The following is a 429,313-nucleotide window of genomic DNA, read 5'->3' as shown; positions in this document are numbered from 1 at the left end:
TGAAAACCCGATTGGCCTGGTGGTCCTCCAGGACAGGGTTGGGAACCACTGCTCTATGGCATGAAAAGCCTGCAACCAGAACTTTAAGGGAGGCCACCGCTAAACTCTTCTCTAGGCCCGCCTGAAGAAAAGCTAGGACCACCAAAATGGGAGCCCTCTCAGGCTCCACCTGGTCTTTAGCACACCACTGCTGGAAAGCATTCCAGGCTTTGGCATAAAAAGCCATAGAAGAGTGTTTCTTTGAGTGCAAAAGAGTCAAAATAACTACATCTGAGTAACCATGCTGCATCAAGGCTGAGTGCTCAAGAGCCATGCCATAAGACCAAAGTGCTATGGATTCCCCACAGGCATCAGCCCCGACTGAGAAGGTAGCGATGAAGAGGGAGCTGAAGTGTCTCACCCCGCTGAAGACGGATGAGATTCGCCTACAGTGGGTGACGAGGCCAATCCAGAGGCACTAGAACATAAGAATAGCCTTACTGAGTCAGACCAATGGTCCATCAAGCCCAGTAGCCCAGTCTAGCGGTGGCCAATCCAGGTGGCCAAAACCCAAGGAGTAGCAATATTCCATGCTACTGGATCCAGGGCAAGCAGTGAATTCCATGTCTCTCTCAATAACAGACTACAGACTTTTCCTCAAATGAGATCATAAAGGGTGTCCACCACATAATCTACACCATCCATCACCAGTGGAGGACGGGCATGCACCACCACAGAGGATGCACTGCACAGACCAATATGACAGGCTTGTGCCGGAAAGGAAGTAGTCACTGCTGCTTTGATACCTAAAGGCTACACTACAAAAGGCTTTTTCAACATAGTATCTACCCTGTGATCCTTCAAGTCCTTAAGAATCACTCCCCCTCACTAGGGAGGGCTGTGCACTAGATAACTTGTGCCATGGCGGAATCTACTTTAAGCTGTTCACAATCCTGCTGAAAATCAGGAGCCAGGGGATAAAGTTTAGACATAGCATTAGAAGGTTGGAAAGAGCTTTCTGGGGTATCACATTGTTCTGAAACCAGACTAAGGAGCTGTGGATGGGATAGATAAAGGCACATGAGAATAATCCATGACTGAAGCCTGAGAAGTGGAAGGTAGAGAATTCAATTTGAGCTCTTTCAGAACATCAGCAATAAAAAGTCTGTGGATAGAAGGATCAGCATCTAAATCCAGACTCTCAGGGCAGCCAACTAGTCCCGGCAAGGGTTTAAGCCCTATCCAATATAGAAGCTGTGTTAGAAGACAGAAGAGGCATAAAATCTGAATGGCAACTACTGCAATCGAGGTCTGCCACAGTCGAATGAATAGCAAGCTCCGCTACCAGCATAACAGGCTGAGAAAGACTTGATGCACCAGCGGGGTCTGAAGAATATGTTGTCCAGAAATGCCTAATAAAATCTGGCGAAAAGCCACACCCTGCAACCATGGTAGGGCTCTGTGAGGCACATGCACTGCACCGAAAAAGTCCCCAGACTTGGAATGCAGGCCTTTGGGTGAGAACTTTTTACGAAGTCACGGACCTAGGCCAGCTCCCCAGTCCTAGAGTACCCAGAGGCGAAGTGCGAAGCTCCCGCCCCCTCTCCCAGCATGCTACAGCACACAGTACAGTCACTGATCCAATACCAATCTGGTGCAATCAATACACACATTCAATAGATTAAAGGCTGGGAAGGCCATCCCAAATGATTTCTAAGCAAATCGAAGGGTATTGAGGCAGAAATAAAACTTTGGAAAAAAAGATTGTTGAAAAACAAAGATGATCAACACCGGCAAATTCATAACAAAAAACGGCAAAAATAAACAAAACCCAACAATACAAAATAGCGGATTTGGGGTCTGGGGAGGTGGGGGACTTCAGAAACTGTGAAAAATAATTTTTAAATAGTTTTACATGCCACCCCCAAAGGAAATAATGGTTTACTTGCAGTTATGCAGTGCCAGACTGTCAGCAGTTTGAGAGATCCTATGTGCCTATTCCATGCTTTTCTTGAATTTAAAGTGTTTGTCTCCACCACCTTAATTGGGAAGCTATTCATGCATCCTTTCTATGAAAAAGTATCCTTAGATCATGCCTGAACCTATAACCTCCTAACTCCATCCTTTGTCCTCTCATTCTAGAGTTTTCCTTAATTTGAAAAAGGCTCTCTTCTTGTACATTAATGCATGGAGATATTTAAACTTATATGTATATTTTATAACTCCACCCCTATTACACCAAAACTCCTCTGCTGAATGTGCATACCCCTCAGGTCATGAAAAAATATGCACCTTGTTGGCACATACATTTTTATATAGAGTAATTTTGTAAGAGGCATTTTAAGCACATAAAACACCTACTCCTGGGCTTAAGAATAAGCCCCTGTGTGGCTCCAAATCACCTTTGGTTACTCTGCCTCTCCCCAACTCCATTTCTTCACATCCATCCAGTACTCAAGCACATTATCTATATGGCATACACACCCAAGCCCCTCCTAAAGCTAGAAAACAGTATTTTGGCAACCAAGTTACAGGAGAATTGGAACCAAACATGTCATATTAAATATGCAGTGTATTTGGAGACAGCTGATATCCAACGTTTAGTGCAAGGGAAAGATTTCTTGTCTCCTTATTCACTATGCTCGTCAAGCATTGCTTCATTCCTCTATAATCACAGCGTTGGAATGCATCACATGGAAACCAAAGCATGCTGAACTTCTGCCAACAGTCAAATGTGAGAGCAGATACTGGACACACAAAAATTGTACTAACTCAACTCCTTGTCATGTACACCCAGATTAACTACAGCAATTCTTGAAATGACAGGTTCTTTTGTAGCAGGGATTAATTATATCCAGAGACTGTTGGAAGAGTAAATAAATCTTTACATCAACGTGTAAGAAGCAGGTATCAAGTACAAGCTCCTAGAAGGGCAGTAACAGAAGGAGAAGAGGTGTCCCAAAGGTTATAATCCTAACTAGTGATCTATAATTTAGTATGGGTTTTGTTATTGCACCTGCAAAGGTACTGTGTTAGTTTCAGTGGACATATCCAATTAGTGAACTGAGATTTTCTGTTCCGGTCAAAGATAACTAGGAAAGAGATCAATCTTCTCCAGTTCAAGTCATATGTAGTCACCTGTGGCAAAGCCACAAGGGAGGGCCTCAGGCCCCCTTTGCTTTTATGGTTGGTTGGGATTTTCTCTGAGGTGCCTCTTTACCATCTGGTTGCAGGAAAGCAAAGTCTCCTGGTGTGGTGCCATGTTCTAGCTTAGCTATGTGGAGCTGTTTCCCTTGTCTTTTTGCAACAGGTTTGTTGCTTGCTCTTCATTATGGTTGAATGTGAGTTAATGATGAACTCCTAGGTTGACTGCTGGTCTGTACCACCCAATGAGTGCATATGTCAGCGCAGAGCTAGTGACTGTGAATAGTATACGTATGTAATTGAGAGGTAGTTCGGACACAATTGCATTTTAGAATGCAGATCTATGGAATTCCATCCTCTTGTAAGAAAAGGAATATGTCTGACTTTTATAGTTGTACTGCCTTTGCGATAGAGGAGATGATGTGTAGCAATGTGGTAATAGACAGGAGCAGTAGGTGCCTCACATACTGGGGTTATGAAATGTACTATATAGAACCCTCCAACTAACCTGTTTATGTGTAACACTAGTTATCTGCATGCACATTTCTAGGAACTGCTTTATCGCTGTGACTTGTGTTATGAGTTAAAACCAACTGTCAACTGCAAACTTTAGCTGTTAGAATACCTTTATAAATAAAGTATAGTATATAGCATATGAAGGCAGGATCCATCCCTTCTGCCCAGGAGAGAAACTCATAAGGTATGAGGTGATAGAACATATTCATGTGGGAACTCTTCTCAGGACTGGGGTTTCTGGCTAGATTTAGGCAAGATACAAAGCGTAGAAGACTGATTAGTTTATCTTTGCTTCTGCCTTTTGTTATCAGGTAAACATCATGAAAGTGGATTGGATAATTTGGTTCTGTACAGGATTCCTGAGGCTGCTGAAATTATGCCATGTACACAGCTCTTATTAGACTGTGTCTGCAAGAACTGGTGCATGTCATCTGAATGGGGTTATTTTTTTTTTTTGGGGGGGAAGGGGGTTAGCTGAATTTTGAGGAATGGTTCTGGTCAGAGGAAACAAAAATCATGGGCACTTTGCATGGTCTTATGAGGCAGAGAAGGGCTATGACTGGAGTTCCTATCATTGTAATAGACTTTGGTGAAGCACATTCATTGTCTAGGGACCATTTATTGAGTAAATCTGGTAATGTATTTGCTTGTACTAGAATGGAAATTGGCAGGAGGTTCATGTGAAAAGGCAGAGCAAAAAAGTCAGAAGAATTATATCCCTCTGTAGAGAAGTAGGGATCTGTAGCTTCTGTTTGATGACACAGAACATTGCTACTTGGTTCTCGGGCTATATGAGTACCGGGCCATGTTGCAGCCCTGGATGGAAGGCTTGCAGGGCATAGAAAAATTGCCCATAATCTTTGGTGATTGAAGAGGCCTAGCCCAGCTGGGTTCTAATGACAGTGGGTTAATGGGAACCTAAATGTGCTCCCCAGGCTGTGTTGCATGCATCCGCTGTGAGTTGAGGAGGTTGAAAAGGGCAATCCTCCTTCCAAGGAGGAGAGTGGATATAGTATTGAAGAGACTGCTTGAGTTTGGTAGTTGAATCTGGATTTCAGTGCAGGCTGAGGCACCATTGTGAAGGTCGTATGTGGAAACTTGCATGCAAAATAAGAGATAAAAACGCTGTCATGTGTCCCTTTAGGTACAAGATCTGGCGTGCAGAAAAATGTTTGTTCTTATAAATATGAATAGTGAGCATAAATATAAATATTGAGCAATAAATATAAATAGTGAGCAATATCTTGCATGAACAATCAGGAGTGGCTGAGTCAAAACTCTGATCGTAATCCCACTGAGATGCTGTGGGGTGATTTGAAACGGGCTGTACATGCAAGAAACCCTTCAAACATCTCACACCTGAAAGAATTCTGCATTGAGGAGAGGACCATACTTTCCTCAGACCGATGTCAGAGACTGGTAGATGGCTACAAGCGTCTCACTGCAGTTATTTCAGTCAAATGGTGTAACACTAGCTATTAGGGTGTAGCATGTCCTAATTTATACCTGTTAGAAAACACATTTTTGTGGCTATCTTTTGTTTCATGAGTAAATCGAGGAAAAATTTTGTTGTTTACCGCAATTACATCATTTTCTTTTCCAGAGATAAATAAAAAAAGATTTGACATCAATATATAACCATTTCTTAAGAAAGAACTGAATATTTCATGGGGTGTCCTAATTTTTCACATGACTGTATGTTGTTTTTATATTATGTACATTTATCACAAACTACAAAAAGGTTTTGTCTGGGTGAGTGGAGTTATTGCATTCTTCTTAAATCACACATCCAATATTTTAGAACTCCTCCCCACACACTGCAACAGCTGCTACCCAAAGCCCACTTGATGTTGCTTGGAGAAAGGTTACTTTATTGGTACTTCTTAAAATAATTTTCAAAACTTACCCAACAGCAGTGTGCACATTAGCACTTCTAACCACCACAAAAAAGGAGCTAGTCTCATGTTTCAGGGCCAGCCCTATTAATTTACACAGTTGGTAGTTCCTAGGTATCTCTGAATAAAAGCCCATGGTACAGTACACCAAGGAAAAGTTGGTTTTGATCAGAAAGAAACCCAAAAATGCAGAAGCAGCTGCTAGGCTAAAATACAAGAGGCAGATCAGACAAGGCCCAAAAATTCAGACCACTACCATCATCTTTGACATCTGCTCTCCAGAAACAAGCTCCGATTCTGTTTTTATGAACCAAAGAGTCTCTTGTAGAACAAGTATCAGGTTGAGTTATGCAAAACCATTTAGCTGAATGAATTGTCTAAAATCAACTTACTTCTGACCACAGGAGCGCCATGCTGCTGGTGGATTCTGTCCTGGCACTACTGGGTTTAATACTTTCAGATTTTTTTGTTGATCTCTATTGCCTGTAGCAACAGTTCCCATGGCTATAAATCATTTCTCATTGACCCCCCCCCCTCTTGTCACCAGCTGAATATAAAGGATGGGATTTTTCTCTTAGCTCCTTCTCTCAAAATCGTATGCAGGCTGCATTCACTCAGTAACTTAACTAGGCTGGCAACTGCTCCCCATTTGATGCCAGTACATGCTGATCCTAGAATTGCATTGGTAAAAAAAAGATTTTTATTCAGGTTAAGTGGTCCTTACATCTACATTAAAGGAGATGCAGTTTATGAACAAAGCTCAGTTGGACAATATCATCACCTCATTCAACATGCTGGTGTTCCCCTCTCAAAAACAATACCTGCTATTTGTGTCTTCTAGACCCTCTAGGTTTTCTGAAGTTACTTTTCATCCAAGAATTACTAAAACAGGACATAAGACACAAATAAGTTAAAGATCAGAGGATGATTTTTGAGCATGGACTTTCTGCTCATAGACATCACTACTGCAGTGATGCTATAGGTCTGCAGTTATCTTAACACCGATGTGCCTGAAATGCTAAATTACTGATGAGCAGCACTCATCTGGCCTAGTAATAGCCTATTCAGGTGCTGTCAAAGCATTCACAAAGGACCTTTAATGTGCAACACTCAAAGCTGAAGCAGTAAAATACATAACTTATTTTGTTGCAATTCTGATTAGAGACTAAAATGAAATAGAATTCAGGTGTTGAGGTCATCGGTGAGCTCAGCCTCAGGAAGCAACAGCTAGAAGCAGCACATAGTTCTTTCTGCACTAAGCTGAACACCTCTTTCTCAAAAATACATTGTAAGATATTGGAAAAATTGTACACTTTCAGCAGACTGCAAAGATAGGAATGCTCCACAGACTTCTTGCGTTTCAGTTTGATTGATACTTCAAGAAAGCTCAAACAATACATTATTTGGTAGGTGTGGAAATAGAGCGGCTCCAACACATTTTGTGACACCTGAAGAAATCACTCTCATACACTACAGTATATGGATGTGGGGAAGGGTCCAGACTAAGTGAAAGGGACTAGCATAGTGACATTTTCTCTAATCTTTATTTAAGGTCCTCTCTGTAACAGTCCCTTAACAGGATGCATCAGCTAACATCCATCAGATTAAAGTCTCCGACTGTTACCAGCTCACCCTTTTCCCCACCTTTTGGATGTCTTCAGCTAGATCTGTCCAATTCGTCTACCTAAGTTGGAAGTTTGATGACCACCCACTGGTGTAGATGAAGTGTCATCACTCCTTTCCAATACTACACAGTACCTGGTCCTTTCCCTGAGCTTCCTGTCTTTGTTTTGTTTGTTGACAAAGAGCTTTCCTTTTCTCCTATTGCTAACTTCCAAAACAGATTAGAGCTCAATACAACCCTCTTTCATTCAGAAGACTCATTGACCCACATTTCTATGATAAAACAATGTTCAGGCCTTCCCCACCATTAATGTAATGTAATGTAATTTATTTCTTATATACCGCTACATCCGTTAGGTTCTAAGCGGTTTACAGAAAATATACATTAAGATTAGAAATAAGATTAATAAAATTAATAAAATTAAGGCTTGCACACCTGGAACATTATTGCCCAGACTATAGACATTTGAGAAATACCTGAGGAATAACTAGCATGAATGACATTGCCTTGGATGCTGCTTTAACCAACCTATAGGAGACCACTCAGGCACTCACATCTGATGAGGAAGATGACGACATGGAAAGCAGGTGAACAATTACCAGAATTCCATTAAACAAAAATAGTTTTGCACATCAGTGATGGTCCATGGACTAGCAATTGAGGCAAAAGGTCTAAATTCCTATCAACATACACCATTTCATTCTTACACATATTGACCACCACAGGACAATCAGGAATTTAAAGGAGAATTATATTTATTCAATTTACAAAGGTGGTGGTATTTGGTTGTCAGAAGTAATTCCATTTATAGACAAATGAACTGTACACTAACGGTAGCTGCAGGGCTCTGCTGCAGCTTTCCCTTTGTTTATACACATCTGTTGCTCTTCCTACCTGAACAAGCAGTAATTCTAATTCTGCTGCCAACAGACTTTAAAAAATGAAATATATATGTAAGCCCAAACTATTGTGACGTTTTAATTATTCACAAATATAAACACCTTCCCTCCCTCCCCCCTTATCTTATGGTCAAATTAGGTGTTCTATCGCTTGGCCCTATCATATGTACAGGCTCAGTTTACTTTTAAAAAGTTATTTTTCTTTAATGATCTACTGATCATTCAGGTAGCATGTTAAAGCATAGGAAAGCAAAATATCACAATTTACTGTATACACTGATATATATATATACATACATATAAAAAATTTTGAGTCCGAATAAAATTAACATTTCCATCGCGCAAAGGATTTAGACAAACTGAGTAAACAAGAGAAAATACACAGAAAAGGATCTTTTTGTGATTTTTTTTTTTTTTTTTTTTTTAAATATTGCAAAAATGTATGTAGTTCTGTTGTTGTCCAACAGAAGTATGGAGAACTTGCTACCTCCACCTTGAAACTAAATAGGAAAATAATCTGATTTAGAACACCAATTTTTCTTTCCATTTCTCAGCTTTCCTTAACCCAACCAAGTCTGACCCATGGTGTATCAATGAACAGTAGGAGTTAATTTATACTTTAAACACATGTCTCCTCCTATCAGGTGAGATGTAACTTTATGCTGAAAAAATATTTTTGTTTCTTCCCTCATTTTGACATAAGTGAGGAAAAGAAAGCAGTACAGAGGGGTGAAAAAACAGTAGGGAACACTTATGGTGAGAGAGAGAATAAGGGAAGGAATGAAATTAAAGGCCAGTGTGGTTAATGTTTTGGATTCTGAAATGCGCAGACTTGCTCCTGGGTGCTCTTGAGGGCTGGAACAGTTCAGGCCTACTCTTTCCTGGGGATAAACAAGTCAATAAGTTCCTTGCCAGGTAGCCTGAAGGCTCATTTCTGGTGGCCCACTTTCTAAAAGGGCATATAGAAAAAGGACAAAAGGACACACTCCAATGCCTGCTATTCCTCCTCCTCACTCTCATCACTTGGGTCTGGATCAGAGTCACCATTAATTTCTTTGCCAGCACTCATTTCCTGTTCTTCTTTATCCTCCTCTTCTTCCCAGTTGTCCTGCAAAAAGAGATCTGAATTATCATCAATTTTAATCATATATACTGCAATATAGTATAAACCAAGATTCTTTAGTAACTCTCCAGACCAGCATAGGTTAATCTTACAAGTGGGTTATATCTCATCATGATCAGCAGGTATAGACAAACAAAACTCTGGAATAGTACATAATAGGTGCCTTTCCCTATTCCTATCAGTCTTCTTTCAGTCTCCAGCAGGTGTGAGTGAGCTGTATCTATCTACCTTGGTAGGGCTGTTGGAATTTATTTAGGGATCCTGGTTCCCGTTTTTGTGCCAGATTGAGCTTGGGTGGGCCCTGTTTTGGGGTCAGTCCGACCTCAGGGGTGTCATACTCAGCAGGTCTCGTGCTGGGTCCCTCCCCCCTTTTTCTCCACCTCTCCAACATTTTTGTAGAGGTGCCTCAACAGTAAGCCTTGTCCCTAGTTCAGGCAAGGCATACTGCTTTAAGAGCCAGTAGAGTCTGTTCTGTAAAAAAAAAAAAAAAAATCCTGAGTAGTGCCGGTCTGAAGGGTTGATTTCCCTTTAAATTTGCTGTATTTCACTGTATTTTTCAACTAACCGGCACTTGTTTCTTAGCTAGATCACGTATGGAGCAATGAGAACTTTACAAGGGAAAAGTGCTCCAGATGCAAGGCACTCAGGGCCGGCCTGTGCAAGTGGTGTACAAGCCGGTGCAGTGAAGGAGCCTTGTCGGCAGCAGGTGCCGGAATATAGGGCTCCCCACCGCTAGTACCTTGAGAGTAGGCAGGGAGCAGTGGGGAAGCCCGGTCTTCCGCCACCGCCCACGGAGGGATTTCCTCAGTCGCTTATGGTAAGTATAAAAAGGATTCCCTTACCGCCGGTTTGGCTGGGGATTCCCTCACAACTGTTTCTTTAACAGCTGATGCCAGCTTGTCTGCTTTAGCGGCTGGAATAGTTCAGGCTTCCCAGCCACTACAGGCCCTGGAGGGGTTATTTTTGGCAGGAACTTCACCATTTTTAATGGTAGGCCCCTATATTTTGTCAGTAACCTCAGGTGACCTTCCCTCTGTGTATAGGAAAACAGGGGCAGGTTTCTGCTGGGTCCCCTGCTGTGGCATGAAGTCCCATGGGACCATCGGGGGTTTTACCCCGATTTAATTTTTGCTTTGTGCAGAGCCTATTTTCAGGCGATTGGGAGTCCCCTCTTCCTCCTCCCTTGTCCAAGTGCCCGAGGGTGGCTTGGGATGAGGATTTGTGGTTGGAGCGTGTCTGCCTAGACGAGGACCTGGACCCTTTTAAGGAATTCCAGGATCTTCTCGAGGGGATGGCCGCTGGTGGCAGGGCGTCTGGTTTCCTACTTTCCAGCAAGGAGGCATCCGTGGTGCGCCTTTTTCAGAGGGATGAGCTGCCAGACCTGATTCAGCAGGTCTCCTCAGTGCTGCATTTCGAAGAAGCGCCACTGGAGGCCCCGTGTGTTGGTGACCCTCTTCTTAGGAGGATCCGCGCTGCTTTCCGCTCTTTTCATATGCATCAGGATATTTGGGATCTCGTCCTGGCATAGTGGATGCCGAAGGCACCATTTTGGTTTGCGCGCTCCATGGCTTGTTTGTATCCCATCCCAGAGGGGGATAGGGCTACCTTGAAGTCGCCAGTGGTGGACGCGGTGGTCTCAGCGATTGCTAAACAGCATACTGTGCATGTAGAGGGCAGTTTTGCCTTACGGGATTCTGAGGAGCATAAGTTGGAGACCATTCTTAAACAGAATTTTGATGTTGCAACCTTGGGGGTCCAGGCAGCTATTTGGGTGGGGGGGAGGGGGGCTGGTGGCTTGGGCCGAGTGTGTCCTGGATCATGAGTCTGATGACTGGTCCTTGATGGATCAGGAGGTGGCAAAGACTTAGATGGCTGCCTCGTTCCTCTTGGATGCCCTTTATGACTTGGTGCAGATGTCTGCCAAGTCTATGGCTTTTGGAATGGCCGCACGTCGTACCTTGTGTCTTCGCACTTGGTTGGCGGATGCAGCGTCCAAAACTAAACTCACTAAATTTCCATTTTGGGGGTCTTTTTTATTTGGAGAGGATTTGGATAAGTTAGTTCAGACTCTGATGAACTCTAAAGTGCCCCGCCTACCTGAGGACTGTGCCCGCCTGGTGATTTGGGGTGGCACTGCCTGGGGGTATCTGCGGGAGTTCAGTAGATACTGCCCTAGGTGTGGGGCTGCTCCCTTCCTGGCTTTGGGGTTTTCCCGGGGTCATTTTTATCAGCACATACAGTCCTTTCAGGGGGCCCGTTGGGGGGCTGGGAATCCCTCCACCAGTTCTACCGCTGACCGTCCTTCCCAATGACTCCTGCCAGCGCCCTCTCTGGTGCAGGTGGGTGCCTGATTGCGCGAGTTTTTTTAAAAAAATGGGCCAAGATCACGTCTGATCAGTGGGTCCTGGAGGTGGTGCGGGACGGATATGCTCTGGAGTTTGTCCGCTCCATGCCAGATCATTTTCTAGCTTCTCCGTGTCAGGCGGCATGGAAGATGCAGGCCTTCACCAGACCCTTCAACACTTGCTAGATTTCAAAGCGGTTGTTCCAGAACCCCCTCAGGAGTTTGGCACCAGCAGATACTCAATTTACCTTGTGGTGCCCAAGAAGGAGGAGACCTTTTGGCCCATCTCAAAATTACCTCTTTTCACATGGAGACACTGCGGTCTGTTATTCTGGTGGTTCAGCCGGGGGAGTATCTGACTTCTCTTGATCTGACGGAGGCCTACTTGCAGGTTTCCATTCGGGCCTCCCATCAGCGCTTCCTTTGCTTTGCGATCCTGGGTTAGCACTATCAGTTCTGTGCGCTTCCTTTTGATCTGGCCATGGCTCCATGGACGTTCACCAAGGTTATCGTGGTCGTTGCGTCGGCCTTGGGAACAGAGGGCATTCTGGTGCATCCCTACCTGGACGACTGGTTGATTTGGGCAAAGTCATCTCGGGTCACGGCTCGGGTGGTGGAGTTTCTGCCATCACTGGGATGGGTGGTCAACCTCTCCAAGAGTCGGTTGGCCCCATCTCAGCACCTAGAGTACCTTGGGGTTCTGTGCAACACCTCCTTGGGGAAGGCCTTTCTCCCAGAGGTCCGGGTAAACAATTTGCAATCTCAGATTCGCCTGCTTATGGCGTCCCGGTGTCCTCGGGCGCAGGATTTCCTCCAAATCTTGGGGTCGATGGCGGCTTCCCTCGATATAGTGAAGTGGGCTTGGGCCCACATGCGTCCTCTACAGTATGCTCTGCTTCAGAGGTGGTCGCCTCAGAGGCAGTCTGGATCTTCCTGTTCCTCTGAGGGACTTGGCTCCAGACCTCCCATCTTCTTCAAGGGACGAGTCTGGATCAGCTACAGTGGACGGTGCTTCACATGGATGCCAGTCTTCTCAGTTAGAGAGCTCAGTGTCTAGGTCAATCTGCTCAGGGCACCTGGTCCACGGAGGAGGCATCCTGGTCGATCAATGTTCTGGAGACCAGAGCTATCCTTCTGGCACTGTTAGCCTTCCGCTCCTTCTTGACGGGCAAGTCAGTCTGGGTTCAGTCGGACAATGCCATGGTGGTGGCCTATGTCAATCATTAGGGGGGCACCACAAGCACTCAGGTGGCGCAAGTGGTGGTTCTGCTCATGGTCTGGGCAGAGTCTCATCTTCAAGATATCTCAGCCTCCCACATAGCCAGAGTGGAGAATGTTCAAGCGGACTTCCTCAGTCATCATGTGCTAGATCCCGGAGAGTGGTGTCTAAGCCACGTGGCCTTTCAGTTGATAGTGAGGGTCAGCCCCCTCATGGACCTGATGCCACGAGTTTCAATGCCATATACAGTACATATTTACATATTAGGGCAGCACATTTAACACCTTAAAATTTTAACTCACATTAATTTTTTTAACAAATTAATCACATCAAGCTCCCTACATGTATCTCACCATTTCCTCCTTCCAGTATGTCTCTCCTTCCTCCACCCTCCCTTGCTAGCCCTCCCAGCTTGCTTTTACTGTCTACAGTGCTCAACACACAATTTCTCTAAAGCTGTGAGCTCTCCCTCTGTAGAGTCCTGCCTGCAGGAAACAGGAAGTTCTGTTCAGAGGCAGGGGATTTACAAAGGGAGCACTCGTGGCTAAAGAGAAGCAGTATGTATTCAGCACTGAAGACTGTAAAATCAAGCTGGGAAGGCCGACAAAGGGAGATGGAAATCCCATGCATACACACACATGTGGTAAGGAGTTGCAATGGTGGCAGCAGGAGACTACAATGGCAAGTAGGGAAGGTTGGAGAGGGCAGACAAAGATCCAGAACTTGCAGGAGATCCAGGCTATTGGGGTGGGGACTAGAGTGAGATATGCCAGAGTGCAGGCAAAGGGAAGGGAGGACATGATGTCCATGCAGGGGAGGGGATATCTATAGGAAGGAAGAGGAGAGAAGGGAAGGCCCATGAAGGGGAGAAAGGAGATGTGTCCTTCAAGGGAGAAAGAAGAGATGAAATTGTGCCTATAGAGGGGAAACGAAGAAAAGAGATGGCACCCATAGAGTAAAGAGGAGATGAGATGGTGCCCATGAAGGGAAGGGGGAAGAAAAGAGATGAGATGGAAAAGGATGAAATGTGCCCATGGAGGAAAAGGAAGAGGAGATGAAATTGTACCCATGGAGAAGGAAAGGAGATTGTGCTTATGGAAATGAAAGGGTGCCCATAGAGTAAAAAAGTGATGCAATAATGCCTATGGAGGGGAAGCAAAGAGAACATAAAGCACAGTTACTTACCGTAACAGGTGTTATCCAGGGACAGCAGGCATATATTCTCACATGTGGGGTGACGTCATCTACGGAGCCCCGATGCGGAAGCATTTTCAAGCAAACTTGATTGAAGATTTAAGTTTGCTCTGCTGCTCCACGCATGCGTGCCTTCCTGCTCCACTAGGGGGTGCATCCCCTCGTGGTCTCCAGTTCACTTAACTAGCCAAGAAGCCAACCTCGGGGAGGTGGGCGGGTTGTGAGAATATATGCCTGCTGTCCCTGGATAACACCTGTTACGGTAAGTAACTGTGCTTTATCCCAGGACAAGCAGGCATGATATTCTCACATGTGGGTGACCTCCAAGCTTACTGAAGAGGGATGGAGGGAAGTTGGCAATTTAAGCAAATAGATTTCGCAATACCGATTGGCCGAACCGGCTATCGCTTCTGGACAGGGAGTCCAGACAGTAGTGGGAGGTGAAGGTGTGAACCGAAGACCATGTGGCAGCCTTGCAGATTTCCTCAATAGGTGTGGACCTGAGGAACGCTACGGAGGCTGCCATCGCTCGGACTTTGTGTCCCGTTACTCGACCGTGTAGTGCGAGACCAGTCTGAGCGTAGCAAAAGGAGATGCAATCGGCCAACCAGTTGGACAAGGTGCGTTTGGAAACTGGGTGGCCTAACCGGTTTGGGTCGAAGGACAGAAACAGTTGTGGGACTTTCCGGTGTGGCTGAGTGCGTTGGAGGTAAAAGGCCAACGCTCTTTTGCAGTCAAGAGTGTGGAGCGCCACTTCTCCGGGGTGAGAGTGGGGCTTGGGGAAAAACACAGGTAAGACAATTGACTGATTGAGATGGAAATCAGACACTACTTTAGGTAGGAACTTTGGATGGGTGCGGAGTACCACCTTGTCGTGATGGAATACCGTGAAGGGCGGGTCCGCTACCAGCGCTTGCAGCTCACTAACCTGCCGTGCGGACGTGAGCGCGAGTAAGAAGATTACCTTCCAAGTGAGGAATTTTGGATGGCATTTGTCTAGTGGCTCAAATGGAGGTTTCATTAATTGGGCCAGAACCACGTTAAGGTCCCAAACCACCGGGGGAGGTTTGAGAGGGGGGTGGACGTTCAGCAGACCCTTCATGAAGCGAGTGACTAAGGGATGGAGCGAGAGGGCTTTCCCTTCCAGGGGCTGATGAAAGGCCGCAATCGCACTGAGGTGTACTCGAATGGAGTTGGTCTTTAGGCCGGAATGAGATAGTTGAAGTAGATAGTCAAGGACCAGGGGGACGGGGACCGACACCGGGTCCTGGCTGTGGGAGGAGCACCAGGTTGAGAATCTGGTCCACTTTTGGGAGTAGCAGGTTCTCGTTGAGGTTTTTCTGGAGGCCTCCAGTATCTCCTTGACTGATTGAGACATGGGGAGAGCAGTCAGGGGGAGAGAAACCAAGCATTCAGATGAAGAGACTGAAGATTGGGATGTAACAGTGAACCCTGACCCTGTGACAGTAGAGAGGGAAACAGAGGCAGAGGCAGTGGATCTCTGACACTGAGTTGAAGTAGCAGGGAAAACCACGGCTGGCGTGGCCAGCGAGGGGCAATCAGGATTAGGGTGGCATGTACTGTTTTCAGGTGGACAAGTGTCCGCAGTATCAGAGGAAACGGCGGGAACGCGTATAGGAACCTTCCCTCCCAGTCGAGGAGGAAGGCGTCGGCCTCGAGTCGGTCCGGGGAGTATATCCGGGAGCAGAAGAGAGGCAGCTTGTGATTGTGAGGGGACGCGAACAGGTCTATTTGAGGTGTCCCCCACCGTTCGAACACTCCTCGCAGGGTCTGAGAGTGTAGTGACCACTCGTGTGGCTGGAGGAGACGGCTGAGTCTGTCCGCCAGGCAGTTTTGTTCTCCTTGTATGTACACCGCTCGAAGGAAGGTGTTGTTGGAGATTGCCCATTTCCAGAGGCGCAGGGCTTCCCGACAAAGGGGCCAAGACCCTGTCCCCCCCTGTTTGTTTACGTAGTACATCGCTACCTGGTTGTCGGTTCGGATGAGAACCACTCGGTCGTGGAGCAGATGTTGGAAGGCTACAGCTGCGAGATAGATGGCCCGAAGTTCTAGCACGTTGATGTGGCAGCGACGGTCTTGTGCTGACCACATTCCTTGGGTGCGTAGGCCGTCCAGATGGGCTCCCCAAGCGTACTCCGACGAGTCCGTGGTGAGTACCTTGCTGTGGGGTGGGGTGAGGAAGAGCAAACCTTTGGAAAGATTTGAAGAGTCGGCCCACCAGCGGAGCGATCGTTGCAATGAAGGAGTCACTGTCACTGAGTGGTCGATCGGGTCCCGGTCTTGACGCCATTGAGACGCCAGGGTCCATTGAGGGATTCTCAGATGGAGGCGGGCGAAGGGTGTGACATGGACGGTGGAGGCCATGTGGCCCAGAAGAGTCATTATCTGTCGAGCTGATACTGAGGTCAGCAGGGAGATCCTTCGGCTCAGACTTACTAACGCCTCCAGGCGCGGAGGGGGGAGGAAGGAACGGCGGCGAACCGTGTCCAGCGTGGCCCCGATGAACTGTAGGGTCTGCGAGGGGCGTAGTTGAGATTTTGGGAAGTTTATTTCGAACCCCAGACTTTGTAGGTAGGTAATAGTCTGTTGGGTCGCTGAGATAACCCCTTCCTTGGACGGGGCTTTGATTAGCCAGTCGTCCAGGTAGGGGAATACCTGGAGGCCCTGGGAACGTAAGGTTGCTGCTACCACCACGAGGCACTTGGTGAAGACCCGAGGTGATGATGCTAGTCCGAAGGGGAGGACTCGGTATTGTAGGTGCCAGTCCCCTACTTGGAAGCGCAAGAACTTGCGGTGAGCGGGGTGCACTGGGACATGTGTGTACGCCTCCTTGAGATCGAGGGAGCAGAGCCAGTCGCCCTCGTCGATCAGGGGGTAAAGTGTTGGTAGTGAGAGCATCCGAAACTTTTCCCGTACCAGGAAATTGTTGAGGCGTCTCAAGTCTAGTATTGGGCGTAGGTCTCCCGTTTTTTTCGGTACCAGGAAGTAGCGGGAGTAGAAGTCCTTCCCCCGTTGGTCGGGGGGAACCTTTTCCACTGCTCTCAGGCGAAGCAGGTCTCGAGCTTCGGAGAGGAGTAGGGGTAGCTGAGTCCGGTTGGGGGGGCAATTCCTTGGGGGGTTGTCCGGAGGAATGGCCCGAAAGTTGAGAGAGTACCCTGATGAGATCACGCCAAGGACCCATGCGTCCGACGTGATTTGTTCCCAGTGAGGGTAAAAAGCTTTTAGTCGACCCCCGATGGGAAGGTGGCCTGGGACTATGGCAGAGGGGGCCCGCCCCCTTCCGCGTGTCCCGTCAAAAGGACGGGGATGGTTTGGTAGTCGCGGGCGGTTGGGACTTGGGCATGGCCCTGTGGTGGGCTTGCGGACGTCTGGGTGGGGGCCGCGAGAAAGCAGGGGTGGATTTTTGTGGGTAGCGGCGCGGAGGGGCCCTGTATGGCCTGGACGCTGGCGGTTTGGGCTTTTGCCGGACAAGGGAGGCAAACGAGCGTTCATGTTCGGAGAGGCGTTTTGTCGCCGCCTCGATAGTGTCATCGAACAATTCCTTTCCCACGCAGGGGAGGTTAGCCAACCGGTCCTGTAAGTTGGGGTCCATGTCGACCAGGCGCAGCCAGGCTAGTCGGCGCATGGCGATAGCGAAGGCTGCTTCTCTTGAGGAGAGTTCGAAGCCATCGTAGGCCGCGTGGAATAGATGAAGGCGCAGGTTGGAGAGGGACTCTAAAAGCAGGCCGAACGTTCCTTGCCGGGAGGCCGGTAGGTCAGTCTCAAAGGCTCTCAATAGTCCAATGAGGTGTTTGAGGTATGATGTGAAGGTGAAAGTGTAGCTTTGCACCCTAGAGGCCATCATTGCGTTTTGGTATAGTCTCCTGCCGAACTTATCCAGGGTTCGGCCTTCTCGGCCTGGGGGGACCGCTGCTGAGACCCGGGACGGGTGAGCCTTTTTCAAGGAGGATTCTACTAGCAGCGATTGGTGGGAGAGCTGTGGTTGCTCGAATCCCGGGTAAGGTACTGTGCGGTACTTGGCCTCCATTTTGGAGGGTACGGCCGTGACCATGTAGGGGGTCTCCAGGTTCCTGAAGAAGGCCTGTTGGAGTACCGGGTTGGGTGGTAAGCGAAGGGACTCTCTGGGCAGTGATGGCATATCCAGCTCCGCCAGGTACTCCTTAGAGTATCTGGAGTCGGACTGGAGGTCTAAGTCCAATGCGTGGCCCATGTCTTGGACAAAGCGAGTGAAGGAAGGGCGAGATGTTCCCGGGGCCCCGTGCGGGGTCGGGGAACGAGACCTTCGTCGGGTGGAGAAGGATAGGGAGGCTTCCCTCGAGTATCGAGGTTCATGCTCTGATCCATGCTCCGAGACTGGGGAAGCACTGTGAGAGTGTTCCGGGGTTGTCGATCTTCGGCGTCTCGAGGAGCCCCTCGGAGACGATGCCGGGGTTAGGGGTACCGATCGATGTCGGATCGGTGACCTCGAACCGGACTCCCTCGGGGAATACGTCCGAGGGGGAGTTCGGAGGATGCGCGGGTTGGAGAGTGATAACTCCGCCACCCTGAGCGGTCCCGTACGAGGTGTGGGGGAACGGCCTCGCAGAGTTGGTGAACCTCGGGCCTTCTTGGAGGTACGGCGATTCGAGGTTTCTGTCGTTCTAGCCCGACGTTTTGCCCCTCGGCGGTCTGCGGAGGGGGAACGTCTCGGGTGCCTCGGCGAGGAGTCCGAGGAGGATGGGATGCGGCGAGGATTGCGCACCTTTCCTCGAGGTTGTTCGGTGCGAGGCTCAGGCTGGTCTGGCACATTCGAGGTCGAGGCCGGTTGAAACTGGGCCATTGCAGCGGACAGCTCCGACGTGATCATCGCTCGGAGTAGGTCCTGGAAGACGGGCACGGACAGCATCGATGGCATGTCCACTGCCTCGGTGCGCTCCACCGGGGGCGACCTCGTATCAGAGTATTCCCGTGTGGTGGAGGCACGGCCCGAAGGCTTGGAGGGCTTAGACGGGGCTGTAAGCATGGGGCTTCCGCCATGCGTCGCCATTGTCCCCGAGGCTGGCTTCTTCGCTGTTACAGAACCTGAAGAGGGGACTTACCCGGAGCCGAGACTTTCTGTTGTCCCGAGGACTTCGGGGTCGAGTCTCGAGGCGATGCCGAGGTATCCGGGGCCGAGGTCAAGGCCGGGGCCGACCTCGAGGCCGAGGTGGAGGGTTGGTCCGGGGTGAAGAGGTCCGCCATGCGGGCTTTTCTTCGGCGGAGGGCCCTGTTTTGGAAAGTAGCGCACTGGGGGCAGGAGTCGGTTGGATGAGCCGCCCCCAGACAGAGGATGCACCGGCGATGCGGATCTGTGAGAGAAAGAAGCCGCTCGCACCGGGTGCACTTTTTAAAGCTGGTCAAAGGCCGGGACATTAAATCGAAAGTAGCCGCGGCTCGATTAGCCACGCGGCCACGGGGACCCGGAAGCCTCCGGGTCGTCGAAAACGAAGCAGGAATCAAATAAAAAAGGTAAGAATTCGCGCACAGCGACTTAATCGTGAAAAAACAAGAAAAAATCGCGGTGCTAGAAGGCAGTTGGGGCAGAGCCTGAAAAACACGGCTTCTAGGCTCGCGGAAAATTTTGAACTGGAGACCACGAGGGGATGCACCCCCTAGTGGAGCAGGAAGGCACGCATGCGTGGAGCAGCAGAGCAAACTTAAATCTTCAATCAAGTTTGCTTGAAAATGCTTCCGCATCGGGGCTCCGTAGATGACGTCACCCCACATGTGAGAATATCATGCCTGCTTGTCCTGGGATAACAACATTGTGCTTATTGACCATGTAACCAGAAGTTCAACGCAGTTTACAAAAAGTTATAAAAGTAAACATGTTATATGAAATAAGATGATTCGTTTAAACAGTCAAATATTTAGAAAAAAGATAGGTCTTCAATTGTTTTCTAAAATGGCCATAGGAATGGGTAGTAAGCAACAATATTTGGAATTTGTTGTCATGAAGAGCTGCCTGAGATGCCAAAGTATGATTCAGAAATTTCTTACTCCTGCAACCCTGGACAGATGGAAAATTAAACAAAGGATGAGTTCTTCTACTATGTCTGTATGATGCTAAAGAAAATCTATTGACTAAGTAAGAAGGAGCTGTACCATAAACAGCCTTGTAACAGAAACAGCCTAGTTTAAACAATACCCGGGCTTCCATTGGCAGCCAATGCAATTCGCGATAAAAGGGTGTAACATGATCAAATTTCTTCAGGCCATAAATCATTCTGACCGCTGTATTCTGTATTATTGTAAGTCTTGATAATTCTTTCTTGGTGACTGTCAGATAGATAATATTACAATAATCGAGAAGACTCAGTAGTAACGATTGAACCAATAATCTAAAAGCAGTAAATTCAAAATAAGATCTAATTGTTTGCAATTTCCATAATGTGAAGTGGCATTTATGCACTACAGCATCTATCTGAGCATGCATTGTAAGATTCTGGTCTAAAATAACTCTCAAAATTTTAATCATTGGATGAATTATATAATGAGTTGAATTTATACTAATAGAAGGTTCAGAAGAAATATTACTAGCAGTCGCCACGAAAAACTTTGTTTTGCCAGAGTTTAGTTCGAGTTTAAATTTTTGCATCTGTTTTATTACAATTTCAACTTTAGTGGTAATCTGGGCTGAAGTAAAAGGTATGACAATAGTAATATCGTCAGCGTAACTAAACAGTTCTACATCCAGGTTGCTCAAACATGAGCCCAATGATGAAAGATAAATATTGAATAATGTAGATGAAAGTGGAGAACCTTCTGGAACACCACATGGGTTATTCCAGATTGAAGAGAGGTGGGTCCAAAACCTAACTTGGTACAATCTGGACTCCAGAAAACCTTTGAACCAGGAGTAAACATTTCCTTGAAGGCCCAGAGTAAATTATTTCCTATATGTTTTTTATATGGGATTTTCATTATTATTACACTTCAAAAGGAAGTAAAAAACCAACCCCAAAATATAAACAAATTAAAAAACTCATATACTCCTTAATGTATTTGGTTAAAATTTATTGTACACATATTTTAATTCTAGAATACTGTCTCCTTAGCAGCCACAGCCAGCTCACGGAACAGACTTGGAAATCAATCCAAGCAAACAGCACTGCTAGTGAACCAGTCTTTCTCTGGATCTTCTGCCACCCTACAACAGGGAGAATAGCACCTTTGCTGTCAGTATATTAATACAGCATGGCTCTACTAATGGTATTAATAGTTCTCCATATATTGTCATGGAGTGGCAGCAGATGGGAAGATGGAATAGCAAAATACTGAGAAAGCTAAGACTACCAAAAAGACACAGAGTTTGGCTTACATCTGAATCTCTCTCTATCATCTCATCTTCAGACTCTTCATCAGACGATTCTGTAAAGAAAGGAACAGTAGTTAAGAACTTTGACTCCAGAGGAAAGATTTGTCATTTCTTGATACTGGCACATAATTATCAGTTAAGTGAGAGGTTGTGTGCCTTATACAGTTGATTTTGTTGTAGTGTTACACTGTACATTCCTGTGTTCCTGAATAAAAATGTCTTAAGCTTAACACAAGCACAGCTTAAGTTCAAAAGAGCACTGCTGATGTGCTGGGAGGATAAAGGACATGTTATATCATTGCTGATATCAGCTCTTGTTCCTAGCCTGTAATATCTGGGGGTATAAATCTCAGAGTTATGAAAACACTTGAAACAGGAAGTAAAACAAAAACTAACCCCAAAATATAAAATAAAAACAAATTTAAAAAAAAGTCTTGGCAGCCAAATATCACTGCTGCACTACTGAACAAAAAACAACCCACAAAACACTATATAATGTACAATGTCACATAGGTTATCTTAAAATTTTGAATCTGAAGCTTTGTGTTGAAGTTTCTAACACATGAAAATATTTATGCCTTATGCAAACCAATCATATGCAAATCCGTCTGAAATAAAATGTATGCAGTGTATGACTATTGCTATACAAATGGACAGATTCTGCTAACATGCCTAATGATTTTTGCACACAGACTGTACCAGAATGTCAACTCTCCTCAGACAACAAGTCCTCGTCAGAGGCCATATGCGGATGCCTGGACAAGGGAGGAGGTGGGGGGACGTGAAAAGAATTAAGGGGTCCAAACAGCTAGGGGCACGGAAGGAACAACCCCATCCCAAGACACAAACAGGACCCCTGGCAGGCAGAAAATATGCTTTACTCAAAGCAAAAAGAAAATGAGGGGAAACCCCACCTCCCCGGGCGGCACTATGAGACTCCCTGCCCCAGCAGGGTATCCAGCTGAAACTTGTCCCTGTTATGCCAAAACAGGGAGAAGGCACCTGAGGCTACATACAAGATGGAGGGGTTATCTAAAGAAAAACAGTGTAAAATGCGTCAAAAATAACCCTTGAACTGTTCCAGCCAAAAATAACCCCTGAACTGTTTCAGCCTGAACTGTTCCCAGCCACTAAAGCAGGCAAAAGTCGGCATCAGCTGTGAAAGAAAACAGCTGACAGGAAATCCCCAGCCACTTCGGCGGTAAGGGAATCCTTTATACCCTTACTGTCGGCGGCTGAGGAAATCCCTCCATGGGCGGCAGGGGAAGACCGGGGTTCCCTGAAATCGCTACCAGTTTGCGAGGCACTAGCAGCGGGGAGTCCTGAATGCCAGCACCCACTGCCGATGAGGCTCCTTCACTACACTGGCCTGAACAGCTGTTTTCAGGCCGGCCACAAGGGCCTCGCATCTGGACCAAATTGAGCACCTCTTCCCCTGAGAAGTGCTGAATTGCTCCATATGCGACCTAGCTAAAAGAAAAGTGCCAGTTAGTTGAAAAATATAGTAATTTACAGCATATTTAAAGGGAAAGCCACCCTTCAAACTGGCATTACCTCAGGATTTTTTTCACAGAACAGACTCCAATAAGTATACCTTACCAACCAGGGGGGTAAGGCTTACCATTGAGGAATCTCTAAAAAAAATGTTGAGGAGGTGGAGGAATGGGGGGAGGAATGGGGGGGGGAGTGACCCAGCATGCGACCTGCCGGTTTTGACACCCCTGAGGTCAGACGGACCCCTAAACACTGAAGCTTAATCCGGCACCAAAAAGGGGACAAACTGACCTAAACAAATTCCAACAGCCCTACCAAGGGAGATGGGTACAGTTCACCAACACCTGCTGGAGCCTGAGAGAAGACTGAGGTAATTAGGGAGATGTCACATGATATGTACTATTGCAAAGTTTTGTCTCAGTCTCCACCTGCTGGTCATGATGAGATATAACCAGCTTGTAAGATTCCTATGCCAGTCTAGAGAGTTGCTAAAGAACATCTATTTAACCTTTCAGGAAGAACTAGGAATAGTTTCCAAAATCATTGAAACAACCAGTATTGGATTCTAATTACGTACTGAATGAAAAATACTCTCTCCACTTGTTCTAAACTGTGGAATCTGTTGTTGGAGGATGTGGTCTAAGCAAACTGTATAGCTGAGTTGTTTGTTTGTTTGTTTTTTTTTTTGGGGGGTTGGGGGGCAAGAGGGAAATTTCTGGAACAGATGTACATTAATAACTATTAGTTAGGATGACATGGGAATCACTACCTCTTAATGGCCAGCAGCTTGGATGATCAACCAGAACAGATATCTCTACTAGGCTCCACTGAGAATTTCTTCCAAGTAATCCGTTTTAGCCATTGTCAGACAAGATGCTAGCTTTAATGATCCACTTGGCTGACCTAGCATAGGATTTTGCTCTCAGGTTATCAGAGCACACCCCCATCCTTTCACAAGCCTCTCCAATAATTAAGAGGGACAGTACCAAATTAGGTCAGATTCAGCTCCTACTTAACTGCTCCCATCCTAATTCGGTGTCAGACTGAAAACCAGCATCACTGCATTAATAGATAATGATAGTGATGGTGGAGTGGAGGAACTAAAGATCAGGGGTTACCTGCTAATCTTGGCTATTTAAAACAGTAAAGAAGAATTCTGGACAACAAAAGTTAACACGTACCTTCTTCATATACAAGCTTTGCTGTTTGGTTTATATCTGTTACATCTTGAACTGCTTCAGATGCTGAAATCTGCAAAGAAACAGGTGCTGAAGTTATACTCATGTGGACATATGCAAAAGTCTTGGTGTGAAAGGCTGCAAATGTGGAATAGTGAAATGCAGAGACTATAGATTGAATTCTCTCTTTATAACATGTGTGTAAGATTTTGTTCATACTTAAGTCATACAAAAGCCTTACCAGTCCTTGTCTTTGCTATCCGAATACAGAATTTGATATTCGCAACAAAATAGATCACATTTTAGAATATCATTAAAAGACAACATTACTGAAAAATTTTGGAATGATTCTGTTGTACAATAATCAGCAAGTCTGGCTGATGCTCCTCCCCCAGCTGTTGCAGCACATATTATTTACCTTCATTTATCTGCAAAACAGGCAGTCATTCATAGTGGTAAAACAAGCTTCTTCCCCCTGCCCTGGCCGACCCAATTCAGAGTATGAGGATGGTTTGAAAAGATTGGTAAAAAAGTAAGTTAAACAACTTAGTCTCCCATTGAGGGCTATACACTTAGTCCAGCGAGATTTCCAGTTTTTTCATAAGCTACTTTTCCTATGACACAAAAAATTGGAAAACTTGTTGAACTAAGTTATAGCCCTCGATGGAGGCTAGGTTGTTTGTTTTACCAAACTTTACAAACAACCCTCATATTTCAATTTTCAAGCCTTTGCAATCTTTGGCCTTTGCCAATTGTCTCAGTCTGTGGAGGTGACTTGATGTCAATATCTAAACACTAAGAAATAGACAGAGACCACCGATTTCATACACCAAATGGTAAGTTCTGTTATTTACTACCAACCTAAGCCAATCTGAATGGTACAAGGTTACGGAGGAGAGAACTGTTATAAAAATCTAGCTGTACAAAGCAGTTCAGAATCTTACTATTAAGAGTTTGAAAGATGAAGCACCAATCCCTGTCCTATCCTCACCTGTGTGATCAGCAGGTAGAGTTTCCCATGCAAGCGGGAGAGTTTCTGCAAAGACTTCACACGACTTTCCATTAACTGGTATAAAGTCCCAAGTTGTGGCACCAAGTCTGGTAGCTGCAAACGACAAAAACACATGAGAACTTAACTGGGAATTGTGCAGCCCTCTCAATTTCTATTTTGTTTTCCCATCAGTCTTAACTTCTGAACAGTTCAATATGGATTTCAGAAAATTCAGTCTGGAAACATTGTTAGTGTCAACCATAGATTAAATTAGGTGGTGAATGGATGGAGTATTGCATTCAATTCAATTCTGGTCTCCTTATCTCAAGAAAGATATAGCGGTACTAGAAAAGGTTCAAAGAAGAGTGACCAAGATAAAGGGGATGGAACTCCACTTGTATGAGGAAAGACTAAAAAGGTTAGGGCTCTTCAGCTTGGAAAAGGCTGCAGCAGGAACTCATGGCAGTCATTTCTGATAGTGGCTCTGCATGAGGTAGGAGTGTAGTGTAGGAAGATTGCTCCTGCCCTGCTTCACCGTTAGACCACCAAGCTTTAAAAGTAAGGTATAGAGGTTCTGGAACTTGGCCTTTGAGGGAAACACGAATCAGTGCCACCAAGATCATAATAATATAGCTAGGATCTCTGCTGAGCTGGAGGAGGCTCAAAATAGAAGAAGATGAAATAATATATGCTTAATGGGGCACCCGGATGGGGTGGAAGGTACAAATCCATTAGCATTTCTTACTACTTTCATCCCCAAAGTCCTGTCTCTCAAATTTGTGCAGCCATTTGAAATTGAAAGAGCATACAGGGTGCCTGCTCATATTACAAACAAGCAAATTGGACCAAGACCTATAATAATTAAGGTCTTGCGATTTCAGCAAGTTATGGAGATCTTTGAAGCTGCTAAACAGGCAAGAGTGGTGAAGTGGCAGGAAGGAAAACTTCTGTTTTTACCGGACCTTTGCTAAACAGACTGCTTCTATAAGAAAGCACTTTTTGGCTTTCAGGCCATAGTTCAGAGATATAGGGGCAAAATATGGCTTGTTATACCTTGCAACTATGAGGGTTACACTTAACAACAGTACAACTCACTACAGAGACCCTAAAAAACTGGAATAATTTATACTTCAACAGCAACATCAGATGGATTCATAGATGGGTAAGAACTGAAAGTTAAGAGTGACTGTTGCACAGGTGTTCTAATTTGAAACATTGCTTGATTATTAAAGTAACTTTGGAGTGATAAAAGATCCCTTTATTGGGATATAGAAATGGTAGAGATATCAGCCCCACCAGACTTCAAAAAGGAACTATTCACACTTGGCTAACAACTGCCCTTACAAACGGAACATTAAACAAGTGGGACACATACTGATTATACCTATCCCCAAAGATCAGAAAAACTCAACAGCACTGACATCCAATTACAGACCCATAGCAAGCATCCCCCTTTTCACAAAGTTACAGGAAGGATTGGTCAACCTACAACTAGTAAATTACCTAGACAAATCTAACATACTCAGTGAACACCAATCAGGTTTCAGGAAAGGATACAGCACAGAAACTGTCATAGCTTCCATACTAAACCACCTCTATGATCTTTTCAGCAAAGGCAAAAGCGCTCTGATCTTGCAATTAGACCTCAGCAGTGCGTTCGACCTAGTAGACCACGAAATCATGCTACTGTGCTTTGATGCAATGGGAATCTCGGGAAAGGTAAAGAAATGGTTCCAAGAATTCCTAACGAACAGATCCTACCGAGTAACCAGCAATGGAAATTACTCCAACTAGTGGAAAAACCCATCGGGGGTCCCCCAAGGCTCCCCACTATCACCCACAATGTTCAACATCTATATCGCATCCTTAGGTCACCTACTACAAAAATTAAACTTAAAGCACTGACGATATATCCATCCTAATCCCCTTAAATGACATCACAAATGAAATTATAGATAACCTCTCACACACAATGACAGAAATTGAAAAATGGACCACCAACTTCAAACTAAAACTAAACACAGAAAAAACAAAGTCTTTTTGGCAAGCCCCAATGACAAAATAACGAGAACATCATTCAAAATAAACGACTACGAATATCCAATATCCAAAACTATAAAAATACTGAGTATCACACTAGATACACACCTAACCATGACTGACCACACAAATTTACTGGTGAAGAAATGCTTTTACATGCTGTGGAAACTAAGGACTATCAAAAAATACTTTGACACAACATTCTTTAGATTACTGGTGCAGTCGCTGATCCTATCTATCCTGGACTACAGCAACATCATCTACCTGGGTATCCCACAAAAAACAGTAAAAAAAACTGAGATTAGTACAGAACACTACGGTCCGCTTAATCTTCGGACTTAGAAAAAAAGACCACATTAGCCCCTATTACAAAAAACTACATTGGCTACCAATGGAAGCGCGAACACTATTCAAATTTGCATGTATCTGTTCAAACAAGTCTGGGGCCTAGCACCCTCCTACCTGCAAATACACTTCATTCTACACAACCCCACACGAACCACCAGAAACAAAAACATCTTTTCATACCCAAAGATCACAGGCTGCAAATACAAATTCTTCTTGGACAGAACCTTCATGTACCAAGCAAACAGACAGCAATCCTGGCTGGGAAATTGCATAAATGAAGCCAAACAGCACTACAACTCATTTTGAAAATCAATTAAAACCACTCTATTCGACAAATTTATTACCTAAACAGATGACCTTCTCTCACTATATTATTTCCCCGCTGCAATTTCTGATGAAATCTCTCAGGTATCTCCAATTTCTCATATTTTCCTTCCCCATATAACCTCATTCTCTTATATAACTTTTCTCTTCATGCATCTGTAATTCTGTAACTCCAATCTCTTATGTAACATTTCCTCTTAATGCATTCTGTAATTTGCTGATTGTCCAGCCTTCTTTCAATGTGAACCACCTAGAAGTCGTTTGATTATGGCGGTATAGAAAAATAAAGTTATTATTATTATTATCAGCTGATCTGAATGTTATTTTTGTGTAGTTTTTGAATGAAAATGTGTTTTATTATGCAGTTAATGAATACAGAAATGGGTAGTCAGTTATAGAACTCTGAGGAATCTGATTTTTTTTTTTAACTGCCTTCATTCCACTGTGTGTGATCCTCAGTTGAAGAGGAGTGATGTCAGTCTTAAACGATCTCCAGCTGACCTGATTGGTAAAGCAGGCAATTACAATAGACTGCAGAGTTGTGGATTCTTACTGCAAGTCCAGGAGGAGGAATGTAGAGAGTGGGAGGCAGCTTGGTGGAGTGGTTAAACTTTTGGATCACTTTGACTCATTTGCGGATGATGTGTCTGCCCACTTTTTTAATTGCTGAATTGGGACAGTGAGTTTTCTCTTTAGCCCCCCACCCCCCGGAACAAACTGTGCCCAATCCGGAGTCTCATGAGCGTTCCTTTTGGCATGGTTGCCTAGCAACTGGGGCATTCTCATGACAGGGAGTTTCCTGGCCTCTGTTTTCTTCACAGTAACTTGAACTGACTCCCCAGAGACATTTGTTACAGCGCAGCCCTTCCTTATTCTTAATGGTCAACTGTAGCTGAAGCACGTAGTGGTTTGCAGTTTGCCACAGATGACATGATCATGGCTACAGTGAGTGGGGAAAGGGGGTTGCATTGGGGTGGAAAGTGACCAAAGTGACAGAAGGAACTGACTTCGGGGAAAGGAAGAGCAATGGATTATATGCTGACAGCAAGAAGCGGGAACTGGGCTAATTGATTTTCTGAGATTTCTAAGATCTTGGTCCTGAGAACAAATGGATAAGCGAATGCGAAGACAAGACATAAGTTAAAAGAGTATTAAAATGGACAGTATTATATGATAAACAGATCTTAATGAGTTTTTATTCCTTAAGTTAAATGTTTTAACATAATGAGAAGTATTACCGGTATATGGCTTTTAATATCTGTCTAGTGATATACAGGACAGATTCATTCTGTTTTCAGCTTTCATGATTAATAAATAGTCTAGCATTAATATACTTAGGAAGTATCCATGTGCATTTATGTTGTTTTATGAATTTCTTAGTTGAAAATTTCTGCTTTCATTTAATTTTAAATATTGTTTCATGGTTTTTTTTCTCAGTAAGTTAATTCTGAGGTATGCTGAGGAATTTATAGAGGGTAAGATTCAGTGTGCTTGCAGGATTAAAATTATACTCATAATGTAGAATTTAGTACAATTAAGAAAGTTAATATATATTTTTCTTTCTTGAGGAATTAATATAAACATATTCTGAATTTTATTAAAATACAACTTTTAAATTTTTCAGGCTTATTAATACTACATAGGGTAATAGGGGATTCTTTGAGTACAGTCAAATTAATTTATGGTTTTTATTAGTTATTTTATTAAAATATTTTTAAATGGGAGATATGAGGTGAGAACGGGCACTAGATTTCAATTTTATATATGGGATGGGATGATTAATATAAGATATTTTGTTGCCTTATTTTCTCAATAGAAATAATTAAGGGGTGTAATTGTTCTATTTCTTATAATTCAGAATGTATTTAATTCATGTACCTATGAGAGTATATTATGCATTTATATATATTGTCAGTGATTACAGGTAATAATGGGTAAATAATATTTTGAATGAACTCTGAAATATGGGAAGGATGATATACTATAAGTTGTGGGGTGGGGGGAGGTGGGTCCATATCCCAGTTCACATGAGTTATTTCATGGGGTGGGTAAGGGAGGGGTATGGGTTTCATGAGGTCCTGGATGTGTATAGGGGATTCCTTAATAAAGTTTTTTATAAATGGAAGGGTGATAATTTGAAATTTATGGTAAATCAATTAAGATGCCTTTAAAAAATTATTTTCCGAACGTTAATGGACTAAACCATCCCATCAAGAGGAAAAAAGTACTCGATTTTTTGAAGCAGCAACAGGCCAATGTTTATTTTATACAGGAAACACATTTGTCATCAAGTGAATCAGTCAAATTGGAAGGGGGGTGAGTCAAGCACTGTTTTTTTTTGCACCTGCAGTGGGGAAGAAGGCTGGTGGGGCTAACCTTGTTAATAGGAAGTGTTCTGCTGTATTTGGTAATTCTCGAGCTGACTCTATGGGTAGATGGCTTCATGTTGATATGAATTCAGGAAACGATGCCCTGAAGTTTTTTTGTCGAAAATACAAATGTTCTTCACCCTAATCAAACCGGTTCCCGTCACTGTCACTCTACTGAACTTTCTTTACTCGGACTTACAACCAAAATACTATATCACCTTGAGCACCATCAATCTGTATTGCTTATTTCCTTAGATCTTTCTTCTGCTTTCGACACTATAGATCATAGCCTGCTTCTAACGTGGCTCCATGAAATTGGCTTATCTGACCAGGTAATGAACTGGCTCGTCTCCTATTTTACAGATAGAACATCAAGGTCATCTTCAATGGCACATCATCAGAATCTTTTTCCACTAAACATGGAATACCGCAGGGATCCATACCATCACCATTGCTCTTCAATATATTCTTATCGCCCCTTTTGACAGTCGGCCAATCCATAGGCTTTACCACGTTTGCTTATGCAGACGATGTACAATTAATTCACTCCATTGATCTCAACAACATGGAAAAAATAGCCAACATCAATCACAAATTAGGTAAAATCAAAACATGGTTAGACTCAAACTGTCTCTTAATATCAATAAATCAAAACTCATGATCTTTCCCTTTAAAGATGGTGTAACACTTCAGGCTCCCTTGAAGCTTGAATCACTCTTCATTAAAGTAGTGCCCACTTTAAAACTGTTAGGCATTACCTTTGATAGTAAATTTTCCTACCATTCTCACATAAGTACAGTTGTTCAAAAATGTTTCTATCGACTCAGAATGATACGCTCTCTAGCTAGGTTGCTTGAACCAGCCTCATTGAAAACTCTGATTCACTCTTTAGTAATCTCTTGTATAGATTACTGCAATGCCCTGTTTAAGGGCATCACAAAAAAAGAAATTAGACGGCTTAAAATCGTTCAAAATACAGCTATCAAGATCATCTGTGGCGCGAAAAAATATGATCACGTCTCACCCCTTTTGTCTAAAGCACATTGGCTTCCAGTCGAACATCGAATTAGTTATAAAATTATACTTTTAACATTCAAAAACAAAATTAAATAATCAACCTGACTATATCAATAGACTTAATTCCTTACAACTCAATAAAATCTCTCCGGTCCATATCGCAGAACCTTCTTATTATACCCTCTTTGAAATCAATAAATACATTGTGTTCCAATAACTTTGCTGTTACTGACCCTACTCTATGGAATTCACTACCTAATTATCTGCGCAGCGAGCCCGATCAAAAATAATTTAAAGTTCAGTTAAAGACATTCTTGTTTAAAGATGCCTTCGAATAACAACTGTCCTTTAAGGACAAAGCCAAGCTAAACTAAAGCAATTTGTTACCTTCCCCCCCTGTGGTTTTCCCTTTAATGTAATATCTTTCCTTTAACAAATGTAGTTCTTTCCCCACTACTCTATTGTATGAAGTAAGTCCGTACTTTTTATCAGTGATTTTAAGTAGACTTTGTTGATATTCAGTATCCCTTGTTTTTATGTGTTTTATGTAATTTTATATTGTAAACTGCTTAGAAATTTGAATAAGCGGTTGAAAAAATATTTTAATAAACTTGAAACTTCTTAATATTTATGCTAATTCCAGGCCAAGTTCTTTAAAAAAATCTCCAACAAATAATTCTATGCTCGTGAATTTTCTTTTTGCTCTCATGTTCATAAATCATTTTCAAGAATTGATTACATTTTTGTTTCAGGTAATTTAACTCAACAGGTTACAAAGGTTAGCATAGACCCGATCCTTTTGACGGATCATGCTGGCATTTGGATTGAATATCAGTTTAATGAAGAAGATTCTACTAGACCTATTTGGAAATTTAATAATACATTGCTTGCTGATTCATACTTTCAATTCAACACCTCAGAGGAAATCTCTTTGGAAACCATTTGGGATGCTTTCAAATCTACAATGAAGGCAAATAATTTCGTCTTCAGTGCATATTAGGAAATTGTTAAAACCAGAATTTTCAAATTTGGAACAAAATATTTTGACTTTAGAGTCACAATTGGCCTCAAAATGGGATCAGGAAACTTTAAATGCCCTGTTAAAAGCTAAATATAATGAGATTTCCTCACAATTGGATAGGAAAGATTTGTTTTCCATATTATGGAAACTCGAATAAAGCGGGAAGATTATTGGCTAATTACCTTAAAGCAAAAAAGAGAAAAGTTTAAATTGTGGCTATTATTGATAAGGGTAAAATTCATACCCAAATTGGTAACATTTTAAAACAATTTTGGATTATTACAAAGCTTTATATTCTTCTGAGCTTTATTCAAATAAAGAAATTGAGGGTTTAGAATTTAGAAAATTAATTCAAGGGCCAAAAATTCCCGAGCATATAAAAGGAAATCTTGAAGTGCCTATATCACTTAAGGAACTACAGGCAGCGTTGCAGTCCCTCAGAGTTGGATCTGCTCTGGGTAGTGATGGATTCACGGTGGAGTTCTTCAAATCATTTCAAATTATACTTTTACCTCATTTTCTACATTTATATCAATCACAACTAACTAAAGGTTGTATTTCAGGTACTATGGCGGAATCTTTAACCATTGTTTTGCTGAAGCCATGTTGGTTTCAAACTACAGGCCTATTTCTTTAATTAATGTGGATGGAAAACTTTTGGCTAAGCTATTGGCTCTAAGATTAGCCAAGGCTCTCCCTTTTATGATTGGTATGTACCAGACGTGTTTCGTTGCTCAAAGACAATCCTCAAATAACATTAGATTGGCATTTCATATGCTAAATTTAGCAAAAACAATGGATGATGTAGCCTTCTCTGTCTCTTTGGATGCAGAGAAGGCCTTTGATCGTGTAGAATGGACTTCCATGTATCAAGCGATGGATTGGTTTGGTATAGGATCTGGATTTATACAAATGATTCAAACCTTGTATAATTCCCCTTCTGCCAGATTATATATTAACTAGTGTTTTAGCCCGTTACATTAACGGGTGCTAGAGTAGATGTCTGTCTGTCTGTTTTGGTTTTTTTTAATTTGTCTCTCTCTCCTTGGACGCTGTCATTCTTTCTGTCTGTGTCTTTCCCTGGCCCCCTGTCTGTCTATCTTTATTTCTAACTCTATCCTCTTCCCTCAATCCTGCATGTGGCCTTTTTTCTTTCTCCTCCCCACTTCCTTCCAACGTCTGCTCCCCCTGTCCTCCATACTTCCATTCGGTGTGTCTCCCTCTCTCTACCCCTTCCATCTACTGTTCACCCTCTGTCTTGCCCCTCTCTTCTCTTTCCATGCAGTGTCCGCCCTCTCTCTCTCTCTCTGTTCAATATGGCCTCTCTCCATCTCCTCCTTCCTTTTCCCTTGGTCTGGCATACCTTCCTCCTTCCCTCCAAGCCATTCTCTACCCCTCTGCTCCCTTTCCTCATTTAACTACTTCATTGGTCAGCAGCAGCATTCACAATTCATTGCTGTTGCTGGCTTCAGGTCTTTCTCTCTGGCCGGTCCTGTCTTCATGAAAACAGGAAGTAGGCAGGACCGGCCAGAGAGGAAGGGCTGAAGCTAGCAACAGCAGCGAATTGTAAACGCTGCTGTTGCCTGAAGCACCCGAGGCAGACGCTTCTCTCCCAGCGAGATTACTTTAATATCAAACCTCCCTCCAGCATTGGCAGCCGCAGCACGCTAAACAGGCTGCTTCGCGGCTTTCTTCTGCCGTTGAGTCCCTCTGTCGCGTCATTGATGATGTCATCAGTGACGTGGCAGAGGGACTCAACTGCAGGAGAAAGCCCGAAGCAGCCTGTTTAGCGTGCTGCGGCTGCCAACGCTGGAGGGAGGTTTGATATTAAAGTCATCTCGCTGGGAGAGAAGCGTCTGCCTCGGGTGCTTCAAGCAACAGCAGCGTTTACAATTCGCTGCTGTTGCTGGCTTCAGCCCTTCCTCTCTGGCGGGAGGTTTGTGCCGGTATGTCCCTCCCCCTCCAGTAGTGTGCAGCACTTTGCACGGCGCATCCTCTCACGATCCTGGGTCGGCCACATGCTTGTGCTGGGGACTCGAACAGTCCAGTCCTTCCGGCGAGTGTAGGGAAGTGGTGGGGATTCGCGCATGCGCACTCATGTGGCCACGGAACTACTGATCATGGAAGCACACAAATAGGAGTGCGCATGCGCGAGTTAGCCTTTTATTATGTAGGATAATACTTTCTCAAAGAGTTTCCATCTGGCGAGAGGAGTTAGACAAGGATGTCCCTTATCTCATTTGCTTTTTGATGGTTTGTCTTAAACAATCTGCGCATGAAAGGATCATTCACAAGATCATGGGACCAACCCGTCTCTTGATCACAGAAGATACACTAGGTTAGCAACATCAGCAGATGCTGCCGAAGAACCCTGCAGCAGCAGCGAGATGGAAAGAGAAGCAGAAGCTATGGCAGGAATTGCCTGTCTGCACTTCGGGGTCCTAGAAAGAGAACACAGAGACATGCTAGAATCCAGTGGCTGAGAAGAGTCCATCTGTTGAGCTGGATTCTGGGTTGAAGTCACAGGCATGAACTTTTTAACCAAGTATGCCTGATACATCACATTCACAAATTCCGGGGGAAAGAAATCCCCAGCGGCGAGAGCAGCTCTATGCACATCTGATCTAGAGTGCTTGGAAGATTTATGGAACCTATCCCCTGAGCTGCGCTTGCGCTTTGCCGAAGTGTCTTCCTTACCCTTTTTAGGGTCACCGGACGCGCCTTTCACATCACCGGGAGAATTGGAGGCAAGGGGAGCCGCTCCAGAAGAGGGAAGCGCGGAATCTGCACAGGCCGCAGCGCATGTGATACACGGCTGCGAATCTGCAGCAAACAAGGCATGAATCCATGCCATCACGTTCTGAGGAGACCATCAATTAAGTTTGGAGCGAAAACGAAGCTCCTAAATACAAAAAATATGCTATGGGAATAAAGGCAGGCAAACTCAAACACAGTATGCAAGGAGATCAGTACCTCAGGAAGCTGAGAAAACTGGATTTCAAGTCTGACTGCCTCACCTGCCTGGTCACCCTCATCAGTGACTACCAGGACCTCCAGATCAATCAGGGAAGGTAAGCAGTCCAGTCCCGATCCTGGGCATGTCTCTACGGAACTGTGCAGCCTGCGCTCTACCCCTTAGCAGATGAACCCAGGGGAGAGTCAGCTCCCGATCTCAGAGCCCCAATCTGACGTGCAGGCTGTCTGGGAGGTTTACTGCAGCAGCAGGGAACCCCCCCAGATACAGACTTTTTCATAAAAGTCTGCGATCTCTCGCCGAAAGGATGTCCCCACAGGGTGAATCCGCAGCACCAGGACAAGACCTGTGCCAAAATGAAGTTAATACACTAGAATTTAGTAAATTAAAACACGAGCAGAAGAGATGAGCTCCTACAGTTTGGCTGTAGGAAACAAAACTGACCTTCAAGGGGCTTGTCACAGGAGATGACCACAGGAGGAGGGGTTAGAGATTAATTTGAAAATCCTACAGAATTTGGCTTCATAAGATGCACAACACTACTGTTCAGACTACAGAGGGATTGTACAAGAACTAGAATTTGGCTGCTGTTCAGTGGTGAACATTTATCTATGAAATCCAGAAATAGTGACACTCAAAATAGGTACTCACAGTGGAAAGGTAGGATGCATGCAGGATGAAAACTGCTTTTAACCACCGGACCATTAACAAAGCACTAGGAAAAAAAATAGAAATTGATGAGAAGATTAGTACTGTATAGTCAAAGCTGCCCAAAAACTTCCCAAGCAATAGACAACAGTTTTTAAAGATCATTGGAAACTGATTTTTTCATATTTTATTTCCTCTCTTTTGCACTAGTTTTAATACAGGAGCACTATGCACACAGTTCAGCCAGCAGTGAAGACAGAACCAATGTTCTTCCGTCTGTTTTCCAATTTTACTGTAGTTTAAAGTTTTTCAAAATCCCTGCTTGGTCAGTCCCTTCAAGAATGCAACCAGAACCCTATATAGGCATCACACTTAGCAGTACAGTAGAGATTTATTTAAAATTTTTATAGCCCATGCTAATTTACAGTTCTAAGTGGGTTACAAAAATAAACACACGATGAAATACACAATAAAATACAAGACACAAAACCAGAACATTAAACATTTCATAAACTCTAAAGAACTACCATTGAGCTAATGCCTACTCAAAAGCACAATTAAACAAATATTTCAAAATTGATGTCATTTCTTGCAAATCTAAAGGCAAAATAAAACTAAAAGTGTCCAATTTTATCTGTCTAAATAATGGCAAATTCAAAACCAGCTTCACTGCAGAACATAAATTGCAGGAGGGTTGACAAATTCTTAATGACACAGCCAATGCAAGGGGTGCTAAATATTCAATGCTTTAAAGATCAAAGTTAAAACCTTGACCCTGATTCTCCAATAGATTGGTAACCAGGGAAGCTCTTAAATCTGGAGTTACATGATCATATTTAGACAGTCCTTTTAAAAGTCTTGCAGCGTCATTTTGAATTAACTGCAAAGAATGAATTAAGATTGTGCTAAACAAGTAAAACAAATTGCAATAATTTACAGTTGATAAAACCAACACTTATAATACTGTTGAAAGTTATAGCCTTGGATAATGCACACCTGAAATTTGCTAACTGGTCTGGTTTTAAGGATATTCACTCAATTTGTATTTATTTGTCTAAGAGTCTTGTTAACTTTTAAGTCTTAGTTATGCTGAAAATGAGATGTCTGAAGTAGTGCTCTAGTCAAACTGTTTTAAAAAGGAAGTCATGCAGAATTCTTTTCAACTCCCCCCACTCCCCCGCATGTAAATGCATGTGTTTGGAGTGGTGGTGATAGTAATGTGTAAATATTCGTATCTGTACATATGTGCTGCTGTTTACACATATGTTTTGAATGTGTGTGTACATGTTTGCATGTCTGATCACGAAATGAGATGACAGGGGAAGTGCAATTTTCTAACCATTAAATTGAATCAGTGTATGAATATTGTAGCTGTTGGAACTGCTTCTTCTCATAGAAATTTTTTCTTTTTTTAAGAGAATATTCATTAAGAGTACCTGTCCTGGGGAGCAAAAGGAGTTTCTTGTTTAGAACATATTTTGGGGGATGATGGGGAGTTGTTGACCCATGCAGATTTGCTAGCTAAGGTGGGGGAGACCTGGGGGCGAACAGTTTGCGTGTCATCAAGTGGAGCACTATGTGGGATCCCTCAACAGAGCACAATTGCGCTTGCATTTGGGGCCAGGCTGCGGGAGCTGTTTACTCGGGAGGGGGGGTATCCCTCTCGGTGTCTAGCATTCATGCTAGTTTGCAAGAGTTACAACCAGCCAAGGATTACCAGAGCATCCGGGGTAAATGGGAGGGGGAATTGTAGATTAATTTGGGTCATTGGGATGTAGCCCGTACCTTGAGGGCAACGCCTGGAGTGACCCCATGTGCTTGGTTGAGGGAAACGCATTATAGGATGACGTCACGCGCCTATTACACTCGTACACAGTTGTATTACAGTGTGTCATAAATGTGCGACGGGGGGGACACACTTTGGGTCATGCCTTCTGGACCTGCCCCATTATCCAGCGCTTCTGGAGGCATATAATTTCTTACATGTCCGGGTTAATTGGGAGAACCCTGCGCAGTACCCCGGCCCACTTTGTCTTGGATTTGCCAGAGGCTTTTGCCAACTGCCTAGGGGGCAGTGGGCCCTGTGCAGGAAGATGAGTTTACTGGCCAGGAAATGTATTCTTCAGTGCTGGACGGTCCCTGACCCTCCAGCATTTTGGCATTGGTGGAACCAGTTGCAACAGTTGGCCATCTGGGAGGTGCGAGATGCAGGAGGGACTAGGAAGCGAAAGATGTTGTTCTTGTATATCTGGGAGCCATATCTGCTAGCCTTGCATCCAAAGGGCCGCAGTGCGGTTTTAAGATGGGTGTCCTAATTTGGGCTCTCAGATGGTCGGGCTGGGAGAGTACTGACGAGTACTGGTGGGGCAGGGTGAAGAGTACCATTGGGGGGAGGGGGGATTGGGGTGGGGGGTGAGGTGAGGTGAGGGGTATTGAAAGGTTCTGGCACTTAGTCACGGACAGGATGAGAGAGTTTCAGTAGGGAGAGGGGGTGGTGCAGCATCTTCGGGGCTCATAAGAGTCCAGAGCCTCGGAGTGCCTTTCCGCTCTCCTTGATCTCACTCGCCCTGAGTGGAATGGGCTGGGGGAGGGGGGGAGGAGTTTGGTTGATGTTGTTCTTCTTTTGTCCATGCTTGTTATAATATTATATGTGATGCCTCTTTGTTGTACTGAGCACCTTTGGGGTGCCTTGGTATTGTATTTGTTGTTGTGTGCATCAATAAAAATTGTTTGAACCTAAATACCTATGTGATGTAAATGCGCATGAGCTGAGTCTCTTTCATTTGAAAGGAAGCTCTGGAATGAGAAGGCATAGGATGAAGTTAAGAGGTGATAGGCTCAGGAGTAACCTAAGGAAATACTTTTTTTTACAGAAAGGGTGGTAGATGCGTGGAACAGTCTCCCGGTAGAGGTGGTGGAGACAGAGACTTGTCTAATTTCAAGAAAGCCTGAAATAGGCACATGGGATCTCTTAAAGAGAGGAAGAGATAATGGTTACTGTGGGTGGGCAAACTGGATAGGTCATTTGGCCTTTATCTGCCATCATGTTTCTATGGTTCTCAAGCAGGCAGAGCTTCAAATTTGCTCCAAGCACTAAATTAACTGAAAAGAGGACAAAATTACATCAAATTAAAATAATAAAATGGGGAGAACACGATACTCCTGAAGAAGGAAACAACTGAAGGTGGAACTAGAGAGCAAAGTGAAGTATAACAGAGGCAGAGTGAAAAATCCAGAGTGGATTCCTTCTGCTTCAGCATGCGGCTATAGGAAAATAACCCGGCTGTCTAGAATGTCTCACTTATTGGACTGGAAATGGTTTTATACATACCATAAGATTATGATTCCTGAAGCAGGGATGTGAATGCTTCATCTCTGAAACCTTCTTGCCCTAGATTGGTAGCATGGAATATTGCTACTCCTTGGGTTTTGACCAGGTACTAGTGACCTGGAATGGCCACCGTAAAATGATGGACCATTGGTCAGACCCAGTAAGACCATTCTCATGTTCTTATACTATACAATAAAAGTGGTGGTTGAACAACTTCTGGCCTCCTTTTTTGGAAAACCATTTCTTCACCCCTACTTTATTCTGACTATACTATAAATCTTTTCTGTCATTTTACAGGGGGGAATTTCAGAAGTCAGAGTAGAAATTTTCAAAGGACACAAGAGAACTAAACTCAAAACTGCATATCCTTAAGCAACACTACTTAAAAGTATTTCTTTTCAGGTATCAAAGCTGGAACTGCCTACCCTCTGGGGAAGGAGAGATTAAGGGAGAGAAGGTGCACTGTCCAGTAAAGGTCTATAAAGGCCTCAAATGCCACCTGCCCTGAAACACAGGTCTTTTAGAAAATTGTGAAGACCTGGTTACTGCACAATAGCTTAATGGGTACTCTTAGGATGTATAGCATCATTCAGCGCTCAAACAAGGAACATTTTCCTTTTGCAGAACATAAGTATAAACATTAGCATAACAGATTTCCATGCAATATGGTACAGTTAACAACCTACTTGAACAGATCAATATCAGGCAGTATACATACAACACCTACAGTTTTTCCCTGAAAATACGACCTAGTGCTTTGTTTGGGCCCAAAATTAATATAAGACAGTGTCTTATTTTCGGGGATGTCTTATTTTTTTCATGTACAATGATCATCTCTCCCTTCCTCTCCTCCACCCCAATTCTTCCTATCTTCTTTCTCCCCACACATGTGCATCTTTCCTCCACTTTCACCCAACCCCTTGTGCAGTATCTTTCTATCCCTCCCTCCCATGTGCAGCAGAACCCTTGCAGCTTCTATCCCTCCCTACCCCCCATGTAGCAGGTTTCTATCCCCCCTGCTGCGCGCACCCCTCCCGCCGACCCATCTCTCCCTCCCATCCAAAATGCGAGACCAAAATAAATACCTTATAACAAATCAGTAGTGTCAACAACAATCCAACAGGCTGCTTTGCGGCCTTCTATCTTCTGGGTGTTACTCTGCTGATCAGCAATGCGGCAGAGGAACGCCCGACCGATAGAAGGCTGCGAAGCAGCCTGTCTAGATTGCTGCCGATGCTGCCTGTTTGTTATAAGGTATTTATTTCGGCCTCACAGTTCGGATGGGAGGGAGAGATGGGGAGGGGCGCTGCTGCTGGCGACTAAAGCTTATTTTAGGCTTATATTAATATCTACCCCGAAAATCATGCTAAAGCTTTTTTTCAGGGAAACCTGGTATTAACACATTGGCAAGTACCTGAAGGGAGTACTACTCTTACCTGAATGGGTGTCCCTGCAACCTCACAGTAAGCTGCAAATAAAAGCATAGCTTTAAAACAAAGAAGACACAACATAGTTTCAAGTTTAATAGTTTTTTTGATTAATCGCTTAATCATACTTCTAAGCGATGAGTAGTTAAACAGGAAAACCTAACCCCCTATTACTTGTCATATTTTCATTGTTCATGCATTAATCCTCCCACCTATAAAACTTGAGAATTAATATGTAGACTTGCTTATTCCTAGTGCAAAGGTTTACACTATATGAATCTTAAACATAAAACAAACTACACACCAAAAACATCAAACTTAATATAGTCTCTTCCTTTTGGTTTCTTTGCTGGTACTCTAGCAGGGAAGCCTAATGAGAATCAAGGATAACAAAAACTCACAGAAAGCAATAATTCTGTATAGTGAAGCAGATGTGTGCCAAGGACAGCAGGATATGTTCACATTTATGGGTGATGTCATCTAACGAAGCCCAGCAAGGGAACGTATGCAGTTTTTTTTTCCAGAAACTTTTGGGAGTTCTACCACACATGCCAAACCACCCACCATGACCTCAGAGGACCAGTCTATTAGAAAGCTTACAAAATACAACTCCTAAGAAAGAAGAACAGGACATGTAAATGTGTCCTGCTATCCTTGGAAAACACTTGCTATAGGTGAGTAACTTTTTGCTTCCTCTGAAAACAAACAGGACAGCATATTAACATATATGGGAATCCTTATCTACCAGGTTGTTTGAAAATAAAATGGGAAAACCGTGAATAAAGCTTTTTGAAATATGCTTGGAGCAACTGCTCTGTTCAAACTCTTTTGGTCTCTCGAAAAGGAATCAGAGACCCCATACTTTCTCCTTGGTATATACTAGGGGGACTTGAAAGGAAGATACTGTAGTGAAAAATCTGTAGAGTATCCAATATCGCTCTGAATTCCAAGGGGTGCAAGTGGCACTTCTGCTCCTGAGTAGAGCCTTGATCTTGTGTGTGAAGACTGGTCAGGTAAGCATCACAAATATAATTGGTGAGTTCAGTGTGAGAACGTTTAGATATGAAGGCATTTGCAACATGGAAAAGTATGAAGCGTATAGCTTTCAGTTAAAAACTGACAAGCTGGAAACTAAAGAGATGGCAGGAATCACTGAGATGTTCTACAAGAAAGATGAAGAAAAAACATGGATTGCAAATTGCATGTTCAAAGTGGAACTTGCCTTGATTCAATGTCCACTGCATTAACTGCTAAGCCACTCTTGATTGAGGTAATAGTAACATCCTTCTACTGGCTTAAATGGATGGGAAGGTAATAGACTTGACTGCAAAATAGAAGTAAATGAAATTGTTGTTGTTGAGTTAGGATCGCCCTGAGGTGAATCATGTCAAGCAGGACCCCTATGAAGTTTAAAGCTAGAGAGGATTTAAGTTAGGATTTTGGAAAAACAGACTTTGAACTCTCAGTACTGAATAAAATAGCATTGGACTGTGGAACCCTTGGATTCATAAAGTTGGTGTCAAAAATATCAGGTACTTGGTGAACAGTGTAAGAGAAAATGCCAGGCCAAAAGACAGAATTTTGTGGTAAAAATGTTGAACTATAAGGAACCATAGAACCAGTCCAAGTGCAGACTAAAGGGTATAACCCTTTGTGATATCCAGAGAGCATAGCTAATCATTTTGATCTAAGAATAGCTGCAAGATCCCAGAGATAAAAGTTGAACGTTTCTTGAACTAGAAATGTTGCGTAGATTCCGTCATCTTTGGAAGGAGAAATACCTGAAGTAGAATCTCTAATTTTTCTAAAAAGGGGGGTAGAACCTTCTGGACATATAACTGAAGCAGTGTCTCTATGTCCCAAAGAAGGGACGTCCTGAGAGCGGACTCCCCTGGATAGTTTGGAGGTATGACGACAACATGAAAAAAACAGTAACCATCCTTTATGACCGAGAGAACTCACAGGTTGGGTCTTATCAAGTCCAATGCCGTTGGTAAAAATGGTGACTTCCGATTGGTAAGGAAATGGCTAAGAAGAAGAAAACAGCAGCTATGCTTAACCTAATACACAGAAGAATTGAGGCCTGAGCTTTTTGAGTGTTATTTTTGCTTCTTGTGTGGTAGCAGTACAGAAGTAGAAGAATACAGAAGCATATTGCCGCCGATATGAATAAGAATACTTAGCAGAATGCTTCAAAGTATGAAGTGTAGACCCTAGCCTGTTCAAAGGTCATTGTCCATCTTTGTGGGGCCCTCTCAATAGAATCGCCAACTCTTCCCTTAAACATGGGAAGTTTGCTAATTAATTTTGGAGACTGATGTCTATATCAGAGACTCTTTCTCATAGCTCCTGACATAGGAGATGCTTTAGGTGACAACTCAAGAGCACCCTAGTCTGCCCTTGCTACATACTCTCTGGTCTGTACAAGAGAGCTTGAATTGTTTGCTGATATTCTGCAAGATGCTCAGACAGTATATATTGCTCAAGACAGGCAAATTGGCCACTAATTGTTTGAAATACAAAGACATGTAAAAACTATAAGTAAGGATCCTGCTCGTCAGCATACAGACCAAAATGATCCGTAGTACAGCCCTCACATCCTGTAAGCAGTGAGGCAGATTTCACATAGCAATAGTAGAGCTATAATCTATGAAATCCTAGAGAACAGATTCTGTAAATGGAATCCAGTTGTCCTGGAGCCACCATGATAAAGGCCTTTTGAAAGAAGTGTCTCTTTAAAATTGCCATGCAAGGGTAACTTGAGGTGTTTGGGAGGCTCAGTATAGTCCAAAGCGTCTAAGTATTGAACACTGGGACCAGTGTTAGCTTCCAACGAGATATGTTACACAGTTCAGCAAAGCCCTACCTATCTGGGATATACAGGTCCGTCTGGAGAAGATCTTCTTCTGGAAGGCTGAAGGTAAGCCAGAAGACTCAGCCAGATAAAGTCTGTGCCGTAGATTGTCTAGGATAACAAGAGACTTTGGGACATTTACAACGTCTCCCTTAGCGAACCAATGATGAGGATCGATGAGTATCCCTTATTACATTACAGATTTCTATTCCGCCATTATCTTGTGGTTCAAGGCAGATTACAAAAGAATTTAAGGTTGGTCTGTTACAAGAAGAGATCAGTGGTCATGACAAGTGAAGGTAGAGAAAAGGACAGGTATTTTCAGAGTGAGGAAGACGATAAGTGGAAGGAAATATTCGAGATGTTAAGATTTAATCAGGGATTTCTTGAAGAGTATGGTCTTTATTTCCCGTCTGAATAACTTGTAGTCTGTGGTTGTTATCAGTAGATTGGAGATTTGGTTATCTAATTTCGCTGCCTGAGTGGCTAGGAGGCCGTCATAAAGTTTTTTCCGTTTAACTTCTTTGATTGGAGAGTGTGAATGGGGTGTGAGTTTTTCTATGTCTGGTTGAGGTATTATGGATGAGTCAGTTGTTCAGATAGGAAGGATTGTCTCTGCTTTTGGTTTTAAATAGTGTGCAGTAAAATTTGAATAGTATTCTTTCCTGGATTGGCAGCCAGTGTGAGTTCATGAATGTTTCAGTAATGTGGTTGTGTTTCCTTAAGGAGCAGACGAGTCTTAGTGCTGTATTTTGAGAACTGTTTGCAATTGTTTGATCATTGTTGCAGGGCAGGGGAGGTAGAGGATGTTGCAATAATCCAATATACCCAGGATAAGGGATTGTACTATGAGCTGGGATTGTGCTCTTTCAAAGAATTTACGTACTTGTCATAGGTTTCTCATAACAGTGAAAGATTTCTGTATTGTTTTGTTTATTTGCGGTTGCATGGTGCAGCATCTATTGTCATGCCTAATAGTTTTAGGGTGGTTTGAATTGGGTAATTGATCGAGTTGATTTCTATGTTGGTAATAGTTGGGGCTTTGTTATTTTCGAGGAGGATGAATTTTGTTTTGTCTGGGTTGAGTTTCAGTTTGTGGTTTTCCATCCAGTTCGCTATTGTTTCCAGAGTTCGGTGTAGAGTGTCTGTTATGGTGATCTTTGGCTGATCCAGAGGTATGAGGATGGTGATGTCGTCTGCATAACTGTATAACTGGTGACTGCATAACTGTATAACTGCATAACTGGTGATGTCGTCTGCATATGCTTAGTTTTTCCATGTATGTTCTGAGGGAGGCAGTCTATAGGTTGAATAGAGTAGGAGATGGAGGGGAACCTTGTGGTACTCCACAGGGGTTGGACCAAGGTTTGGATTTTTCTTTGTCCGATTTTACTCTGTATGTTCTGGATTTTAGGAAACCCTCAAACTATGAGAGAACTTTGTTTGAGATACCTATTGTGTCCAAAATTTGTAGTAGTATGTTATGGTCTACCAGATCGAATGCTGCGGTCAGGTCTAGTTGTATGAGAAGCATTTTTTTTCCTGTGCTGAGGTGTTAGGTCTAACTGCGTCGACAAGGGAACTAGTAATGTGTCTGTGCTGAAGTTGGTTCTAAAGCCAGATTGCATGGGGTAGAGTATGTTATGGTTTTCTAGGTAGGAGGTGAAAAGTTTAGCTACTAGTCCTTCTGTTAGTTTGACATATAGAGGGATTGAGGCGATGGGTCTGTAGTTGGAAGGATGGTCAGTTGGACCTTTAGGGTCCTTTTGGATCGGGGTGATGATGATTTCGCTGAGGTTAGTAGAGAAAAGGTCATCTGTGAGTAAGTTTTGTATCCACTGAAGGAGCAGAGTACGGAATTTTGTACTGGATGTTGTTAGAAGATATGGTGGGCAGTGGTTGAGGTCACAGGATGCTTGGCTATACTTTTTGTAGAGTTTGTTGAATTCGGGCCATTGTATATCGGGGAATTGGGACCAGGTTCTGTCTGCGGCTGTTGAGTCTTTTTCTGTGGAGTGTATTGTGGTGCAGTTGAGGGTAGCTCTGGTATTAGTGATTTTATTCTTAAAGTATTCTGCTAAGAGGGTGGCTGAGGGGGGGGGGGAGTAATGTTAGTGGTTGTGAGGGGTTTGGTGTCTGTTAGTTGTTTTAATATTTGGAATAGTTTTTTGGTGTCTTGGGTTTCTGTCCCAATTAGGTTGGTGTAGTATGTTTTTCTCTTATCCTTTAGTTGTATTTTGTATTGTTTGTTGATTTTTTCCAGGTGGTTTTCGTTTGTTCTAGGTTATTTTTCCTCCATTTTCTTTCTAGTCTTCTGCATTGTCTTTTGAGTAGGAGTAGATCATTGTCAAACCATTGGTCAGATCGTCTGCTGGTTCTAGTTTTGGTTTGTAATGGGGCTAGCTCATCAAGGGTGTCAGCGCTCAGATTGCTCCAATGTGAAATGAAGTCCTTGGGGTTGCATTCCAGGATTGATTCATCTATTTTTGACCCGAATTTGGTGGGTTCGATGTGCTTGCGTGAGGTGTAGGTTACTTTTTTGGTTTTTGGTGTGGTTTTGTTTCTTGTCCAGTTGATGTTGAAGGTGTATGAGTAGTGGTCTGACCAAAGGGAAGGGGACCAGGTTCCATTAGATGTTTGAATTTCTGAAGAGGAAGGTTGATGGGTCATGAAGGCTGTGATATCAAGTTGGTGTCCTTTCTCATGAGTAGTTTGTGGATTTAAGATGCAGAAGGATAAGGCGTCAAGGAATGATAGAAGGTTATCGGCTGGTTTGGATGTTTGGTCTTCAAGATGTAGGTTTATATCTCCTAGGATAAGGTTGTGTGCTGCTGTAAGTGAGTTTTGATATATGAAGTTTTCAAATTCAGGTCTTACTGTGGTCTAGTTTCCCGGCGTTATATAGCAAAGCATGCAATTTAGGGTGTTTTTTAGTGTGGTGTTTGAGAGTTGACATGCTTGAACAGGGGTAGGGAACTCTGGTCCTCGAGAGCTGTATTCCAGTCATGTTTTCCCCAATGAATATGCATTGAAAGCAGTGCATGTAAATAGATCTCATGCATATTCATTGGGGAAATCCTGAAAATCCGACTGGAATACGGCTCTCGAGGAACGGAGTTCCCTACCCCTGTGCTAGAAGATCCATGTGTGGGGTGGATGTTTTTTCGAGAATGTGTAGGGTTAGGGAGTCTTTGTATAGAATGTGTAGGGTTAGGGAGTCGATCTCATGCTTGGAAGCATGACTCAATGAGGTTGTGGCAAAAGAGAGCATCAATGCTTCAAGGTAGTGGATTGATGATTGTATGAAATACTCGATGGGATTGACGATGCCTCTCAGAAGATCCATGAGAAATAGTCCAATGCTTCGATGGAGAGCTGACATCGGAACCTTGAGGCCTCATGCTGCTATGCTTAGGTTGGGCCGGTACCGAGGGAGAGCACCAGTATGCTGTGCAATTTTAACATTGTACTGATCTCCCTCCTGAAATTATGCACTGGAACCGATGGTTCAATATCTAGTACCCACGGTGCAGAAGGTTTTCCCGAATCGGATGACCTCGATGAAGATGTATGTCAAAGTGCATCAGTACTGATGGCTCAACTGCTGATACCACCGGTGTGTCTCAAAATGGGTGACCTTTGATAAGGATGCACACAGTGAAATAAGAGTCAACCTGTGAAGCTAGAGAACGGTGGCATCAGTATTTGGTCTGCAGCAAGAGACTTGATGCTGTAGAGACCTGCAATGCTTGCTGAGAAGGCACCAGTACCGATAGCTCAACAGCTAGTACCCTTGGTGCAGCAGGATGCCTCAAAACGGGCAACCTTGAGGATGCACACCAAGAAGAAGAGACAACCTGTGAAGCTAGAGAACATTGGCGTCGATGTTTGGTCTGCATCAAGAGACTCAATACTGTTGAGACCTTTGACGTTTGCTGGGAAGGTCTGAGCTGGCTTCCTCAATGTAATTCGTTCTTCTGATGTCGAAGCAATTCAATGTCGACAGCTTCAAAGATTTGTTGATCCATGCCGAGTCCAAGAGCTCGTCCTATTGAATACGATGGGCCATGAGGGAGCACTGTTGTAAGGTGGAACATCGAGCTGAAGACTCAGCTCAGTGTTCAGGACCTAAACACAGAAGACACCAACTACAAGAGTGGGTGAGAGAAAAAGGCTGCTGCACCATGTTGCAAAGATCTTCACATCTAAAAGTTCTCACCCTGAACGCACTTCTCAAAAGGGAAAAAAAATTTGTCAGCGAGAGAGAACCGCTGAGGAAAAAATCCTAGGTTGAAGTCCGAATGAAGAAAAAGAAGGGAAAATATATTTTCAAAATTAATTTCCCATTTCTTTTTTTTTTTTTTAAGAATAGAAAAAATATAGAAAAAAGACACGACAGCAGAAAGGCAACGCAGACTGAACAGAGTTCAGTCAAAAAAGTACTTCTTCACTCTGTGGAAACGAAGAACTGAGGTACCGCAAATCTATGTCGGGTGGGAAGGCACTCGCGCATGCGTGGTGCTGGCAGTTGCAAAGTTTTTAAAAACTTGACAATACACTTTTAATACTGTCTGTACTGGGGCTCTGTGGATGACATCACCCAAATGTAAGAATATGCTGCCTCCTTTCCTGGGATAAAACACATTCCGCTTTCCTTTGGCATGCAGCTTCAGTTTCCCTAAGATTGAGGGAATTTTTGGTGCCACTTTTAAAATAAGTGTGTTGAGGTGAGGTGTTGGATAAGGGAGACTAAAAGCAGGCAGCATCTTGAACATATATAACAAAACTTACAATATGTTTTTAACAAGAATTTCAAAATGCAAAGCAACTTATTTTTTTTATTGTGAAATGAGGTTTTAGCACCAAATTACCCAAATCCTCCTTAGGAAGTTTAATTCAAATGAAAATCAATTAAAATGCATGCGTTATAAAAGAAAACTTTAATGATAAACACCCCTTTAAACATCCAAATTCAAGAGGACGTAAGAAAAATCCTCTAGAAAGAAATGAACAGGTAAGCCAATCATAAGAATGGTGAACAGTTTTTAATGTATTGCCGAGATGCTTCATACCTCAAGCAGCAGGGGGATGACTGAGTATACAGGCAGACAGGCAACTGTGTTCTTTATTAGTTTCTCCTTTCTGGTGTTCAACACTTTCTGTAACGAGAAAGATAGAGAGACCTGGATCAGCTGTGACACGTTCTCCACTTTTAACTGTCTCCCAGAAGACAACTACTGGATCATTTGGGGTGGGGGAAGGGGGGGGTGCTTCAGTTTGTTAACAGAAACTGACTTTTAAGCCAGTGAAGTGTGCAGTGTGATAGGAGCCAAACTTTTCAAAGGATTATATATATGGGGCATTACTAATTGGGTTAGCCAAGCATCATAAGTAAGGCAGCTTCCCTGCACAAAATGTATCATACATTAAGCACAGTTACTTACTGTAACAGGTGTTATCCAGGGACAGCAGGCAGATATTCTCTACATGTGGGTTACGTCACCGATGGAGCCCCCTAGCAGATGTTTTCGTAAGCAGACTTCCTTGAAGACCTTCAAGCTTGCGATTGGCCCGCGCATGCCCCTCCTGCCCGGTCTAGGACATGCGTCTCCACAACATGACCTCAGTTCAGATAGCAAGCAAAGAAGCCAACCACGGGGAGGTGGGTGGGTTGCGAGAATATCTGCCTGCTGTCCCTGGATAACACTTGTTACAGTAAGTAACTATCCCAGGACAAGCAGGCAGCATATTCTCTACATGTGAGAGACCTCCAAGCTAACCAGAATAGGATGGGGGGAGAGTTGGCAAATTAGGAGAACAGATTTTGCAAAACTGACTGGCCAAAATGGCCATCACGCCTGGAAAAAGCATCCAGACAGTAGTGCGAGGTAAACGTATGAACCGAGGACCAAGTAGCAGCCTTACAGATTTCCTCAATCGGAGTCGAGCGCAGGAAAGCAACAGACGCCGCCATCACTCTGACCTTGTGGCCCATGACTCGACCCGGCAGGGAGAGACCAGCCTGACCGTAACAGAAAGAGATACAAGCGGCCAACCAGTTAGAAATGGTACGCTTAGAAACAGAGCGACCCAAGAGATTAGGATCAAAAGAGAGGAACAGCTGGGGAGCAGAACGATGAGGAGCAGTGCGCTTCAAGTAGAAGGCCAGAGGGAATGGAGGGAACGCATACAGAAACAGGTTCGTCCAATCCAACAGAAAAGCATCCGCCTCGAGTCTGAGAGGGATGTAAACCCTGGAGCAGAAGCGGACAACTTGTGATTGAGGGGGGACGCAAACAGATTGACGTCCGGAGTCCCCCAATGAGCAAACACCTGACGCAGGGTCAAGGAATGGATGGACCACTCGTGAGGCTGCAGAAGACGACTCAACTTGTTCACCAGACAATTGTGCTGGACCTGAATGTAGACCGCTCGAAGAAATATGTTGCAGCTGATGGCCCAATCCCAGAGCAGCATTGCCTCCTGGCACAGGGACTGGGACCCCGTTCCCCCCTGTTTGTTGATATAATACATGGCGACCTGGTTGTCTGTGTGGACCAGCACCACTCGGTCACGAAGCAGGTGACAAAAAGCTTTCAGGGTGAGGAAAATCGCTCGAAGCTCCAGTAGATTGATGTGACAAAGGCGGTCGGCACTGGACCAAAGACCCTGAGTGCGAAGACCGTCCAGATGAGCCCCCCAAGCATAGATCGACGAATCCGTCGTGAGGACCTTCAGCGGAGGGGCATGAAACAGAAAACCTCTGGAAAGATTGGAAGAGAGCATCCACCAACGGAGAGACTGCTTCAACAAAGGAGTCACGACAATGAGTTGAGAGACAGGATCCCGTCCTGGTTCCACTGGGACGCTAGTCCATTGAGGAATACGGAGGTGAAGTCTGGCAAAAGGAGTCACATGAACCGTGGAGGCCATGTGACCTAGGAGGACCATCATGAGCCGAGCCGGGGCAGAGGACAGATGAACAACCCTCTGGAATAAATGAACAAGGGCCTCCTGCCGAGGCAAGAAGGAGCGGAGACGAGCCGTGTCCAGGACCTCGCCGATAAATTCCAGAGACTGGGACGGGCAGAGCTGAGACTTGGGAAAGTTCACCTCGAAGCCGAGGCTCTGAAGGAGCAAGATAGTTTGATTTGTTGCTCGCAGCACTTCGTGGCAAGAGGACGCCTTGATCAACCAGTCGTCGAGGTAGGGAAACACCTGCAGGCCGCGGAAACGCAGGGCCGCAGCAACCATAACTAGACATTTTGTGAAGACCCTTGGCGAGGCCGCCAGGCCATAGAGAAGAACACGATATTGGAGATGGAGATCCCCCACCCAGAATCTCAGATACCAGCGAGAGGCCAGGTGTATCGGAATGTGCGTGTATGCCTCTTTGAGGTCCAGCGAGCACAGCCAGTCCCCCTTGTCCAAGAGGGGGTACAACATAAGAAGGGTGAGCATTCTGAACCATTCCCTGACCAGAAACTTGTCCAGAGCACAGAGGTCCAGGATCGGACGCAGATCCCCCGTGGTCTTGGGTACCAGAAAGTACCGGAAATAAAATCCGGTGTTCCACTGGTCCGGGGGAACCTCCTCGACCGCCCGAAGGCGAAGAAGGGCCTGAGCTTCCTGCAGAAGAAGAGGCAGCTGAAGCCGAGCAGAAGGAAACACTCTTGGAGGCAGATCCGGGGGTACGTGACTGAAGTGAAGGGAGTACCCTTCCCGGATGGTAGAAAGCACCCAACCGTCGGTGGTAAGACTTTCCCACTGGGCATAGAAATGATGGAGATGACCCCCGATGGGAAGGGGGGAAGGCTCCAGGAGGAAGGGAGCCTGAAGGCTCGGACCGGAATTGTCAAAAAAATGGCCCAGTGTTCGCCGGAGCCGGCGACTGGGCCTTAGTTTGACGCTGCTGCTGTTGCTGCGGTCGCTTTGAAGGAGGCTGAGAGAAGGCAGGAGTACCTCCGGAGAGGAATTTTGTATTGCCGAGCCAGAGGGGCCTTCGGTTTAAGTTTTACCAGGGAGGCGAAGGACCGTTCATGGTCCAAGAGGCACTTGGTGGCTGCTTCGATGGAATCATCGAAGAGCTCATGACCCACACACAGGAGATTGGCAAGACGATCCTGTAGATTCAGATCATATCCACAATCTGGAGCCAAGCGAGGCGACGCTTGGTGATCGCAAAGGCCGTGACCCTCAATGACAACTCGAAGGCGTCGTAGGTCGCCTGAAACATATAAAGGCGGACCTGGGAGAGGGTCTCCTCGAAAAGACTAAACTCTTGACGCCGATAATCCAGCACAGCTTCCCGGAACAAGCGGAGGGCATCCACACAGAATCGGAAGTAGGACGTGAAGATAAAATTATAGTTGAGGACATGATTCGCCATCATTGAGTTTTGATAAAGACGGCGACCAAATTTGTCCATTGTACGGCCCTCCCTGCCCGGAGGGACGACAGTGTAAACCTTCGAAGGGTTAGACTTCTTCAAGGAATACTCAACCATCAAGGATTGGTGAGAAAGCTGAGAACTTTCAAACCCCTTAACCGGGATCGTCCGGTAACGGGACTCCAACTTGGAGGGAATGGCTGTGACCGCATATGGGGTCTCCAGGTTCCGGAGAAAAGTATGCAGGAGAACCTGGTGCAATGGTAATCGTAGCGCCTCATGGGGCAGATGATCAACACCCATTTCCGCCAGGTATTCCTGGGTATAACGGGACTCAGACTGGGGGTCCATGTTCAAGGCCCTACCCATTTCAGAGATGAAACGAGTAAAGGAGGAGTTTCGAGAAGAAGACACATCCTCCTGAGGAGACCCCGAGCGAGATCTGGGGGCAGCCGAGAAAGAGGGAGAAATTTCCCTCGAATAGTAAGCTGATGCCTCGGAGTCCCGCGAATGGGAGACCGAAGAGGCTCGACTAAAGTGTTTGGGGAGCGTCAAGGAACGACCCCATGCAAGATGGACCGGGGAAGACCCTGGAGTCCGAGAAAACAGCTGGCGAAGCCTTGGAGAAGACGGGGCAAATGAAAATTCCTCCACCGGTTTCAGAGAAGACCCCTTAGAGGCTGGCAGCCGCCTCGATGGGGGAACACACACTAGAGTCCAACTCGAGGACAAGCGTGTGCCTGGAAGGTTTTGCGGTCGGAGACCTGCCCTGAAGGGGCGGAGAAGACCGGGGATTTTTAGGAGGGGCAAGCCGTGACATAGTAGTGGGGGAAAACAGGCCCTTGGCCTGGACCCCCGAAAAGTCACAAGTGACTCGGGGGATGAAGAATCACTCGAGGGAACCTGATGAGTCTTGCGGGCATGGCCTCGAGATACGAGGGGGACGCTCAGGCTTGTCAGACCGAGATTGGGTCGAGACCGAGGTCAGAGGCGTTGAAGTCGTGATCAGTTGGCTCACTACCGAGGAAAGCTGCGTGGTAAGTATAGCCTTAAGCATGTCCTAAAACATAGTCACCGAGACCAAAGGTGGTTGGGTCTTAGGTGCAGCAGTGCGCTCCTTTGGGGGCGACCTCGAGGAAGAGTATTCCCTATGTGAGGAGGCACGCTTAGAGTGATGTCTCGAAGACGCCAATGAGGCGGCACTGATATGAGACTCCGAGGTAGGCTTCTTTGCCGGCACACCTGAGGAGGAAAGAGGAGACTTACCCGAGGTCAGAGCCTTCGAGGCCGACGGGGTCTTCGAGGCCGAGGCACCCAATGAGGGCGCCGAGGCCGAGCTCGAGGCCTGTCCTGCAGGATCCATGGGCCCAAAGAGTTGGAGAATCTTGGCCACCTTCCTACAAAGAGCCCGCGGTTGCAAAGTTGCACAACGGGGACACGACTCAGCGCAGTGCTCTGCACCCAGGCACTCCACACACCAACAATGAGGGTTGGTGATGGAGATAACCCTGTTGCACTTAGTACAGTGTTTAAACCCGGAACGAGGCCGGGACATAAGAAGAAAATACGGCCGCGGCCCTGTGAGGCCAGGCGGCCAGAGTAAGACCGGGAACCCGGTCAAAAACATATGAACTGAAAAAACGAAAAGAAAGGAAAACAAAGATGCATGTACAGCAACTCAACTGAAACTAATCAAACAAGCCGCGGTGCAAGAGGGACAACAATATCGTGCGAAGCAAGGGAGCAGTGCTTCTGGCTCCACGGAAAACAGAGAACTGAGGCCACGCTGTGGAGACACATGCCCTAGACCGGGCCGGAAGGGCACGCACGCATGCGCAGGCCAATCGCAAGCTTGAAGGTCTTCAAGCAAGTCTGCTTGCGAAAATGTCCGCTAGGGGGCTCCGTCGGTGACGTCACCCACATGTAGAGAATATGCTGCCTGTTTGTCCTGGGATAATAGCAGTTTGAGGAGGGATGAGTTGTGAACGGAGTAATGGGGAGAGAGAATAGGGGTCCTATGACTGCTATTACTAATTCCTCTGCTGACTGATAGATAGCCCCAGTACATTTCATGTACATGCAGTGCTAGAACATTTGGGCTGAAGAAGCTTGATCACGTGACATCTTACTACCGACAGCTGCACTGGTTACCGATGAAGGCACGCGTAAAGTTTAAGTTTGCCTGCCTCTGCTTTAAAATACTAAACAGACTAGCACCTAAATACATAACTGACCTTTTCTCCTTCTCAGTCAACAGGCATAAGAGAAGCTCACATTCAAATTTCGTTTCCCCCATCCAGTTAGAGGATGTAAACTCAAAAAACACTATCAGCACCTTCTCTCACTTCAGGCAGCATTATGGGGTAAAGATCTAGAACAATTGCTTTCGCCCACTATTTATGAGGAATTCAGGAAATGCCTAAAAACATATCTGTTCCTGAAGTATCTAGACAGCTGAACCGTACAACTCTTTCTCTTTAATAATGGTTCTCTTGACCTATTAACCACTTTCTTTCACCTCTGTTAAGTTCAATCAATTTGTACCATCTTTTAATCTTTGTAAACCGCATAGAACTTCACGGTCCTGCGGTATATAAACTGTTATTATTATTCAGAAGAGCTTGCATTAACTTGTGGAAACTCACATTCAAGATGTCCTTATCATTGCTCTCCAGCCCCTGCACCAAAAGCATGGCAAAGCTGTCAGTCTGGGGTAGGCCACCTTTCCTCACTTCTTTCAGGGAGTCAATATCCATTGCCCCCAATCGCTCCTCGATGCTGATCTGCAGGAAACTTGCAGTATTAGTGCATTTTTACAAAAACCAGACTATCACAAAACAGTGATACACTAAATAGAGTCTTAAGAGAAATCGTGAACAATACTAAGTAGAAAACTGAGAAAACTAAAAAGGTAAGAGAGAATTACACACATGGAAAACACAGCATTGGTTGATGCACTATCTGTTCAATAGATCTTACAAAGGAAGCATATTCCTCTTAAGGAGGTTTATCACCCTTGGATTCCACTAACATATTCACTGAAATTTGACAAGCAGATGAATGATGTGGTAGACTCTTGTTGTTTCCAGCTAAGATTGATTCAGTTGAAGCCTTTTTTGACCAAAGAAAATTTGATTGAATTGGCCCAAGCTTTTGCTACTAATAAGCTGAACAATATTAACTTCATATTCTGATCTTTCTAAGACTAGTCTAAAGAGACTTCAACTAGTCCAAAATACCACAGCTCATTTAATAACAAACAGTAATCTCTGTTAGGTTAAGGATCAAGCTATTATGTGTTTTCTGTGTTCTACACAACATTTTTTTATTCGAACTCCCACCTGTTCAGGTTGTAAAATTAATCTCTACACATAAGACGGTGTGGTTATGATTCAAGGGTTGGGTTGTTTGTTTTTTTTGTCAGATTCAGATTCTGTTCCCAAGACTTCTGAGCCACATTGATTACTGAGTGTGGGGTTAACATCCTTTTAATGCCTTCCTTCCCATAGCCATAACACGAAGACAACCACCTGGCTTGATCCCCTGCTCTGCAAGAAGGCCAAAGCCCCCGAAGACTGCGATGATGGAGGTGAGAACTGCTGTAAGATCCAGCCTTGATTTCTTGATTCCAAATTTTTGCTTTTCTCGATGTGGAAAAAAATTGCTCTCATTTATTCAGGGCAATCTTTATGTCTCTTAGTTATTTTGACTTCTGTAAGGTTTTAAAAATGGATATTTTTAGCAAGCTTTTGAATGATTCTAAGTTTTTGTAAGGATTTTGTAAAAATTTAAATTGTTATGCTATATTTGTTTTAGTCAGTTGTTATAATTTATGCTGAATTTTGTAAACCTCTTTAACAATTTATTAAGCAGTATATTAATTAAATCAATTTTGTTCTTACTTGTTCTTTTCCTTGAGGTTTGCTAGACAAAAGTCAGCATCTGTGAGGACTCTCCTTACTCGCTAACCATTCTAGCCATCTCTCTCTGCCTGGACTCCCAAGGCCTGCTTCCTGTCCTAAAAGTCTATTCAACACACTAGTGACCAGCGAAAGGACTCCTCCTCTCAAAAATCCTGATTCTAGCACCTTTTTAAAGAGTCAGATTGTGTTTCTTGCATCTGTGAGGACTCTCTTCTTGCTATCTAGTCTTCTCTCTCTGCCTAGTAAATATGTTTCTGCTTGCTTCTGGGGACATTATTAGAGACCGATTCTGTAGCTACACTGTGTACACATCTCTGGTGCTTAGGCCCTCCCACTCTTCCCCTAATCCCACCCACTCCTAGGTTTGCATTACATACAGTATATACTCCTATTAATCAATCTCAACAATCCTTCAGCTGTTCCTGGAAAGTAAAAATCGCCACTAATTTAGATCCTACTTTCAAACCTTTATCAGACGACCTTCCTGCAACAAATTCACCTCTTTCCTTATACTTAGAAATTAACTGGTCTAGTGGTACAACCACTGTCTCTGCACCCAGAGATTGAGATCAAATCCCAGCACTTCTCCTTGTGACCCTCAACAAATCTCTTAATCCTCTACTGCCCTCCATCTTGAATACGTATGACAACAATGCAATACACAACTCCCATTCCCTCCCTCATTCATTTATAACTGCTACTTCAAAGTAACTTTTATACCACATCCACCCTCCTCACAAAGCACACCTAACAATTCACCAGCAGACTCCTCCCCTGGGATAACCCCTGACCCATTTAAAATTTACTTCACCCCTGATATCATCTCCCTTTCCTAGTCTATGGCTCCATTACACCTTCTCTTGTTACTGACCTTACTCAATGTCGCCCTCCACCCCAATCAATGTATTTCTCAAATCCTAATGGACCACTTTCTGAATTCACCACCTCCCTATCCCTTCTATCACCCACCTTCTTCACAGCTCTAAGGCTTCAACAGTTTCTCCCCCTAATTCAACCCTCCATATCCTATCTTATCGCATCTCACCAGCATCACCATCACTGCACCTCTCCTATTCTGCTCCAGTCTCATTCACCTAATTTTGCTCACTGCAGGGGACATCAACCGCAATTCTCACCCTACTCGTGCAGGCCTCACCGCAACATCTCCAACCTTATTTCTGTTCCTCTCTCTCTCTCATGTGCCCTGTGGAATGCCTGCTCCATTTCCACAAGCTCGCTTATCTTCATGACCTCTATCTCTTATTCTTTCCACCTACCTGACCTGAAACCTAGCTCTGCCCAGAAGACTCTGTCTCAGTCACTGCTCTGTGCCACAGAGGTTATTTCTTCCCTACACCTCGCCTGGTAGATCATGGAGGAAGGGTTGGGTTACAACTCACCCTCCTGTAGATTTCAACCTCTTCTCCTACCTCAGTCTCACTGCTTCTCCTCCTTTGAAGTCCACTCTGCTCGTCTATTTGATCCCCTCCCTCTTTGAATAGTGGTTATTTATCCTCCTCCTCCTCACAAATCCCTATCTTCCTTTCTCACTGACCTTGACTTCTGGCTCTCTGTCATTCTTAAACAGTTGTCTCTTTCCCTTATCCTGCAGAAGACATCTCCGACTCCTACACCTCAAAGTTTCTTGCTCTAATATCCTCATTCAGTCTTCAGCTGTGTTCCGCTACCCCTACTTACCAGAATGGCTGCTGCTTTGACCTTGTCCTTTTCTCTAACTTCTCAGCTGCCAATTTCTTCATCTCAGTTCTCCTGCTGACCATCATCTGACAATCTTCATGACTCAGCACCCTCCCCCCCCAAAGACATGACTGATTCTCAAAAATACATTCAGGAATCTTCAGGCTATAGACCCATGCACTCTCTCTGCCATTATCGCCCCCATCCTCTCAAACACTATGCTATGAAAATCTGTCAATGAAGCAGTCTCTGCTTTTTGTAAACCGCCTCGATCCACTTCTTATTGTAAACCCACCCCTACAATGTAACCTTACTCTGTACAAATATTCATGTACTCAAAGACTTCATTGTTTTTTTTCGCTGAATGTCCAGCTCTTCTTTATTGTAAACCGCCTCGAACTACTTTGGCTTTGGCGGTATATAAACAATAAATTATTATTATAATGCTATTTTCTCCTCTCCCCTTGATCTTCCCATTTTACATCCTGTAAGATGTGCCAAACCTCAGTTCTAGCTGACCTCTAAGATCCGCTACTTATGTTCCTGCGTCAGATCTGCAGAATGTTACTGGCTAAAATTTAACACTCTCACTGACTTCGTTCACTTCAAATTCCTGCTGACTTCCTTCCAATCCACCCTTTCACTTGTAAAACAAGTCATGCTTAACTCTCACCTTCAACTCCTCCTTCACTTTCTCCTCAGCTCCATACAGAAGTCTCCATATGTAAGTGGGGAACCTGCAAGGAGGCACTGACCCTGTTGAGATCTAGAATGAGCTAGAAGCAACCCAAGAATGATCACAAAATAGATGAAACAGGGTCCTAGAACAGCTCCTTGAGAGGCATGAGTTGCACTGTTCCCAGAGACACCATAAAGATATATATATGAGAAAGAGAAAGAGAGAGAAAGAAAAAGAGGAAGAGAAAGAAAGATGGCCAAAGAGGGACCCATCATACCTCATTTGGGGTTGGAAGAGCAGCCAGAAAACTCTCCTCCTCTTTCCAAGATCCACTGTGTCCTTGAAGGGAATGACACTTCTGGTTGCTGGGAGGGGCCTTAGGCACCTAGGCAATCAGTCTTAGGCCCCTCCCAGTGTATCCCAGGATGCACCAGGAAGGGGAAGGCCTGCCATTTTGAAGAGGTGGGTCTGCCAACAGGAGGACGTGAGCATCCCTCCTTCCAATCTTTAAATTTAGATGTACACCGGGAAGGGGGGGGGGGGCCTTGCGGCAGGTTAGAAATCAGAGGGTAGGGTTAAATGGTCATTTTTTCTCAATGGAGGAGAGTAAACAGTAGAGTGTTACAGGGGTCTGTACTGGGACTGGTGCTATTTAACTTATTTATAAATGATCTGGAAATTGGAATAACAAGTGAGGTGATTAAATTTGTAGATGACACAAAACTATTCAAAGTTGTTAAAATGCATGCGGATTGTGAAAAATTGCAGGCGGACCTTAGGAAATTGAAAAACTGGGCATCCAAATGGCAGATGATATTTAATGTAGACAAATGCAAAGTGATGCACATTGGGAAGAATAACCTAAATCACAGTTACCAGATGCTAGGGTCCACCTTGGGGATTAGCGCCCAAGAAAAGGATTTGGATATCACTGTAGAAAATACGATTAAACCTTCCGCCCAATGTGTGGCGGCGGTCAAAAAAGTAAACAGGATGCTAGGAATTATTAAAAAAAGGGATGGTTAACAAGACTAAGAATGTTAGAATGCCCTGGTATCACTCCATGTTGTGACTTCATTTGAAGTATTGCATTCAATTCTGGTCTCTTTATCTCAAGAAAGATATAGTGGCGCTAGAAAAGATTCAAAGAAGAGCGACCAAGATGGTAAAGGGTATGGAACTCCTCTCATATGAGGAAAGACTAAAACGGTTAGGGCCCTTCAGCTTGGGAAATGAGACGGCTGAGGGGAGTCTACAAAATCCTGAGTGGAGTAGAATGGGTACAAATGGATCGATTTTTCACTATGTCAAATATTACAAAGACTATGGAACACTCGAAGATATAGGGAAATAATTTTAAAACCAATAAGAGGAAATTTTTTTCACTCGAAGAATAGTTAAGCTCTGGAACGCGTTGCCAGAATATGTGGTAAGAGCGGATAGCATAGCTGGTTTTAAGAAAGGTTTGGAGAAGTTCCTGGAGGAAAAGTCCATAGTCTGTTATTGAGAAAGACATGGGAAAAGCCACTGCTTGCCCTGTATTGGTAGCATGGAATATTGCTACTCCTTGGGTTTTGGCCAGGTACTAGGGACCTGGATTGGCCACCGTGAGAATGGGCTACTGGACTTGATGGACCATTGGGTCTGACCCAGTAAGGCTATTCTTATGTTCTTAATAATAAAATGACCAGACAACAAAAAGTAGAAAAATAATTTTATTTTCTGTTTTGTGATTACATTATGTCAGATTTGAAATGTGTATCCTGCCAGAGCTGATGTTGGACAGTGAGCATGAGATAGGACATAACAGAGAGAGGAAAAGTTTTTTTTGTTTACACCACAGAGCCAGCTTGGGATTGGAGAGAGCAAAGGGGATGGATGTTACAAAATAAACCTGGCCAGGATGTTTGAAAAAAAAAAAATAAAAATAAATAAATAAATAAATAATTTTTTTTTTTAAATCACCCAGTTGGGCAGGAAAAGCGAATTGAATAGAAAAATTGATTCAATAGCTCGAACGAATCAAAAAATTTTTCCTGAACCGGGCAGCACTACTTTACACTAGAAATGGCCACTTTGAAGCCAGAAGTAATCCAACAGACAAAACTCGTTCATCATTTTCAGATAAAGCAAGACTCTGTGAACATCCAACAATTTCAGAGCCTTGTCACTATTCTTGGACCCTGAGGGTGTGAAGGCCAGCAACCGTACTTCCTGGTTAACGTGGAAACTGGAGACTATTTTTGGAAAGAATGAGGAGACTATCCTCAGCAAAATCCCAGACTCTGAAACCCTGAGGAAAAGTTCTCTGCAGGATAAAGCCTGTAGTTCAGACCAGAGGTAAGAGTGGACAGGGTAGCTGATTATAAAACAAACAAACATGATAGCAGATAAAGGCCAAATGGCCCATTTCCTGGAGGAAAAGTCCATAGTCTGTTATTGAGAAAGACATGGGGGAAACATAGAAATAGACGGCAGATAAGGGCCACGGCCCATCTAGTCTGCCCACCCTAATGTCCCTCCCCTACCTTTGCCCTGTGAATAGATCCCATGTGCCGATCCCATTTGGCCTTAAAATCAGGCACGCTTCTGGCCTCAATCACCTGTAGTGGAAGACTATTCCAGCGATCAACCACTCTTTCAGTGAAAAAGAATTTCCTGGTGTCACCTCGTAGTTTCCCGCCCCTGATTTTCCACGGATGCCCTCTTGTTGTCGTGGGACCCTTGAAAAAGAAGATATCTTCCTCCGCCTTGATGCAGCCCGTAAGATACTTGAACGTCTCGATCATGTCTCCCCTCTCTCTGCGCTCCTCAAGCGAGTATAGCTGTAATTTGTCAAGCCGTTCTTCGTATGGAAGATCCTTGAGTCCTGAGACCATCCGGGTGGCCATTCTCTGCACAGACTCCAGGTCCCGCGATGACTGCTTCTGCTCCGGATAGAAGAGGCAAGTGACATCGGAGGGGCTGGGCCGGCAGACGCAGTTAATTGCAGCAAGATCCCGCAATGACTGCGGCTGCCGATCTACCCCCCCCCCCCCCCCCGACGTCACTTACCTCTTCCGGAACAGAGGCAGTAGATGGCGCAGTCACCGCAGGACCTTCGTTCACTTCTGCTTGGCTGCCAACTCTGCTCTAAGTACGGCAGCTGCGCTGAGGTGCCATTTGCAGCAGCGCGGGAGGTTCCAGATCCAGCCGGCTGTGCACCCCCTTGGAGTGTGCACCTGTTTGCCCTGGATTGGTAACATGGAATGTTGCTACTCCTTGGGTTTTGGCCAGGTACTAGGGACCTGGATTGGCCACGGTGAGAACAGACTACTGGGCTTGATGGACCTTTGGTCTGACCCAGTAAGGCTATTTTTATGTTCTTAGCACCCCCAAATTGCTGTCTCAAGCCTTGAAAAGATCTCTGGACTGAAGGTCCACCCAAGTACTGGTGAAAGTGCTGAGAGCCACTAAAATTAGCCCTACTTGACCCCCTAGGGGCCATTGGTCTGCTGTGTGGTAAGGACTTTGGTTTACAATCTTGCATACTGGCCATGAGATCGCCCAACCTTTTACCAAAGAGCAACTGTCTCTTAAACAGCAATTTGCTCAGCATAGCTTTAGAAGATGAGTCTCATGCCCACGGTCTGATCCAAAGCATTCCTTGGGCAGATAAAGCATATGCAGAAACCTTGCTCAGCACCCTGAATAGATCATACAGAGCATCTTCCACATAAACCATTCCCAACATAAACTGAGAATCTGCGCTGGTGCACGACATAACCATGAATGGCAAGCTTGTGCAACATACAGTGCCGCTGCTGCCATCTTCAACCCCAACGCTATGGCCTCAAATTGCCTCTTAAGGACAAAATCCAACCTGCATTCATGTGTATCTTTCCACAACACTTCCCCTTCACTGGGGAATGGGGTCATTTGCGCCACCAGGGAATCCATATTTGGTGGACTAAACAACTGATAAAACTCAGCATCCACTGGGTAAAGTTTTGTCATGGTCCTTAGCCACTCCAAGGGACCCTTCTGGCACCTCCTAATGGTCTGTGAGCATCTTAGTAATGTCCAGATAGAAGAGAAAGCATGTGGTCTGAGCCTTGGTGCTGCTCATAAGTGAGCATTGAGCAGTAGAGAGAGTAATTACCTCCAGAAGCACCGATGGCTTGAACAACCAGCACAGTCGGGCACTCTCCAAGATCTAGAGCTGCTCCTTTGTTGGAACCTGACTCTCCCAGGTGCAAAGCTAAGTCTCCCAATAATGAGGGCATATACTGGGATAGTAAAGGCATAGATACCAAATTCACTTCATCCCAGTCCTCTTCTGATTGCATCCCCGGCTTCTTGCGCATGGCTCTGCTGTGGGGAAAAAGCACCCTTAGGAGGAATTAACCCCTGGTGGTACCACAGTCGCGACTCCTGATGAGTCACTGTGACTACTGTAGCTTAAGTATGCTTCGTACATCATACTTATAAATACTGGAGCAAAGATCAGACCAGGTTGCCCAGAGGGCTCTGGTAGGTGCTCCTGTGGACCACTCTGGAGTTTCATGGCCAGTTTGCAACTGTGCTTCACTGGGATGCCCTTTTGCCAATTCCCAGCTCTAGCTGGGATTTCTGACTTGAGCCTCGATCCAACAGGGACCCCATATCTCCAGAGGGACTAGAAGAGACTAAGTCAGTGGCTCTGTCTCCACCCCCTCCCCCTTCACACGCCACATGCAAATCTGATGTGAATTCTTAGTATCTGGCCTGAGAAGTCCATCTAGACCAATTTTGAGCCAAAGCAAGGTATTTTTTGGAAAGGTTACAAAAACAGACTCGATGTGCCAAGTGGATTGAACATAGGGGTGAATATATGGAATAATTTCAAAGTTTAATGGCTCTATATCATTCCCTTCTTGGTTGGGGTGAGAACCTTTCAGCATCCTCTCATATTTGAAAATTGGGAAATCCAAGATGGCTGCCACAGCAGCAATTTTAGTGCCAAAAATGGCCCATGGAAGCTAAATAAGGGGTCAAAAATTTGGGGAATAGGAATTTAGAGGTGGGAGACCCTATCCTTAGCTCTATAAACCTTTAAAATTCACTTTTAAAGACACCCCCCTCCAGCCTTACTCACTGTGCCATGCCGGTGCTGGGAGATGCAAACGGATTGAAATTGCAGCCAGAACTTCTGCCTCAGACAATACAGGACACCCAGATAGCTTGCTTCTTCGCACTGCCTTTAGTCCAACCAGCTGGACTGCAACATCAACCCCCAATGGAACTCGCATGCGATGTTGAGGGGAGGAACCACAGTTGGCAACCGATTCTGATGAAAAACTGCCATGTTGCCACACAGCCTGCGCTCAAGCTCTCTGCGGACAAAACCTAGAGTGAGCCTTGCTCCCAAGGGAATGGTCCCTGAGCTCCTAGACTGTTAATGCAGGCTGCCTCCTGGCTACAGACTAAAGGCTCACGACCAGATAAAACCTCCCCAAATTAAAGCAAAATAATCATGAGCAGAAGAGACAGGCTCTTACCATCTCATATGTAGAGAGTTTAGAGGACAGCCCAGAGTGATGGGAGGGTGATTGGAAAAATCTAAGTGAGGCTCTGTACACAGGATCTCATGATCAGAGGTTCACAACTCACCTGTTCCAGAATGATGCATCTAAGAAAAGCCTTACTGGGTCAGACCAATCGTCCATCTACTACACTAGAAACACACATAATACTCATTTCTAATTGCTCAAATAACAATACTTAATTGCACAAATTGTAATACCCTAAATTTTTCATTGATAATTACCTCTTTGTCTCCAGGCTTCCTCTTGCCTTCAGATGATGGCATTCCAGATGAACCAGATTGCATGGCTGCACTGTGCCCAGGAATTCCAGGTATTAACACTTTGACTTTTGAATTTACCACTGGTGTTTTAACCTAGCATTAAAAAAATGGATGTATATAAAGCATTAGGTTTCCCTTCATAGATTACTGCCTTTAACAAGCTCTTTAAAGCAGCAAAGGTACCAAAACACTTGGACTTCAGTCTGGTTCCATAACCTCCTAGACACAATGGATTTAGATTTTTTTTAGATCTGAACTTGAGGTCAGACATGAGGGGAAAAAACAAGCAAGTCATTCAAGTTGTGCACATGCTAGCATATCTTATTTCTCTATACTCTCTGTACAAAATGACATAAACTAAAGTTGTATCTAAGGCAATGGAGAATCAAGTAACTTGCTCAAGGTCACAGTGTAAGAAGCTGGATTTGAACTCTAGATTTCCTCGTTCTTAGCCTACTGTTGTCAACAACCACACTACTCTATTGCACTGCTTTGTGATGCTATTCAAGAAACAAAGACCCTAGAATTGGTCTTAAATTCCTGTGCACCTTGGGCCAGGGAAGCATTACATAGGACAGTGATCTCAAACATCTGGGAAGAGTCTCCAAGCCAAACAGTCAGACTTTGTGGGGGAAGGGGGTTCTGTGGGGGAAGGATGTGTGTATGTATATGGAGGGGGGGGGTGGCATGCATACCTTTCATCACTGGTGATGCTGTATGCCCTTGGAAGACCCCTTAGATCAGGGATACCCAAATAGTTGATCGCGATCAACCAGTAGATCGCAAAGGCAACGCGAGTTGATTGTGTTGCCTTTGCGATCTTCACTTCCTTCCTCCCCGAGCCAGGCCAGGCACGTACAAGCGCTGGACCCACAAGACTTCACCTCTGACATCAATTCTGACATCGGAAAGGGAGTTCTAGGCCAGCTGCCTGGCTGGCCTGGAACTTCCTCTCCGACTTCTGAATTGACGTTGGAGGTGAAGGCTTGTGGGCCAGGCGCTTGTATGCGCCAGGCCTGGCTTGGGGAAGCAGGGAGAAAATCTGTGTGGTGGCTTAGGGGGAGGGGCGGCAAGGAGAGACAAAAAGAATCGGGGAAGTGGAGAGAGCAGCACAATGACTTGGGGGGGCAGGGGGAGAGAGAAAGAAAGACAGACAGGCAGCGGAAGAGAGAAAGTCAGAAATAAAGAGGGGGACAGGGGGAGACAGAAAGAAAAGGGGAGGAGGCAGAAAGAAAGAAAGACAGAAATAAATAAATATTGGATTTACAGAAGAAGGAAATGTAACTAGAGTCTCATGAAATGACCAGACAAAAAGGTAGGAAAAATGATTTTAGTGATCAAAGTGTGTTCATTTTGAGAATTTATATCTGCTGTCTATATTTTGCACTATGGCTTCCTTTTACTAAACCGCAATAATGCTTTTTAGCGTCAGGAGCTGCGAGGGGTATTCAGCGCAGCTCCCTGCGCTAAAAACCGCTATCACGGTTTAGTAAAAGGAGAGGGGGTATATTTGTCTATTTTTGTATAGTTGTTACTGAGGTGACATTGCATATTTTAAAGTCATCAGCCTTGACCTCTGAAAAACAAACCCCGAATATAAACGATAATTAACATTTTCTCTGCGTATAGTGTGCTTTGTGTTTTTTTACATTTTATTGTTGGTAGATCATTTTGACTTGGTCATTTTAAAAGTAGCTTGCAAGCCAAAAAAGTGTGGGCACCTTTGCCTTAGATCATTGAATGACAAGAGAATGATCATGCCTCATATTTTTAGAGTTGTTAAATGGTTTTCCGGATAATAAGGTATCTCTAATAAATGTTCCTGGTGCGTATTCACCACAGGATAGATGACGGCTCAACCGTTAAACAACTGAGGAGCCCCCGAGATAAGTACTTTGAAATCGCTAGTTTGAGCACTTTTCTTGAAATGATGGTTCCGAGGCCTATAGCTTTGACTATTGCACTGAGGTTATATAAAAAATTATTAAATTAAACGAGCCTTTTGCTCATTCTTGCAACCCAACATTTCTAGAAAAGGAAAAGAGGGATATTTATCATTGGTATTATTCATTAACCCTCTGGGACATTTGTTATTTGTGTGAAAGATGATGTATGGCAGAAAGTGAAGGAGAGAAATACAGCAAATTGATAAGGTGGCCCTGAATGCATAGTTAAGAGCACAGACAGAAGAAAGTGCAGCCAGAGACTGGGAAAAGATGGTTTGAAAAACAAAATCATCAGACAACAAAGGTAGGGGAAATGATTGTATTTTGAATTTAGTGATTGAATTGTGTCAATTTTGAGAATTTACATCTGCTGTCTATATTTTGCACTGCTCAGGAAGAAATGCATTTGTTTCTATTTCTCTGGGGTTGTACTGCATGCAGAGGCTTGAATCTTAGGGTTTTGTTTGTATATATTAGTACTTTTAGTTTGTGGTCCCATATTTGCATAGGGGTTGTCTGTGTTCTGGCAGGAATGAATGTTAAGAAGCATAGTGTACTTTGTGTAGTTTAACTTATAGTTAACCATTATGTGTTGCTAATAAGATTATATTGTGTGTATATGAAAAATGAATGGGAAAAATGGTATTACAATTAGTACTATTATGGGGGCGGGGTCTGGCCTGTGACTTAGCCTGTGTTTTAGATTTCGGCCCCTTAATGTGATTGAGTTTGACACCCCTGATCTAGGCCATGAGAAAGGAAGGGTTTGATTCCTAGAACAGGGGTTCTTCCAGTCCTCCCCAGTTCCACCTCTCCTTGAAGGGCAGGCAGAAAGAAGAGCATGTAGTAACTCTGCAACAGTGACCCTATGCCCAAATATAACGTCCATGACTGCAGGTTTCTAGAAGGAGCACTGGGGGTGTATGTCTCTCAGCTGAGGTCTATCACCACAATGACCAAACTTATGTTGGGAGGTTACAAATAAAAGCTTCAGGTGATAAGATTCCAACCCTCATTTCAAATGAGCTGACTGCTGAACAAGAGAAAACTAGTCATGCCCATCACTATCTACAGAAAAGAAAAAGCAGGGTGCTGCCATATCCTTACAAACATGAGTCAGATGCACATAAGGCTGAAAACAACACAGAGCTCAGGAAATGGCCATCAAACAAGAGGTGTGGCCATAAGCCAAATTATAAAATCTAATATTTACAAAAAAAGGTGTCAGAATGAAGCCAGAGGTCAACAAGCAAGCAAAGTAACCGAGGTCTTTCAACTTACTTTTAATACTGGTGTTTGCAGTTTCAAGCTCAAATTGTTCTGAATGTCCCTTATTAAACATACATGGGGCTCAGTAGTCTTCAATGACTAAGGGAATAAAAGGATAAGAGAAATAACTATTTGCAAATAAGTCTTTAGCTAATGATATACATTTTAAACCCTTCAGTTCTGGCTTCTATATGGGATATTATTCTTTTACTGTTCTGAAGTTTGTTTTAAGATTTGACTTAACTCAATAGAAATTCCACAATTTGCTTTGGGATTTTTACAAGCAAGACACATCCTAAGTATTGCCATGCAAGCTTCATTCACCACTGGGCATGCTCAGACCTGGCCAAGAAAAACAAATGACTTCATCAGCTTTAGTAATGGAAACCATGTTGTACCATCATCACAATTTCCTGTATCACTGCAAAATGCATATCCTGCTCCCCTTAACACTTGTTTAACGAGGTGAAAGTCTGGATGCAAAGCCATTGTGATTATCCATGTCACTAGGCTTCCATATATATAGTCAGAAGCAGTAGCAGCAGACAGCACAGTTACTTACCGTAACAGGTGTTATCCAGGGACAGCAGGCAGATATTCTTAACACATGGGTGACGTCACCGACGGAGCCCTCGGTACGGACCTTTTAACTAGAAGTTTCTAGTTGGCCGCACCGCGCGTGCGCGAGTGCCTTCCCGCCCGACGAAGGAGTGCGTGGTCCCCAGTTAGGATAAGCCAGCTAAGAAGCCAACCCGGGGAGGTGGGTGGGACTTAAGAATATCTGCCTGCTGTCCCTGGATAACACCTGTTACGGTAAGTAACTGTGCTTTATCCCAGGACAAGCAGGCAGCATATTCTTAACACATGGGTGACCTCCAAGCTAACAAAGAGGGAGGAGGGATGGTTGGCCATTAGGAAAATAAATTTTGTAACACAGATTGGCCGAAGTGTCCATCCCGTCTGGAGAACGCATCCAGACAGTAGTGAGTAGTGAACGTGTGAACTGAGGACCAAGTGGCCGCCTTGCAGATTTCCTCGATGGGCGTGGAACGGAGGAAAGCCACAGAAGCAGCCATAGCTCGGACTCTGTGGGCCGTGACAGATCCTTCCAGTGAGAGACCGGCCCGAGCATAACAGAAGGCAATACAGGCAGCAAGCCAATTTGAAAGTGTCCGTTTGGAGACAGGACGGCCCAAACGGTTGGGATCGAAAGACAAAAAGAGCTGAGGGGATGTTCGGTGAGCTCTGGTACGATCAAGGTAGTAAGCAAGGGCACGCTTACAATCCAGCGTGTGCAACGCCTGTTCTCCAGGATGCGAGTGAGGCTTAGGGAAGAAGACGGGAAGCACAATGGACTGGTTGAGGTGAAAAGCCGAGACCACCTTGGGAAGGAATTTAGGGTGGGTACGCAGAACAACCTTGTCATGGTGAAAAACAGTGAACGGTGGGTCGGCAACCAGTGCATGCAGTTCGCTAACCCTCCTGGCAGAGGTGATGGCAATTAGGAAAAGCACCTTCCATGTAAGAAGCCTGAATGAAGCTGTGGCAAGAGGCTCAAACGGAGGTTTCATGAGAGCAGAGAGAACCACATTCAGGTCCCAGATGACGGGAGGAGGCTTGAGAGGCGGTTTGATGTTGAAGAGCCCTCTCATAAATCTTGAAACCAGAGGATGAGCCGTGAGGGGTTTTCCGAGAATAGGCTCGTGAAACGCAGTGATGGCACTGAGGTGGACTCTGATGGAGGTGGTTTTGAGGCCAGCGTTGGACAGCGAGAGCAAATATTCCAAGACAGTTTCCACCGCCAAAGAGGTGGGTTCTTGATGATGCCGGAGACACCACGAGGAGAATCTGGTCCACTTCTGATGGTAACATTGGAGAGTGGCCGGTTTCCTGGAGGCGTCCAAAATGAGGCGGACCGGTTGAGATAGATTCTCAGGAGAGGTCAGCCCGAGAGAAACCAAGCTGTCAGGTGGAGGGAAGACAGGTTGGGATGTAGTAGAGACTGATTCTGCTGTGTAAGTAGAGTAGGAAACACAGGAAGAGGAATGGGCTCCCTGGAGCTGAGTTGAAGCAGAAGGGAGAACCAGTGTTGACGAGGCCACCGAGGGGCGATGAGGATCATGGTGGCATTGTCCTTGCGGAGTTTGGACAAGGTCCGCAACATCAAAGGAAGTGGAGGGAAGGCATAGAGGAACCGATCCCTCCAGTCGAGCAGGAATGCATCCGGGGTCAGACGGTGAGGAGAGAAGAGTCTGGAACAGAATTGGGGCAGCTGATGGTTGTGAGGTGCTGCAAAGAGGTCCACCTGCGGAGTGCCCCATCGAGCAAAGATGGAGAGTAGAGTCGGAGGGTCCAACGTCCACTCGTGAGGTTGAAGGATGCGGCTGAGATTGTCGGCCAGAGAGTTCTGTTCGCCCTGGATATAGACCGCCCTGAGAAAGAGATTGCGGTCCGTGGCCCAGGTCCAGATGCGCAGAGCCTCCAGACAAAGGGGGCGAGATCCGGTGCCGCCTTGCTTGTTTATGTAGTACATGGCGACTTGATTGTCTGTGCATAGGAGGAGGACTTGAGGACAGAGAAGATGTTGGAAAGCCTTGAGGGCGTAGAACATGGCTCTGAGTTCCAGGAAATTGATGTGATGACGACGCTCCTGTGGGGTCCAAAGTCCCTGGGTGCGTAGATCTCCCAGGTGAGCTCCCCACGCGTAGGGGGACGCATCTGTGGTGATGATCATAGAGTGGGGGGGCAGATGGAAAAGTAGACCCCTGGAAAGATTTGAGGAGTTCAACCACCATTGGAGAGATTGCTGAAGAGATGATGTCACAGAGATGGGATGAGAAAGAAGATCCGTAGTCTGTGACCACTGGTTGGCGAGCGTCCACTGAGGTGTACGAAGGTGGAGACGAGCCAGAGGAAGGACATGCACTGTCGAGGCCATGTGACCCAGGAGGACCATCATCTGTCGAGCAGGAATGGAGGGATGCATGAGTACCTGACGGCAGAGATGGAGCAGGGTCTGCTTGCGATCGGAGGGGAGAAAAGCCCTCATTAGCGTGGTGTCCAGAACTGCTCCAATGAATTGAAGTCGCTGGGTGGGAAGCAGATGCGACTTGGGGTAGTTGATCTCGAACCCCAGGAGGTGGAGGAGAGAGATGGTGTGATGAGTAGCCTGTAGCACAAGTGGAGACGTAGGTGCTTTCACCAACCAATCGTCCAAATAGGGGAACACCTGGAGGTTGTGAGACCTGAGGAAGGCCGCTACCACTATAAGGCACTTGGTGAAGACCCTGGGTGAGGAGGCGAGGCCGAACGGTAGCACCTTGTACTGATAGTGGTGGTGCAGTACCTGGAACCGCAGGTAGCGGCGAGAATGTTGATTGATGGAGATGTGAGTGTAGGCCTCTTTGAGGTCCAGGGAACATAGCCAGTCGTGTTGAGAAAGAAGAGGGTAGAGCGTGGCAAGGGAGAGCATTCTGAACTTCTCCTTGACCAGACACTTGTTGAGGTCCCTGAGATCGAGAATGGGACGGAGGTCTCCCGTCTTTTTGGGTACCAGGAAGTAGCGGGAGTAGAATCCCTGCCCCCTTTGATCTGGAGGTACTTCTTCGATGGCATTGAGAAGGAGGAGGGATTGAACCTCCCTCAGGAGGAGGGGGGTTTGAGATGAGTTTGAAGCAGACTCTACGGGAAGGTTGTCCGGAGGCAGAGTCTGGAAGTTGAGAGAGTAGCCGTGGCGGATGATGTTGAGGACCCACTGGTCCGACGTGATGACTTCCCAACGGCTTGAGAAAATGGTGAGACGACCCCCGATAGGCTGTGGAAGAGGCAGCGAGGGTGGATGACTGGCTATGCCCTGGAGAGAAGAGTCAAAAGGGCTGAGATTGTTTAGCAGGCTGAGGAGGCTTGGAGGGTTGAGTGGCCTGAGACCGAGCCTGGGCATGGTGCTGCTGTTGACGGGGTCGCCGAGATTGTTGGGGAGGTGGATTGAGTGGCCTGGCTGAGAACCTCCGCTGGTAAGATGATTGAGGCCGATAGGGTCGAGCAGGCGGAGCCTTCTTTTTCGGCTTGATCAGGGTGTCCCACCTGGTCTCATGGGCGGAGAGTTTCTGGGTGGTGGAATCCAGTGACTCTCCAAAAAGCTCATCCCCGAGACAGGGGGCGTTGGCCAGGCGGTCCTGGTGGTTGATGTCCAGGTCGGAGACTCTGAGCCAGGCCAAGCGACGCATGGCTACAGCCATGGCAGAGGCCCAAGAGGTGAGCTCGAAGGAGTCGTATATCGAGCGGACCATATACTTGCGCATTTGGAGAAGGCCAGATATGTGCTGCTGGAATAGCGGGACCTTGCGCTCAGGTAGGTACTTCTGGAGGGCAGACAGCTGTTGGACCAAGTGTTTGAGATAAAAGGAAAAATGGAAGGAATAGTTGTTTGCCCTGTTGGCAAGCATGGCATTTTGGTAAAGCCTCTTGCCAAACTTGTCCATGGTCTTACCTTCTCTGCCAGGAGGGGTAGAGGCATAGACACTGGAGCCCTGAGTCTTTTTTAAGGTGGATTCCACCAGAAGGGACTCATGGGGCAATTGAGATTTGTCGAATCCTGGAATAGGGATGACACGGTAAAGGTTGTCCAGTTTACGGGGAGCTCCCGGTACCGTGAGGGGATTTTCCAAGTTTTTGTAGAATGTCTCCCGTAAGATGTCATGTACGGGAAGTTTGAGGAACTCTTTAGGAGGTTGCTCAAAGTCTAAGGCTTCTAAAAAGGCTTGGGACTTTTTGGAGTCAGATTCAAGGGGAAGTGACAGAGCAGCAGACATTTCCCTCAGAAATTTAGAAAAAGAGGACTGCTCAGGTTTAGAGGTGGCATCAGGTGCCGATGGTTCCTCATCAGATGAGGAGGGATCCTCCTCGGTACCGAGAGGAGTCTCCTCCCATAAATCAGGATCCCTGACCTCTGGTGCGTGTCGGGACACCGGGGTGGAGGGTGCGGTGTGGCGAGTCTTGGACAAAGATTTACCAGAGCGCACCGAAACGGCACCAGGGGAGGACGATCGGCGTCGTTCTCGGTCCCGAGAAGAGTGCCGTACCGCCTGGTGCCGAGCAGGATCCACTGTGGGTTGAGAATGAACCACAGGATCATCAGGAAGTTGTTGGGCCGAAAGGATCGGCATCGAGGTGTTTACCGGTACCGAAGGAGTGGACACCGGGGGCTCGGTGCGGGGCTCGGGCCGGTCTGGTACCGGAAGGAGCGGTGCCAGGATAGAGGGTAGCAGTTGTTCAAGCTGTTTCTTCAACTGCTCCTGAAGCTGAGTTTGCAGAATGGCCGAGATACGGTCATCCAGGGGTGGCATCGGAACCGCTTTCTTTTTCTTCGGTTCCTTGGATGCCGCTCCACGCCCCGGCGATGAGGAGGCCGATGACGAGGCACTCACCGTTATCGGGGCGGAGCGTTTACGGGACCGGTGCGATGCCGGTATGGACGGTGTCGTCACCGTAGCTGGAGGGCGCTCGAGGGAAGAGGAAGGCTTCTTAGCCGGCTTACCTGGCGCCAGTGGCGCCGATGCGGGATCGGTCGGTGTCGAGCTGGACGGTGCCGATTTCTGCGGTACCGCCGTTGAGGGTGATGAATCCATCGCCGACTCGGAGCCGAAGAGCAGGGTTTGCTGGATTCTTCGGTTTTTAAGTGTACGTTTTTGTAAAGTGGCACAGCGGGTGCAGGAATCTGCCCGATGCTCCGGACCCAGGCACTGCAAACACCAATTGTGTGGGTCAGAAACGGAGATCGGGCGTGCACACCGCTGGCACTTCTTAAAACCGACCTGCGGGGGCATGAAGGGGAAGATAGCCTCCGCAAAATCGAAGTCCGAGGCCTGTATAATGGCAACAGGCCCCGCCGGGGCAAAAACGAAAGAAACAATAAAAATCAAAGTTTTTTTTTTTTTTTTTTTTTTTGCAATTGAAAGAAAAAGGAAACCCGAAGGTAGAGGAAGAAAAATATATAACAAAAGCGCGAGCGGGAAGGCAAAAAGTGATTTCAACGGCCGTTGAAAAAATACACGCGTCTTCTTCGCTCCGCGGAAACGAAGAAACTGGGGACCACGCACTCCTTCGTCGGGCGGGAAGGCACTCGCGCACGCGCGGTGCGGCCAACTAGAAACTTCTAGTTAAAAGGTCCGTACCGAGGGCTCCGTCGGTGACGTCACCCATGTGTTAAGAATATGCTGCCTGCTTGTCCTGGGATAATACATAACTCCTGGACAACTTTGTTCTAGCATTCTAGAACAAATCAGTCACTAATCAGATTCTACCTGGGAAGATAAAGACTGAAAAAGAATAGCTTCCTGAACATTGTCACGATAACTTATTTATATTTACAATGTGTTCCATGCCTCACCTTTTTGGGGATGAGGAAAGATATAAAGTAGAAGGGATTACATTTTAAATTACCTTACAAAAGTACAGCAGCAGATCAGAACTGCATTGCATGCAAGTTAACCCTGAAGGTTAATCTTCCTCATTCTGGACAGCTTTTTACATTAACATGTTGATGTTACAGGTCAGTAAAAATGTGCTGTAAGTCCAACCAGACCTTAAACTCATGATATCATCAAACATCCATTTCCAAGGCAATATTTATTTATTCATTCATTCAATTTTCTATTCCATTCTCCGAAGGGAGCTCAGAACGGTTTACGTTAATTTATTCAGGTATTCAAGCATTGTTCCCTGTCTGCCCTGGTGGGCTCACAATTTATCTAAAGTACCTGGGGCAATGGGGGATTAAGTGACTTGCCAAGGTTAACAAAGAGTAGCGTGGGTTTGAACCCACAACCTCAGGGTGCTGAAGCAGTAGCTTTAACCACTGCGCCACACTCTCCCCATAGTACAGGAGAAGTAATCCTTTAATGTCATTAATTCAAAGTCATTACACACAGAGATCAATGCCACTTACCACTCGCTCAATGACTGGTTGCAGTGTGCTTCCATACACAAGCAGCAGAGACTGCTTGTCCGAGCAAAAAGCAGCTGCCAGAATAGGGACAGGTGTAGGTACTGAGCTGTCATCTTTTCCAGATGTTGCAATTTGGACAATACTTGTTGAAGTGATGGGTTTTTTACAATGCCTGCAAGAGAAGGGACAATACTAGAACACAAAGGGGGAATTTCAGAGGGTATAACACCATGGTATGGCTCAGTAACCATTAAATAGAATATCACAAACTTTGTAAAAGCAGAGTGAAGGCAGCTCAAATTTCATTCATTTAGGAAACATCCAACTCCTGTTTTTCCATAATATACAAGGATTCCCTTTTCTTCTGAGTAAGAGCTCCTCTGCTGTTACACCAACAAGGATGCTCAAACCACATAAGCCTAGAAACATTCCAATTCTTCATCTCCAGCATTAATCTATCCTTTGTGCAACTTCACCAACATATTTACTGATGTATTTCACCAATGCAAAATTATATGAGCCACCACTGTGAAAATACTGTAAAAGTATATAAAGTAGGTGGCAAGCAAAGATGAAGTCTTCCAGCTGGGCATAATGCATTATGTAATAGCATTATTGCCTCTTGTTCAATCGGGATGCTGCCACCTCAACACATAATTTATCTGATGGGTGTATATACTATCCTATAAAAAGAGCAATAATTATATGTTTGCTGCTGACTTGGACGAAGAAAACAGACATAAGGATTTTGATGAAATGGGTTGAATTAAGGTTTTCAGGTGTGGGGAAACTAACTTACCTAGGTCTAGAATTTGGCAAAACTCATTTTGGGGATGAACTGGAGGATTTTCCCAAAAGGCAGTGTCTATGTAGCTACTGCTGCCATCTCTCCCTGAAGCCCATTGGTCAAACATTCATAAGGAAGCTTAGCCAGCCAACAGGGAAAAGAAAAACTGAAGGTTGCTAAGGTGTCTCAAAATCTACTGCCACGATTCCTACTGAAGCCCATTGGTCAAACATTCCTAAGGAAGGTTCGTTGTTAAGGCACAGAATCTGTAAGCTGCATTGCTAAGGCACAGAGTCCGTAGCTAATGGTCCCACCTCCCCCTGCACCGCATTGGTCAGACATTCGTAAGGAAGCTTAGCCAGGTGTGAGAAATGAAAATACTAATATATTTTCTAATGTAAAATAATGCAAAGGTGTGAACATATAAGACATAATATATCTTACCAGGTGTGGTAAAATAAAAGCAGAGAAACTGCAAACAAGAGACATTGATAAAAGGTTATAACACAAATTCCAGCAGAAGGAACTTGTCAAACGCTGTGTGCGTATAGAAGTAAAACATTTGCTGAATCAGAAAACAGGAGGGATGAGCATTCCTAGGACAAAATATTGTTACTACATACAATGCCTGCAGTCAAGTTAACATTGAATTAGAGGAGTCAGCATAACTAACCATAAAGGCTATTGTTTGAAGAGCTGATCTAATCATATCACATCAGGGGTGAGAATAAGAGAAGGGAAACAGAGTCCAAATATAGGCAACTGTAAATATGTTTGGAGGTCCGGGGAATAATGGTAATGGGAGAAGTAATTAGTGGTGGAGAGACAGGAAGTAGGTGTGAAAGAATCTGATAGGTTGTGAACTGTCCTTGCGAAAAGTCAGCATTAAGGATCACCCCAAAGCTGCATACTTTGTCTTTGGCCATCAGGATGGACGATTCCCAAGAGTTCAACAGGCGGGTGAGTTCGCCTCTCCAAATCCAGAGGAGCTCCGTTTCGTTGTGTTTACTTGCAGCTTGTTTTGGTGCATCCAGCTTTTTATTTCCGAGAGGCAGTCATGTAATTTTGTGATTTGGGCATCTCGGTTCAAGCCTAGCAGTAGGTACAGTTGTATGTCGTCTGCAATGAATGGATATTTATGTGGCGTTTTAAGGAGATGTAGTTGTTGAAAACAGAGGGGACAGGAGAGCACCCTGAGGTACTCATTTTATCGGTTTAGGACATGATAGAGTAGACCTTAGTAGCATGCTTTGGGTCCTATGGCTCAGGAGTGATGAGAACCACTGGAGTGCTTGTGTAGATTCCAATATTTGCGAGTGTGGCAAGGAGGCAGGGGTGATCAATGGTATCTAAGGTTGCATTGAGGTCTAGAAGGATCAGTAGCTCATCATTCTCTTTCCCTAGTATGTCCCAGCAGTCATCGATAATGTCCCCCAGGACAGTTTCCGTGCAATGGAATTTCCTGAAGCCAGATTGGTAAGATCATCACGAAGTTTAAAATTATACAAGCTTTGAAAAGGACTTTTACCGCATTTATGATTGGGTCTCCTGAAGAAGAAATCGAACGGGGCCACGTAGAGACCCCTAACCCTTCATAAAGCTAAGTCTCTATATTACAACTGATTCATTCCAGAGTGATGTTTGTTTGACAAAACATAAGAAAGAAAGAAAGAACTTCCATACAAGTACAGTGGTACCTTGGATTACGAGCATAATCCGTTCCAGGAGCATGCTCGTAATCCAAAATGCTCGTTTATCAAAGCGAGTTTCCCCATAGGAAATAATGGAAACTCGCTTTGATACGTTCCCCCCCCCCACCCCCGAGGCCAGGGCGCTGCCCCCCCCCCACGTGATCCGGCACCCCCCGCCCGACCAACTTTAACTCACCCCCCTTTGACACCAGGCACGCAGCCCACAAGTGCCGGTGCCGCTTGTAGATCTTCTTCCCAGTCTCTGCTGGCTTTGAGCATGCATCTGCGCATGCTCAAGCCCTTCTAATTCTCCCTCTCGCCGAGATTCTCGTCGAGAGGGAGAATTAGAAGGGCTTGAGCATGCGCAGATGCATGCTCAAAGCCGGCAGACTGGGAAGAAGATCTACAAGCGGCACCGGCACTTGTGGGCTGCGTGCCGGTGTCAAAGGGGGGGGGGGGTGAGTTAAGTTGGTCGGGCGGGGGGGGGGGTGCCGATTCGAGCGGGAGGGGGCCCTTTGCGAGCAGGGGGGAGCGATGCCGGTTATCGGGGGGTGCTCGCAAATCGAGTCAACATTCGGTTTGCGAGACACGTTTTGCGAGAATGTTTTGCTCGTTTTGCAAAACACTCGCAAACCGGGTTACTCGCAAACCGCGGTTTGACTGTATTTGAAAAACTGTAACAATCTTTATTTATTTAATTTTGTAAACAACCATGGAGCGTGACCAGCACTGAAACAGTTGCAATGACTGGAAGGCAAACTCTGGTTCATCTCTAGGGAGGTGCGATCCTTCCTTGAAGACTTTCACGTTTCTGAGTGACTTATAAATTGTTGGTCATGGTCCATAGTTAGGCTACTATTTTGAATGTGAGGTCAGTTCATATTTTTGGATTTGGTTTTTGGATGCCACTAAAAACTGCAGAAAATCAACACTACAAGCATTTTCAATATCTGTGGGTTGGCTGTGCTGATCCCATACACTGTGGGATTAGCACATCTGGCTAGTTAATTTTGACAGTTCTTGTAGGACTGGAATTCTACAATTAGAAAGAGAAAGATGTCTGTGTACCACATTGTGGTACACATTTCAGTGGCCAAATCCTCCACTAGTCTATCCTCTTATAGCATTTCCATTACTTAAATTATGCCCTTCAAACAAGCATATAGTTCCATATTATAAGTTTGTTCCTAACCTTGGAGAAATGCTCCTTTATCTGCTCTGAAACCACTAAACCCGGCACAGTGATGCTCAAATGATGTTATCCTGTGGCTTTCAAGTATAAACTACACATTTGTTTTTAACTTCCAACTTACCCATTCAGAATGGATTCAAATATATGCAGTTGTCCATCTCTGCTCACTACGGCTAGCTTCACAGGCTATGAGAAGATATATAAAACATGGTCACTCTGAGCCCATAGCAAACCAATCCTCAGATTAAAAAAAGAAAACAATGCTTCAGCCTGTGCCACCTTGCACATATCTTCTGAAGCTGAAGCAGCCCAAAGTACCATACACTGGTTCAGAACATACTCTCTGCTCCCTGAGCACCTCAACTACCTATCAGTCACCGGCAACCTCTCGTCTTCTGCTGAATGAATTAAACACACAATGCTATTACTTGTAACCAGAATAGCGATCTTGCCCCTGTCTCCCTCCCCAATAGTAGGGGAGAAGGACAACAGTACTCTAGGCAAAAGCTGCCAGCAAGGAAGGCAGGAGGGAGGAACCCAGCCTTATCAAGCTGGTAACTTCACGCTCTGAACCAGCTCATCTTAATTCCCCAACCCCCAATTTAAAAATAAATTTTTTTTTTAATTAAGCCAAAGCAAAAGTAGGTATCAACATCCCAAGGGAGGAGACCTTAGCCCAGAATCTGAACCAAGTAATTTAAGCTAAATAGATTGCACAAGTCTAAACTCATCTATCAGCTGGTGACAAATACTGGGTGGCTGTGGGCTTTACAGGTACTGTACTTCAGTAGGAATAATGCACTCGAGCTAGCATTTCTATCTGCTGGTAAGAAAAAGTAAACTTGTGGAAAGGAAGTTAGCAGGTAAGATTTACTTTCTCCTTTGATCAGCTTTGAAGGAAGTTATTGTTTAAATACATACGTACGTATATGCTTTCTAGTTTTTATTTATGTTCTTCCTGGTAATTATAATCTTATTTATGTTCACTCTTACATACAGGCATTATTGTCCCTTTAATGCTATGTCACGTTCAAATAATATTTGTTTTCTGTTTAGTTATATACTGTAACTGCATTATGTTTCTTTTACTATATACAAGAACATTTGATTAAATGCATTTTTTCTTAATGGCTACAATATTTAAATGATGAATGATACACCCTTTCCTTCCTTTTTTAATGCATTCAACAGCTAATGTAGCACTTCATAATATAATCCTCAGCAGCTCTGTGATGGTAAAGATTTGTCAAAGCAAAACACAAGAAAGAGCCTTTAAAATTGTCCTTGTAATAATAATAATTTTATTTTTGTATACCGCCATACCCAGGGAGTTCTAGGCGGTTCACAACAGTTAAATGCAGTACAAACAGTGTAGTTGGAATTGAAGAACATAACAAAGCAATCATAGAGTCAAACAAGTTATACGTCTACAATTTAAATGAAGGGAAAAAAAGGTACATACACGCCAATAAGAGGGAGCAACAATCTTAAAAGAATGGGGAGGGATAGTGATGGAGAGTGTTAAGGATTTGGTCTGTTGAAAAGTTGAGTTTTAATCTGTTTTCTAAAGTTGAGATAAGAAGAGGCATCAAGCACAATTTGGGCGAGCCATGAGTTTAGTTTGGCCTCTTGAAAAGAGAAGGTTCTTTCGAAGAATCTTTTAAGATGACACGATTTCAGTGAGGGAAAAGCGAACAGATTTATTCTGCGGGAGCTCTTATTGTTGTAATTCAGGTTGAAGTGTGGGTAAAGATAATCCGGTGACAGACCAAATATTGTTTTGTAGCAGAAGCATGAGAACTTAAAAAGGACTCTGGATTCGAACGGCAGCCAGTGCAGCTTGTGGTAGAAAGGGGTTATGTGTTCCCATTTCTTCAGGCCAAAGATGAGACGGACGGCAGTGTTTTGGACCAACCTCAACTTCCTGGTGATTTTCTTGAATGCGCCTAAGTATATGATGTTGCAGTAGTCCAGAACACTCAGAATAGCAGATTGTACCAACAGGCGAAAGGAGGCGTCATCAAAGTATTTTTTAATGGTGCAGAGTTTCCAAAGCATCGAGATACACTTCTTAAATACTAGGTCAGAGTGTTTCTCCAGAGTGAGATGCTTGTCTAAGGTGACTCCTAGTGTTTTTAAGGATTGTTCAATACAGTAATCCAGCCCATTTACATGTAGCGTAGTTCCCTTGATTTTGTCATTTGGGGCTGCCAAGAAAAATTTAGTTTTTTCTGAATTTAGCTTTAATCTAAACGCTGACATCCAAAGTTCAACCTGATTTAGAGTGAATGAGAGGGAATTTAGCAGCTCAGATGTAAAGCAGGATAGCGGGATGACTATGGTGATGTCGTCTACATAGATGAAGAATTTGAGCTTTAGATTCTGCAAGAGGTTTCCTAGGGAGGCAAGGTTAGATGTTTTGAAGCTTAGGTTAATTCTAATCTGTACAGCACATTGTTCTTATTTGAGGTTAAGCAATATAGCAAGTATAGAAATATATTTATAATGCAAGGCAGCATAAAGGAATACACTACTGAAAGGGAATTTATTTCTGAGACCAAATTAATAGAACATCTCAAAATACAACAACATGGCAGCCATTCAGATAGCGGCTCTGCATAGGGCAGGAGAGTAAGAAAATCACTTCTGCACCACTGAATCACCAGGGATTTTAAAAGGTGCCATTTTTTTCAATTGGGAAAGTGGGAGGGATATGAGAATTATTAGTTGACTTCCCCCATGTCTCTCTCAAAAGACTATGGACTTTTCCTCCAGGAAATTGTCCAAACCCTTCTTAAAACCAGCTACGCTATCTGCTCTTACCACAAACTCTGGCAGTGCGTTCTAGAGTTTAATTATTCTCTGAATGAAATTTTTTTTCCTCCTATTGGTTTTAAAAATATTTCCCTGTAACTTCATCAAGTGTCCCCTTTTTTTAAATTTTTTGATGGAGTGAAAACTCGATCCACTTGTACCCTTCTACTCCACTCAGGATTTTGTAGACTTCAATCATATTTCCCCTCAGCCATCTTTTTTCCAAGCTGAAGAGCCCTAAAAATGTGAGGAGTTCCATCCCTTTTATCATCTTGGTCGCTCTTCTTTGAACCTTTTCTGGTGCCGCTATATCTTTGAGATAAGGAGTCCAGAATTGAATGCAATACACCAGGTGAGGTCGCACCATAGAGCAATACAGAGGCATTATAACATTCTTAGTCTTGTTAACCATTCCTTTTTTTTTTTTTTTTTTAATAATTCCTAGCATCTTGTTTGCTTTTTTGGCTGCCACCGCACATTAGGCAGGTGGTTTCATTGTATTGTCTATAATGACACCCAGATCCTTTTCTTGGGCGCTACCCCAAGGTGGACCCTAGCATCCGGTAACTGTGATTAGGTTATTCTTCCCAATGTGCATCACTTTGCATTTGTCCACATTAAATTTCATCTGCCACTCAGACCCCCAGTCTTTCAAATTTCCTAAGATCTGCCTGCAGTTTTTCACAATACACAGGCGTTTTAACAACTTTGAATAGTTTAGCATCATCTGCAAATCTAATCACCCACTTGTTGTTCCAATTTACCAGATCATTTATAAATAAGTTAAATAGTACTGGTCCCAGTACAGATCCCTGCAGCACTCCACTGTTTACTCTCCTCCATTGAAAAAAAAAATGACCATTTAACTCTATCCCCTGTTTTCTATCTGACAACCAATTCCTAAGCCACAACTGAACCTTGCTAGCTATCCAATGACTCTAATTTTCTCAGGAGTCTGTCATGAGGAACTTTATCAAAGCTTTCAGAAAATCGAGATACACTACATTAACCATCTCACCGCCTCATTAAATCATGTTTGTCTACGTGTTCTACAATTTTATTTTTTATAAATGTTTCCACCATTTTGCCCAGCACTGAAGTCAGGCTTACTGGTCAATAATTTCCCGGATCTCCCCTGGAACCCTTTTAAAAAAAATCGGCGTTAACATTGGCTACCCTCCAATCTTCAGGTACTACAAACGATTTTAGTAATATTACTAACAGCTGAAATTTCATGTTTGACGTTTTTTAGTACACTGGGATTTAGATCATCCAGTCCAGGTGATTATCACTTTTTAACTTCTTGATCTGGCTTAGTACATCTTCCAGATTCACCAAGATTTCTTTCTATTTCTCTGCATCACCCTTGAAAACCATTTCCGGTTCAGGTAGATTTCTTACATCTTCTTCTGTAAAGACCAAAGCAAAGAATTCATTCAGTCTCTCCGTTATGGCCTTATCCTCCCTGAGTACCCCTTTTGTTCCTTGATCATCCAACAGTCCCATGGCTTCCCTCACAGATTTTCTGCTTCTGATATACCTAAAATAATTGTTGAGTTTTTGCCTCTTTTGCAAGTCTCTCTTCATATTCTCTTAGATTTATTTATCAATGGAAGGCTTCATCCTACGGGACTCCGTTTCGGGGGTGCACACCCCCTTCTTCAGGAACTCGACTGCGCTGGGTCTCTCAGTTTCTCAGACACAGCTTGGAGTTCCTGAAGAAGGGGGTGTGCACCCCCGAAACAGAGTCCCGTAGGACGATGCCATCCTTGCTGACTGCCTTCACACGGAGAAGCTAAGTTCTTCTAGTTTGTGTTCAGCTTGGTTAGATTTGGACACTCATTTCCTTTTTGGCCCCATGATTGGGGGACAGAGACAAATTTCAACTTAACTTAACGGTGTGTTTTTTATTCAATTACTTTTTCACACTTATAGCACTTTATTGTTGCACTTTATTTATTCACTTATTATGCGGAGAGAGCCCGGGGATGTTTCGCAGTTAACACTCTTCTGGGTGTAATTCGCGTCAGCTTTTCCCTGGGTTTTCCCAGTGGCGGCTGTGTGACTGAGGGCTCTCCCGCTTAAGCAGTTATTAATTTTTAACATCAGTTGATTGAGCGTTCAGTTGGTCTTTGTCTCTTTCCCCTAGTCATTTTCCTTTCTTGGGGTTTGGGAGTTTTTTTCTAGTTTTTTGTATCCTAATCAAACAGGTTTCCGTAAAAACCATTCCACAGAACATTCTTTACTTGGTCTCACCACAACCATTCATTACTATCTTGACCAACATAAGTCAGTTTTATTAATCTCCTTAGATCTCGCAGCTGCGTTTGATACAATAGATCACCATCTCTTACTTCAATGTCTTTCTTCCATTGGTATAACTGACCAGGTCCTTGAATGGTTTAGTTCTTATTTCTCAGACAGATCTTCTACAGTACATTTTAATAATTCAATTTCGGAATCCTATCATTCTAACTTTGGTATTCCACAAGGGTCCATTTTATAACCTTTATTGTTCAATATTTATCTGGCTCCCCTTTTAACCCTTGGTCAATCAATCGGGTTTACCACCTACGCCTACGCTGATGATCTTCAACTCTTGCATCCTATCGATCCTACAACTCCAAACGACATTTTCTCCATCAATCAAAAATTGGCTAAAGTTCATGACTGGCTAAATATCAATATGCTTTCTTTTAAGTATTTAAAAAACTAGCACTCTCCTTTTCTCCGGAAAAGAGGGGGTACAACTAATTGCCCCAGTCACCATCGATAATACCCCACTCTTACCAATCACAACCACTAAAATTTTAGGTGTTCTTATAGATAACAAATTAACATTTCACCCACAAATTAGTGCATTGGTTAAAAATTGTTTTTATAAAGTAAGGATGATTAGATCACTGGTTCCTCTCCTTGATACTAACTCCCTGAATGTGCTAATCCATGCACTTGTAATATCTAAAATGGACTACTGTAACTCTTTATTAAAAGGGATATGTCAAAAGGATATAAAGCGTCTACAATTAATCCAAAATACAGCCATTAAGATAATTTTGGGCGCAAGGAAATTTGACCACGTTACCCCACTGCTACAAAAAGCCCACTGGTTGCCTGTTATACATAGGATAACTTATAAAATTGCTCTCCTGACTTTTAAAACATTACAGACCAACACCCCAGCATTTATAGACAGACTCTTGATCCCATACAACCCCCCCAGAGCTTTAAGATCTATTTCACAGTTTACTCTTAATGTTCCATCTTTAAAAACAATTGGTACACATCGTACCTTAATCTTTTCTGTGACCGCTCCTATGACTTGGAATTCTCTTCCTTTATACTTAAGAATTGAAAAAAAACTTACAAAAATTTAAAAGCAGCCTAAAGTGCTTTCTTTTTAAAGATGTCTTCAGCTGACCACATGATTCTTAATAATGTTGAATGGTTACATACACCTCTGGGGAAAGTGTCCACAATTTGTTTTTTTTTTGCCTCTTATTCCTATCTTTCCAACTCCCTTTTGTATTTACCTTAATTGTATTTCTCCTCCCCTTCCTATTTGTTCCTAGGGGCTCTACAGTTCCACCTACCCAGTATGTACTTGCTATTGGTCATGTACGTCTTATTTGTCTGATCTCTAGTAGATTTGTTATCTTGGCCAAGTATGTTCAGTTTGTCAAAATATTTATTTGTCTATATGTTATTTTTTAATATTTTGTAAATCGCTTAATCAAAAACCTGATTGTACTTGCTATTGGTCATGTACGTCTTATTTGTCTGATCTCTAGTAGATTTGTTATCTTGGCCAAGTATGTTCAGTTTGTCAAAATATTTATTTGTCTATATGTTATTTTTTAATATTTTGTAAATCGCTTAATCAAAAACCTGAATAAACTTGAAAACTTCTATGGCTCGAGTGGCTAGTTGCCTGTCCACTGTTGCTGGACTGACCACTTTTTCTGGTCGTCCAGTCAATGATTCTACGAAACGATCCACTAAGAGGTAGCTGAATTTGAGTTGGTATCCATCTCGGATTATATTTAGCATCCAAGCAGTCTGAGCTGATATGCACCCATGCCTCCCTCCTATCTGTGGGAGTTCCACTACATTCCTGATGTCATTGAAACTTCTTGGAGGCTGTGGCGGAGCGTGGTTCAGAGGACTGGGTACATCTACAGTTATTGTATCTTTGGAACCCTGCACCACTCTCTGGGCAGAGAATCCTACTGATGAAAGCACCTGGAGCCACGAAAATTATTCCAAGTAGTTCCGAGGTGTAGAGTCCAGAAGTGTCTTAGAACAATTATTAGCCACACTGGCCATAACATCATCCAACACATTTCCAAAAAGCATCTTCCCCTTAAAGGGGAGTCTACGTAAGATGGCTTTAGAGATCAAATCGCCCGCCCATTGTCTGATCCAAAGCATCCTGTGGGCAGAGATGGAATAAGCTAAGACTCTGCTCAGGATACTAATAACGTCATACAGAGCATCTGCCACATAGTTAATTCCTTCCATAACTAGTTGTGGGCACACTTTGTCGCCCGTGCCTGCGGTACGAAGGACTCTGGTGTGACAGGCACATACCACAAGAGAGGCTGCTGAGGCCGCCTTAAACACCAAGACTATGGCATTAAACTGTCATTTGAGGTCTACACCCATTCTGCAGTCCTGTGCATCCTTCAAGACTACACCCCCTTCACTAGGGAGGGAAGTATGCTTGGTAACCTGAGTTACCAGTGAGTCCACCATAGGCTAGACAAATAACTTCTGAAATTCAGGAGCTATGGGATACAGCCTTGCCATTATTATAGCTCCCCTTAGAGAGCCCTCTGGGACCTCCCAATGGTTTGTAATTAGGGAAGATCCGAACAAGATGGAAAAAATGAAATCTGTGCTTGGGAAGCACTCATAATCAAGTACTGTGCTGCCTCAGTCTGTGAAGCCTCCAAATTTAGCTCCAGGAATGCAGTCACTTTAAAAAGGTGGTGTAGTCAAGCCTTCCCTTTGCACAAAGGAGATTGGTGTCTCTTGGCCTCCAGTCTGTTTGTGACTCAGAATCCTCCCAGAAGAGAGGATTCACTCTAGAGGCATAGAATCCAACTTCTTAGACTGTTTCTCTGGCTCCTGCTCACGAATTTCTGCTGAAGCACATGCTCTTGGAAAGGACATGTCCCCTTGCACAGACAGCATTGTCCCCTTGACTGCTGTGGAAGACTCCTGAAAGTTTAAGTAAACTTTCCATAATAAACACACAAAATCCAGGCTAAATCCCTGACTAGGGACCCCCGGAGTACCCTTCTGGGCTTCATTTTGCCATTTCCAGGGCTCTGCAGTATCCATGCACCTGCGCTTCACCCCAAGGCTCTGAAGAGGTTCCCTTCACTGGACAAGGGGTCCTGTGTGATTCCCCAGCCTTATGGGTGCCAGATGGAGCTAAACTCGAGGCTCCCGCCCCTCCCTCACGTGCCCCAAGGCAAAGGGCTGCTGTTCAGTCAGCCATCCATTGCAAATCTGACATGATATATCTCCACTGAAGGAGTCCATCCCAAGTGTTTTTAATTTAAATCGAAGGCTTTTTGAGGCAGCTAGAAGCTTTTATTCAAAATCGGGACAATCCAAGATGGCTGTGTGGCAATGTAGTCGTCCTACAACCAGCCTAGGGAACCCCCCTAAAGGGTCAAAAAATTTTGGGAAGGGATTTTTGGGAGGTGGGAGACCCTAGTTACAGTCCCAGAAACCCTTAAAATAATAAAATCAGATCCTCTCTCCAATTTTCCCATAGACTAGCAATAGGCAGTACTTACTGTCTGCTAGGTTATGCCTGCAGAAACTATCATAGAAGCTGGAAATGGACAAGACATTGCCTCTTGCTCAGCAAACCAGATTACATGCTGGGATCTTCAGGCTGCCAGTCAGACCAAAGCCCAATCAAGACCTCAACCCTCATGGATCCACATGCGAGCAGGGGAAAATATATATGTAGTCGGTACCCACTAAACTCTGCTGGAATGAAACTGGGGTCAGCCAGCCTGCACCCAAGAACCTAATAAATCAGGCTGCGAGCTAACTTCAAGGAAAATGGACCAAGTTCTACAAGATCCTATGCAGGCCAGCCGGACAAGAACCCCAAGGGTTACTTTGCCAGCTGTAGACATCTGACCCAGATTCTGCATCCTCTCCTAGGCAGAGCTGCCCCAAGGTCACCGGAGACCTCTCCAGCACTGAAAAACCTCGAACTAGGATAAAACCCACCAGAGCAGAGCAGAATCACACCTTCTCAACTCAGTCACAGAAGGAAAAAACTGAAGGGGGCTTTGGAGAAAATGTGGAGCTGAACAATGTAAATTTCATCATTCTGCAATCAACACTTAAATAAGGGAATTATCACCGATTGTCAGGACTCATATGTCCTTTGCACAAGAAGCAAGAGTTAACTTGCTTTATTTTAATAGTAATTTTCTAGGCAGTCATATTTAGTTGGTTGTTTTGGGGGGGGGGGTGTTTGTTTTTTTAATGTGAGGAATATAGTCTGTATAATTATCTACAAACATCTGCTACACTGGAGTTCTCTGTGCCTTGCCCAAGATATTACTAATTGTAAAGCCAACAATAAATGTAATTTTTCATTTATAATGAAAAGTATATGTATACCAGAGAATGAACTGGGTAGACTGTGAGAGTTATATAAACTACATTAGATTGCTACATTTTCCTCCTAATGGCTTTTATAGTGCTTTCTGATGGTTCTGCAGCTTAACTTACAATTGGTGGGAAATGAGGTAGTTTTAAAGAACCTCACCGTCTGCCCTCTACAAGCACTCTTGCTTATTGACAGATTATGATTGCTGGATTACTACAGAATGTTGTATGCAATTCTGTAACAAATAAGATAAAATTAATATGACTATATGTTTTAATAAATAAGATATAATGCTGTGGACTACTGATTAGAGAATGACACGGGGAAAAAAATCTGTCCCCGTCACTGCCTCGTCCCCGGCCCACCATCCTCTGCACCGCCCCGTCACCGCCACTGCCATCCCATTCACCGCCCCGTCACCGTCCCCGCTGCATCCATATAAGCCCTTAGTACTGTAATATTTAGCTTATTCCTTTCTTATAAATCAAAGTTCCTGCTGCTGAACTGGAGAAAGAGATGTTCAGCTGGCAGGGCTTTGTTTATAAATTTTTATCAACACAACTAATATACTACTTTATCCTAAAGCAAAAAATAAATAAATAAATATAATTTTTTTTTCTACCTTTGTTGTCTGGTTTCTGTTTTCCACATCTTCTCATTCAATTCCTTCCATCCACTGTGTGTCTTCTCTCTGCGTCTTCCATTTGCTGTTACTGTGCCTCTCCTTCACCCCCCCCCCCAATTGTTCTAGCACCCATCTTCTTCCCTCTGCTCCCCCATAGTCTGGCATCTGTCTTCTTCCCACTCTGTCTTTCACATTTCCCTTCGGGGTCTGTTCCTCTCCACCCTCCTTCAATGTCTGTCCTATTCCTTTCCACCACCATCCTTCCCTCCCTCCTTTACCATCTGTTCCTTTCTACCACACTTCAGCTCCTCTCGCGTGGCCTATCTATCTACCTTCCTCCCTCTTATTTTCATGGCACGTTACAATGTAATTTGTGCAAGCCACTGGAGCCTGCGAGCTCGGTCCCTGTCCCATCCCCACAAACCATCTCGCTTCTGTGCTCCTATTTTCCCCATTTCTAATATCTCCCCTATGTATCTGCCATTGCCCCCCCCCCCTGTGTCCATATACCATCCCCATGGCATGTCCCCTTTATGTCTCTGTCCCTATGCCCCATGAACATAATTTCCCTTCTTTCTGTTACCTTCCTGTGTCCAGATTTCCCCTAGCTTCCTCTTCCATACCAGTGTGTCTCTTCTTTTCAACCCCATCTAGCTTTTTTCCCTCTTTCTTTCCCCCCCCTCCCCTGCTTCTAGCATCTGGCTCACCTGCCTGTCCTTCCCTTTCTTTCCTGTTGTGGGTTTTTCTTTCCATCTTCATCCCCTTCGCCCAGAATCCTTTTCTCTTTCACTCCCTCCTTCCAGTTTGAGACGGGAACACGGGCTATCGCACGGTACCCGCAGCCCCCACCCGCCTGCCCAATCGATCCTAGTGTTTAGCCAGCTCTCTCCCTTCTCCTCACCTTAGTTTGCAGGCTTTCTTTTTCGGCGACCTGCACGCTTTCCCAAAGAACCGGGCTGCTCAGTGTTCAATCTTCTGCTCTGCTGCAACTTCCTGTTTCCAGTTGCGTCAGAGCAGAAGATCGAAACTGAACAGCAGCGGGTGCGCAGCTCTTTGATAGCGTGCGGGTCGCCGAAAAAGAAAACCTACAAACTAAGGTGAGGAGAAGGGAGAGAGCTGGCTAATCACTAGGATCGATTGGACAGGTGGGTGTAGGCTGTGGGGACCGCGCGATCCTTCATGCCTCACTGCGGCGACAAGACCATTCACCGCTCCACGGGGCGGTGAATGGCCTTGTCCCCGTCGCCGCAGCGACTGCTAGTTTTCGCTCCCCGTTTCGGCGGGTTACCCAGTCCTGTTGAGTAAGTCTTACTCCCACTTAAGTATAAAAGTACACTTTGGGGGGGGGGGGGACTTGACCCCAAATATACTGGTATAACACAGAGAGAGGTCTAGGAAGTTTGTCCAAAGTTAGCCATATATTTTCCCAATGTTTTGAACTCACTGGTTCATTTTTTAACCATCTCCAACTAGAAATAAAATGTTGTAAAGAAGTAACTCTCTCAAAGACTGAAAAACAATCATATCCCTCATTCCAAAAAATGTCTAAATCGATGTAAACGTTGGGTTGCCCAGTGTCGAAAGTCTAGCTGCCTACTGCCAATTTCAAATTAGGGTTTGCTAAAAAAATACAAGACAGCATGGACACCCTATTGCTATATTTCCATCTAAACGAACATTTGGTCTATCAACACCATATGTGTTTTTCCCTAAATGTTTCTTCTCTTTCTTTATAGATTGCAGTTCATCCCCTCACCTTTTGTACCAGTTATTTATTAGTACGTATATATTTTGTTTTTAATTGTATAAAACTGTTCTGTTTTGTCCCCTATTTTAAAATGTTCTACGAAATGAAGTATTAAACATTGCGTGTACAACAAACTTTAATAAAACTTGAAACTCCCAGTCCATTAAAAATCATAACTATGCTGCCCAGTAGTACCATTGAACGTTAAACACTGCTTTGCCTCCTTGATCTTGGGTACTCTGGAATACTGATGAGGAAAGTTTAGCAGGTGCATGTGTCAGGAACTCTGAATAACCAAACAGATTTCTTCAGCAGGAGCACCTTAGATCCTGGGGGATGGGAACCCTGGAGGAAGTTTTAATGGTGGGGACTTCCAGTACTATACCCGATAGCCCCAAGGTGCAGTGCCAGAGGGGCTTCTTTTCCAAGGTCCAGCTCAAATTGAAGATCTATCTCTCTTTGGTCTTATGACTTGAAAGGTCCAAGTTAATGAAAAAGGAATATGCTGCTGCTGACACCACCCTGCTACAGACTAGGAAAGGATCTATTTCAGTGGCTTATTGAGTTTGAAGAATCTTTGAGGCATGGTGTTCTAAGAGGACCATTCTTCCATTTCAGTCTTCCTTGGTCCATATCCTAGCATTCTTGCAGGAGAGATTTAACAAAGATTTAGTGTTAAACTCTTTTAAAAAGGTACAAGTGGCAGTAATTGCATGTTTCAGAGGCCATCTTCAGAGCTTTTCTTTGCAACATATCCAGGTTTGTCCAGTATCTTAACCTGGTGTTTAAAGCTCTCCAGATATATCTGATATTCAAGCCCTTTCTTTAGAGTCTCCTTTCTACGTTTCTCAGAGGCTGTAGTTACCACTGGAACAGTACTTCCTTTCTCCTGATAGTAGTCATCTCTTCCATTTGGATTAGCCTGTGTTTCTTCCTTTCTTTTATTGAGAAGACGAGGAATTATGATCCTTGACATTACTGGATGTGCATAGGTGCCTTCTGAATTATCTGGAAGTTGCAATGAATTTGGATGCTTTTTTTTTCTTGTCTCAAAAAGGGAATGCCAGCATACAAACCCAATATTGATAGTTGGTTGAAAGATTTGGTTTCTTAAACTTGTAGTTCCTTCCTATTTCTCCTACTGTAAACCGCGTCGAGCTCTACGAACATGGAGATGATGCGGTATACAAACCTAAGGATTAGATTAGATTAGATTCCAACAAGCAAACAGCCACCCTTGGACATCAAGGCTCATTCTACCAGAGGAATTACTACCTCCTGGATTGTGATTGGTTAGCATAGAATAAATTTGTATATAGGCAACTTGGTCCTCATGTCATACTTTATCTAAACTACCAATCAGATGTCTCTGCCCTGAGTGAAGCACCTTTTGAGACTTCAGTTCTTTCAGCAGACATTATCTCCCTCCCGACTTGCGAGATGTAGAACCGGACAGATCTGTTGGTGATGCTAACTGCTAAGGAAGAAAAATTAGATCTTACCTGCTAATGTTTTCCTTTAGTCTCAACAGATCTATCCAGAAACGCATTCCTCTGTTTATTCGATGTATATACAGTACATATTTCCATGATTTTGTTCTTAAGACTTCTCTGTTTAGAGGTGCAACCTTGATAATGATGATAAAAATATACATTTGTTTCATAAAAGAGGCACATAGTGCCCTTTATGGCAGAACTGTTTGTATGCTCTCCACTTGTTAGTAGAACCTGCAAGTCTGGACTGATGCCTTGGGGCCAAAGGAAATAAATTTATAAGGTAATATCTAATTTTTCCTTTGCATATTTTAACACTCCAAGTACTCTAATAGGCAAGAAGATTAGCTACTCCCATATACTATTATATCACTACATTAATTTAAGATTAAATGGTGCTTGATATACAAATATTTACATTTACATAGGTGAGTCTTCAGCAGAGGCTGCTAGAAGCCAAGTTCTGGCAACCTTTTTGGTGCATGCTACTGATCAAGAAAGCATGCAACTTCTCGGGAAAGTGTGCCAACAGGGAAAATCTGCTATTTTGGAAATAGTAGCTCCTCTCCTTAGGAGTCAGGATTTCTTAATTTCCCTTTTGCAATGTTGGGACCACCAATTTTGCTTGAGCAAATTGTTCCGAGACCTTCCTCAGTATTCCCTATGAATGAACACCTTCTGTTATCAGTTTTCCCTGGAGTGTCATCCTGATTGTGTGCATCAGGCTTTTAGAGATTTGCAGCACCATGGAGGGAAGAGTTCTACTGAGGGTCCTGAACTTGGGAGGAGGGGCTCACTTCCCAGAAGCAGATTAGATTGGTCAGGACAGACAGTTGATTAGAGGACCCTGGCTCCTGGCTTTCTGCTTTCAGGAGGCAGAGGAGGAGCTAGGCAATTCCAGTACTATGGAGGAGATGTTATCCTCCATAGAGAGAGGAGTATTCACCAGTTTAATATTAGCGTTCTCAAACATGAAAAGCTGAGTTCTCTCATTGCTCAGGCTACTTTCTTCTTTTAATATCATAGGAGGTAGCTGCAGAGGGAAAGTCCAATGGGGTTCCCACATCAACATAAGAGTTGGTATTAGAAAAATCTGTTTATACTTTATTAAGCATTATCTGAATACCCCTTTAATGCTATGTCTCATATATACAAGAGGTGCTTGGGGAATCAAAGTATGGCTTTTTAGTTCAAATTAATAGTAACAGATTAATTAATTTTAATTACGGTCAGATTAAACAAATATGTAGAAACTTAAAATCTTGGTCTCAGTGAGATGTTATGTTAGTTTCTACCCTGATTAGCGAATGGACTTAAACTTTGTTAGCTGCTTTCAGGCCAGTACTACTCTAAAATGAGAGTCTGACTGATTTAAAACAGAATTTCCCTGTAGCAGTTCATTTTGAATAGAAATTTCTTGCCTCTGCCTAGGTAGATTCTCCCCCTCCCCCAATTTGGTGAGACATCTTTTTTTCCTTGGCACACCTTTCTATTCCCTCTGCCAGGCTGGAGGCCTCCTTCTTTTCACATACTCCAACTCACTCTCACCTCTCATTCTGACTCTTGCTTACTCACTCTCCCACTCATATAAAATCTCACACTCTCTCACTCACACACTGGCTAATGTCCAGGAAATCCCATGTTATATAGGATTTGTCTCCATAGCCATTACAGGCTAACATTGAAGTAATGGAGCATGACATTTTATGATTGGTCTGGCTTAATGAGAATCGTAATGGGAACTGGTCCTATGATGCAAATGCCTAGTCAGCTTAAGCATACACAACCCATTCTCTGATAAGTCCATCAAAGAGTCTCCATAGACTTGCCCTCTAACTACTTTCATGGGCAGGCATAATTGTTCAAGATCATCATGACCTAAATGACTTTGCACCATAGTTCTGTCTCATGATGCCACCTAAAATAAACAGTTCAGCTCCACGTAGCAATGTTTTTTGGTACACCAGCTTGGATCAATAATGCTGACAGCTTAATTATCTTAAATATACAGCTCAGGCCTGGTCTGAACAGCCAAGAAGCTAAGCCTAAATTCCCTATAGCCTGGAGGCCCAAAATCACCCCAAATCTAGCCATAACATTGGAACAGTAGGTCAGACTAGGGGTCTGTTTGATGCAGTCTCTTAATTACAACAGTGGCCAGTCCAGATCAGAAGTACATGGCAGAGTGCTAGAAAGTAGAAAGATTCCATGCTACTTAACCCAAGGGATAAGAGTGGGTTTCCTCAGGTCTAACTTAAGTTTGTGCAAACCTTTTTTTCCCCCCAAAATTGCTACATAATTGTTTTTCCAATGTAATAGGTGTGCCATTCTAGACAAGCGGGCTATCTCCCCATGGCTGCGAGCCACATGCAGAAGGAAACCACTCCAAATTTTTTCTGTGCACCTCCTACTTCACTGGGAGCTCTATCACCACCTATAGGTTTTTGTCCCTTCTGCATGCGAGCCAGATGGAGTGTCTTCTGCTCTCTTTTTTTTTTTTTAAATTTAGTGTTTTCAACCTTTATTCGGTGTTTTCAGTGCTCAGAGCTTTCACCTTGGTTTCAGCTCTGCCTGCATAGAGAACAAGCAGACTGTGGTCTGCAGCTGACAGGCTGATCCCTTGTAGTACCTGTTAGCCAGCCTGTACAAGTATTTTTGGATCTTGGGGTCGTCCCCGCTTTTCATCTTCACCTACAGCTTAGCAGGGGTTTGAGAGCAGGATGTTAGGCATTTTTAGGGGGCTCAGCAGTGTCTCACAGTGTGCCAGCTGCATTTTTTTGCCTCCTCCCATTCTTGTGGGGTGGAGGTACGGTCAGATACCGCAGCCTGAAGATCAGAAATGAAGAGTCATTTCCAGTTGAGTGAGTCTTCTCATTACCGGCTACTATAAGAGAGCTGAGGCAGGCTGTAGCACTTTTCCAGCACAAGTCACACTGAGTAAAGCTGTTACAGCCAATGAGGTGAATTTTTTTTTTTTTGGGGGGGGGGGCACGCGGTGGCATTGAAAAATAGGATTTTAAAGGTTGCTGGGTGTTTCTCTGTGTTCCCCTACTTTAAAAATCCTAAAATTGCTGTTTTTGAAGTTTGAGAAGTTCTTTTTTCAGCAATTTTAGGTGCAAAAATCTTGATGTGGCCATCTTGGATTTTTAACAATCTTTTTTCCAAAATATCTCTGTACTTCCAAAGCTTCAATTTTGGTCTCAAACTGGTTGGAATGAAGTCCTTGGGCCCTTTTACCCCAAATCTATGCTAGGATTGCACAAAATTTGTGAATTACCAAAAGAGCAATTTGATGCCAACTCAATCCCTGGAGCATCTGGGAGTCATGTTTGACTCAGCTGTCGGCCGCTTCTTTCTATCAGAAGCGCAAACACAGAAGCTGTGCTTCCAAATTTCTTGTCTCTTGGCCAAGCCTGCTCCTGTGGGGTGGGACTACCTTCAAGTCCTGCAGTCTTTGGCGGCTACAATAGATGTGGTACTTTGGGCGAGAGCCCACATGTGTCCTCTTCAAACGGTGGTGTTTTCCTGCTGGTCTCCACACATGGATGCCCTACAGACACCTTTGCCTTGGACATTGGAGGCCCAGGCTAGCACGGATTGGTGGCTCCGACCTTAGTTTCTTTCCAAGGGCATCCCTCTGCGGATTGCTTCCTGGGTAGTTGTAACGACAGATGCCAGACTCCTGGACTGGGCGGGGGGGGGGGGGAGGGGGACATTGGAACAGTCGACTGAATCAGGGGCGGAAACCCTCTCAGAGGAAGTAGTCGATCAACAGGTTAGAACATCGTGCCATCTGATTAGCTCTGATGAAATTGCAGGGCACTCGTGAGGGTAAAGTGATCAGAGTCTTCTCAGACAATACAACAGTGGTTGCCTAAGTCAATCAATAGGGAGACACCAAGAGTGCATCTGCCTGGAAACCCGCATGCTTTTTCATTGGGCAGAGCATCATCTTCAGGAGCTGTCGGCAGCATCAGTCGTGGACATGGACAGTTTGAAGCCAATTTCCTCAGCAGACAGACCTTGGATCCAGGAGAGTGGATGCTGTCACCAGCAGAGTTTCAGGCCATTGTTCAGTGCTTGGGTCGTCCACCCTTCCGACCTCATGGCGATGGCGAAAAACAAGAAGGCGGATAGGTTTTTCAGTTGAAGATTCAAGCCCAGAAGCAAGGGTCTAGACCAGTGTATCGCAAACTTTTTAATTTGTAGTACACTATCTCGGAGCTGTAGCTGGAGGGCACCCGGAAATGCACAGACATTGATGCAATGTCCTCTAGCCACGGCCCCGAGCCTCCTATTACTGCTGGTGGAGAGAGGGGGGGGTGCTGCAGAAGGAGAGGTGAGGCACCAGCAAGGAGGAGAGGTGCAGGTGCCGGCTGACTGATTACAGATCATGCCTCTTGCTGCAATTGCAATTCATCAGGAAAGATCATTCTAGTGGCTCCATATTGGCCTCGCAGAGCTGATGTGTCTTCGAATAGGCCATGGCCTCCAGTTGCAAGCGCAGCCAAAACTCTTTTCATAGGGTACAGTATGCATAGAGGATCCAGAGCACTTTGCTCTTATGGCATGGCTATTGGGAACGTGAAATGTTAGAGTGCAAAGGCTATTCTGAAGTGGTCACTGCCACGCTTCTCAAGTCTAAGAAATCGATCACAATTTCTGCCCACGCAAAAGTGTGGAAGACTTTCCAGCATTGGTGTATACAAGAAAATTTGGAGCGGTTTTCAGCTCAAGTTTCGGCAGTGTTAGCTTTTCTGCAAGCTGGTCTTGACAAGGGCATCACTGTGGCTTCTCTTCAGGTCCAAGTAGCAGGGCTGTCTAATTTCAGGGCTCAGGACTGCAAACCTTCACTGGTGTCTCATCTAGATATTGCCAGATTTATGAAGGGGGCTCTCCGCTTCAAACCACCGATTAAGCCAACATTTCCTTTGTGGGACCTTAATGTGGTTCTGTGAAGTATCACCAAAGCTCTGTTCAAGCCGCTGAAAGACGTGCTCCTTTTGGACTTGACACTGAAGGCAGTTTTTCTGGTGGTGGTAACCTCAGTGAGGCAAGTCTTGGTGTTCCAGGGTCTTTCTTGAAGAGAGCCTTTCCTTAAAATCTCAGAAACTGGAGAGTCTCTCTGCACTGTTCCTTCTTTTCTGCCAAAGGATGACCTCCCTTCCCTCCTAGACCCCAGGAGACCAAACAACCTGGAAGGGTAGTGTCTTGTGTCAAGTTTGTTCATGGATCAGTTGTACTGGCTCCTCTAGGTGATCTTTCCTTTATGAATTGCAATCCGTTGAAGGATGCAGACTATCATGGGCCTGAGGCCACAGCTGGACCAGAGCGTCTAGATCAGTGCATCACAAACTGGGTGCCGTGGAAGATTCCAGGTGGTTTCTCCTATAGAACATCAAGCAGCCACATCCAATATTCTAGAGACTAACAGATGACTCATAAGATGAGCATGACAGCTGTTTCTCAACAGGAATAACAGCTATACCTACCATGAATTTAATCAGCAGGTAACCCCTGCGTTCTAATTTTTCAATTAGAAATTTTGAATGTTTGTTGTAACTTTTATTATTGGTACAGTTCCTTTTCAGTCTTAAAAGCTGAAATTTCTAATTGAAAAATTAGAACGCAGGGGTTACCCAAGAAACCTTTTAAAAAAGGCATATAAAAGGGCAAAGTATTATCATCGGGAATGGCTGTTAGAAAAACGTATCAAAGGTATAGATGATAAAGATCGAATGACATGTGTATTGAAGTATTCTACTGCAGGAAAAGAGATTGCTGACATCATGAAGGATAACTGGAAGATCATGAAAACTAGTCCTTTGTTTCAAAATACGGACCTGCAAATTGCATTTTCCAGAGATAGAAATTTAAAGGAGATATTATCTCCTGCAGTACACTTACATGAGATCATACAGAGTCCACTTCCTAATGGATTCTATAAATGCGGCAAATGTACTATCTGCCTTTGAAAGAATTTATCAGCCCAAAGGATGGAAAGATCTATAAAATTCAACATTTCCTAACTTGCTCTTCTGACCATATTGTTTATGCCATTATTTGCCCCTGCGAGAAGTGGTACGTGGGCATGTTCACTAGACCTTTTAAAATCAGGATCAGGATCAGGATCAGTGATCAGTGAACATAAGTCTAATCTGAAGTGCGGGAGACTAACAGCCCCCTTGGTTGAACACTGCATTATAATGAAACATAATTTTCAAGATCTAAAATGTTTTTGCTTTGACAAAATCGTATTAGATAGAAGAGGGGGAGATCGAAAAAGACTTTTAATGCAGAAAGAATCCCGCTGGATTTTTAAATTAGGTTCTTTAAAACCAGCAGGTTTGAACACTACAGTGGAATGGAGCTCGTTCTTTTAAATTGAATTTAGGTCTAAATTCAAATTTAATTGATGGTAAAATGTATAATCATATTTGGCTTCTGTAAATTTATTTCCAATAGGCTCTAATTTATGGGCTTTAACGCAATATAGCAAAGTTTTAATTTAGATAACATCAGCGCGAGTACGTCATTAATTTTTAATGAGCCTACTGTTATAGCGCATGCGTGGTGTACAGACAGTGCTAGCGCCATTTTCTGCTATACAAATCAAAGGCAGAGCAGCCCAGTAGTACCGCATTTGAAAAGTTTTAAGATAATTTATAGTATTATAGAGTTTTAAATCTTACGTTTGTTTATGTCATTTTATTCTAGTTATTAAGTGTCACGAGCCCTGAAGAAGCCGAAGAATTGGCGAAACGGGTCCCGTTGGGCTAGGACAGCTCTAAGATAAGTGCTGTCTTAAAGTTTATATCTTTGCACAAATCACTTTATATTTATATTTTATTACAAGTATGTGCACTGAGCATTGGCACTAAAAAAACAAACAAAAAATAAACAAAAAAGCAGTACTCAATGAATGATATCCATAACCTGTTGAAGCTGTTTAAAAAAACATTCGTGATAACAGCACAGGTATCTGAGAGTACTGCTTAGGAAGAGAATTACTATATACATCTTACCCACAAGTCGTACTGTTGTTGATCCTATATAATATGAAACACAAAGGGCTGCTTCTTCTTTTGCTTTTGTCTTTTTTTGTTTTAATTATAAATCTCTCATGAAGAGTATGCTAGTTATCTTCAGATAGCCATCTCTATGATTTCTGGGGAAGCAAAAAGACTTGCAGACGGAACCCAGATTTACACATGTACAGTGGTGCCTCACACAACGAACTTAATTGGTTCCAGGAGCAAGTTTGTTATGCGAAAAGTTCGTTATGTGAAACGCGTTTTCCCATAACAATACATGTTAAAAAAAATAATTCGTTCTGTAGCATAAAATATGCTAAGATGACATAAAAAAAGATAAATTTTTTGTTATTATTTTTATTTAGATACATCTAAAACATACCGTATTTGCCGGCGTATAAGACGACTTTTTCAGTACCTTAAAATCCTCCCCAAAGTCGGGGGTCGTCTTATACGCCGGGTACTGTTTACATGCCCTTACTTTACATGCCCTAACATCTCCTTCTTTACCTCCTTACGGTGCTTACGGTAAGTCCTCCTGGCCCTGGCGACCCGCTCCCCCTAGTTGTTCGGGCCAGGAGGGAGCCTAAATCCTCCTGGCCACGGCGACCCCCTAACCCCACCCCGCACTACATTACGGGCAGGAGGGATCCCAGGCCCTCCTGCCCTCGACACAAACCCCCCTCCCCCCAACGACCGCCCCCCCAAGAACCTCCGACCGCCCCCCCCAGCCGACCCGCGCCCCCCCTGGCCGACCCCCACGACACCCCCACCCCCCTTCCCCGTACCTTTCTGTAGTTGGCCGGACAGACGGGAGCCAACCCCGCCTGTCCGGCAGGCAGCCAACGACGGAATGAGGCCGGATTGGCCCATCCGTCCCAAAGCTCCGCCTACTGGTGGGGCCTAAGGCGCCTGGGCCAATCAGAATAGGCCCGGGAGCCTTAGGTCCCTCCTGGGGGCAGGGCCTGAGGCACATGGTCGGGTTGGGCCCATGTGCCTCAGGCCCCGTTCGTTATAGAGGCTGCCCAAGCTCCCCATATTAAAACAAAATGCCACACCACATTACATGCTAGTTAATATTGCCCAAAGGAATGAAAGCAGCATATAACCCATTAAAAATATGCCCAATATACTATTATATGAATTTCACTGTTGGCTTCCTCAGGGATCTAACTTAGAACTTATGTTTAAATATATTTATTGATTTTCAAATCATATAATCAAGAATACCTTGTACAGAAAGCAAATTAGCAATTCTACATAAAGCAAGAAACATTCCAATAACATTAAATCATGTATTAACTAAAATGCTCAAGTCCTCAAATTTAGATCCAAGATTTCTTATAAATAAAACAAAGATAGAAGAATTGAACTTAATGTACACTCTTTCATAAAGTTAGCTGGAAGGCTGATTGCTGGGATTAACCAATAGTCATAGAGCTTATGATTTTTCTACCTCCAATCGGGGAGAGCGCTAAAAAGAAGTCAACTGATTAGGCTCAAAGAAAAATATTTAACTGATCGGTGATGCACTATACATTTACAAGGGTGTCGCAAATAAAAAGTAGCACCCAAAGATATAACACCTGGCTTCAACAAAAGAAATTCACGACGACGCTTTTGCGTCTCTCGTGATAAATCAGGAAATACCTGCACTTTACAACCCATAAATTCTTTCTGTCTATTTTTAAAGAACAGTTTTAACAACCATACTTTATCAATAGAGAGAGCTACTGTTATAATCAAAGTGCTCGATTCTACAACCTTTTATCTGATTTTTCCAATAACTCTGATACATCCAATAGTCTTGATCGACGGCTTTTTTGGTAATTTAATCTTATTAGGTAAATAATAGACTCGTGATAAAGGAGGTAATGAATCTTCTGAGGCCCCCAAAACTTCAAGAAAATATCTTTTAAACATTTCTCTAGGAGGTGTCATTGGAAGCCTAGGAAAATTAATGATTCTTAAGTTATTGTATCTGGAGTTATTTTCTAAGTTCTCCATCTTTCTTCTAAGATTGATATTGTCTTTCATTAAAGTTTCCTGTAATTGTTTGGATGATTTAATGTCCTGTTCAAGCTTTTGAACAGAGGAATTAGAGGCAGTCATATCATTTTTCAGTTCTTTAAGTTCAGTAGAATGTTGAGATAATTTCCCCTCAATTAACTGAAGTTTGGGACTTATGGTCTTCACTAGTCTGGCCATAAGATCCCATAGTGAGTCCAGAGTTACTTCTGAGGGTTTTTCCAGAGAAATTATAGGTAAAGAAATGTCATAGTGCTCACCGTCCAGTTGAATAACTTGTCGCTGTCCTGAAGGTTAACTCGCCTCTCAGATGATTCCCCTCAGCTTCTTCAAAGGAGCTCATATCCATAGGAGCTCCTGTCAGCAGGCTCTGTGATGGACTACTTGCCTCAGGGGAAGACAAGACCCCGACCTCCGGGGTTACCTTACCCTTGGAGAGCTGCTTAGCTGAGGTTGCAGGGGCGGCGCCCTAACGTCGGGGCTCAAAGATGTCTCCAATCCGGAGGAATCTCCACGGCTCACTGACGCCGCTACTCCTCTGCGGGCCTCCTCCGACGCCGAAAAAATGCCCTGCATCCGTCTGATGAGTTCCCCGATGTCACCAGCGCGGGGGTGGCCGTGGGCCGCGAGGCACCAGCGGCACTACGGTCCCTCCGTTTAGGCATCGGGTAAGTAATTAGCCGCTTGAAAATTATTAGAAGAAAAATCCTCAGAGCGGCATCTCAGCGCGTCCTGCCTGACGCCATCTTGGATCTATGTCTAATGACCTAACTTAGAACTTAAATCTCATGCACAAAGCATATACCGTTTATAGTTTACTGTACCAAGCTGAAATCCAGCATTTGTCTGTTTCAATCAAGTCTATGTTGAAAGAACTAAGTTGGTTTGCACAAAGCTGGAATGGGTGCTAAACTTTTATGTGATGGGCCTTTTGATATGAGAGTACCATAATGAGGTATTCCAATTCAGTACAGACCACATTAATCTAGCTATCCAGAGAACAGACAGAAACTGCATGGACAAGCAGCACTGAGAAGGCAGATAGCAAGCTTAGAGATCTAATCATCAAATTCCAGTTGCATGTGTTTACAGTGATAGGGCCTATTAACTAGTAACACATTAATGTGTATAGAACCTATAGATTGAAGAAAAAAAAAAAAAGTGGTTTTAAAGCAAAGGTGGGTGCTGCGTAGTACATAATGAGGGTGATTTTGTGTCCCAAGGAACCCATTATGCCCACCATCACAAGTGTTTCTCATCAGGTAAATTCATGAACAGTTTACATCTTACCTCTTCCTTGTTTTCGTTCACTGCAAGGTCAACATGAACTGGTGCCTCTGTGAGCGTGAAGGTGATCACCGCACTCTTCTCTTTCCTTTCTGATCTCACCTGCCTGCAGAAATGATTGCATAACATGATGTAGTAAGATAACCACCATCTCCCTCTCACAAGCAGTGACTAACACAAAGCCAGCCTTTACTGCAAAATTACTATTTACAGACTGCAAAACTTATGCATGGAGAAATTAGATCTTACTTGCTAATTTTCTTTCCTTGAGCCCCAACAGATCAAACAAACAAAAATTGACCCTGGATACTCCACAGAACCGAAAAGCAAACAAAAGCAAAAAACACTGTGGAGAAGATATTCAAGATGTAGCCTTTATTGAAGATATACCGTATTTTCACACATATAACATGCACTTCTCTGACATCAGAGAAGGGGCGGGACCGCGGCAGAGGAAGCAGCGCAGAGAAGGGGCGGGACCGCAGCAGAGGAACCAGCAATGTAAAAAACAAATTGTAAAACACGCTCACGCATATAACGCACATGGTTATGCTCGGTTTGTAAAATCGTGTATAGCGCACGCATTATATGCGTGAAAATACGGTAATCATAAAATCCACATGATAAAATGTCTAGGACCCAAATGATGGGAACAAAGGACCCAACATGGTCCGTGTTTCGACTACCCTGTCTTCCTCAGGGGTCCGATCCTGCTCGAGAACTCTGAGCGGTAGGTTATGCTGGCCAACCAGTAGACACTATTTAACACATAAAGTGGGAGGTCTCAAAATGTTTTCAAAATGAGTAGTATCTTATTTTCTCACGGACCTCAGTGGTGCCGTCTGCATGCCACTAAACTTTTAGAACATGCAGAGCAAGTGGCACCCCTAATCGTCATTGGTCCCTTATACTTTTTATCATTTTTCATAAATAGTTTATTATAATTTATATTTTAAATATATTGTAAATATATCGGTACTTATCTTTAGCTACGCGGGTGGGGGTAAGCACTCCGACGTAGACTACGTTTCGCCCCGCAGGGCTGTATCAAGGAAATCCCCTCAAATAGACCAGCTCATGCTCCCGCGTTAAAGTTTAAAGACAGGCAACTTTGCGACTGACCACACTATGCATGCGTGAGTGCCTTCCCACCCGACGTAGGCATGCGGCTTCTCAATTCAGTAAGCCAGCTAAGAAGTCAACCATGGGAGGTGGGTGGGTTTTGAGAATATCTGCCAGCTTTCACTGGATAATACCTGTTATGATGGTAAGTAACTTTGCTTTATCCCAGGACAAGCAGGCAGCATATTCTCACATGTGGGTGACCTCCAAGCTAATCAGAATGGGATGGTGGGAGAGTTGGCCTTCAAGGAAAATAAATTTTGTAATACTGTTTGGCCGAAGTTCCCATCCTATCTACTATAATAAAACGATAAGTGCGCATGTGCACTCCTACCTGTGTGTTCCGTGATCCGTATGTCCATGGCAGGCAGGAATGCGCATGCGCGCATAAAACGGTCCCTGCGGTCTTGCCGGCTCCCCCTCACTCACAGTAGGTAATTTCTTCATCGGCAACCCCCCCTCGCACCCCTCTCGAAGCACCCGAACCCCCGTTGACCCTCCCATCGCGGTCTGACCCTCCCATCCCTTCCTGCCATCTGACCGGCTCACTTAGTCCCTTGCCGCCCCCCTTCCCTTCCCGCGGTCCCGACAAACCTGCCAACTCCAGCAGCATCCACAGCACTCTACACACGCTGCTTCGTGGCCTTCTATTGCCCTGATTTGCTCTGCTGCGTCTCTGATGATGTCATCAGGGACGTGTCAGAGTAAATCAGGGCAGTAGAAGGCCCCGAAGCAGTGTTTGTTGAGTGCTGCTGGAGTCGGCAGATTTGTTGGGAACGAGGGAAGGGAAGTGGGGGGGAGGGCGGCAAGGGACTAAGGGAGCCGGCCAGACCGCGGGAAGGGAAAGGGGGGTAGGGGAAAACGCTGCTGCTGCACAGGGAAGTGGTGTGGGAGGATGGAAATGGAGGGGGAGGGAATGCTGCTGCACAGAAAAATGGAGGGGGAGGGATAAAAGGAAAAACAGACAGTGGGAGGGAGGGAGATAGAAAGAAAAGAAGAAAGACACAAGGGCAGGAAGAGACACAGAAAGACAGACAAAGGAGTCATGGAGAGAGACAGACAGACAGAAAGAAAGACAGTGAGAGGGAGAGAGACAGAAAGAAAGACAGACAGACATATATTCTAGCACCCGTTAATGTAACGGGCTTAAATACTAGTCTGGAATAAGATTCCAGGCAGTAATGAGAGGTGAAAGAATGAACATAACATAAGAATAGCCTTACTGGATCAGATCAATGGTTCATCAAGCCCTATAGCCCATTCTCATGGTGGCCAATACAGGTCACTAGTATCTGGCCAAATTCCATGCTACCAATACAGGGAAAGCAGTGGCTTCCCTCATGTCTCTAAATAACAGACTAAACTAACCTAAACTAAACCTTAGGTTTGTATACCGCACCATCTCCGCAAGCGCAGAGCTCGGCACAGTTTACAGAGGTTGAGAGGAAAGGAACTACAAAGATGGATATAGGAGAGGGACTGAGAAGATAGAGAGGGACAGGGTACTAGAGAACGGGGGGTGATTAGATTTTTGAAAAGAGCCGAGTTTTCAAGTGTTTACGGAAGGATTGGAAGGAGCTAGAATTTCTGAGCAGGGATGAGAGGTTGTTCCAGAGTTCTGTGGTTCTAAAGGGGAGGGATGTTCCAAGTTTTCCTGCGCAGGATATACCTTTTGTAGATGGGAAAGATAGTTTCAGTTTTTGGGAGGATCTAGAGGAGAGTGGGTTAGAGGAATTCCAAAGGAGTGGGATAACGGGGGGAAGGATGCAATGTAGAATCTTGAAGGCTAAGCAGGCACATTTATAGAGGACTCTGGAGTATACTGGGAGCCAGTGAAGCTTGGAGAGGAGTGGGGAGACGTGATCGAACTTGCCTTTTGCGAAAATAAGCTTGGCCGCGGCGTTCTGACTATGGACTTTTCCTCGAGGAACTTGACCAAACCTTTCTTAAAATCAACTATGATATTCACTCTTACCACATCCTCTGGCAACACGTTCCAGAGCTTAACAATTCTCCGAGTGAAAAAAAATTTCCTCCTATTGGTTTTAAAGTATTTCCCTGTAACTTCATCGAGTGTCCCCCCTAGTCCTTGTAATTTTTGACAGTGAAAAATTGATCCACTTGTACCCGAGGACCAAGTAGCAGCTTTGCATATTTCATCAATAGGAGTAGAGCAGAAAAAAGCTCCCGAGAACCAAAAGGAATCCTCACCTCGCAAGCGGAAGACCAAAATTAGGCAGGTCATTAAGGTACTGGCTCCAGAACAGAGGTGGATTTCAGCAAGCTATCCCACAGGGCCACGTAGTATTTCCTATCAAAGCTAGCTAAGAAGTCAACCATGGGAGGTGGGTGGTTCGTTCAAAAGTGGCCAATTCCCGCAATTTAGCTTGCCACAGCGCAGTAGGAGGAGAGTCCTCTGAAATCCAGCTAGATAAAATAGTTTTCTTGACTACAAGTAAGACATAGTAAAGGAAACGCCTTTGGGGGACAGACAAACCTTAGTCCCACTCCACAGACCGCTTAAGGATGGCTGTATGAATGCTACTGATGCAGAGTGCTCTGGATTTCCAGTGACAGCCACTACCACACAGAATGAAGAGCGAGCCCTGGAACTGATTAGCGAAAACAGATGACAGAAAAGCTGAATGTCAGTGTTGGATCTGTGTATTCCCTGATTCATGACAGCCTTAACTTTCATAAAGTGTGTGCCATGTAGGTGCTTAAGGAATCTCCCAGTGGTCACACTATTGGAGAGAATACCACACCTCTCCCTAAAGTGGAAGCTGAGTTTTTGTAGTTCTGAAAACTAAGAACACCTGGGAAGGAGAATTCGCTCTAAGAGACATGTGGACACTTGCTTGCAGATCTAGCTTCATCACTGCTGCCATGGAGCCCAGCACCTAAAGGTGATCCCAGACTTTAGGGGCCTTATGCACTAAGGTGGTTTGCCAAGTCGTCTTCCAGCCTGCAAACTTCTCCTTGATTAGACACTTCTCTCTTTTGTCTTACAGATGTTGTCCAGGTACTTAAGGGACTGTGATGGCATATTTGACAACCCAAACAACAATTCTGGGTCCTAGATCACCTGATCTGTGGCCTGCAAGACCCCTTTATCCGAGTCTGCTCAAATCAGCCAATCATTCAGGTAGGGGGACATCACCATGACCTTAGAGGTGGTCCTGAGGACTGTTGCTAGCCCAAGGGGCAACAGCATACAAAACTGCTAAAACCTTTTATGCTCTAGGCACAATGGAATATGTAAGCAAGCCTCTGTCAAACCCAGCTAATTAAGAAACTCACCCTGACAGACAGCGGTTCTCAATTTCAGGATTCAAAAGTGCTGCATTAAAGTCCACAATGGGCAAAAAGTAGCTATAGCCTGCCTCTTAACCAGAGAATCACAAATTCCAGAATGCAGCCACACTACCACCTCCAGAACCTAAACAACTTAATGTAATGCAGGCCCCACTCCAAGCCAAAACTGCTAAGCCAGCCACTATTCATGGCCATTTAGAATGAGCCTGCTGCCTCTCATGGGACTTTTGGGTGCCACAAGAAGGATAGAGCCTTCCTGAACCAGCCAGAAGACAACCTAGAGAAGTAAGAGCCCCTCTCCTTGGGCGGGTATAATTCCAATCCTTAGAGCATAACCTGGGCCCTGTCAACCTCCAAAGCATCCTGAAACAATCGTCAAGTAACCTGAAATTTGTCTCACCCATATTTTTTTACCAACTTTTCCAGATTCTCTTTGAAGAGAAGACAACCTCTACAGGGAAGCCTGTTAAGCCTTAACTTGGAGATCAAGTCCAAGAAACAATTCCAGAGTCAGTGTGCTCATCACATCATCACTGCAGAGGCAGCCAACCCGTCCCAAATCATAAAGGGCAACATCTAGTAAGGTCACCTCAGATTCTAATCTTGCTGACTGAGTATTGGACATTGCTGGATTCAGCAAAAGAGAGCCCTAGCTGCATAGCCCCACAAATAGCAACCTGCATCCCTAGGACTGCATCAGTGAAAATCTCTTAAGGATCTCCCATATGAAGAACATCTGCGCAGACTACGCCTGTATTCTCTCGAAGAGTGTAGAGAAAGAGGGGACATGACAGAAACATTCAAAATACATCACAGGCCGCATTGAGGTGGAGGAAGAAATCTTTTTTCTTACCGGTCCCAAGGTGACAAGAGGGCATCCGCTAAAGCTCAGAGGGGGAAGATTTCATGGGGACACCAGGACATACTTCTTCACCGAAAGGGTAATTGATTGATGGAATGGTCTTCCACGTCAGGTAGTTGAGGCCAGTAACACACTTGACTTCAAGGGACGATGGGACAGACAGGTGGGGTCGCTCAAGAGGAATGCTTAATAGACGGATTCTTGTGGGAGGGAGGGAGGGTTCTTGAGTGGGCGGACTTGTTGGGCCGTCAGCCCTTTTCTGCCATCATACTCTATATTTCTCTATGTCAATCTCCTTAAAGTAATCCTCCAAGCGCCTGGCTTGGACATTCTTGAGGGCCATTCCCCTTTCCACCAAGATGATGGCACTTGGAGGCGAGGCTTAGCTAGTGGTAGCACCCTGAGGTTGTGGGATCGAATACCAGTGCTGTTCTTTGTGACCCTGGGCAAGTCACTTAATCTTCCATTGCCCCAAATACCTGTAAATACGTAAACTGCTTTGAATGTGTAGCCACAAAAAGGTGGGATACAAGTCCCATTCCCTTACAACTGCTGCCACCAGCATATCCACCCCAGAGAGAAAGAACAGCTGGTCCAAGTCCTCCTTTGGCAGAGGGTAAAACCTACCCCAAATCTTGGAGCCTCTCAAGATCACCTCCAGGAACCCCCATTCCTCTAACACTATCTATCATAGGGCCTTGTGGAGCACAAAGGACCTATTCAGCCTCTTATGACTCCAGAATGAGGTCACCCTCCAACATGCCCTCAACAAAAGTCTTTGCTATCCTCAAGGAGAATATGACCTAGAAAATGAGAAGACCCTCCAGCATGCGACTCATCCCCCTCATATAGGAATGCCTCCCTTTCCTCTGAGGAGTTCTCTGCTACAGGCTCAAGGTCCTCCTTGTTGACCTCAAGTGCCCACCAAGCCTTTTGTAGACTGATGCCATGGCACAGCCCTCCAGCCAGTCCAAGAGGCCCTCCCATTCATTTGGTGCATTTTTGCTTTGCTGGAGCCTGGCCTCTGAACCTGGAGGCAGCAATGACATTGTACAAGCAGTTTACTAGCTCCTTGACCAGTTGCTGCTGTCAGAAATTGCTACAGGACCTTGCCACCTGCAGGTCCCCAGAGCTCAGAGGGGCAGGCCTCTCCCATTTCTGGGATACCTTTCAACCATTTGGAGCATGCTTATGACCTCCTTGTACTGCGTAAATATGCAGCTAAAATGCCCACCATTTCTGCTGGAACCTATCAGGCTGTGGGAGCAGGGGCTTCAGTGCTGGAGAGCTCTTCAACCTGCCTTACTGAATTGTTGTTAAGAGGCAAAGCAGGAGGAGCCCACTGATGATCTTCTATTCACCGGATGCAATCAGCTATGTTCCAGCCTGCCTCAGGTGGCATGGGCTTCCCTGTACCAGCTGCTATCAGCTTCCTGCCTTTTCTTTCTGCAAAATGAATTCAAGGACCAGTGACTTAATTGCTATCAATTGGGAAGACAATTGGGCACTCCCAACCCCAAACTGGATCTTATCGGCTCTATGTAGATCCTGTCCCCAGCAGTTGCTGGAGGTCCACAGACCCAGGATCACCCTGGCATTTCATAACTTCCCCACAATCACTACCAGGAGCTCAACTAGGTGGTGGTCTGCAGACTGAGCCAGGAGCAGGACCTTCTCAATTCCTCAGCCCAAGGTCAGAACTGTAGCTCAGGCCTGATGGGAGCCTTCTTAAACATTCTGCTGCTGCACCAATTCAGACCTAAACCATTTACTAAGGTAGATAAAAACCTGGACCTTTCAAGTTTGCCCGAACCCTTATTGGTTGGCTGTAACTTTACTGAAAGCACAAGATGCTTACAAGAGGCTAAGATAACTCAGCTTTGGGCAGGTAGCTGTCAGATGTAGGGGTACATGCACAGGAGCTGGAAGGGTCTGAGCAATGCACAGCAGAACCCCTCAAAATATGTATGGGGTTAATATCGAGTAGACTTAGTAGTAGCACTAATGCATTACACAATCATAAGAACATAAGAATTGCTGCTGCTGGGTCAGACCAGTGGTCCATCGTGCCCAGCAGTCCGCTCACGCGGCGACTCTTAGGTCAAAGACCAGTGCCCTGAGATTAGCCTTACCTGCATACATTCTGGTTCAGCAGGAACTTGTCTAACTATTTCTTAAATCCCTGGAGGGTGTTTTCCCCTATATAACAGCCTCCGGAAGAGCATTCCAGTTTTCTACTACTCTGGGTGAAGAAAAACTTCCTTAGTGTGTACGGAATCTATCCCCTTTTAACTTTAGAGAGTGCCCTCTCGTTCTCTCTTCCTTGGAGAGGGTGAACAACCTGTCTTTATCTACTAAGTCTATTCCCTTCATTATCTTGAATGTTTCGATCATGTCCCCTCTCAGTCTCCTCTTTTCAAGGGAGAAGAGGCCCAGTTTCTCTAATCTCTCACTGTATGTCAACTCCTCCAGCCCCTTAACCATTTTAATCGATCTTCTCTGGACTCTTTCGTGTAGTACTGTGTCCTTCTTCATGTACGACGACCAGTGCTGGATGCAGTATTCCAGGTGAGGGCATACCATGGCCCGGTACAGCGGCATGATAACCTTCTCCATTCTGTTTGTGATCCCCTTCTTAATCATTCCTAGCATTCTGTTTGTCCTTTTCGCCATCACCATGCATTGCGCGGATGGCTTCATTGACTTGTCGCCCAGTACACCCAAGTCTCTTTCCTGGGGGGTCTCTCCAAGTACTGTACCGGACATCCTGTATTCGTGTATAAGATTTTTGTTACCAACATACATCACCTTACACTTATCCACGCTAAACCTCATTTGCCATGTCACAGCCCATTTTTCGAGCATGTTTATGTCACATTGCAGGTCTTCGCTTCCTCCTGCGTCTTCACTACTGTGAATAACTTCGTATCGTCTGCAAATTTTTAACCTCACTCGTCGTACCAATTTCCAGGTCGTTTAAAAATATGTTGAGGAGCACGGGTCCAAGCACCAAACCTTGCGGCACTCCACTCATTTGGTGAAACTCTCCACAAACTATTAAACCTACTAATTAAAAGTTTAATTTAGTACTTTACATCACTATTCCAGGACAAAATTTTACTTATGCCCTCACCTTAAGTATTAACATACCCAATAATTCTGCCATGCGGGCATACCTGAGCCCAGTTTTTTTTTCTTTTAAAAAGGTACAAGACAGGGGTAGAGGAAACAATTTTCAGGATCAAAACATAAAACAGCAGTACAAGCAAGAACTCTGAATTTAAGCAAGCTTGGTACAAGTGCATAGGATCGCTAAGGAAGAGGAAGGAATAGTAGATGCTATGGATAAGCCATATGATAAGTAACAGCCTTCATCTCTTTCTGTTCCTCTGATTCTTCCTTACAGATTAACTGCCAATCAGAAGAGAATCAAGTACAGTTGACGCCGCTTAAGTGCAAGGCCTCCGGACCAGATCGCCACATGCACTTAAGCTGAGCGTGAGCTTAATAGGAGTATCACTTTTTAGTCAGGCGGTCGTTTAGCCAGTATCGGCAACTACCTGAGATGATGGCGGCAACAGAAAGAAGTGCTGAGAGGAAGGTGCTGGTGAGTGCTTGTCGCGCTGCCGTAGGTCTCCCATCTACTCGCAGCCTTGGATGGCTCGCGATGCAGTGACGTTCCGGGGAGGGGGGATAGTAAATGTGGTGCAATAAATACAGAAGACCCGTGATTGCAATTAACCAGAGCAAATGTAACGTGAAAGAACAGAAGTGGGACCTATGACATCGGTGCGATAAGCGGATTGTGTGCTTATCAGAAGTACAAATATCCGGCGTTTACATCCATTGACTTTAATGGGAAAAAAATCGGGACCGCGGTAGTAGGGTGCGGATAACTGGAGTGTGTGCTTATCCGACGTGCACTTAGGTGGAATCGACTGTATATGCATAAGGTAGAGGGGGCAAGGAAAAGGGACTTGTATACCACCTTTTTGTGATTACACATTCAAAGTGGTTTATTTTGTACCCGGGGCAATGGAAGATTAAGTGATTTGCCCAGGGTCACAAGAAGTAGTGTGTGGCACAGTGGTTAAAGGTACAGCCTCGGCACCCTGAGGTTGTGGGTTCAAATCCATGCTGCTCCTTGTGACCCTGGGCAAGTCACTTAATCCTCCCATTGCCCCAAGTACATTAGATAGATTGTGAGCCCCCCGGGACAGACAAAGAAAAATGCTTGAGTACCTGACTAAATTCATGTAAACCTTTCTGAGCTCCCCTGGGAGAACAGTATAGAAAATTGAATAAATAAATAAATTTGATCCCATAACCTCAGGGTGCTGAGGCAACAGCTCTAACACTAGGCCACTCCTCACAGTCAAGCATATTTATAAAAGCAAGAATTCAAATTTTCTGCTCTTCCATTTTCATGGCATATTTGGTTTCATGCAAGAATCCCATAACATAGGTTATGCAAGTATGTATAGTAAAACTCATATTTTGGTACAGGATTCACTTCTGTTTCATATTTCATGTAAAATGAGGATGAAGTGAGAAAGTCAACATACCATACGCTGAGTAATCGGTCATGCACAGCTCCAGACAGGAAGTAGAGGCCTGTGATGCCATCAAAGGGTTGGCTATCGCTGGCAGGTCTCTCTGTGATGAACATAAGTGATGATACTGCTGTTGAATGACCTGTGAATTGCTGTAGAAAGAGACAGGCAAGTCAGACATCTACGATTAAATCCCATTTCGAAGCACAGAGAGAAACCTCAGCAGGGACCAGAAGAAGCAATTAAACCTAATATAAAAATTAGAGCAGTGAAGGGAAGAAAAAAAGAAAAAGAAAAAGGAAAATAGCCACACCCAGGGCCAAATCTACTACATCTTATCAAAATAGGATACTAGTACTAAACTAAGCATAGATACTCCTTGGCACCCTTAAAATTGGAACCTGTATGACAGCAAATGAAATAAGAGACATATTATGCCAAAATATTTGACTATCAAATTTTATGTCAGAAATAAACATGCCAAACATGTGCAATTAACAAGCCACAATTTTGGTGATCATAGGTCTTTACAGCGCGCTTGAGCAAGGCTAGAACAATGAATTGGGATTAAGATACAGATGGTGAAATGTAGTCATTACTTATTTTATAGTAACATAGTAAATGACAGCAGATAAAGACCCAAGTGGTCCAACCAGTCTGCCCAACCATACAAGCTCCATAAATTAATTTAGTTTGAATGGTCCTATTTCTTAGATATTACTGGGCCAGAAACCCAGAGCCCTGCCCAGTAGTGTGCTTAGGTTCCATCTACTGGAGTCTCCATCAAAGCTCATTCCAGCCCATCTTAACCATCCTAGCCATCAAAACCCTCCCCAGCCCGTCCTTAACTGAAATGTCCATATACGGACACAGTATTTGGACATTTCCTTTCTTTGAGTCCTTCTAAACCAGTCCAGATAAGTGTGTTCAGTCTACCCTACCAGAAAATCAAAGTAGAGATCCTGAACTATTCCAGTAAAAGGAAGGTGCAGCAAGGAATTCTCACCTGTAACTGCAGAAAGCAGGAGGTGGTCCATCTTGCCACACCACACAGGAAGCAGACAAAGCCAAAAAGGAATTTCTTTTCCTGGGTAGTCCAAAACCCCTGAGTTTGGAACTCGTTCAAGTGAGCTCCCCATGCATAGGGGGAGGAATCCGTGGTGATGACCAGTTGATGAGGAGGTAGATGGAATAGCAGACCTCTGGATAGATTTGAAGATGTCAACCACCAAAGAAGCGACTGCCGAAGAGACGAGGTCACAGATATGAGTTGTGAACAAGGATCCGTCGCTTGGGACCACTGGTTCGCTAAGGTCCATTGAGGAGTACGTAGGTGGAGACGTGCGAAGGGGGTGACATGCACTGTGGAGGCCATGTGCCCCAAGAGCACCATCATGTGATTTGCAGAGATGGACGTTTGCTGCAACACCCGTTGACAGAGATGAAGAATGTTGTGAAGGTGATTTGTTGGAAGAAATGCCCTCATCTGAAGTGTGTCCAGAATGGCCCCAATGAATTGAAGTCGCTGAGTTGGAATTAGATGCGACTTGGGTAGATTGATTTCGAACCCTAACAGTTGAAGGAAGAGAATGGTCTGATTGGTGGCAAGTTGAACGGCCTGAGGAGAATAAGCCTTGATCAGCCAGTCGTCCAGATAAGGGAAGACTTGAAAATTGTGAGAGCGGAGATAAGCCGCGACCACAATCAGACATTTGGTGAATACCCTGGGAGAGGAGGCTAGACCGAAGGGTAACACCTTGTACTGGTAATGATGCTGGTTGACGAGGAAGCGTAGATATTGCCTGGACGTTAGATAGGAATGTGAGTGTACGCCTCCTTGAGATCGAGAGAGCATAGCCAGTCGCCCTGAGAGAGAAGAGGATATAGGGTTGCAAGAGATAACATTTTGAACTTCTCCTTGACCAGACACTTGTTGAGATCTCTGAGATCTAATATTGGTCTGAGGTCTCCGGTCTTTTTGGGTACTAGAAAGTACCGGGAGTAAAATCCCAGGCCTTGTTGGTCTTGAGGAACTGGTTCGATGGCATTGAGAAGAAGGAGGGACTGAGAGTGGTTGGAAGCAGACTCTTTTGGCAGGCCTAATGGTGGAGGAGTCTGGAAGTTTAGGGAGTAGCCGTGGGCTATGATTGAAAGAACCCACTGGTCGGAGGTGATTACTTCCCAGCGAGAGAGAAAAATTCGAAGTCGACCTCCTATGGGCTGAGGAAGAGAACAGGAGGGAGACTGGCAATGCCCTGGAGAAGGGAGTCAAAAGGGCTGTGTCGGCTTAGGTTGAGGAGCAGGTTTAACGTTAGGCTGTTGCTGCTGACGAGCCTGTTGGTGCTGTTGGCGTTGCCTCTGAGGTTGGGGAGGATGAGGCTGAGCCGGCCGAGCCGAAAATCTCCTCTGATACGTAGATTGTTGTCTAAATGGACGAGGAGGAGGAGGTTTCTTCTTGTTTTTTAACAAGGTGTCCCACCTAGTTTCATGGGCAGATAACTTTTGGGTGGTGGTATCCATGGACTCCCCAAACAGCTCATCCCCTAGGCAGGGCGCATTGGCAAGTCGGTCCTGGTGGTTCACATCCAGGTCTGATACTCGAAGCCATGCCAACCTTCTCATTGCCACAGACATAGCAGTGGCCCGTGATGTCAGTTCAAAAGTATCATAAATTGAACGGACCATAAACTTTCTGAGTTGCAAAAGGCTAGAGGTGCATTGCTGAAAAGCAGGAAGTTTACGGTCCGGAATATACTTTTGAAAAGAGGTCACCTGTTGGATGAGATGTTTGAGGTAAAAAGAGAAGTGAAACGCGTAGTTACCTGAACGGTTGGCCAACATCGCATTTTGGTAAAGGCGTTTCCCAAATTTATCCATGGCCTTGCCCTCTCTGCCAGGAGGGACAGATGCGTAAACACTAGCTCCCGTAGATTTCTTCAGGGTCGACTCCACCAGCAGAGACTCATGGGGAAGTTGGTGTTTGTCAAACCCTGGGATAGGAATCACTTTATAAAGAGATTCTAGTTTTCTCGGGGCTCCTGGTATTGTCAAAGGAGTTTCCAAATTTTTATAGAAAGTTTCCCTCAAGATGTCATGGAGGGGCAACTTTAAAAACTCTTTGGGAGGTTGGTCAAAATCCAAAGCATCGAGAAACGCTTTGGATTTTTTAGAGTCAGACTCTAGAGGAATAGAAAGAGTGTCTGACATCTCCCTTAAGAATTTGGTGAAGGAGGAGTGCTCTGGTTACCGATGGATCATCCTCATCAGACGAATAATCTTCCTCGGTACCGAGGGGATCATCAGAGTCGTCCCACAAGTCAGGGTCCCGTATCGATTGAAGATGGCCCTGAGAGAGTGGAGTGGATGTCTCGGTATGTTTGGTCTTGCGTACCGATTTCCCCGAACGGGTCGATACGGTACCTGGTGACTGCACAGCGGTACGGGTTTCAGAGACCGGTACCGGATCAGAAGCTGAAGGAACAGTTCGTCGATGAGACTTTGGTTCTGCTGATAGAATAGGCATGGATAAAGATTTCTGCGGTGCCGATAATGTCGATGCCGATAATAGAGGCTGATCGACAATCGGCATCGAAGGCTCAGTAGGTACCGACACTGGAAGGCTCGGAGTCAATAGAGCCGGGAGCAATTGTTGCAATTGCTCCTTAAGTTGGGCCTGAAGGATAGAGGCAATACGCTCATCCAACGTTGGTCCCGATGGCACCGGTACCGCTTTTTTCTTGCTCGCTACCTGCGGTGCAGCTCGACACTCGGGTGAAGTCGATGCCGATGATGGGAGCGGAGCGCTTACGGGGCCGGCGCGCAGTCTGCAGGACTTGGCTCACTGCTTGCTCGACTGGCGGCCCGAGGACAGTAGGGGAAGGCTTCTTAGTCGGCTTACTTACTGGTTGCGACCGGGGATGTAGCTTGCGGTGCCGAAACTGTCGGTGTCGGGGTTTGGAGGAAGTTGCGATGTCGATACCGGAGGAATTTCCATAGCGGTACCGAACAGGATCTGCTGTTGTATTTGCCGGTTTTTCAAAGTTCTCTTTTGAAGAGAACTACAGCGGGTGCAGGTTTCAGCCCTGTGGTCCGGACCCAGACACTGTAGGCACCACTTGTGCGGGTCGGAAAGAGATATAGGGCGCGCACACCGCTGGCACTTTTTAAAACCCGGTGACGGGGGCATGAATGGAAAAACGGCTGTAGCAAAATCGAAGCTCGAGGCTTCGATGGTGCCAACAGGCCCTGCCGGGGCTGACCGAAAAAAATCGAAAAAAAGTTAAATTTTTTTTTTTTTTTTTTTAACACAAACGAATAAAATAAGAAAGAGAATAATTCTCGAAGAAAAACAACGCGCGAGCGGGAAGGCGAGTATCAATGAAAAAAATTTTCCAACAGCCGTTGGAAACACGCGTCTTCTTAGCTCCGCGGAAACTAAAGAAACTGGGGACCGCACGCCTCCGTCGGGCGGGAAGGCACTCGCGCACTCGCGGTGCGGCCTAGCTAGAACTTTCTAAAGTTCTTAGAGTGCAATCACTCTAAAATTGTCCGTACCGGGGCTCCGTAGGTGCCGTCACCCATCAGTCAAGAATATGCTGCCTGCTTGTCCTGGGATAAAAGGTGGATCTGTGGATGGAGATGAAAAAAAGTAAAGATGCTAGACCTCTAGGGGAGGGAAGGAAAATGGAAGGGGAGGACAGAGATGGATGGCTAGCACGAAGAAAGAAGACCCTGGCAAACAAGTTATCAGAAGACAACTAGAGCCTGGGACCAACAAGATTTGAATAATGGCCAGACAACAAAAGGTAGAAAAAAAATTTATCTTCTGTTTTGTGATTACAATATGTCAGATTTGGAAATGTGTATCCTGCCAGAGTTGGTTTTAGACCGCAAACGTGAGCTAGGACTTAGAGCAAGGAAAAGTCTTTTTTATTTGTTTATATTGTTTACACCACAGCACCAATGTGAGTAAGAGAGAGCAAAGGGGGTGAAAAAGCTATAAAATAAACCCACCAGAATGTTTTGAAGAAAAAAAATATAAAAAATCCACTTGGGCAGGAAAATCGAATCGAAAAATCAATTCAATAGGCTGAATCGAATCAAAATTTTTTGGGGTCTTCTCTCTCCTAAGTTATGGTCTAAGGAGGAGTAAATTGATTTCTTAATGATATATTTCCAGTTCCTTAATTCTGGGTTTCTATCGACAAGAGTATTTACTTGTTATATTTGTTTTGAATATATAAATAAAAGTCTAACCCCCTTTTTCACAAAGCTTTGTGGTAGGTAATCCCCCCTCCTCCATAACATCCCCCTCCCTGCATACTCCACCATATAACCAACCCTAATCTTCTCCTCCTACAAGTTTCCTCAAATGTCCCCCCTTCCTTAAATTTACCCTCTTAGCCTCCACTTCCTTAATTCACCCTCTTAGCCTCCACTCTTGTATCTAACCCTATCTCTTATTCCAGCATCTCTATGTATCCTTCCTTAAAATTTGTAACTTCCTGGAAATGTCCAGCCATCTTCAATTGTAATCCGCTTAGAACTGCAAGGTACAGGCAGAATAGAAGTCTCTAATGTAATGTAATGTAATGGCCCAGAAGCCCATAGAGATTTAAAGGGCTTCAGGGCTGTTGCCGTGCGGCTTTGTAAAAGAGGGGGTAAAAATATGGTAATGGAGAGTAGACTGAAGATGGAAGGAACAGAAGAGTTGGTGAGAGAAGAAGATAAAAATTTGATAGGTAGCTGGAAAGCAAAGAGAAAGGAGAAAGAAAAGAAAAAAAAAGGGAAGAGCGAGCTGAATGGAAAGGTTAATTTGTCAGAGGCAACAGAACAAAAGACCGATATACAGCAACCACTTAAAGAATTTGCAGAAGACAGGAAAACAGAAAAAAAAAGAGAAACTCGAACCAACTTGATGGTATACATCATATTGACTGAAATAAATTAGCTTTGGGAAATGTATATAGCAATGTCTTTGTATTATGTTCAATAGATAAGGAAATACATTTGTTTTTACTTCTCCAGTGTTGAAGTACTTGCTGATCCTTGCTGGTAGAGATCCTCAAGCACTGCCAGCTGAGGACCTCCTCCAAAAGGTGGCTGGAACTCCCTTCTACCAAGTATAGCAGTCGCTGGCAGCATCCTTGAGTCACTGAGGAACCAGCATCTATGGCTTAGGGACATCGCTGCTGTCTTCCAAGCTTGGTAAGAGAGTTTTGGCCAGAGAAGTATTTAGCTGATATAGGGCCCCCCCCAGCTGGTCAGGTTTTCAAGATATCCCTAATGAATATGCATGAGAGATTTGCATATAATGGAAGTGACAGGTATGCAAATCTCTCTCATGTATATTCATTAGGAATATCTTGAAAACCCGACTGGCTGGGGGGGTCGCCAGGAAAGGGTTGAGAACCACTGCAGTCTAGAACCTATTAGTCAGAGGTGATGTGAGCCCACTCCTGACAGAACAAGTAGAGGCTGCTCCCTACTTACTGAACTTCCTGTGACCCCTTTAAAAGGGCTAGAGGCAGGCCCTTAGTCCTGTTGTCTCTGTATACCCCAAAGGAACCCTGGCTCACTGAGGGGAACCCCCCCAACCGAACATCTACCTAAGCTGCCTAGCATGATAAACTTCTAGTAGACATTATGGCTTGGCCTCTCCCAGGTGCTTCACTAGCTTCGCTTCTCCAGACCCTCCCCAAACATCTCCTAAATTGGAGCTTACCGAGAAGCAATTTGGAGGCTGCATCAGCAGCTCAATGGTGTAGCCACAAGCACTTATGAACTGCTATCTTTTGAGCATGAGAAGACTGACTGGTTGTAAGAATATATGCAAGAAAGGCCACCACCATGGACGAGTCTGGGAGCTCTTGCAACCAGTGCAGCTGGACACAGGCTATATATCCCCCACAGACCGCTGACTAGATTCAAAGGCATAGAGATAAAGGCCTACTTTAGCAGTTACACCACCTTCCTATTTTTAAATGCTGTGCCTCCTTCTACTGGGATTGTCGTTTTCTTGTTCACCATTGTGACCAAGGCATCCACTATCAGTTGTCAGAACCTTTCCAGCTTCCCCTCAGACAGCTTGTACAGCCTTCAAAAGAAGTCCGATTCATGAAGGTAATCTTCCACTTGGACACCACCATCTGAGTGGTAAAGAGAAAAACTTAAGAGGCCTACAGAGCCATTCTAGGATGTGGTCCTCATCCATCAATTTCCCCAAGAGGCTCAGTCACTGAATTAATCAGCTCAGCTGAGCAAACTCTTCCCAATAATAAAAGGAAATTTAAAAAAATAGCCATTCACCTCCAAGGACTCCTCAATCAATGTGGGATAAGGAGAAGTCAGGATGGCTATGATAGTTGCTGCTGAGCTTACTCACTGATTTTCACAATGGTGAAGAAAGGCAAGTTGAGGGTATATTCTTTAGAGCTCCAGCATCCTTGTCTTCCAGGAGTCTGCAACTGTTTCAATACTGTTACAGTGGCACAGTTAAGACCTCAGCTCAGATCTGATCCCCAGACTTCGTATTCCCTCAGAAGTGGACAGCTCTCAGCATAAAAGAAGAAATGGTGTTTTCCTCTCTAGGTCAACAGAGCCTTGCAGCAAATGGACACAGCATTACATTGGGTTTACAAGCTGAGGAATAATTTACTGGGCCTAAAAGTATGACCTATTCAGAGCACCAAGTTCCTCTTAAGCTTACATTACAGAAACCTATACTTTCTTGTTAGAGACTGTTTGGATAGCAGTGACTAAATTAGGAAAAGTTTTATCAGTGTAACTCGCTTTTATCTGGGTGGGAAGGAGGGAGGGAGACGATGACTGAACTTATTTCATGACAAGCGGGGAAATAAGACCAGAATTTAACTGCTGCAGAGGAGCTAAGAAGGGGAAAGGGTGAAGTGGGGACCAGCACACCCCTCAATGGCAGGGAGACCACTACCAGAGCTGTAACCAAGCTAAAACTCATGGGGCAGTAGAGGGATAACCAGCTCGTCTGACTGGAGATAAGGACTATGATCCAACACCAAGAGCTACCAGCCCATGCATTCAACTTCAGAGGCATAAGTCCCAAGAAAGGACCTGCTGCACCAGACCAGACCTATAACACCTGCTAGAGAGAAATACCGTATTTTCACGCATATAACGCGCGCGTTATACACGATTTTACAAACCGTGCATAACCTTGCGCGTTTTACAACTTTTTTTTTTACATAGTTCACCCCCCGCAGGACCGCTCGCACCCCCATCCCGAAGGACCGCTCACATGGCACCCGCACCCCCACCCCGAAGGACCGCTCGCACGGCACCCCGCACCCCCGAACGACCACTCGCACGCACTCCCACCCGCACCCCCACCCATGAAGGACCGCTCGCACCCCACAGCCTCCCGACCCGCCCCCATCATGTAGAAGCTCCTACCGGTGTCCTGCTGCTTCCTCTTGGCGGTCCCGGCCCTTCTGTGAGCCCTGCGCCTGCTTCCTCTTCCGGCGGTCCCGCCCTTTCTCTGACGTCAGAGAAAGGGCGGAACCGTCGGAAGAGGAAGCAGCACAGGCGCAGGGCTCACAGAAGGGCCGGGACCGCCAAGAGGAAGCAGCAGGACACCGGTAGGAGCTTCTACATGATTGGGGGGGGGTCGGGAGGCTGTGGGGGTGTGAGCGGTCCTTCGGGGTGGGGGTGCGAGCGGTCCTGCTTGGGGGGGGGGGTGAATCGGACATCGGGGGGGGGCATCAGGCTTTCAGGGTGGGGACAGGACTTCAAGGGGGAGAGGCGAGTCGGGCGGCGACGGGAGAGTCAGGGCAGCATGCGCGGTATACGGGTGTTCGCGGTATAAAAATTTTTTTTAACATATATTTCGGTTTTCCCGCGCGCTATACCCGTGTGCGCGTTTTACACGGGTGCGCGTTATCTACGTGAAAATACGGTACTGAAGAATTCTAAGCTGCACCATTCCTTATACTGGTGATGTCACTGGAATAGATCAGTATCTCTACTTTGCTGATAGAACTCACCCCACTTGCCTGGAGTGGTCTAGTAGAGAGGAAAAAAGACTAAACCACAATCTTTTGTCACGTTCAGCTTTGATTACGCAAGGCAGAAGTGGAGGCAGCAAATATTCTTAACAGGTTCTGAGTATGCCCAGGTAATATACATAATGATAGGAAAAGAATTGAGAAGTCAAGTAAAAAAATAAAAAAAAACATGAATGGTGAGGAAAAGTTGCTGTTTGTAATGGAAATTTATGCGCATCCATTCAAAATGGAAGAAAAATGAGCAAGCTGAATAGGCCAATTTGGCCTTTATCTACCATCATTTACAATATTAGCAGTAAAGGCCTTGCAGACTTGTGAGCTCCATGAGCTGCTAAATCAGGAAGAAGCAGAGACTGAATATCCCAAATGTCACTAAGAAATCAACTGGAGTGGAAAATAGAGCAACTTCAAAGTTCCACAAAAAGGAACAAGAAAAGTCAGGGGTAGAAGTAATAAGGAATCATGACTTATGTTGTACATACGGTATTATAACCTACCATTTTTTTCTGCTGCACAACTTGGGAAAATCCACAGCTTATTTCTAGGACAAGGAGCATAAAATCTATTTTACTCTTTTGGGATCCTGCCAAGTACTTGTGACCTGGATTGGTCACTGCTGGAAACAAGATACTAAGTCCCAGTTTGGCTGTGAACTGGATACTCCAGACTACAGAAAATACATTCACTCACAAGATTATCAGAATACTGTATTTCTTCCTAGAACCAATGATGCTGTGATAGCAGAATGCATTGGGCTAAGGAAAATATGTCATTTCATATAATCCAATCACCATCTGCTCTGATTACATTCCTAAAGCCCAATGTATAATGGCAGCAGAAAATGCTATTATAGGCAATGAATGATTCAGTATCTAGCCAAATCTTTTTTTTTTTTTGTCAAAAAAAGGATACTGTCCATGCCAGTAAAAGACACTATTCACTGTTGCATAACTATATTGAACTGTTTGCTGCTATGCATCAAAAGCAATATAGATGTTGTTCTTGTACAATTCAACAAAATTAGAGGGTCTAATGGGCAAGCTCAGACACAGCCAAGGAAATGTATGTCTTCACTGAATATCAGTGAATCGAAACCACAGTAAACGGCATCATCACAGCATTAGCCCACATTAATCCATTGACATCTAAATTCCAGCATTATTTCTTACGGCTCATAATATATGATTTGAAATCTGCTATGACGGTTCTGCGGCTGTATATGCTAAGTATCCGGGCAAGAGACTTACTCTGTAGACTTCTTTTGTCTCCAGGTCCCACAGTTTGATAGTCTGACCAGCAGAGAGCAGCATCCTTCCATCAGGGCTGATACACAGACAACTAACAGCACCATTATCACCTTTCCATTTACTAAGTGGAGAGAAAAACAAAGTTCCAAAAAGTGATGACTATACACTCAAAATTGCTGCTTTACTATTGTAGAATAGAGAAAGGATGCAAATAGAGAATTAATCAATAATGCTGACATCAGATTCCAACACTGAAACACTGCTCAAGTACTTGGTTAGAAACCTGAGGGACACAGGACTACTTGCTTAAGTAAGAACAAGTGGGACCCTACAGTAAGTCTAAAGGTACCAGGCCAAATACACACCATGCTTATTTTCACCATTTATTAGACACAAGAAAATCAATCAGCACCCGTCATGACACACACACAAGAGGCAATAAAATATCATCTTAAGCTGAACAGCAACAAAGGCCTGGATGCACTAAAGATAGTTAGTAATATTGACTGGATCGCTGTTGGCCGATTCTCTGGCTAATTCTGAACTAGTGATCAATGAAAATGATTTGAATGGGGCATGCAAACCCGACAGATCAATCGCTTAGTGAGCGATTGATACATGCGCAGAGTCCTAACAGCAGTGACAGGGGAAGCAGCCTCCTGTCACTGCTGTAAGGACACCGTGGACCCCCCACATGGTAGCAAAAATGGCAGGAGGGATGTCTATTCACGCCTGACAATGCGACCCCTCCCCCAAGCAATGCGGCAGGAAGAATGCCCACTCCCTCCTGACAATTTGACTCCTTCCCCCACAACAGTGATACAGCAGGAGGGATGCCCACTCCCTCCTGCCAATGCAACCCCCCCTCCATGGCAGTGATATGGCAGGAGGAATGTCTACTCCCTCCTGCCAAGTGACCATCCGCCCCACCACACTAGCTATATGACAGGAGGGATGCCCAATAACCTACTGCCACCGAAGGCCAAGTGCCCTCCCAATTAGGGCCTTAGGCTCTTCCCTGTGCATTACATGGTGCACCAGAGAGGGGAAGGCCCATCATTTTCCACGTGCAAGCCCTCAGAGCTGGCGGGACCGTACTTCCCTCCAGCTCCCAACGTTTACCAAGGTATGGAGAGTGGGGTTCAAGGGGGCATCCCTCCTGCCTTTTTTTCAGTAGGATGGGGGAAGGGATAGTTCGGGTGGGGGGGCCTCCATTGGCAAGAGTGAGTAGGTATCCCTCCTGCCTTTTGGGGGCCTCTGTTGGCAGGAGTGAGTGGGCATCCCTCCTGCCTTTTGGGGGCCTCCGTTGGCAGGAGCGAGTGGGCATTCCTCCTGCCTTTTTTTTTTCAGGAGGGAGTGGGCATTCCTTCTGCCAATTTTCTCTCGTGCCACATTTGACAGGTGTCATCAGCAAAGGCCATATTCGGCGGTGGAAGACTTTTTTTCATTTTTTATGGGACAGATATTTTGCATGTGTAACAAGTAAAATATCTATGCCACTGAAAAAAAATGAAATAAAAAAAACAGGCAGGCCTGTCAATAACAGTTACCGTTAGGTCTAACCTGTCGTTTTTTCCCGACAGCCAAAACCCCTGTTTTATTTTTTTTTGCATAGCCAAGTGATGTTAGTGCATCAATCTCTTGGTTACTTTGCTTGGGTTTTAGCTAATTTGCAAGGCTGGATTGGGAAATGGTCAATCGAGGGGAAAAAAGTGCAGTGAGCCATTTTGTGAAATCGGGTCAGCAATAGAGATCGTTGCTAAAGCTCTGAAAACAGGTTTAGCGACGATCGTCGACTTTAGTGCATCTAGCCCAAAGTGCCTTACAATAGAATTTGTCTTATCACTGCTTCTCATATAATGCTCTTGCACTGAACAATGTTTCTTTTCCAAATGAAATAGTGCTGAAGGTATAAGAGATTTTAATAGACTGGAAATTAAAACTCCTCTGTAGGTACTGTAGTTTAGCTGTTCATACCCTTATAAATAGTCAAATAGATTACAGTTATCTTCTTTTTATGGGCTACTCTGGCAAGGTAACTGCAGACATTGCAAAACACTTTGGTAGACTAAAATAAGTAGATGGGATAGAGCATCTTCCTTATCAAGGCGATTGCATTGGTTGGTAATTGAGGCTCAAACACTGTTTAAATATGTATGGTAATATTCAAAATTCATAGTTTGGCCCCTTTGTCCTTAATGTCAGTTCTGTCTTTTCTTTTGTCTGCTGGACACCTTCATTCAAACCATCAGTTGAACCTCTGCTTCCCTTCAGCTGTTCATAATAAGAAATCAGGAGAGAATGAATGCATTTATCAATTGGCAAAGATCTGGAACTCACTGCCAAATGCCATTAAATTAGAAACGAATTATGTGAGTTAAGAAGAAACTGAAAACTTTAGTCAGTCACTTTTTAAGAGATTAAATCTTTAAACGAAATTTTATAAATTCCCATATTTTCTCTAGTTACTTCTTATTGTAATCTGCACTGAATCTCTAAAAGGTATATGCAAAACATAAGTGTAGTACTATATCATGAAATGATCTTCTGGGTGCTCTGGATATGGCCAACACCATTCATTTTCCCCTTCAATAAACAAGGACTTAAAAACAAATCTGCATGGAGCTGACCTCTTGTATGAGCATAGCAGGGTGGAATGGATTTAAACCTAGATTTACCATAAAGTGTACATTATACCATATTATTCATAGCTAAGATAGCTGTATACCCTATGGTTATAAAATCTTACTACTTTAGCATATGTACAATATATATTTTTACAACCCCAAAAAGATTAGGTTCTTACCTTGCTAATATCTTTTCTAGTAGATAGGTGTCATTCTGGATGGACTGGTATTTCCATGCTTGCGAGTTGTGCAGAAGGAATCCATTCCAGCGTTTCAACACCTCCTCCTTCAACACAAGGCTCTGCTGCCCCCTTCAGTTTGTACCAAAGCAGGCGATAGCCCTGAAACACATGTGAAACAGGGGTACAGTGAAACTCCCTGAACTACAACTCTGTTCTGCTCTGAAAATATAACAAACGTCAAGCACTGCAATTGAACAATCAAAACATCCAATGAATTGGAAACATTTATGGAGCTCAAACATTCCCCCAATGTATTATAGCAATAGATTAACCTTCATAGCCTTCAGGTCTATCTGACATCTAAAATTTCAGTTTGGACTCAAACTTTCTGATTGAAACAGTAGGCAGGTGAAGGAGATAACCGACAGGGCAGGGCTCCAGGATGACACCTATCTACTAGAAAAGATATTAGCAATGTAAGAACCTAATCTCTTTTTTCTAGTGCAATAATTCTGGATGGACACGATGTATAAAAGCAGTCCCAGAAATCTAGGGCGGAACCTCTGCACCAGCTAGTAACACTGAGGACCCAAAAGAGGAATCCTCCCCTGCTGCCACAACCACTCTGTAAAACTTGGAAAATATGTAGGGCAGACCAGGGAAACCACTCGAGCTTCCATCCATGAAGAAGCCATGCTCCTAGTCGAATGCGCCTTCACGGAGACTGATGACTGTTTTCCACAGGCAATATATGCTGATGAACTGGCTGTGGATCCATTTGGAAATCATGACTTTGGATGTCAGCATGCCGCATCAAGTGACTGGTAAGAACAAAAGATAGACAGCCGGAACTCATTGATAACCTCAAGATATCGTAAAAGGACTTTCCTCACATCCAAATTTTTCAGAATCTGGTTCTTCTTTGATCCTATTGACCAGGGGTCCCCAACCCCTGGTCCACCGACCTCCGTTCTGAAAAGCAGCAGCGGTGGCAGCACTGAATAGGCTGCTTTGCTGCCTTCCCCGGGGCCTTCCCTCTGCTTCCGCAGCGGCAGAGGGAAGGCCTTGGCGGGGAAGGCAGCGAAGCAGCCTGTTCAGTGCTGCTGCTGCCACCACCGCTGCTTTTCAGGATGGATGTCGGGGCCTCATGGTCATCGGGGTTCTGCTGCACATGGGGTATGGGAGGGAGAGATGGAAAGGTGCGCAGGGGGATGGGCTTGCAGGGTCCTGCTGCACTTGGTGGATGGGAGAGATGGAAAGATGCACAAGGGGGTTTGTCAGGGTCGTCGGGGTTCTGCTGCACATGGGGGATAGGAGGGAGAGATGGAAAGGTGCGCAGGGGGGATGGGTTGGGGTCCTGCTGCATGTGGGGGATGGAAGGGAGAGATGGAAAGGTACGCAGGGGGATGGGTTGGCGGGGTCGTCGTGGTTCTTCTGCATGCGTGTCACTGTCTTCTATTATCTCCAGATAGGATCGTTTGGTTGCAGAAAAACAAGCTCAGGGCTCCCACTGATTCTGCATTATGGTAAGTTGAATAATTTCCATTTTGATATTATAACTCAATAATAATAGAAAAGTAATGTACATTGTGTATAAAACTGCCCTACGAACCCACCCTGAATCCTCCCTCCCCTGGTCCCTGGAAAAATTTGCTTCTATAAAAGCGCACTTTGGCGTCAAAAAGGTTGGGAACCACTGCTATAGACTACAACCTTGGTAATCTTACCTCTTGATTGACATGGAAACCCGAAACAACTTTTGTCAAAACAAGGATAGAATGGTGCGCATAGAAACCCCAGCCTCCATGATCTTGAGAAAGGGATCTTTGCACGAAAGTGCCAGTAGCTCCGATTTTTCAGAAGTTACATCGGAAGGAGAGACTTGGTAGGAAGAAAGTCCCGGAGCAGCCCTGTATGCTTTGTTTCCTCTACGTCCACAAAACTTCTAAGAGGCTGGTAGGCCCAACCCGGGAGGCGCAAAGGGACCAACCCAGGGGAATCGCAGTTTTCTGCTGGTTTTGACCCATGATCTGGAGTGAGGATGTTGACCCGCAATAGGGAGGGAGGAAACTTGGTTTGCCGGACTTCATGTCTTCCCTGACAATCACTCCCAAGTCTCTTTCTGCTACAGTTCTTGTCAGGATCTCGCCATTTAGGGTGTAGATCTTGCATGATTCTGGCTTCCCAGGTGCATGACTTTGCATTTTTTTTGGCATTGAAACTGAGTTGCCAGGACCTAGACCAGTGCTCCAGCAGAAGTAAGTCATGCACCATATCGTCTGTCATTGCTTTTTTGTCTGTTGTGCTTTTGCTCACTACATTGCACAGTTTGGCATCATCGGCAAACATGTTATTTTGCCTCGAAGCCCTTCTGTCAGGTCTCTCTATATAGATGTTGAACAAGATCGGGCCCAGGACGGAGCCCTGTGGCACTCCACTTATCACCTCCGACATCTCGGAGGGAGTGCCATTCACCATCACCCTCTGAAGCCTACCTCCAAGCCAGTTCCCAACCCATTTGGTTAAAGTGTCGCCCAAACCTAAAGAACTCATCTTGTTCAGCAACCTGGCTGCTGGACTCGCGAAAGGGGGTTGCTTGGGCTACTGGAACTGAAGGGAAATAGTTGCTGGATCTGATCTGGGAATTGGAGAGAGGGGAAAGAGGTGCTGGGCTCATGCGGTGGATGGAGTGGAGCTGGAGGGAAGGGGAGAGGTGCCAGACCCATACCTGGGCGCTGAAGGGAGGGGATAGAGGTGTTGAATCCATTGGAAGGATCACATTCACCTTACTGTCCCTGTGCATCCTTCAGCATCACTACACCCTAACTAGGAAGGGAGGTGTGCTTGGTTACTTGTGCCACTGCGGAGTCCACCTTCAGCTTCAAACAGCTACAAACAGCTGCTGGAAATCTGGTGCCATAGGATAGAGCCTAGACATAAATGGTCACCTTAAGGGAGCCCTCAGGCACCTCCCATTGGTCAGTGACTATGACGGTAAGACCTGAATGAGCAAGAAAACAGTTTGTCTGTGCATTAGTGCCACACATGACTGAGTACTACGAGGTGGATGGCTGCTGGGCACTGAGCCTCAATAGAGTGTTAGAAAGGACATGGGAAATTGAAGTCTACTTGAAAAGGCGATACACAGGGATCATCATTGTGATCTGTCTCCGCTTCTGCCCCCTGGCTACTGGACCCCGAAAGGGATCCCACATCATCCACAGTCACAAAAGAGTCCTCCGATAATAAAGGCATTGAAAGGGAATTCCAATCAACCAAGTCCTGCTCTGAAGGAGGGGACGCATGCTTGAGAGAAGGAATCCCCTTAGGTGGAGCAGCCACACTTGAAGGCAGTGCAGCGCTGCGCTTTCCGATCCAGTTAAATAGGCTTTCCATAAAAGGCTGACAAAATTGGAGAAGCCTTGCATTAGTGGACCTGAGACTTTCACAACTAGAAGAGGAGATGTGTCCATCACCATATGCTTGCATTTCACTCGGATTGCTGCTCGGATCATCCGAGCAGAATCGCTTCACTTTAGACCAGCTTTTCGGGAGTTCCAAGGTCTTGGAGGACTGACTGGAGGTTGAGCCCAAAGCTCCCACCCTGTCCTACTGTGTCCTGTAGCACATGGAACACAGCCGCTCCTCAGTTGGCAACTATGCAGAAGAAATGCAAGATCCAAGGCTAGAAAGGCCTGGAGCATCCATTAGAGAGGCTCCAGTAAAGACGAGTGATTATAAGGCAGATAAAATAAAGTTAAAAATAGATTGTTAAAAATCCAAGATGGTTACTGTCAAGAAAATTAAGCCAAAAACAGGGCCATTGGAACCAGAACAAAAAATTTAAAAAACACAGCGATTTGGGGGTTTGTAGGGGAAACCTAATCCTAGCCTCAGAAACCCTAGGAAAACCCTAAGAAAAAATAATTTACAGACACTCTCCCCAAACACACGAAGGTCCTCATAGGGAATAATGGGATACTCACTGTGACTTCTGGTAACTGCTTTCCTGAAACAGCCTGTCTGCAGGGAAAGGATTTCTGCCTCACAAATTGTCAAACTTTATTGAAGGAATTCTTCTGGCTGCATGTTGGACTGACTCCAACCACGGACTCCCACCCCCGAGATTCCTCACGTAGCAATGGCAGAAGAAACTATGCAGCCAGCTCCCAAATACCCAGGGGGTTCTTACTCAGGGCGCACACAGACTGTGCTCAAGTACCTGATAAAAATCAGCAGGCGAGCCACTCCTAGAGGGATGAACTTTGAGCTCCTGATGGGACACAAAGCAGGCTGGTTTCACAGGTACTCAAAGATATTGGTCTGTGAGCAGCACTGAAGTCATGAAGAAATCAAAAAATCTGATGGAAAAACACCCCAAAAGAACAAAAAGCAACAGAGGATGGAGCCGTTCTCCACTGCAGAAGGGGAGGAGCTCAAGTTCATAAAAATGATACCCTGCTGCAGTTTCGTGGGAATCAACAGCTAAACTAAGGACCCCTTTCCAGACCTTACTAGAAATTCAGATTTAATGAAACAGCTTTCTTCAGCAAAATACATCTTAACATATTCAAATATATTTACATTAAAAGTTATTGATGTAAACAAAGTTTGATCCAATAAAAATTGGATCCAAATATTATTTCAACCTAGGGTAGCTCAGTAGTACAACCACATTTGAATCGAGGGTTGCCACATCTGTCCTTGTGACACCACTGTCTTGATTGAAAAATTTGCATCTCCCATATACACCAGTGAATCGCAAACTGTACTGCGACAAGAGATTGCAGGTATGCCACGAGTTGCTGGCTGGCTGCCAACAGTACGTGCTTCTCGCAGAGCACTACCCCCCCCACCTCCCCCCCCACACACAGACATTGGCATGATGACATCACACATGTGCAATGTCATTGCATCGACGTCTGTGTACTTCTGGGTGCCCCGCGGCTCTGGATGTGTGCAAGACACTGATATACACAATTTATCTGACATGCACAAAATATTTTATAAACTGCTGATGTCTAGTGTAGGGGCTATCCTAACCCACTAAGTTGTCTCAGCACTCTCCAAAACTAATGCTTTTAGTCAGAGGTGGCCTGCTCAGACAGCCAAGAGAAAGGCATCTTCATTACTTTTCAGAAGTAAGCGAAACCTATATGGTAATCATCATAGCAAGCCACCTATAGTCAAACAATCCTGGGCCTAAGATACATAGGACTACACACCAAATGCTGCTAAATGTCTCCCCAGCTCTGATGTCGGCCCACTGATTACCCATAACCAAATGCTGCATTTTCAAGGGCTTAGTGCTAGCATATAAATCTTTCCACAACATGGTGTCCAACTACTTCTCACACAAACTTCCATCCTACACCCCCAAGATGAAATATGACTAGAAATACCACCAGGCCATGTTCTCCAGCTCCAAACTGCCCCCCCCCCCCCCAAAGTTCTTACTCTAATTTCCTACCAAACCTTTGGAATAATCTACCTCCTCACAGATCCCTTCAGGGCCTTCTAAACTTTAGGAAAGCTGTAAAAACCTACTTCTTTGCCCAACATATCTGTTAGATCAGGGGTGCCCACACTTTATGGGCTTGCGAGCTACTTTTATAATGACTAAGTCAAAATGATCTACAAACAATAAAATAAAAAAAAAACACAAAGCACACTGAAAGGCAGAGAAAATGTTAATTATTCATATTCCGGGTTTTTTCAAAGAGGTCACGGCAGATGACTCTATGCAATGTCACCTCAGTAACAAAATACAAAAATAGACAAATATACCCCCTCCCTTTTTACTAAACCACAATAGTAGGTTTTAGCACAGGGAGTTACGCTGAATGCCTCGTGCTGCTCTCAATGCTCATAGGCTCCCTGCACTAAAAAATGCTATTGCGGTTTAGTAAAAGGGAGCCATAGTGCAAAATATAGACAGCAGATATAAATTCTCAAAACCGACACATTTTGATCACTAAATTGAAAATAAAATCATTTTTCCTACCTTAGCTGTTTGGTGATTTCATGAGTCTCTGGTTGCACTTTCTTCTTCTGACTATGCATCCAATCTTTCTTCCTTTCTTTCAGCCTCCTGTATGTTTCCTCTCCTCCAGACCTCATTCTCTCCCCCAACTTTTTCTTTCTGTCTCCCTGTTCCCCTTTCTTTCTGTCTCCCTGTCTGCCCCCTTTCTTTCTTTCTCCGTGCCCTCCCCCAAGCCACTCGGTTTGCTGCCACCGCCATCGGGGAACAGCCCCCAAGCCACCGCCGTCCCAAGCTTTCCCTGCAGAAGCGTCGCGCTGACCAGCATTCCGCTCCCTGACGTCAATTCTGACGTAGGAGAGGAAGTTCTGGGCCAACAAGGCATTTCTCCTCATTCCATCCAGTCTGAGCCCCATCTCTCCTTGATCCAGCATTTCCCTTCTGTGTCTGTCAGAATTACCATTCCACCTATTTTCCACATCACCCTTCTTTGTGTCCATCTCATCTATATCCCTATCTCACCACTTTTTCAGAATCTTCATTTGTCTCTGTCCTTGTCTTTACCCCATGTTCACCATTTACCCTTTCAATGTCTTTTTCTTCCCCCCCCCCACTTTTTCAGCATTACTTCTATGTCTCTATTTCACCTCCTCTTCATGTCCACTCTGTATCTCTATCCTTATTCAGTAGGTCCTGCTTACTCTTTCTCTTCTTTGTGTCACTATCTCCATTTTCAGCTTTCCCCCCTTTTCCTTTGTTAATGCACCCTGTAGCCAGAATCTTTCCACCCTCCCTCCACTCCGGCCCAGCCCAGTATGAAATATTTCCTTTTGTTTCCCTCCCCTCTCTCTTTCTCTCTCTCTTCTGCTCCCTCACCCACAAGTCCTGCATCTGGCCCTCTCCCTTCTACCTGCACCTGGCAAAACCCCCCTGCTCCGCGGCTCTCTTAAGCAACTCGTCAGCAGCAGTGATCAAGACAAGCTGCCGACATCGAGGCCTTCCCTCTATGAGTCCCGCCTTTGTGGAAAAAGGAAGTTGAAACAAGCGGGACTCGCAGAGGGTAGGCCCCGACGTCAGAAGCTTGTGTCGATCGCTGCTGCTGAGTTGCCGAAGAGAGCCGCGGAGCAGGGGGTGTGGCTGGAAGCAGGTAGAAGGGAGAGGGCTGCTGGAAGAGGTAGAAGTTCCGGAGTATGACACCGACCCGGGCCAGGATGATTTCTTTTTCAGGCTGTGGCAGCTGCCGCCGCCACACCCCCACGCCCCCCCCCCTCCTGAAATGACAAAAAAACAGCCTAATGCCCGGCGTCGGCGTCTTTGACTTCAGGGAGAGGAAGGCTGATAGGCCCGGTAGATCGGGACGGCAACACGAGTCTATCACAGAGCCCGGGATGGGCTCTGCGATCGACTCATGTTGCCTTCCTGAGCTACCGGTCGATCGTGATCGACGCGTTGGGCACCCCTGTGTTAGATTGTCACAGCAGCTAATTGTATCAGTCATGTTTCCTAAACATAGTTCAACTCCTATGGAATATTTGTGTTAGATTGTACTATCAGATTCTACATACTGCGCATCCTGATTGAAAAGCCATGACACTATGGCTAAATGGTAATCCTATGTACTATTAATGTAACCCTGTGAGTGTAAACCGTAACCCTATGTAAGGTAATACTGTATCACTATGAATGTCAACATGTAATCCAGTGGTCTCAAACTCAAACCCTTTGCAGGGCCACATTTTGGATTTGCAGGTACTTGGAGGGCCTCAGAGAAAATAGTTAATGTCTTTTTAAAGAAATGACAATTTTGCTTGAGGTAAAACTTTTTATAGTTTATAAATCTTTCCTTTTAGCTAAGTCTTAATAATAATATTGTAATTTATAGCTAAAGAGACATATGATCAAGAAACTGTTTTATTTTACTTTTGTGATTATGATAAACATACCGAGGGCCTCACAATAGTGCCTGGTGGGCTGCGAGTTTGAGACCACTGATGTAACCTGTTCTGAGCTCTATGGGGAGGACATGAAGTAAATAAATAAAAGACTGCAGAGGACAGGGACAAATCATCTAGTGCAGCAACAGCATAAGAAATTCTATAAATTATGATTTTAACTTTTTTGGGGGGGCTTTTGACCCAAAAACAGCTTAGATTTAATCTGTGTAAAGAAGAGCTCAGATTTGAATCCTCACTGTAAGGATTTCCTTGTTTATTGACCCCATTTCTTATTACAGAGGAACATATGGTTATATGAAATATCCCAAATTATGTTTTGTTCTTAGCATTTATTTTCCTTAAATTGCTTATGTTGCAGTAAGTTCTGTGATTATTTGAAAAATTCCTTCTAGTTTAGTTAAGCAGTTTAGAAATAATTTTTTTTAAAAAAGGTTAAAAAAAATTCATTTAAATAAAAACATGAAAAAAAAATAATAGCAAGTACTATAATAACTATCATAAAAGCATTTGATTAAAAAAGTAGGATCTCTGTCTAAAACTGAGATCACTACCCACTCACTACTCAGCTCAGACAAATCCAAGAACAATAATGCTACTTATTTTAACCCAAAAAGCAGAGTTACTTACCATAACAGGTGTTATCCGGAGACAGCAGGCAGATATTTTCACATATGGGTGATGTCATCCACAGAGCCCGGTACAGACAGTATGAAAAGTGAAGTGTCACGTTAAGTTTTAAGAAACTTTGCGACTGCCTTCCCACCCGCTGAAGCAAGCGGCATCTCAGTTCCATAAGCAAACTAAGAAGCTAACCAGGGGAGGTGGGAGGGATGTGAGAATATCTGTCTGTTGTCTCTGGATAACACCTGTTAAAATAAGTAAGTAACTTTGCTTTATGCTAGGACAGTGGTCAGCAAACTGCGACTTGCGAGCTGCATGCGGCTTTTTAGCCACTTGAGTGCGGCTCTGCCAGTAGCCAAAATTTTCCTTTACAAAAGGGCCCCGACACAGCAGCTGTTCTCTGGAATAAGCACAAACATCAATGCAGGTGTCATAAAGCGGTAAAAGGGGCCAAAAGAGACTATGAGGAAAAAATAGCCAAGGAGGCAAAAAACTTCAAGCCGTTCTTTCGATATATCAAGGGGAAATGACCCGTGAAGGAAGGGACCATTGGATGACCATGGAATAAAGGGAGTGCTAAAGGAGGACAAAGCCATTGCCAACAAACTGAACACATTTTTTGCGTCTGTATTTACCAAAGAAGATATACACAACATACCGGAACCCATCAGGCTATATGCTAGAAGTAAAACGGGAAACTGACAGGGTTAATGGTCAGTCTAGAAGAGGTATGCAGGCAGACTGATAGGCTTAAGAGCGATAAATCCCTGGGACCGGATGGCATCCATACGAGGGTCATCAAGGAACTGAAAGGGACTATAGCTGAACTGCTTCAACTAATAGCCAATCTGTCGATCAAATCGGGAAAGATTTCGGAAGACTGGAAGGTAGCAAATGTTATGCCGATCTTCAAAAAAGGTTCGAGGGGAGATCCTGGAAACTACAGACTGGTGAGTTTGACCTCGGTACCGGGAAAGATGGTAGAGGCACTGATAAAGGACCGCATCATTGATCACCTTGACGGACACGATCTGATGAGGACCAGCCAGCACGGCTTCAGCAAAAGAAGATCCTGTTTGACAAACTTGCTGCACTTCTTCGAGGGAGTACTCATGCAGATAGACAAGGGTGACCTGGTCGACACTGTATATCTGGATTTTCAGAAGGCGTTCGACAAGGTTCCACATGAACGACTACTTCGGAAAATTGTGAGACATGGAATCGAGGGTGAAATACGTGGATTAAAAACTGGCTGAAGGATAGGAAACAGAGAGTGTGGGGTAAATGGACAATACTCGGATTGGAAGAGCATCACCAGTGGGGTGCCGCAGGGCTCGGTGCTTGGACCCGTGTTCTTCAACATCTTTATAAACAATCTGGACATTGATATGACGAGCGAGGTGATTAAATTTGCAGACGATATGAAGTTATTCAGAGTAGTGAAGATACAGGGGGATTGCGAAGATTTGCAACGTGACATAATCAAGCTCGAGAAATGGGCAGCAACATGGCAAATGAGGTTCAACCTGGATAAGTGTAAAGTGATGCACATCGGTAAAAAAAATCTCATGCACGAATACAGGATGTCCGGGGGCAGTACTTGGAGAGACCTCCCGGGAAAGACTTGGGAGTTCCGATCGACAAGTCGATGAAGCCGTCCTCGCAATGCACAGCAAAAAGGGCGAACAGAATGCTAGGAATGATTAAGAAGGGGATCACGAACAGATCGGCGAAGGTTATTATGCCGCTGTACAGGGCCATGGTGCGCCCTTACCTGGAGTACTGAATCCAGCACTGGTTGCCGTACGTGAAGAAGGACACAGTACTACTCAAAAGGGTGCAGAGGAGAGCGACTAAAATGATTAAGGGGCTGGAGGAGTTGCCGTACAGTGAGAGATTGGAGAAACTGGGCCTCTATTCCCTAGAAAAGAGGAGACAGAGGGGACATGATCGAAATATTCAAAATACTGAAGGGAATAGACTTAGATAAAGACAGGTTGTTCACCCTCTCCAAGGTAGGGAGAACGAGAGGTCACTCTCTAAAGTTAAAAGGGGATAGATTCAAGACAAAGTTGGACAAGTTCCTGCTAAACCGGAACGTACGCAGGTGACGCTGGACTCATTAGAGCACTGGTCTTTGACCAAAGGGCCGCAGTGTGAGCGGACTGCTGGGCACGATGGACCACTGTGGCAATTCTTATGTTCTGAATGAGTGTATCCTGTGTTGGTTGAGCACTCAAGCATTATTACAGGAAAGATTATCAGTTGTGCTCCAAGATTTATTAAGAAGTACTTAGATTTTAGCAAAGCCTTTGACAGTGTTCGACACAGGCATCTAATAAATAAACTGAGGGCTCTCAGTATGGACCCCAATGTGACGGACAGAGTCAGGAACTGGTTGAGTGGAAGGTGACAAAAGGGTAACAATAAAATTGGAGATCACTCCAAGTATGTTTTAATGAACAGCGCTACAGAAATGTGACGTCTAAGTAAAGGGACGTTACCAGTTGCATGCCCAGAGGTTCAGTTCTTGGGCCTATTCTTTTTAACATTTTTTGTAAGCTATATTGCAGAAGGGCTGGCTAGTAAAATTTGCCTCTTTGTGGATGATACCAAAATCTGCAATAGGGTAGACACCCCTGATGAAGTGAAAAACATGAGGAAGGATCTAGTGAAGCTTGAAGGATAGCCTAGAATTTAGCAGCTAAGATTTAATGCTAAAAAATGCAAGGTTCATGTATTTATGCTGCAAAAACCCAAGGGAATGGTACAGTTTAGGAGGTGAAGAACTTTTGTGCATGAAAGAGCAGGAGTTGGGTGTGATAGTATGTGATGAACTTAAGTTAGCCAAACAGATTGAAAAGGTTATGGCACAAGCTAAAAGGATGCTTGGGTGCACTGAAAGAGGAATGGCCTGTAGGAAAAAGGAGGTATTGATGCCCCTGTATATAAGACTGACAAGATCTCATTTAGAATATTGTGTACAATTCTAGAGACTGCACCTTCAAAAAAATATATATAGGATGGAGTTGGTCCAGAGGACGGCTACTAAAATGGTTGATGATCTTCATCAAAGCATATGGGAACAGACAATCTCAATATACTTTAGAGGAAAGGCGGAAGAGGCGAGATATGATAGAGATGTTTAAATACCTATGTGGCATTAATGCACATGAAGCAAGTCTCTTTCAACTGAAAGGAAACTCTGAAATGAGAGGGTTAGGATGAAAGTGAAAGGGGACAGACTCAGAAGTAACCTCAGAAAGCACTTTTTCACAGAAAAGGCGGTGAATACTTGAAACAGCTTTCCAGTGGAAGAAAAGAAGACTTATCTGAATTCAAGAAAGGTTGGAACAAGTAAGTTGGACCTCTAAGGGAGAGGAGGAAATAGTGGATGGCATGATTAGGCAGACTAGATATGCAATATGATCTTATATCTGCCTTCATTTTTCAATGATTCTATGTAAATTGGTGCAAAAAAAATGCAACAAAAGCAATGTTACTTACCGTAACAGTTGTTATCCAGGGACAGCAGGCTGCTATTCTCACTAGTGGGTGATGTCATCCGACAGAGCCCCGATACGGACGTCTCACAAGCATACTTGCTTGAAGAAACTTCAGAAGTTTCGAGATGCCCGCACCGCGCATGCGCGAGTGCCTTCCCGCCCGATGCTCCGGGCGTGTCTCCTCAGTTCAGGTAGCTAGCAGAGAAGCCAACCCAGGGGAGGTGGATGGGACGTGAGAATAGCTGCCTGCTGTCCCTGGATAACAACTGTTACGGTAAGTAACATTGCTTTATCCCAGGACAAGCAGGCAGGTTATCTTACTAGTGGGTGACCTCCAAGCTAACCTCAATGGGATGGTGGGAGAGTTGGCAACTTAGGAGAATAAATTTTGTAATACTGTTTGGCCAAAGTGTCCAGACAATAATGAGGGGTGAATGTATGAACCAAGGACCAAGTGGCAGCCTTACAAATCTCCTCAATCGGTGTCGATCTGAGGAAGGCTACAGAGGCCGCCATTGCCCTGACCTTATGGGCTGTGACTTTACAGGGGAGGGGTAATCCCGCCTGGGCATAGCAGAAAGAGATGCAAGCCGCCATCCAGTTGGAGATGGTACGCTTCGAGACAGGGCGTCCCAACTTGTTCGGATCAAAGGAAACGAAAAGTTGAGGAACAGTTCTGTGTGGTATGGTGCGATCCAGGTAGAAAGCCAAAGCACGTTTACAGTCCAGAGTGTGAAGAGCTGATTCTCCAGGATGAGAATGAGGCTTTGGAAAAAACACAGGAAGAATTATGGATTGGTTGAGATGAAATTCAGAGACCACTTTAGGCAGGAATTTCGGATGAGTGCGAAAGACCACCTTGTCATGATGGAATACTGTGAAAGGCGGATCCCCCACTAAGGTCTGAAGCTCACTGACCCTGCGAGCAGAAGTGAGAGCAACCAGAAAAACCACTTTCCAAGTGAGAAACTTCAGCGGAGCCTTGTTGAGAGGCTCAAAAGGAGGTTTCATAAGTCGGGAAAGGACGACGTTGAGATCCCAAACCACTGGAGGAGGTTTGAGAGGAGGATTGACATGGAAAAGTCCTTTCATAAATCTGGAAACCACAGGATGAGCAGAGAGAGGTTTCCCTTGCAGAGGCTGATGGAAAGCTGTAATTGCACTCAGATGGACTCGTATCGATGTAGACTTGAGGCCAGAATGAGAGAGGTGTAAAAGATAGTCTAAAACAGAAGACATGGAGGCTCGCTGAGGCTCCTTACGATGAGAAACACACCAGGTAGAAAATCTAGTCCATTTTTGGGAGTAGCATTGTCTAGTAGCAGGCTTCCGGGAAGCCTCCAACACATCCCTCACCGCCTTGGAAAACTGACGGGGAGTCACGTTGAGAGGAACCAAGCTGTCAGGTGGAGAGACTGCAGGTTGGGATGGAGTAGAGATCCTTGTTGCTGAGTAAGCAGTGAAGGAAACACTGGAAGAAGGAACGGCTCCCTGCTGCTGAGTTGAAGTAGAAGGGAGTACCAAGGCTGTCTGGGCCACCGAGGAGCTATCAGAATCATGGTGGCATGGTCGGATTTCAATTTGACCAGAGTCTTTTGAATGAGAAGAAATGGAGGAAACGCATACAGAAAGCGATTCCCCCAATCCAGCAGAAAGGCATCTGCCTCGAGGCAATGAGGAGTGTAGATCCTGGAGCAGAATTGAGGTAGTTTGAAGTTGTGGGGGGCAGCAAAGAGGTCTATCTGAGGCGTCCCCCACTGAGAGAAGATCTGATGAAGGGGCCTGGAATGGAGGGTCCATTCGTGAGGCTGGAGGAGACGACTTAAGTTGTCCGCCAAGGCATTGTCCTTCCCCTGAATGTAGACAGCTTTGAGGAAGGTGTTGTGGCGGATCACCCAATCCCAGACTCTGAGAGCTTCCTGGCAGAGGGAGGCCGAGCCCGTGCCCCCCTGCTTGTTGACATAATACATGGCGACCTGATTGTCCGTGCGAATGAGGACCACCATGTCGTGAAGCAGATGTTGAAACGCTTGAAGAGCATTGAAGATCGCCCTGAGTTCCAGAAGTTTGATATGGCACAGCCGGTCCGCACTGGTCCAGAAGCCCTGAGTGCGAAGACCGTCCCGATGAGCTCCCCATGCATAGGTCGAGGAATTGGTCGTGAGAACCTTTTGGTGGGGAGGAGTGTGAAACAGCAAACCTCTGGATAGATTTGAAGAGATCATCCACCAATGTAGAGACTGCTGAAGAGCAGGAGTGACTAAGATGTGACGAGTCAAAGGATCTGACACCTGTGTCCATTGAGAAGCCAGGGTCCACTGAGAAATCCTGAGGTGAAGTCTGGCAAAAGGAGTCACATGAACTTTAGAGGCCATGTGGCCCAGGAGAACCATCATGTGTCTCGCTGAAATGGACGGGCGAGAAGACACTGACTGGCAGAGATGAAGAAGAGCATCCAGGCGCTGTGGAGGAAGGAATGCTCTGAGTTGAATAGTATCCAGAACCGCCCCGATGAAGGAAAGAGACTGGGTAGGCTGCAGATGAGATTTGGGGAAGTTGATCTCGAAGCCCAAACTCTGCAGGAACCAAATCGTTGTTAGGGTCACCGAGATGACCCCAGGAGCCGAGGTAGCCTTGATGAGCCAGTCGTCGAGGTAGGGAAATACCTGAAGACCCTGGTTCCAGAGTGCAGCGGCCACTACCACCAGACACTTCGTGAAGACTCTGGGAGACGAGGACAGGCCGAATGGAAGCACTCGATACTGTAGATGTAGATGTCCCACCCGAAATCTGAGGAACTTGCGAGAGGCCGGATGAATGGGAATGTGAGTGTAGGCCTCCTTGAGATCCAGAGAGCATAACCAGTCGTTCTGCTTGAGGAGGGGGTAGAGAGAAGCAAGGGTCAGCATGCGAAATCTCTCCTTGACCAGGAACTTGTTGAGGACCCTGAGGTCCAGAATTGGACGCAGGTCGCCCGTCTTCTTCGGAACAAGGAAGTACCGGGAGTAAAACCCGCGGTTGTGTTGGTCCACAGGGACTGGCTCGACGGCCCGAAGCCGGAGCAAAGCCTGAGCTTCCTGAAGAAGAAGGGTGGTCTGGGTCAAGTTGGAAGGATACTCTCTTGGAGGGTGGTCCGGGGGGACCCGATGGAACTGAAGAGAATATCCTTCCCTGATGATGGTAAGGACCCAAAGGTCGGTGGTAATAGCCATCCATCGATGATAAAAATGATGGAGGCGACCCCCAATTGGAAAGACAGGGGATAGCAGAACGGTGTTGGTTATGCTCCCTACCAGAGAGTCAAAAAGGCTGAGGAGCCTTAGGGACAGCAGAAGGCTGAGGTTTTTGCTGAGCCTTTTGTGGAGGCTGTCTCTTCGCTGGTTGTCTCGCAGCAGGAGCCTGCCTGGGAGTATAACGCCGCTGGTAGATCAAGGGCGGTCGAGAAGGTTGAGACTGAGCAGGCTTAGGCTTGGGACGAAGGATGGACTGGAAAGATTTTTCATGATCCGACAGCTTCTTCGTCACGGTCTCAATAGATTCATCAAACAAATCAGCACCCGCACAGGGAACGTTGGCAAGCCTGTCCTGGAGGTTCGGGTCCATGTCAATGGTTCGAAGCCAGGCTAAACGACGCATGGCCACGGAGCAGGCAGTAGCTCGTGCCGAGAGTTCGAAGGCATCATAGGAGGATTGCTATCAGTTGAAGGCGCAGCTGGGACAGCGAGGCGACCACCTCCTCAAATTCAAAACGAGCCTGAGACTCAATGTAAGGTGTAAACTTCCGAAGCACAGGCAGGAAGAACTCCAAATAAGTTGCAAAATGGAAAGTGTAATTGAGAACTCTGGATGCCATCATCGAGTTCTGGTAGATGCGCCTCCCGAATTTATCCATGGTCCGGCCCTCTCTGCCCGGTGGCACCGAGGCATACACCTGGGACGGATGAGATCTTTTGAGGGAGGACTCGACCAACAGGGACTGATGAGAGAGCTGAGAGCCCTCAAACCCCTTGTGATGCACCGTGCGGTACCTGGCATCCAGTTTGCCAGGAACGGCGGGAATAAAGTACGGTGTTTCAAAACATCGCATGAAGGTCTGGTCGAGGAGCTTGTGCAGAGGGAGACGAAGAGACTGGGAAGGAGGATGAGGCAGATGCATGGTATCTAGCAGAGAATTGAAGCAAAACTTCTCAGCTCCGCGGAAAGAAAAGAACTGAGGAGACACGCCCGGAGAATCGGGCGGGAAGGCACTCGCGCATGCGCGATGCGGGCATCTCGAAACTTCTGAAGTTTCTTCAAGCAAGTATGCTTGTGAGACATCTGCATCGGGGCTCTGTCGGATGACAACACCCACTAGTGAGAATACCTGTCTGCTTGTCCTGGGATAAAAAAGAAATCCACAAAATAAAAATGCATCAACGCAAAAAGTTTAAGATGCCCCTGGAAACAAGGCATTGTCAAGCCCTGTGTTATGCAATGAAAGACAAAAATGGAGAGAAACCCAAGGCCAGGAAATGCTCAGCACAGACCTTAAAAGGATGTACGCTAGCAACTTAGTAGTGATGGAGGGGCTATACAAATGGTTATGTAGTAGTAATGGAAGGGTGCCAAAAAACCTTACTTCAGGACCACACACTTTTTGACAAACTGTCTCACAGAGTTTTAGAATATCACATGGTTCTTTTCCATTGAGACTGTCTACATGTTTCTTGCTCACTCACCACTTGACTTTGCATGTCTGTGAGCTCCATTCTACAATGTGTTTGTCTTCTGAACAGCTATATAAGCAGCTGTTGACTCTCTGCCACCTTATACAGTTCACCTTACTGTTATGGCCACCAGTCTGCAAGAAAAAGATGACAAAACTGGTTAGATTACAAGAGAGCCACCATCCAAACGCTATCACATGGCTTATGGGTACTACAGAATATAAGACACCATAAAAAACTGACCTTTATCTTTGTCAAGCTAAAAAGCTCCATTAGACAGCATAATTAGAAAACACTGTTAATATTGGTTTATATCCAAACTTCTACCTAATAAAAGGCTTCACTGCATAAAGTGAACTTAAAAAAAAACCAACAACCCCACACAACTTACCTGTTAATACCCTTTCCTCATCTTCCTGCCAGACCAGTCCAAACAACTGAAGAAAGTTCCCCTGCCAGCAGATGAAGATAGAGAAAACTCAGAGCTGACTTCACTCTCCTTACAGGACGTTGGTATTACCTTCTGCATATCAGCAAGGCTAAGAACCCCATTGTCAAGACTAAGAACCCCATTTTTAAAAAAAGCCCACATACAACAAAAAAATGTTTTGCTTGAGCTTCTGAAAGACCATCAAAACCAAACCTGTTAAAGGCAAAAAACCTCTCCTTGATCAGTAAACCAGGCAAGAAATTTTACCAGAATCAAGGGACTATTAGCTATGAACAAGCACAAACTCAGTTTGTTTTCTGATCTTGTTAGTCTAAATACTAATGGCAGCTTACTGGTTGCTAGACTGGTCTGGCAACACTATGAAAGGAAATTTAAAAAGTACATTTAAGGTTTTCAACTTCCCTATCGTCCATGACAGACTAGTCCAAACTAGTGGGACATACCTCAGCTCTACCTAGACCAGGTAAGAGGAAGCCACGAAAGCTCCCAGCATTGTTGCTCTAAGTACTTGGGTATAAGGCCTCTGCCCGCAATTATCTTCTGAAAAGAGATCGACTCTGCCCACAAGAACCCCTGCATCTTCATCAACTTCTAATGCCAGTTAACTCGTGATTACATAGGCTGAAGCAAATCAGATGAAGGGAAGGACAACCTGGAGACCATTGTCCTGGTTTTTAGGAATCCTGTTGTACCAATCCACATATCTTCCCATCTACTGGATACAAAGGCAGCACCAGCCATTATAAGGAGAAAAGTCAACAATGAGCCCTTTTTTTACTCCATCTCTATGTGCTGGCAGAGAAAAATAACCCACTCGTCTGACATAGACAATAAGGAAACTATTTACAAAATTGCTGTAAAGCACAGTTACTTACAGTAACAGGTGTTATCCAGGGACAGCAGGCATATATTCTCACATGTGGGTGACGTCATCTACGGAGCCCCGATGCGGAAGCATTTTCAAGCAAACTTGATTGAAGATTTAAAGTTTGCTCTGCTGCTCCACGCATGCGTGCCTTCCTGCTCCACTAGGGGGTGCATCCCCTCGTGGTCTCCAGTTCACTTAACTAGCCAAGAAGCCAACTTTGGGGAGGTGGGCGGGTTGTGAGAATATATGCCTGCTGTCCCTGGATAACACCTGTTACGGTAAGTAACTGTGCTTTATCCCAGGACAAGCAGGCATGATATTCTCACATGTGGGTGACCTCCAAGCTTATTGAAGAGGGATGGAGGGAAGTTGGCAATTTAAGCAAATAGATTTCGCAATACCGATTGGCCGAACCGGCCATCGCTTCTGGACAGGGAGTCCAGACAGTAGTGGGAGGTGAAGGTATGAACCGAAGACCACGTGGCAGCCTTGCAGATTTCCTCGATAGGTGTGGACCTGAGGAACGCTACGGAAGCTGCCATCGCTCGGACTTTGTGTCCCGTAACTCGACCATGCAGCGCGAGACCAGCCTGAGCGTAGCAGAAGGAGATGCAATCGGCCAACCAGTTGGACAAGGTGCGTTTGGAAACTGGGTGGCCTAACCGGTTTGGGTCGAAGGACAGAAACAGTTGTGGGACTTTCCGGTGTGGCTGAGTGCGTTGGAGGTAAAAGGCCAACGCTCTTTTGCAGTCAAGAGTGTGGAGCGCCACTTCTCTGGGGTGAGAGTGGGGCTTGGGAAAAAACACGGGTAGGACGATGGACTGATTGAGATGGAAATCAGACACTACTTTAGGTAGGAACTTTGGATGGGTGCGGAGTACCACCTTGTCGTGATGGAATACCGTGAAGGGTGGGTCCGCTACCAGAGCTTGTAGCTTACTAACCCGCCGTGCGGACGTGAGCGCGAGTAGGAAAATTACCTTCCAAGTGAGGAATTTTGGATGGCATTTGTCTAGTGGCTCAAATGGGGGTTTCATCAGTTGAGCCAGAACCACGTTGAGGTCCCAAACCACCGGGGGAGGTTTGAGAGGGGGGTGGACGTTCAGCAGACCCTTCATGAAGCGAGTGACTAAGGGATGGAGCGAGAGGGCTTTCCCTTCCAGGGGCTGATGAAAGGCCGCAATCGCACTGAGGTGTACTCGAATGGAGTTGGTCTTTAGGCCGGAATGAGATAGTTGGAGTAGATAGTCAAGGACCAGGGGGACGGGGACCGACACCGGGTCCTGGCTGTGGGAGGAGCACCAGGTTGAGAATCTGGTCCACTTTTGGGAGTAGCAGGTTCTCGTCGAGGTTTTTCTAGAGGCCTCTAATATCTCCTTGACTGATTGAGACACGGGGAGAGCAGTCAGGGGGAGAGAAACCAAGCATTCAGATGAAGAGATTGAAGATTGGGATGTAACAGTGAACCCTGACCCTGTGACAGTAGAGAGGGAAACATAGGCAGAGGCAGTGGATCTCTGACACTGAGTTGAAGTAGAAGGGAAAACCACGGCTGGCGTGGCCAGCGAGGGGCAATCAGGATCAGGGTGGCTTGTACTGTTTTCAGATGGACAAGCGTCCGCAGTATCAGGGGAAACGGCGGGAACGCGTACAGGAACCTTCCTTCCCAGTCGAGGAGGAAGGCGTCGGCCTCGAGCCTGTCCGGGGAGTATATCCGGGAGCAGAAGAGAGGCAGCTTGTGGTTGTGAGGGGACGCGAACAGGTCTATTTGAGGTGTCCCCCACTGTTCGAACACCCCTCGTAGGGTCTGAGAGTGTAGTGACCACTCGTGTGGCTGGAGGAGGCGGCTGAGTCTGTCCGCCAGGCAGTTTTGTTCTCCTTGTATGTACACCGCTCGAAGGAAGGTGTTGTTGGAGATTGCCCATTTCCAGAGGCGCAGGGCTTCCCGGCAAAGGGACCAAGACCCTGTCCCTCCTTGTTTGTTTACGTAGTACATCGCTACCTGGTTGTCGGTTCGGATGAGAACCACTCGGTCGTGGAGCAGATGTTGGAAGGCTACAGCTGCGAGGTAGATGGCCCGAAGTTCTAGCACGTTGATGTGGCAGCGACGGTCTTGTGCTGACCACATTCCTTGGATGCGTAGGCCGTCCAGATGGGCTCCCCAAGCGTACTCCGACGAGTCCGTGGTGAGTACCTTGCTGTGGGGTGGGGTGAGGAAGAGCAAACCTTTGGAAAGATTTGAAGAGTCGCCCCACCAGCGGAGCGATCGTTGCAATGAAGGAGTCACTGTCACGGAGCGGTCGATCGGGTCCCGGTCTTGACGCCATTGAGACGCCAGGGTCCATTGAGGGATTCTCAGATGGAGGCGAGCGAAGGGTGTGACATGGACGGTGGAGGCCATGTGGCCCAGGAGGGTCATCATCTGTCGAGCTGATACTGAGGTCAGCAGGGAGATCCTTCGGCTCAGACTTACTAACGCCTCCCGGCGCGGAGGGGGGAGGAAGGAACGGAGGCGAACCGTGTCCAGCGTGGCCCCGATGAACTGTAGGGACTGCGAGGGGCGTAGTTGAGATTTTGGGAAGTTTATTTCGAACCCCAGACTTTGTAGGTAGGTAATAGTCTGTTGGGTCGCTGAGATAACCCCTTCCCTGGACGGGGCTTTGATTAGCCAGTCGTCCAGGTAGGGGAATACCTGGAGGCCCTGGGAACGTAAGGTTGCCGCTACCACCACGAGGCACTTGGTGAAGACCCGAGGTGATGATGCTAGTCCGAAGGGGAGGACTCGGTATTGTAGGTGCCAGTCCCCTACTTGGAAACGCAAGAACTTGCGGTGAGCGGGGTGCACTGGGACATGTGTGTACGCCTCCTTGAGATCGAGGGAGCAGAGCCAGTCGCCCTCGTCGATCAGGGGGTAAAGTGTCGGTAGTGAGAGCATCCGAAACTTTTCCGTACTAGGAATTTGTTGAGGCGTCTCAAGTCTAGTATTGGGCGTAGGTCTCCCGTTTTTTTCGGTACCAGGAAGTAACGGGAGTAGAAGCCCTTCCCCCGTTGGTCGGGGGGAACCTTCTCCACTGCTCTCAGGCGAAGCAGGTCTCGAGCTTCGGAGAGGAGTAGGGATAGCTGAGTCCGGTTGGGAGGGCAATTCCTTGGGGGGTTGTCCGGGGGAATGGCCCGAAAGTTGAGAGAGTACCCTGATGAGATCACGCCAAGGACCCATGCGTCCGACGTGACTTGTTCCCAGCGAGGGTAAAAGGCTTTGAGTCGACCCCCGATGGGAAGGAGGCCTGGGACTATGGCGGAGAGGGCCCGCCCCCTTCCGCATGCCCCGTCAAAAGGACGGGGATGGTTTAGTGGTCGCAGGCGGTTGGGATTTGGGCATGGCCCTGTGGTGGGCTTGCGGACGCCTGGGTGGGGGCCGCGAGAAAGCAGGGGTGGACTTTTGTGGGTAGCGGCGCGGAGGGGCCCTATACGGCCTGGCCGCTGGCGGTTTGGGCTTTTGCCGGACAAGGGAGGCAAACGAGCGTTCATGTTCGGAGAGGCGTTTTGTAGCTGCCTCGATAGTGTCATCGAACAATTCCTTTCCCACACAGGGGAGGTTAGCCAACCGGTCCTGTAAGTTGGGGTCCATGTCGACCAGGCGCAGCCAAGCTAGTCGGCGCATGGCGATAGCGAAGGCTGCTTCTCTGGAGGAGAGTTCGAAGCCATCGTAGGCCACGTGGAATAGATGAAGACGCAGGTTGGAGAGGGACTCTAAAAGCAGGCCGAACGTCCCTTGCCGGGAGGTCGGTAGTTCAGTCTCAAAGGCTCTCAATAGTCCAATGAGGTGTTTGAGGTAGGATGTGAAGGTGAAAGTGTAGCTTTGCACCCTAGAGGCCATCATTGCGTTTTGGTATAGTCTCCTGCCGAACTTGTCCAGGGTTCGGCCTTCTCGGCCTGGGGGGACTGCTGCTGAGACCCGGGACGGGTGAGCCTTTTTCAAGGAGGATTCTACTAGCAGCGATTGGTGGGAGAGCTGTGGTTGCTCGAATACCGGGTAAGGTACTGTGCGGTACTTGGCCTCCATTTTGGAGGGTACGGCCGTGACCATGTAGGGGGTCTCCAGGTTCCTGAAGAAGGCCTGTTGGAGTACCGGGTTAGGTGGTAAGCGAAGGGACTCTCTGGCAGTGATGGCATATCCAGCTCCGCCAGGTACTCCTTAGAGTATCTGGAGTCGGACTGGAGGTCTAAGTCCAATGCGTGGCCCATGTCTTGGACAAAGCGAGTGAAGGATGGACGGGATGTCCCCGGGGCCCCGTGCGGGGTCGGGGAACGAGACCTTCGTCGGGTGGAGAAGGATAGGGAGGCTTCCCTCGAATATCGAGGTTCGTGTTCCGATCCATGCTCCGAGACTGGGGAAGCACTGTGAGAGTGTTCCGGGGTTGTCGATCTTCGGCGTCTCGAGGGGCCCCTCGGAGACGATGCCGGGGTTAGGGGTACCGATCGATATCGGATCGGTGACCTCGATCCGGACTCCCTCGGAGAATACGTCCGAGGGGGAGTTCGGAGGATGCGCGGGTTGGAGAGTGATAACTCAGCCACCCTTAGTGGTCCCGTACGAGGTGTGGGAGAACGGCCTCGTAGAGTTGGTGAACCTCGGGCCTTCTTGGAGGTACGGCGGTTCGAGGTTTCTGTCGTTTTAGCCCGACGTTTTGCCCCTCGGCGGTCTGCGGAGGGGGAACGTCTCGGGCGCCTCGGCGAGGAGTCTGAGGAGGATGGGATGTGGCGAGGATTGCGCACCTTTCCTCGAGGTTGATCGGTGCGAGGCTCAGGCTGGTCTGGCACGTTCGAGGTCGAGGCCGATTGAAACTGGGCCATTGCAGTGGACAGCTCCGACGTGATCATCGCTCGGAGTAGGTCCTGGAAGACGGGCACGGACAGCATCGAAGGCATGTCCACTGCCTCGGTGCACTCCACCTGGGGCGACCTCGTATCAGAGTATTCCCGTGTGGTGGAGGCACGGCCCGAAGGCTTGGAGGGCTTAGTCGCTGTAAGCATGGGGCTTCCGCCATGCGTCGACGTTGTCCCCGAGGTTGGCTTCTTCGCCGTTACAGAACCTGAAGAGGGAAGAGGGGACTTACCCGGGGCCGAGGCTTTCTGTTGTCCCGAGGACTTCGGGGTCGAGTCTCAAGGTGATGCCGAGGTATCAGGGGCCGAGATCAAGGCCGGGGCCGACCTCGAGGCCGAGGTGGAGGGTTGGTCCGGAGTGAAGAGGTCCGCCATGCGGGCTTTTCTTCGGCGGAGGGCCCTGTTTTGGAAAATAGCGCACTGGGGGCAGGAGTCGGTTGGATGAGCTGCCCCCAGACAGAGGATGCACCGGCGATGCGGATCTGTGAGAGAAAGAAGCCGCTCGCACCGGGTGCACTTTTTAAAGCCGGTCAAAGGCCGGGACATTAAATCGAAAGTGGCCGCGGCTCGATTAGCCACGCGGCCACGGGGACCCGGAAGCCTCCGGGTCGTCGAAAACGAAGCAGGAATCAAGTAAAGTTGTAAAGAATTCGCGCACAGCGACTTAATCGAGAAAAAACAAGAAAAAAATCGCGGTGCTAGAAGGCAGTTGGGGCAGAGCCTGAGAAACACGGCTTCTAGGCTCGCGGAAAATTTTGAACTGGAGACCACGAGGGGATGCACCCCCTAGTGGAGCAGGAAGGCACGCATGCGTGGAGCAGCAGAGCAAACTTTAAATCTTCAATCAAGTTTGCTTGAAAATGCTTCCGCATCGGGGCTCCGTAGATGACGTCACCCACATGTGAGAATATCATGCCTGCTTGTCCTGGGATAAACAACTCTCCAACTTGTAAAGTTCCCTACTCTTAGTTATATGCAGTGTTATGGATAAATGTCTTATTACTTTTAAATATGCTTTTATATTATTTACCACAGTCATTGTATGTTGACAAAAGAAAAAGCCTAATTGACAGAGTCTGTCAATGCTGCTACGAATACATATTAGTGCAAAAAGAAAGCAATGATTGACTGACATCCTGATAATCAGGTATGGAAATACATTTAGAAAAATCTGCATTCTACCCCAATGTTTTTTGTTGTGATTTTGCTTATTTTGGTGCTACTTTTCTATCACTTTTTTTATGCTACCATTCAGCATTTTCAGTTGGCATTACTTATGTCAGCGAAGGCCTATGGGAAATTATATCAATCTGACTCTGGCATGGGAATGCAGATAGACCTTGAGGGCAGGAAGACGGTTTTAAGTAGCCCTGATAGAATCATGACTAGCTAAAAGGTGTTAATGTCTGATTAAGAGGGTGCTTAGGACAATGGGTCCAGATGAACAGATCAAGCAGATAGCCTGCTTGAATGCAACAAAGAAGCCAGAGGCTAATCCCATCACCATGCTTGCAAGTATCACACCCTCCTTTATCCATTAAATTAACCATTGTTTCAAACAGTTTACAAATTCTAAACATAAAGATACTGGGACATACAATATTTTCTCTATTCAGAATAAGATTCCAAGGTATAAAAGCCTGCTCTCTGCTCTATCAAGGGAGCTATCAATCTATCTATCTATCTATCTCTGGAGGAGAGGGGTCTTGGCCCTCTCTCTCTCTTTCTTTCTTTCTCTGGCTCTCCCTAGATCTGCAAGCTTCTATGTCTCTCTTTTCCTCTGAACTCTGTAAGGCAGGGAAACTGCTATGCTCTCTATTTAATTGTAATGCTTAATTGTAATGATTATAAATATTGCTTTTCTGTAAGCCTATTTCTATAATATATTCTTTATATAATCACCTCTGGCTGTGCTCGTTTATTCTACTTCCTGGTGAGTCATCTGTGAGGGAACTGAACCTGGGACCTGGCGTTGGTCAGTGCGCATTTCACTTAACCCCTACCACCATACATTGGGGGGGGGGGGCCACTAACTGAAACTGACAGCTCTCAGGACAACTTACTCAGGCCCAAAGATGACCATCAGTATTGTTTTTGAGTAAACAGAAGCCAGAGCATGTGTAGGATACTGTTCTTTATCAAGTCAGTTTTTGTTTTTTTCCTCTTTGGCTCTTTATCATTCCAAGTAGGTGAACATACAGCTTCCCATAGCCTACTCTAGCCCCTACACATCCTACCCTATGTGTAATCATTTATAACCACCAAAATAATGAAGCAGTAATCCATTCTCCTAAGTCTGTGGTCTTGGAAGACAACATATAGCTAAAAACCAACTGTGACTCTAGACCAGTGTCTTGTAAACTATTTTCAGCCCCCAGCACACTAAACTCGGGCCCGCGTCTGGAGGGCCTCTGCACATGTGGACATTGAAGTGATGACATCATGTCTGCGCAAGCTTGGAGGCCCTCCAAATGCGAGCTCCGAGCTTAGGGACTTCCAAAACCTGGACAAACTGCCGGGTTTTAGAAATCCATCATAGTAACATAGTACACTGCTCCCTCTGAATCCGCGGATTTAGTACCCGCGAATTCAGTTATTTGTGATTTTTTGCCTCCGATCTCCCCCTAGTTTTTAAAGGCTGAATCACTGCATCCCGGACCTCCCCAGACCTTACCTGGTGGTCTAGCAGTGACGCGGGGTAGGAGTGATCTACCTACGCTCCTGCCCAGTGCAGAGCCGTCATCAAAAATCTACCTACGCTCCTGCCTCGCATCACTGCTAGACCACCAGGTAAAATCTGGAGAGGTCCGGGACGCAGGAGGGAGGTGGGGGTAGGTCAGAGTCGGCCCTAAAAATTATCCGAGATTTTTCATATTTGCAGGCTGGTTCTGCCCCTAACCCTCGCGGATCCGAATATGTTCAGACCCCCATTTTCTCCCCAAAAAGGAGGATAAATGGTTTATTCGAATATAAGTCAGGCAGCTCTGCAACCAGCCCCCTTCCTTCCTTCCCTCCCTCCCCTGTCGAGCTCTGCACCCAGTCCCTCCTCTCTCCCAGGCACTGCACCATCCCCCCTCCCTGCCGATCCCTGGTGGTCCAGAGCGCAGAAGCGAGCTTTCTGAACTCCTGCACCAATGCTAGCCCAGTCAGTGATGGCTGTCGCGAGATTGGATTTCTTCAGCTGCTGAGCAGCCCTGAGCAGGAGCTCACTTTGGCACTGCTGCTCGGCGCTGAACAGCTTTTTGATTGGCTCTCACCCCCCATTTCAGTTTGAAGGTGCTCTCTCCTTTTTAAACATTAGTACCACCAGCCTGGTTCCATCCCGGTTAAGGTGGAATCCTTCTGGAACAAGCTCCCCCTTACCCAGAAGGTTGCCCAATTCCTAACAAATCTAAATCCTTCATCCCTGCACCATTGTCTAAACCACAATGGTGGCTCAGTCTTCCTCTACTAATGGAAGGGCACCCTCAAGATCCTCCAGGAGCACTGCTAACTGATGAAAGCTTTTAAATTAGATTCCTAGAACCAAAGGTTTTTGTGCATTTCTTCTTCACTTTAGATACTTTCTGCAATAGTAGGGTTGTAAGGTGCAAATTTTTACTTCAGGGCTTTAGAGGGTAGGGGCCCTTCCTGTTAGCTAGGAGTCAGCAGAACGGTTCATACAATATGCAGTGAAAGCACACTTCTTTGATTCTTGTGGCAATTGTTGCTCCAGAGCTGCAAGCAGTAAGTTCCAAGTATGCCTCATTTAGAGTGCTGGTGTAATTCCCAGATAATTGAGACTAAGGAGCTCTGCCTGCGTCTTGGGTTCTAAAAATGCTACCCTGGAGGATCTGGATTTCAGCTTTCTACCTAAGAGTCTAAATTTGGTTTCCAGAACCTTCCTCCCACTTTTCCTATGTCATTGGTACCTACATGTACCAAGACAGATGGCTCCTCCCCAGCACAATCTAAAATCCTGTCTAAGTGATGCATAAGATCCGCCACCTTCACAACAGGCAGGCAAGTGACCAAGCGATCCTCACATCCAGCAGCCATCTCAGAGACAAAGTTGTGACGTCACTGAGGTGTGTGTTGGATAAAGATTGGATAAGTGAGATTATACTGAATGAACAGCTGTTAAAGAACACAGTACTTACCAGTTTGCTCTGTAATTCCCCTTTTACTATACTGTATAATAAAATACTGCCAACTGTCGTACCAATAGCCAACAGATCATACTGGTCAATTGATTCCACAGCCTCCGATTTCCTCCTCTTTCTCTGGGGACCCTCCTAAGAGAGAACACAAATATCTGGTAAATACATAAAATCACTAAGCAAGGCATAGTAAGATGCTTATGTCTATTGTACTTATTAAATAGGCCAAGATGTATGGTGGGCAAAAGCTGTCAAGTCTCCTGAGGGGATGGCAGCAGAAAGACAGGTTGACAGGATAAGTGCTCTTTGATTTTATTATTAAACTATCTGGTTATAGGGTTTGCTGCCCGATACATATTCTCTAAAAACTTTAATTACTTAAACTGTGCTGATTCTATATCTGCACTGTAGTGTACTGCTCTGGTTTCAAACCTAGACCTCTCCCTCCTTAGAAAACAATAATAAAAAAGAAGCCCCCCTGCCCTCCTTTCTGGCTAACTAATACTGACTCTTTCATGTTGCTGATTTTCTAGACTTTACTACGGTAACTTGGTTTCTTGAACTGTAGATTAGATCTATAAAGTTTATTTTCTACTGCCAGAGCTGGATAGGTAGCAGATTTAGTCTTCTAGCTGGTTTATTGTGCAGAAACTTGCTATATAGCACAGTTACTTACCGTAACAGGTGTTATCCAGGGACAGCAGGCATATATTCTCACATGTGGGTGACGTCATCTACGAAGCCCCGATGCGGACAGCATTTCAAGCAAACTTGATTGAAGATTCAAGCTTGCTGTGCTGCACCACGCATGTGTGCCTCCTGCTCCACTAGAGGGCGCATCCCTTCCTCGTGGTCTCCAGTTCACATATCCAGCAAAGAAGCCAACCCCGGGGAGGTGGGCGGGTTGTGAGAATATATGCCTGCTGTCCCTGGATAACACCTGTTACGGTAAGTAACTGTGCTTTATCCCAGGACAAGCAGGCATGATATTCTCACATGTGGGTGACCTCCAAGCTAATAATGAAGGGGTGGAGGGAAGTTGTCAATTTAAGAAAACAGATTACGTAATACCGATTGGCCGAACCGGCCATCGCTTCTGGACAGTGTATCCAGGCAGTAGTGAGAGGTGAAGGTATGAACCGAAGACCACGTGGCAGCCTTGCAGATATCCTCAATAGGCGTGGACCTGAGGAAAGCTACCGAAGCTGCCATCGCTCGGACTTTATGTCCCGTAACTCAACCATGCAGCGCGAGACCAGCCTGAGCGTAGCAGAAAGAAATGCAAGCAGCCAACCAGTTGGACAAGGTGCGCTTGGAAACTGGGCGTCCCAACCTATTAGGGTCAAAGGTCAAAAACAATTGTGGAACTGTCCGATGAGACTGAGTGCGTTGAAGGTAAAAAGCCAACGCCCTCTTGCAGTCAAGAGTGTGGAGCGCCACCTCTCCAGGGTGAGAGTGGGGCTTGGGAAAGAACACAGGCAGAACAATGGACTGGTTGAGATGAAAATCAGATATCACCTTAGGCAAAAACGTAGGGTGAGTGCGGAGGACCACCTTGTCGTGGTGGAATACCGTGAAAGGTGGGTCCGCCACCAAGGCCTGCAGCTCGCTAACCCTCCGAGCAGAAGTGAGAGCGAGTAGGAATATCACTTTCCAAGTGAGGAACTTAAGATGACACTTATCCATAGGCTCAAATGGAGGTTTCATCAGTTGAGCTGGGACCACATTAAGATCCCAAACCACCGGAGGTGGTTTGAGGGGAGGATGAACATTCAAAAGCCCCTTCATGAAACGGGAAACCAAGGGATGGAGTGAAAGAGCCTTCCCTTCCAGGGGCTGATGAAAGGCAGCAATGGCGCTAAGATGGACTCGAATGGAATTGGTCTTCAGGCCAGAGTGAGATAAATGGAGCAAATACTCCAGAACCAAGGACACAGGGACCGACACCGGGTCCTGGCGGTGAGAGGAGCACCAGGACGAGAATCTAGTCCACTTCTGAGAATAGCAGAGTCTAATCGAGACTTTCCGAGAAGCCTCCAACACAGTCCCTGACCGACTGAGATACAGGGAAGGAAGTCAAGGGGAAAGAAACCAAGCAGTCAGATGAAGAGAATGAAGATTGGGATGTAACAGTGAACCCTGACTCTGAGATAGCAGAGAGGGAAAGACAGGCAGAAGCAGAGGTTCCCTGACACTGAGTTGAAGTAGTAGGGAAAACCAAGGCTGGCGGGGCCATCGAGGAGCGATCAAGATCAGAGTGGCCCTCAGAGATTTTAGATGGACCAGCGTCCTCAGAATCAGAGGAAACGGCGGGAACGCATAGAGGAACTTTCCCTCCCAATCTAGGAGGAAGGCATCGGCCTCGAGACGGTCCGGGGAGTATATCCTTGAACAGAAGAGAGGCAGTTTTTGATTGTCGGGAGAGGCGAACAGATCTATCTGGGGAGTCCCCCACGTGTCGAACACCTGTCGCAGCACCTGAGAATGCAGGGACCACTCGTGTGGCTGGAGGAGGCGGCTGAGCCTGTCCGCCAGGCAGTTTTGTTCCCCTTGGATGTAAACCGCTCGAAGGGAGATGTTTTGGGAGACCGCCCACTCCCAGAGCCGTAAGGCCTCCTGGCAGAGGGGCCAAGACCCCGTCCCTCCTTGCTTGTTTACGTAGTACATCGCCACCTGGTTGTCTGTGCGGACGAGAACCACCCGGTCGTGAAGCAGATGCTGAAAGGCCACCGCGGCGAGGTAAATGGCCCGAAGGTCCAGCATGTTGATGTGGCAGCGACGGTCCTCTGTGGTCCACAGACCTTGAGTGTGTAGACCGTCTACATGAGCCCCCCCAGGCGTACTCCGACGAGTCCATGGTTAGGACCTTGTGGTGTGGAGGGGCGAGAAAGAGCAAAACCTTGGAAAGATTCGAAGAGTCGGTCCACCAACGGAGCGATCTTTGCAAGGAAGGAGTCACTGTCACATGGCGGTTGATCGGGTCCCGATCCTGACGCCATTGTGATGCCAAAGTCCACTGTGGTAACCGCAGGTGAAGGCGAGCAAGCGGGATAACGTGGACTGTGGAGGCCATATGGCCGATCTTGATACTTGTCGGCTCAGATTTAACAACGCCTCCCGCCGCTGAGGGGGGAGGAAGGAACGAAGACGGACCATGTCCAGCACGGCCCCGATGAATTGTAAGGACTGAGAGGGGCGCAGCTGGGATTTTGGAAAGTTTATCTCGAACCCCAGACACTGAAGCGAAGTAATAGTCTATCGGGTCGCTGAGATAACCCCCTCCCTGGTCGGGGCTTTGATCAGCCAATCGTCCAGGTATGGGAATACTTGCAGACCCTGGGAGCGCAAGGCAGCCGCGACCACTACGAGGCACTTCATGAAGACTCAGGGGGACGAGGACAGGCCGAAGGGGAGGACCCGGTATTGTAGGTGGAGGTCCCCCACCTGAAAGCGGAGGAATCTGCGACAAGCAGGGTGCACCGGAACATGGGTGTAGGCCTCCTTCAGATCGAGGGAGCAGAGCCAATCGCCCTCGTCTATCAGGGGTTAAAGAATCGGAAGGGAAAGCATCTGAAACTTTTCCCTCGTCAGAAATTTGTTCAGGCGCCTCAAGTCCAGGATTGGGCGCAGGTCTCCCGTCTTCTTCGGTACCAGGAAGTATCAGGAGTAAAACCCTTGGCCCCTTTGATTTTGGGGAACCGGTTCCACCGCCCGCAGGCGAAGGAGGTCCTGTGCCTCGGAAAGGAGGAGGGACAGCTGCGCTCGATTGGGAGGACATGCACTTGGTGGGTTGTCGGGAGGAGCCTCCCGAAAGTTGAGCGAGTACCCTGATGAGATCACGCCAAGGACCCATGAGTCCGACATTATGGCTTCCCAGTGAGGGTAGTAGGCTTGTAGGCGGCCCCCGATGGGAAGGAGACCAGGTGGAGGTGCGGAGGGGGCCCGCCCCGTCCGCTCATCCCGTCAAAAGGACGGAGACGGCTTCGCAGGCGCAGTGGGCTGTGATTTTGGTGGAGCCCTAGAGTGAGTCTGGGGGGCGTCGCGGCGGCGGTCTGGAAAAGGCCGGAGTAGACTTCTGGGGGTAGCGGCGAGGTAATCCCCGGAAGGGGCGAGAGGCTTGCGGTCTAGGTTTTTGCCGGACAAGGGATGCGAAGGAACGTTCGTGTTCCGACAACCGTTTCGTAGCTGCCTCGATGGTGTCGTCAAACAGTTCCTTCCTGACGCAAGGGAGGTTAGCTAACCGATCTTGCAGCTTAGGGTCCATATCGACGAGCCCTAGCCACGCCAGTCAGCGCATGGCCACCGCGAAGGCTGCGACCCTGGAAGACAGTTCAAAGCCATCGTAAGCGGCATGGAACAAGTGCAGTCGGAGGTTGGAAAGATCCTCGAGGAGGAGGCCAAACGCTGCCTGACGAGGGGCAGGTAGGTCCCCCGAGAAGGAAGCCAGCAGCCCAATGAGGTGTTTCAGGTAGGAGGAAAAGGTGAAAGTGTAGTTCAGGACCCTAGAGGCCATCATAGAGTTCTGATACAAACGGCGTCCGAATTTGTCTAGTGTCCGGCCTTCGGGTCCAGGAGGAACCGCCGCAGAAACTCTAGAGGGGTGAGCTTTCTTCAGAGAAGACTCCACCAGTAAGGATTGGTGGGACAACTGTGGTTGCTCAAATCCCGGGCAAGGCACCGTTCGGTACTTAGACTCCATTTTAGATGGGACCGCCGTCACCATGTAGGGAGTCTCGAGGTTCCTTATGAGGGTCTGCCGGAGTACCGGGTTCAGCGGTAGCCGGAGGGACTCTCGGGGCGGGGAAGGCATATCCAGCTCCGCCAGGTACTCCTTGGAGTACCTCGACTCGGATTGTAAGTCCAAGTCAAGGGCACGTCCCATGTCCTGGACGAACCTCGTGAAGGAAGGTCGGTGGGATCCCGTGGCCCCTTGCGGGGACGGTGGCCGAGACCTCCGTTTCGCCGAGAAGGAAGGGGAAGCCTCCCTCGAATAGCGAGGTTCTCACTCGGACCCTCGATCCGACGCCGGGGACACGCTATGGAAACGCTCCCAGGTCGAGGACCTGCGTCGCCTTGAGGAGCCCCTCGGGGACGCCGCCGGGGTACGTGGTACCGACCAATGTCGGGTCGGGGACCCCTCCCCGGACTCCCTCGGCGAAAGCCTGGAGCCTCGGACCGGAGCCCCGGTCCGAGGGGGAGTCAGTAGGAGCTGTGGGTTAGTGAGAGACAGCTCGGTAACCCGTAGCAGTCCCCCCGATTGGGTCGAGGGGGAGCGGCCTCGAACTGGAGGCGAACTCCAGGCCTTTTTAGAGAGGGGCTTCGATTTTCGTTTCGCCCCGCGGTGCTCCGCCGGGGACGCGCGCCTCGAGTGCCTCGGAGAGGAATCCGAGGAAGAAGAGAGGCGGCGAAAACGGCGTGCTTTTCCTAGAGGGGTCTCGACGCGTTGCTCAGGCTGGTCCGGCGCACGCGAGGTCGAGTTCGAGGCCGGTTGAAGGTGAGCCATGGCAGCGGAGAGCTCCGTTGTGATCATTGCTCGGAGCAGCTCCTGGAATATCGACACGGACAGCATCGATGGCATGTCCGAGTCCGCGGTGCACTCCACCGGGGGCGATCTCGATTCAGAGCATTCCCGAGTGGTGGAGGCACGTCCCGAGGTCTTCGGGGATTTCGCTGGGGCCGTGGGCAAGGAACTCCCCCCTTGTCCGGCCATTGTCCCCGAGGTTGGCTTCTTTGGAGGTATGGAACCTGAGGAAGGAAGAGGGGACTTACCCGGAGCCGAAGACTTCTGAGAGCTCGGGGTCTTCGAGGTCGAGTCCTGAGGCGGGGCCGAGGTACCCGAGGCCGAGATCGAGGCCGAGGTCAATCTCGAGGTCGAGGGTTGATCGGCAGCAAATAGGTCTGTCATGCGGGCCCGTCGGCGGCGGAGCGCCCGGTGTTGGAAGGTTGCGCACCGGGGGCAAGTTTCTGTTGGATGATCGGCCCCCAGGCAGAGGATGCACCAGCGATGCGGGTCTGTGAGTGATAGAAGACGCTCGCACCCGGTGCACTTTTTAAAGCCCGAAACGGGCCGGGACATAGGAAGTCCAGGCGACTGCGGCCAATCAGGCCACGTGGCCGCGACGACCCGGGAGCCCCCGGATCGCGAGAAAAAAGCGCGAAGAGCAGGAAGAAGAAAAAAAATTTTATACGCACAGCGACTTTTAACGAAGAAAAAACAACAAATCGCGGTGCAAAGAAGGCACTGGGGCAGAGCTAAGAAAAAAACGTGTCTTAGCACAGCGGAAAAAAACGAACTGGAGACCTCGAGGAGGGGATGCGCCCTCTAGTGGAGCAGGAGGCACACATGCGTGGTGCAGCACAGCAAGCTTGAATCTTCAATCAAGTTTGCTTGAAATGCTGTCCGCATCGGGGCTCCGTAGATGACGTCACCCACATGTGAGAATATCATGCCTGCTTGTCCTGGGATAAATACACATTTATTAGGGATTTTTTATATTAAAGGGGAAAAAATAGATTCCAAAAAATGTGATTGTGTTGTAAGGGCTTGCCCCTCCTCCAGTGCTGTTTGCTGGGGAACTTAGCTGACTTATTATAACTTATAATCCTTCCCACCCACCCCAGGATTGCTACACAAACAGAGAAACCAATAATCAGGAAAACTCCACAGGCAATACTCATTCCAACCAATCAGGATGAATTTATTCAGTGCAATCATTATGGTTCCTTTATTCTAAGGCACACCATCTGGAGGTTTAGGGCTTGCCCCATTTGTCTTCACCTTTCTAGAATTAAGGAAGAGCTCTATAAATTGAAACAGGAATTGGATGCAATCAAAGCAGCTTCTATCACTCCACAGAATCGTATCAATTTACCATCATTGCCTCAAAGAATAAAGCAATCCAGGAATAAATGGATCACATTAGGGTCAGGTAGACTGTGACATGTGACACAGAAACACCCACCCTCACAATTGCATCTAAAGAATACTTTTGCTCCATTAAAGCATTATAGTAGTCAAGAAAGAATTGAGATGGAACCAGTACAAGGTAACTCATGAAGAAAAGCATCCCCAAAGGAAAAATATGAAAGCTCAAACCAGAAAATTGTTGCCATTAGGGGATTCTATCATCAGAGGCATTAGCCTTAGAACACAAATCAAGGAGACTAAAATAGTGAAGCATCTCCCAGGATCCTTGACTACCAGGAATGCGAAACAAACACTGTCCATAATTAGGGAAGAAACTAAGAATTCTAAAGCTGCTGACATTATCCACTTGGGAACAAATGACCTAGTCAGCAGTACCCCACTTGCTGCGCAAAAAGCTTTTTGGGAGCTGTGGGAGGGATTAAAACCTTTTGTAAAGAGTGCAGCTTTCTCTGAAGTACTGCCTACATATGGAAAAGGAGAGGAGAGTACTAAATAAATAAATCTTCAAAAGGTGGCTCAGAGCCTAGTGTTATCAAGAAGGCTTTACGTATATAGGAAGATGGGGAAATACATGGAAAAACAAGAGACAATATTGTAATGATGGGCTGTATCTTACTGTGGCAGGATAAAGAATTCTTGCTAAGAAATTCAGGCAATATATGTTTCTAGGCATTTAAACTAGAAGGTGGGGGGTAGTATACAGATGCAGATAATTTCTGATGGCCACCCCCAGCAAAAGACAGGATGCCACAGTAGTAAAAAAAAAAAAAAAAAGTGCAAGCATTGTTTGTTTTATTTTATTTATAACCCACCTTTCCCAAGGCGGCTCACAATTTAAAAATACACAATAAAAAAAATACATATAAAACACAAATAAGCGACCAGCGCTTAACACAATTGTAAATGCCTTAATGCCCATATTTCATGTCACAGAATAGATGTCTCTTCAATAACTTCTTAAAAGCATCAAAATTACATTGCTTTCTTCTAATGTACAAAAGTAGCCGATCCATTCCTGGGGGCCCCTGCAATAAAACATGCTTACATGTGAGGTATTCCGTCTCAATTCCCTTACGAGTGGCACAAACAAATCACCATGATGGACAGAACGTAACTTGGATAATAGGACATAAGCCTGAAACCCACTAACCTTGCAGGAGCCAGACAATGCATACACAAATAAACCATCACAAGAAGTCGTATATAAAGTCCCTAGTACCTGGTCACAACCCAAGGATAGCAACATTCCATGCTAATGTTCCAGGGCAAGCAGTGATTTACCTACCCCATGTCTTTCAAAATAACAGACTATGGACTTTTCCTCCAGGAAGTTGTCCAAGCCTTTCTTAAAACCAGCTATGCTATCTGCTCTTACCATAACTCTGACAATGCATTCCAGAGCTTAACTATTCTCAGAGTGAAAAAAAGAAATGTTCTCCTATTGGTTTTAAAAGTATTTCCCTGTAACTTCATTGAGTGTCCCCTATTCTTTGTAATTTTTGACAGACTGAAAAATCGATCCACTTGTACCCGTTCTACTTCACTCAGGATTTTGTAGACTTCAATCATATTTCCCCTGAGCCGTCTCTTTTCCAAGCTGGAAAACCCTAATCTTTTTAGTCTTTCCTCATACGAGAGGAGTTCCATCCCCTTTATCATCTTGGTCGCTCTGCTTTGAACCTTTTCTAATGCCGCTATATCTCAAGAAAATAAATGGGGTTGGCAGACCGAGTTCTGGCCCGTAGGCTGGACAAGCCTTATGTAGACAAATACTCTCAGTGGTGCAAACTGTTTTTTTGCATACTAAAAGTGTCAGGATTGAACACCAACAAATTTTACCACCAAAACAGTCACTATGCAAAGCATATCTTAACAATCTAGTTTTCTTATTTTATGGGTTTTATGTTCATAGGTCCATGTTGTAACTAGCAGTATGCCATCAAAAGGACTGGAATAAAGGGGGAAGGTGGGAGAGAATTAAGACTTGTATACTGCCTTTTAGTAGTTTTACAAACACACTCAAAGCTGTTTGAATTAGTGCTGCCCAATTCACTTCCATGAATTGATCTGAATCGATTCGTTGTCCTAGAAAATTGGACTCACTGATTCAGCAACCAACCCAACACCCAACCTCCTCCATTGAGACGCAACATAACTCCGAGACCTCCTAAAGCAGCCACGACATCGTTCTGAATGGGCTGCTCGATGCCTGCCCCGCCAGAACCTTGATGACATAGCAGAGGAAAGCCCTAGAAGGGCAGGCCGTGATTAGCCCATTCAGAGTAATGCCACTGCTGACCGTCCACCGCTGCTTTAGGAGGCCTCAGAGGTATGTCATGTGGGGTACTCCTGCACAGGGGGATGGGAGAGAAAATTACTATACAAGGGAATGGATACGAGGGAGGGAAAGAGAGAGAAATAAATTTTATTTTCTATTTTGTGATTACAATATGTGAGATTTGAAATGTGTATTCTGCCAGAGCTGGTGTTAGACAGAGAGCATGAGCTAGGACAAAACAGAGTGAGGAAAAGTATTTTATTTTATTTACACCGCGGCGTTGGTGTGGGGCTTAAGAGGGAAAGGTGGGGGTGGAGTGGGTGGAAAGGCTACAAAATATACCCATCAGGACATTTTTTTTTTTAGGGGGAGGAGAAAAAAAGTCATAGACTGGGCAGGAAAACCAAATCAAAAAATTTTTCCCTGAATTGGGCAGCATTAGCTTGCATACAGGTACTTCAAGCATTTTCCCTAAGAATGTGAACATTGAACACACACATTCTGGGGTAAGGCAGAAGACTAACACAAGCAGAAGGGAAAATTATGTCTTGCATGATAATTTTCTTTCCTTTAGTCACAGCAGATGAATCCAGAGACTAGTGGGATTACATCCATCAACCAGCAGGTAGAGATAGAGAGCACTTGATTTATCCACGAATATATCTTGGATGCACAGCCCCCTGGCCAACCAATATAGGTCTTCTCAAAGCAGTCGAATTAAAACACAAAGTAAAGCAGGCTGGGAAAGGAGTGAGATGGGAAATGGGAGAGCTAGGGACTGAGAGAAGATGGAGAATTGAGAGGTAGCTGAACATTTAAAAAGAAGAAGGGTGAGAAAGAAGGCAAGATTTGAGGCAAAAAAAGAAAATAAAAAGTTAAGAAAGCTGAAAGGGAAAAATCAATACGTTGGAGACAAGCATAAGGAGAAAATGGAACAAGAGAGGAGAAATAAATGAACAGCAGACACTGGAAAGAGAATTAGTTGAAGAGACAAAAAGCAGGAAGAGAAACTGGGACCAAGATGATGGAAAAACAAAATATCCAGACAAGAAGTTAGAAAAAATTTTTTATTCTGAATTTATTAACTGGAATATGTTAGCTTTGGGATATGTGCATCACAATTATTTTTGTATTCAGTGGCGTAGTTATATACAGCTGATTTAGGGGAGGGACTGGAGCCCAAAATTAGTGGATGGCACCAAAGTTTATTCCTGCCTGAGTGCAATTTACAAATACTAGAGCTGTTGAGGAATCCCCAAGCCCTGCCACTTGAAGACATCTTTCTCCAGTCCGACAAAGCTTTGCAGCCAATGGCAATATCATCAAGCTGCCATTGCTTTACTCAGTCACGGTAAGCATTACTACTTTTTCCATTCCTCTCCACAGTGTCCTTTTAATGAAGGTTTATTATTAGATTAGTCTTTAAACCCGTTACATTAACGGGTGCTAGAATAGATGTATGTGTCTGTCTTTCTTTCTCTCTCTCTCCTTGGCCACTTTCTCTCTGTTTTTCTTTCTTTCTCTCTCCTTGGCCATTTTCTGTCTTTCTTTCTGTCTCTCTCTTTCCTCGGCTGTCAACTACCACCCCTTCCCTGCTCCCCTATCCAGCAGTAGCCCTTCTGCTTTTCTTTTACCTCCCCCCTGTCCAGCACCACCTCTTCCCTTCTCCCCCTGTCCAACATCAGCCCTTCTCCCTTCCTTTTACCTCCCCCCATCCGGTAGCATCTCTTCCCTGCTTCCCCTGTCCATCAGCACCCCTTCCCTGCTCCCCCTGTCCAGCAGTAGCCGTTCTCACTTCCTTTTACATCCCCACTGTCCAGCAGCACCCCTTCCCTGCTCCCCCTGTCCAGCAGCAGCAGCCCTTCTCCCTTCATTTTATCTCCCCCCTGTCCAACAGCACCTCTTTCCTGCTCCCAAACCGCCATTCCTACCCTCTATCCATTCCGGCTTCCTGGTCTCTTCTGGCCCACCGGCACGGATCGCCAGCTGGCTGTAGCGAACCTCGCAGGCTGCTCTCCACCTCGGTAGCATGTTCCATCTGACGCGATCCCTTACGTCAGAGGATGGGCGGGATCGTGTCAGAGAAAATGTGCTACCGAGGTGGAGAGCAGCTTGCGAGGCACACTACAGCCGGCCGGCAATCCTCAGCAGGCTGCTTTGAAGAAGAGGGCAGACGCAAATGAATAGATTTACTACTGTCTTACAGTGAGTGAGGGCGGGAGTCGCAATCATGTTCTCCGCTTCCTTGCGTCCATGGTCACAAACTGCCGCCACAGGCTCGTTCTACTGGCACGGATCTACAGAATACGGACGCGGGGATCACAAAGTTTGTAGTAGATACATACATCTTCTATATTAGAGATTGCTCAGCCTTTTTTTTTTTTTGCTCATCAGCTAGTGTTAGTGTGGCCCCAGAAATTTTTTTTTGTCCAATGCGGCCCAGGGAAGCCAAAAGGTTGGACAACCCTGCCCTACTCCTTCACCGTGAGCAGGGAGGGGTAATTTGCACCACCAAATTTCTCCGACCCGACTACTTTTTTGTGCCATCCGGCTGGAAAAAATTTCTGGGGAGAACACTGGAGACCCATTTACAAATAAGCAAAGACACTTTATTAATTTGGAAATATTAATTGGGAAGAATACATACTTTGTAAATGGGTTTTTACCAGAGCCTCTAATGTAAATATAAAATAGAAATACTCAGCTGATGAGAGGACCCCCAAGCTTTCAGCTGAGGACTTCCTCTGCAGTTGGCCGAAGGTCCCTTTTGCCAAGCTTGGCAGGCAGGAGTAGCGTCCCTGAGTCACAGATGCTGGCATCTCAGTGGCTCATGGATGCTGCCAGCGACTGCTGTGCTTGGTGGAGGGGAGTTCTGGCCGTCTCTAGAGGAGGTCCTCTGCTGGCGGTGCTTGGGGATCCCCACCAGTCACAGCAAGGGTCAGCAAGTACTTCAACACTGTAGAAATAAAACCAGAAATGCATTTCCTTTTCTTTTGAACACAATACAAAGACATCTGCTATATACATTTCCCAAAGCTAACATATTTTAGTCAATAAATTCAATTTAAGGTAAGTGGACTTAAAATGTTTTTGCACAAATGAATTAAGTACTACTTTTGAGATGTCCTGGCTTGTATTTATTGCACATCTATGACAGAGGTGCCTTTGCCATTATTTCATGTTTTGAAGAAAGGAAAATAGCCATCAAACTCAACCCTTCCATCTTGCAATGTATTAAAGTCTGGTCTAGCTTAGATACCCTGGACTACTTACTCCTTGTGACCCCAGGCACATCACTTAGAGATAGATTCACTAAGGACACCGATCGTGTCCTGACCACTTTGCGACCCCATTTACTAACCTCATGGCTGATCTTTCTCCGATCCACGCACGCAAAGTAGGAAGGACGCAATTCACTAAAGAAAGCACACCGACTGGGCTGGCCGATCCAAAAACAAGCGACTAGTGAGGACCAGTCGCTTGAGCAAAAACCCTGCTCTCTGCCACGATTCTCCTGCTAAAGCCTTAACCCCGCCGGTGAACTTTAGGTAACCAGCTGCGGCTTTGACATACGGGCCCCCGAGACTGCCCTTGATCGATCCAGCGCCGTGACTCTCCTGCCCTTCCCCGTAGTGCAAGCCCATGGTTTTAACCCATGGGTTTAAAGCAGGTTAAAATCACGGGCTCATGAAGTAAAAAAGTAGTAAAGTAAAAATGTAATAAGTTTCCAGCTCTGCCAGGCACGGAGGGCCAGCGCATGCACAGACCATCTACAGGCTCCCTGTGAAACGCTGGGAGCCGGTCCACAGTTACGGACAAGAGACAACCAGAATGACCCGTTTCAAGATTTCGAGTTTACGCTCAGCAGCATATACAGCGAACTTTCAAGACTCCAAGTAAACAAAGCCATGGGACCAGATAACCTACACCCCAGGGTGCTCAGAGAGTTGAGCGAAGTCTTGGCGGAACCTTTAGCCGTACTCTTCAATCTTTCCCTAAGCACCGGAAGAGTCCCCTTGGACTGGAAAACAACTAACGTTATTCCACTTCACAAAAAAGGACAGAGACGGCAAATTACAGACCAGTGAGTCTCACATCCATAATGAGCAAGTTCATGGAAACACTGATCAAACAGAAACTTGACACATTCCTGGACGAAGAAAACCTACGTGATCCCCACCAATACGGATTTACCAAGGGCAGGTCCTGCCAATCTAATCTGATTGGCTTCTTTGACTGGGTAACTAGACAACTGGATGCCGGGGAGTCTCTGGACGTAATATATTTGGACTTCAGCAAAGCTTTTGATAGCATCCCACACCGCATGTTATTGAACAAGCTGAAATCGCTGGGATTAGGGGACACACTAACTGCATGGGTTAGGGATTGGCTAAGCAGTAGACTTCAAAAGGTAGTGGTAAACGGTACCCCCTCCAAAACGTCAGATGTGACCAGTGGAGTGCCACAGGGCTCGGTCTTGGGCCCGATTCTATTTAACTTATTCATAGGAGATATGACCCAAGGGCTTAGAGGAAAAGTATCTTTGTTTGCCGATGATGCCAAACTATGCAACATAGCAGGCAAAAATATTTTGCCTGATAGTATGACGCAGGACCTACTACTACTGGAACAGTAGTCATCGACTTGGCAGCTCAGCTTCAATGCTAAAAAGTGTAAAGTAATGCACCTGGGTAAGAGAAATCCATGCAGAACTTACACACTAAATGGTGAGACCTTGGCTAGGACCATGGCGGAACGTGATTTAGGGGTGATCATTAGCGATGACATGAAGGCTGCCAATTAAGTGGAGAAGGCTTCCTCCAAGGTAAGGCAAATGATGGGTTGTATCCGCAGGGGTTTTGTCAGCAGGAGACCTGAAGTGCTAATGCCGCTGTACAGATCCATGGTGAGACCTCATTTGGAGTATTCTGTTCAATTCTGGAGACCACACTACCGGAAAGATGTACTGCGAAATGAGTCATTTCAGCGAATGGCCACCAAGATGGTCTCGGGGCTCAGGGGGGAGACATGATTGAGACGTTTAAGTATGTTACGGGCCGTATCGAGGTGGAAGATGATATCTTATGTCCTATAGGACCCTCGACCACCAGAGGGCATCCGCTGAAAATCAGGGGAGGGAAGTTTCATGGTGATTCCAGGAAATACTTCTTCACAGAAAGTGAGCAGTCTACCTCTGCAGGTGATTGAAGCCAATAGCGTGTCAGATTTTAAGAGAAAATGGGATATTCACGTGCAGTATTCCCTCTAAGCGGGCGGGTGTTGTGAGCAAACTTTTTTCACTGTGAGCTAAAAATATCGGGCGCCAGCAAGTTATGAGCCAAATAAATATGTTGTCAAAGTTGCTGATACATGAGGACGAGGTATTCAAAGGAATTTTAGGCCTACACGCTAAATTAAATAACGTTAAATAATATTTTTAAGAACACAAAACAACGCATTAATTCTTAAAAGTACAAAATTCTTAATTTATTTTTTTTTTTTTACCAGAAAAACTCAAATTTATTTTAAAACAGTCTACAGAAATTGTAGGGATGAAATGATATCTTAATAAATGTTTTACAACAAATGTAGTTATGTCTGTTACATCCATATGTGTAAACTGTAAATTAAAAACAGTCCAGAAGACAATACGTTTGATGCTTTCAATTTCTAGACAATCTATCAATTCCAGCTTCTACACAAAAGTATAAATACATTAAAACACCCCCACCCCGACGTCCGATTCCTCCCCCAGCCTCCCCTTACCTTTGCGACGCGTTACATGGACTGCCAGCTCGCCTGCCTGCAAGCACGTGTGTGCGCTGTGACGAGAAACTTGTGCGCTGCGAGGTAATATTTTGTGCGCCAGCGCACGCCAGCGCAGCTTAGCGGGAACACTGTTCACGTGGGATCTCTAGGGGAGTAAAGTCAGGGGTGTGTGTCATTGGAGTGGGCAGACTTGATGGGCTATGGCCCTTTTCTGCCGTCATATTTTATGTTTCTATGCGTCAGGATCGCTGGTGAGCGATCCGTGCAGTCGGTTGGGGGCGCGATTCCGATTGCCCTCATTTGCATGAGGGCGTTTCATGAATCAGTTCCCCGGCCATTGATCGGATTCAATCCATGGCCTTAGTGAATCTAGCCCTATGGCCCCAATTCACTAAAGTCAGGTTTAGAGACGATCGCTGCTAACCAACCCGATTCACAAACGACCCACCATGTGTTTTTCCCATTGATTGCCCATTTTCCAATCCAGCCATGCAAATTTGTAAAACCCCATGCAAAATAGCCAAGTGATTGATTCACTAACATTTGCTTGACTATTTTGCATCAGGTTTTACGATCCTAAAACCCAACTGTTGTAGACCTGTCGGTAACTGTTACCTTTTATTTTCATTTTTTTTTCCATGGCACAGATATTTTTCATGTATTACACACGCAAAATATCTGCCCCATTAAAAAAAAACACCCCACCGCTCGAACAGGCCCTCCCACAATGACCCCTGACAATCGTGCGCCTCCTTGGCATGTGTCAACCCACAAATGGCAGGAGGAATACTCACTCCCTCCTATCACGACTCCCCGAAAGTACCAGCAGGAGAGATGCCCACTCCCTCCTGCCATCGGTATCCCCCTGAACACCCCCCCACCGAAATGGCAGGATGGATGCCCATTCCCACTTGCCACCACAATGCCCCTCCCCTGTATCCATACCTTTGGCGTTGGGAGCAGGAGGAACTGCAAACACCTCCTGCTCCGTCACTGGGCCTTAAGCACCCTCCCTGATAGGCTCAGATGCCTCAGGCCACTCCCAAGGAAGGCGCCTAAGGAAGTCCCTGATGGGCCAAAATGGCCATATTTAAGTTTGGGGGGGCAGTGGGCATCCCTCCTGCTATTTTTTTCAGGGGGGGGCAGGGAAATAGTTGCTCGGGAGGGGGTCATTTTCGGCTTTTTTAATGCGACAGATGGGTGCGCGTTTTAAGACATGCAGAACACTTGTCCCATTAAAAAAAGCAGCAACAGGGGGCTGCTTCTCCTGTCAGGGCTTTGCGCATGTCTCAATTGCTCACTGAGCGATTGAGTCAGTGGGTTTGCCTGCAAATCATTTGCATGCAAACTTGATAGTGAATCAATTGCTGTTTGAAAATCAGCCAGAGAATCGACCAACAGCGATTGAGTTGCTATCTTTAGTGAATCTGGGCCTTAATTCTTTACTGTCCCAGGTATATTAGATAATGAGCCTGCTAGAACAGATATGGAAAAATTATTCAAGTACCTGAATCTAAACCATTTAGGCTACAGGTGGCATATAAATACTAAAAATAAATAAATATGTAAAATAAATGGTCATTAGTGCAATAGCGGCTTTGTTGCATATGATTTTTATTTATCCGATTGCATTTTCATGCCTTTGTGTATATAAAAGGACCGTAAGATAAGCAACTTATCTTGAAAAACATCAGAACCTGCTCTGAAGTTACAGAGATGCACACTGTCAACATGAGAAACGTTCGTCCTAGAGCCTAGAGCCTCCTGCTCCCCACCCGGTCGTAGCGGGTCCAAAGAGCTCTGAGGGAGTTCGGATCGGCAAATTCCTCCTGCTCGCGAGTAACTTATTTTAAGGGGGGGGAGGTGTAACAACGCGCGAGTCAGTCAGTTCAAAAGTCCTTGGAAACCTACTACCCGGGATCCCACCTCCGAACAAGATTAAGTTTTTCACCAGACTATACAGCAGAAGAGAAAATAAAACCATGAGCGAAAACTTTAAACAGGATATCGAGTTTTCTCTCATACCGAGGAACAGACTGGGACCATGTGCGTTCCTTGCCCAGATAGGCCCGGCGCGGCCCCGATGAACACAGCCCTGGAGGGAGACGACTGAACGATAAAGGAAATAATCGAACGAGAAAGTAGAGGGAACGCCAGGGGGAAGCCGCCTTCTCCAGAGCTCACGGTAAGGCCCCATACAAGTCCTGCCTCCCCTTACCTTGACTGGCCTGCCTGTCGCCCAGGCAAGGCAGGTACAGGTGGCACTTAGGTGCGCCGAGGGCACATATTCATGCTGAAGGCGGCCACTTTGCGTATCCCAAGTCCGCACATGGCCGTCTGGGGAGCAGAAAGCCAGGCAAGCACGAGACTGTGGGGAGAAGGCGCATGGGGAGGAAAAAGGGTCGCTCTCACTGCCTCCTCCGGCCGCCATTGCTCCTCACGCAGCCACGTGTTTGGAGAGCGGCGCATGCGCACCGCTGCCTAGCTGGAGAGTTTTCTCTTAGACACCAAATCTTGTGTAAATTCCACCCCCCCCTCCCTTCTCCGGTCGGTACATTTCTGTGAGAGGGGATCTCGTTATTTTTTTGTTGTTTGCACCTCCCATCTTTTACCTTCGCACGCTTTTAAGTTTTTTAAAATACAGAAAATTAATTTTCTTGAGAGTGTATGTAGAGTTGCAGCTGTAAGGCCAGTGTTTATGCAAAAATAAAGGCGGAAATAACCGAGGCTCAAATTAGCAAATCCATGTTTTACCTTTTGCCTGTATTGGGTTCGTCGCAGTTAGATGACGTTTTTCTTGACTTCTGCAGCCCTCCCACCATTTGCTTTCTCTGGTAGGAGGAGGAATGAAATAAGCTGGATATCTGAATAAGGTTTTTAATCGCCGCACTGACTGCAGGGAGGCCGGACACCATGATACAGACCTGTACCAGGTCGCGTTTAGCAACATTTTTCGAAGTTCCAAATCCTTGCACATTGAACAGATTATTGGGAAGGAAACAGTGTGGTCATCTGCAGTTAAACCGTACTTTGAGCGCGACTAACAAATTGTCGGTGGAATCATTTCCCAATGATCCGCGGGATGATGGAGCTGATAGCAAATTTGATGAAAGACTTGAAGCAGATTCTTTGGACACGAAACAGAAAAGAGTTTCGCGTGGGAACCTGAGTAGCAGGAGAAAGCGAGTTTGGGAGAGGTCCCTTTCCCCTTTGGAGAGGATCAGTCAACTAATACCCGCTAAATTTCTCTCTCCGGAGGTTACGGATTTAGGGCTTGTATATCGAGAAGATGACGATGCAACAAACAGGAGCTCCCGACCCATTCAAAAATCAGCCCTGGTTGCTGCGACGGAAATTGGGTTAGAAGAACATTTGAGGTTAAAGAATAGGTCGGTATCTGAAGGCATGTCACATGGTACGTATCGGGAAGTAACATCCGCAGACTTTCCTTTCAAAGCCGGAGAGTTGTTTTTAGCCGAGTATCGTAAAAAGCACTCGTTGGAGTATAAAAAGATGGGCATCCTGAAAGATGAAGGCAAAATATTAAGTAGCTGGGGAGTGGTCAGACATAACTTGATAATAGGCAAGCTTCCTGGACAGATGTTAAGAACGCCTTTGGGAATTGAATTTCTTTTGAGGCGACCGTCTTTGGAAGATTTTGTGTTGTGGATGAAAAGAGGACCTGCTATTTCCTATCCAAAGGTAAGCGAACAGTTTGATAAATGAGGATACAATTCCGTAAGATTGTGATTTTCATTGGGAGACCTGCAGAATTAGTTCTTTTTTAAAAAAATCTTGATGTTACTCTGTTCATATTTCTTTTTTTTTTATTAGAAGCTGAAGGATGACTGTTTTGGGAGGCTAAAGTGGGGGCAGGGTTAAAACAGGGTGGGATGGGGTATAATGGGACTAATTTAAATCTTTGAAGTCACCACACCTGTGCCTTTGGGGGCACTTTTGGAACAAGAAGAACCCTTTTACTGTGGTGCTCTGGTGTAGCTTAGGGTTACCATATGGCTCCAGAAAAAAAGGAGGACAGATTGAGACATCCAGGTTTTACTTCCATTGCTTTCAACGTCTCATAGCTGCCTCTCTTACATGTGTTACGTCAGTGCTTTTCAACTTCTTCAAGCCAAATACCCCCTAGGTCTAAGAAATATCAACTGAGTACCCCTGCACAAGTTCTGCTCCAGACCCCGCCCTCATAATAATAGTACTAATTGTACTTCCATTCATTTTTCATATACCCCTATGCCCTAACATTTCTCTTCTCCATGCATGCCTCCCTCCAGTCCACTATATGCAGGATTTCTCTCACATCCTTTCTACATCTTTGTTGCATAATGCATATCTCCCTCTTCTCCATCCCATGTCCAATGATTATTCCTCCCTCTCTCCTCCCATGTGCAGCAGCTTTCCCTCCTCCCATCCCCATGTGCCACACTTCCTGACCGAACCCCCACCCCCACTGTGAGACCAGACATTGGGCCTCCTAAAGCAGCAGTAGTAGTGGTAGCAGAGGCTACACTCTGAACAGGCTGCTCGTGGCCTGTCCCACCAGGGCTTTCCTTTGCTGTGTCATCAGTAACATGGCAGAGGAAAGGCCCCAGTGAGGAAGGCCACAAGCATCCTGTTCAGACCACTGCCTCTGCTGGCTGGCCATTGTTGCTGCTGCTTTAGGTAGGTGGCCCGCTGAATCAGTGAGTCCGTTTTTTTGTGTTTTTTTTTTTTTTTTTAAAGAATAAATCGATTCACTGAATTGGCAAATTGGGTATCACTGGATGCTACTGTGAAGCCTTTGTCAAGACCTAGCATGAAGGTAAGCTAACATCACCAAGATCAGAGCACTAAATGTTTGTCGTACCTGCTCTTTCGCACACCAGCCTTGAAACGTCTTCCTTGCCTTAGCATAAGCAGAGACTGTCATAGGCTTCTTGGCTCTGAGGAGAGTAGCAATGACTATGTCTTGAGTATCCTTTGCGCTCTAACACCATGTGCTCAAGAGCCGTGCTGTAAGACCAAAGCGATCCAAATCTTCTATGATCACTGGGTCCTGAGATAGATTGGGCTGTACCTGGAGTCTGAGACTTTTGTTCCTCTGAAAGCGCATTAGGTCTGCATTCCACGGACTTTGTGTCTAATCTCGTGCTACGAGGACTATTGCTATTCTGTGTAGTATTTATCCTATCATGGTCAATGGAGGGAACACGTACAAGAGCTCGTTCTTGGGCCATGGCTGGACTAGGGCATCAGATCCTTTGCTTCTGGCCTCAGATCTTCAACTGAAGAAACGGTCCACTTTCTTATTCCTTGCCATAGCCATCAGATCTTAAGTTGGCCGACACCATCAAAGAATGATCGACTAGAATTCTGCTGCAGATAACGTCAATTCTCCTGGGTCTAATGTGTGCCTGCTAAGGTAATCAGCCTGGACATTGTCCATTCCAGCTACATGCACAACAAATATTGCCTGAACGTCTAGCTCTGCCCACCAGAACAATAAGTGGGCTTCCAGGCTCATCTGCGCACTCTTGGTACCTCCTTGGTGATTGACATACTCCACCGCTATAGCATTGTCTGAGAAAACTTGGAAGGATGCTTCTCCAGCTTCCATTTAAATGGCCCAAAGCTCCAATATGTTGATAGACAATTTTCTATGGGAGGCCGACTGTGCATCTGTTACAATGGCCCACAAAATTATTCTGAGGGTTATGCCCCATAATAATGACTGTGGATGAAGCCACCAGCTCATACTGTGACAGGCTTCCAAAGTCCACGGGAGAGTCATTTGAAGGAAGTCCATTTGTGGGGACCACCTAGACAATAGTGCAATCTGGAGAGGAAATATGTGAGCCTTCGCCTAAGGGACCACATCTATAATGGCTGCCATAGAACCTAGTACTTGAAGGTATGCAGATGGATCTGGCTTGGCCATCATGTCAGTTATCTGAGTGCAAAACTACTGTCTGCATGCCTCTAGAAGATAGACCCGGTCTTCCACCCTGTTGAATAGTACTTCAAGGTATTCCATGGAAGGGGATGGAACCAGCTGACTCTTTCAAAAATTCACTATCCAGCCCAGGCTTGGACTACTTGAGCCACTGCATGTTCCCCTTCTGATAACGACTGAACTCTGATCAACCACTCATTCAGATGTGAATGCACAAGCAATCCGTCCCTTCAGAGATGTGCTACCACCACCATCAGCAGGATGTGCCTGTCGTGGGCTGAAATCAAATAAGCCAAGACTTTGCTTTTGACTCTGATGTCGTAGAGAGCATTGGCCACATAATCCACCCCTTCTAGCATGAGCTGGGGCAAAGGCTTGTCCTTTGCCAGGGTGAGCCCACACATCTTGGTATGACAAATGTGTGTCACAGAGGCTGCTGCAGCTGCTTTGATCCCTAAGGTCAAAGCTTTGAACTCCCTCTTAGGATCACATCGACTCTTCGATCCTGCATATCCTTTAATACTATGCCTCCCCCACTTGGCAGAGATGTGTGCTTGGTTACCTGTGCAACCAAGGAATCCAACTTTGACTGAGCGAACATCTGTTGACACTCCGGTGCCATAGAATACAGCCTAGATGTTGTTTGGTCTACCTTTTTATTAAGAGCCTTCTGGAGCATCCCAGTGCTCCATGATTAAAACACTCATATCAGGATGCCAGGGAAAAGATGTGAGCTGCGCTCTCATTCTGCTCAGGATAAAACACTGAGTGGACGGGGCCTGCTGGGAGTCTAAACTGTAACTCCTGCAGGGAGTCAATGATGAGCTCTAATAGTGCCTGTGAGGGAGTTGGGGATTCTCCCTCATGAATGATACCATTATACCTTTGGGCAGCAGATAAATTTGAGAGACTGGGAGCTTCTCCATCCAAGGGGAACCTTGACATAAGATGAGGTTCATTTCTGTCATAGTGTCCCATTTGGAGATGTTTATCTGAGTGTAATGCACAGCATTGCTACTGCTATCCCCCTGGAGAGGAGGGAGCCATTAGAGAGGGAATCTTTAAGGTGCTGATTTGTGCATAAAGATTTTTATAATAACTTCTTTCATCCTTAGGACATTAAAGCAATGCTGATGATGATGGACATCAGCCCAGGAAATGTGGTTCTAGAAGCTGGTTCTGGGTCTGGTGGAATGAGTTTGTTTTTATCAAGAGCAGGTAAACTATTCCATTCATACTATGGATTTGTTAAATGTTGTACCATTTAATAGAGAAATAAGTTTTGTTGTTATCTATTAGCAGAGCTGCTATAGTGCACATGAAAATTTGTAGTACTCACCCTGAATAAAGTACATGTTTTACATTCTTTTTAAGTTTCAACAATTTTTTATTGATGCATTTCTTTGCATTCTGTTGACTAGAATTGTATCATTGACTTTTCATCTATTTATATAATATGGTAACGTCCTACACCCCCTTCTATAAAACAAATCATCCCCCCCCCTAACGGTGTGAGAACAGTCAGAAAGAAAATATCAGTACAATAGTAACTGTAGGCTCCTTTTACTAAACTGCAGGCAGGCGAGGTAAATGCTCCAATGTTCACAGGAATTCCCTTCCCTCCCCCCGTGCCCTGGCATCTCTCTCCTATCTCTCCCTCCTTGCTCTGGCACTTCCTCTCCTTCCTTTCCCTCTGGTCTGGCATTTGTCTCCTTAGTTTCCCTTCCCTCCCCTCATGCCCTAGCATCTCTCTCCTCTCCTTCCATCTCCCCCTCCATTATCTGGCATCTCTCTTTCCTTTCTCTCCCTCCTTCCTTCCTTTCCCCTGGTCTGGCATCTGTCTCTTACCCCCCCCATATGCTATGACAGCTCTCCCTCCCCCTCCATGGTCTGGTATCTCCTTTCCCTCCCATGGTCTTGGCATCTCTTTCCTCTCCTTTCCATCCCATGGTATCTCTCTCCTTTCCTCGCTCTCCCTGATTGGGTGCAGCAGCAGCATTTATCTCCCCTCCCCCCAATTGGGTGCAGCAGCAGCATTTCTCTTTCCCCCCCACCTCCGATTGGCCACAGTGCATGATTTTTCCCCTGCCCCCTGTAGTGCAGCATTCACAATTTGCTACAGGCTAAGGCAGGAGATAGGGAAGCGATGAGGGAAGCTTCCAACTAGCTGTTCTTGCTTGCTTCGGGCCTTCCTCGCTGTCGGGTCCTGCCTACTTTCTTTGAATGAGCCCTCTCTAAACCCATCTTAATATTAAACCGTACCATGCAGTGATCACTGGATGCCAGATGATCACCCACAATAACATTAGAAACACTTTCCCCGTTTGTAAGCACTAAGTCCAGTATTACCCCTTCCCTTGTGGGTTCTATTATCAACTGCTGGAACACTCCTTGTAGAGAATCCAGGATCTCCCTACTTTTAGAAGACCCTGCAATAGGGATACCTCAATCAACATCCGGCATGTTAAATTCACCTATTAGTAAAACTTCCCCTTTTTTAGATATATCCTGAATGTCTACTATTAAATCTCTATTGCCCGGTTTCTATCAAATCTAAATCCCTCATCCCTACACCCTTGTCTGAACCACGCATTAAGGTTTTATAGCTATGTACGCCTCTTGGGTCCTGTATTTCTGAACAGGGAGCATTTCCAAAAATGATACCCTGGAAAATCTGGAATTCAGCTTTTTACTTAATAACCAAAATTTGGCTTCTAGAGCCTCCCTCCCTCATTTTCCTATGTTATTGGGAACCTACATGTACCAAGAGTGTTGGCTCCTCCCCAGCCTATTTAGGTGATATATAAGGTCTGCCATATTTATATCAGGCAGGTAGATGACCAGGTGATCGTTGCGTCCACCAGTCACCTAGCGCTTTACATGCATAATGATCAAATCACCAACTACAACAGCTTTCCTAACCCTTCGTTCTTGGACAGAAACCCCCTGGAGATGCATCAAGATAAAATCATGAGCAGAAAACCAAGTGGCCAGTTCAGTGGCTAGATGAAATTTACTTTTTACTTGATCTGGAACATTCTTCGTGAGGTTGACAGTAATTCTTACTGTGTATGTACACTGAATTCTTGCTTGAAATATGTTCATGTATGTATTCTCTGTGCCTGAACTGAATAAATAAATAATAGAGATAATATGGTACATTATTTGTTCTTATAGTTGGGTTACAAGGTCGTGTTTTGAGTTTTGATGTAAGGAACGATCATCATCTTATTGCTAAGAAAAATTATGAGCTGTGGCGCTTTAACTGGAAAGTAACACATAAGGAAGAGTGGCCAGATAATGTGAATTTCATCAATAAAGACATTGTAAGAGCAGCTGAAGATATCAGATCCATAACATTTGATGCTGTAAGTCTTCTTTTTAATTTGAATATTTTGTTTTTCATTATTGTGTGCAGTTTTAACATCAAAATTGAAATGACAAAAATTCTGACGGAAATAGAGAAGAAAATTAGCAAACTATTTAAAAGGTATAGACAGGAGCAGAAAACAAGAAAACTTATTTTCTTTAGCACTCTCCAGACCAGTAGAGGTTAATCTTTACGAATGGGTATATATCTAATCATGATCAGCAAGTGGAGACTGAAAACAAAACTGTGGATTAGTACATTTCTCCTTCTGTTCTATCACCCCTCCCCAGCACCATGCCACATATCTCCCTCCATTCCCTTCACCACTGTCCAACATTCCTCCCTCTTGCATCCCTTTCAATCTGTCCCACTGTTCTCTTGCCACCACGTTTCTCACTCTCATCTTTCTCTTCCCTATCATATTCTGTACCTCACTCCCTCCCTATGACCAAAAATTCTCCTCTTTCTTCCATTCCCCGTGTGTACACAACCATCTTTCTTTCCCGCTCACTGACACACCCAGGTCCAATTCTCCCTTTCTATTCCCTCCCCCATCTCAGCATCTCTTTCCCTCCCTTCCTCTCTCCCCAATTCATGCCTTCTGTGTCCAAAAATGCACTCCCTCCCACCCCCTCATTCGAGTCCAGATAACAGCAGGGATTGGAGGCGGCTTACAGCATGCCAAATGTAGCCAACCAGGAAGTCTTCCCCCGAAGTCAGAGCTGATGTCGGAGGGAAGGCTTTGTGTCAGTTTTGCGGCGGCTGAGGTGTCAGGTGGGAGGGGGTAGATACTACAGACAAGCTGGAATGCCTGGGGAAAGAGAAAAAGACAGATGATGAATTTAAAAAAAAGGAGAGGGGAGGAAGACATTGAATGGAAGGGAGGAGCGGGGGAAGATGTGGATGGAAGGGAGGAAAGAGAAAGATGGGGCAGACACTGAATAGAAGGGAGAGAAAGAGAAATGAAGCAGATGCTGGGCTGTAAGGGGGGAAAGATGGGGAGATGCTGGATGGAAGGGGAAGAGAGAAGGGTGGAAGATGGATGAGATGACCGTGAAGGGAGAAAGGAGGAAGAGAGGAGACAGATAAGATGCTGGGCAGAAGCAGGAGAGAGGGGCAGATGCTGTATGGAAATGGAGGAGAGGGAAGATGCTTGAGAGAAAGGGACCTCAGGTCAGCATCAGAATGGCTGTGCAAGTCTACATGGGTCCAAATGGTGCCATACGCGGCTAGACTTCCCCCCCAGTCCATTGTGCCTTCTAGAAGCCAGTATTGTGGTGCAGCCAGGTCCTTGCTAGGTTTTCTCCCCCTAGAATGGGACAGACTCCGGTGCTTTTGCTGGCAGAGTGGTGACCCAGCACGATGGCGCAATCAAGCCCTGATCCCCCCCCCACACACATACACACACAAATGTCCTCCACCCAGAACAGGATCAAATTGGGTTCCCAGTAGCTGAGCGGTGAGCCGGTGCCGTGATGCAATCGGCCTACTGAGGCATCCCCTTCTGAGAACGGAATCAACTCTGCATTCCCGGCCTTTGTGTGAGGGAGGGCTGGTGCCCCAGAGAAAGGAGACCTGCAGCCCTAGAGCAAACAGGCAACATGTACATAGCCGAGAGCCTTGCTTGCTGATCCTGCCCCCTCCCATGCCGCTGGACCAATTAGCAAACAAGGCTTTCAGCTGTGTATGTGCTGAGCTCACTGCTCAGCATGGCTGTTTCCGCCAAGGCGCCGGACTTGTCTCTCAGCTTCATCGCTAGAATTTAGGTAGGCCTCAATAAATGGAATCCTGTTTCCATCCCCGTGGGAGTCCCGTGGGCTAGAGAGCGTCCCTGTGGGAGTTCCATGGGCCAGGGGGGCATTCCCAGGGGCCAGGGAGATATCCCCATGGGTGGGCCGGGGGGGCGTCCCCGCGATCCCCGTTCCCGTGCAGACCTCTATTCGTGATCCCATTCTTTATCATTCCTAGCATTCTGTTTGCCCTTTTTGCCGCCGCTGCACATTGCACGAACGGCTTCATCGACTTGTCGATCGGAACTCTCAAGTCCCTTTCCTGGGAGATCTCTCCAAGTACCGACATGCATCACTTTACACTTATCCACGTTGAACCTCATCTGCCATGTCGATGCCCATTCCTCGAGCCTGATTATGTCGCGTTGCAGGTCTTCGCAATCTCCCTGCGTCTTCACTACTCCGAATAACTTCGTATTGTCCACAAATTTAATCACCTCGCTTGTTGTACCTATGTCTAAATCATTTATAAAGATGTTGAAGAGCACGGGTCCAAGCACCGAGCTCTGCGGCACCCACTGGTGACGCTCTTCCAATCCGAGTATTGTCCATTTACCCCCACTCTGTTTCCTATGCTCCAGCCAGTTTTTAATCCACGTGAGTATTTCACCCTCGATTCCATGGCTCGTATTTTTCTGAAGAAGTCGTTCACGCGGAACCTTGTCTAACACCTTCTGAAAGTCCAAATATACAATGTCGACCGGGTTGCCCTTGCCTGTCTGCATGTTTACTCCCTCAAAGAAGTGCAGCAAGTTCATCAAACAAGATCTTCCTTTGCTGAAACCGTGCTGGCTGGTCCTCATCAGACCGTGTCTGTCAAGGTGATCAATGATGCGATCCTTTATCAGCGCCTCTACCATCTTTCCCAGTACCGAGGTCAGACTCACCGGTCTGTAGTTTCCCGGGTCTTCCCTCGAACCTTTTTTTGAAGATCGCCACTTTCTAGTCTTCCGGGATCTTTCCCATTTTGAACGACAGATTGGCTATTAGTTAAGTTCGGCTATGGTACCTTTAGTTCCTTGATGACCCTTGGATGGATGCCATCTGGTCCGAGGAATTTATCGCTCTTAAGCCTATCAATCTGCCTGCATACCTCTTCTAGACTGACCGTTAACCCTATCAGTTTCCTGTTTTCACTTCCAGCATATAGCCTGATGGGTTCCAGTATGCTGTGTATATTCTCTTCGGTAAATACAGACGCAAAAAATGTGTTCAGTCTGTCGGCAATTGCTTTGTCCTCCTTCAGCATTCCCTTTATTCCTTGGTCATCCAATGGACCCACCGCTTCCTTCACGGGTCGTTTCTCCTTGATATATCAAAAGAACTGCTTGAAGTTTTTCGCCTCCTTGGCTATTTTTTCCCCATAGTCTCTTTTGGCCCCTTTTACTGACTTATGGCACCTGCGTTGATGTTGCTTGTGCTTATTCCAGTTTTTGTACGTTTTTTATCTTTTCCATTCCTTAAATGAGGGTTTTTTGTCTGTGATCGCTTCCTTAACCTCTACAGTGAGCCATGCCGGTTCTTCATTCTTTTTCCTCTTTGATCCCTTGTTGATACACGGTATATAGATTTTGCACCTCGGTGACCGTATTCTTGAAAAGAGACCAAGCTTGCTCTAGCATCTTTACAGTGCTTATCCTCTTGTTAATCTTCTTCCCCACCATGCGTCTCATCCTATCGTAATTCCCTTTTCAGAAGTTTAGTGCCATGGCTGTCGTTCTGGACCAATGTTTTGTCCCTATTTCCTGGTTGAAGCGGATCATATTGTGATCGCTGTTTCCCAGCGTCCCTTCCACTTCTACATCCTGTGCCGGTCTCCGCAGTCCATTTAGAATTAAGTCCATAATTGTGTTTCCTCTCGTTTTCCTTGACAAGTTGTTTCAGGAAGCAATCGCCTACAATTTCCAGGAACTTGGTCTCTCTAGCACAGCCGGAGGTGCCTAGGTTCCATTCTATCCCCGGATAGTTGAAGTCGCCCATGATAACTGCGTTGCCTCCCTTGCAGATGCGTTTAATCTCATCCGTCATTTCTCCATCAATTTCTTCGGACTGCCCTGGGGGTCGGAAGTAGATGCCTATCCTCGTTTCCGGTCCATTTGTTCCCGGAATTTTAACCCATAGAGACTCTAACTTATCCGTGTGTTGTGGCATGTTCTCTCCAGTAGATTCAGTTCCCTCTTTGACGTATATGGCAATGCCTCCTCCTTTTTGAGTCACTCTGTCTCTGCGGTATAGTTTGTATCCCGGTAGCACAGTGTCCCAGATATTTTCATCAGTCCACCATGTTTCTGTGATGCCGATGATGTCAACGTTATCCTTTTGTGCCACAGCGTCTAATTCACCCATCATATTTCTAAGGCTTTAAAGTCATGAACTGCAACAGTGTCATGCTGCAAGCAGTCACTAATTATGCAGAGACTCAAATTCTGAAGTCCTGAGCCAGAATTGAAGTAAAGCATAAAGTGGAACACACATGGACTATGAAAGGGAGAATAGATTTCAAGTGAATGTAAGAACTTGCAATTAATCACCAACAACTAAATGTCCATTTTGATGGGCCATTTACAAGTGTGTGTGAAAGCAGTGGATGTTGTAACCTGAGTTTGCATGCTGGGTTAGCAAGACAAGCTCAACAAGCACCATGCAATTTCACACCTCTAACTTATTTGCATATTACACAATAGGATACCAAAGATACTCTTTTTTTACCACTGCATGTATAGCATGTAAATAATGCATGCATTTGAGACCTAACTTCTGGCCAAAGCAAGGCAGGGTCAAATATGAAACAGAATGGCTTTTGTAGCAAAGAAGACACTCTTTCAAGTGATATAAAAATTTTAAAAATTGGATGATGTACAGTTGAGATATTTGCACCCCAAAAACATGGCCAAAATTTGAATAAAGCACTAATATCATTTCTTTGTGTAATTACGAGTATATCATTGCTTCCAATTGGCTGCAAATCTTCATAATGCAAATCCTCTGTGCATGTCATATGCCATGAGTTCTGGAACAGTTATGACTTGAATACAGGTCAAGAACAATAAAGGAACCAAAGTAGACATTAAATGTCTAACATTTTTTCCTAATTTGCTGGCTCATAACAGGGAAGGTAAACTAAAGTTACATTAAACTTTGCACATTAAGTTAGTAGGGGTTATATTAATCCACATAATTTCAATTCTCTTGGAGGTTTTGTTGGGCTGTAGTGATTAGACAAAGTGGACATTTTGGGTTACACAGAGCACAGTACTCCCACTTACAAAATGGGGGGATCACCGATAGGGGTGAGTAACCTTGAAAGAGACCTGGGAGTGATGGTAGACACATCATTGAAGTCGTCGGCGCAGTGCGCCACAGCCTCAAGGAAGGCAAACAGAATGTTGGGCATCATTAAGAAGGGTATCACGACCAGGACGAAGGAAGTCATCCTGCCACTGTATTGTGCAATGGTGCGCCCGCACCTGGAGTACTGTGTCCAGTACTGGTCGCCGTACCTCAAGAAGGACATGGCGGTACTTGAGAGAGTCCAGAAAAGAGCAACTAAGCTAATAAAGGGTATGGAAGACCTCTCATATACTGACAGACTGAAGAAGCTGGGGCTTTTCTCCCTGGAAAAGCAGAGACTTAGAGGAGACATGATAGAAACCTTCAAGATCATGAAGGGCATAGAAAGGGTAGACAGGGACAGATTTTTCAAATTACGGGGAACCACAAGTACAAGGGGGCACTCAGAGAAATTGAAAGGGGAAAAGTTTAGAACAAACGCTAGGAAGTTCTTTTTCACTCAGAGGGTGGTGGACACATGGAACATGCTACTAGAGGATGTGATAAGCAGGAGCACGCTACAGGGCTTCAAGGAGGGTCTGGACAGGTACCTGGAGGACAAAGGGATTGAGGGGTACAGATAGGAGTAGAGGTAGGGAATAGGAATAGGATTAGAGGATTAGAGGCAGTTACAAAATTAGTCAGGGACACTGTTAAGGCAATTAGGCCTGATGGGCCGCCGTGAGAGCGGACCGCTGGGCAGGATGGACCTCTGGTCTGACTCAGCGGAGGCAACTTCTTATGTTCTTATGAGTGACTTACATTCGACAGCCTTTAGGTCTGAAACCAATAGAGATCCAGCTGAAAATTTTTACATGGTTTTATTTGAGGCTATAGGGAACATCCACACAAAATTTTATTCAATTTGGAGGAGATCAAGAAGGGATGATTTTTAATATTGGACCACTTATGACCCTACATGTATTCACCCCTAAGTTCAACACACTTAGCACATTGTGTCTGAAGTTTCTGTAACCCTTCCAAAAAATACTCTGATGCCTGGTCACTAAAATACTGCTCTCACCACAACACTTGAAAATTATCTCCCTTTCAAACTCTTTTTAAGGTATAGTCAAAAGGAGCAAGATCTGGTGAGTAGGGTGGATGGTCTATGCACTGAAACCCCAACTGCATCAAACATCCATCATTTTGCCAGCAGGTGCATTGTCTTGCAAAAAGAGAACTCCTTTCCACAGCTTCCCTCTCTCTCTTTTTTTTTTTTTCAATGCCTCCTATAATTGGCACAGCAAGTTACAGTTGTATTCTGCATTAACTGTTTGGCCCCTTGGAAGAGAGTCAGTCATTACAAAACCTTCCTGATCCTACCTTTCCTGCTGAATTTTGGGCTTAAATTTCCTTGGCCTTGGAGGACCCGAGTGCTGCCATTGCATGGACTATTGTTTTGTCTCAGTATTATAGTGGTGTAACCATGTTTCATCAACTGTAACTAGTTGTTTCAAAAAGTTGGCATTAGCTTGTTGAAAATGCTGGAAATCAAACTTGGAAGTGTTCATTCGATGTTGTTTCTCGTCTGCATTCAAACATGTTGCTGAAAGAAAGGATAGTGAACTTCTAGAATCTAATGGGTTACATGATCCGAGGCAACATGGCTTTACTAAAGGTAAATTGTGCCAAATGAACCTGATTGAATTTTTTGATTGGATGACCAGCGAACTGGATTAGAGAATGACACGGTGGTTGTTACCTGCGGCTAGCCGAAACGGTGACCAAAAAAAAAGGTCACCGTGAGATTGGGGACAAGGCCATTCACTGCCCTGTGGAGCGGTGAATAGTGAGCACGCGCGGTGAATGAGCATGCAGTCTGGCAGCCCCCTCTCTCCCGCCGGCTGACCATGAATCTCCCTTCCTCCCTCCCTTTCCCTTCTCTTGTGACAAAACTGGTGATTTCTATAAGGCCATGCTGTATTACAGCTGGAGCTTTGAAGTCACGTCGCGTTGCCTGCTGGAAAAGTCTCCTCTGACGCAACTTCTTGTTTCCGGTTGCATCGGAGGAGACTTTTCTAGTAGGCAACAAGACGCGTCTTCAAGGCTCCGGCTGTAATACAGTGCATAGCCTTATAGAAATCTCCAGTTTCGCCACAAGAGAAGGAAAGGGAGGAAGGGAGATAAATGGCCGGCCGGTGGAAGGGAGCTGCTGGACCGTGCAAAGGGTGCTGGGGGTGGGGGGATGGAGAGGAGAAGATGCTGAAGGGAACTGGGGAAGAAAGAGAGGGGAGAAGAGGCTGGAAAATGGGGAAGAGACAGTGGGGAGAAGAGGCTGGGAAATGGGGAAGAGAGAGTGGGGAGAAGACGCTGAAGGGAAATGGGGAACAGAGTGTGGGGAGAAGATGCTGGAAGGGAAGAAGACAGAGATGCCAGACTATGGGGGAGCGGAGGGAGGAAGATGGGTGCCAGACCAATTTGGGGGGGGGGGGTGAAGGGAGAGGCACAGTAACAGAGCAAATGGAAGATGCAGAGAGACAGCAGACAGTGGATGGAAGGAATTGAATGAGAAGATGAGGGAAGCAGAAACCAGACAACAAAGGTAGAAAAAAATTTTCTATTTATTTATTTTGCTTTAGGATAAAGTAGTATATTAATTGTGTTTATAAAAATTAATAAACAAAGCTCTGCCAGCTGAACATCTCTTTCTCTAGTTCAGCAGCCAGAACTTTGATTTATAAGGAAGGAATAAGCTAAATATTGCAGTATTGAGGCTTGTATGGATGCTGGTGAAAGAGATGGTGGAAACGGGGACTGGGTGGTGAAGGGGACGGTGGAGATGGGGACTGGGCGGTGAAGGGGATGGCGGGGACAGGGCAGTGAAGAGGATGGTGGTCTTGGGACGGGGCAGTGACGGGGACAGAACTTTTTCCTATGTCATTCTCTAAACTGGATCAAGGACAAATGCTACATGTCATTTACTTAGATTTCAGCAAAGCCTATGATACGGTTCCTCATAGGAGGCTCTTGAACAAACTTGAAGGGCTGAAATTAGTACCCAAAGTGGTGAACTAGATTAGAAACTGGTTGTCTGACAGATGCCAGAGGGTGGTGGTTAATGGAAGTCGTTCGGAAGAAGGAAAGGTGAGTAGTGGAGTCCCTCAGGGTTCGGTGCTGGGGCTGATCCTGTTCAATATGTTTGTGAGTGACATTGCTGAAGGGATAGAAGGAAAGATTTCCCTTTTTGCGGATGATACCAAAATTTGTAACAGAGTAGACACCGAGGAGGGAGTGGAAAACATGAACAAGGATCTGCAAAAGTTAGAGGAATGGTCTAATATCTGGCAACTAAAATTCAAACTTAATATTCTCCCATTCACACAGGCTTCATATGCTTTTATATAAGTTCATATATTGTAAAACACCAGCTTGCATAAAACACTTATATAATAATAACAGTAATAAGTGTATACGTTTATAGTGCTGTGCTTAATTAAACTTAAAGCCGAGGCAGCTGGTTGGAACCATCATTGCCGAAGTACTTTCCCAAATAAGCCCACGTTTTTACTATTTCAGAACCAGATGTAAGTATTAGATATGGGATTGTACTTATCTGAAGATGTGGCTGTTCACTTTCAGCCGCTTTCTGCTGTGTTGAAAACCACCCCAAGATAACTACAAACTTCATAAAATTAAACATGCATTCCCGCTGGTGCCTTGACCGAATCCCTCTACTCGAGTTTCACTCCACGTGTCATCAGTAGGGTGTATACAATCAGAATCATTTTGGGCCTACACTGAGCGCAAGCTGTGCCCATCAAATTCAATTCAAAGAAATGCAGAGTAATGCATTTTTTAAATTTTATTTATTTTAAAACATTTCTATACCATTTAAAACTAAACGGTTTACATAATTTGCATACATAATTTTGTAAAAACATGATAAAACAACCACACAATCATCATATCTACAAACTAATACCGTGGAGGGGCAAAATAAAAAAAACGTCTAAGTCCCCTTTTGGCCTAAGTTCCTAAACGTTCAACCCAGAAGCAGGGAAAGTGTCCATAACCAAAACATACGTCCATGTTTTGATTATGGCCTTCCTCTGCCTAAACGCCCAATCTCCACTACGTCTAAAAGTACCCCCACACGACGTCTACACTTTTCAGCAATAATGAAACAAAAACACGCCTAAGCCAAAAGCGTCCAACAGAAAGGCTTTTAGGCGAAGGAGGAGCCAGTCCTTCACCTAAAAGCTGGATTCTGTGTAACCGGTGTCTGTCAAAAAACAACATCGGTTACAGAATCCTCTCCCCCCCCAACAACGATCCAGGCAGGAGGGTACCCAAGCCCTCCTCCCATGTCAAACCGCGACCCCCCCTCCCGACGATATCGGGGCAAGAGGGAGTCCAAGCCCTCTTGCCCTGTTGAAGCCGCGACCCCCCCTCCCCCGATAACATCGGGGCAAGAGGGAGCCCAAGCCCTCTTGCCCCAGGCACCCGCGGCACCACCGACTCGTTCGGGCCAGGAGGGAGACCAAGCCCTCCTGGCCCAGGCGACCCCCCCCTACCCCCACTACAGTGCGGGCAGGAGGGATCCCAGGCCCTCATGCCCTCGACGCACCCCCCTCCCCCCCAACGTCCGCCCCCACCCCCAAGAACCCCTGATCGGCCCCCCTTCCCCGTACCTATTTTAGGTTGGGCGGACAGATGGGTGCCAAACCTGTCCGTCCGGCATGCAGCTCAACGAAGAATGGGGCTGGATTGGCCCAGGGGCACCAAAGCCCCGCCTCCTAGTGGGGCCTAAGGCGCCTGGGCCAATCAGAATAGGCCCAGGAGCCTTAGGCCACTCCTGTGGGCGGGCCTTAGGCACATGGGCCCACCCGGGCCATGTGGGCGGGGCCTTAGCCACATGGGCCCACCCGGGCCATGTGCCTAAGGCCCCGCCCACAGGAGGGGCCTAAGGCTCCTGGGCTTATTCTGATTGGCCGAGGCGCCTTAGGCCCCACCAGGAGGCGGGGCTTTGGTACCACTGGGCCAATCCAGCCCCATTCTTCGTTGAGCTGCATGCCGGACGGACGGGTTTGGCACCTGTCTGTCCGGCCAACCTAAAATAGGTACGGGGAAGGGGGGGTGGGGCCAATCGGGGGTTCTTGGGGGGTGGACATTGGGGGGGAGGGGGGTGCGTCGAGGGCAGGAGGGCCTGGGATCCCTCCTTTCCGTACTGTAGTGGGGGTGGGGGGAGGGTGGTCGCCTGGGCCAGGAGGGCTTGGGCTCCCTCCTGGCCCGAATGAGTCGGGGGTGCCGCGGGTGCCTGGGGCAAGAGGGCTTGGGCTCCCTCTTGCCCCAATGTTATCGGGGGGGAGGGGGGGTCGCAGCTGCCGCAGGGCAAGAGGGCTTGGACTCCCTCTTGCCCCGATGTTGTGTTTGGGGGAGGAGTGATTCATCGTGGCAGAGGGGAGATGAGGCATCTCTCCTGCCGCGATGGTTAGGTTGTCGGGCCGCTGAACTGATGGCACCAGCGGCCATCAGCTCAGCGGCCCGTTTTTCAGCACTTAGACCTGGTTTTATTTCGTCTAAGTGAAAAAGGTCTAAGTGCCGACTAAACTGTATTGGTTATACCTGTTGTACGACTAGGTGTAGGTCGGCCCACCTCCCGCCCACTGCCCGCCCTTTCCCCTCCTCTAAACACACCTCTTTTCTCTCTGTGCGTTTAGAGGCAGGGGAAAGGCCTAAGTTGGTTTTAGATACGTCTAAAAACCAGCTTTGGTTATGGGTACTTGGACGATCAGGCTTTTTGATCGTCGTCCAAGTAGCCATTTAGGACACTTTTTAGACTTTTTTTTTTTTATTTTGAACCCCATAGCTTCTATAATGAGAATCATGAATAATTCATCAACTGTAGCGAGGAAAATTATTGGCTAAAAAAAGCATCTACAATTAATTGCTTCTTAAGTAATTTTCTAAACATGCTCTTTTCACTACTGTTTCGTATTTGGCCTTTAAGGGAGTTCCATATTTTTTTTATTTATAAAATTTGTAATATTTACCAAGCATAAACATCTTGTACAGCAAAGTGCGGAAAACAAATAAACTGAGTTCCCAAACTTGAAATACACAGTTAAATTTAAATTAAAAATACATAAAGTAAATAAATTAATTTGGTCGCACACTAGTCCTCAATAATTGGATCCAAGATTTTAAAGAGTAGAACGAAATAAATCAAATAAGTTAACAAGAAAAGCCATGTCTACTACAGTACTGAGAGTTAACCTTCCTTAGGCGCAGCTATTCCTTTCTCAAGATGTTTCATTGAGAGAAAACTTATCAAATGAGATGGCTTAGTAAAAATATACTTCAAGGATAAGTATCTAACTATACATTTACATGGATATCTCAAAAAGAAAATACCCCCCTATGTGAGTCACTCCAGGTTTCAAAAGTAAAAATTCCTTTCTTCTCTTTTGAGTCTCTCTAGAGACATCAGGAAATATCTGAATATGATGTCCCAGGAAGTCCTTGGATCTATTTTTAAAGAAAAGTTTTAATATCCAATGCTTGTCTGGAGCCAAAGCCACAGACAACAAGAGAGTGGCTGAAACAGCCAATTCTCTATCCGATTGTTCCAGTATTGCGGAAATGTCCAATGGTCTATCCCGGGATTCCTCAACTTTTTCTTCTTCTTTGGATTGGGGTTTAACAGGAAGATAATATACTCTTGTAAGAGGAGGTAAAGAGCTTTCAGGAATTTCCAATATTTCCATAAAGTAACATTTCACCATTTCTCGAGGAAAAGTTGATAAGATCTTGGGAAAATTTATAAATCTCAAATTGTTAGCTCGACCATTATTCTCCAGAGCTTCCAATTTCCTCCTAAGAATTACATTGTCTTTAACCAATAAGTCTTGATTTTGTTTTAATGATATTAACTCTTTACATTTTGTGTCTCTGTTTTTAACTGAAGTATGTCTTGTTTTATCAATTTTATTTCTCCTTTCTGTTCTTTCAATTCTTTGTCCAAACATTTAATTTGAGGATTTAAGGAGTTCCCTAAGTTCACTACCAAATCCCATAGCGCTTCAAGTGTGACTTCTGGGGGTTTAATAGGAGAAAAAAGTTGTAGTTGTGTAGTATGAAACTGTTCTGAGATTAGATTTACCTCAATGAGGTCTTGTACTCCCCTAACCTCAGTTGTCCCAGTCGCAGGTCCTGGCAGAGAGAGCATATCACTCTGAGTTGTCTCAATCGGCAAGCCTTCCATTACTCTGGCCTCTGGAGACGAGAAAACTTCCTCTTCGGGTGCATTCTGGTCCCATGGAGAGCTAGCTGCCTGCGGCGTCGGTTGAAAGGGTGGTGTCGGGGCTAAGAGTAACATCGGCCCCTATGGTTTTCACCACTGCGCTACTCTCCAGCGGTGTCCCTAACGGGCTGGCTCCCGGCGCTTCCTGCTCCCGCTGTAGACGCCGAAGAAAATCATCAATAGTCACCGAAGGGGCTATGGGTCGTCGGGAGGCACCACCAGCGTTCCTGCCCCGTCTCTTCGGCATAATTATTATAAGTAAATTAGATTCAGCGGCGTCCTCACTGCAGCAGAGATGCAGCGGCCATCTTGGATCGGGAGTTCCATATTTTAACTCCTACGCAGCATAAAGTCATTTTGCCAGTCTCAATAATTAATAATCGGAAGAAACCGTGTATGCTGGGAGGTGAGAGGCTGATATGCATGGATGGGGAGAGGGACCTTGATAGTGTCTGAAGATCTAAAGGCGAAAAAACAGTGTGTCAAGGCGGTGGCTGCTGCCTGAAGGATTCTGAGCTGTATAAAGAGAGGCGTAACCAGTAGAAGAAAGAAGGTGTTGATGCCCCTGTACAGGTCGTTGGTGAGACCCCACTTGGAATATTGTGTTCAGTTTTGGAGACCGTATCTGGCGAAGGACATAAGACAAGAAGCAGTCCAGAGGAGGGCGACAAAAATGATAGGAGGTTTGCGCCAAAAGATGTATGAGGAGAGACTGGAAGCCCTGAGTATATATGCCCTAGAAAAAAGGAGGGACAGGGGAGATATGATTCAGACGTTCAAGTACTTGAAAGTTATTAACATTGAACAAAATCTTTTTCAGAGAAAGAAAAATGGTAAAACCAGAGGGCATAATTTGAGGTTGAGTGGTGGTAAGACTCAAGAGCAATGTAAGGAGAGGGTGGTAGATGCCTGGAATGTGCTCCCGAGAGAGGTAGTGGAGAGGAAAACGGTGACAGAGTTCAAAAAAGTGTGGGATGAACACAGAGGATCTAGAATTAGAAAATAATAGTAAATATTGAAGAACTAAAGCCAATACTAGGCAGACTTGCATGGTCTGTGTGTCTATATGGCCATTTGGTTGAGGATGGGCTGGGGAGGTATTCAACGGCTGGGATGGTGTAGATGGGCTGGAGTGAGCTTTGCTGATCTTCAGTAGTTGTGGGAAGAGTATGGCGCAGTGGTTAAAGCTACAGCCTCAGCACCCTGCTCCTTGTGACCCTGGGCAAGTCACTTAATCCCCCCATTGCCCCAGGTACATTAGATAGATTGTGAGCCCACCAGGACAGAAAGGGAAAATGCTTTAGTACCTAAATAAATTCATACAAACTGTTCTGAGCTTTCCTGGTAGGATAGTATAGAAAATTGAATGAATAAATAAATAAATGAGCACAGTAAGCACAGTACCGGGTAGAGCTTTGGATTCTTGTGCAGAAATAGCTAAGAAGAAGAAAAATTTTTTAAATTGAATCAGGTTGGGCAGAATGGATGGACCATTCGGGTCTTTATCTGCCGTCATCTACTATGTTATTTTGGCACCCACTTGGCTAACTGCTTCTACATATCTAGCTGCTCGTGGAATATACACTCAACATGTTCTCTGGATATCTGTAGTGTCTCAGCAATTGTTTTAGCTGAAATTTGCCAAGCTGCCAAAATAAGGTCATGGAAATGGTCAACAATTTCAGGAGTTGACACCGTTTGAGGCCTCCCAGACCTTGCTGCATCTTTAATCTCAATCTCCGCACTGAAAGTTTGTACACCACTTCTTCACTGTGGAGTATGATGGGCATTTGCCACTCAATGTTTACATCAGACATTCATGGATTACCTTTGGAGTTTTCTTCTACAGGAATAGAAATTTCATGATGGCTTGGAGTTCTACACTTGAAAATTCTACACTTTTCATTGACATGGTTCAATCAAAGATCTGAAACAATGTCAAAATATAGCATTACGATTCTGCAACTTGTACTTTGCCAAATAAAATAACATTCCTTTCAGCTACAGTGGCTACCGGCGCTGCTCTACCTTACCCCCCCTCTTCCCCCGAGGCTACTGGCGATGCTCCACCTTACCCCCTTCTCCCCCCCCCCCCCCCGAGGCCACTGGCGCTGCTCTACCCTCCCCCCCCCCCCGCGATCCAGCATCCCCCCTCGCAATCTAGCATTCCCCCCCCCCGCCGCTATCTGGCATCCCCCCACTCACCCACCCAAACACATTCTCTTACCCCTGTCTGGCACCAGCACCAATGCACAGGACATGCCGGTGCCCGAAGATCTTCCTCGTGCTGGGCCATGAGCATCTGCATATACTTAAGGCCTTCTAGTTCTCGCTCTCTCCAAGAGATCTCGGAGAGAGCAAGAACTAGAAGGCCTTGAGCATGCACAGATGCTCAAGGCCCAGCACAAGGAAGAGGAAGATCTTCGGGCACCGGCATGTCCTGTGCATTGGTGCCGGTGCCAGGTAGGGGTAAGAGAACGTGTTTGGGTGGATGAGTGGGGGATGCCAGATCGCGGCGGGGGGGGAGGGGGGCGCTTGTAAATCAAGTCAAGCTCAGTTTCCGAGGTGCAGATTTTGCGAATGTTTTGCTCTTCTTGCAAAACACTCGCAAACCACAGCACTCGTAAACTTGTACTAATAACTTTTTGTAAGTTATGGATGGAGATGCGTGTGAAGTTTAAGTTTGGTTGCTTTTGTTTTAAGGTTCTATTTGGTTTAGCTCCTAAATATATAACTGAGCTGTTCTCTTTTGCAACCAACAGACATAAAAGAAGCTCACACTTGAATTTTGGTTTTCCGCCAGTTAGAGGATGTAAACTTAAAAAACATCATCATCTGTTTTCATATCAGGCAGCATCATGGGGCAAAGATCTAGAACAATTGCTTCGGCTTACTGATATTTATGGGGAATTTAGGAGACATCTTAAAAACATATCTGTTCTTGAAGTACCTAGATAGCTGATCTGTAAAAATTTTTATTATGCAACAACCAGATCTTTTTAGGGTTTTAGTTATTGGTTTTTAACTTCTTCACTTTTATTCAATTTGTTGTATTTTTAACTACTATAAACCACATAGAACTTTACGGCCTTGCGATATATAAATCGTTATTATTATTATTATTCTTTTTGAATATTATAGAGGTGTACAAAAAGACATTAAGGAAGTGAGAGAATGAAGCATTCCTGGGAATACAAAAGCTTTCAGTAATTACAGGAACGTGATGCCTTAGCAGGATAACATAAAGGCTTTGTTAAAGTAACAAGTCGAAAGATGTAGCATGAAGGATGAGCATGTGATGGGAGGACCGAGTAACCATATGTGGGGAAACAATAAATATGGTTGAGGGTCTGAGAAATGAGAGTAATGGGCAAGATAAACAGAGGCAGGGAAAACAGAAGTACCAGAAGGGATATCTCTGATAGGTTGTAATCTGCCACTGCTCTACCCAATGAGCATGCCGGCAGGAGGGACCAAATGTATATTCAATAACTATATAATGACTTCTATGGAGATCTGTGTGCCTACTTTGCATCTAGACACCCTTTCTTGTAAGAGAGAAAATAAAATATCTTATGTTTCACCATAAATCTTTCTGAGTCTGGGTGAGATTTATTTTTGCAGCTCATATTTGTTTATAAAATTTATTTCCTGCCTAACACCTAAGCTTTTGGGTCATTCCATGTCAAGTGATCAGATTCTTGGAAAGTGCCCTGCATGACCATCACGGATTTTGATGAAACTTCATATGCAGAGTCCACCATGTCTCAAACGAACTTTGGTAAAGTTTTAGTTTCACCTCTGGAATATTTGTGGAGATATAGCCATTTGTTTGACCCCATACCACAATGAAATACAGTACGACAATGACATTCTGACAACTTTGAGACACAATATCTCCCGAGCTGTGTTTCCAAAAAAACTGAAACTTAGCTACCCTGCACAACTTTTTGAGGTCTGTTCATTGCTACCAATAACAATTTTTGCCGAGCACTGATTGAATGCCTGAATTACAGTAAACTTGGCCGAAAAAATTAGTGCTCCAAAAAAAGTCAAAGTTTGACATTACTTAGCTCCCACAATAATTGAGTAATAAATGCGAAATTTGGCGCATAATGTCTCAGTACAACGTTGTTTTCAAAAGTACAATTTCAACCTCCAAGCTCTTTCCATTAGTTTACAAATTAAGTGTAAAGTTGCTAATTTGTGTAAAAAGGCCAAAAATAGGGTATTTTCAGCCTGCTTTTACAGAAAAATACCTTTTAGAAACTCTTTCAAATCAGTCTCATTAGAAATAGCATATTTCAAACCCCCTAGAAAAGTGGACTTCATTTTTCAACGCAGGTTAACAATGGCTGAAAAAGGGGGACAAAGTTGGGAGACGTTGCCACGGCAACAACCTCTATTTCAACATAGTTCTGTCATTTTTAAAGTTACAGTTTTGTATTGACGTAGTATTACTACTACTCTATTGCGTTGGTCCATGGTGACATTGTCACTACCAGTTCAAGAGTTTGAACTGGCAACCCCATCGCCATAGGGGTCACGCCCGATAGCTGTGCAATACCAGCCACGGGTGGGCCACTTCGTCCAGGTTCTCAAGCCTCGCATTTGGTTTCTTTGTCAAGGTTCCAAAGCCTTTTGTTGGTATCTTTCTGGTTCCAAAGCCAATGATTAGGGTGTCTTATCCTAGGTTCCCAAGCCTAAATTGGGTATCTTATATGGTTCCCAAGCCGAAGTGAAGTCCACTTTGATTTTAACTGCCAGCAATATTTATAACATTCTGTTAAATTTTTGAGCCACTTTCTTCAATGCAGTTTCTGGAAATTGATATTGGCGGCCGGATGATGTAACTGAAGGGGCACAAAGCATGCAGATGAGGTGTTGCTCTGGAACCCAACAAACGTCTTGCCTTTCTGGTCAATAAAACGAATGAGCTGGACCGTGAGGATGCATAAATTTTATCAATGCATCATTTTGTTCAATTGAGACTTCAACAACGTTGCCTATCCACCATTGATTATCGTAAGTACAGGCAACGTAGCAACCAGGAAAGATTTCGGACACTTTCAAATTTGGAATGGCAGTATCAGAAATTTTGGCAACAAAATTTATTGTGTCATTTGAAACTTTGCTGACACGAACCGAGTTTGAGTTGACTGGTACAAATTGGTGGTGCTCTCTGGTACCGGCTACTGTGCTGCTTTCATGCCATCTTTCTTCTTGAAACTTTTTGCTTTCTTCAATTTCTTCTTTTGGAACATAAATGTATTTAACTCCGTGTATATTTTGGTCACAAAAGTTAAATAGATCCTTTGGCGTCAATATTTGATCCGTTGATGGTCTGTGGAGGCTAGCCCGGGCAGCCAGTCGTTCAGTTGTTCCACCAACTCCATCGCAGGGTGATTTTCCGTGGCTAGTTCCCAAAAAAATTCCATTCAGCCTCAAAGTTGAAATCATTTCTGTGATTGCACAAATTCACAAAGTTCTTGTAGTTTTTATATTGTGCAGCTGAGCCGTCACTGAAGTAGTATATTTTGGTAATGTTTGTTTGAGTTACCAAAAATTCGATCAACTTTTGAATAAACACGTGTACAGATATCGTATCATGTTGCATATGATCAGAAATAATGCAACAGTTTACAACTTGCAATGTGCCCACTTCATTGAGGTAATATGCAACAAAAGGATGTACCGTAGCTTGTGAATTTTCCCAGTGAAAGCCTTGGGCGGCATCTTGTACAACAAATGAGTAATTTTCAGCGAAATCCATCAAAACGATCATTTCCGTTTCTTTTAAGCCTGCCTTCAACATCTTCAAATATTCACTTTGATGTTTTGAAATGAAATGGTGGCTTGTCAACTTCCAAATCTTGCTTGCAAGTCTTTCAATAAAGTTGTCCATGGTTAGTACGCTTGTTTCTAATGTTTCACGGTCAGCGTGAACCCATTGCTTAAATTCTATTGATTCTTCTGGATCTAAATCCTTGAATATTTCTTCCAGGTATGCTGTTAGTGCTTCTTCACCAGGGCAGTTTTGACATTGTTGTAGCATACAGTCCTTGACATTTAGGTCGCACACAGTTTTTTCCATAAGAACTTTGTAGTTCTCTTTGACATTGGCGCCTTGTAGCATGAGCTTTACATTTTGATGTATCGTGCAGACACACACGGAGTGTGCACCTGATGCACCAACGGTTACACACCACTTTGGCCTGAGCTCACAGAATTTGGAAAAACCAATTTCAATTCCGTATTTGTTACAGTACGCCACGTACAGCTCTTTTAAATTACACAACAGCAGCCGCTTTTGCTTTTGTACTTTTAAACCATTGAGGCGGACTGAAATGCAATCTTTTTTTGCCAGGACATATTCTGCTGAATTCATCGTCTTCGTAAAAATCTTGAACTCTATTTGCAATTTCTTTTGGAAGGGACTTGCCAATTTTTGCATCAGGTATAGAACAAATGCCTTTCTCTTTCTTTACTTTTTGGGCTGTTCTGACCATGCGCTCTGAAACGCCAAACTTCATTGCTGTTTCCTTTATTGACCAACTTTTTGGGGCCATTGTCAATAATTGAACTTTCATTGACCTGTTGGATATTGCAATTTTCGTTTTCATTTCTTCAATGAGGTCAGTGTAATCTTCACATAACTTGCATTCTACAGACTGACGAGACGGCCCAACTTCTTCAGCTGAAACTCCAGCAGCAGATGTAATCTTCTTGGCTATCACATTCTGCACACGTTCAATTTTTCGTATCACATAGCCGGCTTTATCTCTACTAGCTAACCTTCGAATTTTCAATGGAGAGGTTCCTAAAGCAGTCAAGCTTTGATCAACTGCATCGGAGATGCTGATATCAAAATCGTCTGAAGATGAAGATGCTGCAGTAGCTTCACTCATTGAAACGTATTGGGCTTTGCACCTACTGCAAAGTTTCTGACCTGGCTTGATATTTATTTTTGCCACTTTTCTAAAATCATTAGACATGGCAAGATCGACTTTTAACAATCCACTTTGAACAATGTGATTTTTCTTTTCAAATGGATTACAACACGATGTTTGCTTTAATTCGTATTTGTCGAGATACTTTGCTTTGTGGTGGAGGCAGATTTGGTCTTTATCCATCAGTTCAACTTCAGAGCGCCGAGTGATAAGCAATTTTTCATCGGTTGACAAATTATGTAAAAAAATGAGCCCACATTTTTTAGAATAAAATGTGCCGTCATGACACTTTGACAACAATTTTTGCCCAATGGCACAGTCTGGCAGAAAAGGATTATTATTAGTCGATTCGTTGGCATCCATTTTAAACTGAATTAATAATAATGTGGATTTGAAAAAGAAAACAAGTTGTAATTTGTGATCTGCATGCAACAAAATTATCACCTCAATTTCCAGTTAGGAATAATCATTAATTAAGAACACTATAATTGTACCCAAAGCTTGAGTAAAAATAAACAGGGAAAAACAGTGTGAAAAGTGACAAAATTGTAAGTTGAAACGTAGGCCGTTGCCATGGTGACATCTCCCAATTTTGTCCCCCTTTTTTGGGCATTGTTAACCTGCGTTGAAAAATGAAGCCCACTTTTCTAGGGGGTTTGAAATATGCTCTTTCTAATGAGACTGATTTGAAAGAGTTTCTGAAAGGTATTTTTCTGTAAAAGCAGGCTGAAAATACCCTATTTTTGGCCTTTTTACACAAATTAGCAACTTTACACTTAATTTGTAAACTAATGGAAAGAGCTTGGAGGTTGAAATTGTACTTTTGAAAACAACGTTGTACTGAGACATGCGCCAAATTTCGCATTTATTACTCAATTATTGTGGGAGCTAAGTAATGTCAAACTTTGACTTTTTTTGGAGCACTAATTTTTTCGGCCAAGTTTACATAATTCAGCCATTCACTCAGTGCTCGACAAAAATTATTATTGGTAGCACTGAATAGAGCTCCAAAAGTTGTGCAGGGTAGCTAAGTTTCAGTTTTTTTGGAAACATAGCTCGTGAGATATTGTGTCTCAAAGTTGTCAGAATGTCACTGTCGTACTGTATGTCATTGCAGTATGGGGTCAAACAAATGGCTATATCTCCACGAATATTCCACAGGCGAAACTAAAACTTTACCAAAGTTCGTTTGATACATGTGGGACTTTGTGCATAAAGTTTTATCAAAATCCGTGATGGTCATGCAGGGAGCCCTTGATCACTTGACATGGAATAACCCTTTTGACAGATCTTTTGAAAATTGATATTTGAAGTTTGTCAGTTTTGTTAGTGGGCCCCCCCCCCCCCAATGTATGGTGGTAGAGGTTAAGTGAAAGGCGTACTGACAAACGCTGGTCCCAGATTCAGTTCCCTCACTGAAGACTCACCAGGAAGTAGAATCAAAGAGGCAAAGCCAGAGGTGATTGCATAAAGAATATATTATAGAAATAGTCTTACAGAAAAGCAATATTCTGAAGCATTACAATAATTAAGCATTACAATTAAGCAGAGAGCAAAGCAGTTTCCCTGCCTTACAGAGTTCAGAGAAAAAGAGAGACATAGAAGCTTGCAGTTCTAGGGAGAGCCAGAGAGAACAAGAGAGCCAAGAGCCCAGAGATAGATAGATTGATAGATCAGAGAGGAGGCTTTTATACCTTGGAATCTTATTCTGAATATAGAAACTTGTATGTCCCAGTATCTTTCTGTTTAGAATTTGTAAATTGTTTGAAACAATGGTTAATTTAATTGCTAAGGAGGGTGTGATATTTGCAGGCATGCTAGATGGGATTAAGTCTCTGGCTTCTTTGTTTCTTGATCTGTGCACCTGGACCCATTGTCCTAAGCACCCTCTTAATCAGACATTAACACCTTTTAGCTTGTCATGATTCAATCAGGGATACTTGAAACAGTTTCCCTGCCCTCAGGGTCTATCTGCATTCCCATGCCAGAGTCAGATTGATATAATTTCCCATTGGCCTTCGCTGACATAAGTAATGCCAACTAAAAATGCTGAATGGTAGCGATAGCTAGGCTGACAAAGTCCAGCACAGCGGAGTTTCCATTTTGTCCATACAGACTATGGCCTAGATTCACTAAACTCTCCGATCCTGTCTTGGCGATCACAAAACCAGTTTTACTGGTTTTGCGATCGTTCCCTGACCTAATTCACTAAACTGCTTCCGACCAAATCTCCGATCCAATCCACCCATGCAAATGAGGGGAAATGGCATGCAAAAGTAGGATGCCATCGATTCACTAAAACACTGATTGGGTTTGCCAGTCGCTTCACTTCCTTACCGACTCTCCTGCCCTTTAAAACCACGGGCTTGCAATGCGCTTTTAGCAGAATATATAAAAAAGGAATTTGTCCTTTTTATATATTCTGCAAAAGGGCATTGCGAGCCTGTGGTTTTAACCTGCGCTGAAGCCTGCCGCTGTCATCGCCGCCTCCAAATTATGGCAGGAGGGATTCCCACTCCCTCCTGTCATCGGTTCCACTCCTGACTCCCCCCCCCCAAAAAAAAAAAAAAAAACGGCAGGAGGGATGCTGACTCCCTCCTGCCATTTGTTTGATTTTTTTGGGGGGGTGGAGAGGGGAGTCTGGAGTGGGACCGATGACAGGAGAGAGTGGGAATCCCTCCTGCTATAATTTTGAAATGGCATCAGGCATTGGCGGGGAGGGGGGACTTTTTGTTTTGGGGAGTGGGGAAGAGGCACTTGTCAGGAGGTGTGGGGGGTCTTAATTTTTTTTTTTTTTAAATCGGGCTAATATTTTGCATGTGTAATATACACAAAATATCTGCCCAATTAAAGAAAGCCGGCAGAAGCCCTGTCACTACTGTCAGGGCTCTGCCCCCAACTCAATCAGTTTGAGTCAGGAGTTTGCATGCAAATGATTTGCACCTCTGTGCAAATCATATAGTGAATCAATCGCTGTTTTAAAATCGGCCAGGAATCGGCCAACAGCGATTGACTCCCTATCTTAATTTGGGCCTATGTACTTTGGATGGAACTGTACCCTGCTTCAGATAAGTGTGTTTGTTTGTTTTACAGCTATACTGTTTGTCATTTTTCACTTTAGCTATACTGTTTGTCATTTTCTGAAGATAGATAATTATATCCATCTGAGTTGTAAGTTTTTAATGTGGCTAACTTGAATGTGCTATATTATAAGAATTATAATATATGATACCTTCTAAATAATTTTTCAAATAAGCTTTTTCTGTTATAAAAATTATAATATATATTTTCATGTGCTGTCTTATTTTTAATGCCTAAGGAATCTTTTTACTAAACTATGGTATGCACTAATAAAAATGCCTTACTCAGTAGTGTGTTCAGGCACCTTGTGGTAATTTCATGATCAGCACATGCTAAAAAAATAACATTTCTTTTTTACTGCTGAGGGTGCTTCGGGGGGGGCCGAGAATGGGTGGGCACTGAGTTAATTGGTTAACACAGTTACATTGCTGCCCACTAACTGATTAGCATTTAGTTAGCATGTGAACCTTTACTGCCTATAAATTAGGTGGCAGAAGGGGCTCATGTACTAATGGGAAAATTTAGCGTGTGGCCATTAATACAGAAAATAGGAAAATCATCCATTTTACCTCTTTGGTAAAAAATGGCTTTAGCACACAGGAACGACCTGTGTAAGAATGAACTAAGGCCACTTTTTACCGCAGTTTGGTAAAAGGGCCTCAAAGTGAGGTTTCCTTTTTGTGGTTTGTTTTATTGTACTAAGAATGAAATTGGCAGACTAGATAATCATAGAAAGTGAGATGTATAAGGGTTGTGTGTACTGGCCAAAGTAATACACCCAACAGACTGGAATTTATTAGGTCTTTTACTGGGCCCATTTGGGTTTCATCCTGCTACAGCAAAAATCTTCTTTACAGTGTATTCACATTGCCTTATTTTACATTGTGCATAGAGTTTGACCAGTACATTTTTTTTAATTTTTTTTTTAGGTAGCATTGGATATGCTTAACCCACAAATTGCATTGCCTATTGTGTTTCCATGCCTTAAACAGGGCGGTGTTTGTACGGTTTATGTTGCAAAGTAAGTACAGTAAAACCTTGGTTTGCGAGCATAATTCGTTCCAGAAGCATGCTTGTAATTCAAAGCACTCGCATATCAAAGTGAATTTCCCCATAGGAAATAATGGAAATTCAGACAATTTGTTCCACCATCCAATTTGTTCCACCATTAATACATACGTACTTGCATTGCAAGACTTTACTCATTTAGAACAGTCACTACACTCCTGCAGCGTCAGAGAAAGAAGAACCATTGGCTCAGTTGTGATGATGTGACACTTGTATGCTGTATGTACCGTATTTTCACGCATATAACGCGCGCGTTATACGCGTTTTTACCTACCGCGCATACCCCTCGCGCGTTATATGCGTGAGCGCGGTATACCAAAGTTTTAAAACATAGTTCCCACCCCGCCCGACGCCCGATTCACCCCCCCAGCAGGACCGCTCACACCCCCACCCCGAACGACCGCTCGCACGCGCTCCCACCCGCACCCGCATCCACGATCGGAGCAAGAGGGAGCCCAAGCCCTCTTGCCCGGCCGACTCCCCGACGTCCGATACATCCCCCCCCCCCCGGCAGGACCACTCGCACCCCCACCCCGAACGACCGCTCGCACGCGCTCCCACCCACACCCGCATCCACGATCGGAGCAAGAGGGAGCCCAAGCCCTCTTGCCCGGCCGACTCCCCGACGTCCGATACATCCCCCCCCCCCGGCAGGACCACTCGCACCCCCACCCCGAACGACCGCCGACTTTCCGACAATATCGGGCCAGAAGGGAGCCCAAACCCTCCTGGCCACGGCGACCCCCTAACCCCACCCCGCACTACATTACGGGCAGGAGGGATCCCAGGCCCTCCTGCCCTCGACGCAAACCCCCCTCCCCCCAAGAACCTCCGACCGCCTCCCAGCCGACCCGCGATCCCCCTGGCGCCCCCCACGACCCCCCCACCCCCCCTCCCCGTACCTTTGGTAGTTGGGCCAGAAGGGAGCCCAAACCCTCCTGGCCACGGCGACCCCCTAACCCCACCCCGCACTACATTACGGGCAGGAGGGATCCCAGGCCCTCCTGCCCTCGACGCAAACCCCCCTCCCCCCCAAGAACCTCCGACCGCCCCCCAGCCGACCCGCGATCCCCCTGGCGACCCCCACGACCCCCCCACCCCCCTTCCCCGTACCTTTAGTAGTTGGCCGGACAGACGGGAGCCAAACCCGCCTGTCCGGCAGGCAGCCAACGAAGGAATGAGGCCGGATTGGCCCATCCATCCTAAAGCTCCGCCTACTGGTGGGGCCTAAGGCGCGTGGGCCAATCAGAATAGGCCCTGGAGCCTTAGGTCCCACCTGGGGGCGCGGCCTGAGGCACATGGGCCCAACCCGACCATGTGCCTCAGGCCGCGCCCCCAGGTGGGACCTAAGGCTCCAGGGCCTATTCTGATTGGCCCACGCGCCTTAGGCCCCACCAGTAGGCGGAGCTTTAGGATGGATGGGCCAATCCGGCCTCATTCCTTCGTTGGCTGCCTGCCGGACAGGCGGGTTTGGCTCCCGTCTGTCCGGCCAACTACTAAAGGTACGGGGAAGGGGGGTGGGGGGGTCGTGGGGGTCGCCAGGGGGATCGCGGGTCGGCTGGGGGGCGGTCGGAGGTTCTTGGGGGGGAGGGGGGTTTGCGTCGAGGGCAGGAGGGCCTGGGATCCCTCCTGCCCGTAATGTAGTGCGGGGTGGGGTTAGGGGGTCGCCGTGGCCAGGAGGGTTTGGGCTCCCTTCTGGCCCAACTACCAAAGGTACGGGGAAGGGGGGTGGGGGGGTCGTGGGGGTCGCCAGGGGGATCGCGGGTCGGCTGGGGGGCGGTCGGAGGTTCTTGGTGGGGAGGGGGGTTTGCGTCGAGGGCAGGAGGGCCTGGGATCCCTCCTGCCCGTAATGTAGTGCGGGGTGGGGTTAGGGGGTCGCCGTGGCCAGGAGGATTTGGGCTCCCTCCTGGCCCGATATTGTTGGGGAGTCGGCGGTCCTTCGGGGGGGGGGAGGGATGTATCGGACGTCGGGGGGGGGGCATCAGGCTTTCAGGATGGGGACAGACCTTCAAGGGGGGACAGTGCACGGAAGTCAGGGGGGGTGAACGGAGAGTCGGGACAGCGCACGGAAAGTCAGGGCGGGCGAAAGGAGCGTCGGGCAGCATGCGCGGTATACCCGTGAGCGCGGTATATCAAAGTTTTTGCGCAAATCATCGTGATTTCTGCGCGCTATATCCGTGTGCGCGTTTTATACGGGTGCGTGTTATTTGCGTGAAAATACGGTACTCGTATTGCAAGACTTTGCTCGTTTAGATCAGTCACTACACTCTTGCAGTGTTGGAGGGAGAAGAACCATCAGCTCAGTTGTGATGTGTGTATACTGTATGTACTTGTATTGCAAGACATTGCTTGTATATCAAGTTAAAATTTAATAAAATGTTTTGCTTGTCTTGCAAAACACTTGCAAGCCAAGTTACTTGCAATCCAAGGTTTTACTGTATTAATTTTTTTTCCCAGCACAAGCAGGCAGCATATTCTCACATGTGGGTAACGTCATCCACGGAGCCCGGATGCGGAGAGCTTCGCAAGCAGACTTGCTTGTAAAACTTTAAGAAAGTTTGCGTCTGCTGCACCACGCATGCGCGAGTGCCTTCCCACCCAACATAGGGCGTGTGTAATGTAATGTAATGTAATTTATTTCTTATAGATTCTAAGCGGTTTACAGAAAATATACATTAAAATTATAAGTAAGAAAGGTACTTAGAAATTCCCTTGCTGTCCCGAAGGCTCACAATCTAACTAAAGTACCTGGAGAGTAATAAAGTGAAAAATAGAGATAGAGGAAAAAATAAGAAAATAAACATTCTAACAAGACTGCATTGATCTAAGTACTTTGGAAGGTAGAAGAGAGGAGAGAAAGGAATAGATGCAGGAGGAGGAACCGTTGAACAGTAGAATTTTGGAGAAATTTAAATGATAAAAATAAAACAAAACAAGTGGCAAAACAATGAATAAGATTAAAAATAATTCATAAACTGGAAAGAAAAAGAAAAATACAACATTGTCTTCAATCCACGGTTTCAGCGTCAGTGATGAAGTGGAGCAAGTAAGTTTTGGAGGAGCGATTACGTTCCCAGAAAAAGGGCTTCTTCAGGGAAGAGATTTAGTTGATATTCCCAGGATGCCCATGTCTCTTCCTCTGCGATGGTCTCCTCCATGCATTCCTCCCCACGACACACTGCCCATGCTCCAGCTGCCACCCTGAACGGCTGCTCCAAGGAGACTGCCCCAGACGAGGCCCAAGGCGACTGCAAGAACTCCTCCTCTGCGGAAAAGCCGCCGGGCGCTGTTGTTGGTGTGTGCTGGTGCCGCTAGAGCTGGTGCCTACAAGGGACCCCTGCTCTGCTGCTGCTGCTGCGCTCATCACACCGACGAGAAGCTCTGGATAAAAGCCGGGCCGATGAATTCCGGGGTAGAAGCTCTCAGACTCCGGGCCGGGCAAGTGTCGATCAGGCTGCTGCCGCCGGAGCCAGATGCGTAGGAGACAGGCGGAGGTGGCAAAGAGGACTGCACCGACCATGGGGCGCTGAAGCCGGACATTGAGGGTGAGGCGGAGACTCCCAGGGCCGGGGGACCGGCCATCTCCCGTCTTGGCAGTCCGCTGAAGCCAGCGCCTCCCAAGCCCCCACCGCCGCAGCTCAGCAGGTGACTCCCGGTGAGCCTCAGAGCGATCTCAGCTGTGGCCTGCAGATAGGCAATGGCAGCGGGTGACGACGGCGGCAACACCACAATGGCCTCCTTGCTGGAGAGCTCGTTGGTCACATGCGACAGCATCCCGTCAGGGCTGCTCAGCCTCAGCTTGCCGCCGTGTTCGAGCCTATGGGACCGGCACCGCGGTCCAGGTGACCAAAGTCCCTCGGCTGCTGCTGTTGCTGCGGAGAACGACTTGCCACCAAACCCCAGTCACTGCCAACCTCCGACCCTGACCAAGGAGAAGGCCACCATGAACGTTGCATGCGGGCCAAACCGTCAAGAAAAGACAGTAGGCTCCAAACTTAAAAACAACAAGATCAATAAAAATAAAAAAAAACCAACAACTAGAAAAGAATGTTACAGGAGCATAAAATGTAGATAACAAAACCAAATTAAACAAAAAAGAAACCAAAAAAACACAAACAAAGAAAACGGCGGGAGGTACCATAACAGCAACCTAACCCGGCGCCTCAGTTCTCATTTTTCCGCGGAGCAGACAAGCCACTCGTTTTGACGCTCTGCACTAGACGTAGTTCTACTCGTGCCCTCTCTCACCGTGGCTCATGTATTTTATTTACAGGGTCGCTGTTTATTTGCGCGTTTCATTTAAAATATATATATATATATAGTTTCTTATTTTCTTCGTGTCACAGCAGGGCCTACTCGCGGCTTCAACCTGCAGGCTTCGATTTTGCCGCACCCGTGTTTTATTCCAGTCCTGGCCGATTACAGAGTTCCGAAGTGTAGTCTGACTATGTTTGGAGTCGGGCGCCCGCTGTGCTACACTTATCAGCAGTTTTCTCTGGGGTCAAAATCTTCAACCTTGACCTCGATCAAACCTTCCTCGATGGGGAAGTTCTTACGGACATACCACCTCTAGAACCAGTGAGTCCGGTGGGTCTGAGGATTTCCAGGACACGTGTCTCGAAATCGAGGCAACACTCTTCCTCGAGGTCATCTTCTTTGGAATCTATAGCCACACCAATTGTACCAGTTCCAGTGGTCTCGGTGCCGGCTTTGCAGAGTATGTTGGAAGATATTCTGCATCAGGAGTTTGGTAACATGCTTGCCAAATTAACTCCTGCCTCGACCCTGCTTCTTGCAGGCCAGCCTGCGCACTCAGTAGTAATACAAGGAGTCGAGTCCTTGAGAGTGCCTCTGGAAAAACCAACACACTCTATACAAGGAGTCGAGTTCTTGAGAGTGCCTCGAGAAAAGACAATATACTCTACAAGTCCTTCAGAGTGCTTCGAGATTATTCTACACACTTTATGCAAGGAATTGAGTCTTTGTGAGTGTCTAGAGATACATCTGCACAAGGAGCTGAGTCCTTATCAGTGTCTCGACTTCGATCTCCAACTTCCAGCCCTACCTCTACACATAAGGCATTGCCTTCTTCGAGGCACAGGGCACGAACTCCTCGACATTCCTCATTGAGACTGCATTCGAGATTGCTACCTCGTTCTCCGAGGCACAGTTCAACTCCATACCATCTGTCAAGGTATTCATTGAGACCCAGGTCCTCTTCTCGAGACAGACTTTATTTTTCGAGGCATAGGCAATCCTCAAGACAGTCACCTTCCTTCTCGAGGAAATCTACGGTAGAACCATTTTCGTCAGTTGAGTCCTTCTGTGTTTTTTCATCACCAGCTGGTTCTTTTTTGCCTATGGATTCAGATCTCAGATCTCAATATTCCATAGTGGCTTCACCCTCTTTCTCTGCCATGAGAAGTACTTCGAAGGGTTCCCGGTCATCTTCTCAACAGGATCTCCCCTCTTCTGCTTCGATGTCCTTTACTCAATTTTTATGCTAAATGAGTAAAGATCTTAACATCACTTTGCAGTCTGATTCAACATACTCTAAGGAGTATTTGGAAGAACTGGGTATACCTCATCCTCCTACGGATTCATTAAAATTACCCATGAATGGCATTCTCACTCAAACTTTTCAAAAGAAATCTTGCTACACCATATTCTGTTTTTGCTGTGCCAGCGAAACTGGAATTTCAAAATCAAATGGTTCACTGTACTGGATTTGAAAAGTCTCAACTATCCCATCAATCTCTTTTTGTTGGGTCTTCCTTGAAAACAACCAATCCGTCCAAGGTGTATGCCACAGTCCCACCTGGCCGAGAGGGAAAGGCCTTGGATAAATTTGGCCGACGCCTGTATCAGAATTCTACGATGACAAATAGAATTTTAAACTACAACTTTGTCTTTACATCATATTTCAAATATTGGGTCAATGTTATGCCCACTTTTTTAAAGTACCTTCCAGAGCATCGCCTGACAGAGTTCCAGCATATGCATTCCACCCTGGGACAACTTCGCATACATATGGTCCAGGCTGCATATGCTTTTGAGATGTCCTCCAGGGCCACTGCTTTCTCGGTGGCGATGTGCCATGTCGCCTGGCTTCACACCATAAATATGGACCCAAATCTACAAGATCGACTGGCCAACATCCCATGCCAAGGCAATGAGTTGTTTGACTCTATTGAGGCAATTACAAAGTGCTTGTCTGAGCATGAGAAGTCATTTGCCTCCATCAGCAGATCAAACCCGAACCCTTCCACAGATAAGGGTTCTACGCCTCCTCCATCTTCCCAAAGGCGTTTTCCCTCAGAAGGCAGCACCTGATTCAAGGCTGCTTCTTAAGAAACAGTAGCCTCAACAGCAGCAATGGCAGCAGTGTAAATCTCAGACTTCTGCTGCACCTAACCTTTCTTAGGTTCTCAAACTCTCAGTCTCTCAGACACCCTTATCTTTCAAGCACTAGATACCCCAATCTTCCAACTCTCAGACACCCTAACTTTCAAAATCTCACACCTGCTCACAGACAGATTTTTCTAATTTTCCTAATTCTCTTCCTTACTGACAGGCAGACCTCAATTACAACTCAGCAATGGCAGGGAGGACAAGAAGCGCGAAGTCTACAATCAAGACCAGTATTCCAGTCGCTATGGGGATCCAGGAAGCGACCACGGACTGCGTGCAGAAGGAGGAAGACTCAGGACGGTGGACAGAGGTCTCTGTGCAGACCGAGACCATCCCCCAGCGCTACACTACAGTCTCTACACAGACAGAGGAGGCTGCGCAGCTGGATGAAGATCTCATGCAGGAACTAAGGAGCCTCAGGGAGGAGGTGATACGCCTGAGAAGCATCCAAGAGGACGAGGCCTACATCGACGGAGTCGTCCAGGAGCTGTCCCAAATCACCGAGCAGGCCCATGACAAGTCCATCCTCGAGACACCCAAATCATCAGCTTTGAAACCAACAATTGGGATACAGGAAATGGCTAGCGGCACTGACTCCTGGCAGCTGCTGACCTCCTCCACGGGCAAACATAGGAGACCCCCCCCCCCTTTTTCAATCTCTTCATCTTCTCCTTCTTCTTACAAACAGGGCAGCTATACATCAACCCCTCAACTCGTCCTGCGGAACAGATTCCAGATTCTTCAGGAAGGAACTGCCGATGAGGAACAGGAGCAGGAACAGGAGCAGGCCCAACACCCAGCTCCATCTCCAGGGACAACTGACCGGCTCCCCCCAAAGAAGCGCAGAGTAATAGTCATAGGGGATTCCATGCTGAGGGGCACCGAGGGACCAATTTGCAGACCGGATATGCAATCTAGGGAGGTCTGCTGTCTGCCTGGAGCCAGGATACGAGATGTCACCGCCAGTCTGGATAGACTACTCACGCCCCGAGGCCACTTTCCTATGCTTCTTGTCCACATAGGAACCAACGACACTGCCAGGAACACACCGGAGACCATCACCAGAGACTTTGGAGCACTGGGTGAGAGGCTGAAGCAGACAGGAGCACAGGTGGTTTTCTCATCGATCCTCCCAGTTAGAGGCAAGGGAAGAGCCAGAGATGAACGTATCCTGAGGACGAACGAGTGGCTACAGGGATGGTGCCGGGACATGAACTTCGGATTCCTAAACCATGGGGAAGCGCTACAAGGACTTCAGGGACCAGACGGACTCCATCTGACCAGTAGGGGTAAGAACGTCTTCGGACACCGACTAGCCCGCCTGCTTCACAGGGCTTTAAACTAGGTAAGTCGGGGGAGGGTACCCATTCACATATTAGTGCAGAAAGGAATTATCCTGATGAGGTGAGTCGAAACTCCGCTTCCATGTCCAAGGTAAGTACCCACATTGTAAACAGTTCTTTGGGAGTCACACCGACTCGGGTAGGATACGCCTCACAGGGACTTAGCAAACACAAGATATGGAGGGCCATGTATGTCAATGCACACAGTTTAGGTAACAAAATTCTAGAATTGGAGGCTGAAATAAGGAATGCCGACCTAGATGTGGTGGCAATATCTGAAACTTGGTTCACGGACTCACATGGGTGGGATATGGCTATACCGGGCTACAATCTACTTCGTCAGGACAGAGAGGGCAAGTTAGGAGGGGGGGTAGCTCTATACATTAAAGAGGACATCAAAACCACCAGGATCACAGATGTCAAGTACACCGGGGAGTCCCTCTGGGTAAACCTGGCAAGAGGCAGAGAAAAATGCCTGTATCTAGGTGTGGTTTACAGACCCCCAAGACAACTGGAAGACATGGACGCAGAATTAATTGAAGACATAGAGAATATCACTCTACGAGGAGAAGCTGTACTGCTAGGGGACTTCAATATGCCTGATGCAGACTGGAACTCATTTTCAGCGACAACCAGCGGTAGCAGGAGGCTCTTAACCTCCATAAAGGGAGCACGTCTCAAACAAATGGTAACGGAGCCCACTAGGGCCCAGGCGATCCTCGACCTGGTACTCACCAACGGGGAAAGCGTTTCAGAGGTCTCAGTAGGAGATACGCTAGCCTCCAGCGACCACAATATAGTATGGTTCAACCTTAGGAAAGGCTTCCCTAGATCAAACACGAAAACAAAGGTACTCAATTTCCGGGGCACAGACTTCGCACACATGGGAGATTTCGTCCATCAGACGCTGCAGGACCAAGCGGAGACTGATGATGTAGAAGCTAAGTGGTTAACACTGAAATCAACCATACATGAAGCAACTAGCCGCTTCATAAAATCAGTAAATAAACGACAAAGAAACAATAAACCCCAATGGTTCACCGCGGAGATCTCGCACCTCATTAAGGAGAAGAAAAAAGCATTTCTCTCCTACAAGCGCACGGAGAAAAGAGAGGCAAAAGTAGAATATAGGACCAGGTCTACAGCGGTCAAAATGGCAGTTAGGGAGGCAAAACTTCGAGTGGAAGAAATTCTGGCAAAAAACATTAAAAAGGGGGACAAATCCTTCTTCAGGTATATTAGTGACAGAAAAAGGAACACAGGCAGGATAGGCCTTAGAAGACCGGACGGAAGTTACGTGGAAGCAGATTCCGATAAAGCCGAACTACTGAATGAATACTTTTGCTCATTCTTCACTTGTGAGGCACCGGGACACGGTCCCCAGTTGAAGGCAACACAAAGCACAGAAGACCCGTTTCAGAATTTTGAGTTCACACCAGGTGAAGTTTACAGTGAACAGGCAAGACTCAAGGTGAACAAAGCCATGGGACCAGACAATTTGCACCCAAGAATGCTCAGAGAATTGAGCGATGTCCTGGCGAAACCGTTGGCTGAGCTATTCAATCTCTCCCTAAGTAAGGGGAAAGTTCCCCTGGACTGGAAATTAGCTAATGTCGTTCCTCTGCATAAAAAGGGTTGCAGGGCAGAGGCTGCGAATTATAGACCGGTGAGTCTCACATCAATAGTGTGCAAACTCATGGAAACACTAATTAAAAGCAAATTGGACACGATCTTGAATGAAGGGAATCTTCGGGATCCCAGTCAGCATGGATTCACCAAGGGTAGGTCCTGCCAATCCAATCTCATCAGCTTCTTTGACTGGGTAACAAGAAAGTTGGACTTGGGAGAGTCTTTGGACGTCGTGTACCTGGACTTCAGGAAAGCTTTTGACAGTGTCCCACACCGCAGGCTGCTAAGCAAGATGGAATCGATGGGGTTAGGAGAGACACTAACTGCATGGGTCAATGATTGGCTGAGTGGCAGACTTCAGAGGGTGGTGGTTAATGGTACCCTCTCTAAAACATCGGAGGTGACCAGTGGAGTGCCGCAGGGCTCGGTCCTGGGTCCACTCCTTTTTAACATATTCATAGGGGATCTGACTCAAGGGCTTCAAGGTAAAATAACACTATTCGCCGATGACGCCAAACTATGTAATATAGTAAGTGAATGCAGTTTACAGAATTATATGGCGCAGGACCTGCTTACATTGGAAAGTTGGTCCTCAACCTGGCAGCTAGGCTTCAATGCTAAGAAATGTAAGGTCATGCACCTCGGAAGCGGAAATCCATGCAGGACGTACTTCTTGAATGGAAAAACTTTAACTAGGACTTCAGCAGAACGAGATTTAGGAGTAATCATCAGTGCAGATATGAAAACTGCCAATCAAGTGGAGAAGGCTTCATCTAAGGCAAGGCAGATATTGGGTTGTATCAATAGAAGTTTCGTCAGCCGAAAGCCTGAAGTCATAATGCCGTTGTACAGGGCCATGGTGAGACCTCATCTGGAGTACTGTGTGCAATTCTGGAGGCCACATTACAGTAAAGATGTGCGCAGAATTGAATCGGTTCAACGGACGGCCACCAGGATGATCTCGGGGCTCAAGGGTCTCTCGTACGAAGAGAGACTGAACAAATTGCAGCTCTACACTCTTGAGGAACGTAGGAAGAGGGGAGACATGATCGAAACATTTAAGTACCTCACGGGACGTGTCGAAGTGGAAGATATTTTCTTTCTCAAGGGACCCTCGGCCACAAGAGGGCACCCGCTCAAACTCAGGGGCGGAAAATTTCATGGCGACACCAGAAAGTATTTCTTCACAGAGAGAGTGGTTGATCATTGGAACAAGCTTCCAGTGCAGGTGATCGAGGCAGACAGCGTGCCAGACTTTAAGAATAAATGGGATACCCATGTGGGATCCCTAAGAGGGTCAAGATAAGGAAATTGGGTCATTAGGGCATAGACAGGGGGTGGGTAAGCAGAGTGGGCAGACTTGATGGGCTGTAGCCCTTTTCTGCCGTCATCTTCTATGTTTCTATGTTTTTAATCAACTCACAAAGAGAGCATAACCTTACTCATTCTACTTTTCTCATCTCTTTTTTCCATTTCTACCAAGGATGGGACCTCATTCTCATCTGGGAAGGCCTCTCTCTGCACTTCCTTCCGATTTCAATCTTTCCGGACCACCCTTCTTCATGAAGCTTAAGCTCCGCTTTGTCTCCATGTCATCGAGGAGGTTCCTCTGGAACAGCAGAACATGGGGTTTTACTCCCATTACTTCCTTGTCAGAAGACAGGGGATCTACAACCTATCCTGGACAAATTCCTTATCAGAGATTAATTTCAAATGCTATCTATAGCATCATTGTATCTTCTTCTGGATCAAACCGATGGGTTGTGCTCCCTGGATCTCAGAGGCTTACACATTTCTGTTCGTCCAGCCTCTTTCAAGCTCCTCAGATTTTGGGTGGGAAATCATCATTTTCAGTATAGAGTGCTGTTTTTTTGGCCTAGATCATCTTCCAGAGTTTTTACCAAGTGCCTGGTAGTGATGGCAGCAGCTCTGTGCAGCCGTGGTTTCCGGGTATTTCCATTCTTGGATGACTGGCTCATCAACAATTCAACATCTCAGGGGGTTCTTGTAGCGACCCAACGAATTATTTGGTTCTTCTAACAATTGGGATTCAAAATCAAATTTCCAGAATCCCAGCTCTATCCCTCTCAAAATCCTACAGTTCCTAGAAGCTATACTGGACACTGTGCACCTCAGAGCATTCCTTCCTCAACGTTAGGATGCTCTCATTCAACTCTGACACAAAGTGTCACACCTCACTTCACTTTCAGCAAGACACATGATGGTTCTCCTAGGTCACATAGCCTCTACAGTTCACGTGACTCCTTTTATCAGACTTCACCTCAGAATCCTTCAGTGGACCCTGGCATCTCAGTGGGCGCATGCTTTCGACTCACTCTCTCCACACATTACAGTGACTCCTTCATTGAGACAGTCTCTACACTGGTGGATACTCTCTTCCAATCATTTCAGAGGTTTCCTGTTTCAAACGCCCCCTCATCAGCAGGTCCTCGTGACAGATTCCTCGACCTATGCTTGGGGGGGCTCATCTCGATGGTCTCCGTACTCAAGGCCACTGGTTCACCACAGATTGTCAGTGTTACATAAATCTGTTGGAACTCAGAGTGACCTTCAATGCTCTCAAAGCTTTTCAGCATCTTTTCCACGTTCAAGTAGTCTTCTTCCAGACAGACAATCAAGTTGCCATGTACTATGTCAACAAGTAGGGAGGCACAGGATCTCTCCCTCTCTGCCAGGAAGTTCAAAAGGTGTGGAAATGGGCAATCCTTCACAATACCTTTCTGAAAGCGGCCTCTATTCAAGGGGAGAGAACCTGTCAGGTGGACAAATTGAGTCGTCTTCTACAACCTCACGAATAGACACTCAATTCCCCGCCCCTCCATTATATTTTTTCTCAGTGGGGGACCCATCACATAGAATCTCTTTGTGTCTCCCCACAACAACAAACTGCCTCAGCTCTGCTTCAGGATATACTCTCCATATTGCCTCGAGGCAGATGCTTTTCTTCTGGAATGGACACATCAGTTTCTGTATGCATTACTCCATTTCCTCTCATTCTCAAGACGCTCGTCAAGCTCAGACATGAACATGCCACCATGATTCTCATAGCTCCTCGCTGGCCCAGGCAACAGTGGTTCTCCCTTCTACGTCAACTCAGCAGCAGGGAGCCATTGCTTCTACCAGTGTTTCCCTCTCTGCTTACACAGAGTCAGGGGTCTCTACTTCATCCCAACCTGCAGTCTCTATATCCGACAGCTTGGTCCTCTCAACCTAACTGCCACTCTACAGTTTTCTCAATCTGTCAAGCACATTTTAGAGGATTCTTGGAAGCCTACCACTAGACAATCTTACAACCAGAAATGGACTAGGTTTTCTTCTTGGTGCACCATTCATCACAAGGAGCCTCAATCATCTCCTTATCTTCAGTTTGGATTACCTGTTGCTTTTATCTCAGTCAGGTCTCAAATCCACATCCATCTTAATGCAATTGCTACTTTCCGTCAGCCTATAGAAGGGAAACCCCTTTCTGCTCATCCTGTGGTTTCCAGATTTATGAAAGGGCTTTTCAATGTCAATCCAAACTGCCTCTAGTGGTTTGGGATCTCAATGTTCTTGCTCAATTGATGAAGCCTCCGTTTGAACCAATGGCTTCGGCTCATCTCAAATGTCTCCCTTGGACAGTGTTTTTTTTCATTGCTTTCACATCTGCTTGTTGAGCTACAAGCTTTAGTAGCGGACCCACCTTTCACAGTCTTCTATTATGACAAGGTAGTCCTCCGTACTCATCCTAAATTCTTACCTAAAGTGGTTTCAGAATTTCATCTCAACCAATCTATCGTAATCCAACGCCTTATTCTCATCCTGGAGAAACAGCTCTTCATACCCTAGACCAGTGGTTCCCAACCCTGTCCTGGAGGAACACCAGGCCAATTGGGTTTTCAGGCTAGCCCTAATGAATATGCATGAAGCAAATTTGCATGCTTATCACTTCCATCATATGCAAATCTCTCTCATGCATATTCATTAGGGCTAGCCTGAAAACCCGATTGGCCTGGTGTTCCTCCAGGACAGGGTTGGGAATCACTGCCCTAGACCAGGGGTAGGGAACTCCGGTCCTCGAGAGCCGTATTCCAGTCAGGTTTTCAGGATTTCCCCAATGAATATGCATTGCAAGCAGTGCATGCAAATAGATCTCATGCATATTCATTGGGGAAATCCTGAAAACCCGACTGGAATATGGCTCTCAAGGACCGGAGTTCCCTACCCCTGCTCTAGACTGTAAGTGTGCTTTGGCTTTCTATTTGCAACGCACTAAGCCACACAGATCTGCTCCTTAACTTTTTGTCTCCTTTGATCCAAACAAGTTTGGACATCCAGTTTTCAAGTGCACCATCTCCAAATGGATGGCTGCTTGCATCTATTTCTGCTATGCTTAGGCTGGCCTGCATCTACAGGATCGAGTCACAGCCCATAAAGTCAGAACCATGGCGGCATCAGTTGCTTTCCTTAGATCTACTCCTATTGAGGAAATCTGAAAAGCTGCCTCTTGGTCCTCGGTTCATACCTTCACCTCTCATTATTGTCTGGATTCTTTTTCCAGACAGGATGGCCATTTCAGCCAGGCAGTATTACAAAATTTATTCTCCTAAATTGCCAACATTCCCACCATCCCATTCTAGTTAGCTTGGAGGTCACCCACATGTGAGAATATACTGCCTGCTTGTCCTGGGATAAAGCACAGTTACTTACCGTAACAGGTGTTATCCAGGGACAGCAGGCAGCTATTCTCACAACCCACCCACCTCCCCTGGTTGGCTTCTCTGCTAGCTATCTGAACTGAGGAGACGCACCCTGTGCTGGGCGGGAAGGCACTCGCGCATGCGCGGTGCCGGCAACTCGAAACTTCGAGTTTCTTCAAGCAAGTCTGCTTGAGAGGCGTCCGCATCCGGGCTCCGTCGATAAAGCATAGTTACTAGGAACAGTAGACAGATATTCTCACAACCCACCCACCTCCCCTGGTTGACTTCTTGGCTAGCTATTTGAACTGAGGGGATGCTGAGGAGATGCATGTCCTACGTTGGGCAGGAAGGCACTCGCACATGCGCGGTGCGGCAGTTGCGAACTTTCTTAAAGTTTTACAAGCAAGTCTGCTTGCGAGACTGCCCGCATCCGGGTTCCGTGGATGACGTCACCCACATGTGAGAATATCTGCCTGCTGTCCCTGGATAACACCTGTTACGGTAAGTAAGTAACTATGCTATTCCTGAAATCAGAAGGTCAAATAGAGTAAAATGCAGCTAGATTTTTAGTTTTGTCATAGTTTGACTTTTTTAAGTGAGATCACTGTTAGTGGTGCTATCAAATACAGGGAAATTGTAAAACCAGAGCCTAAACCTAGGTGCCCTACCAGCACCTAAGTTAATTGAAGAACACTGTTAGAAACGGCAAAAAATGTTGAGGTTGAAGCGCCTACCAGTGCGTAAATAAAAGGTATTGGAATCACGCCTATGTAGGCGCAATTCAAGCAAAGATAGGCACCAGAAATGTAAACATAGAAACATAGAAATAGACGGCAGATAAGGGCCACGGCCCATCTAGTCTGCCCACCCCAATGACCCTCCCCTACCTTTCTCTGTGAATAGATCTCACGTGTCTATCCCATTTGGCCTTAAAATCAGGCACGCTGCTGGCCTCAATAACCTGAAGTGGAAGACTATTCCAGCGATCAACCACCCTTTCAGTGAAAAAGAATTTCCTGGTGTCCCCGTGCAGTTTCCCGCCCCTGATTTTCCACGGATGCCCCCTTGTTGCCGCGGGACCCTTGAAAAAGAAGATATCTTCTTCCACCTCGATGCGGCCCGTGAGATACTTGAATGTCTCGATCATGTCACCCCTCTCTCTGCGTTCCTCGAGTGAGTACAGCTGCAACTTATCCAGCCGTTCCTCGTACGGGAGATCCTTGAGTTCCGGGTGGCCACTATCTGGACCGACTCCAGTCTCAGCACATTCTTATGGTAATGCGGCCTCCAGAATTGCACAGTATTCCAGGTGGGGCCTCACCATGGATCTATACAATGGCATAATGACTTCAGGCTTACGGCTGACGAAACTCCTGCGTATGCAACCTATGATTTGCCTTGCCTTGGATGAAGCTTGCTCCACTTGATTGGCAGTCTTCATGTTCTCACTGACGATCACCCCTAAGTCTCGTTCTGCTTCAGTTCTTGTTAGCATCTCGCCATTAAGGGTGTAAGTCTTGCATGGATTTTGGCTGCCCAGGTGCATGACTTTGCATTTTTTGGCATTGAAGCTGAGTTGCCAGGACCTAGACCAGCGCTCCAGTAGGAGTAGGTCGTGCATCATGTTGTCGGACATGTCTGTTGTGCTTTTGCCTACTACATTGCTTAGTTTGGCGTCATCGGCGAATAATGTTATTTTACCTCGCAGCCCTTCTGCCAAGTCTCTTATAAAGATATTGAATAGGATCGGACCCAGGACCGAGCCCTGCGGCACTCCACTGATTACCTCCGTCATTTCGGAGAGGGTGCCATTCACCACTATCCTCTGAAGCCTACCTCCAAGCCAGTTCCCAACCCATTTCGTTAATGTGTCACCCAATCCTATAGAATTCATCTTGCTCAGCAACCTGCGGTGTGGTACGCGATCGAATGCTTTACTGAAGTCCAGGTATACGATGTCCAGGGACTCCCCAACATCCAGCTTCTTCGTCACCCAGTCAAAGAAGCTGATTGGATTGGCAGGATCTCCCCTTAGTAAATCCATGTTGACGGGGATCCCGTAGATTCTCCTCGTTCAGGATCGTATCCAATTGGCGTTTGATTAGAGTTTCCATTAGTTTGCACACTATTGATGTGAGACTCACCGGTCTGTAGTTTGCTGCCTCCATCTTGGAGCCTTTCTTGTGGAGTGGAATGACGTTAGCCGTCTTCCAGTCCAACGGGACGTTACCCGTACTAAGGGAGAGATTGAAGAGCGCGGATAGCGGTTCTGCCAAGACATCACACAACTCCCTGAGCACCCTGGGGTGTAGGTTGTCAGGCCCCATTGCCTTGTTAACCTTAAGCTTTGACAGCTCGGAGTAGACACCGCTGGGTGTAAACTCGAAATTACTAAACGGGTCATCTGCGTCAACCCTTGTCTGTAGCTGAGGGCCGAGTCCTGGCGCCTCACGGGTGAAGACTGAGCAGAAGTATTCATTTAACAGTTGGGCTTTTTCCGAGTCCGCTTCTACATAGTCTCCGTCTGGTTTCCTAAGACGTACTATCCCGCCTGAGATCTTATTTCTGTTACTGATATACCTGAAGAAGGATTTATCTCCTTTCTGGATGTTCTTCACTAGAGACTCCTACATGCGGAATTTGGCCTCCCTAACTGCTGTTTTGACGGCTTTTGACTTGGCCAGATAGACTTCCCTAGAGTCCTGTTTCCCTGATTGTTTGTAAGAGATGAATGCTTTTTTCTTCTGCTTGATGAGGTCCGAAATCTCTGCAGAGAACCACTGTGGCTTATTGTTCCTTCGCCGTTTATTTACTGATTTAACATAGCGGTTTGTTGCTTCTTTGTATGGTGGCTTTCAAAGTCGACCACATTTCTTCCACGTTATCGGTTTCTGCTTGGCTTTGTAGTTCCTGGTGAACGAAGTCTCCCATTTCTTTGAAGTTTGTGTCCTTGAATTTGAGGACCTTGGTCAGTGTGGTAGATTTAGTGAAACCTTTCCTGAGATTGAACCATACCATGTTGTGGTCACTGGAGGCCAATGTGTCGCCCACCGAGACTTCTGTGACACTTTCTCCATTGGTAAGTATCAGGTCTAGTATTGCCTGATCCCTTGTTGGTTCCAACACCAGTTGCCTGAGTCTTGCTCCCTTCATAGAGTTTAATAGCCTCCTGCTGCTGCCGGAAGCAGAGGAAAGCGTGTCCCAATCCACATCAGGCATGTTGAAGTCACCTAACAATACTGTGTCCCCCACGCAAGGTGATATTCTCTGTATCTCCGATTAATTTCATATCTAGGTCATCCTGTTGTCTTGGGGGTCTGTATATTACGCCAAGATACAGGCATTTGTCCTTCCCTCTGGTCAAATTTACCCAAAGGGATTCCCCAGTGTAGTGGACATCTGTGATTCTGGTGACCCTAATGTCATCTTTAGTATATAATGCTACACCTCCTCCCATTTTTCCCTCCCTGTCCTGGCAAAGCAAGTTGTAACCTGGTATGACCATGTCCCACCCGTGGGAATCCATGAGCCAGGTCTCAGATATCGCCACCACATCAGGTCAGCATTCCTCATTTCTGTTTCTAATTCCAGGATCTTGTTTCCCAGACTGTGGGCGTTTACGTACATAGCCCTCCATGTTGTATGTTTGTTATGTCTCAGTGGGGATGTTCCCGCTTGAGCTACTTGGACACCTTTAGCATTATTCACATGTTTTGTACTTTCCCTAGACCCAGAGTTACAACGTGCACCTATCCCGGACTCCCCAGACCCAGAACTACAGTGTGTTCTTATCCCAGACTCGGAAATGTGTGTACCCTGTGGGGGTATTCCCGCTTGGGCTACTTGAACTCCTTTAGTACAATTTGCAATGTGTGTTCCCTCGCTGGACCCAGAATTACAATGTGTACTCCCTCTAGACCCAGAATTACAATGTGTACTCCCTCTAGACCCAGAATTACAATGTGTACTCCCCCTAGACCCAGAATTACAATGTGTACTCCCCTTAGACCCAGAATTACAATATGACCCAGAATTATAATGTGAGCCAACCCCAGACTCGAAAGTGTGTATACTCTCCCCTGACCCAGATCGGTGTTTACTTACCTTAGTCTCAAAAAAGTATTGGCAGCTTAGCTCGCCAGGTAGGTTGTTTGTGCCCGTACCCTCCCTCAACTTACCTAGTTTAAAGCCCTGTGTAGTAGGCGGGCTAGATGGTGTCCAAGGACGTTCTTCCCTCTTCTGGTCAGGTGTAACCCGTCTCCTTGCACCATCCCTGCAGCCAGTCGTTTGCCCTCTGGATGCGATCCTCCCTGGCACTGCCCTTGCCCCTTACTGGGAGGATCGAGGAGAAGACCACCTGCTTTTTTGGCCACCGCCACACATTGGGCGGAAGGTTTCATCGTATTGTCTACGATGATACTCTGATCCTTTTCTTAGGCACTAATCCCAAGGTGGGGATGTGATGCAAAAGTGACCTGCGACACCGGCTAGGAAGCTGGCGGCCTCTGAACTGGCTTATCAGCGGAGCGATGTCTTCCGACGCTGATGTCGATGTCTTTGATGCAAAGTCTGACTGATGCTCATGCCGATCCCGAACAATCTTTCCTGCTGAAGTTTCCGGCTGCTTATTGAACATTTTTGCAGGGTAGTACACCGGGCACAAGTTCTACCCGGCGCTCTGGACTAAGAGACCAACTGTCGGATGAGAGATTAGCCTTGGGCATCAGCAGCAATTTTTTTTTCAAGCCCATTAAAAGCTTGAAAAGGTCAAAAAGACAGCATCAGCCAAATCAATGGCTGAGGAAAATTGAAGGCCTTAGTGGTCAAAGCCCCCGTGGAAATAAAGTTCCTCTTTTACTTTTTCTTTTTTAAAAAGAAGTAAACTTAAAAATAAGTTAAGAATAAAAGAAAAAACGCATGAGCGGGAAGGCAAATGGCAAAAAACTGAACAATGTTCAGAGACACGACTTCTTAGCTCCAGGGAAAACTAAGAACTGAGCAGCTGTGAGCCTGCGTCGGGCAGGAAGGCATGCACATGCACGGTGCGGGTAGTTCGTGAACTTTAAATTCTTAAAGTGGTGATGCACTTTTAAAGCTGTCTGTGCTGGGGCTCCGTGGATGATGTCATCCACATGTGAGAATATGCTACCTGCTTGTCCTGAGATAGAACCCATTACAGTAAAATCTCTGTTATCTAGCACCCATGGGAATTGGTGAATGCCCGATAACTGGTTTTCTGGTGATTGAGTGTATTAGAAACCTTGTCTAACAAAGGCCTTAATTCCCCCCTACCTCCCACCCCAAAGCACCAGCACAGCAACAGTCCTGAGCCGCAAAGCCCCCCTCCCTCCCTCCCTCCCTCAAGCCCCAAAGCAGCAGAAACAAGTGGCGGTCCTGAGCCATGAACCCCCTTACTCCCTCCCTTACCCAAAGCAGCAGCCGATCAGCAGGAGGTAGCACTCAAAACAGGCTGCTCGCAGTCAGACTGATGTAGGCCGCTGTCCAGGCCTACCTCGGTAATGAGACCTCGAACACTATATACTGGTTTCAATAAGTATATATTTATTTAGCTAATCAATAACAGCTTACAGGAATAAATCATTTAGTATATAGCGTAACAGAAAGTGGCTCAGAAGGTGACCTCTAGGCCTAGAGGTCCTCTGATGTCTGTTCTGCCCTCTCCCTTCTATAGGCCTGGTTTTTATACATTTCTTAGTGGCCAACACCACGTTGGTCTATATCACATGATACATCCTTATTGGCTATTTACTTATGCATTACTGCCTAACTACATTCATTTATTGGCTATTCTCATCTACGTCATGTTATATGTCCACTCTGTTTTCCGTAAAACCTACCTTTTCCCCGAAATGCCTGTTTCCCCACCATATTAGTATTTCCGAACACAAGCCCCCCTCCCAACTTTAAACATCTCTGATACTTTCTATTAGATGATATTTCTTATGAATTCTTTCTTCTGAGAATTCTGTCTTCTGACCATGGTCTGTTTATCTCTTTATGGTATCTGGCTGGGTGGGCCTTGGTGTAAAACCACAGCTAGCCCACAGCCTCAGGACCTGTTGCTTTTTCTCTAGTTTTAGTAGCTAATTGAACTCATAAAACAGCGTATTTCTCCATCTTTGCATGCTCTTCAGTTAATGGTGAAATATCTTTCCATAGTTAATCTATTGTTTCTATCATCTGCAGAGATAGATAAGGTAGATGTCAGTTGCAGGGGGTGAGGGCAGTTTTTTCTGTAAAGAGAAAAGTGATCTTTGTCTTAATCCCATCCCCCTTCACCTGGCTTGCTAATGTCAGGACTTTCCGGGATGTATCCCACTTCACCTGGCTAATGTCAGGACTTACAGGGACCAGAGCATCCATGCTTTATTCTCTCTCAAGACCCAGCAGGGTCTTTCCTCTGATGCGTCAGAAGTGATATATCAGAGGAAAGGCCCTGCCGGGGCTAGCCGCAAACATCCTGTTTTGAGCGTTTTCTCCTGCAGACTGGCTGCCACTTCAAGTAATGAAGGGAGCGAGGGGGTTTGCTGCTTGCTTCTGCTGCTTTAGGGAGGGAGGCTTTGTAGCTCAGGACTGCTGCCACGCTGGTGGTTTGTGGCGGGAGGGAGGTGGAGTTCAGGCTCAGGACTGCTGTCGCTTCTAGTGCTTCAGGGCTTGAGGGAGGTTTCTTGCTCAGGACTGCTACTGCTTTGGGGGACTTTTTTTTCCCGGTGATTTTTTTTTCCAGTTGGGTGAGAGTACCAGTTAACTTAGATTCTACTGTTTCAAGGTTTATTAAAATTTGATATCCCGCCTTATCCAAATTCAAAGTGATTTTACAAAATTAAAATAGCACATTAACAGCAAATTAATAAATTTAGTAAAAAAATGGGCAAAAACTCAATCAACAAATGTAAAGACATAAGACATAGACAGACTAAAAAGACATAGACCAATTGGAACAAGAGGAGAAGGAGAAAGAACTACAATATTTGGATAGTAAAGAACAAATAAGGAACAAATAAAAAGGAGGGGGAACAAGGAAGAGCCCACCTGTGCCCACAACTGTTGATTCAAATACTCCTGGATGAAAAATCAAACTGTTTGTTATATGAAGTAACATAGTAAATGATGGTGAAAAAAGACACTCATGGTCTACCCAGTCTATCCAACAAGGCAGTGAATTTGAAGCCAAGATCTAAACATGCCAAACTGCCAAAGATTTCCAAGATGAAATTTATTTTATTTAAAGAATATACAGATTGCTTATACATTGTGGAGCAAAGTCCTAATTAGTATACAGTCAAAAAAATTCATAAAATTATATACAAATAATAAGCAACACTTAAGATTTCTTAGACATCCCTAAAAACCAACACAGCCAAATGCCCCACATCAAATTTTAATATTCCATCATATATATGCTTATGCAGACTGTTATGCTTCCAGCTACTTATGGAAAACCACATAAACAGGCTCCATACACAATGCCAACTGGGGGAATAATACAGTGAAAGAGTCACACACTGATAAGGTACAAATAGGGAGAAGCTGTAGGAAAATTTAAATGGGTTTGAATAACCCCTGGTACACTTTCATGCTCTACTGTCAGATTCATCATTGTAAAGTGGAAACAATTTAATAACATCAAGATACTGCATTGATTAGATTGACCCTTTCAAGTTAGTTGATGTGGGTTAAGGAGACTGCGTAAGGATATGTAACTGTAAAGCCTAAGATTATTATACTTAAAAAAAACCCAACTACAGTGGCCTCTCATTTTTAACAATTTCAAGATTACACCATAAACACAGCCTATATTTGGGTGAAGTGGTTGGGGTGGGGGAGAAGGAAGCCATTGTTGAAGAAAAGCCACATGCTATGCCACTTTCAATTTGCACAGAAACCTTAAGGAACATGTACATACATTAAGAATATGGGTTTGTGGTCTCATGAGACAAAAGTGAAACATTTTGGTCTTGGTGCTAAATGATTTATGAGACATAAAATGCAGCATTAGCATGCTAATGCCATATAGAAAAATATGATTATACTATGGTGATGTTTTGGACTAGAGACTCCCAGCAGGTTCCCTCTGCTTCCTGCAGTATAATGAACAGAGAGCCCAGTCTTCTTCTTTTCCCTGGCATCCTGATAACAATGTATTGGTCATGAAGCATAGGGATTCTCCTGAACAATCCCTTAAAGTAGCCAAGACAATGAATCGACTGTATCCGATGGCACAGGAGTGAAAGCAGTTGTTCGCTCAGCACAAGGTGGATTTCTTGGTGGTGCAGGTAACCAAGTGCACTTCCCTACAAAGTGAGGGAGGCGAGGTATTAAAGGTTATGCAGGATCAGAGGGGATGTGATTCTTTTACATTACATTAAAATACATTTCTAGACAGCAATACCTTCCAGATTGATGCAGTTTACATCATCAAGAGACTGTACATCACAGTGAAATACAAGAGAAATATCATCTTCCTTACTTTCCTAAGAATTTTACAAAAAGAGATGTCTTTAATAACGCCAAATGAGTCCAGACTTGAGATCTTCAGACTGCCAGCCGGCCAGACTACAACCTCTGCCCCAGGGATCCTCGTCCACGTGGTCGAGGGTGGGGAAAAGCAGCCAATGCCTTGAAACCCGGGTGGGTTTCGCTCCAGCTTGCAATCCTGTGTAGGAGCTGTCCTATCGAGTGAAACCCACCTGGGTTTCAAGGTGCAGGCTGCCTTTCCTGCCCCCAATCGCATGGATGAGGATCCGTGGGGGGGTTGGCAGTCCGAAGATCTCAAGTCTGGACCCATTTGGAGTTTTTCTGTGGCAGAAAATCCCTTTCCTCCAATCAACTGCTGTTTTAAAAGCTGATTTCAGTCTGGCAATTGGCCTTGCAATGGTTTCAATTCCAGACATCTTGGGATTCCTGTGCAGTGGCTGTGCCTAAAAAGCCCCAGTGACACCGGGGTTTGGGCGTGGCATCCTCATCGAAGGCTAACTTCCCAGTTTTGTCAAGCGTGGACTAGATTTTCATTGAACGCTTGTTAGTCCTCCTTTGCCTGCCGCTGGCTTCATTTCTTGACTCCAGCAAATTGTCCGGAACGGAGTCTAGGGTTTGTGATACTCAGCAATGCCTCTTAGACATTAGGATGCTAGAACCTATTCCAGAACATGAATTTGAGTGTTGGCGGATACTCATATTTCATCGTCCCAGACAGGCTTGGAGGATTGGAGACCCATTCTGATCTAAAGTCGATCACCCTCTTCTTGTGAATTCCTTTTTTTCGAATGGTAATGGAGTTCACGGTGATAGCTGCTGTTTCTCCACAAGAGTTTCTGGTGTCCTTGGATCACAGAGGGTTTCCTCAGTAATATAATCTACCATGACCATCGCTGGTTTCTGCGTTTGTCCTGTTCTGCATCAGCATTTCCAGTTTGCAGCTCTGCCCTTTGGCCTCGCGATAGTGCCCACACTTTCTTCACAGCGATGGTAGTTGTGGTGGTTTTCCAGTGGCAGGGGGGTCCAAGTCCACTGTTCCTAGGACAGCTGGTTGATCCAGGCTCTGCCTCATTTGAAGTGCAAAAGTGCAGTGGAGACGGTAGTGTCTCAGTTGCAGGCGTGGGATGGATTGTCAATTTCAAGAAATGATTTGATGCCCTCCCAATCCTTGGAGTATCTGGAACTTCTCTTCGGTATCGAGCAGGTTTGTGTGTTTTTTCCCGAGGCTCACAGACACTTAAGCTGCAGCTCCGACATCTTATGGATTGCCCGGCTTCTACGGCCTGGCTGTATTTTCAGGTTCTGGGGTCTATGGATGTCTCTTTGAAGGCGGTTCCCTGGGCCCGAGCGCACATGCACCCTTTTCTGGGATCCCTTCAATTTTGCTGGTCTCTACTGCGCCGTCCCCTTCAGCTGCCACTCCCCTGGACAGAGCCGGCTCGCAGCATCCTGAGCTGGTGGCTTTAGGGGTAGGTTCTCCATCAGGACATGCTTCTTTGGCTATCAAAATGGATGACTCTTATTTCAGATGCATACCTGTCGGGTTAGCGTTTTCACTGTGGGGAATGTTCCATTCCAGGACAGTAGACTTCTTGTCAGTAATGTTGGTCGATCACTAGTCTGGGATTCGGGGCAATTCGACTGGCGTTCCTTGTTCTCCAGCCATTCTAGGAAGAAAGGCGATGTGAATCTTCTCCATCAACGCCATGGTGATGATGTACATAATTCGTCAAGGGGGCCCGAGAAGCACTCCTTAGGCCAGGAAACTTACGTGCCATTTCATTGGATGGAAGCTCATCTGTCGCGCTCAGCGGTCCATGCAGTTTTCCTCAGCTGACGGATTCTGGACCTGGGAGTCTGGTCCCTCTTGTGGAGAGCATTCAGTCTGATTGTTCAGCACTGGGGTCAGCCTCAGCTGGACTTGATGGCTTCAGCAGTGAACTCAAAGGCCAGGTGCTTTTTCAGTTGGAGAACACAGCAGGACACCTTGGTGCAGCTCTGGCCAAATCAGAGCTCCTGTATGTGTTCCCTCCGTGGCCTCTGGTTGATCTGGTGGCTGCAGTTTGGCTTCACCGCGCATGGTATGCAGATCTCGTACATTTTCACTGGGACAAGAAGCTCCGGCTCCCTGTTCATCATTATCTTCTCAGTCAGGGTCCGGTGCCCTTGGAGAACTCACATCACTTTGGTCATACGGCATGGCTCTTGAGCGCTCAACCTTGCTGAAGCACGGTTATTCTCGTCTCTTTTGCGCTTGAAGAAACCCTTTACTATGGCTTCTTATGCCAAAGCCTGGAAGGCTTTCCAACATTAGTGTGCTAGGAAAAGGTCTGGTAGTGGCCTTCCTGACAGTAGCCAAGGTGTAATCGCTTACTGCTTATCCTGATGTGGCCAGATTTATGATGGGGGGGGCACTTCGTTTGCATGCTCCCTTGCGTCTTCCTTTACCTTCGTGGAATCTTAACATCATTTTGCAGGGCCTTGGAATGGTCCCTTTCGGACTACTGAAGGATGCTTCTCTTCTAGTCTTAACGATCAAGTTCTGGTCATTTAAAAAAAAAAAAAAAAAAAAATTTTGTATCTTTTAAAGTACCTTATTTTCATAATATATGTTTATTATGTACTTTCAGGTTATAAAAACTAGAATTAGATTAGATGTTTATCAAAAAAATTCATTGTGATTTACAATAATAGACATATCAGTAAAATTCAAATTTTAGAAAACCTTTAAAAGTATGGGGTAATATTTTTAAAGCAAACTCCATAAAGTAGGTGGTTAAGGCTGCAAGAATTGGGAAATCTATATAAAAACAGGAATTATAGCTGGGCAGAGAGTATCTTCTTCCCACTCCTAGCCAGCATTTAGTAGTGGTTAGTGAATGCATACTAAAAAAGGCCAACATTCACAGATATTTAAGCCAAATATAAAAACACACTAGTTTAAAAGCAAAATTAAAAATAAGACGTTATTAGTTTATGTGAAAAGGCCAGTATGTATTCCTCTAAGGGCCAATTCTTCTCTGAGCATGGAATAATCTTATTCTAATAAGAACTTACACTCACAAATGGAGCAGTAATAGCTACAAAACTGAAATGCTTAAGATACCCAAATATTTTTAAAGGTAGGAATGAAATAATTTGATACTTGTGTCTTCATTTGATTTAAGTTGAGGCTTAGGTTAGATTCAGGAATGCAGGATTACCATATTTACATCAAACAAGGAAATATGCATGGACTTCAGTGGAGTCACCTGAAGTAGAAACTTGTTTTAATGTTTGTTCACTTGTGTTTCTCTTAAAGTATCACCCAGGTCACTGATCTTTTGGAAGGAATACGTACCTGCCAGCTTTCTCTGTTGTGTGAAAACATTAGTGAGGTTATTCACAGAGACTGGTTGGTGATTCCATCTAAACAGAAAGATGGCAGCTTTTCCAGAAAAATTGAGCCTCAACAAAGTCCAGAGTTCTATGACCAAGAACAAACCAAAGAGAGTGAACAAGAAGGTAAGGACATCCTAAATGGATAAATTTCACATTGTCAAGAGTGATTTTCTAAAAATAAAAAAGGCCAATTCCAGCCTGGGAATGAGGAGTGATAGGGATAGTTAGAGGGGGGGCACCAAAGATCTCTACACTTCTCCCCTTTATTAGTGCAGGCCTGTACCTCCCCCCCCCTCTCAAAAATAACATCTCTCTTGCTCCTCTGCCCATCTCTATTATGTTTTATTTCTCATTCATCCCAACCTATTCAACTTCCCTCTTTCACCCCTCACCAACAAGTGGGTTGGGTTGGTTTTTTTTGTTAACCTTGTTAGTTGTTGTTACCTCTCTCTAGTGGTTCATTTTCTTAATCCTGGGTAAAGAGGAGTTGGAGCATGATTGGTCCTGTAGCACCCACTGTTTACACTGCCACTTGTCCACTATCAAAGGAGATGATGGAGTCCAAGGACAGACCATTGGACCCAGTCAGTGCTTTACTTCTTTGCTGAAGACCTTTGCAATAGTCTAGTAGCAATGCAGATTCAGTAAGAGAGGAAGTTGAGGGGTGCTAGTAGTGCAGAAATTGGCTGGTTTGGACTTTGTTTCAAACAATAGAGCCTTTTCCTTTGTGTGAAGAAGCCCAGTTGCCCTCCAGGATTGTGGCCAAACATGGTGCAGATTAAGGATGAGGCACTGCTGTCATGACTTTGATTCTTTTTCTGTAAGCAGGTTCTTCAGTCCTGGTGGGTGGGCGATAAGAATGGGTGGAGGTACTTGGCAATCAGCTGTCCCTAGCTTTCTCATTCTTTAGTTTGGTGTCCAGGGGCTTAGATTTGCCAATTATACCTATCTGTTGCTCTTACTTATAAAAGCTGCTGCCCTTGCTTTTTCTTCACCCCAGTGACTCATCACCATGTATGCTGATGCACATTCATATCAGACCAAAGAGGTCATGGTTAGTTACTCAGCACAAAATCACCACTGAGCAATGTTCAAATGGGCTTCCTATGTGCTTGTATCAGTTGTAATATATCAAGAATCATATGAACATGTTCAAAGCTGCTGAGCAGCAGAGAGAGCCTTTTCATTTTAACCAGTTATCATTAGGCAAATTTTTACCTGAACTTAACCAACTAAGTTTTCAGCTGAAATTCTATTATTTACCTGGACAAATTTTAACTAATTCGTTTTGGTTCCACCATTTGTGTGGTTGGAATTAGTTCCTGAATAGTAGAATTAGCTGGTTAATGCTGATATTTGATTCTATCAATATGAGCCAGCTAATTCCATTCTTAAAGTAACCCCCTCTCAACTACCTTTTCCATTGAAAAAAGAATTCTGCAGAGCCCCCTGACCCTCTTTCCCAACAAACTCCATCTCTTCCACCCCTCAAGTGATAGCATCTCCCAAATATTCCCATCTGCCCAACCAATAGCAGTTACTTACCTGTAACAGGTGTTATATGAGGACAGCAGGCAGATATTCTCACGTGTGACATCATCCACAGAGCCCAGTACAGACAGTGCAATAGTGTATTGTCACTTAAAATTTTTTAAAAGTTTTGAGACTGTCCATACCGCGCATGCGCTAGTGCCTTCCCTCTTGACATTAGCTCACGGGATCATCAGTTCAGTTAAAAAAAAAAGCTAAGAAATCAACTAGGGGATGAGATGTTTGTAAGAGTATCTGCCTGCTGTCCTCAGGTAACACCTGTTACAGGTAAGTAACTGGTTTATCGTAAGATAAGCAGGCAGCATATTCTCACTTGTGGGACTTCTTGGCTTCCAGGATAAGGGTGGATGGAAGTTTGCATTTAAATAGAAAATAAATTTTGTAGACTTGCTTGGCCGAACTGACTGTGAGACTTGACTCATGCGCATTTACACCACATAGGTATTTAAACATCTCTATCATATCTCCCCTCTCCTGCCTTTCCTCCAAAGTATATAGATTGAGATCTTTAAGTCTGTCCCCATACGCCTTATGACAAAAACATGCAAAATTTTAGTAGCCTTCTTCTGGTCCAACTCCATCCATCCTTTTTATATTTTTGTGAAGGTGTGGCCGTCAGAATTATACACAAAATTCTAAATTAGGTCTCACCAGAGTCTTATACAGGGGCATCAATACCTCCTTTTTCCTACTGGCCATACCTCTCCCTATGCACCCTAACATCCTTCTAGCTTTCGCTGTCACCTTTTCAACCTGTTTGGCCACCTTAAGATCATTACATACAATCACACCGAAGTCCCGCTCTTCTGTCATGCACATAAGTTCTTCGCCCCCTAAATTTTAGCTGCCAAATTTCAGACCATTCTTCAAGCTTTGCCAGATCTTTCTTCATGTTATTCACACCATCCTGGGTGTCTACTCTATTGCAGATTTTGGTATCATCTGTAAAGAGGCAAATCTTACCCGACAGCCCTGCAGCAATTATCGTTTATAAAAATGTTAAAAAGAACAGGCCTAAGAACAGAACCTGGAGGCCCACCACTGGTAACATCCTTTCCACAGAGCGATCTCCATTGATCACTACCCTCTGTTGCCTTTGTGGCCGGGTGAGGCCAGAATGGATTGCGCCACAGCCCTGACCCGGGTTACACAAACCTGGGCCGAGCGGAAGGCGAGGTAAGTAGGGTGGCTGGGTAAGCAACAATAAAGAAAATGCAACAACTGTCCAATTTGGCTTTTATTCTGCCTCTTAATATCTCAGTGCTCACTTTCAAAAGGATAAGCTCAAATCAACACAATAGTCACGGCAAAATCAAAAATATCTTCTTATTTCAGCACAGTTCAAACAGTTCAGCAATTAGCTTAAATAAGGCTGAAAACACCACTGCCTTAAACAGCGTTCTGTCTCTGAGGCAATTCCTTACCCCAATTCAAACACCCCAAGGCATGGGATCCATTCCCATACCCTATAGATCAGGACTTTCCAGATCCTCCTCCCAAAAATCCCAACTAGAAAAAAAAAAAACCCTTCAGAGGAAGGTTTGCTTAACCACAATGATTGTGCTTCTTGCAGGCCATATTTAATAAACAGCATTCACCTTGTATCATCTCAAAAGGTTACAAAACACAAGAACAAAAGATTGCGTGGTCTTCATCATAAAGCGTGTGGGGACAGACTTAAAAATCTCAATCGGTATACTTTGGAGGAAAGGCAGGCGAGGGGAGATATGATAGAGATGTTTAAATACCTACGTGGTGTAAATGCGCATGAGTCGAGTCTCTTTCATTTGAAAGGAAGCTCTGGAATGAGAGGGCATAGGATGAAGTTAAGAGGTGATAGGCTCAGGAATAATCTAAGGAAATACTTTTTTACAGAAAGGGTTGTAGATGCGTGGAACAATCTTGCGGTAGAGGTGGTTGAGAAAGACACTGTGTCTGATTTCAAGAAAGCCTGGGATAGGCATGTGGGATCTCTAGAGGAAGAGATAATGGTTATAGTGGAAGGGCCATTTGGCCTTTATCTGCCATCATGTTTCTAGACTTTGGACCACAATTTGAAAATCTAATGCTGATAACATTGGTCTCACTCTAGAAAGAATCCTTAATAACATGTATTATATGATTTTTCCATTGACAGGTGACTATCTAAATAGACACCTATTAGTCTCATGCATGAGTTAATTTAATTTTGTATGTCAACACCTTTCACTTGCGAGAAACAATCATCATTACCAACAAACATCAAATCTGTTTTCTGTAAGTTTAACTTCAGCATATTTTCATCCATCCTATTCTTAATTTTCTCCATACAATCTGTCAATTTTTCCGTACATAATAAATTCCTGTTTATGCAGGAAAAAAGAAATAAATATCATCTGCTGCTAACTTCAGAGGTGTACAGTAGAATCTCAGTTAACCAGTGTTCAAATAACTGGCACAAAAACAAAAAACTGTCTCCCGCGCCCCTAAGACAAAGTAGTGCTCCTGACCCAAAGTAGTGCTCCTGACCCACTAACCTCCCCTCCCTCCCTCCCTCAGGTCACAGAGGCATCAGCAGCAGCCACAAATCTTCCTACCTCCAGCTCCCGAAGCATTGTGGCAGCAACAAATCTCCCTCCATTCCCAGAGCAGCAGGCAGGTGGTCCTGACAACCCCCCTCCCCCCGTTCCCAAAGCAGTAAAGCCAGTTCTGACAACCCCCTCCCTTCCTCAAGCAGCAGAGCCAGTTCTGACAACCCTCTCCCTCCCTCTTTCATCCAATGCTGTAGTGGCAGCCAGAAAGCAGAGGAAACACTGATAAATAGGGAGCTTCTGGTCATCCCCAGAAGGGCCTTCTTCTGCCGGGTCACTTCCAATGCAGCAGAGGAAGGCCCTAACGGAGCTGACCAGAAGCTGCCTATCAGTGCTTCCTCTGCTCACTGGCTGTCACTACAGCATCGGGGGAGGGAGAGGGATGTCAGGACCAGCTCTGCTGCTTCGGATAAGGGCGGGGGGAAGAGAAAGTGACCAAGAAAGAAGGGAAGAAAATGCTGGACCTAGGGGCAGGAGGGAGGGATGATAGTGAGGCGGGGAAACAGAACTATTTTTACATTAGCTCTCAAAAAACCAGAAACTACACCAATCCCCATGTGTGTCGGATAACTCAGATTCTACTGTATTAGAATGCTTCCAAACACCATTACTCTTTTGTGGCTCTGCAGCACCTATATCTCACTTGAAGAACTTCACTCAGCAGTGAGACAGAAAGATATAACCTCTGCATCTCCAGAAGCTGTTCTGGAGAATCACACTACATTATGTTGGTATACTATATTCATTCTTGCTTAAGGGAACATAAGTCCTCATCAAGGCAACATTTTCCAAGCCATGTCCTGCTGTAGGTGAGGAATGTCAACAAATAACCCAGCACTGACTAAATAAGCAGAGGCCCTTCTGAGGGATCAGTGGGATAGGTCTTAAGATATTCCTTATGTTCCCCCATTGTTGCGAAAACATTACATAAGAGTCAGCTATAGAGCTCAGTATTCCTGCTTGTATCCCTAAATCCATTTTTTTAAGTACTCTCTTCCCTTTAGTAGTCTATCATTATCCTGTATTCCCCTCCTCCCAGCCTTGATGGGAAATCTATAAAAGGAACCCTCAGATACTCCCCCTCCCCCTTCTGGAAAGCCTCAAAGCCATAGTGGCCTAGCAAGTCCTAGCTCTTAAGAGAACTGTCCAGACCTAGCACATCATGTTACTTTTGTGCCTAATGCAATACTGCTTGTTGATCAAATGGTTAAATGGCATTGGTTTGCAAATAGCTATTAGCTTCTCAGGGTGTAAAGATTCACTGACATTCATGGCTGTTTTGTAAATTAGACTCTCTACCCCTATGTAAATGAGGTTACAGAAGTAATGGTTATATACAGGCTTGTGTGATAGAAAGAAAAGATGACTTCCATTTTGTGTTAAAAGTATGAACCTGAACAATAATTATGAAAGTTCAATTAAATCTATAATATATGCATATATATTTTTGTTTTTATTTCAGATCAACCACACCTGGATAAAGTAAGACCATTCGGTTCAGTGCCTTACATTGCTAGACCATGCCCAATTCAGTTTGGTCACACAGGTGCGGAAAGTAGCAAAAACAAATCAACAATTCTGTTACTAACATGCATGTTTCTTATATCATACCATTATATCTAGACACGTTAACTTTGAGAGAGTTTTTTTAATTGAACTATATTTATTACAATAATTTGCTAAACTGAGTACAGTAGGGTTTTTTTTTTTTAAATTTGCTCTCATTCTCTATCTTTTTTTCTCAACAGCTTTTCTTGTCAAGCTAAGAAAGTTCAAACCAGCATACCTCCATCCTGAGCCACAAGCCAGTGATTTCTCACAAGGCAATTGACATAGCATAATAGATTTTATTGTCTAATGCAGATTATATAGGTGGGTTGTTTTTTTTTTGTGTGGGGGTGGTGGGGTTTGAGATGGGCCCCTTTTATCATGCTGCGCTAGAGGTTTTAAGTGTGAGCCGGCATGCTAAATGCTCAAATGCTCATATAATTCCTTTGAGCTTCAGAGCACTTACCTCGTCGGTCTGCGCTACAAACCTCTAGCACAGCTTGATAAAAGGAGGGTATATTTCTATGATTCCTATTTTAAGAAATTTTCATAGTGCATACAGTTTGCCCAAGAAAAAGAAAGTCTTATCTGTAACAAAATAATTTGAACAGCTTCTACACAGCTAAATACCATGCATGTTTTTTGTTGTTGTTGAAGAGAGTCTTCTGAATTATGTCTTTTTTTATGTCCCTTTTAAGCATGTAGCAACATTTTAATAAAACAGAATTAGTCTTTTGGAGTATGTTTCATTCTTCGTTGCCTGTAAACCATTCCATGGATTTGTCTTGGGATACATAGCAGATTTTCTTCCCACTGCATAATTGACTATAAGAGTCTTATAACATGTAAAAGAAGAAAAAAAAATTAATTTTTATACTATTGCTTAATTAGACAAGTGTTAATTTGTGTTGCTCATCAGAAACAGGAGCAGGCTCCATAACTTAACACATAGCAATGCTAGGACTCTCCTTCCTTGAACTTATGGTATAGCGGTATATAAGAAATAAAATTATTATTATTATTAATGAGTAAACACCATGTATAATTACTCCAGTTGGTGATGGTCAACATTTTTTTAAACATTGACTGTCACTGGCTCGATTAGCCTTGGATATTCAGTGCTGGGCCATGTGCAGGCCCCAGTACTGAATATCCAGAGTTAATCCTGCCTATGCTGGCCGCCAAGATTTAAACACATCCCAACTGATATAAAGTGAACATTTTTTTTTTTTTTTTTTGCTTAAAAAAAAAATCCCCCTAGCTAGCCACCAAGAACAAGTTCCCTACCCCTTGGAATGCAGGTTTGGGGTTTAGTATGTTCCTTTCTTATGACAGTTCAATTCCTGTGGAGCCTGTTCCTGCAGCAGCTTCTTGAAAGTTAGAAAAAGAGAAGGTTCCAAAGAAAGAGTTGGATAAACACAGGGCAATAAATAGGATGGAATTTAAGTATAAAGTACTTCATTCCTAAACCATTAACTTGTACTTACTTCAAAGGCAGCATGGGGGGAGGGGTTTAGCTACACAGAGTAGCAGTCACAATAAGTGACTTGCCCAGAGGTTGCCATAATTCACAAACACCCTTTAGATTAAAAGCTATTTTACCTGCTTCTGAAGATGCAGAGTTTTAAAGGAGAAAGTAGGTTCTTACCTGCTAATTTTCTTTCTTTTAAACTTTCCAGATCAGTACAACCTCACTGATGGTTAATACCTCATTATGACCAGCAAGTGGAAACTGAGACAACCTTTGCTTGCAATACAAGTAGTTGTTCTTCCCCCTGACTAGTCTGCTAAATAGCCAAACAACTAAACAGTGCTAATTATAACAGTAACAACACTCTGAACAGGAGTAACAATGAACATAGAGCAATACTATATGAAGATGCAGAGAGAAACCCCTTCAGCAAAGGTCTCCACAGCTCGCCAGCTGAGCCATAGCTGCTGTTCTTGCTATCTCCCCGGCCCTAGATAAATACTAGAAACCGCAGAAAAATTCCACTCTTCACGCGAAAACCGTAAGAACAACAGACAGAGATAGGGTGGGGTGCTGTACCTGTCTGTAAAAGTCTAAAAGAAAGAAAATTATCAGGTAAGAACCAAATTTCTCCTTCTTTATCACCTTTCCAGACTGGTACAGCTTCACTGATGGGACATACCAAGGCAGTACCCATCATGGGTGGGATTCCCAGAAGGCTGCCTCCAGAACATGCTCACCAAACACCGCGTCCCTATACGCCTAAACGTCCACACGGTAATGTCGTACAAAGGAATACATAGTAACATAACATAGTAACATAGTAGACATAGTAACATAGTAGATGACGGCAGATAAAGACCCGAATGGTCCATCCAGTCTGCCCAACCTGATTCAATTTAAATTTTTTAATTTTTTCTTCTTAGCTATTTCTTGGGTTCCAACTGCCGAAATCTCTGTTAAGACTTACTCCAGCCCATCTACACCCTCCCATCCATTGAAGCCCTCCCCAGCCCATCCTCCACCAAACGGCCATATACAGACACAAACCGTGCAAGTCTGCCCAGTACTGGCCTTAGTTCAATATTTAATCTTATTTTCTGATTCTAGACCCTTTGTGTTCATCCCACGCTTCCTTGAACTCAGTCACAGTTTTACTCTCCACCACCTCTCTCGGGAGCGCATTCCAGGCATCCACCACCCTCTCCGTAAAGTAGAATTTCCTAACATTGCTCTTGAATCTACCACCCCTCAACCTCAAATTATGTCCTCTGGTTTTACCATTTTCCTTTCTCTGAAAAAGATTTTGTTCTAAGTTAATACCCTTCAAGTATTTGAACGTCTGAATCATATCTCCCCTGTCTCTCCTTTCCTCTAGGGTATACATATTCAGGGCTTCCAGTCTCTCCCCATACATCTTTTGGCGCAAGCCTCCTATCATTTTCTTCACCCTCCTCTGGACCGCCTCAAGTCTTCTTACGTCCTTCGCCAGATACGGTCTCCAAAATTGAACACAATACTCCAAGTGGGGCCTTACTAATGACCTGTACAGGGGCATCAACACCTTCTTCCTTCTACTGACTACGCCTCGCTTTATACAGCCCAGCATCCTTCTGGCAGCAGCCACTGCCTTGTCACACTGTTTTTTCACCTTTAGATCTTCGGACACTATCACCCCAAGGTCCCTCTCCCCGTCCGTGCATATCAGCTTCTCTCCTCCCAGCATATACAGTTCCTTCCTATTATTAATCCCCAAATGCATTACTCTGCATTTCTTTGCATTGAATTTTAGTTGCCAAGCATTAGACCATTCCTCTAACTTTTGCAGATCCAAACTGCAGCTTTACAAATATCCACTAGAGGCACAAGCGAAAACTCAGCCCAAGAAGCTGCCTGATCCCAAGTAGAATGAGCCTTGAGAAATTCCGGAACAGACGTCTTCTGAAGAAGATACGCAAAAACGATAGTCTCTTTGATCCAGCACACAATGGTAGCCTTGGAAGTGCCATCCCTCTTTCGAGAACCCACTAAGAGGACAAAAAGATGATCCGACTTCCGGAAAGCCTGGGTCTGCTGACCATAAGAGCGAAGGATCTGACAGACATCTAACTTGCGCAACTGCCTCTGCTCCAAGGAGCCCTCCCGACAACCTGAAACTGGGAGGATCACAGACTGATTGCCATGAAAAAGCGAAACCACCTTCAGCAGAAAGGAAGGAACAGGCTGTAGCACAACACGCTCCATAGAAAACTCCAGGAAGGGAGGGCCTACAAGAGAGAGCCTGCAGCTCAGAAACGCATCTCGCAGAAGAAATAGCCACCAAAAAGACCGCTGTAAGAGTTAGGTCCTTCAACGAGCAGGAACCCAGGGGCTCAATGGGAGGGCACACAAGCACAGGACCAGATCGAGATCCCAAGCCGGAACAGAAGGCCGCACCGGAGGCCGAAGCAATTTGGCCGCCCTGAAAAAGCGAAGCATGTCTGGAAGAGTGTGTGGTGCAGTGGTTAAAGCTACAGCCTCAGCACCCTGGGGTTGTGGGTTCAAACTCCGCACTGCTCCTTGTGACCCAGGGCAAGTCACTTAATCCTCCACTACCCCGGGTACGTTAGATAGATTGTGAGCCCACCGGGACAGATAGGGAAAATGCTTGAGAACCTGATTGCAAAACCACTTAGAATAACCTTGATAGGCGATATATAAAATTCTAATAAAAAAAAAAAAATAGATGTTAAGTGCCTACCCAGCAGCACCCACGAAAAACAGACAAAGCCGCAAGCTGAACCTGGAGAGAAAACCAGGCCAGGCCCCTGTCCAGACCATCCTGCAAGAACTCCCAAGATGTGAGGCAAAGAGGCGCGAAAGGAAACCACTCCTAAAAAATGTCAAACACGCACATAAGCCCAATAAGAGGAAAAACCCTCTGGGACCCCAAGAGAGTGGCGATCACTTTATCTGAATAACTTTTCATACCTACGCATTGCCACTCAAGAGTCAAGCTGTAAGACAAAAGGGACCCGGATCAAACATTGGAAAGGGGCCCCTGAGTCAGGTTGAGCGAGAGGGACAGTGACAGAGAATCTGCCACGAGAAGACAAACCAGATCCGCGCACCAGGAGAGAAGACTGCAGACACCAACGGAGACTGCGACGAACCAACCCTCAAAGAAGAATGGGAGAGTCCAAAGCATGCACCTGGGGCGATCACCACTGCAGTGGATGCAAGTTAGCCCGAGCCCAGCTCACCACATTCAGGGAAGCTGCCATTGACCCAGGACCTGGAGAAAATCCTGCGCCTGCTCCCGAGGACACCGGGAAACCATCAGATTGCGAATCTGTGACTGGAACTTACTCACTTGGGCCTCTGGGAGGAAGACCCTCCCCAAGGAGGTGTCAAAGAGAACTCCAAGGTACTCCAGGCTCTGAGACGGACTAAGACCTATTTACTAAATCTAGCTGTAAGGATTTGGTATTGCCAAAAACTACTTATGAGATATTGATATTTAATAGATGCTGGTATTGTCATATTAATAGGGTAAACACTTACAACTAGCTATCTTTTTCTGTCTAGCTATAGATTGATAGATATAGATGTATATTTATAAGCATATTGCCATAATTATATGCCCTCCATGTGTTTGTCCAAATGATTGTAAATCTACATTTATGCATAGAAATAATAAATGCTTTTATTATCTAAAATTACTCATTGTAGAAAAACACTGATAGTAGATCCGCCAGGTACTTGTGACCTGTTATAAACAGGATACTGGGCTTGATGGACCTTTGGTCTGCCCTAGTATGGCACCTCTTATATTCTTCAGAGTACAACAAAATTGATAATATTTGTGCCAGAAGAAATGGTGACCCATATCCCAGCGACTGCAGGAACTCCACCACCTGAGCCATAACCTGGGAGCTCTCTTGTCTTGGTAGTGGATAATACAAACAGTCAAGATGATGATTTTGCCTGTGGTTTGTTACCAAATGGGTATGTTGCCAGTTTATTTCAAGGGTCCTTTTATAAAAAGTTAAATAGTATTTTGACAAAATTTATTTGGCTTGGGAAAAAAGCGAGAATTGCTCTAGTATCTTTACAAAAACCAATTGTGAAGGGTGGGGTAAATTTTCCCAATTTTTATAGGTATCATCAAGCCTATATAATGCGTCAAGGTATGTATTGAATCCTCCCTGAGCTCATGGAGCATCTTCCAGATTGGCTATATTTAGAATGGAAAATTATGTCCCCTTCGTGACTATCTCATGTATTAAGTATCAGACTTCCTAGATATGCTAAGGACAACATAATTTTATTGGACACATGGAAAACAATTAGATTTATTAATAAACTAATAGGTTCCTATAGTGAAATCTACTTTGCAGTCCTTATGGTTAAACTCCAAGATTCAAATAGGTGATGCTGGGATTGCCTGGAAGAATTGGATGCAGGCAGGTATTCGGACATTGGATGATGTTATATCTAATGAGAAACTGCTTGATTTTTCATGGCTGCAACAATCATTTGGCATTCTAAAGTCTCAACAGTATAGGTGGTTGCAGTTGAAGCAGGCTATTCAGAGTGGGTTCCCTGAATGGAAACCTTTAAAACTTATTACAGCTTGCAGATCCTCTGCTACCAGACAGATCTAGTAGGACATAAGGCCGCCCAGTGGTACAAATTGATTTCTGCATTTTTTAAATAAGAAGCCAAAAAACAAGAGATATTTGGAGCATCATGATAACAGTATATTTCTGTGTCTCGTTGGCCATAAATTTGGACTTGGAGGTTGAAATGTACAGCGTCAGCATCTATGAGCCAAACATGGTTATTTTTATTACATAGGATTTTTTTGGACCCCAGTTCAATTACAAAAAATAGATAATTCTAAATCTAATAGATGCTGGTATTGTCATATTAATATAGGGACTTAGGATCATCTGTTATATTTTTGTCCACTGATACTTAGTTTCTGGAAGTCAATTTGGGGACAAATAAATCTCATTCTTGAGTCATCTATTCCCTTATCCTATGAAGCTGTAATTTGTGGTACGTTACTTCATGTTAAGCCTACTTTAGATAAGTATAAAAGTCGCCTTTTCCTGATCATGACTGGTATAGCTGTTCAACTGATCACACATAATTGGAAGAACCATCACAGGATTAATTACACTTTTCGGTGGATAAATGTGTGTACCACATATAAATATGAAAGAATGATGGCGTAACGTTTGGGGACTAGTAAGTCCTTTAATGATATATGGAGTCCATTGACTACTCTTGTTGCAATACAGTGAGGGTCATGTTTCTTTCTTTTTCATGAGATGTCCTTACACATCCAGGGAGGGAAATGTACTTTGAGGAGTTAAATTATTTAATTATAATATTGTAATCACATCATATGTATTGTATTAATAATTAAGTTGAGGATGGGAGAAAATGACTGTTTAATGTATTAATTGTATAGTAAATAGTGCGTTTCATGTAGTATTCGTGATTAACCAATTGTATTGCACTATCAAAGTTTGAAAATCAATAAAGATTAAAAAAAAAAAGACTGCTCGGATCAACTAGTCCAGATAGGAGTGAACAAGAATGCCCTTCTAGCGCAAAGCTGCTGCCTTGACCACCATAATCTTGGTGAGCGTCTGCGGAGCCGTGGCTAGACCAAAAGGAAGTGCACAAAATTGATAGTGCCGTCCCAAGATCGCAAAGTGAAGGAACCGCTGAGAGGAGGCCCGAATTGGAATAAGCAAGTAGGCCTCCGTCAGATTGAGAGAAGCCAGGAATTCCCCTGGCTGAACCGCCAGAATGACAGATCTCAGTCTCCATGCGAAAAAAACAGAACTCGGAGAGCCACGCTGACCCTCCTTCAGATCCAGGATGGGCTGAAAAGTCCCCTCTGTTTTCGGTGCAACACTCCTGAGGGGGCACTGGAACTACCGCTTTGAGACTTAGCAATCTTTGAAACGTCTGGTGAAAAACCTGCCGCAGGATAGGAGAAGCGAGTAAATGATCTGGCAATAAGCGGACAAACTCCAGAGCATAACCATCCTGAATCACCTCCAGGACCCACTGATCCATCGTGATTGCTGCCCCCATCTGGTAAAAATCTTGTAACTGGGCGCTCACCAGACCCAAGGGAGGCACCGGCAAGGAATCATTGGGTGGGATGGGCGGCAGGGGAACTGGCAGAGGGATCACATCCCCCCTGAAAGGACTGCATCCACTGAAAAAACGGCCCCGGGAGGATCCAGAGGCTGGAAAAGAAATGACCCCTTGACTAGGGGCAGTATCTGCAGAAATCACGCAAAACGCCCCTGATCAACGCCACCTCATGCGGGCGGGCACGGTCCTCAGGAAGACAAGGCACCTTGAATCCAATAAGGTCTGAACCAACTTGTCCAAATCCTCACCAAACAAGAAAGACCCCCGAAAAGGAAATTTTGTCAGCTGAGCCTTTAAGGCCGCAGCCGCTGACCGAGCCTGCCATCAGAGAGATAAGAAGCATCCATCTCAATTTTGGTACTTCCTGCTCCACCAATGACCAGGCATCAGATTCACGGTCAAGGTCACGCTTGGCCCACTGAAAACAAGCCTGAGCCATCAGACTGCCACACATCATCGCTTGGACCGCAAGGGCAGAGACATCAAAATTCTTTTGAAGGAAGGATTCTAACTTATGCTCCTTAGAGTCCCTCAAAGCAGAACCATCCTCAATAAACATTGCATGCCGCCTCGCAATAGCTGAAACCACCGCGTCCACCATCGGCAACTACAGGGTATCCCTAACCCCCTCCAGATGGGAAACAGGCAGGCCATAGAATGTGCAAAATGAAAGGGTGCTTCAGGCACTGTCCACTGTGCAAGCACAATATCCCAAATAACCTGATGCATAGGAAAAGAGTGGGGTGCTGAGCGGCAACCCTGAAGCAAGGGGGGTCTACCACACACAGGGCTCCTTCTCATCTTCCTCAAAACGCAACACCGAGACCTGAAGAAGCTTCTGGAGCTCTTCCCACTGAAAGATGCGCACCACCGATGCATCTTCGCCAGTTGGCGGAACCAAAAAACCGCCAGCGGTATCTGTCCCCCCCCCCCCAAGAGGATCTTGGAGGTCTCCCAATAGGTTTAGGTCCTCAAGATAAAAACTGCTCTCCAGAGAAAAAAAAAAATATTGTCCCAAGAAACCCTCGGCCATTTGGATGAGAGAACAGACTCCACTGGCTCTCTAAGCCATATGCCTTGCTGGTATCAGTGGCAAGGATTACAGCTGAGGCACCTCTAGAAAAAATATGGGGAGGGACTCGACTCATGACCAGTCAAGTGTGACACCCCTGAGGTCGGGTGGACCCCCAAACAGGGTTTCCCAAGCTCTGGCACCAGAAAGGAACAAGAAGGCCACTATGCAAATTCCAACAGGTCTACACTAACCCAGGGAAGCCAGTAATAAGACTGGTCAGATTAGGGGGAAGCACAGCTACTTGTATTGCAACCAAAGGTTTTTGTCTCAGTCTCCATCTTCTGGTCATAATGAGGTATTACCCATCAGTGAGGATGCACCGGTCTGGAAAGATGATAAAGAATGTTATTTTTATACATCTATGGATAGCATTTCAAACTAATCAACTTAATCGAGGTGTCTCTTTAAGTAGCAAAAAACTGGGCTGGTTTTATGACTGGACCACTTGAATTTGGGTCTTCCATATGACAAGGATAAAAGGAATTGGATATACTGTTAAGGGAGGGAAGGAACTGCATAAAATATAAGTTTTGGGGAAGGAACTGCATAAAATGTAAGTTTTGAGGGATACCTCTCTCTTGCTTACCTGGCTAGTAGAAGGCATGCTTCACCTGCTCGTACTATCTGGGAGTGGAATTTGTATAAAAATGAAGGAAATTGGGGATAAAAATAAACAAAACAGTTAATTTATTGGTTCCTAAAAGAATTATAGCACTCTAGTTTCTTCCCCCTCCTTCCAGTTAATTGAGAACCTGCATTGGGATCCTAGTGGTATGCCTATTTAGTTGGAACTGTGCCTCCCCCCACCCAAGAGCTGAATTATCATGCTGTAAGAACAGTGTTGTCACTGCAAATTTCATCCTTTTTGCCATCCCTGTCCCATTTGTGCATATACTGAAAATAGCTAACCTACACTGTTCCTGGCACATGTAAAGCTGGATGATGCTATCCATGCCCCAAGCAGCATCTTTAGATAGTACGCTTAAGTGCCCACAAGAACTTGTCTCAACAGTCTTGTGTATGTGGCAGAAGCAGTCATGGCAGATATGAAACGCTCTCTGAGACTGCAGGGAACAGAGTATTGTGTTGTGTATATGTACACTCCTGAAGGGGTACTGGCTATCATGGTACATGCAAAACTTAGGATTTCTGTCTGTCTTAGCGTACTGAAGTGGTGACAAGAATCACTGCAGTCAGTCTATGTCTCTGAGAAAACAGAAGGGTACTGCCAAAGCCCAGACTCACTGTAGAGAAGAAAAGTTGGCTGCTTCCAGGGTATGTGGACTCAGTTGCATACTTAGAGATGGAAGAAAAATGCCGACCTGCTGAAGTAGAGAGAGAGATCTCTTGTTTAAACTCAGATTAAAGAGACCGTGAAAACAAAGGATGAGGAGGAACAAGTAAATATGAGAAGGGGGTGAGATATACACTAGTGAGGGAAGAGGAACATTGAGAGACTGGTGGGAAAGCGTAGTTGCTTACCTCTAATAGGAGTTTTGAATAGCTAGCAGCAAATACAGCCACACTTGCTGGTGATGTCCTATAAATGGATTCATATATGGTGCACTCTTCCAGTTCAAGGAACCTTTGTTTGAAGAGCCCATGAGACTGCACAAGCATTTCCATGTTAACCATTATGTTTCTCCCTGCTGTCCAGTCCTTATTTTGACATAGCTCAAAAGGAAAAGAAAGGTTGGCAGGAAAAATGTGGCTGTATTCCCTTACTGTTTTCAGAAAAATCCCATTACAGGTAAGCAACTATGCTTTCTCTGCTGACAAGCAGGAGAGAGCAGGCAAACTTACTGGTGACTACAAACTTGAGGTTCACCCATTAGAATGATTGGTATGGTTGGATTGATAGAAAAGTGAAGGTGAAATGATTTACAGGACAATTAGATTTTTGACAACCGACTGCATTTGGGCTGCAAAAACCCGAGGGAACGGTACAGTTTACGGGGTGAAGAACTTATGTGCACGACAGAAGAGCAGGATTTTGGTGTGAATGTATGTGATGATCTTAAGGTGGCCAAACAGGTTGAAACGGTGGGTTTGGGGTTTGTTTGTTGTTTTTTTTTTTGGGGGGGGGGGTTGAACAGTCCAATGAAGAAAAATAAAAATCCCTATGGAAATGGAATGTAAAGTACTACACTTCTCCCTCATTATCCACGGGGATTAGGGGCAGAGCTGGCCCGCAAATATTAAAAAACCACAAATAATATTCGGGCTGGCTCTGACCCACCCCCTTCATCTCGAGAGACTACAGGAGCTCACGGCAGCCATTTCCTATGAGTGATCTGCACGGGGCAGGAGCATAGGAAGATCGCTCCTGCCCCAAAAACCCGCTAGACCACCAGGTAAGGCTTAAGGGAGGTCTAAGAGAGCTTAAAAAATAGCCCGAAAAATGAAAACAGATTAAAAAAAAAAAATTACGAATAACCGAATCCACGGATGCTGAAACCGCGGATTCGGAGGGAGAAGTGTAAATAGATGATGACGTTTGCTGCCATTATGGATAGAAGCACTGATACCAGTGATTTTAAATTATTATACTTCAGTACCTTTGATACCCTTGACACCATCAATATCTTCAGTAAACATTGGTACCCTGAGCAGCATCAATACCATCGGTGTAAGGACATTGGTGTATCAATAGCAATGTCTTGACAGAGGTATATTGACATAACAGCATGGCATGGACATCGACAGCATGAACATCTGCACCCTGGACATCGGTACCCTGGACATCAGTTGATGTATGGACATTAACACCATAAGAACATAAGAAGTTGCCTCCACTGGGTCAGACCAGAGGTCCATCGCACCCAGCATTCCGCTCCCGCGGCGGCCCATCAGGTCCATGACCTGTAAGGTGACCGGCGTCTAAGCCCTTTTAATCCCCTTGTCCTTCCCTGCAAGCCCTTTCATAACTTATCTCTACCTCTATCTGTATCCCTCAACCCCCGTGTCCTTCAGGAATTTATCCAATCCTTCCTTGAAGCCCGGTAGGGTACTCTGTCCTATTACAGCCTCTGGAAGCGCATTCCAGGTGTCCACCACCCTTTGAGTGAAAAAGAATTTCCTAGCATTTGTTCTAAACCTGTCCCCTTTCAATTTCTCTGAGTGCCCCCTTGTTCTTGTGGTTCCCAATAGACTGAAGAATCTGTCCCTTTCCACCTTCTCTATACCTTTCATGATCTTGAAAGTCTCTATCATGTCTCCTCTGAGTCTCCACTTTTCCAGGGAGAAGAGCCCCAGCCTTTCCAACCTGCCTACATAAGAAAGGTTCTCCATCCCTTTTACCATTTTCGTCGCTGTCCTCTGAACCCTCTCAAGCATTGCCATGTCCTTCTTGAGGTATGGTGACTAAAATTGGACACAGTACTCCAGATGCGGGCGCACCATTGCGCGATACAGCGGCATGATGACTTCCTTCGTCCTAGTCGTAATTCCCCTCTTAATAATACCCAACATTCTGTTCGCTTTCTTTGAGGCTGCTGCACATTGTACAGTTGATTTCATTGTTGCATCCACCAGCATACCCAAGTCTTTTTCAAGGTTACTTTCCCCTAGCACTGTCCCCCCATTTTGTAACTGAACATCGGATTCTTCTTCCCTATTTGCATGACTTTGAGGTCCCTTTGTAGGTCTTCACATTCTTCCGCTGTTCTAACCCTGCTACAGAGTTTGGTGTCATCCGCAAACTTTATAACTTCACACTTCGTCCCCTCTTCCAGATCATTTATGAATACATTGAACAGTAGCGGTCCAAGCACCAACCCCTGCGTAACACCGCTCGTGACCCTTCTCCAGTCTGAGTAATGGCCCTTCACTCCAACCCTTTGCTTCCTGCCTGCCAACCAGTGTTTAATCCATCTGTATACGTCCCCTTCCACCCCGTGGTTCCACAATTTTCTAAGTAGCCGCTCATGAGGTACCTTGTCAAAGGCTTTTTGGAAGTCGAGATAAACGATGTCTATGGGCTCCCCTTTGTCCATCTGGCTGTTTATCTCTTCAAAGAAGTGCAGTAAGTTTGTTTGGCATGATCTTCCCTTGCAGAAGCCATGTTGGCTCGCTTTCAGTTGTCCATTTTTCTCTATGTGCTCACTGATGCTGTCTTTTATCAGTGCTTCTACCATCTTGCCCGGGATTGAAGTCAAGCTTACTGGCCTGTAGTTCCCCGGGTCGCCCCTCGCTCCCTTTTTGAAGATAGGTGTGACATTCGCTATTTTCCAGTCCTCCGGGATCTCCCCAGTTTTCAAGGATAGATTACAAATGTGTCGGAGTATTTCCGCTATTTCGTTCCTCAGTTCTTTTAGTACCCTTGGATGGATTCCATCTGGGCCTGGTGATTTGTCGCTCTTCAATCTATCTATCTGTTTGAGGACATCCTCATGGCTTACCTCTATTTGCGACAGTTTTTCTTCTTGGTCTCCACTTATGATCTCTTCAGATTCTGGTACATTGGATATGTCTTCGCTCGTGAAGACTGACGAGAAGAACTTGTTTAACCTCTCAGCTACCTCCTTCACCACTCCCTTTCTGTCTCCATCATCTAACGGTCCTACTTCCTCTCTCGCCGGTTGCTTCCCTTTAACGTATTTGAAGTTTCTTCCTTCCCCCGCCAGCCTCTCTTCATATTCCCTTTTTGCTTTCCTAACCACTCGGTGACATTCTTTTTGGTGTTTTTTGTGTTCCTCCCAGTTCTCCCTGATTTGGTCCTTTTTCCATTTTCGGAACGATTTTTTCTTGTCACCTATCGCTTTCTTCACTTCCTGTGTTGTCCACACCGGGTCTTTTGTTTGATTTTTCATGCACCCTTTCCTAAACCTGGGGACATGCAGGTTTTGTGCTTCCTGCACCATGTCCTTAAATAGGGACCAGGCTCTCTCTACAGTCCCCATCCTTTTTGAGCTGTTTTTAAGTTTCTTTCTCACCATTGATCTCATAGCATCGTAGTTCCCTTTTTTGAAGTTGAGCGTAGTCGCTGTTGTTCTATTGACTTTTGATGTTCCTACTTCTAATTTGTACCGGATCATGTTGTGGTCACTGTTTCCTAGCGGTCCTACTACTTCCACTTCCTTTGCAGGTCCCCCTAGCCCGTTGAGGATCAGGTCGAGAGTGGCATTGCCTCGCGTTGATTCTTTGACAAGCTGTTCCATGAAGCAGTCCCTCACAGCCTCTAGGAATTCTGCTTCCCTCGCACAGTTGGAGTTTCCAATACTCCAGTCTATCCCAGAGTAGTTAAAATCCCCCATCACCATCACACTTCCGCTTTTGCATTCCCGTCTCAATTCTGCTTCCAGTTCCTTGTCGATTGCTTCTGCTTGTCCAGGTGGGCGGTAATACAGTCCCAATTTTATGTCAGCTCCATTTCTTCCTGGTACTTTGACCCATAAGGATTCCAATCCTTCCGCCCTGGCTGCTGTATCCAGTCTGTTCGAGTGAATGGTGTCCCTTATATAGAGTGCTATTCCTCCACCCTTCTTGTGGGTCCTGTCTCTTCTATAGAGTTTGTAGTACTGGCAGTACTACGTCCCTTTTGTTTTCCTCAGTCCACCAAGTTTCTGTGATTCCAATGATGTCTAGGTCCCCCGCCTTGGCCGTGATTTCCAGTTCTCCCATTTTGGCCCTTAGGCTCCTTGCATTTGCATACAAGCAATTTAAGTCCTGGTTTCTTCCTTCCCCTGCTGTTTTTCCTTGTGATTTTGATTTGCTCCTCTTTCCGTCCCCCTCATGGGCTGCCAGACCCTGAGTTTCATGTCGTTTTTCCTCTTCCTGCGGTGCGTCTTTCTCGTCCTCATCCTGTTTCCTCATTTCCACCCGCTCCTCCAGTTCCTGTTGTTTGCCCGTCTGCTCGTTCTCTAGTTTCTCTTGATCCTCGCACCCCTTTTGTTCGTCTTTTGTTTCTTCCCAGCAGTTTCCCTGCTGAGTATCTTTATTTGATACTCCTGTCCGAACTGTCGACTGCAGCTCGACTGTCGGCTTTCCCCTTCCTCTCAGTTTAAAGCCTGCTCTATTCCTCTCTTGATGTTGTTCGCCAGCAGTCTCATCCCTGCTGTGCTCAGGTATAGTCCGTCCCTCCTGAAGAGCTTGTTCTTTCCCCAAAAAGTTGTCCAGTTCCTCACAAAGTGGAAGCCTTCCTCCTCGCACCATCTTCTCAGCCATGCGTTTATTGCTTGTAGCTCGGTCTGCCTCTTCACATCCACCCTCGGTACCGGCAGGATCTCCGAGAACGCTATCCTCTGTGTCCTCAGCTTCAGTTTCCTTCCCAGGATCCGGAACTGCTCAGTTAGTGTAGTCCTGCTGTAATTTCTTCTGTTGACATCATTTGTTCCAACGTGGATCATTACTGCTGTCTCCTCCATCTCGGCTCCCTCCAGGATCCTCTCGATTCTGTCGGTGATGTCCTTTGTTCTTGCCCCTTGAAGACATGTCACCAGTCGGTCCTCTCTCCCTCCTGCTACGTGGCTGTCCACTTCTCTCAGGATTGAGTCTCCCAGATTGCAGATTTCCCCTTCTTCAGCTTTCTCTTTGGTCTCAAGTAAGTATCCTCGGTGTGGGTCAGTACTTCTCCCTCAGGGTTCTGGTGAGTTTTCACCTCCTCTGCTCGATTTTTCTGTGAGGTCCCTCATCCCTGGTGTCTGGTTGTTCCAGTCGTCCATCTATTGGTTCCTGTCCGTGCTGCTGATGGTCCTGTTCCTCCACCCTCCTGTAGGCCTCCTCGATGAATTTCTCGAGCTCCTTTACTTGCTCCTCCATGTGGTTCTCTCTCATGGGGTCCTCAGGTGTCCTGTACAGTTCTTTCGAGGTGCGGTGTCCCTCCAGCTCCCGGACCCTGTCCTGTAGTCTACCGACTTCCTTCCTCAGGCCTTCCAGTTCCTGACACCGACTGCATATGTACGCCCGCCTTCTTTTTTAAAACACGCGTAACACAGTGGCCCTGTAAAGAAAAATAAAATATACGAGCTGCGGTGAGAGAAGGCATGAATTTAGAACTAACTCTCGCAGAGCCTTGAAACGAGGGCTTTTCAGCTCTGCGGAAAACTTAGAACTGAGGAGATGCGCGCCCTACCTCAGGCGGGAAGGCACTCGCGAACTTTCTAAAAGTTCTTCAAGTAAGTCTGCTTGTGAAGCTGTTCGCATCGGGGTTCTGTGGATGACGTCACCCATATGTTGAGAATATGCTGCCTATTTGTCCTGAGATAATAAAATTTCTGCTGGTGCCTGTGAGCCAGAATAGTAAAAGGTGATGCGAGTAAATGCCTATATTCCCAGATTATTTGGACTGAATGTAAGAGTTGTGAACTGATGGAATATCTCTGTTCTGTTGTTAATCAAGTAAAACTCAATGACAATAAGGTATATGAAGGACCTCTGCCTTACTAGAGTGAGGTTATGAAAATATATTGGAAGGACAATGTATTGATTTATATGAAAGTCTGATAATATTTTGGGATGGGCATATAAAAGTACTTTATTATGTATACGTGTATATGTATGTACTGTGTGTAGGGCCCTATAGTTTACTGACCCTCCTATCCAGAGATAGCAACTAATTTAAGCATTGCTTGTCTCGTGGGCTCAAAAGAGGTTCACAAGTCAGGCAAAACAATATTCAGGATCCATGCTGGATTTGGTTCCTTAATAGATGGTCATCAAAATACAGTATATAAAGATACTGTTGAGAATAATAAACAGAATTTGGAGCTAAAGTTCACACTGCATGTATCAAAATTAAATAAGGGTGGAGAAAATCCTCAGAATTGTAAGCAGCCTTAAACATATCACATTCAAATGCTGCTCTCCACTATCATTGGCATAAAAATCTCCACCAAAAAGTTCAACATTAATTATTGCATTGCAGAACCAGCTACAAAGAAACTGCCATATTTTGCATATAGAGTTGATAATAACAAAGCTCTTCTGCTGTCTCAGATGCACAAAAAGTAAAAAACCAAACAAACACATATCTGATTATCTTCAAGTGAGAAGCATTCAGTTCTTTTAAAGTTAGCGAGAAGAAAACCATAGTTCAATGCCCCAACAGATAATCCTGTTTCACCAAACAAACCAGCTGCTTCAGGGGAACTCCAAATTCAACTTGTGCACAAATTCCTCATTATGGTGCTTGTGCTTAAAACAAACCACAAATCCCAAGGTACAGTCTTTTTGGACTCGGGTGTGGACTTTTCTGTCCTCGCTATGCCCGTCCCTACTTGTTCATACCCTGACTAGCTCTCTTTTACGCAGGAGGAGAGCTAACCCAGAGTACTACTGGGCTTTGGATTTTGGTATTTAAAGCTTTCCTCTTGGCTAAGAAAGTTATTCTGGTATATTGGAGAGCACAGATTGCTCCCTCCTTTTCTCAAGGGAAGCTGTTCCTCTAGGAGTTTGCTCTCTTGGAACACCGAGCAGTGTGTGTGCGAATGGAGGATACCTGGATGAAGTTTCAAGATGTCTGGGAGGTTTATTGGAATTCCCTTCCTCATAAAGTGAGGAGCCTTCTCCTAATTTCTTGAGATGTGAGTGGTTTTGGAGATCTGTGGTTGCCTAGATGTGTTGATCCCGGTGACCCCTAGATGCCTGTATGCTTTCTGTTGGTTTGTTTTATTATGCTATTTTTTCTTTTTATATGTGGGATCATACACAATAGTGCTCTTTCAATTGGCTACATCCATTTTCTATTTTATTTCTTTATATGAATATCTTAGATTCTGGGGCTACCACACAATGTAGGGTGGGTTGGGTGGGGTTAGGGTTTGAGGGTTGTTTTGGTTTCTAGAAAAGAAAAGTATGTATTAGGCAAGTCTTGGATTGTGATAATCTGTATTTCACCTTTACCCTCCTTTGTATTGCTTCTATATATTTGATAGTTATGTCTAGGTTTTTTGTTGGACTGCTATTGTTCTTGGTATGCTTTTTTGATCTTCCCTAATAAAAAGATTATTCCTAAAAAATAAAAAACACAGGAAGGGTGTCACTTCTGATTTCTTTCTTTCATGTATTTTAAAAAAAAGTCTGCTTATGGTTCTGAGGCTTTTTCTCTACCTTTATTTAAATTTTGACATATGCAGTGTAAACTTTAGCTCCAAACTCTGTATTTTTCTCGACAGTATATTTATATATTTTGATATCTCAAGATTTTGTTCTGTTGATTTCCATTTTTATAGTCAGATATTCATCAGGCCATTTATGAACTGAGAGACCAAAGAATGTAGGAAGATTGGTTTTCCTTCAAGTTTGGTGTGATAGGCTGATAAGGCAGATGAAGTAGAACCAATGTAATTTTGAGATCTGAATTAAAAAGATGGAGAAGAAAGTCCATAGCCATAAAAGTAAAGGATAAAAAGTTTGTTCTGCTCCCACTTTGTGTATGAAAATTAGGTATTTATATTTATAATCTAATATAATCTTCCATTTGTGAGTCACACACCCCTAGGCTAGGCTCTAGGCAACTTACAGGAAAAGAAAAGAGAGGGAGAGGGTAGGAAGGGAGGGGGCAGGAGAGAACAAGAAAGGAGAGGCCTGAAAAGAGGGAGGGGAAGAGGGGAGATGCTAATAGTATCAGCTGTTAAAGAGAAGAGTTTTCAGCTTCTTCCAGAATAAGGTGTAGCTGGTTTCCGTTGATTGCTTCTGGAAGGTCATTCCAAGTTTTTACTCCCAGAAAGGTTAGCATGGGTAAAGTGTCATGGATTTGATATAACTTTTTGTGGTACAACCAAAATTTATATGTCTCAATCCCTAGTGGGCTCACAACCTAAGTTTGTACTTAGGGCAACAGAGGGTTAAGTGACTTGCCTAGATCACAAGCCCAATTGTACTGTGAACCACTAGTTTGGCATACTTCCTGCAAGTTGTTGTCCTACCCCCTATTGGTTCCCCCTGAGCATGTGATCTCTGCTTCCATTGTCTCTTGGGCTCTTCCTGTTGGCTCAGAGCCTGTCTTCATGCCTGCTAGCTAAGCAGCTGCACTCCCATCACAGGCAAGGGGAAAGTACCTCAAGGATCTTCATTATTGGTGATATTACCGTATTTGCCGGCGTATAGGATGCACTTTTTTCCCCTCAAAATAAACTTAAAAATAAGAGGTGCATCTTATACGCCAATAATCTAAATTATGATTATCTAAATTATTAAATCTGCACTCTGTCCGTCCTAACTCCTCTGCCGCTGGAATCGCTGGTGGTCCAGAGGTGCAGCAGGCAGGAGAGAGCTTTCCGCGCTCCTGCCCCACTGCTAACCTGGTCGGTCGCTGCTGTGGCTGCCCCAAGTTCTGGCTTCTTCAGCCGCTGAATGGCACTGAGCAGGAGCATGCTTTGGCACTCCTGCTCAGCGGCTTCCTGACTGGCACCCGCAAATTCTCATGAGAATTTGCAAAGCTAGTCAAGAAGCCGCTCAGCGCTGAGCAGGAGCACCAAAGCGCACTCCTGCTCGGCACCACTCAGCGGCTGAAGAAGCCAGAACTCGGGGCATCGACCGACCGGGTTATCAGTGGGGCAGGAACGCGGAAAGCTCGCTCCTGCCCACTGCACCTCTGGACCACCAGGGATTCCAGCGGCAGAAGAGGTAGGACAGGCAGACAGGGTGGGGGGGGGGAACAGGGTTAAAAGCCTTAGAGGGAAGGGGACTTTGAGCAGTGCCTGGCAGGGAGGGGGCTGGGTGCAGAGCCTGATAGGGGAGGGGGCACTGTACACGCACATAAGTATTTTTTTTATTAAAAACTGGTTTTAAAAAGGGGGTGTATCTTATACGCCGGTACATCCTATACATTAGCAAATACGGTATTTAACATCTATATTGCTATTATGTAAAATATTTACTATCCTTAGGTTACATTATATAATTTATGCTATTGATAACACTTTACAATAGACATTTGGGTCTGTGACCATTTGTCTTAAATTTGCCCAACAGACAGTACCAAAGATGGCACTGAATCTGGGGAAAAACTGAAATAATGGGTTTGGGATATCATAGTAATGATTTTATACCAGGAGTTTCTTAGGCTTGAGGAATGTTCTACTGAAAAAGTCTTGGAGGTGTATTAACTCCAGGTTAAATATGAAACCACAGATTAATGCTATGATGAAGGCATTTTTAAAGTTATGTTTAATTCATCAGGTAAAGAGGTTTCTTGTACTAACCAATTTCCAAATGTTATTTTATTTTAAAAATGTATATACAGTCTACATCTAGGCAGTTTCAATAGCATGCATAATAAAATAAAATACAAGAACTGTATCCATACTGCTTTCTGCCTCAAGATCTTCTTAAACCTCATACAAATAGTTGAGTCTTCAACAATCCTTTAAATCCAACCTTGTCAGAATAAATCCTCAAATCACAAAGGAATTCTACAATTTAACCCCTGCATAATAAAATGCATCTGCTCTAGTTTCTGCATACCTCGGGCAAGCATTACTTAATGATCAACCTGGATGGTAAACGGTCACCACCTTCTTAAAATACATTGGAATGGATTGGTATAGAATTTGGTATATAATAATCAACACTTTATATTGTACCCTAATCATCACAGGTAGTCAGTGTAATTGTTGGAAAAAAAAAAAAGGTGTAGTATGTGCATACCTAGGTGTGCCTATCATGAGGCATTTTGGACAACCTTATGCTTTGGATTATTGTAGTGGTTTATATATTGGGCTTCCTGATTCAACTTAAAGGCCCTTCAGATTGTACAGAACTCTGCAGTACAATTTATTGTGGGGGTGAAAAAGTACAGTAAGAACATATCCCTATTTTTGTATAAGTTACACTGGCTCCCAATATATTGGAGAATACAATTTAAAATTTTGTTATCTGTCTTTAAAGCATTGAACCACAAAGTAGAGAATGACACGGGAAAGAGTTCCTGCTAGGGAACGAAAAAAAATGTGGCCAATTTACCGTGGGGACAGGAACAAAGCCTTCTACTGTCCCGCAGGAGTGATAAAGCAGTTACAAGGAGTCGCGTTCTTGGGAGTGCCTCAACAGGATTCTACACACTCTATACAAGGAGTTGAGTCTTTGAGAGTGTCTAGTCTGGAATATAAGCAAGCTACTCAAGGAGCCTTGAGATACCTCGACACAAGGAGCTCAGTCCCTTTTGGTGTATTGATCTCAATCTTCAGCCTCCAGCCCTCCTTCCTCGCATAAGGCATCGCCCTTTCCGAGGCATAGGGTGAAGACTCTTCGACGTTCCTCTCAGCGGGACCTGCCTAGTTCGAGGCACAGTTCTCCACATCAGTCGAAGCATCCATCGAAGCACAGATCCTCTTCTCGAGACAGCCCTCATTTCTCCAGGCCTCGAGACTCTTTGAGGCCTCCAACTCCAAAGTTGAGGACACCACCGCCAGAGCCTTACACCTATGCTTCTTCTCCTGCGAGGGATTCTATCCATTCTCTCAGTGAGTCATCTATACCTGCATATTCAGCTCAAGGCACTGCCAAGGACTTGACTCCTTGCGATACTGCTAAGTGCTCAGACTGGACTGCAAGAAGCAGATTCGAGGTAAGAGTATCTTTAGCAAGCATATTACCAAACTGCCAATCCAAAATAGTCTGGATCATAGCCTCCAAATATGACACAGAGACTTGAGGATCTGGTACATTTGGTGTGGCTATAGTCTCCGAGGAAGTGGAGGAAGAACAACTCTTCAACTTTGAGACATGCTTCTTGGGCAGCTTGATAACCACTGCTGATACCTGACCTGAGGGAAGCAGCGAGACAAGCATCTCCTTAGGAGAAGACTTAGCAGATTTGCACGAAGACAAGGACCCGCCAAACGAGGAGGATTTGATTAAGGTTGAGGCAGAAGGCGGAACCCCTGTGAGAAGCTTGACCGGATTCGAAGTCGAGGTCAAGACCGGGGAAAGTGGATCCATACCACCAAAGAGTTTCTCCACCTGAACTCGACGACGTTTGATGGCTCGAGGTTGAAGGGTAGCACAGCGGGCACACGACTCCAGACGATGGTCAGGTCCCAAACACTGAACACACCACCTATATGGGTCAGTGAGGGAGACTGCATGCTGGCAAGGGCTACACTTCTTAAAGCCTGTGACCGGCTGGGACATAAATGGAAAAATAGTCTCAGTGAGATCGAAGCCCCCAGGCTGAGGCCGCGAGGCAGGCCCCGCCGTGACACAAAGAAAAAAAATTTAAGGGTTTTTTGTTTTTTTTTTTTTAAATGAAAACTCACAAAGAAACACAGCGACCCTGTAAAAAAAATAAAACACGAGCCGTGGTGAGAGAAGGCACAAAATAGAACTGAGTCTAGCGCAGAGCATCAAAATAGAACTTTTCGGCTCTGCGGAAAACTGAGAACTGAGGAGACGCGCGCCCTGTGTCGGGCGGGAAGGCACTCACGCATGCACGGTGCGGCAGTTGCAAACTTTCTAAAGTTCTTCAAGCAAGTCTGTTTGCAAAGCTGTCCACATCCGGGCTTCATGGATGACGTCGCCCACATGTTGAGAATAGGCTGCCTGCTTGTCCTGGGATAAAAGGCCTTATTCCCGCAGCAAAAAAAAAAAATTGCACCAGTGTCAGCGATAGCGGCAACACCCCCTCTCCCCATGGGTCAGCATCTCCATCCCAGCTCCCCTCACGCTTACCCTTACCCAAACAAGCCAGCTGTGCCATGCCAAAAAATCTTCCCAGGCCTGTTCTGAGGCCTTCCTTCTGCCGATGAACTCTTCCTTGATGTAACTTTGGTTTTGCGAGGGGAGCTCGAGTAGAGAGGCTGACCCGTAGGAAGAGGGGGTGTTACCACTATCGTTGTACCTAAGGGGGGTGCTTGCTAGCTCCACAGCTGGAGGAGAGTGCTAGATCTGGGCTGGAGGGAAGAGAGGTGTTGGACCCATGATGGGGAGTAGGGCTAGGGTTGATGCTGGAGGGGACAGATACTGGACCTTTGGAGGAGGGGGGGTGGTACTGGAGCTGAAGGAATGAGAGAAGTGCCAGACCTGCAGCTGGGAGCTGGAAAGGATAGGTACCAGATTTGAGGCTCAGAGCTGGATGGAAGGAAGAAGTACTGGACACGCAGCTCAGAGCTGGAGCTGGAGGGAAGGGAGATGTTGAACCCCATGGGAGGGGGCTAGAGGGAAGGGAGAGAGGTGCAGGATCCTTGGGGAGTGTTGAGGGAAGGGGAAGAGGTATTGGATCATGGAGGGAGAGGGCTGGAGAGAAGGGTAAACTTGGTGTTCAAGCCATGGGATAAGTGCTGAAGAAAGGGGGGAGAGGTGCTGGACCTGCAGGGAGGAGGAGAGAGAAGAGAAGGCAAAGAGAGATGCTGAACCAAAGGGATGAAGGGAGTGAAATATTTAACACAGTGGAGGGAGGAAAGTAGGGCAAGAGACACATTATGTAAGGGTATAAGAGGAGAGAAGCTGGACACAGGGAGATATACGAAAAAAAGGGGAGATAAGCTTGGATGGGAGCACTGGGACAGGGACACAAAGGGGAACGTTGCAGGGGTGGTATATGGATACAGTTAGTGGGGCAGTGCCAGACAAAGGAGGGTCTATGGACACAGAGGGAAGATGGCTAGACATGAGGGAGAAGAAGAATGCAGAAGAGAGATGTTGGACTTGGGGGGGGCATGGGGACACAGGATTGACACTGGGCATGGAGGGAATAGGGACAGAATAGTGTTGAGGATGAAGACACGGGAAATATTAGAAAGGGAAGTATAGGAGACAGAGAAGGGAGATGGTGAACATGGGGAAAAACATACACAAAGATGAATGGTGAGCATGGGGAAAAGACATGTCAAATGGTCAGGAGACCATGGCGAGTGAGTTAAGAGTGACAAAAGGAAACTGAAACATCAGACCAATGTGATTTGAAGAGTAAAATGACCATACAACAAAATGTAGAAAAAATAATTTTATTTTGTGATTAGAATGTATCAGATTTGAAATATGTATATTGCTAGAGCAGGATTTAGACATAACTGGAGATCAGAAAGCCCAGGTCATGCTTCTTTAGTTTCCAGCTGGCTTAGGGCTCTCTCTGACCAGGGGGCAGTTGCCCTAGTTGCACTCCCCTAACACTGTTCCTGCTATGTGTGACTGAAGTATTCTGTTAGCTTGATTTTTCTATGTAGCATTCTGTAGTAATTTAGCTTTTTCAGTTTTCTCATTAGTGGAGGGATTATTTGGGAGAAGAGAGGAAAGATGGGTTTTGTTGATCCTTGCTCTTGTGATTTCTAAAATGACAATTATACAGAATATTGTTTCTTTTTATACTTTAATAAAATAAGTTCAGTATAGAATCATAACTGTTCGAGGCTTGTGCGGATGGGATCAGACAGTTTGCAAGGATGGGGACAAATATTTTTCCCACGTCATTGTCTACCACCAAGCTCCGATGACTATTTGTTCTGTTCTTAAAATTTATTGTCCAACCATGTAATTAAGATTGGCTGGTTTACATATTTTAAATGTAACTTCATTTTATCAGTTTGGTTGGAAGAATCTTGTGTAAGTGTGTTTTCAATTATTAGACCACTTTGCTTTGAGATATACCACTGCCACAACCATTACTTTGGTGAAGGTGCGGGAAGCCGTTACCAACCCAAAGGATAAGGCTATAAACTGGAAATACTGCTTGGGAGCATGAAATCTCAGATATTTCCGGTGACCCAGGGAGATGGGAATATGGAGATAAACTTCCATCAGATCCAGAGAAGCAAGAAATTCTCCTGAAGCAACGGTATGTACTGTCTCCATGCGAAAGTGTCTCTTCCCCTCACCCTTTCCTTTTTAGGGTAGGGGAGATTTTCCCTTTGCATTTCACTTTAGAACTCAACATATGAACTCTGGTGTCAGTTCAATGATAGCAACACAAATTCTCTCTGCTATCATTGTGTGACGAAAGAGAACATTTTGCAAATAGACCTTCAGAAGTATACCAGCACCAAGTTAAGAGCTCAAACTGCACCAACCCCTACCTATGAAAAGTGGTGTGGGTCTTTTATTAAGCATAGGGGGTGAAGACGGACCACTACAGATTCCTAAACAGAATCTATATATCAACTGAATTCCTCACCCCTGTTACACAAGAAAAACACAGGCCATCACTTAGAAAAAAAAAAAAGACCATAATCTAGAAACATAATGCAGATTTAAAAAAATGAAAACAAAAGAAATAGTACTACCATGTTTCCCTGAAAATAAGACCTACCCTGAAAATAAGCCCTAGCAGGATTTTCGGGGTAGGTCTTAATATAAGCCCTACTCCAAATAAACCCTAGTCAAGGAATCCGCCAAAAGTTTCCCTTCCCTCCCTCCCATCCCTTGTGCAGCAGAACCCTTGAGCGAGCACTCCTTCCCCCCTCCCCCGCCACGCAGCTGAATCCCCATCCTTCCCTCCCTCCCATTGGAACCCCGCCGCGAGCCCTACATACCTCCCTAAGCAGCGACGGGCCGGCAGCACTCTAAACAGGCTACTTCGGCCTTCCACCCGTGAATTCATGGGTGGACAAGGCCAAAGCAGCCTGTTTAGAGTGCTGCTGGCCCGACGCTGCTTAAGGAGGAATGTAGGGCTCACTTGCGGTTGGCAGGGTTCAGATGGGAGGGAGGGAAGGATGGGGGTTTGGGTGGGGGTGCTCGCTCATTGGTTCTGCACAAGGGATGGGAGGGAAGGGAAGCAGGGCAAGGGTCCTGCTGCATGAGGGAGGAGAGAAAGGAAAGAGGAAGAATTGGGGTGAAGGAGAGGAAGGGAGAGATGATCATGTACATATCCCAAAAATAAGACAGTGTCTTATTTTTGGGGCCTAAAATTAATATAAGACACTCTTAATTTTCAGGGAAACATGGTATAAGAAGTGAAATCCCAGAGAAACAGAGATGCATGTCCATCAATACAGAACAAAATACAATATTAAACTGGTCCCTAAAACATCAAAACATCTATACAAATAAAACAGAACAAGTAGGACTGTTACAGATCTCAAAACAGAAACTATATACAAACAAATATCACACATCTCAGTCACATGCAGAACACTGACAGACCCTCGCCAAATACAGAACAAGTGATCCCAATCCACTTGAAGTAAAGTTGAAGTAAAATATTCTGACGATCTTGCGGAAGGAACACTCTCATTTGAGTGGTGTCGAGAAAAGCCTCAATGAACTGAAGCCTTTGAAACGGATAAAGCTGTGACTTGGGAAAGTTGATCTCGAAACCCATGTTCTGAAGGAACAAGATGGTGAGATTAGTCGCAAGTACTACATCTTGATATGAAGGGTCTTTTATGAGCCAGTTGTCCAGATAGGGGAAGACTTGAAGACTGCGAGACCTCAAGGCCGCTGCCACCACGACCAGGCACTTGGTGAAGACTCTGGGAGAAGATGCTAGGCTGAATGGTAGGACCTTGTATTAGTAGTGGTGATGTGCCACTTGAAATCTGAGAAATTTTCTGGAAGCCGGGTGAATCGGAATGAGTGTAGGCTTCCTTCGGATCCATAGAGCATAGCCAATCGTGAGCCAAGAGAGGATATAGAGTGGCTAGAGATAACATGCGAGACTTCTCTTTGACCAAAAACTTGTTGAGGGCTCTGAGATCTAAAATCGGTCAGAGACCTCCCATCTTCTTCACTACTAGAAAATAGCGGGAGTAAAACCCTTGATTCTGTTGATCTACGGGGATTTCTTCAATGGCATTGAGGAAAAGAAGGGAATGAACCTCTTGAAGAAGAAGAGAGGACTGGTGAGGGTTGGAAGTAGACTCTCTTGGAGGATGATCTGGAGGGATGGTGATGAAATGTAGAGTAACTCTTCTGGATGATTTGTAGAACCCAGAGATCGTAGGTGATGAGCTCCCAACAATGGAAATAGAGTTGAAGGTGACCTCCGATTGGCTGAGGGAGAGGCTGAAGCAGAGGGATTGGAACAATGTTCTCGATCAACAGGTCAAAAATACTGAGTTGACTTGGCAGGAGCAGCTGGTTGGGCCTTGGGAGAATGCTGCTGCTTTTGTTTTTTCTGCCGAGGCCTTACTGGAGCAGAGGCTTTGGTAGAAAAATGCCTCTGATAAGAAGAAGCAGGCCTGAAAGGTCTCTATGATCTAATCTAATCTAATCTAATGCTTAGTTTTATATACCGAGACTTCAATCCAGGAAAGCTCGACTTGGTTTACAATGATTAAGTCAGGCCAATAAGGGCATATAGAGAATTATCAAGAAAGATTAGTTTCCAAAATGTTTAATAAACAGAATGGTTTTCAGAGACTTACGAAAAAAGGGAAGGGAACCAGAACTTCTTAAGTGAAGTGGATGAGGGTTTGTTCTTAGGTTTAACTAAGGTGTCCCATCAAATCTCATGAGCCATGAGCTTCTGAGTTGCAGCATCTATAGAGTCCCCAAAAAGCTCATCTCCCAAGCAAGGGATGTTGGCCAGTATGTCCTGCAGGTTAACGTCCATGTCAGAGACTCTAAGCCGTGCCAGCCTCCTCATGGCCACAAACATTGAAGAGGCCCTGGACATGAGCTCAAAGATGTCATAAGCTGAGCGAACAAGATAATTCCTCAAATGAAGGACAGTGCTCACAAGATGTTGGAAACCCTTCAACTTACGAGAAGGAATATATTTTTGATATGCCGGAAACTGCTTCATGAGATGTTGTAGTTGATGTCACTAGGTGGCTGATCATAATCCAGAGTTTCCAGAAACTGGATTACGATCAGCCACCTAGGGACATGCTCAAGCTTCCTTTGCATGGATGGGATTCTCAGAGAGATTCTACCAAAATTGCGAATCGCCTCTCTCCAAAAAGTTGGCTTCTCTGAATAAGATAATTTCTCTCCCGGGATTTGATAAACCTCAACTCCCATAGCAATCACTTGTAGTGGAGTATACTTTGAAAAAAATCTACTCCATCAAAAGTTTATGTGTTTCCAGAAACTCCTCACTGTATTTGGAATCAGCCTCCAATTTCACAGAAAGATCCTTTCCCATTTGTCGAATAAATTGAGTAAAGGAAAGCTTTTCAGTGGGAGAAGAAGTTCTAGCAGGAGAATGCCTCGGAGATTTTGAGACAGGAGAATCATCAGCATCAGTAGTGGAAGGTGACGGATTGGAGTCGGAGTCATCCTGCAGATCAGATGAGAGTCCCACAGAAGAGAAGGAGAACGGTGCTTCGACCTGTGCCGGTCCTGTGCTGGAGTCTCCGAATGTTTCCTTTTTCAGGACATGGAACTCCTGTCAGAGGGTCTGGAAGATGACAAATGACGTTGAGTAGATGGCGACTGGTGCTTGGAAGAGCGATGCTTTGATGCAGGAGTGGCAGGACTAGATTGACGTAGAGAGTCCTTGGAACAAATCAATGGAGCATCGATGGCACCGGAGGTCCTGGCAATGTTAGACTCAGACTGAACTGTTACCGGAGGAGTCAGTGTCAGGATAAGCAACTGAAATTGGTCCCCAAGCTCCTCGCGAAGCAAATCGTCGAGGTTCTGCCTCAAAGTAAGCACTGATACTTGAGGCTTTGTCGCCGGTACCACAGGTGCTGCGACACATTTCAGAGAGGATGACTCCGATGACAAAGCACCCCTCAACAATGGAACCAGTCATTGCAGGGACTTACACTTGGTCGGCATGAATTGACTCGATGCCTTTGTGACATGAATCCCTGAATGGGAAGGTGGTGGCTTTTTAGCCAGCTTACCTGAACACGCGATGTGCTGCGACACTGGTGTTGATGTTGGTGCCTCAGGCAGTGTCGATGTCTTCAGTGTCGGGGACATCTCCCTCCATACTGACAGCAAAGAGTTTCTCTTGTTGGAGAATACGATTTTTTATGGTACACTCCTGCAGCAAAGCAGCGTTTACAAGATTGTACAGGGTGTTCGGGACCCAAACACTGCATGCACCAGCTATGGGGGTCCATCAAAGAAACAGTGTGAGAACACCTACCGCACTTTCTAAAACCCATCAGAAGGCGTGACATCGATGAGAACACTGCGTCAGCCAAATTAAACTTGATGGCTGAGGCGTGAATGAAGGCCCCGCAGGGAAGAAAACCTGTGGACAGCAAAAAAGGAAAAAAATATACATTTTTTTTTTTAGTTTTACACAAGAAAAGAAATATAAAAAAAAGACAAAGACAAAGAAGAGCGCGAGAGTGGGAAGGCAAGCGATTTTTTAACGAAGAATGTGACTTCAGTGCTCCACAGAAAAAGTGAAACTGAGGAGCTGCGCACCTATCGTGAACTTTCTAAATTTCTTAAAATGGCGATGTACTTTTAAAGTGTCCATACCGGGACTCCGTGGATGACATCACCCACATGTGAGAATATGCTGCCTGCTTGTCCTGGGATAAAGCATATTTCAGGTGGGGGAACATAGAGAAACACAAGGAAACCTTCAAAACCCCTCAAATTTAACTTTTAAAAAATTGTCGTTGGAGTCTGTCAGATTTTCTGTACTCACAGATACCAGAGAGACAGCTGCTGCACCTGCTTCCAGCCTTTTCAATGGCCGATTCAGAATTCATTGCCACACTGCTGGAAATGCATCCTCCAAGCTGATCTTTGGGCTGCCAGTCAGACTCCACTTCTGACTATGCCTCCACCCCTGAGGACCACTGGATGCGCATCTTGACGGGCAGAGGTGCGAAAATGCAGCCAGCGTGCTGCGGAACACTGCTATAAGCACGCTACACTTGGAAATTGGATGTCCCAACTTGTTTGGATCAAAGGAGACAAAAGTTGAGGAGCAAATCTGTGTGGCTTAGTGCGCTGCAAGTAGAAAGCCAAAGCACGCTTACAGTCCAGAGTATGAACAGCTGTTTCTCCAGGATGAGAATGAGGCTTTGGAAAAAAACACTGGAAGTTCAATGGATTGGTTGAGATTAAATTCTGAAACCACTTTAAGTAAGAATTTAGTACAGAGAACCATCTTGTCCTGATGGAAGACTGTGAAAGGCGGGTCCACTACTAAAGCTTGTAGCTCACTGACTCTGTGAGCAGATGTGAGAGCAATGAGAAAAAACACTTTCCAAGTGAGATATTTGAGATGAGCCGAAGCAATTGGTTCAAAAGGAGGCTTCATCAATTGAGAAAGAACAACATTGAGATCCCAAACCACTGGAGGCGGTTTGAGAGGTAGCTTGACATTGAAAAGTCCTTTTATAAATCTGGAAACCACAGGATGAGCAGAAAGGGGTTTCCCTTCAATAGGCTGATGAAAAGCAGCAATTGCACTGAGATGGACTCGAATGGATGTGGATTTGAGGCCTGATTGAGATAAATGCAAGAGGTAATTCAAAACTGACGACAAGGAGGTAGATTGAGGCTCCTTGTGATGAATGGTGCACCAAGCAGAAAATCTAGTCCATTTCTGGTTGTAACATTGCCTAGTGGTAGGCTTCCTAGAAGCCTCTAAAATGGCCTTGAGAGATTGTGAAAACTGTAGAGTGGAAGTTAGGTTGAGAGGCACCAATTGTCAGGTGTAGAGACTACAGGTTGGGATGAAGCAGAGACTCCTGACTCTTGAATAGTGGCTCGTGGACTGTAGGGCGTGATAGCTGTGGTATGTTAATGGAATCGACAGTGCAGGACATGATGGTGCAGCATTTTGTGGAGTTTTTCTACAAAAACGCCTGCTTTTCGTATGGCTCTGGGTAACTCTAGTTAGATACAAGCATATGTGTTAGTTAAGGCCACGACCAATAGAAGCGTATGAAAAGTTGGTGAATAAAAATCTGAATATGGATGTAGCCAAGGCCAGAAAAACACACTACAGATTAATGTTAAGGAAAAGCATAATAATATTCTCTTTATATACTTCGCTATTAAGCCAGACCATAAAGGAAATCAGGATATACATGATACATAGAAAGATATTAAGAACTCCATCTTGAGGTAATGACTCCATTTTGTTCTCTGTCTTTATGTATCTCCTGCTTGGCTTTACTCCATTTTGTGTTCGGCTTATGTCCCTTCTGAGCCTTTGTTCAGCTTCCCTCGTGGGTCTAACTGATACCAGATGGGCTTGGGCTGGGTAGCGTGATTTCACATTTCAATACTGGGCATAGAAGAAAAGCTTTCTTGCATTAAATATGAATAAAATATATTGTGTGATCTGTGGATGAAAGGGGCCCCGAATGAATGATGGATGTATGAAAGATATGTGAAAGAATGGTGTGTACTTAATTTCCAATATTTTATATATTTTAAAGATGCAAGAAACTCTAAGGAGAAATCCTGAGGCAACATCTGGAAATAGTACTAGTCTCTAGCATAGGAAGGGATCTCAGTTTTCTGAGTCTGTGTATTAGTGAAATTTAAAACTGTCAATTTTTGCAAAGCTCAGAGCAGGATGGGGAATATCCCTCCTCCTTTCTATGGTGCTAACAGGGACAAGAACTTTTCAGCAGGTTGCCTTTTACACAGACGAACTGTCTGAAATAAGTTTTGAGAGTGACAAAAAGAATATTGGATATGTAGTAAAATGTTTATGTATATTCAGAAATGAATGTAAACAAAAATATGATTTCTGGAACTTTTATTTCATGTCAAAAGGAAGTTCTTTGTCCAAATTTAAGGACAGCCTCTGTTAATGGATTGGCTGACAAGTAATGATGTCACGCAGGACAAAAGGTACATATTGGGGAGCAACAAATTATCGAGTTGAGATCTTTGTCAGAATGCCAGCATTTGGTGTCTGTAAAGATCTTCCGGTGACGCAAACTAACCTTTTGATAAATCATTATGGCAATTAATAAAACAGAAATAACTATTTTAATACAACTTGTGTCATGTGTAATTTTCCATGTATATTTTTACACACCTAGAGTGAAACTAGCAGCTTAATTACAGGTACTGCTGCTTAAGCGTGCGCTTATGTCCAATTGACCAGAGAGGGAAAAACTGGTAGAAGTAGTGGTTCCTTGCTGCTGAGTTGAAGTAGAAGGGAGAACCATGGTTGTCTGGGCCACCGAGGAGCTATCAGAATCATGGTGGCATGTTTGTGTTTGAGTTTGATGAGTGTCTTGAGAATGAGAGGAAATGGAGGAAATGCATACAGAAACTGATTCGTCCATTCCAGAAGAAAAGCTTCTGCCTCGAGGCGATGAGGAGAGTATATACTGGAGCAGAATTGAGGTAGTTTGTTGTTATGGGGAGATGCAATGAGATCTATCTGAGGAGTCCCCACTGAGAACAAATGTGATGGAGAGGCGAGGAACTGAGTGTCCAATCGTGAGGTTGCAGAAGACGATTCAATTTGTCCGCCAGACAGTTTTTCTCTCCTTGAATATAAACCACTTTTAGAAAGGTGTTGTGAAGGATTGCCCAATTCCACACCTTTAGACCTTCCTGGCAGAGAGAGAGAGATCCTGTGCCTCCCTGCTTGTTGATGTAGTACATGGCAACTTGATTGTCTGTCCGAATGAGGATTACTTGATCGTGAAGATGCTGAAAAGCTTTGAGAGTATTGAAGATTGCTCTGTTCCAACAGGTTTATGTGACACCGATTATCTGTACTGGACCAATCGCCTTGAGTACGGAGACCATCGAGATGAGCCCCCTAGCGTAGGTCGAAGAATCTGTCGTGAGGACCTTCTGATGTGGGAGTGTTTGAAACAGTAAACCTCTGGAGAGATTGGAAGAGAGCATCCACCAGTGGAGAGACTGTCTCAACGAAGGAGACTGTAATGTGCTGAGGGAGGGAGTCGAAAGCCTGCGCCCACTGAGATGCCAGGGTCCACTGAGGAATGTTGAGGTGAAGTCTGGCAAAATGAGTCACGTGAACTGTAGAGGCTATGTAGAGACCTAGTAGAACCATCATGTGTCTCGCTAAGAGTGAAGTGAGGGATGACACTTTGAGGCAAAGTTGAATAAGAGCATCTAGACACTGTTGAAGAAGGAATGCTCTAAGTTGCACAGTGTCCAGTAGAGCTCCAATGGACTGTAGGATTTTAAGAGGGCTGGAGCTGGGATTTTGGAAAGGTGATTTTGAATTCCAATTGTTGGAGGAACCAAATAATCCATTGGGTCGCTACAATAACCCCCTTGGAGATGCTGAATTGTTGAGCCAGTCGTCCAAGTATGGGAATACCTGGAGACCATGGCTGCGCAGAACTTCTGCTACCACTACCAGGCACTTGGTGAAAACTCGAAGATGATCTAGGCCAAAAAGCAGCACTCTGTACTGAAAATGATGATTACCCATCTGAAATCTGAGGAGCTTAGAAGAGGCTGATTGAATAGAAATGTGTAAGTCTTTTTGAGATCCAGGAAGCATAACCAATCGTTGAGATCCAGAAGAGGATACAACGATGCTATAGACAGCATTCAAAATTAGTCTCTGACAAGAAATTTGTTGAGAATTCAGAGATCCAGGATAAGTCGCAGTTCCACCGTCTTCTTCAGGACAAGGAAGTAATGGGAGTAAAAACCCCATGCTCTGCTGTTCCAGAGGAATCTCCTTGATGGCACGGAGACAAAGCAGAGCTTAAGCTTCATGAAGAAGAAGGGTGATCTGGAATGGATTGGAAGAATACTCTCTTGAAATCTGAAGGAAGTGAAGAGAGTGACCTTCCCTGATGATAGTGAGGACCTAGAGGTAGGATGTAATGAGCTCCCATCTTTGGTAGAAATGATGATGATCCCCTATGGGAAAAAGAGATAACAGAGGCAGAGCGACTGAGGTTATACTCTGTGCTAGTTGGTTAAAACGACTAAGGTGCAGCAGGAGTCTGAGGAGGCCAGGTGGGACTGTGGCATAGACCTTGGCCGAATTGGTTGTTTTCAAGGAAGACTCAACAAGAAGCGATTGATGGGATAGCTGAGACTTTTCAAATCCCTTACAGTGAATCATTTGATATCGAGATTCCAGTTTTGCTGGTACAGCTGGAACGAAATATCGGGTAGCAAGATTTTGTCTGAAAATTTGAGTGAGAATGCTATTCATGGGTAATTTTAATGAGTCACTAGAAGGATTAGGTATACCCAGTTCTTCCAAATACTCTTTAGAGCAGTGTTTTTCAACCGCTGTTCCGCGGCACACTAGTGTGCGGCGAGATGTTGCCTGGTGTGCCGCAGGGCCGCCATCAGGGCAGTACTACCAGTCCTGCATTCAGGGGCCCGGAGCTGACAGGGGGCCCGAGGCAGGGGCGCCAGTAGCTCGCCAAGGCAAAGTGAGTCGATCACCCAGGACTCACTTTGTCTTGGCGATCTAATCTATCGAGCCGATAAGTCTTCTTCTCCCCGACGTCAATTCTGCAGTCGGAGAGGAAGTTCGGGCCAGCCAATCGCTGCCTGGCTGGGCGGAACTTCCTCTCCGATTGCAGAATTGACATCAGGGAGAGCATGCGTCGGCGTCGGCTTTGGGGCCTGTTATCCATTGGTGGGTCCTGTTCCCCGATGGCAGCGGCAGTGGCAGTGGCTTGGGGAACGGCAGGGAGAAAGAAAGAAAGGGGGCAGGCAGGGAAACAGAAGGAAAGAAGAGAAACAGAAAAAAAGAAAGAAAGGTCAGGGAGAGAGGAAGAAAAAGTTGGGAGAGGGAATGAGGTGTGGAGGAGAGAAAGCATACAGGCTGATAGAAGGGAAGAAAGATTGGATGCACAGTCAGAAGAAGAAAGTGCAACCAGAAATCACCAGACAAGGTAGGAAAAATGATTTTATTTTAAATTTAGCAAAGTGGAGGCAGTATTACCACAGTTTTCAAAGGAATTTGCCCAAATAACTTAATAGTTAACTGGGTAAATTCCCAGAGATGAAAACTTCCCTTCACTTACTATGCACAGTTCTGAATTTATATCTGCTGTCTATATTTTACAATATGGTCACCTTTTACTAAACCGCAATAGTGGTTTTTAGCGCAGGGAGCCTATGAGCGTCAAGAGCAGCGCTGGGCATTCAGCGCAGCTCCCTGCGCTAAAAACTGCTATTGTGGTTTAATAAAAAGGATGGAGGGTATATTTGTCTATTTTTGTATGCTATAAAAACCAAATACAGAGAGAGACTGAGAGCTGTTGACGAAGAGCTACGTGTGTGTCTTTCTTCGATTCCAGCCAGAATATCAGCTTTGTGTTCAGCCAAACAGGCCCAGGTTTCGCACTGAATAAAGTATTTTATAATTTTTCACTATTCTGTTTACTTAATATTTCATAATAAAGTAATTATAAAATACTTTCTTTGTGTTTATTTGATTCCTATTCAAGAGAATTACTTTATATATAGTCAATATAGGCACAGAGTTAAATTTTTTAACATTTTCTAATGGTGGTGTGCCTCGTGATTTTTTTCATGAAACAAGTGTGCCTTTGCCCAAAAAAGGTTGAAAAACACTGCTTTAGAGCATGTTGAATCAGACTCCAAAGTGATGTTAAGATCTTTACTCATTTGGCATAAAAATTGAGTAAAGGACACCGAAGCAGAAGACGGGAGATCCCGTTGAGTCGAAGGCAACCGGGAACCCCTCGAAGTACCTGTCATGGCAGAGAAAAAGGGTGAAGCCTCTCTGGAATATTGATACTTGAGAGCTGAATCCATAGGCAAAAAAGAACCAGCTGGTGATGAAAAATCACAGGAGAATGACTCGATTGACGAGAATGGCTCTGCCACAGATTTCCTCGAGAAGGAAGCTGGTTGCCTCGAGGATTGTCTATGCCTCGAGAAATGAGGTCTGTCTTGAGAAGAGGACCGGGCCCTCAATGAATACCTCAACAGATTGTGTGGAGATGAACTGTGCCTCAGAGAACAAGGTAGTGATCTCAAATGCAGCCTCGATGAGGAATGTCAAGGAGTCCTCGCCCTGTACCTCAAAGAAGGCAATGCCTTAAGCTTAGAGGTAGGGCTGGAAGTTGGAGATTGAAGTCGAGATACTGATAAGGACTCAGCTCCTTTGCAGATGTATCTCGAGACATTCGCAAAAACTCAACTCCTTGCAAAGAGTGTATAGAATGATCTTGAAGCACTCTCAAGAACTCGACTCCTTGTATAAAGTGTATCGTCTTTTCTGGAGGCACTCTCAAGGACTCGACACCCTGAATAGAGTGTGTTGTTGTTTCTCGAGGCACTCTCAAGAACTCGAATCCTTGTATGACTGCAGAGTACTCAGGCTGGCCTGCAGGAAACGGGGTCGAGGCAGGAGTTAACTTGGCAAGCATGTTTCCAAACTCCTGATGCAGAATAACTTCCAACATGCTCTGCAAAGCCGACACCAAGACCACTAGAGCTGGTACAATTGGTGTGGCTATGGACTCCGAGGATGACAACCTCAAGGAACAGTGTTGTCTCGATTTTGAGACACATGTCCTAGAGTTCCTCGGACCCACCAGTTCTAGAGGTGGCATGTACATAGGGGTAGGCTTAGCTATCGTATTTGATGAAGACACCAAACATAATGGCGCCCCAGGGGAAGAATCAGCTGCCCCCCCCCCCCCCCCCGAAGACAAAGACTTCCCCATCGAGGAAGGTTTGATCGAGGTCAAGGTTGAAGGTTTTGACCCAGAAGAAAACTTTGTTGAAGTCGAGGTCAGGGCAGGAATGGGGTTCAAGGCCTTAGGCAAAGGCCAATCCATTACCCTGAAGATTATTTGAATCTGGACTTGACGACGTTGAAGGGCACAATTGGCAAGTGTAGCTCAGCAGGTTCCCAACTCCAAACATGAGCAGGCTACACTTCTTGAAGCCTGTGACCGGCCGGGACATAGAATAAAACACGGTCACGGCAAAATCGAAGCCCGTAGGCTGAAGCCGCGAAGTAGGCCCCGCTGTGACACGGTAAAAAAAACAACTTTTTTTTTTTTTAAATGAAACACTCAAATAAATACAGTGACCCTGTAAAGAAAAATGAAAAGCCACAGTGAGAGAAAGCACGAGTAGAACTAAGTCCAGTGCAGAACGTCAAAACGACTTCTCGGCTCCGCGGAAAACTGAGAACTGAGGAGACGCGCACCCTGTCGGGCGGGAAGGCACTCGCGCATGCGCGGTGCGGCAGTCGCGAACTTTCTAAAGTTTTACAAGCAAGTCTGCTTGCGAGGCTGTCCGCATCGGGGCTCCATGGATGACATCACCCACATGTGAGAATATGCTGCCTGCTTATCCTAGGATAAAATACCTATTGCTCCTGAAGATACCCACCTTGAGCTACTACTGAAAAAGGCATAAGCTAAATTTTAAATCACTTCTGTCTTTCATTTTGCTACGCTTGCAACTCACAGTCTAGAATTGTATGCTGATATGCTCAGTGCTAAGGAAAGAAGAAAAATAATTTCTGCAAATGTGACAACCCTTGCTGTCCAAAGGAGCAGTGGAGAGTGTACGTGTGAAGGAGACTTCACTCCAGGCCTTGGCTATCACCATGCAGTCTGAGATGCAGGATATAGAAGATGTAAAACAGCAGATTAAAAAATATGATTGTATCTGGGAAAGCATGACTAAAGTTTCGTGACTTTAGTCATGTTTTCCCAGAGATGGTCATATATGTCTTCTAGTAAAGCCATACCTGATGAATAGCAGTAAAATTGAGGAGGATCAACCAGCATCATTTCACCAGTTGAAGATTTGAATGATTCCGGAGATGCATGCTGCTCTTTTATCTTCAGAGTGGTGCTGGACGAAGAGGAGGAAGATGGGGACAGACCCAGCCCTACAAACCGCCCTTTTTTGCCACACAGCACACAGTCTGCAGGTGTGGCAGCTGGCCCGCGAGGAAGCTGCACTTCTTCTCTACTGTAATTTCTTACAGCCCCACTGTGATGCATGGAACGTTCTCGCTGCCAGACATAATGAGCTGGAGCTATGGCCATTACCTATACCAACAAATAATATTTGATGGAACCAGGTCAAAAATGAAAAACAAATCTTGCTAACATAGGTTTCCTTAGCATCTGCAACAGACCCAGGACTTGTGGATTATGCCCTTCTACCAGCAGGTAGAAATGGAAGACTCAAAATTGAGATGTGCCAGTGAGCAGCTCTCCTCATTCATAAGAACATATGAACATAAGTAATGCTATACTGGGACAGATCAAAGGTCCATCAAGTCAGTATGCTGCTTCCAACAGTTGCCAATTAAGATCACAAGTACCTGGCAAGATCCCAATAAGAGTAAAAACAGATTTTATGCTGTTTATCCCAAAAATAAGCAGTGGATTTTCCTGAGTTTATCTTAATAATTGTTAGACTTTTCTTTTAGGAACTTGTTCAAACCTTTTCCAAATACTGCTAACTGCTTTTACCACATTCTCTGTCAATTCCTGAGTTTAATTATACATTGAAACCCCCCCCCCAATTCTGTATATGGTGCCTTAAGTTGTGCGCGCAAATCGGTGTGCAGACAATTTGCATGCATAACTTAATTGATCTCTAATCAGTGCCAAAAATTAACACTAATTAAAAAGTAACACACACAACTTGGAAAGTATGATTCTATAAAAAGAATGCACCAGTGTGCAAATTTGAAAAGGAAGCATGGCTAGGGACAGATCATGGATATTCATAAAAGTTATGGGCTTTGTTATAGAAAATGCCCGATCAGTGTAAAACTTAGGCATAGGAATTTAGGCCCGGTTTTAGCTAGCCTAAATGAGCACTCCAAAAAGTTATATGATGCACTGGTACTTAGCATGATTCTATAAAAGGTACACGTACCTTGTAGAATTGCACTATTCTAGTCAGTGCCAATTTTTTACGCACCATATATAGAATTAGATCCCGAGTGAAGAAATATTTTCTCCAATTTGTTTTAAATGTATTACCTAGTAGCTTTATTGTGTGCACCCCAGTCCTTGTATTTTTGGAAAGAATAAGTAATTTATATCTACCCGTTCCCCGTCACTCGCAATTTTATAGACCTCTTCTACGCCTTCATTAGCTCAGCAATTATTTAGGATTGTTAGGAAGTTGACAACCAAAACATCTAATGTAGAGTGCTTGAATATTTCTTGCAGTTCTTGTGCTGCTGCTTTTGATTAAAAAAAAAAAAAGTATGATATTCTTCTCTTTTGATGGTCTTCCACTTCCTAACGGACCAACAAATAATGATTGACTAATTTGGTCAAAATTTACAGAGATCTCAATAGACCAAATTAAACAGATATGAATTCTTTAAACAGTAAAAGGAAATTATGTACTTACCTGGTAAGCTTTTTCCCAGGAGATTGGTGAGACATTCTAGGGGGCTATAGGATTATTTCCCACTACTTGCATGATCTGCAGAAGAAATCCATTTCAGGTTTTTCACTCTGCCTCTAGTGTACTTCACAGGCTAGTTTAGCGCCTTCTAGCAGTCAGTACCCAAGCATAGACACACTCATCTGTGAAGTAGAGGCACCTGTAACAACAGGCTAAACTATTGTTATGCTCAAACAACTAAACAGTATCGTTAACCACTAACAGAGGTGTCAAAAGGAGTTCAGAACTACTCCCACAACAGGTTATACATATGTACAAACTCTTGTTAACCCCAAAGGGTTGACCAGTCTACAAGAAAAAGACTGGATAAGTAGGAGACTTAAATCTGAAATCTGAATCAGAAACAGGCACAGAAAGGACAGGATGGGGTGTCTAGAATGTCTCACTTATCTACTGGAAAAGAGCTTACTAGGGTAAGTACATAATCTCCTTTTCCAGTGCAACAGATGAGACATTCTAGATTATAGGGACATACAAAAGCAGTCCCCCAAGAAAGCTAGGGTGGTCTTGCTGTGCTGGCACTTAAGATCGAGGACGCAAAAGGTATAGTCCATTCTGGCAGCAATATCCACTCTGTAGAACTTGGCAAACGTGTGAAAAGAAGACCACGTTGCCATCCTGCAAATCTCCTCAGGAAAAACAGATCTATCTTCCATCTATGAAGAAGCTACCCTCCTGGCAGAAAGTGCCTTAACAGAAATAGGGGACAGTTGCCCCACAAGAATGTAAGTGGACTAAATGGTTCTATGGATCCACGTAGAGATCGCAGCCTTAATAGCAGGAGAACCACACATAATAAAATGAGCCACCACAAACAGGTGGTCAGAAAGCAAAACTCTTTAGAGACCTGCCAATAATGCAGGAACACCCTGCGCACGTCCAACTTCTTTAGCAGACGATCCTGAGATTGGAACCCATCAGCTGAACAACTGGGAAACACACTTCCGGATGGATATGGAAAGCCAAAACTACCTTCGTCAAAAAGGAAGGAACTGTCTGCTCTCAGGATTTTGGAGCAAAGGGTATTGACACAACAACGCCTGTCATTCTGAAACTCTCCAGTCCCAAGAGAGAGTGACCAGAAAAAAACAGTCTGGAGAACTAAATCCCAGAGATAAGCATCTCTCAGTGGTTCAAAAGGAGCTCTGGCAAAGCCAGACAGCACCATATTAAGATCCCAGACTGGGAATGGATTCTTAACGGTCGGCCAGACCCAAAGATATTTTTACAAAACCAAGCAACAGCCGGATGAAACTCCAAAGAGAACTTCGAATCCTGGATCTAGAATCGGAGAGACCGGGATCCACAGACACACCACCGTAAAGCCTTTATCCAGACCCGCTTGGAGAAAGTAACACCTGAGTTAAATAAGGGTCCATCCGTTCTTGGTAACTCCAGGTCTTCTACGCCTTAGCATAAGCCGACACCAAGGATGATTTGGTAGACCTAAGAAGCTTTAGCTATGACAAATTCCGAATAGCCTTGATGGGTCTGATTTTTTTTTTTAAGCTGCATGCTCAAGAGCTAAGCTGTAAGAGCAAAGCAACCCAGATCCTTCATGGCAAATGGGCCTGGGGAGAAGGTCAGGAAAGACACTCATGCGCAGACTGTATGCCATCCACAGCCACATCAGATCCACGTACCATGGCCTTCCATGCAAATCGTGTGCCACCAGAATGACGTGGCCGGGGTGAGTTGAAATCCTCAGAAGGACCCGGCCGAATAGCGGCCAAGGCGGAAAAATGGATAGAAGAACCTCCAGAGACCACAGTCATCAAGAGTATCAAGTCTCTCGCTTCCAAGCTGGATCTTGCTTTGCACCACAGCCGTGAGGTTGAGGCAGGGCTGCCCCCAGCGCTTCACGAGTGCCTACTGCGCTAGAGTCCACTCGCCCGGAATTCTAGACTGACGGCTGAGGAAGTCTGCTAGAACGTTGGCCACAGCATCCACATGTGCCACCGTCAGCAACAGGAAAAGACTTTCTGCCCAAAGGAAAAGAAGTCGAGCCTCCTGAGCCAAGGGAGAGTTCAAGTTTAATAAAATTTTGATTAATCGCTTAATCTTGATTCTAAGCGATGTACATAATAAAAATTGCAGTGTTGGGGAAACAAAACAATGCATGACAAAAACGAAGTCCTACGGGACTATTAACAAACTTGACAAAACTAAGAACAGAGGGAAAAGGAAAAGAACTACAAGTTATTTGACAGAAAGCGAGACATTCAGGGAGAAAACATAGGGGGGGGGGTGAAGTTAAAAAGCTTCAATAAAATAATAGAGTCAGAGTTCTTGGTTCCTCTCTGATAATTAAGAGACCACTGCCATCAATGATTGGCTACTTTTGTGGTGACGGAGTCCAACAGTCCTGAAAAGAACGACGACCATAGTGAGCCCTTTCCAGCCACAAAGGCTGGCAGCCGTGGTTACTACAGTCCAGGAGGCAAGGCTTAATGGAACACTCTGGCAGAGTGATTGAGGACAAAGCCACCAGGACATACCCACTCTGGCCTCCAGAGTCCATGGCAGACTCAGCTCTAAGACATCTTGGTGGGGCCCCAGTGAGAGAGGAAGCCATTCTGATGAGGGGGCATGTGTGCGTTCGTCCAGGGAACCACATCCAGCTTGGTAATCCTGGATCCCACAATCTGTAGGATGTCCCACGCCGAAGGGGCCACCATCTTCAATATCTCTGAAATCTGTGCCCAGAGCTTCTATTTTCGAGCCTTGGCCAGGTAAACATGGCCTGCTGCTGTATCGACTAGACCAGTGACTGCGTGGGCATCAGATGGCTCTTTTTTTTTTGGTAAGTTGACAATTCAGCCCAGGTCTTCCAGTACATGGAGCACTGTCGCTACCATAGTGCACCCCTTTTCCAAGGGTACTTTGAGAAACCAGGCAGCAAGATAAGGGTGAGCCTGCAACTCCTTTCTCCTCAGAGGAGCTGCTACTACCACCATCACTGTGGTAAAGGTCCGGGGTGTGGTCGCCAGCCCAAAGGACAGGGCCAAAAACTGACACATGAAACCGCAGAAACTTGCGGTGATCTGGAAAAATGGGAATGTGCAAATTTGCCTCCGTAAGATCCAGGGAGGCCAGAAATTCCCCCCGGAGCCATTGCTGGAAGGACTCACCACAGGGTCTCCATCCAGAACCGAGGAAGCTTGAGAGCCAGATGGCAGTGTTGCAAAATCAAAATCGGTCTGGAAACTGTTGGTCCTCTCTTAGGAATGATAAAATAAACAGTATCGAAAAGGAGCGACAGGGAGGAGCTTAACTAATATGGCAATCAGCTGAACGCGTTCCAGTCACTTACCTATGGTGAAATGAAAATCTAAGACCCGGGTGTATCCATCGGTACTCAGGGAGCGATAATTGCTTGGCCCGATGGATGCTTTCATTGAACGAGTGAGGGGAGTCTAGCAGCTGCCTCTGAGAGCTGTGAGGATGAGGAGGAAGAAGAACAGGCAGTCCAGAGATTGTCAGCTGCCTCAGTGAGTCAACTATCACTGCTGGAAGACCTGGAAACGGCAGGGAACTTACAAGAATCACCACGGAATAAATTATTACAAGAAGGCACTGTGGACCTCAAGGACTTGAGATTTAATTATATGGTAGCTCCCCTTCAGAAGCCTTCTGTGGTAGATTTAAACTCTATATGGGAAGCTATTTCCACTTTGCAGCTGTCCCTGGGAACTCAATTGCAAACACTTTCTTCTCCTTGCTCAGGGATTCTTTCTGAGACACTTACATTGCAACAAAAGGTGGACAAATTAGAAAATAAAATCTGTTGAACAAGAAAAGAAGTTGGATATTTTAGTAGCCAAAATCAGCTCCTTATAAAAGAAAAGGGTAATATCAACTTTAAGCTGGAAGTTCTGGAAAATAAAACAAGACAGAATTTAAGATTGATTAATTTTCCTAAATTAGCTACTATTTCAGTAGTAGATATGTTTAAACGATATCTTTTGTAGATCTTGAAAATCCCACAGAACTCATTTCCCCCATCTCAAAAATGTATTACATTCCCTTGGGAAAGAAGAAATCTCCAGAAGAACCCCAGGAACCAGCTATAGATGTTATGGACTTGACAAATTTGTTAGAGAAGTGAGATTCAGAACAAATTACTTTTGCCACACTGTTTGTTCAGTTTGCTCTAGATTCAGATAGAATGGTTGTTGAAGTTGTTTTTTAAATATTGTATAAAGATGTTTTGTTTCTGAAAAAAAAAATAAGAATGTATCCAGATGTATCCAAGTAACATACAAAAAAGGAAATAATTTTTGCTTTTGAGACCCCAGGTTTTAAAAATGGGTGCAACTTTTGTATTAAGGTTCCCATGCAAATGTCTTGTTAATTTTAAGGGAGTTAGATATATTTTCTTTAAGTCTGCACAATTGATGAGATTTATTTTAGGTGAGATCTGCAAGTACCCCTGTCAGTATTCAGGAATAAAGCTCTAAGTTAGTAGGTTGAGATCAATTCAGGTACCCATCTTTTTTTTTTTTTTCCTAATAAATGTTTGGGTAAACTATCTCCGATTTTGTTGAAACCCCTTCTCCAGTGATTGTGGACTAAATAAACAGTTGAAACAATGTTATTTTATTTTCCTAAAATTATTCCAAATATAAATTGACTTGTGGTGTAAACTGTTTATTTCAAATATGATTGTATTATCATAAAAAATGAAAATTCAATAAAGAATAAATATACAAAAACAAACAAAAAGAGTATCTGTCTGAACCCAAAGGTAAGCTTGCACCGGCTGTACTGCTTGAATATCCATCAAGCACTGAACTGCAGCCTGGAGAGAGTTCATTGTGGCTGGGCTCCTGACAGAAGACACAAACTAGTCTGACAGAGGCTGGGCAAAACCAGCTTGTAGCCCAACTGAATAAATTCCCTGACCCACTGGACTGTAATAATGTGCAGCCAGGCAGGCCGAAACTGCGAGAACCAAATCTCCTGTCTGCAAATGTGCCCCCAGCTTCCTGGCTTCATTGGGTCATACAGCCAAGTCAGGCAGGAAGGGTGGCAGTAGACAAAGCTCACCTGTAGCCTGGAATCCTGAGAAAATCTCTGTGAAGATGAAGAATTTTGCCTGTAGGCATGAAAATTTCATCAGGAGCCACGCAAGGGAGGATGCCCAGCACCCTTGGGCTATGCTCTACTATCTGGCAAGGTGATGGTCATTACCAAATTCATAAGGTCAACAAGATCCTTGCCATACAACAACTCCCCATGAAACGGTAGCCGTGCCAGTTTCCTAGGAGGTGGAATCACCAGCCCACTGCAGAACCCAGAGCATTTGGCGGGCCGAAATAGAATCTGGTGACACCTTTGCCAGCACCCGCTAAAGGTCATAGAAACCATCCGCCATGTAGTCCATCCCAGCCCACAAAAGCTGAGGAAAAGGCGTTCATAGCTGAGTTAGACAGACGTATGCCGCAAAGGACATAGGCACTGCAGCTCCAATGGCTAAATTACCAGTAGCTGGTTCAAAACTTTCCAGAGAGCCACATCCACCTGGCTATCTTTCAACACAACAGTCCTGTCACTAGGTAGAGAGGTGCGCCGGGTCAGCTAAGCCATCAGGGAATCTCCCTTCGCTGCCACAAAGCTGTGGACACTCCTGCGCCCGAGGATGCAAGCTGGACATAGCTCGGGCTTTCCATAAAGGACTCTCCTGAGAGTCAAACTGCTCCGGAATCATGAACTCATATCTGGATGCCAGGAAAAGTCGCAGATTGCAAACAAACGCTGCAGAGCCAGGGAGAAAAGCTAAAGAAATTAAAGGAGCGGGCTGGGTATCCACGCTCACTCTGCTAAAGAAGCAGAAATGAGATCTGGCAGCGCCTCAAACTTAAACAAGCGCTTGACAGTCGGATCATTTCCAGGATCCGGAGTCCCAAAGGGATCCGCGGATCCAGCACTCAAGTCCAGATTCCCAAATCTAGGAAGTACACCACTGTCCAAAAAGATCAGGGAGATCCGGAGCAGCCGCTGGGATCCCTGAAACAGTCTGGAAAGGAGGAACAGATGGCGGAGGCGCTTAGATACGTAGCAGGGGGAACAGAAAAGCACCCAGAAGCCGGATCCCTGGAGTAAAATATGGACCAGCAAAATCTCAAATTTTGAGAAGGTATCTGGACCCTGGGTATAGTCACCCTTAGATGACTTATACTTACTCTTCTTAGACTGCGGAGAGTCTGACTCGCGGTGGACAGACAAAGTCGCAGAACCAAGCCCCAAAAATAAATGTGGCCGCCCCAACGGGCTAGCTGTTTAATCACCTGCTTCTCTGAAGGGAAGGCTGAACAGTAGTTACCACCCCCTTGACTGCGCCACACGGCGCAGAATGATCTAAATGTGGCAATTTTGCACAAATTTGGTATTAATCAACACAAGGAGACCCTATGGTCTCCATTCCAGCAGTTTTCCTGGCAAAATTTTGAATTTTAAAAAAGCAGGGAAAAGTTGAAAAACAGATCATTAAAATTTCAAAATGGCCACCAGAATTTGCACCAAAAATGCTCCAAAAACATTTCTCAGACTTTAAAATTTACAAAAATAGGGGGGGGGGGGGGGCATGGCCATGCAGTGAGCAGGGAAGCTGTGTTTTTCCTGAGCTCCATAGCTCTCCCTCCTAACTGCTCATTTTGATCAATATTCTGCAACAGATTCCGACCCGTTTTTTGATTTCCTGGTGTTACCTGCTCATATGGACAAGTCTGTCCAAAAATACGGATCTGATATGGCCACGAAGGGTGGAAAAAAGGAAGGGACCCGCGGTAAGGCCCAGGCATCTGTGGATGGGAAAATGGTGGGCCTTGCCGAGGTGCTGAATGCAGTCAGCAATGTGTTGGTGGTGAAGATTACAGAGGCTGTGGTTCTGGCGCTTTGCTCGCGGCTGGACAAGGTGAACAATACTCTGTCCACTTTATCCACTATGGTGACTGAGTTTGCCTCCCGGGTGGCTGAGGTGGAAAATCGGGTGAGCTCCACGGAAGACTCCCTGACATGTGCAGGCGGAACTTGCCACGCTGCAGTGCAAACTTTCTACTTGTGAAGACAAGCTCGAGGACTTTGAAAACCGTTCTCGGCGGAACAATCTCCGCCTCATGGGTATCCCCGAGGTTGTGCCAGATGCTACTCTGGCTGCTGTTTTGGAGAAATGGCTCTTGGCCGAGCTCCTTCACACTTCCACCCTGGGTCCCTTGCGGATCGAGCGGGCTCATAGGCTGGGCAGGAAACAGGCCGGAGCAGCTCGCCCATGAATTATGATTCTGTGACTTCTTAATTTTGCTATTAAGGACCAGATCATGAAAACATATAGGCAGTGGAAAGACCTCAGCTTCCAGAATCAGAAGATTCTTATCTTTCAGGATTATTCTGCGCAGGTGGCCTCTCTTCGGCGAGGATTTTCGCCGATCTGCAAGCAGCTAGTGGAAAAGAACTTGCATTTCACCCTGCAGTTCCCGGCTAAGCTGAGGGTACTTTATAACGGCCAACCTTTTGTGTTTGACATGAGTGAGGAGGCCCAAGCTCAATTGCGACAGTGGTTTCCAGCCCCGGAGGTGCCTGCCTGACCTGTCATTATCTGTAGTGATTATTTTGCTGCTAGTCGGGATACCCTGGATCCTTTCCTATCTTTGACTTCCACTTTGCTGGTGAGTTCTTCAGTGCATCCGGAGCTTGTACATGGCTTGGTATCAGCTGTATTTTGGCTATATGACCGAGACTCTGTTTTGAGGCAAAGGACTTGTTGACTTATGTTCTTATAATGTTGATTCTATATGGCAGTTGTTTCTAAGGGTCTGGTTATTTGGGCAGGGGAGGGGGGGTTACAGGCATGTGGGTACCCCTGGATGGTATGGCTTGGTGGTTTGTGGAGAGTAAGAGTGAATGGGGGGATGGGATGGGGGGGTTGGGGTGGGTGGATCATGTGGCTGGGAGTGGATATGTTTATACTTTGTGTGAGTGTGTGTGGGATGAGTGTCTGTCAGGGTGAGGGCTGGGCTCTTGCAGCTGGGAAGCCTTTTCAATGGCAGTTCAGCATTCATTGCCACACTGCTGGAAATTTATCCTCCAAGCTGATCTTCGGTCTGCTAGTCAAACTCCTCTGTCTGACTATGCCTCCACCCCTGCGGACCACCGGATGAGCACCTGGACGGGCAGAGTCACAAAAACGCAGCCAGTGCGCTGTGGAATAGTGCTGCCCGATTCAGGAAAAAAAAATTTTGATTCAATTAAATTCAGCCTATTGAATCGATTTTTCGATTCGATTCGAATTGGGTGTTTTTTTCCAAACATCCTGGTGGATTTATTTTATAGCCTCTTCACCCCCTTTGCCCTCTCCTACCCACACTGGTCATGTGGTGTTAACAAAATAAACAAACAAAAAATACTTTTCTTCTCTGTTAAATCCTAGCTCACGTTTGCGGTCTAACACCAGCTCTGGCAAGATACACGTTTCAAATCTGACATATTGTAATCACAAAACAGAAAGTAAAATGATTTTTTTGTACCTTTTGCTGTCTGGTCATTATTCAAATCATGTTGGTCCCAAGCTCTGGTTGTCTTCTGATACCTCGCTTCTTTCTTCTTTCTCCGTGCTAATCATCCATCTTCCATCTGTGTCCTCCCCTTCCATTTCCATTCCTTTCCCCTGGTCTGGCATCTCTCTCCTCCCCCTCCCCATGCCCTGACATCTCTCCCTCCATGGTCTAGTATCGCCTTTCCTTTCCCTCCCTCCCATGGTCTTGGCATCTCTCTTTCCTCTCCTCTCCCTTCCTGGGCTTCCTTATCCCTCCTTCCCTCTCTCTCCCCAATTGGGTGCAGCAGCAGCTTTTCTCTTCCCCCTTCCCCTCTCACTCTCCTCATCCACTGTTCTTCCCCCTTCCCCCATCCACTCTCCTCCTCCACTGCTCTCCCCTCAGTCCTGCTGCAGCTTTCTCTCTTCCATTTTAAGTCCAGCAGCACTCTCATCTGTTCCCAATTCAGCAGCACCTCATCCTCTCACCTCCCTCCACCACTCAGCTCCAACAGTACCTCTCCCTCCCCTCCTCTCTACTTCCTTTTCCCCCATCAACTAGCTATAGCACCTCTCCTTTCCACCCCCAGGGCAAGCAGCACCTCTCCTCTCCGACTAGCAGGGCTCCTCTCCCTTCCCTTCTGACTAGAAGCACTACCTTACCCACTCACCTCCCAGGACTAGCAGCACCACTCCCTCCTCTCCTCGTCTCCTATCAGCACTCCTCCCTCTTGTCTCCCAGGTCCATCGGCACCACGCCACCCTCCCAATTAACAGGCTCTCACCGGCTTGTGGATTCCCCGGCTTGACTCGGCACAGCCTGAAGTTCTGTGTCTGACTCTGGCCAAAGAAAGTAAAAAAGAAAAAAAAGCCTGAAAAACCAGGTGATTTTTCAAACCTTCCCGGTAACACTATCCTGGATTAGCAGCTGCACCGCTCTCTCCTCCGTAGCTTTAGCAGGTCAATTCCCTTCTGCAGCCTCAGGGCCTCTGATAGGCCGTCCCGCCTATGATGATGCAACTTCCTTCTTCCTCGGAGGCGGGACGGCCTATCAGAGGCCCTGAGGCTGCAGAAGGGAATTGACCTGCTAAAGCTATGGAGGAGAGAGAGCGGTGCAGCTACTAATCCAGGATAGTGTTACCGGGAAGGTTTGAAAAATCACCTGGTTTTTCAGGCTTTTTTTTCTTTTTTACTTTCTTTGACCAGAGTGAGACACAGAACTTCAGGCTGTGCCGAGTCAAGCCGGGGAATCCACAAGCCGGTGAGAGCCTGTTAATTGGGAGGGTGGCGTGGTGCCGATGGACCTGGGAGACAAGAGGGAGGAGTGCTGATAGGAGACGAGGAGAGGAGGGAGTGGTGCTGCTAGTCCTGGGAGGTGAGTGGGTAAGCCGGGGAATCCACAAGCCGGTGAGAGGGTTTTAAAAAAAAAAGTTTTGAGTAGCGTCGTCGGCAACAGCAGGATTTGTGACCACGATGACAGCCGGGCACGGGGAGGAAGGTTGTGCCCCGAATTGGAGAGGCCGATTTTTTAAAAAATACACATCGATTCGAATCGATTCACCCAAAGTGAATCGGTGAATCGATTCAAATTGGAAACCGGGCAGCACTACTGTGGAACACTGCTGAGCCCCCTAAGCATGCTACTCAGTTTGCGCTTGACCCCCTCCCCCCCACACTTAAGAGGGAGTAAGACTAGGTCAGGGACAGTCCTGAACTCCAAGAAAGACTAAGCAGACTGGCTAACAGCTACCCTGAAGGGATCGGCCTGTCAGCTATAGACCAAAATCTGTGAATTCTCAAGTAGGCAGAGCTTCAAATCCATTTTAAACGCAAAAATACCAGCGAAAGGGACAAAACTACGTCAAATTAAGATAATAAAATGTGGAAAGCAGAATCTACACAGCTGCAGTCATGCATATAGAAGAAAAGACTGCTAGAGGGTGCTAAACTAGCCTGTGAAGTACACTAGAGCAGATCAAGCGAATTGTGAGAAATAACCCTATAGTCTAGAACAGTGTTCTTAAACCACCGGTCCGCAGAAATTTCCTGCCAGTCCGCAGGGCTGGCATGTGTATCGGGCCCGAGACAGTGTTCTTCAGCCGCTGATCCGCAGTGCAATCGATGTGGCGTAATCTTCAGGCTGGCTCCCTCTTCCTCACTGCTGCAGTGCACAAAGCCGCGGGCAGTGGCTCCTACACGTGTCCTGTGCCTGAACCGGAAGCATTCTCTCTGATGTCACAACGTCAGAGGGAAGGTTTCTGGATGAGGCACAGGACGCGCAAGGAGCCGCTGCCCGCTGCTGTGTCAGTGAGGAAGAGGGAGCTGGCCCGAAGATAATGCCGGGGGTGGCATAAAACAGCCAGGCGGGAGCAGACCAGAAGGTAAGGCACAGCATGGAGGGAGGGAGACAACAAAGGTAGGGGGAATGATTTTATTTTTAAATTTAGTGATCGAATTGTGTCAATTTTGATAATTTACATCTGCTGTCTGTATTTTGCACTGTTCTGGAAGAAATGCATTTGTTTCTTTTTCTCTGGGGTTGTACTGCATGCAGAATCTTGCATCTTAGGGTTTGTTTGTATATATTAGTACTTTTAGTTTTTGGTCTCGTATTTAAATGGGGTTATCTGTTTTCCGGTAGGAATGAATGTTAAGAAGCACACAGTGTGCTTTGTGTAGTTTAATTTTGTGGTTAACCATTTTGTGTTGTTAAAAAGATTATATTATGTGTGTATATATGAAAAATGAATGGAAAAAATTGTGTTACAATTAGTGCTATTATTGGGCAGGGTCTGTGCTTCAACTGCTGGTCCGCAGACTGGTGCAGGTCCACAAAATAATGCTTTTATTTCCGCCGGTCCATAGGTGTCAAAAGGTTGAAGAACACCGGTCTAGAATGTCTCAAAAATTGCACTACGTAATGAGTCAAAACTGCACATGGACAATGCCGGGTAGACAATCACGTGCGGACAATGCCGGGCAATCGCACTCCCGTTTGCGGTTGGTGGGGGAACACCCCCCCCACCCTCCCATTACAGATAAAACTGTAATTTTCCCCTAAAAATAGGGGAAAAGCGCTATTTCCTCTATAATGGGGGGTTCCCCACAACACCCCCTCCACAATGGGAGCACCAACAGTTCTAAGCAAAGTGTGTGTGGGTTCCCCACCCACACACCCCCTCGGAGAATTTTAAAATATTGTTTTAATCCAGCACACTAATGTCCTGCGTGTTATTGTCTGCCCGGCACTGTCCACACGCGATTGTCTCGCGCGGTTTAGTCTATGAACCATTGCACTGGGAATACTGTTCTTTAAAGAACTGTGTTCCTGCTTGATAAAAAGGCTGAAAGCCAATTTGAATATTGTAAAGAGTTTCTTGAGAGAGGGTGTTGTTCCCAATGTTTTGAAAAGAGCCTGTTTGTCCTTTATTGAAAAATAAGAAGTTGAGTCCAAATGAAATGAGCAGTTATCACTTGATCTCCTCTCTCATGTTTCTTACTAAGACTTTGGAGAAAGCTATACCGAATCAGTCGCAAGATTGTTTAGATGTGAGTAATTTTCTGGATCTAATCCACTACAGCTTTCATCCAAAACACTCTGAGACCTTAATAGTTTCTATGTTTGATTCTATTAGGGCCAGTTTTGTTCAAGTAACTAACGTAATTTTCCGAGTGTTGTGGCATGGTCAAATCTTGATTTGTTGTACTGTATATGAGTTTTGCTGCAGTGTTTTGTATCATTAGTTTCACGGAGATACCTGAGAATAGAGCATTGCAGTAGTCTAGTAGTGCTGTTGGAAGAAGTAGGGTAGCTAAAGGTGCACTTGTTATGCAGCGAATTGCGCAACTGAAGAAACCCTGATTAAACACCAAATGACCTCTCTGAAGCTGAAATATTACCAGAGAAAGATTAACGGTAGGAACTTATCCATAAGAAGGTGAGACTCTCTCTTCCTAAAGTTCACATAACCTAATACAAACTCTATAAAAAAGACCATACTTAGAAAGGAGGAAAATGATAAAGACACACTGAGTTTGGAAATGGATCAAAACACCAGTGATTCCAGCCCAACCTCTCCACTGAATTTAGAATAGGCAATTTCATCAATTGTATCTAATCTAATCTAGTCTTCAATTTATATACCGGGTCATCTCCCAGCGGAGCTCGACTTGGTTTACAAGTAATTAAAGAACAAAAAAAAAACGAACAAGAGCATAGGAGAAAATAAGTGTTGTAGAGCAATCAATTTGTTGGATCTTTGGATAAACTGTTCAAGTATTGTGTAAATAATAAAGTTTTTAGGACTTTACAAAATTGTTGTAACTGACCTATCAATCTGACAGTGAGGAAGCCCATTCCACATTTCTACCAGTTTATAAGTGAAAGACTGACTGAGTTTCTCAGCCGATTTAATTCCTTTGAAGTAGTTTATATCTCTGTATATTCCTCAAATGGCAAGATCTAAGGGTATGCCAGTATAAAGAGACCAAAGAGCCAAATATTCCATAGAGAAGCTTAAAAATGATGCAGGTGCATTTTAACTGTATCCTATAACGTATTGGGAGCCAATGAAGCTTTTTTTTAACAGAGGAGAGACATGATTGTACTTTCTCTTCCCAAAGATGAGTTTAGCTGCCATATTCTGAAGTCAAGTATTCTGTATTAACTGAAGTCTTCTTAAACTACCCTGTTTGATACCTAGATTTACAGAATTACAATAATCCAACTGGGCAAGTACAATAGACTGTACCAGCACTGAAAAATGATCTTGATGAAATAATGATCTAATGTTCCTTAACATACATAGACTTAAAAAAAACAACACTTTTTATTACCAAAGAGTTTATCTGTTCATGAAATGTGAGTGGAAAAAGGATAAAACCGAGGAAAATTGGAAAGAGCACAGGAAGCATCAAAAAGAATGTCATTGCGTGATCAGAAAAGCAAAAAAAAAAAGAGTATGAAGAGAGACTTGCCAGGGAAGCACGGAATTTTAAACCATTCTTCCGATATGTGAAAGGAAAACAGCCGGCGAGGGAGGAGGTGGGACCGCTGGATGAGGGAGACAGGAAGGGAGTGGTGAAGGAGGAAGAGAGGTGGCAGACAGACTAAACACGTTCTTTTCATCGGTCTTCACAAAGGAGGACACATCCAACATGCCGGAACCGGAAAAAATCTTCAAGGGGGATCAGGAGGGAAAATTATCATGCATGGAGGTAAGCCTTGATGATGTAATCAAACAGATAAGAACATAAGAACATAAGAAGTTGCCTCCGCTGAGGCAGACCATAGGTCCATCCTGCTCAGCGGTCCGCACCCGCGGCGGCCCATCAGGCCCATTGCCTGAGCAATGGTCTATACCTATCTATACCCCCCAATCCCTTTCTCTTCTAGGAATCTATCCAAACCTTCTTTGAAACCATTTAATGTTTTCTTGTCTACAACAGCCTCTGGAAGCGCATTCCATGTATCCACCACCCTCTGAGTGAAAAAGAACTTCCTAGCGTTTGTTCTAAACCTGTCCCCTTTCAATTTCTCCGAGTGCCCCCTTGTACTTGTGGCGCCCCTTAATTTGAAAAATCTGCCCCTGTCTATTTTTTCTATGCCCTTCAGGATCTTGAAGGTTTCTATCATGTCTCCTCTAAGTCTTCGCTTCTCCAGGGAGAAAAGTCCCAACTGCTTCAATCTGTCGGTATATGGGAGATTTTCCATTCCCTTTATCAGTTTGGTTGCTCTTCTTTGTACTCCCTCAAGTACCGCCATGTCTTTCTTGAGGTACGGCGACCAGTACTGGACACAGTACTCCAGATGCGGCCGTACCATTGCACGATACAGCGGCATGATGACTTCCTTCGTCCTGGTCGTAATACCCTTCTTAATGATACCCAGCATTCTGTTTGCTTTCCTAGAGGCTGTGGCGCATTGCGCCGATGCCTTCAGTGTTGCGTCTACCATCACTCCCAGGTCTCTCTCCAGGTTACTAACCCCTAGTGGTGTTCCCCCCATTTTGTATGTGAACATCGGGTTCTTTTTCCCCACGTGCATGACCTTGCATTTCCCCACGTTGAAGCTCATCTGCCACTTTTCGGCCCATTTTTCCAGCTGCGTTAGATCCTTTTGGAGATCCTCGCAGTCTTCCTTGGTTTGAGCCCTGCTGTATAGTTTGGTGTCATCTGCAAATTTAATGACTTCACACTTAGTTCCCGCCTCTAGATCATTTATGTAGATATTGAACAAGAGTGGTCCCAGCACCGACCCTTGCGGAACTCCGCTCGTGACCCCTTTCCAGTCTGAGTAGTGGCCCTTTACGCCAACCCTCTGCTTCCTGTTTGCCAGCCAGTTTTTGATCCATCGGTGGACCTCCCCTTGTACCCCGTGGTTCCATATCTTTTTAAGCAGTCTCTCGTGTGGCACCTTGTCGAAGGCTTTTTGGAAGTCAAGGTAAATGATGTCTATAGATTCCCCTTTATCCACCTGGCTGTTCACTCCCTCAAAGAAGTACAATAAGTTTGTGAGGCATGACCTACCCTTACAGAAGCCATGTTGACTCGGTTTTAGCTGACTCGGTTTTAGATAGATTTTAGATAGATTAAAAACTGACAATCTCCGGTCCCAGACAGAATCCACCCGAGAATACTGAAAGAGCTCAGAGACGAAACGGCGGTGTTGCTGCAGCAAATTTGCAACCTATTCTTGAAAACAGGGTAATTCCGGAGGACTGGAGGATAGCGAATGTTACACCTATCTTTAAAAAAGGATCAAGAGGCGACCCGTGGAACTACAGACTGGTGAGCTTAACCTCAGTTCCAGGGAAGATGGCCGAATCATTGATCAAAGACAGTATCAATGAACATATAGAAAGAAATAATCTGATGAGAACAAGCCAGCATGGTTTCTGAAAAGGAAGATCATGTCAAACGAACTTACTGCACTTCTTTGAGGGGGTGAGCGAACAATTGGACAAAGGTGACCCCATAGAAATCATATATCTGGACTTCCAGAAAGCCTTCGACAAGGTACCCCATGAGCGCCTACTAAGGAAACTGTGGAACCACGGGGTGGAAGGGGAAATGCAAAGATGGATCAAAAATTGGCGGGCAGACAGGAAGCAGAGGGTAGGAGTAAAGGAACACTACTCCGGCTGGAAAGGGGTCACGAGTGGCGTCCCGCAGGGGTCAGTACTGGGACCGCTGCTGTTCAATATATTCATAAATGACCTGGAGTCAGGGACGAAGTGTGAAGTTATAAAATTTGCGGACGACACGAAACTCTCCAGTAGGGTTAAAACTGTGGAGGAATACAAAGAACTACAAAGGGACCTGAACAAACTGAGTGAGTGAGCAAACAAATGGCAGATGAACTTCAATGTAGAGAAATGTAAAGTCTTGCACATAGGGAAAGGAAACCCGATGTATAACTACACGATGGGGGGGATGGTGCTGGGAGAAGGCAAATTGGAAAAGGACTTGGGAAGAAAATACATCACATAGACAACTGATAAACTGTGCAGATAGGATTCCACATATAATAGAAATGATCACCCCAAAAACAGAACAAAAAGGAACAGAAAACACACAGACAACAGAGAGAAACTTAAAAATGATCACATGCGATAAACCTGGATCCTTCCCTACAATCTTACCCATACCATGTTGCTACATATATGCAAGGTCCATTTGCAACAAAACAACCTTGACCAGAGAGTGTTTAGATTGTAAGCTCTTTCGAGCAGGGACTGTCTCTTTTATGACTCTGTACAGCACTGCGTACGTCTGGTAGCGCTTTAGAAATAATAGTAGTAGTAGATATTTTAGTGGAGTCTGAAGTAGGAATAATGTTCATCACAGAAATACAGCTAAAGAATAAATCTGATCCTGTAACACTAGAGATCTGTCCAGTGGGGGATATAAGTCAATACAGATGGGCAGACAGAGGAAAAAGGGAGAGGGAGTAGCAATCATATTTAACAGTTTTCTAGAAATTGAAAGTCAGCTCAGCTCCCTATGTGAAATAGAAATAGAGCGGTTATTCTGCCAACTTAGAAGTAACTCTGCACAACAACATCTAGGCTTCATACTCTGTTTCAGACCTTCTGGACCATGGTCAAAATGTTGCAGTAAAGAACTTGGAACATTTTGGGATGAATCTTATTATGATTAAGAGTTGGATGAAGGTCGACAGAATTGAATTTATGTATAACAAAAGTACTTTTTCTTTCCTGTAATCATACCCTGTTTAAGGTTTCTTCGTCTATAAATATTGATTATACAACAGTATTGCTATCTGGGTGTAGTCATTGATGCCGCATTATCATTTAAGTCTTATGTAGGTAGTAATATTCAGAAGATTTATTAGACATTTGAAGGGATTGTTGTCTTCTGATCATTTTCAATCAGTGCTGTAAGCACTAATTTTACCAATTTTTAATTATTGCAATGCTGGGCCTTCCAAATAATGTACTGACTGCCCTACAGAAAATGCAGAATCAGTTGCTATAGTACTTATGAGTCTTCCTTGGTTCTGTTATATTACTCCAGTATTAAAAGAATTGCATTGGTTGCCAATAAGTTTTCAGGTTCAATTTGAATTTTTTTCTCATTTTTAAAGCGTTGAATGATGAAGCACCATTAGCTCTTTCATCTGCTCTCAAAATGTATTGATCTGCCCATGCTTTGAGGTCTTCTAATAAATTACTTTTTGAAATACCATCTTTTAGACAGATTCGACTTGAGACTTTTAGATCTGCAATGGTCCAAACCAAAGAAAGCACAGTTACTTACCATAACAGGTGTTATCCAGGGACAGCAGGCAGATATTCTCACACATGGGTGACATCACCGACGGAGCCTCAGTATGTACACTTTAAAAGTGCATTGCCACTTTAAGACTTTCAGAAAGTTTGCGATAGCCCGCACTGCGCATGCTCGAGTGCCTTCCTGTCCGACGTAGGCGCGCAGTCCCTCAGTTCAGTAAGCCAGCTAAGACGCCAACCTAGAAGGTGGGTTGTGAGAATATCTGCCTGCTGTCCCTGGATAACACTTGTTACAGTAAGTAACTGTGCTTTATCCCAGGACAAGCAGGCAGCATATTCTCACGTATGGGTGACCTCCAAGCTAACCAGTATGGGATGGTGGGAGTGTTGGCCTTAGGAAAATAAATTTTGTAATACTGACTGGCCAAAGTGCCCTCCTGTCTAGAAAAAGATTCCAGACAGTAATACAAGGTGAATGTGTGAACCGAGAACCAGATGGCAGCTTTACATATTTCCTCAGTAGGTGTAGATGTAAGGAAAGCTACTGAAGCTGCCATAGCTCTAACTTTATAGGCAGTGAAACGACTCTCCAGTGGTAGTCCAGCTTGAGCGTAACAGAACAATATGCAGGAAGCCAACCAGTTGGAAATCATTCTTTTAGAAATAGGATGCCCCAACTTGTTAGGATTGTAGATGACGAACAGCTGAGAAGAAGATCTGTGCGGCTTTGGTCTGTTGTGAGTAGGCCAAAGCTCGCTTACAGTCCAGGGTATGAAGAGCCACTTCTCCAGAGTGAGTGTGAGGCTTAGGTAAAAAATACTGGAAGCACAATCAACTGATTGAGATGGAATTCTGGGACAACTTTCGGAAAAAACTTGGGATGTGTGTGGAGAGTCACTTTGTCATGGTGGAACACAGTGAAAGGTGGATCTTCCACTAATGCTTGAAGTTCACCAACTCACCTTGCAGAACATAAGAACATAAGAAGCGCCATCTCCGGAACAGACCCTAGGTCCATCAAGTCCGGCGATCCGCACACGCGGAGGCCCCGCCAGGTGTACCCTGGCATAGTTTTGGTCCCCATATCGCTCCAAGCTTCTCGTAAAGAGAAGTGCATCTAGCCTACCCCTACCCATATCACTTCATGCCACTCATAAGGAGATGTACATCTAACTTACCCTTAAATCCTAGAATGGTGGATTCCGCAATTACCTCTTCTGGGAGAGCATTCCAGGTGTCCACCACTCGTTGTGTGAAGCAGAACTTCCTGATATTTGTCTTGAACTTGTCCCCCCTTAGCTTCAGCCCATGTCCTCTTGTCCGTGCCACATTGGACATTGTAAATAACGTTTTTTCCTGCTCTATTTTGTCCTTTCAGTATTTTGAATGTCTCGATCATATCCCCTCGTAGTCTCCTTTTCTCAAGGGAGAACAACCCCAGTCTCTTAAGTCTTTCCTCATAATCTAGGTTCTCCATACCTTTCACCAGCTTTGTTGCTCGTCTCTGCACCCTCTCTAGCAGTATGATATCTTTCTTTAGGTATGGAGACCAATGCTGGACGCAGTATTCCAAGTGTGGTCTGACCATCGCTCTATAAAGCGGCATTATGACTTTCTCCGATCTACTCGTGATTCCCTTCTTTATCATGCCTAGCATTCTATTCGCGTTCTTCGCTGCCGCCGCACATTGCATCGACGGCTTCAGTGTCCTATCGATTAATACTCCCAGGTCCTTTTCCTGTTCAGATTTTCCCAGAGTTGCACCTGACATACTATACTTGTGTTCCTTATTTTTTCTGCCTAAGTGCATCACTTTGCATTTTTCTACATTAAACTTCATCTGCCATTTATCTGCCCAATTCTCTAATCGGCTCAAGTCACTCTGGAGTTCTTCACTGTCCTTCTGTGATTTGATGGCCCGGAATAGCTTTGTGTCATCTGCAAACTTGATGATCTCACTGGATGTTCCATCCTCTAGGTCATTGATGAAGATATTAAATAAGATGGGCCCAAGTACCGAGCCCTGGGGCACACCGCTAGTCACATTTTCCCAGTCCGAGAACTTCCCATTTATGCCCACTCTCTGCCTTCTGTTCTCCAGCCATTTGCCTATCCATCTTAGTATATCTCCTTCTATTCCATGGCCCTGCAGTTTCCTGAGGAGTCTTACATGTGGAACTTTGTCGAACGCTTTCTGAAAATCCAAGTATATAATATCCACCGGTTCTCCATTATCAATTTGTCTGTTCACTGTCTCAAAAAATTGAAGTAGGTTCGTCAAGCATGACTTCCCTTTCCTGAATCCATGTTGGCTGGCTTTCATCAGGTCGTGTGTGTCTAGGTGCCGGGTTATGCTATCCTTGATCAGTGCCTCAACCATCTTCCCAGGGACCGACGTGAGACTCACAGGTCTATAGTTGCCCGGTAATCCTCTTGATCCTTTTTTGAATATCGGCGTGACGTTCCCTATCTTCCAGTCGTCTGGTATCTGCCCTGTTTTGATTGACAGATTGGCAAGTTTTTGGAATAGTTCTCCGATTTCCACTTTTAGCTCTTTCAAGACTCTCGGATGAATTCCATCCGGTCCAGGGGATTTGTCGCTTTTGAGTTTGTCGATCTGGCGGTATATCTGGTCCAAGTCCACGTCTACTGTGGTAAGGCTGTTCTCTGTTACTCCTTTGAACACTTTCACTGCTTCTGGAATTGTTGCAGTGTCTTCCTTTGTAAAGACAGACGCAAAGAATGAATTTAGTCTGTCTGCGATTTGTTTGTCTTCCTTGATGTACCCTTTCCTTCCCTGGTCGTCCATCGGTCCCACCGCCTCATTTGCGGGTTTTCTCCCTTTCACGTACTTGAAGAAGGGCTTGAAGTTTTTGGCCTCCTGCGCTATTTTCTCCTCATAGTCCTTTTTGGCATCCCTCACCGCCCTGTGATACTTCTTCTGATCACCCTTGTGTTTGTTCCAAGTTTTGATTGTTTTCGTGCGTTTCCATGCTTTGAAGGAGTCCTTCTTTTCTTTTATGGCTTCCTTCACCTCTTTAGTAAGCCACGCCGGCTCTCTTTTGCCTTTGGTTCTCTTTGCTTTGGATATCCTCGGAATGTAGAGGCTTTGTGCTTCCGTGATAGTATTTTTCAGAAGGGACCATGCCTGTTCTACCGTTTTGACTTTGCCCATTTTTTTCTTGATCCGTTGTTTCACCATGGCTCTCATGCTATCATATAAGAACATAAGAACATAAGAAACTGCCTCCGCTGAGTCAGACCAGAGGTCCATCATGCCCAGCGGTCCGCTCCCGCGGCGGCCCATCAGGCCCATTGCTTGAGCAGTGGTCCTTGACTATTTTTATAACCTATCTCTACTCCTATTCCTATCCTTAATCCTTATCTTTACCCCTTTTGAAGTTTAAAGTTGTGGTTGAGGTTTTGGTACTTTTCCCCTTCCCGACATCGAGTCTGAAGTTGATCATGTTGTGATCGCTCGTCCCCAGCGGGACCGTGACTTCTACTTCCTTTGCTGGCCCCGTAATGCCGTTTAGGACCAAGTCCAAGGTGACGTTTCCTCTTGTCGGCTCTCCCACCAATTGTTCCAGAAAGCAGTCCCCTAGCACTTCCAGGAACATTGCCTCCTTGCCACAATTTGAAATGCCCAGGTTCCAGTCTATTCCAGGAAAATTGAAATCCCCCAAAATTATGACATTACCTGTCTTACATTCGTGTTTAATTTCCTCTATCATTTCCACGTCTGTTTCTTCCATTTGTCCTGGCGGTCGATAGTAAAGGCCAATCTTTGTGCCAGCTCCATTGTGTCTGGGAATCTTTATCCAGAGGGATTCCAGCTTCTCTTTCTCTTCTGTCATGGTCTCTCTCACAGATTCTATTTCTTCACGAACATATAGTGCAACACCTCCACCTTCCTGCCCCACTCTATCTCTTCTGTACAGTTTGTATCCCTGAAGTACTGTATCCCATTTGTTTTCATCATTCCACCAGGTTTCTGTTATGCCAATGATTTCCAGTTCTTCGTTCTTTGCTATTGCTTCTAATTCTCCCATTTTGTTTCTCAAACTTCTAGCGTTCGTATACATACATTTGAGTTCCCTTTGTGTTGCCTTCTTAGACTCCTTAAGCTTAGCAGTCTCCCCTGGTTCCTTCACGGTATCTTTCCTTGCTCTTGTATTGTCTCTCTTAAATGCTTTGTGGTCGTCCCCTCCTGTGTCTGAGTAGTTGTCCATAGTTCCTTCTTTGGGACATCCTGTCGCCCGGACCATCGACTGGTGGTCGACTGTCGGCTTTCCCCTGACCTTTAGTTTAAAGCCTTCTCGATGGCCTTTTTGAAGTTGCCTGCCAATACTCTTGCTCCTTCCTCGTTGAGGTGTAGTCCGTCCTTCCTGTAGTACTTGCTTCTTTTCCAGAACGTTGTCCAGTTGCGCACGAAGTCAAAGTCTTCCTCTTCGCACCATCGTCTCATCCAGGCATTGATCGCTTGCAGTTCCCCTTGCCTCCTTCCATCCGCTCTTGGTACCGGGAGGATCTCGGAGAAGGCCACCTTCACCTCCCTGATCTTCAGTATTCTTCCGAGTGAGCGGAGCTGACCCTTCATTTCTTCCCTGTCATACTTCCGTCCGCTCACATTGTTGGTTCCCACGTGGATAAGCACAGCAGTGTCCTCTCCCCCTGCGCTGTCTATGATCCTGGAGATCCTGTTGGCCACATCCTTCACTCTTGCTCCTGGCAGGCAGGTGACGATTCTATCCTCTCTCCCTCCTGCAGTGTAGCTGTCCACATGCCGTACGATGGAGTCTCCCACGATGATCCCCATCTTCTTTATTCGGTGGTTCCTTGGGGGTCGTAAGTCTACATCCATGGTATAGGGCCGATCTTCTTCTTCCTGCGATACTCCTGAAGTCGTTTTCTGCTCTTCGGGTGGGGGGGTGTCCTCCTGCAGTCTCCCTCTTACTCCTGGTGTGTGATCGCCCCTTGTATCCGTTTCCTTTTCTCCAGAATTTGCAGGGATGTCTTCTCTTCTCTCATCCAGGCCTTCTTCCAGAGTTGTTCGGGTACTGTTCTCCACATGCTGCTGGTGTGCTTCATCGATGTATCTTTCTAGTTCCTTGACCTCTTCGTTTGGACTGAACTGGACTAGAAGCTTCTCCTGTTCACGTAATAATAATAATAATAACTTTATTTTTCTATACCGCCATAGTCAGGCGACTTCTAGGCGGTTTACATTGTAAGAAGGCTGGACATTCAGCGAATAACAAAGGTCTTAATACAATACAATACATTAAATCCACATACAATACAATACAGTGAGTCTAAATACAATACCATACAATAAGTCTAAATACAATACCATACAAAGAGTCTAAATGCAATACAATAGTCTAAATGGGAAACTTACATATTAATTGGTGATCTAAGGGTAATGAGTGTCTGAAAGATTTAGAACATCCATGAGAGGAGTCTTAGTGGGGGAGGGGACCGTTTTAGTCAATGAATTTTGCGAATAGGGCGGTTTTGATCGATTTGCGGAATGCATTATAAGTCATGTTTGGTTCGTTTATGTGGTTTTTCAGCCAGATTTGCTGTCTGTTCGCTTGGAACTTAAAGGTTCTGTCCATGAAGGATTTGTATCTGCAGCCTGTAATCTTTGGGTATGCAAAGATGTTTTTGTTTCTGGTCGTTCTTGTGGGGTTGTGTAGGATGAAGTGAGTTTGTAGGTATGAAGGTGCTAGTCCCCAGGCTTGTTTGAAACAGGTGCAAGCGAATTTGAATAGAATTCGCGCTTCTATTGGAAGCCAGTGCAGCTTTTTATAGTAGGGGTTGATGTGGTCGTTTTTTCTTAGTCCGAAAATTAGGCGAACGGCGGTGTTTTGTATTAATCTCAGTTTTTTTATTGTTTTTTGTGGGATGCCCAGGTAGATGATGTTGCAGTAGTCATGAAGGGATAGGATCAGTGCCTGTACCAGCAACCTGAATGATGAAGGGTCAAAGTATTTTTTTATGGTTCTTAGTGTCCATAGCGTGTAAAAGCATTTTTTCATTAGTGAGTTTGTGTGGTCAGTCATAGTTAGGTGAGTGTCTAGAGTGATACCCAGTATTTTTATGTTTTTGGAAATTGGGTATTCGTGGTTGTTTATTTTTATCGATGTTCTCGTAATTTTGTCATTAGGACTAGCCAGAAAGACTTTTGTTTTCTCTGCGTTTAGTTTTAGTTTGAAATTAGTGGTCCATTTATCGATTTCCTCTTCAAAGGTGAGGAGTTCTTTTAGATTCAGCACTGTCTCCTTTAGTAGCCGAACTTGCCATTTCAAGCTATCCAGCTCCATGCAGCGACTGCAAATGTATGCCCTAGTCCCCGAAGGGAGGTAGTCATACATATTGCAGCCGGTGCAGAAGACTGGAAAGCTCACCTTCTGGCTTCCCTGGGCATCCATCTCTTGTCCCCCTTCTGAGTTGTTTGGGCAAATTGGTTATGGACCTTCTGTCCCTGTCGTCTGGATGTTTTCTGGCTTCCTGGTTTCTACCTTCCTTTTTGTGAGTCTGCTAATGTTACTGTTTGATCTCAGTCCGCTAGTGTTACTGTGTTAGCGTCTGTGAGTGCCTTTTCCCCCTCTGGGTGTGTGGTATGTGAGGGAGTGTGGGCCCTGCTGTGTGACTAGATAAAGATTGTGTTTTGTGGCTACCTTCCTGCTTGTAGTGGGTCTCCTGGCTTATGTTGGTTCTGATTTTGCTTATGTTATGGTGTTGGAGTCAGTGGTGGAGTCAGTGAGTATTCTGTTCTTCCTCTGTTTCCCCTCTAGGTGTGTGGTATGTGAGGGAGTGAATGAGATAAGAAAAACAACTTTCCAAGTCAGGTACTTGAGACGAGCCGTAGACATTGGTTCAAACTGAGGCTTCATTAATGTGGATAGAACGACATTAAGGTCCCAGACCACCGGAGGAGGTTTGAGAGGCGGTTTTGACATTGAAAATCCCTTTCATGAATTTGGAAAACAAAGGAAGAGCAGTGAGAGGTTTACCCTCAATTGGTAAGTGAAAAGCTGTAATAGCACTGAGATGGACTCTGATAGATGTAGACTTGAGTCCTGAGTCAGATAGATGAAGAAGATAATCCAACACCAGTTCAACTGACAAGGAAGTTGGATCATGATGATGAAAATGACACCAAGAAGAGAACCGAGTCCACTTCTGATGATAATATTGCTGAGTGGCTGGTTTCCTGGAGGCGTCTCTAATATGTCTGACAGGCTGAGAAAGATGGAGTTCAGATGCATTCAGCCCGAGAGATACCAAGCTGTCAGGTATAATGACTGAACGTTGGGATGAAGAAGAGACCCTTGATTCTGCGTAAGTAGAGAAGGAAAGATTGGCAGAGGTATTGGTTCTCTGGCACTGAGTTGAAGTAGAAGTGGGAACCAATGCTGCCGGGGCCACTGAGGAGCAATGAGAATCATTGTGGCTGACTCCTGCTTGAGTTTGAAAAGAGTTTTCAAAATGAGAGGAGTGGGCGGAAATGCAGAGAGAAACATTTGTGTCCAGTCCAAGAGGAATGCGGCCACCTCCAGACAGTGAGGCGAGTAAAGTCTGGAGCAGAACTGGGGCAATTTTGTGGGGAGATGCAAATAAGTCTACTTGAGGAGTGCCCTACTGAGCGAAAATGGGAAGGAGAGCTGAGGAATTGAGTGTCCATTTGTGAGGTTGAAGAATCCTGCTGAGCTTGTCCGCTAGGTAATTCTGTTCTCCCTGAATGTAGACTGCTCGCAGGTAGATGTTGTGAGTGGTCGCCCACAGCCAAATCTTTTGAGATTCCTGGCAAAGGAGGAGAGATCCTGTACCCCCTTGCTTGTTGATGTAGTACATCGCTACCTGATTGTCTGTGCCTAGCAAGAGGACTTGGTTGTCGACAAGATGCTGAAACACTTTGAGAGCGTAGTAAATCACACTGAGCTCCAGTAGATTAATATGGAACGCCCCCCAAGCATAGGTTGAGGCATCCATGGTCAAAACTTTGTGATGAGCAGGCATGTGAAACAGAGGTCCTCTGAAGAGATTGGATGAAATCAGCCACCACTGTAGCGATTGTCATAGAGATGACATCACAGAAATAGGCTGAGAGAGAGGATCCATCGCCTGGGACCACTGAGTGGCTAAGGCCCATTGAGGTTTTCTGAGATGGAGCCTTGCCAGAGGTGTCACGTGAACTGTAGATGCCATATGGCCCAGAAGAAACATCATTTGCCTGGCTGAGATAGTTTGGAGATGGTCTACTTGATGGCAAAGTTGGAAGGCATGCTTAGAACAACACTCTTCAAAACTAAGTACAGAAGCTGGAGAGTGATTTCTATACAAGAACTCCAACGGATGACATCACCCACACAAAAGACAATGATAACCTGCGTGTCCTCAAAAGGGGGAACAACAAAGGACATTCTGCTGAGCTGTTGATATTTATTGATTGCATTATGATCAATGTTGGAAGTGTTACATAAAAAAAGCATAAAAAATTTTGTTTAAATTTTTATATATATATATATATATATTTTTTTTTTTTTTTTTTTAATTAAATTTATAATAACATATAGAGAAAGAACCAAATATACAAATATTGATTAGGACATGATACATTCCAGATGTACAAGCTAAGCCGAGTATATGAAGAAATTAACGTAAAAAAGTCAATACAATACAACCAGATATCTCATGTGAAACAGATATAACAATTCAGTACACATTTTGTTGACATTGCTCATGCAAAGAATGGAAGAGATTCTCAGCGAGTATCACCATATGAAATAAATTAAGCTATCCAAAAATACTGTGTGTCAATGGTCTAAAGTACAGTATGTTTGAACAGGGCTCCATATTTTGAGAAATGAATTAGTAGCATTATGTTTTCCCGCTTTCAAATTTGATGGTTATACAAACTGTGTTCCACCATGCCATATATTCCACTTTTGATAGGTCCTTCCAACAGTGCAAGATGTTTTTAATGGCCAAGAATAGAAAGATGTTGAATAAGCGTGCGTTATGTTCAGATAGGGAGTGTTTCAGTCCTTTTAGTCCTAGAATAATGATTTTGAGGTGTAAGGGTTCATGGATGTTCAATTTAGAAGAGATGGTGTTCCAGACTCTGTCCCAATACAATTTCTTACAGGACCAGCATAGATTGGAGACAGTACAAGAGAGTTTAGTGATTTTCTATGGGGTCCAGTGGGATTGATGCAACAGCAAGTACATCGATTGAAGGACCGAAGCTGATCAAATGGACTTTGCTCTAGTCCACACTACCTGCCATAACTCATCCTCAGCAACTATTTCCAAATCAGTATGCCAGGCTTTCATGAGCTGTGATATATGTACTGTAGATGTCTGTCGCAGTATTGCATACCATTTAAAAGCAACACCCTTGAAAGGGGCGATAGTGATAACTTGCATAAGCAGATTAGATGTGGCCATTAGATTTTGAAGATCTATATACTTTTCACTAATACTGTTTTAGTTGGAGCCATCTAGAATATTGACTGGCAGGAAGACCATAATTAATGCACACTTCTTCAAAGGTTAAGCATTTATTATGATTCAGGAGGTCTTGCAGAGACCATATCCCACATTTATGCCATATAGACCAATCCAAGGTAGTATTTTGAATTTTAAAAGATATCATTATTCCATAATGAAATCATAGATGTATCTTTCCATTTAATCTTCATTATGCGATTGAATTGTTGAAGCACAGCATTAGTTAAGCGAATGATACTATTAAATTGTTTAAATGAAGGGGATATTGCCAAGGTGATGCCAAGGGTGTTAGTCCCCAGAATACTTTTTCCAGTGAGAGCTACGAGGGGGGGGGGGATCAACCATGGTTTTATTAAGAATCCATGCCGATCCCTGACACATTATAAATGCCTGATGGTATTTGAAGAAATCAGGAAGTTGACTCCACCATTCATTTTATCATTCTTAAGTTTGTGCATTGTAATCCTGGGGCGGCTGTTTTTCCATAGAAATTTGCTCAATGCTTGTTCAATGTCATGGTAAATTTTTTTGTGCAGAAGATAAGGTAACATGCTTAATACATAATTGATTTTGGGTTAGATTATCATTTTAACTGTAGCTATCCTCCCCCATCAGGTGATTTTTAATGGTGACCATTGGTGTGTTAGTTCTTTTATTAGTGTTAATAGGTACTCAGTATTTAGCTGTTCAGTGTCTTCCAGAATTGGACCTATTAAAAGGCCTATGTATATCAGTTTCTCCACTGGAAGTATTCCAGTCCACTGTCTCCATTCCAGATGAAACCATAGGATTCTATGTTTTGTTGTCTTCAGCGCAGTTTAGAGGCATAATATCGGACTTAGTCGTATTCAGTTTATATCCAGAGACCTGTGCATATTGGTTAATTACTTCAATGACATAAGGAATAGAATCAGGTATGACGTAAAACATGATGTCATCTGCGTATGGAGAGAGTTTGATTTCACCATCTCTGTGCTTGAATCCTTGGATATCCAACTTCGCTCTTATGGCCAGCAATAATGGCTCCAACGCTAAGTTAAAGAGTAATGGAGACAGTGGACAACCTTGATGTGTGCATCTGGTAGGCTTAAATGTATCAGAAATGTGATCATTTATACATATTCTTGTTCAAGGTATGTTAAATTTATCTAAAGTAGCATTGATAAAGAGCTATTCCACTCTATCGAACGCCTTTTCGCCATCTAAGCCTATTAATGATAGCTTTTGAGCAGACGATTGGGAGGCTGCAATTATGAGAAGTTGGAGTCCCTCTGGATTAAGATTCCTAGACACAATGGTACAGACACAAAAATTGGCCTTTATTATCGACCGACAGGACAGTCGGAGGAGACAGACTCAGAAATGATAGAGGAAATCAAACAAGGATGTAAGACAAGCAATGTAATGATCATGGGAGACTTTAACTTTCCAGGGATAGATTGAACCTGGGAACCTCAAACTGCAGCAAAGAAATAAAGTTCCTGGAAATGGTAGGGGACTGCTTCCTAGATCAAATGGTGGCAGAGCTGATGAGAGGGAATGCCACCCTGGACTTGGTACTAAATGGCATTACTGGTCAGACTAAAGAAGTAGAAGTCACGGTCTCACTAGGAATGAGCGATCACAACATGATGTAATGTAATGTAATGTAATTTATTTCTTATATACCGCTACATCCGTTAGGTTCTAAGCGGTTTACAGAAAATATACATTAAGATTAGAAATAGGAAAGGTACTTGAAAAATTCCCTTACTGTCCCGAAGGCTCACAATCTAACTAAAGTACCTGGAGGGTAATAGAGAAGTGAAAAGTAGAGTTAGAGGAAAAATAAAAATAAAATAAACATTTTAACAAGATTTTAGTTTCTTCAGGGCAGAGACTTGTCCGACAGTCCCATGATCAACTTTAAACTCGACATCAGGAAGGGGAAACGTATCAAAACCTTAACCACAACCCTCAACTTTAAAAAAGGAAGATAAGATAGCATGAGAGCCATGGTAAAAAAAAACGGCTCAAGAAAAGGATGAACGCAATTAAATCGGTGGATCAGGCATGGTCCCTACTGAAAAATACTATCACAGAAGCACAAAATCTCTATATTCCGCAGATATCCAAAGGATGGAAAAATAAAAGCAAGGGAGAACCAGCATGGCTTACTAAAGAGGTGAAGGATGCCGTAAGAGAAAAGAAGGACTCATTTAAAAAATGGAAACGCAAACATAGAAACATAGAAAGATGACAGCAGAAAAGGGCTATAGCCCATCAAGTCTGCCCACTCTACTGACCCACCCCATTAAGTCTGAGTGCTAATGTCCTAGTTCCTTATCTCGACCCTCGTAAGGATCCCACGTGGATGTCCCATTTATTCTTAAAGTCAAGCACGCTGGTGGCCTTGATCACCTGCACTGGAAGCTTGTTCCAGTGATCTACTACTCTTTCTGTGAAGAAATACTTTCTGGTGTCACCATTAAATTTCCCTCCTCTGAGTTTGAGCGGGTGTCCCCTTGTGACCGAGGGTCCTTTGAGAAAGAAGATGTCGTCTTCCCCTTCGACACGTCCTGTGATGTATTTAAATGTCTCAATCATGTCCCCCCCTTTCCCTGCGTTCCTTTAGAGTGTAGAGCTGCAATTTATTTAGTCTTTCTTCATACGAGAGACCCTTGAGCCCAGAGATCATCCTAGTGGCCGTCCGCTGAACCGACTCAACTCTAAGCACGTCTTTACGGTAATGTGACCTCCAGAATTGCACACAGTATTCCAGATGAGGTCTCACCATGGTTCTGTACAGTGGCATTATGACTTCAGGTTTGCGGCTGACGAAGCTTCTATTGATACATCCCATCATTTGCCTTGCCTTGGATGAGGCCTTCTCTACTTGTTTGGCAGCCTTCATGTCTGCACTGATGATAACTCCCAAGTCTCGTTCTTCTGAAGTCGTAGCTAATGTTTCTCCATTTAAGGTGTAAGTTTTGCATGGATTACCGCTGCCGAGATGCATGACCTTACATTTCTTAGTGCTGAAGCCCAGCTGCCATGTCGAGGACCAGTTTTCCAACGTAAGCAGATCCTGCATCATACTATCCTGCCGATTGCTTTCACTTACTATATTACATAATTTGGCCTGGAACAGCCACAAAAACGACCAGAAGAAATTTCACAAGGCGGTGAGGGATGCCAAAAAGGTCTATGAGGAGAAAATAGCGCAAGAGGCCAAAAACTTCAAGCCCTTTTTTAGATACGTAAAAGGGAAAAAAACCTGCAAAGGAGGCAGTGAGTCCGCTGGACGACCAGGGAAGAAAAGGGGCCATCAAAGAAGACAAACAAATTGCAGATAGACTAAACTCCTTCTTTGTGTCTGTCTTTACGAAGGAGGACATTACATCAATACCTGAAACAGTGAAAGTGTTCAAGGGAGAAATAGAGGACAGCCTCACCACATTAGAAGTGGATTTGGACCAGATATACTACCTGATCGACAAACTTAAAAGCGACAAGTCCCCTGGACCGGATGGAATTCACCCGAGAGTATTAAAGGAGCTGAAGGTGGAAATCGGTAAACTACTGCAAAACCTTGCCAACCTGTCAATCAAAACTGGACAGATACCGGACGACTGGAAGATAGCGAACGTCACCCCGATTTTCAAAAAAGGGTCAAGAGGAGAACCGGGCAACTACAGACCGGTAAGTCTTATGTCTGTCCCTGGAAAGATGGTTGAAACACTGATTAAAGATAGCATAGTCCGGCACTTGGATGCACACGACCTGATGAGAGCCAGTCAACACGGCTTCAGGAAAGGGAAGTCATGTTTGACAAATTTACTACAATTCTTTGAAACTGTAAACAAATCTATCGATAACGGGGAACCAGTGGACGTAATATACCTAGACTTCCAGAAAGCGTTTGACAAAGTTCCACACGAAAGACTTCTCAGGAAATTACAAAGCCACGGAATAGAGGGGGACATACTAAGGTGGATAGGCAAATGGCTGGAAAACAGAATGCAGAGGGTAGGCATAAATGGGAAGCTCTCAGACTGGGAGAAAGTGACTAGCGGTGTGCCCCAGGGTTTGGTTCTTGGGCCCATCTTATTTAATATTTTCATCAATGATCTAGAAGAAGGAACGTCTAGTGATATCATTAAATTTGCAGACGATACAAAGCTATGTCGGACAATCAGATCACAAAAGGACGGCGAGGAACTACAGAGAGACTTGAGCCAGTTGGAGAGATGGGCAGAGAAATGGCAGATGAAATTTAATGTGGAAAAGTGCAAAGTGATGCATTTGGGCAGAAAGAACAAGGAGCATGAGTACACCATGTCAGGTGCAACTCTGAGTAAGAGTGAGCGAGAAAAGGACCTGGGGGTACTGATAGATAGGACCCTGAAACCATCAGCACAATGTGCAGCGGCGGCAAAGAAGGCCAATAGAATGTTGGGCATGATAAAGAAGGGAATCACGAGTAGATCAGAGGGTGTCATAATGCCGCTTTATTGAGCATTGGTCAGACCACACTTGGAATACTGTGTCCAACACTGGTCTCCTTATCTAAAGAAGGATATAAAACTGCTCAAGAGGGTGCAGAGGCGAGCAACGAAGCTGGTAAAAGGTATGGAGAACTTGAGCTACGGAGAACGGCTTGGAAAACTGGGACTGTTCTCCCTTGAGAAGAGGAGACTGCGAGGGGATATGATTGAGACTTTTAAAATAATAAAAGGAATTGACAAGATAGTGCAGGACAAAACGTTATTTACAATGTCAAATGTGACTAGGACAAAAGGTTATGGACTGAAGCTGAGAGGGGACAAGCCCAGGACAAATGCCAGGAAGTTCTGCTTCACACAGCGGGGTGGTGGACACCTGGAACGCTCTCCTGGTGGAGATTGCTGCGGAACTCACCATTCTAGGATTTAAGGGCAAGTTAGATGCACATCTCCTCGGAAGGCAAATAGAGGGACACCAGTGACTAAGTTTTCGCCAGGTCGCACGTGAGCGGATCACCGGACTTGATGGACCCAGGTTCTGATCCGGTGATGGCAGTTCTTATGTTTAGTAATGTACGGGAATTATTGAAGGAATGTCTACCATTGATGAACCCAGTTTTATCTGTAGTAATCAGATATATTATAACAGATTGTAGTCTAGTCGCCAAGATCTCAGCATATATCTTGTCATCTACGTTAATCATGGAAAGCGGCCTGTAATTGGTGACATGCTGGGGATCTTTTCCGGGTTTAGGAATAACAATAATGGTTGCTTCCGTGAAAGTTCCAGAGGCAGATCCTTGTGATTATCAGATTAGCAAAAAACTGTTGCATGTATGGTGCTAATACACTTTTAAAAGATTGATAAAATTCCGTTGTGAAACCATGTGGACCCAGTGATTTATTTTTGGCCATTGTATCAAGGATTGTATCAAGGATCTCGCTTTGCGTGATGGGAAAGGTGAGCTGATCTTGACATGCAAAGGGTAAAGGTGAAAGATCAATTCCGTCCAAAAACTTATATGAAGTTGCAATGTTAGCTAACTCAGAGGAGTATAATTTTCCGTAGTACTTTTTAAATTCGTGCAAGATCTCTGGAGTTGTAGAGATAGTGTCACCTGTAGAAGAAACTAGCTTGGTAATAGGTTTCTTTTCACTTTTATTTTGCAAGTATGATGCAAGAAAGTGACCTGACTTGTTATCGGAATAATAGTTTGCCTCTGCAATAAAAACAGAATGAGCAACCCTTTTCCGAAAGATGTCATTGTGTTGAAATCGAAATTTTTGAAGATCTATCAGAGTATTAACATTCATAATGTCCATTTGATGTTCAAGTTATTTGGCTTTGATGTCCAATTCCAGTGTTTTAATTGCCTCAGCCTGTGATTTTCTAATTATGGAGTTAAGTGAAATAATCACACCACGAATGTAGACTTTAAAGGCATTCCATGTCGTTATCCAGTTGGTGTTATCCAGTTATCCAGATTGTTACATTGGAAAAATTTGTCAATGGCCTTAATAACATTTTCCTTGAATTCTATTTCACATAGGAGGTTGGAGTTGAATCTCCATTGTTTAGGAGATAGCACGCAGCCAATGTTATCCAGGGTTAAAGTTAAAGCAGTATGGGTGTTTCAATTTTTGATACACCCGGATACATTCTAATTTTTTTGGCTCATAGTTTATCCTGATGTTTAAAGAACATTTTTAACAGCCAGTCTCTATCCCAGTCCAATGCCAACTGGACAAACAATGTAACCGCTGCAACCAGTTCCACATCTGATCTCTCTAACATGTTTGTCAAGTCTAGACTTTCTATTACGAGACCTTGCTGGGCTTCTTGTGATTTTTTCTTTCCCATTGGGAGATTGAAAATCTTTGAGATAGATGGATAAGATGTTTCTGGAATTTTCAAGTGGGGAAATAGTAAGCATTTTAGGAAAATTAATTAGTCTGAGGTTTTGTCGTTTTGTTGCATTTTCCAATATTTCCAAAAGATTAATATTCCCATTATCTTTTATTAGGAGCTGATTTTGTACTCCCAATACTTCTAATTTATTTTCTTGATCCAAAGTTTTATGTTCTAATTTTACCACTCTTTCTTGCAATTTTGAAAATTCTGATAACATTCCAGTGCAATGGACAGATAAAGCACAGTTATCCAGGGACAGCAGGCAGATATTCTCACACATGGGTGACGTCACTGACGGAGCCCCGGTACGGACACTTGAATAACGAATTGCAACATTAAATTTAGAAAGTTCACAATCAGCCAGCACCGCACCGCACATGTGCGAGTGCCTTCCCGCCCGACATAGGCGCGTGATACCTTCAGTTAAGATAAACCAGCTAAGAAGCCAACCAGCGGAGGTGGGAGGGTTATGAGAATATCTGCCTGCTGTCCCTGGATAACACCTGTTACGGTAAGTAACTGTGCTTTAGCTCAGGACAAGCAGGCAGCTTATTTTCACACATGGGTGACCTCCAAGCTAACTAGAATGGGATGAAGGGAGCGTTGGCTTTTAAGAAAACAAATTTTGTAATACTGACTAGACGATGTGCCCATCCCATCTGGAAAAAGTTTCCAGACAGTAATGTGAAGTGAATGTATGAACTCGACCAGGTGGCAGCCTTACAGATTTCCTCAATAGGAATGGATCTGAGGAAAGCAACAGAAGCTGCCATAGCTCGGACTTTGTGAACACGACTCTCCACAGGCAGTCCGGTCTAGTGTAGCTCAAGTCGCTCATAAAAACCGGCAGTGGTTACTCTGGACTCACTTTGGAGAGTTATTGAGAACTTACAGTTGGTATGTATGGGATTTATTTCTCTTATGGCTAATGTTTCAACTAAAGTTATACAATTTGAGACAGACATTCAAGATCATACAAAGCAAATCGGGGAAATTCAAAAGTCCATAGTGGAGATAAAAACTGTTACTAAACAACAAGCAATGGACAAAGTTTTTCTTCTCCGGAAGATTGAAAATCTGGAAAATCAAAATAGGAGTTTAAACTTAAGGATTAGTGCTGCCCAATTCAGGAAAAAAAAATTTTGATTCGATTCAGCCTATGAATCAATTTTTCGATTCAATTCGATTTTCCTGCCCAATTGGGTGGTTTTTTTTTTTTTTTTTTTTTTTCAAACATCCTGGTGGGTTTATTTTATAGTCTCTTCACCCCTTTTATAGCCTCTTCACCCCCTTTGCCTTCTCCTAATCACACTGGCACTATGGTGTAAACAAAATAAACAAAAAAGATTTTTCCTCTCTGTTAAATCCTAGCTCATGTTTGCGGTCTAACAACAGCTCTGGCATGATACATGTTTCAAATCTGACATATTGTAATCACAAAACAGAAAATAAAATTATTTTTTCTATCTTTTGTTATCTGGTCATTATTCAAATCTTGTTGGTCTCAGCTCTGGTTGTCTTCTGATAACTTGCTTGCCAGGGTCTCCTTCTTTCTTCTTTCTACGTGATAACCATCCATCTTCTATCTCCGTCCTCCCCTTCCATTTCCCTTCCCTCCCCCAGAGGTCTAGCATCTTTCCTTTTTTTCATCTCCATCCACAGATCCACCTTTTCTCAACTACCCTTTCATCCAGCATCTTTCCCTCCTTCCCCACCACCCCAGGGTCCACCATCTCTCCCTTTCTTTTCCCAACTACCCTCCTATCCAGTATCTCTATCCCCCCTCCACACCAACCCTTGTGTCCAACTTCTCTCCCTTTCTGTTCTTTCCCTCCGTAAATCCAATTGTCCACCATCTCTCTCCCTCTCCTCTGTTTTTAGACCCATTATTTCTTCCCCCCAAAGTCTGGCATATGCACGTCTCTTTGAACCCCCCCTTCCCTCCCTCCTTCCGTGTACTTCTACACCAGGGCCCCCTCTCCTGAAGGTCTGTCCCCCCGAAGACCTGCACCCCACCCCTGAAGGCCTGCCTGTCCCTCCTGAAGGCCTGTGCTACTACCCCTGAAGGCCTGTCCCCCCCTTGAAGGTCTGCACCCCCCTTGAAGGCCTGCACCCCACTAAAGGCCTGCACCCCCCTGAAGGCCTGCACTCCCCGAAGGCCTGCACCCCCCGAAGGCCTGCAGCCCACCCCTGAAGGCCTGCCTGTCCCCACTGAAGGCTTGTACAAGCACCCCCAAATAACTGCACCCCACCCTTGAAGGCCTTCCTGTCCCCCCTGAAGGCCTCTGCCACCATCCCTGAAGGCCTGTGCCACCACCCCTGAAAGCCTGTTCCCCCCTTGAAGGCCTGTCCCCTCTGAAGGCCTGTACCAGCACCCCCCGAAGGACTGCACCCACCCCCGAAGGACTGCACACCACCCGGGAAGGCCTGCGTGTTCCCCCTGACCTCCTGCACATCCATTTACCTAATTTCAGCAGCCTGCAGAGAGGATCGCCGGTGCTAGAGATCTTTGCATGCTGCCATAGGTCTTTGGAGCTGTCCTCCCTCTGCCGCGGTCCCGCCCCTCCTCTGATGTCAGAGGCAATATCGTGGCAGAGGAAACAGCTCCGAAGGCTTATGGCAGCTTGCAAATGTCGCTAGCACCTGTGATCCTCTCTGCAGGCTGCTGAAATTAGGTAAATGGATGCGCGGGAGGCTAGGGGGGTGGAGGTCGATTTTTATTTGTGAATCGATTTGAATTGTGAATCGGGCAGCAGTATTAAGATGATAACCCAAAATTGGAAGAATTATGATCGTTTAAATTTCCCTTTCTGGTGGGCAAATCTGTGCTCCAGCTATAGATATGAAAGAATGAATGCTGATAGTTTGGGGCACAGTAATTAATTTAAATTGGTTTGGGGCCCATTGACATCTTACATTTCTTCACTATAGTAGGTCTTTGATTAGGAGTCAGTTTTTGTTTGTTTTCATACACATACAGGGTAGTGGGGAGGGGGGGAATATTTCTGTCTTAATTTTGTTCTTTGAATATTTGCACTTGGGGTGAGTGGAAGGATGGGAGGATATTAATTAGAATTAGAATATGGTAAGGTTTTGTGATAATCTATGGGGTCCTTTTATCAAGCTGCGGTAGGGGTTTAACGCACGTAATACCGCGCATTAAACCGCCTGCCGCGCTAGCCGCTAACGCCTGCATTGAGCAGGTGTTAGTTTTTTAGCCAGCTGCTGGGGTTAGCGTGTGATGAAATGTCCGACACGCTAACCCCGCTAGCGCGGCTTGATAAAAGGAGCCCTATGTTTTTGTATTTTATTGAAGAATCATTGGGTGGGGTGGGTCGGTGGGAGAAAATGGTTGGTTATAAATACTTGTAAGTTGAATGTGCTTTTTTTGTACTATTATATGTTTCATTGTACTACTGAAGTTTGGAAAATCAAAAAAGATGAAAAAAAAATGGATGCTGAATTTTCCTGCACCTAAATTTAAAGCTCCCAGAGATTTTCTAAGATTTTCTAATTTCTATATTGAAAATCCCAGAAGTGAATTTACCATCCTTGCAAAAGATTCATTACCTTTAAAGGACTATAAAAGAAATGAACACAACGTCAGAACAAGAACTATCAGCAGTCTTGGAGTCATCAGATACTGAATTGTCAGGATGAGCCACATTAATAGTTTCCTTGGTATTTTATCAGGATAAAGATCTGATTTTGAGGCTCTATTATAATTTGAAGCAAGTCTCTTATTTGGGAGAAAGAATATATATTTATCCGGACGTTTCTAAATGGACTCAGTCAAGAAGAAAAGGATTTCTTACATACTGCGATAAACACTCACACATATACAGACACACACCGGCTCGGATAGAGCCCAATCAAAAATATCCTAACATATCATAACTTTAAGAGTCACTATGTCATAACTTTAAGAGTCACTGATGAATATCACCCCTCTATGAATCACCACTCGACAGAGCTCCGTTTCGCCTCTTCATCAGGAGCAGATTTTTCCTACCGACAGACTTAACAGTCTATGTCGGTTTTTCACCTACTTTATATATATTTTTCCAAATTAATCTCTGCTCCTGACGAAGTGGCGAAACGGAGCTCTGTCGAGTGGTGATTCATAGAGGGGTGATATTCATCAGTGACTCTTAAAGTTATGACATAGTGACTCTTAAAGTTATGATATGTTAGGATATTTTTGATTGGGCTCTATCCGAGCCGGTGTGTGTCTGTATATGTGTGTGTTTAGCATTTGAAGTTACGTATTTATTACTCATCACTTTTGCTTGATGAGTGTGTGTGTGTGTGTTTGTCGTGCTTTTTAGCTCATGAACTTTAATTGTTATCATTTACATTATGTATGGTCAGTGAGGAATTGCACTTGCACTTTATATGACAAGACCTCAATTATGGATTGTTAGTGAGAACCTGTATTTGCACTTTATATTTATATTTATACTGTCTTTTATGGTGCTACAGGTTGCACTCCCACTTTGAGTATGATATAACCTTAATTAGGTATTTCTAGTGGGATTTTTTGCATTTGCACTTTATGTCTCATTCTTGCCATATATTTTGTATCTCATGAAGCACTTTGCACTTTGTATTCTTTTTAGAATTATCTATCAGGTACTTATTTATTTTTCTTTTGTGCACTTTACACACAGACACTGTTATATCTTATATGTTTACCATAGGGTCTAGCATATTTATAGTTTTTATTATATTTATTGTCGTATGCATTAGGAAAGCTTTTATTCACAAGGTATGTTTTCAGGGAGAGTATGTATGTGTTATGCCCTTTTAACCCCTTTTCCTTGGTGTAAAAAAGTCTATTTGGTTTTGGGAGTGTGTTGAATTTCGTTTTTGGCACTTATGGACTATATGATGTATGAGGCTATTCTCATTTAGACTGCGGTCTGGTGCTGGTCACCTTTTGAGAAATTGCCTGAGCCAGAGGTCCACGTTCATTCACTTATGAAGGGCTCATACTGATGTCCATTATTTATTTAATTATAGATTTGCCCCATCTCCTTAGACTTTTTTTCCCCAAGGACTAGGTGTGTTAGCCAATTTTGTATTGTCTTTAGTCTTACAAGAGACTGTACCTGACTGTGCCGAGTAGCCTCCCGCGACGTAGCTGAGGAGGACCGGTGCTGAAGTGGTGGAATGCTCGACTCCTGTGTCGAGGATGTCCGCACCGGTGGAGTAGCAATCAAAGGAGTGGTTGGTGCCATGAGCAACTCATATTGGATCAGTTCCTGGAGTCGGTGCCGGGCTTGACAATAGCTAGGCCGGCACCAAGAGGTGAAAGTGCTCCCCTAATTCCTCCCGAAGCAGGTTGTCAATCTTCTGCTTAAGGGAGAGCGCCGGTACCGTTTGCTTCTTTTTGGCCAGTATGGGTGTTTACTCAACACAGTCCGGGGATGATGAAGCCGAAAAGACATTCACTGATATCGGAGCCGTGCGCTTACGGGACTTATGCGAGGTTGGCAGGACTTGACTCACTGCAGCTTTGACCTGCATCCCAGAGGGGGTAGTGGAAGGCTTCTTAGCTGGCTTACCCAGAGACATGGTGAACTGCGACACTGGAGTTAAAGTTAGTGGATCCACCGTGGTTGAAGATCTCTGTGTTGTCTTAGTTGGTGCGGTCGTGGTCGGCATGGACGGTGTCAGAGATGAAGTTGCCTCCGCTTTCATTGCGGCGCCGAAAAGTTGTTTCTGCTGAAGCAATCGGTTCTTCAAGGTGCGCTTCTGGAGAGAAGAGCAGCAAGAACAAGTTTCAGGAAATGTTCAGTTCCCAGACACTGGAGATACCAGCGGTGAGATTCGGTGAGAGAGCTAGTCCGAGCACAGCGACCGCACTTCATGGAACCTGTTGGTGGGCGGGACATGAACAGAAAGACCGCCATTGAAAAATCGAATTAGATGGTAACAAAAATTCAGAAGGCCCCGCTGGGTTGAAGACCTGCTACGGCAAAAGAAAAAAAGATTTTTCTCATGGGGTTTTTTTTTTAAGGGAGAAAAAGAAACAAGAGTGACAAAAAGTCACAAACCACGAGAGCGGGAAGGCAGTGAAATAGAAAAAAAATTTCAACGAAGGTTGAACGCAACTTCTTAGCTCCGCAAAATCTAAGAAACTGAAGGGACCGCACGCCTACGTCGGGCGGGATAGCACTCGGGCATGCGCGGTGCGGGCTGATCGCGAACTTTCTAAATTTAAAGTTGCGATTCACTTTTCAAGTGTCCATACCCATGTGTGAGAATATGCTGCCTGCTTGCCTTGGAATAATGTCTGTACCTGAGCCTCCAGAGAAGATTGTAATAGAGAAATAGCTTCCCATATTGAATTCAGGTCGATAACTGTAGGTTTTTTCAAGGGAGGTATTGAAAAAGTAGAACTTAATTCTTTAGTTTCCTCAGTACCTGGAGATGTTAGAGTAAGGTAATTCTTGTAGTTCCCCAGCCGACTCCAAAACATCGCTCTATGGCAGCTGTAATGCTGGGACAACGAAGAACCTTTGCACTGCAAGGTCTGCTCCCTCCTCATAGCCCACAGACATTGCTGCATCGCTCTCCTCGTTCCCTGCATCTAATGATACTGGTCAGGAAAACGGCTGTTCTGGCGATCTTCGCTTCTCAGGAGAGAGACTAATAGCCTCGAGGGAAGTTCTGAAGTTCTCTGTCTGACTTCCACCTCCATCAGAGAACTTCTCATCCTGAGTTCTTCTAGTCCTTCGCTCGATGAAAACATCAATTGGAACAGGTAATGGTGTTGCAGACCCAGGTTCAGATGGAAAAACCCTGGTCTTAGATTTCCTTTCCACCATCAAAAAGATGGTAAAAGATATGGTGGCATTCTGCCAGGTTCATTCAGGGCACCATCTTAACAAAGCCCCTCCCTGGATGTATCAAGAATAATCCAGAAGAGGAAACAATTCCTACTTTTGCAACCTCAGGTCTTAAAACTAGGAGCTACATTTGCATGGTTAATTTTCGAGGAGTTAATTTTTTTTTTAATATTCAGTTATCCACATTTATTTTAGGTAAAGAGGTTAAATCTGCTAGTACCCCAGTTGAAGTACAAGTCTAATCTTCGCAGTTAAATGACTAAGCCTTTTTCAGGTTTCGCCATCTTTTTTCCTTTAATATGTTGTGATTATTTAATCTCCGTTATATTCTTCAGCTATCTCCCCTTAATTGTGGACTACCTAACAGTATAAAGAAAATTTGTTATGTCCTCATTTTTTTTATTATTTTTCTTTTTCTGGTTTGTTGATGCTATTAATCTTAAATGATTGCATTGATCATGAAAAAATTGAAATTTCAATAAAGAAAGAATTTTTAAAAAAATTTGTTTTGACACTTGGAACTGATATTTAAAAAAAAGGAAAAATGATAGCAAATTTTGCAAATAAATATGAATGCACTTTGATACCCACAATTTGTCTTTTCATACTACTTATTTGAATATATCATCATGTAAAGCAAAGTTGCTTACCTGTAACAGCTGTTCTCCGTAGACAGCAGGGGAATGCAGCCAAACTTGTTGGTGAAGTCATCTGACTGAGCCTGTGTATCAGTGCTCTCCCCTAGCTAGGTAAGCTTTTAGCTTACGGGGCATGTGCAGGAGTCCCTACACCTAGAGCCCCACCCCTCTCCTGTCAGTATGTCTCTCGCTATAAACAGGAAGGTGATGAGGGGATTGGAGGGCAGATAAAGGTGGCTGCATTCTCCTGCTGTCTACAGAGAACACCTGTTACAGATAAGCAACTGCTTTCTCCGGAGACAAGCAGGGGATATGCAGGCACACTTGGTGAGTCCTAATCTGAAAACATATAGATGGGTGATGGAGCAACTAATTACAATGCAAATAGGTTCCGTAAGACTGATTGACCAAAACGCAGATCCTAAGCAAAGCTCTGCTCCAAGTAAGACAGTAAGGCTTTGTAAAAGTGTGCAGTGAGGACCAAGTTGCAGCCTTGCAGATATCCTGAATGGGAATATCTCTTAAATTTGCAATGGAAGATGCTGTAGCTCATAGTTTATGGACTCCAATTGAACCCGGTGGTGGAATCTGTGCATTTGCATAGCAAAAATTGACACAGTGTGCTATCCAAGAGGAGAGAGTTCATTTAGTAGCCAGATTGTAGAAGATGAAAAGTTGAGTTGATTGGCATAACTGATCAGTTGCTTTGAGGTAAAAGAGTAATGCTCTTCTGCAGTATAGGGTGTGGAGAGACTTCTGTTGTAGATGAATGTGGAAAAGGAAAAACCGATGGTAAAGTTATAGTTTGGTTTAGATGAAAATCCGTGACCACCTTAGGGAGGAATTTGGGATGAGTCCATAGTTGCACTCTATCCGGAAAAAAATCATAGGTAATGATAACAGGTAACTAGTGCTTGAAGTTCACTAACCCTACTGACTGAAGTCAAGGCTGTGAGAAAGATTGTCTTCCAGGTAAGAAAAGGAAGGGAAGCAGACCCTAAAGGTGTAAAGGGGAGCTGCATTAACTGATTTAAAACCAAATTAAGATCCCATACTGGAGAAGGGTCTCAAAGTGGAGGCCTAAGATTACAAAGACCTCTGAGAAAACGGGAAACCAGAGGATGATGGGAAACTGGTTTACCACGTACCAAGGAATGGTAGGCTGAGACAGCTGCTAAATGATATTTGACAGTTAGATTTGAGGCCAGAATCTGACAAGTGCAAAAGATATGATAAAATATAGTCAACTGAACAATGAAAAGGATCTTGCTGGAGATTTTTCACCCAGATTGAAAAACGTGTCCATTTTGATTGGTAAGACTTCATAGTAGAAGAGCGTCATGCATCTAGAAGGATCGTCTTTACCTGTTGAGAAAGTGGTAGATGTGTCAGGACTGAGGTTTCAATTTCCAAGCTGTCAGACTGAGACTGCAGAGATTGGGATGTAACAACTGTCCGTTCTGCTGCGAGAGAAGAACTGGATGGCTCCCTAATGGAAAGGGGGGGGGCATACAGAAAGTACAGCAAGAGGGGATACCATATTCAGTGGGAATAAAGGAAAGGCATAAAGAAGATCTTGACCCCAGTGTATGGAGAAAGCGTCTCTTGCAATTGCTTAGGGAGCTGGTCAAAGAGAGCAAAATTTGCTACATTTGGCATTGTCCGTGGAAGCAAAAATTTCCACTATGGGAGCCCCCAGCAGTGGAAAATTTATTGCAGGATGGCAGAGTTGAGATGTGTCAAGTTTCTTGCTCAAAGAGCCTGCAAGGATACTGTGTTCTCTTGGAATATATACTGCCTGCAATTGAACCTGTAGTGTCAGAGCATAGGTCCAAAGGCAATATGCTTCTCTGCAGAGAGGAAGTGAACCCGAACCACCCTGCTTGTTTGCATAGAACATCGTCACCTGATTGTTTCAATGAGAATACATTTGTTGTGGATCCAAGGCTGGAAGGCTTGAAGAGTGTAGTACACTACACATAGTTCTAAATGGTTGATGTGCAGGGAGCTTTCGATCTAATTCCCTTTTTCTTTTTTTCTGTGACCTGACAGAAATGGTCGACGAAAAAACTGACAGGAGAGGAGGAGTAGGGATCCTGCACATGCTCAGTAAGCCAAACGCTTACCAAGCTAGGGGAGAGCACCGATACACAGGCTCAGTCAAATGACTTCACCAACAAGTGAGCCTGCATATCCCCTGCTTGTCTCCGGAGAATGGCTTGATTAACTGATATCTATATATACATACTTATAAACAGATATGCATACATGTGAAACAGGAGAAACATCCTTACCTCTTCACAGCAGCGCCTGCTGACAACAGCCCTATAGTCAATTCTGGACCACAGTTGGTCCCTCATTTTTAGAAAACTGGGAAATAGTTTTCTCCAGGTTCTCCCTAAAGCCCAGGGAAAAATTTCATATTTGGACTCTTCTTCATCTTCTTCTACAGTATTTGCCAAGTATCTGCAGCAGTATTATAAAAGCAAGTGGGATAAGTTCTTTAGTATGAATTTTAGTATCAGTCAGACTTAAAGAAACACAAAACATTTTATCTTCTAGTCCTCTCCCAAATGATTTATCAGAACATATAACAAATTTACAGGCCCTCTTATAAAACTCTAGTAAAAAGTGAACTTAGCACACCTTTTCTCTGTGGATCTCCTATTTTTTTGTATGACTGGCCATACACTAATTTTCATATTAGCATGTAGCCATTAAGAAAGATCAGTGTGCGAGCCCATACTGTCATCTAACTTGTAGGTTGTAGCTCATGTGCTAATTAGTTAGCATAGCTGCATTAATTAATTAGTGCAAACACATCCACTCTCTGCCCCCGACACACCCCCTCTGCAGAAAAAGCAAAGATACCTGTAGCAGGTACTCTCTGAGGACAGCAGGCATATATTTTTACATGTGGGCGATGTCATCTACGGAAACCAGTACAGACACTACCATGTGCTTTGTCCATTAAATCTTTAGGCTGTGCCCATAATGCGGACATACTGGTGCCTTCCCACCCGATGACAGCTCACGGAACCATCAGTTCAGTAACAAAGCTAAGAAGCCAACTAGGGGAGGTGGGTGGGTTGAGACCTAAACTGCTCCTTGTCCTGAAGAGGTGCTGAGTGAGGATCTGCTAAGGGGAAGAAAAATTCCATTGGAATATCTTACCTGCTGGCATTCAAACTTGGGAAAAGGTAAACTTGGGCTTCTCTTTTACATTTTTAGTTTAGTATTCTGATCTTTGAACAAAGTCAGTTTAGGCAATAGTGTAGCCTTTAGAGTCTGTTAGGGTTTTATACAAAAAAGCATTTTAGTCCTGATTAGTATTTTAGGTTGCATTTCAGAATATAAGATAAGAACAGATTAAGGCACAGATAGCAGTTGGGGGGGGAGGAAATCTAGGACGATTCAGCAGGGATGTTTCAGCACAGCCAGTTCAGCATGGCTATTTCAGCACAGGACAGTTCAGTATGGTTGTTTCAGCATGGACAGTTCAGCAAGGCCGTTTCAGCCAGCCCAATTCAACATGTCCTTTTAACCACAGCTGTTTCATCATGGCCATTATAATGGCGAGCGCTTACCTTGCTGAAGCTGCGAGGTTTGAAAAAGAGGGAGGAAATAAGCCACCTCGCCCCATTGGTGCTTCTTTCCTTTCCCTTCACCCACCTGTGGTCTTCTTCTTCTGCCTTTACATCATCTGGTGACTTCAAGGTTTGAAAGAGGAGGCATAGCTTGCCCCCCACTGGTGCTTTTTTTCTTTCCCTTCACCCATCTGCAGTCTTCTTCTCCTACCTCTGCATCATCTGGTGACTTCAAGGTTTGAAGTGGGTGGGGGGGTAGGGCAATCATCACAGATCAATCAGGTGCATCGTTAGGTTTCCCTTTATATTGGAACAGTAAGTTGTCTAGAGGGTAGACTTCCGGGGTAAAAGGTTGACTTTAATGTCTTAATATTAAGAGATGAAACAGCTCACGATGAAAGGGCCATGATAAACTGTCCCATGCTGAAACAGCCGTGCTGAATTGTCCCATTCCTCTACTTTATAAGGGTTTTGATTGTCTAGAGCAGGGGTGTCCAACCTGTTGGCTTTGCTGGGCTGCATTGGCCAAAAAAAATGTTTCTGGGGCCGCACAAACATGCAAACGCTGCAGCAAGACAGAGGAAGGAGCCGGCAAGACAGTAAATACCCAGGGGCAGAGGAAAACACTGCATCGCCCACAACCGGGGCTGCACAAAATACTTCACTGGGCCGCATGCAGCCCTTGGGCCACAGGTTGGACATCCCTGGTCTAGAGTTTTCTTCTAACATTATAACTTTGGCCTGGGCTTCTCTAAGGGTTTCATCCTCTGGCTGAACCACCTTAAAATTCTCCAGAGACTCTCCTCCATGCCACCTAGTCAGACTATCTATAGCAGGGGTCTCAAAGTCCCTCCTTAAGGGCCGCAATCCAGTCGGGTTTTCAGGATTCCTCAATGAATATGCATGAGATCTATGTGCATGCACTGCTTTCAATGCATATGCATTGGGGAAATCCTGAAAACCTAACTATTGCGGCCCTCAAGGAGGGACTTTGAGATCCCTGATCTATAGGGTCTGCGATGTCCTGTTCATCTTTGCCTGATCCTGGATCCTTATCAATTGCAGCCCCTAATTTCAATGGGCAGCACAGTTTTTTGAACTGTCAGTGGGGTTTAAGTAGCCTCATGTTCTCTAAAGACAACTGGATAGGTAAGCCACATCAAGATTGCCATTTCCATTTGGGCTTGCCAGCTAGGATCTTGAGGGATACCTGAGTGGTAAAATACTGTCTTTGGTCCCCATGCACCCATGATAATGTCATAGTTCGCCCAAAGTGTACGTACAGTTTGATTACCATTTCTTTCAGAAAGAGAGTCTCAATACTGCCAGAGTCTATCAATGTTTGGTAGGGGTTCCCATTCAGTTCAGCTTTCATTACACTGTTCCTGCTTTCAGGTTGAGAAGCTTCCACAGAATTATAAGAAAGCACAGTTACTTACCGTAACAGTTGTTATCCAGGGACAGCAGGCAACTATTCTCACATATGGTAACGTCATCCACCGAGCCTGGATGCAAACAGCCTCGCAAGCATAATTGCTTGTAGAAAACTTCAGAAGTTTCGAGTCAGCCGCACCGCGCATGCACAAGTGCCTTCCCATCCAGCACAGGACGAGTCTCCTCAGTTCAGATAGCTAGCAGAGAAGCCAACCAGGGGAGCTGGGTGGGTTGTGAGAATAGCTGGCTGCTGTCCCTGGATAACAACTGTTACGGTAAGTAACTGTGCTTTATCCCAGGACAAGCAAGCAGCATATTCTCACATATGGGTGACTTCCAAGCTAATGGGATGGTGGAGTGTTGCCAACTTAGGAGAATAAATTTCGTAATACTCTCTGGCCAAAATGGCCATCCCGTCTGGAGAAAACATCCAGACAATAATGAGAGGTGAAGGTATGAACCGAGGACCAGGTGGCAGCCTTGCAAATTTCCTCAATAGGAGTGGATCTGAGGAAAGCTACTGAAGCCGCCATTGCTCTGACTTTGTGGGCTGTGACTCGACTCTGTAGATGCAGTCTAGCCTGGGCATAGCAGAAAGAGATACAAGCAGCTATCTAGTTGGAGATGGTATAGAAACTGGATGTCCCAACTTGTTCGGATCGAAGGAGACAAAAAGTTGAGGAGCAGATCTGTGTGGTTTGGTGCGGTCCAGGTAGAAGGCCAAAGCACGTTTACAGTCCAGAGTATGAAGAGCTGATTCTCCAGGATGAGAATGAGGCTTTGGAAAAAACACTGGAAGTACAATGGATTGTTTGAGATGAAATTCTGAAACCACTTTAGATAAGAATTTAGGATGAATACGGAGGACCACTTTGTCATGATGGAAAACTGAAAGGTGGATCAGCAACTAATGCTTGCAACTGACTTACTCTTCGAGCAGATGTGAGGGCAATGAGAAATACCACTTTCCAAGTGAGATACTTCAGATGACCCGTAGATATTGGTTCAAATGGAGGCTTCATTAACTGAGCAAGAACAACACTGAGATTCCAAACCACAGGAGGTTTGACATTGAAAAGTCATTTCATAAATTTGGAAACCACCGGATGAGCAGAGAGGAGTTTCCCTTCAATAGGCTGGTGGAAAGTAGCAATTGCACTGAGATGGACTCAGATCGATGTAGACTTGAGGCCAGAGGTGGATAAGTGCAAAAATAATCTAGAACAGAAGATAAGGAGGAATCTTGAGGCTCCTTATCATGAGAGATGCACCACGTAGAAAATCTAGTCCATTTTTTGTTGTAGCATTGTCTAGTGGCAGGCTTTCTAGAAGCCTCTAAAATGTCTCTTACAGGTTGAAAAAACTGAAGAGAAATTATGTTGAGAGGTACCAAGCTGTCAGGTGCAGAGACTGCAGGTTGGATGAAGTAGAGATCCTTGACTCTGTGTAAGCAGAGACGGAAAAACTGGTATAAGGTATGGCTCCCTGCTGCTGAGTTGAAGTAGAAGGGAGTACAAAGGTTATCTCGGCCACTGAGGAGCTATCAGAATCATGGTGGCATGATCGTTCTTCAACTTGATAAGAGTGTTGAGAATGAGAGGGAACGGAGGGAATGCATAAAAGAAGAGATTCGTCCATTCCAGTAGAAAAGCATATGCCTCAAGGCGATGAGGAGAATATATCCTGGAGCAGAACTGAGGCAGTTTGTGGTTGTGGGGAAATGCAAAGAGATCTTTCTGAGGAGTTCCCCACTGCGAAAAAATGTGATGAAGAGGCGAGGAATTGAGTATTCATTCGTGAGGTTGCAGAAGACGATTCAATTTGTCCGCCAAACAGTTTTTCATCCCTTGGATGTAGATAGCTTTCAGGAAGGTGTTGTGGAGGATTGCCCAGTCCCAAACCTTCAGAGCTTCTTGACAAAGGGAGAGAGATAAGAACATAAGCAATGCCTCCACTGGGTCAGACCTGTGGTCCATCATGCCCAGCAGCCAGCTCACGCGGTGACCCAAAAGGTCCAGGACCTGTGCAGTAATCCTCTATCTATACCCTTCTATCCCCTTTTCCAGCAGGAAATTGTCCAATCCTTTCTTAAACCCCAGTACCGTACTCTGCCCTATTACTTCCTTTGGAAGCGCATTCCAGGTGTCCACCACACATTGGGTAAAGAAGAACTTCCTAACATTTGTTTTGAATCTGTCCCCTTTCAACTTTTCCGAATGCCCTCTTGTTCTTTTATTTTTTGAAAGTTTGAAGAATCTGTCCCTCTCTACTCTCTCTATGCCCTTCATGATCTTGTAAGCCTCTATCATATCCCCTCTAAGTCTCCTCTTCTCCAGGGAAAAGACACCCAGTTTCTCCAATCTCTCAGCGTATGAAAGGTTTTCCATCCCTTTTATCAGACTTGTCGCTCTTCTTGAACCCTCTCGAGTAACACCATATCCTTCTTAAGGTACAGCGACCAATATTGGACGCAGTACTCTAGATGCGGACGCACCATCGCCCGATACAACGGCAGGATAACTTCTTTCGTTCTGGTTGTAATACCCTTCTTGATTATACCTAGCATTCTATTCGCTCTCTTAGTGGCCGCTGCGCACTGTGCCGTCGGCTTCATTGTCATGTCCACCATTACCCCAAAGTCCCTTTCTTGGGTACTTTCATTCAATAATATCCCTCCCATCGTATAGTTGTACCTTAGGTTTCTGCTTCCCACATGCAATACTTTACACTTCTCAACGTTGAACTTCATCTGCCATCTCGTTGCCCATTCCCCTAGACATTTGTTGAAGTCTCTTTGCAATTCTTCGCAATCCTCCTTTGTCCGAGCTCCACTAAATAGTTTGGTGTCGTCCGCAAATTTTATTATCTCACACTTAGTCCCTGTTTCTAGATCATTTATGAATATATTAAATAGCAGCGGCCCGAGCACCGAGCCCTGCGGGACACCACTCATGACCTTCCTCCAGTCCGAATAGTGGCCCTTCACCCCTACCCTCTGTTTCCTACCCGCTAACCAGTTTCTGATCCATCTATGTACGTCTCCATCCACCCCATGGTTCTTCAGTTTCCGGAGTAGACGTTCATGAGGCACCTTGTCAAAGGCTTTCTAGAAATCTAGGCATATGATGTCTATGGGGGTCTCCTCTGTCCATCTGTTTGTTAATTCCCTCGAAGAAGTGCAATAAGTTAGTCAGGCATGATCTCCCCTTGCAGAAACCATGTTGGCTGGTTATCAGAAGTTCATTTCTTTCAAGATGTTCATCGCTGTTTTCTTTTATCAGTGCTTCTGCCATTTTCCCCGGAACTGAGGTCAGACTCACCGGTCTGTAGTTTCCCGGGTCACCTCTTGATCCCTTTTTAAAGATGGATGTAACGTTGGCTATCTTCCAATCCTCCGGGAACACGCCTGTTTTCAAGGATAGGTTGCAAATTTGCTGCAGTAGTTCTGCTATCTCCTCCTTTAGTTCCTTCATAACCCTTGGATGGATTCCATCTGGACCCGGGGATTTGTCAGTTTTTAGTTTTTCTATCTGCCTGCGCACATCTTCAAGGCTCACTTCCATGGATGTTAACTTTTGTACTTGATTTCCATTGAAGAATTGCTCAGGTTCCAGTATGTTGGTTGTGTCTTCGTTTGTAAATACAGACGAGAAGAACATGTTGTCTTTCAGCGACCTCTTTCTCCTCCTTCACTACTCCCTTCCTGTCTTCGTCGTCCAGCGGTCCCACCTCCTCCCTAGCCGGCTGCTTCCCTTTAACATATCTAAAGAATGGTTTGAAATTTCGTGCTTCCCTGGCTAGCCTCTCTTCATACTCTCTTTTGGCTTTTCGAACCACACAGTGACATTCTTTTTGATACTTCCTGTGCTCTTTCCAGTTTCCCTCAGTTTTGTCCTTTTTCCATTTTCTGAATGAATTTTTCTTATTGCCTATCGCTTCCTTCACTATTTTAGTTATCCACACCGGGTCTTTTGTTCGACTCTTTTTGCACCCCTTTCTGAATCTGGGGATATACAGATTTTGTGCCTTGCTCACCGTGTCCTTGAAAAAAGACCAGGCATGTTCTACTGTTTGCCATTTTTTGGAAGTGTTCCTAAGTTTCTTCCTTACCATTCCCCTCATTGCTTCTTAGTTTCCTTTCCTGAAGTTAAAAGTTGTCGCTATGGTTCTCTTTCCTTTTGGTATTCCTACCTCCACCTTGAACTTGATCATATTATGATCGCTGTTTCCCAACGGTCCCACTACTTCTACTTCCTTTGCAGGTCTCCTTAGCCCATTTAGGATTAGATCCAGAGTGGCATTTCCTCTCGTCGGTTCTCTAACAAGCTGCTCCATGAAGCAATCTTGTGTAGTCTCCAGGAATTCTGTCTCCCTAGCGCATCTTGAGCTTCCAAGACTCCAGTATATCCTGGGGTAGTTGAAGTCTCCCATGATAACCGTGTTACCGCTTTTGCAGTCTCGCTTCATCTCAGCTTCCATTTCTTCATCGATATCTCCAGTTTGCCCGGGTAGATGATAGTATAGGCCCATCTTTATTTCAGGCCCTTTCCTTCCTGGTATTTTAACCCATAGAGATCCCGTCCCTCCCTGTTTGTTGACATAGTACATGGCGACTTGGTTGTCCGTCCGAATGAGGACTACCTGGTCGTGAAGAAGATGTTGAAAAGCTTTGAGAGCACTGAAGATCGCACTGAGTTCCAACAGATTGATGTGACACTGACGATCCATGCTGGTCCAGTGGCCCTGAGTACGGAGACCATCGAGATGAGCCCCCCAACCGTAGGTCGAGGAATCTGTCGTAGGACCTTCTGATGAGAGGGCGTTTGAAACAGCAAGCCTATGGAGAGATTGGAAGGGAGCATCCACCAGCGGAGAAACTGTCTCAACGAAGGACTGACTGTAATATGTCGAGACAGTGGTTCGCAAGCCTGCGTCCACTGAGATGACAGGATCCACTGAGGAATTCTGAGATGAAGTCTGGCAAAAGGAGTCACGTGCACTGTGGAGGCTATGTGATTTAGGAGGACCATCATGTGTCTCGCTGAGATTGAAGAGCGGGAAGACACTATATGACAGAGTTGAAGAAGAGCATCCAGACGTTGTTGAGGAAGGAATGCTCTGAGTTGGATAGTGTCCAGAACAGCTACGATGAACTGTAGATTCTGAGAGGGCTGAAGTTGGGATTTGGGGAAGTTGATTTTGAATCTCAAGCTTTATAGGAACCACGTAGTCTGTTGGGTCACTACAATAACCCCCTGAGATGTTGAATCTTTGATGAGCCAGTCGTCTAGGTAGGGAAACACCTGAAGACCATGGTTCCTTAGAGCTGCTGCTACCACCACCAGGCACTTGGTGAACACTCTGGGAGATGAAGCCAGGCCAAAGGGTAGCACTCTGTATTGATATTGCAGATTCCCCACCCAAAATCTGAGGTACTGACGATAGGCCGGATGAATGGGGATGTGAGTGTACGCCTCCTTGAGATCTAGAGAACATAACCAATGGTTCTGATCTAGAAGGGGGTAAAGGGATGCCAGGGACAACATGCAAAATTTTTTTTTGACTAAAAATTTGTTGAGAGCCCTGAGATCCAAAATGGGTTTCAGATCGCCCGTCTTCTTCGGAACTAGGAAGTAACGGGAGTAAAAAACCCCTTCTCTGCTGTTCCAGAGGAACTTTTTCGATGGCACGGAGACGAAGCAGAGCTTGAGCTTCCTGAAGAAGAAGAGTGGTCTAGGATGGATTGGAAGGATACTCTCTTGAAGGAAGCTCTGGTGGAATCTGAGTGAAATGATGAGAGTACTTCCCTGATTACTGACAGCACCCAGAGGTCGGATGTAATGGTCTCCCATCGATGGTAAAAATGATGGAGACAACCGCCTATGGGGGGAAGGAAGGACAGAGGCAGGAACTATGGAGGTTATACTCTATTTTAGATAGTCAAAAAGGCTCGGTGGTGCTCAAGTATAAGGAGCTGCCCTTGGAGTATAACGCCTCTGGAACACTGGAGGAGGAAGTGAAGATTTTGCAGGAGCTGGCTTTGGTCTGACAAAAGAAGCAAAAGATTTTTCATGTTCAGACAATTTCTTAGTGGCAGCCTCTATGGATTCATCAAAGGGGTCATTGCCTTTACAAGGAATGTTAACCAAACGGTCCTGAAGATTAGGGTCCATATCGATTGTGCGAAGCCAGGCCAAATGGCGCATCGCTACAGAGAAAGCAGTGGCCCTAGCAGACAGTTCGAAGGCATCATAAGATGACTGGAGAAGATGTAATCTGAGTTGTGATAGAGTAGCAGTGACTTCTTGGAACACAAAATGCCGATGTTGATCCAGGTTCTTCAGAAAACCTTGAAGAATATCAATGAGGAACTTTAGATAAGTAATGAAGACAAAATTGTAGTTGAGGACTTTGGAGGACATCATAGCATTTTGATAAAGGCGACGTCCAAACTTGTCCATGGTCTTACCCTCTCTTCCAGGAGGAACTGCAGCATAGACCCTGGAAGGATGGGTTCTTTTTAACAAGGTTGGATTACAGGAAGTAGAGTCAAGGCAGAATCATATTTGCTCAGTAACTGAACAAATTGCTGCTCCAACATGATCTGGAGAGAAGCCTGCAAATGTGGATCCATAGAAACATAGAATATGACGGCAGAAAAGGGCTATAGCCCATCAAGTCTGCCCACTCTAATAACCCACCCCCCTGTCTTTACTCCCTTAGAGATCCCACGTGAATTTCCCATTTTCTCTTAAAATCTGACACGCTGCTGAAACCGGACCACTTGCTGAAGCTAAGGGCTCCAAAGTGGCAGTGGATATATGCTTCGACTTGGAGGTCTTGGAAAGCTTGAGGACCACCGCTGGAACCTTCTGCTTAGGTATCTGATCCGAGGGGAACTCAGGAGAAGATAAAGCAGGTGTACTCGAGGCTAAAGACGATCCAAATGAGGAAGATCTAATGAGGCTCGAGGTCGGAGTTGTGGAAGCAGGAGGACCCTCGGTGGAAGGGGGACCGAAGCAGAACTTAAGGTCGAGGGTGTCACTGAAGAGTCCATCCTGAAGAGTTTTTCCACTTAAACCTGATGTTTAAGGGCTCGAGGTTGAAGAGTAGCACAGTGCTCGCACGAGTTAGGACTATGGTCAGGCCCATGACACTTAAGACACCAGCGGTGTGGGTCCGTGAGAGAAATCGCACGCTGGCATTGGCTACACTTCTTGAAGCCCGTGACTGGCCGGGACATAGGAGGAAACATAGCCGCTGCGAAGTCGAAGCCAACAGGCTGTGGCCGTGTGGCCTGCCCCAGTCAGTCGACGAAGAAAAATAAAATAAAGTCTTCTTTTTTTTTTAATGGAAAATAAAGAAAGTAACACAGTGATTCGCGACTAAAAAGAACACAAACCGCGGTGAGAGAAGGCACGAAGCGAACAAAGTTCAACGCAGAGTGACAAAGTACAGACTTCTTGGCTCCGCAGAAAACTGAGAACTGAGGAGACTCACCCTGTGCTGGGCGGGAAGGCATGCGCAGTGCAGCTGACTCGAAACTTCTGAAGTTTTCTATAAGCAAGTATGCTTGTGAGGCTGTCCGCATCCGGGCTCCATGGATGGCATCATTTATATGTGAGAATAGGCTGCCTTCTTGTCCTGGGATAATATGGAGTAACCACATTCACGTCCATGGCCTCTTAATCAAGCTCTTGGTAGTCCCTAGCTATGTGGCCTTTTTTTCTACAGCTAAAACAGGTGAGCAAGGATGGTTCCTGCAACCAGATCAGTGGAGTGGACTAGGTTCAGAGATACTGGGGTAGAAGACAGTTTCTGGTCCTTCAAATTCTGGACCATTTTTCTCTTTTCTTCCTGGGATTCCCAGCTCCCTTGTTCTCCTTGTAGGGTTTACATTCTTATTGTACTTGGTAAAAGGCTTTGGCCCTTCCACAGTGCTCTCGGATGTCAATTTACAATGCTGCTTAACCCACTGTTTCATAGACTGGGGTAGCCCCAGTTTCACAGACTGGGGTAGCCCCTCCAGGAACTATTTGAGAAAGACAACTCTTGCTATTATTACTACTACTATTTATTATTTCTATAGCACTGAAAGGCGTATGCTGTACATTCTAACACACACTAGATAGTCCCTGCTTAGAAGAGCTTACAATCTAATTTAGACAGGACATTTCAGGGTTGGGGAGCTTGTAGTGGGTATAGGTATCTGACAGCTATTTCCAGGCCAGTCTTGTCTTCCAGTTGGAGCCATCTCCACGCCACTTCTTTGCACCTGTAAAAGAAACTTCAGAGGATTCTCTTAACCCCCTTTCAAAATCGTTGTCAATAGACTTCTGGTGTGCAGCCTGCTCTCTCAGAACGTCAGCCTTCACTTCCTCATAGGTGGCTCTCTCAATGAAGCTGACATCCTGGAAGATAGTCTGGCTGCTACCAATTAGATTTCCTACATGAGAAGCCCATAATGCATCTGGTCAACCTAATAAGCAAGCAGTCCTCTCAAAGTCTGTTAGGAAATAGTCTGGGCCATCTTCCGGTACCATTTCTTTTAGCACAGGAACTAGAGGAGTGGCTTGTAGCATAGGTGCCTTGTGGCATGGAGCTGCCTGTCCCAAAGAGCCCTGTTGCAGTTTTGCCAACTTCTGTAACATTTGTTGCTGCACTTTCTGCTGCTGTTCAAAGTGAGCTTGAATAAATTGCTGTTGTTGCCCTTCCAATAGAGTCTCCAAGCTTTGCAGAAAAAAAGATTGAGGAATCCATGCATGCATGATGGAACATTCCTAAAATTTTCTTAAAGCAATACATGCTAAGGCAGCATTCACACTGGGCTCTGTTGCATGATGTCACCCACATGTGAAAATACCTCTGCCTGCCTGTCCTCAGAGAAACTTTAGTTGCTAGTTACACATTTAAAAAGACCAGATACATTTATAACTGGCAAAATACATATAAAGATTTTATAAAGGGCACAATTTACATGTATGGAAAGAAGCATGCTCTGGGCAGTTCTACCAAGTACGTCTACCATGTTTTATAATAATGCTAATGCAAAGCAAAACACAGAAATGTCTCTATAAAATGCAATATAGGTGATTCAACATAACATTTTTTACATATTTTTTTGTGCTCATAGATAAAATTTTCAGACTCCGGGACATGCCCGCACAGATGAACATCTGAAGGGGTCACCTCTAATCATAGCACTGTGAAAATATATATGTGGTAATTTAAATCATTCATGATAGAAAAAAAAAAAGTGGCTGTGTGCGAAGAGTCACATTTGAGCGTTGCTGTACTGGTTCTTTGATATAGCTCAAGCAAAACGTGTGAGAACCCAAAACGTGTTTCTGAACCCTTTTACAGCCACTATTAAGGTAAGTTTACACTTTTTATTTTTTTCTATCATGAATGATTTAAGTTACCACATATATATATTTTCACAGTGCTATGATTAGAGGTGACCCCCTTCAGATGTTCATCTGTGCGGGCTTGTCCCGGAGTCTGAAAATTTTATCTATGAGCACAAAAAAAGATACAAAAAATGTTATGTTGAATCACCTATATTGTATTTTATAGGGCCATTTCTGTGTTTTGCTTTGCATATGCTACCTTTGGAAGCGTGCCAATCTAAGATTTATTCTTCCCGTGTTTTGGGGTTTCTTATAATAGTGCTATACATGTACCTTGGCACTTTTTGAACTGGTGTAAATACTTGTGGGTAAATCACACTTAATCGCCGACTTACTGGTTTTTGAGAAATATGGTTTGGAGGAATGCTTAGTGGTAATTTGTTCACCTTTATGACCAGCAAATTCACCTCCCCTGTGACAAATTTATCTTTATGAAGAAAGATTCCCTATTTTGAGGCATTTTTCTTGCTATAAAATTTGTTGCATGCAAACATTGTCTCAGCAAATAAAGTGAAGTTATTCACCTATAATCTTCTTTCTTGTAAATCCACACTTTATTCAGTGAGCAGTGGGTTATATCCATCTATCCACCAGGACTTTGAAGGAAGCCTCAAACTTCAAAGACTTAAATCTCTCCCCCTCTTACCTCATCACTGTCCCTGTAAGCATCAGTTGTTCTTATCCTCTACATATGTTCCTGGCTACTTTAAGACTAAGAGAGAGAGGGGAACAGGGACACTCCCCGACAAATAAGTCTATTCTGCTCATATCAACAAATGCAACAAAGAAAAATGAGAGAACAAGTCATTAAACATTAGAAACCTGAACAACAAAACAGTGCTATAAGGAGACATAGCCTGCACTGTCTGAAGGGGGCACTTGAATTAGAGACCTCCTAAAACTAAGTGCTAAACTCATTCTGATGGCACTTTTATAAGGCTGGTCAGAAAACAAAAATCCAGCTTACCAGTACATGTAAAGGCAGACAATCAGCGAATCAGCAAAGTATAGGGTGGGTTCCCGGAATAAAGTGTAGATTTACAAGAAGATAGGCAAAGGTAAGAACCTAATCTTTTGTTCTTGTACAATTCCACTTTATTCCGGCATCAGTGGTATGTAAGAGTAGTCCCAAAAATTCAGGGTGGGACTGATGAGCCCACTGCCAAAATAGAGGCACCAAAAGCCGTATCAATCCTGTAAAACTTGGTGAACGTATGCAAGAAGGACCTGGTAGTGGCCCTGCAAATCTTGTCCAAAGAAACAGCTGACGATTCTGGCCGAGGACAAAACACCTCTGGAGAATGAGCCCGTACTGCGAGAGGGGCTTCTTTCCAGCCACCAAGTAAGCCGCTGAAATGGCCATACAGATCCATCTGGAAATGGTAGCCTTAGGGTCACTACTCGGGCTGGAGGAAAGTCACGAGCGGAGTTCCGCAGGGGTCTGTACTTGGACCGCTGCTGTTCAATATATTTATTAATGACCTGGAAACGGGGACGAAATGTGAAGTTATAAAATTTGCGGACGACACTAAACTCTGTAGAAGGGTTAGAACTACGGAAGAGTGTAAGGACCTAAAAAAGGGACCTAAACAAACTGGAGGAGTGGGCGAATAAATGGCAGATGAAATTCAATATAGGGAAATGCAAGGTCATGCATATAGGGAGAAAGAACCCGATGTTCAGCTACCAAATGGGGGGATTAGTATTAGAGGGAAGTAACCTTGAAAGAGATTTGGGTGTACTGGTGGATACAACAATGAAGTTAACGGCGCAATGCGCAGCAGCCGCGAAGAAGGCAAACAGAATGCTGGGTATTATTAAAAATGGTATTACGACCAGAACAAAAGAAGTCATCCTGCAGTTGTATCGGGCAATGGTGCGCCCGCACCTGGAGTACTGTGTTCAGTATTGGTCACCGTACCTTAAGAAGGATATGGCAATACTTGAGAGGGTCCAGAGGAGAGCGACACGAATGATTAAGGGCATGGAAAACCTTTCATACACTGAAAGATTGGAGAGGCTGGAGCTCTTCTCCCTGGAAAAGCGGAGACTCAGAGGAGACATGATAGAAACCTACAAGATCATGAAGGGCATAGAGAAAGTAGAGAGAGATAGATTCTTCAAATTTACAAAACATAAAAGAACAAGAGGGCATTCGGAAAAATTGGAAGGGGATAGATTCAAAACAAATGCTAGGAAGTTTTTCTTTACTCAGCGGGTGGTGGATACCTGGAATGCGCTTCCAGAGGACGTAATAGGGCAGAGTACGATACTGGGGTTTAAGAAAGGATTGGACAATTTCCTGTTGGAAAAGGGGATAGAGGGGTATAGATAGAGGATTACTGCACAGGTCCTGGACCTGTTGGGCCGCTGCGTGAGCGGACTGCTGGGCACGATGGACCTCAGGTCTGACCCGGCAGAGGCATTGCTTATGTTCTTTGCGGGCAGGGCCAACCAGAACTAACAATTGGTCAGAAGCAAAACTTGGTGACCTCTAGGTACCACAACAAGAGTTTGCGCACGTCCAAGGGCCACAACACTCGGTCCTGCTCCCTAGATCCAGAGAAAGCAAAAGCAGGAAGCCAGATTTCCTGATCTACATGGAAAGCGGAATCCACTTTCGGAAGAAAAGAAGGAACAGTGTGCAGTATCAGACCAGAATCTGTAATATGCAGAAAAGGATCTAGGCAGGAAAGAGCCTGAAGCTCCGAAATCCTACTGGCTGCTCTGACTATGGGTGATCTCAGGCCTTTGGAAAAGTCTGCTTCTGGGGGGGTTCCCTGCTTGTCAGTAAACCCTCTGGATAGCCTGCACATCAGATCGGGGCTCAAGGACCATTCCCTTGGGATCTTACTCACCCCAAGTTTGTCTGCTAGTGGGTTGAGCTCAGGCTGCACGGGTCCGTGGAAGCGCACCCAGGATCGTAGCCAGACTGCATTCCTCTGCTAGGCGTCTGTGTGGTGTGTCTGAGGGTGGCAGAGGTACCTGGCCATGGAGGTACCTGGCCAGTGGGGCAGTCAGAAGACTTTCTAGCTATTTGAGGCAGAGGATATCCCTGTGAGCTGTTTCAGCTCTGCAATGTTTTCCAGTCAACACATGGTTCTGTAAGTACAGGCTGACAGCCTGAATCAGTGATTTTTGAGGGGTCTTAAAAAGAGGTATTTCTGCATACCCTATCCCCCACCCCTAAAATTGCCATTTTTGAGGATTCTTTTTAACTTTCCCGGGCTATTTATAGTCAGAATTGATACCTGCAGCAGCCATCTTGGATTTTTCCTAATTTGATCTTAAAGTTATTTTTTATACTTGAAAGAAAACCAGGGCAGGATGTGATGGATTTATGCCTCATTTGTGGTGGATGGCTGTTGAATGCACAGCCATGTTCCACATGCGCTGCGACCAGTAATGGGTGCGAGGCTTGCCTGGATTCACTGCCTTCAACCTCCAAAGAGGGTCTTCTAGTGTCTTCTGCCCCGACTCCCACAAAAGTAGAGTCGGGGCCCCTGTGGAGTACGCAGGTGATGCTACAGCGAAATGCAAGCAGGTCTCGGGAAATAAATCTCATAAAGCCTCCAAACAGTCCAAAACTGGTATGCAGCGGTCGGCTCCCACAGTGAAGGATGGGTTTTCCCTGGCTTTTGTTAACATGCTTTATCAGGCATACTTAGTTAAAAAGTCTCTGTATGTTTCCCTTACGCCAGCCTCCGTGCCGGTTACAGGGACCCCTGCTCCTGTGGACAAGGGTCTTTTCTCTTGACTCCCCTCAGGGGTGCTGAAAGGTAAGCCAGTAATGCCCGGGGTTGTGCCAGATACGCTTTCCATACTTCTACTTTCGCAGGGGGACACTGCGGCAGCAATAGATGTGGCAGATATGTCAGATCTACAGGATCTGGATCAGTGCGGAACCCCTGATTTGGAGGAGGATACCACTGTGTGCAGATTTTTCAAGCACACACATCTTGTGAATTTGATCTCTGAATCTCTCCAGGAATTAAAGCTGTAGTCTGAGCAGCCTGTCACTGCAGAATGTTCCCTCATGAGTGGCCAGAAGCCACAATCCACCTCTTTTCCTGATCATCCTGACCTCGTTCGGATTCTTACGACATCTGGGAGACTCCTGATAGTCCCTTGAAATGTGCTTGCGCCATGGCATACCTGTATCCCATGGCAGATGCCTTTAACAAGCGCTTTGCTTCTTCATAGGTAGATTCCTCAGTGGCACAGGTCACACTTCTCTTCCCAGTGATGGGGGTGTGGATTTTGTCCTTAAACTTCTGTTTGATTCAGCAGCCGCTGGTGTTAGGGCAGCAGCAGCCTCTTCTTTTGTGGCCCGGACTTGCCATTCCAAGCTGCACCATGATCCTGACACTGATGCTTCATGACTTAGATTTCATAATCTTGGGAGTGAATTATATGCCTGATGCCTTGTATGACATCTTGAAAGTCTTTGCTAAGCTTTCCGTTTTGGCTCGCAGGAAGCTCTGGATCCATCAGTGTTTTGGCGATTCGTCTTCTAAAGTGACCTTGAGTTAGTTGCCCTTTAAGGGACAGCTTCTGTTCTGCGGGGTATGGATGACCTTATGGACAGTCTGCAGGATTACAGGCCCCTAATTTTTGTCCCATCAGGTGCTCTCGTCCATACTCAGGCCCTTCTGTGAGCCAGAGGTCTTCATCATCTGCCAGACTGTGCTTTGGTGGTTCTCAACTTCAGCTGTCCATGGTAAGTTATCTGGTGGCTCCTGCAAAGAAGCAATTCTGAGGCCAGGCTGGTGTCTTCCCCTCCCCCCCTCACCCCCACCCGGTGCATCGGGGGCAGTTGTCAGCTTTTCTGGCAGAATGGCAGGCTATTATCTCTGACTGCTGGGTCTTGGAGGTTCTCAGAGATGGCTACAATTGGAGTTTCTCTGACCTGAGTATTTTCTGGATTCCCCGGCAGGCTGCCCAGGGAAGGCAGTTCGGTTGCAGGCCACAATCCACAGATTACTTAATATTGCGGCAATAGAACCCGTTCCAGAGTGAGACTTGGTCTCTGGGAGATACTCAATATACTTCATTGTTCCAAAGAAAGGCTCCGATTCTGGACCTCAAGGCGGTTAATGTGGCGCTAAAAGTCTTTCGCTTCCACATAGAGATGGTGTGCTCAGTGATAGCATCGGTGGCACCGGGGGAGTTTCTAACCTCCCTGGATCTGACGGAGGTGTATATTCACATTCCCATTTTTCCAGACCACCAGAAGTATCTGAGATTCTACGTCTTGGGGCAACATTTCCAGTTTGTGGCAATGCCTTTTGGGTTGGCGATGGCATCTAGGACCTTCACCAAGTTAATGGTGGTGGCGGTGGCCCATCTTCACACCCTGAGTGTCCTGGTCCACTCATATCTGGACAACTGGTTGTTCAGAACTCCCTTGGAGTCTGAGGAATGTCAGGCTGTTCAGCAGGTGGTACAGATGATCAATTTCAGGAAAAGTCATATCAAGCCGACACAGAATTTGGAATACCTAGGAGTTCAATTTCACATGGGATATAACAAAGTGTTCCTGCCTGTGTCCCATCAGGAGAAGCTCCATCAGGTTATCAGGGACCTTCTGGCCACTCCAGTCCCAACGGTATAGCAATACCTATAAGTTCTGGGGACAATGGTGACAGCGATCGATGTGGTCCCTTTGGCATGAGCCCATCTGCATCCGCTGCAGGATGCTCTGCTTTCACACTGGAATCCTCAACGGGACCAATTACATGTACCCCTGCCCTGACTTGCATGGTGGTTGCAACCCCTCTCGCTCTCCAGGGGCCTTCCCCTCCTGATCTCAGATTTGGTGATTCTGTCTATGGATGTGAATCTCAAAAGCTGGGGAGCGGTGTGTATGACAGTCCTTCTTCAGGCCCAGTGGGTTCCCTCAGAGCAGAAGTGATCGATCAATCGCCTGGAGCTTCGAGCGATTCGATTGGCTCTTCTCCACTTTGAAGGTCATCTCCGGCATTGAGCAGTCCACATATTCTGGGACTGTGCCACAGTGGTGGCTTATGTCAATTGGCAGGAGGGTGCGATGTAGAGACACCATTCTGAAACAGGATAATGCTCAGCACACTGACATTACAAGCCCTGTGAAAGAATGCTGAATTATTCCCTCTCTCCCCCTTACTTGTCACAAATTAACTCTTATCTTATTTAAGTAGTCCTTATTTGGAAAAGGACATCAGCTGACAGGCATTGAATACGTGCAGACTCAGGTATTGTCTATGTGTTAATCAGGCATTGCCTATGTGCAGAGTTGAGGGTGACACGATGTAAAAGCATGTACCTTTGTATCCACCAATCATTAGAGATGTACACGGGGGAGTTACTATGATGTCATTAGCATAGAAGTATAATAAAAGGGGTTCGGAGCTTGCCACGGCAACGCCTCCAGCCGACTCGTATCATGTGTGTGTGTGTGTGTGTGCTGTAAAATCTGAACCTTGGTCCAACCCCTGCGGCATACCACAAGGATCCCCACTATCCCCTACTCTCTTCAACCTATATACTGCCTCCCTCGGGACATACCTAGACAATCTAGGCATAACCTCCTATAGTTATGCAGATGATATTACCATTCTCTTACCTTTTGATCAACCAGAGACCGCCATGACAGATACACTACACCAAACACTAGAAGCAGTAGCGACCTGGATGAAAGATCACAAACTGAAACTTAACCCAGATAAAACTAAATTCATCCTCCTCGAAAATAACAAAATCCCAACCATAACCAATATAGAAGTCAACTCAATCAATTACCCCATTCAAACCACCCTAAAACTACTAGGAATGACCTTAGACAGATGCTGTACCATGCAACCACAAATAAACAAAACAATACAGAAATCTTTCGCAATTATGAGAAACCTAAGACAAATCCGAAAATTCTTTGAAAGAACACAATTCCAGCTCATAGTTCAATCCCTAATCCTAGGTCTATTGGATTACTGCAACATCCTTTACCTCCCCTGCCCAGCAACAATGACTAAACAACTACAAACAATCCAAAATACAGCTCTGAGACTCATCTACTCATTGAGGAAACACGACCATATTACAGATAAACTCACACTGGCTACCAATTCAAGAAAGAATACTATTTAAATTCTACTACATGCTGTTTAAATCTTTAAACGGAGACGGCCCATCCTACCTGAACAATCGCCTCATCCAAACCACCTCAACCAGAAAAACACACACCCCATTCACACACCCTCCAATCAAAGAAGTTAAACGGAAAAAACTATATGATGGCCTCCTAGCCATTCGAGCAGTGAAACTAGATAACCAAATCTCCAATCTTCTGATAACCACCCCAGACTACAAGATGTTCCGAAAAGAAATAAAAACTATACTCTTCAAGAAATCCCTGAAACAGTCTTAACATTACAAATACCTTCCATCCTCCCACCTTCTTCCTGCCTCGAGTCTCATTAGACCTTCCTCGTTTGGATCGTATTTAGCCTCAAGTACACCTGCCTTATCTTCTCCTGAGTTCCCCTTGGGTCAGAACCTAAGCAGAAGGTTCCAGCGGTGGTCCTCAAGCTTTCCAAGACCTCCAAGTCAAAGCATATATCCACTGCCACTTTGGAGCCCTTAGCCTCAGCAAGTGGTCAGGTAATGTAATGTAAAAGACAAGCACCTACAGCCTGGCTTGTAGGAAGGAAAGCTGATGCTTATAGTGATAAGACGGGGAGGAGTTTAAGTCTCTGACGTTTGAGGCTTCTTACAAAGGCCTAGATTCACTAAATATACCTTTCCTATCCGATCCGTTAGCGATGCGTGGAAGGGCGACTGATTCTCTAACAGTCTTCATGCAAAGTAACCCGATCAGAGGTACGCTCCACACTGACCCCACGAATCGCTGCCTGTATAAGCGGTCCGCACATGTGCCTGCTCTCGCATTAGTGAATCTAGCCCAAATTTTGTCAGCAAGCCGATTCTTATTTTTCAAGCAATTCTCCTTCCTGCCCATCTCTTTCCATATTCTTCAACAGGATTAATCTAAAATACCCCCCTTTCGGAAAGCTTTGCAGCCAACGCGATTACACTGGACTTTCAGAGTGTGTTCAGTGAGCAGAGAGACCTGGCATAAGGTAAATGAACCACATAAAGTGAGAAAACTGTCTGTGCCACTCTGCATAAGGGAGACTGACCTCTCCCAGCAAAGAAAATGCAACTGCTAGGTGGAAAGTCAGGGGCCAGGAACAGCAAGCTGAATATCACAGCAGACACTTGTGTAACAGTTTCACATAACTATCCCGCAGGTTTAAAGCAGGGCTGCACTATGGTGTGTCCGAACACGCCGTAAGTGCAGCCCTGCTTTAAACCCGCGGGTTAAAACCATGGGCTCGAAGGAGGGCAGAGAGACAGGCAAGGTGGCAGACAGCAGGAAAGGACGTGAGCGACTGGTCCTCAGCAGTTGCTTCTTCTTGATCGGTCAGCCCAGTCGGTGTTCCTGAATTTTGTTTAGTGAATTGAGGCCCTTCCTACTTTGCATGCCGTTTCCCCTCATTTGCATACACGAATCAGATCAGGTGCGGGAGGTAGGTTAGTGAATCGGGTCGGGGTCGCAAAGTGGTCAGGAAACGATCGGTGGGCTTAGTGAATCTAGCTCAAAGTCCTGGCGGGTAGATGGAAATAACCCATTGGTCCCCTAATAAAGTGGGGTTGTGCAAGAATATCTTTTTCCCCCAACTACAAATTTGCTGTATGTGCTGCAAAAGTAAAACATGAAGAAGGCATGCTTGGATGGCGACAGCATAAGATCACTCAGAAAATCACTTTCCTCAAGACTTTAAAACATTTCAGAAACAGGAAATTATACTTTTTCAGTATGATTTGTCCTTCATAACAATACAGAAAATTTATTGCTGCTTTCTCTTATTTTTTTTCTGTTTTACACATTAAGTAAATTTTCAACATGTCAGCAAAAACTACCAATCATACACATGGGATGTTTCCAATAACAGAATAAAAGCTTAATTAAAGTATACTTACAGTGCAACAAAGAAATTAATTCTGGTGTGTTCACTTACACTGAATCCCGCTCTTTTGAAGTAAACAAATGTCATAGCCAAAAGATACTGTTAAAGAAGGGGTTAATGTAAATATTTACTGTGATATCAGAACTGGCATTTTACATTCTATGGAGCAGATTTTCAGTAAGATTTAGCTATCTAATAGGGAGTTATACAATCAGATCCCATGATAAAACCTGCCCGTTTATAGTAGCTAAATTTACATATTGTACAAAAAAATTAGCAACCCCAAAGCCATTTCTGAAATCAAGAAGATTTAGCTACCTAGTACCAATTTTCAGCACTAACAACTAAGGGCTCCTTTTACGAAGGTGCGCTAGGGTTTTTAGCGCACGCACAAAAATTACTGTGCGCTAGCCGAAAATCTACCACCTCCTAAAAAGGAGACGGTAGTGGCTAGTGCGCTTGGGAATTTAACGCGCACTATTGCGCGTTAAGGCCCTAGCGCACCTTTGTAAAAGGAGCCCTAAATTTAGCCACCTACCACCAAGTGGCAGCATCATATCTCAGTGACTAAGGGCTCCTTTAACAAAGCCACGCTAGGGCCATAACGTGCGGAATAGCGCGCGATAGATTGCCGCACGCGCTAGCCGCTACCACCTCCTTTTGAGCAGGCAGTAAATTTCTGGCTAGCACACACTAATCCGGTGCTTGCGATAATACCGCTAACGCAGCTTTGTAAAAGAACCCCTAAGTTATACAGAGTAGGGCATTATGTGCTGAAAAAATTTTAAATATGTAAAAAAAAATAAATCAAAATTATGCAAGACTAAACACTTATCTATTTATGAATGTGAAGGAAGATACTTGTTCCCCCTTAACACTCACAGAGAGTGATTTTAAATCCTGCAATACAGAACAGAAAGGGCGTGGCTTAGTCGGTAGAACCAGCTAAAAACTATGAGCACAGGCAGACCAAGAACTGTCCTCCAGCATATGCCTTCACTACAGATATACAAGCAGCAAAAGCTTAATGCAGGTAGGTCAAGTTTTATCTTGCGAACTTGTGAAATCCTAATTATGAGGCCAGGTAAAGTGCATCGCCACTTTAAAAACTTTAGAAAGTTCGTGACCGACCACACTGTGCATGCGCGAGTGCCTTCTTGTCCAACATAAGTGCCTGGCTCATCAGTTCATTAAGTCAGCAAAGAAGCCAACCAGGGGAGGCGAGTGGGTTGTGAGAATATCTGCCTGCTGTCCCTGGATAACACTTGTTATGGTAAGTAACTGTGCTTTATCCCAGGACAAGCAAGCAGCATATACTTACATATGGGTGACCTCCAAGCTAACCAGAATGGCATGGTGGGAATGTAGGCCTTTTAGGAAAATAAATTTTGTAATACAGTTTGGCCAAAATGCCCATCCCATCTCGAAAAAGATTCCAGAAAGTAATGTGAGGTGAAGGTATGAACCAAGGACCAGGTAGCAGCTTTGCAGATTTCATCAATAGGAGTACAGCGAAGAAAAGCTACAGAAGCTGCCATAGCTCATACTTTATGGGCTGTGACCCAACTCTCCAGTTACAGCCCAGCCTAAGCATAACAGAACGATATGCAGGAAGCCAACCAGTTGGAAATCATTCTCTTCAAAACTGGATGCCCCAGCTTATTAGGATCATAAGAATAGCCTTACTGGGTCAGACCAATAGTCCATCAAGCCCAGTAGCCCGTTCTCACAGTGGCCTATCCAGGTCACTAGTACCTGGCCAAAAACCAAGGAGTAGCAATATTCCATGCTACCAATCCAGGGCAAGCAGTGGCTTCCCCGTGTCTTTCTCAATAACAGACTATGGACTTTTCCTCCAGGAACTTGTCCAAACCTTTCTTAAAACCAGCTACTCTATCTGCTCTTACCACATCCTCTGGCAACACGTTCCAGAGCTTAAATATTTTCTGAGTGAAAAAACATTTCCTCCTATTGGTTTTAAAATTATTTCCCTGTAACTTCATCGAGTGTCCCCTAGTCTTTGTAATTTCTGACGGAATGAAAAATTGATCCACTTGTACCTGTTCTACTCCACTCAGGATTTTTTAGACACTAAGGGGTAAATTCTCTATTAGTACGTCTAACATAGGCGTGCTTTAGACGTCCGGGAAACGCAAGTGTCAATCAAACGGTACTTAGGCGTGCGGTAGACGCCCCTACAACCTCTTCGCGCAAAATAGACACAGGTTTCTGAAACGTCATTAAGATGTCTCCAATGGACCCGTGATAGACGTGGGTACGTTTTTGTTTTTTTTTAATTATACTTTATTTATACTCTTTATTATCACTCATTCAGCATTGTAAGTATAGGATGATGAAAAAGATAACTAAAACACAGTATACCATTTTGTAAACTATATATTAGTTGATCTAGCAATATCAGTGAGGTAGGGAATGGCAGACAGAGAACACTGCTGTGTTGTATCTTTTTCCTCTAAGATATCAGAATTGTACAGTTTACCATTAATACAAGGAAAAAAAATATGTTATGTTTCAAAGGAGAACTAGAAGATGAAACGTACCGAGTGGGTGTTGAACTTACATTATCAGTATGGAAGGTGGGAACCGGTAGATGTATGCTACACAGAAAGCTGTACAGAAATGTCATACTCACCTCCTATTAGAAGTGGAAAGGATAGGACTTTGAACACCATATAAACTTCGTTTAAGTTCTACAAAGACTGGCAGGAAAGGCACCCTAAGTCATCCAATAAGCTTTCTCTCGATTTCCCAGAGACATTATTTCAGAGAGGATAGTTTAGAAGTGATATCTTGCTCGAAAGAACACTCTCCTGGTCTTAAAACATTGCAACAATCAGCTCATTCTTCAGAACAAAGGTAAATCCCATAACTTACACTGGCCCAACTTAGAAACAGAATCAAAACACAGATTAGACTTTAATGTGGCTTATAGTTCACAGGAAGAGGAAGTAGCAAGCAGCACAATGCTGATCTCATTGTGACATCATCAAGGTGCACCTGGAAGGTAGATATGCCACAAGTAAAAGACAAGCCGGGAGTTGAACTCACAACCTACAGATGATCGATATAGTGCTTTTACTCACTGATCTACACCTGTGTCGCTGGTTCCCCTGTCATAGCATACCTTAGTGATGTGCTAAAGTATACTCTACTTAGCTATCATATCACAGTCAGTTGAGGCAAAAGACTGGTAGCTCAATGGTGTAAAGCACCGTTGTCACGGATGCAACACCGATATTCTTAAGTATGGTTCAATAAATGTAATACAGAGTCAAAATTATGCTGTTTATTTTATCAAACCCAAGCTCAACTTTGTAATGTATTGTGTATAGTCTCGCTAATGTGTTTGTGATGAAAATGAGATGCGATAGGTGTATATCCTATATAATAAAACCCTAGCCGCGCATGCGCACATACCTGCGTGCTTCTGTGATCTCTGCTCTGTGATCAGTAGGTCTGTGGCCAGCAGGAGTGCAGATGCAGCAGCCAGGCGACTCCCCCCTCCCGCCCTCACTCACCACCAAAACCACCACCGCCAAAGCCTCCTCCTTCTGCCCAGCCGGGAGGAGGGCTCCGAGTCGCTGAAGACTGTCCCAGATCAGCTTACAAGGTCCCTAAAAAATGAACCTTTTCATCTGAGGCGCGAGGCTGCGGTGATCTCCCTCCCCCGGCTCACTAAGGTTTCGTCTTAAGAAATTCAAATGCGTTGTTGAAAATGCAAGTGACTGTTCTCTGTCATCCTAGACATCCCTGCAATACCCCAACAACACACTCCTGCAGCATAAACCCCTCATGTTATAATCAAGTAAAAGACAAGCCGGGAGTTGAACTCACAACCTATGGATGATTGGTACAGCGCGTTTTACTCACTGAGCTACTGAGCTACTTAACTCTAGCCCTAACCCTAACCATAAAATAGCGTCTGACGTCATAGAAGCCGTTAGAATTTTGAAATCGTTTTGGATGTTCATTGGGTGTTCTCAGATCAAATACACCTGTAGATACTTGCAATGATTACCCCTTGTCAAAGCTTGTACGTAAAGCCATTTCTGGAGACTCCCATTCCCAAATCCCCAACATAGCTCAGTGCTTAAAAGCACTGCATGTATCTTCCAAAGGTCAGGGGTTCAAGTCCTGACTAAGGTTACTAAAGACATAATATTATTTTTTTTTTCCACCCACCCAAACATGCATAGCTAAGCTAAACTATGTGAACCTCACATCCCAATCTTCATTTATTTAATTTATAACTTGTCATTGTGTTTGGGGGAGGTGAAGTTTCATTAGGTTTACATGGTAAGCTTCTAAGCGTTCTGCTATACTTTTTTGTATAACAGCGATATCGGCGTGGTTTAGGATGTAATCAACAGTGTTGATGTAGCGTGGATCGGCCACTGCAAGCACGCCCAAACGGCACAAAAACGTCATCGCCTTGTTTTGCGTTGTGACGTCATAGAATCGCCTGTTCTTCATACGCAGTTATTTCTCATAAAATAGCTGCCAGGAGACAGCCCAACTTCAGCACTGCTGACAGTAAACTCCTGGCAAGGCTGTTTTTGGTGCGCGAGCACCATTATTTTGTGATGCCGGGACATCGCAGGACATACCTGCAATATAGAGAGTCCTGGACCCGCCTGACCCGGCGGTACAATCGAAGAGCCTCATGTCCCAGGGAAGTAAGTATTCCAAGTCAGGCCCTCACAAATAATCATGTCAAATGTAATGATGATGGAAACCTGTCTCAATCAAATTGTCATGTTTTTGTGGGTAAATCTTGATTCCTTTTAAAAACTACAATTGTGCATAATAAATCTTTTACATTGAATACTGAAATTAAAGCACATCCCAAAGGAGCAGTAGTAGGATTTCAAATGACAAATTCAGCTCCTAGAAGGCATCTATTCCATTCACAACATGCACACAACTAATTTTTGGGTCACGAGCTTCGCATTTGTAATAGAAACATCTTGAAATCAACTTTGCCAAAGGAAAACAAATATATTAAAATGCTGCTATGTCATTTCAAATACCTTCACCTTTCCTGTATCAATCTGCTGGTCTAGGGAGATAGTGGTATGACGTTTAAAGTGACAGCGTCAGTACCCTGACGTCAGGGGTTTCAAGCCACGCTGCTCCTTCTGACCAAACTATTTTAATGCCCCTGCTGCATGATTGAAGCTCACCAGGACATGCTGTAATGTGGGGCAGTGCTGATAGGCTACAGCCTCAGCACCCTGGGGTTGTGAGTTCAATCCCACACTCCTCCTTGTGATGCTGGCCATGTCACCTCACACCCCCCCCCCCCCCACTGTCCCAGGTACAGTAGAGAGATAGTGATGCCTCCAGCACAGAAAGGGGAAAATGCTGGAGTACGTGAATACATTCATGTAAAACATGTGGCAGAAGGGGGTGGAGGCAGGCAGCAAAGCGGATAGGGGCTCTTGGAGGGCAGCATACTCCATTTTTATGTGCTTATAGAGGTCAATACTTAAGTAAACATGTTATGCCACAGTGCTAGATGGCACTCATCATATCCCTCCCTCTCTGTTCTTTCTCTCTCTCTCTCTATTATCCAGGTTGAGGATCTCAGGAAACGGGGTCGGCTGCTGAGGCGCCAGGAGCGGGCCTTCCTTGAGGGGGTGAGGGAGGAATTGCGCGCTGAAGCCGGTGAGTAATGAGTCCAGCGTGTGTTTCTTTGTGATCAGCCTACCAGAATAAATAGATGAAAATGCTTGAGTAGCTGTAAACCATTCTTAATCATAAAATCTGCAGTAAAGCTGCTATTGTGATATCATGTCACAATGGCTTTATGGTGTTCTACTACTGAACGATTACTTCTGCTCAGTCTTTACCTGCGAGGCACCTGGACACGGGCCACAGCTGGAAGCAAAGCCAAGCAAGGAAGACCCATTTCAGAATCTTGGGTTCTCACCAGCTGATGTTTACAGCGAACTGTCAAGACTCAAGGTAAGCAAAGCCATGGGACCAGACAAATTGCACCCACGAGTTTTCAGGGAGCTGTGCGATGTCCTGGCGGAACCATTAACCATGCTCTTCAATCTCTCCCTAAGTACAGGGAGAGTCCCCCTGGACTGGAAAACAGCTAACGTCGTTCCTCTGCACAAAAAGGGTTGCAGAGCGGAGGCTGCAAATTACAGACCAGTGAGTCTCACATCAATAGTGTGTAAACTCATGGAAACTCTACTTAAATGTAAATTAGACACGATTTTGGATGAGGGGAATCTAAGGGATCCTAGTCAACATGGATTCACTAAGGGTAGATCATGCCAATCCAATCTTATCAGCTTCTTTGATTGGGTAACAGGAAAGCTGGACTCGGGAGAGTCTCTGGACATAGTGTACTTAGACTTCAGTAAAGCTTTCGACAGCGTCCCACACCGTAGACTATTAAACAAGATGAAATCGATGGGGTTAGGCGAGACACTAATTGCATGGGTCAAAGATTGGCTGAGTGGAAGACGTCAGAGGGTGATGGTCAACGGCACCCTCTCTGAGACATCGGAGGTGACCAGCGGAGTGCCACAGGGCTCGGTCCTGGGTCCACTCCTTTTTAACATATTCATAAGAGACTTGATCCAAGGGCTTCAGGGTAAAGTAACTCTATTCGCTGATGACGCTAAACTATGTAATATAGTAAGTGAAAGCAATCTGCAGGATAGTATGACGCAGGATCTGCTTAAGTTGGAAAACTGGTCCTCGACATGGCAGCTGGGCTTCAACGCTAAGAAATGTAAGGTTATGCATCTCGGTAGCAGAAATCCATGCAAACCTTACACCTTAAATGGAGAAACACTAGCTAGGACTTCAGAAGAAAGAGACTTGGGAATAATCATCAGTGCAGACATGAAGGCCGCCAAACAAGTAGAGAAGGCCTCATCCAAAGCAAGGCAACTTATGGGATGTATCAATAGAAGCTTCGTTAGCCGCAAATCTGAAGTCATAATGCCACTGTACAGAACCATGGTGAGACCTCATCTGGAATACTGTGTGCAATTCTGGAGGCCACATTACCGTAAAGACGTGCTTAGAGTTGAGTCGGTTCAGCGGATGGCCACTAGGATGATCTCGGGGCTCAAGGGTCTCTCGTACGAAGAAAGACTAAACAAATTGCAGCTCTACACTCTAGAGGAGCGCAGGGAGAGGGGGGACATGATTGAGACATTTAAATACATCACGGGACGTGTCGAGGTGGAAGAAGACATCTTCTTTCTCAGGGGATCCTCGGTCACAAGGGGACATCCATTCAAACTCAGAGGAGGGAAATTCGATAGTGACATAAGGAAGTATTTCTTCACAGAAAGGGTTGTAGATCACTGGAACAAGCTTCCAGAGCAGGTGATCAAGGCCACCAGCGTTATTGACTTTAAGAATAAATGGGATGCCCTAGTAGGATCCTTACGAGGGTCGAGTTAAGGAACTAGGTCATTAGTACTCAGACTTAATGGGGTGGGTCAGTAGAGTGGGCAGACTTGATGGGCTATAGCCCTTTTCTGCCGTCATCTTTCTATGTTTCTATGTTACTTGCCTCACTTACTTATGCTACATTTTGATGTTTACAGTGGAGTAGGTGCTTTGCATCCTGTTATTAGCATTTGAAGAAAATAACGTAGTAAAGAATGTAATGTTCAAAAGTGTTGTGGACATATCTGACTGGATCCTGTTTCCCTCTTGTCAAGCAGCAGCGCAGGCACTCCCTCAGGAGGCACCGCAGGTGATGGAGGGAGCCCCACCCTGGTCCTCGGCGGAGGAGGAGGAAGAGGAGGAGAGGGAAGAAGGGGAGGAAGAAGAGGAGGAGGGGGATTATTCTCCCTGGGAGCCCTCACAACCACCCCCACCGCCTGCCCCACCACTGCCTGCCCCACCACTGCCCCCTGGACCTCCACCGCCTGCCCCACCACTGTCCCCTGGACCCCCACCGCCTGCCCCACCATTACCTCCAGGACCCCCACCACCATCCCCTGTTGGACCTTCCCCTTCCCCCACCCATAGCCCTTCCCATCACTCTCCTGCCCTTCCTGTTCCTGATCCCATCCCACCCCCTTTCCTTTCTGTTCCCCCCCAGGAGCAGCCCGACCAGCCTCAGGAGGGGGCGGGCAGGGAGATGGAGGCCTACTCTGCCATCTTGGAGGAGGTGCAGGTATTGAGAGGGTGTGTGGAGAGGATGGAACATGCCCTCTTGCGGCTGGTAGCCGAAAGAGGGCATGGTGCCAGCAGCCATACACCCTCTCAATGACTGCACCGCTTCCGCCCCCTCGCCTGAGGTAGCTCAAGCTGCTCTTGGGGGGCACCCACCCTCTTTCCCTGCGTTATATGTTATATATGTAAATAGTTTTTTAAAAAGAAGTTTATGTTTTTAAAAGTTTTATATTTTAATAAAAAAATTGTTTATAGTTTAAACATGCCTGTGTGGTTTTAACCTTGTAGCATCATCAGTTTAGTGGACAGAGTCCAAGGTAGATAGGGGTTCAGGAGGGACTGCTGAATGGGCCCTTTTCAATATAACAACAAGGTGACATATAGAAAGTTTGACAATCTTTATTGGGGTCTGTCATTCATTCTATTACCTGCTAGCCACTCTGATGTCAAATCATTGCAGAATCTAGGAAAAAAGCAAGTGAATGCAAGGGTATATGCAACTGTAGGTAGATGACGACATCTCAGCTATGATGTGCAAAGTAAGCCAGTCCCTGTTCCAAAGTAAATGGCTACATAAGGAAGAGAATATAAGTCACTGTGGTAGATTTGTTGTTAAGGAATAGGGTTACTGCTAGTAAGAGTTGGCTCCACACCAGGAGAATCCAAATGAGACATGTGGGTTTTTCTTCCTTTCACGGAAGGTGATGGAAGTAAAGGCCAGATACCTCAATCTATCCTCCTGGTTCTTGAGCTGCACTATTTTAGTTAAGCAGGTGTGGAAACCACAAAGATGCTCACAGCTGCACTGCTCTCAGTAATACAAAACTCCATCTGACAATACTGCAGTTGCCTGTCTAAGACACCTGAAAACAGAAAAGAGGAGAAGCTGGTTTACACAAGGTTCACAAACAGGGGGTTCAACCCCCAAGGTCCATATCTGTCCTCCCTTCCTGGAAGCAATGTGTTAACCTCATTTATGTTGAGCTGCTTAGATGTCACCGTGGTATAGTTGTTAAAGCAATAGCCTTAACTCGCTGATGGTGTGGGTTAATATCACCTGTAATCCTCCACTGCTACTGTTTAGACCTCATGTGAGGGAATAGACTAACTGAAAACAAAAAGTTTGTGTGCATATAACAGCAGGAATGCGTGCCATGGTGTTCTATGAGGCCAACATTATCAATTTACTATTGTTCCTGAAAGTCATCAAGGATACCTGTGTGAAGAGAAAAATAGAAGTGTGAAACATTTATTTCACTCATCAGAAGAGTGACTCAAGTGAAGAATAGTAGAGTAAGCAAATAAAGGTTACCATATATCATTCTCACCTACAACTGTTTGGCTAGATGCAAGCTGGTGTGCTGAGCTGCTTGTCTGGTCTCTCTCTGGCAAACACATAGGTGATGAGCAGAGTTAACCTGAAATGAAGAATAGAAACTGTTAACAAAGACCTATGTCTCCAAAATTAAACACTGAAGTTGTGGCAGAACACACACCTAGAAGTAACAGAGGTGCTAACATACCTTTAGACTCCTTATTAAAAATGGCAGCCATTAGGCACTCATTAGGAGTTTTCCACCTGAACCATGTACACTGATTGGATGTCCACTGTCCAGTGTTTCCCCCCCCAACACACCCAACCTATTCTTATCAATGAGTTAGTACACAGAACCATTCCTCACCTGATTTTAACTTGCCTGTAATTTGATTCTACAAAGAATTAACTTTAGCTCTATGAGTAAACCCTCTCAGATGTATGAACACATCCATTTTACTTACATATCCATATTTCTACCAGCAAAATTTCTACCAGCATGGTCTTTATCAGTCTTCTCAGTCATTTTTGTCAGCCCTGTGGAATGAAGAGTAAGAGATATCAGAAATAAAATAACTATTATAAACAATAGCACACAATGAAAGCCCATAAAGAGAAGTCAGTTTTTGCTGGTTGGTTTCTTTAGTTCTATCATAAGGACACCTAAGTAGCTTACAAAATATCATTCTCACCTGGACTTACTATCTGAGCTGCTTCTAGAAAAGATAAAACAACATATTAGAATGACATGTAGCTTGTTAATGGCTCTGTGGAATAGAGAGAAATGGGAGGCAGAGATAGGAAAAAAAATGTAAAAGACTAAGACAGAGTAAAGTCTCAAACATCTGCATAAGCAATAGGACAGAATAGAAAGGAAACACTGCTCACCTGGACCTTCTTATACCCATGCACCCCTATGTAGCGTCTGACGTCAGTAGGGCGGGAAAACTTTTTCAATGCCTATTGGGCGCCGTTCGGGTGCGGTTCCTTGGCCCGCTTCCTAACCACGCCCATCACACCTCATTGGCTGTCCTATTGGGGTGTGTTTGAACGTGTTCTACAAGTAGCCTGAAAAGATGTCTTCACCTTACAACATGGCTCCAAAACAGAAATCGAATTTCTTGCATGGAGAGTTGCAGATATGGAAAATGGAGGTGGGGCAGACCATGACATTATGAAAGCAGGGAGAGTGGTGGGTGTGGGCATCTGTGTGTAACCTGACCTGGCCCCTTCTTTTCCCTAACAATTGATTCCCCTCCACACTTAACACAAAACCTAAAGTCCTCAACAATCCCTCACACCAACACCCAGAAAAATCCATAAACTAAAGAAATACAGATAATGGGGGTGGGGAGGAGTGTCAAAGGCAGAAGGGAGTATAAAGGAGAACAGGCAAGTCATAGCACAAAGTTTCATCATTGAGGAAACGGAACACCACAAACACCAACTCACATGAGGGGGTCTTACATAGGAAAATGGCTGTGCCAAAGCTTTCTATATACTAAAGCACGCCTAATTAGCGTCTGACGTCATAGGAACCGTTAGGATTCAAATCTAATTGGATGTGCATTGGATGTCGTTTTGCAATATACAGCTGTAGTGACATTGTAGTCATTTCCTTCACATCTCTAAGCTTTGATACGAAGCTCTATGTTCTAAACAAAGTTACCTCTATAGCTCTATGCCTTAAGGCATTGCTTTTCATCTTCCATACATCAGGGGGTTCAAGTCTTGAGTAAGGATAGCAAATAGGTTATATTCATTTCTCAGCCAGGACACCTGGTAACTCTTTAGCCTTGCCTTTACATATCAATATTTTGCTTCAGCTTTTATTATGTGCAGCCCATTGTCTAATATTTAATGCAACCTGTTCTCTCTCATGCTGAACACCCTCCCCCAATAAACAATAATATACAACTGCAGTGTTTTGTCTCACCAAACTGCTATAAGCACAAGAAAGCATTTGTAGCTCAACACGGTAATGCTCCTGTTCTGAGCTCTGACCTCTGAAACTCCCCGGTTTGACTCCCACCTTTGCTCATTTTAATAAGGTCCTAGTTTTTTCCTATTAGCTCTTATAACAGGGTCTACATGGTGGACTTTGCCATTTGTAAGGTGCACATTTCCCTTTCCAGGCAAACCTATTTTCAACTTACCATGGCTCGGACATCCTAAGCAGTGATGAGAGGAAACCTTTCCTCTGACAGCAAGATGACATTTGTGGATCGCCTGGTTAATGTGCTCTTCACCATTTCAGAAATGTATACTTTACCATGATAAAAACTAACAAAGTATGCCATGTTTAAAAGGAGAAATATAAGATGAGTTGAACTCAAATTCTTAGCATGGAAGGGGAAAAGTTTATTTTTCTGCTACACAGCAAAGTTGTACAGTAATGTTATATTCAACTTCTATAAGAAGTGGAAAGCATCATCAAAGTGCACCTGGAAGGTAGATATGCCACAAGTAAAATACAGGCTGGGATTTGAACCCTCAAAGCCCGGAAGATTGGTAGAGAGTGCCTTTCCTCACTGAGCTACAGCAACTTTTGCTCCAATGTCTCTGGCTCCCTTGTCATATCATATCTTAGTGAAGTGCTAAGGGAAAAGGAGTTTAGCTATAATGTCATAGTAGGCTGAGACAAAAGAGTGATAGCTCAATGGTTAAAAGTGCTGCTTTCACTGAGCCCCAAATCCATATTCCCAAGTGTGCTTGAATGCATGTGAGGTAAAGCTCCATTTTTCTCACACGCTAATCTTCATTCTAAGCACTGTACTAATGCATATATGACTGTAAGTAATCTGTTCCGTTTAGGCGTCATACCGGAAAAGTGGTGTTTTTTTTGCTCTTACCGATCAGCGTCATTTGTGCTGCAATTCTTTAATACATAGTTGATATTTGTTTTCTACTTGAAAACCTTCCAAATCTTTAGGCATTCCTTTGCTTAAACTTATTTGAGTTCATCCTGATATGATAGCTAATGAGCATAGACAGCTCAGTCAAGTATGATATGAACGGGTGGTGAGATGGACCTTAGTAGAAGCAGCTGTAGCTCTGTGTGTTAGGCGCCAGCCTGTGCTCCTAACATCCAGAGGTTGTGAGTTCTACACCCAGCACATCTTTTAATTGTGGCATACTACTTTGAAGGTGCAGATTGATGAGGTCACAATGAGGTCAGTTTTGTGCAACTGAAGACCTCCATTTTGCAATGAGGGAAGCTTGAATGTTAAGGTGTGTAACTGTTTATTCTCTTTTTAAGTGCTGATAATGTCTGCTGTTTTTTCTTTGCTTTCAAAAGAGAGCCGATTGCAGTGCTGTTTGTTGAGAAAAAAAAGGGGGTTGTAAAAGCCATGTGTAAATTATATTATTGTTTGGGCAGAAATGTGGTTTGTTATCCATGCAATATAATGTGTTCCATTGTTATGGTGTCATTATATTTATTAGGACAGAGAAAAGATGAAAATTACCTATTCAAACTCACTATTGGAATTATTGATGAAAAAACACAGCGGACGTCTGCCTCGCGTCTAACAAAGCCGCAATTACGATAGTTGAAACGGCATTGAAATCCAAGTTAGACCAGGGTTTCTTACGTCTACATAATACACGATATTTAGACGCAGTTGCTCGCTCAGGTAGCGCTCATCTAGCGTCCCCATTTGGCACGCCCACGGAACGCCCACGTCCAGAGCTGGAGACGGGACTATGCTTTCTATAGACGTCAGTTCGTCAACTACGTCTTAGGGACGTCTATGTGTCGTTTATTTCCCAATTAACATTAATTAAGACCCTTAACTCCGTAATTATTCACTTACATCGGACGCCTAAAGCACGCCTAAAATAAACGCAGTAATAGAGAATTTACCCCTAATTGCATGGGTTAATGATTGGCTGAGTGGTAGACTTCAGAGGGTGGTAGTCAACGGCACCCTTTCTGAGACATCGGATGTGACCAGCGGAGTGCCACAGGGCTCAGTCCTGGGTCCATTCCTTTTTAACATATTCATAAGGGACTTGTCCCGAGGGCTTCAGGGTAAAGTAACACTATTCGCCGATGACGCCAAAATATGTAATATAGTAAGTGAAAGCAATCGGCAGGATAGTATGACGCAGGATCTGCTTACGTTGGAAAACTGGTCCTCGACATGGCAGCTGGGCTTCAACGCTAAGAAATGTAAGGTCATGCATCTCGGCAGCGGAAATCCATGCAAAACTTACACCTTAAATGGAGAAACACTAGCTACGACTTCAGAAGAACGAGACTTGGGAGTAATCATCAGTGCAGACTTGAAGGCTGCCAAACAAGTAGAGAAGGCCTCATCCAAGGCAAGGCAAATGATGGGATGTATCAGTAGAAGCTTCATCAGCCGCAAACCTGAAGTCATAATGCCACTATACAGAACCATGGTGAGAATACTGGAATACTGTGTGCAATTCTGGAGGCCACATTACCATAAAGACGTGCTTAGAGTTGAGTCGGTTCAACGGATGGCCACTAGGATGATCTCCGGGCTTAAGGGTCTCTCGTACGAAGAAAGACTAAACAAATTGCAGCTCTACACTCTAGAGCACAGGTGTCGAAGTCGGTCCTCGAGGGCCGCAATCCAGTCGGGTTTTCAGAATTTCTCCAATGAATATGCATTGAAAGCAGTGCATGCACATAGATCTCATGCATATTCATTGGGGAAATCTTGAAAACCGACTGGATTGCGGCCCTCGAGGACCGACTTCGACACCCCTGCTCTAGAGGAACGCAGTGAAAGGGGGGACATAATTGAGACATTTAAATACATCACAGGACATGTCGAGGTGGAAGACGACATCTTATTTCCCAAAGGACCCTCGGTCACAAGGGGGCACCCGCTTAAACTCAGAGGAGGGAAATTTAATGGTGACACCAGGAAGTATTTCTTCACAGAAAGGGTAGTAGATCACTGGAACAAGCTTCCAATGCAGGTGATCAAAGCCACCAGCGTGCTTGACTTTAAGAATAAATGGGACATACACGTGGGATCCCTACGAAGGTAGAGTTAAGGAACTAGGTCATTAGCACTCAGACTTAATGGGGTGGGTCAGAAGAGTGGGCAGACTTGATGGGCTATAGCCCTTTTCTGCCGTCATCTTTCTATGTTTCTATTCATATCTCCCCTCTGCCGTCTCTTTTCCAAGCTGAAGAGCCCTAACCATTTTAGTCTTTCCTCATATGAGAGGAGTTCCATACCCTTTATCATCTTGGTCACTCTTCTTTAAACCTTTTCTAGCACCACTATATCTTTCTTGAGATAAGGAGACCAGAATTGAACGCAATCCTCCAGATGAGGTCGCACCATGGAACAATACATGGGCATTATAACATTCTTAGTCTTGTTAACCATCCCTTTTAAAATAATTCCTAGCATTCTGTTTGCTTTTTTGGCTGCTGCCGCCACACATTGGGCAGAAGATTTCATTGTACTATCTACTAGAGCTGCCCGATTCACAATACGAATCGATTCACTTCAGGTGAATCGATTCGAATCAGTTCATTTAAAAAAAAAAAAATCGGCCTGGCCGATTCGGTGAACAGCCCTCCTCCTTTCAGGGTGAAAGCAAAACTAATCTAAAAAGCCAAGGTTAAAAATAGAGAGACAGACAAAAGGCAGTTAAAAATGTTTGAAAAGTTGGGATAAAATTAAATATATAAGGACTTATGTGTTGGTAAAAGTAAGGCAAGAACTGCAGAAAAACTGAAGAACCCTGGTGAAATACGTGGCAAAAAAAGGGGGCATTTAAAAAGGCAAAGAGATGATGTCAAGTGAGGAAAGCAGCAACAAACTTTATTTGAAAGACACAGGGAGCAAAAGCAAGGACTGGTATAAAGGGTTACGTACTGAAAAAAGGGGGTATGGAGTTTTAAGATAAAGAATGAAATGTTTTGAGTCTGGTTATTTTCCGTTGCCTACATTCAAGACAGGTACCGTAGATTCCATGCTTTATTTTATTCGACACATTTCCCTTCCCCCGCCAGCGTTTTTGTTTTCTGCTGTTTCATATAGACTCCCAGTTGTACTCAGCTTTTTGCTTTGCTGCTCCTTGCTTTCAGTTTTGATTTTCAAATTATACTTTGTTCACATAAGAGTTCTGCTTTATGTCTTCAGTTATGACCCTCAGCGCGTGTTACAACTTTACATGCCTATTATGTTTAAATTGTCCACTCATTAGCTTAACTTTGGCTGTAATTGTATGTTTTGACCCACATTTCCTTTCACTGACCATATTTTCTTTTTTATCTGATGTATTTTACACATCTCGTTTGCCCTTCCACACTGTTCATTTTCAGAGTTTTCTGCTTCGGTATGCCTTATGTTTATTATGGCTGTTAGCATTTTTTCCGTATGAGCATTGCTACTACAATATCTCTCTTGAATTGTGTTAATTATACGTATTGTTTGTCCTTGCCATGCATTCAACTGTGATTATAGTAGGTTGCCAAGCACCCTATTGTATACATAGCAGGTTACTATCTTTTATTTTATTCTGTTACTGCTTTGATGCCTTGATTTAGCAATGCGTTAAATTATTTTTCATGATGGTTTAATTCCTTTTAGATATCATCTCATTTTCCTCTTAGTTTTATGCCTCATTGAGCATTTCACTTTATGTTTTACTAACGTGATTTCTATTACCCCTCAATATGTTTTGCTTAATTGTTTTATGATGACTTTATAATTGCTTTGAATGGCCTTTTCTCCATACTTGCTTTATTTATTTTTCTAAACTGTGGTGTGCAAAATTGTTTTTTATTGCTCTATGTCTCAATTGCTTATATACAGAATATTGCCTTTGCTTTTCAATTGCTCCACATTATTTACTTATTGCCCCATCAAACTATAATTGCTTTTCTATTGCTCTTTAAGTGCTTTGTATGACTTTTTGGTACACTATGCTTATTTGTTCTTAATTGCCTCAGTTTGCTTCATATTGAATATATATATACTGTACTTTTTTATCCATACCTAAACCACCTGGGTAGATTTTATTGATTTACATGTGTTATTCATGTTTTTGGATTAAGAGCTAAATTACATTTTTCTTTCATTGCATGGCTTCAATTACGTTATGTACTATAGCTGCTTGCTCATGTTCAGTTTATAATGTGATTCCTATACACATGTTTTTAATTATTTTTGAATTATGCTGTTTGTTTATTTTCAGCTTATAATGTTGTTTTTATCCATATCTTTTACATTTATATACATGTTTTTATGATGTTTTTTAAAATTATGTCTTTAATTATGTTTATTTTGTTTTAACATGGTCCTTTAGACTGTTGATAAAGGCACGTGCACCAAAACATTGCCAGTGTTGAGTCTTTGAGCTATTGTGACAAATTCGGCAATAAAGTGACTTTTTGAACTATATACCCATAGCTGAATTCCTGACATCTTAGCCTCACGACTCATCGTTGAGGCCAGTCCTTGGCTTCTGATTCAGTATGAAATAAACCCACCAGAATGTTTGAAACAAAACACCAATTGGGCAGGAAAATCGAATCAAATCGAAAAATTGATTCAATAGACTGAATCGAATCAAATTATTTTTTTTCCTGAATCGAGTAGCACTACTGTCTACGATGATACCCAGACCCTTTCCTTAGGCACTAATCCCCAAGGTGGACCCTAGCATCCGGTAACTGTGGTTTGGGTTATTCTTCCCAATGTGCATCACTTTGCATTTGTCCACATTAAATTTCATCTGTCATTTGGACGCCCAGTCTTTCAATTTCCTAAGGTCCGCCTGCAGTTTTTCACAATCCGCATGAATTTTAACAACTTTGAACAGTTTAGTGTCATCTGCAAATTTAATCACCTCACTCGTCGTTCTAATTTCCAGATCATTTATAAGTAAGTTAAATAGCACCAGTCATAGTACATACCCCCGCGGCACTCCACTGTTTACTCTCCTCCATTGAGAAAAATGACCATTTAACCCTACCCTCTGTTTTCTATCAGATAACCAATTCCTAATCCACAACTGAACTTTGCCACCTATCCCATGACACTTTAATTTTCACTGGAGCCTCTCATGAGGAACTTTATCAAAAGCTTTCTGAAAATCTAGATACAGTACACTATATCAACTGGCTCACCTTTATCCACATGTTTATTCACACCTTCAAAGAAGTCTAGCAAATTTGTGAGGCAAGATCTCCCTCGGCTGAACCCATGCTGATTCCATCTCATTAAATCTTGTTTGTCTAAGTGTTCCACAATTTTATTTTTTATAACTGTTTCTACCATTCTGCCCAGCACTGTAGTGAGGCTTACCGGTGTGTAATTTCCCAGATCTCCCCTGGAGCCCTTTTTAAAAATTGGCGTAACATTGGGTACCCTCCAATCTTCAGGTACTACAGACGATTTTAGCGACAGGTTACAGATCAATAACAGCAGGTCAGCAATTTCATATTTGAGTTCTTTTAGTACCCTGGGATGTATACCATCTGGTCCTGGCGATTTATCACTTTTTAACTTGTCGATTTGGCTTAGTGATCTGTGTGATTTAGTCCTTTGGAAATAGAAACGTCCTGGCGATTTATCACTTTTTAACTTGTTGATTTGGCTTAGTGATCTGTGTGATTTAGTCCTTTGGAAATAGAAACATCCTGGAGTTGAGTCGTATCCAACAGGGCTCCGATGAACTGGAACTTCTGAGATGGTTGGAGTTGAGATTTGGGGAAATTTATTTCGAATCCCAAATTCTGGAGATATAACAGTTTGAAAAGCTTGCTTTTTAAGTTAAATTCAAAATTAAAGGAAAAGAAAAGAAGAATAACGCATGAGCGGGAAGGCAGAATATACAAAATTTGAACAGCGTTCAAAAACATGACTTCTTAGCTCCGCGGAAAACTAAGAACTGAGGTATCGCAAGCCTGCGTCAAGTGGGAAGGCATTCACGTATGCACGGTGCAGGCAGTTCGCAAACTTTCTTAAGTTCTTAAAGTGGCAATGTTAATTTGTTTGGATATATTGTTACACTTATTGTAAATTTGAAAATGAATAAAGAATTTAAAAAAAAAAAAAAAAAGTGGCAATGCATTTTTAAAGCTATCCGTACCAGGACTCCTTGGATGACATCACCCACATGTGAGAATATGCTTGTCCTGGGATAAAACACAGCTACAAGTGTGCACACAGAGGGTTGGAAAACTCAATGAGCTATGCTTTGAATGCTTTCCTTGTTTGTTTGTTTATTCTTGCCAACATTCAGTATAATCGGAGAGAATAAAAAAAGATAAATTTGATTTGTGGTAAAAATGTTGCCAATATACACCTCAAGGAACACAACAGAAAACCTAAACCTTGAAGATAAATTTCACTTTATATACTGTTATTGCTTTTACCAAAACTGTATTAACTTTAGAGTTGGACATTTCTTTTATTCTTTTTTTTATTATTCATAATACTACAGTACAATTACCTTATCTGCAATTTTACAACAGCAATCCATCCACAAGAAATCTTGAATTAAGTCATCATCTGCAACAAGAGACAGCTGTGACATTTCCATAACATATTGTTTATTTTTAGAGTTTTAACTCAGTTAAAGTTCTTTCCCTATTTCCACATACCTTAAAATACAGTTAATTACCATAACAAACTTATCCAGGGACAGCAGGCAGATATTCTCACATGTGGGCGATGTCATCCATAGAGCCCAGTATGGATAGTAAAAAGTGTACTGTCACTATAAGTTTCTGAGAAATTTGACGACTGCCCACACCACACCTGTACAATTGCCTTCCCACCCGATGTCGACTCGCAGTTTCTCAGTTATGTAAACCAGCTAAAAGTCCAAGAAGCCAACCAGGTAGGAGGGATGTGACAATATCTGCCTGCTGTCCCTGGATAACACCTGTTTCATTAAGTTACTGTGCTTTATCCTAGGACACGCAGGAAGCATATTCTCACATATGGGACTCCCTAGCTGAAAAGACAGCGGATGGAGGGAAAGTTGGCTTTAAGAAGAAAATCAATTCTATAGAACTGCCTGACCGAAACAGCCATCTTGTCTTGAGAAAGTCTCCAGACAATAGTGAGATGTGAAGGTTTGAACAGAAGCACAAACAACATCAATGCAGGTGCCATAAGGTGGTAAAAGGGGCCAAAAGAGACTACGAGGAAAAAATAGCCAAGGAGACGAAAAGTTCAAGCCATTCTTTCAATATATTATGGGGAAATGACCCGCGAAGGAAGCGGTGGGACCACTGGATGACCGTGGAATGAAGGGAGTGCTAAAGGAGGACAAAGTAATCGCTGACAAACTGAACACATTTTTTGCGTCTGTATTTACTGAAGATGATATACACAGCAGACTATATGCTGGAAACAAAGATGGGAAACTGACAGGGTTGACGGTCAGTCTAGAAGAGGTATGCAGGCAGATTGATAGGCTTAAGAGCGATAAATCCACGGGACCGGATGGCATCCATCCGAGGGTCATCAAGGAACTGAAAGGGACTATAGCTGAACTGCTTCAACTAGTAAACAACCTGTCAATCAAATCAGGAAAGATTCCAGAGGACTGGAAGGTGGTGAATGTTACATCGATCTTCAAAAAAGGTTCGAGGGGGGATCCGGGAAACTACAGACCGCTGAGTCTGACCTCGGTACCAAGAAAGATGGTAGAGTCACTGATAAAGGACTGCATCATTGATCACATTGACGGACACAGGCTGATGAGGTCCGGCCAGCACAGTTTCAGCAAAGGCAGATCTTGTTTGATGAACTTGCTGAACTTCTTCGAGGGAGTAAACAGGCAGATAGACAAGGGCGCCCAGTCGACATTGTATATCTGGATTTTCAGAAGGCATTCAACAACTGCATGAATGACTACTTAGGAAAATTGCGAGCCATGGAATCGAGGATTAAATACTCACGTGGATTAAAAACTGGCTGGAGCATAGGAAACAGAGAGTGGGGGTAAATGGATAATACTTGGACTGGAAAAGCATCACCAGTGGGGTGCTGCAGGGCTCGGTGCTTGGACCCGTGCTCTTCAACATCTTTATAAACGATCTGGACATTGGTACGACAAGTGAGGTGATTAAATTTGCAGACGATATGAAGTTATTCAGAGTAGTTCTTTCCAAGTAATAAGCAAGAGCCCGTTTACAGTCCAAGGTATGAAGGGCAGCTTTCCCAGGATGAGAATGAGGCTTCAGAAAAAAAGATGGGTAACACAACGGATTGGTTGAGATGAAACTGACTACTTTTGGAAGCAATTTTGGATGCGTGCAAAGGACCAACTTGTCATGGTGAAAAACAGTGAAAGGTGGGTCGCAGACAAGTGCATGAAGCTCACTGACACGTCAAGCTGAAGTAAGTAACAGATATTAAAAACACTGTTTTCCAATTAGGATATTTGAGATGTGCAGTTTCAAGAAGTTCAAATGGAGGCTTCATCAGAGTTGAAAAGACGACATTATGGTCTCAAACAACTTGAGGTGGCTATGATAGGATGAGCAGCCAGTGGTTTAGTGTTGAGGAGAACATGAAATGCACTGAAGTAGTCTTGAGGCCAGAGTTAGAAAGATGAAGCAGGTAGTCCAGGAGTGGGCAACTCCGGTCCTCAAGGGCCAGAATCCAGTCGGATTTTCAGGATTTCCCCAATGAATATGCATGAGATCTATTTGCATGCACTGCTTTCAATGCATATTCATTGGGGAAATCCTGAAAACCCGACTGGATTCCAGCCCTCGAGGACCGGAGTTGCCTTCCCCTGAGGTAGTCATAGAAACTTAGAAAATGACGGCAGAAAAGGGCCACGGCCCACCTAGTCTGCCCACTCTGATGACCCACCCCCTAACTTCCTCCATGAAGAGATCCCACATGCCTATCCCATTTTTTCTTAAAATCTGGCACGCTGCTGGCCTCAATTACCTGTAGTGGAAGATTATCACAGCGATCAACCACCCTTTCGGTGAAAAAATATTTTCTGGTGTTACCATGAAATTTCCCCCCCTGATTTTCAACGGATGCCCTCTTGTCGCCGTGGGCCCTTTAAGAAAAAAAATATCTTCTTCCACCTCTATACGGCTCGTGACATATTTGAACGTCTCGATCATGTCTCCCCTCTCTCTGCGTTTCTCGAGTGAGTATAGCTGCATCTTACCCAGCCGTTCCTCATATGAGAGATTCTTGAGTCCCGAGACCATCCTGGTGGCCATTCGCTGAACCGACTCAACTCTCAGCACATCTTTTTGGTAATGCGGCCTCCAGAATTGAACACAGTATTCCAGATGGGGTCTTACCATGGATCTGTACAACGGCATTATGACCTCGAGCTTACGGCTGACGAAGCTTCTACGGATACAACCCATGATTTGTCTAGCCTTGGATGAAGCTTTCTCCACTTGGTTGGCAGTCTTCATGTCTTCACTAATGATCACTCCTAAGTCTCGTTCTGCTACAGTCCTTGTTAGGGTCTCACCATTTAGGGTGTAAATCCTGCATGGATTTTTGCTGCCAAGGTGCATGACCTTACATTCCTTGGCATTGAAACTTAGTTGCCAAGTCTTTGACCAATTCTCCAGTAGGAGTAGGTCCTGTGTCATACTATCAAGCACTGTGCTTTTGCCTACTATGTTGCATAGTTTGGCGTCATTGGCGAATAATGTAATTTTACCACGAAGCCCCTCTGTCAAGTCTCTTAAGAAGATGTTAAACAGGATCGGGCCCAAGACCGAGCCCTGCGGCACTCCGCTGATCACCTCCATCGTTTTGGAGAGGGTACCGTTTACCACTACCCTCTGAAGTCTACCTCTAAGCCAGTCCTTAACCCATGCAGTTAATGTTTCATCTAATCCCATCAAACTCATCTTACTCAATAACCTGCGGTGCGGGACGCTATCGAACACCTTGCTGAAGTCCAAGTACATGACGTTCAGGGACTCCCCTATATCAAGCTTTCTTGTTACCCAGTCAAAGAAACTGATCAGATTTGATTGGCAGGACCTTCCCTTTGTAAATCCATGTTGATGGGGATCTCGTAGATTCTCCTCGTTCAGGATCGTATCTACTTGGCGTTTGATTAGTGTTTCCATAAGTTTACTCACTATCGATGTGAAACTGACCGGTCTGTAGTTTGCAGCCTCCGTCCTGCATCCCTTTTTGTGAAGTGGAATGACGTTAGCCATTTTCCAGTCCAACGGGACTCTTCCTGTACTTAGGGAAAGATTGAAGAGCGTGGATAACGGTTCCGCCAGGACGTCCCTCAACTCCCTGAGCACCCTGGGGTGTAGTTTGTCTGGTCCCATGGCTTTGTTCACCTTGAGTCTTGATAGCTCATAGTAGACACTGCTGGGCGTAAACTCAAAATTTTGAAGGGTCTTCCGAGCTTTCCCTTGTTTGCAGTAGAGTGCTAGATCTCGGCGCCTCGCAAGTGAAGACTGAGGAGAAGTATTCATTTAAAAGTTTGGCTTTAACAGAGTCCAATTCTACATAGTTCCCGTCGGGTTTCCTAAGGCGTACTATCCCATCTATGTTTCTTTTTCTGTCACTAATATACCTGAAGAAGGATTTATCGCCCTTCTTGATGTTTTTCGCTAGATTCTCCTCCATACGGAGTTTGGCCTCTCTGACTGCTGTTTTGATTGCCTTTGACTTGGCCAGATAGTCCTCCTTAGATTCCTGCTTTCCTGATTGTTTGCAGGAGATGAATGCTCTTTTCTTCTTTTTTATGAGGTCTGAGATCTCCGCTGAGAACCACTGGGGTTTGTTATTTCTTCGTCGTTTACTTACTGATTTTATGTAGCGGTTGGTTGCTTCGTGTATGGTTGATTTCAGAGTTGACCACATTGCCTCTACATTTTCTGTTTCAGCTTGGTTTTGCAGTGCCCAATGAACAAAATCTCCCATGCTTTTGAAGTTGGTGCCCTTAAAGTTGAGGACCTTGGTTGATGTGTTTGATTTAATGAAACCTCTCCTGAGGTTGAACCATACCATGTTGTGGTCACTGGAGGCCAACGTATTGCCTAACGAGACCTCTGTGACACTTTCTCCGTTGGTTAGTATCAGGTCCAGTATCGCCTGATCCCTAGTGGGCTCTAATACCATTTGTCTGAGTCTTGCTCCCTTTATAGAGGTTAATAGCTTCCTGCTGCCGCTGGCCGTAGTGGAAAGTCTGTTCCAATCCATATCAGGCATATTGAAGTCGCCTAACAATACTGTGTCTCCACGCAAAGTAATATTCTCTATGTCTTCGATTACTTCTATATCCATGTCATTCTGTTGTCTTGGAGGTCTGTATACTACGCCAAGATACAGGCATTTGTCCCTCCCCCTAGCCAAATTCACCCAGAGGGATTCCCCGGTGTACTTGACATCTGCGATTTTGGTAACTTTGATGTCCTCTTTAGTGTATAGTGCTACTCCTCCTCCCATTTTGCCCTCTCTGTCTCGATGGAGTAAGTTGTATCCTGGTATAGCCATATCCCACCCATGGGAGTCCGTGAACCAAGTCTCGGATATCGCCACCACATCTAGGTCGACAATCCTCATTTCCGTTTCCAATTCCAGAATTTTATTGCCCAAACTGTGGGCATTAACGTACATAGCCCTCCATACCTTATGTTTGCTATGTCTCTGTGGAGATTTTCCCACTTGAGTTAATTCAACGCCTATAGTACTGTTTGCAATGTGTGTACTTACCTCAGACTCAGAAATGTAGTGTGCACTTACCTCAGACTCAGAAATGGATTGGTAACTTACCTCACCAGGTTGGTTACTCATGTCAGTATGTGAGTGGGTACCCTCCCTCAACTTACCTAGTTTAAAACCCTATGAAGAAGGCAGGCTAGTCAGTGTCCAAAGACGTTCTTTCCCCTTCTGGTCAGGTAGAGCCCGTCTGGTCCCTGTAGTCCTTGCAGTGCCTCTCCATGGTTCAGGAATCCGAAGTTCATTTCCTTGCACCATCCGTGTAGCCAGTCATTTGTCCTAGTCCAACACTGAAAGTATGGAGGAGGTAGTCAAATCCATGGAATGGAGAGTACACTAGGTGGAAAAATGGGTCCACTAGATAACATTGCTGGGTAGAAGGTTTCTGGAAGCAGCAATAATAGCCGTGACTGAAGCAGAAAATTCCATGTCTGGCTCAGTTAAGTGGCAAGGAACCAAGCTGTGAGATGTAGCAATTGTAGATTGGGATGCAGAAGTGATCCATGGTTCTGAGTTATCAGAAAAGGGAAAATTTGTAACGGCATGAGATCCTTGACAAACAGTGAAGGAGTAGGGGGAACCAAGGCGGGTGGGGCCACCGTGGAGCAATTAGAAATCATGGAGGCCAGTTCTCGCTTGAGCTTGAACAAGAGGAATTGGTGGAAATGCATACAGGAATTCATGGGTCCAGTCCAGAAGGAAGGCATCTGCTTCCAGCCGATGTGCAGAAAACTGTCTGAAACTGAAGCGAGGTAACTTGTGATTGCTGGGAGATGTAAACAGGCCTACTTGAGGAGTTCCTCAGAGTGAAAAGATGTGGTGCAGCACTTTGGAATTGAGAGACCATTTGTGCGGTTGGAGAAATCTGCTGAGTTTATCCGCCAAAGCACTGGTCTTCCACTTGAGAAAGATATTTCATAAGATTGCCCATTTCCAAATGTGACCATCCCATCTGGAATAAGATTCCAGACAGTAGTGTGATGTGAATATATGAACTGAAGACCAAGTAGCAGCTTTACAGATTTCATCAATAGGGGTCGAGTGAAGGAAAGCAACTGAAGCTGCCATAGCTCGGACTTTGTGGGTTGTGACACGACTCTCCAGTTGTAGCCCAGCCAGAGCATAACAGAAGGAAATACAAGAGGCCAACCATGTGGAAATCATTCTCTTGGTCACTGGACATCCCAACTTGTTAAGATCAAAGGAGACGAAATGTTGAGGAGATGTTCTTTGTGGTTGAGTTCTGTGCAAATAGTAAGTCAATGCTCATTTGCAGTCCATAGTGTGAAGAGCTATTTCCCCAGGGTTAGAATGAAGCTTAGGAAAGAATACTGGAAGTACCATAGATTAAAGTGGAATTCCGTGACGACTTTTGGAAGAAACATAGGATGGGTGCGAAGCACCACTTTGTCATGGTGGAATACTGTAAAAGGAGGATCCACCAGCAGCGCTTGAAGTTCACTGACTCATCGAGCTGAAGTAAGGGAGATGAGAAAAACCACTTTCCACGTAAGGTACTTAAGATGAGTCATAGAGATTGGTTCAAAAAGAGGCTTCATCAGTTTAGCAAGGCCACATTAATATTCCAAACCACTGGAGGTGGATTGAGAGGTGGTTTGATATTGAAGTCTTTTCATGAATCTAAACACAAGAGGATGAGCAGTGAGAGGTTTGCCATTAACTAGTCTGTGAAAAGCATTTATAGCACTGAGATGAACTCTAATCAAAGTGGTTTTGAGATCTAAATTGGGTAAATGAAGAAGATAGTCCAATACGGAAGATACAGAGGTGGATTTTGGCTCATGATGATGAAGAGCACACCAAGTGGAAAACCTTGTCCATTTTTGCTGATAGCACTGCTGTTTACAGGGCTGTGGAGTCAGTAGATAAATCCTTTGACTCCAACTCCTCAATTTCTGGTACCTACGACTCCGACTCCAGGTGCCCAAAATTGTCTCTGACTCAGACTCCAACTCTGACTACACAGTCCTAGCAGGGCTGTAGAGTTGGTAGTTGGTAGATAAATCCTTCGACTCTGACTCATCAGTTTCTGGTACCCACAACTCCGACTCCAGTATCCAAAATTGTCTCTGACTCCTCGACTTCAACTCCACAGCCCTGGCTGTGTAGACTGTTTTCTGGATGCTTCCAAGATTAGTCTGACAGGCTGAGAAAAATGAAGGTCAGCTGATGTTAGGCCAAGAGGTACCAAGCTGTCAGGTGTAACGCTGGAAGATTGGGATGCAGAAGAGATCCATGATTCTATGTGAGAAGAGATGGTAAAATTTGTAGAAGTATAAGTTCCTTCATACAGTTGACATAGAAAGGAAAAGCAGGGCTGTCTGGGCCAACGAGAGGCTATGAGAATCATGGTGGCCGATTCCTGCTTGAGCTTGACAAGCGTCTTGAGGATGAGAGGGATTGGAGGAAAAGCGTAAAGAAACTTGTGAGTCCCATCCAGCAGAAAAACATCCACTTCCAGACAGCGAGGAGAGGACTGTCAGAAGCAAAACTGGGGCAGCTTGTGGTTGTGGGGGGATGCAAACAAGTCTATCTGAGGTGTCCCCCACTGAGAAAATATGGGGTACAGAACTGCAGAGTTGAGTGTCCACTCATGTGGCTGAAGAAACCTACTGAGTTTGTCTGCAAGTGAATTCTGTCCCCCTTGAATGTATATTGCTTTCAGGAATGCATTGCGAGCAATGGCCCAGGTCCAAATCTTCAAGTTTCAAGCAGAGCACATAGCCATAACTATTAAATAACGGGGAAGACATAATACAATAAGACTAAATTGACGTAAGGGAGACAAAAGGATTAGGGGAGAAATACAATTTGTAATAGGAGAGAGAGAGACATAAAAAGGTCAGCACAGGAGGAAGGAGGTATGTTTTTCCTTCTTTTTGAAGTCGAGCGTTTACTTATCAAAGGCATCCTTAAAAAGGAAGGTCTTTAAGTTGGTTTTAAATCTGTCCATTGGCATATCCTCCCAGAGATGTGAGGGCAGAGAGTTCCAAACTGTTGGTGCTGTGTCAGAGAAGATTTTTTTTTTCTGGTGGTATCGTAGAATAGATGACGAAGGGAAAGAATTACCAGAAGATGCTGGTTGCCTGATCGAAGAGTTCTACTTGGACAGTGTGGAATCAGTAGTCTTTCAATAAATCTGTGTGTATGTTAGTTTTGTTTTGAACGTTTATTGCGACCTGACTGTCCATGCGGATGAGAAGAACGGTGTTGGTCACAATGTGCTGAAAAGCTTTTAAAGCATTGTAGATCACTCTGAGTTCCAACAGATTTATATAACTAAGGCAGTCCTGGACAGACCGGTGATTTTGAGGCAAGCTTAAGTGGATGAGTCCGTGGTGTGACAGGGAAACTCCTGTCACGGTTAAAAAGACGGCTAGCCCAGTCAAAAGTACAGCCCTCAAACATGCAATCCCTAAAATAAAGCCTGTACACCCTGCTAAAAGCACTAGTTTAGTACAACAAGAAGGGAGAAAAGGCAGATGTCACAGCCTGAAATTCAGGTAGGCAGGGCACAGAAAACACAGTCTATTCCCTATTACTCCTTTCCCAGAGCTAGGGAGAAACATGAGATCAACCCAGAAGGGGGTGGAGTTAGTCACCAAGTTCTGCAGTCACTAAAGCTTCAAGTAGGAAGACTGCAGGGAGATCAAAGAGCCTCAGCTGACTCTAATTGGAGAAGCAGAACAGAGCGCACTAGAAACAGCCCAACGCTCTGTGCAAACCACCAGGAACATAGGATTACCCCAGGCCAACAAGCAGGGAGAAGAATCCAGCAGCCAGCTAGGTACTGTGATTTCCCAGGGGAGCCTAAGGGGGTAGGGCTAGAGGTTCTCTTGGAGGGAGAGGAACCTGGCCAGGAAACTTTCACAAACACCCAGTGACACAAGGTGGGGGTGGTGCAGCAAGGCTGAGGCAGAATTAAGTGTGCCAGAAGAACGTATGGAAACCTGATTTAGAAATTATAAGCTGCTCTAGGACTGTGGTTGCAATTGGGAGGGCCTGAAGATCTTGGTGAAAAGGGAGGCTTGCTCCACACAGCCTGCAAAGCAGGGCTGTGAAAGTCCTTGGAGGGGACAAAGTGCTAGAGAGGGAAAGTAGTTGCAGAGAAAACGATTTTTTCTTCTCTTTGTTGGCAAGAAGGGCTGGCACCTGCAGTGCTCAGCCAGTGCTGGCAAGAATTGGTGCTAATAGAAGCCAGCTTCCCTAAGGAGGGAGTATTGGGGCATTTGAGAGACTGAAAAGCTTGTTTGATTTTGGTTTATCTTTTTTGTTGACAAGGACTGTCCAGTCCCTGAACTTCAGCACAGATAAAGGGCACTGGAACTAAGTGGAAGGAACTGAATAATTGGTGCCTGTGAGAAACCATTGTTTATTTTGGACTTTTTCTTTTTCCTTATAATAAACCCAGTGAAGTTTGGTTTGAAAGAAATCCAGTGTCCGGGTTTTCCTTACACCAACCATATAAAAGGTGCACTGAAAATCTTACCTGTGGTCCAAGCCGGGTTTCCCACTTACCTGGGGCCTGGCCCGGCCACAGTGGTCAGAAGTTTTTGTTGAGGAGGGGTATGGAACAAAAATCTTCTAGACAGATTGGAAGAGTTCGTTCACCACTGCAGTGACTGTCGAAGTGAAAGTGTGATTGTAATGTGTTGAGATAGTGGGTCGAGAGCTTGAGACTAGAGAGCTGCATGAGAACAGGGATGACGGGAATCCCGCGGGACCTGCTGGGATCCCGTGGGGATGCCTCCTAGGGTCGCGGGAATCCCGTGGGGACGCCTCCGAGGGTCGCGGGGTTCCTGCGGGGTTGGATGCGAGGCTCGTCTTCTCCCTACCTGCCCTGCCGCAGCACACAGCCGATCGGAACGGAAGTCTTCCACGAAGTCAGCGCTGACGTCGGATGGAGGGCTTAAGCAAAGCATTGGGAAGACTTCCGTTCCTATCGGCTTTGTGCTGTGATCGGCAGTGGCTACCAAGGGGGGGCGGGGAGGACGGACCGCCCCAGATGCAGCCATGGGGGGGTGCACAGCCGGCCAGGTCCCCTTATCTTTGTGGCACTTCCTCCGACCGACCGACAACAGGCCCGGTCCGACAAACCTCCCTGCCCTGTAGCCGCGAATCTAAATTACTTTCTTACAGCAGCTTCAATACTCCGGCTGCTGTAAGAAGGTAATTTAGATTCGCGGCTACAGGGCAGGGAGGTTTGTCAGACCGGGCATGTTCTGTTACAGTCAGGCGGGGAAGCGCCACAAAGGTAAGGGGCAGGGAGGGAGAAAGGGAGGAAAGGTGGAGTGGAGAGGAAAAGACACTTAAGGTAAAACTGAGGGGGGAGAAGGACGCTGAAAGCACTGGGGAAGACAAAAGGGTGGAGAAGGATGCTGAAAGGACATGGGGAAGATGGGGGGAAAAGGACGCTGAAAGGACATGGGGAAGACAGAGGGGGGTGAAGGACGCTGAAAGCACAAGGGGAAGACAAAGGGGTGGAGGACGCTGAAAGGATATGGGGAAGATGTGGGCAGAAGGACGCTGAAAGGACATGGGGAAGACAGAGAGAGGAGAAGGACGCTGAAAGGACATGGGGAAGACGGGGGGAGAAGAATGCTGAAAGGACATGGGGAAGACAGAGGGGGGAGAAGGACACTGAAAGCACATGGGGAAGACAGAGGGGGGGGAGAAGGACACTGAAAGCACATGGGGAAGACAGATGGGGAGAAAGACACTGAAAGCACATGGGGAAGACAGAGGGGGGAGAAGGACGCTGAAAGGAAATGGGGAAGAGAGAGAGTGGGGAGAAGACGCTGGCAGGGAAGAAGACAGAGATGCCAGACTATGGGGGGGAGCGGAGAGAAGATGGGTGCCAGACCAATTTGGAAGGGGGGGAGAAAGGGAAAAGCACAGTAACAGAGCAAATGGAAGACGCAGAGAGAAGAGAGACAGTGGATGGAAGGAATTGAATGAGAACATGAGGAAAGCAGAAACCAGGCAACAAAGATAGGAAAAAAATTCTATTTCTTTTTTTTTTTGCTTTAGGATAAAGTAGTATATTAGTTGTGTTGATAAAAATTTATAAATATTAGAGGCTCTGGTAGAAACCCATTTACAAAGTATGTATTCTTCCCAATTAATATTTCCAAATTAATAAAGTCTTTTTGCTTATTTGTAAATGGGTTTCTACCAGAGCCTTTAATTCAGTAGCATAATTAAATGAAATAACTATTTCTGTAGTTTATAGGGATGGGTAGGGACGGAGGGGATTCCTCGCAGGGACGGGTGGGGACGGAGGGATTCCTCGCGAGGACGGTTGGATTCTCATAGGGACGGGTGGGACTTTGGCGGGGACGGGTGGGGACAGGTGGGATTTCTGTCCCCGCGCAACTCTCTACTTGAGACTACTGAGATATGAGAATCCATTGAGGCGTCCTGAGATGAAGTCTCGCAAATGGAGTAACATGCACTGTGGAAACCATGTGGCCCAGGAATAGCATCATTTGTCTGGCTGAGATTGAGTGTAGGCTTCTTTCAGATCCAGAGAGCAAAGCCAGTCATTGCGATCTAAGAGAGGCTATAAAGTTGCTGGAGATAACATCCAAAACTTTTCCTTCACTAAAAACTTGTTGAGACCCTTGAGGTTTAAGATTGGATGAAGACCTCCCGCCTTATTTGGGATGAGAAAATACCAGGAGTAAAATCCCCGTTTTCTCTGCACAGGAGGAACTCTTTTTATGGCATTGCGAAGGAGAAGGGATTCTATCTCCTGAAGAAGAAGGGATGTCTGCTGAGGGATGAAAGAAAACTCTCTTGGAGGATAGTCTGGAGGAATATCGATGAAGTGAAGAGAGTATCCCTCTCAAATAACTGTTAGTACCCAGAGGTCTGTGGTAATCAGTTCCCAGCGAAGATAGTACAGTTGAAGCTGGCCTCCAATGGGTTGAGGAAGAGGCTGAGATAGAGGAATAGAGGCTATGCTCTTGAGAAGCATGTCAAAAAGACTGAGCAGGCTTTTGGGGAGCTGCTAATTGAGATTTTTGAGGACGCTGTTGTTTCTGCTTCTTCTGCTGTGGTCCAGGGGGAGCAGCTGGTTTGGAAGAAAAATGCCTCTGATAGGAAGAAAACAGCTTGAAAGTCTTAGATGTTGAAGGCTTACTCTTGGATTTAACCAAAGCATCCAAATGTTTCTTATGGTCAATGAGCTTTTGGGTAGCATTTTTCAACAGTCACCAAATAGCTCATCACCCAAGCACGGAATGTTAACCAATCTATCCTGAAGATTGATATCCATATCAAAGACCCTGAGCTATGCAAGAAGTTTCATTGCTACTGATACAGCCAAGGCTATGGAAGATAATTCAAAGGCATTAAGCAGATCTCGCCATGTACCTTCTAGCCAAGGCAAGGGTGCGAGAGATGTGACAAAAATCCTGTAATTGTTGTAAAGGAATATACCTATGAAAAGAAGACAATTTCTTAACCAGATTCTTGACATAGCAGGAAATATAGAATTTTGTAGTTTAGGACTCATGGAATTTTGGTACAAGCAACGGCCAAACTTGTCCATAGAGCACTTTTCACACTCTGGTGGCATTGAGACATAGACTCTGGATGGAGATGGAGATAATTTTATAATCATTATAGAGTTTTATATTTTTTATTTTTCTTGTTTTTTTTTAACACAGCCATTATTACCCACCTTTTGTTTTTCCCTTTTATGTTTTTTCTTCTCTTCTATCAAAAACTGTAACTACTCCCCTACTTAACCACACATGTCATGTATGTTTTACCCACACATTATTTTAAATTAGGTTTACAATCAGTTTGTAAAGTATGTTATATTTTATCTAACAACAAATTTGTTTTTTATGTCACTATTAATATTGTACTTGTTTCACTTATTAATACATGTTATTTCATTGTACATCGCCTAGCAATTTATATAGGCGATTCATCAAGAATAAATAAACTTGAAACTTGAAACTTCAAAGTCGACTCTACCACCAGGGACTGATGCAGGAGTTGTGGTTTGTCAAAACTAGGAGAAGAAATGATTTTGTATAAAGAGTTCAATTTTCTGGGGGGCCACTGTAATTGTTATTATGTAACAGTTCTTATGAAGAGTCTCTATGAAAATACCATGTAATGGTAGTTAAAGAAGTTCTTTAGGAGGCTCATCATAGTCAAGGCCTCAAAAATATTCAGCACTGTAGGCAGAATCAGCTTCTAATTTGACTGGAAGCTCTTTGCCTAATTGCCTAATAAATTTTGTGAAAGAAAGTCTTTCAGTAGGAAATTTCAGAGGAGACTTTACAGAAGAAGTATCGTAAGCCCCTGTAGTGGACTCAGGGACATCATACGCCGAGTCAGACTGTATGTAAGTCCAAGTCTAAGTCATTTGGCAAAGGAATGTGTTGGGATTGATGGTGATGTCAAGGCCAGTGTCAATCCGATGAAGATGACGATGTATGATGTGACTTCCCTTTATGCTTTGAAGAGTGGGAAGGAGAGCGATGTTTTTGCTTCAAAGCAGCTGAGGATGACCGATGCTGACGGGACTTGGATCACTGAGATGATGAGGAAGAACACTGATGCCTCAAAAAAATGGATCGAGACTATGATGGAGAATGGGTTCTGCAATGAGACAAGCTGTGTTTGAACATAGAACGTCTATGTTGCACCGGTGATTCAGTATCGGTACCGCAGGACCTGGTGGCTTTATGCTCAGGCTGGGCCAATACCGATAGAGACAGTGTCGGAGTAAGGAATTTGAACATGTCACTGACTTGGAAAAGCGATTCGTGTTTTCCATGGTATGAGATCACCGGTACCTTTTGGCATTCTGCCGGTACCATCGGTGCTGTGTCTGGCCTCGGAGAGGATGACCTCAAAGAGGATGCACACCTCGAAGGAGAAGCCAGTCGCTTGGTCGACATCAAGAGACTCGATGCAAGGTTGACCTGTGAGACCTGTTGGGGAGCTGGAGGTTTTTTAGCTGGCTTACCCGATGGAGCAATGTCACCCGAAGCCGAAGTCAAAGTAGATGCTTTCGATGTGGAAGGCTGTGATGTCTTCTCGGTGTCCATGTTGATGCCGAATAACTTTTCTTGTTGGAACTTTCAATTCTTGATACTACACTTTTGCAGGGTAGAACACGGTGTGCAGGATTCAACATGGTGTACAGGGCCAAGGCACTGTAAGCACCAACTATGTGGGGGGGTCAATGATAGAAATCTGCCATTGGCACCTGCAACACTTTTAAAACCGGTTAGCAGCTGGACACGACAGAAATGTTGACTCAGCCAAATTGAATTCAATGGCTGAGGAAAACGAAGAGGCTTCGGCGAGGAAAACAATGTCCTCAGATTTTTTTTAAAAAAAAACTAATAGTAAAAGAAAGTAAATAAAACACATAGAAAATAGTCAGGTGAGTGGGAAGGGAAAATGCAAAGATATGAACAACAAAAACTTCTTAGCTCCGTGGAAAACTAAGAACTGAGGAGCCACAAGCGGCATTGGGCAGGAAGTCACTTGCGCATGCGCTGTGCTAGCAGTTCACAACCTTTCTCAATTTCTTAAAGTGGCAGTGCATTTTTGAAGCTGTCCATACCAGGGCTCCGTGAATGATGTCACCCACATGTGAGAATATGCTGTCTACTTGTCCTGGGATAAAGAAAGTGATGTAATTGCAGGTAAACAACAAACATTTTCCTTGGTTTACTCATGAAACAAAAGATATCCACAAAAATGTGTATTCTAACTGAGGAATAAATTAGGACACTCTACATCAGTGGTTCCCAAACCTGTCCTGGGGGACCCCCAGCCAGTCAGGTTTTCAAGATATCCCTAATGAATATGCATGAGAGAGATTTGCATATAATGGAAGTGACAGGTATGCAAATCTCTCTCATGCATATTCATTAGGGATATCTTGAAAACCTGACTGGCTGGGGGTCCCCCCAGGACAGGTTTGGGAACCACTGCTCTACATGCTAGTAGCTAGTGTTACCCCCTTTGGCTGAAATAGCTGCAGTGAGACACTTCTTGTAGCCATCTACCAGTCTCTGACATCGGTTAGAGGAAAGTTTGGCCCACTCCTCAATGCAGAATTTTTTCAGCTGTGAGATGTCTCAGGGGTTTCTTGCATGTATAGCCGATTTCAAATCACCCCACAGCATCTCAATGGGATTTTGGTCAGGGCTTTGATTCGGCCACTTCAGGACTCTCCATTTCTTAGTTTTCAGCCAGTCCTTGGTGGATTTACTGCTATGTTTTGGGTCATTGTTGTGTTCCAGTTCCGCTTCAGCTTTAATTTTCTTACAGATGGTCTCACATGTTCCTCAAGCACCCTCTGATATATGATAGAATTCATGGTGGATTCTATGATGGTGAGCTGTCCAGGTCCTGGGGCAGCAAAGCATCCCCAAACCATGACACTTCCACCTCCATGCTTCACAGTTGGTATGAAGTTCTTTTCCTGGAATGCTGTATTTGGTGTACGCAAAACATGTCCTCTTCTCTGGTGTCCAAATAATTCAATTTTAGACTCATCTGTCCATAGAACACTGTTCCAGAAGTCCTGGTGTTTGTCTACGTTCTCTCTAACAAACTTCAGTCTGGCCTTGATGTTTCTCTTGGAGAGTAAAGGTTTCCTCCTTGCACACCTCCCATGCAAGTTAAATTTGTGCACTCTCTTTCTGATTGTAGAGGCATGCACTTTCACATCAACAGTAGCAAGAAGTCCCGTTGATGACATTTTAGGGTTTTTGGAGACTTCTTTTAGCATCTTGCGGTCTGCTCTGGGGTCAAATTCTTTTGAGATCTCTTTAAATCCCTTACCAGACTTATAAGCTGCTACAATCTTCTTTCTGAAGGCCTCAGTCAGCTCTTTTGATCTCACCATCTCACCGCAGCAGTCACGAGCACACCAAACTAAATGTCTGAGGTTTAAGTAGGGCAAACCTCCTTCAAAATGCTGAGTAATGATGTTCTAATCATGTACACCCGATATGATACACCTGTGTGTGATTTCAACCACTTTAAGTGGAAGGATATGTGAGAGTGTCCTAATTTATTCCTCAGTTAGAATACACATTTTTGTGGATATCTTTGATTCACGAGTAAATCAAAGAAAATTTTTGTTGTTTACCTGCAATTACATCACTTTCTTTTCTAGAGTTAAATAAAGATTTGACATCGATATGTGAACATTTCTTAAGAAAGAACAGAATACTTCATAGGGTGTCCTAATTTGTTTTACATGACTCTACATTATTTTGCTCTGAGCTTTGCTAATTTTGGAGATAAAAGATAAACTATAGGTTCCTTTATAAAGATAGTTTTAGATCTTAAAAGAGCAAACTTTACTTAACTAGTTTCCATAGAGTAAAATCCTGCTATAGTTTTTAAACAAACTTTCTGTCTGGCTTAGTCTGCATTCCCTCCCACCCCTACCTCATTTCCTTTACTTATAGTCTTAATTTAAATAATTTAAAGACTACTTAGGACAACAGGTGAACTGGTTATTATATATTCTTATTACATTTCATTACTTGATAAGACTAAAACACTAAATAAAGCATACAAATTATCTTAAGGAACTCTATAAAAGTCTAATATACCCAGTACCTTAATAGAATTTAATTAAGCAGCTCAATAATAAGATGCATTCCAGGGTGCTGAAAAAACTTAAAAAGTCGGGCCTCATCAATCAGGAGCTGCTTTGACATGCAGCTCCTGATTGGTGAGGCCTGACTTTAGTGCAGGAAGAGGTGATCGGAGCATACTACGAGTGATTTCCTTCACTCGCCGACACTCCGGCTGCTCTCTCCTGCCTCTTCAGCTGCCCTCTCCTGCCCGGTCACTCACGGTCGGAAAATACCGCAAATGACTGGGACCGCGAATCACCGACCATGAATGACCAGGGGAGCACTGTATATGCTTGCTTGTCCTCGGAGAAAAATAAATTCACCAGAAATTTTTTAATTCAATTAATTAATTTTGTCCACTGAGGAAAAATGTCAACAGTGCCCTGACATGACCATGTACTAGCACAGAAAAATTACTTCCCACTCCTTCATACATGAAGGAGTGGGGAGCAGGGATGCTTGTGCATACATGTGAAAGTTTCAATTTTTTTCCTGAAAAAACCTTGCTGGTACTGTCAGGAAGGCATCATTCTGATTATCAATGGAGAAATATTAACACAGCACAAGCGATGGAAGATAAGAAAGCACAGTTACTTACCATAACAGGTGTTATCCAGGGACAGCAGGCAGATATTCTCACATGTGGGTGACGTCATCCATGGAGCCCCAGTACAGACAGCTGCTAAAGTGTACATGCACTTTAAGAACTTTAGAAAGTTTGTGACAGACCGCACTGAGAGATAAGTAGCATCTTTGCAGATTTCATCAATAGGGGTAGAGCAAAGAAAAGCCACTGAAGCTGCCATAGTTCGAACCTTATGGGCAGTGACACGACTCTCCAGTTGCAGCCCAGCCTGAGCATAACAAAACGAGATGCAAGCAGCCAACCAATTGGAAATTGTTCTTTTGGATGCCCCAACTTGATTAGGATCAAAAGAGAAAAAAGCTGTGGAGATCATCTATGTGATTTAGTCCGTTGCAAATAGTAGGCTAATACTTGTTTGCACTCTAGAATATGAAGAGCTGTTTCTCCAGGATGAGAATGAAGCTTGGGAAAAAATACTGGAAGAACAATCGACTGATCAGATGAAACTCCATGACAACTTTCTGTAAGAACTTTGGATGAGTGCGGAGCACCACCTTGTCATAATGGAATACTATAAATGGTGGATCGGCCACTAACGCTCAAAGTTCACTGACTCTGCAAGCAGAAGTTGGAGAAATGAGGAAAACTACTTTCCAAGTACGAAATTTGAGATGAGCCGAAGACATTGGTTCAAACAGAGGCTTCATCAGTCTAGTAAGTACCACAAGTCGATGAAGCCGTCTGCGCAATGTGCGGCGGCGGCAAAAAGGGTGAACAGAATGCTAGGAATGATTAATAAGGGGATCACAAACAGATTGCAGAAAGTTATCATGCCACTGTACCGCACCATGGTACGCCCTCACCTGGAATACTGCATCCAACACTGGTCGCCGTACATGAAGGAGGACACAGTGCTACTCGAAAGGGTTCAGAGAAGAGTGACTAAAATGGTTAAGGGGCTGGAGGAGTTGCCGTACAGTGAGAGATTAGAGCAGAGATGTCAAAGTCCCTCCTTGAGGGCCACAATCCAGTTAGGGTTTCAGGATTTCCCCAATGAGATGTATTAGCATACAATGAAAGCAGTGCAAATTGATCTCATGCATATTCATTGAGGAAATCTTGAAAACCCGATTGGATTGCGGCCCTCAAGGAGGGACTTTGACACCCCTGGATTAGAGAAACTGGGCCTCTTCTCCCTTGAAAAGAGGAGACTGAGAGGGGACATGATCGAAACATTCAAGATAATGAAGGTAATAGACTTAGTAGATAAAGACAGGTTGTTCACCCTCTCCAAGGAAGAGAGAACGAGAGGGCACTCTCTAAAGTTAAAAGGGGATAGATTCCATACAAACATAAGGAAGTTCTTCTTCACCCAGAGAGTGGTAGAAAACTGGAACACTCTTCCGGAGGCTGTTATAGGGGAAAATACTCTCCAGGGATTTAAGACAAAGTTAGGCAAGTTCCTACTGAACCAGAACGTACGCAGGTAAGACTAGTCTCAGTTAGGGCACTGGTCTTTAACCTAAGGGCCGCCACGTGAGCGGACTGCTGGGCACGATGGACCACTGGTCTGACTCAGCAACAGGCAATTCTTATGTTCATTAAGATCCCAAACTACTGGAGGTGGTTTGACATTGAAAAGACCATTCATGAATCTGGAAACCACAGGAGGAGCAGTGAGAGGTTTTCCATCTACTGGTTGATAAAAAGCACTGAGATGGACTCTAATGGAAGTGGACTTGAGGCCAGAATGCGACAAATGCAGGAGGTAGTCCAAAACTGAAGAAAGAGAGGTGGATTTTGGTTCCTGATGGTAAAGATTGCACCAAGTAGAAAACCGGGTCCATTTTTGAGTATAATACTGTCTGGTGGTTGGTTTTCTGAAAGCATCCAAGATGTCTCTTACAGACTGAAAGAACTGTAGGTTACTTGAAGTCAGCCCGAGAGATACCAAGCTGTCAGATGCAAAGACTGCAGGTTGGGATGTAGAAGAGAACCTGAGTAAGAAGAGATGGAAAAATTGGCAGAGCTATTGACTCCTTGATGCTGAGTTGAAGTAGAAGGGAGAACCATGGTTGTCTGGGCCACCAATGAGCTACCAGAATCATGGTGGCAGACTCCTGTTTGAGCTTGACAAGCACCTTGAGAACAAGAGGGAAAGGTGAAAACACATAAAAGAACTTGTGCATCCAATCCAGGAGACAAGCATCTACTTCTAGGCGATGAGGCAAATATAGTCTGGAGCAAAAGCGGGGTACTGTATTTTGTGGTTGTGGGAATATGCAAAAGGTCTACTTGAGGCATCCCCCATTGAGAGAAGATAGGATGGAGAGCTGATGAGTTTAGTGTCCATTTGTGAGGTTGAATAATGCAGCTTAAGTTTGTCCACTAAAGAATTCTGTTTCCCCTGAATGTAAATAGCTTTCAGGAAGATGTTGTGAAGAATTGCACAATTTCAAATCTTTTGAGCTTCTTGACAAAGAAAGAAAGATCCTGTTCTCCTTGCATGTTTACATAGTACATGGCTTCTTGATTTTCCGTACAGACAAGGAGACCTTGATCTTGTAGATGATGCTGAAAAGCCTTGAGGGAATTGAAAATCGCTCTGAGTTCCAACAGATTTACTGTGTTTCCCTGAAAATAAGACTTACTCCGAAAATAAGACCTAGCATCATTTTCGGGGTAGGTCTTAATATAAGCCCTACCCCAAAAATAAGCCCTAGTCCCGGGATTCACCGGCAACTCTTCAACCCCCCCCCCCCCCCGTGCAGCTAAACCCCTGCTGACCCTCCATCCTTCCCTCCCTGCTGACTGCGAGTGAGCCGTATCTTCAACCGAAGCAGCGTCGGGCCGGCAGCATTCTAAACATGTTGCTTGGCATTGTCCGTTGGGGATTTCACTCTGCCGCGTTACTGATAACGTCATTAGTAACGTGGCAGAGTGAAATCCCCAATGGATAAGGCCAAGCACCCTGTTTAGAGTGCTGCCGGCCCAAAGCTGCTTTGATTGAAGGTAGGGCTCGCTTGCGGTCAGTGGGGAGGGAAGGATGGAGGGTCAACAGGGGTTTGGCTGCATGGTGGGGATGGGGGGGTGCTCAAGGGTTCTGCTGCACAAGGGATGCTGCACAAGAGATAGGAGGGAGGGAAGGATAGAAGTTGGGCAAGGGTTCTGCTGCCCGAGGGATGGGAGGGTGGGAAGGATAGAAGCCGGGCAAGGGTTATGAGCACGAGGGATGGGAGGGAGGGAAGGAAGAATAGAAGCTGGGCAAGGGTTCTGTTGCCCGAGGGATGGAAGGGTGGGAAGGATAGAAGCCGGGCACGGGTTATGCTGCACGAGGGATGGGAGGGAGAGATAGAAGCTGGGCAAACCTGCTGCACAGGGGGATGGGAGGGAGGGAGGTGAGGAAAGATGCTGCACATGTGGGGGAGAGAAAGGAAAGAGGAAGAATTGAGGTAAAGGAGAGAAAGGGAGAGATAGTCATGTGCATACCCTGAAAATAAGACCTAGTGCCTTTTTTGGGCCCCAAATGAATATAAGATACTGTCTTATTTTCAGGGAAACATAGTATATGATGGCAACAATCCCTGGTGGACTTTGAGTGCATAAGCCATTTAGATGAGCTACCCAAGCATAGGTTGACAAATCCGTTGTGAGAACCTTCTGGTGAGGGGGGCGTGTGGAACATCAATCCTCTGGAAAGACTGGGAGAGAGCATCCACCCCAGATTCTGATGTATTGCTAGAAGCACCCCTTGAGATGAAGGTTTCTTGATGAGCTAGTCATCCAGATAAGGAAAAACTTGAAGTCCCTGGGACCTCAAAGCCGCTGCTATTACTACCAGGCACTTGCTATTACTACCAGGCATTTTAAAAAGGGATCAAGAGGTGACCCTGGAAACTACAGACCAGTGAGTCTGACCTCGGTTCCGGGAAAAATGGTGGAAGCTCTGATAAAAGAAAACATTGATGAACATTTTGAAAGGAACGAACTTCTGATAACCAGCCAACATGGTTTCTGCAAGGGGAGATCGTGCCTAACGAACTTATTGCACTTCTTCGAGGGAGTTAACAAACAAATGGACAGAGGAGACCCCATAGACATCATATATCTAGATTTCCAAAAAGCCTTTGATAAGGTGCCCCATGAACGTCTACTCTGGAAACTGAAGAACCATGGGGTGGAAGGAGATGTACATAGATGGATCAGAAACTGGTTGGAAGGTAGAAAGCAAAGGGTAGGAGTGAAAGGCCACTACTCGGACTGGAGGAGGGTCACGAGTGGTGTACCGCAGGGCTCGGTGCTTGGGCCGCTGCTATTTAATATATTCATAAATGATCTAGAAACAGGGACAAAGTGTGAGATAATAAAATTTGCAGACGACACCAAACTATTTAGTGGTGCTCGGACTATAGAGGACTGCGAAGAATTGCAAAGGGACTTGAACAAGCTAGGGGAATGGGCGACGAGGTGGCAGATGGAGTTCAATGTTGAGAAATGCTAAGTATTACATATGGGAAGCAGAAACTTGAGGTACAACTATACGATGGGAGGGATATTATTGAATGAAAGGGACTTGGGGGTAATGGTGGACATGACAATGAAGCCGATGGCACAGTGCGCAGCGGCCGCTAAGAGAGCGAATAGAATGCTTGGTATAATCAAGAAGGGCATTGCGACCAGAACGAAAGAAGTTATTCTGCCGTTGTATCGGGCGATGGTGCGTCCGCATCTGGAGTACTGCGTCCAATTTTGGTCGCCGTATCTTAAGAAGGATATGGCGTTACTCGAAAGGGTCCAGAGGAGAGCGACACGTCTGATAAAAGGTATGGAAAACCTTTCATACGCTGAGAGATTGGAGAAATTGGGTCTCTTTTCTCTGGAGAAGAGGAGACTTAGAGGGGATATGATAGAAACTTACAAGATCATGAAATGCATAGAGAAAGTGGAGAGAGACAGATTCTTCAAACTTTCAAAAAATAAAAGAACAAGAGGGCACTCGGAAAAGTTGAAAGGGGACAGGTTCAAAACGAATGCTAGGAAGTTCTTCTTTACCCAACGTGTGGTGGACAACTGGAATGCGCTTCCAGAGGACGTAATAGGGCCGAGTACGGTAATGGGGTTTAAGAAAAGATTGTATAATTACCTACTGGAAAAGGGGATAGAGGGGTATAGATAGAGGATTACTGCACAGGTCCTGGACCTGTTGGGCCGCCGCAAGAGCGGACTACTGGGCACGATGGACCTCAGGTCTGACCCAGCAGAGGCATTGCTTATGTTCTTATGCTTATGTTATGTTCTTATGAATACTCTGGGAGAAGATGCCTTCTATTGATAGTGGTGGTATGCTATTCAAAATCTGAGGAACTTCTGGGATGTTGGCTGAATTGAAATATGAGTGTAGGCTTCCTTGAGAGCATAGCCAATCGTTGCGATCCAAGAGGGGATACAGAGATGCCAGAGATAATATCTGAAACTTTCCTTTGACAAGAAATTTGTTGAGAGCTCTGAGGTCTAATATCAGTCAAAGGCTTCCCATCTTCTTTGGAACAAGAAAATATCGGGAGTAAAATCCCTTGTTTTGCTGGTCCAAAGGAACCTTCATAATGGCATTGAGAAGGAGTAGGGAATCGATTTCCTGAAGAAGAAAAGAGGACTGTAGAGTGTTGGAAGGAGACTGTCTTGGAGTATGATATGGAGGGATGGTGAGAAAATGATGAGAGTAACCTTCTCAAATGATATTGAGAACCCAGAGGTTGGAGGTGATTGCCAACGGTGATAGTAATGTTGCAGATGACTTCCAATGGGAAGAGGAATAGTCAGATGTAAATTGATGGAAACTATGCTCTCTAGACTGAGTAGATTTTGAAGGTGCAGACGTCTGAGGTTTTTGAAGATGCTGCTGCTTTTGTTTCTTTTGTTGTGGTCTAGAAGAAGCAGATGATTTTACTGGGTAACGCTTCAGGTAAGAAAAAGAGGGTTTGTAAGGTCTGGTAGTAGATAACTTGGGTTTAGGCTTAAGTAAGGATTGAAACAATTTTTTTATTGATGAGAATAAAAAGAAAGACAATATAAAATGGCCATTCATACCATGGTAACCCCTACATAAACAGAAATGTAACAGACCACAGAATAAAGAATCATCATCAGGTTTTCAAACAAAATGGCTAATATGATACACCTATCTCCAATCCCAACAACAAAAAGAAAACAGACACAGCCAGCTCAGGGCCCTGGACTCTTATGTGCCCTGAGAAGCAAGAACCCCCCTCTCCCCCTAGGCTTAAGTAAAGAATTCCAAGATTTTTCGAGTGCAGAGAGCTTTTAAGTTGCATTCTCAATGGTGTCCCCAAAGAGTTCATTTCTGAGACAGGCGATCTTGGGAGGTTAATATCCATATCCGTAATTCTAAGCCATGCCAATCTCCTCATGGCCTGCAAAGGAAGTTTAATAAGCTCCTTGGGAGGATGTTTATAGTCCATAGTCTCAATAAATTCAGCAGAATATAGTGGTACCTTTGTTTGCAAGCATAATTCGTTCTAGAAGCATGCTTGTAATCCAAAGTACTCGTATATCAAAGCACATTTCCCCATAGAAAACAATAGAAGCTCGGACGATTTGTTCCACATCCCCAAAACTTGTACCGGTAGTAAGTAGACGCAGAAGAGGGAGGATTAAGTGACTTTGCCCAGAGTCACAAGGAGCTACAGAGGAAATTAAACCCAATTCCTTAGCCAAGCCAAAAGGAGCAGGAAAAAACGAGAAGACCGACTACTGTACCTCCCTCATCCATCACCTCCTTCACTTTCAGCTTCTCCGGCGTTGGGAGCACCACTGTCACCTGCGAAATCCTCCATCAAGCGTCACCCACTAGCCGGCTGCCAGTGTCTCCACCTCTAAAAGCCACAGGTCCTCCAGTGGGGTCCTTTCTATTCAGCGGTCATCTTTTAAGCAACCCAACATTGTATACACCATTTATGCGGGTCGGTGAGAAAAATAGTGTGCTGGCACCTGCCACACTTTTTAAAGCTGGTTAATGGATGTGACATGGAAGGAAAAACTGCCTCAGCCACATCGAAAGCCGAAGGCAAAGGCGAAAAAGAAAGCCCCGCCATTGAAAGAAATGCCTGAAGGCTAACACAGAAGAAAAAAATATACTACTTATTATTTATTTTTTTTATAACAAGAACACAAAGAAAAAGAATTGAACGTGTGAGTGGGAAGGCAAAAGTTGAACACAGAACGTTGAAACACGACTTCTTAGCTTCACAGAAAACTAAGAACTGAGGAGCTGCATGCCTACATCGGGCGGGAAGGCAATTGTGAACGAGCGATGCAGTCAGTCATGAACTTTCTAAAGTTCTTAAAGTGCATGTACACTTTAGCAACTGTCCATACCGGGGCTCCGTGGATGACATCACCCACATGTGAGAATGTGCTGCATGTTTGTCCTGGGATAAAATATGAGCCTTTCACAAACATGCAAAATATTTTAGTACACTGAGCAAATAGTATATGAATAATTATTAACATACCAAATAATTTAAAGAAAGCAGTCATTTCTTGGCGCTGAATAATGAGGCATGGGCCTCTAGCACGTTTTGACTTGTTATTGTTAGCGTTTCTTTCAGAACTTTGTTGATTTTCTTTAAAAATAGTCCGCTTCAGCTGAACTGCTTTCTTTGGCTGATGTGATCTAGATGCACTTGATTTTACGTGAATAGTAACAGTGGGAGGTGTCTGACAGCAGATTTGATTGTGTCTCATATTTTAATAAATGAAAATTCCTCCTGATAAAAAAAAGAGAAAGCTTTAAAATATATACAGCAAATCATAAAATCAGTTATGTGCAAAAGCTTAGGCACCCCTGGTCAAACTGTATGTTTCAAAGAATCCTTAAGTAATGCAAAGCTGACACAGCCCCTACATCTTTCTGCAACTATTAATGCATAGTTAACAGATTAAAAATAATGAAAATAGTGAATACAGCAGACATAATTGATTCACTACTACATTTTTAAGTTGTTAATAAGGCCACCAAAATTTAAAGGGCAATTCATGAACCGAGCACCTACAGTTAAGCATGCCTGCTGTGCATAACTGCCAGGAAAACATTAAGGGCCAGATTCTATAAACGATGCCTACATTGTAGGTGCCGCTTGACGCAGTTGTCAATCAGTTGTTAGACACCATTTATAAAATCCCATCTAGCGGTGCCTAGGCATAGCACAGTTACTTTCTGTAACAGGTGTTATCCGGGGACAGCAAGCAGATAGTCTCACATGTGAGTGACGTCATCCACGCAGCCAAGTACAGACAGTGCTAAAAGTGTACTGTCACTTTAACTTCTTAAGAAGCTTCGAGACTGCTTGCACGCACACACAAGTGCCTTCCCGCCTGACTTTGGCTCGCAGTTCCTCAGTTCCATAAGCAAGCTAAGAAGCCAACCAGAGGAGATGGGAGGGATGTGACAATATCTGCCTGCTGTCGCTGGGTAACACCTGTTACAGTAAGTAACTGTGCTTTATCCTTGGACAAGCAGGCAGCATATTCTCACATGTAGGACTCCCTAGCTTACTGAACAGGATGGTGGGAGGATTGGCCATTAGGAAGAAAATAAAATCTGTAAATCTGCTCGGCCGAAACGACCATCTTGTCTGGAATAGGATTCTAGACAGTAGTGAAATGTAAATGTGTGAATTGAGGATCAAGCAGCTGCTTTGCAAATATCTTCAATGGGAGTGGAGCACAAAAAACCCACTGATGCTGCCATAGCTCGGACAGTGTGCAACACAACCCTTGAGCTGCATCCCAGCCAGAACATAGCAAAAGGAAATGCAGGTTGCTAACCATGTGGAAATAGCACAGTTACTTATCGTAACAGGTGTTATCCAGGGACAGCAGGCAGCTATTCTCACATATGGGTGATGTCATCGACGGAGCCCGGATGCGGAAGCCTCGCAAGCAGACTTGCTTGTAGAAACTAGAAGTTTCGAGTCAACTGCACCGCGCATGCGCGAGTGCCTTCCTGCCCATCGCAGGGCATGTCTCCTCAGTTCAGATAGCTAGCAGAGAAGCCAACCAGGGGAGGTAGGTGGGTTATGAGAATAGCTGCCTGCTGTCCCTGGATAACACCTGTTACGGTAAGTAACTGTGCTTTATCCCAGGAGAAGCAAGCAGCCTATTCTCACATATGGGTGACCTCCAAGCTAACCAGAATGGGATGGTGGAAACGTTGGCAACTTAGGAGAATACATTTTGCAATACTCTCTGGCCAAAATTGCCATCCCGTCTGGAGGAAGTATCCATACAATAGTGAGAGGTGAAAGTATGAACCAAGGACCAAGTAGCAGCTTTGCAAATTTCCTCAATAGGTGTAGATCTGAGGAAAGCTACTGAAGCTGCCATTGCTCTGACTTTATGGGCTGTGACTCGACTCTGTAGTTGTAATCCAGCCTGGGCATAGCAGAAAGAGATACAAGCAGCCATCCAGTTGGAGATGGTATGCTTAGAGATTGGATGTCCCAACTTGTTTGGATCGAAGGAGACAAAAAGTTGAGGAGCAGTTCTGTGTGGTTTGATGTGTTCCAAATAGAAGGCCAAAGCACGCTTACAGTCCAGAGTATGAAGAGTTGATTCTCCAGGGTGAGAATGAGGCCTTGGAAAAAACACAGGAAGAACAATGGATTGGTTAAGATGAAATTCTAAAACCACTTTAAGATTTTAGGATGAATACGAAGGACCACCTTGTCATGATGGAACACAGTGAAAGGTGGATCAGCAACTAAAGCTTGCAGCTCACTGACTCTTCGAGCAGATGTGAAAGCAATGAGAAACACCACTTTCCAAGTGAGATACTTCAGATGAGCCATAGACATTGGTTCAAATGGAGGCTTCATCAAGTGAGCAAGAACCACATTGAGATCCCAAACTACTGAAGGTGGTTTGAGAGGAGGTTTGACATTGAAAAGTCCTTTTCATGAATCTAAAAACCACCGGATGAGCAGAGAGGGGTTTCCCTTCAATAGGCTGATGGAAAGCAGCAATTGCACAGAGATGGACTCGAATCGATGTAGACTTGAGACTAGAGGTGGATAAGTGCAAAAGATAATCTAGCACAGAAAATAAGGAGGAATGTTGAGCCTCCTTATCGCGAGACATGTACCACGTAGAAAATCTAGTCCATTTTTGGTGGTAGCACTGTCTAGCCTCTAAAATGTCTCTTACAGGTTGAGAAAACTGAAGAGGAGTTATGTTGAGAGGTACCAAGCTGTCAGGTGTAGAGACTGTAGGTAGGGATGAAGCAGAGATCCTTGACTCTGTGTAAGCAGAGACGGAAAAACTGGCAGAAGATATGGCTCCCTGCTGCTGAGCTGAATTAAAAGCGAGTATCAAGGTTGTCTCAGCCACCGAGGAGCAATCAGCATGAGCGTTCTTCAACTTGACAAGAGTCTTGAGAATGAGACGGAACGGAGGGAATACATACAGGAAGAGATTCCTCCATTCCAGTAGGAAAGCATCTGCCTCGAGGCGATGAGGAGAATATATCCTGGAGCAGAACTGAGGCAGTTTGTGGTTGTGGGGGGCTGCAAAGAGGTCTATCTGAGGCGTTCCCCACTGTGAAAAAATGTGATGTAGAGGCGAGGAATGGAGTGTCCATTCATGAGGTTTCAGAAGACGACTCAAGTTGTCCGCTAAGCAATTGCTCGCCCCTTGGATGTAGACGGTTTTGAGGAAGGTGTTGTGATGGCTTGCCCAGTCCCAAATCTTCAGAGCTTCTTGACAAAGGGAGGAAGATCCCGTCCCTCCCTGTTTGTTGACATAGTACATAGCAACTTGATTTTCCGTCCGAATGAGGACTACCTGGTCGTGAAGAAGATGTTGAAAAGCTTTGAGAGCATTGATGATTGCTCTGAGTTCCAACAGATTGATGTTATACCGACGATCCATACTAGTCCAATGGCCTTGAGTACGGAGACCATTGAGATGAGCGCCCCAAGTGTAGGTCGAGGAAACTGTTGTGAGGACCTTCTGATGGGGGGGGGGGCAGCTGAAACAGTAAGCCTCTGGAGAGATTGGAAGAGAGCATCCAGCAGCGGAGAGACTGCTTCAAGGAAGGAGCACCGTGTTGAGATAGTGGGTCGCAAGCCTGCGTCCACTGAGATGCCAAGGTCCACTGAGGAATTATGAGGTGAAGTCTGGCAAAAGGAGTCACGTGTACTGTGGAGGCCATGTGACCTAGTTGTACCATCATGTGTCTCGCTGAGATTGAAGAGCGGGAAGACACTGCATGACAGAGTTGAAGGACAGCTTCCAGACGTTGTTGCGGAAGGAATGCTCCGAGTGTCCAGAACAGCTCCGATGAATTGTAGGTTCTGAGAGGGCTGAAGTTGAGATTTGGGAAAATTGATTTCGAATCCCAAACTTTGTAGGAACCACGTAATCCGTCGGGTCGCTACAATAACCCTCCGAGATGTGGAATCCTTGATGAGCCAGTCGTCTAGGTAGGAAAACACCTAAAGACCATGGTTCCTTAGAGCTGCTGCTACCACTACTAGGAACTTGGTGAACACTTTGGGAGATGAAGCCAGGCCAAGAGGCACTCTGTATTGATAATGCAGATTCCCCACCCGAAATCTGAAATATTGACAGGAGGCCGGATGAATGGGAATATGAGTATAAGCCTCCTAGAAATCCAGAGAGCATAACCTGTCATTCTGATCTAGAAGAGAATAAAAGGACGCCAGGGACAACATGAAAAATTTTTCTCTGACTAAAAATTTGTTGAGAGCCCTGAGATACAGAATGGGTCGAAGATCGCCCGTCTTCTTTGGAACAAGGAAATAACGGGAGTAAAACCCCCTTTTCTGCTGCTCCAAAGGAACTGGTTAGATGGCATGGAGACAAAGCAGAGCTTGAGATTCCTGAAGAAGAAAGGCGGTCTGGGATGGACTTGAAGGATACTCTCTTTGAGGAAGCTCTGGTGGAACCTTAGTGAATGAAGAGAGTATCCTTCCCTGATGATTGACAGCACCCAGAGGTCGGATGTAATTATCTCCCATCGGTGATAAAAATGATGGAGACAACCTCCAATGGGGGGAAGAGAGGACACAGACAGAATGGTGGAGGTTATGCTCTGTTTTAAACAGTCAAAAAGGCTGTGCAACCTTAGGTGCAGCAGAAGGTTGAGATTTCTGTTGCTTCTGATTTTGTTGTTTCTTGGGAAGCGGACAAGTGTAAAAAGCTGCTCTCGGAGCAAAATGCCTCTGGAAAATAGGAGGAGAGCGTGCAGGCTTGGTAGGAGCTAGCTTAAGCTTTGGTCTGACAATAGAAGCAAAGGATTTTTCATGTTCAAACAATTTCTTGGTGGCAGCCTCGATAGATTCATCAAAGAGGTCATTGCCTGCACAAGGATTATTAGCTAAGCGGTCCTGAAGATTAGGGTCCATGTCTATGGTGCGAAGCCAGGCTAGGCGGCGTATTGCTACAGAACAAGCAGTCACCCTGGCAGACAACTCAAATGCATCATAAGAAGACTGGAGATGTAATCTGAGTTGTGACAGAGTAGCTATGACTTCTTGAAATTCGAAGTGTTTTTGTGTATCTAAATAACTGAGAAATTTTGGAAGAAGATCAATGAGGAACTTGAAATAAGTGACAAAATGAAAATTATAATTGAGGACTTTAGAGGACATCATGGCATTTTGGTAAAGGCGACGTCCAAACTTGTCCATGGTTTTCCCTTCCTTTCCAGGAGGAACAGTAGCATAAACTCTAGAAGGATGGGATCTCTTCAGGAAGGACTCCACAAGCAGGGACTGATGAGACAACTGTGAATTCTCAAATCCTTTGCATTTAGAGTTTTATACCTGGAGTCCAACTTGCCTGTAACAGCGCGAATTGCATAAGGAGTCTCCAGGCAGCATGAAAAAGTCTGAGACAAAAGCTTATGAAGGGGAAGCTTAAGTGACTCTGTAGGAGGTTGAGGAAGATGCATGACTTTGAGGTACTCCTTAGAGTATTTAGAACCAGCATCTAACTGAAGGTCCAAGTCAGCAGCCATCTGACGAAGAAAAGAAGAGAAAGAGACTTGGACGAAGCAATAGAAGCCGTTGAGTCCTCGAGGTCTGGAATCGGAGGTCTAGTAGAGCTGGAAGGTTGGATCCACGTCTGAAACTGGACCACCTGCTTTGGCTGGAGGTTCCAAGGTGGCAGTGGAAATGTGCTTCGACTTGGAAGTCTTAGCAACCATGATGACCACCGTTGGAACTTTCTGCTGAGCCATCTGACCTGAGGAACCAGAGGAAAGATACAGCAGGTGTACTCAAAGCAAGAGCCGCCGCAAACGAGGAAGGCTTGATGATGCTTGAGGTCAGAGTCGTGGAGGCAGGAGTACCCTCAGTAGAAGGTGGACCAAGGCCGCTTTCGAAGATGAGGGTGTGACTGAAGAGTCCATCCCGAAAAGCTTCTCCGCTAAAATTTGATGACGTTTACGGGCATGAGGTTGAAGAGTAGCACAGCGCTTGCACAAATTTGGTTGATGGCCCGGCCCAAGGCAGTTGAGGCACTGGCCAGGACATAGAAGGAAAAATAGCCGCCGCAAAGTCAAAGCCCCTGGGCTGCCCCTCCAGTCGACCGGAAGAAATGAAAATTTTTTTTTTTTTAAACTAGAAATAAAAGAAACAAAAGAACACAGCGATTCGTGAAGAAAACTAACACAAACCGCAGTGAGAGAAAGCACGAAATAAGAAAGTTAAATGCAGAGAGGAGTCAAAGACAGACTTATCGGCTTTGCGGAAAACTGAGAACTGAGGAGACTCGCCCATGCGCGGTGCGGTTGACTCAAACTTCTAGTTTCTACAAGCAAGTCTGCTTGCGAGGCTTCTGCATCCAGGCTCCGTCGATGACGTCACCCATATGTGAGAATAGGCTGCCTGCTTGTCCTGGGATAAAGCTCATTAGGTTACAGGAAGACCTAGCCTGAAACCCAACCTGTTAGGATCAAGAGAGATGAACAGTTAAGGTGAAGACCTGTATGGCTTAGTTCTCTGTATACAGTAAGCCAAGGCATGCTTACAGTCCAATGTATGAAGAGCAGTTTCTCCAGGGTGAGAATGAGGCTTTGGAAAGAACACAAGCGGCACAATGGATTGATTCAGGTGAAATTCCTTAACAACTTTCAGAAGGAATTTAGGATGAGTTCTAAGAAAATACTATAAATGGTGGATCACAAACCAACGCCTGTAATTACATAGAAACATAGAACATGACGGCAGAAAAGGGCCAAGGCCTATCTAGTCTGCCCACACTAATGGCCCACCCCCTAACTACCTCCGTGAAGAGATCCCACATGCCAATCCCATCTTTTCTTAAAATCTGGCACGCTGCTGGCCTCAATTACCTGTTGTGGAAGATTATTTCAGCGATCAACCATCCTTTCGGTGAAGAAATATTTTCTGGTGTTGCCATGAAATTTCCCACCCCTGATTTTCAACGGATGCCCTCTTGTTGCCGTGGGTCTTCCACCTCGATATGGCCTGTGACATATTTGAACGTCTCGATCATGTCTCCCCTCTCTCTGCGTTCCTCGAGTGAGTACAGCTGCAACTTACCCAGCTGTTCCTCATACGGGAGATCCTTGAGACCCGAGACCATCCTGGTGGCCATTCGCTGAACCGACTCAACTCTCCGCACATCTTTTTGATAATGCGGCATCCAGAATTGTACACAGTATTCCAGATTCATTAGGGATTTGACTCAAGGGCTTCAAGGTAAGGTAATCTTATTCGCTGATGACGCCAAACTATGCAATACTGTAAACGGCTACAATCTGAAGGATACTATGGAACAGGACCTCCGTACTTTAGAAAGTTGGTCCTCTGGCAGCTGGGCTTCAACGCCAAGAAATGTAAGGTCATGCATCTCGGATATGGAAATCCATGCAGAACCTACACCTTGAATGGTGAAACTTTAACCAAGACTACGGCAGAACGAGACTTGGGAGTGATCATCAGTGCAGACATGAAGACTGCTACTCAAGTGGAGAAGGCTTCATCTAAGGCACGGCAGATGATGGGTTGCATCAAGAGAAGTTTCGTCAACAGGAAGCCTGAGGTCATGATGCCATTGTACAGAGCCATGGTGAGACCTCATCTAGAATACTGTGTGCAATTTTGGAGGCCACATTACCGTAAAGATGTGCTCAGAATTGAGTCGGTTCAGCGGATGGCCACCAGGATGGTCTCGGGGCTAAAGGGTCTCGAGTATGAAGAAAGACTGAACAAATTGCAGCTCTATACCCTCGAGGAGCGTAGGGAGAGGGGTGACATGATTGAGACATTTAAGTACATCACGGGACGGGTCGAGGTGGAAGATGATATCTTTCTTCTCAAAGGACCCTCGAACACAAGAGGACATCCGCTCAAACTCAAGGGAGGGAAGTTTCATGGAGACGTCAGGAAGTACTTCTTCACGGAACGAGTGATAGAGCATTGGAACAAGCTTCCAGTACAGGTGATCGAAGCCCGCAGTATCCCAGACTTCAAGAATAAATGGAATATCTATGTGGGATCACTGCGAGAGTCATACCAATGAACAGGGTCGCTAGGATAGACTTAATAGAGCAGGTCAGTAGAGTTAAGGGGGCCAGTAGACTTAAAAGGTGGTCAATGGTATGGGCAGACTTGATGGGCTGTAGCCCTTATCTGCCGTCATCTTTCTATGTTTCTATGTTTCTATGGGGTCTCACCATGGATCTGTACAACAGCATTATGACCTTGGGCTTACGGCTGACAAAACTTCTACGGATACAGCCCATGATTTGTCTAGCCCTGGATGAAGCTTTCTCCACTTGATTGGCAGTCTTCATGTCTTCGCTAATGATCACCCCCAAGTCACGTTCTGCTACAGTCCTTGCTAGGATCTCACCATTTAGGGTGTAAGTCCTGCATGAATTTTTGCCGCGATGGTGCACGACCTTGCAATTTTTGGCATTGAAACTTAGTTGCCAAATCTTTGACCAATGCTCCAGCAAGAGTAGGTCCTGCGTCATACTGTCGGGCATTGTGCTTTTGCCGGGCACTGTGCTTTCATCTGTTGTGTGGTTGCCTACTATAGTATGCCTACTATAGTATGCCTACTATAGTAATGTAATTTTACCTCGAAGCCCCTCAGCCAAGTCTCTTACAAAGATGTTAAATAGGTTCAGGCCCAAGACCGAGCCCTGTGGCACTCCGCTGATCACCTCCATCGTTTCGGAGAGGGTACCGTTTACCACTACCCTCTGAAGTCTACCTCTAAGCCAGTCCCTAACCCATGCGGTTAATGTTTCACCCAGTCCCATCGAACCCATCTTGCTCAATAACCTTCGGTGTGGGACGCTATCAAACGCTTTGCTGAAGTCCAAGTACACGATGTCCAGGGACTCCCCTATATCCAGCTTTCTTGTCACCCAGTCAAAGAAGCTGATCAGATTTGATTGGCAGGACCTTCCCTTCGTAAAACCATGTTGATGGGGATCTCGTAGATTCTCCTCGTTCAGGATCGTATCCAATTGGCGTTTGATTAGTGTTTCCATAAGTTTACTCACTATCGATGTGAGACTCACCGGTCTATAATTCTCAGCCTCCGTCTTGCATCCCTTTTTGTGGAGTGGAATGACATTAGCCATTTTCCAATCCAACGGGACTCTTCCTGTACTTAGGGAAAGATTGAAGAGCACAGATAACGGTTCCGCCAGGACGTCACTCAACTCCCTGAGCACCCTGGGGTGTAGTTTGTCCGGTCCCATAGCTTTGTTCACCTTGAGTCTTGATAGCTCCTCGTAGACACTGCTGGGCGTAAACTCGAAATTTCGAAAAGGGTCTTCCGAGTTTTCCCTCGTCAGCAGCTGAGGGCCGGATCCCGGTGCCTCGCAAGTGAAGACTGAGGAGAAGTATTAATTTAAAAGTTTGGCTTTGTCGGAGTCCGATTCTACATAGTTCCCGTCGGGTTTCCTAAGGCGTACTATCCCATCTGTGTTTCTTTTTCTGTCACTAATATACCGGAAGAAGGATTTATCGCCCTTCTTGATGTTCTTCGCAAGGTTTTCCTCTATTCGGAGTTTGGCCTCCCTGACTGCCATTTTGACCGCTTTTGACTTTGCCAGATAGTCTTCCTTGGATTCTCGCTTCCCTGATTGTTTGTAGAGGATGAATGCTCTTTTCTTCTTTTTATGATGTCTGAGATCTCCGCAGCGAACCACTGTGGTCTATTGTTTCTTCGCTGTTTGCTTACTGATTTGACGTAGCGGTTGGTTGCTTTGTGTAAGGTTGATTTCAGAGTTGACCACATTACCTCTACATTGTCTGTTTCGGCATGGTTTTGCAGTGCCCGATGGATGAAATCTCCCATGCTTTCGAAGTTGTGCCCTTAAAGTTGAGGACCTTGGTTGATGTGCTTGACTTAGTGAAACCTTTCCTGAGGTTGAACCATATCATGTTGTGGTCACTGGAGAGAAGTGACAGAGATCAAGAAGACCACTTTTCAAGTGAGAAACTTAAGATGAGTAGTTGCCAGTGGTTCAAATGGCAGCTTTGGTGAGGACTACATTGAGATCCCAGGTAACTGGAGGCGGTTTTAGTGGCGGTTTCGAGTTCAAGAGTTCTTTCATAAACCAAGAAACAAGCGGATGAGTGGCTAGAGGTTAATTGTTGAAAGAACATAAGAATAGCCTTACTGGGTTAAACCAATGGTCCATCAAACCCAGTAGCCCATTCTCACAGCGGCCAATCCAGGTCAGTACCTGCCCAAAACCTAAGGAGTAGCAATATTCCATGCTACTGATCCAGGGCAAGCAGTAGCTTCCCCCATGTCTTTCTCAATAACAGACTATGGACTTTTCCTCCAGGAACTTGTCCAAACCTTTCTTAAAACTAGTTACGCTATCTGCTCTTATCACATCCTCTGGCAACACGTTCCAGAGCTTAAATATTCTCTGAGTGAAAAAAAAAATTCCTACTATTAGTTTTAAAAGTATTTCCCTGTAACTTCATCGAGTGTCCCCCTAGTCTTTATAATTTTTGACGGAGTGAAAAATTGATCCACTTGTACCCGTTCTACTCCACTCAGGATTTTGAAGACTTCAATCATATCTCCCCTCAGCTGTCTCTTTTCCAAGTTGAAGAGCCCTAACCATTTTAGTCTTTCCTCATACGAGAGGAGTTCCATCTCCTTTACCATCTTGGTCGCTCTTCTTTGAACCTTTTCTAGCGCCACTATATCTTTCTTGAGATAAGGAGACCAGAACTGAACACAGTACTCCAGATGAGGTCGCACCAAGGAGCAATACAGGGGCAATATAACATTCTTAGTCTTGTCAACCATCCCTTTTTTAATAATTCCTAGCATCCTGTATGCTTTTTTGGCCACCATCGCACATTGTATTGTCTACAATGATACCCAGATCCTTTTCTTGGGTACTAATCTCCAAGGTGAACCCTAGCATCACATTACATTGGTGTCTTCTATCCCGCCAATACCTTTCAGTTCTAGGCGGTTTACAACAAGAGTTGGCCTGGGCATTTCTAGGGAGAATACATGGTTAATAGATGTAGTATGCATCGGGATCAGGTTTAGTTAGATCATTTGATAAATTTCTTGAATAGGTTATTCTTCCCAATGCGCATCACTTTGCATTTGTCCACATTAAATTTAATCTGCCATTTGGATGCCCAGTCTTCCAATTTCCTAAGGGCCACCTCCAATTTTTCACAATCTGCATGCATTTTAACAACTTTGAACAGTTTAGTGTCATCTGCAAATTTAATCACCTCACTCATCATTCCAATTTCCAGATCATTTAAAATAAATTATCATGGCGCTAGTGAGCACCGCAGTAAATGGCGGCGTAGTGGCTGTGCTCCGCAGCATGGACTACTAAAAAGAAATATTTACCCTCTCTTCGGAGGTCTTTACTAATATCAAATTGGCAGATGGAGCTCTTAATGATGTCGGCAACAAAAACTGGTAAACGCAAGAACGTGGAGCCGATCTCCCCGCAGAAAAACGCAGCGGCAAAAGAGGAGACTGACTCCCTGCAGTCAGTAATGGCGGAATTACGTGCCATGCGGGAGATACTGGCTGCCACTAACCAGAACACAGAAGACATCAAAACCGACCTTGCCTCTCTCACCGTTGAAATAGCGGTCTGCCGCTCTCGGATTGACACGGCAGAACAGAAAATTGAGACGAATGAGGCCAATATCAAAACGCTCCAGAGACAGTTTAAAAAAATCACCATCTTGGAACAGGAACTTGAAGACGCCCAGAATCGCTCGCGGAGGAACAACTTGCGGGTGCTGGGCGTACCGGAGGCGCGTGAAGGGAAAGATACCATCGCATTTTTGCAAATGCTCTTACCGAAGCTCCTAAATATTGAATTCAAATTTGACTTGGAAATAGACCGGGCTCATCGGTCTCCGTCCCACGTGATCGACATGCATGCCAAATATCCAAGGCCTATCATTGCCCGACTACTAAGGTATTCTCAGGTAATGGAAATCATGCGCCACGCCAAACTACATCACCCTCTTAAGTTTGAGGGTCACAACATACTCATCGTTCCTGACCTGTCTAAACAGACAGCCAAGCGACGGAAGCAGCTCATGGAATACAGGCCCAAGCTGAAGATTATCGGAGCAAAATATGGCATGTTTTATCCCGCCACTTTAAGGGTCACGGTAAACAACACTACGAAGAATTTCCATCATCCACATGAGCTGGCTGATTTTCTGGAGGTGCAAGCACCATCTTCTATTGATGTCACTTGATATTTAAACCCTCATTTTGGTATTGGTTTCTAGCTACCTGTCTGATGTTAATGACATGTTACTACAGTTTTTTACATGCACTTTCTCATGGTTTACTTGATAATTTTATCTGCCTTATGCCAAGTTATATTTTCCTCAGATGAATGATCTCCTATGAACACATTACTATGTCTCTGAGGATATCATTTTAATGTCCTGTTCAGCGTTGAGCTAGCCACTATCTGTCTTTGTGGCCTCACTATCCCTATGAATCGTTATGTTTCTCTGTTTGTCTGTTTTTTCTTAATACCTTCCTTGAAGACAGATCCTAACATGTTTGCTCTTTGCATAAGTTCAATTACAATTATTTTCTCATTTAACAGTGATATAACTGGTATGTTATCTACTAAAATGCTTTCTATCCCTTATGGATACTGGTCCTTACTGGATGCCTATTACTATTACAGACCTCATAAGGTTAGCTACTATGTCTGCCATCATAACTTTAATATCTGCATAGAATTGCCTCATGAGCCCTGGCATGAATGATTTGTTGCTATACTTATATGCTATCTGCCTATATGAGTTGTTTCATATGCTATTTGATATGTACCATTTGTGTCTCTATATTATAGCCAAACTTAAGACCCAGATAACAGCTCACTTATGCTCTATATGCTGCTTCTGCTGTTGCCTTCTGAATCGAAATGACTATTAGCTTATGTTCACTGAATGTTAAGGGCCTTAACAATCCGGTTAAACAACAAAAAATCAAAGATTATATTTCTCGAATGCAGCCTGATATTACTCTCTTACAGGAAACACACTTGAATAGCACAGACTCGACTAAATTTACTTTTCCCTGGGCTCTGCCCAGTTTATATTCTTCTGCAATAGGTAAAAAAAATGGGGTCCTACTGATAATAAAGCGTAGACAAGATATTAACTTGCTCTCTCATTCCACCGATACAGACGGCAGATGGATTGTTGCACACCTAAAGATAAATGGCATATCTTTTATGTGCCTAAATGTATACGCTCCAAATGTAGATATGCCTAGCTTTTTTGATGATTTAGCTGAACAACTATCTGCCTCCGCTGGGGAACATATCATAATAGGGGGCGATTTCAATCTTATATTAGACCCTAAGTGTGACCGCCAATCTCACGCCCGGTATAATATATCCCGGTCATGGCACAAATTACATGGACTCATTTCGCAATTTGATTTAATGGAACCCTGGAGGGTTATGCACCCTGTGGACCGGAAATTCACTTACTATTCGCCTTCGCACTCCACATATTCACGCATAGATTATTTCCTAATTAGCTCTGCTTTATCTACTTACCTTTCTGCTACCAGCATCAAGGAAATAGCGATATCAGACCACGCTGCAATACTGCTGCATTTTACCAACATATCCCAGCCTATACCAATCAAACAGTGGAGATTTAATAATTCTCTGTTGCTTGATAATGATTTTCTGACGCACGTCTCTGCTGCTATCTCAGATTTCTTTTTACTTAATAGCCCATCATCCACTAACTGGATCAATTTATGGGATTCCTTTAAGGCATATATTAGGGGTACAATAATATCAAAAGCAGCGTTCCTAAAACGTGAACGGTTGAAATTGACTGAAGAATTAGAACAAAAGATTAAACTAAACGAAGAATATCATATGGCTCATCCACATGATCTTTCTGCTTTATTACAATTGAGGGCACTTAAAGTAGAATATAACTTGCTTCTAAGTATGAAGGCATCCAACTCTTTATTGCTCAAAAATGCCTCATATTATGCGGAAAATAATCGTTGCGGACACCAATTGGCACAATATTTAAAGGGGAAACACTCCAAAACTTATGTTGCGGCCCTTACCACCGATACTAATCACACCATAACTAAATCTGAAGAAATTATCTCTCAATTTCATACTTTTTATTCTGCTCTCTACTCAACTGATAATTGTGATTTAAATGCTACAACTAAATTCTTGAGCTCTATCCCTCATGTTCCGATCTCGGAATCTGCCTACAAGGAACTATCTCAGGACATTTCATGTGAAGAAATTAAATTAGCTATTAGCCAACTAGCTAAACACAAAGCTCCTGGCCCTGACGGACTAACAGCGGAATTTTACCGTATTTTTCTACCTCAATTAATTACTCATATACATTCATTTTTTGAATTTATTATCCAATCTGGTAATATTACTGGAACTTTTACAGAAGCCACAATAATAGTACTTCCCAAACCTGGCAAGTCCCCGCTCTTAGTGACGAATTACAGACCACTTTCCCTAATCAACACAGATGCTAAGATATTTGCCAAAATTATAACTAGTTTACAAACTATAATATCTCCAGACCAAACAGGGTTCATGCCTGGACGTCTCTCCAGTGACAACACCAGATTATTGACAGACGTTATTTGTATAGCCAAGGATTTACCAGAACCTTTACTACTAATGGGACTTGACGCTGAAAAGGCCTTCGATCGTATCGAATGGAATTACATTTTTCAGGTTTTACGTTGGTATGGCTTTCCTCCTTATTTTATTTCATTGATTAAACTTTTGTATTCCGCCCCCACTACCAAATTGTACATTAATGATTTATTCTCTGCCCCTTTTCATCCTACTAGAGGCACCAGACAGGGTTGCCCACTGTCCCCTTTATTGTTTAATTTAGCTCTGGAGCCCCTACTAATAGCAATCCGTAACAACCCCAAAATAAATGGACTTTATACATTAAATACTCATGTCAAATTATCCGCATACGCCGATGACGTTCTACTCTACGCTACCCCATCATCTATCCCTCATATTCTGACTTTGATTTCCTCCTATTCGGCTATATCTGGATATAAACTCAATCAAACTAAAACCGAGATTATGCCGCTTAATTGCCCTGACATTAAAGCAGATATTGACAAATACGGATTTGTGTGGTCACCTGATAAACTTAAATATCTGGGTATTCTCTTTGGGACTTCCATTGAGAATACTTTGGATTATAACTTAGAATACTTATTATCTAAAATCAAAACTCTCACCTCACAGTGGTCCCCTTTAAAACTCACTTGGTGGGGCCGTTTAGACACCATCAAGATGATGATCGTTCCCGTTATTAACTACACTCTGTCTATGATCCCTTGCATACTTCCAAAACAGCACTATAAAAAATTAGAAAGACTATTAGTCTCTTTCCTCTGGAACGATAAAACTCCTCGAATTAGTATTCGGAAACTCAAATGTACTAAACAAAATGGAGGAGTTAACTTTCCTAGTATCTACGACTACCATCTGGCTTTCATTCTGAGGCAAAGCTCACGATGGTATGACTATGCGCAGGCTGATAATGTACCATTATGGGTATCCTTGGAACTACAGAAAGATCCTCTATTCTTAACACACGCTCCTGCTATGCATTGCCCATTGACATCTGATCACCACCCAGTGATACACTCCACACTTACTGCAGTTAGAGATTTTGATGCATTAACTGAGACCAAATGGATTACGACCCTATCTGCTCCATTATGGAACAACCCCAATTTTAAGATACAGAACAAAATGATATCATGGAAGATGTGGCAGAAACAGGGCATATGGTGCATATTACATTTATATGATGGCTTAGTATGGTATCCTTTTAAGGATATACATAGAAAATTCGACTTGCCACCATCTCAATTTTTTCGCTGGTTGCAATTGACCCATTGCATCAAAAAGGCTATGTCCATGAGTACTTATACCTCAAAATTGCCTACTTATGTAACATATTGTAATTCAATTGCATCCTCAGGTAAAGAAGCATCCAAATGGTATAAAATAATCCAAAACTATAAATACATACCAGATTTACCTACTAGGGAAGTATGGCATAGAGAACTATCCATCGTCTTAGAGGATGGTGAATGGTCAAATATTTGGATATCGACAAGTAAAGCACTTCATTCATCTTCTCTGCTTCAATCCGCTTATTTCTTGCTAAATAGAGCGTATTGGACTCCATGTAAACTAGCTAAACTTGACAACTCCAAGTCTAAGTTATGCTGGTCTTGTAAGTTGCATGAAGGCACTTTACGACATATGATATTCGATTGTCCATTACTTCACTCTTATTGGTCCCATGTATGGTCAGATATTTGTAGAATACTCCAAATTAAGGAGAAATTCACATATGCCTTGCTTATTGTTGGATCTACTACACATTGTCATATATATGCTGACCCCAAGAACTTACAACTGAGAGCTCTTCTATTACTGGCCCTAAGGATTATATTTACCAACTGGAAGAACTTTGCTGCAATATCACATGCGGCCTGGTGGTCACTTTTGAATATTATTGTCAAATATGAGTCTCTCTACGCGCAAAAGATGGGCTCCTTACACCAGTTTCATACAATTTGGGAACCGATTCTTCAATATTGCTCAACAGTTGATCATCAATGATGGACTTTCTATGGACATACATTTCTCTATGTATAAACTTGATGCCACTTCCCTTATTATATTATTTTATTTTATTTCCTTGATTTCTTTCCTTATTTCATTTACTGTATAATGGATCTGTCTTCAGCTGATACCGCAAGTATACAGACATTGTTTTCTTATCTGAAGTTATTCTGTTGAAATTATTCCTTTTGTTTGTATTGTTTGTACTCAAAAACAATAAAAAACTATTTGAACTCTAAAATAAATTATCATTGGCTTACTCTGATGATAGAATTGGCATCCATAGAACGACTTCTTTGGACATGACGTAGGGTCGTACATTTTTTTCTTGTTGGGAACCCTTTTGGACCACTCTGACGCCCAGAAACCGCAGTCATTTGCTGAATGTTTAACTTTTTCTGTTAGTGACACACTGGAATGGGGATTGTGGGTTGACTTTGGTTGGTTTTGGGTCTTTTGGGAGGGGGGGAATCAGTTCACCATGGTGAATTCTGATAAGAATGTTGGTACTCATTTTTGTGCTTTGTACACTGTGGTGTTCTGTAATTGTTTGGTTCTATTTGAAATTCAATAAAATATATTATTCCAAAAAAATTAATTAAATAGCACCGGTCCCAGTACAGACCCCTGCGGCACTCCACTGTTTACTCTCCTCCATTGAGAAAAATTTCCATTTAACCCTACCCTCCGTTTTCTATCCGATAACCAATTCCTAATCCACAACTGAACTTTGCCAACTATCCCATGACACTAATTTTCTCATGAGCCTCTCATGAGGAACTTTATCAAAAGCTTTCTGAAAATCTAGATACACTATATCAACCAGCTCACCTTTATCCACGTGTTTATTCACACTTTCAAAGAAGTCAAGCAAATTGGTGAGGCAAGATCTCCCTAGGCTGAACCCATGCTGACTCCATCTAATTAAATAATGTTTGTCTACGTGTTCCACAATTTTATTTTTTATAATTGTTTCTACCATTTTGCCCGGCACTGAAATGAGGCTTACCGGTCTGTAATTTCCCGGATCTCCCTTGGAGCCCTTTTTAGAAATCAGTGTAACATTGGTCATCCTCCATGCTTCAGGTACTACAAACGATAATAGCACTGAGGTGAACTCTAATCGAAGTGGTCTTAAGTCCAGAGTTAGATAAATGGAGAATATAGTTCAATTTAGACAATATAGAAGATGTAGAGGGATCCAAGTTATGGAAATTACACCAGGAAGTGAAGCGTGTCCATTTGAGTCGATAGCATTGCTGAGTAGAGGGTTTTCTGAAAGCAGCTATAATGGCTTGTACTGAATCAGAAAGCACAGTTACTTACCGTAACAGTTGTTATCCAGGGACAGCAGGCAGATATTCCCACACATGGGTGACGTCACGACGGAGCCCCGCAGCGGACAGCCTCGAAAGCAAACTTGCTTGAAGATCTCGAGCTTTCGAGTGCTGCATCGTGCATGCGCGCGTGCCTTCCCGCCCGAACTAGGGGGCGCATCTCCTGTGAGGATCCTCAGTTCAGATACCAAGCCAGGAAGCCAACCAGGGAAGGTGGGAGGGTTGTGGGAATATCTGCCTGCTGTCCCTGGATAACAACTGTTACGGTAAGTAACTGTGCTTTATCCCAGGACAAGCAGGCAGCATATTCCCACACATGGGTGACCTCCAAGCTAAGTAAAAAGGGAGGAGGGAAGTTGGCAATTTACGAAAAAAGATTTTGCAAAAGAGACTGGCCAAAATGGCCATCCCTCCTGGATAAAGTATCCAGACAGTAATGAGAAGTGAAAGTATGAACCGAGGACCAAGTGGCAGCCTTGCAAATTTCCTCAAGAGGTGTTGATCTGAGGAAAGCGACAGATGCCGCCATAGCTCTAACTTTGTGGCCCGTCACTCGACCCTGCAGAGAAAGACCAGCCTGAGCATAGCAGAAAGAAATACAAGCAGCCATCCAGTTGGAGATGGTACGCTTAGAGACAGGACGTCCCAACCTATTTGGATCAAAAGAGATGAAAAGTTGAGGAGATGTTCTGTGAGGTTGAGTACGTTGAAGGTAAAACGCCAACGCACGTTTATAGTCCAAAGCATGCAGAGACGCCTCACCGGGATGAGAATGCGGCTTAGGAAAAAATACCGGTAGAACAATAGATTGATTGATATGAAAATCTGACACTTTAGGTAAGAATTTTGGATGTGTACGGAGAACCACCTTGTCATGGTGAAAAACTGTGAAAGGTGGGTCCGAGACCAAAGCTTGCAACTCACTGACTCGACGAGCAGAAGTGAGGGCAATCAAGAATACAGCCTTCCAAGTAAGATATTTAAAATGAGCCAAGTCAATAGGTTCAAATGGAGGTTTCATCAGTTGAGCAAGAACAACATTAAGATCCCATACAACAGGAGGCGGTTTGACAGGTGGATGGAGATTAAAAGGCCCTTCATAAAGCGAGCAATCAGAGGATGTGCAGAGAGAGGTTTCCCATCCAAAGGCTGATGAAAAGCAGCAATCGCACTAAGATGAACTCTAATAGATGTGGATTGAAGGCCTGACTGAGATAAATGAAGCAAATAATCCAGAACTGAAGTCAAAGGGGAAGATTTCGGCTGAAGACTATGAGTGGAACACCAAGCCGAGAACCTGGTCCACTTTTGACCATAACATTGACGAGTGGACGGTTTCCTGGAAGCCAGAAATACATCCTGAACAGACTGAGAAAATCGAGAAGGATCTGTCAAGTAGAAAGGAACCAAGCCGTCAAGCGAAGAGATTGCAGGTTGGGATGAAGTAAAGACCCCTGACTCTGAGTGAGCAGAGAAGGAAAAACTGGTAGAAGAAGAGGTTCCCTGATGCTGAGTTGAAGAAGGAGAGAACCAAGGTTGTCGGGGCCACCGAGGCGCTATGAGAATCATCGTGGCATGGTCCGACTTCAGTTTGACCAGAGTTTTGAGAATCAGAGGGAATGGAGGAAATGCATAAAGAAACTGACCCCTCCAGTCCAGAAGGAACGCATCCGCCTCGAGACGAAGTGGCGAGAAAATACGGGAACAAAACAGAGGTAGTTTAAAGTTGTTGGGAGACGCAAAGAGGTCCACCTGAGGAGTTCCCCATCGAGCAAATACTTGACGAAGTGTGGGGGAGTTGAGCGTCCATTCGTGAGGCAGAAGCAGACGGCTCAATTTGTCTGCAAGGCAGTTCTGTTGACCCTGAATATAGACAGCGCGAAGGAGGATGTTGTGAGAAATCGCCCAATGCCACAAACTCAGAGCTTCCTGACAAAGGGAGTGGGAGCCCGTCCCGCCCTGTTTGTTGACATAATACATCGCTACCTGATTGTCCGTCCGAACAAGGACTACTTGGTCGTGAAGGAGGTGAAGAAAAGCTTTGAGAGCAAGAAAAATCGCTCTGAGTTCCAACAGATTGATGTGACAGCGACAATCTGTGGCGGTCCACAACCCTTGCGTACGGAGACCATCTATGTGGGCTCCCCATGCGTATTCGGACGAATCTGTTGTGAGTACTTTCTGATGAGGAAGATGGTGAAACTGCAAACCTCTGGAAAGATTGGAAGAGAGCATCCACCAGCAGAGAGACTTCTTTAATAAAGGCGTCACCGGTATATGACGAGAAGGCGGATCTAGGGCCTGTTGCCACTGAGACGCCAGGGTCCACTGAGGGATGCAAAGGTGGAGTCTTGCAAAGGCAGTCACATGTACCGTAGATGCCATATGCCCGAGGAGGACCATCATTTGGCGAGCCGTGAGAGTCGACAGGGAAGCTACGTGATGACAAAGGCGTAGGAGAGTTTCCTGACGATTGAGGGGAAGGAAAGCTCTCAAGTGAACAGAGTCCAACACAGCGCCAGTAAATTGGATCGATTGAGTTGGAACCAACTGAGATTTTGGAAAGTTGATATGAAACCCCAGACTTTGAAGAAAAGAAATAGTCTGAAGGGTCGCTTGAGTAACCCCTGGAAGAGAAGGGGCTTTGATAAGCCAATCGTCGAGGTAAGGAAAAACCTGAAGGCCCCGAACACGGAGGGCTGCAGCCACCACGACTAGACACTTGGTGAAGACCCTGAGAGAGGTCGCCAAGCCAAACGGAAGAACCCTGTATTGAAGATGAAGGTTCCCCACCTTGAACCGGAGATATTTGCGAAAATTCGGATGAACAGGAATGTGAGTATAAGCCTCTTTGAGGTCCAGTGAGCACATCCAATCTCCCTGATCCATGAGAGAGTACAAGACTGGAAGAGAAAGCATGCAAAACTTCTCTTTGACTAGAAATTTGTTGAGAGCTCGGAGATCCAGAATGGGTCGCAAATCCCCCGTCTTCTTTGGAACCAGGAAGTATCTGGAGTAAAACCCCAGATTGTGTTCGGAAGGAGGGATCTCCTCCAACGCTCGAAGGCGAAGAAGCGCCTGAGCCTCCTGAAGAAGAAGGGGGAGTTTCGAGAAACTGGAAAGACACTCTCTTGGAGGGTGATCTGGAGGCACCTGAAGTAGGCACAGAGAGTATCCCTCGCGGATGACTGTGAGGACCCAGAGGTCCGATGTAATGGTTTCCCAGACAGATGTAAAGAGGGAAAGGCGACCTCCGATGGAAAGGGAGGAGTTTGGATGCAAGGAGGTTGGAATGCTTACCACTGGACCATCAAAAAGACGGAGCGGGTTTGGTCGGAGCAGGCGTCTGGGACTTCTGAGGACGTTGCTGCTGGGGCCGTCTAGGCGGAGGCCTAGAGAAAGCTGGTGTGGACTTCATAGGGTAGCGACGAGCCGGAGGCTTGTAAGCTCTAGTCGCAGAAGGCTTCGGATTAGGACGAAGAAGAGAGGCAAAGGAGCGTTCATGCTCGGAGAGCCGTTTTGTAGCCGCCTCGATTGAGTCATCGAACAGCTCAGAACCTTGGCACGGCAGGTTCGCCAAACGATCGGGATCCATGTCCACGATTCTGAGCCATGCGAGACGGCGCATGGCCACTGCAAACGCCGAGACCCTAGAAGAAAGCTCAAAAGCATCATAAGATGCCTGCAACATGAATAGACGCAATTGAGAGAGAGATTGCAGAATTTGTTTGAATTCAGAAAGGCGTTCTCTGGGCCAGTCTGGGCAAAAAGATGACAACTGCTTCAAAAAGTAATTAAAATAAGAAGTAAAGACATAGTTATAATTCAAAATTCTATTAGTCATCATTGAATTTTGATATAGTCTGCACCCAAACTTGTCTATAGTGCGACCTTCTCACCCCGGGGGGGACTGTTGCAGACACCTTAGAAGGGTGAGCCTTCTTCAGGGACGATTCCACCACTAAAGACTGATGAGAAAGTTGTGATTTCTCAAAACCTTTGCACGGAACAGTGCGGTACCGAGACTCCAACTTAGACGGGATCGCCGTCACAGAATAAGGAGTTTCCATATTCCGCAGGAAAGTCTGCTTCAGCACCGGTGTCATGGGCAGACGCAAAGTTTCCTTTGGAGAATGGGAAAGCTCCATATCCGTCAAATATTCTGGTGTGTACTTGGAATCAGAATACAAGTCGATGTTAAGAGCCTGGCCCATATCGAAAACAAACTTCGCAAAAGAAGAAGACTTCGATGTAGAGGCTTCCTGAGGTGAGGCAGAATGAGAACGAGGCGCCACTGAAAATGATGGGGAAGCTTCGCGTGAATACTGCGAAACTGGCTCCGAATCGAGGCGCAAGGTGATGGAGGATGCTGCACTGCCAGTCAGAGGCAGAGTGATGGAGTGTTTCCACTTAAGGCTCCGAGACGGAGAAGTGCGCGGAGTGCGAGGTTTTGCAAGAGGAGACAGATCTCGAGGCAAAAGTCGCGAAGGCGGAGTCCTCGACCTGGAATGCCTCGATGAAACAGAGGAGGCAACAGTACTTTGAGAGCGAGGCACATGCTTCGAAGGGAGATCCGAAGGCTTCAAGCTCCTCGAGGAAGGGATCTTCGAAGACCTGGAACGATGCTTCGATCGAGGCAAAGACCTCTTAGAAGCTCGGTCAGGGGAAGAGTCCGAGGAGGAGACCCGAGATCGAGACCTGCGACGAGGAGACCGCCGACGAGGCACAGACTGCTGCTCAGGCTGGACTTGTGAAGACAGGGTCGAGGTCGGGACCAACTGAGCCACAATTGAGGAAATTTGCGTTGTCAAAATTGACTTCAGCATGTCCTCAAACATGGGGACAGAGACCAAGGGACTCGGAAGTATCTGGAGTAAAACCCCAGATTGTGCTCGGAAGGAGGAATCTCCTCCACTGCTCGAAGGCGAAGAAGTGCCTGAGCCTCCTGAAGAAGAAGGGGGAGTTGCGAGAAACTGGAAAGACACTCTTTTGGAGGGTGATCTGGAGGCACCTGAAGCAGGCGCAGAGAGTATCCCTCGCGGATGACTGTGAGAACCCAGAGGTCCGATATAATGGTTTCCCAGACAGATATAAAAAGGGAAAGACGACCTCCGGTGGGCAGGGAGGAGTTTGGATGCAAGGAGGTTGGAACGTTCACCACTGGACCGTCAAAAAGACGGAGCGGGTTTGGTGGGAGCGGGCGCCTGGGACTTCTGAGGGCGTTGTTGTTGAGGCCGTCTAGGTGGAGGCCGAGAGAAAGCCGGAGTGGATTTCATGGGATAGCAATGAGCAGGAGGCTTGTAAGCTCTAGTCGTAGAAGATTTCGGCTTAGGGCGAAGAAGAGAGGCAAAGGAGCGCTCATGCTCAGAGAGCTGCTTTGTAGCTGCCTCGATCGAATCATCAAAAAGTTCAGAACCTTGACAGGTTTGCTAAACGATCCTGCAAGTTGGGATCCATGTCAACAATTCTGAGCCAGGCGAGACGGCGCATGGCCACTGCAAACGCCGATACTCTAGAAGAGAGCTCAAACGCATCATAAGATGCCTGCAACATGAAAAGGCGTAATTGAGACAGAGATTGAATAATCTGTTTGAAATCTGAAAGACGCCCTCTAGGCAAGTCTGGGCAAAAATAAGACAACTGTTTCAAAAAATAATTAAAATATGAAGTAAAGACATAATTGTAATTCAAAATTTGATTAGTCATCATCGAATTTTGATACAGTCTGCGCCCAAACTTGTCCATGGTGCGACTTTCACGCCCCGGAGGGACTGTTGCAGACACCTTAGAGGGATGAGCCTTCTTAAGGGATGATTCAACCACCAAGGACTGGTGTGAAAGTTGTGATTTTTCGAAGCCCTTGCAGGGAACAGTGCGATACCGAGATTCTAGCTTCGAAGGGATAGCTGTCACAGAGTAAGGAGTTTCCATATTTCGCAGGAAAGTCTGCTTCAACACTGGAGTCATGGGCAGCCTCAAAGTTTCCTTAGGAGGATGGGACAGCTCCATATCCGCCAAGTATTCAGGCGTGTATTTAGAATCAGAGTGTAAGTCTATTTTAAGAGCCTGCCCCATGTTGAAGACAAATTTAGCAAAAGAAGAAGACTTCAAAGTTGATGCTTCTTCAGGGGAGGCAGAACGAGAGCGAGGAGCCACTGAGAACGAGGGGGAAGCCTCGCGAGAATATTGAGAGACCGGCTTCAAGTCCAGACGTAAAGTGATGGAGGATGCTCCACTCCCTGTCAGAGGCGGAGTGATCGAATGCTTCCGCTTAAGACTTCTAGACAGAGAAGTTCACGGAGTGCGAGGCTTAGAGAGAGGAGACACATCCCGAGGCAAAAACCTCGAGGGAGGAGTCTTCGACCTCGAATGCCTCGATGATACAGAGGAGGCAACTGTACTCTGAGAGCGAGGTATATGCTTCGAAGGAAGATCCGAAGGCCTCGAGCTCTTCGAGGAAGGGATCTTCGAAGACTTGGACCGATGCTTCGATTGAGGCAAAGAAAGTTTAGAAGCCCGTTCAGGAGAAGAGTCTGACGAGGAGACCCTAGTTCGAGACCTGTGTCGTGGAGACTGCCGACGAGGCTCAGACTGCTGCTCAGGCTGGACTTGCGAAGCCAGAGTCGAGGCCGGGACCAACTGAGCTACGATCAAGGAAATTTGAGTAATTAAGATCGACTTAAGCATATCCTCGAACATGGGGACAGAGACCAAGGGACTCGGAGTCACAGGAGGTCTCATGCGTTCCATGGAGGGCAACCTCGAATGTGAGTATTCCCTGGACTTGGAAGCACGTTTCGAGGATGGTCGAGAAGACGGAGTCGAACCTGGAGCCCCAGGTTGTGTGGAAATAGACTCCGTCGGCTTCTTGGGAATGGCACCTGAAAAGGAAGCAGGAGACTTACCCCCCAGAAGCCTTCGAGGCCGAGGACCCAGAGGTCTTCGAGGCCGAGGACCCAGAGGTCTTCGAGGCCGAGGCCGGTAGAGGAGGCGAGGTCGAGGGTTTAGCACTCGAAGATTGTCCCGAAGTCGAGGGCTTAGAAGACGCCTCGACCAAGGCCAAAGCTTTGTCAGGCTCCATTCGAGGAAAAAGCTCGAAGAACCTGTCACAGCGGCGCTTAAAGGCACGATTTTGAAGAGTGAGGCAGCGAAGACAATCTTCCGGGCGATGAGTCGTCCCCAAACAGAGCATACACCGACTATGGGGGTCGGTGATCGAGATTGTTCTGCCACACTGGTAACACCTTTTAAACCCGGTTACAGGCCGGGACATAGATAGGACAAAGTCCGTGTCGAGAATAAGGGAGAGAGGCCTAAGCCTCAAACCTCCCAGAACCCGACTCCACAAAGAAAGAAAAAATCAAAATTTTTTTTTTTTTAGAAAATAAACACAGCGACCGAAAAGAAAAAACTGCTCAACCGCAGTGAAGAGAAGGCACAACGCTACGGAGACAGAGTTGACAAGTCTTCTCAGCTCCGCGGAAAACGTTGAACTGAGGATCCTCACAGGAGATGCGCCCCCTAGTTCGGGCGGGAAGGCACGCGCGCATGCACTCGAAAGCTCGAGATCTTCAAGCAAGTTTGCTTTCGAGGCTGTCCGCTGCGGGGTTCCGTCAGTGACGTCACCCATGTGTGGGAATATGCTGCCTGCTTGTCCTGGGATAAAGATTAAAATCTGCTGAAGTCAGGTTCAGAGGTACCAAGCTGTTAGGTGCAGTGATTGCAGATTGGGATGTAAAAGAGATCCTTGACTCTGAGAAAATAAAGATGGAAAGATCTGTAATGGAATTGGATCCTTGACAGTCAATTGAAGTAGATGGGAGAACTACGGTTATCTGGGTCACCGAGGAGCTATCAGGATCATGGTGGCTGACTCTTGTTTGAGCATGACTAACATCTTCAGGATCATAGGGATTGGTGGAAATGCATATAGGAACTTGTGTGACCAATCAAGAAGAAATGCATCCGCTTCCAGACTATGAGGAGAGTATTGTCTGGAGCAGAACTGAGGAGTCCCCCAAAGTGAGAAGGCTTAAGACTTTGACGTTAAGAGTCCACTCGTGTGGTTGAAGAAATCTGCTGAGACTGTCAGCTAGGGAATTCTGTTTGCCTTGCACATGTATGGCTTTGAGTAATATGTTTCAAGGAATTGCCCAATTCCAAATCTGCTTGGCTTCTTGACACAAAGGAAGAGATCTCGTTCCCTCCTGCTTATTGACCTAATACATGGCTACTTCATTGATCAAACCAGGAAGACTTGGTTGGAAGGACAATCTTGAAAAGTTTTCAGGGCATTGCGAATAGCCTGCAACAGGTTGATATGAAGTGCTTTTTCTCGAGCAGACCACAACCCCTGATTCTGGAGGCCACCAGGTGAGCTCCCCATGCATACGTGGAGGCATCCGTCATGAATACTTCCTGATGTGGAGGGATGTGAAATAGCAAACCTCTACACCTTGAGACAACTAAGATTAATCGGACCATACTTTCACCAGCACCACTTCGCCCTAATTGTACAACTGATGATACTACCACAACTGGATTACTGAAACTCCATCTACATAGGACTCAATACCGCTTTAATCCACAAAATGCAACTCATTCAAAACACAGCTGGCAGATTAATCGTCAACCTAAGAAAATACGACTTGATTACAGCCTTCACCAGGCAACTGCACTGGCTACCCATCCCATCACAAATAACCTTCAAAACTTCATGCTTCATTTACCATATACTTATGGAAACTCCAAGGCTCCTCTCGTCCAACTCTTCTGCAAAGTATGGTCTACCTCCCGCAGAACCCTCAGCAGAATACTTCTAAATCTCCCCTCCAAACTATACAGCAGGGCCCAAACCAGGGAAGACTGCGAAGATCTCCAAAAGGATCTAACGCAGCTGGAAAAGTGGGCCGAAAAATGGCAGATGAGCTTCAACATGGAGAAATGCAAGGTCATGCACGTGGGGAAAAAGAACCCGATGTTCACATACAAAATGGGGGGAACACCACTAGGGGTCAGTAACCTGGAGAGAGACCTGGGAGTGATGGTAGACGCATCACTGAAGGCATCGGCGCAATGCGCCACAGCCTCTAGGAAAGCAAACAGAATGTTGGGTATCATTAAGAAGGGTATTACGACCAGGACGAAGGAAGTCATCATACCGTTGTATTGTGCAATGGTACAGCCGCATCTGGAGTACTGTGTCTAGTACTGGTCACCGTACCTCAAGAAAGACATGGCGGTACTTGAGGGAGTACAAAGAAGAGCAACTAAACTGATAAAGGGAATGGAAAATCTCCCATATACCGACAGATTGAAGCAGTTGGGACTTTTCTCCCTGGAGAAGCGAAGACTTAGAGGAGACATGATAGAAACCTTCAAGATCATGAAGGGCATAGAAAAAGTAGACAGGGACAGATTTTTCAAATTAAGGGGCACCACGAGCACAAGGGGGCACTCGGAGAAATTGAAAGGGGACAGGTTTAGAACAAACGCTAGGAAGTTCTTTTTCACTCAGAGGGTGGTGGATACATGGAACGCGCTTCCAGAGGCTGTTGTAGACAAGAAAACCTTAAATGGTTTCAAAGAAGGTTTGGATAGATTCCTAGAAGAAAAAGGGATTGAGGGGTATAGATAGGTATAGACCATTGCTCAGGCAATGGGCCTGATGGGCCGCCGCGGGAGCGGACCGCTGGGCAGGATGGACCTGTGGTCTGCCTCAGCGGAGGCAACTTCTTATGTTCTTATGTTCCACACAAAAATCTTCAATACAAACATGTTTTCCACTCCATGCTCACCTTTCTTGGTGTAAAAACTTGGAATGACCTTACTGAAGCGATCAGAACAGAACCTAACCACACCATATTCTGCAAGAAATTGAAAACTCAGCTATTTGACACTTAATCACCTGTATCCTCCCCTTCCCCTCTCCTACCCTCCTCTTCTCTTCTCCCTCCCCTCCCCCTCCATCCTCGTCCCTCTCTATAAGTCGCCTTGAGCCTACCTAGATATGAGCGACGCAGAAATAGAAGATTAGATTAGAATGATCCGGACGAGGCAGATTAGCTCAGACTGCATCTTTAATGCCTGTAGAGATTCAGAGATCAAATTCACAATAAGTGCGTGCTTGAAAAATCTGCGCACAGTAGGATTCTCCCCCAAATCAGGGGCTCTGCAGTGATCCAGATCTTGGAGAACCACCAGATCTGCCACAGCTGCGGCCACCGCAGTGACCTCCTGCAAAAGCAGAGGCATGGAAAGTGAATCTGACGCAACCATGGGCACTTCCTGCGTACCTGCCAGCACCTCCTAAGGGAGGCAAGAGAAAAGACCCTGGACCACAGTTGCAGGGGTCCCTATGACCAGCACGGAGCCCGGCGGAAGGGAGACAGGCAGAGACTTTTTTTTCCAATTATGCCTGATAAAGCATATCAACAAAATCCGGGGAATACCCATCCTCTGCGGCGGGAGCCAACCCCTGTGCTCCAGTTGGGGAATGATTTGAGGATTTACCAGGTTAATCCGAGATGCACTTGCATTTCACCGTATCGCTTGCGTACTCCCCAGGGCCTCCCGACACCATTTTTGCAGGAGTCAGGACAGAAATCGCTAGAAGACCCTCCATAGAGGTCAAAGGCACCAAATCTGGGCAAACCTCTCACCCCTCACGGGCTGCAGCACACATGGAATACAGCTGCACATCTGACAGCCATCCACCATAAATGAGGTATGAATCCATGACATCCTACCCTTGGGAGGTCATCTATGTAGTTTTCTTTCAAAAATAAAGCTGGTAAGTATAAAAAATAACTTTAAAATCAAATCTGGAAAAATCCAAGATGGCCACCGAGGGCCATATTTTGACTAAAAATAGCCCAGAAAACCCACAAAGAACCCTTAAAAATGACAATTTTAGGATTTTATGGGGAAAGTAGGGCATGCAGGGAAACCACCTAAAAACTCCTTTTTAGAGACCCCCCCCCCAAATCTCTGATTCAAGCTGTCAGTGGTACTCACAGAAACATGTGCTGACAGGAAAACACTGCAGACAGAGCTGAAACAGCCCACAGGGAGATCCTCTGCCTCAGCTTGCTGAAAAGCTGAACTTTGAATCTTCTGACTGCCCCACCAGCCTGATGTCCACAGCCAGTCATCTCCACCACCCTTGGACATGCTGCACAGCATGCCTGGTGGAGGAATACAGTCTGGCCTCAATCCTGGGCACGCCTCCACGGACTCACACAGCCTGCGCTTGATCCACTAGCGCAGTGTTTCTCAACACGCAGTACACATACCCTTGGGGGTATGCAGCCTGACCTGCGCCGCTGCCAGGGATCCCTCCCTGCCTGCCTCCTGCTGAAGCTGCTGTCAGGGATTCCTCCCTTTTGCCCGCTGCACCATCTCCACCACCGAAGCTGATCCTGTTACTTTGTTAGCGTCAGACTGGCTCCCTCCTCACCCAGCAGCACTCCATGCAGGGACGCAGGCAGCGACTCACATGCTGTGTAGCTGACCTAGAACTTTCCTCCGACGTCAGAATTGACATCAGAGGGAAGGCTTGTAGGCCAGCCACGTGCAGCGTGAGAATCGCTGCGCGCACCGTCCCTGCATGGAGTTGCTGCTGGGGGAGGATGGAGTGAGTCCAGCTCCAACAAAGTAACAGGGTCGGCTTTGGGGGTGGGGGGGTGCGGCGTGTGGGCAGGCAGGGAGGGATCCCTGGCAGCAGCTTCAGCAGGAGGCAGGCAGGGAGGAAAAGAGATGGTGCACATGGGGAAAGGAAGAAAGAGGAAAATTGGGCATAGAGAGAAAAGTGAGGTAGAGATGCATGGGGAATAGAAGGATGAGAGGGAGAAATGTTGGATATGGTAGTGGAGAGGGAACATGGAATACAGCTAAACATGAAATGCAGATATAGCACTGAAATGAAATCCATACGGACTCTGCAATAAATAGGATCTTTCATTCACACGATTTCCCTTTTGAGATGGGTCTCTAAACACAATCGTTGTTCTGTCCTCTCCTGATGACCCCTTGGAAAAGTCTTTTATCTTCTGTCTTGGTGAAACGCTCTGGGTTCCACTTTCTCTCCTCTCAATTTGTGGTTAGCTCTTCTGGTAAACCCTCCACAAGCAGAGTTCATTCAGGAGTCTTCCTCAGTAGAGAATGACACGGTGAAAAAATTGGTCCCCGTCACCGCCCCGTCCCCGTCTCACCATCCCCGTCACCGCCCCGTCCCCGTCTCACCATCCCCGTCACCGCCCTGTCCCCGTCTCACCATCCTCTTCACCGCCCCGTCACCGCCACTGCCACCCCATTCACCGCCCCGTCACCGCCACTGCAATCCCATTCACTTTTCTTTATTTACGTATAAAGGAAACATTCTTTAAAACTTTAAAACTTAGTTAAATATTAGTTAATAACTATACAAAAACAAAACACGCAGAGAAAAAATTAATTAATAAAAATTCTCAAAACTGACACATTTTGATCACTAAATTTAAAATAGTTATTTTTTATACAGTTTTTCAATCACTAATCTTCCACCACCCCTGGGGCTAGCAATGCAAAAACAAACACGACATGTACTTTAAATGCTGCCGTGATTAGCATAGTGACCGCGGCTACGGCTGCAAGTCTCCCCTCCCCCCAGCGATCACGGCAGGAGGGCACCCAACCCCTCCTGTAGACCCCCCCAACGGCCCTCCCGACAATCGCAGCAGAAGGGTACCCAACCCCTCCTGCCGGTCCTCCCAATGGCCTCCCCTAAGATCGCCGGCAGGAGGGTACCCAACCCCTCCTGCTGGACCCCCCCCCCCAACGAACCCCCCCCCCCCGGAACCCCCTTAGTCTTACTTTCCAAGTTGGACCGGACGGCTCCTCACACGTATGGCCAGCAGGCTTGCCTCCGTCCAAATGAGGCGGGCCCGCCCCTACCCTGCCCAACCCACAGGATCCTAGGGCCTGATTGGTCTAGGCACCTAAAGCCACTCCCGCTATAGGAGGGGCCTTAGGTGCTTGGGCCAATCAGGCCCTAGGATCCTGTGGGTTAGGCAGGGGAGGGGAGGGGCGGGCCCGCCTCATTTGGACGGAGGCAGGCCTGCTGGCCAGACGAGCGAGGAACTGTCCGGTCCAACTTGGAAAGTAAGACTAAGGGGGTTCCGGGGTGGGAGGGTTCGTTGGGGGGGGTCCAGCAGGAGGGGTTGGGTACCCTCCTGCCGGCGATCTTAGGGGAGGCCATTGGGAGGACCGGCAGGAGGGGTTGGGTACCCTTCTGCTGCGATTGGCAGGAAGGGTTGATCTGACAAATGAGGAGCACGGTGAAACACAGGTAAATAGCGGTTCCTAGAAGGGGGTACATTGGCCCGCGGGGACAAACCTGTTCACCGTTTCCGTGGTCGGTTAATGGCCTTGTCCCCGTCACCGCAGCGACTGCTAGTTTTCTTCCCCGTTTTCGGCGGTGACCCGCGTCTTAAATGCGGTGGCCGCGGGTAAACCGTCACCGTGTCATTCTCTATTCCTCAGTTCTAGGGCTCTGGCGAGAGAATAAGGATAACCAAAAGCCTTGATCTTATGCCTCACTTCTCTTTTATACTTTTCCCCCTCCCACTCTGGCAGAGGGGTGTACAACTCCTCCCACAGTGTTTTGCTATCCACAAGCACCTATACTCAGTGATTCCCCAAAGAATGCAGCAGTTCCTGCTCTGTAGTAGAGGCTTTTTTTTTTTTGGGGGGGGGGATATGTTTTATAATTACCAAATGACAGACCAGCATGGCTCATCCAGTCTGTCTAGGAAGGTAGCTACAGTTGTACCTCTGCCATGCCCTACAGATTTTTGGGGAGGGGTTAGGTTTGTAAAATTGTTGCTTTGCAAGTTAAACTCTTCTGTGCCTTTTCCAAAGTGTAGAAGTCATGTGTTTTCCCCAGCATTTTTGAATTCTATTGCCCCAGTAGAACGGCAAAACTCGTGGGTGCACTAGGCCCTAAAGTTGATTCTTCCTAACCTCACTTCTTTCTCTGGTCTGGCAGGATGCCCTGTACTGTATTTTGCCCGCATGTATCTAGCCCACGTGACAGCTAATATGGGTCGATTTTGGTGAGATTCTTGGACATGAACATTTTTTATCTTACCAAAATAGAGTGATATCTTAGAACTTCCAAAATAAACTGCTAAATTCATGTAAACCGTTCTTTGCTCCCCTGGGAGAACGGCATAGAAAATTAAATGAATAAATAAATAAAGCAAAATACCTGGCAAAGAAAATTGGGTTTCTTAAGAGCCCTTTGGAGTAATAGCAATTCTCACGGCAAGCCGAACATGGCACTATAGGGCCCCCGTGGTTTCGCTCGTCAGAAGCTGTACTACGCACGCGGGCCAGGGCCTCTGCCTTACAGTGTTTCCTTATCCCTCGTGCCCCTCCAGACTGAGGCGAGTCAGTTAAAACAGCAGCTGCATGTGGATTCGGAGGAAGAGCGGGATCCTGTTCTCTGAGCACGAGACGTTCCTCTGGTACTTTCGCGCGGGAATACTTGCTCGGTTTTCGCGCTTGTATTGTGAGGGATAGATAATTTTACGGCCAGCTTTCTCTCCCTGGTACCTACTTTAGGAAAGCGGTTCTATTGTAGCTGCAAACGAGTTTAAACATGTTAACTCTTCTTAGAAACGCAATCAGAGGCACCCAAACTTATGATACCTGAATCTCAGCACGCTCTACTTAATACTCTCCTTATCATTGACTTGCAATTGCTACTATCTATTTGGAAATCCTTCAAATTGTTGAATGTCCACTTCTGGTGGCAATCAGTGCTCTTACAACATAGGCGTGAATTATTGATATCCAAATCCTTGTCTCTACATACAAAAATAACTCGAAAATGGGCCATATTTGAAACATATTTGACTCCTTTATAAGCATATGTGTTTTACATTAACTTGTATGCTCGTGAGACTAGGATAATTTTGTCACTTTTTCGTCGTTCCTCTAGCCTCTGAGAGACCTTCCTCTTCTATTTCTATTTCTCTTTTTCTTTTTCTTTTGTTTTCTTGTTCCTCTTTTCTTTTCTCCTTTTCTTATTGTTATATCATATTCTTATTAAGTAGGTTGAGGAGTTAAACTATATATTATTCTTGTACTAGGTTGTATTTCTTCATCCTACATATTGTGTTACTAGTTTTGCCTAATTTGAATTTTTTATTTTGCCAACAAAACTTTTGAATAAAATTTCATGGTTAAAAAAAGAAGAAACACAACCCTAGTATTCACACATTCTTAGCAAACTAGTGTCCAGGACGAGCAGGCAGCATATTCTCAACATGTGGGTGACATCATCCACGGAGCCCCGTAGCGGAGAGCCTCACAAGCAACTTGCTTATAGAACTTCAAAGTTTGCGAGTGCCACACCGCGCATGTGCAAGTGCCTTTCCGCCCGAGTCAGGGCACGCGTCTCCTCAGTTCTTGTTTTTCCGCAGAGCTGAGAAGCACCTTTTTCTACCTCTGCTCCATTGTCCGTTGTCTTCTCACACCGCGGCTTTGTTTTTTTCTTTATTACTTTTAGTTTCAAGTCGCTGTGTGGCGCGTGTAAAAAAAAAAAGAAGACGACTTTTGTTCTTTTCTTCCAGCAACCGGCTGGGGCTGGGAGTCTTCATTTTGGCTGCGGCTGTTGTTTTCTTTCATATCCCAGCTTGTTCCAGGATTTTCGACGCTGTAGTCAGTGTAACCGTGCGGGGTTTTATCACTGTCCTACAATGTTCATGTCTTCACTATTTGAGACCCGACCACCATCCTAAGTCCTGCACCCGCTGTGCTATTTTTCAGAAGGGGCTCTTAGGACATGTCGGGTCCAGATTCAGCAACTTTTCGTGGTCATGAAACCATCTGCTGAAATGACCTCGACCCCATCAGTGGCCTCGTTGTCAAAAGACCTCAACCTCGGCCAAGCCTCCTCCCTCGGAGAAGCCCCCGAAGACAGGCAAGTATCTTTTTTCCTCTGCAGGTTCACTGGCTACGAAGCCTTCAGCCTTTCAACCAGAGTCTCAGGCAATCCAGGCAACGAGTGCAGTCGTGCCGGCATCTACGAGACCTCCTTCGAAGCATGCCTCCATTAATAGGGAATACTCATTCTCGAGGTCGCCCTCTATGGAGCGCACTGCTGCACCTTCAATACCAGTTCATTGGTATGGTGCCATCTTTCCAGGACTGGGAGCTTAGCACGGTGTTTGCTCAACATTCTCCGGCCTCGACTTGCTCCCTGCAAGCTGGTCTGAGCATATCCTCAAGTTTCAATCTGCTACGTTTCTGATCTGCTTCTGCCTTGAGGTATTCCTCTTCATCGAGGCACCTCTGTTAGAGGCAGGATTAGGATCCCTCTCTTCCTTTAAGGCTCTTATGGGAACCTTCCAGACCCTGGAAGGGTCTCGGTCTCGACCAAGCTTCCTGCAAGACAATCAGAGCATGTCCTCAAGGCACACCCTGCTTGGTCTCTGAGGCCTCCTGCCTCGTCTGAATCACTCCAGAACTCATACTCTACCAATCAAGCTTTCGAGGCAGTCAAAAAGCTTCGACCTCCTTCTGCTGTGAGGTACTCTACATCGAGGCACCTCTGTTCGAGGCAGGATTGGGATCCCTCTCTTCCTCGTCCTTTGAGGCTCTTATGGGAACCTTCTAGACCGAGGCAGGGTCTCGGCCAAGCTTCCTGCAAGGCACATCCTCCTTGGTCTCTGAGGCCTCATGCCTCGTCCTCGACTGAGTCCTTGCCTGGTCACTCCAGATCTCGTACTCTACCAATCAAGCTTTTGAGGCAGTCAAAAAGCCTCGACCTCCTGCCGCGAGGTACTCCTCTACATCGAGGCACCTCTGTTCGAGGCAGGATTGGGATCCCTCTCTTCCTCGTCCTTCGAGGCTCTTATGGGAACCTTCCAGACCCAGGCAGGGTCTCGGCCTCGACCAAGCTTCCTGCAAGCCAGTCGCAGCATTTCCTTGAGGCGCACCCTCCTTGGTCTCTGAGGTCTTGTGCCTCGTGCTCGACTGAGTCCTCGCCTGGTCAACCCAGACCTCGTACTCTAGCTGTCAAGCTTTCAAGGCAGTCATAAAGCCTCGATATGCTTCCGCCTCGAGGTACTCCTCTCCATCGAGGCACCCCTGTTTGAGGGTTCTCAGCAGATCCAGCACCATTACTTCTCATACTATGCCCTGCATTCCACTAAGAACTAGATTTAAAATATCTCTCTCTCTTCTCAGCTCCTGGACTAGTTGCTTCAAGAAGCAGTCATTTATTATATCTAGGAATTTTATCTCCCCAGTACTCCCTGATATAACATTTATCCAGTCAAGATTGGGATAATTAAAATCAAACTAATAAACAAACTCTACTCTTTTCTAGAGGCAGAGAACCCGCTGCACAACCCACAAAAAGTGGAGAAAAAGACCTCAGAGACCACAGTGCACTACTAATTTAAAAATATGCTCCAAGATATAGCAGGCACCGTTCAATCATTGGTCACAAAAAAAACCTCCACTTCATCAATTATAAGTCATTGTAATATAGTTATGTAGACAGTTTCTCTCCAAAATCTAGGACAATCACACAATAGTTCTCAATTATTATGTATAAATTGCAGGCAGAAAACACTTAACTCCAGATTATCCACCTTCAACCATCTTCTTTGTCTTGCAACAATGTCCCACAAATGCAGTCCCGACAGGAGTACCTTGTTTCTCCAAGTGTGTCTTCAGGGGAGATCTTTGAGAAAATCCAACAATGATGCTGCTTCAATGTGGCAGCTCACATTTCTGATGCCTTCATTTCAGCTGTTAGAATCATGCTGTCAAGTCGTCTTTTAGCTCTCCAACCAATCTCAGCCCCTTAGCCAGCTGTCAGAAGATTAAAAAGACGCTTGCCATTCAACTGTGAAATTTAAGCCTTTTGGCTTAATTGTCAGCAAAGAAAATATCCAGCACTGCTCTCCTTCAGGTGTTTCTTACTAATATCACCACGAACACAGGGTAGGCAATTCCGGTCCTCGAGAGCTACAGTCAGGTCAGGTTTTCAGGATATCCACAATGAATATGTATGAGATGGATTTGCATGCACTGCCTCATTGAGATGCAGATCTATCTCAAGCATATTTATTGAAAACTTGACCTGCCTATGGCTCTCGAAGACTGGAATTGCCTACCCCTGTTCTAACACCACACACTTAAACAATGAGAAGCTGTATCCTTTCTCATCACAATGTTCCACAAGCAGTTCCATCATTTCTTTTTATGTCTCACAATGCCTGTGCTCTATTAGCCTCGTTTTTAACTGTCTCGATGTTTGCCAAATATAGGGTTATCATATGGCTCCAGAAAAAGGAGGATGGATTGAGACATCCAGGTTTTACTTCCAGTGACAGCTATGGAAGTAAGGAGGACAGAGAGAGAGACATCTGGGTTTTATTTTCATTGAAAGCAATGGAAGTAAAACCTGGATGTCTCAATCCATCCTCCTTTTTCTGGAATCATATGGTAACCTTAGCCCAATATATATCAAATAACATGGGCATATTAGTGCATAAATTATATTGATAATATGCCCATGTTATTTGATAACTATTGGACCATATTTATTTATTGAGATTTATTAACCACCATGTCTGAGCTACACTGAGATCTATACATACTGTCCCTCATTCCACATGTGTCTGCTTTTCTAAGAAGGAAATTTATGGCTTCTCTGCCTCACTAGAAATAATAAAGAGCAAAATGGATTTGGACATGAAATTCCAGGGAAGGACTGAGTTGTATGAAGAATCATCTTGGTGTCACAGATCTGAGAATGGTACTTGCTTTCAGCAGTATAGCCACTAGAGGGTAATGTTGCTTTATCATTTGTTTTACTTAGCCACAGACATCTGGATCTAGCACCTGGGCATGTTTCACTGTGGGTCTTTTTAAATTCATATGATGATCGGCGCTGACAGTGCTCTTTCTCAGTTTTATTTCCAGTGTTTTCTCTCACTTGAGAGAGTTGAATTGTTAAAGCATGATTCACACATGCATGAGGAATCAATTGTACAAAACAAGCCATAGTACAACTGGCTCAGTGGAAAGACTTAGAAATATGTTAAAGAACATAAGAAGTGCCTCTGCTGGGTCAGACCAGAGGTCCATCTTGCCCAGCAGCCCGCTCAAGCTGTGGCCCACCAGGTCTAAGACCTGTATAGTAACCCTCTTATCTATACTCTCCTATCCCCTTTTCCTTCAGAAAATTGTCCAATCCCTTCTTGAATTCCAATACCTTGCCTTATCATGCCCTCTGAAAGCGCATTCCAGGTGTCCACCACCTGTTGGGTGAAGAACTTCCTAGCGTTGGTTCTAAATCTGTCCCCTTTTAGTTTTGCCGAATGCCCTCTCGTTCTTTCAAATTTCGAAAGTTTGAAGAATCTGTCCCTCTCCACTTTCTCTGCCCTTCATGATCTTGTAAGTCTCTATCATATCCCCTCTAAGTCTCCACTTCTCCAGGGAAAAGAGCCCCAGTTTCTCCAGTCTTTCAGCGTATGAAAGGTTTTACATACCTTTAATCAAACGTGTCGCTCTCTTCTGGACCCTCTCGAATATCACCATATTTTTCTTCAGGTATGGTGACCAATATTGGATGCAGTACTCCAGATGCGGGCTCCATTGCCCGATACAACGGCAGGATAACTTCTTTCATTCTGGTTGTAATACCCTTCTTGATTATACCTAGCATTCTATTCGCTTTCTTAGCGGCTGCTGTGCACTGTGCCGACGGCTTTATTGTCTTGTCGACTGTTACCCCCAAGTCCCTTTCTTGGGTACTCTCACTCAATAACAGCCCTTCCATCGTGTAGTTGTATCTCGGGTTTCTGTTTCCTACATGCAAGACTTTGCATTTCTCTACATTGAACTTCATCTGCCATCTCATCGCCCATTCCTCCAGTCTGTTCAGCTCCTTTTGTAAATCTTGGCATTCCTCTATAGTCCTAGCACCACTAATTAGTTTGGTGTCATCTGCAAATTTTATTATTTCGCACTTCGTCCCTGCTTCTAGATCATTTATAAATACATTGAATAGCAGCAGTCCAAGCACCGACCCCTGCGCAACACCACTCGTGACCCTCTTCATAGGAGCCAGCTCTGTGGGAGCTTGAGCACTCCCAATATTGGCCAAACTCCTTGAACTGTGTCCAGGGAGAGAGAATTTTGGCTGGGTTTAGCACCTTCAATAATTTTGAAAAGTTGGCTTCTGTGTTTTTACTGTGAGAGAATAAAGAGTGGGTAGTACAGTGGCCTGAGAACCTGGGGAAAAGGTTCAATTCCCATTATAGCTCCTTCTGACTCTGGGCAAATCACTTACCGTAATCTTCCATTCCCCAGGTATAACAAATAATCACCTCTATTTAATATGTAGGCTGCTTTGATCAGAAAGTTGGTACATCAAGTTCCCTATCCCCTTAAATTAATACGAGGGGCATTCAATAAATATCGACCTCAGTAGGAAAGAAAAGAGTTAAAAAAATTTTTTTTCAATATAGTCCTCTAATAGCTCTATACACTTCATCCACTTTTCCTAAAATGACTTTAACCCCTTTAAAAAGAATTCTTCTGTTTGATCTTCAAACCAAGACGTCAAAGCTTCCTTGACGTCTTTATCACTTGAAAACTGCTGTCCACTGAGAGATTTCTTCAAAACTCAAAACAGGAAATAACACTGCACAACAATTTTTTGGTTAAGTCTTGATTCCTGAAAAGTTTTTGGTGATTATGACAGGTACCAACTTGGTATGCTCAAATATGGTTTTGGTTTTACTGCATCACGTAAGAACTATGAGAAATAGACATTTTTATGTTTACTGACAATAAAATATATAGTCAAGTTTACGTTTCGCACAAGCGACTAAATGAAACAGAATTAAAAGTGTTTTGCTCCCGAGTTTCTTTTATATTCAGTGTCTGGTGCATCACGTTGTAGCATCCAACAATAGTCGGCAAGCATTGACGGATTCCAATTGCCCTGGTATCGTTTCTCCATCGTAGCTATGTCTTGATGAAACCTTTCACCGTGCTCGTCACTCACAGCACCGAGATTTGCGGGGAAGAAGTCCAAGTGTGAATGGAGGAAATGAATCTTGAGTGACATATTGCACTTCATTCTCTTATATGCTTTGAGAAGTTTGTCTACCAGCTGAATGTAGTTTGGGGCTCTGTAATTGCCCAGAAAATTGTCAACAACGTCTTTCAAGGCTTTCCAGCCAATTTTTTCCGGCCCAACTAACAGATCTTCAAATCGCTTGTCACTCATAACATGTCTGATCTGGGGGCCAACAAAAATACCCTCTTTGATCTTGGCATCAGTTATTCTTGGGAACATCTGTCTTAAATAACGAAAACCTTCCCCTTCCTTGTTCATTGCTTTCACAAAATTCTTCATGAGTCCCAGTTTAATGTGAAGAGGAGGCAAAAATATCTTTGTCGGGTCAACAAGCGATTCATGTGCTACATTTTTCTGTCCTGGAACTAACTTTTTACGGAGTGGCCAGTTCTTTCTAGAATAGTGCGACTCTCTGTCTCGGCTGTCCCATTCGCAGATGAAACAGCAGTACTTTGTATAGCCAAGCTGCAGTCCTAGTAACAGAGCAACGACTTTGAGGTCTCCACAGATATTCCAGTTATACCTGGTATACTGGACATACTTTAGTAACATTTCCATATTCTCATATGTTTCTTTCATATGTGCTGCATAGCCAACAGGTACTGAAGGATAAACGTTGCCATTGTGCAACAGAACAGCTTTCAGGCTTAACATTGACGAATCAATGAAAAGACGCCACTCTTCCGGGTTGTGATCACAACCAAAGACCGAGAACAATCCTTCAATGTCACAACAGAAACAGAGACTGTCGACTTGTGCAAAAAATTTGGTTATATCATGATGCCGGTCTCGAAACACAGAAATTTTCGTACCTGGTGATAGCAAACACCATTCCTGCAGTCTCGAACCTAGCAGCTCAGCTTTTGCTTTTGACAGACCCAAATCTCTGACCAAATCGTTCAATTCGGACTGTGTTATCAGATGTGGATCGCCTGATGAGGATGGTTCAAAATCCGTGTCAATGTCACTGTTAGAACCCTGCACTGCAGTTTCTTCATCTGGTTCGTCTAAGGTCCAATCCTCTGGTGGTTTCGGAACTGGAAGACTGTCATCATGTGGCATGGGTCTCATTGCTGAAGGCAGATTAGGATATTCAATTGACTTCTTGTTTTTGGCAGAGAAACCAGACACATTAGTCAAACAGAAATAACAGTCCGTCACATGGTCTTTCTGTTCTCGCCATATCATCGGAACAGCAAATGGCATCGTCTTTCGAGTACCTCTGAGCCAGGCTCTCAGACTAACAGCACATGTCGCACAGCAAATGTGAGGCGCCCATTGCTTGTCTTGATCACCTATTTTGCAGCCAAAATACAGATGATAGGCTTTCTTTACAAGGGCAGTCATCGAACGTCTCTGAGGCGTAAGTGTATATTCCCCACAGATATAGCAGAATGTGTCGCGGCTGTTACGACACCGACGAGACATATTGCCCGACACCAAAACGTCTATAGCATCAAGCTTACTTACTGTTATATTGCTACAGCTACTATACTACTATACTTTACTATACTGATACTATATACACACACGGACTATCTATATTAACCAAATGAGCAGGATCGGTGTATGGAAGCCACCATTATAGCATGGTGAGACAGCGCAAGCTCGTTCAGACCTGCCCAGACATGCCCAGGATGTCATCTTCCATAAAACAGCTTCCAACCTGGCTAGATTTTATGCATGGACATACCCAGGCGGCACAAACCGTTGTTGATAAGACACTTATGGGAGAAAAAATTGTTTGCATCCAAATATAAGAAAAAATCACGACAAAATTGAAGATTTCTCTGAAATGGTACGTGATGGGTAATTTTTGATGTAATATTCATGATCAGCACCCAAAATTCTATAAGAAACACCCAGCAGTGTTCAGGAAGCAAAAACTTTGTTGTGCAGTGTAATCTGAGGGAACCAGGTCAGGACTGTAGGGTGGATGATTCAGCTGCTGAAACCTATATTCTCAGATGGCAGCCTATTGTGACATGCACCAGCGTTTTGTCGTGAAGAAGAAGTACACCTGCTGTGAGTTTTCTTTGTCTTCTCCTTGATATACTCCCACAAAGTGATCATTGTGTTGATGTAACTTTCCCCTATGGTTGTCTTGTGTGGCATTAACTTCAGAAGCAAAAGTCCTTCATCATCCTAAAAGATAGTTTCCATGGCTTTGCCTGCAGATTTTTCTGCTTGAACTTTTTTGGGATGGAGGATAACTTGTGCTTCCACTGGCATTGACTCCATTTTGGATTCAGGATCTCTGTGATAGACCCAAGTCTTATCTCCAGTCACCAAACGATGAAAAAAATTCACTTGGTCTTCACGGAGTATCTCCAAGTTCTCCTGGCGGCACTAAAGCCTCGTGGCCTTCTGACATGGCGTCAGAATTCTTGGAAACCATCTTGCACTAACCTTGGACATGCCCAACTTTTCATTAATTATGTTCCAAATTGTACCTTCCGAGATGCCCATTTCTTTAGCTATTTGGGAAACCTTAATTCGTCTGTCCGACCAAATTAAATCCTCAACTTTCTTGCACATTTCTGAGGAAGTTGCTTCCACAGGCCATCCAGTATGAGGGTTCAAGTTTATTAATATTTTGATATATCGACCATCACAAGTATCTTCAATGGATACTACCCATTTCAACTGCTTGCTCCCAAATTTTACTTTGTAGGATGATGGGGCAGACTCACCATAAACTGCAGTCATGCATTCATAGATCTCCTTTAGCTTTTTCCCTTCTTTTGTTAGAAATTTTATCACCAAACAGTGCTCCAAATCTAGCAGTTTATTACTTAATTTGCACGAAGACTCTTATGACATCCTGTCTCTTGTAATGTTAGACTCGCACTGAGCTGCAACTGTGCATGAGTAACCTTGAGACATGTCACAACTTGCACAGATTTGTTTCAACATGCTTGCTACTTTCGTTCATACTCAGGTAGATAAATTATTGAACGTTCCTCATATATTAACAGTGCTATGACAAGGGCTGTCAGTGGTATGGCCTGCAAGGCACAGAAATTGCTCTCATTGGCAGTAATGAATTGAATGGGACAGGGATGAGTTACACAGGGTGGACCTAGATAGTACAGTTCTGTTTGACAATGGTAGGATATACCACTGTAACCAGGGCTGAATAGGACAGGTCACTGGAGGTAATGGGCACAGTGAACTCCTGCAGTTTAGATTAAAAAAGTTTTCTGCTTATTTATGCTTCTAATTTTCACCAGTTTCTTTTCAGCCCCATTCCTAAGTTTGTTTTGCATTTCTTTTCTTTATTTACTCTTCTATTTAACTTGTTTCATGATGAATGAAGGCAATCTCTGCCTTTCCTGGATGCTTTAAACTGGATTTGCACCTGATACCTCCTCCTGGACAACAAATGACAAAATTCTCAATTAACCTGCCTTAGTTTGACAATCCAGGAACTTCAACCTGCCTCAGTTGTACAATCCAGGGATATTAAAACCAGAAACTGAAAGCATTTGCTGTGCTAATGAACTGTGATAAACAGGAAGACAGCTTGTCTGTGTTTTAAAGTAATTTTATTAGTCTGTACATGTATGAGTTTGAAACTGCTTCTGTGCAGAGATTTCAAGGGATTCTGGTGAACAGAAGTGCTCCGCTAGATGCAGAACTTTAAATTATTTTTTTAAATCTTTGCTACCCTGCAGTACAAAATATTATAGATCAGGGGTCCCCCACACTTTTTTTGCTTTCAAGCTACTTTTAAAATGACCAAGTCAAAATGATCTACCAACAATAACATTTTTTCACATACACAAAGCACACTGTACGCAGAGAAAATGTTAATTATCATTTGTATTCAGGGTTTTTTTTCAGATGACTTTAAAATAATAATAATAATAACTTTATTCTTATATACCGCCAACAATCTTGCGACTTCTAGGCGGTTTACAATAAAGAGAAACTGTACATACAGCGAATTACAGGGTATAGCAGTGTACATCTGATAATGGGAACCTTAATGATAATAACAACAGTTCGTATGCAAGCTCACCTCAGTAACAACTATACAAAAATAGACAAATATACCCCCTCCCCTTTTACTAAACTGCGATAGCGGTTTTTAGTGCAGGGAGCTATGCTGAATGCTCATAGGCTCCCTGCGCTAAAAACCACTATCGTGGTTTAGTAAAAGGGGGCCATAGTGCAAAATAAAGACAGCAGATATAAATTCTCAAAATGGACACATTTGGATCACTAAATTGAAAATAAAAGCATTTTTCCTACCTTTTTGTCTGGTGATTTCATGAGTCTCTAGTTGCACTTCCTTCGTCTGTAAGTCCAATATTTCTCTCTGTCTCTCTTTCTTTCTCTGTCCCCTTGCCCCCTCTTTATTTCTGTAGTTCTCTCCCCGCCTGCCTGCATGTCTTTCTTTCTCTCTCCCCCTGCCCCCCTCTTTATTTCTGTCTTTCTCTTTCCCCCTGCCCCCCCAAGCCATCGCACCGATTTCTCCACTTCCCCAATTCTTTCTCTCTCCCTGCTCCCCCCCCAAGCCACCACGCCTATTTCTCCCTGCTTCCCCGAGCCAGGCCTGGCACATACAAGCACTGGGCCCACAAGCCTTCACCTCTGACGTCAATTCTGACAACAGAGAGAAAGTTCCAGGCCAGCCAGGCAGCGATTAGCTGGCCTAGAACTTCCTCTCCGATGTCGTCAGAGGTGAAGGCTTGTGGGTCTGGCGCTTGTACGCGCCTGGCCTGGCTTTGCGATCTACTGGTCGATCATGATCGATCATTTGGGCACCCCTGTTATAGATATATCTCTGCTGTGGATGAATAAGCAATTTCTGCAGGGCAAACTGACCACCCAACCCCACTTTCCAAGAAACAGGCACTTCCAGCAAGAACTGTTAACACTCCACTCCACTATTAATTGCTGCCACTTTTTATTTTTTGTTAGACAGCATAGCTAGAGATGTATGTGATATCGATCTACTTTTAATGTCACATCATATCATAGTAACATAGTAAGTGACGGCAGATAAAGACCTGAACGGTCCATCCAGTCTTCCCATTAGTTATACTCATTAAAAATTCATGATTAAATTAACTGGCCTTGTCTTTGATATTTCTGAATCATAGACTGTAAAAGTCCACCTGGTATTGTCCTAGGTTCCAAATGCTGAAGTTGCCGTCCAAGCTCTCTCCAGCCTATCCAACCATCCTGTTTGCAGGATATCTATCTTAAAGTCTAGCCAGTAACATCCTCATGTTCCAAGTTAGTGGAGTTCACATTGATGCCCTCCCCAGTACACCAAATCACCACATATGGGACACAGACCATGCAAGCCTGCTCAGTACCAGCCTTAGTTCTTTAATTTACAACCTTTGTTTTCTAATTAGAGATCCTCTATGTTTATCCCATGCTTTTTTGAATTCTATCACCATTTTCCTCTCCCTCAAGAGGGTATTACAGGCATCTACCACCCTCTCCGTGAAAAAGAATTTCCTAACATTGCTCCTGAGTCTAACTCCCTGCAACCTCAAATTATGCCCTCTAATTTTACCATTTTCTATTCTCTGGAAAAGATTTGGCTCTATATTAATATCTTTCAAGTACAGTCGTACCTCGGTTTACAAGTGCACCGGTTTGCAAGTGTTTTGCAAGACGAGCAAAACATTCGCAAAATTGGCACCTTGGAAACCGAGCTTGCCTCGATTTGCGAGCGGCGCCCCCCGCGATCCAACACCCTCCCCCCCGTGATCTGGCATCCCCCTGCTCGTGTTGCACCCCCCCCCGCCGGATCGCAGGGGGTCCTTCGGGGGGAGCAGTGCCGGTTCGCGCAGGGGGTAGAGCAACGCCGCTGGCCTCAGGGGGTGGGGGTAGGTGGGAAGGTATCAAGCGAGTTTCCCTTAGCTCCTATGGGGAAACTCGCTTTGATATACGAGTATTTTGGTTTACGAGCATGCTTCTGGAACGAATTATGCTCGTAAACCAAGGTACTACTGTATTTAAATGTCTGTATCATATCTCCCCTGTCCCTCCTCTCCTCCAGAGTACACTTATTTAGGTCTTCTATTCTCTTCTCATACTTCTTTTGGTTCAAACCCATTACCATTTTCGTTGCCCTCCTCTGGACTGCTTCAAATCTTTTTATATCCTTCACCAGATAGGGCCTCCAAAACTGAACACAATACTCCAAGTGCGGCCCACCAATGACCTATACAGGGGCATCAACACTTCCCTTCTGCTGGTTATTCCTCTTTCTATACAGCCTAGCATCCTTCTGGCTACAGCCACCGCCTTATCACACTGTTTAGATGCCTTTAGATCCTCAGACAGAATCACCCCAAGGTCCCTCTCTCTGTCAGTGCTTAGTAGCCTCTCACCTTTCAGCACATATGGTTTCCTCGGATTTCTACCCCCCAAATGCATCACTGCACTTCTTTGCATTGAATTTTAGTTGACAGACGTTAGACCATTCTTCTAACTTTTGCAGATCCTTTTTCATGTTTTCCTCTCCCTCTGGGGTGTCCACTCTGTTACAAATCTTGGTATCATCTGCAAAAAGGCTAATCTTACCTTCTAACCCTTCAGCAATGTCACTCACAAACATATTAAACAGAATCAGTCCCAGCACTCCACTACTCACTTTTCCCTCTTCCAAGCGAATTCCATTAACCACCACCCTCTGTCCGTCAACCAGCTTCTAATCCAGTTGACCACTTTGGGCCATAACTTCAGCCCATGGAGTTTGTTTAAGAGCCTCCTATGAGGAACCAAGTCAAAGGCTTTGCTGAAATCTAAGTAAATTACATCTAGTGCACGTCTTGATCCAATTCTCTAGTCACCCAGTCAAAGAATACAATCAGATTCGTTTGGCACAATTTACCTTTAGTAAACCCATGTTGCCTCGGATCTTATTAATCCATTAGATTCTAAGAATTTCACTATCCTTTCCTTTAGCAACGTTTCCATTATTTTTCCCATAACCGAAGTGAAGCCTTAGACCCCTTCCCGGTGCATCCTGGGTTGCACTGGGAGGGGCCTAAGGCCCCTCCATAGGATGAAATAAGAACAAATGCATAATTACATTGGATAGTTTGGAAGAGTCCTTATTAATAATATGTTGTGAAGTAAACCCATCAGAAGCATGTTCAGATGTAGATCCCATCTTATTGCAAATCACCTCTTTCCTGTGCCACCTAAAATTGTATCCAATAATTCACGCTTGTGTTGAAATTGCTTGGTTTTGAGTGTAACTGACTGCATATCAAACCAAGTATTAAGCAACAAACTGTGAGCAATTGAGGTATTTGTGAGTAACTAGATACAATTTAGGAAGCAAATGACAAGTAAGAAAATGGTATTCTACATCATATAAAACATCATGTGATGCATCATATTTAGAAATAAACAATTTTTATTGATGACAACCGGTAAGTATACAACAATGAATACCAAATCAGGCAAATGTGAAGATAAACACAATGAGATACAGATATGTTATATATACAGTCTGTAGTCATCAATCTCTCTTTTCCAATAAAGAATGCCATAGGAAAAAAAGAAAATGCCCTCACATTCCTCCACTCTCCCCCCAACCCTCCCCAACCTATCAACCATCAAATTGAAACAGACTACTACAGAAACCCCTCCAATGAAATCATCCAAGGACTTGTACTCTTTAAGTCCTCGGATGAAGCTAGTAAAGCAAAATCTGCAACAGACCAGTATCACAAGGTGCCCCACAAAATCTTGAACAAAATGAAAAATACAAAAACCCAACCCCCAAAATCTCCCCCTCCCCCATCCTGTCTAAGTTCCAGGTTGCATAACAGCACAAATAATAGAGATATAGTAGGAACAAAATGAAACAAACCAAAAGGAGAGTCTGAGCAAGAAACCACACACGGAGAACAATACCAAAGGGGAAAACAGTGCCCATGTATATGAAGGTCTATCATCTAGGAGTGTCTCCCAGTCTATTTAAGATTTGACTGCAGGCCCTTGGAGTAATGGACCATAAGTACGACTCCCATATTGAAAGGAAGAGCTTCCTACTCTTATAGGTGGTTTTAGCATCCAGAGCCTCCCAAACAATAAGTTGCATTTCTACTCCTTCCAGTCCTTCCCATCCAGACAATTCCTTGGCGTAATCCCCCATCCAAACAAAGTTACCAGTAGTTTATTTAAAGTCTAGAACCTTTACTTTTGAATGAGCCCTCTCTCAGATGTTTGTTTGTACTGTTTGCTGCTGGCATTGTGAATATCATGTCTATGTTATATGAATGTGAATATCCATGCTGCCTAATATGATATACCATTTGTAATTTGCTATCATTTATCATATTTTTATTATATGATTATTCTACTGTACTGTTTAATTGTGTATATTTTTGATACTCTATCAAGTTACTTCTATTTCTAGGATTCAATTTATTTGCCTTCTCCAAGTTTACCTCATTGATTATATTTATGGTTATATTTGATCATTTTACAGTTGTTATTTTGTTAATAAATTCGTAAGTTTTATACCACGCTCTGTCTGCGGTACACCACCTTGTTTGAATCTCTTCATAAATGTGGTTAATAAATCCCAATAAATAAAGAGTTTGGTCACAGAGCTGAAACTGTACATATTCCTTGGAGAGGAAGATGAAACAAATAGAAAGCAGATGAATTCAAGAAAGGGAACTTAACAAGCGTCCAGCATTTGGAGGATTTCACATATACGGAGTTCCTCCTTTCATATATTGGGAGCTGAACAGAGAAACTGAAGCATATGGAGAGAGATTGGTTGCAATGCTGTCACAGAAACAAAAAGAGAAAAGACAAATCTGCAGAAAGAGAGAGGAGGAGCATGTTTCTGAAACTTGATCACACTAGAGCTGAGGGGTAGAGCAGCTGAGAGCTGGAGAGAGTTGGCATTGATTGTGTCCAGGACAACAAAATACACATCCTGGGGTGATTTCAGTGAGCTTTTAGTTAGGAGAAAAAAGCCTGATCTCGGGATTGAGGACCAAAAATATGTTGTTTCAACAAGCTGCAGATGTGGGTTCTGATTGTATGTAGTGCACTAGCAAAGACAAGAAAAATTCCATTTGCTTCCCTTGGTACAGGGAGCAGCCCACAGAGAGTCCAGCAGAGTTGCTCTGATTCTAATCCCAGGGAGGCTGGTAGAGACAATGTAGAAAATCCCCCCTCCTCTACAAACACACCAATGTGTGCCGTGCTGCTGTGGCCCCGTGGCTGCAGAGGTGGAACAGAGACGAGAGAAGCCTCCAGTTTTTGATTCCCTCCCCCTTTCTTATCCCCTCCCTTCCTCTCCTTTTCCCCTTCCTCACTTTTTTTCCACTCCCGTTCTCCTCCTCTTCCTTCCCTTCTCTCCCCTTTTCTTTCTATCTCCCCCTCCTCTCCAATACACATTTTCTCAGTTCTCTTTTTCTGCTTACTCCTCCCGCTCCCCCTTTTTGTTCCTTCTTTGGTTCCCGTTTTTTCTGTTCCCGTATTCTGTTCATTTTATTTTACTTTTTTCATTTTTATTAGGTATTATGTGTGCAAATAAGTAAGATTTAGTATGAACATAGTGCTCAATACTAGTATTATATGTGTATATATGTAGGATGATCAATTATGGTATAAATGTATCTGTACTGAAATCCATCTCAGAAAATGCTCTGTATTGTAACACCTTTACAGAAGCTCATGTATTGTAGCACCTTTACAGGAGCTCAGTTAGGCAATAGTGTAACCTTAAGAATCTCTGTTAGGGTTTAATACAAAACAGTGTTTTAGTCTAGATTAGTGTTTTAGGTTGCATTTTAGGGCATAATATCAGATTAGGGCACAAATAGCTGTTGAGGAAAAGCTCTGATGTTAATTCCTTCTCGTCCACTCCAAAGCAGAGCGTTTTGATTTATAGGCTGTTCTGCCAACCAGGAACAGGGCATTACTTTGATAGAATTTTTCTGCCCTTTCTTAATTCTTCCAGGTGTAAGTACTTCTGCACCACAGTATGGCTGGGAAACATCATATCACCAAAGCTGCTACTCAGGCTATAACTTCTGTCTCTGTGCAGACAGAAAATGTTACCCAGGAAGAGGGAGTGGTTCAATGTGGAAGCTTGAATCCCTCATGAAGGAAGTAAAGGAACTGATAGAGGAAGTGGCAAAACTGAGAAGCATCCATGAGAATGAGAGGTACATCAATGAAATGCTTCATGAGGCATCAAAGATTTCCAGCAGTGGGGAAGAAGAGACAGCTGGACTCAGATTATGGAACCCTGCAAGATTAGTACTGTGACTCCACCCACCCATGATCTGAAGATCCAATATGTTGTCCTGAATAGAAGAGATGAGAGCATCCCAAGGAGAGGAAGGACCAAAGCTTGAAATCCCAAAAATTAATGGATCGGTGACCACTAAGAGAAACATAGAGTATGATGGCAGAAAAGGGCCGTTGGCCCAACAAGTCTGCCCACTCAAAGAACCCTCCCTCAACAAGAACCCTCCTTCTAAGCATTTCTCTGGAGCGAACCCACATGTTTATCCCATCGTCCTTTGAAGTCGAGCGCGTTACTGGCCTCAGCTACCTGACGTGGAAGACCATTCCATCGATCAACCACCCTTTCGGTGAAGAAGTATTTTCTGATGTCACCATGAAATCTCTCACCCTTGAGTTTGAGCGGATGCCCTCTTGTTGCCGTGGGACCCATAAGGAAAAAGATATCTTCCTCCACCTCAATGCGGCCCGTGAGATATTTGAATATCTCTATCATGTCTCCCCTCTCTCTGCATTCTTCGAGAGAATATAACTGCAGCCTGCTTAGACATTCTTCATATGGGAGATCCTTAAGTCCTGAGACCATCTTGGTGGCCATATGCTGAACCGATTCCATTCTCTTCACATCCTTTTGATAATGTGGCCTCCAAAACTGAACACAGTACTCCAGATGAAGTCTCACCATTGCCCTGTACAACAGCGTAAGGTTGTGGTAGTTGGCGATTCCCTTCTGAGGGGTACAGTAGCATCCTCTGCAGACCAAACATGATGTCCTGGGAGGTATGCTGTCTGCCTGGTGCCAAAATCCAAGATGTTACGGAGAGCTTGCCAAGACTCATCAAGCCTGATGACTATTATCCAATGCTGCTCATCCATGTTTGCACTAACAATACTGCCAGATACCCCTGTGAACATATCAAAAGAGACTTTGTGACTCTGGGAGAGAAGATAAAACAGTCAGGTGCACAGGTGGTATTCTCGTCCATCCTCCCTGTCGAGGGTAAAGGCCAGGGCAGAGAAGCTCGCATCCTGGAGATAAATGCTTTGCTACGTGGATGGTGTCATCGAGAACGTTTTGGCTACCTGGACCATGGGATGTTTTTCCAAGGGCTGCTGAGCAGGGATGGTGTGCATCTTTCAAAGAAGGGAAGAAATGTCTCCGGCAGCAGGCTGTCTAATCTACTAAATAGGAATTTAACTAGAAGTGATGGGGCAGGGTGATCAAAGCCCCCAGGTGAGTAAATTACTAAATACCTCTACACGGATGGGAAAAGGGGGCAATGTCTGGAAAGCAGTATACAGTATACTAATGCTCGAAGTATGGGAAACAAAATTCTGGATCCAGAAGCTGTGATGGAAGAAGATGAGTTAGATATAGTGGCGATTATTGAGACATGGTTCACGGAGAACCATGACTGGGATGTAGTTATACCGGGCTATAATCTGTTCAGGAAAGACAGGGTAGGAAGAATAGGAGGGTGAGTAGTGTTATATGTTAAAGATCATATTAAATATATAATCCTACTTAATTTTTGTCTTAGACACACCCTTCTTGTGTGATACTAATAGGGAGTACTCGTTTTTCTTTTATAGATAATTTACTAATGCTAATGCTTTTACTCTTTTCTTTCTTCATTGAGGAACAATGACTTCAAGTGCTCACAGTTGTCTGACTTTAGAACAAGTCTTGTCATATAGCCCCCGTTTCACTCCATATCTGATTGCCAGTGATGTTCACACTCAGTCATTTAAGTCGATATTTCAAAGTGTGGCAGTAGATGGTATTATTCAGTGCTCTACTGAGCGTCTCTGTTTCACTCCGTATCTGATTGCCAGTGATGTTCACACTCAGTCATTTAAGTCAATATTTCAAAGTGTGGCAGTAGATGGCATTATTCAGTGCTCTACGGAGCGTCGCCGTTTCACTCCCCTAGTCATGTACTTTTCTTTTCTCCTATCTAATCAAGTGATATCTCTTTTTGACAGAGTTGGTTAACAAGGTTAATAGTGGATAAATTATCTCCTGAAGAAGCTCCAAGGGGAGTGAAACGGAGGTGCTCTGTAGATTACTGAATAATACCATCTACTGCCACACATTGAAATATCAACTTAAATGACTGAGTGTG

The 429,313-nt window shown here is 44.9% G+C and overlaps 3 protein-coding genes and 2 non-coding genes across 6 annotated transcripts; 1 reads left to right on the top strand and 4 right to left on the bottom strand.

The window, feature by feature from the left end:
- Positions 1 to 8,405: 8,405 nt before the first annotated feature.
- WDR43 (WD repeat domain 43) lies at positions 8,406 to 168,877 on the bottom strand. The gene is made up of 18 exons (XM_033935972.1): positions 168,581 to 168,877; positions 151,388 to 151,522; positions 141,058 to 141,179; positions 121,469 to 121,589; positions 111,196 to 111,335; positions 101,335 to 101,437; positions 77,779 to 77,843; positions 73,988 to 74,159; positions 67,054 to 67,140; positions 63,788 to 63,919; positions 54,345 to 54,482; positions 48,383 to 48,469; positions 40,466 to 40,497; positions 35,702 to 35,765; positions 24,958 to 25,071; positions 23,970 to 24,039; positions 21,298 to 21,347; positions 8,406 to 9,165 (listed from the first exon to the last, which is right to left on the bottom strand). Exons 1-18 carry the CDS (start codon positions 168,791 to 168,793, stop codon positions 9,055 to 9,057), a joined length of 1,956 nt encoding a protein of 651 aa, XP_033791863.1. The 5' UTR covers positions 168,794 to 168,877; the 3' UTR covers positions 8,406 to 9,054.
- Positions 121,260 to 121,342, bottom strand: LOC117358341. Its single transcript, XR_004539036.1, has one exon. It is a non-coding gene; the product is annotated as a small nucleolar RNA SNORD53/SNORD92 (small nucleolar RNA).
- On the bottom strand, positions 129,374 to 129,452 carry LOC117358340. Its single transcript, XR_004539035.1, has one exon. It is a non-coding gene; the product is annotated as a small nucleolar RNA SNORD53/SNORD92 (small nucleolar RNA).
- A 16-nt stretch (positions 168,878 to 168,893) lies between the features above and the next one.
- TRMT61B (tRNA methyltransferase 61B) lies at positions 168,894 to 231,518 on the top strand. The gene is made up of 7 exons (XM_033935973.1): positions 168,894 to 170,064; positions 173,428 to 173,530; positions 175,490 to 175,680; positions 199,009 to 199,100; positions 225,031 to 225,233; positions 230,694 to 230,777; positions 230,980 to 231,518. Exons 1-7 carry the CDS (start codon positions 169,276 to 169,278, stop codon positions 231,060 to 231,062), a joined length of 1,545 nt encoding a protein of 514 aa, XP_033791864.1. The 5' UTR covers positions 168,894 to 169,275; the 3' UTR covers positions 231,063 to 231,518.
- Positions 231,489 to 413,580, bottom strand: SPDYA (speedy/RINGO cell cycle regulator family member A). 2 transcript variants are annotated; one of them, XM_033935976.1, is made up of 7 exons: positions 413,488 to 413,580; positions 377,731 to 377,985; positions 352,719 to 352,777; positions 333,783 to 333,868; positions 312,625 to 312,796; positions 267,947 to 268,253; positions 231,489 to 231,614 (listed from the first exon to the last, which is right to left on the bottom strand). In XM_033935976.1, the coding sequence occupies exons 2-7, from the start codon at positions 377,960 to 377,962 to the stop codon at positions 231,526 to 231,528; spliced, it is 945 nt and encodes a 314-aa protein (XP_033791867.1). In that variant the 5' UTR covers positions 377,963 to 377,985; positions 413,488 to 413,580; the 3' UTR covers positions 231,489 to 231,525. The 2 variants fall into 2 exon arrangements, with proteins under 2 accessions (XP_033791867.1, XP_033791865.1); XM_033935974.1 differs by lacking the exon at positions 413,488 to 413,580 and adding an exon at positions 410,031 to 410,396.
- Positions 413,581 to 429,313: the final 15,733 nt, after the last annotated feature.

Source organism: Geotrypetes seraphini, chromosome 3, assembly GCF_902459505.1.
Source record: "Geotrypetes seraphini chromosome 3, aGeoSer1.1, whole genome shotgun sequence".
Lineage (NCBI taxonomy): Eukaryota > Metazoa > Chordata > Amphibia > Gymnophiona > Dermophiidae > Geotrypetes > Geotrypetes seraphini.
This window is presented reverse-complemented; position numbering and strand designations above follow the sequence as displayed.

Coding starts and splice junctions, on each gene's coding strand:
- SPDYA (XM_033935976.1), bottom strand. CDS start 377,962: ATGAGACACAATCAAATCTGCTGTCAGACACCTCCCACTGTTACTATT. Junction 352,778..377,730: donor TGCTTTCTTTAAATTATTTG/GTATGTTAATAA, acceptor CTCTTGTTGCAG/ATGATGACTTAATTCAAGAT. Junction 312,797..333,782: donor ATTAATTTCTTTGTTGCACT/GTAAGTATACTT, acceptor ATACTGCTGCAG/ATACTTGGCAAATACTGTAG.
- WDR43 (XM_033935972.1), bottom strand. CDS start 168,793: ATGGCGGCCGGAGGAGGCAGTGAGAGCGACCCTTTTTCCTCCCCATGC. Junction 74,160..77,778: donor TTTGAATCCATTCTGAATGG/GTAAGTTGGAAG, acceptor CTTCTCTTGCAG/GCATTGTAAAAAACCCATCA. Junction 35,766..40,465: donor TTGCAGGGACACCCATTCAG/GTAAGAGTAGTA, acceptor TTTTTTTCCTAG/TGCTTTGTTAATGGTCCGGT.
- TRMT61B (XM_033935973.1), top strand. CDS start 169,276: ATGATACAGACCTGTACCAGGTCGCGTTTAGCAACATTTTTCGAAGTT. Junction 175,681..199,008: donor GATCCATAACATTTGATGCT/GTAAGTCTTCTT, acceptor TTTTTTTTTTAG/GTAGCATTGGATATGCTTAA. Junction 230,778..230,979: donor AATTCAGTTTGGTCACACAG/GTGCGGAAAGTA, acceptor TTTTCTCAACAG/CTTTTCTTGTCAAGCTAAGA.